At 42.1% G+C, this 536394-nt stretch overlaps 5 protein-coding genes and 1 pseudogene across 11 annotated transcripts; 2 read left to right on the forward strand and 4 right to left on the reverse strand.

The window, feature by feature from the left end:
- Positions 1-47622: 47622 nt before the first annotated feature.
- IER5 (immediate early response 5) lies at positions 47623-49767 on the reverse strand. Its single transcript, XM_030847609.2, has one exon. The coding sequence runs from the start codon at positions 49562-49564 to the stop codon at positions 48584-48586; it is 981 nt and encodes a 326-aa protein (XP_030703469.1). The 5' UTR covers positions 49565-49767; the 3' UTR covers positions 47623-48583.
- Positions 49768-75931: 26164 nt separating this feature from the next.
- Positions 75932-86071, reverse strand: LOC115847596 (major histocompatibility complex class I-related gene protein). The gene is given in 7 exon segments (XM_030847611.1): positions 75932-76032; positions 76649-76817; positions 76819-76892; positions 76895-76924; positions 77481-77609; positions 77612-77755; positions 86017-86071. Coding segments are annotated over 7 exon segments (702 nt in total).
- A 6822-nt stretch (positions 86072-92893) lies between these two features.
- On the forward strand, positions 92894-138442 carry STX6 (syntaxin 6). 2 transcript variants are annotated; one of them, XM_030847621.2, is made up of 8 exons: positions 92894-93152; positions 110066-110235; positions 111380-111474; positions 119720-119782; positions 123164-123289; positions 124519-124625; positions 128555-128649; positions 132497-138442. In XM_030847621.2, the coding sequence occupies exons 1-8, from the start codon at positions 93118-93120 to the stop codon at positions 132571-132573; spliced, it is 768 nt and encodes a 255-aa protein (XP_030703481.1). In that variant the 5' UTR covers positions 92894-93117; the 3' UTR covers positions 132574-138442. The 2 variants fall into 2 exon arrangements, with proteins under 2 accessions (XP_030703481.1, XP_060151650.1); XM_060295667.1 differs by having other exon boundaries at positions 137171-138442.
- An 8060-nt stretch (positions 138443-146502) lies between these two features.
- On the reverse strand, positions 146503-183044 carry KIAA1614 (KIAA1614 ortholog). Of its 6 annotated transcripts, XM_060295684.1 has the most exons (11): positions 181917-182212; positions 181441-181482; positions 179642-180588; positions 178907-178970; positions 168691-168834; positions 160113-161623; positions 158103-158259; positions 156249-156510; positions 153166-153293; positions 152290-152474; positions 146503-147691 (listed from the first exon to the last, which is right to left on the reverse strand). In XM_060295684.1, the coding sequence occupies exons 3-11, from the start codon at positions 180552-180554 to the stop codon at positions 147498-147500; spliced, it is 3558 nt and encodes a 1185-aa protein (XP_060151667.1). In that variant the 5' UTR covers positions 180555-180588; positions 181441-181482; positions 181917-182212; the 3' UTR covers positions 146503-147497. The 6 variants fall into 6 exon arrangements, 5 of the variants coding, with proteins under 5 accessions (XP_060151667.1, XP_030703476.1, XP_060151659.1 ...); XM_030847616.2 differs by lacking the exons at positions 181441-181482; positions 181917-182212 and adding an exon at positions 182298-183044; XM_060295676.1 differs by adding an exon at positions 182298-182374 and having other exon boundaries at positions 179642-182182.
- Positions 183045-209202: 26158 nt separating this feature from the next.
- On the reverse strand, positions 209203-411925 carry XPR1 (xenotropic and polytropic retrovirus receptor 1). The gene is made up of 15 exons (XM_030847608.2): positions 411675-411925; positions 386237-386288; positions 290277-290378; positions 277557-277780; positions 274604-274753; positions 274251-274334; positions 265815-265896; positions 258027-258217; positions 257636-257815; positions 251687-251858; positions 250361-250555; positions 222659-222825; positions 219338-219477; positions 212472-212693; positions 209203-209828 (listed from the first exon to the last, which is right to left on the reverse strand). Exons 1-15 carry the CDS (start codon positions 411741-411743, stop codon positions 209768-209770), a joined length of 2091 nt encoding a protein of 696 aa, XP_030703468.1. The 5' UTR covers positions 411744-411925; the 3' UTR covers positions 209203-209767.
- Positions 411926-421042: 9117 nt separating this feature from the next.
- Positions 421043-450277, forward strand: LOC115847605 (guanylate kinase pseudogene; annotated as a pseudogene).
- Positions 450278-536394: the final 86117 nt, after the last annotated feature.

Genomic DNA, 536394 nt, shown 5'->3' on the forward strand with positions numbered 1-536394 from the left:
GTAATGATATATTTGAAACATCTTCATCCACTGCTTATTTTCTGATAATATCCAACATCATGTCAGGGCTCCAGCATCCTCTTTCTCCTTTTGTCTTTCAGTCCATCGCTAAGAATTTATCTTCTTCCTGACCTGCTACTTCCTGTTTTCCTAACTTCAAGGGTTTTTTGTTCATCGGGGGTGCAAGGTTTTATTCTGCCTTGAAGCACTCTTCCTATTAGCTAGGGGATTTTTTGACAAGCAGGGTGTGTCTAAGCCCTTTTTCTGTAAAATCTGTCACTGCCTAAGTGGTACCCTGCTGCTTGACTCCTCATTCGTCTCCATGGCAACATTCTGAAACTATTCTGCTTGTGCGAGTAAGTTCAAGGCCCATCAAATTATTTATCACAACAGAGCCAGCATACCCCACCAATGCGCCCACATACACATTCGGCGCATCACAGCACCATTTGTAAATGCAGCCACGGTTTGGTTTGCATTCATTTCAAAAAACAGCAGCACAGCCTGTGAAATAGATAGCCCACTCATCAGCTGACTTCATTTACTCATCCTTCATTCATTCATTTATGCACCCAGGCTTAGTGGGGGAGACAGAGACTTAAATTTTTACCTCCTCCTTGGAGGATGGAGATGGGAATCAGGAATGGCTTCACCGAGGAGTGGCCAACTGACCACAGAAGGGAAGGGCTTTTCTGACAAAACCAACACATGGGCAAAGGCATGGAGATGTGAAGGAACATTCGAGATAACAAAGGAAAAGTGTCTGCCAGTCAGGCTGGGAATAGGATGGAGGAGGGTGATGGAGGGAGGCACAGAGGGAGACAGAGTTGGAGCTAGAGAGAGGGGTAGCAATGAGGTCCTGAGGGACCTGTAATAAAATCCTAAGGAGTCTGCACTCCTGGAGCAATGAGGAGGATCTTAAGAGGAAATGCAGCATTATCTCGTTTACATTCTAGAAAGTCTTCTTCTGCTGCTGCCCTGGGGTTTGATTGAACAGTGAAGGCCCAGAGCTAGAAAGAAGGTGGCTCATGAGGACCTGAGAGGACCAGAGACCAGAGGTGTGCACGGGAAAGATTCAAGCACCACTTTAGAGGCAGGCCAGGTGAGACTTCATGACCAATTAGCTGGAGGAGTGAAGGAGAACTTGAAGATTTCTGGTCCTGTTTGATGTCCAAGAAAGAGCAGTGTGGGGGAGAAGATGAAGCATTTAGTTTGGGACAGTTTCAGTTTGGGGAGCCTCTGGACATCCAGGAAAACAATCAGAGGCACCCCAGTCCACCACTTTCCCCACATCCTTAATTCTCCACCACAGGGATGAAGCAATCCAACAAGCTCATCCCCACTGACGTAGAATTACGATGTAAGGGTAAACGTGTGACTTCCCCTTAGGAATCGTATTTCTAGTTAGCATGAGAGTACCACCTAGCCAATGTTAATCAAGGGAATGGCTTTCCTATAGTGAAATTCCAAGCAATGGGATGGGCAACTTGGGGGCATATTTCCAGGTAGGGAGATCTTCCCAGCATCCCTAAAATCACATCACAGAGGCTACAGCTAAAACTCTCAGTGAAGAGAATGCTGTTGAAAAGTCACCTTCATTCCACAGAACCCTGTTCACACCATAGATAAAGGGATCTTTCTCTTGGGCAGGATTCTGTTCTCTTAGCACGGGGTGATGGACAGCAGATGTCACGAAGCTCTGGGGTCACTGAGTTCAAGTCCTGGCTCCAGCATTTACTGGATATATAACCTTGGGCACATCATTTAACCTTTCTAAGACTGGTTCTGTCATTCATTAGACAGGGCCTCGGAACACCTGCCTCTCCTCTGGGGTGTTGGTGAGCTTGGATTTAAATGAGATGGCTGCCGTAGACACGACACCATCCATCATTCGCATTACCTCCACCATTTATCTCAGTGTCTTTCAACACCCAATTCACTTAGAGAAGCCTATTTTTCTCCATGTTCATGGGCTATTAGCTGCTCTGACAACTTTAGGTGATGAAAAGCTACCTTTCCGGCGGCACAGGCTCAGAGCCTGCAAACCCGGTGGTGAGGGGCTGTGCCCCCTAACCGCCTGCAGGGGGCAGCATCGGGCAGCGTACGGCCATGCCGGGGCCTCCCTTGTCAAACGCTGGGAAAGGACCGCGGAGACGGCTTTGAATTCAGACTCCAGCTGACAAAGGACCCGTGTTATTCCACGTGGGTCTGACATGCGGCCTCCCGGAAAGTCGGGTCTTTGGTGAACAAGGGATCAGGCAGCGCTTTTCTGAAAGCATCCCCGGCCCCGCGACAAATCCAGCCGGGTTTTTCCCAAGCCCACACCAGGACTGAGTACAGTTACCTTTCAATTTAGCGCTGGTCTGACCTCGGAGAAGCAAGACGTGGGCCTCTTACCTACCCATAGGGGCCCTGCTGCGGATGCCTCCAACCCCCATGAGGTAAAAGGAGGGAGCGCCTGACAAGGGCAACATGGGGTGCTTACCACCCCTCCCCCGCCAAGCGTTTTTTTAGTTCCCCACACCTTCAGCCCCTTGGGGGAGTCCGGAGAAGACAAAAGAAGTAAAGGGACACAGCTCAGACTCTTTGGAGCTATTAATATTGTTGAAAAGACATGCAGATGTGAAACCAGAGAAAGACACAAGGATACCCAAGATCCCGCGCTCTGGTTGTGATCCAGCCTGGTGGCTCCTGTTCCCAAAGCCCCAGGAGGCATGCGCAGACCTAGGATGATTTTTCTATGATTTGTGAATGTGTTTACGTGGGACAACAAAGAGGCAGAATGTTTAAAATCAATCCAGACTGCCCCGAATATGGGATCACTGTAGGGACAGATGATCCAAGCTGTGGGAATTTGGAGAAGGGAGCTACCGATGGAGGCAGCGTGAAGTGGCCCGCAAGGGGACATGGTCACTCCTAAGAGCGCCTCAGGCCTTGGTGCCCAGGAGACACACTCGTCCCTCACTCTCCTATTGCCTTTGCTGGGGAGGGGAACCGCTATGTCACCATGACATCACCTCCTTCCAGGAATTGCTGACTCAGCTTGGGGCCTCAGGAAGGACCACTCACTTCCTCCAACCAGGCAGAGGGGGAGCAGTCCCCCACCCCAGGCAAAGCTGGGCCTGTTCCTTCATCACCGTCCACCGGGACTCAAGAGGAGGTCAGCTTTGCAAGAAGACACACCGCCTGGTGCCAGCTGTGCCTACTCCCACCGGTACTCCTGTGCCGTGGAAGAGGGGCCCCCAGTGGAACGTCACACCTGGCTTAGAGCTGAAATGCAGTATCCCTGGGAGAGGTAGCATGTTTAGCTTTGTCGGTCACTTACAGCTCCTTGTGAAGGAGAAACATTGTGACAGAGGAGTCAGGACGGATTAAGTAAGAGGGAGTTGGGGCTAGCTGAGGTGGGAGGGTTAAAAGAAACCCTGTGCCCCGTCACAGCTGAAGGTTGCCACAGATGGTGCTACGCCACAGACAGTCAGGGGGGTCTTGTCCAAGACCACTCCTTTTTCAAAAGAGAGTGGGTACCCACACAGGCAGACTCATCCGTGGCCAGAAAGCCAGGAACAGGGCCAGAGGGTGTCTGTCTGTAGCCCTCAGAGGATGACTTTCTCTTGCCCCTCCCCCAGTGCAGTCTCAGCCCTTCCCTCTTCCCCTTGGCCGACCCTTCCCTTCCCCGTTAAGAGGATTCAAGCCAGAATCTGTCCACACCACGTCAGAGTCTCTTTCGTCTTGGCATTAAACCTGATGCTCTGTAAGCTGGTCTTATGAAGAAGAAAATTAACCAGTAGGCAGTAATGCAATTTACAGCACTGCAAAGGTCCTATAGTCTCCCTGCTCCCACTAATACACACACACACACACACACACATGCACGCACGCACGCACGCACGTACACACACAGTCTGCTTTGATTTTGTTTTCATCTTTTACTATATTGTTTCACTTAAGGCCAAAAAAACCCTGCCAGGTAAGTATCGCCATCTTATAGATGAAAAAACTGAGATTGAGAAAGGTGAAGGAAGTCCTCCAGGGTCACACAGCTAGTGAGTGACGCAGCCAGTCTTGGAAACCAGGTCTGTCTGACGCCAAGACGCCAACTGATGACCCAAAGTAAGCGCCTCTTCTGAGCCAGAAATTATCAAATTAGAATTTCATTCAGCAATCCACAAAATCTTAAGGTTGGGAGACATTTTGAAGGTTGTCCAGGCCTATGACCCAGACAGACGTCTGAATCTCCTGCATGATGTCTTGGCTTTGGCTTAGATACACCAGCTCCAGGAAAGGCATTATGTCCTGATTCAGGCCATGCCAGCTGAGAATCACTGGACAGTTGTTTTAGGTTTAGGGCTGGAATCTCTCTCCCTGTAATGTCCACACATCAAGGCTGCCCTTGGGACCACAGAGGAACTAAGCAGTGAGTCACCCCTGAATTGTCTGTCTCCCGACTACACTTTTTTTTTTCTTTTTTTTTTTTTTTGCGGTACGCGTGCCTCTCACTGTTGTGGCCTCTCCCGCTGCGGAACACAGGCTCCGGACGCGCAGGCTCAGCGGCCATGGCTCACGGGCCCAGCCGCTCCGCGGCATGTGGGATCTTCCCGGACCGGGGCACGAACCCGTGTCCCCTGCATCGGCAGGCGGACTCTCAACCACTGCGCCACCAGGGAAGCCCCCGACTACACATTCTTGATTCCTTTCAACCTACTCTCACATGGCAGTCTCTCACCACTCTCCTGGGAATGCGGTCTGCTTTGTCTCTTCAGTTTCAAGGTGGGACACCAGGGTGACTACGGTGCTCCAGAAGTGAGCTGACCAGCCGGAGAAGAATGAGACCAGACTATATAACCCCTTCATTTTTTTCCGTGAGTCTTAATATTTCACACTGGGAACTCACTTTGATTTTATCATGAATGAAAACCCCTAAGTGCTTTCCCCATGAGCTGTCCCAAAGCCACATCCTCTCCTGCCCCTTGTCTGGCTGGGTTTGGGATGCTCATGTCCTATCCTCTCCAGGAGGCTAGACCTAACAAGTACCCAGGCAGTGTGGCCCTCCTCCTGCTGCGTGGACCCCCACTCTGTGCTCCCTGGCACCACTGACCCACTAGGGCTCAACCACATCCTCCCTCTGGTCCCAGCTCCGGTTGTCCACACCAAGACGCTCCACGGGTCCCACTGACCCAGTCACTTGGGTGAGGCTCTCAATCCCCAGGTATGCTGGCTCTTATTCCCAGCTTCCTGATGTATCTCTAGGGGTCATCTGGGAGGTTCTGGACACACCCTCATGCAGGGCTCGTGGAAGCAAGGGCCACTGTCTCAGGCCCTCCCTCTGCTGAAACACAACACAACAGTATTTCTACCGTACTGTGACTGCCCCACCCAGACATCTGCAAGGGATTCTCCTCCCAGTGATCCAAAAGTGAAGTGGACATAAGCCCCTCTCCTCCCCACTTCCTGTCACCCAATCTGGGCTGATTCTACCATCTTGCCCACTCCACCCTGAATCTGTGGGTAGTGGGAGGGCACACAGCATCTTACCCTATGTCCTCATCCCTCTGAGTCTCACGCCAAGCTTCTCCCAACACCAGATAGGTTTTTCATCCATCCTGCGAGGTCAGAGCTTCCTTTGTGTTGAGCCCTCTGTTCTCTGCACCCCGGCTTAACACATCACTCTATGCTTAGAGTCCCACACGGTGCTCTAGTTACAGAAAAGGCATCTTCTTGGAAAGTAGAAAACTGTCTCCCTTTCAACAACCAGGCTTTTTTTTCTTTTGGCCGTGCCTCGTGGCTTGTGGGATCTTAGTTCCCCGACCAGGGATTGAACCTGGGCCCTCAGCAGTGAAAGTGTGGAGTCCTAACCACTGGACTGCCAGGGAATTCCTCAGGCTTTCAAGATTATTGATTATTGGCCTCCTATGGACTTGTAATATTCTAATTAGAAATGTAAAGCTGAGTAAGACTTCTTTGTCCTAGGATGTGTGAGTCTCCCCTGAAGCCACAAACCCATTGATTCAGTGGATAGGAGCATCTTGATTACTGAACCTGACAATCCATTATTCTAATATCTCAAAAATAATATCTCACGTCTCTCTCATGGCCCAAGACCAATATCTAAAAGAACTTACTTCTTTTGCCTCCTCTATTCATACATTCAGCTCTCCTCACCACCAAATTCTTCACACATCCCCAGTTCTCTTCTCCCAGATCTGGACTTGACTCTTCATAAATACATCCCGAAGTTATCTATGCGGTGTCTGCCTCACTCATCAGTCATCCCACTGTGTGGCATAAAGGTCACACCCCCAAAGGTGTGCTCACATCACTGTGTTTCCAACACAGGTATTAGCCTACTTAAAACCAATTAAACTGCGATTATTTTCACCCCAGCCTTATCACTCTCAATCCACTTAATATGGATGGGAGGATGGGGCTTGGAACCACATATCCCAATTCGTTATAAGCATAGATGCAACAAGGTCCTGACCAGCGGCTACTATACGCCCTCCCCACATGACCCTCCTGGAAGCATCAGTCCCTACACCACTCCAGTCCGGGACTGACCCCAGGTCTGTGCTTCTCAGCCTCATCCTCACCAACCCAGCAGATGCCCTCCAACCACTGAGGCCTCACACAACTCCGCCTTGACCTCGACTTTGAGCCAGTCCCCAGGCAGCAGGATTCTGTGGGTTTACACAGCGACCACCTTCCAAAATCCCTTCTGTAAAATTTCCCTGTTGTGGGAACATTTTTTCATTTGCCCTCTCTAAAGCACTCTAGATTCATTCATTCATTCATTCATCAAACATTTAGGAACACCTTCACTGTCAGGCACTGTTCTAGGTGCCGCAGCGACGGTGATCAAAAGGCTGGACAGAGCTGGGCTTTCAAAATGACATTCTGGTTGAGGAGACACGCAGTATACAAGAACACACATAAACAAATGAGCACAGCAGATTGTGACTGCCTTCTTCGAAGGAAAGAAAGAGAATCAAGCAAGAGAGCACAGGAGAAGGAAGCCCTTTAGAAAGGGAGATCAAGGAAGGCTTCTCTGAGCAGGGGGGCTAATATTTCTGTGGACACCTGCCAGATGAGAAGAGGCAGGGGGAGGAAAAGCGTTCCAGACTGAGGGGAAAGCAAGAGCAAAAGCCCAGAGCCTAGGGGCAAGCCTGGTGTCTGCCCGCAATCGGGTGGGCGGGGGTGGCTGAGAAAACAGAAAGGAGGTGAGAGGCAGGGAGGCCACAGCAGGCCTGGCAGGGTCAGGGTAGGAGGTGGATTTCACTCAATGTGCTGCGAGGTGACATGAACTGATGACAGTTTTCAAAGATCGCTCTCGCTGCTGTGTGGAAAATGGAAGCGGGGATTGGGGCAGGGGAGGCAGTGGGAAGTAAAGAAGCCAGCTGGGCCATCGCCCTTGTCTCCCTGAGAAACGACGACCAGGGTGTTGGTAATGAGGATGGAGCCAACAGAAGGATGGAGGTACGATCTGGAGGGAGCTCTGTGTTGGAGGCGGGACTGACCTTTGTCACATGGTTGTCGGCAGACTTTAGGAAAGTGCATGAGGAAGCATCTCACACCGGGAGTCGGAGACACAGGCTGTGGTGAGGCCGGACACACGTGCATCATTGGCCGGGGCGTGAGAGGCAGCCCGCTACCTGTGTGAGTGCGCATGCGCGCACAGGCACACACCTGCAAATGATTTGGGAGAGAACTGAAAGCCTTCTAGAAAGATGCAGTGGGGTGGGGGTAGGAAGAAGCGGAGGCGCACCGAGTACTAACAACCTGAAAATTGAAAGAAGCTGTGCTTCTGGCCATGACATCATCGCTTCCCCCGTAAAGTATCCGACGGCGTATTTACCGGTCATAACACAGGAATGGTGAAAATCAGCTGCACATCCCAGCCGAATTGCTTTCTTCTGTTGTCCCATCAGAAGAAGGAGGTGTCGAGTCACAGGTGGGCCTTTCTAAACTAGCTTCAGAACTTCGCCTCCGTGCATAACGGTTGTTCTGCGAGGGAAGCGGTTCCCAGTTCCTAAAAGTGACCCATAAATAGATCCCTGGAGCCCAGTTCACAAGGAAGTTGCCCTCCTGAGGGAGGGTAACACACATCACACTGCCACAAATCAGGTTTTTCTCACCAATCAGTATCTCTGCTGCTTACTCATGCTCAGTTTGTGGCCAACTGTGACACTCCAGGATTTATTTTCTTCTGTAGTTTTGCCCAGAAGGGTTTAAGCTGTTAGTTCTTGTGCCAATTCATAGTAAAATGGCCCAGAGGAGTCACAGCAGGAAGCATTTTTAAGAGTCTTTTAAAGACAGCCATTCCTCCTTATGAGCAAAGGCTAGAGAAAGTATATTATTTTAGAGTCAAGGGTGAAAATAATTCCGCTTTTGAAAACCTATAAATGTAACCGAAGATGGCCCAGACCCTGCCAGTCGGAGACAAAAGAACAAGAGGAACCCATATTGGGCTGGTTCTGAGCCACACCTGCTCTAGGCTCCCCTGCAGCCCCCCACCCAGTATTTCTGAAGGGCTCCAGGGAGGGCAGTACTCAGGAGCTCAGACAGACGGGGGCTCCACTGGTGGCCGGAGGTTTGAGCCTTTGTGTTCCCATCTGTAAACTGCAAAATGTAAAATCTGAAAGTGGGAGTAACTCTAGCCTCAAGGTAATTTGTAAGGAGAAAATGAACTAATACCTATAAAGGACTAAAGCACGGCACCCAGCATCTAAGCAGTGCTGAGAAAATGACACCCACCTCCATCGACCACCATCATCACATCATCATCATCAATATCCGTCTCTCCGCCCCCCCAGAAGGGATCTCCCCTCCCCTCCCCTCCCCTCCCCTGACTAAGGCTTTCTTTCCAGGCCTGGTTTAACCATGCCTCAGAGTCCAGTCGAGGTTCCCAAGGATGTCTGCAGTCTTCACGCAATCGGGCTCTCGGCCAGCCTGCCCCACCAGACATGCCCAGGCATGTCTGCCTCCCCCACAGCCTCAGGCTGAGCTGCTGCCACACAAACTCAGAGGTCCAGGTACACACGGGCAGAGACACACCACTAGCAACCCTGCTCCTGCCAGGCCCCGGCTGCCCCCCCCCCCCCCGCAAGGAGTGCCAGCCCCAGGCTCCCAGGCCAGGGAGACCAAGGCTCTGAAGAAACTGGTTCCTGGCAGGGATGCAAATAAAACGAGAGCTTTCCAGAGAGTGTCTGAAATTGGCAGTGGGCCCTCGGAGCCATCAGTGGTGAAAGCCAAAGATAAATCATCTCTGATAAAATCAGGCAAATGGGAGAAAATAGCTGGGGGCACAAGGACACTTGGAGGAGCAGAGGAAAGGCAGGGATGACACAGCAGCGTCCCCAGTTCCTCCCCCACGAAAGCCCAGCATTGTCAACGCAAAGCCAGAGAAACACTGACGTAGCATTCCCCCAACTGAGGGTTAAATGCCAGCTCTGTCAGATGTTGAGTGACCTTTGACAAGATTCACATCTCTTGGGGGAACCACAACTTCCTCATTTAAAACTAGGAGAGCCACCTAAATTGCACGCCCACCTGCAGCGAGGCCACTGCCATCACCTTTACCTGGACCATGCTCAGTGGGCTCACCTTCGTCTTCTCTGAGCACCTGCTGTGTGCTGGGGGCCACTAGGCCTGGGGTAGCAGAATACACCACCCCCAAATATGCCACTTCAGCATAAGGACTATTTTGAGCTGAAGGCAACTGAGAAGAACATACAAGAAAAGCTCTCTGCCCGCCCCCTCTTTACCTAAAAGCAGAACATAAATTTGTAAAGATGCTCCCCCTCCCCTCTCTACCAGGAAGGTCAGGAGTTAATCACCAGAGACAACTCTAGACCTTTATCAGCCCAGAGAAGACACCAGAGCAATCTCCATCGGAAACTCCACCAACCAGCCCTTATCTTCCATTGGTTTCCCCATAGAGTTACATTCCCACAGTTTGCCATCTTGGGAAGCCTACAACCCCTTCCCTCTGTCTTGTCACTTTTCTACGAAGGCATTGTTCTTTTGTTAAAATGCTATGTAAGTCCGAGGTCTAACCACCCTTTGAGTTACTCAACCCTGAGTGTTCCCTGTGTCTGCATGAGGCCTAATGAACTTCCGTTTGTTTTTGTCTAGTTAATCTGTCTTTGTCAGTCAAATATGCAGGGTTCAAGTCAACAGCACCTAAGGCAGGTAGAGGAAAAAGAAGAGTGTTTCCTCTCCTACAGGAGCAAAGGCCTGTGGTTGCAGGAGGTGTCCTCATTCCCACACTGCTCTGCAAACAAACCAGTTGGTGGGTCAGTGGACTTCAGCCCTGACTTTGAGTTAGAATCACCTGGGAAGGTTTTAAAATGCCAGTGCCCGAGCCAACCTCCAGACCCACAAAATTAGAAACTCTGGGGGTGCTCCTGCTCTTCCCGTTTCAGAGAACAGGTTCCCTTCTCCCTTTACGGGACAGTTTCCTGCTTACCTCCGTCTTAGATGAAACGTTCTTTCTCTGTGAGGACATCTTGATTCCCCTGAATCTGGGTTATGGGTCCCACCTGTGCTGTCCTTGCCCATTTGTGTGTCTATACCCCCAACTCTCAGCTCCTCAGTAGTGGGGCCTTTAATTTATCTATCCTTTATTTGACTCGGAGTAGACGCTAGATACATACTTATTGGATGAAAAAAAAATGAACGAATGGATCTTATTTACATTATAATTTGCTCTTCACAGAGCTCTACCTTCTCACTAAGAATTGGAATTAACCCAAATCCAAAATTTGAGTTCAGAAGGTTTTTTGCCCCCCGCACAGGTGGAGTGTCTGAGAGGAGGCCAAGAATTGGTGAAATGAGGGAAAAGGAGTCGTCGACAGCCAGGATGGCGGCTCTTTTCCCGCTCCTGCAGAGGTAAAGCCAGCAGAAGGAAGCCGTCTCCTCCCTCCTCATCCAGGCAGGGTCATTGCCCTGGAGCCAAAGTGCCGTCCCCTGCCACGCTGCCAGGCTCCGTGCTCCCGCAGAAGAGGTGGGCAAGGTCTTCCCTGGAAAAAACAGAGGGACTAGGCCTTGCAGGAACACCCCTCTAGGGAAATTCTTCATCTGTAACTTCCCTGAAGGTCTGAGGGGTCACAGCCGGGGCAGGAACTGCAGAGCTTTGACCCTAAGCAGCAGCTGGTGACTGGGCCGCACAGTTCCTAGGGCATCAATGTTTTGGTGCCCCCGGGAGGGCACCTCCGGGGAGAATGAAGAAGCTAAACGTTCCAGATGAGGTTTTAGGGTTGATTATCTGGGAGCCCCCTGCTGTTCACGGTGGCCACCTGGAGGTCCAGCCAACCACTGACCTCACCGGGTTCAAAATGATCTCCTTTCAGTCCGCTGCCCCAGCCCCCAAAGCGCCTTCTCTCTGTGACTTCCCCATTTCTATAAATAACCCCACCATCCTCCTGGCCGACATTTTGGTCATTTTTTATTCCTCCCAGGCCCACAACTCTCTGGCCCACACATCTCCCCTCCCCTCACCCAGCCTCCCTGTAGACGCAACCTCCCCACCGCCAACACAGAGGCCTCCTACGTTGGCCCCTGCCGCTCTCCCTTCCCCTGTTACCCCCCTTAGACCACTGCCAGGACAACCCTGCCCCTGTGACGCCCCCCATCAAAACTCTCACGGGACCCCACCCTCTACTGAAGAAAACACACCCTCCACGGTGGCATTAAGACTCCACAGCATGGCCCCAACTTGCCTCCCTGGCCAGATGTCCTTCCAAATGCCCCCCCATAGTCTGCACTCTGCCCAAATCTCCCAATACACTTCTGCGTGCTTCTGCGTCTGCTACTTCCTCCATTTAGAAGAAGCATCACCCTTCCAAATGTCCCAGTCCTGCTCATTCTTTGGGGCCATTTCAAAAGCCTTCTCCACGAAGCCCCTCCTCCCCCTGGGGGGGGCAGGGGGGCGAGGGGGTGGTGGGGAGGGTGGGTCCTTGGCCTCTGCTGTCCCCTGGCCACAGCTTGAACAGTGGCTTTGCCCTGTACTAGCTGAGTGAGGGTGGGAGAGACCCTTAGCCTCTCTGAGCCGAGGACAGCACAGCATAATGGTGCAGCGCATCATAAGCGCTCAGGAAATAGCGGTGGATACAAACTCGCTTCTATTCTTTCTTCAGGGGGCCCAGCTGAGCCAGCGGGAGGGAGCCCGCCTGCAGATACACGTGAACGGGCATCTCCCGTCGAACTCTGCTGGCTTCAGCTGTCCATCGGCGGCGTCCGGTGACTTCCTGGCCGGGGGCTTCCTCAAGGGGCACCAGCCTCTCTGGCTTGAGCACCCCCTCCCTGTTCCTCACAGCCCCTCACCGAGCCCGTCGGAGCCCAGCAGGGCCAGCTCTATGACACACACATCCACTCGGGGTACCCCCCGCCCCCAGAGCTGCAAAGTGCTTCCAGAGCCGCCAACGGGTGATCTTCAAGTGACTTTAGCGAGGAGAAAAAAACCATGACACGTTGGTGGATGCTAAATGGACCTCTTTGCACTCAATCAATCTCACTTAGCTAATATGGTCTCCTGGTGCCTCAGTCACGAATTAGCTCCGTGCAGATTTCCCGCTTCAAGGAGGTAATGGCGATTAGTTCCACTTTCCAGGTGGGACAGGAAGACAGCTGCTGATAAGGCCTTATGCAGAAATCTGACAGAACAGATTTCTGGGAGAGCAAGTGGGGGGATGCACATCTCAGGGTCCAGAGAAGGGGGCAGCGTTGCCTGGAAGAAGCCCGGGAGGGGACGCAAGCTGAATTCTGACAGGGCTCCCGGAACGGAGTGTGACAGGAGAAGTGCCAGGGGGAGAGACGCTTCCAACCCAAGGCCAGCTTGTATCGTCCCCAGCAGAGCAAACAGACCATTCTCTGTGTCCTTCGTGACTTCACCGAGCGCAGAATATGAGTCCAAAGGAACACCAGAGAAACGCAAAGCCGCACGCTCATCATTGTTATTTCTGTCTGCTCCACGTACGCCCTGCTGCCTGGGGGCCTGCATGGAGGAGGAGGGATATTCTGCCACCTGACAGCGGACGATTCCATCAAAGCCACTATAAATTCCCCAATGTGAGATTCTTTGAGTTCACTTCCATGATGGCTCCAGGAATGCACACTTGTGCTCCCCAGGCGCACCACGTCAAAGCACGTATTTGTCAACACAACTTTTCTCCCCAGCTCTAGAGACCAACCATCACACTTCTTTCCAAAAGTCTGCGGTCGGTGGCGGTTCAGACAGGGACCCAACCTTCACAGCTGCTGGGCAGGGATGGGCTGGACCCCAGATTGCTGTGACCGGAAACCCAGCCTGCTCTCTCAGCCACCCCCTCCCTTCAGCTACGGCCCCCACACCCTCACTTCCTCTTTCCTAGAACAGAAATACGGCGACAGCTTCACACATTGAGATATTCTGTACACCTTTGCCTGCTCCCGGCTTTCATTCTTTTCTGCATACTTTCATTCCCACTTCCATACCACTCGGGTCTTCCTCTCCACAGTTTTCTCTCTCCTCCTCTCTCCTCCCGTTTTAGCTTTCCTACCAAGACCCTGAGAGCACCCATTCCTTCCGCACTTCTTCCCTCCTCCCCCCACCCCCTTTCAGGCCTCTGTCTCCCTCTGTCCTCTTCTTCCCCTTCTTCCACCTCCACTCCACGCCAGCTCATGTCTCCCCAGTTCTGAAGAAAGCTGACCAGAGAAATCTGTCTCCTCCCCTTTGCCTCCCTCCCTGGCCCCCAGGCACACAAAAGGAAACAGAGGCACCAGATGGCCTGGTGCTAGCAGAGGGGCTCGGGGAAGCTGCTGCCCCACAGAGGTCCCCGCTGGGCCTGCGAGCTAGTCCAAGCTGCCACCCGGCCCAGCCGCCCAGCTGGCAGAGGAGCAGGGCACAGGGCCAGCCTCCTCCTGCCAGCTCCCTCTGCCCAGCCTGCCCCCGGGCCAGCCGTGAAGGGGGGCAGCCTCACCAGCTGAAAAGCAGAGAGTGTCCCCACGTTTCTGAGCCTCAATACCAGGGCCCAGGGCCCAATGGCCTGTGGGGACACTGGGGTTTCCCAGGAGGGAGGAAGAGAGCCTGGCAGTCTGCTCTTTCTGTGGAACAGGCTTGTGCCAAGGAGGGGCCTCAGCGATGGCTGAGTGGGCTGCAGAGGAGCTAACTGTCCCCCAACTCACTGCCCCCCCAAAAATGCTTTGATGATGCAGTGAATAGTGTTAATGGCTACCATTCATTCAATGGTTAGTTGAGCCAGGCATTAAGCTAAGTCATTACTGCAATATCCCCAATCCTTCAGTAGTCCTGCAAGGTTAAGTATTTGGATCCCCATTTTACAGACAAAGAAACTGAGGCTCAGAGAAGTTCAGTAACTCCTCCCAAGCAGAGCCAGAAAGCCAGTTAACACCACTTAGTTTCTTTCCCAGTTGAGAGTCTGTAAGTCTTGCTAAGGTTCTGTTCCAAACATGGGTACTTACTCTTTCTCTTTGCTCCATTTGCCCCACTAAGGCCTTCAGGAAAGCCACGGGGTGGAGGGCGGAAGTTTCCAATCCTGGCTGGCCATGGCAAGTGCCCAAGGGACTTTTTTTAAAAAAATCAAGATCCCAGGACCCCTCCGGAGGGGGCCCAGCCTCTCCTGGAGACACTTGTGCAGGACCAGGAGCTGTGGAATAAGCAGCCTCGGTCTCCTGTTACCGGTCATGTAACTTTGGGAAAAGATGCTTTTCTCTCTCCGAGCCTCAATTTCCTGGTGTGAAAAACATGGAGCTAATGTTTACTTCACCAACACTTCGTGAGTAGCGTATGGTGCCTGGCATCCCGTAGATGAACAGTTGACGGCAGCTCCCTTTCACGTCCCTCCAGAAACCTGAGGTTCCAGAGTCCAGACTTCAGAAGGCTCAAGAGAAAGGGTCGAAGCCCATGAATATTGCTCATGTGACCCTGACCTTTGATTTGTGCCTTAATAAAGGTCCGTGCCCCCTGCTCCCGGGTCAGCCAGCTCCCGCAGGGCCGCAGGCGGTCTTGAAAACAAGCCAGCGTGTGATAGGTGATTTCCAAGGGTGGGATCTCTGCTCTCAGGACTTCCCCGTAAAGGGCTCAAAACTGACCTACTCCACCCGCGAAAGGTCAAAACCCAGCCTTGCTGAGAGTTTCTGTCAGACCATCAAAGTGTTCCCTGGCCTTCCTTCTCTCACCGACCAAAGCACATACGGCCAGAGCCACCGTCACTGGCTGCCCCCCTCTGGAGAGTGACAGGCTCGCCCCAGGTCCCGCCCTCCCACCCTGTCCAGCCACCATCAGCCCCTCAGGCCACTCTCTCCTGCCAGCCCGGGGCACCTCCTAGCCCCTGCCTAGACCCACTTTCCCACTTTGAAAGGCGACGATCCCCAAATATTCCCTTCACTGTCGACACTGAGCTAGCTGTGACTTACCTTGAGGGTGGGCCTACTGCCAGCAGCCTAGGTGAGAATATGTCCTTTTCACCCTATTAACAGGGGAGAACTCCCAGGAATACTGAGCTACCTCTCTAGAGTACACTCAACCCAGCATTCAGCATCGCAAGCCACGCGGAGGAGCCCTGTCACACAGGTGGCACGCCGGGTGCATTCATCTTCTCCTCCTCCCACCCGAGAAGTGAGGGAGGCAGCTGCCTTTCTCCTCATTGTATAGACGAGGGTCATTCACCTGAGCTCTCACCGTTCGTGGGTAGTGAGCTCAGGATTCAATTCCAGGATTTCTGAGTCCCAGATCAGAGCATCTTCTAATCCACTGTTGGCTACCTCTCTGCAACCTATCTTGAATCTATTGATTTTTCTCCCCCTTTGCTGCCCTCAACTGAACCCACCATCCCAGCTCACCTGGGTCACGATAATAGCCTCCAACCTGGTCTCCTCGTTCCCATTCTTGGTCCCTAAAATCTGCTTTCCACAACAGCCAGAGTAGAGTGGTCCTTTTCAAAAAGTGATCGTGTTGGGGCTTCCCTGGTGGTGCAGTGGTTGAGAGTCCGCCTGCCGATGCAGGGGACACGGGTTCGTGCCCCGGTCCGGGAAGATCCCACATGCTGCGGAGCGGCTGGGCCCGTGAGCCATGGCCGCTGAGCCTGCGCGTCCGGAGCCTGTGCTCCGCAACGGGAGAGGCCACAACAGTGAGAGGCCCGCGTACAGCAAAAACAAAACCAAAACCAAAAAGTGATCGTGTTGCTCCCCCACCACGTGTGAAAGAAAATCTACCTCCTCACTGTGGCACGTGAGGCCCTCGGTGACCTCAGCCCTGCCCCCCTGCCCCCAGCTCATGCGCTCCCCCTTCCCCTCAGACTCTGCATTCCAGCCACACTAGCCTCCTTGCCGGTCCTCAAGCTTTTGCCAAGGCCTGGGGGCTTTGCCCTTGCCGTTTCTTCTCCTCTCCTCTTGTCACTCTATCTATTATCCTATTTTAGTTTCTTCATAGCACTTATAACTATTTGAAAGTATATTATTTATTTACTTCATGGGGGGTTTTTGTTTTGTTTTTAATCCACCTCTACTGCCCAACCCTCCCCAACAATGTAAGCTTCGAAAGGGTTGCCACAGCATCCCCTCTGCTGGGACAGCGCCTGAACAGCAGTAGGTCCTCATCGGTAAGTCTCCACTGTTGAGTAGGTGAATGCTAAGGAGGCCGCAGAGATGACAGGCAGCGGGGCAGGCCATCAGAGGGGAGGAGGCTGGGGCAGTTTCCTCCACAGTATAGAAATGGCCCTATACAGAGCCTCGCCGTCGGCCACGCAAGAAGCATATCAGGTCCGAAACATAGAGAAGGCAGCCAACTATTAAGCCAAGGAGGGAGAACTCTTTGGAAATTGGGAGGGTAAAGAAAGGAGAACTGGAGCTTCCCTGGTGGCGCAGTGGTTGAGAGTCCGCCTGCTGATGCAGGGGACACGGGTTCGTGCCCCGGTCCGGAAAGATCCCACATGCCGCAGAGCGGCTGGGCCCGTGAGCCATGGCCGCTGAGCCTGCGCGTCCGGAGCCTGTGCTCCGCAACAGGAGAGGCCACAACAGTGAGAGGCCCGCGTACCGCAAAAAAGAAAGGAGAACTGAAATGCTGGGTTTGTGCTGGTAGCTGTGATTTTTTTTAAGGCCATGCAAGGGGGTTCCTGCAGTGGTTCACCATGAGCAAAGACAAAAACTTCTAGAAAAGAAAGGAACTGGGAGAATGGTGAGAACTAAGTGCTGCGGACCAAGATGGAAGAGGATCCCCAGAGCTTGTGCTCACGTGTGTGGGTTCATGTGACCTTCAGGGAGGCCTCCTCCAGAAGAGAAGAAAAAAGAAGAAGAGGAAGGAGCAGGAGGAGGAGAGGAGGAGGAGGGGGGAGAGGAGGAGGAGGGGGGAGAGGAGGAGGAGGGGGGAGAGGAGGGGGGAGAGGTGAGGAGGAACAGGAGGAAGAGCAGTTGTAAACAAGGTAGCCCAGTGACCACAAGGAGTGAGTAACTAGGTCCCAGATGACCTTGGCAGTGAGGATCACGTGGGGAAGTCCAAGGGTGCGCCCTGACTTCAGACAGTGAGAGGTGGAGGGAGGGAAGCAGTGCAGCGCTGCTGGGAAATGCTCAAGTTCCTCCTTGTCCAGCTCCTCTAACCGGGCCAAGCGCTTCCTGCTCTGAAACTTGTGCTGGCTGTACCTCTCCCACTACAGACTGTCCCTGGGGATACTCAGTGCTTTGGGATAAATGTGGCACATCTCTCTGGAGCATTGATTTTACTCGACTATTTTGTGGGAGGCATTGCTTGATTAAACACATAGGGATTTTATTTTGCAATAGGTACAAGATATATGTGAATTTTTAAGATAACATGGGAGTCTTTCAAAAATGTCATACCTGTAGCTGTCTTTATAAACAGCCCACGGGGTCTCTACTCTCTCCCGTTGTTCAGAGGCATCACTAGGAAGGGTAGAACAGTCAGTGGCTCAATGCACAGGCTCTAGCACCAGACTGCCTGAGTTCACATCCAGGTACTGCCTGTATGACCTTGAACAAGTTACTCAACCTCTCTGTGCCTCAGTTTCCCCATCTGTGGAACTGGGCTGAGAGTAATGGTACCTACTTCATAGGACATGTGCGTGAAGTGCACAGGGTAAGCACTAGGTACGTGTCAGCTGTTTCACTGCCCAGGACGCTTGATTCCATGCCACCTCGAACTACCTTCTCTCCCCAGCAAGAGCACTGGCCACATTGGGAGTGGGATAGTGGTCTGGCTCTTGGGCATGACCCATGAGCTGCAGGCACCAGCAACTTTCCCCCCATACCCTGCCCCCTCCAGAGAGGATCTTCGGAGGCTCTCACCTCAAGGCTCCGCCCCTTGCTGCCTGATTCCCTTACTTGAAAGGTGCTTTATTCACAGTCACTATCTTCCCTTTCCTACTAACTCCTCAGGGCTGGGGCTGGGACTAAAATAAGACAAAGCAGAGGCTTAGATGGGAATAAAGACACAGACCTACTAGAGCATGGACTTGAGGATATGGAGAGGGGGAAGGGTAAGCTGGGACAAAGTGAGAGAGAGGCATGGACATATATACACTACCAAACGTAAAATAGATCGCTAGTGGGAAGCAGCCGCATAGCACAGGGAGATCAGCTCGGTGCTTTGTGACCACCTAGAGGGGTGGGATAGGGAGGGTGGGAGGGAGACGCAAGAGGGAGGAGATATGGGGATGTATGTATATGTATAACTGATTCACTTTGTTATAAAGCAGAAACTAACACACCATTGTGAAGCACTTATACTCCAATAAAGATGTTAAAAAAAAAAAAAGTAGAGCTTAGCATACAAAATTTAAGGACACTCACTCTCAGAGTTGTGCAAGTGTTCCTGGCTCAGTTCAGATGTCACATCCCCCAAGAAGCCCTGCCTGAACACCCTCATCCAAGTCTTCTTGGATGTCCCTCACTGCCCTCCCCTCTCATCAAACTCCATTGCAACTGCCTGTTGACCAGCAGGCTCCCGCACCGGCCTGCGCTCCAGAAGGTCGGGCACGTAGCATCATCCTTTCTACTCCGGCAGAGCCTCACGCTTGCTGAGCAAGGGAAGGAACACCGAGAATGTCTGGTGGATCGAGGTTGAAGGAATCGTTCTAGAGGAGACCCTGAAGCCTGGCAAAGGTAAAGTAATATGCTAATCGCCCAGGTCGGGTAGTGAGACTAGAAGAGAGAAGTGAGGGAGGAGGAGGGGAGAAGGGGAGAGCAGCGGGAGCTTTGGGATGGCTTATGGCAGAAATGCCCCCAGCTGAGGGGCAGACGCCCAGGAAAGAGGGAAAATACCTTCTCCTACCTGACGAACGTGGAACTCACTCCATCATTCCTTCATTCATGCACAGGGTGCTGACACCAGGCTCTCTTCTGGAGAGTGAAGAGACAGAGGTGGGTGGCAGGCCCCTCCCCCAGGGCTCCCGGAGGCCCTCCCCCCAGCCCCCCACCATGGGCTCTGCTCTGTTTCTCCCTCTTCCCGTGCTGATTATGCACCCCTCAGGCCTGTGCCCCACGTGCCTGATACTGACATGTAAGTCACAGCAACCTCAGTCTTCAGGGCCACCTGTGACAATCCCACTGTAGGAACTGTGCTTCTGGGGAGACTCGGTGAGGTGCGATGAATACACACGAGAAAAATCAGAAGGTTGAGTGCTGGGGCCTCAGGCACTGCTGATCCTCTCACCCCTGGTCCCCTATCCCTATCGCCTCCCTTGCGACAGTCCTGATAGGCCCACGAATGGCCAAAAGACAATCCCCACTCTGGAAAACCTGCCTCCAAAAAGGAGGGGCCACAGGAGGCCGTGGAAGGAGCAGAGTATTTGCCCGCAGGTTTGGCAGGGAACCGCTGAGTGACGGTGCTGTACCATCTAGGCTGTCTGTGCCCCATCCCAGCCCTGCTGATTCGATGACATGACATGTGCAAAGGCCCGGCACCACCCACAGGGGGCTTCAACACATGCTAACGCTGTTCCTTTGAATAATGAACGCCACGATTTATCCAGATAGTTTTATAAAACTTCTTTGTGTAATTGGTATGTTGCAGGGTCTCCCCCACTGAAAACATTATTTTCTAAGGCTGTTCATTCGTCAGATACCCACTACAGTGGTCAAGCACCAGATGGTTCTGCTTCTGGGCGGCAGAGACCCGAGCTCCATTCTGGGGACAGGTAGCACAAGGGAGGGGCAACCATCTCCACCCCGGGCATCTGGAAACGCTAACCAAAATGGGGGAAGCTCAGGTTAGGACAGAAGACATAAATGGGAGGTGGGGTGGTGACTGGAGTTGGCTGAGAACGAAGGGCAGTCCGGGGAGAAAGGCCAGCTTGAGAAAACCTGCGGACAGGGGAGAGTGTTGCACACGAGGGAACTGCAAACGGGTCCCAGGCCTGGGGACCTGGAGAGGAGACGTGGCACCACAGGTGGTCAAGGTCCAGTCCGAAAAGGCCTTTTATTCAAAATAATGGGTTTGCCTTTATCCTGAAAGCTACAGAGAGGTACACTTCAGCAGAAGGTTGGACGGGAAAGGGTGGGAATGGCTCGAGGCAGAGGCCAATGTGATGAATTATCTGATGAATTATCAGAGCCTGGATTAGCACAGTGGACCCAGGAACGGAAAAGAGGAAGTGGAGTCAAGAGCTGTTTAGATGGTAAGAAAAACAAATACAGACATTAGGGATGAGAGAAAGGGAGTTATCTAGGCTAACCTCCATATTCCAGGCAGCTAGACCAGTGGCGATTTACTTAGGCAGGGAACCCAGGAGGAGATGATAATAGTGAACTGGGTTTTGGATAAAATGAGTTTGAAATATTTGAAGGACATCTAGGTGGTGTCCTATAGAACTTGTAAGCAACACTGTTCACTGAGTCTGGTGAGTACTCTTAGGCCTCCCAGGTCCTGTGTTCTCATCTGTAAAATGGGGTTGATACCTACTTCCTAGAATTATTGAGAGAATGTTCACTAAATAAGATATCCATGGGAAAGCGCCAAGTCCTCTAGCTGGTACACAGTGGGAATTCCTTGAATAGTCACTGAACCTGAAGGTGATGGTGACCATAGATGTTTCTTTGTTTGCATACCTTTACTGCAGGTGTTCATCACGGTCTCCTCAGGGCAGTTCTGGCTATGTGGAGAGGACCGTGTTCAGGGTTGCCAGGAGACCAGCCGCTGAGAGAGGAGCTCTTTGCGTCCACCTCATCAGCTCCCACGTCAGGGATGTACCTCGCCTCTTCTTGCGCCCTGACAGCCTCCCTGCCCCAACGAGATTCCAGAGACAGGGAGGTGCTCCTGTCTGACTCAGGTAAACTGACATGCAGGGGCCCTGAGGCACATCTTGCCCTGCGAAGACAAACAGGTTTTTATTACCTCCACCTTAGGACAAAGCCCCAACCTCTCGCTGCTAGGAGGTTTCATTCCCAGGAAGAAAAAATCACCTCTAGTTGCAGTCTGCATGTGGCACCTCCCTGGCTAGACTGTGAGCTCCTTGAGGGGAAGGAGCTGGCTCCCTCAGGTCCCCATTTCCTCCTGGTACTCAGCACCATTCGCATCTGAGCACGTGGTCAAGGAAGGTTTGTTGAATTTTCATTCCTTTGTGATTTGTTTCTGCTTCTGAGCCAGGGGCTCCCTCCAGGTAAGCAGAGTTAAACGCACTCCGCAGAATTCAACAGGAAAATGTCATACACACTGGGTCAAAGTTATGGGGGCTCGGAGCCAATAGTCCCTGCTGCTTCTTCCCCTCCTTCCCCGCTCTGCACCTGTCTCAGCCTATGATGCTGAGGGTCTCGGAGGTGGATTCCTAAGTCATGCCAAAGACAGTGCATTAGGTCCTTTAACATAGAAAATTCAGTTTGCTGGCCACCAAATTATATCACCTTTAGCAAGAAATTGAGGCAACTCCAAGAGCTTTCTCCTCCCCTATGATCTCAAACTCTGGTCTATGGAGGGAATTCCCTGACAGTCCAGTGACTAAGACTCTGTGCTTCCACTGCAAGGGGCTCGGGTTCGATCCCTGGTCAGGGAACTAAGATCCCGCATGCTGTGAGGCATGGACAAAAACCAAACAAACAAACAACTCTGGTCTATGGAGCACTGGAATGGAGCAAAAGACGCTAGGGCCAACTACCTAACACACCCACGGGGACTTGCCACTAAAACAAGCCGACTGACACGAACCCACCTTCCTCCCCATCTTTATCTTCTCCTCTGCTGGGTCACCTCTTAGACCTCTCTGGCCAGCCAGTACCAGGCAGCCACCGCAGAGCTGCTTCTCATCCCAACTAGCTACAGCAGTAGCACACGTGCACCCAGCCCCATGCCCGGCACAGCAGCTATGGCATTTCAGCAGAAGGGTGGCTCCCAGACCAGCCTCCTTTCCCCCATGTTACCCCCGGGGCTGGCTGGGTCTCTTATTCAGTGACAGCCTCTGACGTCCTCCCCCCAGCCAGGTGAGCAGTCATTCATCCAAGGTCTCCACTTGGAGAACAACTGATTTAGATTTCAGAGATTCAGGAGGCCTGGGGAGACTTTCCTAAATGAGATTCCCCCCCCTGTTCCAGCCCAGACTCCCAGTTGCCTAGCAACCGTAGGAAGAGATCTGGGAAATCCAGAGCTTCCTCCACAGCCCCGGATGCTGTGATGAGCTTGGTGTGGCCGAAGAGGAGGAAATACGCTGCAGCTGATAATTATCAGGGGTGGCAATCATACTCCCAAACCTGCTATTACTGTGTTTACTGAGGAGCAATTGCCACAGAAGCTCACACCACTGGCCTTTCCCAGGCCCTCACCCTTCCCGCCTAGTGCTGACTAAGGGAGTAGAAACGGCCTCAGGCTCCTCCCAGGAGTAGAAGCTATAGCCTCAGAGAGCCCCAGGGCGCTCTGACACCAGTCCTGCCACTTACGCTGCTCCCCAAAGTTGTGAGTGGCCCCCAGAGAGGAAGGAGGAAGGTGGGAAGTGAGGCTCAGGGCACACCCCCTTGGCTTGGGTCGGGGCGGGGAGCGTCCGTGGCCAAGAGAACCAGAGGTGATGTTTGGGTTGCAGGGGCGCTGGTCTTGCTAAGGGGTTGCTGGGCTCTCTTTTTCTTTCCTGAAGCCAGTGGCCTGCTCTCTGCCCTGTTTTCTGAGTGGCCCGCTCAAGGCCAGGCTGAAGATGAGGAACAGTTGTAGGGTTGAGGATGCTAAGCCCCACCCCCTACCCCCCACCCTTCCCCCTTCTGGTCTCCATGTCTCAACTTTGTCAACTGTGGTAAGGAAGAGTAAAAGAAAATTCCACCCCGTGTCAGGAAGCCTTGTTTATGAGCTGCCGGCTTAGGCTTCATGGGTGGAAAGAAAACACCCAGGCTTTCACCAAATTGTCTCTCTGAAAGTGACATGTCACCCTTCCAGAAAGCTTTCCACTCTGCCTTCCTCCATGCCCTGGGTCCAAAATCCTGGCTCTAGCAATGACATCCTGATGTGGCCCACCTCTTTTCTTTGGTTTTTCTCCCTCCATGAGGCAAAGGCCAGAACCTCATGGTGCCCACCTGGGAATCCAGACCATGGGGACTAACTAGTCAAAGTCATGGACTCTTAGACTGTTAAATTTTGGCATGACATTAGATATAAGCTAATCTAATATCCCCATTTTACAGATGGGGAAACTGAGGCCCAGAGAGAGAAAGTGACTGACCCACAATCACACAGCTGGTTAATGGCAAATTTGAAACTGGAGCCCAAGCTTCCTGACAATTATTCTTTCCAGCACACCAAACTACCCCTTGATTCTGCGTGTACTTTGGGTTCAGATCACAGAAATAGAGATTTTTTTAAACCTAGCATTGTGGGATTTGATACTAAACACTCTGAACTTTTTCCAAAAAAAATTTTACAAGGGTCTTTCTTAGCCTTTCCTCAAAGCATTGTTTTCAGGTAAATGAAAGTTGATAATATTACTCTTGCTGTCTAGGTTGGGAAACTGAAGCCAGAAAGAGTTACCCTGAGTTACAACAAGGATGTATCTAAAGTGGGAAGAAGGGTTCATGTTTCCTGTCTCTTCATCCAGTGCTCCTTCCACTATACTCTCCACCTCCATAAGTCAGGCATTGCCACCCAACTAACCAAACTTGCCAAACGCTACTATCACAGGTGCCCCTTCCAGAGACAGTCAGAACTGCCACAGTATTTTACTTCTGAGCTCACATGCTGCCTCGCTCAAGTCACTGTCCTCAGAACGTCATTCTCGAGGAGAAGCCACCTCCCCTTGCTCCTTGCACGGCCCCTCTCCCAGCTTCCTCAGGCCCTTGGGGGAAGAGCGCTTCTCCTTCTCTGTTGGTTCCCACTCCCAGCGGGAGAGCTGTCAGGGAGAAGTGCCTGTTCAGCACCCCTGGATGCCTCTGGGGTTGTTGTCAGTGGGTGGGGGCCTCCAGTACTTTCTGAGAGCTGCAGGGTGTTCACCAGGAAGCCTGGCTTGTGAGAGCAGTTAGCAGCTTCTGCCCTGGCCTCCCGGCTCTGGACAAGGGTTTCTCTTCTTGGACTATTGCAGACATTGTGATCACCATTGTGATCAGTGGTTCTCAAACATCGGAATCTCTTGGGGGGCGATAAATTCAGATCACTGAGCCCCATCCCTTATTCAGTTCCTTATTCAGTAGGTCTGGGGTGAGCCTGGGAATTCGCATTTCAAGTTCCCAAGCAAGGCCAATGCTGTCGGTCCACACTTTGAGAACTCCCGTGAAAAAGGCCATGACCGGGCTTCCCTGGTGGCACAGTGGCAAAGAATCTGCCTGCCAATGCAGGGGACACAGGTTCGAGCCCTGGTCCGGGAAGATCCCACATGCCGCGGAGCAACTAAGCCCGTGCGCCACAACTACTGAGCCTGCGCTCTAGAGTCCGCGAGCCACAACTACTGAAGCCCGTGTGCTTAGAGCCCATGCTCTACAAGAGAAGCCACCACAATGAGAAGCCCGCGTACCACAACGAAGAGTAGCCCCTGCTCGCCGCAACTAGAGAAAGCCGCGCACAGCAACAAAGACCCAACGCAGCCGAAAAAAAAGAAATTAAATTAAAAAAAAAAAAAGGCCATGACCCACACAATCTGGTCAGCTACGAGGGCCTGGAGTATGGAGAGGATTGGAGAACACGGAAAGGAGGGTTGGGGCTGGGAAGGAGTTAGACAGAGGACCAGCCACCTACATTGGAAGTCTGCACATACAAGTGGTGTACACAGGTGTGACGATATAGATGCTCATGCCAGGATTAGCGTAGTAGTTCAGGAATCGGGAGCGTAGGGGTGAAAGGCCCTGGCAACTTAGTTGCCAATTCTCTCTCTGTTACTACTCTCCCTCTCCTCTCCATTCTCAGTGGCTTCCCTCCAGAGAAATTTCCCTGAGCTTTGGCTCCCTGGTGACTCATAGGTGGGGAGAGGTGGCGAAAGGGGGAGGGGGCGAAAGGGGGAGGCAGAGGAAGCTGAGCCACTGGTCTCTCCGGGCACAGGCTGGGTGCAGTAAGCAGCTCAGAGGCAGGACTCACTGGCCAGGTGGGAGTGGGCTCCTAATGTACGGGACAGGCAGGAGGCAGGGGCAGGGCAGCCCCAGTCACCCCTGGCTTCTGCTGGCAACTGGCCCTCCCTGTCCTGGGCTCCTCCAGGGGGCCGCATGTGTGCCAGATTTCTTGAAGAGCGGGAATCCAGTCCCCTGGGAGGCGGTGGGGGGTGGCTCTGGGGGAAGGGGCCCCCTCTGTGGTGGGGTGGCCTCCACTCACCCTGGTCCAGCCTCCCTCCCGCATGGTCCCTTAGGGCCAGGAGGCCTGGGAGGAGGGAGACAATCTCTCTGCACATCAGTGCGCATGGCTGCTCGGAGCACAAGAGCGCCAGGGAGGATGGGAAGCAGAGGCCTTGTGGCTCAAAAAGGTAAGGACTAAATGCCAAGAAGGCTGACCCAGTCCTCCTGAGTCATTTCCCAACAAGCTTCCCAGTAGCCAATGGGCTTACTGTGCCCAGGACCTGCCTCACCTGTAGGCTGAAAGGGCATATAGTGTATAATTTAAGGGGCAGCCAAGCAGATTTCTGGTCTCCCAAACTGACTCCCATCACCTGTGGTAGGGCCAGAAATGAGTTTTCATTGCTTTGGGACTCAAGCTCTTTTGGAGGGAAAACATGGGATGGGGGGCAGAGAGGAAGCATGAAAAATACTGGGATTCTTCTCTGCAGCAGAAGGATGTCATCCGGGAGAGGGCGAGGGGGTTGATAGGAAGGCAAATGGGGAACAGAAAGAGAACTTGAGAAGTCACTACCCCGCATATGGGGCCTCCCGCTTGTGCCGGAGGAGCGTCTCAGATGCACCACCTCTGGCCCTGTGAGCAACAGGCTGGGCCCCTCCCTGCCTCCACACCCTGGCCTCTTCCCACCTCGCACCTGTCAGGAATGTTGCAAGACTCCATTGACCAATGTTTACAGAATGCTCCAGAGAAGAATGGTCCCGTTGCCAAATGCCTGAGTCATCCGGTCTCATCACCCTTTGCTCCCACTGGAGCAGGGATCACGCTTAGCCACATTTCTTCACAAAGAGGCCTTTTTACAAACACAGGCAGGAGGACAAGAAAGGGACCTGTAGTGAGTGCCTAACATATGCAGGGACTGAAGGAGACACTCTTGCATATATTACATTATCCAATATTACAAACCTTGGGTGACATCGCGACACCCATCTTCAGCTGAGGCAACAGAAGCAGAGAGGTTAAGTGGTTCAACCCAAAGACAAAGTTAGTAAGTAGCAGAGCCAGGAGTGGAACCTGTCTTCACCTGGGCTCCCCAAAAGCAGAGCGTGATTATACATGAGTAGTATATTTGAGAACGTGATCCAAGGAGGCAGAAACAGGGCAGGAGAGAGAGCCAATACAGACAGTACACTGTGAAGCCATCCATAAGGGTCAACTGGTTGACCAGTCCTATGGGACCATCTAAGGACACTTTGAAATGTATCTCAAAATCATCCACCAGTGTAGAGAACAGACTTATGGTTGCCAGGGGGGAAAGGGGGGAGGGATAAATTGGGATATTGGGATTGATATATACACACTACTATACATAAACTAGGTAACTAATAAGGACCTACTGTATAGCACAGGGGACTCTACTCAGTACTCTGTAATGACCTATATGGGAAAAGAATCTAAAAAAGAGTGGATATATATATATATCTGATTCACTTTGCTGTACACCTGAAACTAACACAACATTGTAAATCAGCTATACTCCAACAAAAATTGTTAAAAAAAAATCATCCACCGGGAAGAAAGGGGGAACTCATTTATCCACTGGCTATGGTTCCCCATTGGCCAGGAGTTGTCCCACAGAGTATTAATTCCTCTATATTTCTGAGCTGCATATGCACAAGGCTGGGAATTCTGCACAGAACTGGCCACAGCAGCAAAGGCTGGAATGAGGTCCCAGGTACTGAAGGCTTGAAGTGGTGCCTAAGGGCAGTGCTCTGGTCCACCGCACATCCCACCACACCACCCTAGATACACTGAGTAGCTTACATGCGATCTCCAGGGCACTCAGGGGAAGAGCCAAAATGTGAATCACAGTCTCTGACTCCAATCCATTCATTCAACAAATATTTATCTCAGGCCTACTGTGTGCTAGACACAGGGGCTTAACAGTGAACAAGGAAAGCAAGATCCTTGATCTTATGGAGCTTGAATTCTAGTGGGGGGAGGGAGGGGGCACAGGGGACACAGGCAATTAGCCACTGAACAAATACACAAGTGCTGATTGTATATCAGGCACTGTGCTGAGCACTGGGAAACCCCAGAAGAAACTGTTTTCTTGTCACTGAGACACAGGAGCAAAGCACCACAATCTAATGTGGTAACTGCTGTGATTAGGGTTAGGGTTAGGGTTATGCACACCCTCTGAAGCACACAGAAGGGGCATCTTACTCCAGACTGAGAAGGGGTGGGGGGCATCAGGAAAGGCTCTCCGGAAAAAGATGAGATGCAAGTTCTTTGGAAGGCCAGGCATCTCTGGAGTTGGGGAAGGGAAGGGTGTGCTCCAGGGGGAGGGAACAGCATGGGCAAAGACAGAGAGGAATGAGAGGATGATATGCTCTGCAAATAATTCAGTGTGACTAGATGGTGCTATATATGCAGGATAGTGTCAAAAGATGAGACAGAAAAGATAGGCAGGGGGTGAACCACAAAGACCTGAGTACCTAATACTGAAGCATTTGGATTTAATTCTGAAAGTGAAGGCAAACTTCTTTTAGTCCTCTAAGCCCAATTAGCTCTCGAACATCTCAGCCAAAAAGGGAGATAAAACCAATCAGTCAACACAGAAATAGACCCCAGTGACCTTGGAGAACCCGAGGATGGCTGATCTGCATTGCCTGGGTTACATGTCAACAACTCAGCTCTCAACACTTGAAGAGGCATGGTGGCAGAGGGCTCTCTCTTGGTCACTCTGTCCAGTGCACCAACCTCAAGGTCAGTTCCTCTGGGGCTAAAGAGTCCATCCTCTACCCCATCTCTTTCAGCTGCCAACTCAGCCCCTCCCCTCCTCAGCCTTGCCCATTGCAGGCAGAAATCCAAGGGCTGCCGTCCAGAGGTCTGTGACATTGAGGACTTTGAGCTCAGGTGTGGTGCCTCTGGCCCTCCTTTGGTTTGCATGAAATACTTACCAGGGCTTTCCAGCAGAACCCCACCACCAAAGGCTAAAACCAGAAAAGCAACCAGCATCTGGCTGCCTCCTTTGCAGAGGCCCATCCCATCCATCATCTGGGCAGGAGAAGAGCTTCCTGCAGCCCACAACGGCATCCAGCAATTTCCCTGCAGAGTCCTTGTCAAACTGAGCCCCTGGTTTCCGTTCATTCTTCAAAGCAAAGAACACTGTGATGATCTGCATGCAGACGAGAGCAAAACTCCCAGCAGCACCCTTCCTGTTCTCAAATTCAGAGCGGAATGAAATTCCATGCCAGCATCCTCCTATCCCGTGAGGTTCTGAGATGACCTAGGCCACCGTCGAGGGTCCACCTGGAGTTCAGAGGTGCTTGAACACCTTGAGCCTGCAGCCAGGACCTGGGGTCAACTTCAGAGTCCTTCCACTCACAGGGATGGAGTGAAGACCTCAAAAACAGTTCCTAACCCTAGCGCTGGTTTTGGGGATTTTTTTTTTCTCCCTTGACTTGTCCCTACCCCCAGCAAAATTCCCTGGTCCTAGATCCCATTCCTGCAAGTTCCTGGTCTGCGCTGGGTGGCCCTCCCGTGCTTGCCAGTCTGCTCTTTGCAGCAGATGGTGATCCAGGGCGACATCATTCCCACAGAGGCATCACTGGCATTTCAGTGAGAACTGAAGCTTGTGCTTCAAAGTAGACCAATATTCCAACAGAAGCTGCAGGCTAGTAGGAGTCGTGGTTAAGGGCATGAGACTGCCCCCCTTCCCCCAGGAAAGACCCTTGTAATCACACACCCAGGTGCTTCTGGAGCTATAAGACATGACCCCCTAAAGGACATTCTGGGCGTAAGATTCTGAGAGTGTCCAGGGCAGTGGTGGAGGGAGGCTACTTAGGACACGCACAAATGTAAACCAACAAAGCAGAGGTTTCCATCCCCAAGGATGCCAAGGACTCTAATTAACCTGACTCCCAGTTGCTCCCCTGAATAGAGAAGCAAATCAGAATCTTTGCGAGGGACGCTTCCCTTTGCCCAGACATTCACCCTCCTGCAGTGGTCCCCTCCACCGCCACCCCACCACTCTCCCTGGCTTACAGGTGCCTGGACTCCTCCTGAGGAGGCTGCCTAGGGAGAGGGAGGATGGGGTGCTGAGCACCGGCCAGGGAAGGAGCTCCTGGGGCTTAGCAGGACTCCTCTTGCCAAGGAAGGGAAAAGAGAGATGGACCCCAGAGCTGGTTTCAGGCTGCCCAAGCGCTGGGATATCATCATCTTTCGCAGCAGCCATAGCAAGCCCCCACCTGCTCCATCCCCAGGCTCCTGGTAGGAGCCAACAAAACAGATGTCTTCATAAATCCAGGCCCTCTCACTGACACATCTCATCTTTTAAAAAGACCGAGAGAGATGAAACCTCCCAGTCTCTTCTTGGAGCTCAGTGACAGATTTTTCTGATTCACCTCATTACCTCCTCCTACGGGGGCCCATTCGTTTCCACCTCATTTTCTTCCCAGTTCTCATTCCTGTCCCCATCCCAGCATATCCTGACTGGGGGGCAGGGGGTGTTGTCGGTCTTCACCCAGCTTTCACCCTTCCAGACATGGCCTCACCCCCTTGGCACTTCTCTCTGGATTAAGACGGGGTCTCTTTTCTGCCCCTCTCCTCCAGATCAAAAGCCCCGGAAAGCTTTCCATCCCGCATCTCATGAAGAAACAAATCACAAGGCAATGGTGTAAGAGGATGCTGTCCTCTGGGCTTTGATTAAGAAGTAAAGGGGGGGCTTCCCTGGTGGCGCAGTGGTTGAGAGTCCACCTGCCGATGCAGGGGACACGGGTTCGTGCCCCGGACCGGGAAGATCCCACATGCCGCGGAGCGGCTGGGCCCGTGAGCCATGGCCGCTGAGCCTGCGCGTCCGGAGCCTGTGCTCTGCAACGGGAGAGGCCACAACAGTGAGAGGCCCGTGTACCACCAAAAAAAAAAAAAAAAAAGAAGTAATGGGGGACAGGACCTCTCACCCTGGCCTGGAACCCTTCCTGCCTCAGTTTGCTCTGAGTGTTAGTGGCCTTTGCAAAGATCTTAAACCCCACCATTCACATCTCTGAATCACCCACGGCATCTAGCAGAGCAGCAGCACAAAGTACACACTCAATAAATAATTGATGAATGGAATCCCTATAAAGTTCGAGTCATTCATTGAACGCTGCCTAGGATCATTAATATATTTCAAAATGGCAGGCTCTTGGAGTTAGAAGGGACCCATAGGGGTCATCCGTTCATCACCTTCCACCCAGCACAGGAATACGTACTGCAGGATTTCTGACAGGTGGACATCTAGCCTAGACTCCTTGACCATCTCCATGACCATGAATACCTAAGGCAGCTCAGCCCCTGTCATAGTTGAGATGTCTAGTTATGAGAAAAATCTTTTCTACTATTTACCAGAAATCTCCCCTCCCCACTGCTGAGTCCCACACCCCTCCACACATGAACTGTTTGCAGAGCTTGTGTTTTCTGCAAGAGTGTAAGTTCCCTGAGGCAGTGCCCAGGGCAGATTGGCTTGCAGATTGGTTTGCTAATTGAAGGTGGTAGTAAATTCTCTCTAGAGCACGGTAAGTAAGACAGAAGAAAAGGAAGCCAAGACCCATGGCTCTGCCCATACGTGTCCCAACTCCATACAGCCAGGCCGCCACCCCTCTTCAGAGCTTCCTTCGCCAAGGAGACAGCAACTTAAAACCGGAAGAAACACAAATGGATCCTAGGTTGTTAGGCTCTGTTCCTGACCCTCAGCCACATCCCAGGCCATCGAAATGTTATCGATAACACTTTCCCCTCAGAAGGATATGCTTAACAGAGAGAGCAAGGACGGGCTTTCTCAGACTGAGAAAAACAAAACCCTACTCCCTCTGCCTACTGCTCAGTGTGCAGGACACTGTTCACTAATCCAGAAGATGGGCAGAAAACAGCAGGATAGCTTTGGATTAGGTTTCAGACAAGCTCTTCCAAAACACAAATCAATTGTTTTCACTCTGAGGCTTTCAAAGAACAAGATGCCTGTAGAGCCAAAGAACTGGCTGGAAGTTTTCTAGGCATCTGGATGTTAAGCGAATGGAGATGCAAAGATACACTATGCAAATAAGAGTCACATGACAAACCTCTTTTAGTTTATAACTGTTACTGGACCACAGGCCTAAAATGGACCAAGGCTCTTCCTTACCTGTGTTCCTGGGGCCTGCAATTAGGGCCTTGGCCAGATAAAGAGAGGAGGGGATATTAGGGAGCAATACTGATGAATATTTATTCCCTGAAAGGCTGAGTTATAAAGTTAGTGGGTGCAAGGGACCAAGTAGGGGTAATAATAATGGTTGAGGTGAGGTAGAGTTAAGTGGCAGCCCTTTATAAACTATAAAGCCCCAGGTACAGTAAACGTGAAGTAGTACAGACTATAAGAGCAGATTCCCAGGCAGAAGATCCTCAGAAAATGTTAGATACGTTTTTCTCACCTGAGGCATAGCTCTACCCTGGGACTTTTTATGGGACAAAAAGCAAAATAAAAGCTGACTTTGTTGGACAGAAAACAAACAAAAGGAGATGGATACACAAAAAATGTAAGTGCTTAGAATCTGCAGCATACATTGAACTCTGCCCACCTGCCTTTAATATGCTCCCCAAAGCTTCTGATGGTCCCCTTCAGGTTCAGGCAGGCAGTCCCAGCTAGGGTTCTGGGAGATGGCAGCAGAACCTTGATTCTGGGATGACCTTGGGCTTGACTTTGCAGAGCTAAAAAGGAAAGGAGTTAAAACAATGCAAAGCCCTCCCACCGGATTCCACCTTCTTCTGTTGGCCACTTCCTTCCTTCCCTCCTTTTTCCTTCCCTTCCTGCAGGAGCTACTCTGCCCCACCTTCCTTCCTGGGGAGGAGGACCTGCCCTTTCCTCTTCTAGGGCTGGTGCCAAAAGGATGAACAATGCTATGTTGAGGGGGGCGGGGGCGTGGACGGGGTGAAGGGAGTCTAGAGGTGGGAAGAGGCAGTTGATGTATGACCTGAAGCAAAGAGTGACCAAGCAGAGACGTTTACTCCTCAAGTTTCATTTCAAGGGTCTTTGGCCAGTTCCCAGAAGTTTCCTTTACTTAAGCTTACAATCAAAGAGACAGGTAATTGCGGCGGCAGCAGCAGAACTCCCACACTCCCACCAGAGCGTCACCCATGGTACCCAAGTAATGCGATTTCAGGTCGCAGAAAAAAGGGTGGTGTCAGCGAGATACAAAGGGGGCTCAATCTAGGTAGCCATTTGCAATCTCCCTTCCACTGTCCACAGTCCTCTTGAGAGAAAGAGTCAGAAAGGAAACTGGGAAAGCAGCAGAGATGTCAAGAGGGTTTCTGGAAGTCTTGAAAAGGCTGAGGACAGAAAGTAAACTGTGTTAGGTGAGGGAGCCAGCGGACAACAGAAAAGGTAAGACAGAGCAGTCGCCCTCATAACAAAAGCATTAAGTTAGCAAAGGAGATGACAGAGTGCGGGAGGGGCAAGGTCAAATGGAGTCTTTTTTAAGGCAAAGCTCTGAAGTGAGGGCCAAACTTGAGCTGGTGAGCACAAAAGAGAAGGCACTCCAGGAGGCAGCTGTGAGGGGTGGGACGAGTGAGGGATGAAGACGAGAGTGGGAGGAAATCAAAGGGTCCATCGAGTGAAGGGGGGGGGGGCAAGGAAATTCTCCCAGGAGGGCCCCGCTTTGTCTGGCAAGGGCGGCGGCGGGGTCAGCACGTGCAGCCGGGAGCGCCGGGGCCGGGCTCCCCGCCGAGGAGCGCCGGGGAGGAGGCGCGACGCGCGAGGGCGGGCCCCGCGCTACAGAAGGGGCGCATTGTCAAGTCCCAGGCCGCAGCAGATTGCCGCTGTCCTGCAATACCCTCGCACCCTGGCACCGCGCCACTGGCACCACCCGCGGGTTGGAAATAGCTGCGCCGTTCCCATGGCGACCAGGCAGCGACTCCCGCCCCCGCCGCCCGCCCCAGGCCCTCCCCGCCCCGCCCCGCCCCGCCCCGCCCGCTGCGCAGGTCCGCCGGCCAGCGCCCAGGCCGACTCCCTCCCACCTGGGCGCACCCCCCCGTAACCTTGGCAACAGTGGCCGCGGCGCACGGTGGGAGGGGAGGAGGAGGGGAGGGAGGGGAGGAGGAGGGGAGGAGGAGGGGAGGGAGGGGAGGAGGAGGGGAGGGGAGGGAGGAGGAGGGGAGGGAGGGGAGGAGGAGGGGAGGGGAGGAGGAGGGGAGGGGAGGGAGGGGAGGGGAGGGAGGGGAGGGGAGGGAGGAGGCGGGGCGCAACGCCTAACGCCGCTCGGCCGGCCCCTTCCCTCCGGCCAGCGGCGCCGCGCGCTAGGCCCGGGCTCTCGCAGACGCCCCGGCCCCGGCCCAGGCCTGGCCAGCTCTCGGGCGGGGCCGCCGAGGGGCCCGCCACGGGAGCCGGCGCAGGAAACCTCGTCTCCCCGCCGCCTGCCCTCCTGGAAAGGGGGGAGCAGGGGAGGAAGCTCCGCGGCGACTGAGCCTGCGGGAGCACCGCGCTGACCGCGTTGTCTCCTCGGAGCCTCCTCCGGCCCCGCCTGACCTCCTGCCCCTCGAAATCCTCCCCGAATCTCCCCACCCTTCCTCCGGCAATGGGTGGAGGCCTTGGCGGAGGGTCTCTGGCCTGCGCAGCCCCGTGGAAGGGGGGCCGGAAAAATAAAGCTCTCTCCCGCCCGACGGCCGGGGGCCGGGAAAAACCGGGAAGTGTGGGCAGAGGGGGCACTGGGCTGGAGGGGGAATCGCCCTCGGGCGCCGGGGTCGTGCGTTCCAGGGAACCCCTCCCTAAGTGCACTGCACGCTGTGAAAGTCCTTGTAGCTCCTCGGTGGGGTTGACGCTCCCACCCCTCCCTTCCCAGAGGAAGATTTCCACTGTACGTGACCCTCGCGCTTTGGTTTGCTGGTGTGGTGTGCAGGGAGTGTTGCGGGTCCCAGCTTCCAGGGTGATTGGGTCAGTACTGAGACTTTGACCGACCAAATGGGGGGAGGGAGGGGTGGAGGAAAGAAAGGGGCAGACTAGAGAGTTTCACTTCCACCATCCCTTTTCAGGGGCAGAGTCTACCCCTGACTTCTTGGAAGGTGAGTTCCTGCAGGGCAGAGCCCCTGGCACATAAAAGGTTCTGAACTAAATTAACGTTTATGAAGGGATATGATTAAAACCAGATACAGCAGTGCCTCCGTCATTCAGTTGTCCCGGGTGGGCAGGGCATCCCAAGGAAATACACTTAAGAAAGTGTTCAGGGTCCCTTGAAATTTGGCCCCAAAATCAAAGGAACCTAATAAAATAATTAATACTCTGCATTTGTAAAGTCTTTTCCTCTAAGAATGTTACCTCATTCCAAACATTTTTTACTTCAAGTTGGATAAAATTCCAAAGCAGAGAAAGGATTCATATGGGGCAAATAAGTTTCCAGCTATCCATGGTCAGAGTGGAGGAGCACAAAGAGTTAGCTTCGTTGATTCTTAAAGCCCTGTGCTTTCTTTGAAGTGGTATGGTGGGGTTACTTTGGTATGATCGAAAGAGTTAGGGGATGTACAGTCAGAGGACCTAGGCATGAGACTTGCTGGGCCATTTAGGCCTAAATTTCCTCGTCTGAGAAATGATTACTGTGACGATGAGATAATATGAAGTATTCTTCGTAAGCCATAGGATATGCCACATAAATGCTTTAGTTACTGGGACTGGTATACAAGTCATGATTCATATACTGTAGCTGCAAAATACTTTCCCAAGACCTTACTGGTTATTTCTCCAGATACACTAGTAAGACACAGACAACCTCTTTCCAGTCACCTCTGAATTGGGGAAGAAATTCAGTTGTTTTTCCAGGGCCACTCCTGTATCCTTGGCTCAGTTTGGCATCAAAACGCCTGATGACTTCCTTTTTACATCTTAGCCTATAAGATAGCTTCAACTACTACACACTCCAAGCGTAGGCATCAAAACCCAAGCCCAGAAGACAAAGGAGTTATAAAAGAATAAATGTTGACCCAGGACCAGAAAGACAATCTGTTGTCCAGAGAACAAGACAAGAGGGTGCACGGACTCAGGTGCCAGATGTGCAAGCGGGGGTGGGGGGGGGGTGGGGGGGCAGGACTGAAGGGCTCTATGTGCTGTTGAATCTCCTTTAATATTACTATGGACTGAATTGCGCTCCCAGCCCCTGCATTCATATGTTGAAGCCCTAACTCCCAACGTGCATCTGGAGATAGGGTCTTTAGGAGGTAATTAAAATTGAGTTCATAAGGATTGTAGCCTTATATGAAGAAGGAAAAGAGAGATCTCCCCATCACCATCACCAGAGTGTGTATATAATGAGAAGGCAGCCGTCTGCAAGCCAGGAAGAGAGCCCTCACTGGAACCCAACCATGCTGGCACACTAATCTCAGACTTCCATCCTCCAAAACTATGAGAAAATAAATTTCTGTTGTTTAAGCCACCTAGTCCGCAGCATTTTGTTATGGCAGCATGAGCAGACTAAGACAAATATGTCTTTGCTTGGAGCTGAACACCCTTCCTGCCACCTCTGCCACCTGGCATTTTGTTCAGCACTTCCACAGTTGTCTCATTTTTAATTCCTAACTGTGTGAGTTGGAATTGGCAGGATTTATTTTTAAATGAAAGAGCTAAAACTCAGAATGATTAAGTGACTTGCTGAAAGTCACACAGATTGTGAATGGGCCAAACCAACACTTGAGTCTCCCCAGACAACATCTAGTCAACTAATGCTAAGTACTACCATGTGCTAGGTTCTGATCTGGATTATGGGACTAGAAAGATGAATGTGATTTAGAGATGGGAAGGGCACAGTCTGGTCAGGAAGAGGAACATGTAAACAAATCATTACAGCAAAGAAAAGTGTCTACAAGGATAATTGGCCCAGCAGGTTTTTGGGGAAAGTGTTGCAGGCAGAGGAATCCTGGGAAAACATGGCTTTTCAGGGAACCACAAGTACAGCTTAGAGCAGAGTATAGTGGAGGGAAGGAAGAGGCAGAGATGCTCCACAGGCCATTGAAGATACTGTTCCTCTTCCTCCTGCCCAAGGACTCTGATTGCCTCCCCAGGGCCCTGGCCAAAAGAGAGAACTGAACTTGAACAGAGATCAAGGCAGTCCTTAAGGGACCTAATATCCCTAAGGAGATGCAGCAGTGAACTCTTCAATTAGGTTCATATTGACATTCTATAGTAAATTATCTTTGATTGTTTGAGCTGGGGGGGGGGTCTCCTAAGGGTTAGCTTATTACAGCCCTAACCACTTGTAAATAAGTGATAATGTGCTTTAATTAAGAGAAGATATGAATTGCATACCTATGCGTTTTACTAGCAAGTGTCAGTGTTTATATAGAATGTCTGGTTTCCAGAGGCACAGAGTCTTACTTAAACTAATACAGGATCATCCCTCACAATAGAAATGCAGAAAAGGATAGTAGTTAATGAAGGGACTAACATCTGTCTGCTCTGTTTTGGGAGCATTAGTCCACGTTCTTACCAGTTGGATACGAGGATTCACTTACCTTCTACTGTTTTCTTTACAAGTTGCATACTTGTGTTTATAACAAGTATGACTTGTGATATCTGACTTTCAGGGACTTATTAAATCGCAGCACACAAATGCCCTCTCTTGGGGAGAGACTGCAGGTTGGGGAAGAAATGAACCCAGAAGGGCTATATGCACTCCCAGCCCCTCTCCCAGAAACTGGGTTCCGCAGGTCTGCCCACCTCCCTAGGGTGCTCATTCTGCACACCAGGCCAACAGCCAATTTAAGGGCTGGTTCTGGGATTTCAACATCTCTCTGCCTGGGACGAAATGAAGACTATCACCTCTGCCTCACTGGAGATCTCATTAGAACTTGAACTCTGGTCTTTGTTCTTTCCCAGCGGGTTCAGTACAGTGGAGAAGGTGAGGGGAGAAGGGGGGTCGGTAAAACCACAACTCCCAGAGCATCAAGGGTCCGACGGGCCTCTGAGATCTGGATGTGAGTTAGCAAGCAATTACCTACAAGACAGCCTGGTAACCAGAGAAGCGGCCGAAAGAATTTGATTCTGCTCGCTCTGTGAGAGGATGTCTGCCTTCCCTCAAGCACCCCACCCCTCCCCAGCTTCTCAAGGCTAATTTCACCACCCTCTGCCTACTTTCCAAGTGATATTCCACCCTCCGTGGAAGCAAGGTCCCAGGGCTCAGAGGCAGAGGGCTCTGTTCTGGCTATATTCTGCTTGGTTTGGCCATTGTCAACATCACTGCTCTTTGTCTATATTGGGAGAAGGGAAAGAATCAGAGGGTGCTGCTACCCTCCCTACTCCAATACCCCTACAGCCTTCAAACCCTTTGGGGGAAGAGAATTTAGGAAGAAAGAGGTGACTCAGAATTTTCTCAGAAACCAGAGTGGGAGCCCAGCTGGGCTGCAGGAAGTGTGGGGTCTGAGTGAAAGAAACCTCACATTCCTTTCTCTGTTTGGCTGTGAGCTTCCCCCTGCCTACTGTTGCTGGGCTAGTCCCCCCCCTTTTTTTTTTTCACTTTCTCTGGTTCAGCTGATATCAATTCAGATCCTGGTACTGAAAGGCCTCTACATAGATAAGATTAAGGTCCCGCACTTATCTTCAAAGAATTTACGAGAAGGAAAGAATTTCAGGAGGTTAAAAAAAAAATGTACCTAAATAACAATACAAGGCAATAACATGTGCCTAGGAGACGGGCCACTGCAGCTAATAGTCCCGTCATTTCTCACCTGAATTATTGAACGGCCCTGTAACTGGCCCTGCCTCGCCCTGCCTCCAGGCTTTCCTCTTCTTCCACTCCCCATCTAGTCTCCACACGATAGCCGGTGATGGATCTAAACGCAAATCCGATTGGGTCCCACCCCTACTTAAAAGCCGTCCTTGTTGGCTCCCCCACATCTTCCAAGATGAAACCAAAGCTCCTAACATGGCACCCTAGCCTTTTGTAGTCTGACCTCTTCTAATCCACGAAGCCATTCCCACTCCACACTCACGCTCCAACAGGAGTGAAGCATTTATGATGTCCAGATACTACCGGCTCTCTGGCCTCAGGGCCTTTGCACAGGCAGCTCTATCTGCCTGGAATGCTTTTCCTCTTACTGGCCACTTGGCTAACTCCAATTTGCCTTTGGGGACTCAGCACAGAAATAACTTCCACCTCCCAGGAACCCTTCCCTGATACTCTGAGTTAAGTACCCCTCATCAATATCCCCTTATCACCACAGTATGAAGTCTGAATTATAATGAGTTTTCCATCCCTCTCCCTTGTAAACATCAAGTTCCTTACTCATCTTTGTACCTAGAGCCCGACACAGAGTAGACACTAAATGACAGTTGGATGAAAGGCTGCCCAGCAGGCAGAGGAGCTCATAGAGAATATGGGAAGTCATTAGAGGCTTTTGAGTCAGAGGCTGATAATATCCGAAAACTATATTGTAAGCTGAGTAATCCATTAGTTATTCAGTAGTGCTGGGAGGAGGGAGGTTGAGGGAGCCGGGAGAACGACTGAAGTAGTAAGGGCTGGAAGTTGAGAATGACGAAGACTACAGTGGGGACTGGAAAGGGGATGGAAATGAGCTTCACGGTGGAGGTAGGGCTAGAAGCTTGAGCAAGACGTTTGGATGTGTTTAAGAGGGGGATGCGGGATGAGGTGAGGCCAAGGTCTGCAGCCCTGGTGCCGGAGAAGGAACTCGAATAGAGGAGGCAGACCAAAGTCATGAGAAGGCACTGGATGCAGGTAGCAGTGGGAAGAGGGCTGCGCGGGAATCTGATAGAGGAGATGATCTGTTTGTTTTTAGAAATAGCTTCAGCTAATTAGGACAGAAAGCAAACCGACTGGAGGACTTTTGAGCTCTGCGTTGCTTTTGTCTCTTGGTGGTCTAGGCATGGAAAGCCTAACAAGCTATAGGGCCTTATCTTGTCCTTTTTTTTTTTTTGGCCATGCTGCGCAGCTTGTGGGATCTTAGTTCCCTAACCTGGGATTGAACCCTGGGCCCTCAGCAGTGATAGCGCGGAGTCCTAACCACTGGACCTCCAGGGAATTACATTTTTTTTTTTTTCTTTTTGTCCTTTCAAAAATTGTGATGAAAGCTCAGGAATGGTGCTGCTGGGTAAATCTCTCCTCCAGCTTCAGCACAAAATGATCCCACGCCAAGGAGAGCTATTAATTCTTTTGCATTTCCCCCATGCTCCAGAGGACTTTGCTGGGGGGTAATGCTGTTTCTCCATCTGGAGGGCACTATGTTTTATCAAATACACAGTTCTCAGTTCATTACCTTTTTTCTCCTTCTCACATTCTTCCTGTTTTCTGACTCTGAGTTTATTTTAGTCTCGTGTTTCTCTTGAAATTATCACAGACATCTGTCGCTCCTGCCTCCACCATCCGTCCACCCCTCTCTCCTCTCCCACTCCTACCCTCATCTCCTTAACCTCTCATCAGTTGCTTTACGAGACCTAAAACTGCTCAGCTTCTCTCCCTCTTCTCAGCATCCAGGGCCTCTTTGTTGGGCACGTCTCAACCTGTTCTCAGTCTCAGACTAACCCTCCGTAACACCGAGAATGACAGATGAGGTCAGACTTGCTTGGGAGGGAAGGAAAGGCGAGTTTCTTACCCAGGAAACCATGCTCATTCATAACTGGCTTTCCAAATGAGAACAGACTACGTGTGTGTGTGTGTGTGTGTGTGTGTGTGTGTGTTTTCTGCTGACAAAACCGCCAAGCCTGCTTTCCTCAGAGCACATGCCTGCATTCTGATGTTTTAAACTCCGAAAATATAAAGAAGACGAAGCATTAGAAATATACATCTTTAGACTAGTAGCTGGCAGGTGCTAGGGTTTGGGGGAGTGAGCCTTTATCCTCCGGGATCCTCCTGCACATTGTTACCTTGCCATCTGGTAGGCTGGGTTTGAAGCTGCAAGAGTCTTCTTGGGCTGAGAGCGAGGCAGAAAATGCAGGCGACTGATCCTAACAAGGTCCCTGGAGTGATTTATTAGCGACTCCAGTCTCCTTTTATTTGACAGGAGAAGGAAAAGAAAGTTGTTTATTCCTTCTGATAAGAGACACTTACTTAGTAGTTTATATATTCAAACCCCATTCACCTCAACAGGCCCTTTCAATGGACGCCGCATCCTCTCTAGCTATCATCCTGGTGCTCTTTCGCCTCTTACGCCAAATTTCGGTGGTGGGGGGGGAGCTACAGCCGGAGCCTCCACATCCTTCCTTCCACTCCCTTTATGATCAAGTTTTCTCTCCCATCTTCTACCTGAATCTCTCTCAAAATTCACCAGTGACCAGGTTTAGTTCAATGTTCCCGTTTTCCGTGACTTGTATGTTGCCCATCTCCCTGTGTAGAAGCCTGATTCCCACCTTTCCACAAACTGTGATCCTGCTGACAGAGCCTTCTTCCTACTCCAGGCCCTAACTTCATGTTTCCCCTTCACGAGGTCCTTAGCTTCTGCCCTTCTCTCTTGCCTGCAGAGTTTCTTTATGCTGTCAGCTTTAAGGATCATCCCTAAACTCGGCTATGCTCCCCCTGGAGAGCAGCATATGAAAAGGCGCAGAAGCCTGCAGCTAGTCCCACGTGGCAGGAGGCAGTGTACGAGGAAAGGAACGGCCAGAGGGAGCCAGGCTTGAGTGACCTCAAGGTGAGAAGTTCAAGCTGGACACCACCTGACCCCCTGCCACCACCACCCCCATCAGTGGAAATAACTGCTTTTTACTTGATGTGTCATGCATATCACCTGGGGATCTTGTTAAATGCAGATCCAGGAGGGCTGGGGTGGGGCCTGAGATTTTGCATTTCTGGCAGACTCCCAAATGACCCATGCTGCGGGTCCAAGGACCATACTTTGAGGAGCAAGGGGCTAGATCACACTCACCTACGGTCAGGTTTTCTGGGGGATTCTGTGTTGTTTATGCATCTCATCTGGAATGTAACCCAACTTGAGGGCCAGGATCCAGTCGTTTGCATCTTTGTATTCCCTACTGATGAGTTCCTTCTGGGTGTTCCTGTAAATACTTAATTGATGGAACCCAGGGCTGAGTTGTTTATATCTTCCGGCTTTGCTTTACAAACACTAATTTATCTTCAAATCACAATCGTGAGGCAAGTGGATACTTCTTTTTTTTTTTTTTTTTTAACTACAGATAGAAACCAGGAAAGATGAATGACTCTCCAAGTAGTGAGTCCCATTTTCAGATCCTGGCCTACAAGTCCCTGGCTCAGAGGGATCCCAGTCCAGGGGGAATTCCAACACTGCCTCTGCTTGGGTTCTCACCTGCCCGGGCAAGATGCCCCACTCACTCTCTGGACCTTGTTTCCTCTTTCCTGACTGATCCGTAGGAGACCCTCCCCTCCTCACAGAGGAGCTCAGGAGCCTTAAGGAGTGGCAAACTCCATGTTAGGAGGCCAGATACCTCATGCTGAGGTGACTAAAAGGTTGAGAAGCAGACAGCTGCGCCAGCCCACGCGCTGGAATCGTCCACACGCTGCATCTTTACAGCTGCTCTCAGCAGTGCAGACTAGGAGCACCTTTTAAAAGACATTTTGAAGAGGGAGTGAGTGAAGTGTAGGGAGAAAACCACAGAAATCACAGAGTAATGACGACCTCAGCATAGCGGCCCATGTACTCTAAGTTCAGCTTCTGAAACTGAATCTTTGGGTTCAGGGATTTCTCCCATGGCCATAAAAATAAAAGCAACTCCAGTCTCTAAAGTAGGTCACGCAGTTAGAGAGAGAGAGAGAGAGAGAGAAAGGCTCGTGCTGATAAGTGCAGATGTCAAGGTGCTTTCACCCTTTTCCAAACCAAAAATAAAAACTTGGAAATTGTCTGAAGAAAACAGGAGGTTGTGGTGCAGCTTGAGAAAAGCCACGGGGAAGAAAGTGGGAGGGGCGCTCCTGCCCTGGAGAACGTGACTCCACGGCGATTGCCCCCCCATCCACGACTGTTCCCACCCCACAGTCTCTCTTCACGATCTCCAGCTCACTTGCTGCCCATCACCTCTGTTGCGTGATTCCAGTGGGTTGTAACTATTCCCCACTCCCACTTCTGTTAACTCACCGTAAAAAGTTTCTATTAATCAAAGCCTAGAGAGGAAAGACAAAGCAAAGAAGCACTTTGGGACTTCTCCATCAGAGGAGGCCTGGGGATCCATTTTCTGTTCTAGAAGGCAGCACTGGGAGCTCCAGCAAAGGCAAGGGGGATCTGTGTAGCCCACGTTTGGGCTACGCTGACTTTGCCTCTCCTTTCCCCCATCTGGTCCAAGCCAAGCCGGCTTTCAGTGGCTGCTCCTGTTTCTAAGATGGATACTCCCATACCCACCCCCTGCTATTATGCTGGAATCTGGGGTCTGGTGAGGCACCAGGGTTGGACCACCAGCAATCACAGCTGTGGCTTGATCCCTGGGGGGCAGAGTCTCTGGAGACCGCAAGTCTGAAGTTCAAGAAATCCAACTCTGCTCCTTCGTAGCTGGTGGTAGCATTCCCAATCCCAGCTCTTCCCTGTGTCTCAGACCCTTCCCCAGGCAAACGATAAATGTGAGTGCCCTCGGAAGAGGATGGAGGGAGGGGGATCTTAGAAAGACCCAGCAGAGACAGAACAACAACACAACTCCAGCACTGAAGAAAGGATCTGTGCCACAAAGGGCAGGATGATGCTGTGACTGGCTAGAAGGAAAGAGCCATGCACTTGTGGATCAATTTGGAGAAAGACTCTTACTGGGTGGTGTCCTGGATTCAGGAAAGGCATCAAGTGTGGGGAGTAGCCTAAGGAAATCCTGCCCTCAGAGACAACTTCAGTGCTTTGAGCAGAGGGAACAGAATGGTTTTTTACCTCAGAGAAAGCAAGTTGCCAGCAGCTGCCCTGCCCCAAGACTTGAGAGGTCAAATGAGTTGAAGAACAAGCAGGTGGGAGCACATAGTTTTGGCACAGCTCTGAGTGCTAGAAAAACTGAAAGGAGCCTTGCCTTGGCATCTAGGGGAATGATTGGGCTGGAGCAGCCTGACAGAAGCCCAGTCCTCAAAGCCCGGGGAGAAAGCAGAGGGCTGGGATCAGGGCTGACTTGGTGCCTAGAAGGGGCGAAAAAGGGACGCTGCATCTCACCTTCATCCTGTAAGTTAGGGATGTGGCTTATGACACAGAGACGTCGTGTGACCAGGTCCCAGAAAACTTGATTATATAAAATAAGTAGATCTACCAACAAATATCAACAGGACTATTTTATAGCAGTCTCCTAAGAGAACTGCTACTGGAGAGGCTCGGTGGTGATGACCGGGACCAGCCCTTCTTTCTGCAGCTCCCCAAAGCTGACAGCCAAGACTCTTTCTCACCTGCCCTAAAGCGGGCAGCACCCAGCAGTGGAAACTGCTTCTGATCAGCAGAGTGGGGAGAGGGAGAGGCCCTGTCAGGAATCCAGTCCCTGGAGGCTTCTCCCTCCCTGCTCGTAGAATTCCAAACGTCTGAGATAAACCGCAGGATACAGTCCAGCAACATCCCAATCGGGCTATATTCCTCTGGGAATGAGCAATAGCTAGACAGAGATTTTATTTTTAAAACCCTCATTCCCACTTGGGGCAGGGGGTGGTGGTAGGCATTGGGGAAAACTGTGCTTGGATCAGGAAGGGGGCATTCTGCTAGATGTGCGTATCCTCTTACACTTTTTGTTCTTACATATTCTCTTCTCTAGTGTACCCTCAAGAATTGTTACTGAAAAACTCCTAGGGCCATGAGTTAAGATCACAATGATTCCTAACATCAACTCTGCTTCTACTCTATTTTTCCTCCCAAGGCTTTCCACTGGGTAGAATTTTAAATTTGAACAATGGTTCAAAGGCTGAGAGACAAACTGCTCATTACTGGAAAGAGTGCCAGGAATCCTGGGAAGCAGACCTCACTCCCCACCAGAGTTCTGTACCTAATCGGAAAGGCTTCTTTCATAGTCACGGGAGGGTTAGATTAGTGTTTCTTTTCATTCTCGTCTTCTTTCAGGAACTGCTGGGATAAAAGCAAGCCTAGGAGAATAAAAAAATTCACAAATAGGACAAGAATAAAATATTTAGGGCAAGAGATCAGAAGTTCTTTGGTTATTCAGTGAACTGAACTAACTCTACTTTAAAAAAGTATAAGGAAGTAAACGTCCATCAGACTGCATGTCACAGTGGGTATTAGCCTTTCGACCCCATCTCACAGGCTCTAAGCTGAGTTGTTATGCCTAGCAAGTTGAAGTGATAAAATAGAGTTTTGTCATCATGAAGTCTGTTCCCGATATTTACTCTATCTTTATTCTGAGATGCATTCTACCAAAGTTGTTAGATGGCCCATTCCCTTCCACTTCTCATCCCAAAATCTAATCATCAGTGAATGGTAGGAATGCAAGAGTTATTATTACTCCGTTAGGTGCCTTAAAGCAAAGCCAGTCACTCCGAAGGGGCAGTTCAAGCTTTCCAGCTTTCTATCATTAGTTCCTTTCCCCAAATACAATCAGTGGTTTCTGAGAAGGAAGACAGGCTTAAAGAGACACAGTTGAGAAGTATTGTACTAAAACTTATCACCTTTATTCACTATTGATGTGATCTTCCTGTAGTACTTGTCAAAAAGCACTTTAAACATCTGGAAGAAAACTTTTTCCTGGACCAGACCTAAGGTTAAATTGATCAAAAAACTCCCGCCCAGAGTTGTCAAGAAGTGGTTAGGTACTAAAACTATGGTTCGTTTCTAGTCACACTGAATCTGATAACCCCATCCTGGCACCAGGAAGGCTCTTTTCCAGGACCTATCAATTAACAGGCTTAAGAAACATTCTATGCTCAAGTAATTCAGGCTAAAAATAACTCTGTGGGCTATTTTTTTCTCTACTCATCCACAGAAAGCATTTGTGTGTCAACAAGATCTTTGTTCCTTGAGAGTTTTCACTCCAGCTTACTCCTCCCTGAAAATAGTTGTTTGAGACAATCAGGAAAGTCACAGGGTTGGTGTGAGGCATAGAGAACAGCAAAACTATTCTAAGCTTTGTGCACTGCCAAGTGTCCAGAGGAAAACAAGAATAAAAGAACCCAGAATTCACAGATAGGATTAATTTAAAAACAGACTCTCCTCTCCCCTCCTTTCTTACAAATATACCCAGTTCTTTGACCATAATAGATCTGAGTTATACATAGAACGTCTACATTAACAACAACCACATGCTTACTATACTATGTATCAGGTACTTTTCTAAAAACGTTAGGGGCATTGACATTAATTTTCACAACTCTATGAGGTAGGCACAATTATCTCAACTTCATATCCGAAAAAACTGAGGCACAGAGAGATGAAGTAAGTTGTCCAGGGTCCCTCAGCTAATAAGGGGCAGAGCCAAGATACGAACCCAGGAAGTCTGGCTCCAGGTCCCAGCTCTAACCATGACACATACTGCTTCTACAATCAAACAGATTAATGATCTTTACTGATTTCCTACAAAGCTGTATTTCCCTAACTATCAGATATGTCCATTTACCTTCTCTAAATTAAGCAGACACATGGTTCCATGGTTCATCTTAATGTGAAAACAAGGATCAATGGGGATTTTCATCTCAACCAAAACACATCAACTCAAACACACCGAATGTTACCCTCTTTCAAATATAAAAATGCACTGAGACAGCTGTTCAAGCATAATCATTACTTCCTAGCAACAGGAAATGTTTGCAGAATTAAGGCCCTGGACATCTTCAGTTTATGCAGCCAGCACGCAACAGATCTCTTGTGGCTGTAACAGAACTTAACTAACCTCTGAAAGAAAAACAAACTAATTTTAACAAGACCCCGATTAGGGAATGTTTAATTCTATGAATATATTATTTATGGTGATGAAGCATAACACAGAAAGTTCCTTAGGCTTAATCAATCACTAATAAATTTGCAAAAATGTCAAAACACGGGCCTACTCGGCTATGACAGAAGTTCATACCGTCAGGACTTTAGGGAGGGCAAAGCACCATTCATATGCTCCTTCTGCCCAAAGGAAATTACCCTTTCTTAAAGCTTTGTCTAATGTTTCCTCAATTTCTCCCATCTCATAAACACCCAATTTATTCATGTTTTAGAACAATTCCGTCTTTTAAAGTCTTATCAACCGTATTTTAAGACACCATTCTCTGATTTGTTTCTGAAATAGATAATTGAATACCTTTCAAAATACTCAACATTTTGCCTTAGACAAAAAGCTCTTAAACGCAGTAACTGTATTACAAAAAAAATCAATAGATGACTTCGCTGTCATCATCCAAGCGTTTGCTATGGCCCAAACACTGATGTCACCATTTGGGTGACAAAAGCAAATCAGGTTTTGCTAAATAAACTTGTCTAGCCCTCCTTGGCCTACTGTCCTTATCTAGCTTGACACAAGCTATTTCCTTTCACTGATGCATTTACTTTCTACAAATATAATTAAAAAAAAAATTTTTAAAGCACTGAAAATTCCATCCTGACATCCACTGGAATGCAGAGGTAGCCCTGATCAGCTGGGCATGTCAGTCTCATCAGCTTCCTTCATATGTCAGGTTTTTTTTCAGTAACAAAGTTGAAAAATGACCCATGTGACCTAACAGGAAACTAAAAATTTTAAGTGAAAAACACTTCCGTGGATGGAAAGGGCTTCAGAAGTTGGCACTTAAGTTATTTAATATTAGACACTGTAAGACTGGGCTGTAAAAACTCAAATTGCCTAGACTTTAGAAAAGGCAGTTGCAGTGGCAGGTTTCAAGAAACTGGCATACCACTGATATTAGTATCTAAGAGCACTCCTCTTGATGTGAAGGAGAAATTAAACGTGTCTCTCTCGATACTTAGTGAAGCCAGCAAACAATGTCCCCAGTCTGTGAACCACTGATATTAAGAACCACACCTTCAATTTTCCACGTGGACCATAGTTCCCCTCCTCCCACTTTCCTCCCTCCCAACCCAGACAGGTGATTACAGACAAGAAGGCGGTGAAGTTGCTTCAAAATATTTAATACGTGTTAGACACGTAGTTACATTTTTATACAAAAATCAAAACAACGAAGGAGAAAATACTGTACAAAAACCTTGTCAGCTCCCCCAACCTTTATACAACAAAGACTGGAGTCACTATCTACAAACCCATAAGGTCTTTCCACTTAGGGCTGCTGTCTGTAAACTTTGTTTCCTTAAACAGTTTTTAAAAGCACTGTGTAGTAGGTCTGATCTAGAGCTTTTAAAAAATAAATCTCTTCTCTATAAACTCCGTATTTCCAAGCTTGAACTCTGCCGTGAAGTTCATCAAGCATTTTCCCTGTGGGGAAGACAAGGGCCGCTAACGCTCCCCTTTCCCAGAGTGATCACAGGGTATAAACGTTTCTTCAGGGAGAGAGAAAGGTGGGGAGGGAGAGAAATACCACAAGCCCCTAGTCCAGACGAAATCCCTCTAGTCTGAGGAAATCCAGTGAGGAAACGCCGCTCCTGGCCCCGGTGCGGTTCTAGCTTCACATGAGGGGTCTGTGTAAAGTCCCTTCCTCCCCCGACAGCGAACGGGGAACTCCCCGGGCCCGGCCTCTCTCGCCGCTTCCTTCTCGGTGCTGCCGGCGGCGGAAAGTCCCTGTCTGCCCCCAACCTCCCAAGCCCAGGGGAAGGGGGGATGCACTCCAGAGAGACAAAATAGTCTTCATTCAACGAGACAAACTAACAAACACAAACACAAAAGTCCACGATCGTGCTCCTCCGACACGCCTCACACTGCCCAGTCTCAAGAGGAGACCCGAGAGGCTCCGCACAGCCGGCCGCCAAGCCCGAGGGCAGTCGGTGCCGCCCGGCGGCACCCGGTCTCCTCCTCGCGCTCGGCGCCGACGGCCTCTGGGGCGTCCTCGCAGCCGGAGGGGCCCAGCCCTCACGTCGGGACGCCCGCTGCTCAATCTCCTTCCCGCTCGGGGACCCGAGGGCTCAGAAGGCCACGATGGCAGTGCTCCAAGGGTTGATGTCTCTCAGCACCGGCTTATCGCAGCAGATCTGCCCGGGCTCGGCGGCTTCCGGACCGCTCTCCTCTCCCTCCGCTTCCTCCCGGCCGCCCCCGGGGCTTTTCCGTAAGAGTCCCGAGAAGCTGGAACCGAAGATGCTAATGAGGTTAGCCACGTTACCGGTCTCCATCTCCTCCTCCTCCTGCGCGGCCGCCGCCGCCGCCGCCCCGCCCGACTGCTCTTCTGAGTTCCGGCGGGGTTTCTTGAGCGGGGTCGAGCCGGGCGCCGGGCGGTCCGCGGGGCCGCCGCCCACGCCCTCCGCGCCGCGCTTCCTGGGGCAGACGGCGGGCGGCACGGGGGGCTCGGGCCCGGCGGGGCTAGGCGCGCGGCAGCCGTCCACGCGCGGAGATGCGCTCATCTTGTCCTCGTCCCCCGGGGGGCAGCCCCAGGGACGGCGCGCTGCCCCAGGCCCCTGGGGGAAGACGTCTGAGCCTCCGGCGGGAACCCCGGCTCCTCCGACCGCCGTCTCTCGCGGTCCCTCCACGCGGCGCCAGGCAGCTTCCGCCGCCTCCACCTCTCCGCCCTGAAGAGTGTCCCCGGCGCCCGTCCCCGGGGCTGCGGGCTCCGCGTCACCCGCCCGTGGCACTTCTAGGACGGCAGGAAGCGCCAGCTGGGGCTCGGGCTCCGGCCAGGCGGCACAGGCGGCCGGCGGAGGTGGCTCCCCCCAGCACGCGGGTGGCCCGGACACCGACTCCCCAGGCTGCTGCGGCAGCGCCGGGGCCCCCGGGTGACCGGCCAGGTAGAGTCCGGGGCACGGGTCGCTCAGGTAGACCTGGCGGGCGCTGCGGAGCACCAACGAGACCAGGAGGTTCTTGTGCAGCTTGATACCGCCGCGCTGGGCCCGCGAGTTGTAGATCTTGCCCAGGGAAATGCTGACGATGCGGTGAGCCTCCAGTTTGAACTCCATCCTGCCTCGCCTTCCCAGGGCTGGCGCGGAGGTGAGGGAGTGAGCCCCGACCCACCTTCCGAAGCTGAGACGGGAACGATAGGCGTCAACGAGTCCGCCCCGGGAGTGGAACCTGGATCTCTGAAGACTCCGAATAGAAACGGCTCCGGCGACGCGCTCGCAGGCTTGCGCCCTCCCCACCTAAGCTTGGCAGCCAGGTTGGGGTCGGGTCGCTAACTGAGGGCAGTCCGGCCTCCGGGCGCCTTATAAAGGCCTCCCGACAGCCAATAGCGAAGGGCCGCCAACCGTTCCGGGGCCGATCGGCGCGCCCTCGTGCGCCTCGCGCGGCCAATCGGAGACCGAGGAGGGGCACCAGGGCCATTCGAACGTTGGTCCCGCGGAGCAGGCTCTTAAAGGGGGCGACGCGCGCGACCGCTGACCGGCGGGTCGGGGCCAGTGCTCCGAGCGGCGGGGGCCTGGATGGCCACGGTGTTGTTTGTACTTAAACTTGCTGGCCTGTGCGCTACTTGCCGGAACCAAAGCGAACTAAACCATTCGAACTTTCATCCGAGTATGGTGGTGGACTTTGCTCTGCAATAAAGTCCTGATCCTTCCCTGATCAACACTCCTCCCTCCCCCGCCACCGTTTGCAAGGCGTCACACACCCGTAAGCTCCGGGGCAACCCGATAGAAATGGAGATGATGGCAAAACGTGGCACAGGATACCCTTGGATAACAAATAGTGTTACTACAAGATATTTAGCAGATATTAATTTTGGATAAATCCCTTGCCTTCTAGAGTCACATACACTCGTTAGCACCTGTCAGTTTTAACACCGAAGAAAGAAAAAGAGGGTTCTAAAAGTTCCAAAGTTTCTGACTGCTTATCAAGGCTTTGTGTCTACGTACAAAGTTTTTGGTTCTCCACTAAAGCTAGCATCTATCACTTTGTTCTCTAGATTCTAGAACCAACACAGTTGTCACATCAGTTACAATGAAAGGTGGTACACGTTCTCCAAAATGATTTTTCTTCAACACGAGGACTGACCAGTCCATCCTTGGAAAAATCTAATAAGTTCTAAAAATACAAATAGAGAAGTCCTGTATTCCCATCATGATGTCATAATTTTATTTTGTGTCAAGGTAAAAATATAGGGGAAGAGTGTTGCGGAATTTTCTGGTCAATCAACAACTTAGTCTATTTACTGATCCTTACAGCAAAGGGTTGTCCAGGGTCCTAGACTGGGTTCCTGGAGAGTCAGTTTGAGTTAGTCCAACCTAAGCTCCACCACAAACCTGCCGATGACTCTGGTAAATAACCTTAGGATGCTTTAATTTATCCAACTCTAAAAAGGAGAAATCACATACACATCTGCTCTATTATGCAGCATCTTCTGATGAATGACAACTCTCAGCAACAATCTGAGTTATAAAACTAAACACAGGGGCTTCGCTGGTGGCGCAGTAGTTGGGAGTCCTCCTGCCGATGCAGGGGACACGGGTTCGTGCCCCGGTCCGCGAAGATCCCACATGCCGCGGAGCGGCTGGGCCCGTGAGCCATGGCCACTGAGCCTGCGCGTCCGGAGCCTGTGCTCCGCAACACGAGAGGCCGCAGCTGTGAGAGGCCCGTGTATCGCAAAAAAAGCCAAAACTAAACACGGTTTTCTTGGAGTCCACGTGGAACACTGGCCTGATCTTGCATCAGGGTTTGGCCAAGTAGTGTATTTAGTTAGGAAAACTATTAGTGAAAGGTGGGCTTGATTATGGCTAATTCATAATCAGGAGGCCCCCAAAGGATGTGATGGCTCAGTAAGTATCTATTCCCACAACTTAACGACGATAACAGACACCAGTTCATGAGACCCAGAATCTCTCCCCTCTAGGAATTTTCAGCTCGCGTAAAGAAGGAAATAAAATAACAACACAAGTAATTACAAAGGCAAGCCATGTGTTTTGAGTAATAACATGAGAAATTTTTACTTCTGTTTTCTCTTTCTTTGAGAGCTGGCTGTCACTATAAAACACTAAGAGCTCAGGCTCTGAAGACAAGCTTCCTGAGTTGGAATCCCAGCTCTACTTTTTACTTGCTGTGTGACCTTTGGAAAATTACTTCACTTGTCTTGGACTGTTTTTATCTTAAAATAGAGATAATAATAGTGTCTACCTCTTAGAGCTTTTGTGAGCAGAAAACAAGGTAACACATTCAAAGCTCTTAGAAGAGCCTGACATATAATAAACTAGCAATGGATGCCGGCTATTAGAACACATCACTCCTCACATGACTTGGGGTGGAAAAAGAGGCTGGGGAAGGAAGGAACATAGATGGGAGAAAGTAGTTGTATTTGAGGTGGGTGTTGAAAAACCCTGAGGTGGGCTCCACAAGTTCCAACCAGCAGGAGCAACAGAGTCCATTGTAGGGAACACCTCATTTGGCAGAGATACCAGGCACCTATAGCAAGTGGAAAAGACTGGAAGTAGAAGCTGAGGTTACATGGTAGTGGGTTGTGGATGCCTCAATGAGGAGGTGGGGCTTCCTACAGGGAGCTACTAAAAGTTGTTGAGTAAGAGAACCTCAGAATGCATTCTAGAAAGGTCAGTACACTTAATTACCACTTAATTATAAAGGGGACCACTTAATTATAAAGCTCTTGCTGGAGTTCAGGTAAAGAGTAATAAAGGTCTGAACCAGGTGGAGGTAGCAAGAATGAAAAAGCCTAGAGACAAAAGGAACTCTAGTGATGATCTGGGATGCCTTCACCCACCCAAACAGGTCACTGATAGAGCAAGCCTCGGGGGAAGCCTTCCAGACCCACCTGAGCTGGGCATTGCTCCATCCTCCACAGTGGAAGCAGACTCCTTCATCACTGTCTTCATTACTTTCTCCTGTCGTGCCCAGGGCCCCTCCCAAACTGTGCTCTCATCAAAGGCAGGAGCCCATCTCATTTGTAGCCAGGAGATATAGTGAAAATATTCAACAACTGTAGGATACAGGCACTGACCATCAGGACAGAGTCCTGGAGGCCCTTACAGTGCTGGGGGTTATGGGCAGGCTCCTACAGGAGGGGCTGCGTGGCCTGGAAGGGGGGCACTCAAGAGATTCTGCCAACTGGCATGGAAGAATTTCAAGGTTTTAACACTTGGGATGGCCATGCCAGGTGCATACTGAGTGATCATGCACTTGAACTAATGAATCCCTAACAATGATATTGTCTACCAGGCACTGAGCTAATCACATATAGGCATTATGTATCATCCTTATAAAGTTCTGAAAGTCCATGTCATTATCTCCATCTACAGGTGATGAAACTAGGACTCTGAAAGGTTAAGTAATTTACAGCTGTAGGTGGAGAGGGTGGGCTTCAACTCCAAACCTATTTAACTCTAAAGCTCGAGTGTGGGGTTCTGGGGCTAGATTACCTTGTTCCACTTCTTACCTGTTGTGTGACCTTTGGAAAGTTATTTCACATCTAGGTGAAATAAGAAAATTATGCTTTGTAACACGGGCAAGTTATTTCATCTTTCTGTGCCTCAGTCACCTATTGTGTAAGATGGGAATTATAAGAATACCTACAGTGTTTAGTATAGTTCCTAGTGCCATTAAAACATTTATTTATTGTGATTGTTATTATTATACCAGTGCGTAGCTCAGTACTAAGCACATAGTAGGTGTGCTGTTAGCACTTGTTGAATTTTGAATGCTTTTTCTACTATACCAAGTAATAGATGGTCAATAAATGTTTGCTGACTTGAAATTGAGCCTGATCGCTCTTATTATCAGGAGTTCCTCTAATCCTGAGAACAAAACAGAACCTTGAGAACTCATCTCTGGAGGACCTGGGCTCTCATGATTAGCAAGCTTCACCTCCACTTATGGGGAAAAAAAAGGGAAAGTATAGAATGTACTCTTCTAAGCTTTAGAAAGCAGAGTTAGAATTTGCCGTCATCAATCTTTAGGATTCTCTCAGTTAAAAAAAAGTTGGTAGCACCATGGGACACACTGGGGGTATCAGAAGGACAGAGGAAGCAACTGCTCTGGAAGAAGCGGCGAGAGGATGTCTATCAAGTCTGTCCTGCCCTTCCACCCCCCACCTTCTCCACTGGGGCACGAGCAGATTAGCGCGCTGAGTGCTGTGGCCACAGCTGTCCCCACTCAGGCACTGTTTAGGCTCTGGCCCGAGGATTCCTTTGAACACAGCGCCTGTCTGCCCACTGCTGTTGACTTTCTCGTTTGCATGACGAATTGAAGACTAAGTATTATTATCAGATGATTACAGAGCTTATATTGCCTTAAATGGAGTCTAGTCTGTGTAAGAAGAATGCCAACCCACTATGGATCACGCAAACAATAGCTCTGTGAGAAGTAACCATGGGTGAGTGAAATAACGCTATGTCCTACCTTTCAATGTGAGGACACTTGTAAATTTTTTTGGGTCAAAGTTGCTTATGTAAGTAAATAATCATTTGTATGGCATCCCGAGGCCTTCAGGAGGAGAGCTCCACAGAAATATATTATAAGCACTTTTTTGTAAACAATACTCCTCTTGCTCTTCTGAGAACAGGCACATCCACTTTTCAACTTTTTCTCTCTTGCTATTCTGGCCTATTTTACATCTTTTTTTTTCTCTTGGCAGCTTGACAGCTATAGAATTTCTTTATCATCAAAGAGCATTCGGGGTTTCCCTGGTGGTGCAGTGGTTAAGAATCCACCTACCAGTGCAGGGGACATGGGTACGAGCCCTGGTCTGGGAAGATCCCACATGCCGTGGAGCAACTAAGCCAGCGAGCCACAACTCCTGAGCCCACGGGCCATAACTACCGAAGCCCGTGCACCTAGAGCCCGTGCTCCACAACAAGAGAAGCCAACACAGTGAGAAGCCCGCACAGAAGCCCCTGCTCACCGCAACTAGAGAAAGCCCGCGTGCAGCAGCGAAAGCAGCCAAAAATAAAAAAATAAAATAAATTAAAAAAGAAATAGTGTTCAACCAGGGGTGGGCACCAAAACCGGCCTTTTTTTTTCTCCTCCCGGTTTCCCTTCCAAAACTGTTACAGCCCCATCCTCTGTCTTGTCCTAAATTTTGTATGTTGGTTCAGAGAAACTTAGGATGTTTTTATGATCATCTTTGTCATACCTCACCTCCTTTAATACTCCAAAGAAAAACAAATTCCCTCAATAAGTAGAGCATTCAAACTCATTAAAATGAGCGTGGCACCCTCTCAAGCCACAGAATGAGAAAACACCACTATAGAAGCCCCTAGACCTGCACTGTTCAATACTGTAGCCCCTAGGCCAATGTGGCTAGGGCAACCGATGAACTGAATTTTACATTTTATTTCATTCAAATCTAAAAACTGAAATAACATAAAATCCTTTTACTGAAACCCAACTCGATTGTGTCATATTTTTGAGGTTTGAGTGGTTAGCATCCAAACTGATGCTGTAGTTGTAAAACACATAGCAGATTTCAAAGACTTAGTATCAAAAAGAGAACGTAAAATATCTCATTAATGTTTTTAAGAATGGTTACATGTTGAAATGACAAAATTTTGAATCTATTGGGTTAAATAAAATTATTAAAATTAATTTAACCTGTTTCTTTTTACATATGTGGCTCTAATTATATTTCTATTGGACAACACTGCCTTAGGGATAATAAAGGGATAGGGAGGTGTGGACATATAAATATGTATGAGCATATTGTGAGCAATTAACAAATGTCCTTGATTGTTGAAGAGGGAGAGCAAAGGAAAGATAGAGTGAAAGGGAAGTGAAACATGAAACACTTAGATGGTTGTAGAGGTGAGGAGAAAATCAAAGAAAAATGTAAAAAACAGAGGTAATTGGCCAGAAGAAAGTCCTTTCTAGAACTGAGAAGTAGCCGCAAAGTTAGAGAAGCCCAATTCTACGTATTTGAATGTGACAACACATAAATTATCACAATATTATTTTAAAATACAAACAGGCACACAAATGTCAGAGAGAAAGCCTACTCACTTGGACAGCCTCATTCTCAGGAGTTCTTAGCGTGCATTGATTCTTTTCAATTCTGAAGTCCACCTGGAATTGCAGGACCATTTGTTTTCAATGTGCCATTTTCCTGCACAAAAACCTTCAGCGGTTCCCCATGACCTTTATGGCAAAAATCCAACCCTCTGGCCTGGTCTTCAGAGTACTACATACATTGTTAAAGGCAAACAGCCTGGAATGGGGGAACAGAGCCTGGCTTCTTACCAGCTGTGCATGGGTAGATTTGCAGGTGGTCCTTGTTTTGTAAAATTGGGCAGTTGGACTAAATCAGTGGTCCTCAGAAGATGGCTGCATATTAGAATCACCTGGGGAGCCTTAACTATCCAGTCTCCCAGACCTCACCCCAGATGACTCAAATCAGAATCTCTGGGGTGAGACCCAGGCAGTGGATTTTTTAAAGCTCTGTAGGCGATTACCATGTGCAGCCACGTTTCAGAACCAGTGGCCTAGCTGATTGTTTTAGGATCATTTCAGGTACAGAATTCTATGATTCAATGAATCTAGGCAAGTCTTTCGAACCTTTCTACTACCCTGAGCAACATAAATGCCCCACCTCTTCATCAGCTGGACAGGTCTAATCAAAAGTATATGTCTCATCTGCTGCTTCCTCAACAGAATGCACTCTCCCCTCCTGCCCAAACGCTGCACCACCATTTCCTCCAGGAAGCCTTCCACGGCCACTGGTATTTACAATGTGTTCACTTGGGCACACACACTCTCATAACCTAACATTCATTTGTTACTTAAAACCACAATACCACTTGTTATCTTATGATACCCTTATGTTTTAGTTTTGTATTTTATTTACTCACATGTTAGTTATTTAACTTTAATGTGGACGTATTTATTTCCCAATAACAATATAAAGTGCTGAGAGATGCTCCATTACACTTTTTTGCATCCTGTTTCCACTACAGCCAGAACCCTGAGTATCGCTATGTACATATCAAGGGATCAATAACTATCTGATAAACCAATTAATGGGTTCCCAAAATTTGAGGCTGACATATTCGAACACAGCTAACTAGAAGGGGGAGAAAAGAGTACTTGACAAATTATTCTAGTGGCAACAACCCTGGCTCATAATTATTCATGACCCTAAGCTCTACCATTTCCCTATAAAAGCTGTTTTTCACATAAAATAAGGGGTTTTTGTTTTTGATAGACGGTTTGCTTTTGTTGCCATGCTATTTACAAATAGGTGATATATTATTGAGAGAGTAGTTGCTTGCCTACTCTGTTCTAATTAAACATTACTGGTTATGATGTACTGAAAACCCTACTGGCTATCAGCACCTCATTTAGGGGCACGCTATATCTCTTTCAGCCAATAAGAAAGTCTTGCCTCATCCCCCCACTCCTCCTTCTAATTGCTGTAGCTAATGGAACGAATTCTAATTCATCAGTCAAGTCCATTTTAGATCAACACATCTGATCTAAATTTCAACACGAATGCTCATTCAGTTTGAAAACCCCAAATCACTAACCCATCTCATGCTCATTTTTTTTTTTTTTTTTTTCTGGTACGCGGGCCTCTCACTGCTGTGGCCTCTCCCGTTGCGGAGCACAGGCTCCAGACGCGCAGGCTCAGAGGCCATGGCTCACGGGCCTAGCCGCTCCGCGGCACGTGGGATCTTCCCGGACCAGGGCACGAACCCGTGTCCCCTGCATCGGCAGGCGGACTCTCAACCACTGCGCCACCAGGGAAGCCCTCATGCTCATTTTGACTAAGCAAATTCTGAGTAAGTATTTATACAGACACCTCCTCCAGTGTAAGAGGAAGTTTCAGCTCTGCTGTCTAACCAGGAGCTAGTGTGTGGATTAGCAAATTTATGTTTATAAGGCAGTCTGAGCTCTTTTGAGGAAAAATGATTGTAAAATAGGCAGCACTCTCATATCCATCCACTGAACCATTATCACTTATAAATTTCTCTGAGTTCAGCTCCTTTCTTACTGAGATAATTCCTTTTGGCATTCCCGGAAAATACCAAAAAGATCATTGTGAAAAAAACAAGTGTTCTTTAAAAGTCAAGTAAGTCTAGACATCGTTCCTTAGGAGAATTGGTCAAGGAAGAAAAAATAGTTATAAAATGTTTTTGTGGCATTGCCCTTTTAAGAAGCGTAACATTTTTTGTTTCCAGTCTTTTCTTCCCCTTTCCTAGTAGGCTGATGCAATGCTTAGGAAGTTTCAGTCACGTGGGCGACCCTGCCTGAGGTCAGAGTCCTGAGCAGCCCTTTCTCAGTGTGGGTCATTTTCTGTTTGATTTTGAATTTGTCCACGCTGTGATGGAGTAAGTGCGTGTCGCCGTGGGTGTTCTGATTAGTGTGCCTGGGTAGAATTGTTTTCTAGTGTGTCAGTGGGAGCCGGCGCAGGGCTGGGGGATCTGCTTAGTCATTTTGGCCTCAGTGGTTTGAATAAATGCTGTGGTCCCACTGGATGGCAGAACCCCTATGTCTCTTTTGTTGTGATGGGATTTATGTTTGTTTGGTTTTGTTTGTTTGTTTTGAGCTTTGTACATGATTTTAAAACTACTTTGGTTCTTGGGCCAATATTATGTTTATGTGTTTCCAGTTGGCTAGAAGAATTAGGTTTTTTTTAAACATTAGTTTGTGTGTTTGTGCTTGAGGAGGAAAGGAAGCCAGTTATTCCCCCCCCAGCCCCCACCCCCGCTCCGGCCCTACCCGCACTCCCCCCCTCCCCCGCTTTGGGAGAGTAACATAGAATGAAGGAAAGGGTATGGCTTTGTTCTTTTTTTTTTTTTTCCTTCAGTGAGATCTAACTAGACTGGAAGGGTTTGACAAACAATTAACAATCCTTCCCACTCAGCTGCTGTTACCCAAAATAGCATCTCCTTGGCTGCCAGGGTAGATGGGAGCCTTCAGGGGAGGAAGACACAAAGGTGCCCTCTTTAGGAAGCCTGAATCTCTGTGAGATCTTGAAGGCAGAGGGGGAAGCCCAGGGGATTAAATTAGCAGGCAGCCCAGGCTCCACCTGGAAGGGAAATAGATAATAGGCTTTAAAGACAGGAAACAGCTTGTGCTCCAAAATAATAATTTTCGAAAGCAACACATGATGGATGCTGGGAAGGTTTTTCTCCCCACTGCACACCCCCAGTTCATAATTTTGAAACAAAATCTCCGTTTAAGATGAGACTCAGTCAAGTCTTCTGGTATTCCTGTAATTCTGCTCCCACCTCGCCCCCGTGTTGGGAAAGACCGTTCCAGCCAGGTTTTTTCTAAACCTGACTCTCAGTTACAGAAATTGCTCAACAGCAGGTCTGGAGAGATCTGATTAGGGCTGGTGTTGCTGTTTTTTTCTTTTTTCTTCTCTGCCTTGTCCTCTTTCTTTTTTCTCTTTTCCTTTTTCTCCTCTCTCAGCCTGCCATTTTTACCTCTTCCTCTGGCTTTTTTTCTGAAAGACGGCATCTCACACTCCCACATGTCAATTTGTTCTGCCAGCCAGGGCTCTCTGGGGTCCTGAAATGTCTCCTGTCATGAGAGGGGATGTGGATGGGAAGAGAAAGCACACGATGCATTAAACAAAGGGAACAGACCAGCGACCTGACTTCGAGAAGGTCGGGAGCCTGAAGGCAAAGGAGGGAGGTGGAGAAACAGAAGGACCAAATATGCCCCCAAAGGATTAAAAGATTATACACATCAAATTGGATTCTAGGTTTTGCTGTTTTTAAATTTCCTTGAAAATATACCCAAAGGGAATTAAAGCAGCTATCAAAAACAGAAACCTGTTCCATGAATTAACTCACAGTGAACCTCAGCTGCTAGAAACCATGGGCTTGGTTCCTTTTGCATTGAGTACATGCTTCCACTCTAACAATAACATTCTGGCTCATGGCCTGATCATACAACCATGTCCCTCTGGACTGGGACTTCCCTGAGGGCAGCAGCCAGGTGTACATCCTTAGTGCCTAGCACAGCACTTGGTCCAAAGGAGACAACAATGTTGGAAGTGTTGGGGTGAGTGGATAGATGGATGGATGGATGGGAGAATACATAGAGGAAGACACTTAGAATACTCATAAATTATCTCTTTTTCTCCTGATATTTTAGAAAAGGGAATATACGATTGGCAAACTCTTCTAACAGATAAACAAAATAGAGAAGTGATATGATTAACTTTGATGTTCCAACAAGAGTTGTTCCTCATATATCGTCTTCAGCACCTAGCACTGTACATGGCATGCACAGGGTTACACTCAGCACATGTTTGTTGAATTAATGATTTAGAAAGGAGAAAAACGGTTATCCTCCCTTGAGGGAAATGTTTCCTGGAAAGAGAATGGAGGAGCAGTATATAGCGCCACAAATGTAAAGTGTTTTATGACATTATCTTTCCCAACTTTGACTTTGTGAAACATCTTAAAGAAGAAAAATACCTCATGAAGAGAACGGTATTTTGGAGACCAGGGAAGGGCTTTCAGAGTAAAGAGAGTAATGGGGGTGTGTATGTGCTGTACTATTTCCAAAGGACCCTCCCACAAAGTCATCTGTGGCTGACTCAAATGTTAGACGTTAGGACCCAGAGATGCTTTCATTCTTTTTATTTTGGCAAGGACTCTGCATGGTAGAGGGATGTTAATTAGAGAGTAAGGTTGGTGGTAGAACAGCAGTCAGAATACTTGCAGCCCCCAGAGCATGACTTCTGCCCTGACCCAAATTGGGGTGGGAGAAAGGCTGTGTGGATCCATGAAGGACCGCTATGATGCTAAACAAGTACATGATTATGCTGATATATAACCAATATTTGGTAAAACAACAAGGTAACTCAACCTGGGATTTATCACTCATCTAGCTTTAGGTCATTCATTTTCAATTCCTCTCCCACTCCCCAAGTCCTGCAAAAAACAACAAAAAGCATAGGAGAGCTGAGATTTACATAGGCCAGGAGCTTTATGAAGCTCTGAACACAGAACATGCCTGGGAGGTTTTAGAAAGGGCAGTTAATTGGTTGGCTCCCGAAAGTGTTAACCCTGAGCAAAGCTGTGTTACTACCTCATTAGCAGATGAATTCTACTGACTATTCTCTGCAGTGCTGTATCACTTAATATCCTGGGCATTTCTGGAGGTGGTTTTATAATATCAAGTTGTATTGACTAGAATTTCAAACTAAGACTATGGGCTCGAAAGCCCTCGTTTATGAACACTAGATTAAGAAAAGATAAGGGAGTAAGTATGTGCCTGAAATACTGAGCCTGGTTCTTTCTTCTCTGCTCAGAAAACCTGTGGTAGGCCTGGGCATCGTCATGGTTCCTGGCCTCTCCTGTGAGCACACAGTGAGCGGTGAGCAGCGTTCCAACCCACCAGCTGTGTGGGAAATGGTCCCCGGGACCAGTGAAGGATTTGACGTCCCCGCCTCCATATCCACACACCCACCACCACTCTCTCTATGGAGCAGAGTGGGCACACTTAAGATATCACATTCGCCCCAGCGTCTTCTCCAGTCCTTCAAGTTGAAGTTCATTCCCGCATGGATTTTTCATGTCACTTATTTTTTGGATGTATTTTCTAGAATTTTCCATATACATGTCTTTCTTTCTACTTGATTATAAAATGGTTCAAGATAGGGACCTTTTTTCAACCTCTGTCTCTCCAGTAGAAACCAGCCTACTGTCTTGTATGTAATAGGTACCCCATAAACATCTGTTGCTTTGAATTTTTGAGAGAGAGCAGGGGATAGTGGAGAGAACACTGGATGAGGAATTAGATTCTCCCGGGATTCTGCCACTAGCCATCCAGTCCCTGAGCAAGCTGTGGGACTTCACAGTTCACAAGATCCTAATCTGTGAAATGATGAGGTTCATCTAAGGTCCCTTTGAGCTCCAACACACTAGAAAAAGAGGAAAGAAAAAGACTTTGCATAGCCCAATTTTATTTGCCACGTTAGTGGCAGTGGAGAAATATTTTAAGGAAAAAGGAGCTGAGATGTTTCCTAAATGTTTTCAGGGTTTATTAAAATCTCTGCAGTTTGGGCTCTAAACCCACAAAATATAAGAGGACAGAAACAGCCATCACAACATTCTAGTTAACTCTTGAAAAAAAACCTATTTGATGTCATTTATCCAATGAAGATGCTCTGTCCACTTGTACTGGGCCCCAGACGGGGCCCTGGGAACACCTGGATGAGTTTGGCCCCATCCAGACCCAACATCACAGAATATACTTTCTTTGTTGAAATCTCCTTCCTTGGCTTCTGGGATGTCACCGTGTAGCATTCTGAGCTGATCAAAAAAGTCGTTAGGGATAAAGTGAACAGAGGATGTGTTTAATGTATTCTTTTTATTTGTTCATTCAAAGCCCTTTTTTGAACACTACGACGTGCCAGCTACTGTCCTGGGTGCTAGAGATACCTCAGTGAACAACACAGACACATGCGGTGCCCTAGCACACTCTGGGGGCAGATGCTGCTTCATTAAGGGTTGGATGATAGCTGGAGCTCTTCCACTCACTCCCATCTTTCTGTACCTTATCCTCTTCTGCAACTAGTAGAAGAAAAAGTAGCTCAAGCCTCTTTCTCTGACACCATGAGCCTTGGTCCTCAGTGCTCCCCTTGCCCCCCCGCCCTTCATCACAGAAGAATTACCTTTGCCCTCTTGAATCCCACCTTTGTCCTTGCACGTAGTCCTGTTGTAGGACTGATCACGATGAACTTTTATTGTATTCTTACCTGTCTGTCTTCCCTACAAGGAGGTGAGCTGCATCACATGCGGATCAATTCCATGAGGAACTGCCCCTAAGGAACTATGCAGTTAACTGAAGTTCAATCATTAGGTTGACCAGTACAGTCATAACGGAAAGCATTAGTCACACCCCTTAGGTCACTAAGAGCCCCAGAAAACAGGTGATGCACCAGGCTCAAGGTACAGCTGTGAACAAGTAGAAAACAGCCGCTGCAAGGGAACCAGCTTGATAACCCGACAGTCCAAATAGCTGAAGTATAATCAGTCTTAAGAGGTAGCCCTCCTGTCTCTGCAAAAAGAGGCTTAACATCCAAATCATCTTGAGGTGCTCACCACCAAGTGATGGGCGTTTTGGGTCACATAGGTCGATGATGCTTACCTTAACTTAGGTGGGGACACCATCAAATTGTAAAAGACAGTAGCAGGATCCCGGCACCAAATACGTTATGCTTTTTCTTCTACAGGGTTTTAAAACAGTGGAAATGCTCCCAACACTCCCCAAACAAATTATTTTAATATTATAATCTGAAATTACCAAACTCTAATAAGACAGCCTTTTCAGATTATTCCATTGTTAACGGGTCCCCTTAAATATCTTAGTTTACAATCTGATTGCAAATGAAATGGGATTTTTCTAAAAAGGAGTTTGAGGGTAGCTGTGATAACAGGCACAGATCACTTTAACAAGCTAGAGCTATCAGACTGTTCTATTATTTGGCCAGTCTCTACGTGGAGCTAGTCTCATATAAGCCATATAATTACAAGTATCATAAAAGAAATGAGTTGCTGCATTGTCCTTCAGTTAAAAGAAATATGTTATTTGTAAATAATTAGAGATTCACAGGAAAGTGCAAAGATAGTACAGAGAGGTCCCAGGTACCCTTCACCAAGTTTCTTCCATGGTTACAGTTTACATAATTATGGTACAATATCAAAACCAAGAAACTGACACTGATACAATATGTGCCTATTGTTCTATGCAACTTTTTTTTAGTCCCCTAATATATATATATAGATATACTTTTAAATTTTATTTTATTTATTTACTTTTTATACAGCAGGTTCTTATTAGTTACCTATTTTATACATATTAGTGTAAATATGTCAATCCCAATCTCCCAATTCATCCCACCACCCCCACCCCGCCGCTGCTTTCCCCCTTGGTGTCCATATGTTAGTTCTCTACATCTGTGTCTCTCTTTCTGCCCTGCAAACCGGTTCATCTGTACCATTTTTCTAAATTCCACATATACGCGTTAATATACGATATTTGTTTTTCTCTTTCTGACTTCACTGTGTATGACAGTCTCTAGGTCCATCCACGTCTCTACAAATGACCCAATTTCGTTCCTTTTTATGGCTGAGTAATATTCCATTGTATATATGTACCACATCTTCTTTATCCATTCATCTGCCCATGGGCATTTAGGGTGCTTCCATGACCTGGCTATTGTGAATAGTGCTGCAATGAACATTGGGGTGCATGTGTCTTTTTGAATTATGGTTTTCTCTGGGTATGTGCCCAGGAGTGGGATTGCTGGGTCATATGGTAATTCTATTTTTAGTTTTTTAAGGAACCTCCATACTGTTCTCCATAGTGGCTGTATCAATTTACATTCCCACCAACAGTGCAAGAGGGTTCCCTTTTCTCCACACCCTCTCCAGCATCTGTGGTTTGTAGATTTTCTGATGATGCCCATTCTAACCGGTGTGAGGTGATACCTTATTGTAGTTTTGGTTTGCATTTCTCTAATGATTAGTGCTGTTGAGCATCCTTTCATGTGGTTGTTGGCCATCTGTATGTCTTCTTTGGAGAGATGGCTATTTAGGTCTTCTGCCCATCTTTTGATTGGGTTGTTTGTTTTTTTAATATTGAGCTGCATGAGTTCTATGTCATTTGATCACATGTGTAGATTTGTGTGGCCACCACTGCAGTCAGGACACAGGTCTATCATCTCTCACATGCTACCCCTTTATAATCACACCCAGCCTTTTCTCCGCAACCATTCCTAACCTTGGCAACTACTAATCTGTTTTCCATCTCTCAAAATTTTGTCATTTTGAGAGTGTTATAGAAATGGAATTATGTAGTGTGTGACCTTTTGAAATTGGCTTTTTTCAACCAGCCTAATGACCTTGAGATTCATCCCAATTGTTGCATGTGTAGTTTATTCTCTTTTATTGCTGAGTAATATTCCATAGCATGGGTGTACCGTTGTTTTGTGGAGGGACATTTTGGTTGTTTTCCATTTCTAGCTATTACAAATAAAGCTGCTATGAGCAATGTGTACAGATTTTTATGTAGACATAAGTTGTCATTTCTCTGGAGTAAATTATCAGGAGTATAATTTCTGGATAACTGTATACTTAGTTTTTCCAGAATGCTTTTAGCATTCTGTGTTCCTGCAAACAATGGATGAGTGATCTAGTTTCTCTGCATCCTTGCCAGCATTTGGTGTTGTCACTACTTTTTATTTTAGCTGTTCTTATAGGCATGTAGTGATATCTGTGGTCTTAATTTGCATTTCCCTAATGACTAGTGACGTTATGTTATAAAGATGAAGTTTGTAATTAGTTTTAGATTTTCCTTTGGCAAATCATTTTCCTCTCTCCAAGCCTCAATCTTCTCATTTGTAAAATGAGAGAATTTAACTATATAACCCCTAAATGACCTCCCAGTTTGAAAAGTCTGTGTATCACTGGATCTACCTTGGGTGAGTTTGTTTGCAAGGTGCGGAGCTTTTTAAATTTTCCCTTTGTGCCTCAGCTATTGCCATCTGCCAACAATTGCCCAAGAATGAATCTTATCCATGGGCTTCACTGACATTTCCATGAAATGTGTGACAGTTCCCTATGTGTTTCATTTGGCCCTATTCAACATTTAGTCACATCCTCAAAGCCTGAGCAAAAAAAATCCAACCTTTCACAATTTATAAGGGACTTTATTAGTTTCTGATTCATTGTAAAGTTGTTTTTATTCGTTTGTTCCTGAGGTTCACTATGGAACATAGTTTAGTGTAGATGACACCTTATAATTTCCATCAAGCATCGACTGAGTGCCTACTGTGTGCAGATAGGGTGATGTACTGGAAAGAGCACAGCTGTATATGGAGAAGGACTTGGGTTTGAATCATGCCTCTGCCATTTATGAACTGTGACCGTGTCAAGAGATAGAACTTATCTGAACTTCAGTGAAATGGGAATGCCTGCTGCTGAAGTTATGAGGAATTAGAGATAATACGCGTGAAGTGCCCAGTTCATAGTAAGCACTCCGTAAATGGTAGCTATGATTATGCAGGACATGGGGAGTAGTCCCTGGAGAAAACCTAGAGGAAGAGACACAGCACATGGCACGCCCTGCACCATGTGCTTTCACACATTCGTATCTCCTTTAAGTCACAGGTCAGCACTGGGAAACAGGTACTTATCTGTTTTTATAAAACGGAGGCTAAGAAGTTAAATAACTTAAGATCACCCTGATACCAAGCGAAGGAGGTAGAGTTCAAATTGTGTCCCTCAGTGGTGTCCAGTCTAGCCAGACAGATATGCTGTGTGGAAACAGATAAATTCCATCACGGAGTAGCCGGTGTCCACTGTGGGGCAGAGCCAAAGAGCACTGAGGGGTTGAGAGACGGAGTTACTTCTGAGGACTGGCCAGCTGGGGAACGCAAAAGGAAACGAGAGGATTAGAGCTTACTCTGTCTCACTGGACATCTCTGAGTTCCTAGATGTCACCATCACAACTGCCTGTTGGCCCTGGAAGCCCAGCCCAGCTGCTGCGGGGAGCGGGGCAGCCCTGGGTTTTTCCAGTCCTCCCCTTTCTCCCTCCTCTCATTCATTAATGCAATATTTATATGCAGACTTTCCTGTCTCCATTAGACTCGAAAGTTTTATCCAACTTGTGCTGTTCAGCATTATCACACAAGGTCACTGTCAGAATTGTATTTCCTCTATTAACATGAAGCCCAGGGTCTATTGTACAGAAATACATTCCAGATTACCTTCCCTAGAATCATTCTGTATTATGTGAGCTTGACTTGCTTACAAGCACAGGTCTGGGCCATCTCTGCACTTGCTAATTTTCAAAATGTCATTGGGCACTATTGCCTGTATAGTCTGGCTTGTGGTAGGTATTACAGAAATTCATTTAGTCAATATGCACATGTATTGAGGGCCTGCTATGTTCTAGGCACTGGAGTCTCAGACCTCATGGAACATACATTCTATGAATGGCTGATTAACTAATGAAAGACGTAAGAATGTAACTTGAATATCACTGTCTGTGGCAGATTATTAGTGAGAAACTGGAGTAAATAAACTCTGTGGCTTTAATGAAAGTATAGTGTCTACAGTACCACACAGAGAAGCGACTAATTCGCGTGGCAGAGGCCAATCCTTGAAAATGTCATCATTGGGCCTATAAACATGTCATCTTGTAGACTGATCGCAGGTCTGTGAATCTGGGCAATTTACAAATCTTTGAAATTTGATCGCAGTTTCAGTTGCAAAGGCCTAAATTGGGTTAGAGCAGCTTGCCTTTTGTCCTCAACCCTCCTCGATCCTCAGGGATCAATGACTAATTCAGTTTTTTTTTACATCTTTATTGGAGTATAATTGCTTTACAGTGGTGTGTTAGTTTCTGCTTCATAACAAAGTGAATCAGTTATACATATACGTATGTTCCCATATCTCTTCCCTCTTGGGTCTCCCTCCCTCCCACCCTCCCTATCCCACCCCTCTAGGTGGTCACAAAGCACCGAGCTGATCTCCCTGTGCTATGCGGCTGCTTCCCACTAGCTATCTACCTTACGTTTGGTAGTGTCTATATGTCCATGCCTCTCTCTCGCTTTGTCACAGCTTACCCTTCCCAATCGCCATATCCTCAAGTCCATTTTCCAGTAGGTCTGTGTCTTTATTCCTGCCTTACCCCTAGGTTCTTCATGACTTTTTTTTTTTTTTTCTAATTCAGTTTTTTTTAAAGTCAGGTGGCAGGCAGCCCAAGTTCTCAGCCTCTGAGGGTGACATCTGGTTTGGCGACTTCCTGTGGTATATCACACAGGGCCCATGTGTCTGTAGCTGTTATGTAATATGCAGAGTATATGCGTTGGGATCTTTTAAGTACATCAAGGTGTTGTATTTCAGCAGATGATGGGACTCCAAATGTTTTGCTTTTTATTATTCCAGATTTTCCTGGAGTTGTCACCTTTTAGAGTTTTGTGTCTTTTCCGGGTATTCCCAGAATTCTCTCTTTAGGCTACTGTCATGTTGCTTTAAAAAAATAGAGAGCTTTTACTCAGTTCAGCTAACAAATTCACCTTAGAATCCACACTGATTCTTCAAAAAGGGAAAAAGGCAAAGACTGCTCTAGCTTGGGGTTAAATATCTCATTTTCCCCTTGGTTTCACTTCCTTTTCCATTCTAGTGGCTTCCCATTTCATTCGGAGCCTCCTGTTCTCTGAATTTCTTTTCCATTTAAGAAGCTATTTTCTCAGAAAACAAATATCGTACATTAATGCATATATGTGGAATCTAGAAAAATGGTACAGATGAATCGGTTTGCAAGGCAGAAATAAAGACACAGTTGTAGAGAACTACCGTGTGGATACCAAGGGGGGAAAGCAGTGGGGGTGGGGTGATGGTAGTGGGATGAATTGGGAGATTGGGATTGACATATATACACTAATATGTGTAAAATAGATAACTAATAAGAACCTGCTGTATAAGAAAATGAAATTAAATTAAAAAAAAAAAAGAAGCTATTTTCTCAGAAGTTGTTTTTCTCCTTAGTTGTTGCCACTCTCTGGCCCCTGTTTTGCTTCTTCGCAGGTCTGGCTGCTGCCACGGCACTTGCCTCAGCCCCGGCCTCGGCTTGCCAGGGCTCCAGGCCAACCCAGCCTTCCAGCTGCCCCTCAGCTGCTCACTCCAACTGTCCAGCTCCAACCGACTCAGAACCTTCTGGTCCCAAACATTCTCTCACACCCAACCCACACCAAGGAACAAGTGCAGAAGCTTCTGCTGGGTTCAACTAACACTGAATGGGAGGAAGGGGGAAAGGAGAACAAATACATGATCAATTCTCCTTAGAACAAGCACTTTCCTATCCTTCATAGGTCATGGGTAAGAACTGATAGAATTTGTATTTCAAGAACTCTCTCTCTCTCTCTTTTTTGGCTGTGCCACGTGGCTTGTGGGATCTTATTTCCCCGACCAGGGATCAAACCCGAGCCTTCTGCGGTGGAAGTACCGAGTACTAACCACTGGACTGCCAGGGAATTCCCAAGAACTTTCATTAACTAAATACCCAAGTGATGATAGAAAAGAAAATTCAGATTATATAACAGCTCTACTGGCCTTGAGAATAAAAAGATATATATTAAGTATCAGATATTTGGGCCCGCAAGATGGTTGAGAACTCATTTCTCAGTGCCTCTTCTCAAAGCCTTCCAGAAAAAGGTGCCTCATGTAAGAACCTCTGAAATCTGTCCTTGTCCCTAATATGTGTGTCAGGGAGGAGGAGTGTGGTTAGAATGTTTGGTATCCCTAAGCTCACAGACAAGGCAATAAACAAGGTAAAGTATCAAATAAAGAATGTTAACGCTGATGACACCTCTGAAGAATTCAGATGAATCCTTGGAGTGTTCATCCTGGGCCCCTCGAATGTCATCCAATCCTGAGTGGGATATTTCCCCTCTATGACTTCAGCTGTAAGATGACACTGTTCTTTTGCACCAGTACATGAGGACTAGCTAATTAAAATACTGTACTGGTTCATTCAAGAAGTATTTACTGAGTTCCTGCTACATACAAGGCATTGTGCAAACAGACTGTCTAATATGACATAGAAATTTAAAAATAGATCGCCATAAATAAATTCGATGATAGGATTATGTAAAACCTTTCAGATAATTTTAGCTGTTTGTGTCCACATACAGGGCTTCTGATTCTACCATTTTGAATGACTTGACCTGTATTTTTCCATCATTACCCCTCTCTTCCAAACTAATTCATTCATCTTAGTCTACAGCCAATTTCCATCCATTTTCTAATGGTAGGACCAGCGCGCTGTCATGTAAAGTTGTGCTCTGTACAAGGACACCCCACCAAGGGGGCAGACAGGGTAGAAATCCACTCTATGTTCTGCTGGCTAAGCCCTGCGACCCGGCCTTAGTCAGCGTCCACCCAGAGGAAGGGAACGATTTTCTAATTTGCACAGATGTCCCTTATGGGTTAGCTGCGGTCCTAACCCACAGAAATAGAACAAATGCACAGAGTTTAGTGTTGCCATCAAACAAGATTTACAACAAAGATACATTTAATGGCAGATATGGTGTCTGTCTAGCTACATGGTAAGTCACTCACGTATGTGGCGGTATTTGGTGTTCTTTTTACTCAAACAAGCCAACTATGGGGAAGCAAGAGAGCAGGAGAAGGACGCCTCAGTGAAAGCGTGGTGAGTTCCTCTGGAGTCACAGTTCGCGTTTCTTCCTCAGCAGGGGGTGCCCACGGTCTGAGTGTTTCCAGAAATGTCCAGGGGTCTGAATGCATATTTAACCTACTGAAAGACGCAAGCATCCCCCCTCTGGCAGAATGTGACCTTCTTATGAGAATCAAAGACAGCAAGTGTCAGAAGTCTCAGGCTCTAGAGGAGAAGCTGTTGGGCAAGGAGATCAATGAGCAACTGCCTTCACCATCTGGGATAAGAGTTGGAGGTCGAGAATACCTTTCCTTGTCCTGCAGAGGTTGGGAGATGAGCCTTATACATGGAAGAAAACCAAGTGGTGTGATTTAAAGAAAGGATTGCTGTCCCCCCAATTCCCCCAGAACCATCGAAAATTCTGCCAGATTCATTTGACCTAACTCTTCTCATGGAGAGTTAAGGTAAGGTGGATGGATTACTAGTCAATCTCACTATAGGGAGAATTCATTTAATTAGTTTGATTTCCTAAGTGCTAGCTGATTCCCTGGAGCAAAAGGAGCTTTTGCTGGACTGAGGGGAGCCTGCAGAGGTTTGGAACAGGTGTGCTATGGGTTGAATTGTGTACACCCCCAATTTAAGTCCTAACCCCAGTACATAAGAATGTGACCTTATTTGGAAATAGAGTAGTTGCAGATGTAGTCAGTTAAGATGAGGTCCTACTGGAGTAGCATGGACCCCTAATCCAGTATGACTGGCGTCCTTATAAAAAGGGAGATTGGACACAGACACACACACACAGGAGAACACCATCTGAAGACTGGAGTTATACAGCCATGAACCAAGGAACTACCAGAAGCTAGGAGAGAAGCCTGGGACAGATATTTCCCTAGAGCCTTCAGAGGGAGCACAGCTCTGCCAACACCTTGATTTTGGACTTCTGGTCTCCAGAACAGTGAGACGAAAACTTTTTGTTGTTCTAGAAGCCACCCAGTTTGCAGTACGTTGTTACAGCAGCCCTAGGACACTAATACAAGGTGGAATGGGGAGCAGATGGTGGGGCATGGCACTTGTGACAGGTTCTATCTTTCCAAAAATGGCCGCAACAATACCTCCCACCCACATGTTCTTCTCACAACGTGACTTTGACAATCTCCCCATTGAGTGTCGGGATCTCTGTACCCGCCCCTTGAACCTGAACAGGATTTTGTGATTTCTTTGACTACTTAGAGTAGGGCAAAGGTGACATTATGTGACTTCCAAGGCTAGGTCAGAGGAATGCTATGCACTTCTGCCCTGATCTCTTGGGATACTTGCTCTGAGGGAAGCTAGCTGCCATGTAAGCGGTCTTGCTGCGCTGAGGCCACCATGCTGTGAGGAAGCCCAATCTAACCCACACAAAGAGACCACATGGAGAGCCCCCAAGTCTCCACACAGAGAGAGATGCCTGACCACCGCCCACCCCTAGCTCCTCCAGTACTGCACTGTTTTAATTCCAGCCACTATTTGACATGAAACCCCAAGCCAGAACTGCCTAACCAAGCCCTACCCAAATCCCCAACCCACAGAAACTACGAAAGATAATAAAGCGATTGTTGTTGTTTTATACCACCAGGGTTTGAGATTTGTTACACAGCCTGCAGGGTTTGGGACAACCAGAAGATAAAAGGACTTTGGAGAGAGGGAGCCCAGAGTGAAAGAGAGATGTAGAGATGTTACAGCGAGATCAAAGGCTAAAAGATGGCAAATGTCCAAAGGAAGAGAGGTGGTGAAGACATTTCAGGAAGGGCAGTGGAGACTCTTCCTCTGAGAACGGCAGTGCAGTCAAGTGGAAAACACCTGGGCTGGGTCACAAGCGACCCTGAACCCCTCCAGCGCTGCTGCCCACTCTCCCTGGAGAATGTTCTGTGAATGAATAGTGTGTGAAAGAACAGCTAATCCTGGAAAGGGGGAGCTAAAGAGCAAGAATTGTCCCGCACCGCCACCCCAACCCATGCACCAGTTGTGGAACCACCACACACAGCTCTGCCTCTGATTAGTTGTTCTCACGTAGACTCTGCTGCTGGAAGATGTACTGACCAGCTGAGACAAATATCTGACCCACTTGGCAACTGTGTTTCTCACAGTAAATGAATACATTGGCACTCCAGTTTATGCACCCGTGGGGATGCTTGACCTGCACATGTTAAGGCAAAGACTCCAGACATGGGCAATCAAAATAAGGTGTGGCCTCTCAGAGGGACCCTGCCAGAAAATGATCAACTGGCTTCCCTAGTGGACGACTATTCCTCATGGCCACAACTGCGAGAACAATCTCCTCTTAGGTCAAAAGTAGACAGAAGGGCTTCCCTGGTGGCGCAGTGGTTAAGAATCCGCCTGCCAGTGCAGGGGACGCGGGTTTGAGCCCTGGTCCGGGAAGATCCCACATGCCGCAGAGCAACTAAGCCCGTGCGCCGCAACTACTGAGCCTGCGAGGCACAACTACTGAGCCCATGTGCCACAACTACTGAAGCCCGCACACCTAGAGCCTGTGCTCCACAACAAGAGAAGCCACCGCAATGAGAAACCCGTGCACCGCAATGAAGAGTAGCCGCTGTTCGCGGAAACAAAGACCCAACGCAGCCAAAAATAAATAAATAAATTTATTTAAAAAAAAAAAAAAGTAGAAGAGGAAAAACCAAGTACATGGTTCCTCAGAAATAAGGAACGGCCCAGAAGAACTTGAAAATAGTGGAAGAGGCAGAGCAGGCCAGCCCTCCGATGGGACAGCTCACCCCTACAACAGAGGAGCCTGGTCCAGGAAAACTTTGCCTGACTTTCACCCTACTCTTCAAACTGCTTTTCTTCCCTCCCTGTTACACTGCCATTTAAATAGACTATAGTTTGGTCTGTATGTGCTTAAAAAGAAAATCGACAATAGAGTTAAAAAAAAATATGATGAAGAAGAGAGTTGAACAGATTTCTCATCCAGTGTTCTTAATCCAGATATTAAGTAAAGAGAATCCAAAGTCAAAACATGATTGTGGTGATAGCACAGTCCTTTGTTTTTAATGTTTAGATTACATTATCAAATATTTCATAGTTTCCAATTACCAAGCATCTGTAAGCAACAAACACAAGTTCATGAAGCAATAAGTCTAAAATTATTAAGAAATAATGTAATCTTGAGCTACTTGTAAAATGAAGGTGCAAAATTGTTCATATTATTGAAAAATCATCCCTTTATATTATATTTATATGATAACTCTCTTTATATTATAAAATCCCCAAGGGAGAAACAGAGACGCTGCAATTGCACTACAGAAGGTCTCATCACCACATCCTTGCCCTTGCCTCTGCCTCCTCCTCTTCATCCATGTGGACATTTTTATTACATGTTAAGTGTAGGGCAAGGCCCTGGGAGCACAAAAAGGCTTTGACCATTCATGTGTTTGATGAGAGTACCAGGCAGTTGGAGAAGACATTTATATAGATACAGCATCTGAATCACTTTAAGTGTCCATCCAAAAATATTTTAAGTCCTAACTATTCTAATTGTAAGAAGAAACCATTCCAGAAATAAAGCTGCTCTCTTCACAGTGCAACGCTGCTTAAAAGATGGTATGGCAATTGCCCATGGCAACCCTAAAAGCAAAATAAACAAACACAGTTGTTCTCTTATGCAACTCAGCGGGCACCAGCAAAGAGACACGGGGTGGGAGCTTCAACCATGGAAGAAGGTGGGGACAGTGGAGCAAGGAATAGCCCTAGCACGCTGAGAGTGCCTGTACCTGTGGCTGTGATGATTAAAGCCAGAGGGCAAATGCATTGGTCAAGGGAAAGCAAAGGTCAAGTCTGACATACATATTCAAAGTCAGTTGTCAAAGTTGGGGCCCCTGAAGCGAGTATCAGAGCCGACGTGTGCGGTCAGACAGAGTCAGTGAAGTGGGACCGATGAATGTATAACTGATGGTCAACCCAAGGACCGGTGGCTACAGAGGGCAGGACAAGAGGTAAATGATGGTGAGGATTTTAGGCGGTTGGGAAGAGTAAGGAGGATCAAGGGGATGTTAATTCTCACAGTGGGGCTTTTATTTATTCCCAGGGCAGATGTACGGAGAAAAAGCACATGTATAAAGATGAGTCGGGCCCATCTACAATAAGCCAGTAGAGGAAGGACAGAAATTAGAACTGGATGCTCTTCTGAGACACACTGTCATTTTTACATTAAAAGATAGCAATTGGGTTCAAGTCTCTGTATTTCTACTAAAGGTGATAATGTCCGATACTTATTTTTCTTACTTTCTTACAAAAGACAGAATGAAATCACCTCCACAAATCTGACCAGGTATATTTCCAAGATGCCAAGCTACCAGGCAGAGCTGCCTGGCAAAAGAACAGGGCACTTTTGCTTTCTCTCAGGCCAGGGAAGGTGTAAAATGATCCCACCAGTGCACAGGCTATTGTGGAGACTGGCTGACTGCTCTCATGGGGTGGTCCAACCTGTCTGTAGGGTCACAGTCGTGGCACCCACCGCTTTTGCCTAGTCAACACTCTCATGAAAGAAGAGAAAGGCCTTTTGTGACGTAGTGAGGTGACGTTCACTGGTGGAATTCAAGTGGAGGCTAGATGCTCAAGGCAAAGGCATTGGAGAAGACATTTCCGGCCCTGGATTGAAGTTTTCTTCCAGCCCTGAGATTCTCTAACCTACCCGCAAACCATTGTTGACAAATGGGACGTAAAGAAGTGTTGTGCCATGACAGCAGCCACATTTAGAGGAAATGTGATGAAGGAGTCCATCCAAAGAGCCTGATAGCTGACAGTCTGTTTCAAGCCAAAGAACAAATAACATTTTATAGCTCCTATCTATCTGCCATAAATAATTAATCCTATAATGTCCATGTCTGTTGTGGGTGTGGTCAAGAGCTTTGAGCGCTGGACTTGAGTCCATATGGGACACAGGAGACCATGGTTCCTAGAGGAAAGACAGCTGGAAAATAGCCATCTCCCATCAGTGATCTGGTGTAGGAAGGTAGACAACTCCATTTTGCTCTGAAAGGAAAAGTTTTTAGTCAGATATGTGCATTTTTCCTTACAGCTCAAAAATAAATTATGCAATGTTCAGCAAAGACTGAGAAGCTGGCGTTGACATTTTTAGTCTACTTGGTCAAGATTCTCTTAGTACTTGACAAACTTTAACTCAGATTCACAAACTCCGCAAGATAAAAAGCAGGAACTCACGGTGCGTTTCATTCTTGAGAGAGGTGTGTCACTGTATAAAAAGAAAAAAAAATTTTTTTTTGCTTCAGCAGCGATCACTTGCTGGATTGGGATTAGTGTTATACTTTCTAAAGAAAACACAATGGCCCATTAACTCTGAGTTAATTTTCTAGTAGAGGGTTGGTTTTACTTTGAACTAATAACATGCTTTGCATGGTATCACCTGAATCGAGGTTTAAGTCTGTGGCTATGAAACAAAGCCAAATTCCTGGCCCACACTGGCTTCAAACCCATTATCCAGGACTCATCAATATTATGCTGTGATCAACTTGAGCACCTAGTGAGGCCAGAGGTGGGGAATGACCTTACAAAACTAGACTGTAAGCTCTCTAACAGGCATCATGTCTGTCTTTTGCATTGCTATATCCCAGCATTTAATACAGTGCTTAGAACACAGTAGGCATTTAAGACATGTTTACTGAATGAATGAAGTTTTTTCCCCAAGGTACTAAGAGCCTATATCTCTCCCATTTCTCCTTCCCTTTTTTCTTACCCTGAATTCCATTCTCCAAAGGTATCTCTTCCACGTTTCATGGGTTGAAAGATGAATTTAGAAGAAAAGTGACTTCCATATGATTGAAGCAGAATAATGTTTGTCAAAATGGGAAAACTTACTGAAGTTTTGAAACCAAGGACAAAATTCCCTCAAAAGTTGATAGTAATTAATCATAACAATATCACTTGGAAAAAGACAAACCAATGTCGCTGTATCTTCTCTGACCCAACTTCTAGGAGGACTGTCCACCTGGACAGGAGCTGTACTACTCTGTCGATGTCAGGCAGCACCTATGGAACAGACCACTCTCCTTACAAGCATCGTCCGTGGTGTGTGTTCCCTATATGGTGAGAGGGGTGTTCTAGGTCCTGTGATTGCAAAGTGAGGCCCAACCCATTTCTCAATGGAGCTTAGAGTGGCAGGTGCAGAAAATAAAACTCATTGGAGCTGTGGAGAGACAGTCTGTCAACTCCTAGGATCCTTCCACAGGCCTCTCACCTCAGGGCTTCCTTTGCCAGGCTACGACACCAACTCCAGACAGGACAATGGCGGGGACAATGAACCCAACAGCTTTCATCGCCAGAAGCATAGTTTCTGATTCTAAAAGCAAAGCAAATGAGGGAAAATCCACAAGTGCTCCTCCTCTTCTATGTTAACGTTTGGGAACTTTTGTACCTGCGATCATCGGGAAGCCTGACATTATTTTTCGTACTGTCACTTCTTACTTCACAGCTCCGTGGAGAATAGTCTAAAACAGAGGAACAGCAGCTCCCAAAGTATGGTCCGAATGCCCCAAGGGTCCTCAAGACCCAATCAAGGTGTCCATGAGATCTAATTCATGATCTCCCCCCCCCCCCCGCTTTTTTTAAACCTCCATCTCTCACGTGGGCACGGTGGAGTTTTCTAGAGGCCACATGATATGAAATGACATCATCATTCTGATAGAAAATGGAATATGTGCTTGTGTTTTCTAGTGTTTAATTTTTTTTTAATTTTTAGTTTGTAATACAGTAAATAGAAACAGATATAACCTAAATAAACAAAAGCTCTTTGGGTTACTCAATAATTTTTTTAAGAGTATAAAGGAGGCTTGAGACCGAAAAGTGAGAGAACCTCTGATTGAACAGACCCATTCTAAAGCACGCAGCGATCCATGCTTCCTGCTCACCCCCTGTCCTCAGTCTCACTCCCCAGACAGCCACAACCCCGTCTCTACCCTGGGAACCCTGAAGAACCACGTGGACACCGCCGTGCTCCGCATGACAGGAGTAAAGGTTGCTGCTCTGAGGATCCAGCTCAACTGACACCCATGTCTGATAGGTCCAATCCCCACCGGGAGGAAGGTCTCCATAATCCATTTCTCAGACAATTTCTTCCCCATTTTTTTATCCAGATCGTGGAAATTTCTGGGGGGTAAAAGCCATGAGCTTTGCAGTAAAGAGTTGCAATCCCTGGAAAATTTCTTTGCGATTTACTCTGACCAGTGGGGGCTCTAGGAAGAAGAAGTTCAAGTTAAACAGAAGTATCTTATGTACTGAGTACATAATATTAGAACTCAGCAACTGCATTTCCCAATTAATTTTCTTCTTTGCAGGAAACATCTAAAACCAAGAATGACCCAGGACCCTGGTTTGCCAACAACAACAAATTCTTTGTGCTAAAGCCAGTTTGAGTAGTTTTCTGTTACCTGCAACCATTAAAATTAAGATGGTTGGGGCTTATCTGGTGGTGCAGTGGTTAAGAATCCACCTGCCAGTGCAGGGGACACAGGTTCGAGCCCTGATCCAGGAAGATCCCACATGCAGTAGAGCAACTAAGCCCATGTGCCATAACTACTGAGCCTGTGCTCTAGAGCCCACAAGAACTGCTGAATGTTGTCAAAATGCCGATAAAAAGTAACTGGGGAAAGTTTTCATGGAGAGTTACAGACCATGATAGTAACAAAATGGATTTCAGAATAGGGTCGCTATAACTTAGATGAGAGGAAGTTACGTATAAAACCATGGGTTCTGAGGATATGAGGACAAGGTGTTCTCCCTCCTCTTTACCTGTCCTTTGTAGGGTACCTTTCCCATACTCCAGAAATCTCTTTAACCAGGCAATACGTTCTTCTTCCAGCCAATTCTTTTGATATTGTAGCTCATGCTGACTGGCCTCCCATGCCCGCTTGGTGATGTGGCCACATTATCCATAGCTATCCAGGAGAGGGTATCTTTACTGAAGATAATGAAATCCTGTCCGTCATATGCATATTGGAGAAACCCCGTGGTGTTTCCATCCTCCAGTAACTCACAGCCAATCATTCTCTGGTAAGTGTGGAAACCCGGGAATACACATGCAGGCAGGAAGGGAGGGGTTGACATGGGGATGTGGAGGTGGGTGCCCAGGTGACGTGACAGGGGACATGACTGGAAACATCTACCCCAGAATACATCACTGCACAGGCCTGCCATGGCATCACTGAGTCGCCAGGAGTTTCCTGTGATGTAAGCCCATTCATCTACAGATATCTGCAGAGTACCTACTGCATACAAAAGGAGTATGATAATTCCCTCCTTGGGAATTATCCTATATTGGGAACAACTAACTGATAAAGTTTTTAGTGCAGTGGAGAAGGGAGAGATATGTGGGAGCCAGAAATATCCTGGGATATCACCCCAGGGTTCAGAGCAGGCACCCCTGCCCCGTGGGCCCTCCCTGGAGGTTGTATCCTGCATGTCAGCTGCGGTGCTGGGCAAGATGGAGGCTGGTCTCCCCCAGGCCTGGGCAGAGCATAAGGGTCCCAGTGCCCCTCTGCACTGCGTTGACCCTTTATATCCCACCCCTTTCCCTTCCTGTGTGGGTAGGGAGGCAGCACAGTGGAAACCTCTGAGGTTGGACATAAGATAACCATAGAAGTCTTGGTTCTTATGAAGACAAGAGCCAGGGTAAAGCAGAAGCACAAATTCTATCCCCAGAACGACAGCTGCCATATTCTGCCTTCTATTTTCTTTGTCTTTGTTCACCTCCTACCCTCTTCTCAATCCTAAGGTACTTAAGAACTGGGACAGGACTTCCCTGGTGGCACAGTGGTTAAGAATCCGCCTTCCAATGCAGGGGACACAGGTTCCATCCCTGGTTGGGGAACTAAGATCCCACATACCGCAGGGCAACTAAGCCTGCACACCGCAACTACCGAGTCCGCGCACCACAACTAGAGAGAAGCCTGTGCGCTGCAACAAAAAGATCCCGCCCCACGTGCCACAACTAAGACCCCATGCAGCCAAAAATAAATAAATAAATACAAAAAAAAAAAAAAAAGAACTGGGACTTACTTTCTTCCCTCTGTATTTCCTACAAGGCCTAGCATAGGGAGCCTAGCCCATGGTAGGTGCTTCGTAAATATTTGTGAATTAAATTGTTGGCAAGACACTTTATTTCTCTGCTTCAAAACAATTAAGTATGCTGGAATGAGTATGAATCTATTTAACTTGAACTTATACTTAATTAAAAAAAATTATTTCGGCCTCACCACACGGCTTGTGGGATCTTAGTTCCCCGACCAAGGATCCAACCTGGGGCCCCAGCAGTGAGAGCACCGAGTCCTAACCACTGGACCACCAGGGAATTCCCAGGAGCTTATACTTTAAAAAATACTTTTCATAAAGGGAGCAGAGCTGAAATCTAATTTACATCCAGCCTGGAGTCTGCAAAAGGTGTAATATGGGTGAATCTGCAACTGATTTTGCAAACGGTTCTATTTCTCCACCTCTAGAAAGGTTTTGCAGATGTACAACTGTTTTAAGGCGGAGGCTAAAGGAAGAGCAAGTCAGGAACATTAGCTCTCACACTTTTTTAGTCTCCATCTGAGTAGTCAACAAACATGTGAGTACCGCCTCTGTGCCAGGCGCTGTTCCAGGCCCTGAGCACACCACAGACAAAACAGATAAAAATGTCTGCCCTTCTGGAGCCTACATCCTAACGGGAGGAGAGGAGGAGGGCAGACAATATAAAATAAATACATATAACATGTTGTTTAAAAAGTGCAATGGGTCTAGAGACTGTCATACAGAGTGAAGTAAGTCAGAAAGAGAAAGACAAATATTGTATATTAACGCATATACGTGGAACCTAGAAAAATAGCACAGATGAACTGGTTTGCAGGGCAGAAATAGAGACACAGATGTAGAGAACAAATGTATGGACACCAAGGGGGGAAAGCGGCGGGGTGGTGGTGGTGGTGGTGTGATGAATTGGGAGATTGGGATTGACATATATACACTAATGTGTATAAAATGGATAACTAATAAGAACCTGCTGTATAAAAAAATAAAATAAAATTCAAAAAAAAATGTGCAATGGAGAAAAATTTGCAAAGAGGACTAAGCAATATAATTCTAAACATCAATACTTAGGGAAGACCGCTCCGAGAAGGAGACTTCTGAACAAGTACCTGCAGGGAGTGAGGGAGCCAGGCAGACATGTGGGGACCGCAGTACAGGCAGGGGGGCCTGTACAAAGGCCCTGAAGAGAGGTCAAGCTGGCACACTCCAGCAGCAATAAGGCCTGCGGCTGGAGCTGAAGGGATGAGGGGCAAAGACATAGCTAGGAATGGCTTCCACAGTTACTGATAGCAAAAACCTGATAGAAATCAAATTCCAGGCAAAGAATGGGAGAGAGCAAGGAAGGAAGGATTTAAGAAGAGACTGTGTTATTGACGTGTAGAACTTCCCTTGGAATCTGTATTTCGTTTTATGACATCTGGGGTCTACATGCCTAGTAGATGCCAACAAGCAAAAAAAAAAAAAAAAAAGTATTACCAACTTGGGGCATTACTGCTCAATGAATGGGAGGATTTATTCTAAATGAGCATCACTGACATTATCTCCATACATAATATTTACAATTCATGTAATTTCACTTTCTTATAAAAATGTAACTTCATAAAGAGTTGCATTATCCAGAGTTTATAAGAGGTAAATAGAGAGGCACATGGTCTGTTGCCAATACTAATGCCCTTTTCTCCAACCTCAGTCTCAGTCTTATTCCTGGTTTGGGAGCAGTTTTTCTCCACTAGCCAGCCCTGACTTCAAAGGCTGCTCTGCCCCAAAAGGCTGGCCTCCATCTGCCGGTCATCTGCCCGTCCAGCCTCATGCAGCCGTGGCTCTGCTCCAGAACATCACAGCCCTCTCCCCTTCGTTTGCCATGGATACAATTACCCATCTGGTGCGTCCACAGGTATGAGTCACACTTGCTCCTCACGTGGGCTTCCAAAATGCTACCTCAGCTGTGATGGGAAGTTGGTTGACAGATGTTGAGTCACAGAAAAAATAGGGGAAAGTCCATGGTACCCTTTCTCTCATGTCGCATTAGACCTTGTCATAAGTTATAGCCTATGGATATGTTGCCTGGATGATTCGATTTCTACAAGAACTGTGAAGGTTGTATCATTTGAAAAGACCTGTACTTGGCCATTTTTGATCTACCAACATGGCAATTTCATATGATTCATTCTAACCTTCTGATTCTTCTTGCTGCAATAATTATGAAATTAGGTTTCTCTCTCCCTTTCCATGAACATCAATCCACTCATTGAACTGAAATCTACAATTTTGAATTTGGTCTTCTGTCCAGGCCAGTCAAGTTGCTTCTCAAAGAGCGTTCGCTGCTCTGTCCCAATAGCCTGTGATAGGCATTGCTGAAAATCCTGAACAACACAACCGAACAGCAATTAGACCAAATGCAGTGATGACTTTACATCCTATATTATGTTCCCTTTAACCTGTAGATTAACTAGTTGGACCGTTTTGACAAAAGGCTGTGAAACACTAGATTATAAAATAATTGATAAAGTGTTTTCAGGTATTCCTCCACGGGGGCAAACACATGGCAGCAGGCAGTTAAGTGCCACAAAAGAGGTACCAATGGGGTGTTCCAGCAGCTAGGAGAGAGATCCTGCTCTCACACAAAGGGATCCACAAGGAGGAGGTAGAAAACCTGCTGTGAAGTTAGGCCTTCTGCGAGCCATGGAGGGCAGCAAAATCTGAATCATAACCCTCAGAACCGCACTTACTTCTTGAGCACATGCCGCCATGTGTTAGTTACCATGCTAAGCCTCTGGTAAGCATGAGTTACATTTATTCCTCACTGCAACCTTTTGAGTCTTAAAGGTCTTAAAATTCCCATTTTACAGGTGGACCATGGGTGCAGAGAGTTGAAGAAAATTGCCCAAGATCATCCTTAGAATCCATAAGTGGAGGACCCAGGAATTACACTCTGACCTCTCAGGCTAGAAGCCCCTTTGCCTTAGACTGCCCAGCTGATCCGAAGCAGAGGCACTTCCCCATCCCAGGCTGTTTCAGGGTTCTCACCCAGATCACCGTTGCTCTCTCCCGCCCCCTTGTGTCAAGGATGACTCACTGTCCTGGATTTCCCAGTCCCTGGGGACCCCGGCTCCAGACCTTCCTACAATTGGCTGTGGGTCCCAACTGAATATCCAGTTCGACAAAGTCCCAAATATCTGTTGACCCTCCCAAGTAGCCCGATGCCTTAATGCAGTCAAAATGATTATGATTCCTGGGAACTACTCTCTGGAATTTCAGGCATCGTGGGAATGAGGGGGAGAAGTGGAGGGTGATATTTTTAGTTAAGAGGGCCTTTGGACACTTCTCAAACTATGCAGTGATATAGGTAGTTCTATACGCATCAAGTACTGCCAGTCCCTCTCCTAACAACTCCTCTCACTACAGGAAGTCATCGAGGGCCCGGAAGTGCTGAATGTGACAGTTTGACTCTTTAGCTACTCTTTTGAGGCTACCCTTCGGAGGTTACCAATGTCTCTTTTAAGTTTTATCCTTTTCTGAACTTCCAGTAGGCACAGTCCTAGCTGCTAGGGATACGGCAATGAACACATCAAATCCCAGCCCTCTGAGCTCCTTTCTGGAAGGAAGACCTGCAGTAGGTGAAGATATAATACAGGATCAGCTGCTGATAAGAGTTGTGAAGAGTAATAAAGTGGGGAAAGGAAATAAACACACACACACAAATAATAATAAAGTAAAAGGGAAAAAAAGAAAAAAGTTCAAAAAGAGAAAAACAAATTTAAAAAAGAAAAAGGGAAAAAAGCAAGGAAAGGAGGTAGAGTGTGAAGAGGGCTGACCTTTTAGGTAGAGGGACCAGGAAAGGCCTTCCGAGCAGGTGGCATCTGAGCAGAGATGTGAATGAAGTGAGGAAGTGAGTCATAGGAGAAGAACCTTTCAGACGGAACAACAAGCCGGAGTCCTCAAGGAAATTGCCTGTTCCATGTATTTGAGGAATAGCAAGGAGATCACTGTGGGCCATGTAGAGCTCTGGAGAATGAATGAATGTACCCTGGTGGGTTTTTTTTCCCCAGTACTCTCTGTATACAATGACGACCATATGTTCTCCTATTTCCCAGAAGAATTACATTTTTATGAATTTTATTCTTTTTAAATGATTCATTGAAGTTGTAACAAAATGTGATTTGGTACTTATACTCTTGAAGGGTTTTCCATAATAAATATAAATTTGGCTGTCAGAAAGAATGTCCTCTGTCATCTGTCTCAATTTGGGTTTCAAGTGTTTAAAGAGCCACTTGTTTGATCTTTAACCTAGGCCCCTTCCTTCGAGTCCTTGGCAATCCTTCTGGGGTAACAGGATGACTGAGGTCAATGCGTTTTAGTGAGAATAGACAAATATTGCAACTAGTCAGAAGAAAATCTACAAATTAGTTGCATTTCTCAGATTTAGATAGATTCAATGTCAACCAAGAAGGCCTTAAGGGAGTAAAACAGTATCTTGGAGAAATTTCTACTGCATGTGCCTTGGCAACAGCTCCATGGAAACAGATTGAAGTCTAATAATGTCTATAGCAAATGCCCATATTTTCTCATGTTAACTCTTGGAACTCAAGGTCATTTCTAGGCGGATAATTTGCAAATCTGTCTTCTAATGCTAGCCCAGTTGACAGTTCAGGGGACTTATCCATCATTACTCCTTGTCTGTGAAGGACTTCATCATTCATGAAGCAGATTGATATAGCAGATTGAAATATCCATAGAGTTATGAGTAATATCAAGAGACTGACCTTGGCTTTTTCAGGATGAAACACACAAACCACATATGCCTCTGCAAGAGAGATCCCACGCATGCCCCCGCCCTGATGACACCCACCCACGTCACCAGCTCACCGTCTCCCACAGGCTGAAATGAAGAACAGGAGGAGCTGTAAAGCATGAAACACCTTTCTTTTTCGTACAAATTCTGCAACTAGAATAAACCACAGTTGTGAATTTAGTCATTATTGCTGACCAAGTTCTCTATGGCACACGGCCAGATCACTTCAATTTCTTAGGGACGTCACCTTGGAACATAAATTCCAGGAGGCATTTATTAGGTGCCTATTGGTCACTAGGAAGTACGAGGAAAATAAAGAAGAGAAAAATGAGAAGATCTCTCTTCCTGCCTTTGAGGAGAGGCTTAAAGGAAAGATTTTGGTAAATAGAAAGTTATAGAGCTGTGAGCAGGAGCTATGGAAGTACAAAGGAAAGCACAGTCTACTGCAGGCCATGGAGTCAATGAAATCAACACACTGGAAGTGATGTTGGAGAGATCTTGTCATTGAGCTGTGAACCCCATACACTCTGGTATCTCCTCCCTGCGTTTCCATGCCTAGAAGCTCCTACTCAGGGCTAGCATTAGGCCCAAATATCAAGTAGACCAAGACCTTTTTCATAACCCTGTTTCCCTTCCCTGTCAGCATCCCTCAATGCTCAGAACACTCAGTCAGGATCGTGGCAGGTAACAACCTTCATCCCAGATGAGTCACATGAAGAAACGTTAATGAAGGGACTTCATGCAGAGGTATGAGCAAAGTTACAGGAACAGATGAGGGATAATAGGGCACCCATAAGCTAACAACTATAGGAAGCCATTACCACCCTTAGGGCTGTAGAGACTGGAGGAGCGAATAGTGCTCCTGAGGCCTCATGAGAGCTAGAACCATGAAGAAAGGGCTGTTCAGAGAAAACTGTATTGCAGAGGGACCTACTGCCAGAAACAGTAAACAAAGTGGGGAAAGAGGAAGAAGGAAATACCCCAACCTCTCTTTCCTCTGTGACTGCTCTCCTTTCAGCATCTCCCATTGGGTGAACCCGAACAGAAATCAGCCTGCAAGAGAGACTGGGTGATGCCTTCTGTAGCAGTCAGCCTCCCAGGGCACAAGACAGGCCAGAGAAGGATGGAGTGGAAGGAGTCAAAAGGAGAATAGCCAGCACAAAGCGACCTTCCCTGCCCTTTATATATGACTGGTTCTATTTCTCATTCCACCTATTATCGAAGTGCCAAGCGTCCACATCCAGAGGTGCTGTGATATTGTGGAAAAGCCCTGGACTGTAGGCTAAAAGACCTGCATGTACTTCAGACTCTGCTCATTATGTGAGCTGAGTCCACCTCTCTAGGCCTGGGTCTCCTCATCTGGAAATGGGAATATTTTCTTAGCCTGCCACAAGGGTCAGTTAGACCATTACATGAAAGATTATGTTTAGGGGATACTGTGGTCATATTATTAGAGAGTTCTTTGAGGATTAAATACAGGTAATATATAGGCTTTTTACATTCTAGAAATATCACTCCTTTCCTCTTTTTATCCTCTGTCTCTTACCCTCACCCTCAATCTTTCCCATTTCTGACTTGAACGGTAGGACTTTTTCTGGATTAAGTTTCTATAGAAGCAGGACCTTTGTCTGTCTTGTTCATGGTCATGTCCCCAAAAGTGCTGTCACACAGTAGGTCATCAACCAACATTTGTATAATTAACACACAGATGATTTGAAAGAGCTCCTTCCTGTCATGCTCGTGAATCACTGCCTATGGTGGTGGCCCAGACTGAGATGGAGACATTGCCCGGCAGCCATCTGGGAGTGCTGGCCCCTCGCTGGGAAAGCAGTTGCTTAGGGCAGAGAAGCCTGGTGCTTCCAGCCCACAGGTCTTTTGGTGTATTGTAGGCAACAGAAAGCAACTGCTTCCCCAGTAACATAGGCTCCCTAAACAATGAAAAACTCCTTCTACTCAGTTGATGTCTCTTACACCTAGTAAACAAGTCCAGAACCATGGTTTTATCTTTCTGGGATCTTGTATTACAGGTTGGGATTGTGGTGAAGAGGAAAAACAAGTAAACCTGAACAATGGATCTGCTCAACTGTTTAATGGCCCTGAAACTCTGACCACATCCTCATGAGACTTACCAAGCTAGTAGAGAGGAAAAACAAAAGTAAAAGAAAAGACATGAACAGAAAAGAAAGGGAGCAATGCTCAGAAGGGAAGTAGGAAGTGAGGAAGTTACCCAGAGGGTCTTTCCGGAATGGCTTCCAACCCCTCAGAAGGCAGGTGACATCAAAATCCTACACACGTGAACTGGAAAACTGTACAGCTAGTCCAACCCTCTGACAAGTCCTGGGTTTAATAAACACAATTTTCTGCCCCTGGCTTCTTAATCATCTCACCAGAAGTTTTAGGAAGACAAGCTCTTTCCCTGAGGCTGCCTCGGCTGAGGAGTTCAGAGCAAAGAGAACTTGGGGTGCTCACGAGCATCACTGTGCATCACTGCTAATGCAATGATGAGAGGTAACAGGAGCACCATCAGCCCCTCTAGAATCCTTCTCTTTCCGATTCTTTTAACCAAAACACTGACAGATCCCTGCTGATCTTTCAAGAACCTATACTCTACCAGCTCTTGAGTGATTCAGCAACTGAGTGACACTCAGCGTTCTCTCCCAGTAAAAACAGGGGAAATAGTGTCATCAGATGCTAGGTAGAATAGAGAGAGAGAGGGAAAACAAAAGCACTGCCTGCTTTCGGCAGTGGCCTTTAAACCTTTGTTGGTCTCAGACACTGCTTGCTTTTTGCTGTTCCTGTCTTGACCCTGTTCCCAACTTTCGAATATTTATGGAACACAATTATGGGAAAGACACAAGGAACACAAAGAGTAATCATATCTGGTCCCCCAGGAGGCTCAAAATAAAAAGAAGTCTTTGCTTATTCCCTGGAGCTTAGAGTTCTCCCAGGGTCCATGAGAAAGAGTCACACAAAGTTCCCAGGACTTGCCCTGGCTTCCTATAATGCTTCAGTCCTTATGTCTGATATAATATGTATCATGTAGACTGTCCTGACATTTTTAGCTTAGGCCTATCTTCCCTGCTGCTCTAGCACCCAGCCCAATAGCTCAAAAAAATGCTCGTTGAATAAAGGAGAGTTAGAAAAAAGCCTAAAAGAAGATTCTGAGGGGCAGCTAGCTTGGCTTGCTTGATTAGCAAACCTCAGCGCCAAGCCACGGCTGCATTGTCATCACGAGAGCACGGAGGAGTTGGGAAACAGAAGCTTAAGCTTGTTCAGGGAGTTGGAGGACAGGCCCAGACAAGAAAGAGGAAGTAGGGGTAAGTGGGAGAGATGAGTGGAGGCAAGGCCACCAGGCAGGCTGGCTTCAGCTCCGGCTCAGGGACCGGGGCTCGCATCCCGGCTACTTGACCTTGCGCAGAATCCCAAATTGTGCTGAGGCTCAGTTTCCTCAACTTTAGAAACAAATCCTGGCATATATTTCACAAGGCTTGTTGAAGAATTAGATGAGGCTCTGTTTACAATGTACCAGATGGGTAGGAGAACATACTAGTTTCCTTCTGCAGCAGGCTGAATAATGCCCCCATCCTCACCCCAAAGATCTCCACATCCTAATCTCCAGAACGTGTGAATATCTTACCTTACGTGGCAAAAGGGACTTAGCAGATAAGATTAAATTAAAAATCATGAGATGCGGAGATTATCCAGGCTTATCTGGTGGGTCCAATCACAAGGATCTTATAAGAGGGAGGCAAACAGTGTCTAGAACTGGAAACAGAAGGAACAGATTCTCCACTAGAGCCTCCAGAAGAAATGCAACCCTGCCATCACTTTATTTATTTATTTATTTATTTAAACATCTTTATTGGAGTATAATTGCTTTACAGTGGTGTGTTAGTTTCTGCTTTATAACAAATTGAATCAGCTATACGTATACATATATCCCCATATCCCCTCCCTCTTACGTCTCCCTCCCACCCTGCCTATCCCACCTCTCTAGGTGGTCACAAAGCACCGAGCTGATCTCCCTGTGCTATCCTGCCATCACGTTAATTTTAGCCCATGAGACCCACTTTTGGACTTCTGACCCCCAGAATTATAAGAGAATAAATTTATGATGTTTTAGGGCACTTAGTTTGTAGTAATTTTGTTATAGCAGCAACAGGAAACTATACATCTTCCATTTCCCAAAAGAAAAAAAGAAGACAATAATGAAATTAATATTTGACACCTTCTCAGCATCTCCTAGCACCTTCTCTTCTCAGATCTTTGTATTTCTTTCTTCCTTTCTTTCCTCTTTCACTTCTTTGTTCTTCCCTTAACTCTTGTGCCACTCCCAGAGACCCCAATAGTCCCAGAGATCTCTCACTAGCACTGGAGTTCCATGGCAGTGTATTTATTTGTTCCTTTGAATTTCTGTTCGTATCTTGTTCCAAAACTGCATACTGTACTGCAGTCTGCAGCATTTACATTAAAAAGTGGGCATGATGACCACACTTTTTAAAGTCATATTATCTTAAGTGCAAATTAGCAAAAACCATCCGGAAGGGAATTCCCTGGCAGTCCAGTGGTTAGGACTCAGCCCTTTCACTCCTGAGGCCCCGGTTCAATCCCTGGTTTGGGAAGTATGATCTCACAAGCTGGGCTGAGTGGCCAAAAATAAATAAATAAAATAATAATAATAATAAATAAGAAACAAACAAACAAAATCCAGAAAACTTCAAAATACACCAAAAACTCAGAGTACTAAGATAAAAATCACTCCTCAGAGAAAGCCACTGTTAACATTTTAGTATGTGTCTTTTCAGTGCTTTTGCTATGACTATATATGTACGTATACAAACACACTTTGGGAGGTTCATTTTACCAAAACAAGGTTTCACATCCTAACATTATTTGGTAATTTATTTTTCACTTAACAATTTCCCAATACCAACGTGCAATTTTTTTTTTTTTTTTTTTGGTACGCGGGCCTCTCACTGTTGGGGCCTCTCCCCTTGCAGAGCACAGGCTCCGGACGCGCAGGCTCAGCGGCCATGGCTCACTGGCCCAGCCGCTCCGCGGCACGTGGGATCTTCCCGGACCGGGGCACGAACCCGTGTCCCCTGCATCGGCAGGCGGACTCTCAACAACTGCGCCACCAGGGAAGCCCCAACATGCATTTTTTATGGTATAGCTTTAATAGTCCTTAAGTTTTTAAATAAATAGATTTGATAACAGTCAAGATCTTAAAGGACAAGTGAAGACTGCTCGACTAAGCTGGGAAGCATTGAAGTGGGGAGCATCCTGTGCACGCTCCTTGGGAACTAGCTCTACCTCTGAGCAGCTGACTATCCTTGAATCTCAAGTTGTATTTTTCAGAGTGGCTTGTGTTTATCTTGTTTACTACGGATCCCTCTAATTATGTCTTTGGCTTTTTAATACCTGCTTTATTATATATATCTTAAGGCCCTTCTGAAGAATCTGACCCATTTGCAAATGGAACAAGTCATCCTCAAAAACCAAAAGACAAATTATTAAGTTAGCAAAAGGGTCTTATTTGTTAAATATATTGTTTTCAATATACCGTAATTTTTTTTATCATGTTCAATAAGTAGTTTCCTCTGGGCTGTTTTAAAAAATTCAGTAGGGGTGTGTGTGTGTGTGTGTGTGCGCGCGCGCTTATGTGCACATGCATGTCTGTGAAATCTGATTTGAGCCACTTTCTGTGCTTAGGTAAAATCCATTCACCAGGGCTTCCTGGAGCCTGTGCTCCACGATGGGAGAGGCCACAACAGTGAGAGGCCCACGTACTGCAAAAAAAAAAAAAATCCATTCACCAATTTTGGGGCAAGGCCAGCCCTTATACAAATCGGCAGGAGAGTACTGTAACAAAGAACATGGGTTTAGGAGTCAGACAAACTTATTTTCAAATAGGGCTCTCACTGCCTGCCTATGAGACCTTGGGCAAATTATTAACCTCTCTAAGCCTCAGATTTCTTGTGGAAAATGGGGATAAGAAGCAGAGCTGTTGTGAGGATTCAATGAAATCAGCAGTGGTGGAACCAAGAGGTGACTTTTCACTTGGGACTTTAGAGCACCACTATCATGCACATATAATCATGGTCCCAAATAAACCCCAAATTTAAGAAAATACAGTGGGTCTGCCATGCAACCTCAGTTCAAGCCTCCTAGCCCTGTTGTCCAAACAAGTTACATTCTAAAACCTGCCCCATGTAGAAATTTTGGAGCCACTTCTGAAGAGTATGCATGTATGTTACTTAGCATAGTGTATATTATTACTTAGCACAAACTTACATAGTAAGTAAATGCTAGAAATTGCTATTACTATTGTCGTTATTCACTAGTTTACCAAGAGAAATTGTGATTTTTCCTCCCCTGTGCACTAACAAATTCATAGAGGAGGGTAAAGTCATACCTGCCCTTCTACGATGGTTCAAATTCACTGTTATGTCAAGAAGTTCACTGACTTCCAATAGAGTATTTTAACTTTTAGTACTCACTAATATCCATTCATTCATACACTTCTAACTTGAGTTATTCTAAAAAGGATTTAAAATTGCTAACCTTTGATGTACTTTTGCATATGTCGTCACTTGGCTTTCTCACTTATCTTTCTTCAATTTTTCTTTTCTTTTTTACTTTTTATATTTCTGATTATCCAAGTAAATAGTCCATTGTAGAAAACAGCCAAACTTTAAGTACATTTTCTTTTTCCTATGTATAAAAAATTTCTATGCATAAAACTGTTTCTATATATAAAAATGAACAGAATTGAAATCATATATATACAATATTGTCTTGCTACTTTCAATACACGTCATTACACACTTTTAAACAGTTTTAGTGACCATCAGATGAATGTCCCATAAATTTTTAGTCACTTCCTTGTGTTGGATATATAGATTGACTAAAATTGGTTTATTTTAATCCAGTGTGTAGATAAGGGTGGAGGTGATGGTAACAACTAAGGCAAAGAGAGAAAACATGACCAGTATGTGGATATTTCCTGTGGCTGGTGCTGGGAAATGTAGACAGCCATGGCCAAGTCAATGGATGCCAACAAGAGCAAGTGTCTTCTGGAGTGTTCCAGGAAAGAACATGTATCTCAGGGCTTTTAAAAGATTGGGATAATAATTCACCATGTCCCCAGATTTTGCCTCTAAAGTATTTCTCAAATGTATCCCTCCTTTCCGTCCTCCAGTGAGCTTATTTCAGGACACCCTCATCCCTCCTCTGGATGATGACCTCCTAGCTGACCTTTCAGCCATTGCTGCACCTGTGTCAAATGCCAGTATTATCCTGTCAATTCCCTCAGCTGCCATGATCTATAGTACAGTGTCCACAGTTCTTAACAGCACAATCAAGGACCCCCCAATAAACTGGCCCTGCCCTTTTCCAGCCTTAGTTCCTGTGGCCACAGTCCCATTCCTTCCATTCCGGCAATGCCCCCTGCTGTGGCTCGCCCCCCCCCCCCCCCCAGGCTGCCCTGCTGTCTCCAGGCTGGGTTGTTTCTGTGGCAACATTGTGTAACTGGCTTGGCTTTCCCACCAGTCTGAGAGCTCCTTGAAGTCAAGGACCAAGCCTGTATATCTCTGTGTCCTCAGTGCCTAGCACACAGTAAGAATACAACACGTGCCAGCACTGTTCTAAGCACTTCTCAGACACTGATTCATTTAATCCTGATGACACTCTCTATGAGGAAGGTGTTATTATAGTATCCATTTCATAGTTGAGGACAATGAGAAACTAAGCTTGCCCAAGACACAACAGTCAGGAAGTAGCAGAATTAGGATTTGAACTCAGGTAATCTGTCTGCAACTATGGCTCTTAATCACAACTCTCATCTTCTCGATTTCTGTGTTTATTGAATGAATGAAAGATGATCCCTTTTCAGTTCCCCAACTCAATATGTTCAGAACCAAAACAGTTCTCTTCCAACAGCTTCTTTGTTCCCCCATACCTGACCTCCACTGCTCCTCCAGGGTCTCAGAGAAGACTGGAGTCTTTGGCTTTCACCTCTCTCCTCCTTAACCCTATTCAGTCTTTCGTCATGTCTAGGTGTTTTGTTTTTCCTTGGAAACATCTATCAGATTCTTCCCACAATTGCTGTCATCCTAGTCTGGTTTTCACCCCTTCAGACTAGATGACCACAGTAGCTTCTGGACTGGTTTCCCTGACTTCACTGCCTCACTCTGCTGGGGCTTTGGGGTTTCCATGCATTTCAAATTAACCTTCACAACAGTCCATGAGCTAAATATTATGATCCATGTTTTATATATGAGGAACTGAATAATAGAACTCAGGTTCAAACAGGGTTTGTCTGGCTTTGAGCACTCTCCCATCTCCAAAAAGACTGGTGACTTTAAGCAAGTCACTTAACATTCCAAGAGCTTCAGACTTCTCACTCGTAAAATGGGGATAACAACAGTAATTACCTCATTGTGAGTGCAACGGAATAACTTAGCACAGTGCTTGACATACAGGAAGTGCTCAATGATAATCAGCAATTAAAGTTCAAAAACCCCACAGCATATCTAGCATATACGTTTGATAACTGTTCTGACCAAAATGCTTTCTGGAATCGCTTTTGAACCATTTAGCCTGGAAGAGGTTGCTATACCTGGCCCTTTCTTTGTCCCTCAAAAGTTCTCTCTCTTGGGAAGCACCGTATGCTGTATGAAAAGAACGCACAGCAAAAGAAAACACACCCCAGTCTGGTAGACAGTGCACAGATTCTCTGGCTCTGCCCTGTCCAGGTTGTGTGAGCACAGGAAATCTTGAAACCTCTCTGAAATTCTCCCATCTACTAAATGGGAATGGTAATACCGCCCCCGCCCCAAGAATATTGAGATAATGCACATACAGCCTTCAGCGCATTGCTGGATATAGTAAGACCTTCATAAAGGAGTTGTTCAATATTATCATAGTCAGATAATGTATACGAGCACGCTTTATTGTAAGTCGAGGACGAGATGGATTTCTAAATCAACGTGTTATCAAAAATCAAGTATCAAAAGTATAGGAAAGGTGAAAGGATTGTGCAAAGCAGGTACTACGGCGTATCTAGGAAACCCGACAGCCTTTCCCGCAAGGGAACAAGCAGCTCCTCCCCCTTGAATCCTGAGGGGCGAGGCGAGAGAAGACCCGCCCTCCCCCACCACCCCCAGAGCCCCGTCTCCAGGGTCTTGTGACAAGGTGCCCATGCCCCGCCGACAAGGGGCGGGGCCGGGTCTGGTCACGTGAGCATGGGTGCGGAAGTGGTGCGGCGGACGGCGTTCGTGACTGGCGGAGGCTGAGCAACCCGGGGGCGGAGCCAGGCGGCCGGACGCGCTGGGAGGAGCCGGGGGAGGGGGCGGCCGCGGGGCCGGGCAACAGAGTCAGGGATTCGGTCTGCGGTGCCGACCAAGTGCTGGACCCGCGGCGGGCCAGTGCACCCCGGCCTGCGCGCGCAGAGGCTCCGGGTCCCTCAGGCCGAGGCGCCGGCGGCCGCGCGAGGCGGGTGGGGTGGGCAGCGTTCGCCGGGCGCGCTGTGCGCGGAGCAAGCGTGAGGCGGCCGGGGGCCGGGACGCCATGTCCATGGAGGACCCCTTCTTTGTGGTGAAAGGGTGAGTGTCGCCCAGGGCTCCACTGGAGGAGGAGGTGGCCGTGCTGCCTGCCCGCACCTCCCCGCTCTCCTCGCTGTAGGGGGATGGGAGGCAGGTAGAGGCTGGCGAGGGGACAGTGGGGACGACTTAGCCTTGAGGGCCATGATCAAGCGTCCAGAGACATCCCCTCCCCGTCCTACCTGGACTTTGAAACCCGTGACCCCAATTAAGCCCCTGGGTAGGGGGTCCCCGTTGGCCTGTGCGCTGCCCTACAACTTATTTGGAGGGGTGGAGGGGTTCAGCAGCTCTGCAGGTGGGAAGGGAGACAGGCGTCCCAGACCAAACTACAGCTGTAGTGGAGAACGGGGCCCTGCTTCGAAGGGGGAAAAACAGCATCTGGGCAGGAAAAGGGAAATGGCCCTCCTGAGCTTTGTAGTTGGCGTGCACGGGGGTGAGCTCCCATTGTCCATTGAGTTCGGAGCGCTGGCCCGCGGACTGGTGAGACCACAACATACCCAGAGGCGTCTGAGCACGTTTGCAGGCTGGGAGGCGGGGGCGCGAGGCTCCGGAAGACAACTCAATTCAGTGGGGGAGTTTTTACCGAGTAATGGGAGGGGAGGAAAGCAGCCGTTCAAACTCAGTGATGATATTGGAAGGAAAACAAAATGAAATCAGCCAAACCAAACTTTCCTTAGCTTTCTGTTAGCACCGGGATTTTCCCACAGTGCTAAAGGAAATGAGTGGTTTCTTTTTAACTCCCTGATTTCATCCAGGCTATTTGACAGGTTTCCCCCGTTTCTTCTGCCTTTCAGACTAGAACAGCCTTAACTTATTTTTCCCTATGAGCTGTCGTGACTCCATCTTTGATTGCTCAGTCGTTTGGAGATAGAAACTTTATTTGCACCGTTACATAGGCTTTATAGCCATTAAACAAATTTAGGAAAGATCGATTCTGTTGTTGTTATAACTTGTCAGCTTTTTAAAAAAATGTCAAACAAACGTTAAAATTCTGAGAACTGCAAAGTTCCGGAAAGATCAGTGCTGATAACCATATAAGTGTCCCTTTGCTTTAAACTAGTTGCTGCTAGCTTCCTATTTTTGTAGGGATAAAAGCTGACCAGTTGCTTGAGAGTGTGTGTGTGTGTGTGTGTGTGTGTGTGTGTGTGTGTTTTAAGGGTTCCTCTCAGAAAATTTAAGTGGTACTTTAGGTGAAATACTTTATTATGAATGATACAGTAAGATATATATTTTTTAACATTTCCCTAAAAAGATTTTCCTTCACCTGACTTTAATTTAGATAGGAAAATGCTGAGTTTAGATTATTAGTAATATGTGGCTCTCTATCTGGAAAATGTGTTGCTTATTAGAAGGATTCATTTTTAGGGGTTGTTTTTTTTTGCGGTACGCGGGCCTCTCACTGTTGTGGCCTCTCCCGTTGCGGAGCACAGGCTCCGGATGCGCAGGCCCAGCGGCCATGGCTCACGGGCCCAGCTGCTCCGTGGCATGTGGGATTTTCCCGGACCGGGGCACGAACCCGTGTCCCCTGCATCGGCAGGCAGACTCTCAACCACTGCGCCACCAGGGAAGCCCTAGGGGTTGATTTTTAAGTGTGAAAGCTGTGTGTTTTTTCCCTTGAATGAATGTTCTTAATGCTTAGGGTGCAAAGGTTATCTCTGGCAGTGGAGGCCATAGATAATCAGAATTTTTGGTTTGATTTTTAATGGAATTTGTGAAAATGCTAAATTGCTTTGCCATCTTGACTTTTTTTTTCTTGCTAGTATCCAATACAGTTTGCCAAGGCTTGCTCACTGATTAGATATCACTGCTTTATTGGAACATTGGCCTGGAGTGTTGGTTGACTTTTACATGGTTTTAGCTCATGTCGTTAAGATGTCAAAACCTTCTGCTGAGGAAAAGTAAAATTAGCTATACGAGTATCTCCAGATTATGTGACGGAATATATGGGGAGTCATTCATGTAGTTCTGTTTATTAATAAAGTTTTGAAGAAACGAAATTGAGCTATCTGTAATGAGGTGGATAGACCTAGAGTCTGTCATACAGAGTGAAGTAAGTCAGAAAGAAAGACAAATACCGTATGCTAACACATATATATGGAATTTAAGAAAAAAAATGTCATGAAGAGCCTAGGGGTAAGATGGGAATAAAGACACAGACCTACTAGAGAATGGACTTGAGGATATGGGGAGCGGGAAGGGTAAGCTGTGACAAAGCGAGAGAGAGAGGCATGGACATATATACACTACCAAACGTGAGGTAGATAGCTAGTGGGAAGCAGCCGCATAGCACAGAGAGATCAGCTCGGTGCTCGCCTAGAGGGGTGGGAGGGAGGGAGACGCAAGAGGGAAGGGATATGGGAACATATGTATATGTATAACTGATTCACTTTGTTATGAAGCAGAAACTAACACACCATTGTAAAGCAATTATGCTCCAATAAAGAAGTAAAAAAAAAGTTTTGAAAGTGCACTGCACAGTGGAAAAATTAAAGATGCCTAAATTGTGGCACTTAGCCTAGGAGCTGATAGTCTAATCTGAGAAACAGCTCACCCCAGAATTAAGTAGAAATGACAGGTGGAAATGATTTAAGTGCCGAAGTGAATCCTACAGATGATTAACTCCCCCAGTAGTTCAGAAAAAGGCATCTCATTAGGAACAGTTACGACTGGAACAGCTTTGGAGGTAGTAGTAGGTCTTGAATTAAGTTTCGAAGGTGGGGAGCATTTAGATAATTCAGGCCTGTGTCTCTTCTGGACTCATCAAGAAGAGTCTCTTATTGGTCTTCCTGCTTCCAGTCTCTTTCCTCTTGCATCTGCCTTGGTTCTGTTGGATGAGTGCTCTCCAGAATGCAGGGTGAGCCACACATTCCATTTTACATTTCCTAGTAGACACAGTAAAAAGTAAAAAACAGGTGAAGTTAATTTTAATGTCATCGTTAACCTAGTATAGTGAAAATATTTCAACGTGTGATTAATCTAAAGATTATTAAATAAGATTTTACCCTTTTTGTACTGTCTTCAAAATCTGGTGTGTATTTTTCACTTACAGCACATCTCAATTTGGATGCTAAATTTTCATCAGGAACACTTTTTTTTTTTTTTTTTTTTTTTTTGGCGGTACACGGGCTTCTCACTGTTGTGGCCTCTCCCGTTGCGGAGCACAGGCTCCGGACGCGCAGGCTCAGCGGCCATGGCTCACGGGCCCAGCTGCTCCGCAGCATGTGGGATCTTCCCGGACTGGGGCACGAACCCGTGTCCCCTGCATCGGCAGGCGGACTCTCAACCACTCTTCGCCACCAGCGAAGCCCCATCAGGAACACTTGATCTGTATTTAGAGTTCATTAAACTTACAGTTGAAAAAGTATTCAATAGATTCACATACCCAAATTGTTCCAAATATACTTCAAAAATTTTCGGTAACTGAATTGCGTATCAGTTTTTAAATTTAAATTAATTAAAATTTAGTTCCACAGTCACACTAGCACAGTTCAGTAGTCACATGTGGCATCCATATTGGGCAGCACAGGTGTAGCTTTTCTAGAACCCAAGCAGGAGTTCCCTACTTAACATCACTGAGTGGCTGCCTGTTGCCTACAGAATAAAATCTCAGCACTTCCTGACCTCCTTGACATAGTCTTCCTCTACCCTCCGCTCACTCTGCCTGCCCTTAGCACAGAGCTCCGGCTTCACCAGACTCAGTACAGTGACGGTGGCCGCAGGACTGGATGCTCTTACTCTACATGCATCCACTCTGCCTGATGCACCCACTTAGCTTTCAGGACTCAGTGTCAGCATCTCCACTGCCTCCAGGAAGTGCTTCCTGTGGCACCTGTAACACATTATTGCACCTCTTCCTCTGGCTGTCTTTCATTACTTGATTGTGAGCTCTGAAGGTTGGAGAACTGTTTGTTTTTCCTGTATTTCCAGCCCAGCACCTTGAATATATAGCATAAATGTTGAATAAATTCTCTTTGGTGGTTGTGGTTAAGGAGTGGTGGTTCGTGGGTGGGAACCCTACCAGCAAAGGCGGGCATTGTGTGTTTAGAAATCATCAAGGAGAGCATCCCAGGTGCAGTAGGAAGTTTATTTGGAAAAGTAATAATAATAATAGCTAACATTTAAAGGATGCAACTCCTATGTCAGGCGTCACGTGCTAAGTAAGCACTTTATAAGAATTTTCACTTTATAAGAACAGTTTTGTGGTGTGGGTATTAGCCCCATTTTACACATGAGGAGCTGAGGGAGCACAGAGGGGTTGAATTACTTCCCCAGGCTCACCCAGCTAATAGGTAATGGACCCAGGATTCAAAATTCAGCTGCCTAGTTCTACTCACACTGTTAACACTTCTACAGGTACATCCACAGGTACAGGTAGAATAGGGTCAAGAAGAGTCTCTAAGAGGCCATTGGAGATTTTTAAAGCAGGGAAATGACATGAAATTAGGGTTTCGGGAATATTGATTTGGTAATAGTGTTGGATGCATCAGTGTGTAGAAAGATTAAAAAGGAGACCAGGGCTTCCCTGGTGGTGCAGTGGTTAAGAATCCGCCTTCCAATGTAGGGGACACAGGTTCGAGCCCTGGTCCGGGAAGATCCCACGTGCCTCGGAGCAGCTAAGCCCGTGCGCCACAACTGCTGAGGCTGCGTTCTGGAGCGTGCGAGCCACAACTACTGAAGCCCGTGGGCTTAGAGCCTGGGCTCCGCAGCAAGAGAAGCCACTGCAATGAGAAGCCCACGCACTGCAATGAAGACCCAACGCGGCCAAAAATAAATAAATAAAAATTAAAAATTAAAAAGGAGACCAGTTCGAAAGCTGTTTTAATTTAAATATGCAGTGATTAGTGCCTGAGTGTTTGAAGCTCGTCTTGTGAGGTTTTGACACTCTCGATGTCTTCTTGTTCAGAGCAGAATCCCAGAACACGGGAGAAAACTACCACAGTTGGGCAGATGTGGCCCTACCTGGCACAGACATTCACAGTGGTATTTTCACTACCAGAACCCCTAGCTCTACTGAATCAACTCAGGCCTGCCCCTAAGTTGTAGTTTGTCTAGTTGACCCTCTCCTGTGTGTTCTCACTGGGTGAGCTTGATTATTCCCATTGTGTCAGGTGGTCCCTGTTTATCTGTGCACGTCCTGCACCCCCGTCACTCTGACCCAACTCTCTCCTGTGTGTTTTTCTGTGTTTTCTACTAATTGTTTGACCTCCCCCATGCTATGGGGTGGATATCTTCCCCTTTTTTTCTTTTCCTTCACCCTCCTTAAAAATGCCTGCCTCTTCTTAGCCCTCTTTACTCCTGTCTCCTCACAGCCCTTCGGTCCCATGTCCACTTGGTCACCGGGGCCCATCAGTGCATCCCCTGGATCTCTCTGGAATCCTCTCTTCCTCTCTGGTTTTGGTTCCTCCACCCTAGTTCATGTCCTTGTTCTCTCGCACCTGAACTCTTCTAAGCAGCTTCTTCACCAAGCTTCATTTGCACTGCTGCCAGACGTGACCTCGGAGACACGTTCAGGTCACAGCTCTATTCGGAATCCTTCCTTCTGAAATACTTACCGAGTGTCTGTTTTCTGTGTGCCAGGGGCTGAGGGGACAGCAATGAACAAATGACATCCCTGTCCTTACGAAGCTTATATTCTAGAGACAGACAGTAAACAAATGAACGAATATATAGTATGTCAGGTGGTGATAACTTCTGTAAGAAGAACAAAGCTGGGCGTAAAGGGAAAGGAAATGCATGTTCTGGGTGTAATTTTTCTTTTTATTTGACTTCCGGAGGCAGTGAGGTTTGGTGAAAGAACTGAGCTTTGTTAATCAAGCTGACCCAAGGTTGGGATCTCACTTCTGTCAATTACTTGGTGTAAGTTTTGGCACATTAGTTATCCTCTCTGAACCTGTTTCTTTATGTACAAAATTGGCTTAACAATGCCTGCTTTATCGGTTATGAGGATTAAATGAGTTAATGCATGTAAGTTGCCTCAGCACAGTTTGGAGTATGTATCAAGTGCTCAGTAAACATTCTCTTTTAACTGTCTATATATGTCTCCATCCAAACAGGCTGCCCTTTCTGAGAGGAAAGACCATGTCTTACTGGTTTTTTTTTTTTTGGAGTAACATTTAAAGTGATATATGCTCATTTTAGAAAACTTAGGAAGTAAAAATATAAAAAAGGATTAAAAATTCATTGAAATACCACCATCCAGAAATAGTTACAATTTTGGTGTTTTTTTAATCTGTTTCTATTAACAGTTTTATGTAATACTATCCATCAGTTTTTGATCTCTTTTTTTTTTTGATATAAATATATCAGTCACTGTCCTGAGAACATGACAGGGATTGTCTTTTTAATCCTTATGAAGTAGGTACTAGTATTATTATCATCTTACAAATGGAGAAAATGAAACTTAGAGAGTAAAAAAAAAACAAACTTACAATTCATAAGCCTGTAATTGGAAAGGCCAGGATTTATATAAATGGGTATTATTGTTGTTATTAATCATTAAGAAATTGTGATCATACTGTCTTAAATCTTTTCATCTGTATTTTTTTATATCCTTAAAATGCTTTTGGTGGGGAGGCTTTTTAATCACTGTATTGTATTTTGTTATATAAATGTGATATAACTTATCACCCAGGACAAGGTTTATGATGTACCTAAATTTTTCACTGTTACAGTTAATATAGTGGCAAGCCTGCTTGTCGCAGGTCTTCATTGCTGCTCCTGATTATTTCCATAGCCTGTAGTCCTGTAGCAGGTTTGCTAATTTAGAGGGGGTGCACATTTTCAGAGCTTCTGATGCATGTTGCCAAATTGCCCTCTAGGATACACCCCTAACTCCACTCGACTCACTACCCCAACCCCCAAAAGTTTGATGGGCCCATTTCCCTTGACCCCTTGCCTGTACTGAGTCTCCTTTTAAGAAATCTTAATTAATTTGCTAGGTGAAACATACCATATTTGAATCATGTTGTTTTCATCATTATGTTCAGTAAGGTGTTACATAGTATTTGATGAGCGAGCCCATATTGAGTTTTGGGTTCTGTAGTTTTTTTCCCTCTCTTGTTTGCAACTTCTAATCAGAATAAGCCACTAAGAAATTGAGTGGTGGAATATGAGAGTACGTTGGTACCAAGTGAGCCTCTCCTATAGGTAAAAGGCATGAATGTTGTGGTTCTTTAATATTTTGCTGATTTGGAGGCGTTGTGTGCCCGAACAAGGACAGTTTTATTTCCAGATTCTTAGCTGTGGATCTGTGTTGAAATAAAGGTGTAAGTAAGCAGATGAGCAAGATAGTGTATGTTACATTGTATTATTCTCTAACCATCTCTGGTCTGTGTGTACAGCCTTTTAAACACTAGATTATGAGCTCCTTGAAGGCAAGCATTGTGCATTTTAGCCACACTGTTGAAAAAACTGTTTATTGGTATAGTCACTGTGAAAAAATTATCCTTATTTGGTGAGTAATTTTATCCAGTAAAATTGAATGTAAGTCAGGTCTCATTTTCTACTTTTTAAAAATCAACTAGATGTTTCTTTCTTTTTTTTTTTTTTTTGGCTGTGCTGTGTGGCTCATGGGATCTTAGTTCCCTGACCAGGAATCGAACCCGGGTCCTCAGCAGTGAGAGCACGGAGTCCTGACCACGGTACCATCAGGGAATTCCCCAATCAGATGTTTCACTGTAAAAACCACTTTGCAGACATTTGTTATATTGAATTAGGCATTTATTGAATGCCTAATAATTCTATTTGGCTCCTGAAATTATAGTTTGGTTTGGAGAACACTGTGCAGATATGTGAAACAGTGTAGGTGAAAGACAATATGCTTTGCGTGTAAGAGTTTGGAATAGAGCTGAGATACTGTGGAGACTGAAAAAACTTGGAAAGACCCCCAGGGGGAATGTTGGTCAGTGACGCTTTAGTGAAGCAAGTAGGGCCTCAATCTGGGCCTTGAAGGAAATGTCTGCTTTTCATTTGCAGAGGTGTAAGGACTCTTCCAGCTGGGGAAGCAGTGAGTGAAAGTAGAGCCAGGAATGAGGAAAGGGAGGATGAGAAGAAGACCTGCCAAGTGAAACAGATTTTGTTTCAGTGAGAAATCAGGTTGGAGATTAAAATCGGCCAGTTTTGGGGTGGAGGAGGCGTGGAATACCCAGCTGAGAAGTTTAAAGTTAATGTTTCCTATTGTAAATTCTTAATCAGGAGGTGGTTTTAACTAGCAGTTACTATGCACTTGCCTATGGTCAAACAACTTCTGAGGGCTCAAACCCAGGTCTTCTGATTCCACAAAGAAAATAGATTTGTCTGGAGCCTTTGCAAAGATGGGATTGAATAGGTACTGGAAGACCCCTCATGCTCTGGGTCAGCAGAACTAGAGGCCAGAAGACAAGAAGTCTGAGCCCCCGTTCTCTTATTTGTTTAATGAGTTCAGACTAGTTACCGTGAAAGTTCCTTCTAGATCTAAAATCCAGTGATGCAACTTAAGTAGAGGTTGTGCAAGGTGAGAAGTAAGAGGAAGAGTCAAAGATGATGCTTGTCTAGACAAGTTTCAAATCTTGGAAAATAGTGTCCCTGTTGACTAAAATGAGGAAGTTAGAGAAGGAAGCTTTTTTTTTTTCTGTTTCATTTTGTTGTATGAATATTTACTGTTTTGTAGGGAGGATACGATTGCTTTGGTTTTAGGCAAATGGAATGATCCTGTAGGCAGCTAAAAATACAGGAATTAGTCCTGGGTGAGAGGTTAGGGTTGGAAATGCAGTGGGGAGTCATCAGCTTCAAGGAATCTTTTGAACCTGCTAGTGTTGTGAGCACCTAGAAGCTATAAAAATAGTGCTGAGAAATACTGGGACCAAGTGGAGGAAGAGGAAAGAGAAAATTAGTAGAAGCTAGAAGAGCACAATGTCACAAAAACAAGGAAGTGAGAGTTTCAAGAAAATAGGCTGTGGTGTCAAGTACACTGGAAATGAGGACGAGTTCAAGTCACCCATGACTTTGACCTGCAGTGTCATTGGTGGCAGTAGTGGTATCCCAGGGGCATTGTGGAAGCAGCAGCAAGTTGAGGTCAAAATTGTATATAACTATAGGAAACTAAGTGAAGGCTCTTTTTTTTCCCTCCGGGAGAATTATTGCGAAAGATATTATCACAGTGAAGTTGAATTTGGAAATGGCAGTCAGGTCAAGTGCAGGGTATGGGTGTTTTTCCCCTTAAGTACAAACGATGTGAGTGTGGAAGTCAAGCAGTAAAAAGAGCTTCTCACCTAGCCCAAGGGGTTGGTGGTAGAACAGGTTGGTGGGATATGGGGTAGAAGGGTGATAGGGTTGCAGAGGTTTGCCCAGCCTAGATTTTTCAGGTTTCATTAGTAGAGTGGAAACCATCAGCCTTCACTAGCCTCTCAGGGTGTTGATGAAACTGGGACCCCACTGTAAAGAGACATGCAGGATGGGTGCTGCCCCAGGTATAGGTGTTGTGGCTTATTGTGTTTTTCCAAAGGTGGCCACCCCAATATACATCCTGTCCTATTTGCTTTTCTTAACTTGTGAAGCTGGCATTCTTCTATCAAGCTGGGGTCCTCATTCCTTTTCTTTGAACCCAGGCAGACCTTTGTAACTGCCTCGACTGACAGAATGAGGCAGAAATGACACTGCTTGACTCCTGAAGCTTTCGTCACAAAAGACAACCAACCAATTCAGCTTTCACCTGCATCTTTCTGACTTGGGACACAAGTCCAGCTCTGCTGAAGCCACTCTGCTGGAGCACACACGTGGAGAGACAACGCAGACACAGAGATGCTACCGAGGAGCACCTGCTTCTGCAGCCCCAGCCTGGCAGTCTTTCAGCTGAGGCCCCAGACATTGTGGAGTGGGGACAAGCCGTCTCTTCTGCGTTCGGCATGAATTCCTGACCCACAGACTCCCCATAAGAAATGGTCGTTTGATGCCATTAAGTTTTGGGGTAACTGTTATACAACCACAGTAACTGGAACGGATGCCAGTTCAGAGCCTATTAGCATGGTCAGAGAAGAAAGGAGAAATCAAAAGGCTGATGGAGGCTGCAGCTATGGTTATCCTGCAATTCGTTGGCCCAATTGAATGACAGATTCCGGGAAACAAAAGCTCCCTAATGGCTAAAATACTTCTTCCTCCCATCTTACCAACAAATTTAATGAGATCCAGATAAGAAATTATTTTATGGACACCTGGATGTATTGCCTGAAGCCCTAAGGGTTGGTTGGGATGGTGAGCCTTTTACCATGGTGGAACAGACTGGAATGTTATATGGCAGGGGCTCAACTAGCAGTGACCAGGGGTTAGTGCTGGGCTGGCTTCAAAAACAAACTGGGGGGCTTCCCTGGTGCAGTGGTTGAGAGTCCGCCTGCCGATGCAGGGGACGCGGGTTCATGCCCCGGTCTGGGAGGATCCCAACATGCCGCGGAGCGGCTGGGCCTGTGAGCCATGGCCTCTGAGCCTGCGCGTCCGGAGCCTGTGCTCCGCAACGGGAGAGGCCACAACAGTGAGAGGCCCGCGTACCGCAAAAAAAAACAAACTGGGGGACTTCCGTGGTGGTCCAGTGGTTAAGATTCCGTGCTTCCAATGCAGGGGATGCGGGTTCGATTCCTGGTCGGGGAACTAAGATCTCACATGCCACATGGCGTGGCAAAAAACAAAACTGGATTGGTTAGTCCTGCCAGTGTCAACTCTTTATTTATAAGGAATGGAAGAATCTGGTTTTGAAAGCGTAGATGAAAGCTTTATTTTTGCCTGAAAGATACATTCTTCAAAGATGTGGACTGTGTTTTCATTTTTTTTTTTTTTTTTTCCGGTATGCGGGCCTCTCACTGTTGTGGCGTCTCCCGTTGCGGAGCAGAGGCTCCGGACGCGCAGGCTCAGCGGCCATGGCTCACGGGCCCAGCTGCTCCGCGGCATGTGGGATCTTCCCGGACCGGGGCACGAACCCGTGTCCCCTGCATCGGCAAGCGGACTCTCAACCACTGCGCCACCAGGGAAGCCCTGTGTTTTCATTTTTGACAGTTGCTTACTGGGAAAGAAGCTCTGTGTTACAGGTGGTCCCATGGGCACTGGCATGGCTTGCAGTGAAGGACCTTCATTCTGGTGGTGATAAGGAGTTCATATCCATGAGGATATGATGGGTCCCATCATTTTGATGGGCCGTTTGGTGGACAGCAAGGGAAAGAGGCTCATCTGTAGTATTTCCAATGCTGTGACTCTTGTTACTCATGAAACGTGTAAGACAAAACTGACTTTGGAAGCATCTGCAACAGATATAGGAGCAGAACATCTGCTTGACTGTTGTAGGAGATGGCCATCTCTCTCCTTCAATGGACTGAAAGATTTCTCTGGGTCAGGAGCTAAACCTGTAATTCCTAGGAAAGCAATTAGCAAGTTTTTGGTGAAATGGTGTCAGACATGATACCCAAAGCTGTCTGTGAGCAGATTATTATTTACCAAGAAGATTGCTAAACTGAAGAGCTCCAAAAATTCAAGGTATACATGATCCCTCATAGAAAGTTGTGTCAGACTTTAATCATTCCCATTATGCACTTGGAAGAAAAACCTGAAAAGAGCTGCACCTAACTCTACAGGAAACAGAGGCAATATCTTGTGATTTTGACCTTTCTGGAGAGCACAGATGAAAGTGGATCACTGTTGACTAAGGAGTCGGCAGCTGCAGCGCTGCCCACAGCGTGCAGCATGCTCACGTGGGCTCACTGTGTGGTGAGCACTAACTATGGAGTAGATGATGCTGGGCATGCCTGTGTGGGAAGTGCCTAACTAGCCAATTCATGCAGAAACAACTCCCTTACCTTTCCTGGGAAAGTAGGTGAAGAAAATTCCACCAGCTCTCCTCTGTTGAAACCCTCACAAATATCAAACAGCTGTCGTGGTTATATACTCCTCTGTCCTATTCATCTGTTTCTTTGGAATGACAGGTGATTCTAAATATTTAGTCCCAGATATTTACAAATAGTTCTGAATTGAGCAGGTTATCTCACTAGGTAGGGTCTTGTACATTATTACATTGTGTCTTGTATTTCTTGAAACTATTCAGAAATTCTAAGTTCTTTGGTATATTCTGGTTACCATTAATATTTGGCTTAAAAATAGGTTTTGTGTGTGACACACGTTTTCTCTTCATTCATGCCTTCTTTTTCAGGGTAATGCTATGCTGAGTTGATATTGGAAGAAGAAAAATTGGGAGATGTTTTAAACTTTGAGGGACCCCGTTAGTTGCTTTTAAGATAGATTCCTTGACACACTGCGTGTTCTGGCTTTTCAAGATCTGAACCATTCCTGACAGTTCCCACCTTTGTGATCCCTTAAAACGTGTCTTAGAAATGTAAACTAAGACTACTTTGATTTTCTCATGTCTGTGCTATTCCATGAAAACTAAAAATGAAACCTCTTTGAAAAATAAGAGATTGAGAGTGGAATAAGCCAGGTCACTGGCCAGGCCTGTTGGGTTTTGAATGTCGTCCTGGGAATGCTTTGCAGCATTTTTCTAATTCCTGCCATTTCTTTCATTTCTTCTTTAGGACACACACAAGTTCTTGCATGCTTAAGGACTCCTTGATTTCACTCTGTGCTGCAAGAATTGAGTCTACCCACCTGCCCCTCCTCCCCCTCGAGTCTGAAAGTGTGGCCCTTGGATCCCAAGGGGGTCTCAATATCCTTTCATAGAAGAGCCCCTCAGCTTAAACTGCTTTTCATGATACTACTCAGATGTTACTTGCTTTTTTTCATCATGTTGACAATAACACTGATGGTGCAAACTGCTGGTGCCTTAGCCTAAATCAAGGCAGTGGCACCAAACTGTACTAGTAGTCATTGTATTCCTCCCTCACAGAGGAAAAGAAAAATGAGAATCATATTCCTTCAAGAATGTTCTTCATGAAACAGTAAAAAAAAAAAAAAAAAAAAAAAAAAAAAAAAAATTATCAAATCTTGAGTCCCAAGAACACCTTTCCTCATTTTTTTAAAAGTTATAATTTACCTACAGTAAAATTGACCCTTTTTAGTGTATACTTCTGTGAAATTTGACAAATGTGTATAGTCAGTAGCGACCACCTCCACAAATAAGTTTCAGGACAGATCCATCACCCCTAAAAGTTTCTGTGTCCCCCTTCCCCCATGCCCAGCATCTGGCAACTACTGATCTATTTTCTGTCCCTATAGTTCTGCCTTCTCCAGAATGTTACAGAAATGAAATCATACATTGTGTGGCCTTCTAACTTCTCACATTTTGCATAATGCATTTGAGATTTGTCCATATTGTTGCGTGTATTTGTGGTTTGTTTCTTTTTATTGCTGAGTAGTATTCCATTGTTCAGATGTACCACAGTTTTCCATTCCTTAGTTGAAGGACATTCGGGTTGTTTTCAATTTTTGGCTGTTACGACTAAAGCTGCTATAAGAATTTGCAGGTTGTTGTATTAACCTGTGTGTTTTTGTATCACCTTGAAGTGGGGTTGTTGGGTCATAATGGTAAGTGTATGTTTTGTATGTTTTTGTGTTTTTGTTTTTTATAAATTTATTTTATTTTTGGCTGCGTTGGGTCTTCGTTGCTGCGCGCGGGCCTTCTCCAGTAGCTGCAAGCAGGGGCTACTCTTTGTTGCTGTGTGTGGGCTTCTTATCGCGGTGGCTTCTCTTGTTGTGGAGCATGGGCTCTAGGTGCGCGGGCTTCAGTAGTTGTGGCTCACGGGCTCTAGAGCGCAGGCTCAGTAGTTGTGGCACACGGGCTTAGTTGCTCCACGGCACGTGGGATCTTCCCGGACCAGGGCTTGAACCTGTGTGCCCTGCACTGGCAGGAGGATTCTTAACCACTGCGCCACCAGGGAAGCCCCTGTATATTTAATTTTAAGAAACAGCCACACTGTTTTCCAAAGTAGCTGTACAGTTTTGCATTTCCACCAGTAATGAATGAGAGTTCCAGTTACTCTACCACCTGGTCAGCACTTGGCATTGTCAATTGGTTGGTTAGTTGTGTGAAGCCATTCTAAGTTTGTAGTGGTATCTCATTGTGGATTTACTTTGCATTTTTCTGATGACTAATGATATTAGGCATCTTTTCATGTGCTAGTTGTCATTTGTATGTCGTCTCTAGTGAAGTGACTGTTCAGATCTTTTGTCCATTTTTAAATTGAGTTTTCTTAAGTTTTGAGAGTTTTTTAAAAAAAATATATTGTTATCAATATCATTAATCAGACATGTAATGCACAAATGTTTTCTCCCAGCCTTAGTACACATTTTAATACTCTGTGGGACGAAATGAGAGAGTGCATGAAACACTTTGGCTGTATTGTGAGCTAAGATGGTGACTCCAGGGAAAGCACTTCTGTGATCCAGCTGTGAGCTGAAATAGCTCGTTTTTTCCTCCATAGAATCTTATTTTTTCTTAAAAGGATGACTCGCAAACTGGTTATTGAGATTTGCATATGTTCACAAATCTCAAAATTATCTTGAGATTTTCTCCAAAATGAATGAGGTGAACCTGTCACTTCTCAGAAAACAACTGACAGTATTTTTGTGGATGATGAAATTAGAGCCTTTGTTTAAAAAATAGAATTTTGGAAAGCTCGTATCAACTGCTATCATCTTACAGATTCCCAGTAGTTAAGTTTTTCTGATGGAATTGGTGGTGATATTATTATATGATATTGGTTATTGTATAATGAAATGAGTCAGCATTTGGAAGATCTTTGATGCTCAGTAAACTAATACTTTACAAATGACCAGTACGTGATGCTGTAAAATCATATGTGGGTAGAACATCCCTTCACAATACAAGATGGAGCAGTGGGTTGTAATGTATGAGAATATACAGCGTCTTTGGTACAGTTTCACCTTCCACGTTGCAGCTAACCTTTAAGAAACTGCCACTTGTTGAGTTTTTGTATTGTGTCAAGAAAGAATATCCACAATTATCTGAAAAGACTGTTAAAATACTCCTCCCTTTTCCAACTACCTATCTGTATGAGGCTGGATTTCCATCATATACTTCAACCAAAACGTGTGTCAACAGACTGAATGTAGAAGCAGATGTGAGAATCCACCTGTCTACTGTTAAACCAGATATTAAAGAGATTTGCAAGTATGTGAATCATTGCCACTCTTCTTACTAAATATTGTTGTTTTAGAAATTTTTGGCGAAAACATTAACATATCATAATTTCATCATTATGTTTGATTAATTGGTAAATATTTTTAAATATCTGTTTGAATTTCTAATACAGTGAGTGGCAATAGATAGAGTCCACATTAATCTGAGTTCTTTGGAGTCTTCAGTAATTTTGAAAAGCGCAAAAGAGTCCTGAGACCAAAAAAGTTTATGGATCACTGCTTAAGAGTTTAATTCCGGCATCCTAGTTGTCTACTGGTGTGGAGAACGTGGTATACCCTAGCCTGAGGCTTCTAGTTCTCGAAAAGGAATTCAGATTTCCTTTACAGAACTGATAATTTTCATATTCTTTAGAATGAGATATCATTTTAGATACCTTTTTAACTCTGTCTTCTGTTGTCATAGAGGACATTCAACACTTACAAATAAACCAAGTACTTCATATTATGGCAAAATGTATACCTCTTTCTTTACCATATCAGCCAGAAACCTCAGTATAGAGTAAAAATAGCAGATTGACATCTCACTTACTTAGTCCTTCTTCTTTTTGTCTCAATAGAGTTTCTCTTTGGCGCTAAAAGCATAAGACTGATGTGAGAGGAAAAATGAGGGGACTTGCCTAACCCGTGAACTGGTTATGAACATAACCTTGGTAGATTCATTGTTGGCTGCGTAGCTCAGTGATTTATTCAGCTAGTCCCAATGGCTGTATTCTCTATTTAACATTCAGCTTCTTAGCTCTCATCAGTATTCACAGTTCAAGATTTTGTAAGTCACCTTTCTTCATGTTGTTAGTGCTGTCTCCTCTGGTACTTGAAATGTCAGAGGGAATAGGATGCGTGCAATTTCTGTTTTAAAGCAATAGGTAACGAACACACTGATTGAACACCCAGAAGAACTGGTTAAGAAATCATAGAAGGATCAAAACAGATCTCTTAGTTTAGGAGCATGAAGGTTATAATCTTTGTACACAAGAGACCATGATTATAAAATGAGTCCTTTATGGCTTTTATATGTGGTAGTGTTAGATTATAATATTTAAATGGTGGATACTGGCCCAATGGCAGGGGCAGGCGAGGAGTTCTTAAGACCTTGTGACTGTATCTAATCTAAAAGCAAAATAGGCCGTCGCTCTTAATGGCCTAGTCTCACTCCCTAAACATGAAGCACACGAATCTGCTGTACAGAGTTGCTTAATCCAGGAAAGTAGATAAATTTAAAGCTAATAATGTTTAGGAATCTTCTTCTAATGAGATGTTGGATTTTAAAATGTCTCAGATTAAAATAGTTGCCTTCTAAAAGACTAGCTGTGTAAGAGTAACCTTTCCTTCTATCCTTTTTTACCCCTCTTCCACACGAACCTCCCCAGGAAAAGGAAAGTTGTTTTAGAACCTTTTCTTCTGAATATAAATTACTTCACTCCAACTGGCAACATGTGTGAATGTTAACGGCCCTTTAGTTAATTTATATTATAGCTTCTTAGACTACTTTTAAGGACAGTCCGTTAGAAAAATTAAATTTTGTCCTTCACAAACAGACTTGGTAATTATAGCTGCTTAAGTAGAGGCTGTTTTATTTTGAAATGAGCTGAGAATATAATACTCAGCCTATTATTTTAAAGTTTTGAACTTTGATATTTGTCCATGAAGAGCCTTTTGTAACGACTTAAAAACACTTTGGGGAATGGTGGTTGCTGAGGATGGTGTCTGATCGTAAAGGTTCACCTAAGTCTTATAAGTTGCTCGTGGAACATGCTGTCTCATATCTCTCCTTTCCCTTCACCTGAATACAGAGAGGTACAGAAAGCAGTCAACACTGCACAGGGATTGTTTCAGAGATGGACAGAGCTCCTCCAGGACCCATCCACAGCCACGAGGGAAGAAATCGACTGGACCACCAACGAGCTGAGAAACAACCTCCGGAGCATAGAGTGGGATCTAGAGGACCTTGACGAAACCATCAATATCCTTTTCTGCAGTGTCTGTGCCACGTGAGGCAAGCAGACAGATGGACAAGTTTCATCTAGATGTCTCAAGTACATAGATTAGATATTGCCTTTTATCGTTGATTGATGTTGCCCTTATTCGTACCATGACACACTTAAAATCGTTGACCAGTAATCTAAGGTAGAGTAGTCAAATCCTGCAACGTGAAGGTGGCATAGTGCAGTGATTTTGAGCTTGGACCCTGGAGTCAGACTGGATGTGGAGTCCATAATTTCTATTAATCACAGTGACCCCGGGGCACCTTTTAAATTATTAAAAGACAAATGTGTTCTCTAAAACTAGTGGAACAAAATATGTGAGGGAGTGGGATCAAAAGCACAGTTACAGGGAGATATGTCTTCCCTCGAGGTAGGAGGGATGAGAAAAAGATTGGGGGAGATAGAGAAATTGTGAGATAAGAGGACAAAAGTTTTAATAGATATTCGTCATTCAGCAATAGTTATTGAGTGTGCTATGTGCTGGACATGTTGTTAGTTACTGAGATTGGATTGATAAGCAAAACTATACCAGCCCTTGTAGAATTTACCATGGGAGTATAGAGGGACTTGGGGGCGGGAGAAACAGACATTAGTCAAATATTGGCACAAGTGTATACTTGCAGATGATAAGAGATAAGTACAGAGAGCCATGTGAGTGACACGGGGCAGCAGAACCAAGCTGGGGGTGAGGAGAGCAGGAAAGCTTCACAAAAGAAGCCTCGATCTCTAGGTTAAGAAGCAGAGTTAGCTTCTTGACAGAAGTGGAATGAGTTGGAATGGCAAATGAAAACAGCTTGCTGTTTCCCAGGACAAAAGGTGTCCTGGGAAAGGTGATCTGGAGTCAAAAAACGTGCTGGCAGGCATCTGGAAGAGCCCAGCTCGGCTGTGGTCAGACACCCATGGGTTTGCAGTGAACCCAGGCAGGTCATCTCTGCCTCAGGGCACAAGGATCCTCATCTAGCTGTGGGCAGAGAAAGTTTGAGAATGATTAGTGCCAAGTTGACTATGTGTTCAGAAACGCTGGGCCACATTTTATTGCTGTGAGAGATTCTGTGGTTTCACATGATGTTGGTTGTTAGGTTTTCGATGATGAAATTGCTTTACCTTGACTTTTTGACCCACGCATAGTCGAAGCAAATCCTAGGAAATTCAACCTCGATGCAACTGAATTGAGTATAAGAAAAGCTTTCATCACAAGTACTCGGCAAGTCGTCAGGGTAAGGGATGTGATCTTACTGTGTAATTTGTGCAAGAAATAGCCAGACTTCTCTGAACTCTTCCCTTTAATTTAAACTAATAGGTCAACTCTGAAACTCCTTTTTAATATGAATTAAATGCCAGTTTTCTACATATTTCTCTGATTGAAAAGAAATCTGTTTTTAGTATTGGTCAGCCTTTTTTCTCAGGGCAAAAATGAGAGAGTAGGCTGCTGGCTTTGGGAAGGTTACTGTAATCTTCCTGTCCATACCTCTCATTCCTCCAAAGCAGTTATCTTTTTTCCTCTTTACTTCTTAGTATACTGTATTTCTAGACAAAAAGAAGAACTGCTGTTGTAGAAACCATTTGCTTTCCTGATTGATTGGTAATCCCTTTGCATTGTGAAGGGTACTCTTACTGGGTTTGGATGGCGGCCTCTTCCACCATCTGAATTGCTTCTGGAACTCTTGCAACCCATTTACTGACATTTCCATATACAACGGCTTGACAGCCTTTCGGGAGTTATCCAGAGCAAGCAGGCATCTATCAGCGTGTAAAAAATCAGTCCAAGGGAACAAATCTTCAGTCTCAAATTATTTAGATAATAACCTATTATTAAAAAAACCTAAGAGAAAATAGCATTTAAGTGAAATCTTGTATCGTTAAGATATGTTTATATTTTGAAACTATATGGCTAAGCCAGTTGATTAGCATAACTAGATGTAGGAGAACCACCTGTCTTTAACATATGTACTAGAAAGCAGCTTCCTTGAATAAAAAGACTTGGGATCATACCAGTGCTAACATATGGCTTTTTAAGAGTCATCTTAGGCGGGAACCTTGGTGTGTGCTTGCCAAAGACTCCGTGTCATGTGATTTCCTTTTGAAATTATTTCAGATGGTAGGTTATCACTGCACTTTAAATATTCTTGTTCCTTTACTCATTAGTTGCCTTTCTGTATCCATGTACCTAAATTGTTTAGAAATAAACCCACACTGTAATGGGGGCAGTAACCTTTTTAGACCTAGGTGCCCCATCTATACGATGAACATTTGGATTAGACGCTCCTAGTCTCTAGCCAGTTCAGAGGCTCTTCTGATAAGGAAGCCCTGTTGTTGGGTGATGTATTTTTTTGGTAAGGTAAATAATTTCCCAACTCCTTATTTTATAAATGTAGTATGTGCTTTTTAAATTTTTTGTGATAGATTTTTCTGAAAATGACTTCTGTAGATGTTGGTATTTAAATGGTGCCTTGCAGTGAAGCGTATATTCTTGACTTTAACCATTATATTTGTTTTTCTGCAAGGTAGTACTTGTAAATTCTGCAAATTGAAATTCAGAGGTCAACATAGTAAAAGTTAAGTGAGTTGGTATAATTGGAAGTATAATCCAAAGTTCATTTTATAATAATTGAAAAGCTTTTTAAAGTACGTTCTTTGAAAGAAGTATTCTAAATCAAGTCCATACTTCATAATGTTGCAGTCCTTTTATAGTTGAGATCTAGACTGTACTCAACTGTGTGACCCAACTGAATGTTTTAGAGTTTTTAATCATTTTTCTAATTTATGACTCCTTTTTGAAAGCTGTTACTATTTGCTGGTGATGGGTTAATAGTACCTGAGTTTTTGCTCATCTGATTGTAATAAATTCTAATTGAGGTTTTGTAGAAGAGAAGTGGTAATTGATGCCAACTTGATTTTTTTCAAAAAAAAGCATTGTGTCGATTCAATATTATTGCATTCAGCTGAACAGTATTTGTATCCAGAACTCTCTGGGTTCCACTTGGAGGACGCTGATATTGTGGGATCAGAGAGTTAGCAATTTGGGGAAATGAAACGCAAGACCAAGCCCAGATTAGGAATTTGTACATCACAAGTTTATGTAAGCTCCTGTTACCATTATCAGTGGGTTTTCATTTAGTTGCTTAAAGGAATACCTTTTGATCCACAGTGTATGCCAATTGTGCTTTCTCCTTCTTAGGGCATTATACATCTGTTGTTGCTGTTCTACCTGAAGAACTAAATCTTTCTCTTGTGTTTGTTCTCAATTAACGTCCACTGTTTTTGCTTTTTAATAAGTTATTTTTGTTTATCTTCTCAATGTCCACTGTGTTTTAATAAGTCATTTTTGTTTAAAAAGTTTTGTATATGTTTTTCAAAACGTCTTTTAAGTTCGTGCAGTTTTTATTAAGTTTTGCTGGCAGTTTTTACTAAAGAAAGCAAAACATTCTTGTTTTTGTTTATATAACCTTGGTACTTTTGAGGTCATCATTTTTACATTTGTGGAGTCACGTATACATCAGAGTTTTCGCTTGTGAGATGTTCGTGTTATGGAAATCTATTGCAGAAGGGACGTGGGGTTAATTTAGTAGTGAAAGGTTTTGCAGTGAATGGCAGAACAGTGAGAGAGGTGAGGAGACCTGAGTTCTAGGCTCAGCTGAGACCTTAATACATTTTCAGCGTGGCAAGTCATTTAGCCTCTCTGGATCTCAGTTTTATCAATTAAATGATCCTCACTAACATTCTCCAACTTTGTTTAAACTTTCAAAGGCAGTCAGAACTATAGCACCGCCTCCCCAAAATCCAACCTCTTAAAACCCAGGAATTGTTGGTAGTCAGTTATAAGTCAAGATAGAAATGGCTTTGGTTAATCAAAAAGGGTGAGTCATACTCTGTGGTTACAAATGACACTGGGATGTGACTCCTCTGAGTGGGAAGCACTGGGATTTACAGTGTGCCGTTCACTCAGCTTGGAAGATGGCATAAAATGGGAACAGGAGCATAAACAACCGGGACCGTTGTTGTTCTTTTGGCAGGTGAACCATTTTTTATCGATACTAACTGCTGTCTTGACTGCTTGTTCTAAACTTCTTGTATTAGAAAGATGAGGAAATTCCCTGGCGGTCCAGTGGTTAGGACTCCACGCTGTCACTGCCAAGGGCCCGGGTTCAATCCCTGGTCGGGGAACTACCCACAAGCTGCACAGCGTGGCCAAAACAACAACAAATAACTGTTTTTTTTTTTTAAAAAAAATGATGAGTAATTATGTTTTTGGCATGACAGGTGGTTAAAAAATGCTCAAAACTGTTTAGTGACATAGTTTAAAATTCCATATCCTAATAAGAAGGTAATCTGTGGTATGGTATCTGGCAACTTTTACACTACATAAAAAAAGTACCATCCTGAAAGTGAAGGCCATAGCTCTTTACCATCTGCCATGGCCCCAAACAGGATGCGCACCACACAGCTGTTGAGTTCACTGACCATCAGGGCTAACATATACCCCCACACACATATATTATTAAACTTTAAACCGTGTATTTCATTAAAGTAACGCGTGCTCATTTCAAAGAAAATTAGAAAAATTTTACAAGAGGAAAAAATAGAAAAACCTAAACTCAAAGTAAGAAACGTAAACACAAAATTTTGTTGTGTTTTTTACGTAGTTGTGATCATACTGTTATGCAGTCATAAGCATTTTTTATTTTAATTTTTAAAATTAAAAGTAATTCATACTATTTTTAAAATGCAGATAATTTTGATTAAGAAAGGTGAAATGTCCCTCCATTCTGTAATTCCACTCCCTAAAAAAAAAAATCACACTTTTAAGTATTTTTTCTAGCCATCTTGTAGACATTGAAGTACACTTTTAAAAGAAATGACATTAGTCTGTAATTTTTTTCTATGAAAAAATATTGTGGACATAGTCTTGTATCAGTACAGATATATCTAGACCAGTGCTGTCCAATAGAAATACTAAAATGCAAGCTATCTTTAATTTTCTAGTAGTCATATTTTAAAAGTAAAAAGAAACAGTGAATTTAATGTATTTTTTAACTTAGTATATCCAGAAGATTATTATTTAAACATATAATCAATATAAAAGTAATAGAGATTTTTTGTTAAATTTTTAAAACTTTTTTTTACTAAAACTTCTAAGGCTGGCATATAGTGTACGCTTAAGGATACGTCAATTCAGAAGTGAACTTTGCATTGGGGATACTTCATCGCATTTAGAGTTTATAATACAGTTGAAAAGGTTGATTTGCACACCGTGTATTTTCCAGACATGTGAAAGTTTTCCAGTAATTGAATTTAAATTCAAATTAATTAAAATTAAATAAAATTAAAAATTTAATTCCTCAGTTACACTGACTTCATTTCATGATCTCAATACGTAACCGTAATTGGCTAATAGCTATTGGATAGAGTAGATTTAGATTATCCTTTTTAATGGTTGCATACTTTATCAGTCCCCCCAATGACCCTATAAAATATTATACAGAAGAAACAGGCACTTAGAAAAATTGAGTAATTTGCACAACTTTGCATAGTTACTAAAAAGCGTAACTAAGCTTGAACCCAGGTCTTTGACATGAAAGACTATGCTCTTAACCTCTTCTCTAACCTGGTTCTATTATGATCTGTTTGATCATTGACCCTATTGGTAGATATTAGGTGGTTGTTAATTTTTGGCAATTGTAAATCATACTTCAGGAACCATCTTTGTGAGCATATCCTGAATATTTAAGTACTAAAAAGTTCAATGAAAATGTACATTTAAAACATTGGTTAATATTTTCAAAGTATCTTGCAAAGAGACCTTATCAATGATATTTCTAAAAGCAGAGTGCAGATTCCGTGTTCCTTAATACCTATATCAACACTAAGTAGTGTTCATCTTTTTCATCTTTCCCAATCTAACTGGGAAAAATATCTCTTAACTTGCACTTCTTTGATTATTAATGGGTTAGTGCATCTTTTCATGTTTGATCATTTGTGTTTTTCTGTGAATTGTCTGTTCACCGAACTCTTTCTAAGTGTAATGTCTAGTGCACGATATTACATTGTGTATAGGTTTACTGTAAGTTACTATTCCCTTGTTTGGATATGATGCTTATTTCTACTTTTCTTTCATATTGTAAATAACACTGCAGTTTACATCTTTGCATATCTGTTTCAGTTTATATTTTCTATCATTTCCTTAAAATAAGTCCTATTAGAATTACTGGGTCAAGGCAGTGGATATTTGTTACAAATATCAAAGCTCTTAATGCAAAATGCCAAATTTATTTTCAAAGGGTTGGTCTAGTTTACCTTACAGCCATTGTTCAAGAGCAGTAGTTTTCTTTTAAACATTTTTATTAAGTTATAATAGTACAGAAAAAGTGCATGCACCCCAAATATACAGTTTAAAGAGTTTATAAACTGATCACAACCATGGAAGCCAACCCAGAAGCATTCCAGAGCATTCCCAGCACCCCCCAGAAGCCCCCTTGTGTGCTTTTACAGTCATTACTGCCCCCCTCACTGTCCTACCTTCTAACAGCAAAAACACATTCTACAGACAGTGATCAAAGTTCAATGGGAACTTCAAAGTCACTTTTTCCATACATGTGGGCTGATATTTTTATTATGCAGGTAATGTTCATTATTTTTTAAAAGGCTACTGTAAAATGTATTAAATGCATTTTAAAAAAGCATATATTATCCCACCAGTGAACAATTCAGATATTTGCTTTGTGTAGTTATTAATATATATTAAATAAATGGGATTGTACTATTCATATTGTTTGAATATCAGAATATCATCTTAAACTCCAATTTAATTGATAATTAGAAAAAGAATCCTGCAGTCCAGGAGATAACAGCATAATGGTCTCCTTTGAAGGCTTCTAGAATTTGTGGGGATCGAAGCTTCTCGAACAGCTTCTCACCTGGGAGACTTGTTAAACTGTTCCTTAGAGTCTGACTTAGTAGGGCTGGGTGGGGTCCAGGGACCTGCATTTTTAACAGCACCTCAGGTGACTGACTCAGGTAGATCTCAAACATTTAAGAAACATGGCTTATATCACTAAGTTTCCCTTGTTTTAAATGTACCAATACCTCCATTTTTATGGTGATACTTTTTTTTACTAAGTAAATTTTTCTCAGTTTCTGTGGGTGGCTTTCTTATATATATATATATAATTTTTTTTTCTTTTGAGGTTTGTGAACAGATAAAATTTAGAATTTATGGGTCAGCTGGACCCCAGGTAGAGCACCCTCAGAAATCCAGTGGGTGAACGACACCCTACTTGCCCAGTGTCATTTCCAAGGGCTCACATACCTTCTTGTTGAAGGCCTCCAACGTCAGGGCACTTGTTCCTAGAGGCGCCTTTCCCATCGTGGGCAGCACTTTAATGTGTGGCAGTAAAATGATCTCTTTACTTCTGCTTTGCTTAATTGCCAACATTTTTCCCACAGAATAACCAAAGCGATCTTTTAAAACATGAACCAGAATACTCCATGGCCCTGCTCAAAATATTTTAAGGGCTTTCCATTGCCTTAGAGCAGGGGCCTGCAGTCTGTGGCCTATGAGATCTAAGAATGGTTTTACCTTTTTTAAAGGGTGGTTAAAAAAAAAAATGTGACAAAGGCTGAATATTTAATGTCTACTCCTTTACAGAAGAAGTTTGCCAACCACTGCCTCGGAATAAAATCTAAGCAGCCTGAAGGCCCTGCGTGTTTTGGCCAGACGTGTCTTACATCCTCCCTCCGACACCCAGCACACAGTGGCTCCTTCAGACAATCGGGCCTTCCTTCTCAAAAGCTAAAGCATTGAGCCTTTCCTGCCTCCAGGCTTTTGTGCTTGCTGTTTCCTCTGCCTGGAATTCTCTGCCCTTGCTCTTTCTGTGGTGGGCTCATTCTCGGCCCTCAGGTCTCGATCAAGTGTCACCACCATCTTTCTAAAGTGGCGTTCACCCACTGGATTTCAGCCCCGTTGACTCCCTTCCTTCCCAAAATGCAAGTCACCCTGTTGAAGTGTGTGTGTGACTGCTGTTTGCCTCTTGTCCACCATGATGTGAACTCCGTCAGGCAAGGACACTGTCTGTATCGTCACTGCTGTGCTCTGGCACGCACTGGGCATCAGTCGGTATTTGCTGAGCGAGGGATCAGGCAGTTTGAAGGTTGCAGCAAGGTGGTTGTCATTCAGACTTCTCATAGTAGGAATCAGGAAAGCAGTGGCACTGTCTCATCTACCATTCACTTGTCCTGGGTCTTGGAAGAAGTTTTTTAAAGCCTAATACTTCAACATTTGCACCTCTAAAATAGCCTACTTGCCAACAGGAAATTATAAAGTATTTTGGCATCCTTTTTATTTTTCAAGAAAAATTGTATTATAATAATCATGTACTCAGCTGAAATTATTTTAAAGTATATTGGGTTGTAGTTAAATATGATGCAAATGGCTCATATTTAATAAAGTGTTTTATTTTTATTTTTAAAATTTTTGGCTGCATTGGGTCTTTGTTGCTGCACGCGGGCTTTCTCTAGTCGCAGTGAGCGGGGACTACTCTTTGTTGTGGTGCGCGGGCTTCTCATTGTGGTGGCTTCTCTTGTGGAGCATGGGCTCTAGGCACACAGCTTCAGTAGTTGTGGCACATGGGCTCAGTAGTTGTGGCTCACGGGTTCTAGAGCGCAGGCTCAGTAGTTGTGGCACTCAGGCTTAGTTGCTCCATGGCATGTGGGATCTTCCTGGACCAGGGCTCGAACCTGTGTCCCCTGTATTGGCAGGTGGATTCTTAACCACTGCACCACCAGGGAATCCCCAAGTGTTTTTAGATTAAGTAATTCATTTTTCTTTGCATACAAAATTATTTTTGATACCACTCTGGAAAATACTGGTGTTAGAAATAGTCTATACTTCACATGAACGCAACTCAAATAAAATAACGTTACCTGTTTATCACTATTTGAAAATATTCTCTGGCATGTAATGGTAAATATACTTTATCATAAAGTGCATGGTTTTTTTTACATGTATTATGCTTAAAGATGCTAGCCCTTGAACACAGCTTTTGTTTGTATACCTCAGGGTTGCCATTTACTGGCTATGTGACCTTGAGAAAGTATCTTAGTCTTTCTAGATCTTAGTGTCCTCAATTGTAAAATGAAGGTAATACCAGCTTCACAGGGGCATTGTGGAAAGTCAGTGATCATATGTGTACATATTTAACAGTGTTTCCGGCCTATGGTAGGTACCCAGGAAGTACTTTCTCTTTCCTCATACTTAAATTTAGTATCCAGGTTACTTCTTTTTAAGGGCATGTCCTTCTCTTTATTTCCTTTATTTTTGAGACTGAAAATAGAAGTCAAAGAATGCTGTATTTTTGTTTAAAAATTAATAATAAATTATGCATATTTTGCTAGTGTGCAAAATATTAACCATGATTTTGTTTAAGGATGTTCATTTGTTTTCTGGTGTTCTATTTATCTCATTAGGACATGAAGGATCAGATGTCAACTTCATCTGTGCAGGCATTAGCTGAAAGGAAAAATAGACAGGTGGGTAAATGTCAGAATATACAGTATCAATCAAAGAAAATACAGAGATATTTGGAATTTAAAAATTCTGACTTCGTGTATCATGTATTCAGGCAGAAGACCTTGTGCGCTGAGCCCGTAGTGACGCTGGCAGGCAGCCTCGCCTCCGCCCCCCTCCCTCACACCCTCTGGTTTCCTCCTCTGGGCTCCGGTTGCACCCTCTGCGTACCTTAGAGCCTTTGCCCCAGGCCATTTATTCTGCACCTGTTGCGCGTATTCCTTGTACCAGGCGCTCTGTTAAGAGCTGTAATTGCTTACTTTCTCTGCTGGACCTCAAGCTCCTTCGTGAGTTAGGAGGGATGGTGTCATGGTCTTTTTTCTTTTTTTTTATTCTTTTTATTTCTAGCTGCTATTACATTGCCTATGCATAGAACTCACTAGACATTTAATGATTGAAATTTTATGTAAAGCATTTGAGGAAACTTAAATGTGTGTTAATTTAATGTGTGTTAAATCTTTCACCATTTTAAGTATCTTTTGTTTTTTTGATGTGAGGTCCAGTTTTTTTTTTTTTTTTTTTTGCTGTACGCGGGCCTCTCACCGTTGTGGCCTCTCCCGTTGCGGAGCACAGGCTCCGGACATGGCTCACGGGCCCAGCCGCTCCGCGGCATGTGGGATCCTCCTGGAGCGGGGCACGAACCCATGTCCCCTGCATTGGCAGGCGGACTCTCAACCACTGCGCCACCAGGGAAGCCCGAGGTCCAGTTTTTATAAGTTATTACAAATAAATTATGAAACCTAATTTCAGAAACCAAAGCCCAGATATTGACACATCAAAAATAAAAGCTACAAGAGACCCAGTCCTTGAATTTATTAGACTGTTAACTCAAGAAATCAGCTCAGCATTTTTTTTTTTTTTTTTTTTCGGTACACGGGCCTCTTACTGCTGTGGCCTCTTCCGTTGCGGAGCACAGGCTCCAGATGCGCAGGCTCAGCGGCCATGGCTCATGGGCCTAGCCGCTCTGTGGCATGTGGGATCTTCCCGGACCGGGGCACGAACCCGTGTCCCCTGCATCGGCAGGCGGACTCTCAACCACTGCGCCACCAGGGAAGCCCAGCTCGGCATTTTTAACTAACTAGGAATCAGTAGTTTATGATGTAAATGCTCACTTTATACCTGTAGGTGTTTCTTGACCCACTTAATTTTGAAAACAAGTATTATAAAAGCTTGAAAAGGGGAGAGGACTCTCTAAATATCGCCTAACTTAATCCTGTTTCCTTTCCCTGCATCTCATTTTCCAAGTCATTGTTTTTTTCTTCCCATTTACCCTCCTTGCTCTTCTCAGTGCAGCTAGGAAAGCCATTAGCTAGCCATCCCGTCTGGCACTAACTCTTAAGAGAAGCTAGTGAAAGGCCGCAGGCTGGCCAAGTTTTGGAGTCCCCTTTTCGTTTCTGCTTCAGCTTACAGAAGTTGAGTGACAGTTACCTGAAGTATCAGTAGTTTCGACAGTGAATAGTAACACCTATCCTCTATTACTTCTATTTGAATTTTTATTCTCTAGATAGTATATTTGAACTAACATAAATAAATAAAATGTGTGTTTATACGTAGCCTTTCCAGGTATGGCTGGGAATATTGTTTTGGGCGGTGAGTAAAATGTCTCCGAGTCACAGGGTTTCAAGGAAAAGCGGGGCCAGGGTTCTCTAAGCACTCACACAGGCACAGTCCACCTCGATTCTTCATCTAGCACCAGGTGCTCCTGGCTTAGCCAGGACCTCCTCCTCTGGCACCTACACACAGGCTGGTCCTTGGTGCTCCGGGCCCTCTATCTTCTTTCCCACTACCAGACTTCTGGAGGTCAGACTGAGGAAATCTAAACTGCCTCACAATAAAGCACAGATGACTCTTAGCAGCATGACATATGTCCCCCCAAGAGTAGACCACAGGTAAGCTAGAAAAAATAGCCCTGACTGTGACCCCGGGAGCTCCAGTTCTCTGCCCATAGCCTAATGATGCACTGTAGCCTTTCTCTGACCTTGAAAAAATTATCACTAGGCCCCAGTATCCTCCATAGAGTCCTTAGAGCCTTCGCATCAGAACGAGCAGGACCTTTGAAATCTTGACAGCCCTGCAACCAGTTTGGAGCAGAGCCATCCCCAAAAAGCCTTGGGTCTGCCTTATACCAGAGACAGTTACCATCCAGACTCTTGACTGAGGCCCTGGGCTGCTGGAAGCTCTCAGGCCTCCTGATTTTCTTCTCATAACTGCTCAGAACCTAAGATGCATCCTGAGCCGCCCTGAACTTAGCCTCAGGTGTGGCCATTTGACTGAATTCGCATCTGAAAGTCAGGTGAGGCTAATGTCAACATTGAGGGGCTATGGGAGGGCTTTTCAGACAGAACCAAGTAGTCAGGTAGGCTTTTAACAGTTCCAGAGCTAAAAAGTACCTGGTGAGAAGATCTGACAGCTCTTCAAGGAAGAAGAATCCTATTCGCCACCGTCTTCCGATTCTTTGTGCAGGGCTGGTTTGAGCAGTACTTTGGCCAAGTCAGAAAGGCTTGTGGGCATTCCAGGCAGGGCCAGCTCACATTGCTGGCTGGCCTCTTCAAGGAAGGAAGACATTCCCAAACTTATCCTTTTCTGGCTACAAACTTCCTCAAATTCACACTGAGAAACCTGACCCTGGCATCTGGGGGCCCAGGTCGAGAACTGACTTCAGGACCAACGCTTGCCTGGGTCATCAGGGTCACGCACCCGCTGTGACTGTGCTGCCTGGTGAAGCAACCCCCAGTTCTGTCTGGGAAACCTGTAGCCTTTTAGTTCACCTGAAGGGCACTGGGATTTATCTGTGGGTTACATTGAATACACATCGATGGTTCTTGCGCCTTCTGTGTGTGAGGGGCTGTGACTTAGCTTCTTGTCATTTTAGGGAACGCTTTCCTCCCCCCTCCCAAAACCCAAAACTTCCCTGGGTCATACTTAAATAGAAAGGACTCTAGCTGTCTGGAATCAGTTAGACTATAACCTACAACAGGTCTCTGGTGAACTTCCAAGGGTGCTAGGAAGAGCTGGCCCACAGAGACCAAGTGCCTTTAGATCCACAAAGCAGTACACAGATGGGTGTTTGTTGATTTCAAGTTGACACTTATTGGCATTTTAATGGGACAGAGCCCATTTGTGAGTCCCGTTGGGAGAGCTTGGAAATAGAGAGTACCCTTCCCGGCATTCCTTAAATTGTACCCCACAGGCACTACCCTACACCACTACATAAAAGGCTGACCCCAGGGAGGCCAGCTTATGAGCACTTGGAGAAATCTTTGTATCATGGTGATGGGGTATTTGTTCAGAGATAGTAATGGTTTGTTTCTTCTGCCCTGCTGCCCCCTGCCCCACTCTCGCAGGCCCTGCTAGGAGACAGTGGCGGACAGAACTGGAGCACTGGAACGATGGATAAATATGGGCGCCTTGACCGGGAGCTCCAGTTGGCCAACTCCCATTTCATTGAGGAGCAACAGGCACAGCAGCAGGTACCTGAGAACCACCAGCCGAGCACAGGGAGGTGGGAGGCCAGGTACCTCCCTCCCCGCTCCTCTGCCACCCCGGGGGCTTGACAGGCAGGATGGACCAGAGCTCGCCCTGCAGCTGCCTGAGTCTACCTGTGTGATGATTGCATATAGAAAGGCTGTTTAAAACATCCTTCAGAGCATGACAGTTTCCAGAGAACCAATCTTGATTAGATTTCTTAGGACAAGCAGACCAGACACCCGAAACTGACAGAGGAGGCCATTGATTTAAAAACACAGCAGCCTCTTCCCCAGCCTCCACTTCTGTGCTGGGCTTTTTGTTCATTTCAACAAAGGCACTTCGAGAAAAATTCAGTCCTTGTTTTTTCATTGAAATTTTTGGTTCCATTATATATAAAAATGATTGCTTTGGTGGAGGTTAAGGGGTAGAAGGAAAGTGAGGTTGATTACACTTGTATTGTTGCTTTTGATATGTAGTTGTATTAATAAAGGAAGCTAATAATAAAGTATCTGGGGATTTGAGGATTATCTATCCATCAAAACTACTGGTTCTTAAATACTGTGTTTTATATATTCAATGTAGGTTATGTGTTCTTTTGTTCTTCTTCTATTAGCATGTCTGCTTAACCATTTGTCTACTTACATTGCTATTAACCAAGCACACTTTTTTTTTTTAATAAAAAGGCGACTACAACACAGTTAAAAGTAACTATGGCTCTGAAGTTGTCTGCTTGCTGTCACAGAGCCTCCTCTAGTTGTCCTTGAGGAGGGAGCAAAGGACTCTGTGTGCGTAGTTTTCCCACATCTAGAGATCTGCCAGACGTTCTCTTGTAGTTAAGCTGTGGCCGGCTGTTGCCGATTGAGACCTTGACCCTGGCAGTGGGCTTCCTCTTCCCAAGCGTCCCCATGTGTCTGTGGTCACTGCACAGGTGCTTTCGGCCATTGTCTGTCCCTTGTTGGACTTCAGCCAACCAGGGTAAATCTCTCTGGGTGGTTTCAAGCCCCGCTGACTGCTCACAAGCTGCATCAGCAGGGGAGATCAGTAGCTTTACAACCCAGCCTTTTGAGCAGCGTGTTCTCCGAGGCAACGGTCTGGTCCTTTGATTTCTGGGCTTTGCTTCTGAATGTGAATTGTCCCGAGTTGGCAAGGAAGCTAGCAGCTGCTAGAGTGCTGGGCTTGGAACCAGGTAAGATGGATTTTAATTGCTGATTTCCCATTTCTCTGGCACCAGCTGATCGTGGAACAGCAGGATGAGCAGTTGGAGCTGGTCTCTGGCAGCATCGGGGTGCTGAAGAACATGTCCCAGCGCATCGGAGGGGAGCTGGAGGAGCAGGCAGTGTGAGTACCGAGATGCCCCTCTTGCCGCAGAGAAATGGCGGGAAAAGCCGTCTTAAGGACCCGTAAAGAGCCTGACAGTTACGTGGCTAGTAAAACCAAAAGCTATTTTGCTTATAGCTGCATCTTTATTCTGTTTCACAGAATGGCCTCTCCAAAAGAAGCGAATCTGTCAGATACAATTTTCAACAGGGTTTAGGCAAAGTTATTAACATTTTTAAACACCTGCAAAAACAGGAACAAATTCCTCCAAACAGGTATTTGAAGTATTGTTGTGAATGGGAATGTGAAACTGATACGGCTGTGTAAGCTCTGTGGAGATTTTTGTCCCAAAGAGGATAGGACATGGGCTAACTTAACATCCCATGCCTCTCCCACTACATTCAACTGGCCTTTCTGCTCTGTATCTTTAATTTTAATTTTATGGGGAAAAAAGTATCAATTTAATTCCAACTGATAAAAAATTCTTCCCCCACAAAAAGAAAACGCAAGAAAATATAACTGGACTTATTTTTCCTTAAGAACAATCTCTTTGAGCACTCCTGAAGTATGACACCAAAAACAGCATTCTTAAATGCTACCATATATATATAATACCTTTACCATTTCACAAATACCTTTTCTGAAAAAAATAATCGTTCCACTAGGATATTTCAGAAACTCTCCTACCTCGATTTTGTGTTCAACGTTATGGATTCATTCATTACAAATTCAAATTGGGCATCTTGTTCTACTGGAAGGCCCCTGGGTATCCACAGAGGAGCCCAGAGAATAGACAGTGTCCCTGCCATCAGAGTTTACTGGTCACTGGATGGAACAGATGTTGCATAAATGGTGCAAGTCGTTAAGTGATGACAGAAGTGGAGGGCTAGGCTACCGCGGTAGGGGATGCGTGGTGCCTTGAGGGCCCTAATAGCCTGAACTGCAGACCTGACTCAGTCTGAAGTCCTTGAGAAGAGAAGAGAGGTTTAACTGGGACCAGAAGGATGAGTAGAAGGTAGCCAGGTGGGGTGAGACTGGGTGGGAGAAGCGGGGGAGAGGGGAGGGCCTACCGGAAGGAAGAAAGAGCCCTGTGACGATTTCAGGGTGAAAAAGTGCACAGAACAGAGAGGTTTAGTGTGTCTAGAGCATGGGGATTGAGAGGGAGGTTGCAGAAGTGAAGTCAGGCAGAGAACAGATCAGGGAAGGCCCTAGAAGCCATGTTAAGGAGTTCGGACTTTTTATTCAAAGGGCAGTGGGAAACACAGCCCCAGCGAAGGTTGTGTTAGTAATGCCGTGGTCAGGTTTATGTTTTGGGGGAAGCCCATCATTCTGTGGTTTAGATGATGAACCACGGTGGAAAAGACTGGAAGCAGGGAGACCAGGTCGGAAGCTGGCAGAATAAGAATCTAGGCATGCAGTTTAATTTGTCTAAAATGCATTCTTACCCTCAAATGTATTGTGGGGATGGGAAAGGACGAATTACTTGAGCAGTTTCCCTGGTTGGGTAGAGGTAGAGCCTGGCAGACTTCTGGTTACAGATGGTGAACTGAACACAACCTCTTATCTCTGCTTTTTCTCTAAAGTCCATTAGAACAGGAACAGAGGGAATTTTTTTTTTTTTTGCGGTACGCAGGCCTCTCGCTGCTGTGGCCTCTCCCGTGGCGGAGCACAGGCTCCGGACGTGCAGGCTCAGTGGCCATGGCTCACGGGCCCAGCTGCTCCGTGGCGTGTGGGATCCTCCCAGACCGGGACACAAACCCGTGCAGACTCTCAACCACTGAGCCACCAGGGAAGCCCAGGAATTTTTTTTTAACGGCATAAAATCTATGGGGACATAGAGCTTGGAATAAGAAGCAATGACCTTTACATTTTAGATACTGCAAAATAGATGAATGGTTACTGACTCAACAGACCTGAGAAAGCCAAATCTTCGGCTAGCCAGAGGGGAGAGCCAAGGAGCGGTGTGATTCATGCCCCAAACCCCCGAGCTGGGAGAGGAGCGTTTCCTCACTTATGATAGTGTAAACCCTGAATGTTGACCTTATCAAACCGTGACCCAGTTATATTGGAAGGAAGGAAGGGGCAAGAGAAGTGGGAAGGATGCTGATGTGGGGTATGGAATGGGAGGAGGGCCAAGCCCTAGCTTTTCGTTGTGCGCAGTCAGCAGGGTCAAGATACTGAAGTGCCAGCGTGTAGCTTCAAAAACTGGAGAAAAGCACCGAGAGAACAGTGTGAGGGGCTGAAAGCAGTGGCCCTCGGGGATGCGAGACAGCTGTGTTTTTTTTTTTATAAGAGGCCTTGTAGGTCTGTTTAGCTCTACAAACCGTGTATGTGTATAACTCTAATAAAAATAGTAAGTAAATTAAAAGGAAAAAACATGGGTCTTGGACTTAGACCTCTGCTGTCCAGTACAATAGCCACCAGCCATCAAGTACTTGAAATGTGGCCAGTCTGAACTGAGAAGGGCCTGAGCGTAAATGCATACCAGATTCTGAAGACTTAGTATGAATAAAATGTAAAATTACATGTCAGAATGATAATTTTTAGGTATATTGGGCTAAATAGGTCGTTAAAATTAATTCCCCCCCCCTTTTAATGTGGCTACTAAAAAATACTAAGTGGCATATGTGACTCACATTGTATTTCTTTTGGACAGCGCTGAGTTAGTTGGAGCTGGGCTAGAAACTTGGTTAGTGGGTGGTTAGTGGGTGTACTTGGGCTGGAGGTTGGATGACTTACCCGTTTTTGTCTTCAGTAAGAAAAGTAGCTCAGCATTTGGCCCTGCCCGGATAGGTCTGCCAGCTGCAGGACCCAGATGCTACCAGGATCTAAAATGAGCAACAAATGTTTTAATTTGAAAATTCAGGTAAGGGACAAAGGCTTGTTTATTTAGTTGTCAACATGGAGTTTATTTAATGATTGACTTAATGAGGAGTTGGTTGCCGGAATCCTGCAGGGCTCTCAGGTGCCTCATGTGGGCACAGCCCAAGACCGGTAGTTCTAGCTGCCCTTGATGCTGCCAGGGGAATAAAGCGTGGTTAATAAGCCCGCCGGTGCTAATTGGTGTGTCACGTTCCAGCCTCAGGATAATCACATATTAATCTTAAGTTGAAAAGTCTGGAATGCTTAGTAATTTATGAAATTAAACACCGTTGGTATAAGTATTTTGGTGTCTTCTTTCCCACCTGCACCTTGGACAGCAACCAGTGTGAGCTTGTCCTCTGTGGGTGTAGATGAGGTGCACACACTGTCAGGAACTCAGCTCTGAGGCCGCCAGCTTTATGCTAAAGCACAGGGTGCCTTAAAGGAGGTGCTTATTTGATCAAAGTGTATTTCTTAACTCACACTGCTGTAAAGTGCTTTGTGTATGACAGGAACCCTGGCAGGGAAGCTGCGCTGATAGGATTGCCCCATTTTACAGATAAGCAAACAGGGTCCCTTGTCCAAGGAAGCAAGTGGCAAAGCCTGGTTGTCTGGCTTCACACCGCGTTCTTTCTGCTACACTGCACTGCTGCTGAGTTTGTATTATTGTATGGTCAGGTCCACACTGGCCTTGTCTGCAATTCTGAAATCTAGAAAGCTCTAAAAAATTCAAAATTAAAAAAAATTTTTCAGCAAACTCATGTTACAGAAAAACCTAACCTGAACTGACTGCAGCTATGACTCCTCATAGTTTTCTTTGCAGAAATAGTAACTTGTGTGTTTGATTATGGGGACTGTCCCAGACCCTGCTGGGGTCTTGGCTAATACACAGTGTATGTAACTTACTACTTCTTTAAATTTCCAAAGTTCTGAAATCAAAAACATACCTTGTCCTAAGGATAAAAGACTGGGGGCTTGACCCCAACGTTGCCTGTTGGATGTTTGCTAAAACTGAGGCCCGGATCCATGGCCAGTGTATCTGGAGACTGTGCTGACCAGCTGCCTTCTGCGTCTGCTTGTCTTTCTAGTATGTTGGATGATTTCTCTCACGAGTTGGAGAGCACTCAGTCTCGGCTGGACAATGTGATGAAGAAACTTGCAAAAGTATCTCACATGACCAGTGGTATGTATGCGCTTTTAAGCTCGAGAATTCTTACTAAATTCTAGAGACACAGTCTAGGGGGTCTCTCACAGGTATGCCCATTCAGATCCCTTTCCTCTGGCACATTTTTCTCATGCTTTGGGGTCAGAGAGTAGAAGACCAGCACGCACGGGCTTTGTCTCCTGCTCGTGGCCTTCACCTGGGAAGTGCCTTTGTGGTCCGCACCGTGCAAGGCTGATGGTGTCAGATGACGTTCCTTCTGGTGGAGTAACTTTCTTTACAATTACAAAATCCTTCTTTTTCTTTTTTTTTCCTATTTCCTTGCCAAAATAGGGAATTCATTTTAAAACAGTAATTAAGAGCCAGTTACTGTTTCTCCTGGACTGACTTTTCACCGAAAGAAAAACCTCTACCATTTCAGAATAAGATGGCCTTGCAGATCTCATTTAAACTGTTTTTATTTAAATTTGTAGTAAACTATTCCAGCAAATTCGCACCGGGCTGGAGATAAAGAAGCAACATTTTTCAAATTAGTTACTGTGTAGGAAGATGTTTTCCAGTGACTATTTTTTTTGTTACTACAACCCATCTTCCCTATTATATGAGAAATAATACCTTTTTAAGTCAAAAGAAAATCCAGTATCTTTTTTTCCCTTTATTTGTGGGAGTCTCCGGGTGAAGGGAGGAACTGAGACATTCTTCAAGGTCATTGTGAGGATTAAATGAAATAATAATTAGTGTACAAGCGTTTAATGGTGTCTCTCACGTATTAGTACATAGTAAATGTTTGTTTGAAAAAAAATAAAGGATAAGACAGGTGGAAGATGGCCCTGGGGGCAAAGGACCTGTTATATTCAAGACAAAGGGAAGCTCCTAGCTTCCCGGTTTCCTTCATTCTCTCCAGAGGCAAATATCTTCATGCTTCTAGCAGGCTCTTCATTGCCTGCGGCAGGCACCAGCTTAGTTCATCTTCCACACACCTAGAGGGAGGTTTGCAAAGTCCTCTCCTGCTTCCCTCTATTCTCTCCTCTTCCACCCAACCCCTCTTTAAAAAAAAAAAGCGTTTTACTGAAGTATTATATAACCAATTTCAACCAGATCTCTCACTAGTTTATGTATTAGTCGCAAAGTCAAGTAGCTACTTCAGCACCAGTTTTGTTTGGAGAAGAGCAGCGGAACAAAGATGCACTGTGTCCTTGTCCCCAGCATTCTGGGTATGAATAATTTAGAAAAGTACTTGCATTGTGGTAAGTGTTTCGGTGTGTATAAATAGCACTAGGCCTGCTTATGCCTTCTCCTACTTGCTCCCAGAAGAAAAGTTTGGGGAGCAAAGTAAGAACTTCAGTTATGTTTGTCTAAGAAAGAGAGCCAGGAAACAGAGCCTTTAGCCTGAAAGGCCCTTAGGTTTGGACAGCTTGCCTGTGGGGCTCATTTTAATCTCTGTTTGCTCCCCAGAGAATTGCTCGGGGCCTCCTACTTGGCGGTGTTGGCTGCAATTTGACAGCGAGGCAATTTGTGTTTGTCTTTGTTTTCCTCCATAACTTTTAGGAAAGTTCACTGCTTTTCAACCAAGCCTGTGCATAAAGAGTGTCAAGACACGCTGAAGTTTGATTAGGCAGTAACTGAATGCCCATGCTCCACAGCCCTGCAGAGGCGAGACCTCCGCGCCCCCCCCCACCCCCGCCCAGTGCTGGCTGCTTCCTGGGCAGAAATCACCCAAGACGCCATGCTTACTATTTTGAATGACCCAAGAGAGACTAATCTTGTCAATCTCCTACCCTCAAAAAGTATATTCTTTTGTGTGGATACCAAGGTTTTCTTCCCCTCACTTTCCCAAATTCTGTTGTTCATCTTTTCTCTTTAGGGGATGAGACTATATTGGGAGGGGGAAAAAACCTGTGGAGTCCCCTTTTTCCCCCTGACTTTTTGAGGCAGGTCCTGAGCTTGCAAAAAGCTGGTTTTGTGACTTGAGGTCACAAAAGCCCTTGTGGTTAGTATACCCGCCCCTTCTGGGGGTAAGTCTGCTAGGGTAACAGCTCGGGGTTGCCCAGTTCATGCTTCCTAGAAGCAACTTAACACTTCAGAGGAAAGTGCATTTAAAAGAGCATTCCTGGGTTGTGCTAGCTTGTGTGATGGCTGTCCTCCTTGATGAAAACCCCTATTTAGTTCAGTTGCAGAAGAGAAAGTGAGTGGAGGTGGGAGGAGAGTTGGGTAGAGGCTGACGGGAAGCTGGTTCAGTATTGGAAATCGAGGTCTGAGATGGCAGGATGCCTTGTTAGGAAGCATTTACCTTGACTGTATCATCCTAGAATATAGACTAATCATTTTAATGAGAGGGCTTTTAAATTGTCATAAACATTTAAAAATAGATGAAAGAATGCTAGGTACTTGAGTTTTCTGGACCACTGAAGTGATAGTTAAACAGATTAATACTATTATCTATTAATACCATAATCTATTATCTATTATTCTTATAGGCCAGCTCTGCTTCCCCACACCTTTTGGACTAGTCTTGTTTCAGAAAAGGAACAGATGGACTTGAGGTCTTGACCCTAATCCCCAGTTACTAAGTGAGTTTCTGGCATGTGTGATGGAGAGCAGGATGAGCCACTAGGAAGGTACTTGCTTTACTCACTACTGTTTGGTAGCAGTTCTCTTGGCCGGTTCTAAGACTTTGCCGTCCGTGGCATTTAAGTAACTGAAGTACATGTTTTGTGGACTTGGCGCATTGCTTTGTGGAGAGTTCTGCAGTGTATTTTCTTAGATTCAGACCTTTTTATAATGTGATTCTCAGTAGCTCTGGTGTGCGAAAATCTGCAGGCTTTCAAATAAACTTTCGGTGAATCAGTGTATGCACCTTTATATTTCTACTTAAATGGAACTCTTACTTCCAGCAGTTGAGCTGCATTGTCAGGCTTTATCTCAGCCTGACCCTTTGTGCAAAACAGCAGGGCTCCTCTGTGGAGAGGCTTGCTCTTCCTACATCTGCCCAAGTGAAGGGTGCGTCCTGACGACAGACAGCATCCTGTGCCCCGACTGTGGGCCCGCAGAGGGTGCAAGGGTATTCGTGTTGTGTAGTTTTCCCAGCAGCCCTGAGAGTTAGGGGGACGCAGTCAGGATTGTGGGCGGGAGCCTGTGTGGGCCCTTCTGTCCCTCGGGGCCTCCTTGCTCTAGGCCATTTAGATGGATTCTGGCTACTCTGTTTACTGCACCTCTTCTAAATTGTGAGTAGGGCAGAAAGCTTCAGAAAAGACATTCCACTTTTATTTATAGATAAGCTGTGTCAGTTACTTTAACACAGTTACTGGTTAAGTGATCTTTCTTGCCCAGGGGTGGTGTGAAGTTCATCACCCCGTGATCACTGCAGCTTGCTTTTTCAGCTCATTGTTTCCTGAAGTGACCAGCAGTAGCTTTCATCTCCTTTCTATCCTTCCATTGTGCTCATTAAGAAAAGAACATGATTACTGTTTAAATGATTTGATTTTGGTGGGAGATTAAAGCTGACGAGCTCTGATCTGTAATACCAACGCCAACATCTTTTCCAGGGATGTGGTAACTGCCAGAAGAGAACTGTGATCCATAGATTTTAATTAGAGACTTGAGACACAAAGCAGGTACTTGTTACAAGGCTGGCTTTCAGGGGACGGGCAGGGTTGTGAATGCACGTGCAGTGCAGGCCAGGAAGAGCAGCGGTAAGAGTCCAGGTGCCCGGGCAGGTTCAGAGCAGCGGTAAGAGTCCAGGTGCCCGCGCAGGTTCAGGGCCTCTGCCCATTCTGTCTGCATCCAGGTGTTGCCTTAAGTTTCCTGTCACTGTATCTTGGGGTACGTCGAGTCCCGGGAGAGCTGACCCTCGTGTCCTGCCTTCCAGATCGGCGCCAGTGGTGTGCCATCGCTGTCCTCTTCGTGGTCCTCCTGGTCGTGCTCATCCTCTTCTTAGTGCTGTGACAGCGTGGCCCCCGGCTCGCTTCCTCCTGCACAGGAACCTGAGGGGAGAGGGAGAAGCAGCGCACGGTGTGCCCGCCCCTCGCGTCCCTCGCCTGGAAACACAGCCTGCGCTGACTTTTCTCTCTGTGACCCCACCATGGAGATCAGGTCCTTCAGCCCAGCTTGGGGAGGGCCGGCGGGAAGAGGAAGTCGACGACTGCACACTCCTGGTGCCCCCTGGCCTGGATCCGAGGACAGCGGGCCCTGCTTTGCCCCCCTGGACCTCGCTCCCCCTGGAGGGCCTTCGAGGAATCCAGAAAAATTCGCAGACTCGGCTCGTGTTGCCTGTTGCTCATTCCATCCGTCTTGGCAGCTCCTCCTGCCCCCCACCCCCGGCTCAGACCCTTCCCCCGCCAGACAGCACGCGCTGGCCCATCCAGGGGCATCCATCGGGGATGTGGGCCCCTGGGTGGGTTTCACATCCTGTCGCGGCAGCGTCCCTTTGCCCCTGAAAGCTGGCGGTTAGTGGGGACAGAGGGCTCGGAAGTACTTTGTGACAGAAGATGCAGTGACTGGTTTTTCAGGGGTAAGTGCTAGGGTGAAAGTGCTTCCCCGAGCACAGTTTTTTGTGGTAGGAATAACCAATGGAAAAGAATGAAAAGCACTGGGCTTTGGGGGTGCTGGCAACTTGTGGCTTGAATGGAAGGGAGGACAGGGCAGCAGGACACAGCTGGAGAGGGCGGGTGAGGTCACCAGGGTCAGGCCCTTGCTGGATTCATGTCGCTATCCTACAGCCTCCTCCCTAGAGGTGCAAGTTGCATTTCTAGAGTGACCCTTAGATGAGCAGCTCACGTGAGTGGACTGAGATCCCGAGGTGGTGTCATGGGCAGTTATTTTATTCCTGCAGCACTCTGCCTTGGGGGCTGGGGGGGGGGCGGGGGCAGCACGTTGATTACATTTACTCAGAAACTATAATGTCAAGGCTAGTTCTGGACCAGATTTTTCTTACCCTGTGAGTGATTGCAAGGATGGGTAGGTGAACTTGGTTCCTTTTTCCCTGAGATGACAGTTCAATTTTATCATCCATTCAAATAACTGAGCCAATCGAAATTTAAATGACAGACACTTCAGTTGGGTTTTAGTAGCTGAAACTGCTGAGACACTGTACCCTTCACGCTTCTGATGACTTTTAAAATGCCTCCCGTGTACACATGTATATAGGATATTTTTATAACCTCCCTGATGAAAACCTAATATTGAAGTAGCAGCTGCGCCCAGAGCCAGCACTTGGCAGTGGAGGCTGCAGGTCTCTCCTCACTATCTTTTTTGCACTTGGGAAGCACAGCAACATCTGGGTAGAGTTCTAGCTTTGACTTCCAGCTCCCCATCTCTTGGGGTCCACTCCTCAGCACGCTTTTTTTTCTTGTTTTGTTTGTATCGTTTGTTTGTGTTGGGCTTTTGTTTTCTGTGTGTGTGTGTGTGTGTGTGTGTGTGTGCGTGGTTTGTAATGATGTACTTGCCTAGCTAACCTTTGAATTGCACTTTTTAATAAATATTTGTAACAGTTTTTTAAAGAAGGGTATTATATCATGGTAGGTAAGGAAATCTGCCTGTTGATGAAAGCTAAAAGCAGGTTTATAAAACTAAAAGGGTGATTGACATCCACGTTTACACTCAACTCTATGTGACATATAAGTTATTTCTTTTCAAATTAGAAAAAAAAGTGATTATTACAAAGGGCTTCAGGTGTAGGATACTAGATTATTTGTTTTACAGAGTTTTGAGACTTTGTTAAGATAGCCTTCTACAAACCGAGGACAGGGCTGGTCCTTAGATTTGCATTAAAATGTACACGTCTTTTTAAATATCCACGTGGACCTTGTCTCAGTACTGTAATCCCCACTTTCCACGTGACACGAAGCAGCCGGCTTCTTGATGAATTACAGGGTTGCCCTGTTTAAACGCCATGCCATTATCTGGGCGTTACCAGATTTACTGTGCCCCTTGAAACTGACGTGTGTCAGCGGGGCCTGTTGGGAACACGCTGGTCATGAGTGAGTAAGCTTCTCCCCAGGCTTCAGGGACCAAGTTCTGTGACGCCGAGGCTTAACCACTAAATGTGTGGGGCTATTTAGAGCCGGCAGGCTCGCTGATTTAAGGTGTTTGCTAAACAGTGGCTGTTGTAGACCAGACTGGGCTGAAGCCGAAGAGCAATCTGTTTAGAAAGAAAAATTGCTTAAAGTCCCGTCACTGCGGCATTCTCCCTGTAGGGCCACTGCTCTTTCTGGCCTCGGAGGAGCCGTTCTCCGATAGGCCGCCTCTTCATGTGTTTGTCAGAGCTGCTTGGCCCGAGATGTAACCTCCGGCCTACGTGACCTGATCCTGAGACCCACCCTGTTGTACCAGGACTGAGCAGTCACTACAGACCAGTGTTCACTTGAAGACCATGCCCACGGCCCAGTCAGACTCCAGACTGGCAGAGAGAGCATGCCAGGGGCTTAGGTTTCCTCATCAGTGATCCTGATGCTTTGGGTTCCTTGCAAGTGGTCCCCTGACCCTGAGTGGTGGACTGGGGGGGGGGGCGGAGTGGATGCCCGCGACACCCCTACTAGGCTTAGAGGCACTTCCTGTAGCCGTGGGGCTTTCTCTCTCCTTCAGCCTCTGTACTTCGTGCTGTACTCGTCATTGCTAAAAAACTGGCAGAATATGACGGCTAACAAACAGAAAGAGCTCGACTTCTGTTTCTTGGAAGAGCATTTCTCCTCCACTGGTTTGGTGAGGTGGGGTGTAGAATGGGGTAATGAACCATGGAGAGCATTTGCCAGAGTGGGACTCCAGCTGGAAAAGCAAATACCTTTAGTTTTTCGTCCTGATTTTTGATCTTGTCTTTGTGAGAACCGTGAAGAATCACAATGCGCTCTGTGTGCCGCTACCGTGTGGCAATTGGAAGTCGCAGCATGTATGTTACATGAGGATCTTCACGCCAGAGTCGGGGGAGAAACTTGGTAACTTGCCCATTATTCTCTGCTTTTAGCCAGAGTTAAACAGACTGATGGGTCTGGTAGCCAACAACTTGGCAACTTCCACTCCTTCTCACCTCGTGAGATTAAGGGCTGCGAAGAAAAATGTAGTCTTAACTCCAGCAGAAATCTGTCTCCGCTAAGTGTTTTACCTTCTGTAAGTGAAGGTGGCAGAGCCAAGATCTTCCTTTTGGTAATTTCCCTGTCAAGTGAGACCATTACCACCTTTCTAGAGAACGCATAGCATTTGAAGATCTCAAACCAACTGATAAATAGTTGTTGTTTTCCCACTCTGGAATTTCGACCATTTGGCGTTACCTTGTACACAGGACAAATTTGTAAACAAAACAAAATTCGGACTGTCTGGAAAGCTGAAGTTCTAAAACACAGAACGCACTACTGTCAGTGCTCCCTCTTCGTCTAACTCTCGTTGGCATTTCTTCCACTCCCAGGTTTTTTAAGATTTTTTTTTTCTTTTTGAAGACTGTTCTTTGTCCATCAAGAGCAGAGAGAAGGTGAAGCCAAAGGGTCCTCAGCCCTGCAGTCAGGTGGCGCTGTCCCCGACCACAGTCGGGACACGAGGACAGGGCCCCGAGGGGCCGTCAGACGCAGCGGCCTCTTCCTCCAGGGCCCTGCTCGAGGGGCAGCTCAGCCCCTGGGCTGCCCTGGCAGGAGGAGGTAAGACTCTGTCCTGCCCAGCTCCCATCCTTCACAGAATATGCTTGTGCTGCAAACAAGGAGCTCCTGTCTTGCAAGGCCCGTGTCGGTCTGTTGTCTATAAAACATGGGTGCCGTCCCACCATGGCTGCCTGATAACGCTCACAGGGAGGCTGCTGTCGCGTCCAGAACCCCAGGAGGGTTCTTAGTAGCGAGGACAGCCCTTCAGAGCCTAGGACGGCACTGTTGTGAACCTGGAGACCGAAGCCGGGTGCTGGGTCCCCCAGGCTGGGCCCGAAGCTCCAAGCTAGCGGACTTCTGGGGTGTTAGCATCCCTGACGGTAGCCTCAGAAGGACTTATGGTCACTTAGCTCAGTAGTCCTCTTGTTTCAGAGTTGAAACACTTTCAGCTCCCGCAGCAGACATGGGAGTCACTGGGTGGGTTGCAGTGCAGACTTGGCACCGGGGAGCCTGCACCCCATCTGGACCAAGCTGACCTCAGTGACATGACGTAGTCTGGTAGTGGCTTGTCACGCTCCCGCCTCAGCCCAGCCACTTGATGTCTTTTGCTTTTGGACAACCACTGGCGCTCTGGTCACGTTGCTGCGATCTCCATGCGCTGAAAGTTCTTTGTTATATGATATTATAAGTCTCTTTACTAGGACAGAAGCTTGGGGAGGTGAGGATAAAAGAAAAAGAACTTGGTTTCCCTCCGACATAAGCTAATGTGTTGGCGCTGTCTTCCTTCTGATGTGACCTTTGTCCAGAAATGCCCTTCCCCGAGGCCGTGCAGATGGGAGCTGTGCTTAGACTGGGATTGTCCGATCACCTGCCCTACTGCCGGGGTTTCACATGAACATTTCATGGTCCTGGTTTGCCAGCTGCAGCCAGACGCTTTGTGAGAAAGTATATTTTACCTTTTTTTCTTTTTTTTTTTAAAGGTTATGCGTTATCAAACCCGGAAGCCACTTAATTATCCAGGGGTGTTAGAAATAAGACCACCTGGCTTTGCTGTCTGCTGACTGGAGCTCTTGAGCCTGTTCCCTGGCGGCAGCCCAGCACTCCACTCCAGCCCGGCCTTCTGTCAGCCCCGGGGTGGGACCGAGTTCAGGACGGTTCTTTCCTGCTCTGCAGAAAGTAGGTTCTGGCTGAGACCCTGCTACTGAATGGGAATTGTGATGCCACAGTTAGTCGGTTCTGGGAGAGACAGCCGTCCTAATCCTCAGGTAGATAGTGCGTCTGTGCCCTGTTGTCTGTGCGAGGTGGAGAGGCCAGGCAGGTGTCCCACTAATAAGTTACTGGAACTGCTCTACGTGCCATGCTATGACGTCCTGGCTGACCCAGGCTGGGAGAACGCGCAGGGTTGGGGGGTGGGCTGGAAACCCGGAAAGGGCCAAAGAAAGCAAGCTGTAAATGATGATGGATTTGGTTTTTGTAAGTGGAAGTAAGCTTTCACCGGCTCATTTGTAATAAAAAATTAATGTAATTAAAAACAGAGTGTGTAATACGTGGCAGTGCTCAGCAGGACTAAACGATTGTTTTTTCCTTTCAAGGATAAATAACCTTACGGCGTTTTATTTTTAATTAACTAGAAGGTACAAACAAAAGAAGTGAGATCAAGGATTAGAAATGCAAAATGCCGCGGTGATTTCCAGATGGTGCTCTCCCCGCACCCAACACGAGAACGGTGCCAGAGCCCTGGTGCCAGCAGTTCACAGCCCCGCTGTGGGTAGAGCTTGCTTCCTGTATGCAGTGGGTCTCCAAGTGTGGTGTGGGACCGGCGGCGGCGGCGGCATCCCCTGGTAACTTGCTAGAAATGCAGATTCGCGAGCCCCGCCCCAGACTCACAGACTGGGGTGGGGTGAGTGGGCTGTTTAACAAGCCCTCCAGGGGATTTGATGCACAGTCAAGTGTGCGAACCACTGCTTCTGCATCGTGGAATTTAGGCTGCAGTAAACCACCCCTGTAAAATGAAACAGCTTCATGGCCTTCATTGTAATTCTGACATTAAACAAATGTTGATGACACTATAAACTTGAAAACTTAAAAAAACCCCAAAAACTTGTGTTTAAAAAAGCCTCAACTAGCCATCCTTAAAAGTGATATTTTTGCACCCTTAAGTTTATCAGTAATGTTTCTTACTTCTACTCTTGAAATCATGTTACAACTGTATAAAGACTACTGTTCAGTATTAAAGACAAATGGAGAGACCATGAACTTTGTCCTGGTTTTTGATTTGGTTGGTTTTTATTTTTAGTTCTTTTCATACCGAAACAGAGCTTCCTCCCCTCCTTCCATCCCCACTAGTAAACATGGATACGTGCGTATGTCTGGGGTGGGAAAAGTTTGTGCCTGGTGGAAGATGTGAATTCTAAACTCTTTTCTCTGGCTGAGCACGTTATATGAATTCTTAAACCCCCAAGCAGCCATACTGTTCCTTTCCAATATCATACGACACAGTTTCAGTTGGAATGAGGCACCTGAGGGAGCAGAGAGACTAGAACACAAAGGAACTGAGTCCCGTATTTCCCTCTTGCTGAAGTGTTAACCAACAAGGATAGTGCCCATCCCAGCTGGTAGCTCTGCGGGACAAGGCGACTGGGCTACGTGAGCTCCTTAAGGGCAGGGATCTTCCTCATTCCTCTTGCCATCATCACCCTTGCTCAGCCTGACTGAGCACCTTCTGTGTGCCAGGCACTGTTCTAAGTACTTGCTGTTAACACATATAGCACTGGAAATGGCTGTGTGAACCAGAGAGGTTTCTTCATCTAATATTATTATCTCAGATCTGCACATGGGGAAATTGGAAAACAAGTAGTTTCTCAAGGTCCATCCACTGGACCACATACTGTGCCCCCGCTGCCTCACGTAGAAATTGGCCCAGCAGTGCTTCCCGAGTCCTCAGCCTGACGTCCCCCTAATCACCAGAAGGGGCAGAGGCGAATCAACATACCAACCAGCCTCGACAGAGGAGTGAGTGCTTATTTTGAGAGGTAACGGTGACTATTTCAGGAGGAGGAAATGGTTCCATGTATCTCCTGATAAAAGCCGATCACCTCCCTGTACCCCAGGGGCCAACGTGGACCACGTGGCGTGGACAAGGGGAGAAGCGCATGCCCACGGCTCAGCAAGAGTGCTGTTGTTCCCAAGGTCCCACTGGCTGCGAGTCTTACACAGAACTCTTGTTGGAAGTGCTAAAAGACGAGGCCGAGGCCCGAGGCAAAAACGGAACTCACAGGACGGGAAGACCCATGCGTGCCATCACAATGTTTTCACTGTCCAAGAGGACACGTTCCAAGTCAGTGCGCCCCCATCCCTGGAACATCGGGGTGTCAGTTGTCTGGGAACAGGGCCCCCACTCCAGGATGCCGACAGCCAGAACGCAGCGGTGGCTCCTGTTTGGTGCAGGCAGAGCCTAAGCACAGACGTCCGCGCCACTACCTCTCAGGGAGGGAGCGATGGGCTCCAGAAGCCGCCTTGGACTTGGACATGTACTCGCAAGGCCAGCCTCCCTGACCTCTGCACTGCCGCTTCCTCCCTCCCGTTCTCCGTCCTCCCTCAGGGACACTGTTAAATACTTCGTGTCCATTCACAAAAGCTCACGGGACTGGCCGGCCTTTGGGAAGGTCCTCAACTCTTCCAGGAGCAAATTTCTCAATCTTTGTATCTCATTAGTAGCTAATACTTCTGGCCAATACTTGATGAGAATCTGATGTGCCAGCAGGTCTTTGACCAAGGCCTTAGGGACACGTTGAGGAAGTTAAAACACTTTGTTTATTCTCACAACTCCATGAGGGAAACACTCTTTTTTGGGGTTTGGATTTTATAAGTTTACTTATTTATTTTTGGCTGCCTTGGGTCTTCGTTGCTGTGCGCGCGGGCTTTCTCTAGTTGCGGCGAGCAGGGGCTTCTCTTCATTGCAGTGCAGGGGCTTCTCATTGCAGTGGCTTCTCTTGGTTGCAGAGCATGGGCTGTAGGCGCGTAGGGCGTCAGCAGTTGTGGCACATGGGCTCAGTTGTGGCTCGCAGGCTCTAGAGCGCAGGCTCAGTGGTTGTGGCACATGGGCTTAGTCGCTCTGCGGGCATGTGGGATCTTCCCAGACCAGGGCTCGAACCCGTGTCCCCTGCATTGGCAGGCGGATTCTTAACCCCAGCGCCACCAGGGAAGTCCCAAGGGAAATACTGTTGAGGCCCATTTTGTACCTGAAAACTAGGGCATGGAGCAATTCAGGAATTTGCCCACGGTTACAATCAGTGAATGGTAGAGTCAGAATGGGAACCCAGGTCTGACTGGACCATTATGCAGCCTCCCTGAAAAGTCACCATCCAGGTTTCAGGGGTGGCAAGCAGATATTTCTTTCAGCAAGCCATTGTTCTAACCAGAGAAACGGTAGAGTAAAGCCGAGGAGAGGAAGAGGGATCAAATAACCTGCAGTACAAGTTAGCAGCGGATGAAAGCATTGAACTAGAAGTGCCGAAGATGATGATGGACACCAGCCACCTTGGACTAGACCATAACTCGAACCCTACAAGCCTACTGCAGAGTTCAAGAAATCTGATCAAGGACCTCAATCAAGCGGTTCAGCCTTGCTGATGAAATTTTCTGGAGCTCTTGTTTATTTGGCTGGAAATGTGCAAAAAATAAGTGAGGCAAACATTATATAAACTCAGAAAAGCCTGGAAACAGTCTGGGGAGCACAGGATGAGAAAGTTGTGGCATCTGAAGGCTGCTGTGAGCTCCCGTGGCTGCCAGCATTCCTTGTTCCTGAGATAACACCGAGCTGGAGGGAGGCTAGTGAGCCTGGGGCTGGCTCTCCTGGGAAGCCTTTCTGCTCACCAGGTGCAATGGGGCCTCCTGCCTGGGGCTCCCATTGTAGCCCTTGGCACACGGGTTTGTCTCTGCACAGCTGTAGCTGCCTCCACCCTGGGTATATGGGCATCGCAAGGGCAGGGCAGGCCTCTCCCCAGTACCCGGCATCTGGCCAGACCCATAAGGGCAGCTTCACACTGTGAGTTGGGGCCTGAGTCCAGATTGCAGAAGGACAAGACAAAGGCGGGCCCAGCAGGCAGCCCAGCATCCACAGGAGAGCCCGGATACCCTCCAGGCCTGGCAGGACAGCTGTTAAACCCTGGCGCCGTGGGCAGAGTGTCAGAGCCAGTCCCAGCAGCCCCTTCCTTGGGGCCCAGCCCTCCGACCTAGCCAAACCCGCAGCCTAAGAGAGCTGGGCAGAGCTGCCTGCCAAGGAAGGCTGTTGCCATTTCTAAGCAGGTGCTCTGGCTCTATAGGAAAAGGAAAACTCAGAGAGGATGATGGGGAGGGAGGGAAGGAAGGGGACCAGGTGACAGCCCAGCCTTTGCAATAGCTCTGGAGGCAGCCTGGAGACTTGGGGTGGGAAATAGGTTGGGCAGATTAGCCAGGGAAGTCCAGTTGTTGCCAGGTAAGTTTGGTAGAGGATAAACAAGCAGTTCTATGGGAAAAGAACCACAATGAAGAGCCCTTGGTACCAGATTCTACGGGAGCTAAGGGGAGGGGGCCACAGCATGCAGGTGTTGAAACTGAGCAGGACCCTGTGGGGCTCCTGGGCACAGAAGCCTTTCTGTCCCCCATTTCTTGTTTGTAGGGAACAGACTCCAGCCTCCATGACCTTCCCTGAGTTCCAAAGGGCAGATTCGAACAGCTGCTAATCAGAGAGGGGAGGGGATGCAGAGACAAGGGAGGAGCAGCCAAGAAACAATAGTGCAGCCTTGGGGCAGGTCCTGGTTCTGCCTCAGGGGATACACATAACAATATCTTTGAGTTCTTTACAGAACTAAAAGCCTAACAAATGGAAGATGTTGGCATTCTTCATTCCAGGGAAGACGCCCTGAGGCCAAATTAAAGGAACCAGGAGATTACCTGAGACCACATTAAAGGGGTGCAGGCCCTGCACACACCCTAATCTTATCAGCAACCCCACCCTTGAACCACTGCTATAAAACTCCTCACCAAATCCTCCCGGATTGGGACACAGTTTTCAAGGCACGAGCCTGCCGTGTCCCCCTTTGCCTGGCAAAGCAATAAAGCTGTTCTTTTCTACTTCACTCAAAACTCTGTCTCCGAGATTCCATTCGGCACTGGTGCACAAGTTTTCAGCATCAGTGTCAGGGAATGCTTCCCAGGGCAGGCACCTCTGACATTTTTGAAGGCTGTCTGGGGTCGGTGGGTGGACAAGGGGAAGATAGCTCCAACAAAGGCGCACAAATAAGCTAAATGAATGGGTGGATGAATGAATGCATGGAGTTGGGGTGTGGTGGAACCAAGAAACCAACAACTGAAGCTCAAACCAATAAATGTTCACGTGGGACTTCTGCTGCCAGAGGCCAGCTTGGAGAACCAGGAAGTCCAGTCCAGTCACTGCGTTCCACCCCCAGGGCACAGGCCTCCTCTAGATGACAGGGATGTAGGAGCAAGGAGGCCTCTTCCCTCCCCCCCCCCCCCACGCAGGGGCCAGGTGCATTCACGCCAGCCGCCAGGCCAGGTTTCATCAGCTTCCAAGTTGGGCAGCGCTGGGCCCTGAGGACAGAATGGAGGGGCCAGCCTCCCGGCCTCAGCCCCAGGGCCTGTTCTATGCCACCCTCAGAGCATGGCCAGAACACACTTCAGATTACAACTGAGGACACACGTCTGAAAGAAGCGTTTCCCACACAAAACCTACCCTTGCCTTGTGCAAGGAAGCTGTTATTTTTTAATGTTGGTCTTTCTTTAAAAGATAGATTTTGTGACCCACTAGTGGTTGTGCCTGCAGTTAAGGAAACACTTCTGTAAAATGATTTGCCCGCCCTACTCCTCTCCCCCCGCGGGGAGGTGGGAGTGCCAGCTCCATTTCCCTGAAGCAAAACCCGAGCCAAGCCCCCCACACCGTCATGGTGAATGTCACTGCGGAGCCGGGCCTCGCGAGCTGCTCACCGACGGAGGTGAGCCCCACAGGGTCCCAGGAAGGTTAATGGACGCAGGCGGGGAGTTGCAGAGGGCCGGGTTCAAATCCTCCCTCCGCTAATTACTTGCTGTGTGACCTTGGATCACACCTTGGATAAGTAATTTAACCCCGGAGTTTCGGACTCCTAGTTCGTAATACGGAGATAAGTAGTCCCTCCCTCGCAGTGTCGCCGTAAGCATTCAGGATTGTGACCATTATGTCCCCAGCAGAGCTCTGGAATACTTGAGCAGGCAGAGCAGGGTGGGAGACGGCACAGCGCCTGCGCGTCCCTGAATTCCCAGGTTCAACTTGATTTCCAAAATTCGAGCGGTGCCTGCTGTTCCTCCACGCGACAGCCCTCGGGGCACTGCGCGCACCAGGTCCCCATTACTGCACCCCGCCACGCGTGCCCGCCCCTGCGTCGCCTCACTGCCCCTCCCGCCGGCTCCAGCTCGTCCCCCAGGCCGCGCTCGGCGCGCCGCCACCACCGCCTTCTTAGAGCCGGGCGCGCGCTCCGTGCAACTCCAGGCTGCCCTCTCTCCCCCGCCCCCGCCCCCAACGGTGCGTTCCTCGAGGCTAAACTGAGGGTCGTCTTCCCCCCGGCCCCGGGCGCCGAGCCAAGTGTCCTGGGTGTGCGGGGTGTGGGGCGTGTAAAACCCCCAACAACCCGGCCCCGTCAAACTCCAGGCTCCAACCCTCCTGCGGCTGTGAGCGCGCCTGCGCCCGGCTGGACGTCCCCAACGGGGCAGCGTCCGGGCGCATCCCTGGCCCCAAGACGAGCGGCCGGAGGCGCGGAGACGCGGACCGAGGCAGGCGGCCTGGAGCGCAGACCCGCCCCAGCCTCCTGCCGGCGCGGCGGGGGCCTCCGGGTCAGCGGAGGGGCGGGAAGGGTGCGGCCGGCGCAGAGCCCCACCCGGCCGACCCGACTTGCCCGCGACACCCGAGGAACAAAGTAGCCTCGCGGGGAGGGCGCGGTGGGCGCCGGGTAGTAGCCCGCACAGTCGCCCCCTGGTCGCTGTCCCGCGACACACCTCGGTCCCCACGCCAGGGGCACCCGGCCGCACCCTGCCAAGGAGACGCGCTCTCGCCTCCCACCTGCCCCTCCGCCACCGAGAAGAGGCGCCCCGGAAAACAAACAAACAAAAAACAGAAAACCAATCAGCGTCGGAGCGCCCTGGCCTCCCAGGCCTGCCTGGCGAGCACCGGGCCCGCGGTTTCGGCTGGAGGCTTCGGAACTTGCCATCCCACCCCACCCCACCCCGCTCCCGTCATCCTAAGGATTTGACGTCACGCCTGAGGTTAAAGTTGGTGCCACTTTCTGTACCGTGTTGTTGCAGTGTCAGGTGCCTACCTGTGCGAAGCGAGGTCTGGACACGTAGCGTACCATTACACTGCCACCGGAGGGGCAGAGAGCCGACTCGGGAGAAGTCCATACCTTTACACATGCTGTTTATTTTCCGTGTCTGGGCGTCCTTTCCCTTACCTTCCTGTGAGTTCCTCCTCGTTTTACAAAACCCAGCGTGGACGCACTTCCTCCCACTGCGTAAGCCTGCCTTCCCCCGCCCCCCCACGTCTCCCGCCCCGCCCCTCTCCGCTAACCACTTAGGCTCGCCACCGGGGCTAACCAGGTGCTTCCTCTCACTTCCCACCAGGCCAGGTGGGAATGCTTGATCTGCCCCTAGCCTCTGGCCTGGTAAGGTAGAGCCCGTCTTTCTCATCTCTCTGAGCTCCTGCCTGGCATGTGGCCTGGCGCCTAGTTAACACGAGGCTCTAAGTAAGAGCGTTCTGATGGTCCTGTGGGAGGCGCGGATGACGCAGGGCTGGACATAGCTTTCTAGGTCAGTAGTTCCCCAGGCAGAGCAGATGGGGAAGGTCACACAGGAGGCTGGAGAACCCAAAGACCCCTCCCACCCGCACAAGTCGGGGCCCAGCATCTTACCCCAGGAAGGAGGGCCTTCTGCCTCTCTGGAATTAGAGCAAGGAAGGTCTACTTCACACACAGCTCAGAGTGCCTCCCTCCCTCCCCCCCATCCAGCCTTTTCTGGCATGGGGGGAGCGAGCTGCATCCAGCCTTTGCTGGCATGGGGGGAGCGAGCTGCAGTAGGAAGAGTGGGCGCTGAGTCAGAGTGCGGGTCTGAATGGCCTCCATTGCTGCTAAACTTGGTTCTCCATCTGTGTAAATGAAGACAATAAATGGGACATCCCAGGCTGGACTATTTTAAGGACAAAATAAGATGTGTCAAGAGCCTGACCCCCCCCCACCTGGGATGTAACAGATGCAGCTGCTCAGTACCCCCTAGAGACCTTTCCCTGCCCAGTCCCAGCCCTAGCACCCCACCCCCACTTCCATTTCTTCTCAGCTGAGGCAGGGTATCGGTATCGTCATCCTCACCAGACAGAGAAAACAGAGGTGATTTTTGCCCCAGAAGCATTTTTCAACATGAAATTTCCCCAAAGTTTTATGACCACAAGGCCACAAGCTGGGGTACGGGAGCCACTAGGGTTTCCCCACTCCTGTAGTTTCTGCTGTGGGACTATTTCTATGCTTTGGGGGCCCCAGGCTGCTCTCTGAGGTGTCCCAGCACCCTCTTCACATCCTGAAGGCCCAAGCACTTGTTCCATTGGTCCCCCTGCTCACCTGCTAGAGCCTCCCCAACCCCCCTTCATCCCACCCCAGGCCAGCCCAGCCTCCCCGTCCTGCAGTGCTGGGGGGCTCTGGGAGCCATGCTTTCCCCCCACCCTCCAGGGACAGTAAAGAGGGGTTTTAACTGGCTCCTGCTGATAAGGCCCGAGGAGGGGAGAACACTCACTGCACACACACCCCACAGGATTGCCTGACCCCTTCCCCCATCCTCTTTCTCTCAGGCCACGTGTCTCCTTCAGCGACCTTGCCTGCTGAGAGGTGCAGCAGCACTCACTCTAACCTGATTCTGTTGTGTTTTCAGCACAGCCTGCACCCAGCCAGTTGTAAAGAAGCCCTGGGCTGCCCACTCCAAGCCCCCCCATCCCCACTGCTCCTATCCGAGGCCCCTTAGCTCCATTCTGTCTCCTGCTCCGAAATGCACCTTGCCCAAGGCTCCTCCACCAGCCAGAGGATGGTCTCTGCAGGCTTCCGCCTTAACCCTGGCGTCACCCCAACCCCAGGGGCCTCCCCAGCCCTCCCCCTCTGGCATGCCAACACTGCTCACTGCTGTGCTTGTTTCCTCCCTCCCCCTCCCCTCCCCCTCCTCCACCCCAGGCCCCTGCCAGGCTAGTGAAGGTCAAGTGAGCATCCAGCCCAGAATTTAGCAATTCAGAGTAGGGTAAGTTTCAGCGTTGTTCTTTAATAATTTAAGACTGACACACAGCCACCTACTCCCAGAGAGTCCCAACCCTTTGGGCAGTGGACGCGCCCAGGCAGGACAGCCCATCCTGCTGCTCGTGCGCTGCCATCTCCCTGCCAGCGGCCCACCTACAGCTGCCCTCAGGGAGTCTGGGCAGAGAGCTTGTGGCTGGGGACAGCTTGGCACCAGCTGCAGCCCGTGTCCAAGGTCACAGGAGAAGGAAGACAGAGGTCCTCATGGCCAGGCTGTGGTGGGGGGCAGGGCTGGTCTGGCCGGTCCCACTGGCCACAGCTGCACTTCCCTGAAATTGGTCTCGGTTTCATTTTGTTCCTTCAACCTTATATCACAAAGATTTCCCAGAACTTCCTAATATTCTGACTACCAGATAACATCTCCCAGATGTTCTCCCACCAGACCACACGTGCTAATTTTGGGTTTGGAATATATGGTCAATGGCTATAAGGCTGTTACTCCAGGACACTTTGTCCATTTCTGGAAAAAAAAGCAAAGGTGTCAAATGGGAGCTGGGAGAAATGAGACTGAAAAAGGCGGGCTCAAGGCCAATATGGCCGAGTACTTTCTTTGGCTCTGGAGTGGGAGGGGCTGGGGGAGCCCTTGACAGTGTGGGATGGGATCTGGGGGTAAGGCGATGCTCAGGGACCAACCGAAGGACCCACTGAATCTCTCTCCTCCCCCTGCCAACAAAGGTGCAGGAAGACGTTGACAACACCTCAGGCCTGGTCAGGGCGGAAGACCCATATCTTTTTCCCGGTTCTGCATAAATTAACATCCTCAAACAACATACACAAACAGGCTCCTTCCCTCTGCTAAAGTGGTCAGTCACAGAAGCCCTGCCGAGGCCCAAGGGGTTACGAGCCACCATGTTCATTTTCAGTAGACAAAGCAGCTTTATGTAGTGCATTCCCAGCCACCCCTGGGGCGGCTCAGAGTTTCCAAGGGGGTGACGGTGAGGGCAAAGGCACCTCTGGGTCACCGTGGGACAGGCCTCTGCCTCAGCACACGGATCGACAAGCTCTCCGAGTGGGCCAGGAGCTCCCTAATGTGAGCCAAGCCCAGCCCTGCAACCTTGGCCCCGTTCACCTCGAGGATCTCATCCCCCACTCCCAGCAGCCCCGAGTACAGCTTGGCCGTCCTCTCATCAGCCATCTCCTGCACGTAGAGCCCTGCAAAGGAGAACAGGAGAACTGACACAGGCAATCCAAATCAAGGACATGCAGCTCTGTGGAAGGCCCAGGTGGATGCTGTTTGGGGTGGAGGGGAGGCAGGTGCTCATACAGGGCACTACACACACACACGCACACACACTCTCCCTCATTGTTCCACTTCACAACCGCAACTGGCCTTATAAATAGATAGTGTGCCCACCTCCATGGTATAACTTCATTTCTCTGTCTCCTCTTTTAAAATCCTCCTAATACAAATGATGCTTTAAGCTGTTATTATTCATGTATACCCCAGTGTGAATGAGCTAATCTTATCTTTTTCTGGGATAAGCTTTGATTGTAAAATAGGGAGGAAAATGTTGAAAAATTGAGACAAAGACCTACTACATGCCTGGCACCCTGCTAGGTGGGATTCACAAATAAGACCCAGCTGCTGCCCTCAAGTAGCTGGGGGGTGGATGGTATCACTGGAGTAGCGAACGTGGCTGAGGTCGAATCCAAACCTGGTTTGCTTCACAGGATTGTCTGGGACTAGCCCTGGCCTCAGTCTTCCTCGGATACGGTTCCTTACTTAGGATTCAGAGGCTTCTGGGCAAAAGCCCAGGAAACATAGAAATTCTGGCCGCGTGTTTAAAGTCATCGTGGCTCACTTCTCCCTTCTTCACACATACTCTCTCCCCTCAGTGACCTCAAGAGGCCCCACCTGGCTGGGACCATTCCCTGAGTCTCTAAGGTAGGGTGAGCCTGGGAAGAACCTGCTTCTCCTTTCCTGGGGTTCAATTCGAGGAACTCAGTGGAGCAGGCTCTGGAAGGTTCTGGAAGCCTCGAGCTGCGCTGGGCTCCCTTGCTACACAGTTCAGGACGGTCCAGCTGAGGGAGGCCCTCTTGCCTCAACTTCTGCTGAAAACCTTACAAACTCTCCGTCAGCTGCTTCCACCTGACAGTAAGGGAGCACAGGCTCTTCCAGGGAAAGTTGGGTGCCCTCCACCCGGACACACTGAGTGAGCACAGGTGTGCAGAGCTCAGGCCCTTCCGCAGGAGGACTGCAGGGTGGGGACCCTATGCCGCGACAGCCCCTGCAGGACTCACTCAGGTTAGCGTTGCCTCAAGCACCCTCGCTGCTCCCCAGCCTGGACTTGGCTGGCTGATTAGAAACATTAAGCAGCTGCCCATCCCTGACTCCCTGCTTCCTCTTCCTAAAATCAGCTTCCTTAGAAGGGACCTGAAAGAGCATCTCGTCTGGTCCCCCAGTCTCCAGCTGGAAGCCTTTTAAGATGTCTTGGATGAGTGGAAGGTCATCTTCTGGTCCGCTCAGCCCCGCAGGAGATTCTGGCCCCAATAGAAGTCAAGCTTTTCAGAGCCCACCCTCTGCAATTCGGGTTTGAAAGTGCATTGAAACCTCCTCTGAGGCACCTGAAGGTTTGCAGCTCTGGCTGTCGCAAATCCGATCTGTTGACATACTCCTCCCTGGTCTGACCTGCGGAACGGCCTCTCAGTGCTTCTTGGCAGGGCTGAGCCCTTCCTGCAAGGCCGGCTCCCTCCTGACAAGGTCTGTCGGCCATCTTGGCTGCACAGGGCTTTTCTCTCAGCCCGTGCCCTATCCTTTCCCTCTTCTTTCTGGGTTCTTTTAACAGCTTGTCTGCCCTGTGTGCATGTTGGTGGCATGGGGAGAGGCAGGTAAGGAGGGCAGGGGTGGAGCCGGCAGAAACGGCTGCTGTACCGCAGAACATGCCAGTCGGGAGTGATGAGAAAACCCAAAAGAACGCAGCTGGAGGCCCAGACACTGCTGTCATGCCTGGGGTAGGTTTCACAACTGAAAGTCATGACACAAATATGACAGAAAGACTGCTATCGTAGGCATTTACCGTCTGCTGGAAATGGCCTTTGTTAAGGATGTATGATCTCTGTGTTGTACTCAATTAGAAGCAGAAGGCGAAGCCTGCTGTTCTCACATGCCTGTACAGAATCAGATGTGATAGCCAGCAAGTAACACCAGCATCTTGATGTTTTAGTGAGGAATGCAAACCCGCCCCAGCTCATGGCCCCTCTGAGGCCCAGGAGAAGTGACCCTTGGCTGCTGGAGCATGGCCTGTGGCAAGGAGGCACCAGCACCAGTCATGTTCCATGTGTGAGGGGAGCTCTGCGTGACATCCAGCAGCCAACTGCAGCGGCAGAAGCAGGGCACCAGCTGGGCAGGACAGGGAAGAGCCTGCACCAACTAGGTGAGGGGCATCCTGGGGAGCGGGCCCGGCCAGAGCCCAGGAAGCTCTTGGTCATTAAAGACCCCTGCCCATCAGCAGTCTATGACAGGGGATGGGGGGAGGGGGTCCCACTGCCTGCAAAGGGGCCTAAAGGGACTTTTGGGGAGGATGGGGGTCATAGTAGAATGGCCAGTTGGGTATGATCTCACATTGACAGATGACGCAGATCATGTCTGCCCCCGTCTGGAGTTCTACTCCCGCAATACACATTCTTTTTCTGAAGAGGGAGGGGAAGAAATGGGCCAGGCGCTTTCCCATATACCTCACTGAATGCTCCTTATGACTCTTCCAGGTAGGGTTTCATTAGCTTCATTTTACAAATTAGAGACCCGAGGCTCAGAGTGGGTAAGTAACCTGCTCAAGGTCACACAGCCAGCGGAGGCGCTGGAGTACAAACCACGCTGTCGTCCAGCTATGCCTGCATGCTGCCTCTCTGAGAGAGCCTGTCTCCCTCACCGAAGGAGAGAGGAAGCTGGAGGAACGGGCAGAGTGGCTAACAGGCCGTGGAGCACTTTGCAATGGTCAACATATGCTCACAACGGCCATCTCCCTGTGAGGAGAGACAGGCGCCCTCCTGAGGGCCAGAGTGGGGAGAAACTCATCCTCCCTTCCTCTCGCACTCATGTAAACTCCATCAGCCAACGGTCAGAACTACCTTCAAGTCAACCAGACCACGGCCACTTCTCACCACTCCACAGCCACCCCAGTCTAAGCCGCCACCACCATGTCTTCCCTGGACTGTTGAAATAGCCCTAAAACTGGTCTCCCTGGCTCCACCATCACCCCACTAGGGTCTGTTCTCAACACAGCAGCCAGTGAGCCTGTTGAAGTGTTCAATCAGAGCACGTCAGTCCCTGCTCCAAGCGCCTGGTGGCTCCTGTCTCACTGGCAAGAAAGCCCCTTCTGCCCTTAGCTCAGTCTCTCTCCCCCATTTCTGGGCTCAGCTGTCTCCCCACCTTTCTGCCCTCAGCTCAGTCTCTCCCCTTCACCCCTCTGTCCAGCTTGACCTCCTTGCAGTTCCTCCCACAGGCCAAGCTCATTCCCAGCCCTCAGGGCCTCGCACTGGCTGTTCCCTCTGCCTGGAACGCACTTCCCCAGACACCACATCGCCCACCCTCACTTCACTCCACTGTCTGTCTGCTCAGGGGTCTCTTCTCAGAAAAGCTGCCCCACCGGTACTCCCATACTCACTGCCCTTGGGCCTTATCCTGCTTTATTTGTGTTTGTTTCTTAGTACTCTTCGCCATCTGACATACATATAACACATTATATGTATATATAAAATATATAAAAATATAAATAAACGTGTGTGTGTGTGTGTATATATATATATATATATATATATATTTGTAGATACAGTCTAGCTCCCTCATGAGAACGTGCACTCCTGAGGATGAGGATTTTGTCTGTTCCATTTACTGCTCTATCCCCAGTATCTACAACCACCTAGGAGGTGCTCACGTATATTGTTGAAAAAGAACTGATGGAACATACGCAAGAACTCGCTGTGTTCTGCAAGTCTGGCAGCAGGCAGATTTCAGCCAGCTAAATCATCTTGACCTCGGAGATCAAAGCAGAGGACTAAACCCTCCGCGGCACAGCCCAGCCAGGGCAGCTTTGCGCGTGTCTTTCTGCGTCTGTCTCTCCCTTTCTTCCTCCTCACTCTCCTCTCCTTCCCACTCCTGCACGTCTGTCTTCCTTCCTTCCTCATCTCATCTGAGAAACATATGTCAAGGTCCCTTGCCCTGTGATGGATTCTGACCCACAGACCTTGGGGAAAGGCCTGGGGAAGTCACTTTGCCCTGAAAGATTCATGGGGCAGGGCTGAGAGCTGGCCAGAGTGCAGAAGGATGTTCAGAGCCCCTCCCTGGTCCTGCCAGTAATGAATCAAGACCTAGCAGGCCGCCCAGCCAGGGGCCTGGAGCCAGCCCTGAGGGAGGGGCCTGGACGCACAGACAGGCAGGCACGGTCCTCGGTCCACGTGCCCAGACATACTCCACAGCTAGAGGAAGGGAACCAGTTAAACACACCAGCCACACCCAAGGGATCCGGAGAAGCAGCCAGCACGAACCACCTCCCTCAGGCTCTCCAGTGACAAGATGGCATTAAGATTCTGATTTTAGGATGGACAGAGGGACAGCGGAGCAAGCCTGCCATCTCTACCCCCTTGAGGGGAGAATTCCAGTCCTTTCTCTGAGAGGCTCTCTGAGTCCAGAGCTCACTCATTGTTCAGCCAAAGACAGGAGACGAAAACGACCACAGCCAGAAGGCACTGCAGTGGTTTGCCAAGGCCCCAGGGCTCTGGAGCCAGAAAAGTGGGGGAGGGGGGGGGCCTACCTGAGTCCCGGCGTCCATTCCCAGAGGCCACACAGAAGCCGAAAGTGCCCTCCGGGGAGCGCTGTAGCTGCAGCTGGCTCGTGCCGTCCGGGAACACCTCCACCATGCGGCCCACAGCGCGAGCCAGGCCCGGGGCACTCACGTCCTCCACGCTGAGGGAGGGCCGGGGCGGTGCCTTGGCTGGCCTATGAGGGGCCGGAGGCGAGTGAGGGCAAAGAGAGCCAGCACTGGGGCCCAGCCCCTCCCTGGCTGAAAGATGGTGGATGCCACGAGCCAGGGCTGAGCCTGGCGGGTTCCCACAGCCGTCTGAGGCTCCGCAGAGCCCGCTGCAGACCCAGAAGCCCCTCCCCCAAGAGCAGTGGTTGTTAACCTTTTTAGGTGCAGAGATCGCTCTTGAGAGTCTGCTGAAAGCTTTAATTTTACATAAAACTTCCAGGAGTTAATGGACCCCCTGAAGTTCCTCCATGGAGCCCCGGGTGAGAGCAGCTAGCCTAGCAGGTCTTATCAGAGAGGGTGGATTTCTCTAGGCAGGGTCACAGGGCGAGGGCCTCTTTGGGGGCCATGTCTCTGGATCTTCAGTAAGATCTTTAGCTGGGCTAAGGAAGCTCCCTGAACATTCTGATTTCAAAATGTAGAGGGACGGAGGAATCAAACCTTCCAACTCTACAGAAACCCCAACTCCTGTCCAGTTGCACAGGACAAGGGCACTGAGGAATGGGCTCCAAGACCCCTGAGGCAACTGAGGCACAGGTAGTCAGCCTCACTTTCTCTTTTAAAGGGACCCCCCCCCCTCGGGCCGTGCTGCTAAGGCAGGAAGCATATAACTCCACTGTCCATGCCCTGGGTTTACGCTCTAAACCACTTGCCCACTCTTACCTGTCAGCTGCATTGTGATGCCCTGGCTCCCCTACCAGGTAGAGGTTGGACCGGTCCACCTTGCCACTCAGCAGAGAATGGAGGTTCTGAAAAGAGGCAGCTTTCCAACGTTGGCGAGAGGGTGACACCTAGTGGGAAAGGCCCAATATTGCAGGTGAGAAAAGCCACCTGGCAAGGGCTTGACAGAGAGGGGACCCCAACCATGAACCTGAGAGCCTGCTAAGAAAGTAATGGCATAAGCTTTTGTCATTACTTCAAAGTGCTTAACAGGAATAACCATAACTTACTTAAGGAGATGGGCCTATGTAGGCGTTTTGAAGCTTCAAAGTAAAAAAAATTGGGGGCTGAAATAAAAACTGAATAGGGTAATGCTAATTATCTCACTTATTAAGAAAATCTAATTTTTTCCTTGATTATGAAAAAAGGGTGAAATCAATCACAGAATAATAAACACAATTGTAGAATTAAAATCTTAGTTTGTGATTCTTTAGTATCCCTTTTATGATTGCTGACGTTAAAAATTTTATCAAGTATGCACCTTAAAACGCTGTGCATTAAAAAGATGGACAAGACGAAAGTCCCTCAAGGAGTTCGCACCATGGTGGGGGTGAGGTGAGCATGGACAGGTCAAAAGCCCTAAATGCACGTTGTAAGTGTGAGGCTAGAAGCACAGACAACGCTGTGCAGGGAAGCAGAGACAGACTCAGCTCAGGAGGCTCCAGGGCACTGGAGGAGCTGACGCCTGGGCGGGGCCTGAAGCATGAGCTCTCCAGGTGAAGACGGAGGTAGGGTGTTCCAGGCAGAAGAAATAGCAGATGCAGAGAGAGATGGGAGAAAGCACGGATGTTCTGGAACATACTCATGGTCTAGGTGGCTGGGCTGCAGAGGTGATGGGAGATAGGCTGGAGCCAAGCGGCCACACCCGGAAGGACCTTATTTGACCTGGTGAGGAGCCACTGAGTGACGTTAATCAGAAGAGTTACAAGGTCAGATCTGTGTTCTAGAAACTGACCCAGTGAGGAGGCTATTCCAAGGGTGGCGGTGGGAGGCAGGAAGAGGCCGACTTTTAAACAAATACCGCACACATTATTTATCACACTGGAAATCCGTGCTCTCAGGAAGATGTATTATCAAGAAGCTTAAGAGGGGGCCCTGACCTTGCCTCAGGGCTCCGGAGGGCCTTCTGGGAGAAGTCAACTCAGAATGGAAAGATAAGCAGGCATTCCCCAGGGAAACGGGGGAGGGGAGAAGGGAGGAGCCTTCCAGATGCAGGTGCAAAGGTCAAAGAGCCATAGCCACTAGAGGATGTGGGAGCAGCCCACGTGGCGAAGGTGCTCACTGCCCACTCAGAAGGGCAAAAGGAAAACCAAGCCAGGGCAGCAGCCATCCACCCTCTCACCACACACACCTGTCAATACAACAGTCTAACAGGAAGGTGTTCACCCTGAGATGTGTCATGAATATACCAGGCTGAGATGGAGTCTTCTTTCATGTTCTTTTTTCAGTTCTTGAACAATTCTTTCTGCTGCGCAGTCCTCCTGGCACTTGCTCCCACTCTTTCTTGGCCAGCTTACTTCCTGACTTTGCCCACTTGGCTTACATTGCCCATAACCCCTCTCCTACACTAATGGGCTGTCATTTCCCTTGGGCTTACAGAGATTGAAGCTTTGATGGCCATACATCCTGGCACCACGGCTCAGACACACTGGGGACAAATCTAACTTCATGAGAAAAGCAGCAAATTCCTGGAGCACAATGCCACTCTAGGCTTTTGTCCCCAGCTTGAGATGGCTTTGCTTTTGTTTGTCTTCCATTCATTCATCCAGCAAATATTTATTCTGTACGGGGTGCAAGACAACCAATGGAATTTTCATTCAGCCTGCGTTCTCTTCCCTGCTTCAGCCTGAAAAATGAAAGGCTCCAGTGCCCCAAACTGCAATCGCCTGCTTCGTTCTGCCCAGGGGAGGGAGCAGCGAAGAGAAGAATAGACATAATACCTGGAAACACCTGGATTAGAACAGCACTTCCAGAGACATAGCTGAGAGTTAGGTGCTACTGTTGGTTTGCTGTTGGTTTATCCTCTAGCACGTGGGAGGGGGGACTTTAGCAGGCTGCCCCGCATTCACTCACTCACTCACTCATTCATTCACTGTGTATTGAGTATGTCTACCATACTAATCATCATACTAAATATTTGGAATACAAAGATCAAGTAGTGTCTCCGCAGGGAATCACATTCCACTGAGGGGACACAGACAAAAGTTAAAATACTATGTGACAAGTCCCGTGAAGGAGGGAAGCACAGGATGAGAAGGGAAGACAGAGCAGAGGTGCCCAGCTCAGCCCAAGGAGGGACTGGAAGTGGCTTCCTGGAGAAGGCAGTGCCTTCAGTGTTGATGGAGGAGCAGACATTAGCAGGTAGAGAAAAGCATTTCCGGTGAAGGGTCAAAGTCAGACTGTGTGGCCTGATTACAGAACTGCAGTCAAGGATAAATGGGGTCAAGTGTTAGAAGAGTGATGAGATGAACGCAGTCAGATCACAGAAATCCTTTGGCAATGTCGAGTGACCTGAACTTTATCCTGGGGGTGATAAGGGACCAACAGCAGGTGTTCAACGAGGGGGTGGCAAGGCCAGATTTGCACACTAGAAGGACCACTCTGAAAACCACATGGAGAAAGACGGGGCAGGGATGCTCGCCAGGAGGCCGCTGAGGTGATCCAGGTGGGAAGTGATCTGTGCTAGACTAAAGAGTGGCTGTGGCCATGGAAAAGGTTCCAAAACGATCAGGCAGTCGACACCAGGACTGGGCAGAGGTGGCAGAGTGAGGGCGGGGGTCTAGGATGAGCCCAGGCTCAGGCAGCGGGGTGGAAGGACAGAAGCTTGGGTGCTGCCCACTCCCACTGTGTCCAGGGAATCCATGGCTCACGGATGGACTGTGGGAACGCCAGTAGCTTCCCCTTCTCTACCTGGGGCTCCTTGGGCAGCACCCACAGCACTTCTTTCCTCCTTCCACCTTTCATTCCAATGGTGGCTACACCCCCACTGGCCTCACACACTCCTCGGCTGGGCCCTTGGGACTCACCGGATGCAGGGATTGTAACGATGGGGCTCTCTTCATTTTGGGGGCGCTGGTGTGTGAAGCCGGGCTGGGCGCAGGGGGCTGCAGCTGCTCCACACTGTAGCTGCGGGACTTGCCCAGCTTGGGCCTTGTGCCCTGACTTGTCAGGGCCAAGAAGAACTTTTTCAGCCCCAGGGTGGAGGAGATGCTGCCGCTGCTTTTCTTGTTCTTGTCAGAAGGGGCAGCTGAGGGCAGGCTGGGTCCCACACTGACCCCTGGCAATGCTCTGAAACGCAAAGATGGACATGAGGTGGGTGGGAGAGGGCCGGAGGAGGCAAGGGCCCATCCTGTGTGCCCCAGATGGGCCCACACCACTGCCTCACTGATGAAGTGACAGCCAGGCTGCAGAAAGGAAGGCCGCGTGGTTTTCTGAAGGATGCTCTGCTTGGGTAGACTTTAGGGAGAAGCTCAGACAAGACCCCTGGTGTCACACTCAACTGTGGGTTCACTCAATCGTCCGTCCATCCAATATTTCTTCAGAACCTCTTCTAGGCCTCTTCTTGGCAGATCACTGGGGTATGTGATAAACATGACAGGCAAGACCCTTACTCTCGGGAGCTTACAAACAACAGAGTAGTAAACAAAGGAGAAAACCCACCAGCAACCGATCAACAGGGTGAAGCGGAGAGTGACACGGTGGCCGGGGAAGGCCTCTCTGAGAAGATGACATTTAAACCGAGGGCTGAACGGCAGCAAGGAGCCAGTCCTGTCGAGCCCGGAGGTGAGAATTCCAGGGCAAGGGAACAGCTGGAATCACAGCTCTGGGCAGGAAGAGGCTCAGTGTGTGGTGGGTTCAAGGACATAATGGGGCCAGGTCCACAGGACTTCCAACATAATGAGCAAGGGGGGAAAGAGGGGTCAGATGGGGTCAGACAGGTGGGCCGAGGCCGGATTACACTGAGTGCTATTAGCCAAGGTAAGGGGTTTGAATTCTACTCCAAATGAGAGGAAAAACCATTGGGGGGTTTCAGCAGGAGAAATGATACCATTTAATTAAGGTTTTAAAAAGACACCTTGGACTGCGGTATGGAGAAGGAACTGCAGGGGCGAGAGGGAAGGCAGAGAGCAGGTAGGGACCATTAGATTTGTACAGGAAGAAGGAATGCACCGAGACCAGGAGAAATGCCGTCCAGGTGGCTGCAGGAGCCACCTGTGTGGATGGCCATGTGCTGTGTGTTTGCCGGGAGGAGGACCCGGGGAAGCAGCTTTTGTCGAGAGTGATTGAGACTTCCACTAGGCCTTTCAGGCATCCCAGCGGAGATGTCGGGGGAGCTGGATACACGACTCTGGAGTTCTAGGGAGCACACGGGGCTGGAGATCTGGCTTCAGTGGCATGTGAAGCCTTGGGCTACATGTCACCAGGAATGGTGCGTAGTGGAGAAGAGAAGGCCCGGCCAGAGGACCAGCTCACCAAGGCTCTGAGGCCCCAGAGCAAGGACTCAGACCCTCAGTGCTGGAGGAGAGCATGGAAACATGAGTGCCGGGCTGTTTCCCAGCCCAGAGTCAGGAGCAAGTCCTCTCAGACGGAGAGCTCATCCTGGGTGCACCTCGAGGGCTGGGACTGTCTGCACAGCTGTGCCTAGCACAGTGCCTGGAGCTTCAGAGCATTCAATGAAAGTACGAGCGAATAACCACATACACTAGACTGAACGGGGCTGGCAAAGGAGTGCTGGGGTGCCACGCTTGCACCTAGTCTAGGAGTCCCCCGAGGATGGGGAGTAATCAGCTTATCACGCTGCCACTCCAGGGGGTCTCCTTCCCCACCCAGCGCCCTAATCCCCCACCTCCTGCATCAGGGCTGTTGCTCCTGTCACTCACCGGGATGACACATGCCCTACAGAACTTGGCTCTGTCCTCTGCAGGCCGCCCTCTGGTTCCTGGCCGGACTCTGTCTCCTCTGAGGCCGGGGAGAAGGTGATGCCCATGGAGCTGATGGTGCCAACAGCTGCTGAGGCGAGACAGCCCTGGAGTCCTCCTGCAACAGCCACAGCATCCCTCCTGTGTCACTGATCCATCCCCATGGGTCATGGGCAGGGGGCAGGGGGCAGACGTTCCCAACCCAACGACAAAGGCAGGAGAGCCAGAGGAAGATGGAGAGAAGTGGGAGCCCCACGAGAGCAGTGGAGGCAGTGGTGAGACACATGCCAAGCAGGGAGGGGTATTATTTCCTGCTGAACCCCATCACCCCCAGCACAGCACCTCGTGCACAGCAGATGAGAAATAAACATCTGTGAAATGAAGGGCTGCTTGTGATAAGCCGTGTCCCTTCTGTATCAAGAGATAGTTGGGGTGGGGAGGCGGATTTTGTATTCCTGGGACAAAAGCCGCAACCTTGCTGGCTGTGACATCTAACAGCTAAACGATAGCCACCGTTTTTGGAGCACGTGTGAAGTTCTAGACAAAGAGTTAAATGCCCTACAGAGACTATTTCATGGGTTCCTAGATGGGTCCTATCATTCTTCTCAGGTTACAGAGGAGGAGCCCAGGACCTCCTGGCTAATGAGAGGAGGAGCCTCACCTGGCCCTCTGCTCCAGGTCTCGAGCAGGTGAAGGCCAGGCTGCCCAGAAAGGTCTGCATCTCTCAGAATAAACGCCCCGTAGGAAGTGGGTAGGGGCAGCCAGCAGCCAGCCTAGAGCCCGCCCGACAGAAGAAAACCACACCTCAGCACAGGGCAGGCGGGAACTCAGGGTGGGGCCTGCTTCCTCAAGGTTCGTGTGAGCAAGGGAGGGAGAGGGAGAGTGTTTGCTCCCCGCATGTAGTGGAGCGTGTGGCCGGCACACCGGGGCAGGGCAGGGGGGCGCTCGGCATCCACATGCGCAATAAGGTCAGTGAGGCCTGTCGCCTCTCTGCCCTCTTCTCCTCCACTCTGTTTCCAAGCCCTGGTTCCCCCCCTACCCCCCGAGCCATCACAGCCCCAGGGCTGCCAGAGGCGCGGGCACGGGAAGGCAAGGCTGTGTACGTCGGGCCTGTTATCTCTGCCTAAGAGTGAGCGGCTGAGCTGCTCACCACAGATCACAACATCGGGGATCACAGCCCAAGGGCCGCCAATGCTCAGGATTTGCCCATGATATGAAGACCCCTTCCAAGGGCAGAGGCGATACCCTCTATCTTTCAGCAGCCTTTGCTGCTGAAACCTAACAGCCTGCCCAGCAGGCTCGGGGATCTAGGAGGGCTCGGGCACCAGAGAACGACCCCAGCACTGTTTGTAGGAGCTCTGCCCACTGGGCACCCAGACGGCCCGTCTGCTTCGCCACATGGGGCTGGGGCCACATCCAGGCCTCGAGGGCTGGATTCCTGCTGAATTACTTCATTTATGCATCCCCCACAGGGCCTAGGATGGCGCCTGGCCTGTAGCAGGTGTTCAGTCAATACTGAATGAATGAGTGAATGAATGAAAGGACGACCTTCAAGCAGAAGGACCTTAGCCGTGTGATTATTTGGCGTTTGCTGCTCTTAGTAAATCCTGGAGCTGCTGCTTCTTCCTGCTCTGTTGGTAGCAAAATTCCCTTAAAGCCCAGGCCTCTGGCAGCCACAGAGCTTGGAGCTCCTGTACACACCTCAGGGCTCCCACTACCGCCGCCCCCAGGGTGAGCTGGCTAATCCGCCTCCAGGCTGATGTGGAATCCTGTACCAGCCCACGGACCCCGCCAGCTTCCCCAACATTCGCTGCGGCTCTGGGGGCTCCTCGGGGCTGCTATAGGAACGGTGCCTGGGTGTGTCATCTATGAAGATGAACAGTAAGTGAAGACTCGGAGTGCCTGGTGGGCCACAGACCCAGCCTGTGGCCTCTGGTCTAGGGCCGCCCTAGCCCCAGGGGAATCCCTTACCATCTCCGTGGTCCTCCGGCGGTACTGCAGGCTTCTGGCTGTAGGTGCCCTTCTCCCCACTGCCCGCGAGGATGGCTCCTCCCCAGGGCTCCTGCAGCCCCTGGGGCGTGCTGTTGTTGCAGTGACCGGTGGACGGGGCCCGCAGGGGGTGCGTGACACAGGGGCTGCGGGGCTGGGGCTGCGGCCGGGTGAGCTCACAGGCCCTGGGAACTACGCTTCTGGAAGAAGGCACGGAGGTGTCCATAGGCTCTCCCTGGTCACCCGGCCTGCGAAGTCCAGCCAGGGCTGCCTTCCTGTGAGACACAGGGGAGGTGGTTTTCTTTGAAGAGGGAGGGGTCGGCACCCAGCCTTCGGGGGAGAGGGAAGCAGTTGGCTGCTGGGCCTGGTGGGGGGCAGAGGGCTCTGTGTGGCTCTGATTCGGGGAGTCAGTTCCCAGAGACTCTTGGCTGTCCACAACCTGGGCTTGTCTGCCTGGCCCCGAGGAGCCCACCTTCATGGAAGAGGCGATGGCATAGGCTGTCCGGGAATCCACGGGCTGAGCCCAGTGATTTTCCAGCCCTGGTCCAGGCTGGGACCCCAGGGAAACCCTCTTAGAGTCCTGGACAAGAGGCTTAGAGAAAGCATCTTCTCTGGGGAGCAAAGTCCCCTCAGGCGTCTGTCCCATGCCTTCTGTCACCTCATCCAACACCTCCACTAGCTCCAGCCCAGGCAGGTAGTGTGGGGCCTGGGGGCTCCGGAGCGGCCCCGTTTCAGCCTTTTGGAACCACCTGTGGCCTCCCCGAGGCCTGGAGGCCCGCAGACGGGGGCTGCTGCCGCGGACCCTACTGGGCTGGGAGGTCCCGGCCTCCTCACTGTCGGTCCTGCAGCTGTCGGAGGTGTCCGTGCTGTCCAGGGCCGAGTCTACCTCCTCGGGGCGCGCCTGGCCCCCGATGTGCGTCTCCCGGATCCACTCGGTGTGGAGTCTGGGCTCGGCAGGGAAGAGCCGGAGGGGGCCGCCCAGGCCCCGAGGGCTGCGGGGCTGCACCAACGCTCCCTCCACCCCGCAGGCGGCTTCGCGCTCCCGGAGGACCCTCGGGTCGGGGGCGATGCTGTGGCCGCAGGCTCGGCACCTCCTTTCGCTGCCCTGAGCGGGCGGCGGCGCGGGAAGGCCCCGGGGCTCCAGCCCGCCCAGCAGCGGGTGGAGAGACCCTGCGCCCGCGTCCTGGCGCCGGCAGCCCCCGTGGACGTAGTCGGCGAGGTCGGGCTTGGAGCGCAGGGGGCCCTGGTCCGCCGGCTGCAGCGTGGTGCTCAGCACCTGGCGCTGACGCTGCTGCAGCCGCTCGAGGTAGCGGGACTCGGCGTCGCGGGCTGATTCATCCTCAAAGCGGACGTGGGACGGCGAGGCGGCCCGCTTCGGCCACTGCCCGCTGCTGGACTCCCCGCTGGAGGAGTCACTCGTGTTCCCGTTCTGGAGGTTGTCTCTGCAGGCAAGGGTCATCCTCGGGTCCAAGGCTGGGCTTTTCCACCCATCTCTGATGGGGAGGCGGGAGGAGACAGGTCACGGGCAGAAAGAGGGGAGGAAGGTACAGACTCCCCGCTGGGCACCCACCAGCCCCGCTCCACCCTGGGGTACAGTCTCCCACTGTGCTCAGTGGAACTACAACCCAAAGTTGCCCCCAGTCAGGCTCCTCCGGAGTCGGGCAGCAAAGCAGAGCAGCTTACAGGTGCATCCTGCTCCTGAACACAGCGCTAAGCAAAGTGAACACAACCGTCTGCACGTTTGGCTCTCCCTCTGCTGCCTGGCTCAGCCTGAGTTAAGATGAAACACTGTTAAACTCAGGATTGTACAGAAGGATGATACCGAAGTCCTCGTGCGTGTGCGTGTATGTGTGTGTGTGTGTGTGTGTGTGTGTGTTTAGGAGAAGTGAGCCTGGCCATCATGGGCATCTGGTGAATTGTGATGCATTGTGGCAATGCTGTATTTTTCATAAAGGTTTAATGGGAAGAGCATACTTCAAGTCTCCATGGAGACTGTGTAGGACCTGCAGTCAGTGTTTCTAAACATTCCTGCTCTCAAAAGTATCTACTCAGGGATCCTAATCATCTTGCTTGGACAAAATTTAGACAGAGGGACACTGGTGTTTCTTCTTGGTCTCTCCACCTTGTCTGTTCCAACACCCCCTCCTGTACCTGCCCCTCCCCAGGCCCTCACATACATGCTTGCCCCGAAAAGCTGTGATGACAATTACTGTGCTAAGAAGAGACCTCAACCTTTGGTCTGGGAGACACTGTGGCTGGTGGTCAAGTCCTGCTCAGCTCAAGAAAATACCTGCACAAATCTCGCACTGGGCCTCTTAGAGCCAGGCAACCTGAGGTTCAGACCCCTGTGCAAAAGGACCCAGGCCTACAGGTCATTTCCCATCAGAGACCACCTAAGTAGAGACAAGGCTCCTCCCTTCCTTTCGCAGCAGCACCTCCCCACCAATCTACTGCTGAGTGGCTGGGATTCACATCATTTCTGACATTTCTCACTTCTTTGTCACTCACGTTGGACCCCTGCAGTGGCCTCTTATTCATTGGTCCTCCTGGAGCAAAGCTTCATCACACCATCTCTCAAGGTGGACACGGGATCAAGTTCACAGTCTTTGGGGTAAAAATACAGGCCCTCCACATTCCTCTCTGCCTTCCTCTCCAGCTCTGTCCCCCACCACCCACTTGTAAGGCCTCCACCCCAGCTACCTCATGCAACCCTCCTGCCCCTGTCTCCTGGAATGTTTCTTCTTAACCTGACTGCATTTGGTTCCTAGGTATTAAATCTTACCTGTGTACAGAGACCATGTGTGGTGGTTAATTTGATGTGTCAGCTGGGCTGGGCCATGGTCAAACATTATTATACTTGATCAAACACTATTCTTGATGTTTTTGTGAAGATGTTTTTTTGGATAAGATTAATATTTAAACTGGTGGACTTCAAATAACGCTGATCACCCTCCATGGTTTGATGGGCCTCATCCAATCAGTTGAAGGTCTTAATAGAACAAAGACTGATCTCCTCTGAGCAAGAAGGAATTCTGCCAGCTGACTGCCTTTGGATTTGAGCTGCAACTCTTGCCTGGGTCTCAAGCCTGACAGCCTACCCTACCGACTTTGGACTTAAAAAGCTTCCATGATACCATGAGCCAATTTTTTTTAAATAAATTTTTCTCTCCATATATAAACACACATCGTGCTGATTCTAGATTCTAGCAGGATTTTAGAGACCTGCTACTTCTTTCCAATTACCGAGAAGAGCACCCATGTAGACAGTTATCTATGCCGGCATACTTTATGTATTACGTTACTGCTTTCAGTCCTCAGAGCGCCTACAAAGGCTTCCCTAACTATACCCTATTCCTAGCACATTTTGTTCAAGCCTGTCTTGACACTCCAACTTCTTATAAATGAAATGTATGTGAGTGATTGGTTGATTTACTAATCCTTCCTCTAATTGGATGCTTCTGGAGGAAGGATGCCAATGCTCTCAAAAAGGCTGCCTTAATGTGAGTTCCTTCCTCACCAAATTCACAGCTGCAACAGAAAGACAGATGTGGTATGCAATTAAAAGGAAAAGTGTTCAGACACTAGCAGGACGAAAACATCCATGTTTAACAACTACTGTTAAAACATGCCAACCAGTGGGGAGAGCAGCCACTGAACGGGTTGATTTCTCTAACTATACATGGCATTGACTGGACTGGACAGAGTGTTCTTCCAGGCTGTGCTTTCTGTATGGATAAATGGCCTTGCCTGTCTGACTTAGGTGAACATGTGTTCGCCTGGGCTCTGAGGGTGTCACTGGCCATTCCTAATCATCCCCCTCCCTGGCTGCCGCGATAGCCAAGCCACTGACTAGTCTCATAGCCCTGATGGGTTGGAATGATCTGGATCGCAGATGGTGTGGACTATGATGTATAGAGGCTACCCTTGGGGGTCATGGGATAGAATGAGAGGTCAGAGTTAAATTGTCCAAGACTGATTCCCTGCAAAGCTCCGTGGCAACCAGCTAGGGCTGAGAGCTTAAGGCACTCACTCACCTATGCCATGTCAGATCACTACAACCTCAAATCTTGGACCCCAGGCCTCTGCTCACACCAGGAGAGGGGCTGGTGCTCACCCAACCGTGACTGCTGAGCCGGTGGAATAAAGCTAGAGCCAAGGTCCTGCTGTGTCATACTGCATTGTACCCTAGGTCCCGATTCACACCAAGGAGTGGGGTGAGTACTTCTTAAGTCAGGCAGCTGAAGAGTGCCACAGTGCAAGCTCTGGGGGCCTTCCTGGAGCCTGACACGAGGTGTTCACTAGGTGTTTACCCTGCCCTGGGATGCAGTGGGCAGTGGGGGACTGCACACCTGCCACCACTCCTGACTCCAGCATTTCCCAATGGGTGCTCCTCCAGGAGAATTTTTTTTAAAAGAACTACTGCGAAGCAAGTGGGTCTGCCTGCTTTGAGATCTGAGCAGATGCTATGCTTGAAAGGGCTGCTCTGAGGAATACTGAGGCATTGTCAGTCATCCTGTTTTCTGAAACCCATAGGCACACAAGGCCATCTTATCACTAGGCCCAAGAGCCGCAGTACGTGGGAGCCACGATTCTTCCAGGGCCCATGAAAATGTGTTAGGTTCTTTTAATGTCAAAAGAGAATAAATAAATGCACTTTTAAATCAAAGAAAACATTCTCAGATGTAATATTAATATATTCACCTTTAAGCCAGCATGGTCATAAAATACAATTTTTAACTTTGTTTGTGGAGGAAGGAGCCCACAAAGGCAAGAGTGCCTAGGGCTCCCAAAAGTCATACCGTGGGCTTGCATTTGGAGAGGGATTTGTGGCTGAGATGTACAGCTCCTGAGTAGGCTCGCCCCTGGTGAGGAGGGTACAGTGTCTCTCTGCTTGTCTCAGCATGGCTGGGGAAGTCCCTCTGATCCCCCTGCTTGTGACAATTCTCTTTAAGTGACTGTGAAGCACTGCAGTGCCCTTGCCACCTAGGACCCCATCTGCACCTGCATCTCTTGAGCCTGTCAGGATCTCAGAAGGGGCTGTGAGATAATCACTCTGGTGGGCTCACTGTCCTTGTGGGGTTCCTGGGTCAGCTCTCCAGAGCATTTTTGCCCAGTAAAGGAAGGCTCTAGGCAGAGAAACAGCATCACCTCACCCGCCAGAAACAAGAGGAGCCCCACTGAGCAGAGGCTCTGCCCCTGCTGCACAGGCAGGATGCCCTGGTCAGCCAGGCCCAGCCGGTGGAGGAAAGGCCCACTGGGAGATTCAGTACACGGGCTTAGACACAACAACCCCCTCCAAGCCCCAGAGGGCGATGCCCTGCTCTGCTGACAGGATGTGGGCTATACTTTCTGAGGAGGGAAAAATAAAGCTCAGCTTTCGAGGCAGTACATTCCTAATCTAATAAGGAAGTCCAGGTCCTGTCAGCCACATTACCAACCTTAACTTTTACATTCAAGCTGGAGAATCGAGCCATCCTGGAATTCATGCAAAAGGTACAAACAATATTTTTGTTCTAAAAGAAGAAATGGAGAGATGCAGGAGACCTTAATCACATAAGCTTCCTTCAACTCAGTGACTGAATCCCAGAGGTCTCCACCAGTAGTGCTGGGACCAGTGCATAAATGTACGGTGAAGATTCTGGAGACAAGTACCGAGCGAATAAGGCACTAGAGCAGCAAGCAAACACCATACCTGCCGAGCTTCTCAATATTAGGCACAGCAGATGCCTCAACCATCCCTCTCGGAGAGGATTCTGTCTGCGCAGACTCTGGGGCTGAACGGCCTCCTTGGGAAGGTCACTTTCTACGACAATGCTGTCCTAACCACACAAGCTCCATGTGGTCCTACGTGGCCACTACCTGACATAGGACAACAGCACTTACGGTGTCACCTTCCCAGGCCCTGCCTCTTGCTCATGTGTTCTGCCCTCCTGGGATTAGGAACACCAACATAGGTGTTCCTGTCCCCCAAATGGCAAGAGGTTGTGCTTCCAAGAGCTGCTCAATTTCTACACTGATTTGCTTCCAGAAAATGCGGCTGCTGCTTTCTACCTCTTCACCTCCTGGAAAAGCCAGTCTGTTCAGGATTGCCCCAGCTACCTCCAGCTAGACCCGAGATAAAGAAGACCTTCTGGAGACTGCTCTGCCTGCCCCACTCTTCCATCATTTTTCATCGGCCTGCTCTTTGGAAGGAGTGATGCCTCTGGGCTCGGGGGGTGCATGAGGGGCTCCTGCATCTAATGAGGCCCCAGGCCTGTGTGGCACCTCCAAGTTAGCTCAGCATGTCTCTCCAGGGCGATCTGACAAGCGTACCCTTTAGAAGCATTTGCAGCAAGCCATCTGGCATTGATTTTTCAGCTATACCCTCTGAGGATTCACCAGTGCTGCCAAGTCAAAGTAATTCTTTTCTGGACACAGCAGCTGCTAAAGTGGGTCACCTTGCATTTCAGTAGCATTTCTGCTGCTGGAGAAGAGCCTGGTGAAAGGGGAACCTACTTTAAGCTTAGTGACTGGGGTGGTCGTGAGATGCTGACGTGATGTGGGGAAGAGGAAGTGTCCAAAGTACATTTACACCATCCAGTCTGTTTTGCAGATAGTCTTGCCTGTTTTGAGGCTCCCCAACTCCACCTAAGTACCTAAAGAAAGTGGAACCGGAGGTTTCCATGGAAGTCTAAGGCTCTGGGCCTCATATACATGCAGAGTAGAACAGTTAGGATGCTTCAGAGGAGCCACTCCCATTCCTAACTAGTGTCCTCCAGCCAGAGGGAGACAAGGTACAAAATGTGGAGATAGAGAGTAGCCTGTTTGGTACATCTTGCCAGGATTTAGGGTCTCCTGAGCCCCTCTCCCAGGGGTCACAGTGACACTGAACACAGAGGCAGGCTGCAGCCTTCTGCTCCTGCTGCAGTCATCTCAAAGGTGCCAGGAAGGTACTCAGCCTTTAACGAGAGGGCTCAGCATCCCCTCAAAGAGCACGCGATCCAGTTCCGCTGAGAATCCTCGCTGCGTCTAGTGCCCCCTGTGCCGTGGTCCTGCTGGGGCCTGGGGCACTTTGGCACAGGCTGGCGGCCTCATCGCAGGCCAGCTGCACCAGCAAATGCCACATGTAAGTGACTGCTTGGGATGCACTGTACACGGAACAGGCACAATGACGGGGATGGGATGTCATGCAAGGAGTAGCCACATATGTGGAATGCTGGTCTGAACGTCCTTGAACTTGTACTTTTCCCATCTCTTCATCCCTGATGAGCTCAGCCTCCCTCATAGCTCCAGCATCGTGAAATCAGGGTAATGCCCAAATCCGCAGTTCTGACTTCTCTCCTCTGCGGCTCCTGTATCCAACTGCCTGATAAGCATCTCCAGTGGGTGTTCTATGGGCAACCCCTCCAAAGCCTGATCCTGCACCTAGGCTTCACCTCTCGGCCAAGGACCCACCACACCTCCAGACACCAAGTCAGAACCCTGGGCTGCATCCTGGATGCCTCCCCTTCTCATGCTCCCCTCATCCAGTTGATTAAATGATTAACAGTCAGAGGTAACACTCGTATCGTACTCACTATATGCTGGGTGCTGTTCTAAACACTTTACATATATTAACTCACATAACCCTCACAACAACCCTGTTAGGATAGGCACTCGTATGATTCCCATTTTGCAGATGAGGAAACTGAGGCACACAGACTCCCCTAAGAGCACACAGCTAGTAAGTGGCAGAGCCGGAATTCAGTGGTCTGGTTCCAGAGTCTTAACCGCTTCTCTGCTGCCTCATTAAGCCTGCTTGCTCTGTGTCCTGGCAATCTCTCACCTCCACACCCTGCCCCCATCCCTGCTCACCAGGATCACGGTGCAGCCTCCTCACTGCTCCCGAGTCCCCAGATCCAACCCATGCCTGCAGTCAGACCAGCTTTCCTGAAATGCAAATGTGATGGTGCTACCCACCTGCCTCAGATCCTTTGGTGGCTCCTAGCTATTACGGGAGGCATCCAAACTGTTCAGCAGGCCTGGAGGCCTCCATGACTGGCCTCCACCGAGCCTTCTGGCCTTCACACCGTGCACCCCCCAGCATGTCCTCAGGCTCCAGCCTGGCCAAACTCCTGAGCATGGTGCTTCTGCTCAGTTTTTGCCCCCGGGATGCTCACCCCTGCCTCCCTCATCTGCCCTCATCTGAATATCTACGTCTCCTTCAAGCCCCAACTTACAAGCCACACCCTCCAGAGCCTCCCCTGTCCTTTCCAGCGGAGTTACAGTAGGCTTCCTGCCCTGCACACGCATCTTTCCTCTCCTACACCACCGCCCACGGAACCGTATTGATCCGTGTGCCCGTCTTTTTCCCTGGAGACTGTGACCTCTGTCCTCCAGGGAGCTCGGATTATGTTCCATAACAGAACACGGGCAGGCCCTCAATGAAGGTGTGCTGACTGACTAGAATGAAAGCAATGCCTGACACAGGAAAAACTCACACACAGACAGGAGGGAGGAGTGAGCAGCGGCATTATGGCTGGATCCCATCTCTTCTTCTGCCACAGCCCTCCCAGGCCAGTCTGAGCCGGGCCCCACTCACCGGCTGCCCTGGGCAAGGGTGGGCACAATATCGTGGCTGGCACGGACGGGCCGGGTCCTGGCCTTCATGCGGGCTCGCTGAAGCAGATGCTTGGCTTCCTCATGCCTGGGGCTCAGCACGGGCTCCGGCTTGGGACTAAAGGACCTGCAGGGTGGCACGTGGGCCAGAGCAGGTTGGGGAGGGATTAGAAGAAAATAACACGGATTAGGAGGGCTTTAACAGTGTCGAGCGTGGCTATGCCAGAAACAGCCCTGTGTGTGCAGCCTTCCTTGTCCAGCTCCCACACGGAGGGCACCTAGCCTGGGGCCTGGGGCCTGGGGCCTGGCCCTGAGAGACTCTGGATGAGACCAGGGAGCTGGCCCACCTTGGACATCTGCTCAGAGACCGGAGGCAGAGAGCCCAGGAGGATCTAGAAAAGGGTAGGGGAGTCTCCAGATTATTCTATTGTTCCTTCCCTGGGCAGACAGAGGGAGTTATCTTGGAGGAGGGGGAGAAAAGGGCCTGGGGTTGTCGGGCTGGGCTCGTGCCCAGCCAGCCAGATGGTCTTCACACGTGTCCCCTCCCTCTCTCCTTCTGTCTCTCTCTGCACCCACACGTACCCACTGGAGCTCCCACCGCACCATCCTGAGCTCCCACTGCAGACACAAGGAATCAGCGCTCTGCCCGTCACTGTGCTGCTCCTCTGAGGGAATGACATTTTCATAAGGCCTCAGTCCCAATCCCGACAGGCATCAGTCCCGGGCTGAGAGACATGAAGCTGGACCCACATTAGGTCAGCAGTGGCTCGGGTTCATAATAATAAAGGTCCTCTAGCAGTCCTCTCCGCCTCCCGCGTGTGCTGCCTCCTCCCCAGCCAGTCCAGAGCTGCAGAAAATGATAGCAGCTCTTTTTCAAAGCCACCTCCCGGACAATGACATGCAGCCAGCGCTGGACTCCCCCTGACCGGAGCCCACCTCCCCAGCCAGGCTGGCTGGGGACGGGTGCGCTCTCCACTTGACAGATGAGGGCTCCGGAGCACAGAGGAGCACCTGGTGCGTCGTCGCTCAAGGTCGGACATCGAGTGAAGCAGAGCAGGCGTCAGCCAGCCCCAGTGTCTCCACATTCCCCGTCCCCTCCCCGCCCCTGGTCCCAGAGCAGGCCGAGGCGGAGTGGCTTCCGCAGCCCCGTGGCTGCTCCTGTCCTCACTGCACATATGTTGGGCTGTCCTCACTAGGGGGGGGTCCGTAGAAAGAGGACCTGGGCAGGTAGAGGCTCAGCCCGGCCTGCATCTCAGACTGCAGCCCGCCAAATCCCGTGCCTTACCCACCCCATGGGTCACCTGGAGAAAGGGGCCTTGTCTTGACAAGGGGAAGGTACCAAGTAGTTTCCTAGGTGACAGATGACAGAGATGTGAGTGGGAAATGGCACAACCCTGAGGTCTCCTTGGGACAACCTTAGACAAGCTCTGGGCAGACCATGATTTTTTTTTCCTTCTTTTTTCTTTTTTTCTCATTATTTGCACCTAATCCTGCAATTGGGGCCAAGATAAAAAATAAGAACTGCCAGAACAAAGGCACCATCTGTGCCTATGAACCCTGGCAGGGCCCAGGCGCAGTGCGGGAACCAGGAGGGCTTACGGCAGAGAATGAAAGTGAGTCTCCAGGCCTGCTGCCCTGTGAGGAGAGGCCTCCCTTTGCACAGCTTCCCGGGCAGGCAGGGCCTCCAACGTACGGCCGAGAGCAGCTGTGCTCCCCGAGGCTCCGGCTCCGCCAGCAGAGATAATGAGGTTACCAGCCCGGGGAGAGACGCATCTGCAGCCGCAGGCCTCTGGCTGCCAGCCCGCACGCTCGGAGCCTTCCGGTGACAGCTGTGGTTCCCCGGCTGTCGGAGGGCATTTGTCATAAGACCTGGTGGGCAGGCAGGAGGGCTCCAGGCAGCTGGCCAGATGCTGCCAAGATCGGCCTTCCCCCCAGGTTTTTAAACCATTTTCCAGCTTGGCTGTTTCCTTTCTGCTCCCTCTACTTGGAGCTGTTAATTTTTTTTTTTTCCATCAGCTGCCCTGCTTTGGTTCCTGGCAGACAAAGCTGGTTTCTCCACTGATTAGAAAAGCAGGGTTTTTTAGGCGCCTGGAGGCATCCATGCAGTAACAAACTGAGCAGGGAGGGGAGCAGCAGCTACCTTCACAGATGGCAGCCAGGGTCAGCGGGGCAGGCAGCTCCCGGTCACGGTGCACCCTGGAGAGGGCAGGCCCTGACAGCCCTGTGGCGGGAAGGGGGTCTTTCTCCCAAGCGGCAGGGGGCAGACAGGTGCAGCGCTGTGAGCCTGTCCCAGTCTAACTGCCCAGCCCCCATCACTGCATTGTCTTGGTCCACCCGAGGGGCAACAACCCTGCCCGGCAGACAGGTTCTGACTCCTGAGGAGAAGGGAGACTCTCCACTCTAATCCGACCACAGCCCTGGAGCCAACCCCTTCCCATCACGGACTATAACCCACCATCCCAGCTGTCACAGTTCCATTAGAGATTTCCTGGAAGGACTGGGGTGGTCCCTGTGTGGCTTGGCAAAGACAACTCCATCTGAGCACAGAGAGCTTTTGTCATGGCCGTGAAAGCTCGCACATGGAGGGCTCATGAGCTCAGCGGGTGAGGCACAGGGAGAAAGTGGCTGAGTGCTTCCCCCAGGCCTGTTTCCCCATCGGTAGACAGCGGGAGTTACACAGGGGACAGAACTCACATTGCCACCCTGTAAGCCAGGGCCTTTGGCCAGGTAGCCTGCCGTACCACAGGGTGGGGTGGGGGACCCTGACGTCCTCTGCGGGGGGTTCACAGATGTTTGGCCCTCAAGAAGCAGCAACACCTAAAACGGCTACTGGCTGGGGACCACGGGACTTCCACGTGCGTATTCTGGCCCTTCCATCTGCCCCTCCAACCACCAGCATCCTAAGCTGCTCCCCAGGACAAAGGGCGGCATGCAGCCCCCTCCTGCTCTGGTCTCTCCACCTAAGCCCGTTTCCTAGCAGAGAGACAGGCTTAGCTCTGACTGCAGCTCCCCTCCCACCCAGGCACAGCCAGGTCAGGCTCTCCAGTCAGGACAACCACCATTGTCCCCCAGTCAGAGAGGTCGGGGGGACAGAGTGTCCTCCTTCTGCAGCCATCATAATCCTAGATTAAAATAATAAGCTCCAGCAAGTCCGGCTTTAACTCTTTCATCCCAGGAATATGAATTAGGGAAACAGTTTGGAATGTAAAGAGATCTGACATTTCCCAGACTCCAGGATGCAGCAAGTAGAGGGAAAATACAGTGTACAGAACACATATAAGCCTTTCTGCCCAGCATTTGTGCCATTTTTGTATATTAGAAAGCTTTTTGATGACGAAGGATAGAGCGCTCCTGCTGTCACACTGTGTGCGGTTCCCCGAGTGAGGGGAATTGGAAAGGTGGGCCCGGAACCGATTCTGGAACACGTGCTCCATGAAGGCAGGGGCCTGTCTGGGCTCATTACCACAGACACCTTCTTCCCAGGGCTGCGGGACACGGACAGGACAGAGCTGAGAGTGGTGGTTAGAAGCGTGGCTCTGGGGCAGCCTGCCCAGGTTCTAATTCTGGGCTGCCACTTACCAGCTGTGTCACCCTGGCAGGTCACTTAGGGGTTAAGGCTCAGCTTCCTCCTCTCCTAAATAGGGGCTCAGTTGTTAAGTGAGACTGATCCCCTTATAAGAGCTGAGCACAGAGCCAGGAACTTGGTGAGATTCCATCGATATTAGCATTTATTATTACTGCTTTTACTATTTGCACCATTATTTTGTTAAGTTACTCTCACCCCCTTACTGAGCAAAGGATGGAATCCCTGAACACGAACTAAAATCACCTGCCGAAGAGATCCCCTTTTTGTCTGCCAGAAAGGCGTGTTTAGAAGAGACAGGCCATCTTAAAGCTAGAGAGGGTTTGGTGGGTTTTGTTCTAGACCTTCAGAGCCCTTAGCAGGGCTCCACAGAAAAGGCAATTTCCATAGAATGGGGAATGGGAGGAGGCTGTTTGGTAGCAGAGGGACACTGCTGCCCAGATAATAAAAAGGCGCTTCTCTCAACAGAGAAGGAAGAGCTGTTTAAGAATGGCATATACCTGGACAAAACTCTAATTCGAAAAGATACATGCACCCCTATGTTCACAGCAGCGCTATGCACAACAGCCAAGACATGGAAACAAGCTAAGTGTCCATTGACAGACGAATGGCTAAAGAAGATGTGGTACATATATACAATGGAATACTACTCAGCCATAAAAAGGAATGAAATAATGCCATTTGCAGCTACATGGATGCAACCAGAGATTATCATACCAAATGAAGTAAGTCAGAAAGAGAAAGACAAATACCATATGATATCACTTACATGTGGAATCTAAAATATGACACAAATGAACTTATCTACAAAACAGAAATAGACTTACAGACATAGAGAACAGACTTGTGGTTGCCAAGGGGGAAGGGGGGTGGGGGAGGAAAGGATTGGGAGTTTTGGATTAGCAGATGCAAACTATCGGTATTATACAGAATGGATAAACAACAAGATCCAACTATATAGCACAGGGAACTATATTCAATATCCTGTGATAAACCATAATGGAAAAGAATATGTATAACTGAATCACTTTGCTGTACAGCAGAAATTAACACAACATTATAAATCAACTATACTTCAATAAAATAAACTTTTCAAAAAAAGAATGGCTGCTGTGGGATACGTTCATTGAACACCTTTGAAAAGATCTGGGTGGAGGTGTGCAGAGCTTCCCTAGGACGTCGACTCCTTACAGAGAGAGCAAAAAGGCTCTGTCCTTGCCTTCCTGAAGAAGGAGGACAAAAAAATCCTTGTGGGCTGTCGCTCTGCTAGCACTGCATGTGTGGAGGCAGGTGACCAAGACACCCCCATCTAGGGGGACAGTGGCCTGCTCCACTCTGGAGGCCATGGAGGAGGGCTTCCTCTTCTTGAATTTCAGCCCAACTCCTCAAAGACGAATGGTCTTGAGCAAATTAACTTTCTTGAGCCTCTTTATTCACAAAGATCGGTACCATAATGCGATTTTCCTGTGTGGGGTGTATGTGAGTGTGACAATGACATGCATGGCGATTGCAGGCAGCACTAGCTGTGAGGTAGGGCTTGAAGTGTTAGCATCCTTCCTTCTCCACCAGGACTTAGAACCCTAGATGCTTCAGGAGCACGGTACGTAGTTGAAAACACTGGTGAGTGGTTAAACGAAACTTTTTTCTTTTTAGTTGTAGTCTTGGCAGGTTTGGGAGTGGCGAGGGGTTCCCTCTAGTTTCCCTTTGCGTCTGTATATCTGAGTTGGTGGGCAGGATGGGGAGTGGCGGGGGGTATGCAGGACGGACAGGGGCTTGGCTAGTCTTCATTACACCCTTGCCTGGGGGAGTCCTGAGTTACAGCCCTGCAAATCCTGGGGAGATGCAGGAGCGTTTCTTCTCCCAAGCTCACCCCCAGGGCTCCTCATGACCCCCTGAGACTAGGACCAGAAGATCCAGAACCCAACCAGGGAGCCAGAATGATCTCCAGATCCCCTCACCAGGCTACCCGTGTACCAGGCCACAGCACACAGCAACGTCCCAGCACTGCCAGAAGACAGGGTCATCCTGCTGGAGGGAGCGGATGTGGCAAGAGGGAGACAGCGAACGTCCCTCCATTTCCTACTGCCTTACCTAAAACCTAAATTCCAAGGCTCTCCATCAGTGGCCTCAGCCCACATTTCCACCCTGTGTCCTGATAGCATCTTCCACGCAACCCACCTCACACCTCTCCCATGCACTTCTGCAAGGCTTACCCATCTGGAATGTCGTCTCCTGGCTCCACCCAGATCCTGTCAAGCTCACAGGGGCGTCCAGCCCTTGGTGAGCCCTCACTTACACCCATGAATGCATGCTTCTGCCGAACATTTTCTGAGTGCCTGTTCCGTGCTGATACTCGGCAGGTACCGGGTCCCAGAGATAAGAACAGCATGGTCTTTGGCCCTAAGGAGCTCCAGAAGGAGATCCACCAGCAACAGCTATGGCCAACGCTGATGTAAGCAGAGTGGGCAGTGAGGGCAAAATGGGAATTCCTTCTGAAATTACACACAGTAGTAGGGCCACAGGAGAGTCTTCCAAAATGCTAGGTAATAAATTAAGTTTTAAAAGCCCAAGATTTTCTCACAGCTGTGGGCCTGACCACTTGAGCCACAGGCCAGGCCTCTGAGATTCTTGAGGGTTCCCTGTCTGCCCCTTCTTTAAACTGGAGTCTGCAAACAGCTTTGGAGCAGGGAGTTTTGACCACTAGCCATCTCAACAGGGGCCTGAAAATTGGGACCCACCAAAGTCTGAGTTGCTGCCGGCTGGCACCCTGTTCCTTCTTTTCTTGTGACGAGGTGTGTACACAGAGACTGGGCTCCCCATTGTGAGCCTCAGTTTCTGTATCTGTTGATAGAGGTGGGCACGATTCCACCATGGGGATGGGGGGAAATCAACAACCTAGGAAATCCTCTGAGCTTCCTTCATCATTACAGCACAAATGAAACAACCCCAGAGACGCTCTCCATTTATCCCACAGCGGAGCAGTAGTTAAAGTCCCTGCAGACACACTTCAGGATCTGGGCCCCCCAAGATCACACACATGGAAGGCCCTGATTTGAAGCAGAGTGGGCCTGGGTCACATAGCACGGCCTCTCCAATGAGACTGCCAAAGAAGGCCCTGGGCCTCAGGATGCATGCAGCAGCCCAAGGCTGAGTGCCTTTTTGTAAAAAGCTGACTCCCTTTCGGTGCGGGGCCTGGGGCGAGCATTGTACTGACTGCTGCTGCTCCTCTGGTTCCACGTACTTTTTGCACGAGCAGGGCAATCTGTAATCCTGATACGCCCTCTCAGAGCCTCAAGACAGGGGAGAGGCCAAGTGGATCCTGGCCATTTTACAGACAGCAGGGACGGGACACCATGGGCTGCTAAGAACGGATGAGGGCAGAGCCAGTCCTGAGCAGAGGATCCTTCACTTCCCCCCCACCCCTCATCTCTAATAAGTCCAGTGCCCAGACACGGCCATGAGCAAGGTCGCTGACAGCACTGACCCCGCTGGCCACCTCTGAAGTGCTTACGTCTCACCTCATCCTCTCCCCACCCCCAGTCAATCCCATTTCCTGAATCATGTCAACAGTGACTTAGGAGAGAAATGAGCTTATCCCATGGAACCTGCCATTCACCCTTCTTTGTCTATACTTGAGAATACCAGGTTGGGGGAGGCCGAGGATCCCCGGATCCCTAACCCAAGGCATGGCCTGTGGGGACAGCTTGTGGCAGTGCTGCTTCATGGTTAGGGCACAGCGCTTGGCACGGAGCAGCTTTGACTGTGGACCCTGACTCCAAAACTTAACAGCTGTATGACTGGGCAAGTCATTTAGCCTCCCCCCAGAGGGGTCTCTGTCAGTGAAACAGGAACAATCAATAGGGTTCGCTATCAGGATAAAGTGAGGATGTGGTGCAGCACAAGGTCTGGGAATTGAGTGTCAGCATGGTCTTCTGGAGGGAAGGACCACCAGGTTGCTCCGGTCCTCTGGGATGGAGTCTCCTCTTGCCCCTCAGTAGAGGGGACAACCATTTGGTCCTGGGGCATTTCTGGTGTTCCCTCGGCATCTCAGGGGTCTCGTCTCCACGGTCGACTCTCCCTGTGACCATCGCAATGAGCTGGGCCAGCTCCCCAGTCAGACAGTGACTACTGTCTTGGTCTCTGCTGTCACTATCATTTCAGGGCTTCTTGTCTTATCACCATGCAGAGCAGTAACAATTGAGGACATAATTAAATACGTGTTGGGTTAACTTGGTCACGGGGGTTATCTGGTTGCAACACTGAACTACACTGATGCTAAGTTTGACTGGGTGTGAAACTGGACCTTTTATGCCTCAAACACTGAGAAGATCTGAGGGGCTCACTGCCCGAGCACGTCCTGACTGATGTCCTGGCCCCTTCAGGATGGCCATCATGATGGTGACCACAGTCTCAGAGTCTACACTGCCCAGTGTCTTCAGCCCCTCAGTACACAAAGCCCCAGGATCCTGGTCCCATGTGGCCAGGGGTAAGGAGCTGAAGGAAGTGTGCCTTATTCCAAAGGTCTCTCGGGGAGTTCAGCTATACAGAAGGAGCATCAATAAATCCATCCTGCTTAGGGGAGAGATGGAGCTTGCAGTGTCTTAGGGACCACTTTAGTATCTGACCAAGAGACTCAGGAATAGAACCAAATGAGGAGCCCTGTCCCAGAAGGGCTCTACACATGGCTGACCTTTCTCCCATCCTTGAACTAGGATGTGTAGAGCCCTCCTGGGACAGGGCTCCTCATTTGGCTCTAGAGGTATGCTCTTTGGCCCTTCAGCCTGGGTATCTACTCAGCAGGGGCCTGAGTATAGATCACCAATAAAGGTCCGTGGGGCACTGTGAATGAATGACCTTCCAAACAAGCCAGAAGACAGTTTTTCCCATGCCAACTCTATGCCCGGATATACGCTGGGCACCAACCTCATTCCACACACACATTCTCTCCCTTCATACATAGACATGTGAGATCATCATACATTACACATAAGCACACACCTACACATCCTACGCTGACACCCACATACCTTATCCAAACCCTAACCTGCTGCAGATGGTCTGGAAGGTGAAACAATAGTCCAGAAATCCCTACCCTGAGGATTCTACACAAATGCCATCTCCTCGCAGGACTGGGGGAAAGTCCCTCCCAACCCCATGGTTGAGGTTCTTTTTCTTTAAGATGCGTGTTTTTATTATTTGTTATCCAACATGTGAGTCAGGAGCTTTGGCTTCTCCTTTCAATAGTGACCTCTGGACAAATCCCCCATGGCCATCTTGCAGCTGAGACTTCCTCCCCCCGCCCCCCGCCCCCCCCCCCCGCCCGGCCCAGGTAAGAAAGGGTGGGAGTGGTGGGGGAGGAGCAGCGACAGAAGAAGAGGTCCCACTTCCTCTGGGCACAAGGTCTGTGGGCCCAGGCTGCATCCTTTACGGCCCCCCAGGGAAGGACGAGGGGACAGGGCGTGGGCCAGGGTGTCGCTGAGGACCACAGTCACACCCCTCCACATCGCGGCTGGGCTAGGAGGGGATATGAGGAGAGGCTGACCGTGGCGGCCGTGGAGGCGGGAAGAGACCCCTGGCAGGAAGGGGGCAGGCACGACTCCAAATTATAAATAACGAGGGAGGAAGGAGACAGAGAGCCCCCTCTCCGCCAGGCCCTCAGCTGACGCCACTGAGAAGGCCAGTGGCCAGGCAGAGGCTGAACCCCTTGAACCTGGGCAGCCCTCGCTTTGTGAAAGCAGGACTGGGGGGCCCTGTCCACATGTTCTGAAGGGGAGGGAGGTCAATAAGTGGAATTTATCAGGCAGGGAGGGGCCTGATAATGGAGAAGTGACACTGCTGACCTTTGCCCTCAGCAGAAACCACGAGACCCTCAGGAGGGTGACGTCACTGCACGGCTGAGAAAATGGGGCCGCTCCCAGCTCCGGGACCTCTCTCAGCTTCACGTGCCAGGTGCGCAGCAAAGACTGAGGAGGAGGCCGAGGCCTGGGCAGCCACCAGCTCAGGCCCACAGATGGCTCCTCACCACGCCCGGAGGGTAGTCTTCTCACCTGCCTGGTCGGGACACTGCCCCAGCCCCATCCCAGGCCCAGCTTCCCAGAGACATTCGTGGAGGGGCTAGAGCAAAGTCAGGGAGGCTGGGGGCAGTGAAGGCCTTTATACAACCCAACACACCCCTTGATTGGGAAAGGAACTGGCGGAGTAAAAGCCTTGCATTCGGATATTTTCCCTAAGGATTTTCACGTCCATTATCTTGTGTTCAGCCTCACAACAGTCCTGAGAAGTATCAATACATCACACAAGTATTATTTGGCCCACTTTAAATATAAAGAGACAGAGGCTGGGGCAGGGAAATGAGTCCCAAGTCGTAGAGCAGGTCGTTTGCAAAGTACTCTTCACTGTGCTCCGTGCCCCATGGTTTTGCACAAGTAGCAGCGGCACAGCCTGGGCCACGGGGGTGGCTGGTGCCTTCTAAGAGGTCTCTGGGAGGAGCCATGGCCACCTGTGCTGCAGGGTTTGCCTGCCCTCTCGCTGCTCTCCTGATGCTGTGTAAATGAAGGTACAGGGACAACTGCCGGGAGGGAGGGAGGGACAGAAGATGTGCGCTCTGAGATCTTACCTGCTCTGGTCAGCGTCCTGCAGGGAGATGCCGGAGTCCCAGTCCACGTCCCCTGCTAGTCGCTCTAGGACCCAGAACAGAAGCAGAGATCAGGGCAGAGCCAGAAACTGGGCTCTTAGCTGCCACTTGAGAAACATGGAGGAGAAAGTTTTCTCCAGAAGCTATTTACTCCCCAGATGACTCCGACCCCCGAGGAGGAGGCATAGCCTGTCGTGGTGACTGCTGGTGGGCACTGTCATGCATGAGCTGAGGGGTGCCCCAGGGTCCCCTCAGGTGCTGGGTGAGGGAAGAAGGAAGGGAAAAAGCTGCCTCCGAGGGCTGAACGCTGAGCTCAGACTGACAGGACGCTAACCCTGTTTGTGGAGAATGGCTCCTACCAAGAGGACAGTGAGGTCTACTGTGGGGTGAGGATGTGTCATCTGAGGGAGGTGCAAAAAGCTACTCTAGAAAGAGCTACAAGCCACAGGGAAGAAATTGTGGTAGCCTCCACCCCAAGGATAGAGGATGGCCTCCCATCGGTCTGGGGGATCTGGGGGGACTTTAGCAGATGGGGCTGAGGTGGTAAAGAATCTCTGTCAAAGCCAAGACTAAGCGGACATCCTGATGAATTTGGTGACTGCCAGCCGTGCTCTCCCCCTTTCCCGCCCCACCCTTCCGCGGTAACCCCCTTCCCCCTTTCCTTCTCCTGGACTCCCTCCTGTGCCTCCACCACCACACCCACAGAGTGGGCCTTACCTGGCACAGCTCTGTCCCGGGATGAAGTCCAGGCTGGGCTTCCCACCTTGGAGGGGCCCTGCCCCCCAACACTTAGCATCTCCTGCAGCAGAAGGCGGTTCCTCTCCACGCGGTCAGACAGGGACAAGGTGCTGCCCCCGGTGCCCAGGGTCCCCAGGTCTCCAGCTCTCCAGAGCTCCCCCAGCAGGGCTGGCCTGGGGACGAAGTCCTCCTCGGACGTCAGAGACAAGCTGTCCAGGTCTTCCTGTGTGATGAGACCATCCTGCAGGGGGTATGACCTTCCTTTCCTCAGGCTGGGCCTGTGGGTGGTTTTGTTACAAGGACCAGAGCCCTCAGGCTGGCTTGGAGTGACTCTGTGCATGGAGCTCTCTTGCAAAGAGCTGGGCCCTGGCGGCACAGCCCTGTCGTGGTCAGGCAGTGTCCGTACTGCTTCTGGAGGCCACGGGCTCCTCCTGTTCCAGCTCTGGAGCCCAGAGGCAGGCGACCTGGGAGGCCCGGGGGCCCCGTTCCTGGCAGACTCCTCCTCAGTGACGCTGCTGTCCAGCAGCCCATCGTTTGGGTTCTGAGCATGATGGACCACCACAGCATCAGGTAGGGAAGACCCCTCTGATGGAGTCCTGGTTCCACCCACCTTGACTCGTCTGCATTTGGGTTTCTTGAGGGATGGCCGCTCGTGAGAAGTGAGGCAAGGGCTTGCCCCCTGTTTGCCTGCTGTCATCTTCTCCTTCAAGGCCCTCACCTTGGACTCCAGCACAGAGGGGCCTTGGACCTGTATCCCCTGTGCCCCAGGAGGCTGGGGGGCCATCAGGCTGGGTGTTCTGTCTTCTCGAGGACAGGGCCAGTGTCTTGGGAAGTGTCCATTCTCCGGCTGTGGCTCAGGGCCACTTCTCTCCACAGCTGAGGTCACCTCCATGGAGCTGGCTGTTCCGCTCCCTATTTTGGGTCCTCTGGAGGAGAAAATAGACAGAGTTCCTTAGACCCAGCACCTGGCTAGCTCCAACAACCTCCTGGGTCCCCAAAGTGCCTTGGGATAGAGCCCTGTCCAGAGAAAAATAACTTGGGGTCAGAGCAGGGGATGCCCCCTAGACAATGTGAAAGCACCTCGAAGAGTACAAATCATTGGACGGTACACATAAGTTATTACTGAGTTTTTTCTTCCAAGTCTAAGTAGTGTTCTCATTTTTCTACCCCCATTTTACATGTGGGGCACAGTGGAGAGTCAAACAACAACCAATCTTCTGCCCAATGTGGACCAGAGTGAAAATGGGGGCCAGATTTCCCAGTCCCTGGCCTCTTGCTTTCCTGATAGGTGTCAGGCCTCAGAGGAGGATGGCAACACCTGCTAAGGGCCAACAAGCTCTTCCCTTTCCAAGGGGAGCCAATGCAGAGGATGGACTTCAGGAAGATACCACCCAGGATCTGACCCTCTGGCAGAAGGGGCCCCCTGTGCTCAAACCACAGGAGCGCAGCATGGGGCTGTGCCCACAGGGCAGCCAGGATCAGGTAGCAATGCCTATCAGCATCTGCTCTGTGTCAGGCAGGCCTGCAAGCACTTTCAGACATGCTCTCGCAAATAATCCTCACGCAGTTCTGCCAGAACAGGATTATTATCCTCATTCTTACAGACAGAGAAACTGAGGCACAGAGAGATTAGGTGACACGGGAGCTAAGGGAGGCCCAGTTGGGAACGCAAAGCTTCTCCTCCCAAGGCCAGGGCTCTTCCAAAGCACTCAGTGGCCGTGTACCCCCATTCCCCTACTCCTATGAGGATATTGGTCTAGACAGGTTAAGTGACTTGCCCAAATTACACAGCTCCTTGGTGGCACGGTTGATGTCAATGTCTTCAGAGGGAACAAAAGTGAGCACGAGATTTTACTCACCAAGTTGTTCTGTGCACACATACATGCCACAACGTCTTAATATTTATCCTGCTCTCTGAGAACATGCTCCGTCTCCATCATACATCTAGATATGTCCCACTTGAAGTAAACTGCATGTATTTACATAAATACATGCATCCATATTGACACAAATTACAAACAAGAAGTTATTCACCTCATATATTGACCAACGATTCACCACAGAATTCTCTTAAATGCAAGTCCCTCTATAGTCACTTACTACCATTCAATTTTTACATTTCAGGAATATACATATTTCACCAAGCAAAATACACACACAGTGTGTATGTTACCTCAGTTTTAAGCCTGTGAAGTTTAAGGCCTATCTTTGGGAGGAAGAGATCATTTACTACACCAGTTAATCTAGAAGTTACCAGCTTTGTCTTGGCAGCCCGGCCACCCGTTCCTCTCTTCTAAGGTTCAATCCAGAAAGCAGGGGACGTGAAGGTAATGGGAGCAATTTCAGTCACATTACAATAACTTTCTTTCGGGTAAATTCGAACAGCATTCCAGAGATCATCCATCTCCGGAGACCTGGAAGGATGCGACCTTCCCCTGGGGAACAGTGGATATCGGCTTGTGCGGCTCGGCACCGCCGAAGTCTACGGCCCAAGTGCTGTACTTCTCTAAGCCGGAGACGCTGAAATGAAGACGGACGTGACGGACGGGCCTCCCCTGCGACCCTCCCTTCCCGCTCCCCACTGGCCGTCTCGCCACCCCCGGCCCGCCCGTCGCCTCGCCTCCTCCGTACTCACTGAAGGCTGCCGCCGGCAGGTCGGGCCGCCACCTCCATCCCTTCCATCCCCGGCGAGGCCGGGGCCTCCTCTCCCCCCCCTCCCTCCCGGGCCCGCTTCGGGGACCGGGGGCGCGCGGGCTCGGCCGGGGCTCCGAGAGTGCGGCCCGCAGGCCTCGGCCCTCGGGGCGCTCCCGGCTGGTCTCCCGGCTCTGCGGGCCGCCCCGGGGCTCCGAGTGGGGTCGGGCCGGAGCAGCCGACCCGCGGGCCGCGGCCTCCCTCCGGGTCCGGGGAGGGGACGCGGGGTTGGGCGGGGAGGAAGCGGCATGGGCTGTTAGCTCATGGTTCGGCCACGAAGGGGAGAGAGGCCAAGCCCGGCGCCTTCCCGGCCGGGACGGGAAGAGGGAGCGGGAGAGCAGAAAGGAGGGGCGGCGGAAGGGGCTAGAGGAGCGGCCCTGGCCCCCACCCCGCCCCGCCGCCCTCCGCGCTCGCCGCGGTCCCGGTCCCGGCCGCCCGCGCCCTGCGGAGCTGCCCCTCCCGGCGGCGGCGAGCGATGCCCTCCAGACGTCTAAGCGGCAAGCACGCCCGCGAGTTTGGGGACTCGGACGGGGCAGGGGCTGCCTTCCGGGCCGCCGGACCTAACCTCTCCCGGCCCGGGTAGCCCAGTCCGCCCGGCGAGCGCCCGCAGCCGAGGCTTCTGGGAGAGCGCGGCCGTGGGACGCGGCTCCACGCGAGCCAAAGCTGCGGAAACACCACTTTCTCCCAGAGCTTCGCGGGAAGGAGTGTAACCCTACACCCGGGGCGTGGGGAGGAGGCTCGGCTGTGGGCTGTCTGGGTGGAAGCTGAGGAATGCCCTTTGTTTAGACAACTTTTCCGGAGGAGTCGCCCTCTCCGAGGGGCCGTCTCCTTGGAGGTCAAGGTCATTTGTTTCCGCTTTCCAGCGGCGCGAGGGGACCCGTAGTGGACGAGAGTTCCCTCATCCTGTCCTGCTTAGGGGAGAGCCAGGTGCCTGCACTGGCAGTCGCCTTGAATGGGGACCGATTCTCGGGGGTTCTGGGCACTCCTGAAGATCCCTTGTCACTTTTTCCAGACCTGGGATGAAGTAGCTGCAAAGGACTTTACCAGCAGCTGTGGCCCCAACCAATTGGGCTTGCTTTCTCTTTCCGCCCAGAGGGAAGGGACAGGTCCCCAACTATATCCAAACCTATTTTTCCACAACAAACGGGAAACAGTAAGAGAATTAGGACCCAGGAGGTTCCGGAAATCTCTACAAAGGAAAAGTGCTGATCTTTTCCTTCTGCCAACAAGTTTCTCTCTCAAGCGCGGTTGCTATTTGCACTGAGGCACTACAGTCACCATCTAGATGACAGACCTGCAACAGTAAGGACCACACAGTGCGCTAACTGCTGCGCAGAGCCAGGAAGGGTGGCAGGGAAGGATGGTAAGGAGGCCTGCCCTTAAGTGAGTAGGAGTTACCCTGCAGAAGAGGGGGAAGGGGGCATCTGGGCAGGGCAAAAGCATACAGGTCTGAGAGCAGCTGTTTGGGGAGCTGTGGGTGGACTAACCTTGGGCTAATTTAGGAACCGGGGAGATTATCTAGGGCAAACCCCCTGTGTTACAGAACAGGCCCAAGGTCACACAGCTCTGGGACAGGTGGTCTCCAGAGTCGTGGGTAGTGCTCTTGCAGTTAACATATTCCCAGAGGAAGCGGTTCTTCCAACAGGGCATTTACCATTCTGTGCTTGTTAGTACCGATCACTTCATAATACAGTAACTGGTACCATTTATGGAGGGCGCCCTGTGCACCTGGCATTGGGTTAAGCGCCTTACATTCCTTGTCTCAAACTGCAGCCTTAAGAGATGGGTACTGTTTACTGTCTCCTTTCTACAAATGAGGAAACTGAGTTAGGTGATCTGCCCAAGGTCACAGAGCCAATAAGTCCAAGACCCTCACATTAACCACACAGTACAGTGCTGTTGCCAGCATTCTGCGTGTTCAACATGGAAAGATTCCGTTTAAAGAAGTAAAACTAATTGTGAAGTGCTGTGATAGTCAAATTATGTTGCCATGATGGTCTGGCCCTTACATTTCTGGATCCTTTCTGCCTTCCTATTCTGCCAGCCCAGGTAAAATCCTGTAAACCTCAAAAGACTCCTTCTTCCCCTCCATATGCCATGTCAACCCTACCAACAACGATACTATTACTATTATTGGGGACCTCCTATGAGGGAAGGCATTCTAGGTAGGACCTTTTAGATCTTTACAACAACCCTGCAAAGTAGGTATGGTGTATCCCCACTTTAGGAATATGGAAATCGGGGTACAGGGAGGTTAAGGGACTTGCCCAAGGCCACACAGCTAGTATAGCCAGAGTCTGAACCCAGTTCTGTCTGGGTCCAAGACCTTCTGCCTTGCTTCCTCCTTTCATAGACGCAACTTTGGAGCTCAGCCTCTTAGAGGTTCCAGCTCCAGGACTCCGGCTCCCACCCCTCCCCCAGACGTTAATGATCTGTAAGGCAAGTTTCTGAAAGTTCTAGCAAGGGCTTAATATTTAAAGGAGACCTGCCCTCCACCTTTTAAGATGCAAATAATCACCTTCAATTTACTCATTAAGTTTGTTATTTTGCACTTAACAGGGGGATGGGGTGTCATAGCTATACAGAGGCACCCGTCCTAAAAACACCAATAAGCAAATCCTTAGAATGCTCTTAAATTATCATGGCATTCACATGTCTGAGGGCACTTCTCATTCATCTGGTTTCTATTTGGTTCAGCAAATATCTCTTGAGCTCCTACTATGTGCCAGGCACTGGGGAGACAAAATGTAGTACCACAGACCCTGCCCTTGAGGAATTTCCGGTCAAGGTGGAGTGGGGGAGGGGCAGGTGCTTAAACTTACTGTGTAAGTGGTCCCATCAAGGTTAGCATAGCGAAGAGGTGTGGGTCGTTCACGGGAATAGCAAGATTGAGATGTGTGTTGGGTGGGACGGGAGGTATCACGGAGAGCTGGGTCTTGCAGCATGAGCAGGAATTAGCCAGAGAGAGGGGGAGGGGTGGGAGAGGCACGTCAGAGGGGGGGATTAGCATAAACACAGGCACTGAGGTGTGAAACTGCCTGGTTTAAGCGTTAAGTGTAAAAGTTAATCTGGGAAAGTCTGGGGCTGGGGTGAGGCTGCAGCGCAGGGCTTGCGCTGGCCCCTGGTTGAGGGCCTCTAGGCCTGGGGTGAGGAGTTTGGACCCCGTCCTTTGAGGTGGGAGTCCCTAGAGGGTGGTCTGCATCAGGCCTTAGCCTTGAGCATGGCGCGTTTCTGGGCTGGGGAACTGCCTTATTTCCTTGTGTATCAGACACTTTCATTACCAACCTTTGGAGAGAAATCTAGGAGGCACATGAATATATAGTAAATAGCAATCATGTAGTCCCCTTCCTCCATTTGAATCACCTAGGGAAACCCACCATCCCAGGAAGCCTCCTTCCCCTGAGCCTGGATGAAAAAACAAGCCTCACTCCTCCTCTCCACCCTCCCCCAGTGTGCTCTGAACACTCAGCTTGAATAAGGAGCCTTGTGGGATGTGGAAATAGGGTTTCACTTAGGATGGAGGGAAAGGATGAAACAGTCCTTTGAGGTCAGTGCGTTAGAGCAGGTCGGGTGGGAATGGATGGGAGGGATGCCTCTGCCATCCCTCCACTGTACTGCCTGAAGGACCTTGTCCAGCTGGAAAGCAGAATTTCCTGGTCGCTCCTGTCCTGGTCATGGGGCACGTGGTCGGAGGAGCACTCAGGCAACTGATCCTGGCAGCGACTCCTGGGGACACTGTTCACTGCCCAGGGCCTCCCCTCAGGCCCTCATAATTTTCTTCCAGCAGAGGCTCAAGAGAGTGTCGGGACTGGTCTCCCATGTGCCTGCCTCTCCCCTGCTTGGAACCCTCCCACTATTTCCCAAGGTTTACTCTGACCGGTGTCTGTGTAGACTCTCCTGGGACTCTGCTCGAAAGGCTGTTGCTCAGGTCTCACCCTTGAAGATTCTGATTCCTTAGCTGGAGTTAGGCCAGGACTCTGTTTCCTAATAAGCTTCCCAGGTGATTTTGAGGCCCAGTTTCAAGAAGCCCAAGTCGTCAGGTTAAAAGGCAAACTCCTTCTTATGGCACAGGGGTCCCTCCAGCCTCGCTCTCACTACCCCGACAGCCTGTCCTGCATACCCACCATATTGAATTGCTTCTAGTTTCCCCGACTGGCCACAATGGTTCACATCTCCTCACCTTTGCCCATCTTTCCTTCAGCCTGACACACACTGCTTCACTCCACACACATATACATCCCATCCCAATTTGGATGTCTCCTCCTAGACCTTCCACACTCAGCTCAAATGTCGCCCCTTCAGGGACACCTTCCCGGCATCCTCTGCACTCCTCCCAACCTGGGTTAGGGCATCCTGGGCCCGCTTCTGCCAAAGCACTTATCACATTGAGTTGTCAACATCTGACACGTCACAGAGTGCTTCCTGATCCACATGCGCGTTCCTGGCCCCAACACGTGTCCGGCACATAAAAGCTATTGACTAGATGCCACGTGGTTAAATGAAAGAAAAAATCCCTATCAGGTAAGGATGCCTAAGAGGAGAAGAGGGGGCCACTGCTGCTAAGAGCATCAAGATCATTTCAAAGGATTTGGTTAATTCCCTCAGTATGGCCCATCCTGCCCCAGGGCCTGTGAGAAAGTCGGTCACTGGCAGGGCGAGGACCGGCACCTGGGCTTCCTGATGACTGCCATTTACGCCTGATGCTCAGGCCTCCTTGCACCTGCCCCTCCTCTCTTTCCCCAAAGTGGCCATTGATCACAGACAGTGGCGTGGACCTTACACTTCAATTCTGAATGAGCCTGGAAACTTGGAGATAAAATAGCTCTCAGAAGAAGAAATAGATGGGGAAGGGGAGAGGAGAAAATAACAAGAGAGAAGCATGCAAAAATATGTTGAGAGAAGACAGCAGGTACATAACAGTCAGGCAACACAACAACTGGGCACCTCCAGAGAGCAGCCACTCAGTTTTCTAGTCATGCCGCTCTGCACATGCCAACACACAAGTGTGAATACACGTGTGCCATGCTGTCCTTTGCCACACGTGCCTGAATTGACTAAGACCCAAGAAAGTCAAAGGCGTGGTTCCTACCTGGTCAGGGTCAGCCTGCACTGCTCCCCCAGGCGGGCAGGCAGGGAGCTGCTGGGATGGGACAGGACCTTCCCTGGAGAGACGGACTCCAGACTTCACTGCCCTTGAGGGCCACTCTGAGTCTGCTGGGCGTCTGTTCCCGTGTGAGCCCGAACTGTAGCTTTTCATTTCATAATCCTAATCATAAGGAAATGACTGGGCTTAGGCAAATATTTTAAAACTCTCCCTCCCACTCTCCCATGCCTGGCCTGTGGGAGGCCGTCATCAGTATAAGGAGAGGACACCTAGCTTTCACCTGTCTGTCAATAACCACGGTCATCTTGGCCAAGTCAATTTTCTCATTAACTAAATGAGAGCAGATGCAGGGAGAAAGGTATTGGAGGTTGACTGAGAGCTGGAGTCATGTTTGTGACAGTTTTTGATCTTGAGAAAAGACAGAAAATGCTCAGTACTATTCAATAACTGGATTAAGACATACAAGAGTCTATGAAAGCCTCGGGGAGCCCTTTCTAGCCCCCGGCTGTGCAACACCTCGTCCTGCAGGGGTTCTTGCCTCGCCATTCCCTCCTGCCCCCACGAGCCTGGCAGGTTTTGCTCCGGACACAAACGAGCCTCAGAAGCAGCCTCTCTCTGAGCAAATTCCCTCCACTTCCGGGGGCCATTGGAAAGGTTTTTTCCTGGGTTAAATATGTGGTGGGCGAGGTATAGAGGAAAAGACCCCAATTTGAAAAGTTCAGGATTAGTCTCTGGCAACCTGGGTTCAGCTCTGGCGGGACCACGTCTACTTGTGGGTCCAAGGACTGGTCACTCCGAGGAGTTCAGTTTCTTCATCTGGAAATGCTGGGCTGGACTAACAGGTCCCAAACTAAGCTTCTCAGAACCCCAGGGCCCTGTGGGGTATGAGTAGGTCTCCTGTGAAAAAGAGATTTCAAGTCCAATAAATTTGGGCGATAATACATGCCATCTCATCCTCCTGGCAGGTCATTAGGCCCAAAGGCATTTCAAAGGCTCAGGCAAGTCCTGAAGTGAAACAAAACAAAACTGAACCAGTTTACCTTTGCTTAACTTCGCCTTTCTCAAAAGTAATTGACCATGGAAACTGTTGCCCCCCAAATAGCAATTAACATCTTAAGGAACACACTTTGGGACAACCTGGACCAGACAATCTCTCAGGTTCTTTCTTGTCAGGGTGGTCTAGGTCTCTTGACCCAGAGGGGAGGAGCAGGCAGCTGCTGTGCAGCAAATTCTAGGATCCCATAGAGAGGGTCAGGCTGCAAGCAGAAAAGACTCCCTTGGGGGCAAGTGGCAGCCCATCCCAGCTAAATTTTATTTTATTTTTTAAGAAAATCTAATGCTAAGAGGAGTTAGAGACCAAAAAAGGTGAGACTGAAAAAAAATCTCAATTTCCATTCTGATTCTTTGTCAATTTGACTAAGTCAGTTCACCTTAAAACTAACAGCCTCACTTTGCCCATCTGAGAAAAGGGAGAGCAAGGGAGACTTGGTTGCAGTCACTCAACATTAATCCTCAGAGCGGGGTTTCCCAACCTGGGGTCCCTAGACACCTGATGGGGAGGGGAGCGTAAGCTATAGCCCATATTTAAAGAAGTCTAAAGAAAATTATACATTTACCATGAGAAGTGTCTTTGCTTTTGACTGGTATTGTATCAACTCAGTATGACAACGTGGGTTGTCATGGGGACAAGGATTATCATGCAATAAATATGGTTGGCTTGTTGGACAAAATCTTTACAGACTTAAGGGCCATAGAAGTAATAAAAGAATCAGCTGGTAACAAAAAGGTAAGAAGAGGTTGGGTCCAAAACAAGTTTTAAGAGCTATGGTGGAGAGCGAAGGGGTGGATGGGGTCTGGAGGAGGTTAGGGTGTTCAAAGAGAAGATACCGCCCCAAGGAGAATCTGGGGTTGCCTGCAGAGGTATGTTTAGTGTGTAGAGGGCTGTGACACGGTGGCCCTTTTCAGAGCTTGCTGGGGAAGGGTGTGAGGTGCTACCTTTACTGAGCTGAGGAGAGAGGAGTCCCCATAGGGCCAGTGGGCTCAGGGATCAGGCTAAAGTGGATTCTCTATAACTTCTTAGGAAGCATTCTGGGAGTGCCAGTGTCTGAGGGTTTGCCATCCCTTGAAAGCTCTGATTTTGTACGTGCAAAGTCCTGACCCATTGAGCCCCACATAACCCCTTCATAAGCAGCCATGTTTGGAAAGGTTCTCTGCATGGTCCATGGCTATTTTCGTTTTCCCCCAAGATGCTGTTCACCCAGAATCACCTCTCTACTCTCCTCCTCCCCTTTCTCGCTCTTGAGTCTCTTCACCAACATCTTCCCAGCAACGTCTGGCTCCATTTCTGCAGCAGTCTTAGGAGCTGGGCCCTGGGGACTTGTTTCTGCCCCCAGGAGAGCAGCAGTGAAAATCATAGTTGGTACATCCCTCTAAGTCACCAAAAAGGTGCTTAGCTTTTAAAACTTCTTCAGTATGGAGCATCTAAGACAAAAACAATCTTTCTCTTGCTAACGTTGATACTGCTAATAATATCTCTTACTGAGTTTGGGCCATTCCTGTGAAGATTTAGACGAAATAAGAGGAGAACTGAGGTGGATTCCATCTGCCCCAGGACCTGAGCCAGGCTTCTGGTTTTAGCTAACTGGCGAAAGCTGAAAAGGATTTTTCTCTAGGGTGTTGAGAACAAAACATTTTGGGGGGTGTGTGTGTGTGTGTTTAATCATGTCAAATGACCTGATAAATAACTGCATAATTTGGGTTGGAGGAGTTAAAGTATAGGGGAAAATGCAAAAAGCTTTGAAATGGTCCAAAAAGCATTACTGGGTACACTGTCTACTGCATCCTTTCAGGTTATCTGAGTTATTTTACAATTCTATAAATTGTAGAAAAACTGACAGTAATGCACATTATTTTCGTCCATACGAATGCCAATTATAGTTGGTGGAAATGACCCATGAATATTGACCAGTTTTGCTGATTTTGCATTTATTTGTAAATTTTTCTCACCATTCCAGATGTCTATATATTTGCCTGCGTTTCAGATTCTCTTCTGAACAGGTTGTAACACTGTATGGGTTCTATTAATTAATGACAAATAAAATCTATAATTCTATGAAAGGCATGACTATATCCTCTTTTAAAATTACCTTTTGAGGGGCTTCCCTGGTGGCGCAATGGTTGGGAGTCTGTCTGCCGATGCAGGGGACGCGGGTTCGTGCCCCGGTCCGGGAGGATCCCACATGCCGCGGAGCGTCTGGGCCCGTGGGCCATGCCCGCTGAGCCTGCGCGTCCAGAGCCTATGCTCTGCAACGGGAGGGGCCACGGCAGTGAGAGGCCCGCGTACCACAACAAAAAAAAAATTTAAATTACCTTTTGATGTGTCCACAGAGAAGGGGCCATGTGAGGACAGCGAGAAGGCAGCCGTCTGCAAGCCAAGCAGTTACGCTTCCAGAGAAACCAAATCTGCTAACATCTTGATCTCTACCTACCAGCCTTCAGGACGAGAAATAAATTTCTGTTATTTAAGCTACCCAGTGTGTGGCATTTTGTTATGGTAGCCCTAGCAGACCAAGACAATTTACCCAATTTGTTTATCCATTTACCTGTTGATGGACATTTGGTTGTTTCCAGTTTTTTTTGCATTGTGAATAAAGCTGCTATTAACATTCATATACACAAATTACCTTTGGCCAAATTTATTCAACTCATGTTTTCAATTACGCTGATATTTCTTAGCGTAAACCAGGCATTATGGTTGGACACTGAGGAGAGAAAATTAGATAGCACCCTTGTCCTCAAGAACAGTCTAGAATGGGGGGGAAATTTGGGGTGGTGGGTAGAGACTGACAAATGACCAGACTTGATAGAGATAAGGAGTGCTCTAAAGGGGGTACTGGTGGAGTGTAAGAACAGGGGCATGTTAGTTTTTCTGAAGGAAAGTGAAAGTGCTTGCTGGCTTTTCCTGGGCAGGTGAAGGGCAGGAGGAGAAATTCTCTGGAGAATCAGCCTCACGCATGGAGGCAGGGAGACAGGCTTTCCTGAAGCTTCCATTCCAAGGATGGGTAGAAATGAATACGGACTAGCAGAAGGAGGTTGGATTCTTAAGAGCCTCGTGTCCTACAATATATAGGACAGATTGTAGGTAGCATTTAAAATTTCAGAAGAGTAAAATTTTTGGCTTCTCATATCTCCTGGCATGTCTAAGGGAACAAATACCGTGGTCTGAGAAGTCACTGATGATTTTGAGTCACTGATGAAATGACATGGTTGGATGTGTGTTTACAAAAACAAAACAAAGTTCCGGATTGCAGAGAGAAGATGGATTAGAAGCAAGGGGACTAGTGCCCCAGGGTAGGTTCTCCAGTAGAAGGTGCTGAGAGGAAGCATGGGGTATACAATATTTGTTAGAGAGCTACACCTGTGAAATTAAAGGGAGAAGCAGGATGGGTGGAGGAAGAAGTTGAACCACAGAGAGGGGCCGACAAACACTTGGCCAATCCAGCATGAGGCCCTGGGGTGAATATTGCCCCTCAGAGTTGTCACGTGTTGGGACAAGATGGCTGAGCATTTATATGCCCGGCATAAAGAACAGTCACTCCACGTGGATTCGTGTAGTCACTGGACGTTGATTGCCCCAGAAAGGGCATGGTTTGTAGTGAGGTAGCTGTCTGCCACTGAGGCAGACACTGGAGGAGCTGTCAACCAGAGACACTGCTCACAGCAGCCCCCTTACCTGTGCCCCCACACCTGTGAAGCGAGTCCTTCCTTGGACAGAGATCTGGGCGGGGCACTTCTGTGTCCACCTTAATTCACCCTTTGTGTCATTTGGCTCACTTTTCCACACATGTCCAGACAGCAGTTCTTCCAGGACTGTGGTGAGATTTTCTTCCCGAGGGAGGTTAGTAGGACAAGCCAGCCCCCCACTGATGCAGTGGGTCTCTGGGCCACAGTCGATGCTCCTTCACTCTAGATGCCTCTCCTCGTCAGTTATCAGCTCTCCCAGCTTCAGAGGCTAGTCTGATGATATGACCCAGACCTTACCCCCAAGGGACCTGGGCCCTGGTCACTGTGTCCTTGGGCTGAGGTTTCTGTATCTCTCCGTTTACAGGCACAATTGGGAGTATCAAGGGAGTATCAAGAGTGCCCAGGTCACCTGTGTTAAAAAATAATTTTCTTTCCAGAAAAAAGACAAAAGCATGACTCTTCAACAGATACAAAGATGAATGAGATATGTGTATATATACAAAAGTTCAGGGAAGCCAAAAAGCACAGACGTTTATGGCATAAATGAAAGTTGGGATGAACTGCAGGTAGAGACAAAGTTTTTCTCTACAGTGGGAAGAGAGTCCATTAAAATCACTACTGGACAAGACAGAAGTTACATTTCCTATAACTTAACAAAGAGTTGCAAAACAGCTTGAGTTGAGGAATAAGACTAGAATCCGATAATCCTGAAGGATTATAAATGATATATTATAAATTATAAATGATATACGTGTTCTTTGAAACATCTGTTTTCTACACCTGGGTGCCAAACATACTCCTCCCGTCCCCGCTGCTCATAATAGCAGCCCTCCTCTTCCTGATGATCGGGATCAATTACTCTACCAAACCATGACTCCTCTGTTTGCCTGCTGGTGCCTGGACAGAGGAAGCCCAAAGTACCCTAGCTCATAATTCAGTGGGACCAGGACTTCCAGTCCTGCAGAGCTCAGAGTCAGGGGACAGAAAGCAGAAAGTGGATTAATGAGCTTGATGCTAAGTGGAGCTATTCCTGCTTCCACACCTTGGTACTCAGACTCTGTGTCCTTCCCTTTGGGGGCCCAGTACCATATACAGGGTTTTGATTCAATGCATGTATGGAATCCTGGAGTGTGACACCCATACTCACAGAGTACTGCCTCTGCTTGGCACTTATCTATGCTTTCAGTATACCATTCCACAGCTCTTTCAGGCTGGCAGCTTCTACGTGGTGAATTCCATGGTCATGAGCTGACTCTCACACCCCCCATGCTACAGTTAGCCCTCTGGTCTGAGGTGGTATTATATGGAATCCCATACCAGTGGATAAAGTACTCTGAAAGGCTTCAGATGGTGGTGCTGGTTGAGACCCTCTGTGGTCAGGAAAAGGCAAACCCATAACCTGAATATGTATCTATTCCTCTGAGGGTAAAGAACAAACTTCTGAACCTTCCAGGATGGAAAGGGCCTAATGTAGTCAACTTGTTACCAGCTGGATGGTTTTGTCTCTTGAGGAAGAGCGACTAGTATGGTGCCATAATGGGCACTCCGTTTTGGTCTCTGTTGCAGGCAGGATGACTCTGGTGGCAGCAGAAGCCAAATTACCTTTGGTAAGTGATAGTCTACATTTGTGGCCCATGAATAGCCTCCATCTTTGCCCCCTCAGCCACTTTGTTCATGTTTCCATCATGCCAACACGGGAGCGGCTGATGACAGAGGCTGGCTGAGGTCAGTGGGATGAGTCATCTGTCTGCTTGGTCGTTTAGTTCTTCATCAATGGTGGATGCTGTCTGAGGATGTTAACATGTGATTCAAAGATTTTCCCACTTCACCCCCATTTCCATAAGTCCATCCACAGACCTTTACCCCAGACCCCTTATCCCTGATCTTCCCGTTTTTCCTAATCAGCTAGCCAGGCCATTTGCCACGATATAGTCTAACCTTGGGTCACTTCTCCTTTCTGCACCAAGTGGATGACCAGTACACTGCTCAAAGCTCTGACAATTGGATTTTCCTTCATTACTGTCTTTCAAGGTTACCCCTGTGTGAGGCTGCAGTGCACCTACTGTCCAATTGCAGCTTGCACCCACATATGGAGCTGACCCATCCATGAAACGAGCTCAGGCTTTTTTCTCCTCTTTCATTTGGTTTTACAGGGTGTCCCATACAGCCATAGGTGTGCCCTGAGGGAGGAGCTCTCAGGCAATCATGGTAGGTGAGAGGGGGGTCTAGGTTACTTGTTCATGCAGCCTGCTTGTGCCCTCTGACCCTCCTAATGCTCAGTCCTGGGGGTACCACTTCCACCCAATCTGACTCACTGGGTCTGAAAGGACCCAGCATTTGATGGGCAGTTCTAGCCACAAGGTTGGTTGGTGACCCATGGTTAGACATTCTTTCTCTATCAGGGACCACTAGCAGGTTAGAACTTGTTATTCAAAGGCATATAATCCTTCACTGCAGAAGGCATGGTCTTACTCCAGAGCCTGGGGGCTCGCATTGGAGTTTGCCACAAACTCCACATGGTATCTTTCCCCACCACTGATATCTCCAACAACACCGTAGGGTCTGTCAGGTCATAAGGCCCAAGCAGCAGGATTGCTCACATGGCATCCTGGGCTGGTTGCAGAGTCCTTTGCTGCTCTGGGACTCATTCAAAGTTCGCAGCCTTTCACATCACCTGGTACATGAGTCAGAGCAGTATCTCTGGGTGTAGAATATGCTGACTCAAGAACTTGAACAGGTTTACCTGGAATGTTTCCTTCTTTATGGTAGGAGGTACAAGATGCAATAATTTGTCTTTCACTTTGGAGAAGAGGTCCTGGTTACTGGACCTGATGACTGGACTTCTAAAAATGTTACAGATGTGGCAGGCTCCTGAATCTTCTCAGGGTTTAGCTCTGACCCTCTGGAACACGCGTCTTATAAAGGTCTCCAGTGTGCTAGCCACCTCTTGCTCATCTGACCCAATCAATATAATGTAATCAATGCAGTGGATCAATGTGATGTACTGTGGATGTCCAGCAGATCTGGATCTCTTTGGACTTAATATGGCCTTGGAACAAAACTGTTAATGTATATTGTCATTTTCTCAGAAATGTGAATTGTTTTTGATCCTCTGTTTTTATTGGAAGAGAAAAGAATGCCTTCACCAAGTCACTAGCTATAGACCATATACTTGAGGTGGTATTGAGTTGATCTAATGAAGATACCACATCTGGCATTGTGCCTGTGTCTGTCGTTATATTTGATTGAGCTTGTGGTGGTCTACAATGACCCTTCCTAATTCATCCAGTTTCTTCAGGGCCCAGCTTGGTCAAACAAGGATGGAGAGGAGGAGCAGAGGGATAGAATGTGGCAATAATCTCCATTCTCCTGTCTCCCACAATATGACTTTACATTTATCTATTTATTTATGCCTGGGGAGAGGGTTAATTTGAGACTTCATTTGGCCTTTCCCCATATACTTCTTATTCTGCAGACCAACCATGCAATGTGGGTGTTGGCCCAGCTGCTAACTAGGTCACCCCAATTATATGTTTGAGGACTGGGTAATGGACCACTGGGTGGGCCCAGGGGTGCCGTGGATCTCTGTAAGCTGGACATCGGTCAGGACTACAGTTATTATCTGGCCCCCCCCCATAGGACCCACGCTAACGTGGAGGCCATGATGAATCAGGTCTTTGCGCATCAGTGATAACTCAGGTCCTATGTCCAACAGTCTTCAGAATGTCTGGGTATTATTCCCTTTTCCCTAGTGCACAGTTACCTGAGCAAATAGCCATAGGTGCCTGTGCGCAAGACCTAGGGGAATCAGTGCTGTGTATATGTGCCATGATATTGCAGTGTTTTTCCTCCTGTGGACCCAGCCACTTCCGTCAATAGTTCTGGGTTTGAAAACTGGCTCAGGTTCAGAAATTGGGCAAGCGATGTGCCTTTTTATCGGGCAACTGCCCTCAGCTTCCCGCTCGTCCATCTTTCATTTCTTCCGCTAGTAAGCTGGGTAGTACAATTTGGGTAACTGCCCATCTATTTCGTCTCTAGGGACACTATTCTAGTAACCATTCTTATAACTCTCCGTGGTTCTGACCTTCTTGGCTGCCACTCCGTCTGATCTTGCCAGTCATTACAGTAATCATGACCGACTTTGGATGGTTTTGTGCTGCTGCCACCTGGCCTCTGTTGTTTCTGAGTCCTATCATCCCTATTGCTATCAGTCTACACAGTTCTGTAATGGTATCTTCATAGCAGAGAGTCACCTTGAACTTTTAGTGAGGCTGGTGTAGCTCTGACCAGTACATTCTTTATGACCTTTGTCCACGGTATGTCCTCTTGGCCTTCCAGCCATTGTGTATCCAGCATGCCCACTTCCCTGAGCCTTGTAGCCACTGCCTTCACTGTCCACTGTAGCAATTCTGGAATTTTAACTTTGCTCAACATGGACTATCACTTTTTCCATGTTTCTAGGAGCCATGCTAGTAGCAGGTTTGTACTGACTCCTGGAATTCTTGCTAGGGAATTAAATTCTGCATCTTGGGGAGCACTTCCAAGTCAAAAATTCTTCTCTATTCAATCTTACATTTGGTCCCTTTCTTCCAGCACCCTCAGGATCTCCTCCAGCTCCTATGGAATCATGGAATGGGGATGGGGAGGGCTAGTGAGGATTATGGGGAGGTCTGTCTATAGGCTCAGACTGTTCTCAGGGGTTTGAGGAGTCAAAATAACCAGACATTGCATCTGATGTGTCAGGTTTTCCCAAGAGTGGTCCTGACCTAGCCTAACAGACCTGCCTTTGTTGGGTGTTTAACTGTCTTTGAAGGTCTGCTACTCTATTAAGTCCTGGGCTTGGACCTTCCTCCCCCTCTTGCTGTAGGAGATGAGAGCTTCTTTGTATGCAAACAAAGAGGCCCTCTGGTTCCACATCTGACTTTCAATTGCCTGGTACTTGTCCTCAGCTGTTCATGATCCTTCTGTAGACATCAACGGCACTTAGCAATAGCCATCCAATCTCATTGCGCTATAGCTACTCTCTCTACATCTCCAATGCCCGATACATTGCAAGTTCATGCCTTCCCCAGTATACCATCCCAATTCACCATGGATAAAACTTTTAAAAATTGGAGGGAAGGGAAGGGAGGGAAGGAAGGTGGCTGGCTCAAGGGAGAGGACTCCTGCGAAAAGCAGTCGATTAGGGAGCTCATTTGTTGTTACTGTTTAGTTAAAAAACAGTTCCAAGAGTTGTCGTCCCTGGAGGGGCGGAAGACAAATTCTCAGCAACAATCAGGGGAACCCAGCTTGTTGAAGAACCTATAGTTGTGTGCGTGTGTGTTTTGTGGGAGGGAGGAGAGTGTTCTCTGATTTTCTTTAAAATGGTTATGTTGTGATCTGATCAGGCATAGCTTTGGAAAGAAGCAGTAATTCACAAGCCACTTCCTAGCCCCTGCCAAGCAGGAAAATTTTTTTTCTTCTTTCTTTTCCTCTGAGAAACAGAGAATGTGGGCTATCAAGCCAGTCATATCAGAGACCTAATCCCAGGTTCAGTAATTACTGCAGTGTCCACAGCCAGTCACTGAACACTTTCTCCTCTATAAATGGTGCCAACACTACTCGATGTACACTGATGTGAGATGGGCCTTGCCTGTGGTGGGAAATGAGGGTCAGCAGTGACTACTCTGCCCTTGAGGGACCTGGTCTGTTCTCTGTGGGGTGGAATAGAAAGTCCACAGGATGAAGAAGCATCTGCTAATTATCAGTGAGGGAGCATCGGAAACAAGTTTTCACACAACTTCTCAGCACAGGATCAAAGTGAGAACACTGACCAGTTTGCCAGTAAGCAAGCATTCCTAAGAGGCACAGCCTCTGTAGCAATTAAAAAAAAGCCAGTTACCTCCTAAATGTACTCAGTAGCTTATCTACTAAGAGGCTCTAGAAGTTACCTTTCAGTTTTTGGTGTTTTTTTTTTAAATTATTTTTTTATACAGCAGGTTCTTATTAGTCATCAATTTTATACACATCAGTGTATATATGTCAATCCCAATCTCCCAATTCATCACACACATACACCCCCGCCGCTTTTCCCCCTTGGCGTCCATATGTTTGTTCTCTACATCTGTGTCTCTATTTCTGCCCTGCAAACTGGTTCATCTGTACCATTTTTCTAGATTCCACATATATGCGTTAATATACGATATTTGTTTTTCTCTTTCTGACTTACTTCACTCTGTATGACAGTCTCTAGATCCATCCACGTCTCTACAAATGACCCAATTTCGTTCCTTTTTGTGGCTGAGTAATATTCCATTGTATATATGTACCACATCTTCTTTATCCATTCGTCTGTCGATGGGCATTTAGGGTGCTTCCATGACCTGGCTACTGTAAATTAGTGCTGCAATGAACATTGGGGTGCATGTGTCTTTTTGAATTATGGTTTTCTCTGGGTATATGGCCAGTAGTGGGATTGCTGGGTCATATGGTAATTCTATTTTTAGTTTTTTAAGGAACCTCCATACTGTTCTCCATAGTGGCTGTATCAATTTACATTCCCACCAACAGTGCAAGAGGGTTCCCTTTTCTCCACACCCTCTCCAGCATTTGTTTGTAGATTTTCTGATGATGCCCATTCTAACTGGTGGGAGGTGACACCTCATTGTAGTTTTGATTTGCATTTCTCTAATAATTAGTGATGTTGAGCAGCTTTTCATGTGCCTCTTGGCCATCTGTATGTCTTCTCTGGAGAAACGTCTATTTAGGTCTTCTGCCCATTTTTGGATTGGGTTGTTTGTTTTTTTAATATTGAGCTGCATGAGCTGTTTATATATGTTGGAGATAAATCCTTTGTCAGTTGCTTCATTTGCAAATATTTTCTCCCATTCTGAGGGTTGTCTTTTCGTCTTGTTCATAATTTCCTTTGCTGTGCAAAAGCTTTTAATTTTCATTAGGTCCCACTTGTTTTTGTTTTTATTTCCATTACTCTAGGAGGTGGGTCAAAAGAGATTTTGCCATGATTTATGTCAAAGAGTGTTCTTCCTATGTTTTCTTCTAAGAGTTTGATAGTGTCTGGTCTTGCATTTAGGTCTTTAATCCATTTTTAGTTTATTTTTGTGTATGCTGTTAGGGAGTGTTCTAATTTCATTCTTTTACATGTAGCTGCCCAGTTTTCCCAGCACCACTTATTGAAGGGACTGTCTTTTCTCCATTGTATATCCTTGCCTCCTTTGTTATAGATCAGTTGACTATAGGTGTGTGAGTTTATCTCTGGGCTTTCTATCCTGTTCCATGGATAAATATTTCTGTTTTTGTGCTGGTACCACATTGTCTTGATCACTGTAGTCTGAAGTCAGGGAACCTGATACCTCCAGCTCTGTTTTTTTTCCCTCAAGATTGCTTTGGCTATTCAGGGTCTTTTGTGTCTCCATACAAATTTTAAGATTTTTTGTTCTAGTTCTGTAAAAAAATGCCATTGGTGATTTGATAGGGATTGCACTGAATCTGTAGATTGCTTTGGGTAGTATAGCCATTTTCACAATATTGATTTTTCCAATCCAAGAACATGGTATATCTCTCCATCTGTTTTTGTCATCTCTGATTTCTTTCATCACTGTCTTAATAGTTTTCTGAATACAGGTCTTTTACCTCCTTAGGTAGGTTTATTCCTAGGTATTTTATTCTTTGTTGCAATGGTGAATGGGATTGTTTCCTTAATTTCTCTTTCTGGTCTTTCATTGTTAGTGTATAGGAATGCAAGAGGTTTCTGTGCATTAATTTTGTAACCTGCAACTTTACCAAATTCATTAATTAGCGCTAGTAGTTTTCTGGTGGCATCTTTAGGATAATCTATGTATAGTATCATGTCATCTGCAAACAGTGACAGTCTTACTTCTTCTTTTCCAATTCGTATTCCTTTTATTTCTTTTTCTTCTCTGATTTCTTCTCTGATTGCCATGGCTAGGACTTCCAAAACTATGTTGAATAATAGTGGCGAGAGTGGACATCCTTGTCTTGTTCCTGATCTTAGAGGAAATGCTTTCAGTTTTTCACCATTGAGAATGATGTTTGCTGTGGGCTTGTTGTATATGGCCTTTATTATGTTGAGGTAGGTTCCCTCTATGCCCTCTATGTTTTTTATCATAAATGGGTGTTGAATTTTGTCAAAAGCTTTTTCTGCATCTATTGAGATGATCATATGGTTTTTCTTCTTCAATTGTTAATACGGCGTATCACATTGATTGACTTGCATATATTGAAGAATCCTTGCATCCCTGGGATAAATCCCACTTTATCATGGTTTATGATCCTTTTAATGTGTTGTTGGATTCTGTTTGCTAGTATTTTGTTGAGGATTTTTGCATCTATATTCATCAGTGGTATTGGTCTACAATTTTCTTTTTTTGTAGTATCTTTGTCTGGTTTTGGTGTCAGAGTGATGGTGGCCTCGTAGAATGAGTTTGGGAGTGTTCCTTCCTCTGCTTCCTCTGAGAAGGATCGCTGTTAGCTATTCTCTAAATGTTTGATAGAATTCGCCTGTGAAGCCATCTGGTCCTGGACTTTTTGTTGGAAGATTTTTTGTTGTTGTTGTTGGAAGATTTTTAATCATGGTTTCAATTTCATTACTTGTGATTGGTCTGGTCATATTTTCCATTTCTTCCTGGTTCAGTCTTGGAAGGTTATACCTTTCTAAGACTTTGTCCATTTCTTCCAGGTTGTCCATTTTATTGGCATAGAGTTGCTTGTAGTAGTCTCTTATGATGCTTTGTATTTCTGCAGTGTCCATTGTAACTAGAAGTCACCTTTCAGTTTAACAAATATTTATTAAGCCTCTACTATCTACTAGGTACTTGACACATTTCAGTAAATATGATTTTGTGTGACTTCCTGGTGACAACAGAGCACATTTGGAAAAAGAATGTCTCCTCTCCCCTGAATTGTATTACTGCTAGAGCCCCAGACTAGTCAAGGTTGGGGCATGGCCGCAGAAGGAAATCAGCGTATATCCTCATGAACACTGACAATAGCTGGCAGCAGGGCACATACCCTATCCAGCAAGTCTTTTAACGAAAGCTGCCAGGGAGGGGCTTAAAGTTTTCTAAGGAATCTATGGAACTGCAGAAAAAAATATCTAAATTCAATAGTTGACAGGAACAATCTTTGGCAAACTGAAGTTTCTAAGCTATCTTTGATACTTCCTTATAGAAGTGCTACAGGAGCCCTAACTGACTAAAATTTTAAGTTTTATTGGCTCATCTGGTCAGAAGGTAGTGTTTGAGAAACCACAAATATAGCAATTTTGAAATTTAGTAAAGTGGCAAGATATTTGGGAGTTAATATTATTAATATGCTTTTCCTTGATTCTCTTGCCTGTTTCTCTTGAGTTGCTTGGTTTTCTCCTTACCCTAGAAACATTTCCTTAAGAAGAGTAGCATAGTAAATCTACTGCCAAAAATCATTTGATTTTGGTTATTCTATTCATTTATGCAGAAAAGAAGCCATAGGGCTGCCCTAGTTGGAACAAGGCAGAATGCTATTATCATCCTCATTCTCATTCAGCTATGCAGTCTATAAAAATATATTAATATTTGGGGAAAAACTTCATTTTATAAAGGTAAACACTGGACTTTGATGTTAATGTGTTACTTAATGATATCACTTAAATTTGTTTCCTGTGTAGGAAGCTGCCCCCAGTTGTTAAAAAAGAACTACATCCGTTCAGATAAGACATTCCTAAGTGAATTATAAGGACAGTTTTTTGGCAATAGAAAGTTCTGAAGAAACAAATCTTGACAGTTCTAATACTTTTATTTTTAAAAGGATGAGTTAAAAAAAAAACCCAAATAATAGGATTTGATGTTTGCCTGGGAAGTGGTAAAAAAGAATCTCTAACTTGGTGATAGAAAATTCAGCTTATCCTGGGGTGCTGATACCTAGTAACGTGACAGTCTGGCTTTTTTGGCAGTGGTTTCAGATAAGTAGTTTAGAAGTAATTTTATCATCTTTCCCTGCTTGTCTCCATAAAACTATAATAGTTATTAAACCAATTTTAACTAAAATTAAGTATCAAAGTAATGCCTAGTATATGATAGGAACTCAGTAAACACATACTAAATTAATTTTTTAAGAATTCAAAAATTCCTTAATTTCCTTAGGGAAAAGGTGGGAAAGTAAGAAAAAGAAGTGTCAGAAACTGTAAAATTATAGAAATTCCTCAAATCAGTTTTTGAAAAATAGCTTCATGAATATTTAATAAAATTTATGTATTTAAGTAAAACCAAAAATGTGTAAAATTAATCATTATTATTCTCATAAACTAAGAAAAAAATCTAATCACGGGTTCGTGCCCCGGTCCGGGAAGATTCCACATGCCGTGGAGTGGCTGGGCCCGTGAGCCATGGCCACTGAGCCTGCAGGTCCAGAGCCTGTGTTCCGCAACGGGAGAGGCCACAGCAGTGAGAGGCCCGTGTACCGCAAAAAAGTAAAAAAAAAAAACAACAAAAAAACTATAGTGTATTTATATGCCTATAGGTATGCAAATGTTGAGCATGTATTATTATCATCAGATTATAGAAAGGGCTGTTGAGTATCCAGTGATTCATATATATTCACAGCTTATCTTTTTTTAAAAATTTAATTATTATTAAAAAAATTTTTTTTGTCTGCATTGGGTCTTTGTTGCTGCACACTGGGTTTCTCTAGTTGCAGCAAGTAGGGGCTACTCTTAGTTGCGGTGCGCGGGCTCCTCATTGCAGTGGCTTCTTTTGTTGCGGAGCAGGGCTCTAGGCACACGGGCTCCAGTAGTTGCAGCACGCGGGCTCAGTAGTTGTGGCTCGCGGGCTCTAGAGCACAGGATCAGTAGTTGTGGAGCACGGGCTTAGTTGCTCCGTGGCATGTGGGATCTTCCCGGACCAGGAATCGAACCCATGTCCCCTGCATTGGCAGGCATAGTCAACCACTGCACCACCAGGGAAGCCCCTCACAGCTTATCTTGACTTTAACCTGGTAACTGCACATTATCATATTAGCCTACATAGAAATGTAGTAAGAATAGAACTTCTGATATTAAAATAAAATGAAAAGGCTTTTTGGCTTAGTCAATAAAATATTTTTCTCTTTCCATTTTGAGTATACTCATCCTAGGGTCAGTTAACTTCATAACTTTTCCTAGAGATATAAGGAGTAATAACTGATCCAGGAATTCCACAGAAAATTCTATGTTCCCATACACGGTCTGGGTATGCAGTGATAACAGGTGTCTGGATCGCCAAGATACAACTGAACAGGTCATTTCATCTGGTATTTGAGATTCTTTGTGTGAGTTAAAAAAAAAGACCTGTTGCATCAATCCATTGCTTTAGAGTCACACTTCATATATTACATAAAGAAAAAAGGCCATTTATGATTATTTTTCCATTTAGTAAAAGAGTTAAAAAAAATGTTCACCCTTGAAGTCTGTTTGCCCTAAACCCTTATACAAGTTAGTCCTAAGAGGAATCATGTTCAGGATCCAAGAAACCCAGAGAGAAAAACAGAGTCACACAAACCATTCGCCAGTGACAAAGGAGTCAGCAAACTGTTGGAAAACAGAGAAAGCTTGTAATAATGAAAAAAGGACAGAGTTTTTTTAACCAATCACTTGTTTTCTTTTAAAAACACATAACCACATTAACTTTTTGTTTTATACAACCATCTACAAACTATAAAACAGTACCACATTGTGCATTTAACCTACTTTCAAGAAGGGAACTCCACACTTCGTAAGAATTCTACCCATGTAAGAAAGAAGGAAAAAGGAGACAGGTAATAGCATAGTCACAGATACAACATGAGTTCAAGCAAGCATCAATTCTTTGACGTCACCTTTTCCATTTACCAGAGTGGAGAGAGTAAGAAAGAAAGCAAGGGAGAAAAAAGAGGGAAAGCAGCACCCACAGAGGACTAATCACATTCCATAGTTACTTTTGACAACTATAGTTCAGAGTTTCATAGAATAGTATCATTTGACCAACACAACATGGTGGGGGTGGTGAAGGAAACATAAGTAGAGGGAGAGGATTCAAAAAGACAGGTACCTTTTACACCCTATTGCCCTCCTAAATACTCTTCATGGATACAAGCTTCTGTGTTAATCTGGAAAACAGCAAGATATTAATCTTCACAATGTGATAAAGCTTAAGAGTTCTGCTCTTTTTGCAAACGTGAGTGGCTCACAATTTCACTTTACAGTTCAAAAGAATAACAACATCATGATCATTCAGGATTCCCCACAATCTTCCTCCCTATTCCCATCACGCTGGTGTTGCTACAGGACAATCAGGGAAGTGTGGGTAGGGACTTCAGAGATAATGATGAAGGGATAGTGAGATGGAATCCTCGCTTTTGTAGGAGTCCACATCTTTCTGGTAGTAAGTCTTCCCTCTGATGTGTGGTGGTACAGAGGAAAGGGCATAGGAAGAACTAAGGTAACATGGTAGAAGTAATTGGTTTGAAGGTATACAAGATGAGACTGTGTAATTAGCAGACACACTGAATCCAAGGCAAACAGTTGGTTATTTGATTGTCCTCGTTAGGTTGATGGCACCATAAAAAAACAAAAACAAACAAACAAAACTGAAGGTGACTTTGATTTAATAATAAAATGAACCAAAGGTCTGCTACAAGGAAACATGCTTTAGATGAAAAGCAGTATAACGATTTTCTTCTCTTCAGGGGAAACTCTCATCTTGTCCCTCTGACTTCCTCTTCCACAGTGAGTAAGCAAATTCATTCTGGAAGGTTGTTTTTAAGGGGCAACTCAATATCAGAGTTTTTCTAATTCATACCAGAAAGGCATTATGAGCCATTCCCATCAGCAGGCTCCTCTCCATTCCCAGGCAAACTTCTCATATCATTTAAACTAAGCTCTTCCAAATCTAATGAAATGCTTTTACTTTTCCATATTTGGTGAGTAGTGTGGCTTAATGCTGGTTGAATTAATGGTTTGTAGCATTGGCCAGCACAAATTTCTTATGCTCTAATATAATCAACTCTATCCCACATTCCCACTGTGCTCTGACATTGTATAGACTGAAAATACAATGCAGAGGGTTAGCTTTTAAGATTTGCTATCAAGACTGATACCTGAAATGCAGAAATGAAGTGTGTTTAAGTTATTTACAAAATGTCTTTAATTTTCCTTGTTTCAGCTAATCATCCAAAGCAAGAAATAAAAGTTAGATGTGTCATAAAATGAATTAAGCCCATAAATTCGATTTACTCTTCTTTACCTAACTTTTCCTGAAGTTCTACTAGAACTTTTACTGTCTTAACCTAGTGACACTGATCTTATTTATTGTTGGCTTTTAAAATTAGATTTGTTAAAAGTATGGGGATTTTGTAGTTGAGAAAGCCTTAGATTCAACATAACTTTTTTCAATCTGAGAAGCTATCTTAATGTTAAAAATTTCAATGTTGTATAGCAAGAAGTACTTATTTTTTTGGGCTAGAAAATTTCATGCAAACTATTACAGAAAACAATAATCTGAAATTCGTTTACCAAATAAAGTGCAATCACTTCAGAAAAACCTAAGTTTTTGAATAAAATAATGCCATGGATAGAGTTATTTTCTAAATTACTTTTCTTAGACTAAGAAATTTTTCTAGTCATTGCTTAGAAAATTGCACTTGGGCATGAAGAACTATTTCCTGAATAAAGCAAAGTAGTGGAGAAAGATGGTAGGGAAACACAGGCAGGTCTCTTACCAGCTGTATAACCACTGAAAGGAGAGACAGCAAGGCATTGTCACCTCCATGCCATCAAGCTCATATACTTTCCTAACTGCCCTGCTGCCAAGGTCCAACATCCTTTTGCTCTTCTCTGCTATCTCCACAATTATTTTATTTCTCTTCAACTAAATGTCTGTTAATCTGATGCCTGTATGCTCAGTAATAAGCTACTTTTTTCTATTCTTAACTTGCCTTAGTTAAGAAAGGATGAACTGCTTTGTCTAGTTATCATGACTGTACTTTGGTCAAATCATGGTAGAAGGATACCATATAGCAACAAGTTACTTCTAGTAAAATCTGTTAAAATCTTAGAACTCTCATGTTGAGAATATTGGGATGCCACAAATCCTAGGGGCTGGGCTCCATTTTCCTTCTTTAAGGGTTCATACATGTTACTGCTGAGGTGACTGGCATTCTCCTCTCACATCATTGCTTCTGAATTTGAAGTTAAGCAGGTTTCTTAAGGAGAAAAATGGCTGATGCCAGAAAAGAAAGATGCACATAGGTTTTCAACATCTTTCCAATATTAGAAATAACTATTATAACCTAATGATGACGTAATGTTTGATCATTTTATTGTCTCTCTGTATTGGTATGAAATCCTCCTCAATGACTCCATTTTAATAGTATAGGCAGCCTTAATAATAGGTGCATATTTGTGCATAGAAAATAAGCCAATTTTGTCTTTTACTTTCTCTACACAAATCAATGCTTTCCATACTTTCTTTCATAAAATGAAAAAGGAATTTTATTCGTTTTTTATATTTCCTTTTCATTAATTTGGGGAGTATTTTCACTGATATCAAATTGAGTGATTCTCAAATAAAATAAAGCTAGAATTTCTAAACCTAAAATCAGATGAAGTTTTACCTTTGGTTAGATTGCTGCTCCTTTAAAATGACTCTGTGACATTCATTTCCTAAGAGTTCTATTGAGAGTTTCAGCGTACAAGAAGCTCCAATAAAATTTTAGGTAGGATATAGCATTCACAACGGCTAGGGCATATAGAACTTAGGAGAGAAAAATGCACAATGCCTTTTTTGGAGAAAAAAAATTAAATATATATTCTGTCTCCCAAACCATTTTCTCCTGATGAGGAAAAGCCCTCTTTTCTCTTTACAGCTTTAGGAGGAACATAAAGCTGTTGTGTTTAAATACATATTTGAGTAACTGTCATAGTAAGTTGAAAGTTACATAAGCCTTATCATTCTTGAATAGACTATGCTGATAGGATGAACATCAGAAAAATAATACATTCTAACATTGTATTACCTATGAAAAAAATAATACTGATTAGGGCCTAGAATCATAATAGTTGAAGAAAGACCAAATTGGTCATAGGATACACTGAAGTAAAAACACTGGAGAATTCAAATACCAGAAGTCAACTGTAAGATTTTGTGTGTCACTATATAGGTTTACTAGTAAGAATGAAGTTGACAACTCAAATTGCTCTGGATACACATCAGTACCACCAATTTTATTTGTACAGGAAATGACTGGTCCACTGGACTTATCTATGTATTTCAGGAATAATTACTGCTACTTTTTGACAGACCAGTGATATTTCCCCCATAGTTTTAAAGTACAAAACCAGAATAGTTAGAAAAAAATCCCAAGTATAAATAATGTGACCTTTAAACTATTAAGGGTCACTAAATTGTTACCATTGATTATCATAAATGATTCAATTTATTTAAACTAAAAAAAAAAAAAAAAACCCCAAATTAAACTTCTCTTCTTCAGTTTTGGGCCAAGGAACATGCTTGGCAAAACAAAAAAAACAATAAAGGCCACAAAGTTTTATGATTTTTCAGGAAAAAAAAAAAAAAACCTCGATTCAGGAAGGGAACAGATTTGGGGAACTTGTAAGAATAAAGATGAAAAAAAGAAAACCTCCTTTAAAAAGAAACTATTTGTCAGTTAATTGGCAGAATTTTGGTAGTAACAGGAACTTTAATTAATCTACTGGAATTACGACAGGGATGAGTAAAGACTTGTGATACATGGGAGAAGAGCTGATGACAAAAGGGTATACTAAGGGGTAGTAACCATGTTTTTAATACTAAGTGATAATACTAAATTTAATGCCAACCACATTCAAGAAAGTAAAATCCCTTATGGCTTTTGGGCTTATCTGGATGACTTAGGAAATAGGAAAGAAATTAGACAAAGAAGTGAAAATGAGCATTATGTACAGACCATGATAGTCTGAAATTTCTAAGAAATACTTTTTGTGTATAACCAAGTTCAAGACCCCCAAATTTTAAAAGCAGTTTTTCTATCATAGGAGGGGCATGAAATCCAATGTTCATCCTTTAAAACTGCTGGGAAAGGGCTTCCCTGGTGGCGCAGTGGTTGAGAGTCTGCCTGCCGATACAGGGGACACGGGTTCGTGCCCCGGTCCGGGAAGATCCCACATGCCGCGGAGCGGCTGAGCCTGTGAGCCATGGCCGCTGAGCCTGCGCGTCTGGAGCCTGTGCTCCGCAACGGGAGAGGCCACAACAATGAGAGGCCCGCGTACCACAAAAAAACAAACAAACAAACAAAAAAACAAAAAAAACTGCTGGGAGAAATGGCTGCTAAGGTCTGTTTTATCACTGTAATGTAAAAGAGGAAGGATAATTTGTTCTATGCTCTCAAAAGCATGGTTTCCCCAAGACAGACTTTGAATTTGATCAAATTCTGGCTAAAGTAAGAGGGCCGATAAGAAAAACTATCCAATGAGGGTGTAGAGAGTCTCTGAAATAGCTCTGTCTTCTAATTCTGAGTTAGTAAAGGCTGTACTTCAATTACCCTGCATGCTGAAGCTTAATAAGGCATAACTTCAGTTGTTACGGTTGGAATATGGGCAAATGTATTCCACATCTGTTCCTTTAAAGAAAAAAGTATCAGAGCTCTTAAAGAAATTTCAACTGGTTGTGTGGAAGTGTGTGGATGCTTTGTTATGAGAGACATGCTCAGGATTCTAAAGCAGCAGCAACGTAAGAAATCAGTAATAAAACTTTGGCTTAAAATTAAAAAGAAAGGAAAGAAAAAGTCAAACTGGTGCAAGTTGTCTCATGAAAGAGGTATTGTGGACTAAACCCTCATAAATGCTGTCCAACATTAGTTTCCCCTGTCTTCTTTCACTGTTATCACCTTCATTGTACAGGAGTTATATCATTCTTTTATGGTTAAGTTTCATAAATAATGAGAAAACCATATGTAACAAATACATCATATTTCCCACCCACCCAGCAACCCTCCCCAAAATAAGAAAAGTTACATCAAATTAAAAAGTAGCTTCGTGAATGAAGGTACTGCTCTAAGTTGCACTTTCCCTGCAAGTGCGGCCAGTGCTTTTGCGCTGGGTATGAAGGAAAGGAAAAAATTCTCCACATAAACAGACAAAAAATTTAAAAACCAATGTCCGGTTTCAACCAGTCAAAACCGGGCCAAGCGGAAGCCGAGATATCTCGGTACCGTCCCATCAGAGGGTCCTTGCAATGCTTGTTCTTCATCCTGACAGGTATCTGTGTCCTTGTGATTGTAAACAATCCATAAGATACTATGTTTTTGTTCCTTAAAATGTCCTCTGATTGGCAAAATGAAGTAAATATTTGTTTTAAAAGTAGAAAATGAAAATTAAACCAGAAGAAAAGAAAAGAAACACAGTGAGCTTGTTTGGAGTCCATAGGATCCGATCTGGAAGAGCTCGGAAAATGTGTTATATGTCTTCTCCTGTTTTCGGCTGGAAAGGTACTAGAGGTTGCGTTGGTCGAGGAAAGAACTGTAGAGTAGGAAAACCAAGGATGTTAATCTAGACTTCAGAGGATTCAAGTGTTAGCTTCATCATCTGTGTCTTCTATCAATACCTTAGTGTCACGAGCCTTGGATCTAGTGGTAATAACAGGAAAAAAAAAAACTTAGTCCATTACTAAAATACAAACACATCCAAAGTATTAGGTACATTTCCAATCTTACTACCATTAAAAATACCAGGCACAGGCACCATACACTGTTGGACACCAGATGGACTGTTCCTGGAGTTTCGTATTCAATTGTTGGTATTACTGGAAAAACACTAAGAAACTAGATTGCAACCAGAGGAAGGAAACAAAAACAATGCCAGGTCATGTGCAATGGAGGGACTTTGATTTTATGATGTATCTCTTTAACCTCTTTGAGTGACAATTTTCATCTCTGTAAAGCAGGAATAATAATACCTATTTTACAAAATACTGCTTTCACCTCATGGAGATAGTATGAATATCAAGTGAGAAAGTGGATATAAAAAACATCAGTAAAGCATTAAACAAATATAAGGAATTATGATAAGGATGATAGAAGAATCATTTGAGGTACACATGAAAAACCAGGAGAGTTGGCCAGCAGGTGTAAGACCTAAGGAGAGACATGACAGTTGTCTTCAAACAGTTAACAAAGTATACATAGAAGAGGCAGAAAACGAAGTTATGTTAGAAAGCCCAATCAGGATCAACTGGTTGAAATTATAGTGAAGCATATTTCAACATAAGCTATCTACCACAATAATTATCCAACAATAAAAGCAGGTGCCTCGTATAGTTATAAACTTCACTATCACTGATGACTGTCAATCAGCATAAGATGACCAACTATTCAGGATGTTGTAAAAGACATTCCTGCATGGGATGAAAAATGGGATTAGATAATGTCAAAATGTTCTGCAACTCACAAGCCCCATGAGGTGAAGTGGGTATTATTATTATTACTCGACAGAGGTGAAAATAGACATTCAAAAAGTTAAGGATGTGCTAAAGGTTGCATGAGTCACAAAGTCAGTACTCAATCTCAGAACTTCTTAGATTCCCTGCTCTCTTGTTACATATATTACATATAACCTGCTCCATTGTTCTAAATGTCTTCCTCTGGTGGCAATCTAGTATCCCAGTGTTCTTCCCCTGAACACCTGAAATTGAACGTAAACATCTATTGCCAAAGAGCTCCCTTGTTTCTGAAACAAAAAGAGTGTATGTTTAGGTTGCCCTCTGCTGGTAACTAACAAGGATTAGACTTTCCAAATTAGGAACTCAATGAGACGACCACCCACAGCACTGCCTTCTAGCCCTTTGTGGCCCTTATCTTGCTGACTCCACCAGCCTCCACATCCCCTCCTCTTGCTTCTTCAAACTCTGCTTCCTGCTGTATATAATAATATCATGCTTTGTTTTGATGTTCTTCCTGCTGACCTCCCTGACCATTCCTTTCCTGCCCCTTTTGTTGGTTCTTTTTTTCTCTTGCCTGTGTTTATTCCCTAAGACTCAGTTCCTTGCTCTGCTTTTCTTTTCTCTACCTTCTCCTCTTCAGAGAACTTCTAAATTCTATCTAAAGCTCAGGCAATTTCTACTCTGCGCCCCTGTGGGTTATTACCACCTCCTATTTTTTTTTTTTTTTTTTTACTTCCTTTAAAATGTTTCCTTATTTTCTTTTTAGTCCTATTGTAACCATCCTAATTCCAGTCTTTAATGTTCCATACTTAAGAATACTGCACTGGTCTTTTAGTTGAGCTGGCCTTGAGTTTTCCCTTTCCCAATATATGTTGCACAGTGCCATTAAAACTTATGAAAATATTACTTTCATAATGTCATTCTATGAAAAAATTCTCTGTGACTCCTTCCTGCCTACAAGATCAAGCTTGTACTTTTCAGCCTTCTACAATCATACTTCATCTATTCAGCTAAATTTTCTTACTATCTGTTACTAGTTTTAGTCACATGGCTTTTCTTTCTGCCCCTCATTTCCACCTTCATGTCTTTACTGTGCCTCTAGCCTATTCAAACACTCCCTTATCCTTTAGAAAACTGCTCATGCTTAACCTGTCTCCTCCTTCACTCCAATCCACTGTGCTAGCCACTGTCTCTAAATTTCAAATGCAGCAACAATATACCCTACATTTATTGTTACTTTTAGGAATATACAAAGTAAATGACTGATAAAAATACTTTTGTAGGTATTTAGTAAAAAAGTAAAAATAATAATAGCTTACACTTATCGAGCTCTTTCTGTGAGGAAACTGGTCTAAATCCCATGTCATCACAAATTTAATCTAACCAGCCACCCTATGAGCAGGACCATATTAATCCCAATTTAGAGATGAGGGATAATATAGAGAAATTAAGTGATTCGGCCAAGATGACATAGATGGCAAGTGGCAGAACTAGGATTGCTAAAGTTTATAACTTGGAAATGATTTTTATACAAGATATACTGAAGAGTCAAGTAAATTATTTTCCAACAAATTTTCCCCAGTGTACTTTTAATGCCAAATTAGTAAGTATTAATTAGCATATTAATGACATTTTACACTATGTGTTCATTAAGACATTCTATATATAGGTTGGATCATATGAAACTGCTGTTATTGCTGGTTTTTGTGGTGAAACACGGTTGAACGCCAGCAATTTCACCTGGTTCAACCTGATAGCTTCTTAACTTAAATGTTATCCAGTACTAAAACCTGAAGGGAATTCATCTCACAGAAGTGGAAGCTATACATACTGAGAAGCAAGGTGAGGCCGGCGCAGGGATATGCTCTGGCTGTACTTCCATGGCCGATTCTTCTGGCGGTTTCGTACCCCGTCTTCCTGGTCCATCATCTGCTCTAGAAGCGTCTGATCATCTGCATTCAGAGGGGCCACAGAGATGTCCCTCACAGCACGGAATTCACCACAGTTATTCAGATGTTCATTCTCCAGGCGGAAGAAGTTCCACACAAATCGCCTTAGCAAAATGGGGTAGAATAGGCAAATTACTTATAAAATTTGAACATACTATCACCTGTAGACCTCCCAGTATAACAAGTTTCCACTCATAGAAACAAAAAAAGGAATTAAGGACTAGAATACTAAAATAGAATAGAAAAAAGATGGTGTGGGGGGGTGTGGGGGAAGGGGACAAGAAAGGAGTAGGCAAAGGAAAGGGACTCATGGAATGCAGTTTCAGAGTACTCATTCTTTCCCTTTATTGAACAAATATTTATTGAAGGCCTACAATATGACAGGAAAAGGCACTGAATGAGACAAAGCCTCTTCCTGTATAAGTGCAATTTCTAATGACAGAGACAGATAATAAACAAGTAAACAATTAGCTAACGGTAAGTGCTCTGAAGAAAATAAAGCAGGGCAAGGGTATAGAACATGTTTCTTTGAAGAGATGGCATCTAGCAAGGAAGCAAGTCAGGTAAAGTCCTACAGAAAAGTATCCCGGGCAGAGGAAACAGCAAGTACAAAAGCTCCCAAGCTGGACAGGACTTTGGTGTGTTAAAACAACAGCAAGGTCAGTGGGGTTGGAGAGGAACAGGAAGGTTAAAATGGCAGATGAAGATGGAGAGGTAGAAAAGAAAGGGGCCTGATCCATAGAGGGCCTTATAAGCCATAGTGAAGAGTTTAGATTTTTAAGTGTGATAGAAAACAAGGAGAGTTCTGAGCTGGAGAATGATGTGATTTGTTTTAAAAAGATCATTCTATCTGCTGAATTGTGAATAGACCAAAGGAAGATGAGAACATCTGAAGGAAGACCAATTAGAAAGAGATGATGGAGACTTAGATACAGCTGGGGATAACAAAGGTGATGAGAAGCAGACAGACTAGGGATTTATTTATGAAGATGAAGCTGACAGGACTTACTGACATGGGATGTGAGTGGTCTCAGGTTTTTGTTCTCAGTGAATGGTGACACCATTTACTAGAGATCTGGGTTGTTCCTATTAGGCCAGAGCCATTAGATATCCAAGAGGAAAATTCAGTAGCTACATGGACATGAGTTTGCAGTTCAAGAGAGTCTAGGACTATAGACAGCATAAGAACAGTATTTCAGGTCATGGGCTTAGGAATAATATAAGTGGAGGAGAGAAGATTAAAGAGGATTAAACCCTGGAGCACTCCAATATTTACAATTTGGGAAGAGGAAGAAGAACCAGTAAAGGAACTGAGATGGAATAGATAGTGAGACAGAAGAGTGTAGTTTCTGAGAAATCAAGTGAAGAAAGTGCTTTGCTGAGAGGTAAAATAAGTACAGAGAACTAACCACTGGATTTACATAAAGAGGATAAAGAGGCAGTATGATCTAAGAGCACAGATTCTGGGAGACTGTCTAGATTCAAATCATGGATGCTGCCACTTACTAGGTGTAATAACCTTGGATGATTTACTTAACCTATGCTTCATTAGTAAAATGAGACAGTAACAGTACCTACCTCACAAGACTGTTGTGAGGATTCACTAAGTTAATACATGTAAAGGGCTTAGAACAGTGCCAGGTACATAGAAGGCAATACATAAGTGTTTGCTATTATTATTATTGATTATTAACAAAAGCAATTCAGTTTGAGTATTGGGAAAAGAAGACTTGAGTTGAATTAAAGGGAGAATGGGGGACGAGTCAGAGGGCAGAGACAGCAAGTACAGACATCTCTTGAAGAGCTTTGCTGTAAAGGAGAGCAGAAAAATGGGCAGTAGTTGGAGGAAGATTCAAAGGAGATTTTTTGCTTTTGCTTTAAATGGGTGATAGAACATCTGATTCTATTATGAAGCTGATTTTTTTTTTTTTTTTTTTTGGTACGCGGGCCTCTCACTGCCATGGCCTCTCCCGTTGCGGAGCACAGGCTCCGGACGCGCAGGCTCAGCGGCCGTGGCTCACGGGTCCAGCCGCTCCGCGGCATGTGGGATCTTCCCGGACCAGGGCACGAACCCGTGTCCCCTGCATCGGCAGGCGGACTCTCAACCACTGCGCCACCAGGGAAGCCCCGCAGATAATTTTTTAAAGAGAAAAAAATCAAGAATAAAAAAGTAATTGGGCTTGCCTGGTGGCGCAGTGGTTGAGAGTCTGCACGGGTTACTGCCCCGGTCCGGGAAGATCCCACATGCCGCGGAGCGGCTGGACCCGTGAGCCACGGCCGCTGAGCCTGTGCGTCCGGAGCCTGTGCTCCGCAACGGGAGAGGCCACGGCAGTGAGAGGCCCGCGTACCGCAAAAAAAAAAAAAAAAAAGTAATTGAGTTCCCTCTTTTTACTAGAACAAATTTTTTTTTTTAATGTATAAAGCAGCATACATGAAAGAGAAAGGAGTATTTGCGGGGAGGCGTTATTGGTGATGGAGAATTTCAGGTCCCAAACCTAGACATCTGAGAAAGTGAAGAGGGGAAGGAGGGTTGACAAATGGTTTGGAGAGAGCACTGACAGCAACAAGTATACTGCTTCCAGATTCAATCTTATTTTATCAGGCCATCCTGATATATGTGCCCATCCTGACTCGGAGGAAAGCTATACACCTGTCTAAAAATATCTTTATTTCATCTTCATTTGTGAAAGATATTTTCACTGGGTAAAGAGTTCTAGGTAGGGAGTTATTTTCGTTCAGCACACTTAAGATACCATTTTAATGACTTCTGACGTCCACTGTTGCTGTTGAGAAGTCAGCTGTGAATCTAACAGCCATTTCTTTAAAGATAATCCTTTCTTTTGGGCTGCCTTTTTTTTTTTTAATAAGCATTTTAACTAAAGCACAACATAAATATATAAAAGTGTGCAAATTTTAAGTGTGCAGGTTGGTTAATTATTATAAAGTGATCACAATGTGTAATTATCACTCAGAAACAAGAAATAAAAAATTACCGTATACCTAAAGCTGCCTGTATGGCCCCGCTATGTTATCTTCTAGAGAGTTTATTGATCTACCTTTCATATTTAGCTCTGCAATCCACCTGGAATTGATTTTGCATACATTATGCAGTGGAAGTTGAGATTTATTTTTTCCCCCATATGGATATCCAGTTGACTCAATATCATTTATTAAAGAACCTTTTTTTCTCCACTGTTATATAGCCACCTTTGTCATAAATCAGGTAGTGTCAATGAATGTGTGGATCTGTTTCTGGACTCCCTATTCTATTGCAGTGGCCTATTTGTCTCTTCTTTGTCTCGTCAGACACTGTCTTACTTATGGTAGTTATATAATAGGTTTTGATATTTGAGAGTATAAGTCCTTTACTTCGTTCTTTTCAGGATAGTCTTGGATATTCTTGATCCTTACTGCTACCATATAAATTCTAGAACTGGCTTGTCAATTTTCACATACATACATCTTTCATTAAATTTATTCCTTTAGGGCTTCCCCGGTGGCGCAGTGGTTGAGAGTCCACCTGCCGATGCAGGGGACGCAGGTTCGTGCCCTGGTCCGGGAAGATCCCACATGCCGCGGAGCGGCTAGGCCCGTGAGCCATGGCCACTGAGCCTGCGCGTCTGGAGCCTGTGCTCCGCAGTGGGAGAGGCCACAACAGTGAGAGGCCCACGTACCGCAAAAAAAAAAAAAAAAAATTTATTCCTTTAGGTATTTGATACATTCCAGGGCTATTCAAAACGGTATGTTTTTTTAAAATTTCATTTTCTAGTTGTTCGTGACTTTTTTAGAACATTAATTTATGTTAACCTTATATATTCATTCTAATAGCTTATTTGTAAATTCTTTTGAATTTTCTACATATACAGTCATGTCACCAATGAATCATAGTTTTATTTCTTCCTTTCTAATCCTTATACTTTTTCTCTCCTCATTGCACTAGCTATATCTGCAGTATGATGTTAAATAGAAGTGGTGACAGCACGCATACTTATCTCATTCCTGATCTCCAGGGAGAACTTAGTGTTTTACCATTAAATATGATCTTTTTTTTATTATTTATTTTTTTGTAGTGTTTACTTTTTTCATAAACAGGCATTGACTTTTCTTAATGGCATTTTCTTTATTTGTTGAGGGTTGTTTTCCCCTTTATTCATTAATGTGGTGAGTTACATAGATTGATTTTTAAATGTTAAATGATTTTTGAATATTACATCTTACATTCTGGGAATGAACCTAACTTGGTTGTGATGTATTATCCTTTTTATATATTGTTGGATTCATTACCCAATATTTTGTTTAGGATTTTTGCATCCCTGGACATGAGAAATATCCTTGTAGGTTCAGACATCGAAGTCATACTGGCTGCACAAAATGAACTGGAAAGTGTTCCTTTCATTGTCTCGTTTCCCTAAAAGAGTTTTGTGTAAAACTGATATTTCCTCCTCATATATGTGGAAGAATTCCCTGCAGTTTTCTTTGTATGAAGAATTTTAATATGGATTTATTTTCTTTGCTACATATAAACCTATCAGATTTTTAATTTCCTCTTTATCGGTTTTGGTAAATTGTGCTTTTTTGAGGAATTTGTTCACTTCGCTTAAATTTCTAAATTTATTGGCACAAAGTTGCTCATAATATTGTCATGCTCTTTTAAAAAACATCTTCAGCATTTTTGATATTTGTAATTTGTGCCTTCTTTCCTTGATCAGTACTATTTAGACATTTGGTCAATTTTAGTAGTCTTTTAAAAGAACTAACTAGCTTTGTTAATTTTCTCTATTATATGTCTGTTTTCTATTCCATTAATTTCTGTTCTTTATATTTTCTTCCTTCTACTTTTTTTGAGGTTTGATTTGCTATTTAAATCTTTTTTCTAATATCGAGCTGTATACTTTTCTAATATATACATTTAAGGCTATACATTTCCCTCTAAGCATGGCTTTAGCTATATTTTACCTTTTCTTTTGTTACATTTTCAATTTCATTCTATTCAAAATATTTTAAAATTTTCATTGCAATTTCAACTTCAACCATGGGTTATTTATACATGTGATGCTTAATTTCTAAACATTTGTGAATTTTCAGATATCTTTTTGTGATTTTACTCCTCTGAAGTTTAAGACTTCCTTTACAGCCTAGAATATGGTTAATTTTGGTAAATGTTCCATGTGTAGCATTTGTATTTAGTACTTGTTGTATGCAGTCCTCTAAATATGTCAATTAGGTCAAGTTGGTTAATTGACTACTTGTTTACTACTGAGAAAAGTATGTTAAAATTCTTCTCTAAAATTGTAAATTTATCTACTTTTACTTTTTAGCAGTGTCAACTTTTGCTTTACCTATTTTCAAGCTATGTTATTAGGTGCATACAAACTTGAATTGGCTATCACAAATGAATCTCAAAGTCTCTAGGTCTGGCAAATTTCTTTAGCACAAAATTGGCTTTAGTGTTCTGCTTATCCTGGGATATCTGCCTTCACTTAGCATTTGGGCTATCTTGTCAGATCACTAATGTTTTTAGGAAGATTAAAAAAACATTTTATCTGGTATTTTTAGTGTTTCCACTGAGAAGGTTGGGCTGAATAACCCAAATTGCTAAATTGCAAAAAACGATTCTTAAAAGATTTTAATTCTAATTCCTGTTCTAAGACTTTTTACCTCCTTATTTCCACTCATGACCCTTCCAATGGAGCCCAATTCTTTCTTTCCTTTCTTTTTTTGATTTAAAAACCTTTTATTAAGTACAACACACATTCAGAGAAGTGAACAAATCTGATGGGCACTGCATGATGAATTTTAACAAAGTGAACCCATCATGTAACTAGCACACAGATCAAAAAACAGAACATTACTCCACCCCTCACCCAAGGAGGTTCTCCTGGTGCCACTTCCAGTCACTGTCCCACAAGGGCAAATACTATTTTGACTTCTAATACCATAGATGAGTTTAGCCTGCTTTTGAACTTTATAAATTTGGAATCATACAGGGACATACTCTTGTGTCTAACTTCTTTTGCTTAATATTTTGCTCTGTGAGATTCATTCATGTTGTTATTTAGTCTTTTGTTCTCACTACTGGATAGACCTGCATGTGTGAAAATACCACAATTTATCTATCCACTCTATATTGCTGGGCACTTGGGTAGTCTCCATTTTGGTCTGCTATAAATAGTATTATTGTGAACATTCTTGTATGTGGGTCTTGGTAGCCTTAGGTTAGCACTCCTGTTTACTATATACCCAGGTGTTCATGCACAGCTTTGGTAGATACTGACGAAGAGTTTTCCAAAGTGGCTGTTGTACTAGTTTCCTCCTACCTGCAGTGTATGAGAATTCCAATTGTTCCCATTGTTCTACATCCTCATCAATACTTAGTGTGTCTGTATTTTTCATTTTAGCCCTCAGAGGTGAGTAGCTATATCTCAAATGTAGGTTTAATTTGTATTTCCCTGGTGACTAAGCATGTTAAGAACCTTTTCGTATGTTCATTAGCCATTTGGATGTTCAAATGGAGCCCAGTTCTAAAAAAGCTTCTAAGTCATCATCAGCAGTTACTTTAACTTTGTAAGAATTAATCTCTTAGTCCTTCAACCAGGATTTTCCAATTCTGAGGCTGATGAAAAGTTTGAGAAAAGTTGGAAAATTTAAGCTTTTCAAGTATAAGTTTTAATAAATTCTGATTTATAAGTATTGAGCAACTTTTTAGGTAAAAAAGAATCTTTGATAAACTTTTCAGTAGTTTGCTTACCGGAAAACCTCAAGGGGAGCAAAGACAGTAGCAATGATGTCCCTAGAATGAGGCAACAAAGTCATGGAGGTAATTGAGATTTGGATAGTCCAAGCAAAGCGCAGGATCACATCCTCTATGATGGCACAGTAATAATAGGCCTGAGGAATAATAAGCAAATTGAGTACACTTACCATCACGTTTCTTACAAATAAGCACACTTAGCACAGTAACAAGAGTCACATATCCTACTGACAAGCACAGGTTAAAGAGTTTTATATTTTAGAAAGATTTCACCAATTTAGTTTTTTTTTCTTAAATGGTACAATATTTAAAATGAATTTATAAATATTGTTTTACTGAATTTCAGTAATCATTTAACAAATAAACTTCATTCCCATATTGTATACCAGGCTCTCTTCTAGACCCCAGAAATACAAACCAGATGAAATCCTTGATCTGACTGAAATTATACTCTAATGTGTATGTGATACACTAATGACTCAACAGTTAATATTAGAAAATATTAGCAGATTTATTAACTCTGTTATTTGCACTTTTATTCTCAAATTGCCTTACCCTCCGTCTGAAAAAATTTTGCCTTGCTTTTTGATGTCAGTAAATAAAATTAAGCTTGGATTTCACATACATAGTTAAATTTAAGGAATGTTCCATTTTCACATGAGGAAGACAGCACTCAACTAATCTTTCCAGGTACTAGTATCCAGTATTTGAGAGTCCACGCTTACCTACACAAGTCTTAAGTAAACAAACTGCCAATAGACCAGAACTGTAATTCACGGATTTTCTCACTATTAATCTCTGGATATCTAGCTCTTTAAAAATATGTTTTTAAAGGTTATGACATCTTATGGGAAATAGAACTGATATGTATTAAGCCATAGCACTTATTTTATTTTAAAAAATTTAACAAAGGAATACTAGTCATGTCAGAAGCCTATTAAACAAAAGAAATAGCAGTCCCCTTCTTGTCCCATTCTCTAGAGACAAACATTTTCAAAATTTGTAGCTATTTCTTCTATTATTTATCTTCCACATTTCTAAATAATGTGTGTATATTGCTATATCTTGATTAATCAATTTTAGACATTATCCACTGCTTACTATGATGAACTTTATGAAGATTTTTAACACATTAACATATCTCCCTCTTCCCTCCCCCATCCATCCAATAGAGCGATAATGTAATTTTTGGATAAATCCACATGCAGTGAACTCATTATTAGGCCTCTCAGTGAAGAGCTACAATTTCATGTGTCTTTAAGAGCCAGTCAAGTGGATCCACATTTCACTGATGTGGGAGCTGATGTTACCAAAAATTGAAGGTCTTTTGGGAGGAATACACTTAAGACTTGAGGTCAAGAGACACAGAAAAGTTAAGTTTTAATATGGAGATAACAAAAATGCTTCCTGGACCTGGGTATGGTGCTCAATAGTATGCGTTGTTAATGCCGAGGAACTGATTTTAAGGTACATATAGCTGTGTTAATTTTTAAATGAAGTACCACTGGACTCAGCAAATAGCTTCTTCCTTTTTTAAGAAGAATAAATTTTATTCCAGTATTTGCCTTTTTAATATTGAAAGGGGTATGGTGATCCCCTAGAACATTTTTCTTATACATTTGCAAAGCATAATGTACAAAAGCATATACTTTATTTTCTAGGGTCATGAAAATATATAATAACAAAAAAACTGATTCTATTAACTAGTTTTATTACATAGAAATCAAAAAGTTAGAACTATTTAAACGGAGGAACGAATATTTATATAAAGATATAAACAGTTCATCAAAGCAACCATTATAACAAGAAATAAATGTATTATCTCTCTCAGTAAGGCAAGAACAGTTCAAAGAGCAATAAGGCACATACACTTGGTGAACACAAAAGGCCATCTTTACTTGAATGCATGTCTGCTGTCTGACTTGTGCTTACTATTACTTTTTTTGATTTTCTTTTCAAATGAGACTTATAAAGATATATCTAGTATCTTGGTCATACATTCTAAATTTGCACATTGGGATTGCTACAGCTTATGTTAAAAAAAAATCACTGTCAGTAAACATCTCCTTTTCTGCCTTCATTTGTTTATGCAAAGTTACCCTAATATACTATTCTTCGTATTCACTCTCCTATCATTTATTTTTAATCCTCACACTTGAAAACAGCCTTCCCTAATCACCAATTAAATACTACACATTCACGCATTTTCAAAGTGCAATTCTGAGGTACTGGTGACATTCTGACACAGTATAAAGTATTAGTGACCCAATTTATAATCTCCTCCACATCACAGAATTTTAGGACTGGGAAAGGATCAAGAGATAATCTACTATAACACCCTACCTTATAGAAAAGAATACACCGTAGTCTGGTTGCCTGAAATTATACAGCTAGTTAGTGAGAGAGCTGGGATTAGAATTCACTTATAAGGATTCCCAGTTCATTGTTTAATTTCTTTCAATATCTGAGTAAAGATACTCTTGGCCTTTTGACTTTTTAACTCAGCCTCTCTCATCCTTTTATTCATATATATATAAATAAGATGCTAAAATAATTCCCACATAATTATCCATATATTTTTGGATTAAATTGGAACTTTAGGAAAATTGATTGAAATAAATGAAAGGAGAAGCCTTCTTGATGCACCCAAGCAAAGTCAGGCACTCCCCTTTCCTTCGTGCTTTCATAGCGCTGCTCATTCAGTCAAGTATTTATTCATTCATTCCACAAACATTAAGTCCCTGTATGCCAGGGACTATGCTGGATAGTGAGGGATATAGATACCTAAACAGGTAATTAAAATACAGTGTGACGACTACCACAACGGAAATTTGTATAGGGTAAAATGGGGTTAGTACGAATGGCTAATTATGCTTGGAGAAATAAGTAAGGCTTCTTAGAGAAAGTAAAAACTGACTTAAAAAGAAGGAGCAAGAGTTTGCAAGGTAAACAAAGGGGAAAGAGGGCATTTGAGACGGAGGGAATTGCATGGTCAAAATAAATCATAAATGACAGTAAGTTATTTATTCCTCTATTCTAGTCTTTATCACATTGTATTGCAATCTGTTTACTTATCTGTTTAGAATATAGATTAAGGCCTCCTTGAGAACCACAATTTTACTTTGTTTTTATTTCCTATAGCGTCTAGCATATAGTAAACATCTGATACATTTTTGCTGACTGAATGGATTAGTACTTTTTGGTAAGTATTTTCTCTAATTATATTAGGTTGGGATTGGGTATATATTGTAATAGGTACACCTGAGTTGTTGTTTTGTTTTTCTTTTTTAAATAAACCCAAGGACTCTTTGTACATACTTTTTGGGGGTATACAATCTCTTCCCGGAGGAAAGTGTTTTCTCCTGCATTCTTATCAAAAAGACCCCAGTCCATCTTCAGATCCCAGATGAGGGTGTAACAGGAACTGATGATACAAAAGACGATCCACAGGTAAAAGAACACTACGGTGTCTGAGTGACCTCGTTCTGAAGAAAGAAAAGGGAAAGAGAAAATTACTAGATTCAGGTAAAATTCTTCATTAAATAAAACTAATTTAAAAACAGATTCTTTCTCCAGCTCCATAAAGGAAATAAGATTTTAAAAGAAATCTCCTTAGTAGGATCATTGTCTAACAAAAGTTAAATAATAAATCTGATTCTTCTGAAGTTCAAATAGTTATCAAACATTCATCAAATACACAAAATTTGTACAAATGTGCATTTAGAGTTTAGAGGCTTTATGGTGAAAACATAAAATTTCAAATAACTGCAATGGAGGTTTTGAATATTACAAAAGTTGTCATTTTAGTTTTTGCCATCAGGTGGCAGCTTAGGGTCAAAGATGAAAAAAATTTATGAAACACCAGTAACAAGGAATGTGCTGCATTTGCTTTAAGAAATTCTTGGATTGTTTTTACTTTAGAACAACATTTCCTTCATATATGTAGATCTTAATACTTATTGTGAAAGCAATCGGATAATTTTAATTCTAGGTAAAATGCCAGAAAGCAACAGATTGATGACGAATGTATCCTTAAGAACATATATGAAAGCAAACTTCTCTCAAATCACAAAGCAAAGAATGATATGTTTGCTTCTTTTGGATGTTATTTAATGATGCAAAGGCTTAATGTGACTTTATGCTGGGAACACTATAATGTAACTTTGGGTTTTATGCTGAGAACACTATAAAGTGCAATAAATCAGAATAATAAAAATAATTTGCAAAGGTAGTTACACAACCTAGTCTTTTTCACTCTCCAGTGCTCTGTATATTCTCTATGAAACTTTTCTTTGACAAGTTTGAAAGTCATCGTGATGTTCTTTGTATTCTCTGGTTGTAGGATATAGGTATATAACTACTACTAATATGGTCCTCAATCATCAGGAAAAAAAGGTGTCATCTAATTCAAAAAAAGTTTAAATTGTGGTTAGTTTCCCAAAGGCTTAGAAAGTAAAGGATGTATCATGCATTATCCATAATCCTTCCTATTAAAATAAACAAGTGCTGGGAATTTCCTGGTGGTCCAGTGGTTAGAACTCGGTGCTTTCACTGCTGGGGCTTGGGTTCAATCTCTGGTCAGGGAACTAAGATCCTGCAAGCCATGCAGTGCGGCCAAACAAACAAAAAAACAAGTGCTTACTAATCATTTTTAGATAGTAAAATGTTAAGTACAGTATTATTCAAAGGCACCCTTTAGACATTTATAATCTAGTAAGTTGAAACAGCCATTTGTTATTGATGCTAAATTTGAGATCAAAATAAAATAAACAGGGGCTTCCCTGGTGGCGCAGTGGTTGAGAGTCCGCCTGCCGATGCAGGGGACATGGGTTTGTGTCCCGGTCCGGGAGGATCCCACATGCCGCAGAGCACCTAGGCCCGTGAGCCATGGCCGCTGAGCCTGCGCGTCTGGAGCCTGTGCTCCACAACGGGAGAGGCCACAACAGTGAGAGGCCCGCGTACCGCAAAAAAAACCCCCAAAAAACCCAAAGGACTATGAGAACATCAAGAAGAATGGGACTGTTTCCAGCAGTAGGAAATAAGAGGAAGTAGCATTTGAGTTATTTCTAGAAGGATAAATAGTGTTGTAAAAGTCAGGCAGATGAGGCAAGGCTATTCAAGGCTAAAAGAAGATAATGAAAAGCTATGAGGGTGGGAAACTGCAAGGTATTTTTGAGAAGTTGCAGGTAATCTAAGTCTAGTGTGGGTGAAACACAGAGGATGTGAGGGAGTGGGTATGATTTGAAATGAAGCTGGAAAAGACATTTTGGGTCTGACTGTGGAATGCCTTCTTGGGCCTTAGGATTAGATCTGTATTTCAGAAAAATAATGGGTTGGCAGGTTGCTTTCATCAGAATTACTTAGTTGGTTAAAAAAATACAGATATCTCTGAGCTCCAGTGTTGTGTTAGCATCAGTCTGTACCAGCTTTATGAATCAATTGTCAAATTTTCAAAAACTTTGCAAACTGGTTGTTAAACATAGTCATTATTAAAAATTAAATTACATAAACTTATAATTAGCTATATTAAAAACAAAGGTAATGAAAACTCAAATTCATCACTTCCTAATTACTTTACTAAATTTTGATATTATTCTTTTAGGTTATATATGTTTATTTTATCTATATAATGGAAATACTATACATCTTTTTCCAACATTCCATGTTAATCATCTTAGTAGCTTGAAATTGGCTATGGTAGCAGTCCGTATTTACACCATGGAAATCAGCAAACACTGAAAATCAGTGCTCCCATCCCCACCCGAGAGCTAGTTTTTAAATATATACCAGCACACCACTGTTCACCTTCTCCTGGAAAGTCAGTGGTAGGGAACAGAAACAAAAGTTTTAAAAATGGTCCACAATTGATTCTAATGAACAGTCAAGCTTGGATATAAACACATTTTCAGGTTTAAACTATTTTCACAAAATCTTTTCTTCATCAAGAGCAAATTGGGTTAATATTTATTCTATAACATTGTGCCATATGAATTATCATTTAAAAGGTCTAACAAAATATTTACTTATTATCTAGGTTTAGTTGGATGTGTTCTAACATACCTGTTCACTTCATTCTATACACAGATATAGAATCTAGCCGAGTTGTATTGTTCAATAATTACCATCATGGTTGCATTCAAAAGAATTCCATAACTCATCTACTAAGGTTTGCAAAGAATAAAGCAAATTTAGCAACAAAATAAAATTCACTCTGTCGTATTTTCAAAACAAGATCAACACAGAGATAAAGACCTAAAAGGAACTGATAATGAAACTAAAAGTAATTTTGTTATTTCTTCTAGATTTTAGAACAAGTTCTATCCTCAGAATATAATTCTTAAAATGGGACAATGGGCTATGGGGCTTCCCTGGTGGCACAGTGGTTGAGAGTCCGCCTGCCTATGCAGGGGACACGGGTTCGTGCCCCGGTCCGGGAAGATCCCACATGCCGCGGAGCGGCTGGGCCCGTGAGCCATGGCCGCTGAGCCTGCGCGTCCGGAGCCTGTGCTCCGCAACGGGAGAGGCCACAACAGTGAGAGGGCCGCGTACGGCAAAAAAAAAAAAAAAAAGGACAATGGGCTAAACTGCCTTCCTCTAAGCCCATATCATTTCTATGAAATTGCTATGAAACATATACAAGGACTTATTGACTTAAAAAAAATATACTTTAACAGAATATTTTATAATAAGTAATTTTTATCTTATGAACTTCTTCAAACAGTGATTTGAAGAAATCAAATATTTCGTCTACATATGCTACATTTTGGTCTTTTTAAAATTACTACCCTACGTGATCATTTCCATCTCCCAAATGAGGAGTGCTTCTCCCTGAAATCATCTGCCTTCATTGGTATTCAGAGGTTGTACCGGGAAGATATTATCACTTTAGGCAAGCAATTACATCTAATTCTCTGTTGGCTAACTCTGGTAGCCCACTTTAGTAATGTTCAGAATCACAGAAAATCAAGTCATTGGTATTCCACACTAAGTTCCTATTACACACCGGCCATGTTAGAAGCATAATTAATACCAGACAAATGTATGGTAATTGGTATCTAGTGAATCTAAAACAAATAAAATAAGCTTACTAGAGTTTTGTACCCATTAACCATCATAGGAAGGATAAAGCAAAATAATATGTTGGGAAAAGTGCTGAGAGAGAAATCAGAAAAATTACATATGGACATCATTGTGAGTCATATTTCAGGAAGGATATTTTAAATATGAAAAAGTGGCACTGTGTAAAAACAAAGTGAACAGTTTTCTTTCAACCAAAACCTTTCTACTCTGGTAAGAGCTTACCAGGTTTTAATCTGAAATTAAATAAGGAAACAAATAAAATAGACTGGGGACACTGTTTTCAAAGCTCAAACCTATATAGGTAAGCAGAGTTATGAGTGAGTTTGGCTATCAGTTTATCCTAGGACAGGCAAGACAGACATTATATTCCCATTTTACAGTTAAGGAAGCTGAAGTTCAGCGAGACAGTCAGTAAGTGGAAAGATAACTGTATCGGAAGTCACAAGATCTGGGTTTGAATCCAGACTCTGCCTCTTTCCAACTCTGTGACTATAGAAAATTCATAATCTTCAAATGATTGAGACAAAAATGGAAATCATTAGGCCTAAGATAAATGAGGAAACTAGTAATAGGGATCTTTAACCAAGGAACTTTTTTTGTACTAGACAGCACTGTTTCTCTAAGTCCAACTCAACTTGAAATAATAGTTCCACAAAACTATTAAGTAACATTAAAAATATTTCTAAGGTATGTGGAAAACAGAATTTAAAAAGTATACACATATTATTATTTCAGACTGTATATAACTTTATGTTTATAGAAATACAGAGGTAGCTATCCCTGATGAGGAAAGTAAGATTATTAAAGGGATTCATTTTAACTTTATGTATTTATGTATTATTTGAATTTTGTTTTTATAGCCATATATACATATCCATGTTTTATTTGTATAATTAAACTAAAAGAAAAAGGAAGAAAGTGGGCTAAAGAAAACAGTTACCATCAGGGTGATGATATTTTATAAATGATTTAAACAAGAGTTTAATGCTGCTATATTGTTTTTATAATAAAAAAGTACACAGGAATTCATTTATTCATTCAACAAATGCTTACTGAGTGTCTACTACTATAAGCTGTGTTATTTATTATATAGCTATAATACTTAAGATCAGCTGCAAAGAAAAATCTGTTTACTTCTACATTCAACAAACATATGCTGAATGTCTACCAGGTAACCAGGTATATTTTAGAGAACAGAAAGGTACTGAAGAACTATTAAGGACTAAGTGTGAAAGAGGAGACATGTAAAATAAACAAAAGCACAATGTGAAAGTGCAACTGTGGAACTGTGCATACAGGAGGAATCAATAGGTTAGGCTTTCAGGACGGGAACAGCCAGGAAAGGCTTCCTGGAGGGGGTGCTACTTGAGCTGAGCCTTGAAAGTTAACAGTCTTGAGTTAACCAGGTTTGTGAGGCAGAGAGAGCCATATCAAAGAATAGAAACCATTCATTCAACAAATGAACACCTACTTACTATATGCCAGATATTATTCTAGATACCAGGCACACAGTAGTGAATCTTATTCACCAATGGGCAAATTTCCTACCCTAATGAAGCTTACTACTTTAGTTGGGGTAAACAATTATCAGATATACAAGTAAACAAGACAATTTCAGACAGTGAAAAGTGCCAAGAAGGAAACAGAACATGGGGACTTCTCTGGTGGCGCAGTGGTTAAGAATTCACCTGCCAATGCAGGGGACATGGGTTCGAGCCCTGGTCTGGGAAGATCCCACATGCCACGGAGCAGCTAAGCCTGTGCACCACAACTACTGAGCCTGCGCTCTAGAGCCTGCGAGCCACAACTACTGAACCCGTGTGCCACAACTACTAAAGCCTGCATGCCTGTAGCCTGTGCTCTGCAACGAGAGAAGACACCGCACACCGCAATGAAAAGTAGCCCCTGCTTGCCACAACTAGAGAAAGCATGCAAGCAGCAACAAAGACCCAGTGCAGCCAAAAATAAATAAATAAATTACAAAAAGAAAAGAAAACAGAACATGGTGACATGATTGAGACTGGCAGAATTCCTTTAGATAGTGTTCAGGCAGAGAAGGTCTCTAAGTTGATATCTGAGTAATGAGAAGAAGCCAGCTACATGAAAAGCTGGAGGAAGACTTACATATATAATATTACATTTTCTAGTAATCATAATTTAAAAGGTAAAAAGAAACAGGTAAAATTAATTTTAATAATATATTTTGTTAATCTAATATATCTAAAATGTTATTTTAATGTATAATTAATGTATAGAATAAATTATTATATAAAGTCATTGTGGCTACTAGAATAGAGACAATGAGGAAAGGCAGAGTACTGTTTTGAGATACAGGAATGAGAAAAGGAAAGAGATTAGACCAGGTGGCTTACTGAGACAAGGAAAGCCTTTTTAGGGTGAGAGACTGTTGAACGTATATATAGGTTGAAGGGAAGGGGCCAGTAGTGACGAAGAGATTGAAGATTTAGGAACGAAAAGGGGTGACTGCCAGAGCAAGATCCTGAAAGAGACAGGAGGAAATGAGGTCAGAGCACTAAGGTGGGAAACCTTGTTCCAAAGTCTGGGAAAAGTATGGTGAGAATGGATTTGGGTTAAATAAGTATGTATATAGGCAGAAGATAGCTGAAGGAAAATGGCTCCTGATAGGTTCAAGTTTTTCAGGGTACAGGAGACAAAGGTAGTCTGTAAAAGTAAAGAGGGAAAGACTGAGTTGGAGGTTTCGAGAAAAGCAATGAGAGTTATCATGAAAACCCTTTTCAAGTTAATACCCTTTTCTGAGATGACAAAAATTTAATAATAAAAGTTAGCAAAGGACAAATTAACATGTGTAAGTTTAGAAAGAGGGTAATATCTCCTTCCTATGATTTTTTTTAATAAAACATTTTGTTTGTGCTTATACTATCTTTTACTATGATATAAACATACTTTTTCTCTCTTTCCTATAAAACTGTACCCTATCTAGCATTTTAAAAAGAATTTAATTTTACAATGGAGTAAACTGTATATGTGTTTGTATTTTCTATTAAATTGTAATGTCTTTAAGGGAAAGATCTCATGCCAGCATTTTTCCAAGGCCTATGTACTCCACTCCACACAGCGGGAACTCAATTAATTTTTGCCAAATTGAATTGAGGGCAAGTGCTGTGTTTTACTCATTTTTAAACTTTCTCTACAATGCCTTACATTCCAACAAATACTTGGGGAAGGCAACATGGTTTCTGGCAGCCTACACATACAATGTGTCCCTAAAAACTCGTATATAGCTGAATATGAAAAAGACAAGTAACAGATGTACATGTTATATGAGGATTTTGTTTCCTGAGAACTAAAAATAAGAAAATAAAACCCCTTATTATATCTTCCTTGTCTTTTAGACATAATATTTAATGACATTATTCCCAACATCTTACAGACATTTTTCGTTTTTACTCTTTACAACAGAACACAGGATAATCTCTTCAAATCGAATGAGTGTTGGCAATGACGTTTAAACGTCGCTGCTTTCAGTATGCCTAATGATTTCCATCTTTGCTTTAATGGTATTAAATTCGAGACATTTCTTTTCAATAATGAAGTGTACTATCACATATAATTCCCACTCATTTTAATAAAAATGTACAAAACAGAACAAAATCTTCAAATAATCACACAAATACACTAGTATTTGTGACAAAGAAGGTGATGCTGCCAAAGCTGTTAGTTGGCAGCTAGTGCTACCATGTGAAAGCAGGAAACATTCTGAATCCAAAGGATAACTAAGGTGTGTGTGACTATCTGCAAAGTCTTATAACATAATACCCAAAATGTCCAGCTTTCAACTGAAAATCACTAATCATACCAAGAACCAGGAAGATCTCAAACTCAGTGAAAACAGTCCATCAGTAGACGCCAAAAATGAGATGAGAGCTGCTGGAATTATTTGATGAAAATGCTTTTATGAACAATTATGAAATGCTTGAAACAATGAAAAAATAGGAAGTCTCAGCAAAGAAATAGAAGACATAAAGAAAAACCACATGGAAATATTAGAACTGAAAAATACAATAACGAAAATAAAAAACTCAGTGAATGATGTTAACAGCAGAATAGAGAAGACAGAGGAAATAGTCTGCAAACTGGAAAACAGGAGAATAGAAACTAACAAAGCTGAACAGTGGAATGAAAATATATTTAAAAAAAGAAAAAGAAGAAGAAAGAAAAGAAAAGAGATTCAGGGACCTGTGGAACCATAAAAATGTTCGAACATTTGTGTCATCAGAGCCCAGAAGGAAAGAATAGGGAGGGGCTGAAAAAGTACTTAAAGAAATAATGGTCGACAACTCCTCAAATTTGATAAGAGACATAAACATACAGATTCAAGAAGTTGAGCAAACCTCAAATAAAATAAATCTAAAGCCAAAACACATTAAAATTAAACTTCTCAGGCTTCCCTGGTGGCGCAGTGGTTGAGAGTCCACCTGCCAATGCAGGGGACACCGGTTCGTGCCCCGGTCCGGGAAGATCCCACATGCCACGGAGCGGCTGGGCCCGTGAGCCATGGCCGCTGAGCCTGCGTGTCCGGAGCCTGTGCTCCACAATGGGAGAGGCCACAACAGTGAGAGGCCCGCGTACCGCAAAAAAAAAATAATAAACTTCTCAAAACTAAAGACAAAGATAAAAACGTGGAAAGCAGTCAAGAAAAACCCAATACTTTAACGGCCAGGGTTAAAACAATATGATTGACAGTGGATTTCTCATCAGAAATCTTCTGGAGGCCAGAAGAAAGTAGCATGAAATTTATCAAGAGCTGGAAAAAAAAGAACTATAAACTCAGATTTTTATACTCAATGTATACAAATTTTTATACTCAATATCCTTCAGGAAAGGAAGGGGAAATCAAGACATTCTCAGATAAATGAAAACTAACAGAATATATTAGCAGATCTACCCTGAAAGAATTGTTGAATTCTCTAAACAGAAAGAAAATAATAAAAGAAGGAACCTTAGAACTTCAAGAAGGAAGAAAGAACCAAGTAAGCAAAAATATGGGTAAATATGATAGGCTGTACTTTTCCTCTTGAGTTTTCCAAAGTATGCTTGACAGCTGAAGCAAAAATTATAACACTGTCTGATATGGTGCTAAATGTATGGAGGAAATATTTAAGACCATTACATTATAAATGGGGGAGGGTAAAGAGATGTAAAGGGAGGTAAGGTTTCTATAAGTCACTCAAAATGGTAAAATGATGACACTAGGACACTGTGATAAGTTATGTATATACAATGTAATACTGAGAACTATTAAAAAACCTATACAAAGAGAGACACTCAAAAATGTTATAGATAAATCAAAATGGAATTTAAAAATATTCAAGTAAATACAGAGAAATAAAAAGCAGAGAGAGCAGAAAACCAAAAAAGAAAATGGCATACTTCATTTAAGTTCTAACATATCAATAATTACATTAAATGTCAATAGTGTAAATATATCACTTAAAAGAGATTGGCAGAGGGGATTAAAAACTATGACCCAATTACATCCTGTCTACAAGGACTCACTTCAAATATAATAATATAACTATGTTGAAGGTAAAAGTATGGAAAGATATGCATCATGTAAACAATAATCAAAGGAAAGCAGGGTGGCTATTTTACTATCAAATAAAGTAGATTTCAGAGCAAAGAAAATTAGTGTAAACAGACAGGGCCATTATATAAGTATATTAGAGTCAATCCACAAAGAAGATGTAGCAATCCTCACTGTGTCTACATCAAACAACCAGAGTAGCAAAATACATGAAGCAAAAGCTGATAAAATTGAAAAGAAAAATAGACAAACCCACAATTATAGAGATTTCAACTCTCCTTCTCAACAACTAATGGAACAAGTAGACAGAAAATAAGCAACAATATAGAATTCAACAGCATCATTAACTAATAGGATCTAATAAACACTCCACCCTACAACAGCAGAACATACATTCTTTTCAAGTGCCCAATGAACATATAGCAAGATAGGCCAAAAAAATCAATAACAGAAAAATCTTCAAACACTTGGAAACTAAACAACACACTACTAAATAATTCATGGATCAAAGACAAAGTCTCAAGGGAAATTTAAAGAATACACTGAACTAAATGAAAATGAAAATGTAACATATCAAAATTTGTGGGACTTGGCTAAAGCAGTGCTGAGAGGAAAATGCATAGCATTATACATATAATTATGCATACATTAGAAAAAGAGAAAAAATATCAAATAAATAGTCTAAGAACCCACCTCAAGAACCTAGAAAAAGAAAAGCAAAATAAATCCAAAGCAAGCAGAAGGAAGGAAGTAATCAAGATAAACACAGAAATCAATGAAATTGAAATGAAAAATGGAGGAAAAAGATCAATGAAACAAAAAGCCGATTCCTTGAAAAGATCAATAACTAAATAATAATAATTCTGGAATGGATAAAAGTATGTGTTTTTCCCTCCTCTCCTGCAAAAAGACACAATGTCATTTCTTTAACTAAATGGAATGCTACTGACCATAATTATTTTACAAAGAAATACAAGGATTCTAAAAGTTTTTGACACCGTTTCAAGTGCTTAGTTTATGAAGCTGTAAAAAAGCTTCAGGTACTACATTCATAAGGGTAGAAACTTTTTCTTAGTTAAACTGAAAAAAATTAAGCCACAGACACAAGCTAAAATTACAGTCAATTAAAAATGGAAATAAGATTGTGTAAGATTTAACACAGCAAGATCCTTTTTGACCCACCTCCTAGAGAAATGGAAATAAAAACTAAAATAAACAAATGGGATATAATGAAACTTAAAAGCTTTTGCACAGCAAAGAAAACCATAAACAAGACGAAAAGACAACCCTCAGAATGGGAGAAAACATTTGCAAATGAAGCAACTGACAAAGGACTAATCTCCAAAATTTACAAACAGCTCAATATCAAAAAAACAAACAACCCAATCCAAAAATGGGCAGAAGACCTAAATAGACATTTCTTCAAAGAAGATATACAGATTGCCAACAAACATATGAAAGAATGTTCAACATCACTTATCATTAGAGAAACGCAAATCAAAACTACAATGAGGTATCACCTCACTCCAGTCAGAATGGACATCATCAAAAGATCTACAAACAATAAATGCTGGAGAGGGTGTGGAGAAAAGGGAACCCTCTTGCACTGTTGGTAGGAATGTAAATTGATACAGCCACTATGGAGAACAGTATGGAGGTTCCTTAAAAAACTAAAAATAGAACTACCATAAGACCCAGCAATCCCACTACTGGGCATACACCCTGAGAAAACCATAATTCAAAAAGAGTCATGTACCACAATGTTCACTGCAGCTCTATTTACAATAGCCAGGACGTGGAAGCAACCTAAGTGTCCACTGACAGATGAATGGATAAAGAAGATGTGGCACATATATACAATGGAATATTATTCAGCCGTAAAAAGAAACAAAATTGAGTTATTTGTAGTGAGGATGGACCTAGAGTCTGTCATACAGAGTGAAGTAAGTCAGAAAGAGAAAAACAAACACAGTATGCTAACACATATATATGGAATCTTAAAAAAAGGTTATAAAGAACCTAGGGGCAGGACACGAATAAAGACACAGACGTAGAGAATGGACTTGAGGGAATGGGGAGGGGGAAGGGTAAGCTGGGACGAAGTGAGAGAGTGGCATGGACTTATATATAATACCAAATGTAAAATAGATAGCTAGTGGGAAGAAGCCACATAGCACAGGAAGATCAGCTTAGTCCTTTGTGACCACCTAGAGTGGTGGGGTAGGGAGGGTGGGAGGGAGACACAAGAGTGAGGAGATATGGGGATATATGTATATGTATAGCTGATTCACTTTGTTATAAAGCAGAAACTAACACAACATTGTAAAGCAATTATAGTCCAATAAAGATGTTAAAAAGGAAAAAAAAATGAACTGTGAAATAGTTCAAAATTTACTTAAAACAAAGTAGATAAGAACTTCTACATCCCCCATGCCTATAGCCTACTGCTTAAATCAAAGAAAGTAAAAAAAAAAAATCAATTGATCTGGTTTTGTTCTTTAGAAAACCATGTTGTTGTTGTTTTTTTCCCCTTCCTGGCATCCTAACGTCTTCTAAGTAAGTGTTGTCAAACACAGTGTTGCCATACATTTGTGCATTGTGATCAATTGTAATTTGTTACTAATGTTGAAGTATTTATTTTATTTACTTAAAATAAGTCTATTAAAGAATATCAATATTAACAAAAACAAACAAAAAAGACTGTATAACATTTAAGTAGTCATAAGAGCAGTATACAGTAATAAGAGTTGAATAAAATATAGATAAAAAAATAAATGTTAGCAAAAAATGACAATATATATTCTACATTATGATCAATTAACAGATCTAAGAAGGAAGTGAGAGTATATATAATAGGAGGTATGCACAGAGAAAGATGGAATGCCAAAATCTCTTCCACCATTTTCCACACAACCTGCCAATACTCTAAACTAGTATAACACATCAGATCTAAAAAAGCCATCTGAAACAATTCTTAATCTCAGAATCCAAGACTGTGATGTCTTTTTATAGAAACCTCATTTGACGCATTTTCTTTCAAATTGGGTATCAGAAATAGAGTAAAAGTTAAATTATCCCAAACTTTACCAGGACTTCTGAAACATCTATTCAAATATTTAACCTAGGAAGCATCTCATCAATCACAGTATCAATTCACTTTGAGATTTAATTAAAAATAACAAAACGAAAAGACAACCCTCAGAATGGGAGGAAATATCTGCAAACAAAGCAACCAACAAGGGATTAATCTCCAAAATATACAAACAGCTCATGAAGCTCCGTATCAAAAAAACAAACAACCCAATCAAAAAATGGGTGGAAGATCTAAATAGATATTTCTCCAAAGAAGACATACAGATGGCAAAGAACGTGAAAAGATGTTCAACATCATGAATTATTAGAGAAATGCAAATCAAAACTACCATGAGGTATCACCTCCACCATCCAGAATGGCCATCATCAAAAAATCTACAAACAATAAATGCTAGAGAGGGTGTGAAGAAAAGGGAACCCTCCTACACTGTTGGTGGGAATGTAAACTGGTACAGCCACTATGGAGAACAGTATGGAGGTTCCTTAAAAAACCAAAAATAGACCTACCATATGATCCAGCAATCCCACTCCTGGTCATACATCGGAGAAAACCATAGTTCAAAAAGATACATGCACTCCAATGTTCACTGCAGCACTATTTACAATAGCCAGGATATGGAAGCAACCTAAATGTCAATCGACAGAGGAATGGATAATGAAGATGTGGTACATATATACAATGGAATATTAGTCATAGAAAAGAATGAAATAATGTCATTTGCAGCAACATGGATGGACCTAGAGATTGTCATATTGAGTGAAGTAAGTCAGACAAAGACAATTATCATATGATATCGTTATATGTGGAATCTAAAAAAAGGGTACAAATGAACTTACCTACAAAACAGAAATAGAGTTACAGATGTAGAAAACAAACTTATGGTCTACTAATGTTTACTTAAGTGTGGCCAATGAATCACCTTTAGTAGAAGCACCATGAGGTGCATGTTAAAAATGTATAAATTCCTGGATCATCACCCTAATCCTAGTGAATCAGACTGAAGGTGGGCCCAATATTATGCATTTTAAAGTAATAATCCATGGTGATTCACACGAATACCGAAGTTTGAGGATCCCAGCATTACATCATGCTGCCTTGTTCGAAATAACTTTTTAAAGTAGAAAAAGGAATGGATTCAGAGACTGAGAATTATGGTTTTGCTACTTACTGCCATGTGACTCAGGGCAGGCAATTTAACCTTCCTGATATATTAAAATAATAATAACATCTACTTTCTCTTAGGGTTAATATCAGGTTCAAAATGAAATAATGTGTGCCAAGATGCTACATATTGACAAATAGCTCTATTAGAATAACAGAATATAAAGAGCTGAAGGAGCCTTAGAAAGACAGTCTAGGCCAACTCCATTTTAATTTTTTTAATGAAAATAACTATTTTCCTGTTTATAAAAGAACTGTACATTCACCATAAAAAGTTCATAAAAGGGCAAACAAAGTGAGAGCACTGGGCAATCATATTACCTATAAATGTTATTTTATTCATTTAAAATTTTAATATTCTTTTCATTTTATAATTATAATCAGAAGAATGCTAAATAATAGTGATGATTGCAGATATTCTCATGTTAGTCCAGATTTTAATGAGAATGTCTCTAACATTTCCCCTCTAGTCATGATTCTAGTGGTTAGTGTGGGATGCTGATCGATAGATTGTGTGTGTGTGTATACATATATGTGTATATATGTGTGTATATACTGATCCTATACGTATACATAGTACTTGCTATATTTAAGAAGTATCCTTAAAAAAAAAAAAAAGAAGTATCCTTATGTATATTTTTAATTAATGAATGTCTCTGGCCTCTATCTAGATGATCAGTCACATGGCTTTTCTCCTTCTGTCTAGTGATATGGTAAAATATTCCTAAATTATCTTAGTCGTGGTAACTCCAAAGCCCATGTTCTTTCTCTCAACATGAAACACTGCCATTCATTAAGATGGTGCTTTTAAAATTCTTACTGGCAGAGGATTTGATTAAATTGAGCAGAGAGATGGATCTGGCTTTCTAGGCAAAGACATTCCACTTTCTGCAACAGAAGGTTAAATGAAGGATAAATTATAAACATTGATTTCAAATATTAATTTTTTTTTAGTTGAGGAAGGAAACATAGTTAGTCATATATTCATAACTGAGAAGGAAGAGGAAGATTATACAACGGATCCTAGACTTTCAGTTCATCCTTCTTCAGTGATTCAGGGTTTTCTACACCAGCTATGAAACGTTGTGTAAGCTTCAATATTCCACTTTGGTGGATGTTCATTTCTTTTGAAAAGACTTCCTGGTAAAGTTAAAACAGCTGCAAGCAGTACAATTCTACTTTTAAAAGAAATATGCTCTAGGGTATTATTCAGAGGCAACCAAAAAGTATTTACAGAGAGCCCTGAGAATCCCACATGAGGAAACAAAGAAATGTAACACATCAATGTGATATTTAAGCAGTAGGTAGATGCTTTATTTTCCCTCCTATTAAGTAGCAGCACTATTTTTTTAATATGTGAAGAAAATACTGCTTTTAATATAAGAAAAATTTCACTCTAAACATTTCAATTAAAACCACATCTTATACCTCATTCAAAATACTACCAGCGAAACTAAGTATTGGCTTACTGGTCTTTGTTTCCATATTTTACTCGCTACATTCTAGGAAGCATGCTGGAATGTTTATTAACAATATATATTAAGGAAATAGCCAGCCAGCTTTAACAAATACCTAATTACCTCTGGTATTTCTCAGGAAGTGAATTTCATGACCCTAACAAAGAATAAAACTCTAAACAAATTATTCATGTCAATCCATTCTTCCATCACTTGCAACAATGTCAATATGTTAGTGTTTGTCTCCCTTCGATTCAAGAAAGACTTTCAATTTTCTTCCAGAGAGAAATTATTTATATAGTTGAGGTGACTCCACATTGCTCTTACTAATAAAAGCGTGTGACTGTTAATGTGAGATAGCTAGTTCCTGGCAATGTCTTTGGTTTTCCACGAATGTGGCCATTAGGACAAAGGGATCACAAAGTGGGCCTAACCATATAAAAGTACAGTCTAATTATTCTCTCTCAATGTACCTTTGTGCTTCCCCAAACACAAATTTATCTGGCACTTGTAGGGATAGCACACTACCCTATCTGATCTTCCTTTGTTTACTACGAGTTTAACATTTCACCTTTGGGAAGAGCTCAGGTCATTCTATAACATTAGAAGGCAGTATGGTAGAGAAAAATAATCACAAGACCTGGGTGTGAATTCTAGCATGGTCACCTACTTGCTACTTGACTTTGGAGCTATATTGTTTGTACTCAGATTCACAACCTACGTTCTTCCACTTCATAGCTGTACGACCGGCAAGTAACTTAACCTCTCTGTTTTGAATCTCCTCACCTAAAAAATGACGATCAAGTGATTACCTCCAACAAAGACTCTCCTTTTTATTTTGGACCATACAGAATTTATTCTGGCAAAGAGAAGCAGCCACATCCTAATTCTAGAGGTACTCGTAGTTGCAGTTCTAGAGATAACATTGGTGTCCAGCATTGGTAGTGTTGGGAATACAAGCTGTGATGTCTTCACTGCCTGTGGGAATTTCTGTAAGCTACTCAACATCCTTTAAATAAATCTTTCTTAAGATAACCAGAGGGTTTCTGGTGGTTGTGATATGAATCTTGGGCGTAGGGGGTTATTGGAAGGCAAAAACCCTGTAGTTTTAGAAACCATCTTGGAGACTGAGGACTTGGATTTCTCTCTCCTTTCCGAAAGTGTCATTTAGTACATGTGTATTTCCACAGCAAGTGAATAATGGAGAATAATAATGGCAAGACACAAAGTGTGGTAGCCATTCTCTACAATGGCATCCAATGTTCCTTGCCCCTTGGTATTCACATCTCTCCGTAATTCCCTCCCACATTATTCCAGGGTCAGTCTGTAGCACCCAGCAGAAGTGATGGATGGATAAAGACTCTCCTTGACCTAAGTATAGTCAGGCTCCTCTAAGTTCCCTAGACCGAAACTTTGTGTCCATCCTTGTCAAGCATGCATCACCCAGTTGTAGCAAGAATCTTGCTAAGTCAGTTCAGAGAGAACCCTTTACCCTTGATATCTGATCACCTCAATCTCTCATCAAATTCTTCATCCTCCACCTTTGGCATCTGATCACCCTGATCTGATTTCAGCAAAAATCCTGTCAAGTCAGTTCAGCCAAAATCCTCCCTTACCCTTGATGTTTCCTTTTAGCAATTTTCCACTCATTGACCACCACCCTGCTCCTTGGCTATAAATCCCCACTGGTCCATTCTATATTCAGAATTGAGCCCAGTTCTGTACTGAGATCACTTTTCCTCTATTGCAACAGTTCCTGAATAAAATTTGCTTTTGCCAATTTAACTACCATTCAGCTCTGATTCTAATACCTCATAATGTTGCTGCAAAGATTAAATGAGTTAATATATGTTAAATGCTTAAAAGAATGTTAGCTCATAGAAGTATTCAATAATTATTAGCTTTAAATAATATCATTATTCTTTGTGGCCTTTCCCGTTGCGGAGCACAGGCTCCGGACGCACAGGCTCAGCGGCCATGGCTCATGGGCCTAGCCGCTCCGTGGCATGTGGGATCTTCCTGGACCAGGGCACGAACCCGTGTCCCCTGCATCAGCAGGCGGACTCGCAACCACTGCGCCACCAGGGAAGCCCAATATCATTATTCTTCATCTACTATTTGCAGGTGCTTTGGGTGACTTTTGACCAGCCACTGTATAATATTCCATGTACCATAAACTCACTGTAATTAAATTATTCTCCTACTGCTGGACATTCATAAGATTACTTTCAATTTTTACTATATAGGGCTGTGAACATATATTCATTTATACCCACTTCTCTAATCACTTCCTTAGGAAAAAGTTATGGAAAGGGAGTTACTAAGTCAAAAGGTATGAATGATTTTAATACTCTTGATAGAATTACCAAATTGCTTACCAATTTATACTCAATCAACAGAATGAGTGTTCATCTCTCCACATCCTTGCCAGCAATTTGTATCATCACTTCCTTGATTAAATATGATTTTAATTTGCATTTCTTTTGCTACTAGTAAAGTAGAACATTTTTCATGTTTATTAGCCATGTTTATTCTACAATATTATGTTTATATCCTTTTCCAATTAAAAAAAATCAGTTAAAATTAATTTGTTTTGTGGTGATTAGATTACAGTTTAAAAATATCCACTCCTTTCTTCCGTGACTCTTACTCCATTGATGTTGGGTTTAATAATTTGCTTTGTCTGTTCAGGATGGGCAGACTTCCTTTAGGCTTGGCTATATGACTTCTTTTGGCCAGCGGGAGGTTAGCAGATGTGAGACAAGCAGACTTAAAAAGTGTTTGTGCAATAGTAATTGTTTCTGCTAGTACCACATAAAGAGCTTTTCCTTGGATAACTGCTGCCCCTTCGGCTGGGACCCGAAAATGAACAAACATGTAACAAACTCAAACCCAACTTTCAGGAAAGAGCCAAAAACCCAATGGCAACAGCGGCCTAAAGCCGTGCTATTCAGCTAGAATATCTAGACCCCAGCCTAGTTCCACCAATTCCCAGCTGACCCGCAAACATAAAGGAGAATAAATAAATACACATATATAAAGGAGAATAAATTACTGCTGTTTTAAGCTGCTGAGTTTTGGGGTGGTTTATTATGTAGCAATATCTGATTAGTACACTTATTGTATTATATTATGAAACTCTGAAAGAAAGAGATTCATGTATAATCTACTACTTATATTCCCTAGAGTAACATATACCTAGCAGGAACTTAGGCCTCATAATTCATTTGCCTGCTCAGTTTTTCTCTTTTTTTCTTTTCTTTTTGCTGAAAATACCTAGACACTATACCTTTTCTTGATGTTTATACTTTTCACCAATAAGAGCCTCATGTAAAATTATATATAATATAAAATAATATATAAATTAAAATTAAAAATTTTATTTGCAAGTACTTGTCTTTAAATTCTTTTTCAATTAGACAAATTGCTCCATAAGTTGAATTCATAAATAATTTTGACCTTGTTCTTTTAAACATCACAGATCCTCCAGCAGTATCTAAACAATAATAGAGATTGTTTTTAAACTTTAAATTTTTGTGCATGTTTCAAAAGCAACACAATTTACATAGAAATGCTAACAAATTACATCTATCAGTTATAAGAGCAATTAAGAAAACAAAGGTGATTAGAGAAAAGTCAACAAAAACAGCTTCAGGGTATAAGGACAAGTGTTTTTTTAAAAAGCTTCTTTTATATGACAAAGATGATACAAAAATATAATTTATTCAAAGCTATAATTAATGTTTTAAAAGAAACTTAAGGTGAAATATAAATGGGATTGTTAGTGTAATATTTATAAAATCATTTAAAATCAGCACAATGTAGGCTTCCCTGGTGGCGCAGTGGTTTAGAGTCCGACTGCCGATGCAGGGAATACGGGTTCGTGCCCGGGTCTGGGAAGATCCCACATGCCGAGGAGCGGCTGGGCCTGTGAGCCATGGCCGCTGAGCCTACGCGTCCGGAGCCTGTTGCTCCGCAACGGGAGAGGCCACAACAGTGAGAAGCCCGCGTACCGCAAAAAAAAAAAAAAAAAAAAAAAAAAATCAGCACAATGCCAAGTAGATATAAGTTACTCAAGAAATACTATTAAAGTCCATTTAATAATCAGAAAGAAACAATACCTCACATCTGATTTTATAGCATCAGCAGGATTTAAGCCAATACTGACAAATGGTGAATTCTAAAATAATCTATCTCGGGCTTCCCTGGTGGCACAGTGGCTGAGAGTCCTCCTGCCGATGCAGCGGACGCGGGTTCGTGCCCCGGTCCGGGAAGATCCCACATGCCGCAGAGCGGCTGGGCCCGTGAGCCATGGCCGCTGAGCCTGCGCGTCCGGAGCCTGTGCTCCGCAACTGGGGAGGCCGCGGCAGTGAGAGGCCCGCGTACCGCAAAACAAACAAACAAACAAAACAAAAAAAAACAAATAAAATAATCTATCTCTTTTCTGCATTATTAGTTAAGCTAGAGAAATTACAGCGAAATGTATCAAATTTCAAAAGGGTTAAAGATTTGAGCTACTTTCAATACTAAGTCCAAAATGAAAGCATTTATTCAAATGAGTTGTTTTAAAAAATTTTGTGTATGTCTTTAAAAAGTTTATGGAACAAAAGTTTCCCTAGAGATTAAAAAAAAAAAAGCATTTCTACTATAGTATAACAAGACTAAAATTTGGAAATTGTGGCATAGCAGCTCATTATTCAGGGTAGAAACAGCATAACAAACTGGCCATACCCCCAGAGAGGAAGCACTTCAGGACTATGTGTGCTCACCCAAAACAATGAAATGACTATTTGCACTGAAGGCACTGAACTACTGCTGAGGAATCCTCATTAGGGGACACAGCACCCCTTACAGAATGTTAAACAAGGGGAGATCTAGAAGATATACGAGATCTGGGCACTGGAAAACAACCAAGCAAAGAAATACAAATGAACTCAGCTTTTAAGTGAGTAGAGAGTATCTCTTTTTTTCCAAGTATTTTAAAATGTCTAATAGTAAATGCTAACAAATGCTAACAAAGGAGTCTAAAGTAAAACATGAAGTATTTTTTAAGAGAAGTTTTTTTTTCTTCTATGTATTCAGAGAACAGCAAAGAGCAAAATCCACTAAGAATTTATAAATATTTTAGAATGTTAGAAACTGTAAATGAAAACCAGAAAATCTAATGAAGTACTCTCTCCCCATCAATAGATTAGAAATAATAACACAATGGCTTTTTTATTACTGTACCTCCCACAGGCTTTTCCTTGCCAAGGCCAAGAAACCTCAAGGACACACAAAAACCATTTAAAGTACTTTCCTGTCTCCTCCACTCGCAATTCCAACAAAAAACTTGTAGGAATTGGCTTCTAATTTAGGCTTGTAACGAAATGCGAATTCTTAAAATAAGATTGGCTGAGAGCTAAATCCTTTGTTTCTAAAATCAAAGATAGAAAATAAAATATACTGAAATGTTTAAAGTGTTTCCTTCTTACTACAAGGGCTAGTTGCAGTATTATCATACTTATTCTCCCAATAATGGGCCTAACCCCCCTCCCTCACCTTTTAAAAAGTGATTCTAAGTATAGCGTTAACCCTTGCGTCTCCATTTTTACAAATCATGTGGCATAAGACATAACCTTTGAAACAATCTTGAAAATGCCTCCAATAATGCTGTTACTATGGTAACTCTTGTAGGCTAGTTCTCTGAAAAGACTCAGATTCCTGAGTCTGAACAAAGTTACCTCACCATTTTCTACACTTCTCCCCCCACCGAGAAAATTTATCCTTTGCAATAGCACATACACATTCAATTGAAAAAGATCAACCTCATTAACCATGCAGAATCTATTCTTTTTAACTTAATGATCATTTCTAGTCTATGTTTTCTGATACATTTCTCTTGGAATATTGTCCAAGGAAACAATAGAAATCAAATTCTGCTTTTGATCACCATTCAATGTCAAATTTTCTGTCATGGGTTCCTTTGTCTTTTTGGTAAAAAAATTTAGTGATATAAATATTTAATATGTAGCAACTATAAAAAGTGTTTTTTTTTAATTTTAGGGATATCATTAAACTACAACCAATGGTCCCTCTAAAAAATGCTTGTGTTTTTAAAAGTTTGACTGTGGGCACATGAATCAAGTTCAGTCAGTAAACAGCTGTGTTACTTGAATAAAAAACCAAACACATTCCTAATTGATACTTACCCAGTACAACACGCTTATCCACACACACACACACTCAAGGTGATCATAAGTGTTTCTTGTGAAAAGACTTTCCATAAAGGAAGACACACATATACTAGCTCTAGACAGTAAAGAGAATTATATTTCATTTAAAGATAAATTCCACTTGTACAGCAAGTCAGAATTTCTTGATTTCATGTGCGCTACCTTATTTGATCCTTACAACAAATCTGTGACATAAACAGAACAGATACTATGATCTCTGCTTTAAAGGTAGGGTTTTATCTGGGGTTGGGGTGGGGGAACGCCCTACGGATAAAGATGAACAAAACTGGGAAACAGTAACACTTGTAACACTTCTATCACTCATAAGTTACACGGACTTGTGATCTGACACATAATGGGATAAGTGGAATCCTCCCTAACTTAATATAGACAATAAGATACAGCTTAACCATAACCTCTGGGAAGTCTTCTCTACGCTTCCCTTCCTGAGGCCTAGAGGCTGGGTTAGGAACTTAAGCTGTATGTAGGCTGTTCTGGTAACCCTGCCATCTCTTTACCCTCTATTTTAACGACTCTTTTTTTTAAATTGTGCTAAAAAGCACAGCATAAAATCTACCACCTTAACCATTTCTCAGTGTACAGTTCAGAAGTTTTAATTATATTCACATTGTTGTGCAACCAATGAATGCCTTTTTACCTATTTCCCCTACTAGATCATAAATTCTTAAGGGCAAGAATCGTGTCTTGTTTGTTGCTCTTTTTTTACTGCCTGGCACAGCCTGATACATAGAATATTCTCAATAATTCTTAATCTATGCACCTACTTACCCACTCACCTCCCTACCTAATTCAGAATTAAAACTAAAAAATGAGGTGTTTACACAGGGGTATACATAAGTATATTAATTTCAGTCAAAACTCTGTTGTTGTCGTGTATCGATTTACTACGCTTTCAAAACTGTTGTTGTCGTGTATCGATTTATTGCGCTTTGCAGACAGTGTTTTTTACAAATTGTGTTGAGCAAGTCTACAGGCACTATTTTTCCTTTTGCTTACTTCATATTTCTGTCAAATTTTGTTAATTCTTGCAATATTTCACAAACTTTTTCATTATTATAATAATTGTTATGATGATCAGTGATCTTTGATGTTTCTAATGCAAAAGCATGAGAAGGCTCATTGAAGTCTCAGATGATGGTTAGCATTTTTAATGGTAAAGTATTTTATTTTATTTATTATTATTATTTTTTAAATTTTTATTGGAGTATGGTTGCTTTACAACGTTGTGTTAGCCTCCACTGCACAACAAAATGAATCAGCCGTACACATACAGATATCCCCTAACAGTAAAGTATTTTAAATTAAGGTATGTAAAGTCAGAACTTTTTCTGATTTGGCTGACTGGTTTTCTAATTAGGGTATATAGCAGATATTCTCTATAAATTGGATGAGTGTAATCTGCAGCTCCAAAATTTGTTTTCAAAAATACATTTAAAAAATGTGTTAAAGCATTTCATCAAAAACACTGCATTGAAAAGTGTATTAAAATTAACAATATTTTAATTTTCCTAATTGTTTCTTGAGTATGTTGAACTAAACAAGGAGCCTTTAAAACTAAATATATGATTGGTCCTACTCAAGCGTTTTGGTATACTCTCCAGAAAAAGAGAAAGTGAATGACTCTAGTGACTAGTTAACAAATCATTTTTCATTCAGTTTATGTTCAATTCTTTACTCAGTTTATTTTCAACTCTTTGCTTTCAACAAAGAAAACTTGATAGATCACAAAAAATAATTATTAATAATAGTTTACTATGCAATTTTGGGGGGCATATAATTCAGAATTTGTCCAAAAAACTGAGGGACAATGCAACAACAAAATTTCCATTCTTACGTATATAGCAATGCTAACAAAGTTTCTCAGGATTTACTTATATAAAAACTGAAAAATGGAAAAGTAATAAGTAATATAAATTTACCTCATTAAGAAACATTGGGACTCCCCTGGTGGCAGAGTGGTTAAGAATCTGCCTGCCAATGCAGGGGACACAGGTTTGAGCCCTGGTCCAGGAAGATCCCACATGCTGCGGAGCAACTAAGCCCGAGTGCCACAACTACTGAGCCTGTGCTCTAGAGTCCACGAGCAGCAACTACTGAGCCCGTGCACCTAGAGCCTGTGCTCTGCAATAAGAGAAGCCACTGCAATGAGAAGCCCGCACACCGCAACGAAGAGTAGCCCCCACTTGCCGCAACTAGAGAAAGCCTGTGTGCAGCAATGAAGACCCAACACAGCCAAAAATAAATAAATAAATATTTTTTAAAAAAGAAATATTTGTGTAATAATTATTAAAATTTGTAATGTTATGTTGACAACTATAGATAAAATCAGAGTAATGATAATTACAACAGAAAGAAAAAAATTATTCTAACAAGTATTTTTCCTAATAATAGGAATTTATCTTCCTAGTAACTAATTTTCCTACTAATAGGAAATTAATAATTTAATTTCAATTTACATGCTATGTATCAGACAAAAGTCATTAAAACAAAAGTATATTATACTAAAATAAAGTTCAATGGGACAGAGATGTAAAATTTCTGACTATTGTAGAATTGCTTCATTAAAAAAAATTAAATCATGGTATAATGCCTCTATATTTAGATTACCTGGGTACACTTAGTAGAAACACTTAGCAGCTTTAAAAAAAAATGTGAATATTTAAAATTTACTGGAAAAGATTTTTTTGTAATTATTTAAATTTAAGACAAAAAATTTCAGACATAAACTTAAAAATGTCTGAAAAGTAATATAATTTAAAATAATAAAATAAAGATAATAAAGCAATATATCAATAGTTTAAAAGATTATTTGAATGGGTACATGAACAACAAAAAAAAATCTAAGGACAATACTATCCAAACCACTGCTTCTAGCTTTAGGTGTTCAGATTTGGAGTGTTTGCAGATTCGAGGAATTCAGATTTTCAGCTTCTTACTGAATGGTATCAGTATAGTTAAAGACATGTTATATCCTAAAATATTCAACCAAAAAAAAAAAAAGAAAAGAAAAACCAGTACTCAATTTTACCCAGGATGGGAGAAAAGTAAAGGGTTATTAAGCCATAGGGTAGCATGTATCAAATTAACTGCCTGACTTAGAAATTCTCTATTAACAACCTTCTGAATCATGATGCATGCCTGGACTGAAAAATAGCATTCTTCACCAAGAGTTAAAATTTGGGGAGTTTTCATGGATAGGAAGAATTAATATTGTTAAAATGACCATACTACCCAAGGCAATCTACAGATTCGATGCAATCCCTATCAAAATACCAATGGCATTTTCTGCAAAGCTAGAAAAACAAAAAACCCAAATTTGTATGGAAACACAAAAGACCCCCCCCAAACAGCCAAAACAATCTTGAGAAAGAGCAAAGCTGGAGGTAACACGTGCCCTGATTTCAAACTATACTATAAAGCTACAATAATCAAAACAATATGGTACTGGCACAAAAACTGATACATGATTAGTAGAACAGAGAGCCCAGAAATAAACCCACGTATTGGGTTGGCCAAAAAGTTTGTTCGGGTTTTCCATAACAGCTTATGAAAAACCCGAACAAACTTTTTGGCCAACCCAATACTTATGATCAATTAAACTATGACAAAGGAGGCAAGAATATACAATGGGGAAAAGAAAGCCTCTTCAATAAATGGTGCTGGGAAAACTGGACAGCTATAGGCAAAAGAATCAAACTGTACTACCTTTTCATATCATATACAAAAATACACCCCAAATGAATTAAAGACTTAAATGTAAAACCCAAAACATTAAAACTCCTAAAAGAAAACATAGGCGGTATGCTCTTGACATCAGTCTTAGCAATATTTTTTTGGATATGTCTCCTTAGAAAGGGAGACAAATGCAAAAATAAACGGGACCTAATCAAACTAAAAAGCATTTGCACAGGGAAGGAAGCTATCAACAAAACGAAAGTGCTGCCTATTGAATGGGACAAGATATTTGCAAAGGATATATGAGGTAAGGGGTTAATATCCAAAATATACAAGTAACTCATACATCTCAACATGCAGAAAAACCCAACCTGATTAAAAAATGGGCAGAGGACCTGAACAGAAATTTTTCCAAAGAAGACATTCAGATGGACATCAGGCACATGAAAAGATGCTCAACATCATTAATCATCATGGAAATGCAAATCAAAACCACAATGATATATCACCTCACACCTGTCAGAATCACTATTATCAAAAAGACAACGAAAAACAAGTGTTGGAGAGGGTGTGGAGAAAAGGGATCCCTTGTGCACTGTAGGTGGGAATTTAAATTGGTGCAGCCACTATGGAAAACAGTATGGAGATTCCTCAAAAAATTAAAAATAGGACTACCACACAATCCAGGAATTCCACTTCTGGGAATTTTTCTGAAGAAAATAAAAGCACTAATTTGAAAAGACATATGCACCACTGTGTTTACTGCAGTATTATTTATAACAGCCAAGGTATGAAAGCAATCTAAGTGTCCATTGATAGATGAATGGATAAAGATGTGGGGGGTATACACACACACACACACAGACACACACACACACAATGGAATATTACTCAGCCATAAAAAACAATGAAATCTTGCCATTTGCCACAACATGAATGGACCTAGAGGGTATTATGCTAAGTGAAATAAGTCAGACAGAGAAAGACAAATAGTATATGATTTCACTTATAAGTGGAATCTAAAAAACAAACCAAAAAAAGAACAAACATAACAAAACAAAAGCAGACATACATACAGAGAACAAACTGGTGGTTGCCAGAAGGGAGGCGGGTTAGGGGATGAGTGAAATAGGTGAGGGAGATTAAGAGGTATAAAATTCTAGTTATAAAATAAATAAGTCATGGGGATCTAATGTACAGCATAGTAATTACAGTCAATAATATTGTGATAACTTCTTATGGTGACAGACAGTAACTAGACTTATCATGATCACTTTGTATTATATAGAAATACTGAGTCACTATGTTGTACACCTGAAACTAATATAATATTGTTAAGTCAATTATACTTCAAGGAAAAAAAAAAAACTATTAGAAGGCACTGGAAAGCCACCAAAAGCAGGCAAAAAGCCTGAGCTTACTTTGAAAAGATGTTGGCATAAAGAGTAAAAATTGTGAGTTTGTGGCTTTTTGCCTGAGGGTGCTCCCAATACCCTCTTTCTACTCCAGTCACAGAAAAATCAGTCTTACTGCCTCCAGGACAGAGTCAGGGTTGATGGAACAGCTAGAAATTTAAAGGGGTAATCCTTGAAGGGAGAGACCTGCAGAAAGGGTAAAATGCAAAATCTGAGTACAAAATCTACCAGTATCCCAGGCTGACCAATGGATAAGCATGTACAATGGAGAGTCTGAGGAGCTAGCCAAACAGTAGGTGCACATGAGAGAGGAGTTAAAAAAAAAAAAAATTAAGGGAGCTTCAGGATGTATTTCTTTCACTGAGGTACTTAGTTAAATTATATCATTTAACAAGAGTGCCTCCACAGTGGTAAAGTTATTGGCTGCATTATCAATATTACTGCAAAGTGTTCTGCTGGACCAAATCACAAGCTTTACAAAAAACAACCAGCCTAATCTTTCAAGACCATCAGACACACAGCAGCAGTTCTGGAGCACTAGCTAAGGCTCCTAAATACAGCATCTCAATTAAAAAAAAAAAAATCACAGAAAAAGAACTTTTTATCAAAGTATCTAAAAATAATTGTAATAATTTCAATTGGTAACATTTCTTTACCACTCACAGATGAGAGTGCAGCCTCTAAGGTGTAGGCTGATACTGATTTAAATAGACAAAGAAGGAAGGCATTTTAGTAAAAGGAAGTGAGATCTTTGATTGACAGCTCTTAGGAGAAGGTTAAAAATTCAAAAGGAGTGCCTGTATGTGGCTCAGAACCTAAAAGCCTTTTTCTCCTCCCAACAGAAGAACAGTCTCAAGTAATAACTGGTTGCCATGGAGATAAGAAACTAGAGAGATCAGAGAACTCAATTTGCAGTTAAATAGGCTGGAAACAATCCTTACTACTTGGTGAAGGAAAGCGATTAAAAATATACATGATTGCCAGAGGGAATCTTCTTCACGTAGCATTTCCTAACCTCATTAATGAACAAGAAGTCTAAAAAACCAAATGCAAACCCAAGGTGTCTTGGATTGAACCCATTAAACAAATTCAGGACTTCAAACGTTATCCAAATCCTTTCTCTTCCAGATGACTTTGATTCTTTTTAACGGTACTTGTTAGTAAATATTGAAATGAGACTAAAATTGTGTTCAAGAACAAAGTAGTATACCTGACGGGACTGGAGCATCAATGGAAAAAAAAGAAGCATGACAAATGGAAAGGGAACCAGAGTAAGAAACAGATTCAAGTGGTGAAAATCCAGATTTTGAAAAATCTTTTCACAATCAATGAATACCTTTATGAGTGCTGTAAAGGGCTGCAAACGTCACCGTGAAGAAAGTCGTGGAGTATTTCCCAGCATTAACTAAATGAGGAAAGGCCCTTTTTGTGTCTCGGTATCGGCGCAGGCACTGGATAAAGCGAAGCCAAGCAGGAATGCACTGAACAATAGCCCGCACACCATATGAGTAATTGTGGCAAATTTCTGGTTCTGTGAAGATTTCAAAGAAGAAAAGACTACAATTAAAAAAAAATAACTTGTTCACATCATTTAGAGTCATATATTGTAACCACTAGGAAGTCCATAAAAGCAAGGAACCTGGGTTTCAGAATCACTTTTTTCTTTGCCACTATTATATTCTTAAACTTTTTAGTGGTTGATAAGCTGAGAAGAGAAGGTAAAATACACAGTGGGAACTTAGAAAAATCTGCTGGCTCAGATTTCTGACTATGTATTCTGGAATCACCTTCTTTGGAGTGTGGTAAAACTATAAGACAATTAGAAGATGAGTACACTAATCAAGGAGAAAAAAATTAGCTCTGAAACATCTGGAAAACCTATATATATCACTGGTGACTCCAGTCAATTTCATGAACTCCAAACCACTACAATATATCCACTATAGGTTGTTCACACTCTTGTTCTTTAAATAAAACGAACAAAGAAAACAAACAGCAGAGTTTATACTTTTAAAATGAGAAGAATAGAGTTCGTAAATCAATTTTCTTCAAATTCTGGAAATGTATCAGAGTGGTTCAACATACAATAGAATTGTGATCTGCTGGCATCAATGAAAATGTGTTGGCACTGGCTTCATTAACTTTTGTTAGTCAGATGTTACATAATCTGTCTAAAGTTGGTCTTTGTCATTAAGGCACAATTCCTTAGTAACTTGAACACCTGGCATAAACAAAGAGTGATAAAAAGAGCCAAAAGAAAAATAAGGTCCCCAAGAAGAATTAAAAAACATCTATGACTTTCTCAAAGCACTTGATCTAATTTCTAAATTATCAGTATTTTTGATCATAGTAAAGCAATACTGTGATAGCAATTGTTGACACTAAAGCATCTGTGATTTAATTACCAATGTATTAGAAGTTTTTTAGTTTTAGAATTCTTTAAGTGTAAGTTGTAAATCTCCTGGCAAATGAATAGCTAAAATTATAATATATAATTTAAGAGCCAAATTGTATCAGATAAAGAGATTGCTAAAGGAGTGCCAAGTACATTTAATTAAATTTGTAATATTATTGGATGATCTTAAATTTCTCAGTTATCATTCCCAGTATTTCTTGGTTTACACTGGCAGTTCAGTAGTGTGGATGCACATTCATACCCTACCTTCTGAATCATTTGGCAACAGGCCCCCACTTTCATCCCATTTGAGCTCAAAACTGTAGAAGCAGATCATATATTCCAGGTCCATCAGTATCACTGACAGGCTGTTCAGCTGATCGGCCAGCCAGAAATCAGCAAAGCCTACCTTATGGAAGGGGGCTGTAAATACTCGAAACTGGGAGAAAGAAAAAAAATCAGAAAACACAGAAACAAGAAAGTTCATATTAAATTTCTCTAATTCATGTCTGACCCTGCAGCATGATTACTTTAGTTGATAAAATGGAAACCAATGAACCAATCACAAACACAGGGACCTGGCAACAGTGGCTAGGTTGAGAATTAGTAATGAAGGGAATGAGTTGAATGGACAACTAAGAAAGGAATTAAAAGGGTGGGGCAGGGGGAAGGCAGGAATAGCTACAGTCAGAAAACAGAAAGCAGAGAGGTGGGAAGAGCTGAAGTGGAAAGCACAGAGAATGGCACAAATGCACCGAGAGGACATTTAGCGTTAGTCTAAATTAAATTTTGCTGGAGACCCATGTGCTATGATAATTTCTGGAATATTCTCCCATCTTAGCTAACTGAATACAAAGCTCTTCTTTGCCTACACAGGACAGGAAGGGGAGGATAGCGCCTCGTCTGAAGTATGTATTATTCTCTAACCAAAGTCACTTTCATTTCACTAATGCCATGGTGATAATTGTATTTGTCTTCAAATTATGCCACAAAAATCAGCCCACATCCTACTGTTACAAAAACAATGATAAATAAATTCAGGTTACATGTCTTGAGCACTAATCCACTCTGTGTATTTTTCTCATAATGCATTTCTTATAATCCATTAACTATAACAATTCTGAGCTAGGTGTTATCCATATCCCCATTTTACAGAAGACCTATAACAATAACTCCTCCTGACTCTATTCTGTGGAAGCCTGTTTACTACTGCAAAGGAAAATTCTGGCATTGCAGAGAGAGAAAGAATTAGATACTAATCATCAGAAATAAGCTCAAATTGTACAGACTGCCTTGAAAGGCCTTGAGTGAAGTGAAGATGGGATGAAGGCAGCTTTCCTCCTCACCCTGTTAGACCCTTTCTATCTTACACAGGTGAAAATGGACTCCTAAAACAAGGAATTCTGGCTAAGCAACAGTTTTGAGAAAATGAGTCTAAAGCTATAGCTCTCCTGCCATCTAGGTATATTCATTTAATGGACATACCCAGCCTGGGAGACTATGGCTCTCTTCTCTCAGACTTGGCTGGTTCTTTCTATTCTTTCTCTAAATAATTCCTTTGATTATTTCAGGGAAATAATAAATGACTATATTACAAATCAATCCTGGGTGTCAACTATCTATGACAGGTATTGTCTTGGAGCTTTGGAATTTAGACCAGGGGTCTACAGGACACAACACAGGCTTTAAGACATTACTTTCTGGAGCTGATATATTTTGTGTCCACGGTTCAATCTCTGATCACTCGCTTACTCTTTCAGAAAGCTGTTCAGGAAGCCAGATGAGATGTTACCATTTGCAACCATAAGCTCCAGATACAGCAAACTTTATTTTTTTTTTCAGGGTAGGGTGGGGTAGGAGGTATTAGGGATTGAGATGTTAATCATTTATGCACAAAGAGGTTCTGGTACCAGTTTATATAATATTTTAAGAAACTCTAGGTACAGAATGGATTTAAAAGATTCAAAGAGACAGAAACAAGAGAATAATTTAGGATATAAGAACAAAGGATCAGGAAGTCTTACTCAGTCTAGTCATGGACTTTTGTGAAACTGGTAGCCTAGGGCAAACTTCTCATTTCTCACTGATGTTAGACAGACTACCATTACTGTCACAACCTGCCACACCCAGCCTCAAAACCTGGCTATTACAGAAAACCTCTGTAAGAGCAGAAGGGGAGGACACTGTATTAAATAAGAAACAAAGAGATAGAGGGATGCACTAGAAAAGGAAAAGAGTGACATAAAATAAAAATTGGAAGGAAGGGAAAATTTACAGAAGAGAGAAGATGAAAAAAGAAAGAAAGAAGGGAGTGGTAAATATTGGTATAAAACAACTAATGAAGGTAAGAACATAATTATAGTCATTCATACATTTAACAAAGATTATTAAGTATTTACTATATGTCAGGCATTGTGGAGGTACTAAATAAATAAAACATGGCCTGTATCCTTAAAGACCCACAATCCCTTTGGTCAAATAATAAATACCTAAAGAAATAATGACAGCACCATGTGGTAACTGCTATTACAGATAGGCATACAAAATACCCTGGAAATACAAAGAAAGGAACAAGTAGTTTGGTCAGAGGTAGGGTGAGTGGAAATGAAAATAAACAGATCATACTTAACTCCCTGACATTAACACATAGTCAAATTCATCTTAGATTTATCTGAATGCCTCCTTTTTAAAAAAAAATTTATTTATTTATTATTTTTGGCTGTGTTGGGTCTTCGTGTCTGTGCGTGGGCTTTCTCTAGTTGCGGGGAGCGGGGGCCACTCTTCATTGCGGTACGCGGGCCTCTCACTGTCGCAGCCTCTCTTGTTGTGGAGCACAAGCTCCAGACGTGCAGGCTCAGTAGCTATGGCTCACGGGCCCAGTTGCTCCGCGGCATGCGGGATCTTCCCAGACCAGGGCTCGAACCCGTGTTCCCTGCATTGGCAGGCAGATTCTCAACCACTGCGCCACCAGGGAAGCCCTGAATTCCCCTTTTTGAGTGAGAATTCTCCTTCCTTTCTTATTCTGGCTAAGGTCTTTCAAATTCTGCTTTGTTGTGATTTAAATTAAAATGATAACAATTCACTGAGTAACTGTATTAAGAAAGCTACAGACAACCTGGATATCTGATGTTTTACCCACATACACAAAAAGACCACTAACAAGTTATTACAAAGAATGTATGTTATCTTCTAAGTTAAGATGATGAAGTTAAGGAGATAAACAGTTAAGGAGATGAAGTCTTAATTTCTACTTGTGGATAATCACATTCCTTCCAAATCTGATTTTAAGATTCCTGTTAGGTGATCCACTAATCAAAGTTAAACATGTAGATAAAGTGACCACCAGGTCTAACTGTTAAATGGTAGTGTTTAAGAACACAGATTATGGAGCCAGAATGCCTGGGTTCATATCCCATCTCCATTACATCCTGGCTTTGTGACCTTATTTAACTTCCCTGAACCTAGGTTTCCTCATTTATAAACTGTGGATTAATAGTAGCTCCAACCTCATGGTTTATTAAAAGGATTAAATAAGTTGATACATATAAAATGTCCAGAATAGTACATTATTAAATGAGAACATTTCTCTAATCTATTCTTATAATAGACACGTGTAAAACTTTTATTATACAACTAAAGAAAATACTGGAAAAACCAATTCCAAAATAATATAGCAAAAGACTATAATTTAAAAACTTTATGCAGCCTTCTATAAGAATAACTTGATACTTTTGTTTAGAAAATCTGAGGCATTGTTTATGCTTCCTAACTGGATTTCCAAGTAGGACAAATACAGATCTGGAGAGAGGATATATGACCTAATGAATGTAAATAAACTGTATTAATCTGACATACAATACTAATATCAAAACAAATCAATTTCTTAAAAAAAATTTTTTTAGCTTCTTTTGGGGAGAGGAGTAACATATCAATTCCATAGATTCAAATTTAAATATGAATATAAGTGGTGCCCAGTGCCTACCACTATGGCCAAGTGACATATGTTCTTTTTCCACCAAAAATTAAGGAAAAAAAGAAAAAGGGAAATGTAGTTTACTTTAGGATGAAGCTTTCAGAAAAGCTGTATCAGAAAAACATAACTAGGGTAGAAACGTTCTTGTTAAATCACTAGAAATAACTCTAAGGGTAAATTTTCTCAGTGAGATTTGAATTAAAATAAGTCAATAGGTCAATTAATAGTAAAATATTCTATAAATAACATTTTTAGTATTTACAATTATTACAAACATACCAAATCACAATGCTTGCTTCCGTATTTCACTGCTTCTGAGAGTATATTTTACTATTCTCTTATTTCTTATTACACCCCTGCCAACCCATTCCATCAACAGTCCTCATTTATTAACACACAACAGATGCACAGATAAATGTCTACTCAATGGGGAATCATTCTGCTAATAAGAATAACTGGTCATTCATGAATCATACCCGCTTCCTATTTAAACAAAGAAGGATGCAATGGGGAAATGTTCACTTAGCACATAATGTACACAACTGTATTATTTTGTTATTGTAATGATGCAATCATCTTAACAACTGAGTTTTCTAAGTCTTTCAAATCTCATTTGAAAATAACTTTATAGAGATTTCACAATAATTTAGGAAGGAAAAATAGGTGTTTATAATCTTGTAGTTATTTCCTTGTAACCAGAAGAATATTAACATTTTTTATGCAAATAACAGTTTAGAAACTCCACAAAATCTAGAAATAAAATGACAATCTCAAAATAAGAAAGGTAATCTAACATTGTTGTACTAACTGGAAATGATTTATTTTTAGTATAAATTTCAAGAGAAAAAAATGGCTCAATTTTTTCTTTTGTCTTAAATTAAAAAAAAAATCTAAAAAGCATGTTTTCTAGATGATGACAAAACACATTAAAGGTGATGGTATAACTTATGACTTATTAAAACATGCTTGAACATCTAAGTTCCACACTCAGAATTCAAACTCAAAATTAGGCCTAGTGGTGCTATACTTTAAGGGAATGATTTGCTTCCTTGTTTGCTTGCTTATTTATTTATTTATATTGAATGAAGTTGGTGGAAAAGAGGGAGATTCTCAGTTTGTGATAAAAATCCTAGTGGAAGAAAGAAGAAATACAAATAAATGAACAATTAACTTTGGGGGGAAAAAAATCAAGATTTGGGCCATTTTCTTTTTCAGATTGCTATAAATACCTGCCTACATTGGAACATAGGCTGCTTTTATTTGTTGACTGCTTACTATGTTTTTTTAATTGGAAGGTCATATTTTATTTCTTCAGATTGTAAAAATTTAGTTAATGCTAAAGAGAGCATATTGCTAAGAACAACAACAAAAATTATCCTAAACCTAAGGGGCATACAAAAGAAAAAGAAATTAAAACTATAGTTTTCAAGGCAATATACTTTATAAGGTGAAAAAAAAGTGAGACGATAATTATGAGAATTCTGGAAGTCTGTGGAGATTGGTCAATTTAATTACTAACCATCACTCTACTGTTAGTTGTAATTTGTAATCTAAGAAATAATTATACGAAAGCATTCCCAATTGATTTTCAAAATAGAGCTGGTTAAATTTGGAAGTAAGCAGAAGTTCCTTTCCAGAGCAATCTACAATATCCCAAAAAACATAGCTACCATTTTTGCAGGAAATTCTATATCCTAATGCTGAGACTGCTTGATTTTGAGATCATTAAGAAATAGGTAAAGTGGAAGAAGAAATGGAATTTATAAAGTCAATTTCTCAAATTAAACTTGGTGATCTGACAAGATATTCCTACTGCTTTTAGAGAACCAATATTTCATAAAATAAAAATGTTTGATTGACTACTTACAGCAATTTAACAGGAAAGTAATAGTTTTACCACTTAAAAAAGGGAAAATTCTACATGTTATCACAGTTGATTAATCTTTAAAGTAATTAATTATGAATTATTAATTTGCAAAGTCATTTCAATATCTCGATACTTCATATTCCATTTTGGAGGAAAAAATGCATGAGTGCTTTTCCTAGGGCCACTGTTACTGCACAACATCAGGTGTACCCGCCATACTGCATTCTTTGCCCCTGGAGCTGGGGTACCACTCATTTAGACTACAATGTGAACATGCCTTCTGAAGTTGTGCAATACAGGAGTTTTGTTTTCATTCTGGAGGAAGCCAATGATCAATATACCACTCTAAAAATGATACACAAATTTCTGGACTTACCAGCAGTTTAAGCAGCCAAAACCGGGATTTATAATAGAAAGTTTTGGTGGGGTTGATGAGAAAGAAAACCATAAACCCATAAAGGACAAGTGGGTACACATATGTGGGGATGACACTAACTGGAGCAAAGAAGCATGCCAGAAGGCTCAGGCACCACAATATCCCGAGGAATCCAGCAATCTGATAAAGGATGGGAAAGACAAAAAGAAAGAAAATTATTTTTATCTCTACCATTACTTAAAAAATCTTTAATAAAACAGAGGTAAGAAAAATGTTTAATTATTACATCAACAATCCTCTTCAAATAGAAAATAGATTTTAGTACCCACTAAACCAGCTATATGGCTAATGTAAACTATATCCATGGGATTTTATGTCTTGCTTTGATTACCTCAAAGAGATGCTGATGAGACAAATTGCTTCTCGGATTAAGTTCAAAGATGAGCACATGATTTACTCCAGCCTGTCTCCAACCATACGTGTTGATGCCCAGTAGAAAAAGGAATTCAATCAGAAGAAAGCCACCGCGATAGATTCTTATCAAGGGCCAAATACTTCTATCTGTTTCAAGTTTAAATACAGCTGAAAGAATATCAACTAATTGGTTAGTTAGAAAATTTATAATGTCTCCATTAATTGTCTTTCTCTTAATTCTCAAGGATATAACCCTGGCATAAGAATTTTTAATAAATAAAACATAAACCTAGGTTATCTCAAGAGCCTGATAAACTTGCTTAGAGGTTCTTTCTCTTCTTCATTTCACTCTGCAAAATTCCACCAGAAAAATTTTCCTAAAATTTGACTTTCAGCATATTAGTCCATGGTGAAATAATTTAGAACCATCAGATCAGTTCTGTCAGCTGGGGATTTCTGGCATGACACAACTTCTTTGGCTTTGTTTTGTCCATCACTGAATTGGATATAGTAATGCCTAGCTCACAGCGTTACTATGAAAATTATAAGAAAGAGTATATATGAAAGCAATGTGAAAATTGAAATGTCATATAAATGACAACAATTAGTATTTATAGAATGCTTACTATGTGCTAAGGATTGTATTTTTACATATAACAATTCATCTAATCTTCACAATGGCTCTGTGAGTTAAAAACTATTATCTCCATTTGATTGATGAGAAAACTACAGCAGAGATGTTAAGTAATTTGCTCAGGTTTACCAAGCTAGGATAAAGCAGAGCCAGGATTTTAACTCAGACAGTTTTGCTCCAAAGCCCATACTCTTAATTACTACATTCAATTGCTCATATGCCCATACAAACGTTCAGTATCACTACTATCCTATAGATCGCCAATAATTATAACATTCAAACGTTTCGGCCTCACAATTCAAGTTCTTCACAATCTGATCTCCAATTAAGTTTCCCAAACTTATAGTGCCCCTAAATTCTTATTTCCTGATAAATTTTATTATCCTTTTAACAAACTAATTTTGCTTATGTTGTCCCCTGTACCTAAAATGGCCTTGCTCTTTCTTTTGACCAATTCTATTTCTACTTATTACTTAAGAACCAGATTCTCATCTGTTCATAAATTTATTGAATCAATATGTTTCATTTTGAGCCTATTCTGTGCCAAACATTTCAATTTGGCTACCAATTTCTCAATTTTCCAAATAACTATAAGATTTACTGTTAGCGCTACTCATTTGAAATTTAATTATATACATCTTATATACTTAAATAACCATTTATTATTTATCTTTGTATTCTCTATAGCACATAGCACATTTAATAATTTAAAAATAACAAGGTTTAAGCCTTTGCTTTGGAGTCAAATACTACAGACCAGATTTCAAATCCTAGCTTTACTAGGGCAAATTATTAAATTTTTCTAAGTCTCAGTTTCTTTGTTGGTCAATGGGGAGAATATCTATTCTCGTAAGTTTGTTAAGAAGATTAAATCTGAACAATATATACTAAATGCCTAAAACAGTACGTTTGGCCCATTTTTGAATATTCAGTATATATCAGTTTCTTTTTACTTGATGAAAATTCATTTTTTCATTAATTTGACAAATATTTATTGGGTGCCCATTATGTGTGACACCATTCTAAAAGCTGGAGATTCAGTAATGAACAACAGACAAAATACCTGTCTTCAGGCAACTTCTATTCTGTATAATGTCAGATAGTGAGATAAGTATTTTGAAGGAAAAAAACGTAAAGAGATAAAGAATGTTAGGTGCTATTTTAGGTAGGGTGATCAAGAAAACTTCTCAGAAGATGACATTTGCAGGAACCTTAAGGAAATAGAGACTCAATCATGTGACTCTCTGGAGGAACAGGGCTCCAAGTAGAGGGAAAGTACAAAGGGCCTTAAGATAGGTATAAGCCTTGTGTAGTCCAGGAACAGGAAGAAGGCCAGGGCACTATGACTGGAATGAATGAGAGGTAAAGTGGCAAAAAGTTACCTACAGGCAGATCAGGTAGGACTTTGTCAAGACTTAAGATTTTACTCAGATGTATAAAGCCAATGAAAGGTTTTTCACATAATTGGTATGACCAGATTAATAATTTTAAAGGATTATTCTAGCTGTCACGTGAAGGACAGGAACAAGTATGCAAAGGAACAAGTATGGTAGCAAGAAGATTAGTTAGGAGGTTGAAAATAAAAATATATATATATGGTCTTACATCCTGATTCCTAACCAAAGACCACATATATAACAGTCAGGAAACAAAAATAATAAGTATAAATCCCAAAGAATACACAATTAAACTACTAGAGCTAATAAAATCAACAAAGTTGCAGAGTACAAGATCAACACAAAGGGACTTCCCTGGGGGCACAGTGGTTAAGAATCCTCCTGTCAATGCAGGGGACACCCGTTCGAGCCCTGGTCCAGGAAGATCCCACATGCCATGGAGCAACTAAGCCTGTGTGCCACAACTACTGAGCCCGTATGCCACAACTATTGAAGCCTGCACGCCTAGAGCCTGTGATCCGCAATAAGAGAAGCCACCACAATTAATACTTTACCACTTTACAGAAGCCACCACAATTAATACTTTACCACTAGTGTATGAGTGCTTGCTATTTCACACTCTTATATGCACTTATTTTTTTTTTTACTTATTTTTTTTGCGGTACGCAGGCCTCACTGTTGTGGCCTCTCCCGTTGCGGAGCACAGGCTCCGGACGCGCAGGCTCAGCGGCCATGGCTCATGGGCCCAGCTGCTCCGCCGCATGTGGGATCTTCCTGGACCGGGACACAAACCCGTGTCCCCTGCATCGGCAGGCGGACTCTCAACCACTGCGCCACCAGGGAAGCCCCTTATACGCACTTAAAAAAAAAAATTTACTGGAATATAGTTGATTTACAATGTTGTGCTACTTTCTGCTGTACAGCAAAGTGAATCAGTTATACATATACACATATCCACTCTTTTTAAGATTCTTTTCCCATATAGGTCATTACAGAGTATTGAGTAGAGTTCCCTGTTCTATACAGTAGGTACTTATTAGTTATCTATTTTATATATAGTAGGGTGTACATGTCAATCCCCCCTGGTAACCATAAGATTGTTTTCTACATCTGTAACTCTATTTCTGTTTTGTAAATAAGTTCATTTGTACCAATTTTTTAGATTTCACATACAAGCAATATCATACGATATTTGTCCTTCTCTGTCTGACTTACTTCACTCAATGACAATCTTTAGGTCCATCCATGTTATTGCAAATGGCATTATTTCATTCTTTTTTTATGGCTGAGTAATATTCCATTGCATTTATATGTACCACATCTTCTTTACCCATTTCTCTGTTGATGGACGTTAGGTTGCTTCCATGTCCTGGCTATTGTAAATAGTGCTGCAATGAACACTGGGGTGCATGTATCTTTTCTAATTATGGTTTTCTCTGTGTATATGCCCAGGAGTGGGATTGCTGGATCATATGGTAGCTCTTTTTTCAGTTTTTAAGGAACCTCCATACTGTTCTCCATAGTGGCTGTACCAATTTACATTCCCACCAACAATGTAGAAGGGTTCCCTTATAGGCAGTTTAAATGGTCAAACTCTTGTCTTTGTCAAACCAGAAAGTGAAATATGATATATTATTATTATATCAATTCAGTACAGGTTACTAGGAAACTATAAGAACAAGTTTTAAAAAATCTGAACAGGTAACTTTTCATCTTCATAACACTAAATATCTGGAATATGTGAATTTCAGACAAATTATTAAATATCAGGTCATGTCCCCTTGAGAAACCATAGCAATTATGCACATTATTATTATTATTATTATTATTTTTGCAGTACGCGGGCCTCTCACTGCTGTGGCCTCTCCCGTTGCGGAGCACAGGCTCCGGATGCGCAGGCTCAGTGGCCATGGCTCACGGGCCCAGCCGCTCTGCGGCACGTGGGATCTTCCTGGACCGGGGCATGAATCCGTGTCCCCTGCATCGGCAGGTGGACTCTCAACCACTGCGCCACCAGAGAAGCCCACACATTATTTTTTTTAATGTGAATGTTTGAAAAAAAAAGAATCATGATTGTACATGCATTACTACTGCTGTGTTTCTCTCTCAATTTTCAACTCTGTTATCATTTACACAACCACTGGGAGATAAATAAGGATAGACAGCTGGCTTTAACTGTATTTACCCTGCCTCCCCCCATAGACACACAAAGATTAAACAAAGACGGGTTCTGAGGTGAGAGAACATAAATACGCAACACTAAATGCATAAAGCACACACATTAGAAAATAAATCAGATCATCTCACAAAAATGTAGGCTATACATATGAAAGAAAACAAAACCCCAACTTGCCCCTGAATTTAAGAAAACTTCATTTCAATTCATTCACATAAAAAGAATGAAGTTTATTTATCTATTCTTATGTCTTATTCAATGATGGTGACGATGATAACACCATGCTCATTTTGGAAAGAAAAGAAAAAATTTCACACACAGATGAGTAAAGTCTTCCCTGATGCTCTCATTTGAAAGTAATCACTTGTTCTCTTGAGCTGCTTAGAAAACACTTCTATTTTGTAGTGTATTATTATCGTTTTAATATATCTTAATCTCCCTCGTGTAATAAGCTTCATAAGGAAAGGAATTCTCTTATCTATCTTTAGACTCAAGATTATCAAGCATAATCAAGCATAATCATAGATACATAAAATCTACTTGTTGAATGAATTCTAATACAACCCTGTTCTTGTAAGGTATTAAGCTCATTTAACAAATGAGGAAATTGTTTCAGAGAAGTCATGTCTTTAAAGCCAAAACAATTAAGAAACAGTTGAGCTGGGACTGCAACCAGGCAAGGCCTTTTGTAGATAAGTCAGTGTTCTTTCCATAACAGCTAGCTTGATAATCTAGGGCTGGGCTTTTTATTGTAGTATTTCCATGCATTCTATATAAGTAAACTGCATTCATCCCTGAAGACACAGAGCTAGATTTAAATATGAACATAAAGTATACCAATATTAAAACATGAGCTTACAGTAGACAATAACACAGTTAATTTTTAGTAAAATTGGTGGGAAGGAGAACTCTAAACATACAAATGAAAATACACTGTTAATACGTAAAGTTCACACACTATCTAAAAGCCATTACAACCTGGGCTATAATTTCGTAATATACAATTTGACAATCTTAATTAAGAAGAATGTTTATGAGGAATAATGAATTCAGTCAATTACTTCTTGAACATCTATATGTCTGGCACTGCGTTAGGAACTTGAAATACAAAAGTGAAAAATACATAGTCCCTGGAATCGAGAATAGTTTAAGTGTGACAGTGATATAAACCTTCCTTGTTCAAGCAGCATTATAATTACTAAAAGTCCAAAACAGATTATAATGGATATTTATACAATAACATCTATTTCTAAGTCATTTTCTGTGCAGACTTCACTGAACAGAATTTAATCCTTTATTAATGACTCACAGTTATTATAAGCACAAATACACAGACTCTTTTTTAAAAAAATAAGTTTATTTATTTTTATTTATTTTTGGCTGCATTGGGTCTTCATTGCTGCGTGCAGGCTTTCTCTAGTTGTGGCGAGTGGGGTCTACTCTTTGTTGAGGTGCAAGGGCTTCTCATTGCGGTGGCTTCTCTTGTGGAGCTCTAGGCATGCGGGCTTCAGTAGTTGTGGCACATGGGCTCAGTAGTTGTGGCTTGCAGGCTCTAGAGCACAGGCTCAGTAGTTGTGGTGCACGGGCTTAGTTGCTCCGTGGCATGTGGGATCCTCCCAGACCAGGGCTCGAACCCATGTCCCCCTGCATTGGCAGGCAGATTCTTAACCACTACACCACCAGGGAAGCCCCAAGTACACAGACTCTTGGGGTATACCAGGATTATCTGCCCTTAAAGTAAAAGCTCTCAAATTCAAGAATCTTTGAGATATGTGTTTTTTTGCTGTTTGTGTGTTTTCTGTATATCATTTAATTTCATCTCTGTCCTTCTCTTCCATCCACTCAAACTTCAACCAACATTTTTTGAACCCTGCTATATCCCAGGCAATGTTTTAGGTGCTGGAGATACAATGGTGAACAGGAGAGACAAAAGCCAAGGCATTAAGGAATTTATATTCCAATGGGAAAGCAGATAATATGAAACAAAATATGTCACAAGTGCTCCAAAGAAAACTAATGTAGGCTAAAGGGATAGAACAGGCTATTTTAGGGTAGGCTGATCAGGGAAGGCCTTACTAAGGAGGTGGCATTTGAGTAGACACTACATGAAGTGAGGGAGTAAGCTATGTAGACATCTTGGGGAAGGGCCTTTTAGGCAATTGAAAGGGCTCATAGATGGGCTTGGTGTGTTCAAGGAATAGTAACAAAACAAATGTGGATGGAAACAGTGAAACCAAGTGAAACTGAGTGTGGGGAGGATGACAGAATATGAAGTTAGAAAGGCCCAAAGGGACGAGATCTTGCATACCATAGTAGGAACTTTCAATTTTATTGTAAGAGAAGCCATTTAATGGATTTTGAAGAGGAGAGTGACGTGATCTAACTTGCATCAAAAAGACACTGGTGACTATAGAGAGGCAAGAGTGGCTGTATGGAGACAAATTCAGGAGGCTGCTGCAGTGTACTAAGAAAGAAATGGTTGCTAGACAAGGATGGCACTGGTGGAGATGGTCAGATTCAGAGCATGTTTTGAAGACAGAGCAACAGGATTTGCTGATGGACTGGAGATGAGGTATGAGGGAAAAGAGAGGCTAAAGGTTTCTGGCCTGAGAAACTGATGAGAGGTGATGCTATATGGAAGAGAAAGCACATTTAGTGATAAAATAAATTTGTTCACATAAGTTTAAGATGCCTATTAGACATCTAAGTAACCAATCAGATATCATTCAGAGGAAACAGTATATAATTTGGGAGTTATTAGCATATAGATGATATTTATAGCCATAGGCTTCAATAAGATTGCCTAGCTAGGAAATGAATGTAGACAAAGAAAGATCTGAGCACTGAACCCAGTGGTACTTCCTAACATTTAGATGCCAAAAGAAAGCTAGAAAGGAGTCTGGGAAAAAACTGCCAGCAAAGTTTAATAAGAAAACCAGCAGAGTGTGGTTTCCCATCAAAATCAACTGAAGAGTTTCAAGAAGGAATGATCCACAATGTCAAAATGCTGCTGAGAGGTAAGTCAAATTCTGTTGGGAGGTTTAGTAAGATTATGCCTCCCTTGTTGTTACATCATTTCTTGATGTTGGGAATGTACTTGTTTCTAGCAATTCCTCCTACCTCTTTACAATTTTTAACTGCTATAGAATAGAATATTATATAATTAATTTTCTTAAAATTATATGCGAAGTAATTGTAAATAGGTTCTGGAAAGGATGTGAGAGTGTCTCCAAAAAGCAAAGTAAATGACCTTAGTGCATAAATTTTGTAAAATCTTATTTACTCTCATCTGTGATCAAGGGAGCTGAGGTTATTGATAACTAAACGCTGAAAATGATGGAGAATAAGGAGTCACAATCTAGCAATGTTTAAAGGGATAATTATATCCAAAGGGGAAAACAAACCAAAATAACCAACACCCACCCTCCCATCATTTATAAAAACAAAAAACTTAGCCCTGACAGATTTCTCTTTCAGTAGCTTTGGTAGTTTGGTAGAGGGACAGAATATGACATAAGCAGATTAGTAATAATTTAATTCAAAATTTAAACTACTCACCGGCAAGCACAAGGGTAATATTCAGTACAATGAATATTCCACAAAATAGGCCAACTCTAAAAGTAGTCCATGCTGGTGCAGGCTGTGGACAGAAAAATAGCATTTTGAGTAAAGGGCAAAATATTGAATACATTTAGTATACAGTGTAATAAATTAGCACTATAAGCCTCAAAGTTCTACCATGAACATATTTTATGATCTGAAGTTTTGTAAATCTGGACCAGGGAATCATCCTTCATTATCCAATAACACTAGAATTGAAGTGCCAGTTTATTCTAATTATTTTACAGAAATCTGTGTCACTAAATAAAGAGAATTAGAATCTCAGGCATCAAATTATATATATACTGAGTTTTCTTATAGGAGAGATTAAAGTGCAATTTCACTTTTACAGTGTGTACATATTTAAATTTTGTAAGTCAGTATTACTCAATTAGAGTTCACATATTTGGTACTATATAATTAAAGACAATGATAAAAATAAGAATACTCATTTTCTGAGTACTTACAGTATTATATTGGAGTACCTTAAAGTGAATTTTTAAATATACACTCATGTCAGAATCTCCAGGATGGGGGCTTTCCTGGTGGCACAGTGTTAAGAATCCGCCTGCCAATGCAGGGGACACCGGTTTGAGCCCTGGTCTTGGAAGAATCTACGTGCCATGGAGCAACTAAGCCCGTGTGCCACAACTACTGAGCCTGTGCTCTAGAGCTCTCACACCACAACTACTGAAGCCCACACCCCCTAGGGCCTTCATGCCACAACTACTGAGCCCACGTGCTGCAACTACTGAAGCCCACATGCCTAGAGCCCGTGCTCCGCAATAAGAGAAGCCATTGCAATAAGAAGCCCACACACCGCAATGAAGAGTAGCCCCCGATTGCCCCAACTGGAGAAAGCCCACATACAGCAACAAAGACCCAACGCAGCCAAAAAAAAAGAAAAAGAATCTCCAGAATGTGTACATGCAAAAATTATTTTTCTCTATTATAAATGTAATTTTAAATTTAGAAAATAATAAAAAGAAATCTACTGCTTTCCAAAATAAATAAAAGTGCCTGATACTTTAAACATAAATAGATGAGACATATGGAGAGATGATCTTATCAATTTAAATATTTGCTATGAATGTTATAAGAGAAATTGTAGTAGGTGATATTACATTTAAGATTCTTCAAATGTTTTCTAAAACACTTTAAATGAAAAAAAGAGACTTCCGGGAAGATGGCGGAAGAGTAAGACGCGGAGATCACGTTCCTCCCCACAGATACACCAGAAATACATCTACGCGTGGAACAACTCCTACAGAGCATCTACTGAACGCTGGGAGAAGACCTCAGACCTCCCAAAAGGCAAGAAACCCCCCACGTACCTGGGTAGGGCAAAAGAAAAAACTAAACAGAGACAAAAGGATAGGGACGGGTCCTGCACCAGCGGGAGAGAGCTGTGAAGGAGGAAAAGTGTCCACACACTAGGAAGCCACTTCGCGGGTGGAGACTTCGGGAGGCGGAGTGGGGGAGCTTGGGAGCCGCGGAGGAGAGCACAGAAACAGGGGTGCGGAGGGCAAAGCGGACAGATTCCAGCGCAGAGGATCTGGCCGACCGGAACTTGCCAGCCGAGAGGCTTGTCTGCTCGCCCGCCGGGGCGGGCGGGACTGGGAGCTGAGGCTCCGGCTTTTGTCGGAGCGTCGGGAGAGGACTGAGGTTGGCAGCGTGAACACAGCCTTCAGGGCGTTAGTGCACCGCGGCTGGCCGGGAGAGAGTCCGGGGAGAAGTCTGGAACTGCCGAAGAGGCAAGAGACTTTTACGTCCCTCTTTGTTTCCTGGTGCACGAGGAGAGGGGATTAAGAACGCTGCTTGAGAGAGCTCCAGGGACGGGCGCGAGCCGCGGCTAGGGGTGCGGAGTCCAGAGACGGACGTGGCTAGGGCCGCCCAGAGCGGCTAGGGCCGCTGCTGCCACCACCGGGAGGCCTGTGTGCGAACACAGGTCACTGGCCACGCGCCCTTCCGGGGAGCCTGTGCAGCCCGCCACTGCCGGGGTCCCAGGATCCAGGGACAACTCCCCCGGGAGAACGCACAGGCGCGCCTCAGGCTGCAACGTCTCGCCGGCCTCTGCAGCCGCAGGCCCACCCCACACTCCGTGCCCCTCCCTACCCCAGGGCCTGAGTGAGCCAGAGCCTCCGAATCAGCGGCTCCTTTAACCCCGTCCTGTCTGAGCAAAGAACAGACGCCCTCCGGCGACCTACACGCACAGGCGGGGCTAAATCCAAAGCTGAGCCCCTGGGAGCTGTGAGAACAAAGAAGAGAAAGGGAAATCTCTCCCAGCAGCCTCAGAAGCAGCGGATTAAAGCTCCACAATCAACTTGATATACCCTGCATCTGTGGAATACCTGAATAGACAACCAATCATCCCAAATTAAGGAGCCCTGTGGATGAAAGTCTCTTGGGGCTGCAGCCAGGAGTCAGTGCTGTGCCTCTGAGGTGGGAGAGCCAACTTCAGGACACTGATCCACAAGAGACCTCCCAGCTGCACATAATATCAAACAGCAAAAATTTCTGAGAGATCTCCATCTCAACGCCAGCACCCAGCTTCACTCAACGACCAGCAAGCTACAGTGCTGGACATCCTATGCCAAACAACTAGCAAGACAGGAACACAACCCCACCCATTAGCAGAGAGGCGGCCCAAAATCATAATAAGTCTACAGACACCCCAAAACACACCACCAGACGTGGACCTGCACACCAGAAAGACAAGATCTAGCCTCATCCACCAGAACACAGGCACTAGTACCCTCCACCAGGAAGCCTACACAACCCACTGAACCAACCTTAGCCACTGGGGACAGACACAAAAAACAACAGGAACTACGAACCTTCAGCCTGCAAAAAAGGAGACCCCAAACACAGTAAGATAAGCAAAATGAAAAGACAGAAAAACACACCGCAGATGAAGGAGCAAGATAAAAACCCATCAGACCTAACAAATGAAGAGGAAATAGGCAGTCTACCTGAAAAAGAATTCAGAATAATGATAGTAAGGTTGATCCGAAATCTTGGAGATAGAATGGACAATAGAATGGACAAAATGCAAGAATCAGTTAACAAGGACCTAGAAGAACTAAAGATGAAACAAGCAACGATGAACAACACAATAAATGAAATTAAAAGTACTCTAGATGGGATCAATAGCAGAATAACTGAGGCAGAAGAACGGATAAGTGACCTGGAAGATAAAATAGTGGAAATAACTACTGCAGAGCAGAATAAAGAAAAAAGAATGAAAAGAACTGAGGACAGTCTCAGAGACCTCTGGGACAACATTAAACGTACCAACATTCGAATTATAGGGGTTCCAGAAGAAGAAGAGAAAAAGAAAGGGACTGAGAAAATATTTGAAGAGATTATAGTTGAAAACTTCCCTAATATGGGAAAGGAAATAGTTAATCAAGTCCAGGAAGCACAGAGAGTCCCATACAGGATAAATCCAAGGAGAAATACGCCAAGACACATATTAATCAAACTGTCAAAAATTAAATACAAAGAAAACATATTAAAAGCAGCAAGGGAAAAACAACAAATAACACACAAGGGAATCCCCATAAGGTTAACAGCTGATCTTTCAGCAGAAACTCTGCAAGCCAGAAGGGAGTGGCAGGACATATTGAAAGTGTTGAAGGAGAAAAACCTGCAACCAAGATTACTCTACCCAGCAAGGATCTCATTCAGATTTGATGGAGAAATTAAAACCTTTAGAGACAAGCAAAAGCTGAGAGAGTTCAGCACCACCAAACCAGCTCTACAACAACTGCTAAAGGAACTTCTCTAGGCAAGAAACACAAAAGAAGGAAAAGACCTACAATAACAAACCCAAAACAATTAAGAAAATGGGAATGGGAACACACATATCGATAATTACCTTAAATGTAAATGGACTAAATGCTCCCACCAAAAGACACAGATTGGCTGAATGGATACAAAATTTACAAGCAGCTCATGCAGTTCAATGTCAGAAAAACAAACAACCCAATCCAATAAATAGACCTAAATAGACCTAAATAGACATTTCTCCAAAGAAGATATACAGATTGCCAACAAATATATGAAAGAATCTGCAACATCATTAATCATTAGAGAAATGCAAATCACCACTACAATTAGATATCATCTCACACTGGTCAGAATGGGCTTCATCAAAATATCTAGAAACAAAAAATGCTGGAGAGGGTGTGGAGAAAAGGGAACCCTCTTGCACTGTTGGTGGGAATGTAAATTGATACAGCCACTATGGAGAACAGTATGGAGGTTTCTTAAAAAACTAAATATAGAACTACCATAGGACCCAACAATCTCACTACTGGGCATATACCCTAAGAAAACCATAATTCAGAAAGAGTCATGTACCAAAATGTTCATTGCAGCTCTATTTACAATAGGCCGGAGATGGAAAAAACCTAAGTGTCCATCATCAGATGAATGGGTAAAGAAGATGTGGCACATATATACAATGGAATATTACTCAGCCATAAAAGAAACAAAATTGAGTTATTTGTAGTGAGGTCGATGGACCTAGAGTGTGTCATACAGAGTGAAGTAAATCAGAAAGAGAAAAAGAAATACTGTATGCTAACACATATATGTGGACTCTAAGGGGGAAAAAAAAAAAAAGGTCATGAAGAACCTAGGAGCAAGACAGTAATAAAGACACAGACCTACTAAAGAATGGACTTGAGGATATGGGGAGGGGGAAGGGTAAGCTGGGACGAAATGAGAGAGTGGCATGGACATATATACACTACCAAACGTAAAATAGGTAGCTAGTGGGAAGCAGCCGCATAGCACAGGGAGATCAGCTCGTTGGTTTGACTAACTAGAGGGGTGGGATAGGGAGGGTTGGAGGGAGGGAGACGCAAGAGGGAAGAGATATGGGAACATATGTATATGTATAACTGATTCACTTTGTTATAAAGCAGAAACTAACACACCATTGTAAAGCAATTATACTCCAATAAAGATGTTAAAAAATAAATAAAATAAATAAAATATCTGATAAAAAAAAAAAAAAAAAAAAAAAAAAAAAAAAAAAAAGAAAAAAAAACACTGAGACTTACTCTGACTTATTATTCATCAGTAATAGATAACTCTATATTAGTTTAGGACTGAAAGCATTCAGAAGGAAGATGGTCATTTGTCTTTTTCAAAAAAAAATTTTTTAATTGTGTAATTTATCATATTTACAAAAGTATGTGTGTGTGTGTGTGTGTGTGTGCGTATACACACACATATACATATAAATAATGTATTTGGACTATTAGAGACAATAATAAAAGGTACCTAAACCTATCACCCATCTTTAGAAGAGCACATTTCCATTTCTTTGAAATCCTTACCCCTTCCAGATCCAAAATCCTTCCCTCCTCACCAGAGATAACCATTTCCATGTTTTCTTTAGCTCTATCCCTTCTACATGCAGTCCTAAAGACTTAATTTTTCAAAATTAATTTCCTTATTTTTAACAGCTTTATTGAAATATAATTGACATACAATGAACTGCACATATTTAAAGTATAAAATTTGTGTCTTTCCTCTCTGGATGCTTTTAAGATTTTTCTTTAATTTTCAAGCAGTGTGACTATAATATGCCTGTGTTTTTTTGGGTTTTTTGCGGTATGCGGGCCTCTCCCTGTTGTGGCCTCTCCCGTTGTGGAGCACAGGCTCCGGATGCGCAGGCTCAGCGGCCATGGCTCACGGGCCTAGCCGCTCCGCGGCACGTGGGATCTTCCCAGACCGGGGCATGAACCTGTGTCCCCTGCATCGGCAGGTGGACTCTCAACCACTGTGCCACCAGGGAAGCCTCATGTGTGTTTTTTTTAACTGTTTTTCTGACTAAATTGACATACAATAAACTGTACATATTTAAGGTGTACAAAATCTGATATTTTGACATATGTAAATGCCTATGAAACTATCACCATAACCAAGGCAATGAACATTGTCTATCATCCCCAAGAGTTTCCTTTTGGCCTTCTGTAATTCTTTTCCTCTTACCACATCCCATCCCACCTCCAGGCAACTGCAAACCTGCTTTCTGCCACTATATGTTAGTTGGCATTTTCCAGAGTCTTAGGTAAACAAAACCATAATATATATATTCTTTTTTGGTCTGGCTTATTTTTTCAGAATAATTATTTTGAGATGCATCATGTTGTTCCATATATCAAGGTTTATTTTTTTATTGCTGAGTAGTATTCCATTGTATGGATATACCACATTGTTTACCTATTCACCTACTGATAGACATTTGGGTTGTTACCGGTTCTAGGCTATTATGAATAAAGCTGCTATGAACGTTTGTTTTTATATGAACATATGCTTCATTTGTCTTGGGTGAATACTAAGGAGTGTAATGGCTAGATCTCACTGCAGGCGAAGGTTTAACTTTTTAAGAAACTGCTAAATTCTTTTCCAGTGTGGTTATATCATTTTATACTCCACCAGCAGCATATGCGATATCAGAGTTCTTGGTCCTCCAAGATTCAGTATGTCAATCTTTTTAATTTCAGTCATCCTAATAGGTGTGTGTTATCCCATTGTGGTTTTATTTGCATTTCCCTATTAATGATACTAAGCATCTATTCACATGCTTATCTGCCACCCAGACATCTTTGGTTAAGATCTTCTGACGATTTTTAAGTTGGGTTGTTTGTTTTCTTATTATTGAGTACTAGAGTTCTTTATATGTTCTGGGTACAAGTCTTTTATCAGATATATTTTTAAAATATTTTCTCCTAGTCTGTTGCTTTTCATTCTCTTAACGTTGTCTTTTGAAGAGCAGGAGTTTTTAATCTTGGTGAAGTGCTTTTGGTGTCATTTCTAAAAAATCTTTGCATAACCCAAAGTCACCAGGACTTTCTCCTATATTTTCTTCAAAAATTTGTAGTTTTAGGTTTTCATTTAGGTCAATGGTACATGTAAAATTAATTTCTATACATGGTATGAAGAATGTATGGAAGTTGTGCGTTTGGTTTTTTTTTTTAGCATATGAAAGCCAATTGCTCCAGCCCCATTTGTTGAAAAGACTATCCTTTCTCCAGTGAACTGCCTTTGCATATTTATTGAAAATCTGAAAATTAATTGTTCATATATTTATTGGTCTACTTTTGGATTCTCTATTCTGTTCCATTAATCTATTTGCCTATCCTGACACTAATAACACACTGTCTTGATTACCATAGCTTTAATAAGATTGATACCACATAGTGTTAATCCTTCAACTTAGTTGTTCCAAAGTTGTTCTGGCTATTCTTGGTCCTTTGTACTTTCATATAAATTTAAAAATTTGCTTAATAATTATTTTTTAAAAGCCCTGTTGAGATTTTGAGTTAGTTTGTGTTGTACCTATGAATCCATTTAGGAAGAAATGATATTTTAAAAATACTGGGTTTTCTAACTTCTCTCATGTATCTGTCTTCTTTAATTTCTCAATAGTGTTTTATAGTTTTCAATGTAAAAGTATTGCACATCTTTTGTCAGATTTAACCCTAAATATCTATGTATTGATCTTGTATTCTGCAATCTTGCTAATAAAGTCAGTAATTAGCTCTAGTAGCTATTCTATAGAGTCACTGGATTTTCTAAATAGGTCATCATGTCATCGGCAAAAAAAAACAAACGAAACAAACCCCACCAGTTTTACTTCTTTCTTTCTAATCTAAATGCCTTTTATTTCTTTTTCTTACCTTACTACACTGGCCATAATCTCCAGTACAATGCTGAATAGAAGTGGTAAGAGTGAATACACTTGTCCCTAGTTAGGGAGAAAGCATTCAGTGTTTCATCATTAAGTATGATATTAGTTTTAGGTTTTTCATAAATACCTTTTATTGGGATGAGGAAGATCTTTCTGTTATTCATTTCCATTCCATTCTGGTCACAGAACATATTTTCTATGATTTAAATCCTTTTAAATTTACTGAGATTTAGTTTATGACACAGAAGATACCACTTAAATGTCTTTTGGTATAACTACTATGTAGATATCATTTAACAAATGCTTTTTTAGGCACAACGATTGCATTTTAGAGGAAAGTATGTAGTAGCCCAGACTATCTGAAGCCCTCCCACTCTCATATCATCAGATAAATATCTCATCTTAATCAGTTGGTCTGACGAAGTTAGCGTGTCAGTAAGAATAAACAAGAGAAGTAGTACAGGATAAGAAGAGAAAGGTGGGAAGACATTACAATTTATTATGAAGTGAGATCTGGCAACTAATTTTTTAAAGTGAAAATAGCAATAGTAATAAACACTTATAAACTTTGGCTGAAACCTTTTTTAAAGTAATGAAACTAGTATATTTTATCAGCTAACAGATCATGTTGATTATTCAATAGGTAAAATGAACCAACCAAACAACTGGAAACAAATACGAACCTGAGCAGCTCCCAAAGGGGGAACACGTAAACGCTTCATAGCTTTTTGTCTGTCACCATCTTCAAGTTCATTGGTCACTACAGCCTAAAAGACACATTGTTAACTTTTAACACAGGTTATACTGAACTTGAGTATTGCATAAATAATTCTGAACCATTTATACATATGGTATTCTGATAACCCCCTGGTGAATATATACTGAATAAAGCAAAAGAAAAAATCATGAGTAAGAATGTATGTATTTAAAGCAAGCAACTAATAACAAAAGGAGAATAAAAATGAGGAGTTATTTCATTAAAAATAAGACATTAATATTATTGAAAATATGTGGTATATAAGTGAGATTCCTGTACCTCAGTTTCAGAGATGAGCTGGTTGATTTTCTTGCATGTATAAAATGGGGCTACTTCTACATGAGCCACTCGCCAATCTGCTCCACGAGATGTTTCCAGGATCTTGTCATGCTTTTTAAGGATTTTTCGGAACCCTGTAAAATTCAGATTCTACAGAAAGAAATGAGAAACACTACTATAATTTCCACCACCATGAGAGAAGATGAAAAATAATAAGCCCTTTGTGTTGACTGAGTTGACTGAAGATTGAGTACTGAGGGAAATGGCAATGCTTTCATAAAAGCATGTACTATAAAAAGATAAGACTCTTCTTTCTTATTTCATTTATTCATTTCAAGGTAGTATGCTATCAGTAATACAAAGAAACTCTGGATTATGAACCCTATTATTTCTATTTCATGTAAATTAATGGAAGTCTTAAACTCAAAACATTTTTATTTCCATTTTCCTATGTACAACTGTTTTCAAAATAGTTAATTTATGTTATTTTGCTTCTTTGATCAAAAGCATATATTCAGAAAATCCTCTGGATTTATCATGAACTGAATACATTTATTAGTTCTTTGCTTTTTGCAGGCCTGGTATAGCTATGTATTTCCCCCTGCTATGTATGAACAAGCACAGGAAATGGATAATCATCTATCTTTCTTAACTTTTATTTTGTTTCCATCCATTCTGTTTGGGGATGGGTGTGCAAAGAGTCAGTGGAAAAGAAGAAGTGATCATACTTACAGGTTTTGCTGATAACGGGTAGGAGCTTGTACTTTTCCTGCATTTCTACAATATCAAAATACTATACTTTTCTATATTCTCAAATCCTGTTGTTCTTTAATCAACAGACAAAAAAGCACGAAACTGTGGATTTGCAAGGTTCTTTAAATCAGAGGTCTCCCAAATTTGACCATATATCACCATCAGTAAAAAAAAAAATTGAGCAGTCACTCCAAATTAGGTTTTGCTTGCTTGCCTGTTTGTTAATATTTTTTTTCATACTTTAATGGGTCATCTTAAACTCTCCTTGCGTGTATACACCATGATTTGGAGACTGCTTTCAATTCATTTTCCTTTCTCATCATTTTCAAAATAAATGTATTCTTACAGGATAGACAGTCTCAAAGGATAAAGGACAGATCAGAACTTTTATAATTAACAATTATTTTCAAGAAGCTTTTTATAATGACCCAAAACAAAAACTTCTGGCAAAGTTAATAAAGTAAAATTTAACAAGGGTATTTCCCTGTAAAATTTAACAAGGGTATTTCCCTGTAACTTTTATAATTAACAATTATTTTCAAGAAGCTTTTTATAATGACCCAAAACAAAAACTTCTGGCAAAGTTAATAAAGTAAAATTTAACAAGGGTATTTCCCTGTAATATTACACAGGAATTCCTGTGTAATATTACACAGGAATATGAAATGTTAATATTTTATATCACTACAAGCAAGAAGAAACACATTTCTGTTTCTTTTTAAAGATAAATTATAAAGCTATGGGTAAATTTCAAAGGAAAGGAATTTCCCATCATATATATCTTATATAATTACTTTCCTATTCTTCTAAAGTTATTTTCTGAGTTATGTTAAATGTTAAATATGAATGTTAAATATTAACATTGAATGTTAATGTTAAAATATTATTATGTTAAATATTAACATGTTAAAATATTAAATGTTAAAATATTAATGTTGAATGTTAAAATATTAAATGTTAAATGTTAAAATATTAAATCACCAAAAAAGAAAGCAGAATTATGAAAGGGAAAGATGGAAATAAGTACATGCATTAAACTTAGATTACTACAGATACGGCACTATAATTACTTTTTTTTTTTTTTTTGGCGGTACGCAGGCCTCTCACTGTTGTGGCCTCTCCCATTGCGGAGCACAGGCTCCGGAAGTGCAAGGTGAGCGGCCATGGCTCACGGGCCCAGCCACTCTGCGGCATGTCAGATCTTCCCAGACCGGGGCACGAACCCGTGTCTCCTGCATCGGCAGGCGGACTCTCAACCACTGTGCCACCAGGGAAGCCCTATAATTACTTTTTATTTTAAAATTCCAATATTTACCCATGGTAATACTTGTATTATATAACCTCTAGTTTTTATATAGTGTATGATCCTGTGATGATCTTAACCAGATTAGAAGTAATAATCAAAAGAATAAAATGGAAAAATAATAGCACATAAGGTCTCTTTAAAGATTAGGGAGATGCTTTTGCCCATTTAAATGTTTATTATTTAACGAATAATCTGTTTTTCAATATATTCTTTATAGATTTAACTATGTGAACAAATCTATAAAGAATTATAAATGAATAAATGCCAAGCATTTCCATAATTTAGCATACCTGGTAATTCAACTTTTTAGGTTGGGTTTTAAAATTTCTTTTCTTTCCCAAGTTTTGTTTTAGTTTTTGTTTTAAATACAGTCATATTGCAGCCTGTGGATAATAAAACTGAAAGGGTTCTCAGTGGAAAGTTGAAAAGTCAGTATCTTTTACACTATTAGTGTTAGTTGCAGGAAAGTTAACTATACAGCTGCTTTCATGGAAATTTTGCTGTGGTGGAATATAAAAGTTCTTACATAGCCAGCAGCGGTTGGGTAGACATACATTATTTCTTATTTCTACTCATTACTTAGAGATGCCTCTAAAAATAGGAAGCAAACTATTACTCTTTGAGTCAAGGGCTACTCCTGAATACCGTACAAAAAGGTTTTGGAAAACTGATCTTCAAAAACAGAAGTTTTGTTAACATTATTTTACCATCTCTGATAACCTGGTTTTTAGCCAATTAAGAACCTTTGAAATCCCAATAAGAACAGAAAGAATAATGACATGCTAAGAATTTCCCTTTTTGGATTGACCCATTAGTAGAGCTCAAGGAAATTCCATTTATTTTAATTTCTCAATCATTTAAAGGTTCTATCCTCCACAGTAAAAAATGAAGTACCTGATAGTTCTGCAGCAGGATAAGACTGAGGTAGAACTCGCTGAAGGCCAGTTTAAGGTCTTTAAGATTCCTATGTTGGACACGTTCCTCATGGGACAGGTGGAAGACTGGCTTTCTGCGTTGTCGCAGTGTAGTAACACCAGTGCTTTCTTTCTGTGCATCCAGTGATGACTGAAGTTCATTCTGAAGTGTAGCAAACCTGCGCTGAGCCTCTGCGAGCTTTTCTGTAAGAAGTAAAACAGAACTGTCAAATCATCAAGATAAAAAAGCTGGTAAAAGTTCTCACTGACGTCTGAATTTTTACTAATTAGTCTGTTTCCCTAAAATTTCTAGGGAAAAAAATGCTACATTTAATATTTAGAACTAGATAGGAAAAACATGTTTCAGTGTAATACCCTCCTTTCATTCTACCCCACACTTCCCCTCAGCAAAACCTCAAGTGTACCCTTTCTTTTTACAGATGAAGATTGAAGACACAGAATTTAAAAGCCGTGAAGAGTGAGAATACAAAATGGTACAGCCGCACTGTAATTTGGAAAACAGTCTAGCAGTTCTTAAAAAGTTAAACATAGAGTTACCTTAAGATCCAGCAATTCCACTCCTAGGTATATAACCAAGAAAACTGAAAATATACATGCACACAAAAACTTGTACACATAACACAAACTGGGACTCATAATAGTCAAAAAAGTGGCAACAAACCCAATGTCCATTAACTGATGAATGGATAAGCAAAATATGGTATATATGTACAATGGAATATTGTTCAGCCATAAAAAAAGAATGAAGTATTGATACATGCTAAAACATGGATGAATATTGAAGATATAATGCTCTAAGTGAAAGACACCAGACATAAAATGCCACAAAATTGTGTGATTCCACTTATATGAAATGTCTAGAACAGACAAGTCCACAGAGACAGAGAGCAGATGAGTGGTTGGCAGGGCCTGGGGGGAGGGAGGAATGAGGAGTGACTGCTAATGGGTACAGGGTCTTTTTGGGGTGATGAATGTTCTGGAATTAGATTGTGGTGATGGTTGTACAACATTGTGAGTATTTATGCTTTGAATCTCTCTCCTCAGGAATAGCTCATTCCCTTTTAAGAGCTCACATGAGTAAGTCAGGCTTACCTGGAATAATCTCACTTTCTTAAAGTCAATTGATTTGAGACCTTAATTATACCTGCAAAATCCTTTATAGCAGCACCTAGGTTAGTGTTTGATTGAATAACTGAGAGAAAGTATGTGTATATCAGGGGGAAGGGATTTTGGAGGGCACCTTAGAATTATGCCTACCACATACTTTGAACTGATGCAAATTTCTGAAGACTCCAAATGCCATTTGGTCCCACAGTCAAAATGGAGATATACAGTTGTTCAAGTGATAGATGGAATATTAGCCCAGGTTTAACTCAGTGGACCCAGTTGGTTCACAGGCTCACACTATGATTATATTTCCAGTTCTGGAATGTATAACTGGAATACAAATACTGGGCTACTGGTGGAATCTCCACATTTGACGCTGACCCAGGAGAGGAAGGGCTAGTGGAAGTTCTGGAATTTCTCCCTATCAAGATAGTAAGCCAAAAGCACAAACATATCCCTAGGGGAACTTCAGAGATTAGTGCCACCACCAGGGATGATGTTATCTATCACATCTCCATTTAACTCATCTGGTTAGTCTGTGCAGAAGTTGGACGAATCTTGAAGAATGAGTGTGGATTATTGTTAAACTTAATCAATAATGGTCACCCTGAAGGCAGCTGCTATTCTAGATGTGGTATTATCACTGGTGCAAATCAACACAGCCTCTAGCACCTGGTATGAAACTATGCATCAAATAATGCAGCTACTTACCTGGCAGCAGAGGCTAGCAATGAGCTCCAGAAATGATACCATTCCTCATTGGAACTGACTAACCACCTAGCGGCAGGTTGCATGCACTGGATGCAGGGGGCAGAGATTTGTCCTCTTTGGAACAAGTGCTTTCTTTATACGGATGTGCCTTCCCTGCTTATAATGCTTCTGCTAGCACCACTATCAACTGGAATGCCTTATCCATTTTCAAGGTGGTAAAGCAATGAGCATATCTATGGAATAAAACGGTTTTATCACATACCCAGAAATAGCTGGCCTAACATAAAGGCTTACTGAAATGAGTTGGGAGACAAAACTCTCAAAGGTTGGGGTTCTGTCTTTCAGAATGCAGTACTGAGACCATTATTTGGTTCTATCCTAACCACAGCCAAAATTCAGTCTAGGAATGAAGGGGTGGAAGTAGGAGTGGCTCCTTTCACTATTATATCTAATAATCCACTCAACCTGCAACTTGAGCTCTGCCTGTTGGTTAGTCCTCAAGAGGAAATGCTTCTATCATAGGAATACAACAATGGTTCTGTTGAATTGGAAGATGAGACTGCCACCTGGCCTTTTTTGGACTCATCATACCATTGAACCAGTAGGCAAAGAAGGTGTTTACTAGTTAAAGTGATTCTGATTACCAAGGGGAATAGATAACACAACAGTAGCAATGAGCATTGTGTCTGCCACCCAGGAGACTTCCTGGAACACATCCTAGTACTTCCATGACCAATAACAGAAGTTAATGGAAAACTAAAGCAATCAAAAAAAGACAGAATTACTAAGGATTCAGCCCCTTCAGGAATTAAAGTTTCGGTTATCCCACCCAGTAAAGAACCCTCACCAACTAAGGTACTGGCTGAGGGCAAAGGAAATATGGAATGGGTAGTGGAAAAAGCAAATAACAGATATCAACTATCACTTCTTGACCTTCTTGTTCTGTCTTTTACATACCTTGTATTTTCCTCTCTATCTCTGTGCTGCATTCTGAGTTACTACTTCAACACTACCAGTTTATAAATTCTCTTTTAAGGTCTAACTAACTTACAGTTTAATTGATTAAGATATTAATTTAAGTAATTATATTGTCATTTAAAAATTTCTAATTGGTTTTTTTTTTTTTTTTTTTGCGTACATGGGCCTCTCACTGTTGTGGCCTCTCCCGTTGCGGAGCACAGGCTCCGGACGCACAGGCTCAGCGGCCATGGCTCACGGGCCCAGCCGCTCCGCGGCATGTGGGATCTTCCCGGACCAGGGCCCGAACCCATGTCCTCTGCATCGACAGGCGGACTCTCAACCACTGCGCCACCAGGGAAGCCCTAATTGGTTATTTTTAAAAGTCAATTTTGATAGTTTCTTATTCTTTGCTCATGGTTTTGATACTTTCTTTTATGTCTATAGCCATATTAAGTATATGTTTTATTTTGTACCTGATAATTTGCATATCCTATACAGCAGGAGTCCCCAACCCCCAGGGAACTGGGCCACACAGCAGGAGGTGAGCAGCGAGCAAGCCAGCAAAGCTTCATCTGTATTTACAGCCGCTCCCCATCACTCGCATTACTGCCTGAGCTGCGCCTCCTGTCAGATCAGTGGCAGCATTAGATTCTCATAGAAGTGCAAACCCTACTGTGAACTACACACGCGAGGGATCTAGGTTGCGCGCTCCTTATGAGAATCTAATGCCTGATGAGAGGTGGAGCTGAGGCAGTGATGCTAGTGCTGGGGAGCGGCTGCAAATACAGATTATCATTAGCAGAGAGGTTTGACTGCACAGAGACCATAAAAAATCAACTGCTTGCAGACTCATATCAAAACCCTATCAGTGAGTGTCAAGTGAAAACAAGCTCAGGGCTCCCACTGATTCTGCATTATGGTGAGTTGTATAATTATTTCTATTATTATTACGTTGTAATATATAATGAAATAAAGTGCACAATAAATGTAATATGCTTGAATCATCCCCAAACCATCCCCTGCCCCCCCAGTCCGTGGAAAAACTGTCTTCTGTGAAACCGGTCCCTGGTGCCAAAAAAGGTTGGGGACCACTGCTATACAGCTTTTAAGTGTTTTGTAGTCTTCCATAATTGTAAGAAATGGAACTATTCACCTATATTCAAATTTCACATTTAAGTCAAAGGGAAAATGAATCTAGGGTTTTTTTAAAATACAAGTTAAGCATTTCTATTGCATATGTGTTTGTCTTATTATCCTCATGATCAAAAACAGTATAGAACTTCTTGGTTCACAGTGCACTTTACATCTCAGCAATTTTTTCATGATGCTCCTAGGCCGAAAAATATACCAAACACTTCTATTAAGTAGTTAGGTTCAAACAACTTAAGTATTTACGTCCCAACCACTTCATAGCTATTTGCAAAAATATTATACACAAATACAAACACATATATAATGAAAGAATGTGAAGGTTTATACAAAGTCCACTATAAATTATTATGCTAATTAAAAGCCTCAGGTAATTTAGTAAGATCGAAAAGCCAGAATATCCTAAGTAGCATGAATGATCAACTTTTGTTGTTAAAACATTAATACATGAGTTTGCTATTTGTTTAGCTTCCTTAGCCAGAGTTGTCAATACATAAATTTTGTAATTATTTACATCTTTCAGTACAAGGATATTAAAAATGTAAGAAGCCCCAAAAAATGGATAGAAAAAGAACCTGTATGCCAGCCATAAGCCAACAAACAGCCTCTCCATCTGGCAAACTCCTTACTCATTTTACATGGTTAATCATAAATATCATTTTCTATGTAAAATTCTTCTTGTCTAACAACTCTCAGTCACAATTTGAAGCTCCTTCAAGGCTCTCATGGGACTACATATATGCATACATAGAACACTGCATACAATTCTTTGTTTATATTTTTGCTTTATTTACTAACTGTGAGCTCTCTGAGGGCAATGGTTCTATAATCCTCATCTTTTATGATGAACAATTTTTTTACTCTTTTTGTTAAATCCTTTTTTTTTTTTTTTAGATGTTGGGGGTAGAAGTCCATCAATTAATTTATTTATTTTTGCTGTGTTGGGTCTTCGCCTCTATGTGAGGGCTTTCTCCAGTTGTGGCAAGCGGGGGCCACTCTTCGTTGCGGTGCACGGACCTCTCACTATCGCGGGCTCTCTCGTTGCGGAGCACAAGCTCCAGATGCGCAGGCTCAGTAGTTGTGGCTCACGGGCCTAGTTGCTCCACGGCATGTGGGATCCTCCCAGACCAGGGCTCGAACCCGTGTCCCCTGCATTAGCAAGCAGACTCTCAACCACTGCGCCACCAGGGAAGCCCCTAATATCTTTTCTTCAGGTATGTTTTACATACCATAAAATTCACCCACTGTAAGCATAAAGTTTGCTGATTTTTTAGTAAATCTGTAGAGTTGTACAATCATCACCACAATCCAATTTTAGAACAGTTCCATTACCTCATACACTTCTGTCATGGTTGCTGGCTGTTGATCCTCACTCCCACCCCCAGGTAACCACTGATCTGCTTTCTCTGTCTACAGATTTGCCTTTTCTGGACACCTTATATAAAGGAATCATACAATATGTAGTCTTATGTGTCTGTCTGGCTTCTTTAACTTAGCATGATTTTGAGGTTCATTCATTTTGTATGAAACTACTTTTCATTATCAGTAGTTTGTTCCTTTCATTGATGAACTGTTTTTCACTGTATGGATACACCACATTTTGTTTAAATGTTCATCAGTTCATGGACATTTAGATTGTTTTTAGTCTTTTTACTATATAAATTATGCGGCTATTAACATTCACATACACTTTTTTTGTGTGGACTATCATCTTCATCTTTGCAATAGCAGGTTCAATCCATGTTTGCTGAATGAATGGATATGTAGGAGAAAAGTTCTCTCTAGTAATCCAAGTTCCTATGTAGAAATAAGGAAAAATAAAACTTTCAAGGGTATTTTGCTACTTTCTTTAAATTAGTGATTCTCTTCCTTAAGGCACGACTGTCTAGAAGAGCATAATGAAAGAGAATCTCTACGTGGGAGTGTCGAGGATAAAGCATATGTTACTTGAAAAAAAAATTCAATATTACTACAGTTATGGTGTGAGATTTTTTAACTTATCAAAGGGGCATAGGTTTAAAAAGGATGAGAAGCACTGCTTTTGACACCAAGTGTCCAAGTCTATTTTGCAATGATACCTCAGTTTTCTAAAGTTAGATCTCCAAAAAGCTCAAATACATGGAACAGCACAGAACCTAAAAAGAGGTATTAAATGTGTATATAAAACTTATTTTGGTCTATGAATGAAAATCTACAAATACAGTTATAAAAAATAAAAATGAATATTCCTAAGCAATTTTATAAATACTGATGAAAACAGCCTATTTTGGCAATAAATTCCAATTTCTATTCATGCCAGTGAATCAAGTCACTCTAAATATGAACAGATTATTATCTTAATAATATTTGTTTAATGCCATAAGCTCTCATACACTGATAATAAAATATTTGATAAAAATTTCCAATAACCATTCAAGACTTTCAAAGTACCTATGTGTCCCTCAAAGAGCTAAAAAAAGATTATCAAGATCTTTAGTTTTAATGAGATTTGTATACATATTTTTACTTTTAGAAAAGTTATTTTAGAAATACAAGGTATCTTCAAAATAGCAAAGCTATCATGTTATGCAACTGAAGAACATTTCTTGATAAAGTTAATGTCTTAGAATACTTTTATTGTCTTTCAATGGTATCATCTTTCTGATTCAATTTATGGATTTCACTGTTACCTGAAATACAAAGTAAGTTTATAAGAATGTTGACCCATTATAGGTGATTCAGGATAGTTAATCTTGTTGCATTACATCCTATTTTTGCACGGCTTTTTCTGGAGTTCTTACCTGAAATTCTGACAACCTCAAATACTTAAGTCTAAAACCTCCATGTGTGAAAATAGCATCCTATTCTTCCATTCCACTTTTCTCTCTAATCAATAACACTCCTTATTTTCTTACAACTCCAGCCTCAGCTGACTATTTGTTATCCTCCTCACCCCCAAATATGTCACGGACTTTAATGCATTACACATCTGGATAGGTTTTTCCCTTGTCCTAGAACACCATACTCCAGCTCTCCCTACTCCCCACACAGCCATTCCCGAACACACTCCTCCAAGAGGATATGGCAAATTTAAACGTTTCCATTTATGCTTCTTCATGTTCGCTTCCACAGTACGTTGTACAACTCTACAATAACAAATATCATAAATTTTTTTAAAGATATAATTAGTAAAGAAATACTCTGATATTTTCCATTCTACTATATTCTATTCATATTTTAAAAACATGTGCTGACCCTGTGGGTCACTTATTGACCCTGTGAGTCATTTATTGGGTTGCAACCTACAATTGTTTAAAAGAACACTAATTTAGATGATAGTCTGCTTTTTTGTGAAGATGCCATCCTAAAAACCTGTTACCCCATGACTATGGGCATTGCCCATGCTTTCAGTCTTAGAAAGAAAGAAACGAAAAGAAAAGCTAGGAGGGAAGGAGGAGGAAAGAAAGAAGAAAAGACAAAGAAAAGGTTGGTTTCCCATGGCTTGTTTTTGATTTTTTGTTTGGGGTTTTTTTGCGGTACGCGGGCCTCTCACCACTGCGGCTTCTCCCGTTGCAGAGCACAGGCTCCGGACGCGCAGGCTCAGCGGCCATGGCTCACGGGCCCAGCCGCTCCGCGGTATGCGGGATCCCCCCAGACCGGGGCACGAACCCGCGTCCCCTGCATCGGCAGGTGGACTCTCAACCACTGCACCACCAGGGAAGCCCCGATCACTTTTTTAAAGAAAATGAAGAAAGCAACATTTATTGTACATAGAACGTAAATAATTGTAATTTTAATTTTCATCAGATGTGTTAGAAAGAAAGCAAGCCACTCTAGCTGCTTTAATTCACTTCCCCAACTTCCCCTAACCTCCCATCCTTTAATAGCTTTTAAGTAACTTATTCTGGGGACTTCCCTGGTGGTCCAGTGGTTGGGAATACACCTTTCAATGCAGGGGATGTGGGTTCGATCCCTGGTTGGGGAACAAAGATCCTACATGCCGCCCGCATGCCACAACTAGAGAGCCTGCACGCCACAACTACTGAGCCCGCACACTCTGGAGCCCGCACGCCACAACTAGAGAGGAGCCCAGGCACCGCAGCAGAGGATCCCATATGCCACAATGAAGATCCCACACGCCACAACTAAGACCCGATGCAGCCAAATAAATAAATAAATATTAAAAAAAAAAAGTAACTGATTTTGTTGTAATGATGTAGGAAGAAACGCTAAGACAATAGAATTTTAAACAATATTACAAACCTATGGTCACCCTACTTAACTAAATATATTTAATCCACATTTTAACACATGAATAAGCAAAGAACAAAACTAGCCATTAAGTCACAGTTGTGGGTACTAGACACATATAATCACCTGTGAAATGAACATTTAGTATTTCAGTGAGAGAGTTTCTTATGTTTCATTATTATACAGTGCCTCAAATTCAATAAGAATAAAGAAAAGTAAACATATAGCAAGATACTGTATAATAGGATTACAGGAATAACTGTATAATAGGAATAGTTTTGAGTAACTATTATCCAATTGGTCTTACATTTACATGGAGACTGAAAATATTTTACAGCCAAGAAATAAATCTGTTTCTATTACCATTATTTTCCTACTTATGAATAACACTACTGTGATTTCCTACCTTTCCTCCCTCCTTTTTGGTAAAGAAAGGAAAAGCACATAACAGTGTTGTGAGTTCCTAACATAAAAACTGAAGTCAAAAATTAGGACAAGCCAGATAAAAACCCTGAAATTATTTCCTTTAGAAACAAAGGAAAAAGCATTTAGATATTTAAAATATTCCAACCAATAAAAAGGGCTTGCCTGTTTTAATTGTGGAATATTAAAAGCAACAGATGTAGTCTAAGAGTTTTTTTTAAATATAGGTGCATTGGGGCTTCCCTGGTGGTGCAGTGGTTGAGAGTCCACCTGCCGATGCAGGGGACATGGGTTCGTGCCCTGGTCTGGGAAGATCGCACATGCTGCGGAGCGGCTGGGCCCGTGAGCCATGGCCGCTGAGCCTGCATGTCTGGAGCCTGTGCTCCGCGACGGGAAAGGCCACAAAGGTGAGAGGCCCATGTACCGCAAAAAAAAAAAAAAAAAAAAAAAAAAATGTAGGTGCATAGAAATACTGCTTAGAAGCCAAGTATTTTGAATGGAGGGAGAAAGCAAACTGGTTCGAGAAAAGAGAAAGATGTGACATGAAGTAATTTGTACTCCCAATGGAAAAGGACATTACTGGTCATCATAAAAAAAAGTTTCTAGCACTACAACCTTCAGTTTGTATTGACTGATACCATTTTCAGTGCGAGAAGACACCTGGGAGAACTCTAGGTCAGTGATCAGCAATGTTATCACCAAAAGGATACCTCCTTTAAAAAATTTCCCTCTCTTCCCATGGTCTTCAAATGTTTGAAGATTTTATCTATAAATCTAAATAAATACCTATATCTTATTAGCCAAAAAATATGTAATAAAAAAAGAACAATAAAATAACTTACATTAGGTTTTGTGAAATATTGAAAATAGCTTCTGACTCCTTACATGTGAAATCCCAGAGGGCTGGGAATCAATTTGCTCATTTTACAAGTAAGTACGTAGAGGTCAAGGAAGGTTACATGGTAAACGTTTTCAAAAAAAATAATAAGGTTCAAAAATCCAAAATGTAATTGATAGGTAATAGACTTTTATGAAAATAAATACATCCATATTTTAGTAGTATTCATTCTGTTTTGTTGGTTTAGCTTTTATAGCATTTGGGCAGGGGGTACTTCAAGGTTTCAGTCAATACTATATCTCACCTAAAAAATAACCATTTTTAACTGACCATTAAATAATTTGTGAGATGTAACTGGGTGGAGGTAGGGTTTATAAGATGAACTCACCCCTATATTATTTATAGTTCTTCATGTGCCCTAGTATCTGAGGATTGTAGTATACAAGACAATCTGCCATGGAGAAAGTGGCTAAATAAGGAGAAAAATGACACAATCTAGGACAAGCACCAATTCTACTTCTGTCAATCATGTCTTCATATTACCCATCATTTCCTGACCTGGCAAAAAGTCAGTCTGAAGACTACCAATTTGTACCTACTCCTTGATGACATCAAGAGACATGCCCTAATGGCTCTGCCAATAAGCACAGAGAAAGGAAGTCATTAAATCATAGCCCCCAAATTTTTAATAGTAGAAAGCCTAAAATTATCTTTGGAAAGTAACCAAGTCTAAAATACCATTTTGCAAACTGAGGGTTGTAACTCAATATGAGATCATGAAAGCAATTTAGTGTATCATAAATCAGCATTTAAAAAATCAAATAGAAACAATTAGAGAATACAGAATATAAGTAGTAAGAATAAGTATTGTTTCATGAGAAAATATTTTTAATCAAATATATTGCACATACACACATATACAGATGCATGCAAACATATAAAACACACACATCTGTCTGTGTAATGAGGTCATAATTTGTATGTATTTTTTACTGTTAACTCAAAATATATAAAGTATGTATCTATTGTTAAGAGCAGATATTTTTCTTTGTAAATCAAGAAGCTTTATCTACTTTTTGTAATCTAATTTATCCAGTTAGAGTTGGGTTCAGAGATCCTTCCCAGAACAATCATAGTAAAAGAAAAATGCTAATAAACTTGACCTTTATATTTCTCATTTACAACCTTAGATCATACCCAATAGACTTTTCTCAGTCGAAATACTCTTTCCACTGCAAATGCCTTCCTCTTTTAGTCTCCTCTTCCTCATTCTACATTATATGGCTGCCCTCTCCTCTGTCTACATTGCTGGTTCCTCTTTATCCTCTTACCTCCTAATTGTCGAAATTATTTTTGTCCTTGAACACTGTTAATTCCTTCTGTACATTTTTCCCTTGCTGAAAATCTTTGCATTTGCATGGTTTCAAATAATATTTCTGTTTTGTCTCTGCCTTCTAAGTGCTTGTAACATAGTGAAAAGGACGTGCATATATGCTATGCCCTTTCACAGCTCTGTGCCTTTGCATAAACTACTTCCTCTGCCTAGGAAGAAATCCAGCCATAAATGAAAGATGAGAAGGAGAACACAGAGTTAAGATATTTGCTTCCCTTTTTTTCAAGATGAGGTGATCCCATTTATTTTTTTTTATTTTTTTTAAATTAATTAATTAATTTATTTTTGGCCGTGTTGGGTCTTTGGTGCTGCGCGTGGGCTTTCTCTAGTTGTGGCAAGTGGGGGTTACTCTTCACTGCAGTGACTTCTCTTGTTGCGGAGCACAGGCTCTAGGTGCGCAGGCTTCAGTAGTTGTGGCATGTGGGCTCAGCAGTTGTGGCTTGCGGGCTCTAGAGTGCAGGCTCAGCAGTTGCGGCGCACGGGCTTAGCTGCTCCGCGTCATGTGGGATCTCCCTGGACCAGAGCTCGAACCCACGTCCCCCTGCACTGGCAAGCGGATTCTTAACCACTGCACCACCAGGGAAGTCCTTGCTTCCTTTTTTATTTATTTATTTTCTGTTTAAAGGGAGTGACTTGCTAAGGAAACTAATCCATTGAAAAGGGAAGTTAGAGGAAAGTTATTTTCTTAGAGGAAATAATTTCTGGAACAAAGTCTCCAGGAGCTGAAATTCAGTCAGTAGTTATAGAATTTTCCATAGACTGAAGAGGTATATCTTTTCTACAAATATTGGAGGAAAATAAATAAGGGTAAGAATATCTATAGGTATTTGGTGGGAGGGGAGTGGCACAGATCTGCATAAGTATTACACACCAACAGGAATTGAAGGCCTTTATATTTATTTGTAAAGTAGGAGGTATAATGAACATGATGGGGAAGATGCTTGGGTCAGAGAATTCAAGAGAATGGCATAGGGTTTAGAAAAGCACTTTGAAATATGAAAAAGGGCACTGATCAGGATCCACAGGCAGCTTTGAGAACACAGTTAAGAATGCAATAATGAATTTACAGTGGTTCAAATTTGTTCTGCTGTGATTTTTTTTTTCCCCGGCTGTCCTAAGCAGCCTGGGGGTAGGCATGAAGAAGGTAAAAGGTTGGACTGGTCCACGGTTGGAGTTTTGCCAGGCAGAGGCAATCAACACAAGGCAATGAGGGTAAAGGGATTAAAAGCTCAAGGACTGATGGAAATGAAAGTAATTCGGGGAGGGGCCTGGTCAAATGGAACAGAATGAGGTAGTCAAAAAAGGTGAGTTCTATGAAATGAAAAAACAGATGTTAAAGGAGTAGGGGAGTAAACATATATTAAAAAAACAACAATTTAAAGGGTCAGACATAAATAAATAGAAGTTCTAATATTTTCTTTTCTTCTCAAGAGCATCTTGTAGATGCTACTCTGGAGACCATACCCTAGAGAGACAGATATGAGTGTTCCACACAACGGAAAGGCATAAAAGTGACATAATTAATAAGCTGCAACTGTGTCATTCAGCTCTGAGAGAAATGATAAAACCAAGTTTCTGACTCTTTAATGCTTTGGACTGGGCCACAGTGAAGCTCAAGGTATTGAGTCATAATGAGGTCCTGAAATCCTTGCAACTGCAAGAGAACTAGGCAATGACCATATAAGGCTCAAACAGTGAAGTACCAGATGCATTCCTACCTCAGCTAAAGAAAATATCCTTTAATTGCAATATAGTAAGAAAAGCCCCAATTTTAAAATGATCAGAAGTTTCAACAATGACACGGTAGAGTTCCTACTTCCTTAGCAGCAGAAATTGTCTCTTGTATATTGTACCAAACAACTACTTACCTGAATAAAATGTGTTGATTTTGGCAAGTTCTTTTTCACAGGTTTGGAAAAATTTTTCTTCAAACTTGGCAAAATACCTCTTTACTGTGTCCTCATCTGTAACTGAAAGCAAGGAAAACAATATTAAAATTTAGTGTCCAAAGGCCAACTAGGAAAATTATGGAAATAAAAATTTAAATTACTACTTTCTTAGTCTTTGAATGTCAATATATGTATTTCTTTGAAAAAAATGAACTGTGAACTATATTAAGAAAAGGCTAATCAAAGGCCTCTTCACAGGAACACAATTATTTTTTAATTGAATGAAGTTTTCTAAATCTCTACTATAATAAACTTATAGTGGTGGACAAAATACGTGTTCCTAAAACTTCAGAAGACACTACTGCAGAGGTGATCAAGGGAAACTAGGTGCTGGGAGGTGAAGTGAGTAGGATTCAGCAGAGAGTAAATAAAGTATCTCAGGATTAAGTACTGCATTCACAAAATGCAACAGATAATGAAGACATGAATATGTAATGTGTTTCTGGAAAAAATGAGTTGATTGTTCTAACTATATTAAATTGCTATCTACTCATTTTTACCTTAGCTGCACCAGACACAGAGAAAGAGATGTAGACTGATAGTTATAAATTAGATATTCCAAACCTTCAGTTGCTGGGTAGGAACATAAATGAGTTAAGTAAGTGGGTAATTGTGCAAGTATGGTGACAAATGGCAACTGACACATTCAGGATAAGTAGTGGTATGGATTCTGGTGAAGCGGAGAGCACAAGTCCATCTAGCTAGTTGCTGCTCAGGTTGTCAGATCTTCCAATTTTTCAGTCAGAAGCCATAAATCTAGGTATTTTAAAAACACTGTGTGGGCCAATCAATATATGTCTTTGCAGGCAGGATCCACTTTGTGAGCTGTCATATAGCATATTGATTTACTGAATCTCATAGTATAGATATATATAGCTTCAGGAACCCCAAGCCTAAAAAGGGTATGTTTCTTGCCCAAGTAAGCTCTGACTAGACTCCAGATGCTAATCATAATTTAGAACTACCCTATTTCTGGATCTCTGGGGCACTCTAAGCTTGAAATGTCTACAAAAAGTACAGGTTCTTTTACAACCCTCAGATGCTCCAAATCTTAGTGCAATCCTGGAAACCCTTAAATAATTCACCTGTCCAGTAATAAGAGAAACAGTATTTCCCTAAGTAATATGTAACACACATACACACAAACTCATAGTACCAGAGATATTTTAAAGAAAACAAAAGCTTAAAACGAAGTTTAAAAAAGCATGTTGAATCTATTCATTTAATTTGAATATACAAATGTAAAAAAAAAATAGCACTACTACTTCTCTATTTCTTATGCTTTAGAACGGAACAGCCAATGCAGGATTCTACTGATTGTGCAGTAAAGAAGGGACAGCTACTTTAAGTACCTCATGTAAGCTTAGCAATTTAGGTACAATAAAGGCTATAATTGCCCAAGGCCAGTGAGAATTATTTTTCCAAACCATAAAGCAGGTCAAAGCTTTTTTTAAAGCTGACCTTGAGTTAAAGATGCTCCATGGTAACATATGCTGCTCTTGTTTTTTGGTGGCAGGGTGGGGCTAGGGGACCATGCTGTGTGGCTTGCAGGATCTTCGTTCCCAGACCAGGGATTGAACTCAGGCCCCCACAGAGAAAGCACAGAGTCCTAACAACTGGACAGCCAGGAAATTCTCCAGATGCTGCTCTTATAATACATCTGGTTCTAGTTGATATAGAATAAGAGTAAATCTTACTCTACTTTACCTACTCTTTTTTTTTAATTTTAATTTTGTTCTCTATTGTATTGTTAGAGAAGAAAACCCCAAAGCAAAAAGTGGGCTTGGTCATATTTACTTTGTTTCCCTATTAATAGACAACTTTCATTACCATAAAATGATGGAAATAAAGAAAGTTGTCCCTCAAAGTGATTTAAATGTAGTTTCTGTTTAAAAAATAATTTTGCAGGGGAGGAATAAATTAGGAGTATGGGCTTAACAGATACACACTACTATATATAAAATAGATAAACAACAAAGATTTACTGTATAGCACAGGGAACTATATTCAGTATCTTGTAATAACCTATAATGGAAAAGAATCTGAAAAAGAATATACGCATATATAACTAAATTACTTTGCTGTATACCTGAGAGTAACACAGTATTGTAAATTAACTATATACTTCAATTAAAAAAATAATTTTAACATATATGAATGTTTCTATATGATGTTGCATATTCAGCAACATCAACTATTCAAAATATTACTAAGAACCTAGAAACAACAAAAAATCTAAGCCTCTGAGAAACTAAAACGCGTGCAATAAATTTTATGTATTAAAGCATGAACATTCTACCCACGAATCAATGTCATATGAATTCTTCATTTCCTCGATCTAGAGACTATTTTATCTAAAATACCAGCAGTCTGTTATCTAGTTTTCTAGTTCACATATAACTTAACAGCCACAAATCAGAAGAGGGTCGAGTAAGATTACAGCAACACTAAGAAGTAATAGCAAACAGAGAGAGAAGAGGAAAAAAACTATAGATAAAAGTAGCAAGAATAGCTGTGTAAAATAAATTAAATGAAGGAAAATGTTCTTGTCATCTCAGATTTCAAAAGACACAGTAATCTACTGTAATTAGAAGTACACTATTGGTAAAGAAATTAGGAAAACACAACAAAAAGAAGAGAATAGAGAGTCCAGAAATAGATCAGCATAACACAAATTTAGACTGAGATAAAATGGTATCAAATCAGTAAGAATGGACTACATAGCAAGTAAGGTTGGGTGAATTGGCTACCCACTTAAATAAACTCCAAATGGAGTTAAAGAAACATAAAATACTACAAAAAATTAAATAACTCTACATGAAGAAGCTTCCTACACAGTACACAAAACAGAGAGGATAAAGAGAATGACTGACATTCTCACAAAATGAAAAATCTCCATATCAAAAGATACCAAAAGCAAAGTTAAAAGATGAACGACAGGGAAAACATACCTGCAACATTTAAAATAAAGAATTCACATGCAAAATATATTTTACAAAACTCTTACAAATCAATATTAAAAAGATACTCCATAAGAAAGATGGGTAAACTAGAGAAATTTATGGAAAAATATACAGTGTACAAGTGAAAGGATGTTCAACATTCCAGATATCAGATAAATGCAACTTTAAAACAATGAAAATATAATTTTTCAACCATTGGATTGGAAGCAATTTTAAAATAGTGGTATTATCTTGGCAGTGGTGAAAGTAAATGAACACTATCACTCCCTGTTGGTGGAATGTAAATCTGTAAAGCCTTTTAGGAAAACAGTAACTATCAAAATTTTCAATGTGTTTAATCCCACATGTAGGAAGTATATTCTAAAGGAATCTCTGCACATTACTTTTAATAGTGATAAAGAAAACAAAGTGATATCCAACAAAAGGGGAACAGTTACATAAATTACAATAACATTATATAACACCATGCAGCCATTTTAAATATGATATGCATATATCTTGGTATTTATGAAAATCCCAAGACACAATGCTGAGGAAAAAATTTAAATAACAGAATATATACAGTATGATTTCATTTATGAAAAAATATAAATTAATATTCATATGTACATTCATAGAAAGAAGAGTAGAAGGATGCATACTAAACTGTTAATTGTGGTTAACTCCTTTGAAAGAGGAGTAAGTATGAGAGGGATTCTCACATTTTACTGTCTACACTTATTATGTTGTATTTATTGTATCCATTACAATGAAATGTATTTATGAAGGATAAACTTTATTGTATAAATAAAAGGTATTATTAACTGGAAGAAAAAAGAAACATGTCACATTCAATTCTTTAAATTATACCTAACCAGCATAGCTAGTTTAAAAGAATATAGTAAAAACCTAACCAGCATAGCTTGTTGAAAAAAATATCTATGTCAGAATTTAGAGGTACATAGAATGACTAAGACTTTCACTTCAGTAATGAGTTGGTAGAATGCTGATTTACAGAACATGAATTTCTATTATAAGATGCTTCCTAAAATCTATCTGCTGAATAATATTAGAAATCAGTAACTAAATTGAAGGAACAGAGAATTTCAGCATTCAGAAATCAACTCGTCCAAGTTTCTTGTTGTATAGGTGAGGAAATATAGGTGTAGAGAGCCTAGATAATGTAAGGTTTTTTTTTCACCCCCTCCAGCAACAATGTAAGTTTTACAGAGACTAACTGTACTTTCTTATTGTAAAATAAAGAATATCAAAGTGACTACAATGTGTTACATGGGTGTTATGAACTGAATTGTGCTCTCCACGCAAATTATCCCAATATGACTGGATATGGAGATAGGACACTGACGAGGTAATTAAGGTTAAATGAGGTCATAAGGGTGGGGCTTTATTCCAAAAGGACTCCTGTCCTTATAAGAAGAGGAAGAGACATCAGAGATGTCCCTCTCCCTCCCTCCCCACCTCTCTCCCCTGCATGTGCACACAGAGTAAAGACCATGTGAGAAACAGCGAAAAGGCCCTCTGCAAGCCAGGAAGGGTCTTACCAGAAGAGCTGGTACCTTGATCTTGCATTTCAAGCCTCTAGAGCTTTAAGAACATAAATTTCTGTTGTTTAAGACCCCCAGTCTTTGGTATTCTGTTATGGTAGCCCGTGCAGACTAATACAACGAATCTAACATGTCCTAATGTCAATTAGTCACAAAACTATTAACTCAATAATTAGTCACAAAAGACTAAACTCAGTTCAAAGAAAGCTGTTGTAAATAAGTGCAAATCTTAGCAAGATATATCAACAAATATAAGATTAGCATCAAGAGGAAAAAAAAAGGAAGACAAAGGGGTGAGAAAAAACACAGAATTGGCAAAGAATGACTCAGAGAGCACTGCTGTAAAGAACCCTTTGCTCTTAGTTAAATAAATATTAATTCATTCAGTTATACTAAAGAGAGAGAGAGAGGAGGGAGAGAGAGAATGAGTGAAAGATTTCTTTGTCATTTCTGTTATGGTCTTATCTTTACCTTGCATTTATGGATGAGTACTAATCAAGGTAAAATATTCCTACTGCATAGCAACCACCATCAAGTGCTTTTTACAGCAATTTTCAGGAATATTTTTATTTTTTACCATGTCATCTTATTTTCACATGCAATCTCTCAAAAACCAATTCTTTAAAACCACTAGTAACTTCTTCAAATATCTTATATGTTCCATTCACATTTTTATTACTATCAATACTTTCAAGTTTCTTAATTTCCAGATCTGTGAGAGACTGAAGGTAAGAATTATCTTTTTTTCTTTACAGATCCTATGCCCAACATAATGTCTGGTACATAGTATGTGCTCCATACATTACTTTTTTTAACTGTAAAAATGAAACATATTTGTTTCATAATAATTTTGAGAAAATTATGATTCTTTATTAAAGTTTAAAAAGACAAAACTCCAACAATTAAATATTTGTACACAAAGGAATGAAGTTGCACCCCCACCTCACATCATATACAAAAACTGAATGGATCAAAGATTTAAATATAAAATTGTAAAGTATTAAAACTCTCAAAGGAAAACAGGCATAAATCTTCATGTCCTTAGATGAGGCAATGGTTTCTTAGATAAAACACCTAAAGCATAAGTGATAAAAGAAAATATTGATTAAATTGGAGTTCATCAAAATTAAAAACTTTTGTGTATAAAAGGGCACTATCAATAAAGTGAAAAGACAACCACAGAATGGGAAAAAATATGTGCAAACCATATGTCAGATAAGAATCTAATACCCAGCATACATAAAGAACTCTTAAAACTCAACAATTAAAAGACAAAGAACCCAATTAAAAAATGGGCAAAGGATCTGAATAGACATTTCTCAAAAAAAGATACACAAATGACCAATAGCACATTCCAACATCATCAGTCATTGGGGAAATGCAAATCAAAACAAAAATGCCACTTCATACCCAGTAGGATGGCTATAATAAAAGACAATATTAAGTGTTGGCAAGGGTGAAGAGAAATTGGAACCCTCATATACTGCTGGTAGGAATGTATAATGGTGTAGGCACTTGGGAAAACAGTCTGGGAGTTCCTCATAAAATTAAATATAGAGCTACCATATGATCCAGCAATTCCACTTCTAGGTATATACCCAAGAGAAGTGAAAACAAAAACTTATACATGAATGCCCATGGCAGCATTATTCATAATAGCCAAAAAGTGGAAACAATCCAAGTGTCTAGCAACTGATGAATGGATACACAAAACATGGCATATCCATATAAAAAAATATTATTCAGCCATAAGATAGAATGTAGCAGTATTTCATGCTACAGCATGGATGAACCTTGAAAATATTATGCAAAGGAAAAGAAGCTAGACACTAAAGACCACATATTATAAAATTCCACTTATATGGTATGTCCAGAACAGGCAAATCCATAAAGACAGAAAGTAGACTAGTGGTTGGCAGGGGCTGGGGGAAGCGGGGATGGGGAGTGATGAAAATGCCTTGGAATTAGATAGTGGTGATGGTTGTGCAAGCTTGTGAATATATTAGAAACCACTAAATTACACACTTTTGACGGGTGAAATTTTATGGTATCTGAATTATATCTCAATAAAAATAATTTAACTCCAAGGTTAACCCTATAAAAGAAACACACTGATAAATTAAAGCATATTTATTTATTTATTCAACAAATAATTATTGTGCCTGTTAGATGACAGGCTCTGTACTAAATGCTGAATATATAATGATGAACAAGATAGATGTGGTGCCTGCCCTCACAGAGTTTGCATTCTAATGACTAAGGCAGAAAAAAAAAATCCACACAAATAAACAAATAATTACAAACTGTAAAGTATTGTGAAGGCAACAAACAGGGTATTGAGATAGAAGGTAGGTATTGGGATGGATGACTATCCTTTTTGGCAGGGTAAGAGATGGTCAGAAAAGACCTCTCCATAGGAGATGACATTTAATCTGAAACCTGAACCTAAAAGATAAGGAAGAGCAAGGGCAAAATGATTACCAACAGAAGGAACAGCACATTAGGAAAGAAACTCGGGTGCCTGAGGACCTGAAAGCAGGTCACAATGGGACTGACAGCATGATGTGATAGGAAATAAGGTTAGGGAAGTAGGCAAAGGCCTTTACATGCAGGAAGGCCACGTTAAGGAGTCTGAATTTTATTCAAAGTGCAATGGAAAGTTTTGAAGAGTTTTAAGGGGGAGTCTAAAAAAGTAGAAGAAAAAGGTAGAATTAGTTTAGCTTTACTAAAAGATAATTTAAAATAGCATTTCCCAGGACATTAGTATGTAGATGAAGGGAAAGAAGGAGAAGAATTTCAAGGAATTCAAATAAGTTTGGAAATATGAGTCTAGAGTTAAACTGATCCCTTTAATGTAGTAGTTCTCAACTGGGGATGATTTTGTCTCCTGGGGGTCATCTGGCAATGTCTGGAGGCATTTTTGGTTGTCAAAACTGAGAGGGTGTTACTGGAGTCTAGTGGATAGAGGCCATGGATGCTGCTAAACACCCTATAATACTCAGTATATCATCTTCTCTCTCCCCTTTTCCTCAACAAAGAATTATCCAACCCAAAATGTCACCATCACCAAAGGTGAGAAACTTTGCTTTAAGGCAAAAGAAGCTTTACTATGCTAACAAACATTGTTATTATTCTTCAAGAAGGAGAAGTAGTATACTGTGTTTCTTAAGTTATTTACAAGAACACAATCCTTCTTGGGGGTGGAGGGGGAATGGCTGGGGGAGGATGGGGAAGGGGGTGAAGAATACCTATTACAATTTCCAGTAATATGGTTCTGTGGTTGAGAGGCACGAACTTTAATATTACCACCATCTCTTTGCATTTTTATTACACTCCATATGCAATAGTTTCTATGGCTTCTTAGTTTCTCAGAAACTACACATAAATGAAGACAGCTGATAAATAAAAATTAACATGTGACTAGGTTCCATCAAATATAGGAAGAACATTTAGCACTATTGGTTTCATGCTTTTAAGAAAAAAAAAGGTGTTCTGAGTTTTTTTTTTTAAAGTGTGATTTACAAATTAGGAATAAATAACTTGAAATTCTATTTTTTCCCAAATGCTACTTCATCAACAGATGGGTAAGTTATATAAAGCATATGGCAAAGAAGATTTCAAACACTGAAATGTTACTCTAAAATCATTGGTGAAGTAGAAATAGAACTAATCGGGCATCATTCATTCAACAAGCATTAAGTTCCTTGCATGTACCAGGCAATGAGGCAGGTGCTAGGGATATAATGATAAGCAAAATACACATAAACTCTGCCCTCACTCTACCCAAGGAAACAGACTTTAATCAAATACTCACACAAATATACAAAGTGTAGTATGGGTTTTGAAGAAAAAAGTATAGATGAGAAAAAAACAGCAGTGGGACCAATCTAGTCTGCAAGGACTGGGGGAGGGGCAGTGTGGGAGTCTCTGAAAGTGTCATTTGAGATGAAATCTGACAGATAAGTAAGCATTCGCTAGAGCAGCAGAAGCACTCCAAGCAGCAGGAACAGCATATAACATGATACTGTAAAAAGAAACGAGCATGGTACTTTTGAGAAACTGAAGAGGCCTGTGTGACTGGAATCCAGGGAGCAAAGGGGACAGTGGTGGCACTTAAGGCTAGACAGGCAAGCAGAGGCCTGATCAGTCAGGCCTTGCAGAACAAAGGACTAGCCTTCTTCCTATGACCAATGAGACATCTTTGAAGGATTTTAAGCAGAGGAATAATTGTGATCAGATATGGTTTGTAAATGAGGTGATGTGGGGAGACTAATCAGATCTAGTACAGTAGGTATCAGATGAGAGATCATGATTGCCTGAACAAGGGTGAGGGCACTGGAGCCTGAGAAGAAGTACAGAAACTCAGTAGAGATACTGGAGATAAAATCTATAGGTTTTACTGACAGATTGGATATGGTTCTGTTGCGTACTCCCTGTATTAGCTTGAGTAAGTGACTCTCTGGCTCTGTGTTTTCTCTTTGACAAATGAGGGCATTTCAATAGGAAATCTCTAAGTCTTCCTCAAGTTCCAAATTTCATATTCTGCAATTAAAGTTGTTAATTTCTGCAAAATGATTCTGAATCCCACTAAGATGAAGTGGTCCTAAACAAGATTTTCTGAGCTACCTTGACATTTCATCATATAATATCTAACTAAATGTGCTCTTTAAATAGTCCTGGTAGAACAACAACAAAAAATTCTTTTAATTCACATTAGTGACATATAATTGAGATGAAATTAATCTCATTAGCACTAGCTTTGATATAATTGGAACTATTTATCAGCCCCAATGAATGCTTACCTAATGTCTGCTAGTCAAAAAACACCAATATATGAAATAGCAATAAATAATTCCAACAAGGGCATAATTCAGTGGTAAAGCAAAACTTTTGAAAAACTATCTTGAATATTTTAAAGTTATGACGAAAGACTTTGAACACATTTAAATAGTTATAAACAATGAAATTTGTGATGCATTATAATTATTTGCATTTTAAATTAGTATGACATTGTTTTAAATATAGCTAATGGAATTTAAATGCCATAGCAATATGATAACTGTCATCCATTCATTATCAAACACTTTTATATCATTTCATTTTCTTCTTGAACTTGTATTTCCATTCTATTTAGATTACAAAATTTATTCTATTTTTGGATTTGAAAGTCATTTATTGATTATCTTATTATAGTTCCTAGCCATTAAATGTATATAAATGAAAATTTAAATACAAAAACTTTCTGAACCATAAAGCTCAAATATTAAAATTTCTTCTGGATTGGGCTATTATTACTATTATTAGAACATACTACATCAATACAACATAAACATGTAATAAGCTTGGTAAACATGAGATATAAAAAGTAAAATGCTATTGGCAATTGGCAAATAAATTTCATCTTTAATTGGATAAAACTTTTTCTCCCAATTAGTTCACATATCCATTGATAAATGTTACTTCATTGCTAGAAAGATAAATATTACATTATTTGCTAAAATGATGAATATTACATTATTTGCTAGAATATTAAGAATATTGTAGAGTGAGACAATTAAGAGGCATTGCTATCCTTATTCTTCATTTTATAGATGTAAGTTCTGAGAAATCTTGTTCACATAAATAAGTAGACTGGAATAAAAGTATGTTCTAGCAATGTCAATTCTTTGAACTCCTTCCAAGTGTTTTCCAAAAACTGCATAGGGATCTATTGTTAAAAATTAGTTTTAATAATATATAAGGTAACAAATAAGCCATTCTTCAATTTCAGTGAAAACAATTTGAGTTCAAAAAGATTTGTTTCCCTGTTAATCACTCACTTTCTCAACATCTACACCATTTGAGTAGTTCAGACTATTCCTTTGTTTGGGAGCCAGAGAGGCTATTCAGATTTAATAATAAACAAGCCTTTCTTTTATAAAACCAGAGAAAGACCATTTGAAAGAGAAATCCTGGACAACTGCCTGGCAATTACTTAGGCAAATCAATTTCAGGAATTAGTATATATGGAAGATCTGGAAATGGATTCCCCTAAAAGACAATAGAAAATAACTTTTTTCCAGCACTGTTCCTTCATTTAACCAATATGACAAAATACTAATTTGTATATAGATAATATTTTTAAGAGAATTATCTATTCTTTACTGAATGACTTCCATTTGCTAATTCTGTTAGCCTAATTATTTCACATAACTAGAAAGTATATGCCATTATTTAAAGCCACTTTATTAATCAAATCTATGTAGTTTAAATCTACCTTTAGCTGAATTATTACTAATCATAGTTTTTTCACTTCTGTAAAGCAACGAACAGGTCATATATATTATTAAGACTGGGTTTACTATAAACAAACCAAATACAAGATATCTGATGATTGATGATTGCCTGAGAAGTATTAGTTTAACTGAATTTTCAGTCTTCTTTTTTTTTTACAAAGATGAATACAAGAACAAACCATAAGAATTATAACCACTCTGGTTACTTATTCCAAGAATAAAGCTTTCAAAGAACGACAGTTATGTAGCTATCTCATTTCCCTCTGATGTGGCAGGCAGGTAGCTAAAGATAGAATGCATTTATAATGACATAACATCAATATTCCAGTTAGATATAAAAAGCTAGGCCACACAGCTTTCTAACAAAAAATCATTGAAAAATCAAGTATGTTGTACTCTTTGTTAATCTTTTAAGATCCGTAAATTACATCTTTGTTGAAAAGCTTCCCTAATATTCCCAAATTTTATTCTGATTTCATAGCAACATATCAACTAAAAAAAATTAAACTCTTAGCTCCAATTAACTCAAAGCCAGAATTTTATATGCTTCCCTCCTCCTCTATATTCTGAGACTGTTTAGTATTCTTCAAATTAGAGCAGAAAAATAGCCACTGATAAAGACTATTCCAATGACTGATAGAAAATTTTTTAAAAATGCATTCCAGAATCACACTAAGATGAGATAACAAAGGAAAAGTATATAAAGCAATTAAATTAAGGAAATAAACTGGCTACTAAAATCAATTTTTTAAAAAGCTTAGTGATTTTATATGTTTAAATAGAAGGCTTGGTAATGGAAGGTGGTAAAGTTTCTATTTTCTTGAGGAGAAAAGAACATATTCAATTCAATTAAAGAAACATCCCTTACCTAATTTCTGATCCAAAAATCACAGTTTGGGCTCTTAATTACATATAGATAAATTTACCACCTAAACAACTAAAGCATACTTTATAGCTGCATCTGTCTTAAAAGAAAACATGGATTGAGGGTTCTAGTCCAAGACGGCAACATAGACAACTCTTGAATTCACCTCCTCCCACAGACACACTGAATCTATAGCTACTCACAGAGCAATTTCCTCTGAAAGAAATCAGAAACTAGTTGAGTGACTCTCACATACCAAGTGAAGGAGAAAATGCCCACATCACCCACTTGAAATCGTTAGGAAAGGCTGAGACACACTCTCGCCATAAACCCCACCCCTGGTCAAGCACCAGACAATGGGGAGGGAACTCCCAACTCCAATTCCCAGCTTCACCCAGAGGAGAGAAGGGGTTGGACCCCACATCTAAGGGAGAAATCGAAAGCAATACAATAACAGTAGGGTACTTCAATAACTCACTTCCAACAATGCACAGGTCATCCAGACAGAACATCAAGAAGGAAACATTGGATTTGAACAAGTCAAACCAGACTTACAGAACTTCCCATCCAACAGCAGCAGAATACAGGCATACCTCATTTTAGCTTTACTGCACTTTGCAGATAGTTCATTTTTACAAATTGAAAGTTTGTGGCAACCTTGCATTGAGCAAGTCTATTGGTGCCATTTTTCCAACAGCATTTGCTCACTTCATGTTTCTGTGTCACATTTTGGTAATTCTCACAATATTTCAAACTTTTTCAGTATTATTGTATTTGTTATGGTGATCTGTGATGTTTGATGTTACTGTTGTAATTGTTTTGGGGCACTATGAACCGCACCCATATAAGACAGCAAATTTTACCATTAAATGTTGTGTATACGGTTTGCAGGGCAGAAACAGATACAGATGTAGAGAACAAACGTATGGACGCCAAGTGGGGAAAGTGGCGAGGGGTGGGGTGGTGGGATGAACTGGGAGATTGGGATTGACATGTATACACTGATGTGTATAAAATGGATAACTAATAAGAACCTGCTGTATAAAAAATAAATTAAATTAAATTAAATTAAAAAAAAATGTTGCTTGTGTTCTGACTGCTCAAGCAACTGGCTGTTCCCCAGTCTCTCTCCTTCTCCTCAGGCTGTGCTATTCCCTGAGACACAACCATGTTGAAAATATGCCAATTAATAACCCTACAATGGCCTCTAAGTGCTCAGGTGAAAGAGTCACACATCTAACTTTAAATTAAAAGCTAGAAATAATTAAGTTTAGTGAAGAAGGCTTGTCAAAAGCCAAGAAAGGCCGAAAGCTAGGCCTCTTGTGCCAGTTAGCCAAACTGTAAATGCAAAGGAAAAATTCTGGAAGGAAATGAAAAGTACTACTCCAGTGAGCACATGAATGATAAGAAAGCAAAACAGCTTATTGCTGATATGGAGAAAGTTTCACTCATCTGGAAAGAAGGTCAAACCAGCCACAACCCTCCCTTAAGCCGAAGCCTACTCCAGAGGAAGACCCTAAGTCTCTTCAACTCTATGAAGCCTGAGGGGTGAGGAAACTGCAAAAGTTTGAAGCTAGCAGAGGTTTTGGTTCAAGAGGTTTAAGGAAAGAAGCCATCTCCATAACATTAAAGTACAAGGTGAAGTAGCAAGTGCTGATGTAGAAGTTGCAGCAAGTTATCCAGAAGATCTAGCTAAGATAACGAATGAAAGTAGCTATACTATAAAACAGATTTTCAGTGTAGATGAAAAAACAACCTTCTATTGGAAGAAGATGCTATCTAGGACTTTCACAGCTAGAGAGAAGTCAATGCTTGGCTTCAAAGCTTCAAGGGATGGGGGGACTCTCTCATTAGGGGTGAATGCAGCAGAATACTTGAAGTTGAAGCAATGATTATTTACCATTTCAAAAATCCTAGGGCCCTTAAAAATTATGCTAAATCTACTCTGCCTGTGTTCTGTAAATGGAACAACCAAAGCCTGGATGACAGGACATCTGTTTACAACATAGTTTACTAAATATTTTAAGCCCACTATTGAGATCTATTGCTCAGTAAAAAAAAGATTTCTTTCAAAATATTACTGCTCACTGACAATGCACCTGGGCACCCAAGAGCTCTGAAGGAGATGTGCAATGAGATCAATGTTGTTTTCATGCCTGCTGACACAACATTCATTCTGTAGCCCATGGATCAAGAGTAATTTTGACTTTCAGGTCTTAGTATTTAAGAAATAACATTTTGTAAGGCTACAGCTGTTATAAATAGTGATTCATTTGATGGATACGAGCAAAGTAAATTGAAAACCTTCTGGAAACGATTCACCATTCTTTGTGATTAATGGAAAGAGGTCAAAATATTAACATTAACATGAATTTGGAAGAAGTTGACTCCAACCCTCAGGGATGACTTGAGGCGTTCAAGACTTCAGTGGAGGAAGTAACTAACAGCTATAATGGAAACAGCAAAAGAACTAGAATTAAAAGTGGAACCTAGGGGCTTCCCTGCTGGTGCAGTGGTTGAGAGTCCGCCTGCCAATGCAGGGGACACGGGTTCGTGCCCTGGTCCGGGAAGATCCCACATGCCACGGAGTGCCTAGGCCCGTGAGCCATGGCCGTTGAGCCTGCACGTCTGGAGCCTGTGCTCCGCAACGGGGGAGACAACAACAGTGAGAGGCCCGCATACCACAAAAAAAAAAAAAAAAGTGGAACCTAAAAGATGTGACTGAATTGCTGCAATCTCATGATAAAATTTGAATGAATGAGAAGTTGCTTTTTATGGATGAGCAAAGAAAATAGTTTCTTGAGATGGAATCTAGTCCTCGTGAAGATGCTGTGAAGATTGGTAAAGTGGCAACAAAGGACTTAGAATATTACTTAAACTTAGTTGATAAAGCAGTGGCACGATTTGAGAGGACTGACTCCAATTTTGAAAGAAATTTTGTAGGTAAAACAGCAATGCATGCTACAGAAAAATCATCTGTGAAACGAAGAGTCAATCGATGAGGCAAACTTCATTGTCGTCTTATTTTAAGAAATTGCCAGAACCACCACAGCTTTCAGCAACCACAATCTAATCAGTCAGCAGCCATCAACATCCAGGCAAGATCCTCCACCAGCAAAAGGATTATGACTTGTTGAAGGTTCAGATGATGATTAGCATATATTTAGCAATAAAGTATTTTCTAAATTGAGGTATGTACATTTTTTAGACATAATGCTATTGCACATTTAACAGACTACAGTATAGTATAAACATAATTTTTATATGCACTAGGAAATCAAAAAATTGTGACTCGCTTTGTTGCAATATTCACTTTACTACGGTGGTCTGGAAGCAAACCTGCAATATCTCCGAGGTATGCCTATACGTATTCTTCTCAAGTATATATTATACATGGAACATTCTCCAGGATAGATCATATGGTAAGCAAGAAAACAAATCTTAATAAATGTAAGAAGGTTGAAATCATATCAAGCATCTTTTCCAACTACTATGAAACTAGTTCTAGTATGAAATTGGAACCTCTATGTCTCAACCCCTATAGCTATCTTGAACTATATTCAGTTCCCTGAACCAGCCATACTTTTCTTACCTTTGGACCTTAACAATGAGCTGTACTTCTGCCTGAACATTTTCCCCCTCAGCACCCGAAAACTGTCTCTTTCCCCAGCCCCAACATTCATATGCACACTATCTCCCTTGTTCCCTGACACTTACCCCCTTCAAAAACCCTTCTCAGAGATATTACTGGCCAGAACAGCCCTGAGCATTTTTTTTTTTTTTTTTTTTTTTTGCAGTACGCGGGCCTCTCACTGTTGTGGCCTCTCCCGCTGCGGAGCACAGGCTCCGGACGCGCAGGCTCAGCAGCCATGGCTCACGGGCCCAGCTGCTCCACGGCATGTGGGATCTTCCCGGACTGGGGCACGAACCCGTGTCCCCCGCATCGGCAGGCGGACTTCTCAACCACTGCGCCACCAGGGAAGCCCAACCCTGAGCATATTTAACACATTAAATTATTGACTGTAAATAGTCTATGTCTCTTGGGACAAGGAGTATCAGGTAAATTTCAGGCATAGAATAGGAGAAAGGATATAAGGGAACTAAGTCTTAGGGGGCTAGAAAAGGGAAAAAGCTACAATGAACCTTATGGGTTAGAGTAGAATCAGAGATATCAGTGTGAACTCATGGTTGTTAATATATACATAGGTAGATAGACATAGCAGTATAGATACGTATATATGCAAGGGTTAACACACACACACACACACACACACACACACACACACACACACACTTCCTGGCTCTATCTGCTGTCAGAGTATAGGAAAACGATACTCTAATGACAATGAGAACACCCAGCACTCAGATCTTGACTTCTAACTACCATTCCCCAATTAATAGGAGTCAGGGCTCTTAGGAAAGGAGGTTGATTCCAGGGCAGGAGCACAGAAAATACAAGATGACCTTGGAATATCTTGTGATAAAAAATAAGAAATTCTCACAAAAGGATTGGGGGATGTCAAAATGACACAGAAACCATCCTGAAGAAGTTCCCAATGACCAAAGCAATAAAGTAAATGATAGAATAAATGATAATTCATAGAATAAAACAAATATCCACAGGTCCATATTGATATAAATAATTGAATAAGTAAATAAATGTGGGAGAAAGGGCAACTCTCCCTTATAGAAGAATTTTAATTAATAAAGGTAGAAGGAATGAGAAAAATACAAACTCACCATCAGGCAAATACCACAGTGTTAAACTGTTGCGGGCAAGACCCACCCACAGATGCTAAGATCAGTGGGCAAAAGTTTGAGGAGCAGGAAGATATTTATCAATACAAAGGGGGAAATAGTAGCTTTACAGTGCAGAAACTGGGTGACACTTGAAGCAAGTAATCAGCGTTAATATCACCAATAAAATACGACATATCAACATCATGTACTGTTGAAGGACATATCACTTCTGTGGTATTCTTGACAAAAAGGCATAATCTGAATCTATTAATGAAAAAACATCTGACAAAAGTAAACCTAGAGATATTGTAAAAAAAAAAACATAACTCATCAAAGTACAGTATTCATCAAAGTGTCAAAGTCATGACTAAAGAAATGTTACAGATTGAAGGAGACTAAACAGACAAACAACTCAGTGTAATGTGGGATCCTGAATTGGATTCTTGTACAGAAAAGGACACAAAGAGAAAATCTGGTAGAATTCCAGTAAGGTCTGTAGTTTATTCAACAGTATTGTACCAACTTGTTAATTTCCTGGTTTTGATAATTGCACTACGGTTAAGTAAGCTGTCAACATCAGGGAAAACTAGATGAAGGGTATACATGAACTCTCTGTACTCTTTTTGCAATGTTTCTGGAAGTTTAAAATTATTTCAAAATAAAAAAGATTAATTCAAAATGTCTAGGGTTTGAAGGCAAACCAATTAAAAAATAAAAAACAACTAAACCTAGTCAAGAGAATGATTTAATTGTAATAGCATTCCCCATACTATTTAATTAATAAGACAGTCCAATAACAAGTGTTAAATATCAATGTTATATATTAAACAGTAAATATTTTTAAAATATCTACTATGTGCCAGGCAATGTGCTATTGACTAGGAATATAGTGATCAAGAAGGCTAACATAGTCTCTACACTTTTAGAGAAAACTGATACTAATTAAGTAATTAGAAGAGCAAAGTACGTAATAAAAAGGAAAGCACAGGATGCTAGGGGAGCATGACAACGGGCACTAAGCCAGTGTAAAGTGATCAAGCAAGTCTTTCTGAGGAAATCACACTTCAGATGAGATATAAAGAAGAAATGAAAGGATGTGGGGAAGGAAGAAGTCATAGTATATATGCAAGAGTTGAGAGTATGGCTGACTTGAGAAAAATATCCAGTACTGCTGGACCACACCAAGTGAAAGTAATCTAAAATAAACCTGAAGGCAAAGGCAGGGAGCAGATAAGACTAGGGCTAGGTGAAACCTATAAAAGATAACAAGTAGGGGAGTAGTATAGTCTGATGAACTTTTAACAAGAAGGTGAAGATGAAGAGACTGAGATGTATTTCTAGAAGCAAAGCAGATTAGACATGCTGAGAACCTTTCACAGTACAGAACACCTAAAAATGCTGAATAAAATTTAAAAACCATTTATTTACATGCATAGCTGAAAGAAAGTAAGAGACATCTTCAGAAGCCAAAAACCTAAGAGAAAACACAAATCCATGAAGGAACTGAACACTGAAGCAAAAAGTTATCCCAAGGACAGCTGTAGAGAGAAGCTGATTAATGAAGTAATAAACTATCTAAATTAAACAGTATTTACATATAAACACAGTAATAAGCTCAAAACCAAAATAATTATTTAAAAGAAAGAATACTGATTAAAAAACCAACAGATATAGATGTCCTTCACCATAGATAATTTGAGAGACAAGCTCTAAAAGTCCACAGCCTAGTGCTGGAAGCACCAAAAGCTGACCTGTTTTTTCTTTCTAGTTGATCCAGCTATTCTGTTCTTTCAATTCTATGCACCACCATAACAGCTTTCAATAAATTCCCATTTTATTCATTCATTCAACTTCAATTGCTTGCAATGAAAGAACTCAACTGATAATCATTTCTACACTTAAAGTAGAACATATCATACATCCATGGAGATGAATAATTTCTACCTACATTTAGGATATCTGTTACCAAGTGAATCACAGCACATGTTTAGGGGAGTCAAGACAGTATAAGCTTAACTTCTATTACTACTACTTCCACTACTAAAGTTTAGGCAACTTTATTATACAATTTAGATATTAAAACAAATGAGTAAACTCTTTAGTAATTGTCTTCAGGTGACTTATTTATTATAAACTCAATTCATCTAAACATCTTTTAGCTTTCTTTTGTGTCTTATGCCAAGGCCACTTTTGTGTCTTGGCTGCCGTATTTCTTCCAGGGGCCTGATGTTAGCATATACTTGTTGCTCAATAAGTACTAGGAGAGATAATTATTATTATATGATAATTATTCCAATAAAGATATTAGAATAATTATTCCAATAAGATTACACTTAATTTGAGAGTAAGAGGTATTAATCCTACCTTTGCTTTGTCAACCTCAAAGTAATGATTTGCTCCTCTGCAAAACAGGAGGACGCTTTGTGCGTACAGTGTTTTAACTCTATAACCTCCATGTTAGATTCTGAACATGCATTAGTACTTCACTGACTCATAAGAAAATGAGACCTTTTGTTTAACATTTGGAAAGCATCAAATTAAGGAAAATTGGTATTAAAATATAAATAATACAATATTACTAAGAAGCAACAGGGTGGGAATTCTCCTTTAGAAAGGGACAAACAATATTCAAAATGAGTTCCCAAGACATAAAAATAAAGACACAAAGAAAGTCAAAGACACTCCTAAAACTGGCATTCTTAACCAGAAGTTCACAGATAAACTATAAAGAATTCCTTCTAAAACTAGATGTAAAATATTAGAGATTCCAGGAGACATCTATCTACATTTTTCATAAAATATGTAAAGTGATTTATTTACCTTAAAGAAAGTTAAGACTTACTGCTTCAGAATGCTAAAATCTCTGAAGTAAAGAGAAGAGAATACAGCAGCAATTCGTCCCTGTTCCAGGATGCTTGGAACAAATTAGTCCAAGTAGACTGCAGTTGACTGAGCTTACTGAATGTTAGACAGTGAAAAGCACTGCTTTTTTCTGAACTTACTGAAATCTTTAGTCATAGAATTTTTATTCACAGAGGGAAATAAAGTTCTTTTATTGGGCAATATTCTGAGAATCATTATGAACAATAACATCTTAGAGCCTTAAGGACACTGAGAAATGGCTCTAGTTACTAAAAGAAGGAATCTGAAATGTCTAATAGGCTGGAATATATTCAGTGAAATGAGAAGCCTTTAATTCTTGTAGCAAAGTTTATATACTCTTCAGACTTACATTTAATATTTTCTGTTTAATTCTGTTAAAGGGTAATGTGCATAAATCCTGCAGAGGGAAATACCTGATTATGATTTAATTGTGCAATATCCTCTTCATCTTTTGTCCTCAGAGTCACAAGGAACTGCACAAATATAATCTTGGTCATGTTTCCAATCTAAACTCAGGTGGCATTCCCCAAAAGAAGGTTATAACAGAATTATAGGGCTTGAGGGTTTCATAAAGAAACATCAATTCTGACCATTTATTTTTGGCACATAGAATCCGGAAACAGACCTATGAATCTTCTATGAATGAAGGAGATCCTCCTAGAAAGCTATGAACAAAACATAATGTACAATCTCTAGTGTTTATGTAGTACTCAAACTAAATAAAACTTCATAGGTAAACCTGAGTCTTAAGCCAAACCTCTACACACTCAGTTTAGATGAAAAAAATTTTTTTAAGTTTCTTGTGATAAAAAATGCTTTTACATTCATCACCTCATTAAGAACACTGAGAAACAGGTTATTGTAGCAGTTAAAAGTTTGAGCTCAAGACCTAGGCTCTAACCCTAGCTCTGCCCCTTGTTAGCCTTGTGCCCACGTACAAATTTCCTAATTTCTTTAGGCTTGTTTCCCCATTTTTAAACTGGGAATAAAAATATTATCTGCCCTGTGTTTGTAAATGTTAAGGGAGATAATATACACAATTTCCTTAGAACATAGAAACTATATGGAGCGTCATGACTCTTGGGCCACCATGTATAGGGGACAAATTTATTTGATAACAAAACCTATATTAAACAGGGCTACAAATAAAACTTTTGTTAAAGGCTATTAGGAAATAAAAGTAGCCAATAAATTTGTAGATTATTGTTCATTCCTTCATTTTTTCACCCCAAAATAAGAAATAAAAGGCATAAGATATAAACATGTTAATTTGGGGATACAAAATGAAAACTTACTGGTAATTTTTACTTACATTTTTTCCCCTGAAATCACTTCCTCCCTCCAGAACAAATGTGTTCTTAGTTTTAAGCCACCAGCACTGTAAACCTATTTACCACACTTATTTTCAGATAACAATTTCACTAAAAAGTTTTTTTTTAACTGCTGGAAATACTTTACAACTCACTTCTGAGTGTAATTTCTTTAAAAAAATTTTTTGAAAGTATATTTCATTACCTGGACCAGAAGCACAAAAGTTTATCTCCTACTTAGAATTATATTTGACAACTAAACATACCCAACTAGTGCATGTTTATTACACACCAGGTTCAGTGTTCCTTTCCTTCATGATATCATAATATACTGTGTGTATCAGAAAAGTAATGTGATTTACCAAAACTATCTCATTCTTGCTAATTTAAATTTCAATCCTTCCCATCAGCACTGACCTGTACAGAAAAAAACCCACAATGACATATACTACTTCACATCCCTAAGATGGTGATAATCAAAAATTTGGAAAACAACAAGTGGCAAGGATATGAGAAATTGGAACCCTCATATGCTGCTGATGGGAATGTAGAATGGTACAGCTGCTTAAACACAGAGTTACCTTATGACCCAAAAATATTCCACATCTAGGCATATATGCAAGAGAACTGAAAACTTAAAGGCATGCAAAAATTTGTATGCAAATGTTCATAGCAGCATTATTTATAATGGTCAAAAGGTGGAAGCAACCCAAATGTCCATCAACTGATAGAATATTATTTGGCAATTAAAAAGAATGAAGTACTGATACATGCTACCACATCGATGAAGTAGGAAAACGTTTTGCTAAGTGAAAGAAGCTAGTCACAAAAGACCACATAGTGTATGACTGCATTTGTATTAAATGTCCAGAACGGGCAAATCCAGAGACAGAAAGCAGATTAGTGTTATCTAGGATTGACAGAGATGAAGAGGAGGGAAGAGTGAGTGCTAATGGTACAGGGATTTGGGGGGAGTGATGAAAATGTTCCAAAATTGACTATGGTGCTGGCTGTACAACTCTGTGAATATACTTAAAAATCCAAACAAATAGAAAAATGATTTATTTCCCTGAACCATCTGAGAATAAGTTTCAAAATGATGACATCATCCTCATATAATTTAGAATGTATTTCTAATAATACCATTTCCTGCATAACCACAATGTAAACAACAAAATCAGAAAGTTAATAATGATACATACTATCATTTAATCCTCAGATCCTATTCAAGTTTCTCCAAAGATCCAGTCCAGAATTACATTTAGTTGCCATGTCTCTTAAGATTCCTTTGATCTGAAACAACTCTTCAGTCTTTCCCGGACTTCAATGACCTTTACACTTTAGAAGATTGCACGCAGTTATTTTATAAAATGTCTCTCAATTTGGGTTTATCTGGCGATTCCTCATGATTAGATTCAAGTTATGCATCTTCAGCAGGAACCTCACAGAACTGATGCTGTGTTCTCCTTACTGCATTTGATCAGATGGCAGATGACTTAGGTTTGTCCAATTACGGGTAATGTTAACTGATTACTTAAGGTGGTGCCTTAAGTGGTAGGCTTCTCCACTGTAAATGAATTTTTTCCCCTTTGTAATTAATAAGCATTTTGTAAAGCATGTACTTCGAGACTACATTAATATCCTATTCCTAATCAAAATTTAAATTTACTGATTTATTTTCATTTTCCCCCTTTGTAATCAAGAAGTATTTTATAGAGAGGTAGCTTGAGACCGTGTAAATATCCTATTCTTAATCAGAATCAAATGTATTCAATCTAAAATTTATATCAGTATGCACTTATGGATCTCTATTTGTTACTATCGTTATTCACTTTGACGCCTAAAATGTCCTAGATTTGGCCAGTGGAAGCCTCTTGGACCAGGCTTCTCTGTCACTTTGACATGTCCCCATCATTCTTCAAGCACTTCCTTACTTTCTGGCACAACAGAGTATTCTAGGCTCATCTTGTACACTCTCTCTCCCAGCCTTGGAATCAACCACTTCTCCAAGGAATTCTGGTTTGTCTTAGTGAAGAAAGGTTCAGTCACTTCTGCACGGTGATATACAAGTTCCCCAAAATCACTACACTATGCAAAGTTGTTCAGTAACAACCACAAGGCTGATGGGTAAAGTGGGATTAGGAGCACAAAACTCAAAACCTTCATCAGGGCACATTTAAAAAACAGGAGCCTAATAAAAATAGTATCACAGTTTTATATATGTTAAATGGCTAAGAAATACATAAATGCTGCAGTAAACGCAGCATTTTACCTAGAAAAAAAAGATCTCAAATTTGCTTGTGGAAGTGGTTGTCTGAAGGGCTATAGTTTTTGAATTATTGTGAACTGGTAAAGAGGGCTAGCTGTATGAAATTAGGGAAAGTTTATAACAGATGTGGACTGGTGTGGTGGATAACACAAGTGGTAAAATGAGATAGCTGGTAAATGTTTGAGGTGTGCACATGCGTGCATCTTGTGTATCTCTACACAGCTTGGTTCAGCTGTGTGTAGTATTCTGAGTTCACCTAAGGCAAAATCATACATAAATAAACACAAAATTCACTTCATTTTCTACCTGTTCCCTAATATATTAACTGCATTGGAACAAACGCATAATTTCAAAACAAGTGTTAGAGCAGAACTAGTTATACTTAGAAACTAACATCTGGATGCTCAGTATACTTCACTGTTATTGGGGTGTTGATTTCCAGGCCCTCTCAGTAGACAGAACTAAGGTATATATGTATACACATCCACCTACCATGTCTATCTATATATGTTGAAAACCATGAGTTCATCATAATATCTCCAATGCCAACCCAAAACCATAAGGTTCATTCCAGTTTTATTCTTCTCCGTATCTGAAATTTCCTTCCCTATAAGTTAGATACCTGGCTCCTATTACCTTCAACATATTTACTTATTTGATCAATCCCCTGTGTGTAACCAGTATTCTACGGCTACAGCAATCCACTCCTGTCCATGCAGGTGTCCTCCTCATCCCATTCAGACTCCAATACCATGCACTGGACTTTTGGACTAAAATATTGGGGAAATGGGGAGTATGGGAGAGGAGGAGAAAACAAAAGACTTTTTAAAGAAAAAAGAGCCCTGAAAAATTTTGAGGGAGGAGAAGAGCCTACTCTTACAAAGTTATTTTAAAATATAAGAAAGGAGAAGAGTAAAGGACAAAATTGGGTTCCACAACATTAAGTATTTTTCTGTAATATAAATATGCTTTATCCTTTATAACACTTTATATTGTAGAAAATTTCAAACGTATACAAAACAAGAGAGAACAATATATAAAACAAGCTCTTACAGACCTATCAATTAACAGGAATACAACAAGTATATTGGACATAAAGAAACTAATAGTCAAAATAAATGATATTAACTTTTCCACAAGGGGTCACTGACATAGTGTAAGACATACTAGGGCCCTGCTCTTATGGAACTCATGTTCTATACAAAGGATAAATAAGTAATTAAATTAAAAAAGATACTTTCAGAATACTATAATGGTTATGAGGAAAATGAAACTGAGTAATATGATAGTGTAACACATGCAGGGAGAATGACTTTAGAATGGATGGTCAGAGAATACCTTTCTGAAGAAGTGGCATTTGAGTTGAGACCTGAATGACAAAAGGAGTTAACCTTGCAAAGATGTGAGAACAAAGGAACAGAAAAGACAAAGGCTCTAAAGCAAGAGTGGCAGACAGATTTGAGGACAGACAGATTTCAGTGGTGGGAAATAGTAAGAGAACTACAGGACCCACAATAAAAGTTGAGGAAATAACGTGCAATTTGAGGAAATAATAGTGCAATTTCAAATACATATTCACCCATTTGTTAACCACACATATGAACATACACTTAGGACTGTGCTAGCTAGAACTAAACTAAAAGTAGAAGACATTACATTCTCTCAGCCAAAATACGGTTATGTTGATTTTATAGATGTATCAAATTGATAGCAATACAAATGATACAAAATTAAGTGATGAAATGAAGACTATGTTACTACAAAATAAAGAAGAAAATTAGTTTTCCTCTGAGCTTATTTATTAGTAGTACAACTGAAGTGACAGTTCTACATTTTCAGTACTGCCTCTTTAAAGTTGATTACCTTTACATGTTCTATTTGTTCTACTTTTTTTTCAGGAGAGATTCAACTATAATTTTTCAGTGTCTACAATTTGCTAGGTCCTGTGCACACAGCAATCTTGAACTGTCAGAACTCCAATTACTATTTTGTACAGAGCAAAGTTAGGTTCAAAGAGATCTGCCAAAAGTCAACTAAGTAGCAGAGTTTGGATTCAAACTCAGATTCTGCTGCTAACCACAGCATTCTTTCTAAGTAAGGCACGGCTAAACTAACTCCTACTTTTGTTTTTTAAATCATTAAAAGCAACATTTAGATACCTGCTACTTCTTTTCTATGTGGTACGCCTATCAACTTCTAAAACTTAATGTTTCAATAGCAAATTGGAGAACTAATTTTTAGTTCTATGATTCACTGTGCCTATTTAAGATCATTATCAGTAACCTTATCTTTATATATTCGAGCACTCTTTAAAAGTACATTGATACTGTCTATGATGATCCAGTGACAAGCCAGAAGATCTGTGATTTGGAAATTGTTATATTTCTAAAAAATGTAATTACTGAATGTTCAATTTTCCTACACAATCAGACATTTCAGAGGCAGTATGTGGAAGAGCATTCTTCCTCTGGGATCTGTTAAATCAAAATTGGTTAATCTTCGGTTAAAATTATAGTCAATCAAGCGTCTTCACCACAATCTAGCTGTTTAACCAAGGTGTGTGGTCAAGCAATGGGGAAATTCCTAAAGTCTTCAAAGAAAAATGACAGTAATAGTTACTATAGAAGATGAAAATCAGGCAAGTTTCAAATGCCAAAAATCAAGCACGTAAGACTTTGGTAAAAACTGCTATTTCTAAAACCCTCCGAAAAGATCAAGATAAGAATAGGGAGATACCAATATCATCTAATGTTTTATGGTAAAGTTTCAATATCCAAATAATTTTAGCATCTACAACAGAAGTATACCAAAGAGAACAACAAATTTAGTCATATAATTCCAAAAAGAGAAAAGAATAATCTTTTAAAAAATTTTGTCATCTTCTAAGCTAACTACTACCCTTTATTTTGTCACATTTCTTCTGTTCTTATTTATAACCAAAGTTCCTTTTCCAATCCATTGTATCTTCTGCCATCCACGGTTAGCAATTGAGTCTGCAAGTAAATATTAATGTCATAAACATTCAACTTTCACTTGAAGCTTCAATCTTATTTTCATGCATACTCATACTATCTCCTTCCTCTTTTTCCATTACTAAGTGTCACAGATGATGCTATCATTACATTGCTTTCTGTATTTATAAGGGTCGAAGCTCATATCCCCAGACTTATGGGCGACACATTTATTCCCTTTAGACATTAACTCTTCCTTTCTTCTTCCTCTTGAGGGAAACAATTTTCAACGGTCTATGTGAAAGATGAGCTCACCATCCCTTACACACTTAAAATTATAGACATGTTGGTGAGATTTATTTCAATGATTATTGCCATCTGCTCTTTCTATTCTACAGGAAAGAGGGACTGCCACTACAAATTGAACTACTGGTTCATTTAAATTATTCTACCTCTGAAAGTGACCTATATTTAATTTTCTAGGAAATGTATAAAACAGTAATGCATTCTGACAACTATAATACCATGGAAGAACACACAAAATTTTTAAATGCTTTCAGCAGATTTGGCTTCTCTTTTATTGCTATTTTATATATAAAACTGATGTTAATGCTCACAAAGTAAATCCAACATAAAATGTATTAATTTTTTAAACAGTAGCAGGTAAAAGACATAGCTTAAAAGAGCCTCAGTTTTCTGTAAAAATTAGAAACTCTCATTTTCTAATAAATTCATTCCAAGTATTATTTATTAGGTACTGATATGAAAGGCATGTTTTGAATGACTGGTCTCATTAGAAAAGCTATACCAGAGTTCCTCTAGTTACTAACATCAAGAAAATTTGGTCATATGCTTTCAAATTAAGGAACTTACCAATGATTAGACAAGATACATAAATGAGTAAGAAATGCCTTGTAACTGTGGGTTAACAATTTAAAAATATAAAGCATATGGATCAGAAATGAAAAAACTTAAAACTGTTCTTATTCACAGACAACACAACGTGTATGTACCACATCCTAAGAAATCTACAAAAGCACTGCTAGAACTAATAACTGAACTGAACTAGGTTTCAGATTATAAGGACAATATACAAAATTTAACTATATCTCTATATACTAGCAACGAATGATTAGAAAATAAAATTTTAAAACATTACTCTCTATGATAGCATCAAAACATGAAATACTTAGGGATAAATTTAGTGAAATATGTTCCAGACCTGTACATACAAATATGGAAAACTAAAACTACATGGAAAACTAAAAACACCGCAAAGACTAAGTAAGGAAGACCTAAGTAAGTGGAGAACTATATCATGTTCGTTGATTACAATATTCAACACTGTTAATATGTCAATTCTCACCAAAATGGCTTACAGATTCAATGCAATCCCAAACAAAATCCCTGCAGGCTGTTTTGCAAAACTTGACAAGTAGGTTTTAAAATTTATTTGGGAGTGCCAAAAAACCTAGAATAGCCAAACAATTTTGAAAATGAAAATAAAAGCTGGAAGATTTATACTGTCCAATTTTTAAATTTTTATTTATTCATTTATTTATTTTTGGCTGTGTTAGGTCTTTGTTGCTGTGCATGGGCTTTCTCTAGTTGCGGTGAGCAGGGGCTACTCTTTGTTGCGGTGTGTGGGCTTCTCATTGTGGTGGCTTCTCTTATTGCGGAGCACGGGCTCTAGGTGCATGGGGTTCAGTAGTTGTGGCTCACGGGCTCTAGAGCACAGGGTCAGTAGTTGTGGCACTCGGGCTTAGTTGCTCCGCCACATGTGGGATCTTCCTGGTCCAGGGATTGAACCTGTGTCCGTTGCATTGGCAGGCGGTTTCTTAACCACTGCCACCACCAGGGAAGCCCTATACTGTCCAATTTTGAGGACTTACTATGAAGCTATAATCATGAAAACAAATACTACACTGGCATAAGGATAAACCCTATGGAATACAATAGCCCAGAAATAGACCCACATATGCGTGGTTAATTGGTTTTCCATAAAGATACAAATATAATTCAACCCTTCCCGTATATATTTTCAAACATACGTGAGGCGGAAACACTATTACTCCATGTTATTCTTTTGGAAATAATAGGATTAAAACGTGTAAAGGCTTACTTTCCCCTGATTAGTAGCATATTAAATACACACAGAAAGGTATCTCAATGTTTTATCTTCTCTATGTTCAGCAATTAGTTCCTCTCCTTTGGGAGCTGGAACACAATCAGCTATGCACTACAGAAATACAGCTGCTTTTCTCTTATCTAAACTAGATCAAGGGACAGAAGTGAGAACACTGACTACATGACTCTTAGAATATATTCTGAATGCATACAAAAAACAAAACAGGAGCCTTAAAAAAATGTTTTATTCCAGACTAAAAATGGGAAGAAAAGCCATCATAATGATGGAAAATGTAATGTCAAATAATCCATAATATATCTTTCGAGTGACTGAAAATGAGAATCAGTCTGTGCTGTACCCAATGCTGAAATGCTTTTTATAAAATCATTTCCTTATTAATACTGGAAGGGGGACAAAGGATGAAAAAGAATGAAAAGTTTCAAAATTAAAACCAAAATTTAAATTATTCCCATTTCTTGGGAAAACATTTTCAAGCAAATGTTGATAAGTGCTACAATTCATAGTTGTTTTTCAATATTCAGTAAATATATTCTTTAAGCTTCTAATGTCCCTCTTTGAAATAAAATGAAGTATTGGTATTTTTAGACCTGAAAGGTCCCAGGATATGGAATTCAAAAGAAAACCATACTCCCTCACCCCACATATTTCCTTCAAACTAAGGTATGTTTTTAATAATGGTGAAAGTGATAATACCGGAGGATATACTAACCTTGAAGTTAAAGCCAATGTTAAGATTTTCTTTCACCAACCCTGCTTACTCTAATTATGGCAGGTATTTTGTTTGAAAAGGCCAAAGGGGAGAAAAGGAAAGGGGAAAGTATTTAATGAATGTCTGCTCTGTGCCAGACACAGTGTTTCACTAATAAATGTCTAATAATCAGTTCTCAATGTGTGCGTGTATGTGTGTGAAATTTATATGTGTTTATTATAAATTTTACCAATATAAAGGACGTATAGGACACAATTTACAATTATAATATCAATAAAATATGCAATACTCTTTATTATAAATTCCATAGAGCCAAGTGATTCTGACAAAATGCTCTTGTTGATTTTGCAAATGTCATAAGAAGCCAACCTAGGGTTGCAACTTATGAATGAGTGTAGTTCCAACCTTAATGTTGTTTCATATTTTCATTTATGTGAAAGAATAAGAGGAAAGTAAAACAACAAAGACATATGTCATAACCTCATACTTGTTCATCAATGAAATGAGCAACTTCTTTGCTGAATTAGATAGTAATTTAGAATATTTCTTTAATTTCTTTTTGTGTTACTCACAACAACAGGCAACAGACTGTTTAATCTGCTTTACTGGCATTTTCTCTGTCACTTTCTTAAATCTAGACAATCAACAAAACAATAAACCAAGCTGTGATTTATAGTATTTACCAATTTCCATGGTATAAATACTACCGTGACCGATTTCTGTCAAGCTACCAATGTGAAAGCACCAAACACAAAGCTGGGAAGAGATATGCAATAGCACATCATTATATATTTCACCATACAGATACAGCAGACATAAATAATAGTACAGTATAGCAAAATAATTAGGAAGTGATGAGTTTTGAGCATTTATATGACATTGCTTTTAACATAAGTTATTTAATTATAAGTTTACATAATTTAATTTTTAATGATGACTGTATTTAACAATCAGCTCATAAGATTTTAAAAAACTTAATCAGCTCTTATGAGCTGGTACAAGCCAGCTCCAGTAGAGTATTGGCTGGATACCATATAAATGTTTCACAGACGAAGGAACTGAAATTCAGCAGTGGTTCATTCAAGATCCCACAGTTAGGGACTTCTCTGATGGTCCAGTGGTTGGGAATCCGTCTTCCAATGCAGGGGATGCGGGTTCAATCCCTGGTCAGTGAACTAATATTTTACATGCTATGGGGCAACTAAGCCCACATGCCACAACTACTGAGCACATGCGCCTCAACTAGAGAGCTCACATGCTGCAAACTACAGAGCCCACACACTCTGGAGCCCATGCACCACAAGTAGAGAGGAGCCCCTGTGCCGCAACGAAAGATCTCACATGCCGCAACTAAGACCTGATGTAGCCAAAAATAAAATAAACAAATTTGAAAAAAATTAAAAAAAAAAAAAGATCCCACAGTTGGTAAATGGTAATACTGTGCTCCAAGCTGGGGTATGACTGACTCTAAACCTGTGCTCTATTATACTAGGTTATCAAAGATATACTTTATACCAAACTTTAATATTAAAATTCAAATAAGGATGTTTTTCTTTGCAAATTTTAAGTGGAAACCTGGTTTTGGTATGCTCTTCTGATTTGGAAGAACAGAGAGTCTCATAACTTTAAATAAGGGAAGGTTTGCTGCATGGACATAAGGATTTGGGTTGAAAAGCTAGGGACCCACCCATAAAAATCTTGATAGAGGTGTGCCTCATGGGAATTGGAAAGTCATGGCAACTGAGGCACTGGCCAGTCTTCTTATCTCTTATGGTTATATGGTCTCAACTTTTCTGGGTACATCTGCTCATTGTTTCTACCTTGTAGGGTTCAATTAAAATCAGAGTATTTCTGTATTACATCATATTTAATTAGTAATAAAGCTTCCACTATTACCTTTAAAAAAAACCCTTCACTATCCAAATTCTAGATAACTTATTCACTGAGTATTTACTGAGTGGGAAATAGTATGTATCAATACTAAAGAAACAGCAAATAATCCCTATATTTAAGAACATTAAAAATACAACAATTAAAGCAAAGTAAATTACAAACTAAACAGTGGATTCACCTGTGAACTTTTATGGGCTAAAAAGTACAAATAAGCAATTCATTAACAAATTAATGGATAAGAGCTTTGAACAATAAGAGCCTTAAAATCAGTTTCCTTTTTTTCCCATACTCTTAACATCTCGTAAAAATCAATGCATATCCTAATAGTCAGTGAAGACAAAAACTAAGATAAAAGCTCCTTATAGGCTACAACAATAACCCCATGAGAATAAATTGTTAAGATTACCAGTAATCTTAAAAATACACACACACACGCACACACACACACGCACGCACACAGGATGTAAGCATGATCCTGCATCTTATAACATAATATTCAAAATGCCGAAGAAACAATCCAAAATTACCTTGCGTATAAATAACCAGGAAAATCTCAATACTCATAAGAAAGACAACAGACATCAACTCCAAGACGACAAAGATGTTGAAATTATGTTACAAAAACAAATATATGATGCTGTGATATAACTAAGAAATATATATTTAGTCTTCCTTCCTCGTTCCTGGCACAGAGCTCCTAAAACTCTTGTAATTTCCTGAGTGACAGGGGTGAGAGGAGCATCTTTTGTAATTTATAACAAACCACTTTATTTTTGGATAGCCCCAACCTCTTCTCTTTGTCCACTTAAGCCTCTGGGGTAGGATACTTGGGGCGTGGGGTGGGGGAATGGATAGCTACATCTTATTTTCTTTGCCACAGTGTTATTACTTTTGTTGTCTAGCCCCTATGTAGTCACTTTCCTATTTTAGTAAGTAGTCTAATATTAATATTGTATGTGAAATTAAATGTTTTTTGTGATATAGTCATGACCCACTTTTCCTATAGATTTGGTAATATACATCTTGCCTCAGTGCCTCCATTGTTGCTGCCCAAATAAGTCTTTTACCCCTATAAAATCCAATATTGACCTTGTTCCATCATTTCTCCTGATATCCAAGGTGAATTCTTTGTCTTTTCCACTTCAGACTATGAATTCATATAGGTCTATATAAAATTTCAGTGCCACAATGTATTCCCTGTGTGAACCTAGGCAAATTATTAATCTATAGATATAAGTTTCTTCAGATACAATTCAGAGATAATAATATTGACCTCACAAGGTTGTTTAGAGGATTAAAGGAATACAATATGAACATCTAGCATAGAGAATTTCCCTGGGTGTGCATTTAACAATGTCAGCTTATTTTCTCATTCAATGGTAAAACTGTGTAGATAAACTAAGAAAGTTGGATAACAAAACAAAAATATATAATCAAGAGAAAATATCTTCAGAAATCATTATAAAAATCATTATAAAATCAACCACATACATATTAAAATAATATCAAGAGTCCAGATGAATTGAGTTTTTCTTGACAATAAGGATTGTAAGTTTTCTTTTATGTTGTGGTTAATGCAAGAAGCATCAGTAAGGAGAGTCCCGTGGCTAGAGAGGGGTGATATTGAAACTGAGCAGAATCCTGTGGGGCCTTCCTGGGAATATACCCCCAGCTCCCCACCATGTCCCCCAACTCTCTTTTGTTTATTTTTTTTTAATTGGAGTATAGTTGTTTTACAATGTTGTGTTAGTTTCTACTGTACAGCGAAGTGAAGTAGAGGTCCCTGTGCTATACAGCAGGTTCTTATTAGCTATCTATTTTATACATATTAGTGTATATATATAACAAACCACTTTAAATGACTGGTGGCTGGAAGACCCCAGATAGCTTAAGGATTAGGGCTGGTTGCCAAAGGAACCAACCATGTGATTAGAGGGTTATAACTTTCAGTCACACTCCACCCCACCCCCAACCTCCAAGATGGGAAGAGACTGGGTACTCATCACCAATGGCCAATGATTTAATTAAACATGTCATCATAATGGAACCTCCTTAAAAAAACCCAAATGAAGGGGTTCAGCAAGCTTCAGATTGGTGAGTGCATCTACATGCCAAGAGAGCGGTGCACCCCTATCCCATGGGAATTCCTGTGCTCAGGATGCTTCCAGACCTTGCTTATATATATCACTTCATCTGGCTGTTCATCTGTACCCTTTATAATAAACTGGTGGTGGTAAGTAGTGTTTCCCTGAGTTCTATAAGCTGTTATAGCAAATAACTGAACTTGAGGAGGGGATTGTGGAGACCCCTGATTTGTAGTCAAATCAGACAGAAGTGTGGGTAACCTGGGGACCCACTACTTGCTATTGATATCTAAAGTGGGGACAGTCTTGTAGGACTAAGGCCTTAACCTACATATGGGTTTTGTGCTAACACCAGGAAGGTAGTGTTAGAACTTAATTCAACTGTAGGAAACCAGGTGGTGTTCACAAAGAATTAGAAAATTGCTTGATGTGGAAAACCCTTGGTGTCAGAAGAGTTATGAGTAGAAAAAGTTTTCCTTTAACCTCAAATGGGATAAATCCAAACAAATTCATGCCCAAACAGACCATAATCAAACTGCAGAAAACTAAAGATTAAAATAAACTCCTGAAAGTAGCAAGAGAAAAAACAACTGATTACTTAGAGAGTAACAATAATTTTAATGACTGCAGATTTCTTATCAGAAATCAGAGAGACCAGCCATGGAGAGGGAGTAATATTTTCAAATACACCAAGAAGAGATCTGTCAACTCAGAAAATATATCTAGCATATATATCCTTTAGGAATGAAGGTGGAATAAAAGTAATATCAACAGGAGAAAACCTAAGAGAATTTGTCAGCAGCAGACTACTCTTAAAAAAAAATTGCTAAAGAGAGTTCTTTGGATAGAAGATAAATAATACCATCAGGAAAATGGGAAACTCAGGAATGAAGAAAAAGGAACAGACATGATAGTATCTGGATACACGTAACGAACTATACTTCTCTTGAGTTCCTTAAAATGTTTGACAGTTGAAAAAAAAAAAATGTTTGACAGTTGAAAGAAAAAATTATAACCTTGTCTGAAGGGGTTTTCAATGTATGTTGATGTAACAAATAAGACAACTACAGCATAAAGGGGAAAAGGGAAAGAGACCTATTTGGTGTTAAGGTTTCTACATTCCAAATAAAATTGTAAAATACTGATTCTAAGTAGACTGTGAAAAGTGAAGTTTCTATATTGTAATTCATAGAGCAATCATTTTTAAAAATCCAAAACTGTAGAAATATATATAGTACAAAATACAATAGATAAAATAAAATATTCAAATAGGGCTTCCCTGGTGGCGTAGTGGTTGAGAGCCCGCCTGCCGATGCAGGGGACGCGGGTTCGTGCCCCACTCAGGGAAGATCCCACATGCTGCGGAGCGGCTGGGCCCGTGAGCCATGGCCACTGAGCCTGTGCGTCCGGAGCCCGTGCTCCGCAACGGGAGAGGCCACAACAGTGAGAGGCCCGAGTACCGCAAAAAAAAAAAAAAAAAATCAAATAACCTGCCCTTTACCCACCCCCCCCAAAAAAAAACAGCAAAGGGAAAATGAATGAAAAGCATAGGGAAAAACCAAAAATCAAATAATAAAATGGTAGATCAAAATCCAAACATAACAATGATCCCATTAAGTGTAAATGACCTATCTAAAACACATCAGTTAAAAGACAGATTGTCACAATGGGTTTTAAAAAGTGATCCAACTATATTTTGTCTACAAGAAACTCACCTTAAATATAATGATATAGTTTTAAAGTAAAAGGATATAAAAAGATACACCATGCAAACACTAATCAAAAGGAAGATTAAGTTTCCATATCAAAGTAAAATTCAGAGCAAAGAAAATTACCAGGGACAAAAAGAGACACCATATAAAGAAAAATGAGTCAATTCATCAAGAATTCATCAATTCCTAAATGTGTATGCACCTAACAAGAGAGCTTCAAAATACATGAAGCAAACACTTACAGAACTGAAAGGAGAAATAGACAAATCCACAATTATAGTTGGAGGCTTCAACAGATCTCTTTCACTAATCAATAAAATGAGCAGATAGAAAATCAGCAAGAATATGGAAGAACTGGGATTCCCTGGTGGCATGGTGGTTAAGAATCCGCCTGCCAATGCAGGGGACATGGGTTCGAGCCCTGACCTGGGAAGATCCCACATGCCACAGAGCAATTAAGCTTGTGTGCCGCAACTACTGAAGCCCGCGCGCCTAGAGCCTGTGCTCCGCAATAAGAGAAGCCACTGCAATGAGAAGCCCGTGCACTGCAACAAAGAGTAGCCCCTGCTCGCCGCAACCAGAGAAAGCCCGCACACACCAACGCAGCCAAAAATAAAAATACATAAAATAGGGCTTCCCTGGTGGCACAGTGGTTGAGAGTCCGCCTGCCGATGCAGGGGACGCCAGTTCGTGCCCCGGTCCGGGAAGATCCCACATGCTGTGGAGCAGCTGGGCCCGTGAGCCATGGCCGCTGAGCCTGCGCGTCCAGAGCCTGTGCTCCACAACGGGAGAGGCCACAACAGTGAGACGCCCGCGTACCGAAAAAAAACAAAACAAACAAACAAAAAAACCCATAAAATAAATACATTTATTAAAAAAAAAAAAGAATATGGAAGAACTGAACAATAGCATCAACAAACTGGGTCTTTGAAATTTAAAGAACACTCTACCCAACAACTATACATTTTTATTCTTTTCAAAATGCCCATGGAACATTCACCAAGATAGATCATATCCTGGGTTATAAAATAAGCCTTAGCAAATTTACAAGAAATGAAATTATATGACATATGTTCCTCTAAACTATAAAAGAATTAGAAATCAATAATAAAAAGATAACAGTAAAATCTCCAAACACTTAGAAATTAAACATATTTCCAGATAACTCACAGGTCTAAAAGGAGCATCAAGGGAAATTAGAAAATATTTTGAAGTGAATGAAAATGAAAATACAACATATCAAAATTTCTGGGATACAGCAAAGTAGTGCTTAGAGGGAAATTTATGGTATAAAATGTTTATATGAGAAAAGAAAGGTCTCAAATCAATAATCTAAACTTCCACATTAAGTAACTTAAAAAATGAACAAAATAAACCCAAAGCAATCAGAAAAAAGAAAAGCAGAAGTCATTGAAACTGAAAACAAAAAACTCAACAGAAATACTGAGTAAAATCAAAAGCTAGCTCTTTATAAAGGGTAATAAAACTGATTAAAAAACAAAAACACCTCAAGCAAGACTAACAGAAAAAAGAAGATAAATTACCAAGATTTAAAATAAAATGGAGGATATAACTAAAGACCCCAAACATTAAAAAGCTAACAGAGGAATAATACAAATAACTATATGCACGTAAATTCAACAACTTATATGAAATGGACCAATTCCTGAAAAATCACAAACTACCAAAATTCACCCTAAAGGAATTAGATAACCTGAAGACTCTTCTAACTTCTAAAGAAATTGAATCATCACTAAAAACCTTCCAAAAAAGAAATCTCTAGACCCAAATGGTTTCAATGGTGGATTCTACAAAACATTTAGCAAAGAAAACTACAGACCAATATCTCTCTTGGATAGAGATATAAAAAACCCTCAACAAAATATTAGATAATTGAACCTAGCAATGTACAGAAGGACCATGACCAAGTAGGGTAGATACCAAAAATGCAAAACTAGCTCAATATCTGAAAATCAAGCAATGTAGTCCACCATATTAACAATATAAAAAATAAAAACCACACGATCATATCATTTTATTCAGAAAAAGTAACTGAAAAAATTTCATGTCCTTCAACAATAAAATTCCTAGCAAACTAGAAATGGAAGGGAACTTCCACAACCTAATAAAAGGCATCTGAAGGGCAGAGGGGTGTGGAGCAGAGGTGAACTGCAGCTAACATTATACTAGTATACTTAATGGTGAAGACTAAGATGTGAACAAGGAAAAAGGATGGTCACTCTCACACTTATTTGACATCATATTAGAAGTCCTTATCAATGTAATAATGTAAAAAAAAAAAAAAAAAGAAGAAGAGGCATATAAATTGGAAAGGAAGACATAAAACTACCCCTATTCTCAGATATCATAATTGCTCATATAGACAATGCCAAAGAATCTACCAAAAACCCCTAGAATGAGTTTTCAAAGACACAGATACAAGGTCAACACTTTTTAAAAATCAAGCATATTTTTATACACCAGCAATGAACTGTAAAATTAAATTAAAAAACCAATATCATTTACAATAGCTTTAACAAAAGGAAATAATTAGGCATAAATATAACAAAGTATGTATAGGATCTGTATCCTGACAACTATAAATCACTGATAAAATATGTAAAAGAAGACCTAAATGGAGAGACTTACCATTGATCATGGATTGAAAGACTAAACAGTAAAGATGTCAACTCTCCCTAAATTGCTCCATAGATTTAACACACTTCCAATCAATATACCAGGAGACTTTCTTGGTAGATAGATAAATACAGATAAATTGAGTCTAAACTTTATATGGAAAGGTCAAAGGACTGAAACAAGTATTAAATTTTTGAAAAAGAATAACAAAGTCAGAGAAATCACATTATCTAGTTTTAAGACATAATCCTATGTTGACAGTGCGGTACTGGCAAAAGGATATACACACAGAACAAGGAAACAGAATAGAGTCCAGAAATAGACCCAAGCAAATATGGCCAATTGATTTCTTGCAAAGGTACAAAGGCAATTCGAAAGAGAAAAGAGAGTCTTTCCAACAAATCATATTAGAACAACTGGACATCCATACCTAAGAAAATGAACTGGCCTAAACCTCACACTTTCTACAGAAATAAACTCAAAAGGATAACAGAACTAAATATAAAACTATAAATCTTTCAGAAGAAAACAAAGGAGGAAATATTTGTGACCAGAGGTTTGGCAAAAAGATATTAGGCACGATACCAAAAATGAAAAAACTGATAAAATGAACTTCAACAAAATTAAAAACTTTTACTGTGCGAAGGATGCTGTTAAGAGAATTTAAAAAAGAGACAAGCTATAGGCTGGGGGAAAATATTTGCAAGTCACATAATCAACAAAGGACTTGTATCCAGAATACACATATAAGGAACTCTCAAAACTCAATAGTAAGAATATAAACAATACAAATAAAAAATGGGCAAAAGACTAGGAAAAGATGGCAAACAACACATAAAAAGATGTTCAACACCATTAGCCATTAGAGAAATGCAAAATAAAACCACAGTGATGAAAATGTTCTAAACATAAGACTATGGTAAGGGTTGCACAACTCTATGAATATACTAAAAACCACTAAATTATACACTTTACATGAGTAAATTTTATGTTATATAAGTTATAATAAAGACACTAAAAAATAAAACCACAAGATACCATTTACATACGTATTCAAATGTAAAAATAAAAAATACTAACAATGTCAAGCGTTGGTGAGGATGTAGAACAATTCGACCTCACGTGTTGCTGGCAGGAATGTAGAATGGTACAGCCACTCTGGAAAACAACTTCACAGTTTCTTATAAAATTAAATGCAGTCTTACCAAATGACCCAGCCATCCTACTCCTGAGTATCTAGAGAAATAAAAACTTACATTCACACAAAAACCTGTACACAAATGTTTAAAGCAGCTTTTTTCCATAGTCACCAAAAACTGGAAACAACCCTAACTTCCTTCAGCAGGTGAATAGAAACAAACTGTAGTATATCCATTACAGTGGAATACTATTCAGCAATAAAAAGGAATAAATTATTGATACAAGCAACAACTTGCATGAATCTCAAAGGAATTACGCTGTATGAAAGGAGCCAGTATCAAAAATTATATACTGTATTATTCTATTTATATGACATCCTCAAAAAGACAAAAATATAGTAATGGAAACAGATCAGTGGTTGATGAGGGTAATGTGTAGGAGGAGAGTGTGACTATAAAGGGATAGCTCAAGGAGTTTTTTGGGGGTGATGGAGCTGTTCTGTATCCTGATTGTGGTGGTAGTTACATGGATTTATACATGTGTTAAAATTCATAGAACTGTACACCCCAAAAACATACATACACCTTTATGTATGTTAACTTAAAAAATAAATTTAAAATGTTAAGCAATCAGGGCTTCCCTGGTGGCGCAGTGGTTAAGAATCTGCCTGCCAATGAAGGGGACACAGAACTGATCCCTGGTCCAGGAAGATCCCACATGCCGCAGAGCAACTAAGCCCGTGCGCCACAACTACTGAGCCTGCGCTATAAAGCCTGCGAGCCACAACTACTAAAGCCCACGGGCCTAGAGCCTGTGCTCTGCAACAAGAGAAATCACCACAATGAGAAGCCCGTGCACAGCAGCAAAGACCCGACACAGCCCTAAATAAATTAATTAATTAATTAATTAAAAAAAATGTTTAGCAATCAAATAACAGTATCAATTTATATTATCACTACTGCAAGAGGGAAATGAAACAAAGAGAAAGAAAATAGCTTAAATCAAATCGTTTGTTTCAGAAAATGCTATGTTAGGTAATATATAACCTAAATTTTCTCCAGCCTTACCAGCTTGAAGTGTATTAGTGTTAACTCCACTATTTACTGCTTGTTGCCCTCACTTGCATAATGTCTCATATCTCCTTTTGGCCTCCATTCCCCACCCCATCCCTGACCCCAGTTATTTATGGGAGGCCACAGATGTCTCACAGGTGTTCTTATGTTCTCCACATCCTGTCCCTATTTTGTTGAGGTCCGACTCTTACAAATTCATTTAACAGAAGCGCTTCACCATTTCTCATGCTGACCTTCCAAAGCTGCAAATCCTTAAAGAATTCCTTTAGTCCTCAATACATAAGAGGCATACTAGGTTCTTGCAGAGATGAGGAGAATGCCCTCTCGTAATTATTTCAGGTTCCTTGACCGTGCCATGCTCTCAACTCAAGATCTTGGTGCATGCTGTTTCCTCAACTTGAAAAACTTCCCCACCTTTTTCCTAGCTAATTCATCCTACAAGTGTCAGCTAAAACATTAATAATTTAAGGCAACATCCTCTGACGCTCCCAGATTATGTTAAATTCTTCTAGCACTCTGTATTTCTTCTTTGCAGCGCTTACGTACTTCTAATTACTTATTCGAAATCACTGCTAGGTTACAGACTCCATGAAGACAGGGCAAGTGTCTATTTTGTTCACTGCCATATCATATCTCTGGCATCTAGTATATGGTAGACACACATGACTGGTTGCTGCATGCCTCTCAGAGGTAATAATCTCCCTATCCCTGGAGGTATAAAAAGGAGGTTATAGGACCCTCTCAGTAATAATGTAAAAGAGATTCACACAAAGGATGGGAGTTGAAACTAGAGGACCTTCAAAATCCTCTGAAATATTTTATTATAATGTGAATAACAAATTTTCAAATAATTAGAATACAACTGAACTATTCTGAGTATAATCTATTCTACACTATTCAAGTTCTGGTGTGACACAGTATTGATCAATAAATGTCCTTAAAAGATGCTTGAAATAAAAATTCTGAACAAAACTTAAAAATTAAAGGACGAAACTCAATCCTGTCCTCCCAATTGAATTAACAGATGTTGCCTGTTTTTGTTTGGAATACATGTCATTTCATGGAATTAATTATTTAGCTAATATTTGCTTTCTTATGAAATCTGGTGTTAATTGGAAATCAATTTTTCTTAAGTTTCAACAAGTTAATGTCTAGAGAGAGCCATAATGGAATACCCAAATCTGTTTAAAACCATTTAAAAAGACACTATTTGATTAGTTTTCAAACAGACGTGGACTATTAAATACAGAACAGACACATTCTGTCTGACAACATGTACTTCCAAATTTAAGTGTGTTTCTGCACTGCAACAGGCATTATTCAATGAAGCCACAATAAAAACACATTAAAGATCAACTCTCCCTCATGAGTAGTCAAGGGAACTAAGCTGCATCTCTGTCATTCCTCACTGGCTCACTATAGACAAGATTCTCGAGATCCTTAACTAATTACATCTGCAAAGACCCTATTTTCAAATAAGGTCACACTCTGAAGTTAATCTTTCTGTGCTCCAACTTCCCCTCTAATATGAAAGAGGTAGTGCTGATTAAATAAAATGTTAACTTTTTCCACAGACACCAATGATATCCTTGTTGCTGCTAAGGCAATAGACTTTTCAGTCCTTATCTTATGAGACCCCCTCCACTGCATTTCACAATACTGACCACTCATAGTTCTTGACACCCTATCCCTCCATCTTGGTTTCCAAGATACTAATCTTCATGGTTGGTTCTTCCTACTAAAAGTCCACCACCTATGTGATTAAGACACCAAAATCTTCATCTCTGGCCCATACTGTCACCAGCAAGATCCTGTGGGGCCTTCCTGCAACAGACCCCCGTCTCACATATCCTCTGCCTGACTCTTGTTTGTAGAAAAGCTGTAGTCTATCAGGCCTTCCCTGAGTCACATAAGCCTGCCTCAAGAATTGAGTGAAAGGATATGAACATGCAGCGACAAAAAATAGCAGTTGGGCCAGTAGAACTGTTGTTTTACAGATGCTAAAACCTCCACCAAATGGAAGAAGTTAACTACTTGATGACCATGAGCACACAGCAGACCTACTGGAGCCTGAGAACTAATAATGTTAACCCCTGTGACGCTGCCCTGTTACCTCACCATCAACCAGAGAACTGTGCACAAGCTGATAACACACCCTGCAACTCCCCTCCTTCACCTTCCCTTAAAAACTCTTCCCTGAGACCCTTTGCGGAGTTCAGGTCTTTTGAGCACAAGCTGCCCTGTTCTCCTTGCATGGCCCTTGCAATAAACCTTTCTCCGCTCCCAATTCCACGTTTTGGTTTGTTTGGCCTCACTGTGGGTCGGGCACACGAACTTGGGTTCGACAACAATTTCACTACTTATTGAGCCCCAAACTTATACACCATACTGAACATCTGCCATTGGCCCTCCCACAAACACCTTGAACTCAACATGTCCAAAACTGAATTTAGCAACTTGGAAGTATAATGGTTAGGAGGCAAAGGTTCTGGAATGAAGACTACCTGGGTTGAAATCCTGGCCCTGCCTCTTTCTTATTAAATGTCTGACCCTGGAAAAGATACTCCAATATTTCTTTGACTGTTTCTCTCATCTGTAAAATAGAAATAATAATTAAAACTATCCCACACTGACAGGTTATAGTTTATGACAGTGAATAAAATCAAGGTCTGAAACGGTCAATCCTCGTTTCACCATGGAGGTTCATGCTATGTTGAGATGTGAGTTTCATGACAATGCATTTGTGAAACCAAAAAACTACAGTGCTTCTTAGAATCAAAGATGTATTTTCCATACCACCACATTTTAACCACATTTCTGTTACCAATGATGTGTACATCTTAAAATATTTTTTGAAAAACTGACATTAAATTGATAACTAAGGAAATATTAAAGTAGATATTGCCTATCAACATAATGATTATCTCTTTGACTAATTAATGGCATCTTTATTTGGGGTTTAGCATACCAAGTGTTGTTTATTCTAGCTAAGTACTGTTTATTTCTCTAGTCATCACTGCACTTCAACTAGTAGCAGCATGTGTAAGAGATACCACATTTATTAAAGTTCCTTAAAGTGAATCTGTGGTTTAATTATCAACTTCCTACTCAGGATTTTGCTAATCTCAGCCTCTAGCACCCACAAACCCTTACTTACCCTTCAAGGCAGGCCACATTTTAATTTTTCCAAGTCCCACCCAGGCACTTCTGCCTTCGTAAGCCACTACCTCTATTTTAAAAAATATTGAAAATTATATTTTACAATTGCATTAGTATAAAGAGGAATATAATCCAGGCTGGATTTATTATTACATATTCATTCTTTTTTTTTTTAGTTTATTTTTGGCTGCATTGGGTCTTCGTTGCTGCAAACGGGCTTTCTCTAGTTGCAGTGAGCAGGGGCTACTCTGTTGCAGCATGCGGGCTTCTCATTGCAGTGGCTTTTCTTGTTGTGGAGCATGGGCTCTATGCATGTGGGCTCAGTAGTTGCGGCGCGTGGGCTCAGTAGTTGCAGCGTGCGGGCTCTAGGGCGTGCAGGCTTCAGCAGCTGTGGCTCACGGGCTCTAGAGTGCAGGCTCAGTAGTTGTGGCACACAGGCTTAGCTGCTCCACAGCATGTGGGATCTTCCCAGACCAAGGCTCGAACCTGTGTCCCCTGCATTGGCAGGTGGATTCTTAACCACTGAGCCACTAGGGGAGTCCCTCATTATTCTTATACTGCTTTCTTTTTCTTCTGATTTTAAAGTAAATTAAAATGGAAACATTTTTTGTGGGCTCCTAAGAGAACTGTGGGCCCTAGGCACTGTACTTACAGTGCTTAATGGATAAATCAGCCTTTTTTCTAGGTCCTGCTTCAATGTCACCTCTTCTAGACATTCTTTGATCTCCTCCCAAACTTGGCTCAAGGCAGAATGTCATCTTCTTACTCTCACAGCACTTGGTTCTCTTTCCTCTTATAATATTTATCTTATTAAAGTAGACACTTAATCTTCTCACCTACCATGGCTTACTCATTTTTTTTCACCACCAAATTTAGCAGACAATTCTGTTTTTTTATTAAACTAAGTGTTAACATACTCAGGAAAGAATCCACTCTTCTTTCCACTTTTGTTTGTAGAAAGAAGGGTAAAGTAGGAACTGTAAGAACAGAAAAGACTGTTAAACACTATGGTCACGTACATTATCCAGATAGAAAGAGGTTTTTAACCATGTGATGCAAATCATGAAATAGCCAAATGCCTCAAGAGGCATGCTAAATACCTCTAGTCAAAGCATCTGGATGATCCTACAATGAGTTGTTAATTCAGTATAATGAAGAAAGCAGAAAACTGCGTTTAAACATGGTTTTAAATGACCAGGGCTTAAAGGATAGAGAACAAAGAGATTCCAGAAAGGAGCTGAAGACAGGTAAGGGGAAGAAAAGAGGAGGAGACTATTTTACCATCAGTAGTTTTCTGAATGGGACTATATTATACCATCCAGTCCCTAAGCAGATAGGAGTAGGTTCTCAAGAGGCAGGGACTCTCAAAACAGAAGAAAATGAAAGGAGTCCCGGCCTACTACAAGGAGGAAGTGAATGCAGTTCCTTATGTGCACTCTTACTAGAGAAGACAGCTATCATATACACAGTGACTGAAAGAATTTTCTTTGGTGCCTTTTGTGGCAAAATGGCCCTAGTACAATAATTGGAATATTGACTCTACGGTTACTTAATTGATATAACGATGGTTTTAGAGATGAAAAATATGTCCACATGCTACAACTTCAGGAGTTTTTTAAGTTGTAACATTTTTGTTATGTAGTATTGCCAACAGATACTTTATGACTTTATTATAATTTTGGAATTACATGATGTGAAAAGCTTCAATAATTCATTAATGCTTTAGGTTTCTACAGGGTCTGACTCCCTAAAAAACTCCTGTCAAATAGCAGAAAGTGGAAAAGGGGGAAAGATGTTTATAATTTATATGCTCTTTAAGAAAATACAAAGCAGCCTTTAAATTTTTTCAATGACAAAGCTTTATGGTTTACCAGAAACTTTATCATTCCAAAACTGAAAAATCCCTAATATATAGAGGACAACTGCTGTGTTAAAATATAAAATTAAAGAGAATGTTCTCCCCACCCAACATAATTATTTTGTTCTTAAAAATACAAAGAGTGATGATAAAATAAAATGTATTCACATTAAAGGCCTTGGGGGACACTTGATAATTCCACTGATGTGTGTAAGCACACCACCTGTCCAAAACACACTAGTCTATAAATAATCATAGCTCTTCCCATCCCCAAAATGGAAACATCATTTCAGGAGGAAAGCAAGGCAAGAGAGACAACTGTGTCAAGTTGAAAAACAGTCTGAACTCTATTTTGGGACGAGTGTTCTGAGGGTCAAACTTTTTGCTTTCTCAGGCAGGTTTTTTCAAAGAACAGTCAAATCCCAGATTAATAAGCATAAATGAATTTATCAGTTAGAAACAATAAAATTACATTTTTGTTCAATTAAGTTACATTATACATCAGATCATTTTCACCACTGGCCGATTTCTCAACTAATTTCTACAATTTTTTTTAGTCCTTTCTTAAAATGAGAGTTCTAAAATAATTTAAAACATATAATTGAATGTATAAATTTAATATAAATGTTTCTAGTTTAAGGCTTAACTTTCTCTAAGCGTTCCTATTCAAATGCTCATTGTATATAAAAAAATAAAACAACAACAACAAAAAAAACCTAAGCCCTAATAATGTGTCTTAGAAAGACACAATTTATTAAGACAATGACTTTCAAACTATGACACACATAACCAATAGTAAAATGACTGTTCCAATCCCTGCTCAAACTCAAGATAGGCACAACTTCTTTCCTCACCTCTCTCAAAGACCCACTTTGATACTGTCCTAAGTAACATTCCAGACCAATTACTAACAACTACCTAAGTCTACCCTCAGTCTGGCAAACTCAACACTCTCATACTTGTTGGCTAAATGTCAACAAATGGTACCAAAAAGAAAAAACACAGAAAACAAAGAAATCTTACAACCTAGATTTCTCCAGTGTCAGCACTGAAATGGAGTAATTTCCTTCTAAATTCTAATGACATCTAACTACCACATGCTCTGGTTTTACTCTCTGATCAATTCCACCTTTTAAATATTCTGAAATGGACAGTACAACTGATTAATAAGGCACTCTAGAAGGGTACATCTCTTGAACAGAATAACACGTATACAATTTTGCTTACTGGCTAGTACAAAAAAAGACAATAACATTCTAAGTGTGTGGTTTTTAAACTTTAGCATGCATCGGAATCCCATGAAGAGCTTATTAAAACACAGATGGCCAGGCCCCACCTCCTGATTCAATAGGGCTGAAGTGAGGTCTAAGAATATACATTTCTAACAAGTGCCTAGGTGATACTGATGCTATTAGTCCAGGGACCACACCTGAAAATCACTGATCTAATGTTAAATCATAATATGCATTTTCATATCCTACACACAAAATCATACCTTAGATTGCTCTAATTCATTAATTTTTAAAAGTTACTTTATGTAAACAGTTTTCAAATTTCTTTTATTAGATGATAAATAATCACCATGGTGGCCTATTTCCTCAAGTCTTTTTTATGTTTCACATCTACCAAAAAAGAAAAGCTTCCAAAAAGGCTAAAGGACTATCGCACTACCTACTGCTTTAATACAATGGAACTTGAAAGGCTTCAGAAATTCTGTCCTATGTCACTGCATAATTACATTTGCCATTAATCAGGTTTATTCTCTAAGACACTATGCTTTGGTTTGGTTTATATAACTAAATTTGTTTTCCTTTTAATATTTCTTGAAAGATAATCTAATAAACTTTATTACCATATAAAAAAGCAGCTTCTCTCCTATCTCCTAGCACTCTCTCCTCTCTGTCAGAACCACTTATCATTTCATAAACCATACATTGGCTCTATTGACTTCTAAGAAATAAAACTGTTAGAAAGATGCTAAAACACATGAATATTTATTAAATATCAAAATCAAACATTATAATCCACTAGACAAGACCCTAACATACCTCTCCAACTCAGATTCTCTTACACAATCCCTGTTCTTGCAAGTCTATCTGCTAACTTTCCTCCAGATTTCATCCTTCTCAACTGTAAAGCTCCTCTTTCAATTCATATCACCTTTAAAACCAGTGTGAATCAGGTATTAATTCATTTTTCCCTGACTGCATTCAATTCATTCTGATCATTTTTGATCGGCAAACACACATTATGTTTGAACTATATTGTTTTGTACCTTTCAAAAAACTGTTTTCCAATCATTCAGTGTGTATTTTCTTGTCCCCAAAAACTGTGAAGTTCTTTGATTTCTTTTGATTCCTTCATTTAAAGAAAACTATATTCCATATAAGATGGCATGCAATATATGCTTACTAAATACCACAACTTTGACAAATAAACAAGTTTACTAAATATCAGTGTGGAAGGGAATGTTAGTGCTTCCCAATAAACTGTATCTTCTCTTCTGCCTGGCACACAAATAAACAATATCTTTGAGTTCCTCTGCAATTAGGCAGGGTCACATAACCGAGTTCTGGTCAGCAGAATGCAGGTGAGAGTGATATATTCTACCTCTAGGCCTGGGCAATTAAAATCTCCCACACAGTATCCTACACTCTCTGTTTCTGTGGTGACATCTGAAATCACAGACTGAAAATGGTAGAAATACGTATGAAGAAGCCTGGATCCTTAAATCACTTTTTGGAAAAAACTTATCTAGGAGAATGTCCTAATCAGGCATACCCATATTAGATTTTGTGTGAATGAGAATTAACCTTCATTATGTTACACTGAAATTTGGACTGATTTGATACAAAATTAGCACTACTGATATTAACATGGACTATAATGTTTAGGAAATTAAAGAAATCCTTTTATACAATTTCCCAGCAATTTAACTAAACTGTACATTGTCCTAAGTACAACGTGAAAGTATTAATAGCCTTTATTCATTCATCAATGTTCCTTCACTATATTCAATATTACAGTAGATTATGTACAGTATAACGAAGTAGATGATATGTTGTGACATTTAAAATTTATTTGAAAATCATTTCTTACACAATATTTATTACTAGAGAGAGCACTTATAATATTTCATTCATCTTAGAAACAGAACTACACTATATCTGAACCCCTCATGAGGGCTTTACTTTTAAGAGCTATGCAGACAAAGTAAATTTTTCAATTATAAAAGCGACAAAAACAACTAATACTGTGACCAGAATAGGTTGATTCCATTTAGCAGAGAACAAGTCTTAACTTTTAAGCCACACTTACCTGTGTCACCATGTTCCATCATACTATCCTGATCCAAAATAAATAGTCAAAACACTTTCTTTAATAGTCATCTAAGTACCACTGTTGAAAATTATATTACACTAACACACACACACAAACACACATACACACCATTTGATACAGATAATAGAAAAACTGAACTAAGAACAATTCCAATTGAATTCTAATTTAAACCATCAAAATTATTTAATCTCTTGGTTTAAAAAAAAACTTCCCCCAAACGGAAAATACTTTCAAATATACAAACCACCTGGAGTAAAAAAATTAAAACACTATTTAAGATGTATAAGTATCAGCAAGGAAACCAGGAAGATATCCTAACACAGCATCTTATGTAAAGTCCAAATTTTTCCCTTTGTTACTTTCTGCTCAGTGAGTGCATCTATTTTTTAATTTGAAAGAAAAACATTTTTTCCTAGTTTTCTGTCTTTCTTTTTTTGTTACAGCCCTCAGTTTTATTAGCTGCCTGGCCTTATAAATTTTATCACCAAGATAAAATGTTCCTAACAAAATGTGCCTTTCTGAAGGTAAAGAAATTAAAAATTAACAGGTCACTTCCTACTGCAAAGAAAACTATAAAGCTCTATTAAATAGGCAGAGCATGTCTCAAAATGGGCTTCACCTCCCCAAAACTTTTACCCCCATAATCTATTACATAACAGTTAGTTAATACTAAGAGTGAAAATAATGGTTAAAGACTTTAATGAAAACCATTACATTAGTGTTGGTGAAGAAATCCAGAATGTATTCAGGAAACTTGTTAAGTCCTACCATCTACTGGCTAACTAAAACCTAAGAAATAGCCTTAGAGCAAAATTTGTGATACTGTAGTTCAGTTAGTTTTGGATGACTGATTTAAGGGTGTACATGGCAGATAAGTCATCTAAGGGCTAAGAGAAAACTATTTTTAAAATAAATTTAGGAGAAAGAAATATGTATATGTACTAATATGTATAAAATGGATAACTAATAAGAACCTGCTGTATAAAAAAATAAATAAAATTCTAAAATTCAAAAAAAAATGTATATGGGAAGGGGATAAAAAACAATAACTTTAACAAATCTTTATAGACCTGTCAGTCTTTTATAAACCTATTTTATCTCATCAGAGAAGAATGTTTATAATAACTCAAAGTGATGGAATGACTAAATATATAAGCTAGGATTACTACTATTATTATCTTATCATTTTCTCTAAATTATGGCTAATTTATATGGGCCATTATAAGATGTTATGCCCACATGTGTATTTGCCAGTGCACTGCTAGCAGACAGCTAATCAGTCTTAACGAGGGTCCTCATTATAATTATTATGGATTGAGAGTTTCAAGGCTTATGTCTAGAACTACACATTCACAACCCTCTCAACTCTTCTGGTTGAACAGTCAAAACATAAGATTTTGAATCTAGAATGGACTTTATCAAGCATCGAATCCATTTCTCTTATTTTACAGATAAAGCAACTGAGGCCCACGGATAATCATATAGCTAGTTCAAGGCAAAGCTGAGATTAAACTAAGGATTCTTTTTGACCGTAATGTAATTCTTGATTTATTGTCTTCAAACTAGCTAAACCTAACTAAGCCCAAAACCCCTTACAAAATAAAAGAAGAATGACAGCATCTTCAACATGAAAAGCTAGTAAGAGTAATACTGATACATACTTAAGTTTTCATGACATTTAGGAGGTGAGAGTAAAACTCCAGTCACCTATTAAGACCAGAGAATGAACATGGGAATGCATCAAGTTACAAAACAGAGATAATACACTTATTTCTGATACAAGTTTAACCTGTTCCCTGTAGTCCATATATGAACATTGTCTGTAATTCATGGAGAAAAAGTGATAATTAAATCACATTAGTAAAGAATTAAAGAAACCAAAGAAACAATTTCTGGTATGTTACTGAATGCACTACACATCATAAAGAAAGTGTTGTAGTCACTGAGCTGAAAAAAACCCATGTCTGTCCTATTTGATTCTTTGGTAATAAAAGTTGCAATGAGTTTTACAGAGCAAAGTACTTGATACAGGTAAGAAAGAGTATAACTGTGAGAAGTATGCCACTTTTTCCCTTCAGTTTCCCTGCTCTATAAAAGAGGAATGATAATGATAATAATAAGCAAGCATTTTTAAAAAAAGGGTAATATTTCTTCCTTGTTTGCATTATTTCATTTCAATGCATTATACTTTTTAAAGTGTCTGATATGCTAAGGAAAATATGATAATCATAAAATACTTATTTCTTTGCCATAATTTATTTAGCCTCATCATACCAAAAAAGGATAAGCCAGATTAAAACTATTAATAATTTCTGGAACATGTTTGTAAAAAAAATACACAACTCTCGATGAATTCATGACGTGCTGGTTTTATTTTTTCTGTTGCACGTTAAAGTCACATATAATGTGACTTATAAGTCTCAAAGCTGAGACAGATAATGTTAAACTCGTGACTTAAAAGGTTAAGGACAAGAGAAAAAAAAAAAAAAAGCAATGCCTGGCTTAATATAAGATAGCTGGATGCTCCTATCTGCTTCTGCATGCAGTCAGTTGCAATATATTATGATTAAAGAAAATTAAGTCTCTCACATATGTAGTTGGAAAAGTATCTTAATATCCTTTTCAGATAATTGTGTATATTCTTTTTTGACACCACACCAAAAGTCAGCAAGTAGTAACTTGTCTTAAAGGTTAGTTGCAATGTGTAAGTATCTTTTTTCATACTGTTAACATTAAAATCCATTTGTCTACCCTCTACTTTGAATAGATCTTATATCCAATCATCATTGCGTAATAACATGCACTGGTCATTTGGAAAATATTAGTTCACTGAGTTATACAGATCTTCCAAAAGTTGACACATTTCATTTTAAAATGACATCAGTTAATATTACGTCTGGTCTCAAAAGAAAAGTGTTAAGTAGTGGGAAGCTGTCAAGCTTACACTGGCAGATAAAAGTTTTTCCAAATTCTTATTTTCACTTAAAAGCTCAAAATTTTTTATTGGTAACTAATATTGTCAGTTGCTTTTCTTGAAGTGATACTCTGTTCATTTTTGAGAAAATGTCTATTAAAGAATGGTGGATACTTTAAAGTATGTTTAATGTTAAAGACATTAAACATTTAACAGACAGGCCATAGTTTGTCAGTTCCTGTGAGTAAAAACACACACATAACTACATATATGTAGGCCTGTCACTGAGAAAATATGGTAACTATCAATAATATCAGTACTTTAAGTAAGATGGAAGAACATCAAAAAAGTATTTGTAAGTTGGACAATCCAAGGCCATACCTTTTGGAAAACATAAAATACTTTTCAAGAAAGATACTTTCAACTTTCCAAACTTGTATATGGTCACTGTTAAGTCATTTTCTCCTTGGTAGGTGGGGAGTGGGGAAGCTGAATGGATAGTGATGATTTCAGCAATCAAGACTTTAGCCAATTTGATTCTGGGAACAGGGATAACCTGAATGCAGGCTTCCTTCTGCTCCCTACTAACTCCAAGTAATTTGACCTTCCTGAAACATATGACTGTTGTCACCCATGGGCAATTAAGTGTAACTCAGGACTTGATAACTGTTGAGATCCTTGCAGAGAGAACTGGTGTGGTCTTCTCCCTCATGGGCTGGATATGCAATTGTTGAAGAGCACTGGAGTTTAGGAAGAGGAAGAAAAATCAGGCCGTTCTGGGAGGCCCTCAGCATTTAGAACACTGTGGAAACGTAAAAGATCAACATCAGCCTAGTATTAGTGATCCACACCTCCTTAACCTCACAAAAATAAATGGGTGGATTGAGTATCCCTACAGAGAATACAGAGAGAACAGCAAATAAAAGTATTCCTCTAGTTGCATCAGAAGAAAACTGACAATAACCTGCCTGTCTATACCCCTGTAGATCCATGGGGGTAGGAACTCATTTGCTTTCAACCAACCACAGGATTCCCACCAATTCATACTGTCTAACCGCTAGACCTAAATTCAAAAGGTCCACAAAGACAAAGGGATCCAGTAGAGCAAATAACAAGTAGAATAATCAGCATATAGAATAATAAGAAGACTCAGTGAAATAAAATGCTGGAGGAGAAAGATAAAACAATGAATAACATAATTAGACAACTAAATTCTGTATAAGGAATAATAAATTCTTTCAATCTGTAAAAAAAAAAAAAAAAAACATGATTTCCTAATTAATGATTCAGTTGATGTTCACCACTCAAACCCAAATTTGTATCCTGGAAGAGACAGTGGAAAAAATCTCTCTAAGCCCAGAACAAAAAGTCTGAAGCAGAAAACATGAGTAAAAACATGACACTTTAAAGACATATCCAGGAGACCTAAAATGCAAATGGTAGGAGTCTAAAGGGAGAGACAATTTAAACAAATCTAAACACATATATATGTGTATATATATATATACACACACACATATATATAAACAAATTTAAACAAATTATATAAAGACCTGGATGTCCAGACTGAAAGGACTCACTACTAACGAGAAAAAAGTCCCACACATGAACATATCCTGTAAAATTCCTGCTCTCTACATCAGGAGCTAATAGAGCAAAAGACAAACAAATAAAAGAAATAGACAAAAAAAAAAATGCTTAAAAGAAATAAAAAACATACTTGAAAGCAAAGCAATTTCTAACTACTTAGGAATTAAGAAACATACTCTTGGGACTTCCCTGATGGCACAGTGGTTAAGAATCCGCCTGCCAGTGCAGGGGACACGGGTTCAATCCCTGGTCTGGGAAGACCCCACATGCCACAGAGCAACTAAGCCCGTGCACCACAACTACTGAGCCTGCGCTCTAGACCTGCGTGCCACAACTACTGAGCCCTGGCACCACAACTACTGAAGACCGCATGCCTAGAGTCCATGCTCCACAACAAGAGAAGCCACCACAATGAGAAGCTGGCGCACCACAACGAAGAGTAGCCCCTGCTCGCCACAACCAGAGAAAGCCCGTGCGCAGCAACAAAGACCAAACAAAGCCAAAAATAAATAAAATTAAATCTTTAAAAAAAAAAAGAAACATACTCTTGGGTAACCCTTGGTTAAAAGAAGATATCAAAAGGAAATTTCAAAGAATGTAGAAAGCAATAAAAAGCAAAAGAGACTAATTTGGACCAAAACCTATTAAGCCTAAACAATAAAGATAAAAGATAAAATTAATCCAATTAAAAAAAAAAAAGGTGTAGGGGGTGTTAAATAAATCCAAAAGACTTATTAGGAAAACAGGGATAGCAAAACAGACGAAGAAGGAGAAAGGACACATAAGCACAGATAGAGGAGAGTTTAAAAGACATAAAACATATACCCCAAGTGATTGTATGGCATTATTTGTCAACGTAAACAATATGAATAACTTTCCAACAAAATATGAATCACCAAAATGATTCAATAATAAGTACTAAATTTGAATAGTCAAATTACTATAGAAATGATTGAAAAGTGATTGGAAAGTTACCATTCAAGATCAGATGGCTTCACCATCTCATTCACCCCCCACTTAGGGAAAAAATGATAGTTATTATAGCTGAAACTTATCTGAGCATGTTATCGGCATGGCACTGTTCTAAGGACTTTCATATGTTACCTCAATTAATCTTCATACAAAATTAGAAACAGTAACTACTATAATCTATATTTTATAGGTGAAGAAACTGAGGCACAGAGAGCCTAAGTAACTTGTGTGCTGCTTACATATATAGGTAGAAAAACCCACATAAAATAAAACTAGAGACGTTCAAAAGAGTAATTAATATACTATTACCAGGCATGGTTTATTCTAGAAATGTAAAGGGGGGCGAGTAAAACATCAATAAATCTATCAATAATCAATTATACTAACAAATTAAAATAGAACACCCATATGATCATATTAATAGATACTGAAAAGGCATCTGATCAAATTAATCGATCATTAATATTATATTATTGTGTTATAGATAAAAGAAGCAAAAAACATCCAAAATTATCTTACACAGAGATATCTTATAGAATTATCTTACATGATCAAACCTAATTATAATACAATGTGGTAAAGGTGAACATGGCAATTAGAAGATAAATTCTGGGGTGCTCACAGAGGGGAAGAATCAAGTTATGAAACGAGGAATATTTCAAATTTTTCTGCACAATGAAAGAATGTAGCAGAAAAAAGGGAAAAATAAGAGTCCAAGAAATTAAGTCACTGTATTCAATCTGATTTAATACTACTATTTGTATATCCACGTTGATAGGTCATTCCAGGCAGAGAACTACAAAAACATGGAGTGCCCAAGTAGTCATCTAATTACACAGCCTTATCTCCCTGAAGAAATAAACAGATCCTTTAAGGGAGAAGTAACATCCAAATGTCTGGCACTCAACAAATATTTTTGATTAATATTTAAACACTACCATCTATCTGTTAATGATACATAAGGCTTCTACTGTACATCAGTTAATCTTATATCTATCATTTGTATATTCCTTTTGTCTCTTCTGGGCATATTAGTTAACTATCTATAAAATATCAATTCATGGGCTTCCCTGGTGGCGCAGTGGTTGAGAGTCCGCCTGCCGATGCAGGGGACACGGGCTCGCGCCCTGGTCCGGGAAGATCCCACATGCCGCGGAGCGGCTGGGCCCGTGGACCATGGCCGCTGAGCCTGCGCTCCACAACGGGAGAGGCCACAGCAGTGAGAGGCCCGTGTACAGCAAAAAAAAAAAAAAAATCAATTCATTATACAATTCTTAAGCAGTCATAAAAATCACATAGAGCATCAATGCTATTAAGCTTACACGTAGCCAACATCAATTAAAAAAACAAAGGAACCCACAACTTTCAATAGGATACAATTCGAGGTGATTTACAAGGGTAGCAGAAACAAAGTTGGTATAAAAGTCAACAGAATTTATACTAGAATGCCTACTGAACAGGTTAATCTTGATTTCTAAAGGTTTATTTAATTATTTCTGCAGAAAAGTTTATAGCTGCTTCCTTTGCTTAACCAAATAAAACAAAGCCAAAAAAAAGTAAATTTAACAATCTAAACTTTCCCTAATATGGGAAAGTTTCTACAAGGTAGAGCTAGAACCAAAATAAATTTCCAAAACTCCAGTGGAATCTATATTTATTTTGATGACTAATTAACTGATGGCTGCCAATATTAAGGCCTATCTGTGTAGAGCCTAATAAATTTTAACTTTTGTAATAGATGGTATCAAATTTATAATATGCATTATGTATTTGATAAATGAGTAAACTGCTAAAGTCAAATTTTTACATTGTTTTTCCAGTTATTAAGAAATTTGTTAAACACCTAAAAAAAGGTGTATGTCCCACAAGATTGCCTGCTGCAATGAAAATCATGTAACATACTCTACTTAAGAAATGTACACATTTTTGTAGTATGCAAGAATAATGTAAATTAATTATTTGATTAAATTCCATAGCAGAGACTTTTGTGAGAGATGTCTAGACTGCATTTTTTTTTTTTTTTAATATACAGCAGGTTCTTATTAGTTTAGACTGCATTTTTAGGTATTCTCACATTTGGGATATACCTTTGAACCCAGTCCTACAATGTATAAAAACTCCTTAATTATACTCCTTGCCAGTTAATTCCTCTACATCCCTCAATTCAAAGGCCACTTCCTCAAAGAAACCCTCTCAAATTATCCACCCCCCAATTCATCAAATTTTCCACCATACACTCACAAAGAACCCTGTACTTTCTCAGATTCCTTATTACAAACAGAGTTGAGTACCATTCTGATCCTTCTCTATTAGACTATAAACTCTACAATTACAGGGACGTTATCTGTCTTACTTACAATTTTATCTCCTCGCATAGGACAAGTACTCAATAAATAATGCTAAAAGAATGAAAGACTAATAAAATGATTTAACTACTAAGAAAGAACTAGTATAAGAAAATATCATTTTTTGACCTTTCAGCCAGACCAATTATATATACTGTTTCTCCCTACCATCTTCTTATCAATAAACTTACCTGTTGCATGTCCTTTTTTCAAATGGCACTTAAAATATACTCAGTCCTAAACTCAAATCTCCCAATTAGAATAAAGCATCTGGAGGAGAGAAACTATGCCTTACTGGAACTTTTGATTCTTTAGAATATTCTGACTTCAAAAATCTTCAAAAATGCTTACTTTACAGTGAGCACAATCTTCAATTCCCGCTTACTTGTCTTTTCTCATTATATCTGTCCAACAGCTCCTTTGCAAAATTTATGTTACATCTGCTGCTACCCTTCCCTACCGAAGTCACCTCTGCAATCATTAATATATTCTGTATCTTGAGGAACAAAAAAATGACTGATTACTAGAGTAAAGGTCAAAAAATGTATATAAGGACAGATAAATGATTCATCTAAATCGTATTATATGTGAGAAATAAGTTTATATTTTAAAAAATGACTCACTATAGCATCCTTTTAATTCAAAAAAATAATTACAAACTCCTACTTTCAATAAGAATGTAGTAGGTCAAAACAAACACTTACAATGCAACAACTAGAAAAGGCTGGATAAGTTTTAAAATCTTATTTGTACAAGTAACAGAGAGCTGTGGGAGCCACAAAGACTTATAGACCGAGGAAAACTGTTCAGAGTAGAGCTGATGATCACCAGTTGCTTTTTTGTTTCCAAACTCACTAATTTCTGACTTAGGCATGGGCTATGGATTGGGTTTGACCCAGACAGGGAATCTGTGATGGGGGAAAAAGAAACCCACAAAGCTTCTAGTAGTTATATGGGATAAAACTTGAGGGTATAGTAGTTTAGGACACAAAAGCCTGACAGAGGGAGGGGCCTTGCCTCAAGTACATAACTCACATCAGTACACTTGCTCCTCAAGACATCTGCCAGGTTTTAAAGGTACATGGGTGGCAGGAGGGCTGAGAACCTCTGAAAAGCAGAGCTGATTTCCTACAGCATTTCAGGGCCAAGGGGACAGAGATAAGCCAGGTTCTCAATCAAAATCACCAGGGCTTAGGAAAAAGACCAACTATAGTTTTAGTGAAACTATGAAAAGTGCACCCAAGCTCAAACCTGGCTCAATCCCTGACTGGATTGAGGTACTCAGCCACTCACCTATCTGCCTAACAGAGAAAAGGGAGAATCCTCCCTAGTCAAGGATGACATCATCTGAATTCTCTAAGCTTCTTTTATATATATCAATACAATGTTCTGCATATAATGAAATAGGCAAGAAAACATGATAACCAAGAGAAAAAAAACAAACCATAACGCAGACTCACTGATCATTCAGATATTGGATTTATAAGAGAAGGACTTTATAAATAATCTATTTTAAAGATCCTTTCATTTTTGAATTGAAAATGAAACAGTAAGTATTCAGAAGGATTATTTTGACTTTTAAATACCCTTTTAAGAATATCAAGGTGGGAGTTCCCTGGGGGCATAGTGGTTAAGAATCTGCCTGCCAATACAGGGGACACGGGTTCGAGCCCTGGTCCGGGAAGATCCCACATGCCGCAGAGTAAGTAAGCCCGTGCGCCACAACTACTGAGTCTGCGCTCTAGAGTACGCAAGCCACAACTACTGAAGCCCATGTGCCTAGAGCCCGTGCTCCGCAACGATAAGCCACCACAATGAGAAGCTTACGCACTCACCGTAACTAGAGAAAGCCCGCACACAGCAAAGAAGACCCAATGCAGCCAAAAATAAATAATAAATAAATAAATTTATAAAATATGTGTAGAACCAAAATGTGCAACAACCATATAAAAAGTGGAGGGTGAAAGATAAAGGTCCTAAGGTTCTACTGGGGAATAAAAGTAATATTTTGTAATAGAGTTAATAATTCAAGAATGCATTTTGTAATTGCCAGTGTTAAAAGAATTTAATATGCATCAGTTTCTAGAAAAATGCAAACGTTATAGATCTGCCATCATAAAACCATAAATTATGTAACTGGAAAGCATCTCAGAGTTAATTATAATACATAAAGCATAATCTCAAAGCCAAACAAATGATTGTTGATGTGAACTTGCAAAAATTAACAAAATTTGATGGAGTAAAAGTCCAGTAGAAACCTTTTATCCTGAGAGAAAGATTTCAGATATAAAACTAAAGAACTGTTATAAATACAACATAGATGTACTCAGGCTGACAGCCATAAAAAGATAGAACATAACTTGGCAGAGTCACCTGAACAAAGACAGTCTAACACTATAATCAAGAGGAAATGATGGTGGTAAGACATATTTATTCCACAGTCACACAGGCACTGTGACATCCCTAAATTTGGTCTCTGATTACAGCTGATCCAAGGAGACCTACAGCTGATGGTTAGTATACCAGGACAACTACTGGAGAAAAGTGGCTGTTAAGTCTTTGGGCATAGAGGGTAGTAAATTGCACACAGAACCAAAAAAAGAGATGTACTCTAAGAACTAAGAGTGATTAGAATCACATAATTACCAAAGTTCTGCTCTAGGTCAATAGGAAAACTTTAAGATGATACATTTTGGGAACTGTGAAATAATAGAAAAAATATATATACATACACACACACACACACACACACACACACACATATCTCTTTCCCTGGTTCCTAGCACAGAGCTCCTAAAACCCTTGCAATCTCTTAAGTGATAAGAGCATTAGGAGCATCTTCTGTTCTAATGTTTGGCCTTTGATCCTGGTTCCTGACACAGAGCTCCTAAATCCCTTGGAATTTCCTGGGTGATGGGAACATCTTTTCTGCCAATGATGCAATGTTTGGTGGGCTCCTGGATGGCAACTGATCACCAGAAAGACCAAGCTGTGATTAGAAGCTTGGAATTTTCAGCCCCATTCCCTCCCCTTCAGGAAAGGGAGAAGTGCTGGAAATTGAGTCAGTGATGGATCATGCCTACATGATATGAAGTCTGTATAAAAATCCCAAAGGTACGAGGTTCAGAAAGCTTCCAGGTTGCTAGGAGACTGGTGTGCTTGGAGAGGGCATGGAAGTTCTGCACTCCTTCTCACACACCTTGCCCTATGTATCTCTTCCATCTAGATGTTCATCTGTATCCTCTATCATATCCTTTTATAATAAACCAGTAAACATTAAGTAAGTGTTTCCCTAAGTTCTGTGAGCTACTCTAGCAAATTATAGGACCCAAGGAGGGGGTTGTGGGAACCCTGATTTATAGTCATTCAGTCAGAAGAACAGATGACAACCTGGGATTGGCGTCTGAAGTGGGGGGAATGTTGGGCCAGTCTCATGCAACTGAGTCCTTAACTTGTGGGATCTGACACTAACTCCAAATAGGTAGTGTCAGAATTGAATGGAATTATAGGACAACTAGCTGGTATCACAGAGAACTGCTAGGGGGTGGGAGGCATACATTTGGTGACCAGAAGCATCAGAAATGAAGTGTTCTGGGCAAGTAGTGACACACAGGAGAAGTGAGTTTTTCCTACTCAGGAACTATATTCAGGAATTACACTCACCTCTTAACTTGAAGTGTGTTCCATACAAGGGATTTGTGCTTTTATCAAGTCCCCCATTATAACCATGGGTCACATAATATACCTCGGTTTGTATCCACTTTGGAAACAGTTTCAGAACCTACTTGAATCATACCACAATCTGTCCCAGTAATTTTATCATGGTGACCTCAGACCCAGGAAAACACCTAATACTTTCCATTTACTAAATGGTTAGGTCAAAATAAGTTAATAAGTATTTGTGTCGTGTTGGGCACTACCTACCTTCTCAAACACTGATATCACATTGGACACCACCATCTTCATTCCCTGATTTCAGTAGTTTTCATACAGTACTTGCATTTTATCTCAAAAGCCACTGAAAATTCATCTTCACAAATATATAACATCAAAAGGAAGGCAGTGAGATCTAACAATGAAATTGTGAACTACTTAGTGCTAGTAGTTTGAGCAGTTTCCAACAGATGTCAAGTAATGCTGTATTTCCCTCAGAAATGTAAAATATCTCTGTGCACAGTTTGGGCACCTCAGGTACATAAAATATTAACAATGACTACTCTATAAAAGAATGAGTAAAAGGTTATTAATAGAGAGTGAACAAGTAACAGATAATCAGCAATGGAGAGAAAGAGAGTGAGGCACAGACAGGAGGTTTGGGAGAGCAAGCGTGAGCAACAAGGAGAGCTTAGAACAGAACACAGCAGAGAGAACAATAAAAAGAAAACCACAAAAACAGGAAGAGACAGAGACAGATGGTGAGAGGAAGACAGATGCACAAAGAGAGAAAGACAAATAAGGAGAGACAAAATGATGAACAAGAGACAAACTGTCAGATGAAGAGAAAGACCAAAAGGCAGACAGACAGAGAAACAGACTGATGAACAGTCAAGGACAGGGAGATACTGATGGCGGGAGAGAGAAACAGACAGAAGCAGATGGACAGATGGGGGGTAAACACAGAAGAGAGGATCAGAAAGGGTACGACAGCATTAGAAAGAAAGGGAGAGAAAAAGGGGGAAAGAGTGAGTCAGAGAGACAAGGAGAAACTGTCAGGAAGAAAGAGAAAGACAGGCAAGGATAAACCCAGATATCAGGACAGAGAAGGGGCAGGTAAAAGGGAAAAATACTAAGAAAGAGAGATACAGAGAGGCAGTGGGCACAGAAGTAGAGGAAAAAGGAAATCAAGAAAGGAACTCAAGAGAGGGTGGTAGGGGAAGGAAAAAGAGTCTTCCCCTCACACCACCTCCACCCAGGGGAACAGGGATTTTATTCATCATTTCATTCATTACTTTAAGCATGACCCCTACAGTCTACTAGTGCATAAAAAAGAAGCAGGAATTAGCACAACCATTCTTAACGCTGAGCTCTGCACTCCAGAGGTTTTTCTGGCCATAGGGGAAACATTCTCTCTCTGCATATTATTAGCTAATATAATCTACTTTCTTACTTCAGGTATTAATATTCTCATTGACAGAATTTCATGGAGCTTTGTGAGCTTCCAAAGGTCTCTGCTCCAATCAAACAATCTAATGTACCAATAATTTGTTTTTCCTAGAAAGACTGTAACAGCATAAAATTACATAGGAAGCAATTTTAAAAGAGGAAACTACTGAATTCTAATGTGTTATGTTTTCAGGACAAACCAGCTATGCATACCCTTTCAATGTATTATAAGAATAGCATTAGTCTGGGTTTTTAAAAACTATTTATTGAAATTTCAAAATTAATAAAGCAGAAAGTAGAGAATAATATAAGCCCCAACATGCCCAAAGCCCAGCTTCAACAATGATTAACATCTTGCTAATATCGTCATCACATTTAAAAATGTGAAATAGGAAATAAAACTCTAAATATATTCAACTTTTTCCTTTATTGTTCCATAATTTTTAAATACATTTCAACTTAAACATGTTGGACTTTAAATCAATTATTTTAATACTAATCATTATGAAATTATCATACAAATGTTTCACTAGTGTTTCCAGAATCAGACCCTCTGTTCTTAGATTCAATAAGTCTATGTCTACACATTTCCCAGATACCTATATATCCCAGGTCTTCTAAATATTTTATAAATGTAGATTATTCACAATCTATTCCAGGAAAACAAAGTGTTACCATCCAATGGTCAAAATTATGTTGGAAAATTAAGTTGGAAAATATATTACAGTTTGTCTAATCCAGGGATTCTCACACTTGGCTTCACATAATAATGACCTAAAGAGCTTTAAAATATACAGATGCCCAAGTCCCAAGATTCTGATTTAGTCAATTTGGGATACAGCCTGTATACTGAGGGTTTTTTTGTTTTGTTTTTAATGTTCCCCAGGTGATTCCAATACGCAACCATGGTTAAAAATCACTGATCTAGTCCAGCTTCCTACCAAATGCAAAAATTCCCTCCAATAACTGTGTATAGTAACCACCTGACAACCAATTCCCAACTCAGTATATCTCAGTCAGTTTAACTTTAGGGTAATTTTAATTATTTGAAAGTTCTAACAAGCAAAATATGCCACTCCATACCCACCAATCCAAGTTCTAACTTATCTAGGTCATATAAAATAATTCTTATTCTTGTTCATCATCAGAGCTACTCTAAGTACTCTATGCTCAACTTTTCTTCATTCATTTACCCCTAGAACAGTTTTCAAACTCATTTCCATATACTAGTGGTTCATTTCTAGAAAAGTTCAATATCCTTTTAAAAACATAGCACCTATAATCATTCCTCATACTCCAGGAAAAGGATGGTCTGATTAGGGCTTTGCATAGTAGTATTATTACTTTTGTCTGTTCTACACAACTTAATATAAAGCATTAACGTTTTTTGAAAGTTATATCTTACTACTGGCTCAAATCAAAGAAACAGGTAAATCCCTAAGGGTTTTTTTTTAATATTAACTGTAATTATGCTCCCATTCTTCCATCCTACAGGTTTTTTAAACTTCACATCTAACCCATTCTATTACATTTAACTAGTAGTGTGTTGGTAAATGTTCTCCAATTTGACGGGACTAATCTGTAGCATTTGCCAATTTCTATAATGTAAATACTCCCATCATGGCCAATTTCAAGCTACCAACACTGAACACAGGATTGGGAAGAGATGCAGATAATCATCACAAGCCTATGTGAGACAGCTTCAGCATACCACTACATATAATTCATAATTCTTAACTGGAAGTTTCCATCACAATCATTATTATTTTTTTGAGATAGCCTCATCCAGAGGGCAGACAGCAGAAGCAAGAATAACTACAATCCTGCAGCCTGTGGAACAAAAATCACATTCACAGAAAGACAGACAAAATGAAAAGGCAGAGGACTATGTACCAGATGAAGGAACAAGATAAAACCCCAGAAAAACAACTAAATGAAGTGGAGACAGGCAACCTTCCAAAAGAATTCAGAATACTGATAGTGAAGACGATCCAGGACCTCGGAAAAAGAATGAAGGGAAAGATGGAGAAGATGCAAGAAATGTTTGACAAAGACCCAGAAGAATTAAAGAACAAATACCTAGAAGAATAAAAGAACAAACAATCAGACATGAACAATACAATAACTGAAATGAAAAAGACACGAGAAGGAATCAATAGCAGAATAACAGGCAGAAGAACGGATAAGTGACCTGGAAGACAGAGTGGTGGATTTCACTACCATGGAACAAAATAAAGAAAAAAGAATGAAAATAAATGAAGACAGCCTAGGAGACCTCTGGGACAACATTAAACGCAACAACATTCACATTATAGGGGTCCCAGAAGGAGAAGAGAGAGAGAAAGACCCGAGAAAATGTCTGACGAGATTATAACAGTCAAAAACTTCCCTAACATGAGAAAGGAAATAGCCACCCAAGTCCAGGAAGCACAGAGAGTCCCAGGCAGGATACACCCAAGGAGAAACATGCCGAGACACATAGTAATCAAATTGACAAAAATTAAAGACAAAGAAAAATTATTAAAAGCAACAATGGAAAAACAATATTTTTTTTTGTTCATTTTTAAATATTTATTTATGGCTGCATCGGGTCTTAGTTGTGGCACACAGGATCTCCTGTGGCATGCAGGCTTCTCTCTAGTTGTGGCGCTTGGGCTCCAGAGCGCGTGGGCTCTGCAGTTGTGGCCCACGGGCTTAGTTGCCCCACAGCATGTGGGATCTTAGTTCCCAGGCCAGGGATTGAACACGCGTTCCCTGCACTGGAAGGAGGATTCTTAACCACTGGACCACCAGGGAAGTCCCTCCATCACAATCTTTAGAATCCTGTTTTGAAAAAATTTTTCCCAACCCAGTCCATCCTTAAGATTTTGATGCAGTACGTATACAGACTGGAATCCAAGTATTTCTATATTTTAAAGCAGCGTTCCCCAACCTTTTTGGCACCAGGGACCAGTTTCGTCAGTTTCTTGGAAGACACTTTTTCCATGGGGGGTGGGGGGTAGGGTGGGGGGAGGGGTGGATGGTGCAGGCAGTAATGCGAGCCATGGGGAAAGGCAGATGAAGCTTCACTCACTCACCAGCCACTCATCTCCTGCTGTGTGGACTGGTACCAGTCTGTGGCCCAGGGGTTGGGGACCCCTGTTTTAAACAATCTGTAGTTTAAATCAGGTAGTTCTGAAGTACACAGTCAGGTAAAAACAATCAAGATCTTTTTAACTCATCAAGATCTTTTTTTAGGTGTCTTCCATCAAGAGAAACAAATTTTTTTTATTCCTTCACAAAACAAAAATTTTAAACCATGCCTTGTTTTCATTAAAATAATTACTAAAAATATTAAACTAAAACTTTCCCTTACAACTGGCACAAATCTGTCAATAGTCTTTATTATAAGTATTTCAATCAGCTACAAATCCCCTTAAATATATTACCATTCATCTTATATTTTTCCATCCTGGCCACAGGCATAGCATAAAAGGTTTAAAAAACTGTCTTCCTGAGATTGTATGCCTATGGCATTCTGCTATTCAATTATGAGAACTAACTTCAAAAAAAAATTAGGTGAGCTTGGAATAACTTGCTTTTGTGAACCAATATGCACTCCTAGAAGACGACCAAATTACTGAACACTCAAACATAATCCACTTAAGGAAGGTCCACTTCTGGGCTGGAAGAGTAGCTGGAAGCCAACTAGCACCCTCACATTAAACTGGTAAACTGAATAATATACGTAAGTAATCACTACCAAGGAGCAAACAGCTGCTGAAAAAGCAAAAACTGAAGGAAAAGGACCTAATTCCAGAGAGGGAAGAACCTTAGAGTGGTGAGTTTACCTTCTGTAGCCGCTGAGCCTTGTACGTTTGTTATTTGATGTTCCATGCATGAAGCCAAGAACCTGGACTTACACATGCAGAGGACTGCTTCTGGGAGCCAAATAAAGCAACAAAGTTTTTAGCAGACAAAAGCTTACATTTCAAGAAACTAAGAAAAGAAGAATACATTAAACCCAAACAGGGAAGAAGGAAGAAAATAAAGAGCAGAAATCAATAAAATACAATCAGGCAAACAATAAAGACAAACAATGAAACCAAAATGTTGTACTTTGAAGACATCAATAAAATTGATAAAGCTTTATTCATACTGATCAGGAAAAAAGATAATATACAAATTTCCAATATCAAAATTAAAGAGGAGTTGTAACTACAGATCCTGGAAACATTAAAACGTTACTAAGGGGAATACTGTGAACACCTTTTGTAAATAAATCTGACCACTTAGAGGCAATGATCAAATTCCTTGAAAGACAAAAACTACCAAAGCTCACTCAAGAAGAAATATATCTATAATACCTATGCAAAAAATTTAACTTATAGTAAAAAAAGAAAAAATTTTCTCATACAGAACACTATAGGGCTAGATATACAAACTCTTCTACAACATAAAAGAAGAGGAAACAAGTCTCAATTCATTCTATGAGGCCAACATTACCTGATCCCCAAACCAAAGATATTACAAAAAAAGAAAACTATAGAGCAATATACCTCATGAACACAGACACAAAAATCTTTCACTAAATTTTAGCAAATCTAATTCAGCAAAATATTAAAAAATAATGCCATGACAAAGTAGGATTATCCCAGGAATGCAAGGTTGGGTTTAACATTTAAAAATAAATCAATGTAGTTCACCATATTAACAAAAGAAAAAAGAAAAAAAGTACAATTATCTCAATTGATGCAGAAAAAATTTTTGACAAACTCCAACACTCATTGCTGATAAAAATCACTCAGTAAATTAGGAATGGAAGGCTACTTTCTCAGTACACTAGATTATCAACAAACATCTACAGCAACCTGTTCCACCACTGTCTCCATACTTACTTCTAAAACTTATTGAAAAGAAAAGAAAACTTATTGAAAGCTGGGGGTGGGGGGGGTGTCAGTGGGATGAATTGGGAGGTTGGGATTGACATATATACACTAATATGTATAAAATAGATAACTAATAAGAACCTGCTGTATAGCACAGGGAACTCCACTACTCTGTACAGTAGAAACTAATACAACACTGTAAAACAACTATATCCCAATAATAAAAAAATAAAATAAATTCAATTATAAAAAACATACAGCACACAAAGTATTACACATTTCATGAGGACACACACAAAATAATTCAAGATTTTCTGGAAAAAAAAGAAAAGAATTATTTCTTCAGAGTGATATTCAGGAGGTTTACAACGGATCTAAAAATGGGTGTAACAGCAACAGTAGTAACTATAACAATAAATTAGAATTATACTATTTTATTTTGCAAACTGTATCATTACCTTATTTGTGGAGCAAGCTCATTATAAGGGCTTGATAACAGGTAAGCTCCTGATAAATTTCTTCTCTTCCTTCTTATTGGCTCACACCTCTTTTTAAAAATGTTCTGAGATTCTGAAACTAAACTGAGTCTGATTCCACTCTTAACAAGACGTTTGGGAGGCCAAGCGTACTTATTAGCCTCTGAGTGAAAGGTTATCAGGTGCTTTGCTGATCAACAAAATTCATCAGTTGGCATTCACTAAATCCTCAAAGCAAAGCAAAGGAGACATAATGAAGTTTAAGTTGCACTGCTGCCAGTCTCAATAAGCTAATAATCTATTTAGAGAGACAAATATAAACATTTACATAAACATGAGGTTTTAAACTTTAAACTATTTTAAACTTTAACAACAAATAAAGAACTATCAAAAGTTCATCTTAATCAGTTACATACATGTTACACAAAGCCAAATTTATTATTTGACTTATTTCAAACCTGGCTCACTCTCTTTATTCCTATTTCTTAGACAAAATTGCTTATACCACACTACCTATATCACTCAATGCCTCCTACTAACTCTCTTACCTACCAGTCTACAAATTCTCTCCATACTATTATTTTACCATTTTTCATAATGTTGATTATGTTTATAAATTATGTATTCTCACATATGCTCAAATCTCCCTACATCTTCCTCTATAAAGTTTGTCTGCCCATGGCTGCCCACTCATATCTCCCTCTACATGTTTAAGGACATACATGTGAGTATATCCCTCAGGATTTTTCTGAGATAATCCAGTACAAAAATTCAGGCAATGGTTTCAAACTCCCTGGCCTTTGTCACTTTATTTAAGGATTAACCTAATTGGTTCAGTGAGATGTGGCCAAGCCAGTTGCCCAACAGTACCCCACAATTTTATTAAAACATTTTCTATAATGGTCTATCTACTATGTATCGGAAACCATAATATGAAGCTGAATAAAATAAAGCCCTATCTTTCAGGAATTCTTGAATTATTAGAAGAAAGTACAAAAATAATTATAATGATATTATCAGTACTATAAGAAAATTATACATAAATGTTTCATGAGAAGACAAATGAAGAAAGATCAGAAAAAGACATGACATTTAGCTGGGAGTAGGAGTTTTTTTGTTACATTTCAAAACAAAGGGCATTCCAAAACCATAGAACTAGGATGCACAAAATCAAGAAGGCAAAAGTAATTGGTTTATCCAGCTATCCACATCCCTATTCCTCTCTCTGAAAATAAAGTTTCTGACACAGAAATATGTCTCAGGTATTTAAAACATACACGCTATAAATAGAAATACTAGTGAATTTGTTGGGTCAGAATGAAGCTATTTCAGATAAATGCTTTTAACTGCAAATAAGACTTAAAGAAGAAATGGCTTAAACAAGAAAGAAATTCATTATCTCACATCACAAGAAATCTGGAAGTAGGGCAATTCCAGAATTAATTTCAGGTCAACATCATCACATCATCAAGGATTCAGATTCTTTCCATCTTTTTGCTCAGCCACCCTCAGCATGTCAGCTGTTCCCCCTCATAATAAGAAGATGGCTGCAGCAGTTTCAGGCATAATATCACCACACAACAAATATCTAGGTGGAAAAGAATTTACTTCTTCTCTTCTATCTCTTTTTATAAAAGCAAGGAAACCTACACAGAAATCCATATTGTAGAAATCCTCACCTCAGGTTTTATTTGGCAAAATGGTCACAAGCTCATTCCTAAATCAAACAGTGGCTTAGACCAATAATTTAAAAACTGTTTTAGTCTCACGACCTCTTACACACTTTTAAAAATTATTAAAGACCCACAAAAAGCTCAGTTTATATGAATAACATCTATAACTATTTACCATAACAGAAAATTTAAGAAATATTCACGATAAGTACTTTATCAATTCACATAAAATAATCTGGAATCCTACTCTATAATCTTTAAAGTGTCGACTACATTCACAATCTATACGACAGCAGGATAGAAGCCAAGGATTGGAGTAACTATGCTAAAAGCACAATTTTTTTTTTTAGGTTGTCCTATACATTTTTTTTTAATTGGACTATAATCGCTTTACAATGTTGTGTTAGTTTCTGCTGTACACGAAGTGAATCAGCTATATGCATACATATATCCCCTCTCTCTTGGACCTCCCTCCAACACCCCCTCCCCCATCCCATGCTGCTCATCTAGGTCATCACAGAGCACTGAGCTGAGCTCCCTGTGTAATTATTTTTAAATAAACACAAACATACTTTAACAAGGTATAAAAAAGCACAACTGACAAAAATGAATTTGTAAGGTAACAAAACAAGTTAACAAGTTCTTCAAAAAGTTACAAATTCACTTCATTACATTTATCAATAGACAGCTTTTATTTATACCTATGGAACAAAGTGTTTTATTCTTTAATACTTTTTTTTTTTTTTTTGCGGTACGCAGGCCTCTCACTGCTGTGGCCTTTCCCGTTGCGGAGCACAGGCTCCGGACGCGCAGGCTCAGCGGCCATGGCTCACGGGCCCAGCCGCTCCGCGGCATGTGGGATCTTCCCGGACCGGGGCACGAACCCGTGTCCCCTGCATCGGCAGGCGGATTCTCAACCACTGCACCACCAGGGAAGCCCTCTTCAATATTTTTTAATCCATTAATGGCACTAACAATTGTGCCTCTGAATTGAAATTAATCTCAACTCGTTTTCTTCCAAACACTGGCTCACTATTCCCCAATATCCTATTGTCACCATCCACTAAATTAACTAACTCATGTTTACTGTAACTTAAATTCTCATAAAAATGGACAAGTCAGACAGTGTCTACAGGCCAAAGATACCAAGAAACAAGTATTGACAAGCAACATCCAGTGCACCCCGAATTTTAATTACTTGTCAAAGACTTCATCAAATTAAAAAGTAACCACAATAAGCATTTGAGCCTACTCAGTGTTCCACAGTTATAAAGTTGGAACTGTACCTTGAGGAGGTATAGATACTTATATTTCACCATAAAAAAACTAAACAAGTGTAATTTATAATACCCAGAAAATAAAAATTATTCACATTAAAAATATTTTTACATATATCAGCATTACTATTTTAGTAAAACAAAGTACATTTTATTTCATTTTTCTCATTGTAAATGGCAAGGAGAAAAGACAGCCTCCCAAGTTAACTAATTTTAAATGTCAATAAGATCCACCCTTCACTCAGACCTACACTCCTCAAAGCAACTCATGCTCCCAAATTACTTCATATACCTACTTACCTTAGCAACCAATGAAAACGTCCATATTTAGCCCCTACATTAAATGTTAGAATGAAAGTAAACTTAGAGTCACACTTTGCACAGTTAGAAGTTACAGAAAATTAAAATGATTCGTATACATTTGAAGATTTCTACAATTCTGAGGATGCTTTTTAAAAATTGCACAATGGGGGCTTCCCTGGTGGTGCAGTGGTTGAGAGTCTGCCTGCCGATGCAGGGGGTACGGCTTCGTGCCCCAGTCCAGGAGAATCCCACATGCCGCGGAGTGGCTGGGCCTGTGAGCCATGGCCCCTGAGCTGAGCCTGTGCGTCCGGAGCCTGTGCTCTGCAACGGGAGAGGCCATAACAATGAGAGGCCCGCATACCGCAAAAAAAAAAAAAAAAATTGCACAATGGAGGTTGCTTTTGAAAAACAATATATTTAGGTTTCAACCAACAAAAATGAAAGCTTAATTCTAAGAGAAAAAGAATGATTTGCAAAGCCATATAAAACCACAATTTCAAATGTCTTAAACATGTAAGGGAATGAGAGAGGACTGACAAGAGAGCAAAAAAGTAAGGAAGAAGGAAAAAGAATGGATAAGAGGTAGGGGAAAAAATAACAATGAGAAATATATCAAATATAAAAAGATGGTACACTACCTTTTAGTTGCAAGAGTCCTAAAATTGATCAGAAGAACTGTAATTCCTTAATCACTAACTAGTGACCCTGGAAATTTGAAATTTGGTTCATCTCTCTAGGTCCTAGTAACCTCATCTTCTAAATTAAGGGGAACAGACAAGGTCAACTTTTCCCAAAGTGCCTCACAGAACTTTAGTCCCTAAAAAGAAAAAAGGGTTTCAAGGTCAAATAAATTGGGAAACATTAAATACTATATCTCTTCCTCTTTGATGGTCACAATGTAAACTAAATAAGTAAGAAAAGCCCTAAAATGCCCTAGAATTAAAAAAAATAATAATATTAATAAAGAATAGTAGAAAATTCTATTTTTATTAAATGTTTTACAACCTTATTTGGCCACAAAACACTTTCTGCTCATAAGTCGTAAAATAATTCAACAGATCAGAAAACACTCTTTATGAAACATCTAAAATCTCATTACTTATATCTATGAGTCGGTTTATATTTATCATATATGCCGCTAAATGTCACCATTAGAAAGTACTGATTTTAGCACTCAAATACATATAAAGAGCAATGAAATTGAGACTTCAACTTGGGAAACAGGGCTAGGGTAGAAGCACAAATGCTCTGGAAGAAAGGAAGTCATCTTCTAAACAAAGCAGAGAGAAAAACCTGTTTCTTCTTATAAAGTAGAAGTAACGAAACTTCCCAAAGAACATGCCTGACATCCAAAAAAGGGAAAAGAAAATGGCCCTAATATGGACAGGAAGAGATAAGCCTGCCTTACAACTGAAAAAAGTGCCTGTCTTTCACAAGTCACCCCTAGGAATTCCAAGCTGGTGGCAGCACTACTTTAGTATTGGGGGAAATGGCAGCAGTATGAGAATGCTCGTAAGAGTGACTATGGCAGCTACCAAAAGAAGAAATGGACTCAGAAAGATTTCTGCAGCTGATATAGCCTATAGCTTACCTGACACATGAATCCATCTACAATATTTCACACTAGGGATGCTCAGTCCAGTCTCCCACTGACTATCTACAGGAACCAGGAACCACACAGATAGCTCAATCTTTTTTGTTAAGATTAAAACAATTTTATTACAACACTTTATTGTTGATCATTGATCTTTCCTCATTTCAAAACCTCCCACACCTCTTCTGACCATATTTTGATGACAAGATGGGTCAGTGGAAAGAATGCTGAAATGATCTCTGGAAACTGAAAATCGAACACTTGCCACTGATTATGTGTGTAACATTGAGTTAACCAAAAGACAGCTCCTAACTTTGATTTCTTAAACTGAAAAATAAAGCAGTCTCCAAGATCCATAAACACTCTAACATCTTATGATTCCAAGACTCATTATGGCATGGTTTGTCCACTTACAAATCTGCTTACTCTGGCCAAGAGTGCTAATGAGTCTAAATCCATTAGTGTGTGGTGCTCAGAATTAAATACGAGATTCTAGAAATGGTCAATTCAGTAAAGAAGAGTGGGTTTATTACCTTCTTTTTTCTAAACACTATATTTACATTAATAAAGATTTTGCTCAAATTAGATTTTCTGTGGCCACATTACATTCAGATAACTATACCTGGTTATCCAGCACTGTGGATCCTACTGACTACCCTTAAGCAATACTGCACTAAAGTTGATCTCCCTTATCCCATACTTCCCAAATTGATTTTTTGGCACTGAATATAAGATTTGAGATTTTTCTTAATTAGCATGTATCTTGATTTGTTTAGGCCACCATCTTAGCCTAAGATGGGATCAAATTGATACTTCATAATATTAGCTACTCTTTCCAACGCAATAAGTGGTTGAAATACTATTATTAGCATTATCAACAAAGACACTGATTAAAATGCTGATCAGAAGGGCTGATCAATAGAAAAGGGTAACACTGGAAATAAAGCTTCCACCTTAAAAAACTAGAAAAAGAAGAGCAAATTAAACTCAAAGTAAACAGAAAAAAAGGAAATAATAAAGATCAACAAGGAAAGCAATGAAATAGAAAACCAAAAAAAAAAAAAACAAAACAGAGAGAGAAAAATCAATGAAACCGAAGGCTGGTTCTTTGAGGAGAACAATAAAATTGATAAACCTCTAGCCAGACTGTAAGTTAATAAAAAAGAAGACACAAATTGCCAGTAACAGGAATGAACAAGGTAACACAGCTACAGATTCTACAGCTAGTAAAATAATGATATGGGAATATTATGAGCAACTTCATACCTATAAGTTCAACAATTTAAATATGCTAATTCCTTAAAAGACATCAACTACCAAAGTTCACTCAAGAAGAATGGATAATCTAAATACCCTTATTTAAACCTTTGCACAGAGAAAACTGCAGGCCCAAATGACTTCATTGCTGAATTTTATCGAACATTTAAGGAAGAATAATCCTAATTCAATAGAAACCCTTCCAGAAAATTAAAGAGAAAAGAATTTTTTCCCAACTCATTCTATGATGCCAACATTACCCTGATGCCAAAACATGACAAAGACATTACCAGAAAAGATATCTATAGACAAATATCCTAATGAATATAGATGTAAATATTCTACTTTTATTTATTTATTTTTGGCTGAGTTAGGTCTTAATTGCAGCACATGGGATCTTCGTTGAGGCATGCGAGATGTTCTTCGTTGCGGCGCACGGGGCTCTCTGCTGTGATGCGTGGGTTTTCTCTCCCTAGTTGCGGCGCGTGGGTTCCAGGATGCATGGGCTCTGCAGTTTGCAGCATGCGGGCTCTCTGTTGAGGCACGCGAGCTCAGTAGTTGTGGCACATGGGCTTAGCTGCCCCGCAGCATGTGGGATCTTAGTTCCCAGACCAGGGATCAAAACTGCGTTCCCCGCATTGGAAGGCGGATTCTTTACTACTGGACCACCAGGGAAGTCCCAGATGTAACAATTCTAATGAAATTTTAGTGAATCTAATTCAGCAATATATAAAAAAGGTATGTGGTGACAAAGTGGGGTGCTATAGACCGAATATTTTTGTCCCCCCCCCAAATTCATATGAATCTTAATGCCCAATGTGAAGATATTAGGAGGTGGGGTCTTTGGAGGGTGTTTAGGTCCTAACGGTTGAGCCCTCATGAATGGGATTAGTGCTCTTATAAAAGAGAACCCACAGAGATCCCTCATCCCTGCCACCACATGAGGTTCCGGTAAGAAAATGACTGTCAAAGAGGAAGCGGGTCTTCAACAGACACCAAATCTGTCAGGTCATTGATTTTGGACTTCCCAGGCCCCAGAACTGTGAAAAATTGTTGTTTAGAAGCCACTCAGTTTATAATATTTTGGTACAGCAGCCTAAACAGACTAAGACACGGGGTTTATCCTGGGAATGAATGGTTGATTTAACATTTGAAAATCAAGCAATTTAATTCACCATATTAACAAACTAAAAAAACAAAAGTTATATGATCATCTCAACAGATGTGGAAAAAGCACTTGACAAAGTCTAACACTACTACTCTTTTTTTAAAAGTTTTATTGAAGTATAGTTGATTTACAATGTTGTGTTAATTTCTGCTGTACAGAAAAGTGTTCCGGTTATACATATACATATTCTTTTTTTATATTCTTTTTCCGTTATGGTTTATCACTGGATATTGAATATGTTTCCTGTGCTATATAGTAGGACCTTGTTGTTTATCCATTCTATATATAATAGTTTGCATCTGCTAATCCCAAACTCCCAGTCCATCTCTCCCCCATTTCCCCTCCCACTTGGCAACCACAAGTCTGTTCTCTATGTCTGTGAGTCTGTTTCCATTTCATAGATAAGTTCATTTGTGTCATATTTTAGATTCCACATATAAGTGATATCATATGGCACCTGTCTTTCTGTTACTTTCTCCACCGAGTATGATAATCTCTAGTTCCATTCATGTTGCTGCAAATGACATTGTTTCGTTGTTTTTTTTTTTTTAATTTACTTGTTTTTATTTTTGGCTGTGTTGGGTCTTTGTTGCTATGTGCAGGCTTTCTCTAGTTGTGGCGAGCGGGGGCTACTCTTCGTGGCAGTGCGCGGGCTTCTCATTGCAGTGGCTTCTCTTGTTGCAGAGCATGGGCTCCAGGTGCACGGGCTTCAGTAGCTGTGGCATGAGGGCTCACTAGTTGTGGCTCACAGGCTCTAGAGTGCAGGCTCAGTAGTTGTGGTGCACGGGCTTAGTTGCTCTGTGGCATGTGGGATCTTCCCAGACCAGGGCTCGAACCTGTGTCCCCTGCATTGGCAGGCGGATTCTTAACCACTGCACCACCAGGGAAGCCCCTCATTCTTTTTTATGGCTGAGTAGTATTCCATTGTATGTATGTACCACGACTTCTTTATCCATTCATCTGTCAATGGACATTTAGGTTGTTTCCATGACTTGGCTATTGTGAATAGTGCTACTATGAACATACAGGTGCATGTATCTTTTTGAATTATAGTTCTGTCTGGATATATGCCCAGGGGTGGGATTGTTGGATCATACAGCAACTCTATTTTTAGTTTTTTTGAGGTACTTCCATACTGTTTTCCATAGTGGCTGCACCAACTTACATTCCCACCAATAGTAACATTACTTACTCTTGATAAAAACTCTCATCAAATGAGCAGTAGAAGAGATGTCCAATCTCACCACTTCTATCCAACATTATATTAGTGATTCTACCTGGTGTAATCAGTCAAGAAAAAGAAACAAAAGACATCCAGATTGGCAAGGTAGAGGTAGAACTGTCTTTACTAGCAGATGGCATTATGGTCTGTATAGAAAATCTGATGGAATCTACAAAAAAGCTACCAGAACTAAGAAGTGGGTTTAGCCAAGTTGCAGGATATAAGATCAATATATACAAGTCAACTGTACTTCTGTATACTAACAGCAAATAATTAGAAACTGAAATGGAAAGACAAAACCATTACAGTAGCATCAAAAAATGTTAAATACTTAGGGATAAATCTGACTGAAGATGTAAAAAACCTGTGTACTGAAAACTACAAAACACTGCTGAAAGAAATTTAAAAATACATAAATGAAGAGATATACTTTATTCATCATATGGAAGATTAAACAGAACTGACAGCATATAGTTAAGATGTCAATTTTCCCCAAATTTAAAGATTCAACATAATCCCAAATCCCAGCAGGCTTTTTTTTTTTTAATAAAAATGTACACCTTGTTATAAAATTCACATGGAATTGCAAAAGACGTAGAATAACCAAAACAACTTTGGAAAAGAACAAACTGGAGGACTAACACAATCTGATTTCAAGACTTACTAAAGCTTTGGTAATCAAGAAATATAGACCCACACATTTTTGACAAACATGCGAAGACAATATACTGAAGAAAAGGATAGCTTTTTCAAAAAATGATATTGGAATAATTGACAGCAGTATGCAAAAGTTAATTTTTTTCCCATAAATCATATCATATACAAAAAATTAATTCAAAATGGACCACAGACCTAAATGCAAAACCTAAAATTATAACGCTTTTAGTTATGAAAACATAGAAGAAAATATTTGTGACCTCGTGTCTTAGTTTGGACTACTATAACAAAGTGCCATAGATTGGGTGGCTTAAACAGCAGAAATTTATTTCTCACAGTTCTGGAAGCTGGGAAGTCTGAGATCGTGGTGCCAGCATGCTCAGATTCTGGTGAGACTACTTCTGGCTTGCAATAGGGTGCCTTCTTGTTGCATCTTCACAAAGCAGAGAGTAGAGAAAGGAAGCAAGCTCTCTCATGTCTCTTTTTATAAAGGCAATAATCTAATTCATGAGGGCTCTTCTCTCAAGACCTATTACCTCCCAAAGGCCTCACCCCAAATGTCATCACACTAAGGATTACGCTTAAACATAAGAATTGGGAGGAATACAAACATTCGGTCCACAGTACCTTGAATTAAACAAAGAATTCTTAGAGTTGACCAAAAGCCTGATCCATATAAGAACAAGCTGATGAATTAGACTACATCAAAATTTTAAAACTCCACTCTGGAGAAGACACTTGTAAGAGAATGAAAAGACAAGCTACAGACTGGGAGATAACCTCTGCAAAGGTTACATCTGATAAAGATCTGGTATCCAGAATATAAAGAGAATTCTCAAAACTAACGAATAAGAAAACGAACGACCTCATTTTAAAAATGGGCAAAAGATTTGAACAGACACTTCATCAAAGAAGATATACAAATGGCAAATAAGCACAAGGAAAATGTTCAATATTGTTAGTCATTAGAGAAATGCAAATTAACCTGCAATGAAATATCACTATGTTCCTATTAAAATAGTTAACATTAGACTGACTATACCAAGTATTGGTGAGGACACAGGAAAAACAGAATGTTTATACACTGTAAGAGGGAATGTAAGATGGAACAATCACTGTAGATCTCAAAATAATTAGGCTGAATGAAAAAAGCAAAACAAGGGTACATGCTACATAAATAAATACAATTACATAAAACTTTAGAAAATGCAAATGATTGATAGTGAAAAAAAGCAGATCACTGATTGAGGAGGGGTAGGATGGGGTGGAGTGGGAAAGAGGGATTATAAAAAGGTATGAGGAAACTTTGGGGAGTGATAGTTCACTATCTTGATTAAGTGGTGGTTTCATCAGTGTATACAAATATCATAACATCAACTCTACACTTTAAATATGTACAGTTTCTTGAATATCAATTATACCACAATAAAGCTTTTAAAAACATATATTAACCAGGGGAAAAAAAAGAGAAAAACTGCTTTTCTTGTCACTTTACATGCTGGTTAGGACTACAGGTATTAGAAGATTTCTTATAAATGCAAATTAGACTTCATTTCATTTGGGGGGAAACTTTTTGTATAAAAACAAAATGTTTAATTTTATGACTTAGAAAATTAAATGTTATCTTTATGAAATAGTTTGTAATTTTTAATGGCATGATATTTTAAATAATACATTCATTTAAAAAAATTTTTATACTTCTCAATAATCTTTTTTTCTTTATTGGAGTATAATTGCTTTACAATGTTGTGTTAGTTTCTGCTGTAGAACAAAGTGAATCAGCTGTATGTATACATATATCCCCTCCCTCTTGAGCCTCCTTCCCAGCCCCCATCCCACCCCTCTAGATCATGACAGAGCACGGAGCTGAGCTCCCTGTGCTATGCAGAAGCTTCCCGCTAGCTATCTGTTTTACACATGGTAGTGTATATATGTCAATGCTACTCTCTCAATTCGTCCCACCCTCCCCTTCCCACCCTGTGTCCACAAGTCCATTCTCTACTTCTGTGTCTCTTTTCCTGCCCTGCAAATAAGTTCATCAGTACCATTTTTCTAGATTCCATATATACACATTAATGTACAATATTTGTTGTTCTCTTTCTGACTTGCTTCACTCTGTATGACAGACTCTAGGTTCATCCACATCACTACAAATGACCCAATTTCGTTCCTTTTTATGGCTACTATTCCACTGTATATATGTATCACATCTTCTTTATCCATTCATCTGTCAAACATTTAGGTGTGCTTCCATGTCCTGGCTATTGTAAATAGTGCTGCAATGAACACTGGGGTACATGTATCTTTTTTTTTTTTTTTTTTTTTTGCAGTACGCTGGCCTCTCACTGCTGTGGCCTTTCCCGTTGCGGAGCACAGGTTCCGGACACGCAGGCTCAGCGACCATGGCTCACGGGCCTAGCCACTCCGCGGCATGTGGGATCTTCCCGGACCGGGGCACGAACCCGTGTCCCCTGCATTGGCAGGCGGACTCTCAACCACTGCGCCATCAGGGAAGCCCCCCATGTATCTTTTTGAACTATGTTTTTCTCAGAGTATATGCCCAGCAGTGGGACTGCTGGGTCATATGGTAGTTCTATTTTTTGTTTTTTAAGGAACCTCCATATTGCTCTCCAAAGTGGCTGTATCAATTTACATTCCCACCAACAGGGCAAGAGGGTTCCCTTTTCTCCACACTCTTTCCAGCATTTATTGTTTGTAGATTTTTTGATGATGGCCATTCTGACTGGTGTGAGGTGATACCTCATTGTGGTTTTGATTTCCTTTTCTCTAATAATTAGTGATGTTGAGCATCTTTTCATGTGTTTGTTGGCAATCTGTGTGTCTTCCCTGGAGAAATGTCTATTTAGGTCTTCCACCCATTTTTTGATTGGGTTGTTTTCTTTGATATTGAGCTGCATGAGCTGCTTGTATATTTGGGGATTAATCCTTTATCAGTTGCTTCGTTTGCAAATATTTTCTCCCATTCTGAGGGTTGTCTTTTTGGCTTGTTTATGGTTTCCTTTGCTGTGCAAAAGCTTTTAAGCTTCATTAGGTCCCATTTGTTTATTTTTGTTTTTATTTTCATTACTCTAGGAGGTGGATCAAAAAGGATCTTGCTGTGATTTATGTCCAAGAGTGTTCTGCCTATGTTTTCTTCTAAGAGTTTTATAGTGTCTGGTCTTACATTTAGGTCTTTAATCCATTTTGAGTTTGTTTTTGTGTATGGTGTTAGGAAGTGTTCTAATTTCATTCTTTTACATGTAGCTGTCCAGTTTTCCCAGCACCACTTATTGAAGAGGCTGTCTTTTCTCCATTGTATATTCTTCCCTCCTTTGTCAAAGATAAGGTGACCGTAGGTGTGTGGGTTTATCTCTAGGCTTTCTATCCTGTTCCATTGATCTATATTTCTGTTTTTGTGCCAGTACCATTCTGCCTTGATTACTGTAGTCTGAAGTCAGGGAGCCTGATTCCTCCAGCTCCATTTTTCTTTCTCAAGATTGTTTTGGCTTTTGGGGGTCTTTTGTGTTTCCATACAAATTGTAAAACTTTTTGTTCTAGTGCTGTGAAAAATGCCACTGCTAATTTGATAGGGATTGCATTGAATCTGTAGATTGCTTTGGGTAGTATCATCATTTTCACAATGTTGATTCTTCCCATCCAAGAACATGGTATATCTCTCCATCTGTTTGTGTCGTCTTTGATTTCTTTCATCAGTGCCTTTTGCCTCCTTAGGTAGGTTTATTCCTAGGTATTTTATTTTTTTTTTGTTGCAATGGTAAATGGGATTGTTTCCTTAATTTCTCTTTCTGATTTTTCATTGTTAGTGTATAGGAATGCAAGAGATTTCTGTGTATTAATTTTGTATCCTGTGACTTTACTAAATTCACTGATTAGCTGTAGTAGTTTTCTGGTAGCATCGCTAGGATTCTCTATGTATAGTACCATGTCATCTGCAAACAGTGACAGTTTTACTTCTTTCCAATTTGGATTCCTTTTTCTTCTCTGACTGCCATGGCTAGGACTTTCAAAACTAAGAAAAGTCATAACGAGATTATATTTTCCTGTTCTTCTTCTAAATACTTACGGCTAAAAGTAGGAATCAGTTACACCAGGAGTATAGGATTAAAAATAATCTTGTAATAAAATCTTCACTAAAAAATTTCATAACTACAAAGAAATCATGCCAGAAATATATATTTACTGATGAGATTTTTCTTCCTTTTCTTTATATGGTAACATAAATTTTACCATTCTAACCAATTTTAAGTGTACAATTCAGTGGTATTAAGTATATTTACAATGTTGTGCAACCATCACCATTATCTATTTCCAATCCTTTGCACTACCTCAAATGAACACAGTACATAATCACTAAGTATTTGTTAAGTGAAACAAAAGCAGGAAATTAAAGATACTTCTTTAGACTCAGTCTTTTAAATCATAAAAGATGTGAAACTGAGATGCTACTATTTATAGGAACAGCAGGCAAAAACTACTGGCTAATTATTAAACCCATCTGATAATTCTGAAAATTCATATTTGTAAATACATGTTCAATTAAGCTGCATAGTATCATACTGACTGAATATAGTGCCTTAAATAGTCTTCTTAGCTTTTCTAAATTAATTTGACCTAATTGTTTCTCACTAGGGGTCCTAAAAGAACTAAGAAACACTAATTAGAAATATCACTGCCATCCTCCTCATGTTACTACTTTAGCACCAACACTACCACCTCCACAGAAGGAACAAGTGACCATGAGAAAAAATTAGTATACAGATTAAAGACATTCACGAGCAAAATCAGAACCCCTAAAGACCTCTTCTAAGAATTAAAAGTTAAAATCTAAAATATTTTGCATAAATGCCCAGAATTCATGTTTGCAACAATCAACACTCTGCTTCTACTGGGATGTTCCAAATTAACAATGTATAGAGTTTTTGGAGAGTTAGGGTAAGAACCAGAAAAAGAAAACTAAAATCAGGAAGCACAACCTCCACCTTTCTAGGTCCATAACACACAACGTATAAGTAAGAACAGAGAAGAATGAGGTCCTATATCCCCAAGCCCTATTCAGATGGTGTTGTGTAGGCACTTTAAACACTAGAATTTACCGGGGCTTCTCTGGTGGCGCAGAGGTTGAGAGTCTGCCTGCCCATGCAGGGGACACGGGTTCGTGCCCCGGTCCGGGAAGATCCCACATGCCGCAGAGCGGCTGGGTCCGTGAGCCATGGCCACTGAGCCTGGGCGTCCGGAGCCTGTGCTCCGCAACGGGAGAGGCCACAACAGTGAGAGGCCCGCATATTGCAAAAAAAAAAAAAAAAAAAACTAGAATTTACCAACTCTAAATGCCTCTCTTCATAGTTCTAATTTGAAAAAACAATTCTAAGTTAAACTACTTCGTTCTATTCAAAAGTGAACAAAAATTCTATTCAGGTTTTCTGACCTTCTTTATTTTCCAACTACTATCAAAACAAGAAAAATTCTATCCTTAAGTTAATTCTTTGATTCCCCCAAATTATAAAACTTAAATATGAATGCAAGGGAGAATTTAAAAAGAAATATATTTCTACAATATAGACTGACTGAAGAACTAGCAAGCAAAAACATCTGCCAAAAATTACTTTGTAGTAAACCTCGTTTTCAGTTTAAGTAAATTCCATTTAAAAATGCTCTGTGTCTTCATAAAGGTGATGGTTGAACAACACTGTGAACGTATTAAATGCCACTGGATGACAGTACACTTTAAAATGGTTAATTTTATCTTACGTCAATTTATCTCAGAAAAAAAAAATGCTTCTGTGCATGACCCAGAATGGGTCATGTAGCTAATTAAAAATTATGAATCTGCTATAGAAAACAAACCTGTGGTTACCAAAGGGGAGAGGGAAGGGGGAGGGACAAATTAGGGTATGGGATTAACAGATACTAACTACTATATACAAAATAGACAAGCAACAAGGATATACTATATAGCATGGGGAATTATACCCATTACCTTGTAATAATGTATAACAGAATATAATCTGCAAAAATACTGAATCACTATGCTGTACACCTGAAACTAACAATATTGTAAATCACTATATTTCAATAATAATTTTTTTTAATTATGAATCTGCTTTTTCCAATATCTTGAAGGGAGCATGTAACCCTAATTGTTTTTTGTTTTATAAATTTATTTATTTTATTTTATTACTTATTTTTGGCCACCTTGGGTCTTCACTGCTGCACGTGGGCTTTCTCTAGTTGTGGTGGGGGGGGCTACTCTTCATTGCGGTGCACAGGCTTCTCATTGTTGTGGCTTCTCTTGTTGCGGAGCACGGGTTCTAGGCACGTGGGCTTCAGCAGTTGTGGCACGTGGGCTCAGCAGTTGTGGCTCATGGGCTTAGTTGCTCCGTGGCATGTGGGATCTTCCTAGGCCATGGCTTGAACCCGTGTCCCCCGCATTGGCAGGCGGATTCCTAACCACTGCGCCACCAGGGAAGCCTGACCCTAATTGTTGATGGCAGACAGCTGGAAGACTCCCAACATGGAAGAGGACACAATTACAGGAATCATAAAAATATTTAGCAGAGCTGAAGACTGGATGGTACCACCATACCTAAAGCCTGCATTCCTCTGGACTTCTATTTTTGGATACTGCTAAACTAGAGCAAAGCATTCACAATGATCTCTAAATTCTCACCTGCATTAGACTAACAGCCCCAAATGTTAAGATATACTGGTCTCCCAAATAAAGTCCAACTTTTTAAAAAATTTAAGCTTCTTGGAAATTTGGGCTCATCCTTAGAGTTCACTATTCTCCTATAATAACCCTCTGCTTCATTTAAAGTGTTCTATTGAATCCCCCCGAACGTCTTATGTACTTGCACCCCTTTGGTTTTGTCCTGTTGCTTCTCTGTGCCTAGAAGGCCCTCTCCTACAGCTATAACTATGCTTCAAGACCCAAATCAAATCTCAACTCCTCCATTAATCATTCCCTTACTACTTCGTTTATGAAGATTATTTTGTGTACACAACAGATAAACTGTTCCTGAGGATATCTACCTAATATGCTGTGCTATTCTTGTATTGTTTAAAGTTCCTCTCTGCTATAAATACCCCAACTTATTTACCACATCATGAGTGAACGGTATCATATTTTTCCTTAAGTAGAAAGACCAGTCGTAGTCTTCTAAAAGGATAACAACCTCGTTCTACTAAGATGACAGAGATGTCATAAAGAAAAAATAAAGAGTATAAAAATAATAAATCATACAATATAAATTTCCTTATTCTGCTCCATCCTTTATAAAAGAAATGCACAAATTCAGCTATTTCACTTTCCCATTATAATGACCAAAAGATTCCTTTTTGAATAGCCTAATAAGAACATACTTTAGAACTGCACACCAATTGTGGAACAACAGAAACTCTTAAATATATTTAATCACACTAGATTTGCAATGCCCTGATTCAAAGTATAGATATTTCAACCTCAAGATTCATGTGCCTCGGGAGTATATGCGAAGTTAATTGCATGTGATAACACACCAATATAAATTCAATTTCCTTTTCCAATCTCACTGATTGCACCTTTTGTAACAAGAACATAGCTGATCAATTTCTCATCAGGAACCACAAATTGGCACTCAGTCTCATAGTGATAAACTATGTTTTCCCTCTCAAACTTCAATAAAGAAAATGAAAATTTAATCTGTATAGGCAGATTCCCTACCCCCAATACTCTAATGCCAAAGAGGTGTACTTGTGGTTCCCATGCCTAAAGAGTATTATTCAATCCTAAAATTCATCACAGTTCACCTTTTCAGCTGTAGCAGACACTTTCAAGTCTAAAGTATACTAAGAATCTAAGTTTTAATGAATGAGGTATTTTATCTTAAAATATAAACATATATATACATATATGTATTTATGCATATGTGGGTATGTATGTATATATTTCTCCCCACTGAAAAACAAAGCCTAAAACAATGAATAACTCAGTAGCAATGATACTCTGAAAGAAGTGCTTATATGTGGCTTCTAAAGGAATTAAGACTCCTTGGTTATCACGAAAAGAATCAAGACTCCTTGGCAAAATGGTTGATTCCAGCTCCCAGGCTGGAAATATGTTAGATGAGTCTGCAAAGTTGTGTCATATCAGACAGAAAGGAAGCTATCAAAGACTATGAGGGTCATATCAAAAGGAATGAGGAAACCACTTGAAAAGGCTCCTACTGGGTCAAAGTTAAAAATCAGATCATTAATACGGATAAAAACTACAATGGACCAAAACATACTAAACAGGTTTAAACATATTAATTCATTAAAACACTTAAAAACATTTCACTGGTCATCTTTGGAAAATGTTAGAGCAGCAATATTATTTTGAAAACTATAAAATAAAAGAATTAGGCAATCATCCTACCTTTCCTACGCAAAGAGTTAACAAAGGTAAGTTTCTCTTTATAGAAGGCTGGCTAATAAACACAAGAGCATTAAGATATCACCACTAGGCTTCCCTGGTGGCCAGTGGTTAAGAATCCGCCTGCCAATGCAGGGGACACGGATTTGAGCCCTGGTCCGGGAAGATCCCACATGCCGCAGAGCAACTAAGCCCGTGTGCCACAACTACTGAGCCTGCGCTCCAGAGCCTGCGAGCCACAACTCCTGGAGCCTGTGCTCTGCAACAAGAGAAGCCACCGTAATGAGAAGCCCACACACCGCAACGAAAAGTAGTCCCCGCTCACAGCAACTAGAGAAAGCCCACGCACAGCAACTAGAGAAAGCCTGCGCACAGCAACAAAGACCCAATGCAGACAAAAATACATAAATAAAATAAATAATAATAAAATTTAAAAATATACATATCACCATTTTGTAAACCTTAACAAATTCATGGATCTGGGGCTAGGCAATGATCATCAATAGCTAGTAAGATTACAAAGAGAAACAATCTGACATTATATATCCCTCCTAAAAGAGGTACACACAAGCACCTATAAAGTGTTCTTGGGAAAAAGTATATATACATAATATTTAACCTGATTTAGATCAAGTCTCTAGATTTAAATACAAATTTACAGGAAATACGGAGAACAGATACCATGTTAAGGTATACCACAGGAGTACAATCAGTAAAATCCAGGCTCTGGGAGACCAAAAAAACCAAGCAAGCCAGTTTGTTCCATCAAGTAATAATGATAATAAACATTTTTTAAAGAAAATAGAAAACACAAGAAAAATAAAAGAGTTGGAGGGGAAATCTATAGATCAGCTCTAACTAATAAAACATTCTTCAATGAGTGAAATGCTCTATGCTGTCCAGTATGGTAGCCCCTAATCTCATGTGGCTCCTGGGTACTTGATATGTAGGCAGTGTGACTGAAGATCACACTATTTCATTTTAATTGTAATTAATTTAAATTTAAATAGCTACTTGTGGCTAGTGGCTACCATATTGGATGGTACCACTATTGATCAATGGAGAATTAAGAGACTTATTAATCACAGTATATCATATGATTGATCTTATTTGCATCTCTAGTCAAAGTAATAAATTTTTTAAAATATATATTACTAGAAATTTCTTAATAGTATTAAATATCTGTCTGATATTCTTAATAATATTAAGAAATTACTATTAATATTTTTTATGTGTGATAACTGTATTTTGGTAATTAGGGCAGAAACTATCCTTTAGAAATATTTACACCAGAGAAAACCATAATTCGAAAAGATACATGCACTCTAATGTTCATAGCAGCACTATTTGCAACAGCCAAGACATGGAGGCAACCTAAATGTTCATCAACAGATGAACAGACAAAGACGTGCTCTGTGTGTGTGTGTGTGTGTGTGTGTGTATATTCACACACACACACACACACACATACATACATACACACACACATATATACACAATGGAATATTACTCAGCCATAAAAAAGAATGAAACAAGGCCATTTGCAGCAACATGGATGGACCTAGAGATTAATATACTGAGTGAAGTAAGTCAGATATCGCTTATATGTGGAATCTAAAAAAAAAAAAATGATACAAATGAACTTATATACAAAACAGAGATAGACCCACAGACAGAAAACAAACTGATGATTACCAACAGGGAAGCGGGGGGATAAATTAGGAGTTTGGGATTAACACATACACACAGCTATGTATAAAATAGATAAATAAGAAGGACCTACTGTAGGGCACAGGGAACTATACTCAATATTTTGTAATAACCTATAAGGGAAAAGAATCTGAAAAAGAATATATATATGTACATACATATATGTATAACTGAATCACTTTGCTGTACACCTGAAACACAACATTGTAAATCAACTATTCTTCAATTTTTTTTAACGTACCTTAAAAAAAGAAAGAAATATTTACAGAGAAATGATATAATTTCTGGAATTTGCTTCAAAATAATCAAGGGGGATAAAACAAGACTAGGCATTGAATTGATAAGGACTGAAGCTGGGCAATGGATAAATGGGATTCTGTATACATTCTCTCTACTTTTGTATACCTTTGAAATTTTCCATAATAAAAATTTTGGGGGGAGGAGAGGACACTTAACCTGCATGCTAGGAAGAGGTTTGCCTTTCTGTTTCCCCCAGGAAGGATACCAGAAATATAAAAGAAATTCTTAAGAAAGATAGTTTGGTTAGAGGCAGATAAACTGTCCTATACTATATTTTATACACTCAAGCCTGACTATCTACTGGACAGCTTTTCACTTTCTGGGTATCATACTTGAACTTTTCTTTGACATCATTTGACTGCTCCTTTCAACATGGGTAGATTAGAATATGAATGCAAATGCCTCAGTTGTAGCTCTAGCTCTAGCACAAAATTTGAAGGAAGAACATTAATCACAATGTATTTTTTTTTCAATTTGGATTAGGGATATGGTAGGCCAAAACTGACCACGATCACCCCCACCGGAGGCAAATGCTATCCTTGTCAAACCTCTGGAACCTGTGATGTTATCTTATTTGGAAAAAGGGTCTTTGCAATGTAATTAAGGATCCTGAGATGAAATCATCCTGAATTACCTAGATGCCCTTAAATCCAATGAGAAATGTCCTTAGATACACAGAGAATAGATAGAGGAGAAAAAAAAGTGACGAGGCAGATATTGGACTGAGGTGGCCACAAGCCAAGGAAGCCAGCAACCACCAGAGGCTGCAAGAGGTAGATTATCCCCCCAAAATTCCAGGAGTGCAGCCCTGCCAATACCTTGATTCACACTGTGGCCTCCAGAACTGTGAGAGAACAAATTTCTCTTACTTTAAGCCACCAAGTTTGTGATAAATTGTTACAGCAGACACAGAAAACTAACAAAGGGGATTATCTACTCTTTCAACCACTGAATACCTTATTCCTTCTTCATATTGCCTCAATAATTAAACATTATTGAGAATCTAAATGATTTTTAGAGCATCTTTTCCATTTTGAGGTCAGGAATTTTTGTTTCTTTTATTCAATGATGTAACCTAGTGCTGGAAAACTACTCTCTGATCATAGCTTTTTTTTTTTTTTTTTGTGGTATGCGGGCCTGTCACTGTTGTGGCCTCTCCCGTTGCGGAGCACAGGCTCCGGACGCGCAGGCTCAGCGGCCATGGCTCACGGGCCCAGCCGCTCCGCGGCATGTGGGATCTTCCCGGACCAGGGCACGAACCCGTGTCCCCTGCATCGGCAGGCAGACTCTCAACCATTGCACCACCTGGGAAGACCCTGATCATAGCTTTTTATGCTTCTTTCTACCTTTCTCATTGGTGTTCTTTTACTAAAAACCTAAGGTGGTTCTACCTAAAGAAATAAGAGCATAAAGAAAAACTTCCCTTAACTTTAAATTCTGCCAACTTTAAGCCTTAACAATTGTTCCAGTTTTCTAACACTAGTTTAGAAAATTCTATCTGAAATCATCATATTCAATACTCCTGTGTTATAGTACCCTTTATATACAATGTAGAGTATACACCAATAATTCCCAGAACATTTCTGCTTCATGACTTAATGTTTTATATTTATTCCTTCTCTACTTTATGACCTTCCCTCAAACTTACCAATAAAAAAAGAAATACCACTATGTGACAAATGATACAGTGCCCTTATGTGTTATTGACTTTTATACGCAAAGGAAAATTTTAAACACTGAAAATATTTTAAATACTCTGCAGTGTCGCAAAGAAAGGATTAAAAGCCTGTTCAAAGCACTTCTTCATTTCTTCTAGCTTCCCACCTATATGCTACTCAAAGTTGATACATATTTTTAATCACATAATTTACTACCTATTTATATTGTCATCTTATGTCCTAACAATGAGCATTAAATTATGTTTAATTCTCTGTGAAAGAGAAGTAGATATTTTGTCAACTCGAATAGTAATGTTATTTATTATCCAGAAGCACATCTTTCCTATTCATGAACTAGTTTGAGGTTAGTGACATCTTTAAAGAATACACAAGTACATTTTTGAAGGTGATAATATTTTTTACCTAGAAGTTGTCATTTCCACAGTACAAATGAATATGCAATCCTTTTCCAAAGTAAACATGAAATAAGCACACCCTTCAGAAGAAAAAACTCCATTATATGTCTCTGAATATCAGTCAGGTCTTTTGATCCTTTCTAAAAGAAGTTAATGGGGAATAGAAAATATATCATTCTTAAAGAGATGACAATTATTTTTTTGGCTTGGCTCCTGTCTCAACTTCCACTTCTTACCCACCTGTATTTCTTTATTTCAAAACAAGGTTGCAGTGGCTACAAATGAATCCAGCATTTCATTCTGGAGGTTAAACTCTACTCATCTATAGTCTTCTCATGCAATATAAACCTACTACTAGCAGAAGGACTTCTGAAAATTGACAGTAAGTGACTAAACAAAACAACACTAATAGAAAAGTGGAACTTAGAAAAGATACTCTCCTGCCACTGCCCAGCTGAAAATGTAACAAATTACATATAGTTCTCCCTATTACAAATATCAAAAGGTTTTATTTCTAGGTCAGAAAAAAAATTTTTAAAGAGACAGTGATACAGGATAGCAAAAAGGAAAACTGGGGGGAGGGGAGACACAAGATTAAAAACAACATAAGAAAAGTAATGTATTATGAATGCATAGATTTAACAGTAATCCTATACATGCGAAAACTACTTCATGTATTTTAGAAATGCAATTCGGTCTTCCATCCTCTTGAAGCTCACATCTGTTAAAACAACAAAGACCTATGGAGAGAGGTGAGGTGGAAGAAGATGCCTGAAGTGGACTCTGTCCGTTCAAGCGTATAATCAGAATGAATAATTTACAAGCATACTTTCATCTTCAGTGCCACTAACAGCTGAATTCTAAGGAGCTTAGGGAGACTGTAAAACATCTGCTAACCAAGTTGAATATGCAGAGGAGACCTAAGCAAAAATGATCCAACAAACCTGTTCATAAGATTGGGGAAGGGGATGGGGGACTAAAAAGAACTGGCCGAAAACCAGAGACTAATGCAGCAGTGGTCAGTGACTTATATCCTTAACTATATCTATTCATTCCATTTTAGAAAGTCAGATAGCTGTATTAAGCTAACTGAATCAGAGAGCTATATTAGGCTAACATTAGCTATATACTCCCCATCAAAAGGAATATTTTATAAAATAACAAGAGGCAAAATGTGAAAGGGAAACAACCAAAGCACCTCTAGGTCTTTCCATTTTAATTCAAATAATATAAAAACATATATTCCACTAAGTAGACATATATGGAAAAAATTCTCCAACAATTCATATATGTATTTTTCAGATCTATGCCTATTTCATGTACCTTTGAAAGGAAACATACCCAAACAAAAAGAAGTGGTTTAGTGTCTTACAAAAAATATACAGTCACCCAGTAGCTTATAAAATATGATTTCTCAGCAATCAAAGGAAACTCTATGCTTGGCATCAAGACAACACAATGCCAAAAAATCTTTATAAACTAAGATCTCATATCATCTGCTTCTCGCTCAGTTTTAAAGAAATGCTATGTGTGTCACCTCAGACTATATCTTATGAAATTACAGTCAGCATCATAAGACAACAACAAACAGTATGCTTAGCCATCTAACCAGAAGGTAAAATTCTGCATCTAAAAATCAAGAGAAGTTAAAAATTAAAAAAAATAAATAAAAACAAAGGAGCAAACTAGGTGAATTTTAAAATAAATGGTACTTTGGCTTTAAGGAAGATTGAGAGAAAGGATTCATTTTTATTCCTATTCATTGATGTGCTCAGTAAATATGTAAGGTATGTGCCTATTTTAGATACTAAGTATAAAATGGTCCAAAAAGAAAGACAAAATCTCTGGTCTCAAGGGACTTATCTCAAAATTAATAAATCAATGAAAAAACACAAGATATAAAAAAACTGTATGCAAAAATAAATAAATAAAATAGGGTGATGTAATACAAAGTGACTGCGTGGCTTCATAGGACTGGGTATTCAAAAGGCCTCTTGAAGGACACAGCTATGGAACGATCTAACGAAACAAAAGGCAAGAGCTTAGGCCCTATTGTAAGAGCAAGCTTGGGCTGATTTAGGTACACAACAAAAGGCAATGTGACTGGAGCCTAGTAAACAAGGGGGAAAATGGCAGAAGGTGAGGTCACAGACATAGGACCACATTATTTAGGGCCTTGTAGGTCAGAGTAATAAATTTTTACATTATACCCTTGGACTGTAAGAAGCAGCCTCATGAAACTTACTGTCATGCTTTTTGTAAAATAGCTGTTGGGGATACTATCCACCACACCAAACAAAATACTCTTCACGAAGGTGCAAAGGAAGAGTTTCTCTCAGATCTCACGTTCAGTAAGAGCTGATCTTTTTCTGAGTAACTGGTATAAATTTACCTTATGTGAATTCTGAAATTAATCATGCTCTCCTCTATCCTCTGAACTCCAGCAAAGTCAGGGCTGAATTTACAATCAGTTTCTGGCAACTGTATAAATCTTATGGCATCTATTTTTTTAATAAACTTTTTATTTTAGAATAGTTTTATATTTACAGAAAAGTTACAAAAGTAGTACAAAGGATTCCCATATACTCCCCCCCACCCCCCGGCTTCCCCTGTCATTAACATCTTACATGATGAGTATGGTACATTTGTCACAATTAATGAGCCAATAATGATACATTATTATTAACTAAATAATTTACTCAGATTTACTCCATAATTTACTCCATAATTTACTCAGATTTCCTTAATTTTTACCTGATGTGCTTTTTCTTCCAGGATCTTTATGGTATCTATTCTATATATTAAATTTACTGGAGCTTTATATCACTGTTTTATCTTTATTTTCCCCTTATTCTAACCTCTATAACTACTGTTATCTAATTATTTTATTTAATTCTATAAACCTTTCCCAAAAATTCTAGGAATTATGTGGAGCAATAAAAAAATTAGTAGAAAGAGATTTCTTGAAAGACACAATTAGCTTTTGCCCAACAAGTCAAGTAGTTCAGTATTATTCAAAGTAGGTAATGCTTTATAAATCTTTTAAAAATACAGAGACTCAAGGAAATGTCCAATTAAAAATGTTACTCAAAGATATCGTTTGGATAAAAATATAAAGTCAATATAAAAAAAGTATTTTTATGTTTCAGTATTAATCTCTTGAATTCTCTCTCCTTTTGTTGTCATATATAGCATTAGTAATCCTGATTGTTCTTACTGATCCATGCAACCTTAACATGGTCTCTGATTGTACAAATCTAAGATGAGGGTGAAGCAAAATGATCTTTCAATGTCTCTTTCAATTAGAAGTGTCGATTTCTTAATTCTGTGACCTAGGCTGACTGTCAGATTCTCATATTTTTGTATCACAAGAGTGGAAAACATTAATGCTTCTAAACAAAAGATACTACATTTTAAAAAGAAGATGGCAAAATAAAGTTTTAAGCTTTACTTGAAAATAATTCAGAGTACAAACTAAAATAAATTTAGTGTATAAATTATATGAAGTGTATAAGTTTATATATTATATATATATATGAAAATCATATGTATCAAAAATATCCTGAGGAAGGAGGAAGTTTCCCCAAAAACAGGTGTTAATATTTACCTAAGTAAATTTGACAGAATTTGACTACGTCAAATGGGTACCACAATTAGGAGTTCTGTTGTCATATCTATAATAAATTGTCTTGCCTCGAAACAATTCTGATTATCAAGATGTGACTGATTCACTGATGCTGGGACTTTCAGTTGGCAGCTTAATTTAATCTGCCCCAAATACCCAAATACCAAATACCACATTGACAGCAGGAACTATAAAAACACAATATAGTTGAAAGGTTTTTAGCATCTATTTCCAAAAATTCCTCAAAACATTATTTCATTAAACACTGACTCTAAGGGTCCTAAGTGTGCCTGCTCCTCCACATAAAAAAATATATATCCACTATTTTAGTCACTTTAATACCCTTATTCTACTGTCACATATGCCCTACAATTCTTTCTGTAGAAAAAGATAAAATAAATAGTAAAATTCTTAATTATCTATGCCATTATTTAAAATTCAATGCATTGTGTTAGTTTTAACATAGAATTTTAATTCACCTTCTTAGTCATATTTCTAAATGTAAATGCCTACCAAAAATAACAAAGATTACACAGAAGCGTAGGTAATGATATATATCAAAGGAGATTAGATATAAATTGATAAGGAATGCCTGTTAGCACTTTAAATACATCATTTCAGAATATGAGCATTTCCTAGCTATAACCATAAGACATTTATTTTAAATAAAAGTAGAGACCCTTTATTTTTCATGAATCAATGTATGAATGATTCATGAAATTCACTCTCAAAGGACGAATGAAGCAAAATAACCAAGCAAAATAACCAAGAATCTGAATGTTTATTTATTTGAATAATAAAAGCAACTTTAAGTAAATGCTCCTTGATATCTTAATACACTGAAATTATTTTGTTTGGTTGGTTTACTTTTTTTTTGCGGTACACGGGCCTCTCACTGTTGCAGCCTCTCCCGCTCCCGATGCTCAGGCGCAGCAGCCATGGCTCACGGGCCCAGCCGCTCTGCGGCATGTGGGATCTTCCTGGACCGGGGCACGAACCCGTGTCCCCTGCATCGGCAGGCGGACTCAACCACTGTGCCACCAGGGAAGCCCTAGTTTACTTTTAAATGGGAAAAAAAGCACCACTTTATCTATGAAGAATAAAGGCACTATCCTGAAATTATAAGAAAATAATCCACTAGTGTAAAAAATAATAGTCAACTTCTAATCAACAAAAACTTTCATATACTGTGCCTTTTATCTAATTTACTTTTATCAAATAAACCACTTCACTCTTTAAGAATCCATTTCAAGTTACCTTTCTTTCACTATAATCAGAAATCCACTCGATCTTAAACAAAAGTACTGTGAAAATATGAAGCTACTTATTTTACTATAACTAATCTTAAGTAATAATTCAACAAAAATGTTTTTTAATTCTAATAACAATGTTAAGTTATAACGATTTAATATATGTAAATAATCAGTACAGCTATTACTTATATTCAATTCAATGCAATAAACATTTAAAAAATAAACATCCTATAAATGCTAATAGAATAATCAGACTATACATGAACTTAAGAAGCCTATAAACCTACTGGCTAGTTATTGCCTGAAAAAATTTAGCATTAACAATACTGGTCTAAAATTCTTTAAGATTATTTATGGCTGGGGACTTCCCTAGTAGCGCAGTGGTTAAGAATCCGCCTGCCAACGCAGAGGACACAGGTCCAAGCCCTGGTCCGGGAAGATCCCACATGCCACGGAGCAACTAAGCCCGTGTGCAACAACTACTGAGCCTGCACTCTAGAGCCCGCAAGCCACAACTACTGAGCCCCTGTGCCACAATGACTGAAGCCCGTGCACCTAGAGCCGTGCTCTGCAACGAGAGAAGCCACCGCAATGAGAAGCCCGTGAACCGCAACGAAGAGTGGCCCCTGCTCGCCGCAACTAGAGAAAGCCCGCGTGCAGCAACAAAAGACCCAACGCAGCCATAAATAAATAAATAAATAAATAAAATTTATTTTTTTAAAAAAAGATTATTTATGGCAAGGGTTCTCAACTTTGGCTATTTTATTAGAATAACCTAGAAAGACTATAATCAATGCCTGGGCTCCACTCCCCATATCCTATTTTAATTGGCCTGAGAAAGGTACTAAGTATCATACAAACAAAACACAAGTAAACTGAGTTAATTGTGTAGCAGATTTGAAAATCACCAATTTATGGTATACTCCAGTTTTAAGATTAAAACAAAAAACTTGCTTACTGGCACCAAAAGTCTTAAGTCTACTAAAACTTAAGGTATACAAAAAGAGGAGAATGAAGAAGAGAGAGAAAGACAATATTCAAAAAAATAATCAGGGCTTCCCTGGTGGCGCAGTGGTTGAGAGTCCGCCTGCCGATGCAGGGGACGAGGGTTCGTGCCCCAGTCCGAGAAGATCCTACATGCTGCGGAGCGGCTAGGCCCGTGAGCCATGGCCGCTGAGCCTGCGCGCCCGTGAGCCATGGCCGCTGAGCCTGTGCTCCGCAACGAGAGAGGTCACAACAGTGAGAGGCCCACGTACTGCAAAAAAAAAAAAAATCAAGGCCAATCAAACATTTTTTCCCTTTAAAAATGTTAAAAGTTGGGACTTCCCTGGTGGTGCAGTGGTTGTGAGTCCGCCTGCCAATGCAGGGGACACGGGTTCGAGCCCTGGTCTGGTAAGATCCCACATGCTGCGGAGCAGCTGGGCCTGTGTGCCACAACTACTGAGCCCGCGTGCCACAACTACTGAAGCCCACGCATCTAGAGCCTGTGCTCCATGGCAGGAGAGGCCACCGCAATGAGAGGCCCGCGCACCGCAACGAGGAGTGGCCCCTGCTCGCCGCAACTAGAGAAAGCCCGTGCGCAGCAACGAACACCTAATGCAGCCAAAAATAAATAAATTTATATTTTTTTAAAAAATTGTTAAAAGTTGAAAGTCCTATCTTGGACTTTGTGATAAATCTGCTGACGTTGCATTATTTTATAGATAACTGCTAAATAAAAATCTAGAAATACAAACCCAAAAGCAAGAATAAATGAATGACAGAAATGATTATCATTTAAATTTAACACCATATAAAAGAGAGTAAATTAATATAGTATCACAATGCAAATGAGACACAAAATTATAGTCCCTTTAAATAACTTTTTCTAACCTCAATACTACATAGAATGTTTCCTTAATCTACCTTCCAATACCTTCAATTCCCCAGTGTCTCTAAAGAGAAAAATTCATTTTAAGAAGACAAAAACTACATGGGTATAGTTTGTTTATCTGAGAATGGAAAGAATGAACAAGTACAGAATATTTCCCTTATGAAAGCAGTACATATATCTGCATGATCAGCCTAGAGTACTCCCTTTATAACAGGGTCCAAAGAAGTTAATGTCTCTGGACAATGAGATAAAGAAAAAGTTATTAACTATAAATATTTGTCATTTTAGCATACTTTGACAGAATTCAGTTTTTCTCCCATAACAGCTAAAAGTATATGAGAATTACTAGCAACATGATTCAGCATGGAGGGATGAATAAAGATCATAACTTTCAACATATCTCAGAATATCTTTGTTACAAACCAGATGGTAAAACTTTAAAAAAAAATTAAGGATAAGTAGTCCAACTTTGAGAATAAAATTAAAAGAACCAATATTAAAGCAAGTAACACAGGGTGAGGAAACCAGCTTAACTTCCACGCAATTTCATTTTTCTTACATTCTTAAAATATTTTGAGGAGGTACTCTTTAAGACACATAAAATAAGAGATAATAACCTAATAAAGAACTAAACATTTGTCTTCAGTTAAATATTAGAGAATTATATTAACTATGTTAAATATATTAAATATAATCCAAAATTTAGTGACATATTATAAAAGTAATACCCAGGTGCCAATACCCTAGTAAAGATTTTGAGATGCTGAAGGAAGCATATTTTGAATTCAGAACAGTTAGAGCTGAAAGATATACACTTCTATGTCATTAAAGACAATGAGATTTTTAATTACAGGTCTGTAGTTTTAATAAACAACTTCATATTCATCTCTCCTGAAAATATGTGATGCAAAATTTTAAAAGACTATCCAGCCTCAGAAGGAACACTCCCTCAAGAAATAGTTGTCGAATTAGCTAATTATTTACTGACACAAGAACTACAACTTTAACTTACAACTCTCCAAACCTATCAAAGGTTAAACCCATAAAGAATGAGCTAGTGAGTAGAAGCTGAGGTAACAGAGGATCAATAAAGATAACTGGAAAGATAAGCACTATCCTTAGGTCAGTCATTTTATGACTGCCAAACTCTGCACAGGCATACATATACATGCTTATAAACACACACACACACACACACACACACACACACAGAGTAAATACGGTTCATTGTTTTACTAGTCCCAGTCTAAAGACATGACATAAATAGAAAGAAAAAGCTGTGTTGCCCAGACTAATTATAAACTAAGGATTTACTGAATGATGGATGGATGGATGAATAGACAATAGAGACAAATATAAAAATACATTGTTTGGGGGAGGGAGCATGACACAGATAAGAGCTTTAACTCTAAACCAATATCTATGATTCACAATGCTAAGGTGATTTGAGGACATTATAAGAGATCCATCATAAAGTAAATGTGAGCTAAACAAAAAAAAAAAGTTTCATTGAAACACGAAGTAATCATAATATATATTATAAAAAACAAAAAAGATTTATATAGTAGGGCAGGTTATATTAGTTTTATACTGTTCAGTTTAAAATATCTTTTCTTAAAAAGTTTTATGTGGCTAAATGTAGAGATTAATGCATCTTACCTTCCACAGAAGGTGCCTGGTCCTGAGCCGAGTACAGCATATCCTTAAAAGCCTATTAGAAAGAAAGAAAACATACATGGAATCATGAGTAATCTTTACAGTAAAAGCATTTTGAGCTAAACAATTACTTCTTTTTCAATATCCAGACAATGACTACATACGGTTCCCTAAATTGAGAATTTAGTGAAATACTTTAATAAGCTAAAACCCAAATACTATACTTTCTTATCAACCCAGTATTGTCCCATCTTTAAGATGAGGGCTAATGTGTATACTTTAAAAATTAAGGGGCATTTGGAAAAGAATGAAAAATCACCTGAGAGATCATAAAATCTCTTGACTAAAAAAAAAAAATAGTGATAGAAACTGAGAACAGTCCTAGAGGAATACAATGGAACACTGCATAAGAAGATATAAAATGCTGGATACAAATTTTTTTAAATTGTGGTATCATATACCTGAACATAAAATTCACTATCTTAACCAGTTTTTTTTTTTTTTGGCCATACGTGGGCCTCTCACTGTTGTGGCCTCTGCCATTACGGAGCACAGGCTCCGGACGCGCAGTCTCAGCGGCCATGGCTCACGGGCCCAGCCGCTCCGCGGCATGTGGGATCCTCCCGGATCGGGGCACAAACCCGTGTCCCCTGCATCGGCAGGCGGACTCTCAACCACTGCGCCACCAGGGAAGCCCTTAACCAGTTTTAAGTGCACAGTTCATAGTGTTAAGTAAAGTTACACTGTTGTGTAGACAATCTCCAGAATTCTTTTCACCTTGGATACAAATACTTTTCAGTGGAGGTCTGGAAAGTCCTCTGTTAAAAGAGTTCAGGACTATAAAGATAGTAGAGCTTTTATTGTTTTTTCCAAACCAATAAGTTAACTAACAATCATATTTAGGTAATTTAGATGGTTGCAGTTTGGTCTCTTGATAAGTGGTTTTGGGACAGGAATGAAAAGTACTTCTTCATACCTACCAAAATGGTAGAATCAATTAAGTGGATAAACTCCAGAGCAGAAGAGCTAGTCATAAGCTTAGGTGACTTTACCTATCCCATAGCTTCAAATACCATCTAACCAACCACTGGTGATTCCCAAATTGGCCTCCAGCATTCCTCAGCCTCAGTACAACTGACATTTGGGGCCAGATAATTCTTTGTTGTGGGGGCTGTTCTGTGCATATTAGGATTTTTGGCACTACCCCTGGTATCTAGAGATTCACTAGATACCAGCAGCAACCAACCAAAAATGTCTCCAGACACTACCAAATGCCCCTAGAGGACAAAAATCACCTCCCCAGAACCACCGGCCTAGAGTCATTCAAGCATATAAAACCAAAAAAGAAGAAACAAACCTCCAAGGTAACCCACTCTGTATTCAAGTCTAGTAAATTACATTCTTCCCCAATGAAATTACCATTTACTTTAAATTAATGACCAACCTGTCAGTTCCATGACTAACCCTAACCAGTCTGATAATATACAAAAGCCCTAAGTGAATAAAACAAAGATCTAGAACTTCTTTTAAGAAAAAATGTATATATGCTCACTACTTTCTTTACTATTTCAGATGTCTCAGGAACCACTAACGTCCAGTTTAAAAAAAGAAGTTAGCTCAGATCTTATCAAACATCAGAAAGTCTTTATTTCAGTTCACAGACTGGAATTTTATATTAAAGTCCTATACAAGTGCAGAGTAGGGAGCTTCCCTGGTGGCGCAGTGGTTAAGAATCTGCCCGCCAATGCAGGGGACACAGGTTCAAACCCTGGTCCAGAAAGATCCCACATGCCACGGAGCAACTGGGCCCGTGTGCCACAACTACTGAGCTTGCGCTCTGAGAAGCCTGCGCACCGCAATGAAGAGTAGCCCCCGCTCTCCGGAACTAGAGAAAGCCCGTGGGCAGCAATGAAGACCGAACGCAGCCAATACATACATACATACATACATACATAAATTTAAAAAAAAACAAGTGCCGAGTAGTAGTTATGTTATGGTTCTTCCACAGAATATTTTAAGAGGGTAAATGAATAGATTGCTTAGAGCAGAGTAAATCTCTAGAAATAGAAAAATATAAGAAGAAAGGAACAAAAAAATCCAGCCAGAGAATACTTAAGGAAATAAAGCTATCATGGAAGCAGGTAATACCAGAGACTCAAACATCTAAATGAAGTTTTTCAACTTCTGAAGTATGATAGGCATGTTTACCAAAATCAAATGAAGTTATCAGTAACCAAATAAACCACCAATGACTAGCAGAGTAGCTTGTATGCAGTAGGAGCTCAATAAATAGTTCTTGAATTCAAAAGGGTTTCTCAGCACACTGAAAAAAGCACACTAAGTAGAATCTCTGGTACACAATTAAAATGAATTAAATTTGCAAAAGGAAAGCTTACCAAATTAAGGTTTAAAAAGATGATTTAAATTTTATAAAGAGAAAAATTATGATAGTTTTTTTTTTTTTTTTTTTTTGCTTTACGCGGGCCTCTCACCGCTGTGGCCTCTCCCGTCGCGGAGCACAGGCTCCTGATGCGCAGGCCCAGTGGCCATGGCTCACGGGCCCAGCCGCTCCGCGGCACGTGGGATCCTCCCAGACCGGGGCACGAACCACCATCCCCTGCATCGGCAGGCGCACTCCCAACCAATGCGCCACCAGGGAAGCCCGATAGTATTCATTTTGGTTATAAAAATAAATCATAATTTCATTTAAGTCAAGATAACTCTCGGTAAAATCAGGGACAACTCTTTTTTTGCTTCTTACTACTTCAGTTTTCCTCTGAATAAGAGACCCTCTATGTTTTTGATAGTAATAGACTCTAGAGAGCTCTATAAGAACTCTATAGGATACCATTCCCTGTCAGTGACTAGAGAATAGCCCCCAACTGGGAACCAGTGGGGGAAAATCCTACAAAGTATTGTCTATATTAATACCTATGGATTGTTCGTCTGTAATATGAGTCACCTGGGTTGGGAGCAGTACCTCCAAATGCACAAAACAACAAATTCAAAGTTTCCTCAATTCATGCTGTTTTACTTCAAGAAAATCCAATACTGTACATGAAACTCTGAATTTGTATAATAAATAAAATCAATATGTATTCATGTGCATTACAAAAGATTTCTTTGATCACTGCCAAGGGCCCAGGGTTCAATCCCTGGTCAGGGAACTAAGATCCCACAAGCCACATGGCACGGCCAAAAAAAGCAAAAAAAAGCAAAACAAACAAACAAAAAAAGATTCAAAGCAATTCTGATGCAATCAGCATCTCTACTGTAATGTCTGAGTTACAAAAATTAAGTTATTTTTGTTATGATGTTATTGAAATATATATAAACTAGGACAAAACTCTTAGTGTTTATAGCAATGCATATGACAGTAAAATCTTACAAATTAAATCCAAATACAACCATAAAACCAGTATTATTCAATCAACAACATTAACATGACAGAAAACAAGATGTTTGCTGAAACAAAATCTCAATTGATAACATGAATACAATGCCAATTTACCTGTTCTGAGTTTGGAATGCCCAGATAACTGCGTCAGATGGGATCTACTGTAAGGCAGTATAGTCAGTGGCTAGAAGCTATGGAGTCAGACAACGTGTATGAAAACCAACTCTACCACTTATTAGCTGTGTAACCTTAGGAAAATTAACTTCTCTATACTTCAGTACCTTCATCTGTAAAACAGGAATAGTAATTACACATACCTCACGGGTCTACTGTATGAATTTAAAACACAAATACTTATATTAATTATGCTTCATTATTATACATGAAGAGTACTTTGAACAGTGCCTAGAACATAGAAGATGCTCAAAGAATGTTAGCTAATAGAATGTGAACTACCACAAAACTTATGTCATGTAGTGGGCTGTAGCATCATTTGGCGGTCTACTAGACATGAATACATCATTTATGCATTAGATATGCCTCAGTTCTTAAATAACTCTTCACAAAGTAGTACAATAGTACCCGGAGCCAACATGACCAAACAAACATAAATAGAGGCACTGCAATCTCCTGGCATTACCAGCTTAAAAGATGGTCAACTAGATGATTTAGAATATGCTATATTTTCTGATGATAGCTGACATGAGCACACACAGTTTTTAATTCTTATAAGAAACCTATAGATTCCCAAGAAAATATAGGCAGTCCCAATCTGCGAACGCATTAAATAACAAAGACTCCTAATTTTATTACTTAAACTTTCTACAACATATCTAGTGTATAAAATAGGGTATAGTTCGAACTTAACATGTATGTTCAATAATACCGCCAGTAAAAATTTCTTACGTTGTTAATTTTTAGTAACCCACAGTAGATCATCTCTAATCTCCTTTCCAAACACATGGGTTTTACAGACCATTTCACAGAACAAGGATCAGAAGCTAGAAAGATTCCTACTTCCTATCAACTCACTATTAGCCGCACATATAACATACTATAAATATTACCATCTCCATCAATAAAATATCTAATCTATGTTGTTCTCATCTGTCTGCTTCAATATTCATTCAAAGTCAGCATATGGCAATCTAATTATTGGATTAATGAACAATAATATAAACACAGGCATTTGAAGAGGAAGGACAAGGAATATTTATTATAAACCTTTAAAGGAATCATAATCCCTGTTAACAGTGTTTAATTATTTGATAAAATTTACATCAGACTTTTTTTTATTCTGAAGGTTTTTCCAAATGGTACTATTATAATTTTGATATATACTTAAAAATATGTACACTATGCCTGATCTACATACCCCAGAAATAATGTGAATAATGTGCAAGTGAGTTATATCTGACCTGGTTTCTTTGTCTCGTCATCTAGAAATCAGTCATGTTTTCCTGATACTAAAGTGCTAAGAACAGTTCTGTAAATCAAATTATAAACCTCAAAAGAGGGCACTGAGCATTCTCATATGTCCTGTACAAAGAATGACCATCTAATTAATCTTCATTTCTATCCCCAAATAAACTAACCTAGCTCTGTTTTTGATGATAGAAATGATCTGTAAAAAGAAACTCGTATACAAATTTTTTTAATCTAGTATGTTAAAATTTTAAATTAATGTATTCTTGTACATACTTAACAATCCAAAGGCTGTAGTATATTAGAAGCATTATGCATGACTCAAAATTTTCATGGAATTTAAATGTACCCCATCAGCAAAGGCAATTCAATATACAGAAGTTGTTACAACATTAAATTATTATTGAATTTGTTAAATGTATAAAATGTATATAATTTATAATAGGAAGAACTAATTTGGAATACGTCCCATTATATTCACATTTATAAATTTCCTCACTAACATACTCTGATATCCACTGACGTGGCTTTTACTATTTCTATGTGGATATCTCCCAAATCTGTATCCTCAGCCACACGTTTGCTAACGCATACTCAAAATGTCCAAAATTCATTTTCTTCCCAAAGCCTACTCTTCTCAGGTCTTTATTTCTGTTAATGTCACTGCCAGTATCCACATCACACAGATTCACAATCTCAGCTATTGTATCACTCATTCAACAAATATTTGTGTATCTGCTATGTGCCAAGCCTGTTCTAGGCACCTGGGATACATCACAAGGAAAATAAAAATCCCTGTCCTAGCTGAATTAACATTCTTATATTCTCCTCCTTTCCACTCCTAAGTTTAGTGATCTGATTCGTCAATGCCACCACCACAACCTCTTTTACATTCATTCTCTCCTATCCATTCACCTGAACTATTTCAACGGACTCTTCACTGATTTACCAACCTTTAGGTTTTCATCTCTCTAACACATCTCACAAACAACTGCCATATCAATCTTTCCAAAGCACCAGTCTGACTCTCCTCTTAAAAACTTACAAGGATTTCCCAATGCCCACAAAATAAAGCCCATATTCCTCTGCTGGCCTATAAGGCACCCAGAATGATCCAATCTATGTTTCTAGGCTTATCTTCCGAACTGAAGAAAGCCAATTTCATTTTCACAACCTGACCCTCAAGTCAAAATGAATTACCTATTACTCACTTTAGAGACTTCAATATTTCTTCCATCTTTGCCTTTTGTTTACAACTATTACCTCTACCTGGAATCCCCTATCCCTACTTCCATCTTTTCAATCTAATTTCCAAATCTTAACCATCCTTCAAGGTCCAGATCAAATTTAATCTCTTTTATGTTTTGTCCTGATTCCTCCAGCTGGAAGTCTTTACTCATTCCTCTGAAATCCTGTAGTACTCTATTTGAAACCATTTATAGCACTTAATATTTCCACCTTATGTTTTAATTATTTATGTGTGTCACTTGTTCACCATTTGACTGTAAAGTCAGGGTTTTAGCCACCTTGCTTGTACTTGTATAAGAAAGGCTCATCATAAACATTTCTAGATTACTTAATATCATCATTAAAGAAGTTACTAAGTTTTAGTCATTAAATGAACATTACTGCATGTCTACTCTGTGCACTATGCCAGGCTCTAAAGAAATAATGGTGGATCAAGCAAGGAAAAGACAGTCATATAAATAGATACATTTTAATATAATATGTTAAATACTTTAAAAATGATCAAAGCATATTGAAGGCCTAACTAACATAGTAGCAATTTAAAAAAAGAAGGTGATATATGGGAAAGAGGGGGATACCAAGAAGCAAAATAGGAAGATTAGACAAACAACTAAACATGAACTAAGGGAATTAAAGATCTCTAAGATTTTGAGCATAGGTAAACCTAGAGAAAGAGGCTTAGTGATACTATTAACCGAGCTGCAAAAACACCAAAGAAAAAACTTGGGCAAAGAAAAGACAGGAGTTTGGGTTAACAAACCACTTCAGGTATCCACAGGACAACTGAGATGGTCAGCAGACAGATGAAAACAGAGATCTACAGTTTGGAAAATAGGTCAGAGCTAGTGGTTAAGAGTTGGAAATTATGTGTATAAGGTGATTTGAAACTGCCTATGCCCTAAGTAAATGAAATTTTTCAGAAAGTAAGTGGACCAAGGACAGAATCTTTTGGAATACAAAGCAACAGAGAAGACAATAAGGAAAACACCAGATGTATAGAGTGCCACAGGAATTAAAGGGGCATTTCAAGAAGGAAGATATATTAAAAATTATCAAAAGCTGCTTAGAGGAGACATATCTGCACCTCCATGTTTTCTGCAGCATTATTCACAATAGCCAAGACATGGAAACAACCTAAGTGTCTGTCAACAGATGAACGGGTAAAGAAGATGTGAGATACACACACACACACACACACACACACAAACACACGATGGAATATTATTCAGCCGTGAGAAAGAAGGAAATCCAGCCATTTGCAATAACTTGCATAAACCTTGAGGGCATTATGCTAAGTGAAGTCAGAGAAAGACAAATACTATATGATATCACTGAAACGTGGAATTGAAAAATGCCGAACTCAAAGAAACAAAGAGTAGAATGATGGTTACCCAGGGCTGGGGGGTGGGGGAAATGGGAAGATACTGGTAAAAGGGTACAAACTTCCAGTTATAAGATTAACAAGTTCTGAGCATCTAATGTACAGCATGGTGATTATAGCTAATAATACTGTATTATATACTTGAAAATTGCAACAATGGATCTTAAATGTTTTCACCAAAAATATGAAATGGTAATTACGTGATGTAATGGAGGAGTTAGCTAGTGCTATAGTGGTAATCATCTGCAATCTATAAATGTATCATATCAACACACTGCACACCTTAAATTTACACCATGTGTCAATTATATCTCAGTAAAACTGGAAGAAAAATTTTAAAGAAAACTGAGAACATTTGAGTTAAATAAAACAGCTATCAAGGAAGGGTTCAGTATACTAACAATTATTCTGTTTCTTCAGCTGGAAGGTGAATACAGATGCCTATTTACCTACCTATCCATCTGTCTGTCTGTCTGTCTATCTATCTATCTATCTAATTGGAATGCTGCAACTGAATTATAAAGAAACAAAAATAGCTAACATTAAAATGCCTAACATTAGAGCCTATAACTTAAACTATTCATATGTAAGATTAATAAAATATATCCTTAAGTTAAAGGAAAGAAAAATTAAAAGCTGCTTAGAGATCAAGAAGAGACTAAGAAGAGATATAATTAGGTCTGAGGATCAGGAGCTCATTGGTGACCTTCAAAAAATGGTTTCAGTAGAGTAATGGGGCAGAAACTAGATTAGATTGCTTTGAGTACACGAGAGCTGAGGATATGATGACCACAAATACTGATCGATAATAAAAGTAATTATAGTTACCTTTACTGAATGCCTACTATCAGATATCGTTTTGAGTATTTGAAACACACTACTTTAACAGAGGCCCAGAGGCCCACAACTCTTTAATGTAAATATGATTTTCATTTTACCACTGAAGATCTGAAATTCAGAAAGGTTATTAAAGTATCATCTTGCCCAAGTATTGCTCATTCTGTAATCCACGCTTCTTTGAGAAAAAGACACATAGCCCACTATTTGGAGTGAAATCTTATTTTCTAAGATTTACCTCTAATTTTGGCCTCTCAATTTTCTGATACTCTTCCTTTCATTTCCAAAACTTTTCTAAATCATTAGATTTTTATATCAGGTGTGGTAACTAGCCTCTGAAATAACCCCCAATGATTCTTAACTTCTGGTAGTAATGCTCTTGTGCAATCCCCTCCCATACTAAATAGGACTGACCTCTATAACCAATAGAATATTGCATAAATGACCGAGTACTACTTCCAAGGCTAGGTCATAAAAGGCACTGTGGTTTTCATCTTATTCTCTCTTGGATTCCCCACTCTGGGGAAAGCCAGCCATGAAAAAACTGAAGCAGCCCTATGGAGAGGTCCAAGTGGTAAGGAACTGAGGCCTCCTGAAAAAAGCCAGCACAAATTTGTCAACCATTCGAGTGTGCCATTCTAGAATTGGATCCAGCCCCAGGCAAGCCTTGAGATGACTGCAGCCTTGACTGGCATCTTGACGACAACCTCACAAAATATCCTTAGCCAGAATCACCCAGTTAAGCTGTTTCCAAACTCTTTACACACAGCAAGAGTGTAAGACAATTAATGTTTCTTATTGGTTCAGCAGTTTTAGGTAGTTTGTTATAGAGCAACAGATAATTAATACATGAGGCTAGATTTGAAAAACATTTTTATATCACAGAATGTAATGTTATTAGATCATAACCAACATCTCTGGCTTGTCTTGATCAAAGTACCTAAAAGTTTTATTCCTATAAAGATACAAAAACTATGGAAATGAAAACTATGACAATTTCAAGTAAGTGATTTATTTAGCAATAACAAGCAAAACTGCATTCCCATAAGCCACAGCCACCAATACTGTAATTTAACTTATACCCTTGAATGCCCTTGAGAAGTCACATAGCTGCACTTCTGAGCTGGGACGGAATAAATCTGATAGATTAAATCAGCATCCTCCTTGTCTAAGGATTCTATTCTGACAATAAAATAAAGCTGATAACAAATGCTCTTTTATAACTAATTAGATCTGTATGGCTCATTCTTACATTTACTATGGTAACAACTGTAAATTCTCTGAGGGCAGAGAGCAGTCTCACTTCAATTCTTATGGGCCACAGCATCTAGCACAGTACAGGTTCAAAGTACATTTGTCAATTGCACAGACTTTGCAACACAAAGCCTAAATATCCAGGTCTTCCCTGGTGGCGCAGTGGTTGAGAGTCCGCCCGCCTAGGCAGGGGACACGGGTTCGTGCCCCGGTCCGGGAATATCCCACATGCCGCAGAGCGGCTGGGCCCGTGCGCCATGGCCCCTGAGCCTGCGCGTCCGGAGCCTGTGCTCCGCAACGGGAGAGGCCACAACGGTGAGAGGCCCGCGTAACGCAAAAAAAAAAAAAAAAAAAAAAAAAGCTTTATTTCAAAGCCTAAATATCCAAAATGAGCACATCAGTTAATTTTTTAAGTAACCATGTTATTTTTATTGAATTATTTTATAGCATTTCCAGTTTCATGAAATATCAAAATGCAAAGTCATTTCTTATTTTTCCTAATTTTCATTATCTTTTATTTCTACATAAGATTCAAACCTCTTTCATTTACTAGCCACAAGAAAAGTTCTTAGTGTGTTTGGCTTCCAGTCCTCTTTAATATATAAGGTTTATACAGGTTGGTAAAACATGTCGAATTTTGACCAAATATAATAGTATGGCAACATAAAATTCTCACTCTGTTCTTAGTTTGCCTGTTTATCTGAAAGAAAACAAAAAAAGGAACCCAAAGGTTCTGCAATACACCTGTACACTTATAAAAATGGTTTCTAATCCATCAGTCTCAGACCACTTCATAGCTCCAATTTCAATACTGTAAAACCTTATAAACTAGGTATTCTCTGTAGGCTAAATAATGTTTCCCACAAATACATTACTACTTGTCAAAATACATGAAGGTATTTGTACTTAATAAAATACTACCATATTTCATCGAGTCTAAGATACCGTCAATTGTTAAGACACACCATTAATTTATGTATCACTGCACCATTATTTTACGTACCATTAAGAAAGAAAAACATTACCAATTAACTATGTGACATCTGTAAAATGAATCTCAATTTCAAAGGCGTAGGAATGTGGAACAAGGAATGTGCATCTTAGAATCTACAAAATGCAGTAATTCATTTGGTCAAAATGTGGTTTCTCAAGCAATGGATTCTAAAAGTCCAGCTACCATCATTTGGTTTCCAAGAAATTTCATGATGTTGAAGGAGTCTTGTTATACTAAAAGATTGAGTACCAACACCCTAAAATAAACGTCTGCTGAATAAATGAATAAAAGTTACTCCTATGGCTTATTTTTAATGAAGACAGAAATTAACAGCTACACTTTATTGAAAAGCATCTTCTATAGGTCAGGCCCTTGCTGGCACTTTCATATATTATTATAGCTAATTCTCATAATAATCTTGAAAGGTAAATATTATCCCCATTTTGCATGCAAGAAAATTGAGGTTCAGAGAAATAAAATAACTGTTTAAAAGTCCACAGCCAATAAATGAGGGAAATGCAATTAAAGCAAAAAATTTAGATAAAATTAAAGCTACTTTCTCTACTGCCTTCAAGATGAATGGATCCCATATATCCTCCAAAGAATCTTACTTTATCCTACTCATTCCTAAAGGTTCTATCCTATTTTCCTCACTCTGTTAACAGACAAATTTCTCAAATGAAAAGTACACATATGTTGTCTCAATGACTTTAACCTCTTAAAACCTGGAATAAAGTTAGCAGAAGACAATTTACGTTCAGAATTCACTAATGAGCAAGGTTTATCAAATCCAAAGGCCTATCCTTAATCCTCATTCTCATGAACCTGTTTACAAAGTATGTTACTGCTGATAGTCCATTTACCCTTAAGACCCTTAACTCCTATGACGTTTTTTCCAAGATTTCCTCTATGTCTCTATTTTTCTGCATTACATACTTTCCCTTAGTGAATTAATTCTTTAATTACTATCTCAATTGTAATAAATCTTATCTTTGATACAATTTTTCAAATTCCAGCTAGTACTTATCTCTACATATAGACATTTTGTGTATGAAATCAGCATACTTAAGATCTAATTTCATGAATTTACCACCCCCATAAGTAGCTCTCCTATACCAGTTTCCCTAGGTATAAACCATTATATCTATATTAAATTCTTCCCTCCTTCAACCCCTATATCTGGCAACTCATCCAACTTCTGTTATTTAAAGTATAAATATCGAAGCACCTACATAAATCACTGTGCTAAGCAATAAAAAGAGATACGTTAAAACATGTTTAATAGGGACTTCCCTGGTGGTCCAGTGCTTAAGACTCCATACTCCCAATGCAGGGGGCACAGGTTTGATCCCTGGTCAGGGAACTAAGATACCACATGCCGCACGGCGCAGCCAATAAAAAAAAAAAGTTTAATGGTATTACTTTACCTTTACCAATAATATCTTTATTTAATTTCAAATACTAATGAGAAAAAAAGAGATCTAACTACTAAAATATTGTGTATGCTTGCAATTACACAACTTGGAAGGGAGGTGTTGCTTTTTTTTTTGAATTTTTGAATTTTATTTTATTTATTTTTTTATACAGCAGGTTCTTATTAGTTATCCATTTTATACATATTAGTGTATATAGGTCAATTCCAAGAAGGCAGATGTTACTTTAATAGGATACTATGTGTTTAACAGGGCAGGTTCACAAAATATGCATTAAATTATTATTATTAATTATTGATATCATTGCTAAAATTTTTTAAACATAAAGTTGTTTAAACAATGTTTTAGGGCTTCCCTGGTGACACAGTGGTTAAGAATCCACCTGCCAATGCAGGGGACACGGGTTCGAGCCCTGGTCTGGGAAGATCCCACATGCCGCGGAGCAACTAAGCCCGTGTGCCACAACTACTGAGCCTGCACTCTAGAGCCCGCGAGCCACAACTACTGAAGCCCGCGCTCCACAAGAGAAGCCACTGCAATGAGAAGCCCACGCACCACAATGAAGAGTAGCCCCCGCTCGCCACAACTAGAGAAAGCCCACGCACAGCAACAAAGACCCAGTGCAGCCAAAAATAAATAAATAAAACAAATTTATTTAAAATAAACACAAACAAAAAAATGGTTTAATAAGTTTTCCTTACATAAAACCTATCATATTAAATAACACTGTCTCTAAAATGGAAGTAAGAAAGGTCAAGGAGGAATTTCAAAATTCTGCATTTGATAGTAATTTCTTTCCCTAAAACATTTTCTTCTCTAATACATTATGCTTACAAATCAATTCAGAAATTCTAATAAGGCTGTACAACAAAAGTGCAAAAGAAAAAGGAAAAAGTTACCAATTTTCTTCCCAGTTTTTCATCTCTACCGAAACCAAAGAAACTTTCAAAAATGTATACATTAACCTTTTTTTTCTTTCATAAATAACCATTAACAAGTAGTAACATAAACTTTCTGTTCTATGAAATCCTGACCATGTAACACCATGTTAAGAATCCAGGTTCTGGGGCTTCCGTGGTGGCGCAGTGGTTAAGAATCTGCCTGCTAATGCAGGGGACAAAGGCTCGAGCCCTTGTCTGGAAGATCCCACATGCTGCGGAGCAGCTAAGCCCGTGCACCACAACGACTGAGCCTGCGCTCTAGAACCCACGAGCCACAACTACGGAAGCCCACACACCTAGAGCTCGTGCTCCACAACAAGAGAAGCCACCGCAATGAGAACCCCAAGCACCTCAACGAAGAGTAGCCCCTGCTCACTGCAACTAGAGAAAGCCCGCACTCAGCAATGAAGACCCAACACAGCCAAAAATAAATAAGTAAATAAACTTACAAAAAAGAATCCAGGTTCTGAAATAAGACAAACCTGTGTCTGAATTCTGGTTGTAACCATTCACTACCTATGTGACCTTGGGCAGTCTACTCAATCCAAGGCTCAGCGACTTCTTAAAACAGGGATAACAAAACCTACCTTAGAGGGTAAGGATTAAATGTAAAATGCCTGGCACAATGGAAACACTCAATAAATATTGGCTGTTCTTATCATCATCATTGTTTTATTATTTTTTTTAAAAAAGGAAGGGGACACTCATGAATACTTAACGAATTGGTTTAATACATATTCTAATCTCCTCTAGTCAGATGTGCCCTGACTTTGGCTTGGCAGCATAAGAGATGGGGAGATGGGGGGCAGGGGGGAGGGGAGGTGCTCTTCATGTACATGTAACCTGTGTTAACATTCAAACAGATATGCTACAGAGAAATGCCCAAATGATTTTTCAACTTTCCTGAGTCTTGCTCTCATCTCTACCTAACTCCTCAAGCCTTACCATAATTCCTCAGTCCTGTCTCCTCACCTACAATAGGTTTCTACCTAGATGGGGCAATGGCTAATTTTCTGTAGTTGAGTAAACAACATTTTTAAGGTTTGAGTCTCTTAACTTACTTAGTCTTTTAATTGACACACACACGAACTATTTGAGGTTGTTAATGTGAACTAATGGATTAGGTTCAGATAAATGTTATTAACAGAGTATTTAAGTAATCATTAACAAGAACATTTAAATTTATATGGGTTCTTACAAAGAAAATTTATTCTTAAAATTAAAAGTAAAGAAATGTTTATATGGCAGTGATAAGCCTCAGCAAGGTATAGCAGTGAGCAGGAGGTCAATACTTTTATTCCAGGCTCTCCTATCAGCTAGTTGTGAGACTGACCACATATCTTGGCCTTTCTGTCCTCGATTTATTCATCTGTGAAACAGAGGGCTTGAGAAGGTCTTTTTCAACTCTAAAACTAATTCTAGTATTAAAAATTAAATTTCCATTACAGAAGTGAAAAGAACTAAAACTAGACAGTCTCTGAAAACTCAAAGGATTCACTTAAGCTATTCAAACATACTTAGGAATGCACATGTGAATTTCACCCCAATTTTTAAAAAAGAAAAGAATATGAAGGCACAGTCTATAACTAAAATGAATGCAAGTTACAAGTAACCAAGGAGAACTAATTTATTTCAAAACCATATAACTGTTCCCACCTGAATTTCTTACTGTATATAAAAAAGGACAATTTATTAATAAAAATATCACAGATAACAGGAGTAATACCTAAAATCAACAAAGCCATTTTCCAAGAAAATATGAACTGGACAAGCCCAGAGGGACAAAATTTGAGGCTCAGTTTCCCTCACAAAGGTACTGTTAACCTAGCATTAACTAAATAATTTTAATAGCAAATATAGGCATAGGCATTGTCTAAGCACTTTTCATATTTTAATTCATATAATCCTCACAAAAGTCCTGTAACTAGAGTGAAGTAAGTCAGAAAGAGAAAAACAAATACCATATGCTAACACATATATATGGAATAAAAAAAAAATGGTTCTGAAGAACGTAGGGGCAGGACAGGAATAAAGACGCAGACTTAGAGAATGGACTTGAGGACATGGGGAGGGGGAAGGGTAAGCTGGGACAAAGTGAGAGAGTGGCATGGACATATATACTCTACCAAATGTAAAATAGATAGCTAGTGGGAAGCAGCCACATAGCCCAGGGAGATCACCTCAGTGCTTTGTGACCACCTAGAGGGGTGGGATAGAGAGGGTGGGAGGGAGGCTCAAGAGGGAGGGGATATGGGGATATATGTATACGTATAGCTGATTCACTTTGTTATACAGCAGAAACTAACACAACATTGTAAAGCAATTATACTCCAATAAAGATGTTTTTAAAAAGTCCTGTAACTACTATTACTGTCCCGATTATACAAATAAGGAAACTGCAGCACAGAGAGGTAGAATGACTTGCCTGAGGTCACTCAACTAGTAAACTGTCCAGATGGAATATGAACCTAGGCAGTCTGGCTTCAGAGTTTCTTCTCTGTACGCGTTATTGACATATAAGCATATGATGCAAAATAGTTAAACAATAAAATGAATCAGGGTGATTGTGTTCACTCAGCCACTAACCAAGCCATGTGTCCCTGAATCACAACCTCTCTGGACCTCATTTCCCACTCAAGTAAAAAAGGGAATTGGACTTAATTAGTATCTGAAATTCCTTACAGGTCTAACGTTCCATGATCTATGGAAGAATCTAAAAGCCAAAAGCCATGACTGTGGCATAGCAACAGCTATATCCGCTGTTCTTTATCTTCCTCTTCTTACACTTATCATTATATCTCATTATTTTTTTCTTATGGCTCATCTTTATAAGGTCCTCTATTTAACAGCTGCCTACCTCATAATAGTTACACTGATAATCTTGAGGAAAAAATAAATTAACACAGGTGAACTCTGACCTCCAGACCATACTCTACTACCTCCAAACCATGCAGACTGAGACCTGGGACTAAAAATAGACCAGCCATTACTTCAGCAGGTGCTGGAGAACAGGTAAGACTACGCCTAAATGTACTTACGTATAAATGGATGGATTTATTTATTTTTCATAAAGCAGTATGATGTAGGAATTAAAAGCAGGGGCTCTTTCAGTCTCATCTCTGCTAACCACAATTAGCAGTTTCAACATAATCAGTTACTTAATGGCTCTAAGACTCAGGTTCCCCATCTACAAACATAACTAACATAACAACCTACCTAAACAGCTTACTATAAAGAGAAAACGTTTTTAAAGTAATGTCACAGTGACTGACAAAATAAGCACTCAAAAAATAACAGCTGATGGGGATTCCCTGGTGGCGCAGTGGTTGGGAGTCCGCCTGCCGATGCAGGGGACACGGGTTCGTGCCCCTGTCTGGGAGGATCCCACGTGCCGTGCGGCGGCTGGGTCCGTGAGCCTTGGCCGCTGGGCCTGCGCGTCCAGAGCCTGTGCTCCGCAATGGGAGAGGCCGAAGCGGTGAGAGGCCCGCATACCACAAAAATAAAAATAAAATAAAATAAATAACAGCTGTTGTTCCTGCTACTGCTACTGTTACTGGCACTGTTACTGCCACCACTGTTATTTACAATTCGCATATAAAAAAGCAAGAGTTCCAAAGTGTGACAAATTTGATTTCAAATTCTGGCTCTACTACTTACTAGATGTGTGGCATGAACAAATTGACTAGTCTCTCTAAGCCTGGGTTTCCTCATCAGTAAAATGGAGATAATAAATTATCTATCTCACAAAACTGTTGTGAAGATTAAATGAAGTAACATACTGATGACACCTGGTTCCTAACTGGTCAATAAATGTTAATTCCTTTCTCCTTAATGACAAAATGACCACATTTCCACTAGTTCAATTCAAAGAAGAGAGAATGAAAGTGGGAATCTCAGGAAAGACAACTTTCTTTTCTCTATCATCCTGTGCAGGTGGGATATACCAGAGAATCCTCACTTATGGGATTTCCTTTATCCTCTTATGTGCTTCCTAAGACTAGAGAGCTTTTTCTCAGGCCATCTCCAAACATTCTGAAAGGAGTCCTGTGCTCTAAGGCAGCAACTCTCAGAAACCCTTTCAGGGGAGCCAAAAGGTCAAAACTATTTTCATAATAATACTACAACTTCATGTGCTTTTTTCACTCTCATTCTTTCATGAGTACACAGTGGAGTTTTCCAGAGGCTAAATGAAACGTGATGTCATGTCTCTGATGGCTAGTAGAGGTGTGCTTGTATACTCTTGTGTTTCAGACATTTCTTAGTTTTAATTTCTAATGTAGCATATTATCAATAGACATTGAAATCCTCAATAATTTTTAAGAGTTTCAAATGGTCCCAAGACCAAAGAGTTAAAGGACTTCTCTTATGTATAGAAAAAGCACACAAAGCACTTGGATTACTGTGAATTACAACTTTACCAATTTAGCTTAAATAAGTAATTCACACAATAATCTAAAAGCTTCTCATTTTCCTGTATGATTACATTTCACCCTTCAATCTTCAAAAAAATCACTTGTTCACTAATTATTTATGACTATTCAGTGACAGAACTGGGCCTAAGGACTTACATCTCCTTATTCATGGTCTACAGTCTTTCCAAATACTGCAGGTCATCTTCAATAAGGAATGACTATGTTTTCTTAATCAACATACTGTCCCTCCTGTTACAGACAATATGAAAATTGTAAGTTATGCTTACAGCAGGTTAATTAAACTTTCCTCTGACCTATAATAAACAACTTTTTAAGGATTTTCTGATCAGTCCCCATAGATACCACACCTGCCTAGTGATGGGAAGAAACAGGTAACCAAATTTCTTCCTATAAAGAAATTAAATTTAAAGGCATATAACATAAAACGTTTGAAAAGCCAGGGAGAATTCATCCATATTATGAATCCATATTATTTACACAAGTGATCCAAATTTCACCATGTTCCAAGTCCACAATCTACAATTTTCCCTTTCTACACCATTTTTAATTTTGAAAGCACTATGCTGACTAAAATATAAAACCAAACACACACATACACACACACACACAGGAATACTGTTTATTGGGACTTCCCTGGTGGCGCAGTGGATAAGAATCTGCCTGCCAATGCAAGGGACACGGGTTTGATCCCTGGTCCAGGAAGATCCCACATGCCACGGAACAAGTAAGCCCGTGCACCACAACTACTGAGTCTGCACTCTAGAGCCCGCAAGCCACAACTACTGAGTCCATGTGCCACAACTACTGAAGCCCACACACCTAGAGCCCACGCTCCACAACAAGAGAAGCCACCACAATGAGAAGCCCGCACAATGAAGAGTAGCCCCCGCTCACCGCAACTAGAGAAATCGCACGCAGCAACGAAGACCCAATGCAGCCAAAAATAAATAAATAAATAAATTTATAAAAAATAAAATACTGCTTTTTGTTTTTTTCTATTCTTAAGACAACAAAAGAGCTAGAATTTAATGACAAATCTATCAGCCTATAGGACATAATAGAGCCCCTATAAATATTTGTTGAATGAATGAATAATTTTTTAAGGCATTTGTTCACGAACATTGTCTACTTGGCTTCTTTTAAAGATTTTTTTTTTTTAAATGTGGACCCTTTTTTTAAAAGTCTTTATCGAATTTGTTACAATACTGCTTCTGTTTTATGTTTTTGTTTTTTGGCCGCGAGGCATGTGGGACCTTAGCTCCCTGACCAGGGATCGAACCCACACCCCCTGCACTGGAAGGTGAAGTCTCAACCACTGGACCGCAAGGGAAGGCCCTACTTGGCTTCTTTTAGCATTTACTAGGTAAGGGGAAGAACTGAAAAGGAAAATACAACTGGGCAAGAATCCTAGTGAATTCTGACAATCTCTCAATCCCAAAGGCCAATTAAATACCAAGCAACCCACAAACCACCTGCAGTTAAGCTATACAACTTGAGGAAAATCTTCCAAACTATTTTTATGTCATATCACTATTAAAAAAAAAAAGGGGGGCTCCCCTGGTGGCGCAGTGGTTGAGAGTCCGCCTGCTGATGCAGGGGACACGGGTTTGTGCCCCGGTCCGGGAGGATCCCGCATGCCGCGGAGCAGCTGGGCCCGTGAGCCAAGGCCGCTGGGCCTGCGCATCTGGAGCCTGTGCTCCGCAACAGGAGAGGCCACAGCAGTGAGAGGCCCGCATACCGCAAAAAAAAAAAAAAAAAAGTTTACTATGCGCCTCCAATATATGTACCTTTGTTTATAAATTATCTCCTTCTACAACTGTGTACATTATAAAACTCAGAACTTTTTTAAGTGGAAGTTTTAAAAGATGAGACAATAATAAAATAAATAATTTAAACTTTCATTTGTGAATAATGTGAAAATATTTTTAATTTCTCTTAAGAAATTATCAATAACAATACTTTTAAAGAACAACCTAACAGAAAAAGTTCATTACTTTTTAAAATCTTAGGTTTTAGTATCTCAAAGGCCTAGTTCAAACTTCAGGATTCACTTAATTTTGAAACTTGATTATAATGGCTATAAGCTGGAAAACAGACCTCACAAAGGCAGAAAACTCTAACACATAACATACATTTAGGGTGTTCACTGTGGATGACAAAGGATGTAAAATCTTATTTCAAAGAATTATCTTAATTATTTTGAAACTTTTTGGCAAACGTCTTGTCAGGTCTATTAAAGTACCATTGTTTTTTCTGTAATTTGGTTGACAAAAAGCTAGTACTAGAAGTAGAATTGTCAGCTCTGCCATTTTCTTGTTGTTCACATGTGCTTGCATTATGCTGTTATGGCTGGTACTGCTGTTGAGGCTTCTTTACAAGAGTCTTTTTAAGTCACATCCATTTTATAAGAGTTAGTTTAGTCAAAACTAAATAATATCCATAAATTCATCTTAACTATGCACCCATAAACTGGATTAATTGCTATTTGCTGAAAGTGAACAAACAAGTGAGAAAACTATTAGCAATTCTTGTCTCTCTTTCCCTCAGACTACCTCCTAAACAAGGTCATTGCATCAATCCATTTATTCAATATAAGTAAAATTTCATTTCTTCTTGTCATATGCATAAAAATGAATATAATTAAGCCTTCTAAAACTACCTTCTCTTACTCCATGGGAGTGTTGGGTACTCTCCTTCGGGGGCTATGATGCAAATATACTTGCAACATCTAGCCAGCACAACTCAATCAGTCTCAAATGCTTTTCAGATTAGGATTGGATTTGAAGTCAGGACTGATTTTCCATGGTCACCTCGGGTCAAATAAGAGTCTTATGTTCTTATGATCTGGGCCTTCACTCAAAAACTGATCCAAAACCAACCTTCAGGGATGGATGGACAAGTGTAATCTTTCCAGGACACTTAACCTAACGTACTTTATTATACAAAGATAATAACAGTAATAACTTCCTGTTTTATACAACATTCATTCACTCACTTAAGAAACATTTGTATATGCCAGGCATCTTACTGCCATACTCATTTACAAATGTTATTTTAAATATGCTATATTGTACTTTCATTTGCCGAAGTGCCTAAAAGAAGTGTGGTTTGTGCCCCATCGGGTGGCCAAACTGGAAATTTCAAACAAGTTCCAGCAAGGCAAGTTAACCGTAACTAATCAACATAATACCTTTGGGAAATTGAAGCCTGCAACACAAGTGTTCTCATGGGAGAGTTCTATAAATGAAAATCACAATAATGTTATGGCAGTGTTTCCTTACACTTGAAAATAAGGGATATACAGTTTATGGAAAATCCCTTCCCAAATCTTGCAACAAAAAATTAAACTATGACCATCACTTTTTACTTAAGTTAAATAAAAGCTTCACTGGGTCAGCTTTCCAGTCACAGATTAAAATATCATTTAAATTATTTGAAAGGAGACTATTAATTTAAAAGGATGATATTAATAGTAATGCTTTAAGTTCTGTCCTCTTCATATGTAAAACATAATGAAACCATAAAAATGTACAGAAATTTGGAGCTATATGGGTCCTTAGAAAATAGAGGGCTGTGAGCTTAGAAACCATCAAGTCCAATTCTCTCACTTTACAGATGAAGAACCTAAAGCCCAGAAAGAGGAAGTGATTTCGTCAGGGTCACACAGTCTGGGTGACCTGACTCCCAATGCTTACACATCTGTGCTCAAGAGACTAGCTATCTATATATGATCCTGGACAAATAAATAACTTAACCTTTCTGGACCTTAGTTTCCTTGCCTGGAAAAAAAACAAGGAGGCAGATAATCTCTCAATTCCCTTTTAACTCTAAAGTCCTGAAATTTAGATACCTCATTATTTTAGTACCTTACAAAACTACAGCGTACACTGAAAAAACCATTCCTGGTTCCTGAGAAACCAAAGCAGCACAGGACCCTAGGGAAGAAAATACAAGTCAGCAGCCTAAGGCACCAAATATATTTGCTTCTTTTGCTAATATTCTGTAAAATATTAACATGGTCATACTAGCCTATTTGGTTGAAACTGGTCTAAATTAATTTTGATTAATCAATTACAGAACTCTAAAATATACAATCACTGATACTAAATTTTAAAAAGTACTTTTTGGGGCTTCCCTGGTGGCGCAGTGGTTAAGAATCCGCCTGCCAACGCAGGGGACACGGGTTCGAGCCCTGGTCCAGGAAGATCCCACATGCTGTGGAGCAACTAAGCCCGTGCGCCACAGCTACTGAGCCTGTGCTCAGTAGACCGCGAGCCACAACTACTTAAGTCTGCGTGCCTAGAGACTGTGCTCTGCAACAAGAGAAGCCACTGCAATGAGAAGCCCACACACCGCGACAAAGAGTAGCCCCCACTCATGGCAACCAGAGAAAGCCCGCATGCAGCAACAAAGACCCAACGCAGCCAAAAATAAATAAATTAAAAGAAAAAAAAGTACTCTTATAAAGCTTTATTGATGTCTTATCTTATGTGCCAAGATTTACACTCAAATAGATTATTGGAAACAGGGATAGTAGTCTCTTCCCATTTGTGTTTGTTGTTTGTAAAAACTATTCACAAATGGATCAAACTGATTTTCTTTATATGGTTTCTCCATGTTGCTCTATTCTTTTATGCTCTGTTATTCTGCTTATGAAGACCAAGTCTGTGAACGCCACAATTCATTTTTAAATTAGAAACTGATAATTTTCAGGATATTGATGGATCACTAACAATAATTTTAACAATCCAAAAAACGAAATCCATTAAAAGTTAAATCAAAAACCTATGGGGGTGGGCTTCCCTGGTGGCGCAGTGGTTGAGAGTCCGCCTGCTGATGCAGGGGACACGGGTTCGTGCCCCGGTCCGGGAGGATCCCACATGCCGCGGGGCGGCTGGGCCCGTGAGACATGGCCGCTGGGCCTGCGCATCCAGAGCCTGTGCTCCGCGGCGGGAGAGGCCACAGCAGTGAGAGGCCCACGTACTGCAAAAAAAAAAAAAAAAAAAAAAAAACCCTATGAACTGGGACTTCCCTGGTAGTGCAGTGGTTAAGAATCCGCCTGCCAATGCAGGGGACACGGGTTCAAGCCCTGGTCTGGGAAGATCCCACATGCCGCGGAGCAACTGAGGCCGTGCGCCGCAACTGAGGAGTCTTTTCTCTGGAGCCCGCAATCCACAACTACTGAGGGCACGTGCCTGGAGCCCGTGCTCCGCAACAAGAGAAGCCACCACAATGAAAGGCTCACGCACCGCAACGAAGCTGCACGTCGCAGCTAGAGAGAGCCCGCACACAGAGGCGAAGACCCAGCGCAGCCACTAAATAAATTAAATTAATTTTAAAAAATACAAAAAACCTATGAACTACAACAGAACTTGAAAAGCTCTGGCCCTATATTCTTATTTTATGAAAGAGGAAAGAACCCTGGAAAGGCAAAAAGACTGTCCCCATGGCCTCATGATGAACGTGTATAAGAACTAGCACTTATTGTATGACCGTGTGTACACAATAATACATATAATCGGAGATGTAAAACAACATTTTCAGCTTCAACCTAATTCTCTGCTTATTTCAAGTAAAATTTAATATAGCAAAATGACATAAAACCAAAGAAGCTGAACAGTTCATATTCGTTCACAGCACTAGAAAGCAGCCTACACAAGAAATCAGGAGTAATACACCCAAATTTCATCACCAGTACTTGAAAAACAAATTCAAGTGTCTGGTCTACTAAGTGTTTCAAGAGCATCATCTTCACATATGAGAAACATGTTACTGCACTATGAGAAGGTTCTTTTCTCTAGCAAATGCTAACATCTTTTATGATGTCCTTTTTTCCCCAAAGTTTTAAGCTGCCAAAATTCCTAGACTCTAAAGACGCTTATTTATGCCCCTTTAACTATTTTTAAAGGAACAGCACCAGCTCTTGAGAAATAGTATACAACACACAGACCCCAACCCTATAAAAAATGTCTTTAATGGCTCCAATTCACAAAGAAAAGTGCTCCTTATTAGTTTTGCCTACCAAACAATGAGCTTTTCCACAACAGGAGTCACATAGTAGGGACCCTCTGCAGAATAAAATTTCAACAGTTAATGAATTTTTCAAAAAATAATTTCTAATTGGCCTAGGAAAGATAACACAGTCACACATATGAAATGTGTTCCTCTCCTCTGTGACCAAACTAAAGTAACCATTTAGGACTAATGTCCAAATGGAGTATGTGAATGAAGAGTCCCAGAATGACTCCAGCCACAAAGCTGACATTATAAATCAAGAGGTAATTTCATCTTCAAACTAAATCTTATGCTTCTCCTTCCAGCCCCAGAAACTGTATTCCAGATTAATACAATTCTATGAAACAGTTAAGTGCTGTAATACTTAAAATGAATCATAGCATACAATCAGCCACTATTACTTCTCCCCAAATGAAGCATTCCATACTATATAACAAGTATAAGATGTTGCTTCAGCATGCTGTGTTCTATGAAGAACTAGCAGTGGTGCTGAAAATTACTACTAGAAAGATGAAAGACCAATACCTTCCTTTCAATAAAAACCATCATCTGGACTCTAGCCAAGGTTTTAAAACTGACCAAATGTTATTAGAAACAATAAATCAAAAACTCTACAGGCTGAAAAGCTAATCCCTTATTTCATTCTTACAAAATGTAGCCACAAAACACTACAAGAAAATTAAGTTTAAAGAAAGCATTCATAATTTTAGGCCTTTCACTTCTGGCAATACTCAAATACTGTATGTTACAATGTGAATTTATTTTACAATCTTCAAGGTTGTTTAACCTACTTACATCCCTTTCCTTTTCTTCAATTATTACAACTGTTATACGAATAAATAAACCCGCGTTGTTGCCTAAACATCCTATCAATGAACTTAAAACAGAAATTAAATAGAAAATCGAAATATCTCAATTTATAAAACCTAGCTAGAATATTTGTGTTCATATTGATTTTATACTCTTTGTTCCTGCACACAACATAGATGTGAATTCCTGGAGGTTACAGATTAAGTCTTTCTCTATCCAGGAGCTGAACTGCCAGCCACTGAGAATAACCTATTGCAATGCTTAAAGCCCTTCAGGTATCTTGGCTTCTGAAAATATAAATGAGCTCGTTATCTTCACTTTCCTTTTTATTAGTGTAAGGTTCCTTATCACTATCTATTAAATACCCTTCAGGAGCAGTTATCACAGAAATTAAGGGTGAGGAGGGCCATGATTTCTGTAATAACACAGGTATGTTTTCAAAGTACATTGTTTACAAGATGGTACTTTTCTCCCTAGCTAACAAAAATTTTAGGAAAGAAAACCTTAAAATTTTAATAATTCCCTTCTCTTTCTTCCTTCCTCTTCCCCTTCACTCCATTCCAAAACAACAGAAGAGCCAAAACCAAAGATATGATTACTTTATATACTTCATTAAATTAGTGAAAAAACGAATCACCGTCTTTTTATCAAAACAAAATAGTTGATTACGATACGTTTGCATACTGTAACCACCGCATGTGTGATACACATTTAAATCAAGTTTCAACGCTGTTAACAAAGCCTTTGTCAACAGTGGGCAAGTGGGGGAAAGCTGAAGGGCTCTGTGGAATGAAGGAAATCACTAGAGGGGCTTATCTGGGAAGAGAAGGATTCCTTGGTGAGAGGTGAGCAGAGAGAAACAAGACCTAACCTTGGCGAGGAGGCGCTCGCCCAGGGTAGGAACCAGAGGTCAGGGTGAGCGGGAGGAGGGGATTAGCGCGGAACCGCCGCGACCCCAGGCTACCCTTACACCCCGACTCCCCCACCTGCGGCTCGCCCTCCCACCACCATTCCCCAGCCCCGACCGGCTGTGCCGTCCCTCCCGGTCCGCCGCCCGCATATCCGTTACTCCGGCGGCAGCGGGGCTGCGGGGGAGGGGAAGGTCAGCGGGGCCCGGAGGGGGCCGGCCGCGGCGGGGATGCCGCAGTGGCTCCCCGCCGCACCGGGTCAAAGTCCGCGGGGAAGCAGCAGGAGCGGAAGGCGGCGGTGGAGGTCGGGACTGGCGAGATGGTGGCCCCTCCGAGTCCTCCCACTACCCGGCCGCTGCCGGTACCTCATACTGGATGTATTGCTTCCTCCACTCGGGAGTGATGTGCGCGGAGAGGTGCTCGGCGAACTTCATCCTGCCGTCTCCCCCTCACTCCCACTCGGATCCAGCAGTTACAGGCGGCGGCGGCGGCGGCGGCGGCGGCAACAGCGACTCCGACTCCTCCCCACATGGGCCCCGGCGCGGCGCGGCGATGCGCTTCTCTCCTCCTCCGCCGCCGCCGAGGTCTCCTCAGAGCCGCCCTCCCGCCATCTTCCTCCTCCTCTCCATAGCCCCGCCCCGCCCCGCCCTCTATACGTCATCGCCATGGTAACCGCCTACGCGCACCGACGAAGGGGGCGGAGTAAGGGGCGGGCTTTGCGTACATTCCTCAAGGCTCCGCCCCTTCTGGGCCGGACGTGCTGAAGGCACCTCCCCTGACCTCTTACGTCTGGCGCCTGTGGGCCTTACAGCTGCTCTTTACCGCCAGCCTGGGAAGCAGCAGTGCTGTTATTGCAATTAATATTAATACTGTAGCAACAATAATCCACACAAGACGTTTATATTTTCAAAGATTTGTGCAGGGCTTCTGTGGTGGCGCAGTGGTTAAGAATCTGCCTGCCAATTCAGCAGACACATGTTCGAGCCCTGGTCCAGGAAAATCTCCAAAGCTCGGAGCAACTAAGCCAGTGGGCGGCAACTACTGAGCCTGCGTGCCACAACTACTGAAGCCTATGCACCTAGAGCCTGTGCTCTGCAACAAGAGAAGCCACCACAATGAGAAGCCCACGCACCACAACGAAGAGTATCACCCGCTCGCCACAACTAGAGAAAGCAGCAACCAAGACAACCAAAAATAAATAAAATAAATAACTATATTAAAAAAAAAAAAGATTTGTGCAAACGTTTTTCCATTTTGATATTTATTCTTCATAAAACCCTCAATGATGGATCAACATTAATCCAAACTGAGTAACTAAAACAGACTAAATAGTTAAGGGCCACATGTATTTAAAGGAATCCTATTTTACATGCTCTAGGTGCTCAATAAATGCTTGTTGAATTTAATTAAAGACGTCAGTGCCAAGAATTGCATGCTGCTTCTGAATTTCAATGTAATTATCTAGTCCTGGGGCTACCAGAAAGGCCAGCAACAACACCTGGGCCCAAACCAGGATTGTGGGTACCAGCTGGACTTGTGACTTAGCTTCCTGGAGATTAGGAGTGGGGCTGAGAGGGTAACCAATGTTGGGAGGAAAGAGAATCCTCTAGAGTTACGGTTGGATCTCTACCCTCAGGGAGACCAGACATGGATCCAGCACCCAGTCTGACTGTCCTCGAGGAGAATGGAGAATAGATCACACACACAGCTTGGCACTACTTTGAGCATGGGAGTGATTGTCCTGGAGGACCTGATTTGGGACACTAACCAAGGTCCTTCCCTGAGTAGAGGAGCCCTGGATAATAATAACTAACATTTGTTAAGCACTCACTGTCCATGTAACAAACATTATTCTAAACCCCTTATACGTACAGTACCTTGTCCTTTAATTCTCACAATTTTGAGGATGTCCAAAGACTAGGGGACAACCATGACCGAGACAGTACTCTTAGTTATCAACATCTACTGTTGGCTTTTTTTTTTTTTCCACGTGTTTTTTCCCCTTTCCCCTTCCTCTTAATTCATGCCAGTAGGGATTCCGCAATTATTTCCTCAGGACAGGGGTGATGCATGATGGAAAACAGGCATAGGCTATGAGTCTTTCTGACTTTTATTGTACAAAAAAGCCTCAACCTTGGGTGAAAGGGTAATCAGGGTCAAAAAAAGAAGAAGAATAGGAGAAGGAGTGAGGACTCCTCTCAGCTCAGCACTATACCCTGCTGCCCTCCATAACAATTCCCCTCTACTAGAGGTAAAGGTTGTCAGGAGAAAAAAGACAGCAAGAGAGGGCTAGGCTCCCAGGAAGGAGGCACAACCACAGAGAGATAATAACTGCATGGTGTGCCTAGGAAGACAGAACCAGGAGCAGCTGCAAAAGAGATTGTGGGCCTTTACCAAGTATAGACTAGAATGGTAGACTCTTTTTTTTTAATTGAAGTAGAGTTGATTTACAATGTTTCAGGTGTACAGCAAAGTGATTCACATGTAGATATAGAATCTTCTTTTTCAGATTCTTTTCCATTATAGGTTATAGTAAGCTATTGAATATAGTTCCCTGTGCTATACAGTAGGTCCTTGTTTATCTGTTTTATGTATAGTAGTGTGTATCTGTTAATCCCAAATCCCTAATTTATCCCTCCGCCTGTTTCCCCTTTGGTTATATAAGTTTGTTTTCTACGTCTGTGAGTCTGTTTCTGTTTTGTAAATTAAGTTCCTTTGTATCATTTTTTTAGATTCTGCATATAAGTGACATCATATGGTATTTATCTTTCTCTGTCTGACTTACTTCACTTCGTATGATAATCTCTAGCTCCATCCATGTTGCTGCAAATGGCATTATTTCATTCTTTTTTATGGCTGAGTAATATTCCATTATACACACACACACACACACACACCCCCCACATCTTTACTCATCTGTTGATGGACATTTAGGTTGCTTCCATGTCTCGATAATTGTAAATAGTGCTGCTGGGAACATTGGGGTGCATGTATCATTTTAAATTATGGTTTTCTCCAGATATATGCCCAGGAGTGGGAAATGGTATTACAGGATCATATGGTAGCTCTATTTTTAATTTTTTAAGGAACCTCTGTACTGTTCTCCATAGTGGCTGCACCAATTTACATTCCCACCAACAGTGTAGGAGGGTTCTCTTTACTCCACACCCTCTCCAGCAGTTATTATTTGTAGACTCTTTGATGATGGAAGAATGGTAGACTCTTGGCAGCAACTCCTGTAGACCGTGGCATCCAGCTCCCAACAGCACCATACCTTGGTACCTTAACCGTGCGCAAGATTCTGGAACCATGACTCAACCCAGAGAAGACAGGAAATCCTCAATACTATTACCAATAATTCTTAATTTTTCTTATGCTGGATCCAGAGCCCCAAGACTCAGTTGGGCCTGAAAATCTTAGTTTATCTACAGAATTAAATTTAATAATAAGTTTCCTATTCCTAGCATTACTTCAGATAGTTCATTGACAGAACAATCAAATACTTAGTATTTATTGAAAACCTACTTTCTACAGAGTACTGTGCTAAGGTACTAAGAATGATAATCTGAATAGTTTTAGTCTGAATCAGAAGTAACTCTTACACTTTCTTTTGTAAATAGGCAAATAACTCTTCATTCATCAAAATTTTACTGAACACTATGATATGCCAGACATGCCACTTTGGGAATGAAGGACAGTTCAAAAATAGGGCTTCCCTGGTGATGCAGTGGTTAAGAATCCGCCAGCCAATGCAGGGGACACGGGTTCGAGCCCTGGTCCGGGAAGATCCCACATGCTGCAGAGCAACTAAGCCCCTGCGCCACAGCTACTGAGCCTACGCTCTAGAGCCCGTGCTCTACAACAAGAGAAGCCACTGCAATGAGAAGCCTGCGCACCACAACCAATAGTAGCCCCCACTCACCACAACTAGAGAAAGCCCACGAGCAGCAACAAAGACCCAATGCAGCCAAAAATAAATAAGGAAATAAAGAAATTTATAAAAATAAATAAATAAATAAGACTCTGTCTTTTCCTTGGAGGACATCAAAATCCAGTCAGATAGACAGGCAGATAGGCCAATATCTAGATTACAATGTGATATGCACTGTAACTGAGGTATCTACGAGGACACATTCAGCTGACTAGGAAGGGAAGGAGGGCATCCCAGAAAAAGTGGCTTTCAAATACAGTCTTAAACAACTATCTGACAGGGAGAAAGACACCTCCAGAGATCTCAAAGGCAAAAAGCAAAAGAATTCAGGGCTGTTAGAGAATGGCAAGAAGTTGTCTGACCAGAATATCCTTTAAGGCAGCTAAATGTCCCTGCCTCAAAGAAACTGTTCCCATCCCCTTACCTCCCTTACCCATTCTGGCTCCCGCATCCCCCTGGTGCACTCTCCTCACTGTATTGTCAATAATAATTTGCGTCAGACTATGAGCTCCTTGAAGACAAATTGCTCTTTTCTCTCGTTTTCTTTAATTTAGCGTGGTGCCTGGCATTCAAGCATTCGATAAATGTTGACGAAGAAAAGAAAGAAGGAAGGAAAGAAGGGAAGGAGAGAAGGAAAGAGGAAGGAAAGGACAGCCACATAGAGGGAAGTTGCAGGAAACAAAGTTAAGTTGGAATAAAATTGTAAAGGAATAGATCATGACAGCATAGGCAGTGTGGGATCTTTGAAGTCTATGCAGTGACTAACTCTGCCTTGGGAAAGCAGTGTAGTATGGCTTCCTGGTTTTGAACTATGGCTCTGGGAATAGACAGACCTGAATTAAAATCCCAACTCTGGCATTTATAGTGTGTGACTTTGGGCCAAGTACATTAGCGCTTAATGCCTCAGTTTCCTCATCTCTCAAATGGGAATAATAGCACTTCCCTGACAGGTAGTTATGAAGAGTAAATGAAATTCTGTACATAAAGCACTTAGCATAATGACTGACCTCTGGTTGACCACTCAGTAACTGGCAGCCCCTCGAAAACCTCTGTTAGCGGTGTGAAGAATGGACTAGAGTAGGGACAAACCAGTAACCAATTTACTAACAAGCACCTATGTAGCATTTACTCTGTGACAGACACTGTTCTAAATGCTTCACAAATACAAACTTATTTAATCCCCACAGAGACCCCAGGAGGTAGCTACTATCACTCATCTCATTTTAGATGTGAGTAAACTGAGACAGAGCAGTTAAGAATCTTGCTCAAGGTCAACCACTCAGCAAGTAGTAGAGCTGGGTTTGAACCCTGGCAATCCAGCTCCAGAGTCCTTACTCTTAACCACCATGTTATGTTGACTGTTGATGCAACAACCCAAGCCAGCCATAGTGATGGACAGAAAGGAGGTGTGATGTGTGACTCTAACCCTAGTGACTGGGTAGATGCTGCTGCCACGAACTGAGATAAGGACGTGGAGAGCAGGTTTGGGGCATTGTTGGATGTGTTAAATAGTTAGAATTTGTGAGACACACAGTACTCCAGTTGGAAATACTGATCTAGAGCTCTGGAAGAAGAAGGTAGCGCTGAAGGCCTGGGGAGCCATTCACCTTTAGATGATGATTAAGTCCTGGTAAGTCTGCCCAGGGAGAGAGTATACACTGAAATGGAAAGGGGTCCAAGGGAACATCCAGGTATGAGCCTGATAAAGAAGATGGGACAAGGAAAGAGGCTGGGGTGAGGCCAGAGTGGGCAGCAAAACAATAAGGAGAAGCAAGTGTCAAGGAAGCCATAAAACGATGAAAATTGTGTCAAGGAAGCAGTGATCAACATTGTCAGATGATATAGAGAGGTTGAGTAGGATGACTTCTAAGCCATTGGGTTTAGCAATTAAAGACTTACTAGTGACCTCAGAGAAAGTAGCTTCCATAGCATGAAGGGCTACAGAAGGCTGAGCAGTGTACAGCATTTGGTTTTTGTATATCCTAAATTGTCATTACTCTGTGTGCATGTTGTAGGACCATGAGTGAGAATTTACTAGTGTACTCAGCAGTTTATCTAGAAATTCACAAGTGCTGAGTCTGAACGCTTTATATTTATCACATGTAATTCTAAGTTTGGGAACAGTTATACTTACCACAAAGTAACTCTTCTAAAACTTAGAATTATGTGTGATAAATATAAAGTCAAACTGTTGCTTGAGCAAATGAGGTTAGTGATCATGCTGAAAGGTAAAGAACTGACCTGCAGAGAGATCAAATCTTAAGCTACACTTCCCACTGAAGCTGAATAAGCTAAGATGGCCTAGCAGTGAAGATGATGTTCTCAGTAGAGCTCAGGCTTTGAATTATAGGAGGCCCAGTCTAACTATAAAATATGATAGGTTTATAGATCTAAAAGGGTTCAATAGATGGGCTTCAGGTGGCCCATGGCGCCCATAAAATTACATGCAAAACTTTGTGTGTTATTTGAATATTTTTCTGGAGAAAGGATCAACATCATTTCTCAAAAGTTTTCACAGCCTGAAAACATTTAAAACAATAGCACCAGGGGACTAAACACCCCTCTCTCCCCACCGAAAAAAAAAAACTGACATAAAGAATTTATAAATGAAGTTTCAAATGATCCAATTCATTTATTTCTATAAATACCTTTATTTCAACACAATTTTGATTAAGTACACCTTGACTTTTTTTTTTTTTTAAGGAGCAAGAAGTGTATTTTGCAAGTTACAAAAGAATGTTATAATAGTCATTCATTCATTCAACAAATACTTACTGAGCAGCTACTACTATCACTGCTCTAGATAGAGCAGTGAATAAAACAAAGTCCTTGGCTTCCTGGAGCTTGCTGTCAAATGAGAGGATACAGACAATAAACAAGTATGCAGAGAGAAGTGCATGGAGAAAAGTAAAGCAGAGTAAGAGATAGAAAGATTGTTATGTAATCTTATATAGGGGAGTCAGGAAAGGCCTTACTGATGAGGTGATTTTTAATCAGAGTTCTGAAGGGAAGGAAGGAGAGAACTATGTAGATATGGGTTGAAGATGGGAGTTGGATAGGAGAGTAGGAGTCAAAGCAGAGGAATCGGCAAGTGCAAAGGCCCTGAGGTTAAAATGTGCTGAGAAACAAAGATGCCAATGTGGTTAAAGAGTGTTTCAGGGAGACAGAAGGTCAGAGAGGTAGTCAGGAGCCAAATTGCTTAGGGCCTGAGAAGGCTTAGGGCCAAGATAAAGACTTGGGCTCTGAGTGAATTGAGGACATTGGAGATTTTTTTGTTTCTTTTGTTTTGAGTTTGTGTGTTTGTTTGTTTTCCTTTACATGTAGTAATAACCACCTTTTTTTCATGCATTTCTAAAAATCGTGGTAAAATATACAGAACATAAAATTTTCCATTTTAACCATATTTTAAGTGTACAATCCAGTGTAATTAAATTCATTCACAATATTGTACAACCATCATCACTATTTCCAGAACATTTGCATAATCCCAAATGGAAACTCTATACCCATTAAATAATAATTCCTATTCCACCCTCCCTCCAGCCCCTGGTAAATTCTATTTTACTTTCTGTCTCTATGAATTTTCCTATTCTAGGTACCTCGTGTATGTGGAATCATACAATATTTGTCCTTCTGTGCTTGGCTTATTTCATTTAGCATAATCTCTTCAGGGTTCATCTATGTTGTAGCATGCATCAGCACTTCATTTTTAAGTCTGAATAATATTCCATTGTTACCATTTGTTAGTTGTAAACAAAATATACCATTCACCTGTTGATGGACATTTGGGTTTCCACCTTTTGACTATTCTGAATAATGCTGCTGTGATCACTGGTGTACAAGTATAACTTGAATCCTTGCTTTAAATTCTTTGGGGCATATATGTAGCAGTGGAATTGCTGAATCATGTGGTAATTCTATGTTTAACTTTATGAGGAAATGTAGGTTTTTGAGTGACATCATCAATCAGATAAATTATATATATTTTTTGCTGTGTGAAAAACAGTCTTCAGAGGAGAAGAAGAAAAAGCAAGGTGGATAAGTTTCCTAGGGCTGTTTTAACAAATTACCACAAACTGGGTGACTTAAAACAACAGAAAATTATTCTCTCACAGTACATGAAGTTAGAAGTCCAGAATCAAGGTTTCAGCAGGCTTACTCTCTTTCAGCAGCTCTTAAACCTGGTGAGTCTCTTCTGTGCCTTTCTTCTCGTTTCTACTGTGGCTGGCAATCCTTGGTGTTCATTGGCTTGCAACCACTTAACTCCAGTCTCTGCCTCCATCATCAAATGATGTTCTCCCAATGTGTCTCTGACTCTTCACAGAGCTGTTCGCCCTCCTTGTGTCTGTTTTCTCTTCTTATGAGGACAACGGTCTTATTGGATTAGGGTCCACCCTAATTGAATTATGACCTCGTCATAAATTGATTACATCTGAAAAGACCCTATTTCCAAATAAGAACACATTCACATGTACTGGGGGGTTAGAATTTCAACATATCTTTTTTGGGGGGACACAAGTCAACCCACAACATGGGAACACTGGTAAAGATGGTATTGTAATAACCCAAGGGACATATGATGGCGGTTTGGATCAGGAGGTTAGCATTGGAGAGGATGAGGAGTGGTTGGAAATTGAATGTATTTTGAAGATAGAGTCAACAGGATTTACTGGTGGTTTAAATGTGGGATGTGAGCAAAAAAGAGGCATCAAGGATGACTCCAAGGTCTTCTGCCTGAGTAATTAGAATGGGATTGGGGGATATTGCAGAAGAAGCAGGATTGGGGGTGGAGGGTGAAACTCAAAAGTTCAGTTCGGGGTGTGCTATGCCTGTCAGGCACAGAGGTGGAAATGTCCAATAGGCAATTTAGAGTTTGGAGGTCATCAGAGAGGCCCTGGGTCAAGATATAAGTTTGTGAGTCAACAGAATAAAAATGATATGCAGAACAACCCATGGGATTGCCCAGAAAATGAGTGTAGATAGAAAAGAGAAGAGATCTAAAGACAGATACCTGGGATACTCAAATGTGTAAACGCTGGGAAGGTGAGGAGGAAGCCACAAAGGAAACTGACAAGAAGAAATTAGGCTGAGAAGAAGCCAATACAGTGAGAATTGATCATTCTTTCAGGAAATGTTTCTATCAAGGGGGATAGAGTAATAAGGTAATAGTTGAATTGGAATGTGATAACAGGGGGTTTTTTAATGGGAGAAATAACAGTAAGATAACAGCATGTATGTATTCTGGTGGAGGTGATTCAGCGTAGAAAGAAAAAATGATTATACAGGAAAGAAAGTGCACATAAATTTTCTCTGTGTAAAACCAGACATAAAATACACATATTTGATAGTGATACAGGTTCAAGAAGGATGTTCAGAATGGTTACTTCTGGGTTAGAGATTTCAAGGGATTTTTACTCGTATTTTTCTATGTTGCTTTCAATTTTTACAAAGTGTATTTATCAAACCTACAAAAACAGTAAGTGTTCTGTTTAAATAATTCCAGAACAAGTGATGTCCAATGAGTACAAAAAAGTATCTCTGCAGCATTTGATACTGCAAGCCACAAGAAAGAAACCAGTGGACTGAGAGATAGAGAAAATCCAGGGGATGAAAACTCAAGCAAGGGCCCAGAGAAAGCAGAAGAGTGTAGACAAAGGATTAACCCTTAAAGGGAGGAGACACTTGACATCATTTGAGACTTGGGGTTGGGGGTGATAGTAATGATTGGGGTAGACATACATAACTTTGTAGTTGGAGGGGAAGGAATTGTCTCTAAGGAGACAAGTTCATTTGCTTGGGAAAATGGGAGCAGAGTTGGACAAGAGGTATGCAAGTAGCACTGAATATAGAAACTATTCACTTGCAACAGAATCAACTAGAAAGATTTTGTCAAATTTTCCAGCAGTGTTCAGCAGTCTAGGAGCAGGAATTGAAGGAAAGGACAGTTCCAAGGTTAGGAATTGCAGAAAACATCTTAGGACAAGGAGATAAAGATACTGAGGTACAAATGGAAACAAAATAACAACAACCAAGATTTGTTGTATGTCACATGCATTATTTAATTTAATCCTCATAGCAATGGATAAGGATTAAAAGTACATTAGGTTAAAAAAAAGTATATTAGGTTAAAACATAGCAAAGGATAAGAGTAAAAAAGGGATATTTTTCATTGTACAGATGAGAAAACTGAGGTTTGGAAGGTATGGCCGATTTGTTGCCAGGATTGGGAGCTACCTTCCTAGATGGTGGGATACCCCCATCCCTTAGGACTTGATAAGAGGCAAGACCCCAGCTCCCACTAGGTGTAAAGTGGGCAGATATCCCTATCCCGGCTCTTTGGCAGGAAGTATGTGGCTCATGTTTGTCCAAACAGATGCTTCTGCCAGGAATATAGTCTCATGTGGAAGTAATCAAAGACATGGCAACAGGTGGAGCATATTCTCAGAGGCTGCAGCAGATTTCAAGTCTAGCAGTGAAAATGGCATCAAGCATCCAAAAACTGGACTGTCAGACGCAGCGTCCTGACCTGATTGTTTCTCTGGCATGACCTCTGTTCTGTTCTCGGCTATAAGCTTTTCTTGGCTTCTGCCTTTTTCTTAGACTCGTTTACAAGTCTTCATATAGACAATGTGAGCAACCCAAAGCAATCCAATAAAATCTATTTCTGTTTAAGTTAACCAGAGTCAGATTTTCCTGTTTATAACCAAGCACCCTGGATGGGTCATAGGGATTAAGAACTTTGCCTACCGCTGTTGCCAAGGAGGTACTCAATAATCAGATACATATAAGAATTTTTATGAATGGGGCTTGTTTAATGGGCTCATGGATCAAATGGTCATAGTAGCAGGGATGGAGGATACGCAGGGGCTCAAAAATATTGTCTTTCCCTCACCAAGGCTGATCTGTCAACTGCTTATAGGGAACAACGCTGAGTCCCTAATATAATTTGGGATGAGTCCCATATTTGGAGTAGAGATAGACCAGTCAAATACCTGGTGCAAGGCTGATTACATTGATCTTTTTCCATCATGGGAGTTGGGGACAGAGGAATTCATTTAGTCTCACTAGAGTAAGTAATAATTCTAGATATGGATTTGTCTTTTCTGCCAGCTATGTTTTTGCCAGCAATACCGTCTGTGAACATCTTTATTTACTGTCACAGTGTCCCATTTAATATTGCTTCTACGAAAGAAAGAAGTGAGAGAAAGGAAAGATGTCTATGGATTTCACTGGTCTCTCCACGTATCCCATCACCTATAAGCACATGCCCTTACAGAATGGTATTATAACCTATTAAAGACTCCGTTGTGGTACCAGCTAGGAGACACCACGCTGAGTAGTTGGAGTGCTGTGCTATAGAATGAGATAACGTTCTAACCAGTAACCAATATATGTTGCTGCTTCTCCCAGCCAGACATGAGTCCAGAAATCAAGGAGTGGAATGATAATATCACTTCTCATTATTACATATAAGAACCCAGTCAAAAAGTTTTTGTATCAGTTTCTCATAATGCTTGGCTCTCTGCTGGTTTCGAAGGCTTAAAACCCAGAAAAAAATTGCTTCCACCCGAAGACTCAACAATGATTCCATTAAAGGAGAAGTTGAGATAACCATTTGACCTATATGGGCTCTTCATGATGTTAAAAGATCAGGGCTTCCTGTATTGCTGGAATGATTGGTCCTGATTTTCACAAAGAACCAAGAGTTCCCATACAAATGAAATGGATGGGTAGGAGGGTAGGAGTGGGTCTAAAACCAAGGGTAACCTTCATGGTAACCCCTTGTGTTGTTCTGTCCAGTGACAAAAGTTAATTGAAGATGTACCAGCCCAATCCAGGCAAGATCACCAACGGTTCAGACCCTTAGAATGAAAGTTTAAGTTACCCCATCAGATAAAGTAGCATGACTAGCTGAGGTGCTAGCTGAAGATTAAAAAGAAAAGAAAGAAAAGAAAAGAACGTGAGAGGGGAGTGGAAGAAAGTTATAAATACCAACTATGGGCTTGGGACCAGATGCAGAAATAAGGTCTGTACTAGCTACCCTGTTTTCTTCCTGGCTTTGTAATGCATGTAGTAACCAATTTTCTTTGCTTACTCTTTCCTTTTTCTCTAGTATTTCATATGGCTGTGTGAGGTGGTGAACTTTATAAGTTAGACCTTGAGTCAGAGGATATGAAGGTGGTATTGTGACCAAACTAGAAGAGGAATGAACATCCCCTTGGAGCCAGGAGTTCCTCTAGGGCCTTCCTGATTTTCAGACAACCCACTCCTCCAGGCCTTTCAATGACACTAGTTCCCTGGATTTAGTCCATCCTGACTAAAACTGCACCAGTGGCTTTCTGTGATCTGTACTTAAGCGCTGACCAAAAAGCAAAACAAACAACACTGCAAAGAATGAAAAAATATAAGCAATGTTTATATTGTTATGGAATCAAAATGATTATGGAATAGTGCTTTAGATTATTTGTTTTGGTTACTTAAAAGAGCTTTTTCATTTCTATTCAGGCTATAAAAATTGCTTTAGGCCACAGTGTAGCTCACTTTGACATGGCTTTGTCTTTTTATGAGTCTCACAGATGTCTTGATCAAGGAGAAGAATTGCTGTTTTCTGCCAACACTTACATCTTTAAAGTCAGAGAAATAACCTTTCCGAGAGTGCAGCTGGTTCCTGAGGGACGGGAACCACTCCTATCTTATTCACTTGTAATGGCACTTAACACAGTAGCCTCCACAAAGTAATGTAAATGGATTCTTTAATATATGCTTCCACCCACCCACCCAGGAGTGATAAGCATGACAATTTTGGGGTCCATGCAGATCCATTCTTATTATAAAAACATGTCATTAGAATCTAGGCTCTTTCCCCAACACCTGGAATGGTTGAAAACTTAAGCTAGAATCAGAGACTTGTAAGCAAGGGGTGATATATTCAGAAAAGTGAGAAACCTGAAGCATTCAGGGATTGGGGAGTCTTGTTATCATGTATACCAAAAGTCCTACTGGAGTACATAAGAGTCTTTTGGTATTCTGTTCAGTTACCAGTACCTCCAATCAAAAAATTCCCAACCTCAAGGAAGTTTGATTTTCATTGTGTTTTTTCTTAATTATCAAATTAATACCCACTAATCATAGAGAATTTAGAAAGCACAGGAAGGTATAAAGAAGCAGAAAAAAAGATCCCCCCACCTCATCACCCAGGAGAAACTACTATCAACATGTATATTACTTTTTTTCTTTTTAAGTTAGCATAGTTGAGAGGTTAGAGAAAGTGAGAGGTGGAGCAGAAATGTATCCCTCTCTTATAACTCTTTAGTGTCCCTGACATCAGGGTACCTGTCCCTGAGGCATGCTCCACAAGCTACCCAAAACCTCTGACTTGGCCATGAAAACAAAGAGATGTTGGGCTTCCCTGGTGGCGCCGCGGTTGAGAGTCCGCCTGCCGATGCAGGGGACACGGGTTCATGCCCTGGTCCGGGAGGATCCCACATGCCGCGGAGCGGCTGGGCCCGTGAGCCATGGCCGCTGAGCCTGCGCGTCCGGAGCCTGTGCTCCGCAACGGGAGAGGCCACAACGGTGAGAGGCCCGCGTACCGCAAAAACAAAAACAAAAAAAACAAAGAGATGTTTTGTCTTGACTCAGAGGGAAGGGGTTACTCTTTGTGTGACAGATTGATATTAAGAAAAACCAGTTAGGGAAGCCCAGCATGTTCTTCCCACCAGTTGACAGTACATTTCATCTCATGTGTTTCCAGCTGTCTTCTGAGAGCCAGGATCTGGGTGGAAGGAGGGCAAAGAGGGCTGTGAGAAGCACCAGTTAGATCTGAGGAGATAGGGTGTGTCTGTAGAAAGCTCAGTATGTCAGTATGATTGGAAGTGGGCAAGGAGTAAGATTTGGATGTCTGTTGGGCAGGTTTATTTCGAAGAAACTCTTATGGGCTCCTGCTAGTGAATGTCAAGGAAAAAGCAAAATGGGGGAGGAGACACAAAGCAGGACACTGCCTACCGCATTAAGAAAAACATTCATCATTTCCTGCTCCTGCTCTTTGTATACCTCTGAAAGCTGGCTTCTGACAACGGCCTTTAAAAAAAAAAAAACACAAAACCAACTTTCATTTGTTCACTTCCTGAAATCCTGAAATGAAACGCACAGCCCCAGGCAAAGCATGCACTAAAATGAAAGTCAATTTTTCTATCTCCTAGTGAATTGGAGGTTTGGGTCTTGTTCAATGGTATATTCCCTGAAATGCACCCGGACAGATTTTCAGTGGTGACTCCAGTGCTGAGCAGATGATTAACTTCCCGATTATTTGGACTAGGACCTAAATAATTCAGCGATCTATACTGGTTAAAGCTTCTTCTTCATACTGCCCTAAAAAGAAATTTGTTAATTCTATCTCCAAAATATCTCCTGAATCAGTTCACTTCTTCCTGTCTCCAGAGCACTGGTCAACATATTCTCGCACCTTAACTGTAATATTTAATAGCTTCCTAGCTGGTCTCCCCTTCTGGCCCTACTCCACTGTCCACACAACAGTCAGAGCAATCTTTCAAAACATAATCCCATCACGCCTTTTTCTTGCTTCAAACCCTTCAATGTGGGACTTCCCTGGTGGCACAGTGGTTAAGAATCTGCCAGCCAATGCAGGGAACACGGGTTCGAGCTCTGGTCCAGGAAGATCCCACATGCCGCGGAGCAACTAAGCCTGTGCGCCACAACTACTGAGGCTGTGCTCTAGAGCCCGGGAGCCACAACTACTGAGCCCGCGTGCCACAACTACTGAAGCCCGCAGCGCCTAGAGCCCGTGCTCTGCAACAAGAGAAGCCACCGCAATGAGAAGCCCGCGCATCGCAACAAAGAGTAGCCCCTGCTCGCCGCAACTAGAGAAAACCCACGTGCAGCAACAAAGACCCAACGCAGCGAAAAAAAAAACCTTCAATGCTTCCCATGGCATATATGATAGACTCCAGAATCCTTACCATGGCCATACAGGATCTGTCCTTGACCTTCCTCTCCTTCATCTGGTCTCACTTTCTTCCTAATTCACTGTGCTCCAGCTTCACTAGTCTTTTTTTCAGTTTCTTTGAGGCACCAAGCTCTTTTCTACCTTAGAGCCTTCCCATGTTCTATCCTGCATGAGATATTTTCCTCCCTTCTCACTCATCCTTTGAACTTCAGCTTAAAGGTTGAAATGAACTTCAACTTCATTGACCATCCACACCCAATCTAATTTAGGTTCTTCCTCTATACATAGTACCCCATACATTTCCTTTACAGTTCTTATTAAAATTTGTGAATATATATATTTAGTTGTAAGATTTTTAAGATCCAGTTTCCCCAACAGATGGTAGATTCTAAGAAGATAGAGATTATGTGTGTTTTGCTCTGCTGTATCCCCTAGTGCCTGGCACAGTATCTGACACGTAGTAGATGCTCAGGACTTCTGGAATGAATGATTTTACATCATTTGGGTTTGAAGAATTTAAAATAATAATTACTGAAAAGATAATTTCCTTGTGTTTGTTTTTTGCTAATGCAGGACACATAAGAAATACACAACAAATATTTGGTGATTGATTAATTAACTAACTAACTTTGGATTGATATTTTGGTAGGGAAGAAAGGTATCACACCTGGAGACAGGCTAGAATCAAAGACACCCAGATATAATTACAGTCAACCCTTTTCTTACTGTGGTGAAAGTGAAAACTGTTAAAGTGAAGATTAGGTACGAACATTTATAATTACTTTAATGATAGGGCCTCTTAAAAAAAAAAAAGAAATCAAGATGTACTAGAGCTGAATATTACTGGGCGTGGTTGTGTTATCTGTAGGGAGAGGCTGTGATTGGCTGTAAGGGGCTGAGGACTGAAATCAAACATCTTGCTGGATTCAGTAGGCTTGGAAAGTGGAGGAGAGTACAGACTAAATGTGGAGTGTATGGAGAAAGCCCTTCCTCATAGGGTAGAAGATATATTTCAAATCTTGAGCAGCAGATACAGCCAACAGCCCAACCTCACGGTTACCGATGCTAAGCATCATGGTGTGGATAAATTTTTGTATAAAATTAGTGTAAATATATATCATAGGGAGCCACAGTCTTGGCTTGAGAAACTAAGCTGCATTCACTCTAGGATTTATGTTGATATGTCCAGGCATGTCTGACTTAGCAGAGGTTTTATTTGTACCAAAGGGCATCATAGCAGCCATTGGACCAGTAGAAGAGAGAGGTGAAGCTCACAAATTTAGTTCAAGGACTCTAGTTCAAGGTCAGTGTCAGTGAGAAGGATGATTAAATCCCAGACAGCATCTGTCACTGTGATTGTCCTCCAGCCCAGTTGAGCTTAGGGAGCAGGACCTGCAGAGGGATGGACAAAAGCAAGGTGTAAGGTAGTACAGTCTACAAACAGTGCTAGGGGAGGTACAGTCAGGGGTCAGGTCACAATGTGGGACATGTGAGGACTCAGAACGGACACAGGAGACCAACCTACAGCTGGATCAGAGAGGGCATGGGACAGGACACCAGACTGCAGTGGCATCAAGGGGACGCTGGCACCTTCAGTGGGCATTGTCCCTCTGGTGCTTCTTTGCAGGTTTGGAAGTATTTTGCAGAAGCATACTGACCTTGGTGGCAACATGAGAGACGTCACTGGATCAAACCAAAAAAGGAGAGGAGAAAAATGTGTGAAAACAAAGAATACAAGATCATGACCACCCAGGGACACCCATGGGTCCTTTCAGAGCTACTTGGAAGGAATTTGTTATGAGTTGAATTGTGTCCTCTAGAAAACCATGCTAGCGTCCTGTCCTCCACTACCTCCTCAGAATGTGACCTTATTGGCAATAGGGTCACTGGAGATATAACCAAGTCAAGATATGGTCCTTTGGGTGGGCTCTAATCCAGTATGACTGGTGTCCTTATAAGAAAAGGAAAATGCTAGGTGAAGACACAGACATACCAGGAGAATGCCAAGGGACGAAGAAGCAGAGATTGGAGGGATGCAGCAGCAGACCAAGGGAGGCCAAGTATTGACGGCCGCCATCAGAAGCTAGGAAGAGGCAAGGAAGGATTCTCCCTTACGGGTTTCAGAGGGAGCGTGACCCTGCCAACACCTTGATTTTGGACTTCTAGCCTCCAGAACAGTGAGACAATAAATTTCTGTTGTTTTAAGCCACTGGGGAGTGGTACTTTGTTACAGCAGCCCTAGGAAATTGATACAGAATTTGAGGAAAGGAGTTTTTCAGAGTGAATAAGACAGCCAAAAATAGAGACATTGTTTCATTGCTGTTATTTTGACCCTAATTTTCCCCATAGATTTGTGAGGCCAGAGAAACACAATTATACAGGACAATTATATAAATAACATGCCAAACAGCTAAGCTTTTAATTGCTGACTTCAATTTAGTCAGTTAACGTGCCATGATTTAGTACATTTCATGCAACTCTAAGACATGCCTGCATCTAATTAAATAAAATAATGTATGTGAAGCTCTTAAAACAGCACCTGGCACCTAGTAAACCTTCATAAATGTTATACAAGATTATTATCATCATCTGATCATCCTGATCCTAGAACTTTCAACTGTTCATGTCTCCTCTGCATCTGAGAGCTGCCGAAAACTTCTGAGAAAACCTCACACCTAGGCAGTCGGGCACCAATGAAAATTAAACATCACCAAACTCACCGGAGTCCCTTACCCTGCCTTGGTTTCCCTAGTTAATGCTCTTTCTCATTCTCTGCAACTTGTATTTCAAATCATACTTCCTCAGACCTCCACCACCCTCCATTTCTCCTCAGTTCTTACCACCAAACCTATGAACCCACGTGTATACATAGCTATCCTGGACTTGCCCCTGTTATTTGCACATAAGTGGTACCCTGGTTGCTTTCTGGTCCAGGTGATCATTCTTCATTCTTCCCTCTTCCTAATTTACACTTTCAGTGTGTAACTCAGTGTTGTTCATTCTGCCTCCTAGGTATCTTGCCAATCTACACACTTTGGTTTATCTCCATGGCCACCAGCTTGGCTCAGATAAGCTGATTGTGTCATTGTCCTGCTTAAATCCTCTCAATGACTTTCTACTCCTCTCACATCAAGAAAGTCCTTCACATGTTTACCAGACCTCCCCATGCCCCAGTCCCTCTTAATCCAAGTTCTATCAGTTTTTCTAACCTCCCCTCTTTCTGTATTTACACTGTATGCTCCAGGTTAGAGAGTAATTCAAAATACCTTCACTTCCTTGTTAAAATGACTAACACTTACCTGCTCACTATGTGCTGGGCACACAGCAACTCATTTGTCAGGACAACAAAACTATCAGCTTAATACTGTTACTATCCCCATTTAAAGATAAGGAAATAGGGGGCTTCCCTGGTGGCACCGTGGATAAGAATCTGCCTGCTAATGCTGGGGACACGGGTTCAATCCCTGGTCCAGGAAGATCCCACATGCCGCAGAGCAACTAAGCCTGTGCGCTACAACCACTGAGCCTGTGCTCTAGAGCCCGCGAGCCACAACTACTGAAGCCCACGTGCCTAGATCCCGTGCTCCGCAACAAGAGAAGCCACTGCAATGAGAAGCCTGTGCACCGGAATGAAGAGTAGCCCCCGCTCACTGCAGCTAGAGAAAGCCCGCGTGCAGCAACGAAGACCCAACACAGCCAAAAATAAATAAAATAAGAATTTTTAAAAATAAATTTTAAAAAAAGAAAGAAAACTGTTAAAAACAAAATAAAGATAAGGAAATAGAGGCACGGAAGTTAAGTAACTTGCCCAAAGTTACAATGAAAGTAAGTGGTAAGTCAGGGTTGGAACCAGGAATATTGGCTGTGCAGTCCACACCACTGTGCCATTCTCTGACCTTGTTCCCACTCCTTCAGACTCTTCCCTCAGCCCCAGCATTCATCTTCATCCTCTTAATTTGGCCGATTCTGACAATGTCTTCATTTCTCAGGGTAAACATCCATTCCTGAGGGTCAAACCTCCTCGCTCCATGTCGTCATGTCTTCCGATCTTTCCATTCTTGTTATTATTTAACACCTGTCTCATCTGCTAGACTATAAGCTCTGTAGGGACAGGGAACATGTCTACTTTATTCACAGCCACACCCTCACCACTTAGCTTATGCCTGACGTATAGCAGGTGTGCACTAAGTATTTCTTGACTGAATAAAAGAATGAACAGTTACTAGTCACCATGAAAAATCTATGTATATAGAACACATAACACAGTACCTGGCACATTGCATGGACTTGATAAGTATTTGATACCGTGTTCAGGAAATGGTAAGGAGTCTGGTTTGACTAGTGTGTGAAGGGTGTGAAGAGAGGTTTTGGCGAATGGTTCAAGCCTGTTTAGTGAGCCAGAGGAGGAGAGAATTGCATGATGGAAGGGGTTATCAGTATGTAATCTTGCAAAGGTAAATCTTAGCATTTCAAAATCCCTCCTTCCCAGCCCAGGATGATTTTTGATTTTTCTTTTAACCACATCACCCAATCTCCCTATGACAGACTTCAGCAAAATGTGATTGGTGGGCTCTTGGGACTTTGGCAGGATCAGAAGCGTGCACTAATGACCCAGGTGAAAACAAAGAGCCGCTGTGCATCTGTGTAACACAAACAGCTACCTCCTCCCTACTAGGAAAAGGTCTATCTCAAATTCTAATCTCTATGAGCACAATTGAAGATTTCCTATGCCTATCTCCTTTGGAAAAAGTAAATAATTTATTAACCTCAAAAGGCTTCCTGGAACACTGGGTTAATCCCTTTAAAGGGATACATCTGGACACCCTAACTTCATTACAATTCTAGACTTGAATGCTACCGGGTATGTTTTGTTCTTCCCCAAACTGAGTGGTGCCAGGGAGTCTAGAGACAAGCAGTCAGCAAGCCAGGTTCAAATCATTGTCTCTTTGAGGCTGTGTTTTGGCAGCCACAGCAACAGTAGGTTCAGCCTTCAAGGAGCAGTAAACTTCTCGTCACCCTTCAGTGACCCTCAACGGGAAAACTGGAACCAAAAGGGGATGACTTCCAGGGAAAACAGCTGATCCACCCACCACCTGTACAAACATGCACCTAACTGGCCTGACATGAGAGTCCTTGGGGAAGGGCTTTGGTAAACCAGAGGAATTGCCAACATGTGAAATCAAGCCTCCGTACTCTGCACATGCCAGCACCACAAAAGATTGTGCTGTCAGAAACCACCCGCATTACAGAGCTACTTCATTCCAAATCATTTTGCTAAATCACATCCCCACCAACTACAGGCCAGCGACTGTACGGGACTCTTGTCATGGGATCAGTGTCTCTGGCCCTATTTTCACACCACAGGAGACATCTATCCTTTTACAACATTCAGGTCTATGGCAAGCTGTTAATTATATTTGCCGTGAAGAACCAGTAATGAAGGGATATTTCGTGGCCTTTGACAGAAACCTCAGACTCAGCAACCAAGGAACTGAAAGCCCTGACCTCAAGGCAGTCTCCACACCGGCCTCCTGCCTGATGCATATTTCAAAGTTTGCCAGGTTTTAAAGCGTGGATTACCTTTGCAAATGAAAAATTGAACAAGCAAAAGCATTTAGTGGCGTGTTATTCCAGTTACAATGATTTTGGAAAGGCTGCTTTGTTTAACCCTAGGCAGAATTTCAAATGAACATAGAAATAAATATCCATTTGTTTCATTATTTTCTGTTTATTCTACCAGGATTTAAAATATAGTATATATTGATCCCAAATAAGGTTTCTTGCCATTGTAACATGCATATATCAACCTACTGAAAAAATTATGCATATTGATAAAGTATTTAATAGTTTTAGGGGCATTCAATATCCAGCCACCCAAAAGATAGGTTGTTTATTTGTTTAGAGGATTTTGCATGGTAGTGAAATTTTGAACTCTGTACAAAAGATAGAGTCTTATTCTTTCAAATATTTCAAACCTTTCATTTATAAGAAAAATGATTAAAACAAAGTAAAAGAAATCAGTATTGTCTTTACCACGATAACATTTAGTCACTACTGGCCAAGTATGTGGTATTTTATCAGGTACTATTCATCTAAATACTTTCATTGTATACCTACTATGTACCAGGTAACTCCCAAAATGAAAAGATAAGAAACACACAGTCTTTGCCCTCAGAGAGTTCAAATCTAGAAGGAGAAACAGATTAGTACAACATAACATGGTAAATATTATTGGAGTACAATACATGCTAGCTGTACTTGATGTATAGATGTATAAATGAAGCAATTAATGAAGGAATGAATTAGCAAGGATATTTAGGGAGTATAATAAATTCAGCATGGAAGCAGGCAATAAACATGTAACATTCAACAAAAATGGAGCATGGAATATTTTTAAATGAAGAAAGTTTCAAGAGGATTCAAAAGATTGAAGATTTTAGCTGTAGGGTTACAAAAGAAATCAGAAGTCCTACATTCAATTTATTTACATGTTGGTAAACCCAGACTTCAACACGAAACACATGATAATAAAGAGCTAAACTGCAAAATACAGGAAAAGTAAGAGAGACAGGAATCAGATCGTTACATAATGGTATGATTATTCACACTCTTATTTTGGATTTATGAATGTCTATATCCGATCATCATGACATACCTATGTTAATATTTCCAATGTTGCTGCAATTAACCAGAGCATAAATCACTACAAGTGAAGGTACTAGAAAGTGGTATAAGGTAAAGTTGGGCCAATTCTCCTCCTTGGGGCCTTTGAAGTGCAACATAATATCCATTTCCACTGCAAAGGGAACAAAACCCTCATTTGTGACTCCCTCAGAAGAAAGAAAAAAATTTTTTACAACAAACAGAACTTTTCAAGGACTCTAGGGGCTCAGGAGAAAGAAAGAAAATGACAATAAGTATGTGTCAAAAAATATGGTAAGTTTTGGTCTAAAGAGGCATTATGTTGTAATAGATTTGTTATTGCAGAGGTGCATTCCAACTGTATTATTTTGCTATATGACCTTGGCTGTCATTGCCTCACCAGTAAAACAGGGATAATAATGCATGCTCTACCTATCTGATGAGAATGCATGCTTCTTAAATAGTGTAAAATGTATGAGATGCTTGAAAACATTGTGAAAATATAAAAATCCCATATTAGATTTGTTGCCATTGGGATGATAGAGTTCCAACAGGATGATACTTTTCATGTATAAAGGATGAAATAACTTTATTATAGGGAAATAAAAACATATTATAATGTAGGAGATCTCTCTCACAATCTATGCAATAATAGGAATGAAGTAACAGAAATATTCCAATTTCTCTATTTCAGGCCCATCTATTTCTAGTTCTAGGGTACAGTTTGTTTCTGCATTTTTCCTTTTTTCTTTCTTTTTTTCTTTCTTCTTTTGTTTATTTCTTTTTCCCTTGCTAACCTTTCATCATATCTTCATAAACATTTCTAAGGCTATTTCTTGGCTTTTAAAATATTGTTGTGATTATCAAATTTTCATTGAAAACCTGAAGGAAAAAGATCATAAATACCTGTTGTTTCCTCTAATAAAGTCTAGCCTGCGTTCTGCCAAGAACATTTAGAAGTTGTTAAAAAATAGCACATTTCTTTATTTGGACTCAGCTGACTTGTACTTCTGTGGACCTGTCGAAATGTTAAATAATAAATTGTTATCTCTGAATAGATTCTTCCTTGCCCAAGATACAGTCAAAAAACGTGTTTTAGATGAGTCATTCAACCAGAATAATTTCCCTTCAGATTACTAGAGTCATTAGGGGGGAAAAAATAAAACCATGTGAGTAATTTTCCATGTATCTCGGGTTCAATGTCTAAAATGTTTCATAGGCCTTGTGCATCACAAGGCAGTTTATTTAAAAATACAGGCACATCCTCTTCTCTGCTTCTGTGTGTCCCTTCCTCTTTAGCAGCTGAAGGCAGGTGCATCCACGATGAACAGTGTCAGCAGCCAATACCCCTGTGCTTGTGTGTCATCGTTCCGAGCTAGGAATGAGCATGTCCTAAAAAGCCAAGCGGAGAGCCCGTCCTCCTTTTATCCCATCATCACTCTGACCTATAAACAACAACAATAATAACAAACCTTATTAACAACAATCCAAACAACCTGTGCACGATGCACGATGCAAAGGTACAACTTCTGTAGCTAAATAGAGCTTCAGCCGAATAGCCACCCGACACATTTGCTGCTGTTACTGGGGGGGAAAAGGAATGTTGCTTTGGCTCAAAGAAAGGAGGGGAATAGGCGGAGGCAAAGGAGAGGAGGAGGAAGAACCCTGCCTTTGACAGGGGTGTTTCAACTGAGAAAATCATTTCTCACCCGCCGTGAGGAGCAGGTGAGCCACAGAAACAGGAGAGTGTGTTGTTCCTGACCCCTGCCAGAAAATTCAAAGAAGATTAGGACACTCATCAGGAGAGGCAGTGCCCTGCATGAAAATCTCCAGCTTTGATTTTTTTAGTCAAAGGCGACATTTCAGAAAAATATATAGCCGACATTCCTACCATTACCCTGTCTTGCCATTCGATATTGCACAGATGCTCTGCTAGGGAAATTTGATCAATAATATTAGATTCCTGGCAGAAAGATGCTATCAGACAATGCATGTATGCCTTGACATAGCTCAATTTCCATCTGTCCAAAAAGGTATTGATTTTCCGCTCACGGAAGTGCACGCACACATACTAAGAGCGCTTACAGAGGATGGGGGTTGGGCAGGCATTTATTCAAGAACAGGCAGCTCTGCCATTCCCCAGACGCATTCCAAATACCCTCTGGCTTGGTGACTTAATATTCGGATGATCTATATAAACTCCTCACATCAGGATGAAATCGAGGGCCGATGAGCAAAATCAGTATTCCTCTGCTCACTCTTTGAACGCTAAGAACTCTCAGCTTTTTCAGAAAATGTGGCCCTCTTGGAATCCTATTCCAGGCTTACTTCACATGAAACAACTTCCTGAAACCCCATCTTCCTAACTCACCTGGAATTAATTCTGCACTTCTTGGTCACAGTCTTCTCTCCCAACATTTGGAGGCCTGTTAACACTTCCCTTACCACTCTTTCGTCCTTTCCTCATTTCTGTCAGTCTATTTCTGACTTAGACCACTGTGGTAGTTATCCAGGCTGCTCTTCATCTTCTGGGCTTGGGCTGGGATTCTACTCCCTGGTCCCTCTGTGGTTAGGTGGGGCTGTGTGACCAGTTCTGATTAATGAGTGGGAGTAATTTGTATCATCTCCAGGTTGAGCTTTTATTTATTAAAAAAAAATTTTTTTTAATGTTAACCAGAAGGTAAACTTGAGTGTAATTGTAAGACAGACACACTTTTTGACTAGTTTCTTTGAATTCTAGATCAGTGATCCTGTTTTGTGATGTTCATGGAAAACAAGTTGAGGACTTCATCTTGTAATTGATTCTAAGTTTCAGACTGTGTTTGTAAACAGGATTTTGCAGACATTCATATTTCCTTCTTAAAATATATCCCTTTCTGTTCAGTAGTTAAACAGAGAAAGAGGGTCTAGTGCAGCCTCTCTGGAATTGTTAATGATGTACATCTAGTCCCTAGTTTTTTTACTTTTCGTCTCGTGTCACATGATCGTTGTGTGCACACACGGCATAGAAGTTTGCTGCTGAGAAGCCAGGAACAGAGCACATGCCGTGGACGAACAGTGAACACCAGTTAGGCACCTTTGCTCCCCAATCCACCCTCTCTACCTTCTCAGTTCAGTTTTTAATCTCACCCTGGGTCTCCTTGTGAAGTTTGAGGGAAGTTTATACAACAACAACCGCGCGACACTACCCTGTGCCCCACTCTTGACGGTCAGGAGCCTCTGCTCTCAAGCGAGGTGCCCGTTCTGTGCTTGGATAGTCAGTCAGTTATTTGTGTATGAAACAATGTACAAATCAATGTTTTGAAAATAATGATCTCAAACTTTCAAAGTTAAATTTTAAAAAATTTGATCGTTTGCCATATCGGGTGGGTTTACTCTTAGAATCGCATGCTGTAGAAATGCTCAAAAGTGCATATAGGACTCAGTCCTTAGATGTTCTCTTTCTTTTCAGAAATAACCTCTTTAAAGCTGTAACCATTGCTCCTCTGTGCACACGCATCGCATCGGAAGCCATGCAGTCAGCAGCTCTACACACTCACCTAGCGGGATATTCACTGTTTTCTTTATTCCTTTAAAAACAAGTCCTGTTCCAAACGATTGCTGTTGGAATTGGGGGTTGGGGCGGGGTGGTACAGGGAATGGAGAACTCGGCCTCCCTTTGTGGATTCCTCACAGCCCGGCTCTCCCATGGAACCAGCCTTTTGCACCGAGGCAGACCATTTTTCTAACATGCAGACATCCCTCGTTTTGTGTGAGTCCAGTGTGGAGCAGTGGCGTTGGGACGGCGCAGGCCTCCTCCCCTTCACCAAGCACTCCCGTAGAGGCAGCAGCGGCTTCTCCATCCTGTGTTTGCACCATCCTGTGTGCCGTGTGCCCTGGACCCACAGAGAGTGGGACAAGCACCCCCTCACCCCGCCCCCACCCCCCTCGGCACCCCTGTAGAGCTCTCTGCACCCTGTCCCTCACCTTTTGTATTTAATTTTAAAGTCAGTGTACTGCAAGGAAGCTGGATGCAAGATAGATCCTATATTCACTGTACTGTTATTTAAGATGTAATGAAGCAGTTTGACATGAAAAAAAATTTTATTTTTTTAACATCTTTATTGGAGTGTAATTGCTTTACAATGGTGTGTTAGTTTCTGCTTTATAACAAAGTGAATCAGTTATACATATACATATGTTCCCATATCTCTTCCCTCTTTCGTCTCCCTCCCTCCCACCCTCCCTATCCCACCCCTCTAGGCGGTCACAAACCACCGAGCTGATCTCCCTGTGCTATGCGGCTGCTTCCCACTAGCTATCTATTTTACGTTTGGTAGTGTATATATGTCCATGCCACTCTCTCACTTTGTCACAGCTTACCCTTCCTCCTCCCCATAGCCTAGGTTGAGCTTTTAATTGTCTATGGAAGAGCTTCTAGAGGAAAATATTGATATATTAGACTTCATAAAAATACAGAACTTCAATATGACAAAAGATATCATTAACAAAATTAGATGGTAAGAACCAAACTGAGAGAAAATATTTTTGAAATATGTAACGAAAGGTTAGTAACCATGTACAAAGAGAGTCTACAAATCAAAACACACAGGCAGATATAAAAACAGGCCTTTCATAGTAGGAGAGATATATAAGTAGCCAATAAATATACTAAATGATACTTAATCTCAGTTGGAATTAGGGAAATACAAGTTATAGAGACAATATTACATTCTTATCTTTGAGAGAGACAAAATTCAAACTGAAAACTCAAAATTTGGGGCTTCCCTGGTGGCACAGTGGTTGAGAGTCTGCCTGCTGATGCGGGGGACACGGGTTTGTGCCCCGGTCCGGGATGATCTCACGTGCCGCAGAGCGCCTGGGCCCGTGAGCCATGGCCGCTGGGCCTGCACGTCCGGAGCCTGTGCTCTGCAACTGGAGAGGCCACAACAGTGAGAGGCCTGCGTACCGCAAAAAAACCCCTCAAAATTTTAATAATTTACAGAATCAGCAAGTGTGGGGAAAAAGGCATTCTCATTCTTGCTGGTATAATGTTATTGGAGGGCAATTAGCAATATCTTTCAAAATTATAACAATGAATATTTTGACCCCAAAACTCTATTTCTAGGAATTTAACCTACAAAACTATTTGCATGCAATACTAACAACATTCATTGAACAATACCATGTGTCAAGCCCTGTCTAACTGCTTTATTTATATTAGTCATTTGGAACCCGTGAGGTAAGTTCTATTCTTATCCCATTTTACAGGCAAGGAAACGGAAGCAGAAAGACTAAGTTAACAATTAATAAGTGGCAGTGCAGGCATCCAGACACTCACTTCTGTGTGACACTGCAGTACTATGCTGCCTCTCTCAAAGAAATATGCATAGGAATATATATTGCACCATTATTTGTAATTTTTTAAAAAGATGAATGAAAGATGAATGTTCAACAATAGGAGAGATGGTTACACAGCAAATTCAAATTATAGAATATTATGCAGTAATTCAAAAGAATGAGCCCAAGAGAACTGAAAACATTTAGTCATGCAAAACATGTAGAATATTCATAGTAACATTATCCATGATAGTCAAAAAGCAGGAATAACCCAAATAACCCAAAAAGCAGGAATAACCAAACCCAAACCCAGAATATTTTGACTATCATTATCCATGATAGTCAAAAAGCAGGAATAACCCAAATCATGAACTGATAAACAGATGAACAAAACGTGGTCTATCCATACAATGGAAAATTATTCAGCCCTAAAAAGGAATGAGGCTCTGACACATGCTACAACATGGATGAACATTGAAAACATGCTAAGTGAAAAAAGACACAAACAGCCATATTTTGCATGATTCCGTTTATATGAAATGTCCAGAATAAGCAAACCTAGAGAGACAGAAAATAGATTATAGTCGCCAGGGGAATGAGGGGACAGGGGAATAGGTCTAACGGCTAATAGATACAGGACTTCTTTTTGGGTGATGGAAACATTCTGGAATTAGACAGTGGTGATGGTTGCCCAACATGGTGAATATAATAAAAACCATTGAGTTATATACTCTAAAAGGATGGAATTTTATATTATGTGAATTATATCTCAATTTCAAAGAGAGAATGAGATAAGTATCTTTGTACTGGTACAGAAAAATGTTAAATTAAAAAAGCAAACCTCAAAACAATATGAATAGCATGTTTCCATTTGTGAAAAAGGAAACAATACATGTGTTTGTAAATGCATAGGAAAGAGTCAACCAAAATACATATTAGTCTGTTAACAGAGCCTTCCTCTGGAGAGAAAATGTATTTGGGAGAGAGAAGTGAAAGGCAAACACATTTTTACTGTATATACTTACGTTTTGAATTTCTTTACTATAAGCATATATTACTTTTATAATTTTTAAAACAATAAAATATGAAAATAAAAACATTTAAACATAATTAAGCTAGTAAATAAAAATAACCTCCAGAAATAAACCATAGGCAAAATAATATGATGTAATGGCAAAGCCCTGAACTTGTAGCCAGGAGACTTGGTTTCCTGGCTCAACTCTGCCTTAATGACTTGTGGGTCATTAAAAAGTTCATCTAGCATCTCTATGTCTCAGTTCCCTTGTTTGTCAAACAAGACAGACTAGATGACCACCATGGAACATTTAGCTCTAGAATCTGGATTCTACCATAGGTCATCCTCCCTTCTTGCTCTGTTGCCAAGGTTACTTGCAGCTCCAGCCTTTCAGACCATGTTTTAGACAAGCCATTAAATACAGTCATGAGTTTACACATATTCCGAGATCATATCATAACCTTACAAGAAAAGGATCATCAACCCCATTGCCCAGCTTCTGCTTAGTTATGACCCTTTTTGTTTTATCTGATGGCAGTTAATTTCATGGACCTAGGGCTGAGTCAAGTAATAATTCTTGGACAAACAAGATAATTGGCCAGACAGGTCATTTTGCTGTTGTTGTTTAAAATATTGAAATCTCATTTAAGAAAGCATGCAACTCTGAAATAACTTATTTTCCTTTCATCATGTACATAACTTCTCAGTTGTCTTTTCATTAAATTTTCCTGGCCCTGGACAGAAAAAAAGAAGGTCAAAAGAAAGAGAGAGAGTCACAATTGCCCTGGGAACTCGGGAGTGCAAAAGAGGAGGGCTCAATGAAACACTGTACATGAGTGAACAAAAGAATGTCTGAGAGAATGAGAGACATTTCTGTTTCCTTCTCCATCAGTGTTCCAGCTCCTCTGCCTGGCGGCTAGACTGCTGCAGCAAACAGTGGAGATTATGTGCCCATCTGAAGGGCCTGGAAGAGGGTCCTCCAGAAGCAGAAGCTCATCCTCAAAGAGCTGGACCAACTCCATCAAGCACAGTGCCAGCACAAGTAGATGCCCCCAAAGTACCAGCATTCTACACTTTCCCATCTTCCACGGGAGACACTGAAGGAGAATAGAAAGAACCAAGACTTTGGAGCCTGGAAGACCTGGGCCCACTTCCTCCTGTCTCTGCCACTGACTAACTGTGTGACCTTGGACAACTGTGAAAACTGCAGGATTGTCATGAAGGTTAAACAAGATAACAGATGTAAAATGCCTACCACGGTGCCTGGCACACAATAGGTAATTAATGAAACACATAACTGTTTCTCATCTCTTAATTCTTAAAGGACCCAGGCCTAAAGTTTTGCCCAAAGCAGACCTTGAGATCTGCTTCAATAGGATGTGTTTCTGAGAGCAAGGATATAATCCACCCTCTTATTTTTTTTAATTTAGTACTTTTAATGTCATTTTACCCTGCTTTTTTTTTTGCGGTACGCGGGCCTCTCACTGCTGTGGCCTCTCCTGTTGCAGAGCACAGGCTCCAGATGCGCAGGCTCAGCGGCCATGGCTCACGGGCCCAGCCGCTCCACGGCATGTGGGATCCTCCCAGACCGGGGCACGAACCCGTGTCCCCTGCATTGGCAGGCGGACTCTTAACCACTGCGCCACCAGGGAGGCTCCTACCCTGCTTTTTGAACAAGGGTCTCCCCATTTGTATTTTGCACTGGGTCCCACAGATTAGTTAGCCAGCTCTGAGGATGTGTCAGACACTGTGTTCCCTTGAATCCCCTTCCCTCGGCCTGAGGTGAGGAGGAAACCCCAATTCCCCATTCCTCATGGATGAGGGAAGATCACACCACCATATCTGAGTCAATCCTCCACCAGCTTCTCTCCCTTCATTCTTTTGTGGTAGAGCGTAGAGTAGAGGTGGGTGATGGATAGGCCAGCCTCTCCTGTACAGGTGGTTTAGCACTTGGTTTTGGAACGTGTGGATGCGCGGCACTTATTTTTTTGTCCTTTGCAATTGGAACCTTGACACTGGGACTATAACGGCCTGGACTGCAAGGGAGCCTTAGCTCCCTGTAACCACAAGGGTGCCCAAAACATGCCCAGGAGGATAGAGGGACCAGCAAGGAAAGGAGGGGAGATCCGTTCAGTCCTGTCTGGCTTCCTTCCTGGCTGAGAGAACACGTGATTTCCCGGTGATGGAGGTGGGTTTCCTCGCAGGGCGTCCTTGTACAGAGTGGTTCTTCATTCCAGGGAACAACCACAGCTGTGCCTTTTGCCCCTGAGCATTCTCAGACAGTGCATCATGGAGGGGCTAGGCAGTCTGTTGGAAAGGACACCCAGAGTAGTACTGTTCCAGGCAGGTCATGGGCCAGGCTCAGAGCCCTGCTACAAAGTGCTGACAAGATGGTAACACTGCTGGAGCTTGTGAATGGCCTAGCGGGTACCCTTCCTTTGACCAAACTTCATACATAAAATATGGCTTGCTTCAGAAACCCTCAGAGTTTTTAACCCAGGATACTTTCCCCCTGTTCTATGTGGCAAAGAGACCAGGAAAGTCATATGCTCAGTCTCCTCTGGAAAATGGGCAACGAGGGTCATGAGAATTTCCAGTTGTAGCAGGAAAACTGGCCAGCAGGCTGGGTCTCCATTGAGGCTCAGTCAGGGCAGGGTCAGTGTACAGCAAGTAGGGAGACTGGCCTTGATCCTGCAAAATACTATTTTCTCCATATAGTCTACTAGTCCCCTGTCAAATTCTTATATGTTGCCTGCAGGGCACTCACTTCCTTTGTAGAGCCAAGAGGTCAGTTGAAAGGACATTAAGTTTCTTTCATTCTGAGTCTTCCAGTGTCTTAAGGACAATGCATCAGACCCTTGGGCTAGAACTAAGCCAGGTCCTAGGAATGCTGGCCTTAGTCACCAGGCCTGATGCACAGCCTGGCTCATAAGAGATGGTCTTCACGGGCTAAAGCACTTCTGGAGAAAATGACACAATGGTGCACAGGCACCACTACAAGCGCTGGGTCTCCAGCTTCTGCTGGTCTCACAGTACTTAAAGTGCTGTTCCTTGCTTTGTTCACTTTCCCTTTCCCCTGAATGACCATCCAAACTTTCACAAGTTCCAACCTCCTGCCCAACCTCCATACCCCTCACCCTGAGCAGATTCCTCACCGCCTATGAATTTAACCACACCCATCCTTAACGTCAGCTACTCTCTCTTATCTCAGAGGCTGGCTGAAGTTTCCCTTCCTCTGTCAAGGCCTCCACCCATGTCCTTTACCCCCTCGTACTCACTCAGGAGACTTCCCTCCTCAGCTTCTCTCCTCTTTCCTACCTTTGCTCTCTGCTGCTCGTTCTTCCTCCTTTCCCAGTCTCTCTGAGAGTGAAACCAACTGACACTCCTTTCCTAGACTTTATCCTCCTCTATGTTGTGCCTTTCTCTCTCCTTCTGAACCAGTTCTGCTCCAATCTAGACAAGGTGGGAGGCTCAGGGAGGCCAGGAGTCAGGGTCTGGGTACCCAGATGGGGAGGGGCTGGAGTAGAGCCCCAGGACATGGAACAAAAAGGGAACTGAGGGCAGCATCAGGTGAAATAGGGTGAGAACAAAAGATATGGTCAAACACTGCATCAATCCAAAATACACTGGGCAGAGAGGGGGAAAGTGGATGGGAGTTAAAGGATCTATGACTAGAAACAGGAAGATAGAGCCAAAAGTTGCAGGAAATTGGAAGGGAGCCAGAGCAGAGAGATTTCTCAAGGTGCAGACACCCAGTCTAGCCTCCATTTATACGGGACCTGTGGCCTTGCCCATGGGTGGAGAGGGAGCAATTAAGGATGCCAGGCCTGTCTGGACAATTTTCCTCCTCTGTTAGTCTCCTTAAAAGGATAATCAGTGAGCACTGCTCTATTTCTTTAGTCCAACTTCACTTTAAAACTCACTGCAGGGCTTCCCTGGTGGCACAGTGGTTGAGAGTCCGCCTCCCGATGCAGGGGACATGGGTTCGTGCCCCGGTCTGGGAAGATCCCACATGCCGCGGAGCGGCTGGGCCCGTGAGCCAGGGCCGCTGAGCCTGCGCGTCCGGAGCCTGTGCTCTGCAACGGGAGAGGCCACAACAGTGAGAGGCCCGCGTACCGCAAAAAACAAACAACAAACGAAACTCTCGGGAAGCAATCACCAATGGTCTCTGCGTCGGTTCTTCTCTGAAAAACTCCCTCGTGAGTTTTTCCTCCTCCTCTTCCTCCACTGCCCAGTACCAAGTTTGTTTTAGGCTCTTCTAACCACACTCACAATCATTAGGCGTTTTCTTCTACTGTTGTGTATTTTAAATAACAGTTTTGCTGTTAACTTCTAAATCTAGAACTCTGGTCCTTCTTTCTCTCCTGGTCATCAGACACACATCTGAACTGTTTGGCTCTGAGATCCCCAAAATGTTACTTGTGTGTACATTGTTGGTCAGAAGTGTCATGTGGCAAATGCAAGAACGGAAAGGGCTGCAGGATAAGGAAAGAAAACATGATGAGTGCCTACAAACAAGCTGTCAGGTCAAGTTATTTCTAAAAGAACAGGGATTTTAAACTTTTCTCTAAGGTGTTTACACACTCCCCAAATTCCTGTATAGGATAACTAAATTAAACTATCCTTGAGTATATGCCTGACTTTACCTCTTCCCTAACTGGGGCACCAAGAGTAGACTTGGGTCATAGAACTGTCACATCTGGAGCACTATCTTTAAGGGAACTTATACTGAAAGTGGGCTTCTCTGTCCAACTGGCAAATTCTTTCGATTCTGTTAGCTTTAATTCCTCTGAAAGAGAATCTCATTGGCACAGCTAATCTTTGCATCCCAGGCCCTCCTTGGGAGGGAGTTCCTGCTTTTGCCTGGGAAGTCAGCAAAGGCTTCACAACGGCTGTGACACTTGAGATAGCCTTAAAAGATGATAGGTGCTGGGGGTAATTGTGTGTGTGTGCGTGTGTGTGTGGCAATTTCAGAATTTTGCAGCGTTATTCTAAATCTAGAGCCTTCTTTCAACTATTGTTTACTTTTTTCTTTTTCTAAATCATAAGAGTCACTTTTATTCTTAAAAAAACTCCACATCTGAAGGAACTAGAATGAGTCTCTCTCCCTTATTTTGGTAGGGACACTTAACAAAGTCTAGAATAATATTCTCTCATTCATTCATTCATTCATTCACTCAGTAGTCAGTGCCTGCTATAGGCTAGAGCATTTTTTACAGGTTATAAAATGCAGTTTACAGATTATTTTGTTTAAGCCTTATAACCACGCTACCTCAGTAGTTATTGTTACAAAATACATTTAATTCAGAAAACTGAGGATCTAGGGAGTTAAGTAACTTATTCAAGATCAAATCATAAGTATAGTGGGGGAGGGGAGACTTGAATCCAGGTTGAATCTCCAAAAACTATGTACTTTCCACTGCACCACACTGGGATGACTCACAAAATGGTGTGTTAGATCTGATATAATTGAACTATGTATCAGTAACTTGCCATCAGTCACTACCAGCTAACATCTGACATATGTTAGCTGAACATTTTCCTAAACTGAGAGTTCAAATTATATAACCAAAATGAGTACTCTTCTAAAATAATTCTACACGTCTGAAAAAGTTTTCTAAGCAGATTAAGAAATAAATTTGCTTATTTTTAAAACAAGTGTATATATATATATATTTTTTTTTTTTTTTTTTTTTTTTTGCTGTATGCAGGCCTCTCACTGCTGTGGCCTCTCCCGCTGCGGAGCACAGGCTCCAGACACGCAGGCTCAACGGCCATAGCTCACGGGCCCAGCCGCTCCACGGCATGTGGGATCTTCCCGGACCAGGACACGAACCTGTGTCCCCTGCATCGGCAGGAGGACTCTCAACCACTGTGCCACCAGGGAAGCCCAAAATAAGTATATTTTTAATGAATAATAGAAAATTCTGTCTCTCTAGCATTTGTCCTTTTCTTCTGGCCTTAGAAGCATATAGATAATGTTTATTAATATATAATAATGCTGCCTTCCACATTATGAACTGGTCATTCCTGCTTATGTTTGCTTTTGGTCAACTCAGCCCATTTGATTGTAGGGCTAAGAAATCAGTTCAATCCTTGTGAGTAACTTTATTTTTGCATCCCCTTTCTCTTTTGGATTGGAAAAGTAACAGATGCTTATTGTATAAAAGGCAAATCATACAGATGTCTTAGGAAGAAAAAGCCCTGGCAATCCCACCCCCAGACGTAACAGCTATTAATAATGTGGTACAGAGTCTTTCAAATTTCCTCATTCATATACCAACACATACTATATTTATACATATTTTTCCTTAAGTGAGATCTGCCGTACATACTGTTTGGCAATTATTGTTTGTTTTGGACAAACAAACAGCTATCATTCTTTGTCAGTATCTATACATTGATCTCAGCTTTCAGATAGCTTTTGACAAAGGAAAACATCCATTTCACAGAAACAGAATGAATTTCAAATGTTTTGCCAATGCCTGCCTTAATCAAAACAAAGCCTGGGTGAGAAAGTGGGGCTAAGTGCTATATACTGAAAAAAATCAGCATAGCTTAATAGTTGTTCCTATTACACAATATGTTGTTGTAACATTCAGCCTTAAAAAAAAATTAAGCCATTACATCCACTTTTCAAATTAGCAGCCAATGGACCAGAGGTGAAATGAGGAACGTTTTGAAAAATACCCTCTCATGGGGTTGCCTCCAGGTAGTGTATTGTAAGGCTCTGAGGCATTTCAACAGCTTGCCACTAGCTAGAAACATACTTCCCAACACCTCAGCACTGATCTGTTAATGCCTCTCATTTAGTGAGAAACACAAGACAGATGAGTCAGTATGCTGGGCAATTAACCCGTCAGGGGCTTTCTTCCTGAGCCTGGGATAACAGGCAGAAAAAGGAATGTAATCCTTAATGACTAACAAAGGGCACTGCTGGAGGGATGGGAACACATGTACAAGGCATGTGATGGGCTCTCTTTTTCCATCTGGAACTACCTGCCAGTCATCTCCTGAACTTACACAGATTTTTGCCATAGATTGATCTTGCCTGGGAATGAGATAAGTTTTTTCCCAGCTGTCTTGGAAATGGGAACTGACATATGTGATAGACTACACTCACAGAAGGCTGTATGTCTAATATTCCAGGTCTTGGACTGTCCATAAAGAGCCAAAGAAGTAGCCTAACACCTGCCAGCATTTTATAGGACACAAAAGAGAATATATGTTCTCACGCTGAGCCATAAATATCAACATTGGTCCAGGGATTACCTGAAATTTAGCCTTCTGGAACCCAAGTCATAGGCGTCAGAAAACTGAATATGCTATGTTCTTTTTCATGTTTTTACATAGCTTTGAGGCTTGTCAGGGAATCCTGAGGCTGGACTTACAGGAAGCAAATGTTTTGTAATAATGTTTTACTAGTATTTTTCAAAACACTTTTTTTCCCCCTTCCCTCCATATTATTTCTTTATTCCCTGAGATATTTTGCTTTGATTCCTGGTTTGGGAATCTTCATTTTTCAAATGAAAAGTTTAATAGTGCAAAATATTTAGAAGCTAATTCTTTTTCCTTTCCCCTAAATCTTTGGTTTGCTGTCATTAAGACAAGATCTGACAAGCAGGCTGCTGGAAGTTTTCTACACTCTCTCAGTGTAAAACTGTGGGAGTAATAAAGTAAGTTTCGGAGGGATAAAAGGAGGACAATGGAAACTTCTTAAGCTGTCTGTGAAACTGTCTTAAGTTTTCAGCAATTATTCTCATTAATAACGTTTAGGTTAATAATTATTAGGGTGACTAAATGTCCCAGGTTGCCCAGGATAGTCCTGGTCTATGCCCGTGGGGCCAATATAATTATTAATAGCATCCCCTTTCTCTCTCGAAAGTGTTCTGGCTTGGACACTAAATTACATGATCACTGTTAATCATATAAGACAGTATTCTGCCAGCACAATGGAAGTAGGGTCATGTAACAACTGTACACTGAACAGTATATTAATTGTATATTAAACAGTGGCAGTTTTCTGTCAAAATTGAAAGTGCACATACCCTTCATCCTAGAAATTTCCCTTCTTTGAATCTATTCTATAGAAATTCTCATGTTATGAGCAGATTATGTACATACAGATCATGCGCACACACACACACACACACACATACACAAGAATGCTTAGTGAAAATTGGAAAAGATCTAAATGTTTATCAGTAGTCTAGTTAAACACAACGGAGTCCTATGTAATTATTATAAAATAAGGTGGTAGATCTATATGTGTTGATGAGATGATGAAATATTCATGACCTATTTTTAGTTTTTAGAGATTTATTATTTATTTATTTTAATTTTTGGCTGCATAGGGTCTTAGTTGCGGTACGTGGGATCTTCCGTTGCGGCACGCCGGATCTTTCGTTGAGGAGCATGGGCTTCTCTCTGGTTGTGGTGCGCGGGCTTCAGAGCTCATGGGCTCTGTAGTTTGCGGCATACGGGCTCTCTCGTTGAGGCGCGCAGGCTTAGTTGCCCCGCGGCATGTGGAATCTCAGTTCCCTGACCAGGGATCGAACCCGCGTCCCCTGCATTGGAAGGCAGATTCTTTACCACTGGGCCACCAGGGAAGTCCCTTACGACCTATTTTTAAATAAAAAAAGCAAGTTGTGGAAATATATATGTGGCAGTGCTTGCTATGGCTGGCTCTGAGTAGGTTCAGATGAGGTTCTCTCATAATCTCCTCCAGTTCCCACTGCCACCCCCCCAAACCAGGCCAAATCAACGTCAGCCTAAACACTAACTGCTTACTATGCAAATGAAGCTTCTCTCCTAGCCTTTCCATTTAACCAGATTGCGGCCCCCTCCCCCCAAACACACACAGACACATCCTCTCCAATATACTGTGTTGGCCAGAAAGTGCCTTTGCTTTTTAAGTAAAAATGGAAGACACATTTTTCATTTTCACCAAGAAGTTTATTGAACAATGTATTCACCCTTTTGTTCCCCTACCTTCTGCCATTTTTCAGGCAATTTCATAATTCCATCTTCCCAAAACTTTTAATCTTTTTGAGCAAAGAACTGTTCCAGGTGACTTTTACAGTCTTCCAGGGAATTGAAATTTTTTCCATTAAGGGAATTTTGTAAAGACCTAAATAAATGGAAATCCAAAGGTGCAATGTCTGGTGAATATGGCGGATGAATCAGAACTTCCCAGCCAAGCTGTTAACAGTTTTGCCTAGTCGTCAAAGAAACATGTGGTCTTGCATTATCCTGATGGAAAATTATGCATTTTCTTTGACTAATTCTGGAAGCTTTTCGTTGAGTGCTGCTTTCAGTTGGTCTAATTGGGAGCAGTACTTGTTGGAATTAATCGTTTCATTTTCCAAAAGGAGCTGGAATAGAAGACTCCCTTCCAGTCCCACTATATACACAACACCACATTCTTTGGAAGACGACTGGCCTTTGGTGTGGTTGGTCGTGGTTCATTTCGCTTGCCCCATGATCTCTTCTCTTCCACATTATTGTACAGTTTCCACTTTTCAACCCCCATTCACAATTTGTTTGAAAAACGGAACGTTTTTGTTACGTTTAGTAGAGAATTGCATGAGGAAATATAGTCAAGAAGGTTTTTTTCTCTTAACTTATGTGGAACCCAAACATCAAAGCGATGAACATAACCAAGCTGGTGCAAATTATTTTCAGTGCTTGAGTTGGATGTTTTGAGTATGTCGGCTATCTCCTGCATGGTATAATGTTGACTGTTCTCAATTAATGTCTCGATTTGATCGCTATCAACTTCAACTGGTCTACCCCACCGTGGAGCATCGTCCAGCAAGAGATCTGCATCATGAAACTTCACAAACCACTTTTGACATGTTCGATCAGTCACAGCACCTTCTCCATACACTGCACAAATCTTTTTTTACCTTTCAGTTGCGTTTTTACCTTTCTTGAAATAATAAAGCATAATATGCTGAAAATGTTGCTTTTTCCTTCCATCTTCAATATTAAAATGGCTACACAAAAATCCAACCATTTTGATGTCTTTTTTTAAATGCTTGCTGATATGACAGCTTTCACATCTAACAAAATTGTTTCAAATGAAGTTAAAGACAGCTAAGTGCTGCTAGAGCTATCTTACTGAATAAACCAAACTAACATTTTGGCCAACCCAATAGAAATTCTGGAGAGGCCATAATCTGCAATACAATCTTCTTGTTCTAATATGTATATTGGAAAGAGATTTGCAAAGCTTTGGATGGTAATTACTTCTGGGGAGCAACTGTTATTCCCTTCTGTACTTTTATTTTAACTCATAAGCATATATTTTATGTTTATAATTTAAAAAATTAGTTTAGAAGGAATACATGAGTAGTTTGCCATATAAAATTGTATATTTTAGGTGCATCTAGGGCATCTGGAAACTCTTAGAGAAAATGAATAGGGAGCCAGACCTCTGGCATTTTTCCTGTAAATATACTTTGGAGTGGATGTGGCATATTCTATACTTATCTCCCAATTATCAGGCTAACTGAGGAAATAAAGTTGAAATGTAGCTTTTCGTTTCCAACTTTTTCATAATCATTTAAACTGGATCAGTTAAACAGATGCATTAGTTGCTTCCTCTGAATCTCTTTGGAAGTAGATTATGAAACAACTACTGGAAAAAGAGTTAAACAAGAAACAAAAGAAAAATAAGCTGATATAAAAATCTAGGGTTGGAACTGTGTCTTTCGCTGGAATTTCATGGAGCACACCGGGGTCTCAGGGAATCTGTATGGGACCAGCAAAGCGGCCGTGAGGACGGTGCAAGCCGTGAACCGCATCTGCTTGTTGGACATAGTCCTACAGAGCGTGCACAACATCGGGAAGACTGACCTGCGACCCATCTGCATCTTCCTGCGGTTGCCCTCGCTGGACCGCCTGGAGCAGCGGAACACAGACACAGGGCAGAGCCGGGCCGACCTGAAACCTGGAGAGCAGCAAGGAGAGCAGCAAGGAGCCCGGCCTGTTTGACCTGATCATGGGCAACGACAGCCTGGACAAGGCCTACTGGGCCCTGAAGGAGGCGCTCTCCGAAGAAATGAAGAAGGTTGAAGGAACTGGCCCCTCCTGAGGAGGTCTGCCAGCTCTGTCCCCCCACCACGCCTACCCACCCCCCCCCCCGGGGCCTGGGGCCTGGCATCCAACCCCTGCGGGCCAGGGTGGCTCTGCTCGCCTCGGCTAGCGCCTTGGGGTGCGGGTGCTGCCCATCCCCCTCGCTACCCCGCTGTGGTTGTTGAAGGACCTTACCACCCCCCAACCCTCCACCCTTCTCCCCTCACCCTCTTCTCCTCACACCCCTTCCCCCCTCGACTCCCTCCCCGGCCCCAACCCAGCTTGCCTCGTATCCACGGGATCCCCACTCCCAGCTCTGTCTCACCTCTGCTCTCATCTCTCTTCTCCTATACTCTCTTATAGGGCTTAATTTATTTTATTTCTGTTTGTTTCATCATTTGCGCCAATCCCTGCTGCCACCCCCTAGTTGGATTGTAGCTTCCTTCAGAGCAGGGACTGATCCACATTCAGATTTGAAGCGAAGGTGCCCGGCACAACACCTGACACATAGTAGGCACTTATACATCTTTGTTTAATAAATGAAACCTTGGCATAAAAACACAACAACAAAAATTCCTCACCTCTAGCTCTACAGAGAACCCTGGCAACCATGTAAAGTTCCCCCAGGGAAGGGATACTCTTGGGCAGGTACAACCTTGTTTTGGGTTGGCTCAGTGACTGAAGTTCATAAGTTTCTCGGCATTTTTTCCCCTGTTGGGTATTGGATTGAAGTGCTTTTTGTAACTGCCACATTTTGCAGTTTCCCTAACCTTTCTTCTGGGAAATTAGAGTTAGAGCTTTGGAACTAATGGGGTGAAACAACACGCATTCTGCGTACACCTATTGTTATTGGTGGCTTAGCTGTGCACAACACTCTGGATGAACTGGCTCAGGAGACACAGTGACTCATGGCATTTTCCCTGTAACCAGAGGTGACCTGGAGCACTTCAGGCCAGGAGGAAATTAGTTTCTCACCCTCTAGTTCTGTAGCTCCGATTGTGGACGAGTCTGGGCACCATCTCGGCATCCATCAACATGACTGAATTAGTTGCTGCTCTATCTGATAGTAATGGGGATGGCGCCTGGCTACAGGAAAACTTCCTTGCTTAGCTAAGAGAGGTTGTGACCTGCCTGCCCATGGATTTAATGGGAGCATGAAAATCTGCATTTGACTAAAGCTTTAGTATCCCCAGTTAGAGACTCGGTAACATTAACTAGGCAACCTCTTTTAAAACCCGTGAGTATGAAGCTATTAGCTATTTAAATTTTGCGAATTAGCTTAATATTTATTGACTGTTTCCGACATCTAACTGAGAGCTACTTGGAAAGTAGGCACTTGGATGGAGGGTAGGGAATGGGAGAATACAGAAGATGCCAGAGAGAGGAGGTTTTGGGGACACAGACATGGTTACTAAAGACCACAGACCTGGCACTGTAGAGAGGATTAGGGGAGACCCAGAGGCTGTCCTGAGCACTTGGAGAAAGGGATGAGTGTTAGAGAAAGGTATAGAAAAGATTCCTGAAAGGGAGAATCAGAAGGTCCCTAAACTTTGTGTGTACAGTAGTTTGTTTTTGTGGTCTCCTAGTCTAATAAGGTGAAAATTAGTAGGCTGATCTAAGAGGGAACGTGCAGGAAACACTACCACTGATAAGGATGGGCAAAGTGAATGAAATTCTGAGGGCCTACTGATTTTTTAAAACATATTTATAATTATTTGGTTGCACTGGCTCCTTAGTTGCAGCATGCTAGCTCCTTAGTTGTAGCATGCATGTGGGATCTAGTTCCCAGACCAGGGATCGAACCCAGGCCCCCTGCATTGGGAGAACAGAGTCTTAACCACTGCGTCACCAGAGAAGTCCCCGGCCCACTGATTTTTTTTTTTTTTTTTTTGGTACGCGGACCTCTCACTGTTGTGGCCTCTCCCGTTGCGGAGCAAAGGCTCTGGATGCGCAGGCCCAGCGGCCATGGCTCACGAGCCCAGCCGCTCCGCGGCATGCGGGATCTTCCCGGACTGGGGCACGAACCCGTGTCCCCTGCATCGGCAGGCGGACTCTCAACCACTGCGCCACCAGGGAAGCCCCGGTCCACTGATTTTTAACTTAAAAGTTTGTTTGTCTTTTTTTTTAATTTTCAGAATTAAAAAATTTCAGAATTACAGAAGTAATATGTATACAGGAAACTTGGAAAACATAAAAAAGCACAAAGGACCCAACAGACAAGCAAACCAACAAAAACAGAAGTAATTCTACCTCCAGAGATACTAACCTTTACCATTTCGGCATGTATGCTTCCAGTCTTTGTCTAAGCCCATATTCACACATGTGTGTATCTTTTTTAGAATGTAAACTATTCCTACTCACATACTGTTCTACAATCTGGACCTAGTATATCCTGAAACGTGTTAGTGAGGTAGCTGGGAGTGATTTTTCTCTGTCTTTCTGTAGTTCTGTACGCTCACCTCACTGCCCTGTTGCAGGGAGCTTGGTCCCTCGGAGACTGATTGCTGTATACTGACCCTGCTCACCCAGGGCTTCTTTGTTCACTGACAGGGTACCAGGGCTCAGCTGAAAAAGATGACAAGACTCTGCTAATTCATACATGACTTTGCATATATTTTCTTAAGATGCTTTTAAGTAACACGGAAGATGAAACAAAATAGATTAATGTAATCCGTAGGCTAACATTCAGGGTCCCCCGTTTGTGGAACTAAACCATGTAATCACAGCCTGGGGTAAGAAAGCTGATTATACGCACAGAGAAAAAAGCTGAGACATGCCCAAGGAGACATACCTTTACAGTACATACAAGGGCACCTGCCCGACACCTTCTTTTCCTGTCTCTTAACACTTTGTACTCTTGACACTGGCCAGTGGGCCTGAACTGTTGAGCCTGAGTACTTCCCCGTTGGGCCCTGCCTCTCCTTCCTACTACCACTACTTCCTTACTTTAGCCCTATCTCTCATGTGGATTACTGCAAAAGCCCCATACCTTGTTTCCCTGCTTCCGATCTTGCCCCTATCTGCTCCATCCTCACCATTCGCAGTTAAAGGAACTTTCTGACATGAATGTCTCTGTCTGTTCCTGTTACCTATCACCATGTAATAACAAGCCACCCCAAAACTTAATGGCCTAAAACAACCACAATTTTATTATGCTCACAGATTCCGTGGGTCAGGAGTTCCAACAGAGCATGCAGGGTTGGTTTTTCTCTGCCCTGTGATTCTAGAGCCGGTTTGACTTGAGTAACTGGGATGGGAACAGCTGGAGTTGGAAGACGTACTCCTAAGGTGCTTCTCTACTTGCACGTCTGACACCTAGGCTGCAATGCAGAAGGACAGATTCAGGTGGCACTGTTGACCAGGGGACCTATGTGTGGCCTCCTCAACATCATGGCCTCAGTCAGACTTCTGTGGTGGCTCAGTGCTTCAAGGGCTACTGTCTTCCGGGAGCAAGGAGGAAGTTCCATGGTCTTTAGTGACCTAACCACAGAAGTCATATAGCTTCATCTCCACTGTATTCCATGGGTCAAAACAGTGAGAAGCCTGCCTCAATTCAAGGGAAGAGAATATAAATTCTACCTCTAGATGGGAACAATGTCAAAAATTTTGCAGCTATGTTTTAAAATCATCTATCTATCTATCATCTATCTACCTATTTTTCAGATTTGTATAAGCACAAAAGACAATTTTAAAAGGTACACACCAAACTGGTAAAGAGGAGAGGAGGGAAGGAGACTTTCACTCTTTATTCTCTACACTTCCAAAGGAGGGGTAAAAATTAGTGGAATTATAGGTGAGTTTTAGTTTGTACAGAAAATTACTTTCCCTATTACCTCAAGCTTGCAAAGGCTAAGAATACTATGGTAGGTCCTAAGTTGGTACATTCTAAAAGGAAGTGCTAAATCGCCTAGCTAAGCAGGGCATACAAACACATTGTGAAATGCCTCTGCCAGTAACAGCTCATTACCCACCTTCAGGCTATGGCAGAGAAGCTAGAAAACATCTTTTGGGAGGTTTAAGAGGCCAGAGCAAGGGCTTCTTTATAGAGAGTGGTCCTGTTGCTGTGTTCCACAGCTCATCCCATCCCTACTCTGCCACAGGAAACATCCTCTCACCTTAAACAAAGTGAGGGAGCTTCACAAGAATCATTTGGATGTCTTAACCTGTGTCTCTGGAAGTTCGAGGGACACAGGGACTGGTGACTAACTTTCACCAGAAGAAGCCTAAAGGTGAAATGTTGGCTGGAGGAGACTGTCTTGCAGCAAAATGAAGAGAGAGGACTGGTTGGCAGGAAGCTGCCCTTTTACTGATGGGTGGGCCATTGGAATGGAGGTGACCCATTCACAGGCCACCCATGACTGGCGTGAGGGATCCCAGATTCTTAGACTGGAAGGATTATAATACTTCATATTTATGAAATGTTTAAAGGTTTGCAGATGCTCTGGAATTTTAAGAAACATTATATCATCTGAATTTCACAAAAATCTATAAAGGAAGAGTTACATCATTTTAAAGATTTTTATAAAGAAAGTGAGAAGCAGCAAGGTTAGATGATTTGTCTGAAGTTACAGAGTTAATTAGTACCAGATCCAGGACTCTGCTAACTCTAAATTGAGTGTTCCAGCCTGTAGTGCACACCATGGCTTTCTCTATCTTGGTTAGTACACGGCCCTGCGTCAATATGATAAGGCCATTAATGACAGACGTTATAGCCTCTTGTGGTTGAGAGTTCAAAACAAAATCAACAATGACCATACCCCTTGGATGACCGTTTCAAAAACCTTCCTGGAAGCAGCTGGGCCCATCTGAAGTGTCTAAGAAAGTAAAGATTATAACAAGAATTCACTTAGTATGTTGGTTTTCTTGAAGCCAACAGGGTTTTTGGTTCAAATCATTCTGGGGATGAATTAGAAGCCTGTCCTGTATCTTTAATAAATAGCCACATTCCCTTCCCTTTCCTCCGCAGCAGAACTTGGCAAACGGCATGTTGGAAAGAGAGTTATGCCTCCTTAGAGGGCTTCTAGCCTGTCCCCTGGGATACATTTGCAGGACAAGTTAGGGGGGATTTTCATTATGGAAAACTTGACATTAATTCATTTACACTAGTTATGCATCTTTGTTTTTATTTATTTAAAGAGCAAACACATTTCCTCTGAATAAAGGGAACAACAATATAACTTGTTAAACATAGCAGACAGGATTCAAATCCCTGCTCTGCCAGTTAGTAGCAGTGACCTTGGGCAAATTACTGAAACCCTCTGAGCCTCCGTTTCCTCATCTGTTAAACTGGAAACTAGGGTTTGAAAGTTTCTTGGTGCCTACTGACTATCTATTCCCCCAGTTTCCATTTGGAGATCCTTTGCCCCTACCCTCCATCACTTTGTTCTGGTTGGGGGCCCTACCACCTCACTCCAGGAATGCAGAACATGAATGGGGAGAGACTCTTCGAGGCCCCTGGCCATGAGACCAGTTCGGGATGAGCACATGACGCCACCTAATTGGAGTGCACTGAGCTCTCAGGAGGAAGCTCTTTATTTTCTGCCAAGAAGAGAGACACTGGAAGACTGTCTGGCTGGAGCAGCTTCAGCCACCTGCCCCCACATGGAACCCGAGAACAAAGCCAACACACAAAGGCAGGTGGAGCCAGTCCAGGAGATGGAGGGAGGAGACAAGGTTCTGATAACATGATTTGAGTCCAGTCATGTCTGAGGCCAGCCCTGTACCTGGACTTCTCAGTCTCATGAGCCAATCAATGCCCTTTGATTTATACCTGTTTGTTCAGATAAATCAAGAGGATCCCCAGTGATAGTCTCCCTAAATTTGAGAAGAAAATAATGTCTTGTAAAGTGCTTGGCAAAATACCTGGTACACAGTAAGCGCTCAGTAAAGGTTAGCTTGACTGTGCTTCCTTTGGTGTTTAGTTCAGAAGAGAGGAGACTTCAAACTTATTTTGAATACTGAGCACATTGTGCCAGGCATGGTAAAGAGCCAGTATTATTGAGAGGCTGAATCCCATGAGGTGTGGTATCAGAGATACCAAGAGGGCTCTCCTGTCCTCCAGAACACCTCTCTTTCCTTGGCACTGATAGATGTCAAAAATAGCCGTGAATCCCTTTGTTTTAAGACCTTTTGAGAGAAGTTTCTCATTTAGCCATAGCAGCTGTGGGAATGAGTCCATTAGCTCCATTCCTGAGGGCAGGTTTTTTTTTTTTTTTTTCCTGAGGGCAGCTTTTGATAGTGACCCACAGAGATAGTGGAGGCCACTGGGCGTCCTGTGGGAGCCACACCCAAAGGACACTGCAGCGCTGAAAGTCCAACTGTCTTCCTGCATAGTTTTGCACAGGCTATCCTTGCTGGGCACCCTCAAGAAGCTCCAACCTGAGATTTTACAAGGTATGGACTCTTTCTGAACTTTAAGCTGGGTATTTGGCTAAAATGTCCAGACAAACCTTTATTCACCAGCAAGCATTGCACCTAACCCAGTCCTCCTCTTCTGCCCAGGCAGCCACCAGATCCTAGCCCTCAGCTACAGACGTTCCAAGGGAACCAAGGACCATAAGGACAGTGGCAGCCAAAAATAGCAGAAGCAGCCCAAGATGGTGAGACCGAGGAACGGCTGCAGTGACAAGAGAATCAGAACTTGCTCCTGTCAGGTATGAGTGAGGCAGGTACCTCGGTCATCTGTGACTCTTCCCTGCAGAGGAGATGGCTGGATGTAAAGAATGGAGATCCCACCTGGACTGAGTACGGAGAATAGAGTTTAAAGTGCTTTTAGAAAAAGGACAGAGCAGACCCTGATAAGGACCCGAGTCATATTTCAAAGAAATTAGGCAGAAACACCTGGAATCAACAGTCTAAACATCTTCAGGTGTCCTATTTGACCCTCAAGGCTTCAACTAACTTCCTTCCTCGCTTCCTTCCTTCCTTCCTTCCTCCCTTCCCCTTTCCTCCCTTCCTTCCTCCCTCCCTCCCTCCCTTCCTTTCTTTCCTTCCTTTCCTTTCTTTCACTCTTTAACTTAGAGCCCTAGTTTTCTTCCTTTTAAACCTATATGCCCCACAAAAGTCTCATTCTGTTGAGTTGAGTAGTTTCCCTCCTCAAAGTCCCGTTCTGTGGCTACATAGATATTTCCTTCTTCTGTTTATTCAGGAGCTAATATCTGGCAGGCAGCACAATGCCAAAGATTTGCACCGCCAGCTTTGCTAGAATGGCTCTAAGCCACTGTCAGCCAGGTCAGAGCACAGGGCTCCAGAGAAGGTGAAATACCACTTCCTGAGCCTGGTGACCTGTGGAAATAGACCATTCACAAGAATTGAGAGAGATTAATTGAAAAGGGAATAAGCTCTTACACATTAATGTTATTTAAGGCGAAGTACCTGTACACCTGTAATTACTTTGAATCTGCTTCTCACATTTTAGGATAAATTGCACTCTAACATTTTATCATTTTCTACTTCATATTGACTCATCTTTTTGACCTCAATCTCACTGATGCATTTGAATAATTTTTCTGTACACACACTCCAGCTAGTATTAGCCCCAGTACAGAGGAGCATTTCCAAGTGTCCCTATCTCTACATAACATGCGTTAGATAACTTGACAGTGGGGGAAAAAAAAGGTATGCAAGATAAGCAGGAATGAAAGAGAATTCTTTATTATAGGTACCATTGGATAGACTATCATGAGACTAAACACCAAATTAGGGTATTTCAGCTTTCCCCAGAATTGTATTTCATATCAGCAACTTGATCTCACCATTTAGAAATATTTTTATATACTAAGGAATCCATTAACTGGCTTGTATTGGTCAGAATTGTCTAGAGAAACAATATGTGTATATATATGTATATATATATACGTGTATATGTATATAAATGTATATGTATATATACACACATATACACAGGGTGGGGGGAGATTATTATAAGGTATTAGCTCATGAGATTATGGAGGCTTGGAAGTGTCATGGTCTGCGGGCTGCAAGATGGAGACCCAGGAAATCTGGTGGCTCGTGTGTAGTTCCAGTTCAAGTCTGAATGCCTGAGAACCAGGGGAGTTGGTGATGTAAGTTCCAGTCCAAAGTGCAGGAGAAGACCAATGCGCCAGCTCAAGTAGTCAGGCCAAGATTGAATTCTTCTTTCCTCTGTGTTTTTGTTCTTTTCAGATGCTCAACAGACTGGTTGAGGCCCACCTACACTGGTGAGGGCAATCTGCTTTACTCAGCCTACTGATTCAAATGCTAATTTCATCCAGAAATAGCCTCACAGACATACCCAGAAACAATGTTTAATCAAATATCTGGGAACCCTGTGTGCTGATCAAGTTAACACGTAAAATTAACCATCATATGGTTCTATGATGAAAGTAATTATTTTAATTGACAAATAAGCAGTGGTAGCAATCTGATTTGAATGATTTGAATGATGCAAAAATTCTTAACAAATACTTATCGAGCACCTACAATGTACCAGGTACTCTCTGGACCAGGAAAGGTCAAGGGTCACTGTCCCTACTTTGGAGTATCAGGAAAGGTTTTACAAAGGTGGTAACACTTCAGTTGAGTTTTTCAAGAAGAATGAGATTACCAAGGGGAGAGGATAATCCAGGCAGGGGGAACAGCATGTGCAAAGTCACGGAGGACTATTCTGGGAAGTGTGAGTGGTTCCACATGATTAGATTTATGAAGGCTATTATGAAGGAGAGTGGTAGAAGATGAAGCTTAAGGGGTAGGTAGAGGCCAGCGCACAGGGCCTTATAGGTTAGGGCACACACTGTAGGCTGACATTCCATGAACCACTTCTTCTTGTTAACAAAACTTTGATTTTGTTCAGGTGGTAAGGTATCCAGGACCAATATATAAATCACAATTGGTCAAGCCAATCATAGCAATTCCCTTTACGCTAATGATAATGCTTGGTCTAGGATTGGGTATAGCACTTAGTTATGGCCAGAGAAATAGAAGTCTTGTAGAGGGCACAGAAAAAAGAGTTTCACCTCTGATTAAAAAAAAAAAAAAAAGAACTCTGTACAAGAAGGAGTTCCCATTTTCCCCATTCCCTTCTTTTGTGATTTGAATGTTGTCATAGGAGGATGTGACATCTAGAGTTGCAATAGCCATCTTGTGACCATAATGGGAAGCCTGAGGATGACAGTCACACACCACGGATGGAAGAGAAAGGACAGAAGACAGTAGGGTCTTCAACAACATCACAGGGTCAACAAACCAATTGTAAGACTGCCTGCCTAAGGACTTTTAGCTTAGAAAACAGTAAGGATCTTCTGGTTACAGCCACTGTTAATCGTGCTTGTTGTCAAATTTGTCATAACTGCTGTTATGGTAAGGGTGACATTTTGGATGTATGACTAAGGAGTTTGGCCCTTATCATGAAAAGAAATGGGAGCTGTGGAGAGGTTTAGACAGAGGAATGTGTTGTCAGATTTGTGCTTGAAAACCATTACTCTGGATGCTGTGCTGGGCTGAAAATGGAAGAAACAGAAGCAGAGAGACCAGTTATGAAGCTACTGTAACTGCCCAAGAGATTAGGTAGAACCTAAGCAAAAGAAGTGACAATAATAACTGGGGGATGAGGATAAATCAGAGATATTTTTAAGTCAAAATAACACACCTTAGTGACTAAGTGGATGAGAGAGGTGGGGAAGATAGGAGAATCAAGGATAGCTCAGAATTTCTGACTTGGTTGACTTGAGATACAGGAGATCTGACTCTCATTCTGGTTCTGCCACAAGTTAGTCGAATGATCCTAGGCTAGTTTTCTCATTTGGGGAAGGTCAGATTAAAAATATGATAGCAGATTGATCTCATCCCTCTTGACAGCTCCAACTCCCAGGAGCACTTTTGCTGAAAGGACTAGAAGGGGCCAGGAGAACCACCCTGGGGAAGGAAAAACCCCTTTCTCTAGTGGATCCTCAGACTGATTTGTGCAGAGCTGGGTGGTGGGAGACTTTGAGTCTGCCTTTTTGGCTTAGGCTGACAGCAGTGTGAGAAGTAGGGCAGGGGGTTCCTTGATGCCTGGATGATGCCCAAGCATGTAAATTAAAACCAGCAAAACATCATTTCCCATATACCCTCAAGACTTATCCTTTATTAAAGTCTTCATACAAAGCCTTGTCCACATCCCCTAGGATTCACTTCGGGGCATGGAGCTCTTTCCTTCTGCAGTTCCTTTACCATCCGGATCTGCCAGCTTCAAAGAGTAGCCATTTGCATTCAGGCAAACCAGTTATTCCTTTTTACATGAGGCCAAGAAACAATGGAACAGGTAAAACGATGTCTTTACCCTGGGAAGCTGAGGAGAATGATGCAAACCAGGCACAAAGCCCAGAAACTGTTGCCAGGATACATCGCTGTTGGGTGGCAAAGGTCACAGAACCATGGAAAGGGTTTCACAAATGACTAATTCGTTTTAATTTATTTCTCTTTATAAAAAGAGTGCCTCGGGCTCACCAAGACTTACTATAGTTCAAATTTTAATCTCTCTCACTCCTATACCACTTTTTATATTAGTTTTACACATTATCTCATTTGATGGGGAGGAAGAATTGAGGAATGCAAAGGTCCAGACCCTTCCCTCCATTCAGGGCAATTCTGAAGAGCCATCCCATCTCCAGAACTCCCCCTGGGATCAGCTGAGGTCTCTGAGGCAACCGCATCACAATTCAACAGCTCCCTTTGCCAATCCTGTTTCACTCCCACTCTTAGAGGTGTTGTTTCTGGTGGCACTCCCCAGTAAAATTCCTGCATGTGTCAAAGAAACACCAGAGCTGGACAGTAGTTAAAGTGGTAAAAAAAACACATTTTATTCAGGAACTATTGCAATAGGAGAGAAGAGATCTCTATATAGAATCAGGCTCAATGTCCTTCAAATATAAGAAGGACAAGTGGGAATTTATAGCCAAGAGCAGGGTGGGGTCAGTGGGTGGAAGATCCTAAGTGGAAACATCAGGGGTAAGGGGAGAATTCTGACTAAATCAACTTGACAAGATTTTTGCTGAAAGCAGACCAGGGAGATCAAATATCATCACCTGGCGGATGCTAGGGAATGAAGCATTTGATCAGGTATTGAGGGTGATCAGATACTGAGGGTGGGGGAGTCTCTCTAAATTGACTTAACAGGATTCTTGCTACAACTGGGTAATGCAGGCTTGACAAGGACAGACCCTGAAACCCAAGGTCAAAACCTAGTTAAGAAGAGGCCTTAAAGGAGACTAACTAGCATTTGGTCAAGGAGAGAGTCTTTGTCACAAGCAAATTTCTGTCTGTTTCCTGGGGAACCTGACCTAGGACACTAACATAGAATTGTCAGTCATCTCTATTTTTCTAGGTAAACACACACACACATTCCTATTGTCACATTATTATTTTTTAAAATACTTTAATTCCAACAAAGAAAGAATTACAATCTCAGAATAAATTAAAAATGCTTTGAACTAAATGTTTAGTTTAATTAAAAACAAAACCACTGGTTAGACAAAGACTTCTTATATAGGACACAAACCATAAGCCAGAACCAATTTAAAACTCTGCTCTTTGAATGTCACACAAACCATAAGCCTGAACCAATTTAAAACTCTGCTCTTTGAATGTCACAGATTAGGAAAGAAATATTTGCCAAAACCATATCTGACAAAGAACTTCTTTCCAGAGTATGTACCCTCACAAAGCACTAAGGATACAAACAACTCAATTTTTTAAGTGAGACAAAGATCCTCTTAATCAAAAAAGAGATACAGATGGAAAATAAGCCCTTAAAAAGATGCACAACATCGTTAGTTATTAGGGAAATGCAAATTAAAACCACAATGAAGTATCACTACACACACATTAGAGTGGCAAAAACAAAGAAACCAAAAAACAAATCCTGATAATACCAAGTGGTGACAAGGATGTAGAGTAAGTTGAACTCTCAATAGATTGCTGGTAGGAGTGCAAAATGGGACATCCATTTAGGAAAACAGTTTGACAGATTTTTATAAGGTTAAATATTTACCCTGTGACCCAGCAATCCTACTCCTAGATATTTACCCAGTCGAAATAAAACACATGTTCACACAAAGACCCATATACAAACGTTCATAGTGGCTTATTCATAATTCCACCAAACAGAAAACAGTCTAAATGTCCATCAGCTGATGAATGGATAAATAAATTGTTGTTGACCACCATACAATGGAATATTACTCAGCAATTAAAAGAATGAGCTAATGAAACACACAATAACATGAATGAATCTCAAAATAATTATACGAAGTAAAAGAAGCCAGACACAAAAGGCCACGTACTGTATGATTCCATTTATATGACATTTGGGAAAAGAAAACTGCAGGGACAGAAGTTAGATTGGTGTTTGCCAGGGCCTGAGGGAGAGGTTTAATTTAAAGGGGCAAGAGGGAATTTTGGGGGTGATGAAAATATACTATATTTCTTGATTATGGTGGTGGTAACACAACTGTTTCTAAGTTTCAACACTCATAGAACTGCACATGCAAAAAGGGTGAATTTTACTGTGTTCATTTATACTTCAATAAACCAAACCAAACCAAAACTTCACTGTATTATCCTTATCTTTTTTGGTTTTGCCTCCAACTAGTGAAAACTTCATCACCTAACAACCCTGGCCTGTAGATATGAAAGGAAGCAGGGAGAACAGGCAGTGGTTATACGATCGAAAGGGACTTTTTCTGGACAGATGAGACTGGAGCGTGTGTGTAGGCTGAAGGGAAGGAGCTAGTTTTGAGGGGAGAGACCAAAGTTACTGGAGATGGGGGGAGGCTCATTGATGGAGTGAAAGCTACTTTAATCAGAATTCTTGATGTCAGACAACAGAAACTCAATTCAAACTACCTTAAGCAAAAAGGAAAGTTTGGGGCTCACATAACTGAAAAGTCCAAAAATTTAAAAACAATGTTGTCAGTACTTGTCTTAGCTCAGGCGGCTGTAACAAAATACCATAATCTGGGTGGCTTAAACAAAAGACATCTATTTCTCACTGTTCCGAAGGCTGGGAAGTCTGAGATCAGGGTGCCAGTATGGTCAGGTTCTGGTGAGAGCCCTCTTCCTGGCATGCAGATGGCTGTCTTCTTGCTGTGTCCTCACATGACAGAGGGAGAGGGAGGGAGAGAGAGAGAGAGAGAGAAAGAGGGAGGGAGAAAGCTGTCTGGTGTCTTCTTATAAGGGCACTCATCCCATGGTGAAGACTCTACCCTCATGACCTCATCTAAACTTAATTACCTCCCAAAGGCCCCGTCTCCAAATACCATCACATTGGGAGTTAGGGCTTCAACATATGACTTTCAGGGAGACACAAACTTTCACTCTATAGCAGTACTCTAGCTCTGTATTTCCTGGCATCTTTTGCCTCTCCCTCAGCCTTGTTCTTAGGCAAGCTCACTCCATGTGAGACGGCCAGGCTTACATTGGTTTAATAACTGACAATCTCAAGAAAAAAGAAAACTGTCCTGCAGTGCTTGTATCCAGTCTTGAAACAGATTCTAATTGGCCTTATTTAGGTCAAGGGCTCACCTTGTGCTAGGGAAAGCAGGGTCCCATTATGGACAGCCCCAGGCACATGAAAAAGGGAAAGGGGAGTTAGGAAAGTAAGGAATACAGAGCAGAGAGACAAAAACATGGTAGATGTTTACCATAGATCCACAGACTTGGGAGGGGATAGAATTCGAAAGACAAATGAAAAAATCTGTTTGCTAAGGGGTTCCATCCTTTGAGACAGATGAGAATGAGGTAGGGATGAATGAAATGTAGAAAGGGTGGGTGGTTTTTATTGAGGAGAGGGGAATGTGGTCAGGAAAATGAAGTCATTCACAGCTGTGAGTTCCTCTTCTGAGCCTGCCTGAGGACAAGGCTAAGGAGAGAGAAAAGATGCTAGGAAATATAGAGCCAGACTATTGCTATAACCTGAATGTTTCTGTCTCGCAGAATTCATATATTGAAGCCCTAACCTCCCCAGTTTGATGGTATTTGGAAGTGGGGCCTTTGGGAGGTAATTAATTGTAGATGAAGTCATGAGGGTAGGGTCCTCATGATGGGATCAGTGCCCTTATAAGAAGGGACCAGAGATATCACTCTCTCTCACTCAAAGCCCCCCTTTTACCCTATGAAGTAAGGGCATTTGCTGAGAATGAATCAGTGGGGGGTGTAGAGGTAAAGTGCTAGGCTTGGGGGTAGGGGTGCGTATAGGGACAAATAAAAGGATTGCCAGTGATACTGAGGTTGGAGGTAAAAAATTCTACCCATCTCTTAAGGCTCAGTTGAAATATATTCTCCATGAAATTGTACCTCCACTGGAAGGTATCCCACGCTCCTCCAAGCTTCATGGCATTGGGGGCCACTCTTACAGCACCCAATATAGTAATGTTTTCATGTTTACATAGTACTAATTATTCTGCTAGCCACATTAATCAGGTTCCTGAGTTTGGAGACTGACAGTTTGAATAGTGAGTGGAAATACTGATTAGGTTTTTGAGTTTTGGAAAGTGAGAAGTAAAAGTTTGGATGGAGATGGATTTATTTTTAAAAGTATCTGAATCTATTCAGTTCCTGAGTTTGGGTAACAAAAGTTCCGATAAAGAGTTTGAACAGTGAGGATGACACAGTTGTGTGTATGCACACATGAGTGTGCATGCGTGTGTGTATGCCTGTTAACTTGCCTGCTGTATTGTACTCTCTTGAAGACAGAACTCTTGTGTGACTAATTTTCACATTTCCACATGTCCTAATGTGGTTGGTGCTCAATATTTGTTAAATGAATAAATAAAAACTCCCAGCTTTCCTTTCCCCGCTTTTCTTTGTTCCTACTAAACTTTACTGCTCCATTAAGATAATTAAAGATGAAACCAAAAGAACAGCTTTAAGAACTACTCTCGTAATTGGGACTGCTTCCAAATGCCATTGTAAGCACGTGCTTTTCTTTTTCTTTAACCCCACCCCCCATTGGACAAAATCTGAATCAATTTCAGGGGATGGATTTTGCTGCTTGTGTAAAATATTCTGGCTTCTAGTCAAATGGACATTGCAGGAGTATATAAAAATGGCTTTGTTCTCCACACAAATGAGTTCATTTAAGCAGCACACAGTTTTGATTTCTTACTGCCTTTTGGGAGGGTAGAGCATTAGGGAATTTAAAGGTATCATTATTGTATGAAAAGTGCTGAATAAGGAACACCTGAGTGGTAAACAACTCGCTGAACCACCTTAGTGCATCTGGGACAAGGGAGCACGTTGTTTATTGTGCCTTGAACCTGTTTCCAATACAAGGATTGTACACTCCTTGCTTAAGGAGGAACGATAATAACCAGTAACCTTGAACATACAGTACGGCTCTGCTGCTTGTTCTTCATTTGTAACTGTATCCTTAGACAAGGCTGAATCTCAGACAAAAGATTAAAAGATTCTGAAAATGGCTGAAACGTCTTTGTTTCTGCATGTTTGTGTGAGAATGAGGCTAACATTAGCAGAGCTGGCGTTTAATAAATATTCATTGAAAGAGTGGATGAGTAAAGAAAGAGACTCTGCTGCTAGAGATCAGAGCTTAATAAAGACATTTTCATATGAGGAGGCAAAGAAACAAAGTCCCTACACTCTATGTTTTGTAAGTACCCTAGTATTGTGTTCAGGGACGCAGAAATTTGGAGAAAGGGAAGAAATGCACATTTCTGATGGTGGATTAAGGATGGAAGTTAACCAGCTCCAAAGTGGGTGCTTCCATATTTCAATTCATAGTAGCCACAAATGTTATTTGTCTAAATAGGAACATACAGGGAGGCAAGAACATTAGATTTACTTTCCATTTGCATTTCTAACTAGCTCAGTGGTCTTTAACATGTCTTGCAATTCTCCTGAGCCTCAGTTTCCCCATTTGTAAAATGGATATAACTCATAGGGGTTTTATGAGAATTAAATACTATATATAAACATGTATGAGGGCTTCCCTGGTGGCGCAGTGGTTGAGAGTCCACCTGCCGATGCAGGGGACATGGGTTCGTGCCCCAGCTGGGAAGATCCCACATGCCGTGGAGCGGCTGGGCCCGTGAGCCATGGCCGCTGAGCCTGCGCGTCCATAGCCTGTGCTCTGCAACAGGAGAGGCCACAGCAGTGAGAGGCCCGCGTACCGCAAAAACAAAAAACGAAACAAAACAAAAAACATGTATGAGATTGAACCAGGCATATTTAGTCATTCAACAAATATGTATGTGCCAGGCACTAGGGCAAAAAAGACAAGACCTTATCCCTTGAAGAGCTTATAGTCCAGCAGGAAAGATTTGTATGTTTTGAGTATTGAGACAAGTATGGATAGAGCACTATCGAGCAAGAGGAAGAACGCCTAAATCAGATTGGGGAACACAGGGAACACTTCCTGGGGGAGGCAATGTTCAATTGAGTTTTGAAGAAGTATAAGTTACATAGACGAAAATGGGAAGGTCATTCCAGACAGAGCGGTCAACACGTGCAAAGGCAGAGTGGCACTGACTGTTTAGGGAACTAAACATATTGATAGTTCAGTATAACTGGAGCAAAAGGTGTGGGCGGGGAAGAGGCAGCAGAGGGGGTGAGAGAGGCAGGCAGATGACAGATCAGGAAGAGCCTCAGGCTCCATGCTTTCAGAAAGTGAACTTTACCACCAAAGGTATGGGCAACCACTGGAAAGTTTGAGGGAGGGTGGGTTGAAACTAGTTTTATGTTTAGAAAGAGCACTCTGGGTGCAATGTGGGGAAGGGGTTGTAGGAGTGCAGCCTACAGGCAGGGGGTCCAGTTTAAGATCCCTATAGTAATCCAGACCAGAAAGAAAGGAGAGTCTGAGCTAAAGTTATGAGGATGGGGAGGAGGAGGTAGCTATAAGAGCCATTTAGGAGGTAGAGCTTGCAGGGCAGGGGTAGAGGGCAGGCAGTGAGGGAAATGAGAGTCTAAGATGATTTCCATCCAACTTGGTGGATGACGTTGCCATTCCTTGAGATGGAGATCACAGGAGAAGGAGCAGGTCTGAGATGGGACTGGGGTGGGTAAATATAATACCTTCCATTTAGGGCATGTTCAGTTTTTTGTTTTTTTTTTTCGGTACGTGGGCCTCTCACTCTCGTGGCCTCTCTCGTTGCGGAGCACAGTCTCCGGACGCACAGGCTCAGCGGCCATGGCTTACGGGCCCAGCCGCTCCGCGGCATGTGGGATCCTCCCAGACTGGGGCACGAACCCGCATCCCCTGCATTGGCAGGTGGACTCCCAACCACTGCACCACCAGGGAAGCCCCATGTTCAGTTTTATAGTCTGTGAGTCACCTGGGTAGAGATGTCCAGGCAATTGGATACATGGATCTGGACTAGAAGTATGGATTGGAAAGAAAGACTAGGCCTGTGAGTTCTCCAATATTTATTGCCTGTTGTTCTTTGGTACTAGAATTCCATCTCTTGCTCTCTCTCTGCTGCATACATGGACACCTAGAATAAAAACTATGTTTCCCAGCTTCTTTTGCAACTGGGCCTGGTCATATGACTAAGATCTAAACAATGAAACATAAGTGAAGTATCATGTGAGAGGTTCTGAAAACCTTACTTTAGGTTCAACCTATGTGTACCCTGTGCTCCTCCTTTTGCATCTGTCCCTTCCTCTATCTTTCTGCCTGGAAGATAGACGCTGCCACCTTGGACAATAAGGTTGAGACCACTTAAAGGAGAACATCAAGAGGGAAGGGTCCTGGGCAAGGCCATCACTTTGCACTACTCCAGAAGGGATGGTTCAAGCTGTGTATGTGGATAACGCTTCCTGGAGCTGCAGGGCACAGCCTGCGAGGCTGTAAATGGAGGCCCAGGGTCTGGGTCCCTGATGTCATGGAACTTCTTCATAACAGCTCTGGACTATTTACTCAGACTTTTATGTGAGAAAGAAAAAATTCCAAAACTACTCTTTCGGTTAAGCTTTTAAATGACCAGTAGTAGCCTAATTTACACAGGGAATCACCAACCTATGGGAGAGAGTTGAAACCACACATATGGACCCAGTCTCGCAGCGGCTTTGTGCAGTGAGAGGAACAGAGGATAACAACAGAGCCTGGAAGACAGGCCCTCGAGGGGGCCCTCCACAGCCTTCCCTCCATCCATTCTGAAAGGGCCTTTACTGTTTGTCCTTTTCCTTCCCACCCTGCCTCGGGGATGAGCATAAGCCTTCTCTACTCAACCACCGCCATTCCGTCACAGACGTTCTACTCTAACCATAAAGATTCACAGTTGGCTGTGTGTGGGTGGTGGAGGAAAGCAGCAGCAATGATTTTAACAGCTTTAATGAAATGTAATTCATGTATCATATAATTCAGCATTTAAAGTGCACCATTCGATATTTTTCACTATTTTCACAGGGTTAGTCAACCATCACCACAATCTAATTTTAGAACGTTTGTACCCTGCAAAAAGAAATGGGATTAGATGTCCATTGGCATCTGTTTCCCATTCCACAGCAATAATTTTTGACTCAGCCATTGTTGGAGCTGAAGTAAACCAACTAGTAAAACCACTGCCTTAGGCATAGAAAGCAGAGGATAAACCTGAGGACACGGAGGTTCAAAGAAGTTCAGTTACCTGCACAAGGTGACACAGAGAGTGACAGAACCAGGTCTCCTGGCTTTCCCTTCAATGTCCTTTCACTTTTTTGAATAACGGCATTCCATAAAGACTCTTTGAATGGAAGTGATAAGGTACCATGGAAGAATAATGGCCTTTATTTTCTTTGGAAATAATTTCAAAATTACAAACATGTTGCAAGAACGCTACAAACTCCCATATGCCCTTCACCCAGATTCCCCAATTGTTAACATTTTACCACATTTGTCTTTATTCTCTCTGCATATTTATATACTTTACTTTTTTCCAAATGATTTAAGAGGAAGTTGCAGGCACAATGCCTCATTAACCCTTAATACTTTAGTACCTATTTTCTAAAAACAAGGACATTCTCCAATATAACCGCAGTACAAACATTGAGACAATGTTACCGTCTAATCCACAAACAACATTCAAATTTTACCATCTGTCCCAATAATATCCTTTATGGGTCTAGACTCCAATCCAAGATGATGTGTTGCATTTAATTGTCATCTGTCTCTGGTCTCCTTTAATTTGGAATAGTTCCTTAGGCTTTCCTTGTCCTGTATGTCTTTGACATTTGCAAAGAGTACAGCCTGTAGAATATTGTTCTGTAGAATATTCTTCAATTTGCGTTTGTCTGATATTTCCTCATGATTAGCTTTAGGTCATGCATTTTTGTCAGGGCCGCCACAGAGTAACACTTGGACCAGTGTGTCACGTCAGGGATATGCGACGTCGATTTGTCCCGCTACTCGTGCCATCAAATTTAGCCACTTACACAGGGATATCGGCTCGGTGCTTTGTGACCGCCTGGAGGGGTGGGATAGGGAGGGTGGGAGGGAGGGAGACGCAAGAGGGAAGAGATATTGGAACATATGTATATGTATAACTGACTCACTTTGTTATAAAGCAGAGACTAACACACCATTGTAAAGCAATTATACCTCATTAAAGATGTTAAAAAAAAATTTAGCCACTTAGTTAAGCTGGTTCTTCACAGTAAAGTTAATTAATAAGCATTTTGTACTTTTTAATAAGTATTTTATTGGGAGATACTATGAGATGATGTGAATATTCTGTTTCTCATCAAATTTTCATCCACTGGTTTTAGCATCCACCGATGATTCTTGCCTAAATCAATTTTTATTATGATGGTGGCCAACCCTGATTTTCTAATTCCATCATTCTTTCTATGTTTATGTGTTGGTGTTACACTGTGAGGTAGAGTTTTCTCTTATTTATTTACGTATGTCATTTTAGACTCATGGATTCCTATTATATTTATAACAGGTTGTAACATATTGGTCTTGATATTTATTTTGATTCTTAATTGCCCTCAATGTGGCCAATGCGAGATCCTTCAAGCCGAGTCCTTTTGATACGTCCTCCTCATTCCTGAGTACTACGTTACTTTCTGGAAAAAGAAGTTCCAGGTTCATCTTGTATATCCACTGTCCTAGCCCTGTATATTAGTTCCTGTGGCTGCTGTAACAAATTATCCCAGACTTGTGACTTAAAACAACAGAAATTTATTCTCTCACAAGTTTGGAGGCTAGAAATCTGAAATCAGTATCACTGGGCTGAAATCTAGTTGTCAGCAGGACCATGCTCCATCTGGAAGCTCTAGGGGGGCGTCCATCCCTTGCCTCTTCTAACTTCTGATGGCTGCCAGCATTCCTTGGCTCGTGGCCATATCACTCTAGTGCCTGACTCTGTGGTCACATGATCTCTTCCTCTACTGTCCGTAATCTCTTTTTCTGTTTCTCTCTTATAAGGACTCTTGTCATGGGTATGTAGGGCCCACCCAGATAATATGGGATAATCTCCTCATCTTGAGAGAAACTTAATCACATCTGCAAAGATCTTTTTTCCAAATAAGGGAACATTTACAGGTTCTAGGGATTAGCATGTGGATATCATTTGGTGGATCAATTTTTAGCCCACCACATCTTGGACTCAGTCATTTCTTGAAGGAGTGCTGGTTCTTCTTAATGGAGAAAGATATTTAGAAGCCAAGATGTGAATGCTAGGTATGCTCTTGCTACTTGGATGCCTTTACTTCCTGACACTCTATGCAGATAGAGCTAGGAAATTACAGAGAGAGAAAGAGAGAGAGGTGTGGATGTATATCTGTGAATATGTTGGGCTGCACCCCACAGGCCTACAAGCCCAGCTTCAAGACCAAAGAAAGAGCCTAGAGTCAGCAACAGAGATATCAATGGTTTAATGGGCGGGGCGGGGTGTGTGTGTGTGTATATTACATGTCTGATGCAAAGTCCTGGAGCAACACCCCACCATGTGCAGTGCACGGCGGGCAGGACATGGTTGCAGTCTTCACTCCCGAGGTAGGGCAGAAGGGGAGGTTACCAGTTATAGGCTCATTAGTTACCAGGGAAACCAGTAGAGGGTCGTGCCCATCACCTGCCCCTTTGATAAGAACAATCCCTAGCTGGGGCTTGGGGCAAGTACGCAGGAAGGTCAGTCATGTGGGTAGGGTAGAGGTGAAGCAGGCACTGGTCGGGAAGGGGATGTATGGAGAGCAAGAGAACGGCCGTCCTGAGTGGCCTGAACATACAATCCACCCCTACACACCCTGCATGACCCTTACAGTCTTGGCCCGCCCCTTTTCCACAATATCCCCGGGGTCAGGTATATAGCAGGCACTGCAACCAGACACCACAAATACAATACAGACAGCAGCAGCCACAGCGCATCAAGAGTAAGATACCCAGTATGCTCAGAACAGTCATTCTCCAGGATGTGGGCAAATTTTGGAGCCAAGCACTTACCAGGTCAATGTAAAGGGAGTCAATAGCAGCAGTGCCTTGTCCAGTTATAAGGAAGGTAAGGCCATCCCTGGTTTTCACAAACCCAGAGCCACCCCCATGGGGAGGGGAAACATTCTGGTGGCCTAGCCAGGAGTCAGCAGTCACAGTACAGATCTGTCACCACATGTTATGTTGAGTGCCACTAGGGGTGAACCCATTAGGTCTTTTCCACCAAAAAGCAGTTAATCCCACTAGTTGGACTTGTGTGTCCAGAAGCCAGCCTATTCCATTCCACACAGCATAGCCCAGGAGGGCTCACGGGCAGTCAGTTGTACAGTAATGTTTACCAACAGGGGTCCTTCTGATGCACTGACATGTGGGACAGGAAGATGGTGAGAGTCTTTCTCCCCCATGGTCAGTAGTCCCCACATAATCATAGTAGCCGGGTCAATTTTTCATGGAAGTCCAGAGGAAGACAGTGGCATCTGGCTGTTGACCCAGCAATTAGACTCATTTCGCAGTGAGGCCATTGTTGCTGCCCAGTCCTCGCATAGATTTCCTCCCTCAGGCTAGGGACAAAATATAAGACATCTAACAGACACAACACAGGGGAGATGATGACCGTTAAGCAAAATACAAGCAGCAACCGAATTCTGAGGTAATACCATACCCACCTGTGGTTTTTGTCCTGATCTGCGTTACAATTCAGAAAACTCAACTTTTCAATAACACAAGAATGTGTCTAAAATCACGTATACAACGGCCACCTAGTTTTACCTCGATGTCTGAACCACAGCTACTCCATTTTGACTCTCAAATCCATTCCCTTCCTCAATGGCCAAAGCAGATGTACAATGCGTGTCTGAAAGGACAAAACAGGCTGCTCTGGTCAGTAAAATGTAAGTTCAACCATGTATAAGCCTTCTGACTTCCCCCTACCTCAATATGTGCAGATTTTCCCATCATTTCCCCTTTTGGTTGCAAATCTTTGAATAGAAAGCACTAATGATCAAAATATTTGTCCCGCAGTGCTGAGGTACTGCCTTCTACCCCAGGTTCAGATCATGTCCCTCAGTGCTAGGCCTCCTTAATATCCACCTAGTCATTCACGTTGGGGGAAAACTAATTAGATCTTATGAACAGGCTCAGAGGTATGTCAATGGGGAAACACTTTATAGGCCATACATTTTTATCACTTATACCTGGTTGTCACACAAGCATTGTACATGTGCTTTTAGCAACAGACTTAAAGCAAGCAGTGTTACATAGCATGAGTAGTTATACTCTGTGGCAACTTCACTAGAGAATTTTCTTTTCCTCCTGAACATCAGGGCAAAAGTGTGGCTAACACAATAACTTTCATAAATACAGATCTCAATTAACAGAACTAAAATTTAATATCCACTAAAACATAGTCTTACTAACACAACACTGTAAAGCAATTATACTCCAATAAAAATATTTTTGAAAAAAACATTGCCTGTTTTTCTTTCTGAAATTACCCTCATCTCCACCAAACACAACCAGATCAAGACTAATTTGTTTGCAAAACAAGTCTGGTCAACTGATCATATAGGTCCCTCCAAACTAGCTGAGGTAGAACTCCTCAGAAGGAGTCTCAGACTGAATTCCCAACAGGCTTCTCAAGGCCAGGAAAGTCAAGCCCGAGGCCTGCCATGAGGCTCTGCCCCAGTGGGTTTCTCAGTCCCCAAAATATTGAGATTCCTCCACATGCTAGGAGATAGTCATTCCCATTCACCCGATAAGGCAGCTCAGAACCCAAGAGTCTCCAATTTCTGGAAGCACCAGGCAGTGAGAAAAGAAAAATATCTCAATTGTAATTATAAATTACTAATTTATAATTTACCAAATTGCCATAAATCATGCCATAAATCATAACTCAAGTGAGGGGAAGGTCTTCCCTCTACCTGGAAAACAGAGACCAAAACCAGTAACATTCCAGACAAAACCCCTAAACATTGTAACCATATTCACCAGTTCACTCAGTAACTAATCTTTTTGTTAACTTTTTATGAAACCATCAGGCTTTCCATTAGGATTCTTTAATTTCTCACCCTGTTCAGCAGTATAATCTGAAAATTTTCAGAGACCTGTTATTGTCACAAGGTCCTTCCTATGAATCTTCTTGAAGATGAAGCACTTTTGCAGAAGCATCAGAGTACAATTACTGTCTACAAATGACAGAAGACTTTAAAAGGCACAAACACCTGATCTTAATGTAATCAATAAAGAAACTTGGTTACAAGAATTATGACTGATTATAATCTTCACCCTTGAAAACCTCAATCTCTGGCAAAAGCCAAGAAGCAAGTAATTGTGCATTTCCTGATTGGAAAACTTAATGCTTTAGTCTTCCTCTCCTAAGCAGGCAAAGGTAGCTAAACTGAGACCTTTAACTGCTAAACTCAGCAATTAATGTTCCAATATTTTATCCTATTTGAAATGACCCAGACAGTCATTTAACTTCATTTAGTTTCAAGTTACCGAAATCTAGAGACTATTTTAGAGAGACATTCGTAAAACATAATTATTTCTAGAGTTTACTTTAAAAGCCTTTTTTCTCCTTTACTCTCAGAGATCACAAAAGATTAAAGTTCCAGAAAGCCGTACATAATTTACATCTCAAAGGCACAAGAGAAATACCAGTTCCTCCTAGAAAGCTAGCTTAACCAATTACAAAAGGCTCACTTTGATACAACAGCAGAGCCATTAGATGCCATTGTTCTCCAGATAGCTTGGCAGCCCCCATTCATCAAGGACAGCCACCACGAGGCCCCAAATACTAGTGGACAGCCACCCCGGGAATATCCCCTGCAACTTTCAGGATCACCCCTGGAACTTTTGGGCCTCACGTGTTAGTGGACAGCCACCTCAGGATTATACCCACAACTTTTGGTCCCCACATACTAGTGGACGGCCCCTGCCACTTTCCATTCCCCGTCCTGTATCTCCCGACATCTCTGCTCACAGGAGTTCCCTGTTTCCTGGCTGGCTCTGCCAATTGTTGGGCTGCACCACAAAGGCCTACAAGGCCTGCGCTTGCCCAGCTTCGAGACTGAAGAAAGAGCCCAGAGTCAGCAACAGAGACGTCAGTGGTTTAGTAGGTGGGGGAGCTTATACATCTGAATCAAGGTCCTGGAGTGACACCCCACCATGGGCGGTGCATGGAGGGCAGGGCGTGGTGAAGGTCCTTGCTTGGGGGGGTGGGGGAGGGGAGAGATTACCTGTTACAGGGGAATTGATGTCAGGTGGGCTCATTAGTTACCAGGGAAACCAGTAGAGGGGCACGCCCCTCACCAGCCCCTTTGATAAGAACACTCACTAGCTGGGGCCTGGGACAAGTACATAGGAAGGTCAGTCATGTGCATAGGGTGTAGGTGAAGCAGGCACTGGTTGGGCAGGGGATGTATGGAGAGCAAGAGAACAGCCATCTGGAGTGGCCTGACCGTGCAGTATATGTATGCCTATGTAAGTATCTATCTATAGATACACACACACATAAATACACATAAATCTAATTTATCTACTCATGTAAAAACCAGGAGCTCACACAGAAACCTTCAATTCCAGTTCACCAGTACAGAGTTTATTCCAGCCTTCTTCCTTTCTGTATTTGTAGCTTGAATGTAGATCTGTCCAATAGTGAGAGACCTGGCTTCCATTAGCCTCAAGATGACAGTGAAGGGTTCAGAAGTTCCCCTACGCAACATACATATTCACATTAGTGCTGCATTTTTCTCATCCTTTAAAAAAATGCGAATTGCCAGACATGCTGAATCTTAAATTGCTTATAGACATAAAATGTTTTCAGTTGGATGAACACCTTCGTATTTTAAAACCCTAGAAGACCCTGGGGAGAGTAATTTTCAAATCCACTCAGACACACTAACAGATGATTTTGCCCCTCACTAACTTCTTTTCTGATGTTGTTAATGGGAGGAAGGGTGGAGTTCCGCAGTGCCATTTAAATTCTAGACAAACATTGGATTTATAGTTCTATTGTGTAATATCATTGTCTGACACATAAAGTGGTTTTCTTACTGAGAAATAAAGACTGAGTAGTGGTGGAGGAGGGAAGCTGAGGGAAATTAGTGGATTAGAATGCACGTGGGTGACTCTTCCAGACAAAGTTCTTTGGGCACATTTTGTCTCTTTGCTCTCTGCATTTAAAAACAAAAAAAGTGTGTGTGTGTGTGTGTGCACGCGCCTGCACGCTCATTTGTGTGGCTATCTTAGCTGTCTCAATCCCTGGGCTGCTTAAGCATTAATAACAACCAAAAACACAACAGATTTTGTTTTTGTTGCTATCGCATATGCCAAGCATCTGGGCTGAGACAAGGAAAATGGAAACCTGAAAGCCTTCTGAAATTGTGGAATGATGACAGTAGCTTTTGGTAGCAGGAACTGGGTTTCATTTTCCCCTTCTGTTACAAGGGTTCAGAAATGAAAGGGAGGACACTTAAAAAGGGGGGAAAAAGTCTGGTGACTACCCACCACAGTTTAAAGAAGGAAGATGTACATCAGGACGTAGAGGAAGTGACAAGGCAGATTTTGCAATAGTTAAGCCTTTTTTACAGGGTCCAGATCTGTGGCGTGACTATAAAGCAAATAGGATTTCTTTAACACCACACAGCTTACTTAAACATTAAAAGCAGTTGTACCCACTTCAAAGTGGCCACCCAGGGAGCCCATGCACAATGCTAAGCAGAGTGTAGTCTTTCGGAACATTTGGAAACATCTTCTGGAGTTGACTTCAGAGTCACTTAATGAGCCACATGAAATTTTAGGTTTGTGTCTATAGCAACGATTATTTTTTCCCACCCAGACTAGAATTTCCAGCCATTTATTATCCACTTTTATTTTTCTCATTTGACTTTAAAAGACTTGGAATTTTCCCCCAAAATCACTCTCAAAGATCTTTTAATGCAATTCAAAGGAACGTCATTAGTGATAATTATGATATGAATAACTACTTATTGGGCTACCTGGGATAGGCAGATACTTTATATACATTTTACCTGGTCTTTTTTCTCATTTTACCAATGAGGAAACTGAGGCTCTGAGGAAGATTAAGCAACTGGGTCAAGGTCGCATAGCTAAAAAGTGGCAGAACTTGATTCACACCCAGGTCACCTGTCTCCAAACAAAACTCACGCTTTTTGCCCCAGGCTACAACTAAAGAATCACTCCACTTGTTTTTGAGTTATGGCATTTTAGCCCTAGAAACGTGGTGACTCCCAAAGTGGCCATTTCAAAGGCACAATGCTCATTAGATTGTATAAATGCTTGTTTATGTGTTTCAAGCCTGTCTCATTATTTCATTGTCACAGCTCATACTTTATGTCACAGAGAAAACGTTTACAACTGAAAATGCTAACAGGATATTACCCACAATTGAAGATGGTAAATGTTAATATTACCATTTAGAACAATGAGTCTCAGGAACTGGAGGCGGGGTGGGGGGGGCGGCGGGGGGGTTGGGAGTTCAGTCTCCCACACGCCAGCCCACCCGCATCTCAGGGGGCCGGGTTGTAGGTCTGGTTTGAAAACAAAGCAGTGCTTTGTTCTAGTGTTTTTTTTTCCCCCTGATACTTATGCTGAATTTCAGAAAATGAAAGGAGGGCATGCGATGTTTTAAAGTTTATCAAACGGGAAAGCAGTTTTTTTTTTTTAAATGCAGGGATTTTAAATAAGTTTGGAAAATACTATAAGAAGGAAAACATAATCTGCTTTAATATTTTAGAAATCTTTGCCTCCGTACAAGAGAAAACTGACTGGTAAAAGCGAGAGGTAAGGAGGTCAAAGAAAACACATCTTCAACATCCATTGTTTAATAATTCAATGCAAACCCTCCTTATGCCTCTAAAAATCATTATTGTTCTGAGAGGGGCGCTGGGGAGAGGAGCAGCAGCCTCTGGGCACAGAATAAGACAGAGCAGCACGTGAAGTTCCAGGAGATGCAGACGTTCAAACCTGCTCCCTCCTCTTTATGGAAACCCTGGTGGTGAGAGACAAATGCTCCTGAGCATCTGTTCGATAGGCAGTTGTGAATGGCGGGGATGCTTTCTAAACAGATTTGTAGCTGTTGTGTAAACAGCTGTGTTTAAGAAATAGCTCCATTTGCGCCAGCCTATTATTTGACGAAGGAATCTGAGTGTGTGGCCTTGTGTCTCTGAGAAGGTCAGAGCGGTTGATTGTTTGCTGGGTGAAATGCTGCATTTAAAAAGTATTGTGTGTTCAGGCACTTAGGCTTCCACTCTCATTCTGCACCAGTATTTCCACCCCGGTTTTCCTCTGTATTCTTCTTCCTTTCAGTTATTTGTGATTAGAAGGATGGTAAGATTCATAGGCTCCAGATACCATATCTGCTTTATTCACCTGTGTCCTCTCAGGATATAGCATGGTATCTGGCACATGGTAGGTACTCAGTGAATGAATAATCCAAAAGCTCTTGCCGTATCCTGCTCTGGACTCTGAGCTGCTCATTGCCCAAAGCTCATCTGAGTTCACTGGGTCAAATTCCAAAGCAAGCAAGAGAGTCAGTTTTCAATGATGGATGGGCAGTGTGCCACTGCCAGGCCCTTCTCGCTACCATTTGGAAAGCAAACCACTGTTTACCCTGCGAGCCTTTTGGAAGAAAATTGGCACTTTGACACACCACCCTCAAAGGGTCTACCAATCCCTGTTGTGGAAATACAAAATCTGGGTTTCCTCTATGGCTAAAGTCTTGGGCTTAGCCCCCTTGGGGCAGAAGCCAGGGATGAGGGAAGCCCTGGAAATCAGCCCGTGCCATCAGCATGGCCTGCAGCGACATTTCTCTGGAGGATGTCCTCGCTTCAAGCCAAAGGAGTCTGCCATTGGATGCACTTGAGAAGAGATCAACTGCAAACTGGGAGTGGATATGTAGGGAGCAGAGGAGTAGGAGACAGGGGATGCCAAAGCTGAAGAGAGGCGAGAGCAGGCGGGAGACAGGTCTTGCATGGACAAGGAAACCTGTGCTCTAGTCGTACTTCCTGGACTATGAAATGTCCGATACTACAGGGAGGGTATTCAAAGGAGAGAAGTCAAGTAAGCAGAACCTAGGCCACTGGGATCAGAATGAGTTCACCTGGGGAGCTTTTGCAATCATGGATGCCTGATCACACCCCTAGAGATCCTGATTTAATTGGCTGGAAGTGGGGCCCAAGCCTCAGTAGGTTTTATCAGCTCCCCAGGTGATTCTAATGTACACTAGATCAAGCAAAAGTGAACAGAAAGCAGGAAGAATGTGTTTATCCATGTAACTTCTTTTTTTTTTTTTTTTTTTTGTGGTACGCGGGCCTCTCACTGTTGTGGCCTCTCCGGTTGTGGAGCACAGGCTCCGGACGCGCAGGCTCAGTGGCCATGGCTCACGGGCCCAGCCTCTCCGCGGCATGTGGGATCTTCCCGGACCGGGGCACGAACCCGTGTCCCCTGCATCGGCAGGCAGACTCTCAACCACTGTGCCACCAGGGAAGCCCTATCCATGTAACTTCCTGTCCCACAGCTGATTCCTCTCACCTGCTGGCCCAGTTCACCCCAGGCACTGAGACCTAGTCTGAACCTATTCCTAGTCCAGAGAAATTGAAGGGAGCTGATTTCCATAGCTCAGGTGACTGGGTTAATTGGGGCAGTCCCCTCCACTTTCTCCTTTGGTCAGCCAGACCATGTCCTAAATCAGCTGAAGACCAAAAGCCTTGCCTCATAAGCAGTGTGATTGAATTAGCATATAATACAGTGGTTTGACTTCAGGGTTGCCAGTTGCAAATTAAAATACAGAACACTGAATTCAGATTTAATTTTGAATAAACAATGAATAATTCTTTTTAGTATTAAGTATGCACCATGCAATACTTGGGACATATTTGTACTAAAAATTATTTACCTGAAATTTAATAGGGCATCTTGTATTTTATCTGGCAAATCTACTTTAGACTCAAATGTTATGTTTGAATTTAAGAGCATGACTAGCTTTTTATAGCAAAATTGAAAAGATTGGGTTACTGTGTATATAACCATTTCACTCTCAGAAGTGTCAAGTTTGAATGAATTATGTGGTCATCCTATGCATGGTGACCCAGGCTGAGAATACCTGGCTGTACTCAGTAAGACAAGGATTTTGTTGGTTAGTCCCATAAAGGAGATGATCTCTAGTTTTCTTTCTGGAAGCCTGGGGTAACAGAACATGAACTCCATCTGGGCAGCTACTGTTAAATCTATTGTACATTTCTGTCTCACTGATGCCTTTCTGTAGCTGGAGGAGGTGGACCCTGGAGGAGGCAAGGATGGCAAACTCCCTCTCTGCCACCAGCATGCCCTGTACCGTGCCAGGGGTGGCAAGAGCTGCAAACCTGACTCTCCCCTGGGTTGGGGAACTCCTCTCACTTGCCCACCAGATCTGGAGGCTAAGGCAGGTAGCCATAAAGCCGCTTTTATTTTTACCTTTAGCTGGTGTCTTTATCTGCCTGTCATGAACCATTCATCTAGAGGCAAAAGAATATGTTCTCAATTCCACCTTTGGAACTAGGAAATTAGTCTTTTACCATCTGAAAGCACTCAGCACTAAACCAACTGCTGTTTGTTCCATTTCGTCCCTCTGTCTGTGTCCCTCTGACTGTAGTGGCCCCATCATACATCACACCTAAGGCAGAGGCGAAGAATCAGCCCTGGGCCACGGCCATGGCCCTGATTCAGATATTTATCAGCCTGCCTCCCTGTGTGTGTGGCCCATCCATCACTGAACAGCAAGTATGCCCAGAGCACCTCAGCTTTCTGCGCAGTGCCTGATATTAGCCTCAGGCTTGCCTCCTTGCTCTGATCACCAGACTTTGTTCTCCCGTTTATCAGACTTGCAGCTCCCTCCACCTGTCCCTCCGCTTGACTTAGGGCTTTACTGATCCTTGAGCTACAGCATTCTTAAAGCTATAAGATGCATAAGGGACATACTCTCTACTATCTTTGGTCTCCTGGGATCCCTCAGGACATTATACCTGAGACCCTCAATAACCTACTCCCTATCTGTCACCTAATCGGGAGCAATATTCTGTCTAGGTGACAGCATTCACAGCACAGCCATATTACTCCAGAGTCCCAGGCCTCACCAGCCTGGGAGTACCATATTTGGTGATATCTCTTCTCACCCAGAATAGAGTCAGTTCAGTCTTTTCTCCACTTTCTCTACCTCTCCCCACATATTGCCAAGAATGCTTGGCTCACTTTCCATGTATCAGCTCCTTTATAGCTGCTTCCTGAAAAGAAATAACTCTGACGAGTGCTTGCAGGCCCGTCTCCACACCTGCTGACCTCTGGACAGCCCCGATAGCATCCCTACCGCGGCTGACGTGGAGAGCTGGTCTCTGTTCTGAAATCCGGACAGGCTAGGGAGGCCAAAAGGAAAAAAAGAACACTATTTTATTTTTATTTTTTTTGTGGTACACGGGCCTCTCACTGCTGTGGCCTCTCCCACTGCGGAGCACAGGCTCTGGACGCGCAGGCTCAGCGGCCATGGCTCACAGGCCCAGCCACTCCACGGCATGTGGGATCTTCCCGGACTGGGGCACGAACCCGTGTCCCCTGCATTGGCAGGCGGACTCTCAACCACTGCGCCACCAGGGAAACCCAAGAACACTATTTTTAAAAAATCATTTTAATTGTTATGACCATACCCACTTGCTGCTCTTTGACTTGCTGGACCAGCTCGTTCATCTTCCCACTGAGCCGTTGGGGCACCTACAGCTTCTCACAGGCCAGGATGGACAATGACAGGGAAGGTCCTCCCAGACGAGCCCCAGCCAGGCTGAGTACCCAGCTAACTCTATACATCCTGGCCCATGCAAGTCACTTGCTCCAAGCTGCCAGACAGCCCGATGCTGAGAGCTGTCTCACGCCTGGATCTCCGTGGATCTCTGGTTCCCAAAGTCCCTGTTGCGTACTCCGCCCACCTCCTGCAACACCACCTGCTACCCTGGCTGGATAGTCCCGACATTGAATGCCTGGTCCCTTGTGCCCACCCGATCCTCTGTGGTCATGGAGATTCCCCTGTTTGGCCCCAGTTCTTACCATATCTGTGGCTGGGGCTGCCACTGAGCACCTGGTCACCACCACGCTTTTGATTTGGCCTTTCCAAATAACCATCAGCCAAATGCCTTCTGAGCTTCCATTCCAACAGCATGCTGGAGGAAAAAAAAAAAAAAAAAGGACAGATGGAAGCGAGGAGGGTGTTCAGGCAAGAGCAAGCACTGAGAGGTGCCAGGGGAGAGCAGAGCAATTATACCAGATAACCCTACTTCCTGATAAACGTTTTGTGCCCTTTCCTCTTATCACTAAATCACTGGGGCTGGAACATGGTGACTCAACCCTGCGGTGGAACTGAAAATAGAAAGGCCAATACAGATTTTTCCCTTCCCTAAGATGACTTACAGTAGGAAATGTTAAAAAACTACAAGCACAGTGTTGTTCAATATTCCTAAAGAACCAATGAGTTGGACTGAGCATAATTTAATTTACCAGAAACTTTCATTTATACACATAAAAAAAAAAGTTTGACTACTGTATAAAGCTAGATACTAACCTAACTTGTTGGAGAGCAAAGTCACAACATCTTATAAAATAAGTAAATGCTACTGAACACTTAGTGAGCTGAACATTCTCTATGTTAACTTTGTCAGCCAAGGCATGGGTTATCCAAAGTCATTTCTGATGTATCTTAACTATAGCTATAAAATAAATATATGTATCTTAACTAGAGCTATAAAATAAAATGAGTTCATTAGTTGTTGGGCCAGAGAACAAATGTTTCTTTATTTCTTAGGGACTCTGAGGTGTAGCCAAAAATTCAAATGCCTAGTATTTATCTCTAAATGTAACTTCTAGTGTTTCTTTTGTTATTGAGACACCCTAGGAGGAACATCTCATATGAGCACTACGGTAATGCTATACTGGTCCATGTGCACTGTGGATCTTCAATGACACTGGTTTTATGACCTCGAACCACTTTAGATTCTACCTTAGCTCCTGCCTAGGAGTGTCACCCAGTAACTGCTCCCCCCCTGGGAAGATACCCATGGCTCTTACATGTCCAATGTTTGTGAGTTTCATTTCCTGAGCCACTGAACTCACCTGCTTCATCCCTCCACCTCACCCAATTCTTCTAAACTCTTTCACTTCGAGCCTGGCTGCCTTTATACTGTTTTGTTTTGCTCCTTCAGCTCACATCCTGGGGAGACGAAAGAGCATGTGATTCCAAGTCTGCCACTTACCAGTTCTTCACAACTTGCTCAGCCTCTCTGAGCTTCATTTTTTTATCCATAATAATAATATACCTTCTTATATGGTTATTGAGAAGGTTAAAGGAGATAGAGCTGGAAAGTGCTTAGCAAAGTGCCTAGCACATAGTAAAAGCTCAATAAATGTCAGCCATTATTCCTACTATGTAGCTTTCCTGAGATGGCAAAAGGCTCGGCCATTCTTCAAATCTCTTTTTGTTTGACTTGACACATTCATGGATTGCATTGATAGAATCCTTTCCAGGGCAGCCTAGCAACTTAATCTTTCTCTGCTCGCCTTTCATGCGCTTTTATACCCAGTCTTATCTCTGTGGGTGAGGCCAGACACACGATTCCATATAGCAACAGGGACAATCAGAACATGTTCCTGTAAGTTCTCTTCTACATGTGGAAGGAAGCAGCAGAGGCAAGTCTTACAATATCACCTCATTATCACAAATGCCAAATTTTGGTAAATCAAGAAGCACATTTTCAGAAACTTCTATCATAAATGTCAAACTCAAGATGATCTAATCTTGATCTTACCAAGAATATCATCTAAGAAATTCTCAAAATGGGTGCATCGAGACATTTTATGGGCAGTTATGCTTTCAGCTGGCTGTTGATCCCATTTATGAAATTTAAATCTGAAAAATAACCCATGGAACCGGATAATAACCCAGTATGCATTCCATAATCCTGCATGACAGCTGGGGGAAACCTCATTATGACTTGGGTTTGAACTGTCACAAACGTTTCTCTTTGGAAAAGAGACTGCTTTCATTTGGGGTCCATTTTTTCACTTTGGGGTAAAATGAAAGCCTCTTCACATGTCATTTCCAGAAAAATTATTGCCATTGACCATCAAAGCATCCATGTAAAGCACAGGGTCTGTATAGCAGTTTTTTTGGTTTTGTTTTTGTTTTTTTGCGATACGCGGGCCTCTCACTGTTGCGGCCTCTCCCGTTGCGGAGCACAGGCTCCGGGCGCGCAGGCTCAGCGGCCGTGGCTCACGGGCCCAGCCGCTCCGCGGCATGTGGGATCTTCCCGGACCGGGACACAAACCCGTGTCCCCTGCATTGGCAGGCGGACTGTCAACCACTGCACCACCAGGGAAGCCCTGTATGGCAGTTTTTAAACATGGCTGTACAGCCAAGACATGGAAGCAACCTAAATGTCCATCAACAGATGAATGGATAAAGATGTGGTATATATACACAATGGCTGGATTGTATAATCCAGCCATAAAAAGGAATGAAATATTGCCATTGACAGCAATATGGATGGACCTAGAGAATATTATAGTAATTGAAGTAAGTCAGACAGAGAAAGACAAATATTTTGTGATATCTCTTATATGTGGAATCTAAAAAACAATACAGATGAATTTACAAAACAGAAACAGACTCACAGACATAGAGAACAAACTTATGGTTACCAAAAGGGAAAGGGGGGAGGGATAAATTAGGAGTATGGGATTAACAGATACACCCTACTATACATAAAACAGAGAAACAATAAGGGTTTTCTATAGGGACTTCCCTGGTGGTCCAGTAGTTAAGACTCCGTGCTTCCACTGCAGGGGCACGGGTTCAATCCCTGGTGGGGGGAACTAAGATCCCGTATGCTGTGCAGCCAAAAAAAAAAAAAAAAAAAGGATTTACTGTATAGCCAAGAAACTATATTCAATATCTTGTAATACCTATAGTGGAAAAGAATGTGAAAAAATATATAAATAACTGAATCATTACTGTACACTTGAAACTAACATTATATTATAAATTGACTATACTTTAATTTATAAAAACATGGCTGGGGCTTCCCTGGTGGCGCAGTGGTTGAGAGTCTGCCTGCTGTTGCAGGGGACGTGGATTCGTGCCCTGGTCCGGGAAGATCCCACATGCCGTGGAGCGGCTGGGCCCGTGAGCCATGGCCGCTGAGCCTGCGCGTCCAGAGCCTGTGCTCCACAACGGGAGAGGCCACAACAGTGAGAGGCCCGCATACCGCAAAAAAAAAAAAAAAAAACCATGGCTGTACATTCTGTTACGTCCCACCTATTGAGAAGTTGTATCTATATCACTTTTTTTTTTTTTTTTTTTTGCGGTACGTGGGCCCCTCACTGTCGTGGCCTCTACCGCTGTGGAGCACAGGCTCTGGACACGCAGGCTTTGCGGCCATGGCTCACAGGCCCAGCCGCTCCGCGGCATGTGGGATCTTCCCACACTGGGGCACGAACCCATGTCCCCTGCATCGGCAGGCAGACTCTCAAGCACTGCGCCACCAGGGAAGCCCCTATATCACTTTTTACTTCAGTCTTCAACAACAGAACATGGTGAGTTTTGAGCCGAGTGGAGGCTAGGCTAAGCCAAAAGAGATGCCTATGGGTGCAAAATTTAAGGAGGTACTCACTCTCAAGTTTGTGCCAGTATGGGCATTAATGTGTGATGCAAAAATCTTCACACTTTGCATCTCTCCATGTGCCTTTACCACAGACCTCCTTGTCTCTGATCATTTAAATTTTTTTCTTTCTAGGCTTTTGACCAGACAGCACTGCCTGGGAAGCTGCATATATTCCCATCTTGGACCACTCTCTCTTCCACTGGATGGCCAGGTATACTGCTCACTGCACTACCCATTGGGAAGATTTTCCCTTTCCACTGTCTTTCGAGGCAAACCCTTGAAATATCCACAGTCCAAACTGACCCATTCATAAACCGATCTCAGGCAGGTCTTTAACTGGTTATGTGAGATCCCTCATAGGAACAACCCAATGCAATCATTGGGGGAGGGTGACATGGGGATCTAGGCTACCTAGTCATGCAGCTGTCTCATGTCTTCAAGTCTCGCTTGGGCTCAATCCAAAAGGTACCATTGTCAATTTATGGTAGACTTTGCTGGGCCAATCTGACTTTATGACTTGGTGAATGTGACGGAATCTAGCTCATGAGCAGTTCCAGCATCATGGTCGTCTGATGTCTCAGGGTCGAGTGTTCCATTGCTACCGGGACCTAACTGTACACCTAGAGCTGTTTCACAAAGGACACCTAATTCTCTGATGTGGGTGGCATGAACTTATTCCAGAATCTCAGAGATCTGCATTGTGAATTTTTTCTGCAGCTTGTCATAAACTCCTCACTGCATCAAGGGAAACCCACCCGTGACACCTGCAACTACATAAGATCTGGTGAATCATGTGGCTGAAGTGACGGTGCTAATTGTAGTAGGCCTGGACTTGCTGCAGTGTCCTTTCCTGTTCTGGGCTCTATTCAAAAACTGGAAGCCATGGGTGTCACCTAGTATGTTGACTGGAGTAACATTTCCAGGTGTGGAATGTGGATCAGAATCCAAAGGGGTAGAACCAGGAGCTATGCTTCCTTCTTTTTGGCAGGGGATGCAAGATGCAGCAATTTATCTTTTACCTTGATTTCACCAATTATTCCGTATTCTTTTTCCTGCCTCTTCCATGATGGAAAAGGTCCAGTGCAATGAATCTGCTACCAGAAGGCTGGTGGGTCTCCCTAGGAACTCTGCATTGGTCTTTACTGTTGCCAGATTAGGCTCTCAGTGGTGGCAGTGGCCATATCAACCTTGGTGGGAGGAAGTCCGTAACATTGAGCCTATGAGTAGCTTCTATCCCTATTGCTGTGACTACTCTGAACATGAATTCATTAAGCACTGGAATGTCTGACTGAGATCCAAGAATGGGTCAGCTTATCATCTTGACTTTTTGATAACCTTCTCTGCATTGAACATGCACAAGGGAAACAGACATCCTCATTCTGTGCCACTTCAAGATGTCCATCCTTATACATTTTTCAGTCTTCCTGTCACCAATCTTCCCTTCCTGTTCTTTCCAATTCTCTGACCATTCATCCACTGTCTGTGAATCAGTAAGTGCCTATTTTCCATCCTGACAGAGTGGATAACCAAATATACTTCTTTTGTTTTTCCCCCTGGAAGGATGTCCCTTTACTATTGTCAGATACGCACCTGATTTGGGCTATAATGCTGCGGCAGTCCCCTTCTGGTTAATGTAGGCACACTGTGTAGAACCATTTGTAAAGTAGATCTGAGTTTTCCCCCCTTGGTCAGTTGATCACAATGGACTCCCCGTGATGTCATAGTTGTGAACTGCGGAAGAGGAGGCAATGCCATAGGATCAGGTGCTGTGGGAGTCTAAGGCGCTGCTCATGCAACTCACTTGTGTCTTCAGGATCTTCTTGAGTCCTGTCTCTTATACACTGTCTTCACTTGATGATGGATCACTGCTGAGCATACTCTAAACTTATGAATTGCTGGACCAGATATTACGAAGTTCATGATGGGCAGCTCAGTTTGTATTGTCACTTGATGTACCAAAGGTCTCCACCAGGGCCCTGTAGCAGGCTAGGAACTATTTCTTGCAAAGAGAATTATTACCTGAAGGAGCAAGCATAGCTTTGTCCCCCCAGACTCCAGGAGTCTGCATTGTGATTCTCCTCTTAGCATTGCCAAAAGCAAGCATCCCTATTTGCCACTGATACTTTGAGTATGGCTGGGTCTATTGGGTCATATGACTAAATTTGATGTAGAACCTTTTCTTGCTTTGAGCACAATTCAAAACTGGCAGACTTTCGGTTATTCTGTAAATGGGTTGCAGTAGCGCACTATAATTATGTGCATATTTCTTCTAAAGCCCAAAAAAGCCCCTGCATTTTCATGATGTTTATCTCTTACTCCATGGCATGTATGTGTGTAAGTAAGGTATCTGTGGTGCTTGCTACTTTCTGCTCCTCGGGTCTAATTAGCATGCCATCAATTAACGCAGCATCATAATTTAAAATATATATTTATTTATTTATTTATTTTTGGCTGCTTTGGGTCTTCGTTCCTGCATGCAGGCTTTTCTTTAGTTGCGGCGAGCGGGGGCTGCTCTTCGTTGCAGTGCATGGGCTTCCCATTGCGGTGGCTTCTCTTGTTGCAGAACATGGACTCGAAGTGTGTGGGCTTCAGTAGTTGTGGCACGCGGGCTCAGTAGTTGTGGCTTGTGGGTGCTAGAGCGCAGGCTCAGTAGTTGTGGCGAACAGGCTTAGTTGCTCCGCGGCATGTGGAATCTTCCCGGACCAGGGCTCGAACCCATGTCCCCTGCATTGGCAGGCGGATTCTTAACCCCTGTGCCACCAGGGAAGTCCAAGGTGCATCACAATTTATTTGGAATGTTAAGATGACTAAGATATCTTTGGCCTAGATTAGTGCAGGAAGCAAGAAAGTTGATGTAACCCTGAGGCAAATCCTTGCCACTTGAAAGCAAACTGCTGCTGGTGGGTCTTGTAAATTAATATAGAGAAAAAAGCATTCACCAAATCGACAGCTGTATATTAGGAGTCAGGGTCTGAGATGATTTTTTCCAGAATATACACCAAATCGGAAAAACAATTGCAAAAAATGCCTGATTGATTTATGATAACCTACAATCATTCTCCAAAATTTATCTACCTTCTGCACAGTCCAAATAGGTGAGTTAAATGGGGGGTGTGATAGTAATCACTGCCTTGGGATCTAGATCTTTGATGGTGTCACTAAACTTGACAATTCCCCCAAGGATACAGTGTTGAGTTTTGCTTACTATTCTCATTAGGAGAGGATGCTCCAGGAGGCTCTTCTTAGCTCTTCCTACTATAATAGCCATCACTGCATGGGTCAGGAAGCCAGTGTGGCAATTCTGTCAGTGGCCTAGCATGTCTATCCCAATTACACTTTCGGGAACTTGGGAAATAACCATACAACGAGCCAATGAACCTATTGAGCTCACTAGGTGTAGACATAGGCCAGAATGTCATATTTCCTGACCTCCATAAGTCCCTGTTGGACTGGTGGACTATAGTGGGTTTTGGGGTCCTCTGGGTTTACCATCAATTTAGAAGGCTGTGTTAAGTTTCCTAGAGTTTCTGTAACAAATTACCAAAAACTTGGTGGCTTTAAAGAACAGAAGTGTATTTTCTCATCATTCTGGAAACCAGAAGTCTGAAATTAAGGTGTTGACTGGGCTACTCTCCCTCTGAATGCTCTGGAGGAGGCTCCTTTCTCTCCTCTTCCAGCTTCTGGTGGCTCCTATTGGCTTGGGGTTGCATAACTCTAACCTCTGCCTCCATCTTCACATGGCCTTCTTTCCTATGTCTCCTGTCTCTCATAAGGGCATTTTTTTTTTTTAAGTTTTATTTACTTATTTATTTAATTTATTTATTTTTGACTGCATTGGGCCTTTGTTGCTGCACACAGGCTTTCTCTACTTGTGGTGAGCAGGGGCTACTCTTCATTGCAGTGCGTGGGCTTCTCATTGTGGTGTCTTCCCTTGTTGCAGAGCATGGGCTCTAGACACGTGGGCTTCAGTAGTTGTGGCTTGTGGGCTCAGTAGTTGTGGCTCGCAGGCTTTAGAGCGCAGGCTCTGTAGCTGTGGTGCATGGGCTTAGTTGTTCCACGACATGTGGGATCGTCCCAGACCAGGGCTCAAACCCGTATCCCCTGCATTGGCAGGCAGATTCTTAACGACTGTACCACCAGGGAAGCCCTCTCATAAAGGCATTTTAATTGGATTTAAGTCCCACCCTAGTCCAGTATTATCCTTATAATTATATCTGCAAAGATGCTATTTCCAAATAAGGTCACATTCTGAGATTCCAGGTGAACATTCATGTTTAGCCAGTGTCTAGTAATTCCATAAAAGCATGAGATTTTCTCTTTTCCCTGTATCCATCAAGCCTGGTAGATGAATGTAGACCCTTTATGGAAGGCTTGTAGGAAGATCCACAGTATATTTTAGTTGCAGTATTATAGTGTCCTTTTTCAAAGTGACCCAATCTCCCTTTCACGCAAGGGGCTGTGAGTCTACGAATTGGCTTAGATATGGGAACTGAGAGAACATATCAAGTTAATTCTGGAGGAACAAAATGCTAAATTACTGTTGCATATATCTAAAAGCCCCAGAGAGGGAATTAAAAAAAAACCTAACATTAGTTTGCAGAATTTTCCAGTGGTCATGAACTGGCTGCTTTGGAACTTAAAGGATATATAGTCACACACACACACACACAAAAAGCATAATAGTTAAAACAAAAGGCAATGAAAAACAACAGAAACAAAAAACAAGGCAACCATAGTCCACCAGGCTTTACTATATTCTCTCGCCCTGAGCTCCTAATTACTTATTCCTTTATGCTGATCAAAATATGAATTAAGAAGTGTGCCAGCTGGGTAGATGCCCAGGGCACCAATTAATAAGTAAGCAGTAAAACATCTGTGGAATACATTGGCTATATGGTGTAAGTTAATGCAGTCTCCACAAGAGAATTTTTATGTAACTGGGGAATATGTAATTTGGTCATACTCCCACCAAACGAGACAGTATCTCAAATGGAAAATTTAAGATATTCCTGTCCCATAAATAAATATTGAACAAATACCTAAAGAGTATTGACTTGAAGAGGGGCCACATTTTTAGCCTTCCTGAGGTGCCACTTATTTTGTTCTAACCTGCCTGTCTTTGTCCATATGATGGTCCTTAACTGGTTTTCTCCATGTCTCAGCTATTATCAAAACTCCTTTGCATTAATTTATTTTCCATTTGGTGTCCTGGTAAATGCTTGTGGAGGATTTAAAATAACAGGTGTTAAAACGTGGAATGAGTGAGTTGAGTTTTCTAGGGCCCCCTATTTCTCCAGGGGGAACCCTTTCAGAAGGTAGCAAAGCAACTGGTTGAATTGTTTCCCATGGTCTCATGGGACTCAGACTGACACGCCTGCTGAGGCTAGAGATCTAGAGCACTTTGTAAAAAGACATCAGGTGGGACTTTGGATGTGGTGGCTGCTTCTTGAAGATTTCAATAATATCTTAAAAGAACAAACGTTCTAATCTATACAAAGGAATACTATTTTAGCCATAAAAAGAAGGAAATCCTGCCATTTGCGACAACATGGATGGACCGTGAGGGTATTATGCTAAGTGAAACAAGTCAGACTGAGAAAGACAAATACTGTACAGTCTCACTTATACGTAGAATCTAAACAAACAAACAAATAAAAAACCAACTCATAGAGAAAGAGATCAGATTTGTGGTTGCCAGAGGCAGGAAGTGACGAGAGGGGGAATTGAATGAAGGCAGTCAAAATGTACAACTTTCCAGTAATAAGATACATAATTACTGGGGATGTAATGTACAACATGATGACTATAGTTAACACTGCTGTATGGCATATTTGAAAGTTACTAAGAGAGTAGATCCTAAAAGTTCTCATCACAAGAAATTTTAAAAAATTGGGGGTAACTATATAGGTGATGGAAGTTAGCTAAACATTTTGTGGTAATCATTTCACAATATATGTATGTCAAGTCATTATGCTGCAAGCCTTAAACTTGTACAGTGCTATATATTAATTATACCTTAATAAAGCTGAAAAATTAGAAACAGAACTCTATTTTATTTGGCCCATCTGAAAGCAGAAAGGAAAAAGATAGGCAGCTTTATTAAAAAGAGGTCCTTTCTAAAAGGCCAAAATATCATGTGCCCTGAAGAATTGTTAAAGCTGAATTTTCTGGGGACTTCCCTGGTGGTCCACTGGTTAAGAATCCGCCTTCCAATGCAGTGTACGCGGTTCAATCCCTGGTCAGGGAACTAAGATCCCACAGTGCCTTGCAAGAAAAGTTACCGCATACCGCAATGCAGATCGCGTGCAATTAAGACCTGACGCAGCTAAAAATATAAATAAATAAATATATTTTTTTAAAAAGCTGAATTTTCTGGGCTAATCTGAAGTTAATACGGACAAAGTCAGGGATGATAGACACAAAAGAACCATAAGACTGAGGTCTGGGTAGAGGAGAGTAATGGGAAGAACATGGTCCCCCCACGAGCCAAGCCACTGCTAGATGGACAAGGGCAACTATATAACACAGTGCCCAGACTGTGTTAAAACCTGTGGAGCAGTGGTGTGCCAAGGGCAAGAGCAGTGGAAGCAGTTCAGTCCAGATGCAGACAATAAAGGGGTGCATTATCTGTGGAGAATTTTAAAACATTAATAAAAGTCTGTACTGTTTGGAACCATCGGAGCTCACTGCTGCTGAAGTTCACATCTTTAACCCTGTGGAACTACATGTTCCTGCTTTGAAAAAGTAGATTTGAAACAAACGAGGGGGACTTCCCTGGTGGTCCGGGGGTTAAGACTCTGCACTTCCACTGCAAGGGGCACAGGTTTGATCCCTGGTCAGGGAACATCATGCAAGCCAAGGCAAAAAGTTAAAAAAAAGAAAAGAAAAAGAAATGAACTAGGATAGTGTAGTGATTGTAAAAGTCAAAGAAAGAGAACCTGAGTTACTCCCGTACAGTAATTTCATGTGACTTTTTGAGTGTTTGCGCTTAAAATTAAAAATAGGGAAACTGAGCTGCAAGGTATGTTATAGTTGGTAAGTAGAAGTTTCAGTTCATACAGGAAGTGGTTTACTGATTTTTAATAATATGTTTAAAATTTATTTTCCTTTCTTGTTAATTATTATTTTTAAAAAATTTAATGTGGGTATATTTTATTTTTTAAACTTTATTTTATTGAAGTTATAGTTGATTTATCTTGTTAATTATTTTAAAACTGAAGAATGATCCAAGGTAACAAATCATTTGTGCAGAAAAGAAAGCAAAAACTCATGGCTGTCTATGTATACATTATACTTTTCATTAAAAAATAAGTAAAATATATGATGATATTTTGAAAGAGGACTAAAAGTTTACACACAGAACTATAGGTAGTGATAACCTTAGCGAGGAGAGTTTTTGTATGTCTATGTTTTTGTGGTGTTGTTTTGCATAAAACAAAGTCCAAGTAATGTTAAACAAACAAACAAAAAAGAATGAACCAAGAAAATAAAATATTGCATTTGTGTTATGATTTATTAGTTGCCTAAATTCAATCTTTTGTAAACATTTCAGTTTTATCAATATTCACTTATTAATTGTTGGATAATTATGTACATAATATATTACTATCTCAGACTGTAACCAAAGGATCAAAGTTCAAACTGGTAGGTTGATATAACCACTATTGAATAAATATTATGCCTTTTTCTCTTCTAGTACTGCACTATTTATTTTAGTTTATCTTTTTTTTTTTTTTTGCGGTACGCGGGCCTCTCACTGTTGTGGCCTCTCCCGTTGCGGAGCACAGGCTCCGGACGCGCAGGCTCAGCGGCCACGGCTCACGGGCCCAGCCGCTCCACGGCATGTGGGATCTTCCCGGACCGGGGCACGAACCCGTGTCCCCTGCATCGGCAGGCGGACTCTCAACCACTGCGCCACCAGGGAAGCCCTTTATTTTATCTTTTTAACTGGAATGATTTTATATATGAAGTTCAATAAAAGAACATTTTCACTGTCTGCAATTCTATTCTGACCATTATATGTTTCATTTCACAAGTATTACCAAAAAATTTTTCATTGTATGAAGGAGGGGAGTGTTTAAAATCATCTCTTCTGGGCATTAAATATAGCTGGGCATCAACTGATAATATGGAAGCTCAATGATAGGTACCTGGGGGTTTATTATACTATTTCCTCTCTCTGTCTCTGTCTCTTTCTGTCTTTCTCTTTGTCTCTCTGTCTGTCTCTCTTTCTATCTATACATCTATATTTATATATGTATACAAAATGTTCCATCATAAAACGTTTAAAAAATTATAGAGACCAAATACATGATATCAATTACGTGTATCTGGAGGGATTAGAGGGCCAGGATTATAAAGGTAGCCAGGAATGGGAAGAAACAGTAAACAAAGATTGGACCTGAGTAAATTTCTGGATAGTCATCATTTAATATACCTGCCTAAGTACAGTGAGTGTGAAGGTAGCTGCATTCAAAGGTTCGGGGATGCAGCACACTTGGGGAAATTTGTAACTGTCAATACAACTTTTAACATTATGAAAGAAGTTCTCAGATCTTTATTACCACTGCATATCCCTTAGGATTCTGGGGACCCGTAGATGAAAGAATCTAGAATAGACAATATATTGTTATTTTCCTTTGTGGACTATACCCTAGAAGTTAATTAGAGTAAAGGGAGTGACAATAATTGAGACCACCAATAACATCAGGAACTAAAGAATTCTGATGGTAAAGGATCTTCCTCTGGAGCCTGATTCTATCTTTTATAAGATATGATCTTTTATAATCATAGGAGTTATCAGATCCCCATAAAGTAGAATTCTTCAATCTCTAAAATAAAGAAGAGCCACAGAGCCCAGAGTAAAGCCCAGCGCAAGCAACAGTGATAATTTCTGCTTCCTTGTTTCCTCTCCATACAGCTATGCCCAGTGTGGTAATTCCCAAGAACTTGCATTTGAAGAGCTGTTTGCTAAATTCAGGGTTTTCCACTGAGATCTATAGAAGTGCAGTTGTTTTGATGAGAAAATGAGCTATTTGTAAATGGTTTCAATTTAATGGGTTTCTGCTGTTGCTTTCTTAGAACCAACTCTTTTTTTTAACCTCTTTATTGGAGTATAATTGCTTTACAATGTTGTGTTAGTTTCTGCTGTATAACAAAATGTATCAGCTATACGTATACATATATCTCCATATCCCCTCCCTCTTGCGTCTCCCTCCCACCCTCCCTATCCCACCCCTCTAGGTGGTCACAAAGCACTGAGTTGATCTCCCTGTGCTATGTGGCTGCTTCCCACTAGCTATCAGTTTTACATTTGGTAGTGTATATATGTCCATGCCACTCTCTCACTTCATCCCAGCTTACCCTTCCCCCTCCCCTTGTCCTCAAATCCATTCTCTAGGTCTGCGTCTTTTTCCTGTCTTGCCCCTAGGTTCTTCAAAACCATTTTTTTTTTTTTAAGATTCCATATATATACATTATCTTTTCTGACTTCACTGTAATCTTTCCTCCACATCACCCCTGGTGGAAGGCGGTTGGGTAGCACTTTTACCAAAAGTTTAGGGTAATGGTTGGAGAGAAGTCAAATTATGCCAGAGCCCAGCAAACTCCTTTGGATGGAATAGCAGCTATTTCTGTTCTAATGGTCGTTGGTTAGCCCTTTGATTGAGGATCTTGCCCTGGCGAGATCTTACCCTCTCCTCTTCAGGGCCCTAGCTTCCTATTGAATAGACTATCCCTGTATATACCTCTTTATCTCTTCCCTCTCTTTCTTATATTCTCCACCAGTTAGCACTCTTGTATTGAATTATAGAATTTTAGAGGCTAAAAGGGCTTTACAACTAATTTAATCCAACTCTATCATTTAACAGATAAGGAAACAGAAGTCCTATGAGGTTGGGCAATTGGCCTGTGATATCTGAGCCAGAACTGGGCCTAAAAATGGGGTTTTGCCTTTTCATCTAAGACTCTTGCACAAAACTATGCTGTTGCCATGGTTCTGAAGCTAGCAAGTCAGACCGATTTGAGGTGCTTATGGATGGATGAATGCACAGCATCAAACAATAGCTCTCTCAATGAAAAGAAAACCTGGCTGATAATTGAAACCTCTGAAACACAAGCAGAGATAGAAGTTGAAGGCTCTGCAGGCTGCCGCCCTGCCTGGGGTGGGGTGTGTGTGTTGTTGTGGGGGGTGGATGGGCACAGGAGATGTGGCGAGTGGGTGGATGGAGACTTGGGTGAGGCCCTGGCTCCACTGTGTCCCCCCAGAGGGATCATGTGGGAAGCCTTTGGTTACGTGACACTGTTGTAGGCACCCTGTGGATTTTACATCACCCAAAGCTATAAATGGTTTTGCATTAAAAAAAAAAAAAAAAGAATTACAAGTCTCCCACAGCCCGCAAAAATATGCTCCACCCAAAAAGAAGCCCATAATTTGGCTGCAACCAGCTGGGTTAAACAAAATCGGAGCGAAGGTTGCCCTGTATTGTCCTGAGAGATGGCCTAGCATTAGCACGAACGAAAAAAATGTAAAATTACTCACAATGGGCTAGATTTTCTCCATAGGGAAAGCTCTAATAGTTACACAGCAAGACCTTGGCATCAGCCAGGTAAGGTCTACTTGCTGCATGAAAATCACTGCCAAGCTATTATTTATAATTTTATAGCATTCACAAATTGCTTAGCGATGAATTGAGGCAATTTCTCATAACAATTCTGAGTGGCAGGTTGAGGATTTTAACCCTTCTTTTACTAAGACACAAAGATATTGAGACAAATAATATGCATCTACCATAAAAATAGCTGGCCTGTCTATTTACTTTGGCCATAGCTTGTGGTCTGTGACTTGGCCCAATTTAGGGTGACCAAATGTTTGCCTGGGATGGAGGGGTTTCCTGGGATGTGGGACTTTCCATGCTAAAACTGGTCCAGTCCCAGGTAAGCCAAGAAAATTGGTCATCCTATACACAGAATGATGTTACCTATGCCTGGTGCTAATTCCTGGCCGTTTCTATCTGCATATCTTAAATAATATGGCTTTATTTGTTTATCCTAATCTGTTTTGTCTTGCTGTGTTTCAGAAGGCAGAGCCTAAAACTGAATTTTTGTTGCCTTCTCATGTTAGAATCCCTTAAAATAGTATTTACTAGCTGATTGTTCCGTGTTATTCCATTTAGGGAATTCAAATGACTACCACTGACCTCTGAAATGATGTTGGTATTATGTGTCCAAAAGATGGCTTAAAGCAAAACGCAAGTAAGAGAATATGATTTTATTTTTCTACTAAGTAATCCAACTTGGACACCATTCTCTGTCTCCCTAGACCCAGAGGTCACACTTTGTATCTGGGCTATTTTCTTTGACAGAAGAACATTTAAACTTATAAAATTCAGATAGCCACCAGGATAGACATAAAGAAACAATTTACCTCTGGCTAAGAAACCCTTGAGTCAAAATGAGTCCGAACTAACATCACAGACTATTTTATCACCAGCCAAGAGGATAAGAAAGGGCCGTGCCTGCCAACATTTTTATAAGTAGGATGTCATAAATTGGATAAAGTTTTCACTAGCATTATAAGATTAAAAATCCAGAAAAGTCTAAGTAAGGCAATATAACCACTGGCAGGGCCTATTGATGTAAGGCCTCAGGAGACAAGTCAGTGGCAAAGCAGGCCCCAAACACTTGCAGGTTACAGTGACAACCGCAGATTAGCCTTTATCTGCACAGTTCCGTTACTGGTACATTCCACTTCCCTTTGGTGGGCAATACCATGACCTCTTTAAAGAAGGTCAGGGAAGCACAGAGGGTGCAAAGAATGAATCACAATCACAGAACTGGATTGAGGGTCAGGCCAGACAGACAGCTGTCTTTGGTGCCAATTTCTAAAGATCACTTTCAAGAATGAAGTAGAAATATGGTGCCAGGTAATTTCAACCCAAGGTTCTGCATATAACTGGTAAAATGTCAAAGTGGCCTTACACCAGTGAAGTAGACCACATCGTCCAGTGGAAACAAAACAACATTCTTCCCCAGTGGCGTCCCCCACCAGCACTAAGTCAATCTGAAAGGCACTAAATTCTTAGTCCATGTGGGATCCCTGTATCTCTTGGTCTGCCCTATAGAAAGACCTAGAGTATTTCTCACGCCAAGTACATGTTGTTCCAAAGCATGGCCTGCCTCCACCTCTGGATTCCAAGATGTCTCAGGAGAAACTAGTCTTCTCCATAGTGTTCAGGTGTAAATGGTAGAGGTTAATAAAATGGGGCTTGAGGAAGTGACTTGAAAGTTACAGTAAAAAGAATCTAAAAAAGAGTGGATATATGTACAACTGATTCACTTTACTGTACACCTGAAACTAACACATTTTAACTCAACTATAAGCCCATCAAACTTAATTTTAAAATAAAGTAAAATAAAATTAGAATGTGATATCAAAAGAAAAAAAAAATAAGTTACGGCAGCCTACCCTATCTAAAGGTAACCTCAGATCACCTTGAGGCACCTTTTTTCTCTCTGTGCAGTCCTTGCATTGTCCCTGCCTGGTTAGCCAGGTATAGTTGTGCGCAGGCATCTGTTACCCTGGGGAAAGGGGTAAAATGGGTCTTTTTGTGATCTGCCAAAGCCTATCAAGATGCTACTTTCCCTTAAGGATATTTAGATCTTGGCACAGAGCCCAGATCACAGCCCCCAGACCTCTTTTTGTCCTGGTGAATTTCCCTTTTGGGCACCTTGTCCTCAGGTAGATTGGTTCATCCTTACCTCAGCAGGTCCAAAACTATTATCTGAGGCCTGGCTTTGACAAACTACAGGAGCTTCCATTGCCCTGGAACCTTGACTATGCTCTGGTTAGCATATGGCCCAGGCAGGAAGGCCCTCAGGAGGTAGCCGCCCTGGCCTTGCACAGAGGGTAAGAACTTACCTCAGAGCCAGGGGTCCATTGCACCGTGGATCCAAACCAGCAAGGACACCACTGCAGAATAGACAAGCTCTGTTGGATTGTGCATTGCCAGCTTTTGACAGCCCTGACTGGCCTGCTTGGGCCATTTGCCTACCTCTGAATTCATGGCAATGGTTAGAATGATGGTATACCTGGATGGGTCAACTTGGGTCAGCATATTCACCAGTGGAGCTAGGAGAGGGATGGGGCACCATGATTGACAGCCTCACCAGGACCTGAAGCGGTGGGGAGCTCCAAGTCCCCAAAGAAATGAAGGAGTATGTTATCGAAACAAAAGGGGAAGGACTTCCCTGGTGGCACAGTGGTTAAGGATCCACCTGCCTGGACTTCCCTGGTGGTGCAGTGGTTAAGAATCCGCCTGCCAATGCAGGGGGCATGGGTTCGAGCTCTGGTCTAGGAAGATCCCACATGCTGCGGAGCAGCTAAGCCCGTGCACCACAACTACTGAGCCTGTGCTCAAGAACCTGAGAGCCACAACTACTGAAGCCCGTGCACCTAGAGCCCGTGCCCCACAACAAGAGAAGCCACCGCAGTGAGAAACCCGAGCAGTGCAACGAAGAGTAGCCCCTGCTCGCCGCAAGTAGAGAAAGCCCGCGTGCAGCACGAAGACCCAAAGCAAAGCAGCAAAAATAAATTAAAACAAACAAACAAACAAAAACCCAAAAGGGGAACGGCCATTTCTGGGTGAACACCTATTCTTTCAATGCTCTCTCACTGCCTACACAAGTCCAGTGTTTTAAAAAGATTTCCACTTTGTGCGAAAGTGGAAAATTGACAAAGAGATGATATATTTCCCCTTGCTCCATGTAAAAGATTAACATAATTTTACTACCACTCACTTGGAACATTACTCTATCAAACTGCTGGTAGGAACACAGACTAGTTTCTCTTTAACAATATAGTTGAGTCAGAAAACAATATAATGAAAACTAAATTCCTTCATACTTCTCAAAATCAGGTGATCAATGGAAAAGACATCTGACAAAAATAGGTAAAGAAAATGGCATCATTCCCAGTACACATAAATGTGTCTTTTTCCAGGGTGCCAGGTGTAGTCACCACTTTATTAATTCTTATAAAACCCCAGAGTCGGAAGAGGCAAATATAGAAGGATGATATTCTCTTGCTCGCTCACTGGCTTGCTCTCGCTCTCTCTCTCTCCATCCATTTCAGAAATTCAAGAACTGAGACTTGGAAAAGGGCAGTGATTGGGCCAAGGTGGCACCCTAGGAGTGTTCTTGGTTGCCATGGATATGTTCAGCATCTGACATTTTTTTCTGATCAGGGCCCAAGAGAGAAGAGGCAACGCTGATGCTTGAGTCACTGATGAAATATATGTCCTCTCTCACGTCTCCTTTTGTTTCCATCAGAGTGTTTTCTAGGAGTGGGCAAGGCTGCACACTCCCCATCCATTTCTGTTTGCCCAGTAGATTTAGGTGAACAGCACTCAGCAACGTTGGAAAGCAGGCAATTTAAGTTTATCGTCATCCTCTCGGTGCTCAGGGCCATCTGTGGTCTGCTAGTTTTCACCAGCAAGGGAGGGGAGAATGTGATCTTGGTTCTTTCATATTAGGGTGAGTGAGTTGCAGCCATAACTTAAGCATGTTAACTCTGTAAAATTAACTCTGAAGATGAAATGAAATACCTTACCCTTTTTAAATAGAATGTTAGGTAAAGAGCAGAGACAGCCCTTCCCAAGCCTCCCAGAATCACACCATGCCTATTCCTAAAAGCACTGTTAAGCGAATAATATCATTTTAGGGCATGTGGACTCTAAGGAAAGCAGTAATTCCTGTTTTTTACTCCCTACAAGTTTTCTCTGTTCCCAGAGGAAAGAATAGCCACGCACAAGCCTAGTCTAGCTGTGTTGGAAAGAGGCTGGCTGGGCGCAAAATGCCCTGGCTGCCACCCCACCAGCAGAGGAGGTTTACTGCGGTCACTCTGTTAAAGTTCTTTCCTCTTTCCCCAATCCTTGCCATGGAACTGGTCTCGGTTATACTGTGCTTCTCTCCTCCAGACTCCAGGGATCCAGGATCTAAACTCACCCAAACCTCTCACCACCCCTGACCCCCATACTTTCCCCTCTGGGCCAGGTTTCAACCATCCCTCATTGCACCCATTACTATCAGCTGTTTAACCAGTTGGTCATAGCCTCCCAACCTTATTTCCACTGTCGAAAACTTAGCCCTAAAGACTATTGGTCTGCGACTTTTTTTTTTGACATGAGGACCAATTCAGTAAAATAGAGAAAATAATATAATAAACTGCTATATCCCCATCACCCATATTCAATCGTTATCAAGTTTTTGCCATATTTACTTGATCTATCCCTCCTTTTTTGTTATTTATTTATTCCTTTTATTTGCTGAAGTACTTTAAAGCAAATCCAAACATCATAATATTTCACCTCTGAATCTCTCAAAATATTGACTTAAAAAAAAAAAACCACAATGCCATTATCACACTTACCAAAATTACCAACAGTACTTTGGTGTCACGAATACCCAGTCTGTAATTAAGTTTCCCCTATTGTCTCTAAAGTGTCTGTTTATAGTTGTTTTGCTTGAATCAGGACCCAAACAAGGTCCCATATTACATTTGGTTATCATTGAAGCCTTTAAAGCTAATTTCCCATCCCTGAGCATCTTTTTAAAAATTTATTTTAAAAAAGCAATCTAAATAGCATACGTTGACTTATCTGATTATAATGCTTAGGGATTTTGTTTTTGTTGTTATTGTTGTTTGTTTTGTTTTGTTTTTTCATTGAGATGAGACCTGGTGGTGTATGTGTGGTAGGAGTGGAGGGGGGTGCTTTAAGATATTGGCATCTAAGGAGGCAAATGGCACTGGATTCATCTGCAAACCAGAAACAAAATAGTGATTATAGCTAGCATGTATTCAAGGCTTACTATGTGCTAGCCATTGTTCTAAGTGCTTTGCATGTAATTATCTCATTTTTAAAAGACACCTGCATTGGGGGATTTTAGGGTGCTTGTGAAACAGGAAGAAAGTGCTGCCTTTTTTGGTTGGGGGAAGATTATCTAAATGGGTCACAGAGCCTGTGAGTGTGTCTGGTGAGACAGCATAGGTGGATGCGAAACTCTCTGAAGACTGGCTGAATATTCTTCTCTACTCCCAGCTATAAAGTAATGTAAAGGGAATGTTTTTGCCACCACAGAATATTCTCAGGAGGTCTCAGGAAGGGAATAGTGTGCTTTAAACCTTTGTCCTGGACAGGGCTCTTTCCCCCATCCCCATCCTGTGTCTCAAGTCATATGTGCATGGCCCAAAATGCCACAGCTCTGGCGGTAACCTGGGTGATTCATCCCTGGTGGTGGTGGCAGAAGGCTGGCTAGAATTACTTAGCATGGGGAAGCTTTCTCAATGCTCCCTGTGAGTAAGTGGGATTATTATTCACCAACCAAAATAATTTTGGTTTCTTACCCCTGAAATGGGACCACAAGCCTTACTGCAAAACTTAGAAGTCCATGTGTTATTAAAGACTGCTTTCTACACTTAAGGTGCTCAGATTCTGAAGTTACTGCTGAAGACTCCAGACAGAAGCCCCATGGGAGATGGGCCTAAGCATAGGGATGCCTCTGAGCTTGAAGTGCGTCAGGGTCAGAGGTTCACAGGGGACCTGACTATTGGGACACTGAAGATGAAGTTAGGGGCAGGCCCAGTTTGGTGCTAGGGAAAGCTGGAGCTAGACACTAGCATCTAATTCCATGAAACCAAATTAGAGTTGAGGTGGTCCAAGATCAGACTTAAATTAGAATCCCAGGTTTATAATCCCAGAACTAAGCTGGCAGAAAGGCACAAAACCAGGGTGGCACCAATCAGCGTAAACAGTTCCTCTGAGTAAAATTCTCTCCCATCTGGTCTCTGTGGAAGACTAGAAGACCTGGCACGACAGCCAGCCTACATCTGCCTTAAAGGCATTGATTGCTCTCTGAACCTAGATTTTTCCCAATAGGGCTGCCTTATGGGCAGGCAATCCTGGACCTTTCCGAGCCCACCTCCTCTTGTTATGTGTCCATACAGAGCTGAACACTGACATGTGGCAGGCAGGTAATATAAGAATTGCTTCAGTCCCCGGTCATCTTTATTAACTGGAAAATAAAACAAGGAATCATTGTTCAGGCAAAATATTTGGGTATAAATTGCTATCACTAATCATAGCCCTAGTTATTCTATCCATTTGAACCTTTGAGAAAATACATGTTTAAGATCCATAAATGTCATTAGCTTATTTTCTGCCTTAGGGAAACAAATCTATATAGAGATCCGCAACCAAAATAAATAGGAATTTAAATCAAATGGGCTTGCACACCTAATGACCCCCTTCAGTGGTAGAAATGTTTAATGACAGCTTAGTTTATGGAAACCCCAGGGACCAGGTTCCAAACAGTCTCAGCTGGAAAACCCAAGTCTTATTCTTTTGGAAATTCTCAATGATATGTTTTCAAAGCAGCTGATAAAACAGTTAATTATAGTGAGATGTTTGGCTCCTCTGTAACATACACTTTCTTCTAGTCTATGATTGGAGTTTCTTGTCATGTACCCTGAGCGGGGCTAGCTAATGCTACCATATTTTTTTTTCCTTGGTGGGGTGAAAATCTCCTTAAATTATCACATAGGTAAAACTTCAGATAAAAAGGCAAAATCTAGCATAAGAGCATTCAGTTGGTTTTCTCCAAATGTCTAGAGAGCTAGGTACCCCACTAACCTCCATTTCTCCAAAGCCAGTAGCTTCTTTCTGTGTTGGAAGTCTCTTGGACTGATCCAGGAGAGCTTTTACCTGGTCAAGAAAAGAAACCTCCCTTTTGGATATGTGGACCGTAAAGAAACAAGCAGCGAAAGAACTAAGAACTAAGAACTAAGAACTCTGACATCACCCCTGATTTGAAATGAGTAGAATCAGTTCTTACTGCTCTTGGTGGAAATTAGTTCTCTGTTCTAACTCAGAAGGGTGACAAGTTGATTCAATTCAATACAGGCTCATATATCCAATTGCTTACTCAGCATCTCCATTTGGAGGTTGAATGGACATCGCAAACAGGTCCCAAACCTAACTTTCCGTCTCTGTGCCACCCCACCTCCCTGCCTCTCACCATAAACCTGCTTCCACTACACCTTTCCCCATCTCAGTTTATAGCAACTCAACTTTCCCATGACTGAATCCAGAAACATCTTTGATGTCTTTTTCTCATTCCCTACAACCACTCTGTTGGGAAATCCTCTTGACTCTCTCTTCAAAACATATTCAGATTCCACCTCTTCTCTCCACCTTTACTACTATCATCTTGATCCAAGCCACTACTATCTCTTACCTGAATTACTAAAAGAAACCCTTCCATTTTTGCCCCTCTACAGTCTGTTCTTAACAGCAGCCAGTGATACTTTCAAAACAGATTGTGCCACTGCTAGTCATAATCTTGCAGTGTCTCCACATTTCGCTCAGAGTGAAAACCAAAGCCCTTACAATAGCTCACAAGACCTCATAGGATCTCTCCCAGCCCCCAGCCCCGCTCTCCAAGCCGTTATCTCTCCAGACCTCCTCTACTGATTCTCTCCCTCTACTCACTTCACTCTACCCATGTTGGCCTTGGACAAGGCGGGCAGCGCTTGGCACAGACCATCTAGATATTTATTCTAGTTCAGTGGCTCTCACATTTTAGGGATCATTGGAATCCTCTGGAGGGGAATTGCTGGGCCCACCAGAGTTTCTGAGGGGGCCTGAAAATTTGCGTTTCTGATAGCTTCCCAGATGTTAATACTGCTGGTCTGAGTGCAGACCACACTTTGAGAACCTCTGCTCTAGCCTTTCCTTCTGCCTGAAGCTCTTTCCCTATGTACCTCCTTCTCTTACTTCTTCACCTCTCACAAGCCTTTCCTCAAATGTTACCTTCTCAGTGAAACCTTCTCTGACCACTCTATTTTATATCGCCACCTACAACCTCACTCCTGTCACTCTTGATCAATCACCCTTACCCTGCTCTACTCTTGTTTGTCTGTAGCACTCATTACCTTCTAACATTCTGTATAATTTATTAATACAAGCTCCTCAAGGTAGTCACCTTTTAATTTGTTCACTTCTGTGTCCCCAGTGCTTAGAACAGTGCCTGGCACATGGTAGGCACTCAGTGAACATTTGCTGCATGACTGTTTGAATTCTGAATGTTCCCGTAAATTACAAGGGCAAGAATCCTAACATCTTCGCAGGCTGCTTCACAGGAGACTTTTTTTTTTTTGCCTCTTTCTATTTTCATGCTACTTCCTTCTCTCATTCTCTTCACCTTAAATCTATCTTTTAGGTCAGATCTACTTTCAACGGTGGCAACTCAGCTGTTTCTAACTATTCTCTAGTTTCCTGGTTGTTATTTTGGTGTATCCTGGTTTTAGAGCCTCTGAGAACAGAGACCGTGTTCTGAATAAACGGCCAAGTAGTAGGATCTGAATAAATGCATGTTGGGTGATTGAACATTATCATAAAGAATGTGTAATAAAACAATGGCTGTTATATTCATATTTAAATAAAAGTCAACAATTCACAAAGCCCTTTCATATTAAATTCTTTTAATCTTCCTAAGAATTCTTTAGGTTAGGTAGAAAAGGTATAATTATGTTCATTTTACATCTGGGGAAAGTGAATTTAGGTTAATTTAGGTTAAAATTCAGATAACAGAAGCTACTTCATCGGGATGGAATTATGAAGTCACAAATTTCTAGCACAAAGCTAGAACTCAAAATATGTTAGTTTCCCTTCTCTAAGAGACCTTAGAAAAGCCATAAGCTTTTGCATAAGCTAATATTTATTGGGTTCCTACAATGTGCCAAGAGCTTAATAAATCTTAAGCTCTATGTCTCTAGATCTTAAACTACACTCCTGTGATGTATTGTTTATTATCATTTACTGATGCAGTAACAGACTCCGAGAGATTAAATATCCTGCAAACAGTCACACAGCTAGCAAGTAATGGAGTCAGGATTTGAACTCAGCTCCAAAAACATTTTGCTACTTCTGTAGAGCACAGTCTTTTAATGGTAAACTTTTCTTTTTAAAAATTTATTTATTTAACTTATTTATTTTTGGCTGTGTTGTGTTTTCACTGCTGCACAAGGGCTTTCTCCAGCTGCAGCGAGTGGAGGCTACTCTTCGTTGTGGTGCTCTGGCTTCTCACTTTGGTGGCTTCTCTTGTTGCAGAACACGAGCTCTAGGTGCGTGAGCTTCAGTAGTTGTGGCATGCGGGCTCAGTAGTTGTGGCTTGCGGGCTGTAGAGCGCAGGCTCAGTAGTTGTGGCACACGGGCTTAGTTGCTCCATGACATGTGGGATCTTCTCGGACCAGGGCTTGAACCCATGTCCCCTGCATTGGCAGGCAGATTCTTAACCACTGCGCCACCAGGGAAGCCCAAAGCACAGTCTGATGACTCAGAGCCCAGGGCTCTTCTGTGCATGCCAACCACTAAATGTCATGCTGCCCTGTGCTAATTATTAATTAAATTATTAGCTTCTTTTTATAAATTTTATACAAATTATAAATAAATATTAATGCTGGTCCTCTTGGTTCAGCTACAGGGCAGTGAATCTTAATGGCTCCTGATATGTTTTTTTCTTTGGCTTTTACATACATAGAAAGTGAAGGCTGAAACAGACCTAGAAGTCATGGGTCTTACACTTTTGTTTCACAAATAGGAAAACTAAAGTCCAAAGAGGATAAATGAGTTGCTTAAAAGCAAAGCTAGGGGCAAGGTGAAACCAAGGTGTGTTTTGCTCTCAGTGCAGACCTTTCTTTTACAGACTGCTTTTTTGAAGGCTTTCGTGACAAGCTGGATGGACATCCCTCTGGTTTGTATGTAAAGCTGGTGGGCAATGCAGGGGTTGGCAAGTGGCAGCTGAAGTACCCTTCGGCGGCCTAGCCCTTTCCTCCTAATGGCACCTGCTGTCATCAGTGCATAATGGTGAGTAGATCCAGATCTGTATCACATGGCAAAACTCAGTTGTGGAGAAATGATGGATAGAAGCAGCCAAGGCAGGAACTGGTGCAGCACCCAAATGTCCTGGCTCAGAGGCGGCGGGATCCAGCTTAACAATGGCTGAGAGCCAACCGCTCCCGTCTGTAGTAAGAGGCTGATGTGCTGTTCTTGGTGCGTGCAGGGTGTGAGATCACAAGCACAAGTCTTCCGTCTCCAAAAGATGCTTTCATATAAAAGGGAGATCCTAAGACCCTTTAAAACGTCCCCAGAAAGCTTGCTGCTGTCTTTTGCTGGGAGTGGACAGGGATACGGGATCCACAACCACAGTGCGAAGAATGTTTCTGTTAAGCAAGTCACATGACGCTGACTATGCTTGAGGCTCGTATTTGCAGAGACATTGAACTGAAGGCAGTGCAGGTGCATCTCTCAGAGCAAGTCCTGGTGATGGGAACAAGGCAAATGCCTAATTGACCTAAAGTCCAAGATGGGAGTTTGCCCTTCTGCCTGCTCCTCAAAAAAAAAAAAAAAAAATCCTGGAAAGGCTTCCAGCAAATTCCCTGAACTAGTCTCTAGTTGGTTCAAACTTTAACCTGACCACAATCTTGGGGTAGTTTTAAAAGCAATCTTCTTCTCCATTTCTGTATAACATTGACCATGTCAATAAAGTGGGCTCTAAAAGCTACTTCTGTAAACTGTAACATATCAATATTTCAATTTGGAGCGTTGAGGCTTGTCAGACAACCCCAGTGCCCAGAGTAGAAACTCAACAAATATTTGATAAATCACTTCTTGAAAAATGACTTCCTCGTCTGAACTGGAAGCTTATCAACAGCATGGACTTTTTTTTTTTTTTTTTTTTTTTTTTTGCGGTACGCAGGCCTCTCACTGTTGTGACCTCTCCGGTTGCGGAGCACAGGCTCCGGACGCGCAGGCTCAGCGGCCACGGCTCACGGGCCCAGCCGCTCCGCGGCATGTGGTATCTTCCTGGACCGGGGCACAGAACCCGTGTCCCCTGCATCGGCAGGCAGACTCTCAACCACTGCGCCACCAGGGAAGCCCAACAGCATGGACTTTTTCTGCAGTCCCTTAAAAGTTCGTTTCTTGTGCTCACCTATGCAAAACTCTTTGCTCAGTGCTGAGCTTGCAGTAGATATTCAGTGTACATTTGCTGGCTAAGTGAGTGGATTACAGGAGCAGAGGAAGTGGGAATAATCTGCAGCCTTGTTCTTATGGGTCTCTCAGTATTCCCTAGCTGTGTCCTCCATCCACCCCCTCAGGACTTCGCGCCATCATACACACATTCACGTACACCCTCTTCCATCAACCGTGGCCCTGGCACCACGGAGGGCCACCTGAGCACTTTTTCTATATGGATTCACTCGAGGCTAGAACCCTGCCAAACAATTACTTTCCAGGAACCATATGAGTCTGTTCTGTTTCTGTAATGCAGCCAGAGTAGTGTGCCAATGAGCTCTGTGCAAGGATGGGGCTTATTCTTTCAAGCCACTCTATTAGAAAAATCCACCATTGGGCTGTTTGCCCATTAATTAAATTGTCTCATGCGGACGGAAGGGTGGGGAAAAGATCTGGGCAAGCTGTCTATTCCATGTTTAAGTGAATTTATAATAAACTTTGAAAAGGGATTGCAGTTTTTTTCTTCTTTGAGATTGAAACCATTTTGGGAGTAAATACCGGCAAAGAAATTTTATTATGTGATTTTCTTCTCCTACTGTATTATTCTTACTGCTGTTTATTGTTTTGATGTCTTCATTAAAAGATGATCTTCCTTCAAAATAAAGTCTAAATCTTTTTTCAGAATGATTGCAGGAAAGAGACCTGGCCGAAGGATCAGAGAACCTCTGCTTCAGAACCATCAAAGTTTGAAACATTGACTTTACCCTCCTAAACCAAGGTGTCTGCCCTGCCTACATCAGGAGGTTCTTTTGAAGAGTCCTCCTGAACGCTCTTTGAAAAACTGTATAATGTATTATTTTTCAATATATTAAGAATGTGGCCCTTTACTTCTTTTTAAGAAACTGTTGAGATTGGTAATGACCATTATATTGTAAGAGGGACCAGAAACTAGGTCAACCACCTAGGAATCCTATGTAGAGAAGGCAGGAGGGAAGATGGCAATGGGCAGAGAAGGAGGCATTGGACTGCCCCCAAGTGGCAACTTGGGCATGAAGCCTGGATGGAGGTAGGAAAGAATGACCCCACTAGTTGGACCTGGAGTGCAAAAATGAAACCATCTAAGAAGTCAAACTCATCTCTCATAAGAACCTTTAAATACCATAAAGAAAAACAAAAAGCTAACATATTTCATGCAAATTGTGCTCCAACTCACTGGCTGAATATAAAGGCCTGCCACTTTATATTCAATTCGCTCTCTGGTGAACACAATGAAGTGTTTAGATTCCATTAAGAAACCTCAAAACAAACAAACCAACCAACCAACCTTGGGCCTTTAGAGTTAGCAGGAAAGCTCTTTAAAAGCTCCTCACAAGCTATCATTTCTGCATTCAGAAAACCATTAGGACCTCCTCCTTTGGAAATGCATGTCATTCTTTAGCTTCTGATTTTAAACATTAATATTTTCTTACAGTGACCTTCACTGTCAAGAACAAATTTCTCATGCCTCAGTAGACAACGCAGCCAATTTCTGAGTTGCTGAGATATGGCTTGGATTTATAACAGTAAAGTGACATATCTGATGGAAGGAAAATTGGAGTCAGAAGGAGTTGAGGGAGTGGAAAAGTGGGGTGCATAAGCATCCTGAATTCTTAGAAATGCAATAGGATTCACCCGGGCTTTGGGTGAGCCTCGTGCCTGAGAAGGGTACTTGCCAGTTGGGTGATGGAAATATCAGGGGACCAGAGAGAATCACAATGGGAAACATCTCCTTTTCCCTCCTAATGCTTTCAAGAAATGGAGACTTAGGCAGATACCCCTAGAGGCATCATGCAGTGACAGGCAGAGGCAGCAAACTCTGGGGCAAGCTGTTGGGCTTGACTTCCAGCACTGTCACTGGCTGCATGTGCTTGGGCAGTCAGATAGCCATGTCTTCAGTAGTCCTGAGAGTAAAATTCCAGGTAATTTGTATCAAATTCCACAAGTTAGCAAGGTAAATAACCGCTTTTCTACCCAACAAACCCAATTTTACTAAATTTATGAATAGGATGGGCCTTCCCAGTTCTCCTTGCAAAGGAGAAGGTTAGAATCTATGAGTAGAGGTAGAGTGTAGGCTTTGGAGACAGACACCAGGGTTCAAATGCTAGCCCCACCACCTACTTGCTAGGTGGCCTCTTATTGTCTCTTTAAGTCTCAGTTTCTTCATCTGTAAATGGGGAATAATAATAATTTCTATCTCAGAAGGTAGTTGTGAGGATTAAATACAATGGTATATGTAAATTTCTTAACACATTGCCTAGCACAGAGTAGGCACTCAATAAATGGTAGCTATAGTAATAATAATAATTTTCATCCTTGGTATTTGAGACATGATATCATGATGCCTGATTAAGTTGAAGGAGATTGGGATATCAAAGACATCACCTGTATAAAGGTTTAGATCAAAAGGTATTTCACAGAATGTTTGACCTTCATATCTCTCTTTTTAAAAATGGAATTATTTACTTTTATTTCTAAACACAAAAGAATACATGAACAACACAAAATTTGGATATTTTGCAAAGGCACAGAAATAACCATTGTTAATTATTTTATATATAACAATACTTAAATATATAAGCATATATATATATATTTTATCTATTTATTTTTTTCTGTAACCTTTTTATTCACACATGACATACAAGCAAAAGGTGCACAAACTTAAGTGAACAGCTTGACAGTTTTATACAAATTGAACTCACTATGTTACTACCAGCACTCTAAAACACCTCCTCTTTCCCACTTTCATTCACAAGTCCTTCATAGGTAACTACGATCCTAAATACTAACACCAAAGATTGGCTTTGCCTATTTCTTTTTCTATTTTTTTAAATTAACTTTTTTTTATACAGCAGGTTCTTAATCGTCATCAATTTTATACACATCAATGTATACATGTCAATCCCAATTACCCGATTCATCACACCACCACCACCACCACCCTGCAGCTTTCCCCCATTGGTGTCCATACGTTTGTTCTCTACATCTGTGTCTCTACTTCTGCCCTGTAAACCGGTTCATCTGTACCATTTTTCTAGGTTCCACACACATGCGTTAATATACGATATTTGTTTTTCTCTTTCTGACTTACTTCACTCTGTATGACAGTCTCTAGATCCATTCATGTCTCAACAAATTATGAAATTTCGTTCCTTTTATGGCTGGGTAATATTCCATTGTATATATGTACCACATCTTCTTTATCCATTCGTCTGTCGATGGGCATTTAGGTTGCTTCCATGAACTGGCTATTGTAAATAGTGCTGCAATGAACATTGGGGTGCATGTGTCTTTTTGAATTATTGTTTTCTCTGGGTATATGCCCTGTAGTGGGATTGCTGGGTCATAAGGTAATTCTATTTTTAGTTTTTTAAGGAACCTCCATACTGTTCTCCATAGTGGCTGTAACAATTTACATTCCCACCAACAGTGCAAGAGGGTTCCCTTTTCTCCACACCTTCTCCAGCATTTGTTGTTTGTAGATTTTCTGATGATGCCCATTCTAACTGGTGTGAGGTGATACCTCATTGTAGTTTTGATTTGCATCTCTCTAATAATTAGTAATGTTGAGCAGCTTTCCATGTGCTTCTGGGCCATCAGTATGTCTTCTTTGGAGAAATGTCTGTTTAGGTCTTCTGCCCATTTTTGGATTGGGTTGTTTGTTTCTTTAATATTGAGCTGCATGAGCTGTTTATATATTTTGGAGATTAATCCTCTGTCTGTTGATTTGTTTGCAAATATTTTCTCCCATTCTAAGGGTTGACTTTTTGTCTTGTTTATGGATTCCTTTGCTGTGCAAAAGCTTTTTACTTTCATTAGGTCCCATTTGTTTATTTTTATTTCCTTTACTCTAGGAGGTGGATCAAAAAAGATCTTGCTGTGATTTATGTCAAAGAGTGTTCTTCCTATGTTTTCCTCTAAGAGTTTTATACCGTCCGCTCTTACATTTAGGTCTCTAATCCATTTTGTGTTTATTTTTGTGTGTGATGTTAGGGAGTGTTCTAATTTCATTCTTTTACATGTAGCTGTCCAGTTTTCCCAGCACCACTTATTGAAGAGACTGTCTTTTCTCCATTGTATATCCTTGCCTCCTCTGTCATAGATTAGTTGGCCATAGGTGCGTGGGTTTATCTCTGGGCTTTCTATCTTGTTCCATTGATCTATGTTTCTGTTTTTGTGCCACTACCATATTGTCTTGATTACTGTAGCTTTGTAGTATAGTCTGAAGTCAGGGAGTCTGATTCCTCCAGCTCTTTTTTTTTCCTGCAAGACTGCTATGGCTATTCGGGGTCTTTTGTGTCTCCATACAAATTTTAAGATTTTTTGTTCTAGTTCCATAAAAAATACCATTGGTAATTTGATAGGGATTGCATTGAACATGTAGATTGCTTTGGGTAGTATAGTCATTTTCACAATATTGATTCTTCCAATCCAAGAACATGGTATATCTCTCCATCTGTTGGTATCATCTTTAATTTCTTTCATCAGTGTCTTATAGTTTTCTTCCTACAGGTCTTTTGTCTCCCTAGGTAGGTTTATTCCTAGGTATTTTATTCTTTTTGTTGCAGTGGTAAATGGGAGTGTTTCCTTAATTTCTCTTTCAGATTTTTCATCATTAGTGTATAGGAATGCAAGAGATTTCTGTGCATTAATTTTGTATCCTGCAACTTTACCAAATTCATTGATTAGCTCTAGTAGTTTTCTGGTGGCATCTTTAGGATTCTCTATGTATAGCATCATGTCATCTGCAAACAGTGACGACATTTTTACTTCTTCTTTTCCAATTCGTATTCCTTTTATTTTTTTTTTTCTTCTCTGATTGCCATGGCTAGGACTTCCAAAACTATTTTGAATAATAGTGGTGAGAGTGGACATCCTTGTCTTCTTCCTGACCTTAGAGGAAATGCTTTCAGTTTTTCACCATTGAGACAGATGTTTGCTGTGGGTTTGTCGTATATGGCCTTTATTATGTTGAGGTAGGTTCCCTCTATGCCCACTTTCTGGAGAGTTTTTATCATAAATCAGTGTTAAATTTTGTCAAAGGTTTTTCTGCATCTATTGAGAGGATCATATGGTTTTTCTTCTTCAGTTTGTTAATATGGTGTATCACATTGATTGATTTGCGTATATTGACGAATCCTTGCATCCCTGGGATAAATCCCACTTGATCGTGGTGTATGATCCTTTTAATGTGTTGTTGGATTCTGTTTGCTAGTATTTTGTTGAAGACTTTTGCATCTATATTCATCAGTGATATTGGTCTGTAATTTTCTTTTTTTGTAGTATCTTTGTCTGGTTTTGGTATCAGGGTGATGGTGGCCTCATAGAATGAGTTTGGGAGTGCTCCTTCCTCTGCAAATTTTTGGAAGAGTTTGAGAAGGATGGGTGTTAGCTTTTCTCTAAATGTTTGTTAGAATTCACCTGTGAAGCCATCTGGTCCTGGACTTTTGTTTGTTGGAAGATTTTTCTTTTTTTTGGTACGCGGGCCTCTCACTGCTGTGGCCTCTCCCATTGCGGAGCACAGGCTCTGGATGCGCAGGCTCAGCGGCCATGGCTCACGGGCCTAGCCACTCCGTGGCATGTGGGATCTTCCCGACTGGGGCACGAAACTCTGTCCCCTACATCAGCAGGCGGACTCTCAACCACTGTGCCACTAGGGAAGCCCCTGGAAGATTTTTAATAACAGTTTCAATTTCATTACTTGTGATTGGTCTGTTCATATTATCTATGTCTTCCTGGTTCAGTCTTGGAAGGTTATACCTTTCTAAGAATTTGTCCGTTTCTTCCAGGTTGTCCATTTTATTGGCATAGAGTTGCTTGTAGTAGTCTCTTAGGATGCTTTGTATTTCTGCAGTGTCTGTTGTAACTTTTCCTTTTTCATTTCTAATTTTATTGATTTGACTCCTCTCCTGCTTTTTCTTGATGAGTCTGGCTAATGGTTTATCAATTTCGTTTACCCTCTCAAAGAACGAGCTTTTAGTTTTATTGATTTTTGTTATTGTTTTCTTTGTTTCTATTTCATTTACTTCTGCTCTAATCTTTATGATTTCTTTCCCTCTGCTAACTTTGGGTTTTGTTTGTTCTTCTTTCTCTAGTTCCTTTAGGTGTAAGGTTAGGTTGTTTATTTGAGATGTTTCTTGTTTCTTGAGGTAGGCTTGTATAGCTATAAACTTCCCTCTTAGAACTGCTCTTGCTGCATCCCATAGGTTTTGGATCATCGTGTTTTCATTGTCATTTGTCTCTAGGTATCTTTTGATCTCCTCTTTGACCTCTTCAGTGATCTCTTGGTTATTTAGTAACGTATTGTTTAGCCTCCATGTGTTTGTGTTTTTTACGTTTTCTTCCCTGTAATTCATTTCTAATCTCATAGCGTTGTGGTCAGAAAAGATGCTTGGTATGATTTCGATTTTCTTAAATTTACTGAGGCTTGATTTGTGACCCAAGATGTGATCTATCCTGGAGAATGTTCCATGCGCACTTGAGAAGACAGTGTAATCTGCTGTTTTTGGATGGAATGTCCTATAAATATCAATTAAATCTATCTGGTCTATTGGGTCATTTAAAGCTTCTGTTTCCTTATTTATTTTCATTTTGGATGATCTGTCCATTGGTGTAAGTGAGGTGTAAAGTTCCCCACTATTATTGTGTTACTGTCGATTTCCTCTTTTATAGCTGTTAGCAGTTGCCTTATATATTGAGGTGCTCCTATGTTGGGTGCATATATATTTATAACTGTTATATCTTCTTCTTGGGTTGATCCCTTGATCATTATGTAGTGTCCTTCCTTGTCTCTTGTAACATTCTTTATTTTAAAGTCTATTTTATCTGATATGAGTATTGCTACTCCAGCTTTCTTTCGATTTCCATTTGCATAGAATATCTTTTTCATCCCTTCACTTTCAGTCTGTATGGGTCCCTAGGTCTGAAGTGGGTCTCCTGCAGACAGCATATATATGGGTCTTGTTTTTGTATCCATTCAGCAGCCTGTGTCTTTTGGTTGGAGGATTTAATCCATTGATGTTTAAGGTAATTATTGATATGTATGTTCCTATGACCATTTTCTTAATTGTTTGGGGTTTGTTTTTGTAGGTCCTTTTCTTCTCTTGTGTTTCCCACTTAGAGAAGTTCCTTTATCATTTGTTGTAGAGCTGGTTTGGTGGTGCTGAATTCTCTTAGCTTTTGCTTGTCTGTAAAGCTTTTGATATCTCCATCGAATCTGAATGAAATCCTTGCCGGGTAGAGTATCTTGGTTGTAGGTTCTTGCCTTTCATCACTTTAAGTATATCATGCCACTCCCTTCTGGCTTGTAGAGTTTCTACTGAGAAATCAGCTGTTAACCTTATGGGAGTTCCCTTGTACGTTATTTGTCATTTTTCCCTTGCTGCTTTCAATAATTTTTCTTTGTCTTTAATTTTTGCCAATTTGATTACTATGTGTCTCGGCGTGTTTCTCCTTGGGTTTATCCTGTATGGGACTCGCTGTGCTTCCTGGACTTGGGTGGCTATTCCCTTTCCCATGTTAGGGAATTTTTTGACTCTAATCTCTTCAAATATTTTCTCCGGTCCTTCCTCTCTCTCTTCTCCTTCTGGGACCCCTATAAGGTGAATGTTGTTGTATTTAATGTTGTCCCAGAGGTCTCTTAGGCTGTCTTCATTTCTTTTCATTCTTTTTTCTTTATTCTGTTCCGCAGCAGTGAATTCCACCATTCTGTCTTCCAGGTCACTTGTCCATTCTTCTGCCTCAGTTATTCTGCTATTGATTCCTTCTAGTGTATTTTTCATTTCACTTATTGTATTGTTCATCTCTGTTTATTTGTTCTTTAATTCTTTTAGGTCTTTGTTAAACATTTCTTGCATCTCCTCGATCTGTGCCTCCATTCTTTTTCTGAGGTCCTGGATCATCTTCACTATCATTATTCTGAATTCTTTTTCTGGAAGGTTGCCTATCTCCACTTCATTTAGTTGTTTTTCTGGCATTTTATCTTGTTCCTTCATCTGGTACATAGCCTTCTGCCTTTTCATCTTGTCTATCTTTCTGTGAATGTGGTTTTTCTTCCACAGGCTGCAGGATTGTAGTTTGTGCTTCTGCTGTTTGCCCTCTGGTGGATGAGGTTATCTAAGAGGCTTGTGCACGTCTCCTGATGGGAGGGAATGGTGGTGGGTAGAGCTGGCTGATGCTCTGGTGGGCAGAGCTCAGTAAAAGTTTAATCCATTTGTCTGCTGATGGATGGGGCTGGATTCCCTCCCTGTTGGTTGTTTGGCCTGAGGCGACCCAACACTGGAGCCTACCCAGGCTCTTTGGTGGGGCTAATGGCAGACTCTGGGAGGGCTCACATCAAGTACTTCCCAGAACTTCTGCTGCCAGTGTCCTTGATCTCACGGTGAGACACAGCCACCCCCTACCTCTGCAGGAGACCCTCAACACTAGCAGGTAGGTCTGGTTCAGTCCCCTGTGGGGTCACTGCTCCTTCCCCTGGGTCCCAATGTGCACACTACTTTGTGTGTGCCCTCCAAGAGTGAAGTCTCTGTTTCTCCCAGTCTTGTTGAAGTCCTGCAATCAAATCCCTCTAGCCTTCAAAGTCTGATTCTCCGGGAATTCCTCCTCCCATTGCCGGGCCCCCAGGTTGGGAAGCCTGACGTGGGGCTCAGAACCTTCACTCCAGTGGATGGACTTCTGTGGTATAAGTGTTCTCCAGTCTGTGAGTCACCCACCCAGCAGTTATGGGATTTGGTTTTACTGTGATTGCCCCCTCCTACCATCTCATTGTGGCTTCTCCTTTGTCTTTGGATGTGGAGTATCTTTTTTGGTGAGTTCCAGTGTCTTCCTGTCGATGACTGTCCAGCAGCTAGTTATGATTTTGGTGTTCTCACAAGAGGGAGTGAGAGCATGTCCTTCTACTCTTCCATCTTGGTTCAGGGCCCTATAAGCGTATATATATTTTTTAAATAAAACTGAATTCATACTATACACAATTTTATAATCAGTTTTGTTTCATTCAAAATATGTTGTGCACACTGTGATATTTGAAAACATGAGGTTTAATTTCTGCACACATTTTATTGATGAATATGCAATAATTTAATCAATGCTAGACTGTTGAATATTTAGATTGCTTTCAGTTTTTTAACTATTGTAAATTATAATGCTTTTTTCTTAAGGATAAAAACTCCGGTAGAGAAAGATGTGAATATATTAAGGCTTTTATTCATGTACTAGATTTCCCACTAGAGAAATGAATACGATAAAATGTTTGCCAATTTGATAGGTGAAAATGATATCTCATTAGTTATTGTATTTGGCATTTCTTGAATTTCTAGTGAATTTGGATATTTTAAATATGTTTATGGCCTCTTGTATTTCTTTTTTGGTGACTTCTCCATTCGTGTGTTCTTTGCCCATTTCTATTGAGGTGTTCCATTTTTTTTTTCTTAATTTGTAAGACCCCTTATCTGTATGATATTAACTTTCTATCTATCATATATGTTGTAAAGTTAGAAGTGGGGAGATTAAACACTTCCTTTTCTACTTCTCCTGGTAAAACTAAGTGGGAGAGCCGAATACAAAACTATATATGTAGTATGGTAGTCATTTTATTTTTAAAAGCACATAAAACTGAAGAAAATACTTATAAGGAACCCTATGAAAAAGTTAATAATTTTCTGTTTTATGTTTTTTTCCATTTTCCCAATTCTTTGCAATAAACATATTTAAATTACAATTGTTGTGTGCTTTTCCTCCCAATTAGGTTTTAAGTTCCTAGGGGACAGAGACACCTATACTTCACTTGTCCCCTGCAGTGGTTGACAACTGTCTGACAAATAATACATCAGTGAATTAATATTTTTACTTTATTTGACCATAAAAGCTTTATTCTCAGAGATATTTTCTTGTTACTTCCACTTGGTCTTGGTTGGTTGACTTGGAAAGCAGAGGAATTAATTAGTTTAAGAGACTAATTTTAGAAGAGGCAGTCGGTGGTGCTCAGTTTATATCTATAGGAAGCAACCTTTGAAGTTTTCAATTAACATCATCAGTTAAGTCCCTCCCCTTACCCCTCAAGCTCTCTCCGAGGTTTGCTCATGAAGAATAGGAACACATTGACAAAATCACAGGGACAAAAACTTCCTTCTCTACTTTTTAATAATTAAAAAAAAAAATCAGTCTCAGAGCTGTCCCTGTGGTCACTAATGATCTAATGATGAAAAAGAATCAGGACTTTAGCCTTGTGGATATGAAATCCCAGCAGTTAGAGATGAGGGCAAAGGGCAAAGAAATTGGTACTTGAGTAAGACACTGCCCTCCTGGTTCTCCATTGTTACATGGCATTTCCTTCACAATACAGGGTAAAAAGGGAATTTCTGGCATTGCTTTGCACCTAGGCCTGTTTGGAGTGCAGCAAATGGGATCCCATCACTGCCTGAGGAGGCACTGAGAGCTATCATAGGGGGTGGTCAGGGTTGGTTTCAACTGAGTTTCCTGCAAATGGGCAAAGGCAACTTTAAGTAATATGGCAAAGTAGCTGAGAAATGATATTTCATTTAGTAAATTTGGGGTCACAGTTGCTAGCAGATTAGGATCAACTCTCCTAATGATTTTGCCTCAAATGAAAATGAGTCAGAGGTCAAGCTCTTTGAGGATAAGCTCCAAGTGTGGACAGTCAGCTATTGGGTGTGTAGTGCCCTTCATGCTTTAGGCGGCAGAGCAGGTCGTTGCAAGATTGGTGTATGGTTTGCCTGGAAGGACTATCTCTCCTGAATAACAGATTATGGCTCTGGTAGAAAAGTACTCCTTGACGTTCTTATTGATCAGCTTTCAAAAAAGAGTAAGTAGAGTGGTGGAGGAGAGGGATGGTGCCAAAGCCCAAACACCTTCAGAGGCAGATGGGGACTTGCCTAAGTGCTCTATTCACTTGGGAGGGACCTAGTTTATCCACCTTCAATACTGAAGACACCCAGTAGGGTTGCCTGATGCTTCTCCTGGTCGGCTTCCCTCAATATTTTTCCTCCTCCTTCTCCTACACCCTCCCCTCAACATCTCCCTCCATATGACTTGCTGGAACACCCTCTATTTCCTTATTTTATTTGAAAAAAATATATTGTCAAATGAATCAGTGTGTTCGATCGCTATACTTGAGTACAGCAGAAAAAGCCTTTTGTCTCTGGACAGAAGATACTTCGAAAAATCTCACCCCATTATCTTCCAGGTAATTTGTCTTTTAAATACTTTTCTCCCACTGAGAAAATTCCAAATGACAGTAAAAAGAGAAATGGTTCATTTAGAAGACACAGTAATGGTGTAAGAGTATTTTCTTAGGGTATTAATTAATGAACCTCTAATTGCTACCGTTAAATCACATAAAATGGTAGATATTAAAATCAGTTTTAAAAACGAAGCTTTGCACATATCTCATTTTCCCCAAATAGCCACCTCTCCAATTCCCTTTAGGGTTGTAGGAAAAACCTGCAGTTTACAAAGTGCTTTTCACACATTTTCTCATTTGGTCATTATGTGTTAAAGTACGATGGCATTTCCTCCCTCATTTTCTAAATGAAGATGCCCAGACAGGTTAGGTGATTTGCTCAAGGTCGCCCAGCTTCCTGCCACTCAGCTTTGCTCACTGCTAGTTCTCTGCACGTTCACATCTCTGTGCTACCTTCTGTTTGAAACAAGATGGAAAACCACATCTTATCCTTGGCACTATTGTGTGACTAGGTTATTCTTGTCTTCGCTTTGTACCAGGCACCCTTTGAAATGTGATTCTGAGCTGGAAAAAGGGCTATTTTAATACACACAAGTGAGGCTTAGTTGAATTTTTCCTAGTATGTGCTTATGACTAACGGAACACAGTGTGTCCCAGACTTGTTCCTTCAACACTCTGATAATGTTTGCTTTGCTAGAATCATGAAGTGAGGAGTTCATTTCCTTTCTAAATACCCTGGCAATGTCTAGTAACCAGTTGGGAAAAGGAGATGGGTTAAAAAACAATTTTTTAAAGATGATAAATAAAGGAGAACTTCCCATAAGTTTGGAGTTAGAGGCTGCTGATAGCCCTCAATAGAAAATGTGGGAAAAACAAAAACATCTTCAATAGAAAATATCAGAAAAGCAAAAAATCTTCCTGCGTATGTCTTGGGAGGTGGAAGTGCCTTAGTTCTGTCTGGGGAGCCCAGCACGACAACCCACCACCACTAATACCTACTCGGAAATTCAGAAACACAGGATGGTACTCATCAGAAACGGCACTCTAATACTCACGGAATGCACCTGAAGACTCCTTCACCACCCCGGCAGCAACAGCTGCTGATGTGACATCGCTAAAACATGGTGATTTGTGTAGGTAATGTTACCAGGATTAGTTTCCTCCAAGAGACACTTCCTGGCTCCAGATCGCTTCCAAGTACTTTAAAACAGCAGAAAAGTTTGTGATCCATTATGACAAAGCCAAAATAATTGCTGACACTGTGCTTAGTAATTGAGGGACTGTCTGGCCAGGTTATTTTCAGGTTTTCCAAAGAATAGACTCCTGTACGACAGCATTAAGTAAATGGAGTTTCCAGCAAAAAAAAAAGGGTGAGAAAAATAAATAAATAAAAAAATTTAAAAGGGTGAGAATTTTGTCAGGGTTTAGGTTCATACTGGGCTCAGGAACTCTCACCTCTGTGGTGTCACTGGGCACTGACATCACAGGCATATTTTCTATACTGAGAATTTGGGTCTCGCTTTAATTTTGCGGTTTTTAAAAAAAGAAGAAAAATAATAACCTGTTATGTGCCCACTATTATGTGGCATCTGTAGAGTAAAGAAAGCCAAGGGGATGACTCATTGTCTCTTGAACGCATCGCTCACATTCCTGTCCCGCGCCTGTGCCCTTTGCTCAGCCCTTCTCCGGACGATGCCCTTGCCCCGCCTCCACTCCCAGCCCCCAGCCAGCCCAGGAAGGCTATGGCCTGTGAGCCTCATCCCTGGCCTGCCATCCTTCTTCCTCTCCCAGTTCAGTGCTGTCTACCTCCTCTGAACTCTTGTAGCCCTCTCGGTCTGCTAACACATTTACAACTTGGCACGCCCTCTGTGGTATGGATAAATATCTTTTATATCACATCTCTGCAAATAAGCTGTAAGTCCCACCAGTGCAGGCAAATCTTTCCTTCTTTTCTTTCTTCACAAAAAAGTTTCCCTGATAGCATGCCTCAGACCAACTAGGTACTCAACACCATCTCTCAGTTGGTTCACGAATCCTAATCTCTTGGAGATAGGGCTTTGGGGAAGCAGAGCTGTCATTTCTCACCATTACCACTGCACTGTGGATTCATGTTGTTACAGCCTCTCAGAGCAAGGTCTGGGAGGAGAACCACGGTGTTTGTTTTATAATTCCATTGGAACATGTGTTCTCTCTCACCTGTGGCTGTTATGCCAACCGGTGGCAAGGACATAATTAAGAATTATGAGGATTCACGAGGGCTGGGTGTTCTGGCTTAATGGAGTGCGAAGCTTGGCTCCAAGAAGGCCAAGGAAACAAGAGGAAGAAAAGACAGCAGCAGGAGGGTCCCGCCTTCTCTCCCGTGGCCACTGGAGAAAACGTCTGAGGGATTCAGCGTAGGAGTCAGACATCCTGTTCACTTTTCTATGGGGCTTGATTCACCTATTTCGAGAAGGAAGTGGGGCAAACAGATCCAAGTTCCTCATGTTAAATGAAGCTCTTTCCATAGGAGAGCTGACAAAGCAGAGAAGTGGGGGAGGGGGAAGGAGAGACAGCAGAAAGCTACCTAGAAGAGCAAGTGAGGAGAAACAATTCAGTGGAAAGGGGATCAGAGCCGATATGAATATTATCTCAGGAGAGGGAGGTCTTTGAGGGAGAGCTCTTGGGGAAAGGATTCAATTGCATGGAAGAAAATGTTAGGGAAATTTTTACCTGACTCTACAGGAAGGTTTGCTGAGTTAAGGGGTGAGTAATAGATCTGAATTCTGATGACCTAAGGAGTATGTGAAGGAGACAGCAAAGGTCACAGTGAGGAACGTGAGCTTGCAGTAGATGGAGCTGGGTTCAAATCTCAGCTGTGCGTCCCTGGCCCAGTTACTATCTCTGAATCTCAGTCTCCTTATCTGTGAAATAAGTTTGTTTCCCACAGTGTTGTTGAGAGGATTAACTGAGATGATGTGAGCAGTTAGTGAAGTGCCTGGCATGTGATAAATGGTTGCTCCATCTCTATAAGGGGTGGAACAGAAGGATGGGATATTTCTTGATCTCTTTTTGGGCAACTCTGGCTTTGGGGCTCCAGAGGGTTGCAAGGAGGGACACAGTCAGAGAGAAATTCGTCATGGGGGAATGCCTGACGCACTTCTAGGAACAATGATGTCTCACGTTGCATTTGAAATTATTTCCTGCCCCAAGCTATAATAGCTCTGTCTGCTCTCATTAGTCACAACAACTTCAGAAAAGTCTGTTATTGCAACTGCTTTGTGTTAGTGGTGTTTCACAACAGAAAGGAGACAGGCCATGTCTGTGCTTAGGCTCCGTTCAGTGGGATGGTAGAGAGGGAAGAGCAAGGACTGAGCAGGAAGCAGGATTTCAGAGCCAGGGTGGTGGGTACATTAAGGAGGGCGATACTGTCTCCACAGCAAATATCAAAGGCAAGACTGGCCTCAGAAGGGAAGTAGATTCAATAACATCCATGTTAAACTAACAGATGCGCAGCCGCACAGGTAGAAGAAACCAGGAAATACCTCGTTATTGAATTAACCAAACCAGAGCCCAGAATTGATAAGAAGGTTTTCTTGGGCTCTGTGCCCAATGGCAGTTTATCACGTACTGATTAAGTTAGGTCAAGCTGACTCACCTGGAGTAGCTCTAGCACATTCTAATTAGACTGTACCCACTAAGTTTACAAAGCCAGCATCTCTGAGCGTCAGCTGTGGCTCCATGCACCCTCCTTCTCCTCTGTGTGACAGGGAGGTTTCCCCGGGTCGCCAGCCTCAGGTACAGGCAAGATGCAGATTAACAGTAGTGCAAAAATGGCTCAAAAGAGAGAAGGATTTCTAGGATGGCTCACAAATACTGTCTGTCTTGTTGTGTCCATGGCTGCAGTGACGCTCCCTGATTGGCTGCTCCAGCACCACCAATGAAATGATGCATGAACCCCTTAGGTAATGTACCAGCCACTGAGGCCACTACCCTCACCACCGGCTTGCCTTGAGGGCGGTGACTTTACACACGCTTCCTTTGCCCCTTTGCCAAAGGAAGGCGGGGAGCAGGGTCCACCCTCACACTCAGGTGGGAAGAGGGTGCCTGCTATTCTCAGGCTCTTCCTTCCTCACCCGGTGCCAGTGTGTCTCCCCACTCTGCCCATGATGTCTTCTCGAAGGTAAGCAGCTCTGTCAAGGGCAAGAGCCGAACTGCTGCCAATCATCATTTCCTATCTCTTTAAATAAACCCCGTTCACCCACGCAAGTGGCTTGAAAGCCCTTTGCAAGCATCTGTCCTAAGTCTCCGGAATTTCTGCAGACCGTCCCCCACTTGCTCGCTTGGCTACTCATTATTTATTCTAAGCTTTCCCATCAGGGACCTCTCCCCTTCTACCCACTTCATCCTACTCCCCAGTTTCCATTCCACACTACAGCTCCTGTCCTTCACCTTGGAGCTGATTCCCCGGTCTCAACTGCTGCATTCCTCTGGACAGAATCCCAGCTTTCCTCTACCTCAAATACCTACGGCTGTGCTGAAACCTTTAAAACTCCAAGCAGTGAAAAAATATATAAACTATAATTTAAAAATTATAAACCCAAAAATAAACATAAACTCCAACAAATTAAATGTTGACCATTTAAATGCTTTTTTTTTAAACTGTCAAGTGCTCCCCCTACCTGAGTATTTGGAGGCCTGATTTGCTGGTGTTCAAAGCCTCCGCTCAGTCTGCCTGTTGGGGAAGCACATGTGTCCCGCCACACAGTCCGCCCTATGCCTCCCAACCCGCTCCCAACCCACCCCACCCCACCCTGACCCTCGCCCTCTGCTGAACCCTAAAGGCCTGTAAGGACCAACCAGCAGCTGCGCTGCCTCACCCAGCCTTCCCTGTCGAGGGACGAGTGACCGGTGGTAGGGTCAGCAGAGCTTGTAGGCTCACCCCATGCCTTGCTTCTAGCTTCTTTCCGCCAGTAAAGCAACCTCTTCCCTTCCCTCCCCATCCAACCCAGACGGTGTATAGATCTGTTTTATCTCTTTGACTCACTCTCATTGAATTGATTGCTACACATTGTTATTTCAACAAAGATGACTAAACCCCAAGTGTAGTGCTTATCTACACGAGAGGTAGCGTTGACACACTACCAAATGGTCACTCCCCGCTGTGGCCGGGCCCAACCCTCCTGGGTGGTAATTGAGAGGGGGAGAGCAAATCAAGCAACAGGCTGGGACAATTGTTCTGACCCCAAGCAAATTTATAGGGATCACCAGAACGTCCATCGTTTCTCACACCAAGCGTTTTATGCCAGCAGAGATGGTTATGCATAATTTATTATCTAATTGACTTGACCAAAAGGCCATGAGAGAAATAGCAGGCATACCCAGAAGATGCCCCCTCTCTTTCCTCCCCTCCCTCCCTCCCTCTGCTTCTCTTTCTCTATTTTTCTTTCTTCTTTTTTGTAAAATCAAAGTGCATTCATACAGGGTTTTACTTTTTATGTATAACTCGAAATCTTGATCTCATAACCTCCTTCTCTGCGGCATAACCCTCCCTAAACTCCTTCTCAGAACTTCCTTGAATCAAGTGGAACTATTGCACCATATATGGCTCTGCCTTTAATTATTAGTTATTTTGATCACAAATAGTTGTCTTGTGATCGTATCCTTAGCAACGGGAGGAAGCCTCTTCGCCAGGGAAACCAGGAATGGTGTCTGCTCCCCTAGGCAGTGCAGTCTTTCCTGGAACCTTAACCTTGCTTTTTAAAAATATTTTTTGTACCAGCCTTTTTTTGTATTCTTAGCCTACCCCCTTGTTTTCCACCCAGGTCTCAATGGCCGATATGCTTTCCTCCTAACTCACTCATTTTATTTCTTCTAACTAACCTTGACACCTTTAGAGCAGTCTCTTCAGAATCTCCTGCCTATGTCTCACCATCCACTCCACAATAGACACAGGTGCCACAGGAGGAGAGGGGAGTCAAGCCAGTCTAATATTTTGGAAATGATTTAAAGATTTTACCCAAGAAGAGATATCAAGGAGGTTCTCAAGATGGACAGTGGGGTGAAGACCAGATAAAGGAAGCAAAGTATATGGGCATGAGGAATGTACTAGTTTCCTAGGGCTGCTATAACAAAGTGTCACAAAGTAGGTGGCTTAAAACAACGGACGTTTATTGTCTCAATTCTGGAGGCTATAAGTCCGAAATCAAGATGTTAGTAGGGCCATGCTCCCTCTGGAACCTGTAGGGGAGAATCAGTCCTTGCCTCTTCCAGCTTCTGTTGGTTTTTCCTGCAGCATTTGGCATTCCTTGGCTTCCAGCTGCATCCCTCCAACATCTGCCTTCATTGCCACATGGTGTTCTCCCTGGGTGTCTCTGCGTTCACCTTTTCATCTGATAAGGACACCAGTCACGCTGGATTTGGAGCCAACCCTACGCCACTATGACTTTATCTTAACCAATTACATCTGCAGTGACTCTATTTCTAAATGAGGTCACATTCTGAGGTACTGAGAATTAGGACTTCAACATATCTTTCTAGGGGCGAAACAATTCAACTCACAAGAAGGAGCATGACCGTCCTGAGAACAGTTGGTGTTTTAGTTTGGCTGGAAATTTGTGTATGACTAGGGAGTAGTAGGATGTGAAAACAATTTAGCAACTGATTAGAGAGCAAAACTATAGAGTTGGTAACTTAGTTTAATGTGGAAGAGTTCTTTCCATCTCTTATTCCAGCCCAGCAGCTTACAATTCTTTTGCCACTGGTCAAAAGAAAGATAGCGAACTACCATGCAGGTGAGCCAATAATGTCTTCTCTATCTGTCATTCCTTCATTTATTAATCCGATGATATTTATTGGGCACCATGTTCCAGGAACCATCCTAGGCAATGGGGGTTCAGTGGCAAACAAGGCAGACTTGTTTCTGCCCTTGCTTCTGCCCTTCTGGAAAGACAACTCAAAGTGTGGTCTTACTAGTCCTCGGCTATGACCTTCCTCATCAACAATGACAATAACAATGTTTGGAAGGAATTCCAAGGTAAAGAAATTAAAAACAGACAGGGGGCAAAGTACAAAACAAAACAGGGAATCATTTGAAAAGCAGAAAATAAGTGACATATTCCAGATGGGTGGCAAGCCTGTGCAAAATTCTTTCTATGTCAAGGCCAATGCCCTTGACATACCATAAGGTATCAGATAACTAACTCCTCCAAACTGCTAAGGCATGATCATCATTCCAGTAATAAAAACAGAAATCCTCAACTGACCCTGCAGCAAGGTGACAATACAACATGTTGCCTAGTGCTCAGCCAGCAGCTGAAGTGCAAGAAGCACAGCAGGAAATACACAGCTATTTCTTCCATACATTAGGGATAATTGGGCTATGCCTGGACAGGCACAGTGAGTTGGAAGCAAGCTTTCAACTCTATTCTGGCAGCACACTTGTTGATAAACTGTAAAATGTCTCCTGGTTTCCATGGAAAAGAAGAAGATGTTGCTGACATGTGACTCAGCGCAATTATGTTCACTACAGCTAATATTTTCCATAAACTACAGATGGTCTCTGAACTGGGCGATATTTGCAGAAATCATATGCTAGTCCTATCAAATAATGAACAGAATTACCTTTCAAAGGAATAATAATAAAGCAGTTCATCTCATCATTCAGCAAGTGACACTACCCGGCGGGGAGTTTTCCATTAAATAGTATAATATGTTTTCACAAAGAGTAGGGAAGAAGGAAGGAAAAAAGAGTAAGATAGTGAATGTCATTACGGATGTTCATGAATAGTTCTGCTTTTCTCTCTTTCTGGGTACATAGTAGGACTGTACTTCTCTGCCCCCTTTGAAGTTAGGCATGACCATCTGGCTGACTTTGGCTAATGAAATGTGTGCAGAAGTGACTTACGTTACTCCTGAGTGAAAGCTTAAAGAGCCAGTGCACCATTTGCTATATTATCCTTTATTGCTGCTTCTGTGGAAGCAGGTGTCGAGATGGGTCCTGTGGGCATGGGTCCCTGATGACTCTGATGAGCAGAGGAACAGTGTGAGTGAAATCAAAGATTTGTGGGGTTAAGCCATTGAAGTTTGGGAGTTTTTGTTACTGCCACGTAACCTGTCCGTTCTGATGGATATCAGCAGTACATTCTTCATGTAAACTCCTACCAAACAACTAATCAACCCCTTCGGTGTTAATGGGGCAGAGTTCTCAGATCAGTGAATGATGCCCCCCAAAGGGGATTCTCTTGGATGTGCACCTACCGGGTAGATCTGTCAGGGAGGCCAAGGTTGGGCTCCAGATGGACTGTAGAGGCTTTAGTAGGAAGCTACTAGAACACCCTTATTTTAACTACTCAATTGTAATAGATGCTTTGGATAAAAGTGAGAAACTTCAATATGATAAAGGGTAATATGATTTTATCCTTGTCAGTACTCAGCAATGAAGGCCGTAGAATATTATGAACCAAAGAATAAAAGAAAAAAAAAAGAAGGAAAACCAAGTCGATCGAATGCCACTTTAGTAGGTGGATTGTAGCCATCGAGTTAACGTCAAATTCATCCATCTCTCTCCTTACTATTCTCAAACTCCCTTAACTAAACCAATCTCATCACCTATTTTCACCTCAAAATTATACTCTTACACTTCAACTATGACTGCCATAGCTACCAGTTCCAGGGAAAGGGAGTACAGGGGGAAGAAGAGGCTCTTCCTTTATCATAGGGAAACTCAAGGTTTGCATCACTTCACCCCCATCTTTCCCTTCCCCTCCCTGCTGCCCACTCAGTTCCCTTCACCCCAAAGCCAGCTCTCTCTTGCAAGTGTGCTGTGATGGCTTTTCTTGCGTGGCTTCACTCACCTGCAATGCCCTTCGCACTCCTTTTCCCCATTCAAATCTGACCACCTCTCAAGGCTCTGCTCCCACCTCCAGGAAGCTCTGGAGCTTCCCTCTCAACACCTGTCCTCACTGATATCCCTCTCTTCTGAATTCCTGTAGCAGTAACAGTAACAGTCCTTGGTACGTCATTTAGAGCTGAATTATGTAATGGGTGAGCCCGTCTTTTGTGCGTGTGGGTCCCGTCCCCCAATCACTACGTTGGTCTGTGCACAACTCAAGTATTCTTTTCCTTCTCATCCCTTCTTTCTCTGTCTTATGTCTCTTCATAAACTCACCGCACACCATGAACTGAAACACAAAATGGAACAGACCTTCCTATTAAGCAAAAGAGCATGACAACTTGAGGTAACAAAATAATTCAAATATTATCTTTACATATGATGATAACATGCCCTTTCAGAAAAGGTATGATCTATGTAAGATGACTATGACATGAGAGTTATTTTTCTGTTTAGAAGTTAGAAAAGGACAAACTACATATTTAGGATAAAATATCACAAAAAGACTTCATTTTTATCTTCTTGGTATTTAAGCGAAAGTATGGCTCTTTGAATCATTTAAAAAACACGTCAATTAAAAAGAAATTTCAGGGCTTCCCTGGTGGCGCAGTGGTTGAGAATCCGCCTGCCAATGCAGGGGACACGCGTTCGAGCCCTGGTCCGGAAAGATCCCACATGCCACGGAGCAACTAAGCCCGTGTGCCACAACTACTGAGCCTGCGCTTTAGAGCCCGCCAGCCACAACTGCTGAAGCCTGCGTGCCTAGAGCCCATGCTCTGCAACAACAGAAGCCACCGCAATGAGAAGCCCGTGCACCGCAACAAAGAGTAGCCCCTGCTTGCCACAGCTAGAGAAAAGCCCGCGCACAGCAACTAAGACCCAATACAGCCAAAAATAAATAAATTTATTTTTTTAAAAAAAGAAATTTCAGGAACTTTCTACTGCTTTCTTCTGTTGTGCTAAGCACAAATGTAGGCTCGATGCCTTTGATGCTTCTCTATACCCATATACACTCATAGAATCAGAAATGGTAATCAGCATGTGGTCAATTGTCAACAAGTTCTTGCTAACTGTTCGCCTTCCCTATAAAGCACTCTGATTTTTTTTGACCAAGGCTTTTTGAACTTGAGCTCTGGCTTTCTTATGCTGTTTCACTTATGCTCTGTATCTATAACCACGTATTTTCGTCTTACGTAATTTGAATATATGTGTGTGTATTTAAAAGCCTTTTTGGAAAAACCAGGGAAATTTGAATACAGAGGACTGCATACTAGATGATATTTGTTACTTTTCTTAAATATGATAATGGCATATTTATTTTATTTATTTTTTAGAAGATACATTTTTTATTTTTAGAAGATACATACTATAGTACTTAGGTTTTATTTTTAGAAGATACATACTATAGTATTTAGGTTTTGAAGTATTATGATGTCTGCAGCTTATTTTCAAATGGTTCATCAAAAAATTATAGGTAGATATATAGGTAGATATAGGTAGATATATAGGTAGATATATTTGCAAATATGGCAAAATATTAACAATTGTTGAATCCTGCAGATAGATAATTGGGTGATTAGTATTCTTTCAACTTTTCTGTACATTTGAAAATGTTAATAACTAAACAATTGATTTAAAAAAATTTATCACGAAGAAAAATCAGAAGCAGGAACATCAGTATTCAGACCAATTAAAAGAGCCAGTGATGGGGCTTCTCTGGTGGCGCAGTGGTTGAGAGTCCGCCTGCCGATGCAGGGGACACGGGTTCGTGCCCCGGTCTGGGAGGAACCCACATGCCGCGGGGCAGCTAGGCCCGTGAGCCACGGCCGCTGAGCCTGCGCGTCCAGAGCCTGTGCTCTGCAACGGGAGAGGCCACAACAGTGAGAGGCCCGCGTACTGCAAATAAAGAAAGAAAGAAAGGAAGAAAGAAGCCAGTGATGTTTACGTGTCTGCATGAGTGTATAATACTTCTATGTACCCATATACCCATAGAATCAGAAATGGTAATTAACATGTGGTCTGTTGGTAAGCTTTACAGCGCTGTTATTTCAGAGCAATACTTTGATGCCCTCTAATAAAGAAATCTTACTATTTTCTTGACACATTTGGGGGAATAAAGGAGGAGAGGTTTAATTCTACAGCCAAATAAAGGCCTAATATACATGGTCATTTGACATTTCAAGAGATGGAAGTTAAAAATTACTATAAGACTTCAACTAGAAAAATAAATGAATAATTTTTAATCTAAAGATATTTTTAGAAAAAAGTACTACATTCAAAACTACTTGGATGTTATCCTCTATTTTTAAGGTAATATAAATGAAACTGTTTACATGTGATTGTGTCTGCCTGACCAGATTTTCTTGATGATGAAAACCATTCCTAGTTTTTTTTTTTTTTTTTTTTTTGCGGTACGCGGGCCTCTCACTGTTGTGGCCTCTCCCGTTGCGGAGCACAGGCTCCGGACGCGCAGGCCCAGCGGCCATGGCTCATGGGCCCAGACGCTCCACAGCATGTGGGATCCTCCCGGACCGGGACACAAACCCGTGTCCCCTGCGTCGAACCCCTGTCCCCTGCATCGGCAGGCATACTCTCAATCACTGTGCCACCAGGGAAGCCCGCATGTGTCTTTTTGAATTATGGTTTTCTCTGGGTATATGCCCAGTAGTGGAATTGCTGGGTCATATGGTAATTCAATTTTTAGTGTTTTAAGGAACCTTCATACTGTTCTCCATAGTGGCTGTAACAATTTACATTCCCACCAACAGTGCAAGAGGGTTCCCTTTTCTCCACACCCTCTCCAGCATTTTAACCAAGCATATCTTAACACAGCCTGCTTTCCTCTTCACTCTTAGTTCCTGGGTTCTGAGTCTAAATAAGAAACAGAATTAGTGCTTGGCTGCTGTTTAAAATAAAGATATAATTACATAAACGATTGTTCCATTCACTGTGCCATAGGACGTGTAAGGTCTGTCTTTCCTAAGCCTGAAAACCCAAAGGACAAAGATAATCCAGCAAACCCGTCACACTGGCAGGAAACAAACTTTGCTCTTTGTCGGCATCATGTGGTCAATATGTATATTACGCTTCCACTCCTCTTGATGCCCAGCAAGATGATGTTTTCTACAACCGTTCAGAGAGGAGACTTAAACTCACAGGACTCATTTTTTTCTATAAAGAAATTATGCTTTATGAAGGAACAATGTGTTAGTTATGCTTTTTGTTTCTGGATTCTTTATTCTTCAAACCAGTAATTGTATCCAGAAAAAGATTACAGAGATGGATCAGAAAATATTCAGTTTCTTAGTTTCAAGTTTGGGGATACTTTCCCTAAAGATCTACACTTCTGATGCACCCGCAAATAGTTCACATTAGCTTCTGACAATTGACTAATTAATGCCATTTAATGAATTCTGAGCACAAGGTGTTGTTTTAATTGATGTAAAAGCCCCGGACTGCTTAGAGACCTGGGTGTTAGGTACACTGGTCACCCACCTAAATGTAAGGCCTGATACAAGTCACTTATTGTTTAAAGAGCCTCTTCTGGAAAAATAATGGTGCTCGATTGAGGACTTTTTTTTTTTTTAATTCATTTTGGCTGAACCGGGTCTCAATTGCGGCATGCGGGATCCTTGCTGCAGCACGCGGATCTTTTAGTTGCGGCACGCGTACTTCTTAGTTGCGGCATGCATGCGGGATCTAGTTCCCCCACCAGGGATCGAACCTGGGCCCCCTGCTCTGGGCGCGTGGAGTCTCACCCAGTGGACCACCAGAGAAGTCCCTCGATTGAGGACTTTTATGGTGAGAGTATTCAGCTAAAAAAATCCTATTAGTATTTCACTTCAGGTTGCATCACAAGATTTAGCACTTAATGTTAGTCTTATTTGATTTTCTAATTGTTTCATGAGTCCTAATCTTGTTTCTACAACTTAAATTTAAGTTACTTGATGGTAAGGATGATATCAGACTCTTCAGCCTGTGTACTTTTTACTTTATTTTTATATATTATCTGAAAGATTAATGTCAGCACTTAATAATTTATTGTTGATTAATTTTTAGCAAGTCAAAATAACAGTATGAATTTTTTAAGTACTTATATTTACTAATAAATAATACTCATTAAGCACCACTAATGTACTAGCTACTATATTAACAACAACAAAATGTTTCAGACCTGGCGCAGAAGTCAGCCAGCTCTACACACTTAAGTCCACTGATTTTCTGTATTGCTCTATGGTCCAGATTTATCAAGCAGAATGGAACACTTTTAGTATTGATTTGTAAGAATATGTTAGGCTTTTATTATCTAATACTGTTTTGCTTTGTGGCGTGTGATTTGCCCTTATAATTGTATCCATATAATGATAAATTGCATTGCACAAAATTCTATCATAAAGTCAGTTTCTAAACCCATAAACCCATACCCCAGAAGTTTCTGTTACTTGTTCTTAGTTAAGTTGTCCACTATTGTCAAACAGACTCTGCTGAAGTGGTCTCAAAATTAATCACTTTCCCCGCTTATTTTTTAGTAGGGAATATCTAACTATTCCTACGAACTTGAGGGTGTAACTTTTTTTCATTAAGTTTTGCTCTCAGATACAGATCTCACAGACACTCCAAGGTCAGAACTCTGATTTTCCTGTCATGATTCCTGATTTAGTACAATTCTGCTGGTTATTCTATTTGAAGGTGGTCAAATGGGCTTCAAGTTAAATTAAATCATGCAAATTAAATCATGCAGTGTAATCTCTCTCTCTACCTGCTTATCTGTCTATATGCTGGAGTCCCACTAATGCGCTTAAGGAGTTGGATTAAAGGCCAGGGTTTTCTTAGAAGATTATTCCTCGATAAATACTAACAATTTAATTTACTGTTGTAAAAAGAAGCCACTGATCTATAAGAATTCTATTCTTTTAAATATTTGCAAAATAACGTGGCCTTTGTTAAGCAAGGTTTTTCCTCTTAGGAGTAGGTTAACTTATATTCCAGTTTTTAGTTTATGGTGGGTAAGAGAGAAAAACAGTTAAGTATAATTCTGCTGTTTGCTTATAGCAGTATTGCTTGCTATTTTTAAAGTACTTACATTTACTAATGTAAGTAAATGGCACTGTGCCTTTGCCCATGCTATGCCTATTTCCTGGTATGCCCTTTTCCACATCACTTGTAATATTTTATTGTCCTTATTCATTTACTATTCAGCCCTTAAAGAACAATGGCTGTGTCTTTTATACATTCACTCATTTACTTATTCAGTGAAGATTTAGCTACCTGCCAGATCTGGGGAATACAGAAGTGATAAAAACAGACAAAAATCCCTGTCTTCATGGAACTTATATACAAATGATGTAATAAATGAGTAAAATATATTGTAGTGTACCTGGAGATAAGTGCTGAAGAAGGGAGATAGAGAGTGATGGTGAGGATGGGGTTGTGATTTTTAACAGGTGGTCAGAGAAGTTTTGACTAATGTGTCATGTGAGCAAAGACCTGAAGGAGGTGAGGGCAAATCATGTATGTAGATATCTGAGGATAAAGTGTTCCAGAAAGAGGGACTAGCAAGTGAAAAGGCACTAAGATGGGAGTATTCTGGATTATGCCTGGTTTGTAGAGAAGCCACATGAGGCCCATGTAACTGGAGTAGAGTGAGAGAGGGGAAAAGTAATCACATTCATCCTAGTATCCTAGGGCTTAGTACTGTGTCTGAAACATATTGGGAGTTAACATATCAATGAATATTTTGATGGCAATGTAAAAAAATGCCAATATGTCACAAAACGTGAATTGTACTAAATTCAATCCAGGTATTTTTAACAAAACTATTTTTTCTGCTTGCCTAGACTTTGGTTTTGCCATTGAGACAGATGTGACTTCTGGTAATTCAGATTTCAGGTCCCTTCAGGATGTTGTGTTGGAGTATTTCACAAAAACATCCACATCTTCTTTTTGCATTTCCTCTGTGAAAGTACTTATAAAGAACTGTAGCCTTTGGTGAATACAAACACTGGAAAATGCTGGCAAACAATGTTGGGTAGTACTCTAGTAACATAACATTCAGATCTCTTAGCAAAGGTAACAGCACTACTCAGCATCACTTAAAGAAGCTACCAGTTTAAGGACTTATTTTGCTTCTAGAACTTATTTTTCTAGAACTTATTTCTCAGAACATCACTCACAGAATCTGTATGAAGTAGCCTATGCATATAATCTTATTAACATTTATTTCATTTGCACTGTTATCAGCAGGCGCAACGAACACATGTGTAAAATGGCAACTCTGGAAGACTGATTAGATCTTGATTAGATTTTCTCCTGCCTGCTCCTTTCCCTGGCTCACTTTGGACTCCAGGTGTTAACAATATCCTGCTATTGCTTTTGACTTGTCAGTGGATCCCTTTGAATCAGTACCTTCTCTATGTTGATTGTCAAACTTGAATTCTGATTGTTTAAGCTTTTATTCTAATCCTAATATTTTCTCCTGTCTTCCTGATTTCTCAGCTGATTTTTTCTTGAGATTCAGAAAAACATATACAGTTTCCTACAGTTCCCAAGAAATGCTTGAATGGAAACACTGATTGTAAAAGCTCTCTTCCCTCTAAGTCATCAGATCCTGATAGTTTGGGTGTTTTAATTGAATCGTCAACAAATCAAACGTTCTCAGGCTTTAATGCTCTTCAGGCTCCTGTAACCAAGTTGGATTTACTATAGTGAGGAAGAACACATAAATGGAGAACAATGGGCTGTCTCAGTAAGGTGTTAAGAAGTAAACTATTATAGGATTTGGGCTTTGCTTGGTGACTTGAGGGAGAAATCTAAGGAATTGGGGATTTGCTCTTATTGGATGCTGTCAGGCAGCTGGGGCAATTTATGATTGGGCATCTCAGTCTCATCTATACAGAGGGAAGACTAGAATGAGAATAAAGCTATAATTTGTAAATAAGTAATAATCACTCATTGTGGCCAAGAGAAAGGGTATCTTGTGGTACTTTGTGGTTGGCAGAGTGATCTTTTTTTGTCTATGCTTAGGCAAACTTCTGAAGTGCTTTACTTTGTCTCATTTTATCATGGTCTCAGAGTGACCTTGTCTGAGGTTGGTATTTCATGAGATTATGTCTATCTAATAGGAGAATAATATGGCTTAGCTGTGAGTACTAGACCAGCTTCTGACTATCAGGAGCTCTTTCTTTTTGTTCTTAAATTTTTCATTCAGATATAATTTATATACAGAAAAGTACAAAATTTTTAAGTGAACTTTCATAAAGTGAACACACTTGTGCAATCAGAATTCAGCTCAAGAAAGAGAACATCGCCAACACCCAGAAGCCCCCTTTATGCACCCTTCAGATTACTAACCCCAAGGCTACTCACTATCCTGACTTCTAACATCACAGATTCATTTTGCCTGACTTTGAGCTGTATATGAATGGAAATGTACAGAATTAGCTCTTTGTTGTCAGGTTTCCTGGGCTCTACATTATGTTTATGAGGTTCATTCATATGTTGTGTCTGATTGTAAATTAGTTCATTCTTGCTGCTGAATAGTATTCTGTTGTGTAAACACACTACAGTTTATTGTTATTACTGTTGATGGCTATTTGGGTGTTTCCAGTTTGGGGAGATCAGGAATAGTGCTGCTGTGAATGTTCTTATACGTGTCTTTGGATGAATGCATATATTACATGCTTGCTGGGTAGAAGTAGAATTGGTCATGTTTACCTTTAGTAAATAGTACCAAACATTTTCCCAAAGTGGTTGTATCAATTTACACTCCCACCAGCCATGAGATTTGTGCTTGCTCTATTCCCATGTTATTTATACTGTTGCAGAATACAGAAAAAGGTGAAAACTTCTAAATATATTCTACAGGTCTACTATTACCCTGACACAAAATTGAGAAAGGACAGAACAAAAAGGAAAACTGTCAGTCATCTTTAAATAGGGCTGTAGAGATACTAAAGAAAATATTAGCAAACTGAACCTAGAAATAATTAAAAAACAAACAAACAAAAAAGCAGGACCAAGACCACAGTGAGTTTATTCCAGGAATAGAAGTGTAATTCAACATTAGGAAATCTATTAACATAACACATTAAAATTTATATTAATTTATTAGTGTTTGTTAATATAATTCATTAAGTTCCTATTAATTATTAATATCATTGTTCATATAATTCATTGAAGTAGAAACTTTATTAATATTTCCTTTAAAAGATTAAAGTAGAAAAAACATAATCTCCAGGGCTGCCGAAAAAACTGTTGATAATACTTAATTCCCATTTCTAATAAAAATTCCACAGAGATATATAAATGTCCATGTACCTTCCCTTCAGTCTACTTTTCAGATTCATCATCTATCATTACACCATATGCAGGCTAATTTCTGACTAAAACAACTTACAACTTTGATTTTTCCCTTGTTTCTCTACTTATTAACTGTGCAGCCTTGGGCAAGTTACCTAACCACTCTGTGTTAATTTCCTGTCTCAACTGGAAATAACTGTACCTACGTTAAGCAGTAAGAATTAACTCCCTTAAACAGTAAGGGAATCAATAAGTTACTATTATCACTTTTTAATTACAAGACTTTGTTCATCAGCCATCCTTTGACTGGACCATGAGTGCCCTGAGAGCAGGGACTAACAGTGGTACATTTGGGATACTCAAGGAATGTTTGTTGAATCCTGATCCAAGGTTTCTCATCTTCCTGCCTTTTTTCTTTGTTCTCTCACCCTGTTTACCCCTTCTCCCCTGTCCACCTATCTAAAGCCTAACCCCAAACAGTGAATAACCATTCTTTAGAACACTTTCTTTGTACCATTCTGATGGTGCTTATTACAGTGTTTTGAGAACTAAATGAATATAATGTTGTTGTTGTTGTTTTTAACAAC

Source organism: Globicephala melas, chromosome 1 (assembly GCF_963455315.2).
Source record: "Globicephala melas chromosome 1, mGloMel1.2, whole genome shotgun sequence".
NCBI classification, from domain to species: Eukaryota; Metazoa; Chordata; class Mammalia; order Artiodactyla; family Delphinidae; genus Globicephala; species Globicephala melas.

Bases quoted from the DNA above. Each gene is read 5' to 3' on its own strand.
- IER5 (XM_030847609.2), bottom strand. From the start codon at position 49,564: ATGGAGTTCAAACTGGAGGCTCACCGCATCGTCAGCATTTCCCTGGGC.
- STX6 (XM_030847621.2), top strand. From the start codon at position 93,118: ATGTCCATGGAGGACCCCTTCTTTGTGGTGAAAGG. The intron at 111,475-119,719 runs GTAAGGGATGTG...TTATCTCATTAG, and splicing joins GTACTCGGCAAGTCGTCAGG to GACATGAAGGATCAGATGTC. The intron at 119,783-123,163 runs GTGGGTAAATGT...CCACTCTCGCAG, and splicing joins CTGAAAGGAAAAATAGACAG to GCCCTGCTAGGAGACAGTGG.
- KIAA1614 (XM_030847616.2), bottom strand. From the start codon at position 182,344: ATGGAAGGGATGGAGGTGGCGGCCCGACCTGCCGGCGGCAGCCTTCA. The intron at 168,835-178,906 runs GTAAGATCTCAG...GCCACCCTGCAG, and splicing joins CAGGACGCTGACCAGAGCAG to GTCCTTTAGTCCCAAGCCGG. The intron at 158,260-160,112 runs GTAAGGGATTCC...TGGCTGTTGCAG, and splicing joins GCCGGAGGACCACGGAGATG to GAGGACTCCAGGGCTGTCTC.
- XPR1 (XM_030847608.2), bottom strand. From the start codon at position 411,743: ATGAAGTTCGCCGAGCACCTCTCCGCGCACATCACTCCCGAGTGGAGG. The intron at 265,897-274,250 runs GTTCGTATTTGT...TTCTGTCCACAG, and splicing joins CCCCTTTGGGAGCTGCTCAG to CCTGCACCAGCATGGACTAC. The intron at 209,829-212,471 runs GTATGTATAGCT...TATTACCACTAG, and splicing joins CGGCCTCACCTTGCTTCTCA to ATCCAAGGCTCGTGACACTA.